Below are 576,716 nucleotides of genomic sequence, written 5' to 3' on the forward strand. Positions count from 1 at the left end.
ACCAAGTGGGGTTTGAGGTTTTAATCAGTAATGCAAATACATTCAGCATCACTAAGGCTGGTTGCCCTTGCTGGAGTGTAGTCAGTCACCCAGGTTACACATGGTGCTGGTCTGAAAAAGCTGTTTGGACATGTGCTGTTTTCAGAATCTGAAAAGTGGATTCAAAATGTGTCAGACTGTAAAAGTACTTATCACTTGCCAAAAAAGTAGTAGAAAGTATGCTTTGCAATTGGCAAAGAAATTTCGTTTTCGGCCTAATTTCAAAGCATGACTCTGTGTGCACACAAGAATTGTTTTTAGATATTTAATTTGTGAAGGTGTTATTGTGATTTTCATTTATAGGAAAGGGGTTTATAGTATTTTAAGATTTCAAAAGATCATAAAAAATCTAGTAATATATTTAAATAAAATAAAGGATTTTTTTTTTTGTTTTTTTCAGGTATTGCTGAAGAGCAGTGAACAAAATTTAAGATGCCTACAAAATCCAGACTAAAGAAAGACCACAAAAAAAACCTATATTTGAAGACAACTGGAGGACCTAAGTTAGTTGGAGATGCTCATGTTGGGAAAAAGAAAAAATCTTCTGGTAAGCAGACAAAAGATTTTTTAAAGAACATCTTCAAAAAAAGGAAAAATGTACAAAATGTCTGTACTGGAAATAATGTTTTCAATAGAAAAAAACAGGAAAAAATTGAGAAGTTAGTTAATGCAAATATACCTTCTGCAACAATAAAGATTAACTTAAACAGAAAAACAGCGTTTAAAGAGATACGTAGAAAAATGTTTCAGAGAAGAGTTATGTCCAATTTGATAAAGGATGTGAAGAAATATAAGCAAAAGGCAAAATATTACAAGAGAAAAAAAGAAATTGAAGCCATTGCAGCAAAGGCATTAGAATTAAAAAGGAAACTATTCATTTTAATTTTGAATAGGATGCGTACATTAGATAAAATGGTTAGTGTACTGAAATCACAAAGCAAAAGGAAAAGAGTAGTGAACAGAACAAACTTTTGTAAAGTGTTTTTAGGAAAATGGATGCATAGTTCAAGTAGTGAACCTTTTTTTAATGAAGAGAGCTATTTTCAAAGTAATAGTTTGCTGCATGCAGTTGACACCAGAGGTCGTGCTTATGAAGTGAAAAATGGTTGCATAATGGAGAAGGAGATAATGGTTCCAAGAGATGAGGTACAAGTGATGGCGGATGAGGCTATGGGGAGATGTCCTAAAGCCCCAGTGTACACTTGGAATTGTAGTAGTATTTGCACTGTGTGTCAGGAATCTATTGATAAATTTCGTGAGTTTCTAAGAGAATATAGTAAAAAAAGTGTAAAACAGAAGATTAAGGTGCTTCAAAGTCTAGATCCATGCAGAGTGAGAGAGAATACTGGTTTGCAGGGTCATTCTCTGGCTTGTCTATCTAGAAAAGTGTGTAATAGTGTTTTCCATCATTTTAGGATGCTGGCTGTTCATCATACTGAAATGAGAAAGTTTGTGAGACGGTTGTATTTTGCTAAAAGTCCAGCAATAAAGTTAGATGAATTGAATAGGGCTCTGTTCCGTGGATCGGTATCAGATGTAGAGAAGGTTGTTGATGAAATTCAGTTTTGTTACTTTGGTCCTGAACAAAACAGTGCAGAAAAGGACACAGTAAATGAGGAAGAAGTGGAAGAGAATGTAGAACCCTCTGTAAGTAAGACATTTAATGATCACATAACAAAATTTGCAATAATCTCTAATGAAAGACCAAATATTACTTGTATTTGTTGCCGCAGAACTCATTATAGAAAACAAACTAGGAATGTTGATCTCTACAGAAAGAGTGAAAATGAAGATAATTATAAGTGGAAGGATTTTGCCACATATATATTTCTAGAAAATTGTTTTGAATTGGGTGAAGATCAGCGTATTTGTAAATACTGTTACAACAAGTTAGAGGAAAATAGAATGCCGACCAGAGCTGTACATAATAATTTAGAATTGGATGCTATTCCTGCTGAACTTTCTGAATTAAATACATATGAGTCTATACTTATTCAATGTGTTCATCCGTTCCAGACCATAGTACGTATGGAGCCCAAAACTGGTAAATTACCTCCTTCAGATTTACTGAGAGGTTTAAAAGGTAGAGTGGTGTATTTGCCCTTGGATTTGAAAAAAAATATGGAAACTATTGATGCGGATACTTTGGAAACTGAACCATTAGTTATTCTGGTTAATGGTGTACCTACAAAGAATAAGAAGATTTGGCAGGAGCTGGTAGATGTACGGAAAGTACAAAGAGCAAATTTGTATTTGAAAAGGAATAACAAATGGTATGAAACAATTAATATAGAAGAACAAGAAGAAGATTTACAAGAAGACACAGAAACACCAACTGGACAAATTGAAAAAGTGGACAAGTCAAAGGAAGAAGAAATTTATGAACATTTTAGCATACATCCTCTTCATTCAAAAGAAGTTATGGGAGACAATATTGATCTGTTTCAGATGAAGAAAGCAAAAGGAACTCCCGTGAGTGTATGGGAGGAGAGCTTGGAAGCTCGATGTTTTCCCCAGCTGTTTCCTAAAGGAAAAGGAGGACGATACGATGAACGTCCAGAACAGATTCCAGCTTCTGAGTATCGGACTACAAGACTATATGCTGAAGATCCCAGATTTCGACAAAGTATTCCTTATTTGTTCCATCTTTTATTTGAAAGCGACTTGTCTGCACTATCTTATGCAGTAAATCACATTTTAAAAAGTGGAGTACATATACAAAATGTGTCTGCTAAGGATTTTATGGAGAAAGTGCAGCACCGAGATGATCATTTGGAAACACAACTGATCAATCTGATGGCTTGTCAGCGTGGGACAAATGAATATTGGTACCGACGCCATGGTGAATTAAAATGCATGTTACGAAATTTAGGAACACCAACATGGTTCCTTACCCTAAGCTGTGCTGAGTACGCTTGGGATGATTTACTGGATTTTCTACGAGAGGCAAATTCAAACATTAAAAACATCGAATACAAGACAGCAGGAGAACTGTGCTCATTGGATCCGGTTAATGTTTGCAGATATTTCAATCATAGATTTGAGGCTATGATGTCCTTCATCTGCAATAAAAAAAATCCACCTCTAGGAGAAGTAGTGGATTTCTTTTGGAGAAAAGAGTACCAGGCAAGAGGTGCTCCTCATATTCATATGCTGTTGTGGATCAAGGATGCCCCAAAGTTTGGAACAGATACTGATGAAGCAGTGTTATCTTACATTGAAGAATATGCAACATGTGCTATACCAAAAAGCACAGAAGAGAAAAAGTTAAAGGAGCAAGTTTTACGTTTCCAAAGTCATCGGTGTGGAAAATACTGTCGACGGAAATACAAGAGCAAAGATAAATACTACACTAAATGTCGATTTGGATTTCCTAGACCTGTTCTTTCAAATGGAAGAGTAAACAGTTTTATGTCATCTGTGAGACATACTATCACAAGAAAATCACCTAAGAATACCTACAACCTAAAAAGAAAAGAAGAATCAAAAAATATAAATGACTACAACCCAGTCATTTTATCCATGTGGAATGCTAACATGGATATACAGAATGTAGCTGACAATTCCATTGCTGTTGCTCGATATGTAACGTCTTATATTACTAAATCTGAAAAAACTGAATTGAAAGAAATGTGGGAAGAGATTTCTCACGAGAAGACTGTCAGTAAGAAGCTGTACAGTTTCAGTTTAAAGATGTTATCGCATCGAGAAATTGGATCCTACGAATGTTCAGATAGGTTATCTTCTGCAAGTCTCTACTCAAAATCAAGAAGAATAATTTGGGCAAGTTTAGGCCTTGCAGCAATGAGAAATCGGGTACTGAAATCTGTTGGAGAAATTGAATATTTGGCCGAGAATGACCCAGAAAGTACAGATATTTTGAAATCAAACATGTTGGACACATATTATCCCAAGAGAAGTCAACATCTGGAGAACATGTGTCTCTATGAAGTGCTGCAGAACTACATTTATTCACGGAAAGCCGCAGAAGACATCAAAAATGGAAAATATAAAGTCATTGGTGAGGAAGGATGTTTGGTGAAGCAAACAAAAGTAAGTTTGATAAATCACCGGAAGCTGAGTTGCGACACTACTGACAAAAAGGAATTTTACTACTTGGCTCTTTTACAGCTGTTTAAACCATGGCGTTCAGAGGATGAACTACTGGGAGAATTTCAAAGCTATGAAGATTCATTTAATGCTTGCAAAGACAGCATACAATGCAATACATTCACAACTTATCTGCAAATGTTAAATGAAGAAATTGAACAGGAAACTACAATTGCAGCAGAAGTAGCTAGAGACAGTTCTCAGGACAGCCAAAGTTCAGGAACACTCAGTCAAAATCCCCTAGGACAACCAATCGTTGAAAATGAAGCATCAATAGCCATGAATGAAGTGGAAACGGCTATGAATCAAGCTCAAGAAGAATTTATAGACTTACAAAATTTGGAAAGACAACTGAACGAAGAGCAGCAACAAATTTATGAAGAGATCAGAAACAAAATTGATACGGATTTCTACATGAAAAAAAAGAGTGCTCATGCACATCATTTCATCCAATCAGGATGTATGTAAGCGGACAAGCTGGAACTGGAAAAAGTTTCCTAATAAAAGTCATCAGAAGCTACCTACAGCAAAAAACGGATTCTACTTTGTCTTGTGTGGTTACTGCTCCAACTGGGTTAGCAGCATATAACATAAAAGGAATCACCTTACATCGTTTGCTAATGTTACCAGTGGAGCATGAGAACAAAATACAATACAACAAGCTAACTGGAGAAGCATGCTTGGAAGTTTCAAGAGTATTGAAGAAGATGCAAGTTCTCATTATTGATGAGGTGAGCATGGTATCAAACTTAATGCTTGCCTTTGTGCATTTAAGAATGCAGCAAATTCTAAGGACAGACTATGACATGTTATTTGGTGGAAAACATGTCATAGTTTTTGGGGATCTTCTACAGCTTACTCCAGTTAAAGGACAACCAGTGTTTAATACTGTGACACATGAGGACACAAAGAAGTCATTGGGAAGCATCGGTAATGCAAATATTTGGTCCTTCTTTGAGTACAAGGAACTTACTACTAATATGAGGCAAGCAAACGATGAAGAATATGGAAGTATTCTGAAAGATATCAGGATTGGACTACTCACAGAAGTTGGCAAAAAAGCATTACAGAGTCGGCTGCTACATAATTTATTTCCAAAGGAAGAAATAGTTGCAGAGAAGATATACAAGAACATTGCAGAAAAGAAAAGTGTCATCTGCTTAATGCCAACTCTATGTGAATGCTCAATATTCAATGAGGAGCTTTTAAAATTGGAAAAGGAAGATATCAGGAAATTGGAAGCAGTGGACAAAATTGAGGATGGAAGAATTACTATCACATTAACAGGCACACTGAAAAATAAATTGGATTAACTAGAGAAGAACATTTCCAAAACAGCTGGATTACAAAAAAATCTATATGTTTGCATGAACTGTAGAGTATTTTTAAGGAGAAATTTGGATGTTGAAAAGGGTTTAGTTAATGGAGCTATGGGAAGAGTTGTGGGTTTTATTAATTATCAGAAAAAAGATGGAATTGAATGTTTAAAAATAAAATTTGATCAGATAGAAGAAGTTAAAGACATTTGTTGTTGTTCAGTTCGTTTCATGCTTGTGAAAGACTTATATGTACGTAGGAAGCAGTTTCCGTTTTCTCTAGCATATGCTGTAACTATTCACAAGTCTCAAGGATTGACTGTAGATTGTGCTTTTGTGAACATTGGTTCAACTGTGTTCAAAGAAGGTATGGCTTATGTAGCTTTGTCACGAGTGAAAACATTATCTGGTTTATTCATGATAGACTTTGATGACTCAAAAGTTAGTGCTGATACAAATTGTGTAAAGGAGTATAATAGATTAAGAAGAACCTATGCTCCTCATTTAGGTCAGTATCCTGTGTTGGAGAAACGTGTAGTTTCTCGTAAAAGGAGAAATGAGAATATCTGTAATGAAGATGTAGAGAGGAGGAGAAAAAAGAGGAGTGATGTAATCGCAAGCAAAAAGAAAAAGGAAAATGAAGAAGAGGTTGTAGGATGTCATTTTGAAAATAGCTCTGGTGTCAACTGCGACGCTAATGTAGTGCTGAATGTTGCATTTTATCTGGAAAGTGTGCAAGAGCAGATAGTAGTAAATCAGGGAAAATGATTCTGTTCTGAGTTGAGTCTCCTTTTTCAAAAGCTGAGTAATGATAAAACTCAAATAGAAAGTGCTACTGAAATGAGAAAACTTTTAGATGTATGTTCAGGACGAACACAGTTTTCTCAAAATGTACAGCAAGACGCACAGGGATTCTTGATGTTTTTTCTTCAGGTACTGGAAGAAGAAGGGGTTCCCATTGAAAATTTGTTTGGTCTCTCTTATAAATGGGAACATAGTTGTGAAAACTGTTACAATATATGTGGCTCTAATGTTGATTCTGAAAGGTTTATTTATTTAACATTGCCAGAAAGTAAAACAGTCACTTTTGCTAAATTAGTTAAAGATGCTAATCATAGCATGGAATGCAGTGAGTGTAAATCTGAAATGTTTTCAACGTTAATTTTAAAGGAATACGGACATTATGTAATTTTAATGATGCAACGATATAAAGCTGATGGTTCAAAATTATATACTTTAATAAAGAAGTTTACAGGACAGCAATTATCAATTTCAGGAAAAACTTTTGTAACAGTTGCAATAATTTTCCATGAAGGACCTACTGTTACTTCTGGACATTACACAGTTTATCTTAAATGTGAAAAAGGCTGGACACTGTGTAATGATTCAAAATTGATTTTCAAGCAACGTTTGCCTTTTGATTTAGCAAATTCCTATCTAATCTTCCTGAAACCAAAATTTTAGAGAGACTTGGCAAGATCTGTACAAAACAATTTTACCATTTTATTGGATTACCATTGGAATTTTCAAAAAAAATGATTTTACAAATTATCATTTGGCCTAATGGAAAGGTAACCAATTGTAATGTGGACTTTTTAAATTTTTAATGACACTTTGGAAAACCAAAAATTTGGACAAAATCGGTAACATCTGCACAATTTAAATTTTGGAATGTTATTGGATTGCCATTGGAAATTTATTCAAAAAAGATTTTTAAAATTACTATTTGGCCATAAGGAAAGGTAAACAATTCTATTGTGGACTTATTTAATTATTAATTAATCTTTCGGAAACCAAAATGTTACAGACAATCGGTGAGATCTGTGCAATTTAAATTTCGGAATTTTATTGGATTAACATTGGAATTTTAATCAAAAAAGAATTTTAAAATTACTATTTGGCCTAAAGGAAATGGAACCAGATGTATTGTGGAGTTATTTGAGATATAATATTTTTGGGATTATACTTCTGAAACAAAATTGTCAGACGGTATTTTAAACAAATAAGTATTGATAATTGATGATATTTTTAAAGAATATTATGCATTTCTATAAAGTTATGTTTATGCAAAAAGACATTCTGGGCTTTTTTAAAACAATCTTTGAGATTGTTATTTTTTTTTGCCCGCTGTTAAATGATGAATGCAATTGCTTTCACAATTTATAGTGAAATGCAATATATTCTGAAAACAGCAAAAAAAAGGCAAAACATTTTTGGGGAAAATATGTAAATATGTGTACTGTATTATAAAATGTTTTATTAAATATTAATACTTTTTTCTTTTTTTTCAGATTGAGATAGAAAATTTTCGAAAACTTGAACCATTTTTAAAGCAATTAAAATTAAAATTAAATTAATAAATAATTTTTTGAGTGGGTATGGTAAGTCAAATATTTCATGGTCCCTTTTTTCCACTTCTCCACAATCAAATTTTCAGTTTTTCATTGTAGTCTCTCAAGGACCTTGTAATGTGATAATTGATTTTTAGTGGGTTTTTTTTTTAAAAAAAATTATAATTACGCGTACCGTACGCGTACGGTAAAAAAAAAAAATTCCAAAAGTTAAAAAAAATATATAAAAAAAAGTTAAAAGGTAAGGTTGGCTCTTAAAAGAGCCGTTGTGTTGATGCAGGGACAGAGGAAAGAAAGAGTGGCAATATTAGTCTCTACGACAAATGTGCTGATCTATTAAATTGTTCACTAGGGCAACACTGGTCTCCCTATGACAAATTAGATCATGACAAGTGGCGCACCGAACTAAAACCCTCAAAAACCGATGGTTGATTTCCAGAGGACGAGAAAAAGGAGATGCTCCCCCCACAGATGAAGGGCTCAGCTGACCTGCCGAAGATGGACTCGGCACTGCAGATGATGGACCAGGCTGAGCTGCTGTGGATGTGCTTGGTTGACTTACTGAAGGGTTACCTTCAGTATGTCGAGCAAATGTCCTACCGTGTACATCTTGAAGGTGTCTCAACATGGTGTGATTCCCGAAGGAATACTTCTTGTTGGGATTCCCTCTTGAAAGTACACGGCCACAAAGCTTACAAGTCACTAAGGGTGCATTTACCTTTTTCTTGTCCTCTGGAAAAGAAAAATCCTCCCATATGAAAGAGCTCTTTTGTTTCCTCCTTCTCTGCCTCAAGGTAGTGCTGCTAGCCTCACTCTCAGAAGAGTTCTGCTGTTCTGCCATCGTATCACAAAGACAACTCAGCTCCTTCTCCTAAGGGATCACAAGCAGAAATGAGGGGAATGGGTGTGGTGTAGGAGAGTTCTAGAACTGAAAGTAGTTTCAACCAATCAAAAGTTGTGTTTCATGATCACATGACCCACCGTGCGCGTACGTTACGCTTACGGTGCGCTTACGGTGCGCTTACGGTAAAAGTACGCATGCGCGTAAAAAAGACACGCGCTCGCGCGCATGCGCAAAACAGGCACGCCCCTTCACTTCCGCGTAACAAGCGCGTGCAGCGTACGCGTTACGCGCTGCGCGCGCGTGACGTACGTCTACGCAAATTGCGTAAATGAACGCAAACAGCGTAGAAATCTAACGTAATGAAAGCAAGACGTGCGCTTACCGTACGCGCACGTTAAAAAAAAAATAAAAAAAAAAGGGAAAAAAAAAAACAATATGTTATACTAATAAATCTTACCTGTTTATTTTATAAAAATGGTAAAAAAAAACATCTTGTAGAATTTTTAAAATTTAACCAGTGTCTTTAAAAAAGGATAGAAAATTAAAATAAAAATATGTTAAAAAAATTGAAAAATAAATAAATAAAAAAAAAAATAAAAAATTAGCATTTAAAAAACCTTGCAAATTCACTGAAAAAACCATGGGTTTCACACACGTTATAGTTAGGAATTAGCATTTAAAAAACCTTGCAAATTCACTGAAAAAACCATGGGTTTCACACACGTTATAGTTAGGAATTAGCATTTAAAAAACCTTAGAAATTCAATGAAAAAACCAAAGGTTTCACACATGTTATAGTTAGCTGGACATTTCACTCGTAAAAAACCGATGAAATTCCCCCGTTATAGTTAGTTCAGCTAACTATAACTCGCGCGCCCGCAATGCACTACTGATGACGTCACATATTACATCACTCATGACATGGTCACTGACATCACTCATGACATCACTGATGACATCTCAAATGACATCACTGATGACATCACTGATGACATCATCCTTGTGATAGAGTGGCAGACCTCCTCTTCCCCTAATATAACCTTTGATACACACATTCAAAAATAGAAACTAAAATTTTCAAAACAATGGACATACAAATATCAGTTACAACAACCTATTCAGTAATTCTAAGCTCCACATACACATCCACTCATTCACCAACAGTCCTATACAGTCACTCATACATGTACTCACTCATCATATGTACTCATACACCTATACATCCTGTTACACAATGCCACTCATCCATAGAGTTACTCACACACATAGTCACTCATGCTAATAAAGAATCAAACATCCATTTACTTGCATATACAGTTATACACACACCACCACACTTACTTCTACGGAAACTTACACATACTTAGTCTTTTAAACAATCACTTATAGAAACACATACTTATTCATACAGGAACTCTTTCAATCTCTCACTCTCACATATACTCACTTATATACACCAATAGTCACATATACTAGTTTAAAACATATGTAGTTACTCATAAAGACACTATTGAGACAGTCTATCACTCACTAACACACCCATGCACACACTCATCCACCCATGCAGTCCTGCACACATGTTGTCTTCAACACATACAAAGAGTGAATCACTCATTCATGCACCTATGCACTACATAATACCCCCCACCGAACCATACAGACACTCAGACTGATACTTAAAAAAACAACTAATAACCTATATAGATACCCATGAAGCTACTCACCAACCCATGCAGCCACTTATACACAAAGTGAGAGACTGATACAGATATTTTCATATTTAAACATTACTCAGTAAGCCATGTATTCACTATGATACACTTAATCAGTCAGTTACACAAAAAAATTTTTTTAAAAAAAGCATCCATTTAGACACTTATATACCCATTTATTCTTCCATTGACCTTGAGATATACATATATAAAACATATTTAATTTTCAGAAAAACACACATTCACTGGATGATGTCATCAGTGATGTCATCAGTGATGTCATTTGAGATGTCATCAGTGATGTCATGAGTGATGTCAGTGACCATGTCATGAGTGATGTAATATGTGACGTCATCAGTAGTGCATTGCGGGCGCGCGAGTTATAGTTAGCTGAACTAACTATAACGGGGGAATTTCATTGGTTTTTTACGAGTGAAATGTCCAGCTAACTATAACATGTGTGAAACCTTTGGTTTTTTCATTGAATATATATATATATATGCACTGAAAAAACCATAGGTTTCAGGGGTGTTATAGTTAGCTGGACATTTCACTCGTACAAAACTATTGACGTTCCTTTGTTATGGTTAGTTCTACTAACTATAACTCGCGCACCCGCAATCCACTGCTGATGATGTCACATATTACATCATTCATGACATGGTCAGTGACATCACTGATGACATCACTGATGACATCATTGAGTGAATGTGGTTTGGTTTGATATTTAAATATGTATTATATATATAGCAATCTGCATTGAAGAATGAGTGGAAGTATAAGTGTCTGGATGGAGGATTTACTAGCAGTGTGATTGACTGTTTAAGTGACTAATTTAAAGTGTCTCACTAAATATATGGGATAGTGATTAAACTGTGTGAAAATTTGTATCACTCTGCCTCTTGTTGTGTAAACTACTGCAGAAGTTGGTTACTAGCTATGTGAAAGTCTATATTAGTTATTGATTAGTTAAGTGAGTATTTGTATGGGAGCGTGAATGTGTGTGTGGTTGGGTGGGAGGTGTGTGACTGTCCAAAGATGTGTAAATAGTTGATTTAGTAGGTATATGAGTTTAAGACTGCGTGTGGAAACAGTTATTTGGGTGAGTGAATGTCTTTATGGGTGTAATGATGTGTAAATATATTTCTCAATGATACATGTCCAACAAAGTAGAAATATAAAAGGCAGTCTATGTGACAGTTGTTGTATATAAATAAGTATACATAAGGCTCAGTGATTCTATGAGTGACTGTATGGATAACTGTATACTTGTAATACTGATTTTATAACACACTATGAGGCCCATTAGTATAGCGGGCGGATCGCCACCGCCCGTATGGCGGTGGCGATCCGCCCGCTAAAAAACACTGCCCGCTTCAAAATTACCCTCGCCACATTACCACGAAAAGACCGTTAACCGGTTTTACGCCTGGTCGCAGAGTCGACCGGGTGGCAAAGCAACTAACATGGTAGCGGTGTCAGGGAGACACCGCCATCCATATTAGCATACATGCGGGGATGTACCTTTCCGTGGTGGCGTTGCTGCCACGGAAAGGCAGGTGGTCTTTGCCATTGGGGGCCCGTAGCGGGCCCCCAGGGATTCTGGGGGGTGGGGGGTGCACATGGAGGGTACCTATGGTACTCCCCATGCAGTCCCATGCACAACATGGCAGGCACCGCGCGGTGCCTACCACGTTGTGCATGGAAGTGCATGACATGCCTTCCTGGCATTGCGGCGGGCTGGGCTGAGAGCACCGCACGCCGCAATGTTAGGAATGTCTGCAACGGGACCCCCGCACCGATGGCGGGCGGTCCCATTCCCCGACAGGATGGCGGGTGGCCCCCCTCCCGAGGCCATAATTTGCCCCGGGGACCCCATCCCCCAGGGCATGGGCCTTTTAAAAAAAAAAATTATGGAGGGGGGCTGCGTAGCCCCCCTCCTCTGGCCACTTTAAGGCCCCGGGGACCCCATCCCCCGGACTGGCCATTGTTTAAAAATAAAAATGTATTTAATGGGGGAGAAGGGCCACGTGGCCCCCCTCCCGGGCCACTTCTGGCCCCGGGGACCCCATCCCCCGGGGCCTGGCCTCTCGTTGGAGACTGTGGGGGGGTCCCCAATCCCCCCACGGTCCCAGCCGGCTCCCCGCCTCCTGCCGGAGCGGGCATTGCTTTTCCACATGGGGAGCAGCTAACATGCTGCTCCCCATGTGGAAAAGCAATCTGCTTTGCCTCATTGAAGCGAGAGCAGGTTTTCCTGCTCTCGCTTCAATGAAGCAAAGCAGTTTGCAATGGCAGGGTGGGAGCCGCGAGGCTCCTGCCCTGCCATTGCAAACAGCAGTGTCCCGGGGGTGGGCACCCCGGGACACTGCAGGAGCCGGCCCTGGGGGGTGGCGGTCTCCAGGGTCAATACAAGGCTCCAGGAGGGGGGCTGCATGGCCCCCCTCCCACATGTACAAGTTACCCCGGGGGGTGGCGGTCCCCAGGGCTGGGGGGGCCTGAGAGCCCCCCCACATCAAATTGTTTTAAGCCCTGGGGGGTGGCGGTCCCCGGGGCTGGGGGGGCTGCGAGCCCCTCAACCTATGTTAACGAAGCCCCAGTGGGTGGCGGTCCCCGGGGCTGCGGGGGGGGGGATTGGGACACCCAACACTTTTTTTTTTTATTATGCCCCTGGGATTTGGCCCCGGGGCAAATTAGAATATGCAGCGCGGGCCGAAATTTTCGAATCTCGTCCATTTTTTTTTTGTAAAGAATGCTTTTTTTGGCCCTGAGCAGGCCTAGGGGGTCAGGGTGTTTCTACCCTGCTCCCTTGTTGCGTTTTTCGCGTTTGTTTTATAGGTTTCTTGTGCCTCGGTTCTACCGAGGCACAAGATGGCTGAAAACACTTCCTGATCTGGAGTGTTGACAGCCAATTAGGATACAGCTCGTGCCCGGCAGGGTGCGCGCTGGGTGCGGGGAGGGTGCACGGATCCTCCGAGGCCATAGATATATCTATAATTTTACTTTTGATTTTCTCAGGAACTACTGAACGGATTTACACCATTTATGCAAAAGGCACGAGTCTGAACTGAGGACTACATCTTTGCCAAATTTGGTGTAATTCCGTTCAGCAGTTCGGGCTGTAGCTGCGTCAACAGGTCCTATGGGAAAATGCATGGGGGAAACGTGTTTTGGGATACCCCTTTTTTTCTCAGCCCCCGCTTAACGAATCACCGTGAAATTTTCAGGATAGGAGCGGACCGGAGCTGGCAAAAAGTTTGTAAAATTTCACAAAGATTCGTCAATCGGCGCCAACGTTATTCCAAATAGAATGTTGCAGATTTCCTATGGAAAATATGTCCTAACTATATCTACCTACTGGCGACCGCCAGTTGGTAATATATATATACATATAAATGTAGAGAGAAAGAGAGAGAGACAGAGATGAGAGGGAGAGAAACGTAGGATCCCCGTGGATCCAATAATTCAAAAGACGAGATCTGATTGGCTGCCACACATTCAGCAAATCTGTTGTAGCAACCATATTAGGATTCAGTCCTTTGTCCTGCAAAAATATTTAAAAAAACATATAGGTGGTAAGGTAGGAATTTTCTCACCACTCAGGTCTGGAAATGTGTGTCCCATGGGGGGACCAGCTTATGGCCAAATATGTTTTTCTAACAATACCATTGAAGATACGCGGATCCACAGAACCACAGTAAAATTAAGAAAAGTTAAGTAAAAGCCGTCCATGATTGCCCCTAAGGTTGGTTGGGGCAAGGACAGTCGACACAACTTTACAGTTATAGGGAGGAAGGTGTGCAACCCCCTTCTCCAAGCCATTTAATGGAAACAGAGAGCTCATTCCCCAGAGCCAATGCCAATTTAAACAGGAAGAGGAGTGTGCAACCCCTCCATCCTGAGTCTTCTGAAGGCCCGTGGACCCCATCTTCAGTGGCTGATATAATTTTTTAGGGAATGGGGTGGGAGGCCCCCACACTCCTCAAGGCAAAGTACTGTTGTGGGGATCCAATCCTCAGGAGGAGGGTGGCTTAGTGCTTCCATTCCCAAGCAATGGTTTGGCCTCAGGGACCACATCCCCTGGGGATGACTTACTGATTGTGTCGTCCTGGGAACCCCATTTCCCAGGACACCGTTTCCTGCTCAAGAGAGTGCAAGCAGTGAAGACTTCAGAACTCCCACCCAGCCTGAGGAAGCAAAAAGGCTCCTGCATGGTAAGCTGAAAAGTTTCTCCCTGTCAGCACTCTCATGGCCAGTGAATCAAGGATTGCGCACACCCGGTGGGACCACAGAGAAAGATTCCTCCCAGGTTGGGGGGACCAAAGACCGCTTCTTCAGTTCCCAGGATGTATGCTGGAAGGGGAGAGGGCAGGGCTGTGGGGGCCATGGTCCTTTCTCACTCAGTCTCCAAAGTTGAAGATGTGTAAGACGGGGCACCCAATTTTGAAAAAGAAAGAGTTCTCAGTTCCTCATGGCCTCATGTAATGAGTGGGACCGGGACTCCCACAAACTCCCCCCCAAAAAGGATATATTCTAGAAAGAATAATAAATGAGTGGCCAGAACCACTCATTTAATATTTAGAACTTCCAAGAAGGAGTGCCTCATAATGCCCATCATGGGGTAATTTAGATATTTTTTGCTGCATGGTGGTACCCCTATTTGAGCAGTGGCACCACCATCATAATTTTAACTGGTGTGGGGAGCTACATTGAGTGCAACAGCCCCTCAGAAATACAACAAAAATTAACTATATGTTTACAGGGGTCTATAGAACATAATCCCAGGAAAATCTAATTATAATTTTAAGTATTCCCAGAACTGGGGCTCTTCAACAGGGGAATGCAGGGACTCCTTGTGGTTGGTCTTCTGGTAGATATTGTGGCCAGATCAGTGTAAACTAAAAACTATAACACTTGTCTAATGCTGGTTTAATAATAAATGTTTTGTTTAAATGTTTATTGATAGACATTGCTATGACCCCTCCAGAAAATTAATAGGTCTGCCTTTTATATATATTGACAGTGACTTACATAAAAGAAAATCTAGAAATTAATTGAAAAAAAAGTAAAAATGATTTATTGTTAGATGAAAATGTGAGTTGCAACATAACATTTAAAAAAAAATTAAAACGCTGATATGTACCACTTATAGTTAGGGCTCCCAGTTTTCCATTTTTACTGATTTTTACAGATACAGACAGAAAACAATGTGCTTCCTGTCTGCATTTATTTTTTTAAATGAGTGCCTTTACATACTGTCTTCCATCAATTCTAGGCCAACAGATGAGCAGATAGATGGCATGGGAAGTTAAAAACCAGGAGTAGGTTCAATTAAATAATGACATTTGACAGCATCTATTTGTAGTAGAATGCCAATATTTACCTGTGTGTGTATTGTTATGTTATATTTTGCTGCTTAATTTGCTAAAACACGACATGTGTCAAATTATGACCTCATATTTGTTAATTAAATAAATGTGGAAGCAAACCATATTACTACTTCATCTAATCAGAGAACACAAAATAAATATGAATAAATACTGACAAGATAGGGAAAGAAATATGGATAAATACAGACCAAAATGTAGAAAAAATAAATACCATAAAACCAGGAGCCCTAGTTATAGTTAACTGAAGTAACTATAACTTGAGCCCTGAAGTAAATATAACTGTCAATCTTGCACCCCGACTATTCTATGACATCATTAATAGCATCAATGCAACATCTCAAATGTGATTATTGATAACAACAGTGCATGGTATGACGTAAATAGTCAAAAGCATTAAATTATTATAAAGAGCAAGAGTAAATGTATAGATGTTGATTTATTCATCTGTAAATGTATCTTTATATATAGGCCTCATAATTGTTTGGGGTTTCAAAAGATTTTATTCACCATTTTTCAAAACCAAGTGAACAAGTGAGGGAGAAACACCAACTGGATACAAAAAGGTGCATAATGAAGAGCCTGTGGCTGTTACAGAGGAATCAGGATAGCAGGATGGCGTAAAATAAACATGAACATATATCAACACTAAGGCGAATCGGATGAAATCCAGATAGTATAAAATATAGCACCCAAAGGAAATTGCAAATATTAAAAGGCAAAATGGTAAAATGGAAAGTAAAAACCGGTAGGGGATTGAATGAGAAATGGCATATACAGAGAAGCAGCTCAATCAGAATACAAGGAACATAGTGTCAGGTATCTTGCAGTAAGTGATTCATCATAAGACAGTGTGACAAGACAGAGATAGAGATCAGAGGATCAGTGCCCGTCAGAATTGAGGAGCAAGTAGTTTGCTTATACAGTGCAGTGAAAGACATGAGGCTGTGAGCATCAAGGAATAGGGCAAGCTACTCACGCAACAGGCCTTGAAGTGGTTTGGTGGAGGCAAAATAGTTGTCTAGGACTGTCCAGACAGAGGTTTTGCGGACTGACCATGGGGAGCTTCGGAGGGAGATGTTGTCAGGGCCTCTCAGGAAGGAGACCCAGTTTAACCAGGAGTGGAAGTTCGTGCAGCTGTGTTTTCCCAGAAAGTGAGTACTGTTTTACAGGCAGCACTTAAGAGGATATCAGCCAAGAGACTATTGCTGCGGGAATTGATTTTTAGGTCAAGGAATCCTTGGAAGAGGGATAGGGGATTATTTTCTAGTTGGACTCCTCAAAGGGTATGTATGAAATTGAAAACAGAGTCCCAAAATGGAGAAACCACCCTGCAGTAGAAAAGGGGGTGGGGGAGGTCACTAGTCGAATTATTACAATTCCAGCAAGATGGGTTGTCTCTGAGTGACAGTTTGTAAAGGCGGGCTGGAGTCCAGAAGGTTCTGTGTAGTAGCCACAATTTCACTTGGGAGAGTGAGGGAGAGATTTTGTGGGAGACTACTGTTTTCCAAATGAGATGCCAGGACACCGGGGTGAGAGTCTCAGCGAAATTCCATTTTGTCTGAGGGCTCGTAGTTAGGTTACTAGATTTCTGTTTTAAGAGGTGATAGAACTTGGAGGCTTGGTGACCAGATTTATTAAATGTCAGAATGGATTTGAAAAGGGAGGCCTTGTAATTTATAAGTCAGTAATGTCAGTAAATCTGGCAAGAGTCCTTAGAGAGAGTTTAGAGTAATTAGGGGTGTGTATCTCAATTGAGATTCAGGCTCTATACAAATTAAATTACATAAACCTGAAAGACAGTTTTAGGATTGGCATCAACTCCCATTCAAATAGGACTTTCACTTTTTTTTTTTTTTGGTTTTACTATTTAGATTCTTTACTTATTTTTCTAATTTTTATTAAAAACTGTTTCCTCTGAGTTGAATTGAAAGTCCTTTAGTGGGCTAGGGCACTCATTACAAGTTGGGTGGAATAGTTTGGGGTATTCACCTCATGTTGTAAATGTCACATGTGATAAATACCTTTACAAAAGGGTGCTGTATTTAAAACTTTTGGTAAATACCTTCTATGTCAAGTTCCGAACAGTGCAATGAGGCATAACATGCATAATCCATGTGGCTGATAACGAGTAGGTAGATCATTTTCACATCCAATAAAAATCCGACATGAAGGTGTTAAAAATGTTTTGTGTATCTCGCACCAAGGGTCAAGGGAAAGTAACACTACCCAAACTGTACTGTACTAATTCCGAATTAGCTAAACTCACACAGGGCCATATTCACAAGGAGCTATCGCCAAATTACCGGCACTTTATCGCAAGCAAAGTCGTGATAAATGTATCTTCCCATTCACAAGCTGGTGCTAACAGCCCACAGCACCAGTTTACCCACGATAGCAGCCGCAAAAAATATCGCCACAGATGACCCCCGCAACTATCGCTAATGAGATGCAGAGTGGGCGTTCCGGAGCCCACACCACACCACTCCTCACCATTCTTAACGACCAGACAGATCGGCGATAAAAACACAAAACAGTCGATAAGGCGCGTTAGCACCAGGAAATCTACACCTGCTCTGACCTGGTATTAAGTCGGACGGCAGCCAGCACCACAAAAGGGAGACTAGCCTAGGGCCACATCGGAAGGACAACAGATGCCATGGAACCACCCATCATTCGGCCCGCACACCCAAGAGGGCCACAACACCCACCCACACCACACCACACCCCGACCCACAACATCCCCCCTCCCCCCGGGACCAACCCCGGACAAAGAAACTACACACCAACACCACAAATCGCAATACAAACATTTTACCTGATGTCGCACAAGCAGGAAATTCAACAGACCTGCGTGGCCAGAAAATGGAGACCCAGTCAAACAGCAATGCAATCACCAACACAAAACACCATACAAAAAAAGCTGAGACAACCCGTAGGATGAGTCCTAGCGGCTCCTCACTGGACAATCCGTAGCACACAGCCTGGAAGACCAAATCCAAGAGAAGGTGTGCCATGCGCCCACCAAAGGAAAGAGAGGGAGAGAGCGAGGGAGAGAGACGGAGTGAGATTGCACAAGCAGTGCAAGGCCTCACGGCCACCTGGCCCCACATGCCAACATGTGTGTGTATCGCCATCCCTACACCACGAGCCCAAGGCCGGGTCCCAATCTCAGCACCAAAGCCACATCACATCCCTAAGATACAAGTAGCAGTCAAACAAACATCAGGGGTGAAAGCTCCATTGTTCCAATGCAGAAGGCGGGAGGACACCTGCACCTCTGGCCTTGGTCCAGAACGCACCTGGAACACACTGAGAGAGATACCATGGCAGACGGGGATGACTCCCACACCACACATTCCGCAATTGAACTATCTGTCTCATCCACACCCCACACACAGAAGCCCCTGCCTGTGGTACCCACACATGGGATGCCCTTGACACACACGAAATCAGAAAACCAACCTCCCCAACGTTGCACACACATTCAAATCATTGCTCAGAGCTGTGGCATAACCTCCACACAACTGCCGCAGTTCAGAAGAGTGACGGTTCCACGAGACGCACCAACGCAATGGCAAGCCACACCGGGCACCTGCACAACCCCCGTCACGTGGAACAGTACTGTGCACGTAGGCTGCATTTACTGGGCGCAGTGCCACTGGCAGTGCTGCGGATCAGTTACTGGCTCAGCTTCCGCCTTGCCTACGTCACCTGCGTCCAGCCCTTGTTCCACTGCCGAACATGCACATTCGAGTGTCCCATGGATGTCTGCCTATCCAACACAACTGTTGATGAATTGAACTATGGCCTGTGTCTGTGCCCCCTGTTGGATCACAAACAGGAGTGTAATCGAAACAGTCGTACATGGTATACTCTGACATACTGCGTATGTATTGGTAGTTGTGCATGGGAGATTGCACAATTCCTCGTGTGCAGTGACCACATCGAGGCGCTCCCCTATTGGGCTGTGTTGCAGATTGGGGAAACGGCGGTTGGGCTGAGCACACCTGCCCGGACCGCTTAATGGATTGGCTCACCCTGGGGTTCCATGAACACGACAACGATGTACTATTGGAACACATTGCACATGAAGCTGCACGGGCATTCATGGACGAGTAACTACGTTCCTGCAGCCACATCCGATTGTCACCCACAGAACATGTCCCAACAACTTGTTGCATCATGGGGATTGCTCACATATCACACCACAACAAGGAAAACATCTGCCTTCGTCCGGGCTCTGGATGCATGTGTGTGGTACAACGCCTGTGTACACACACCTGTGCAAGGTGATACAGGTCCATGCTCTGTGCAACACAGCGTTGTTTGGCAAAGTTGCCAATTCGGATACAGTGCTGGGGGAGAGAACACACATGGCAATGTAGCATGACATGTGAACCTGTCAGACACTCACACCTGAACAGTGTCAGCAGAGCAGACAATTGGCGCACTCCGGAGGCAGAGCACCATGCAGATCCCATGGGCAGTGAGTTGTGCCCCCTCACATGGGGCAATGGGCAGACGCCAAACAAAACATGACTCATCCAGCAAGGGGGACTGAGAGCGTTGCCATCCGTGATGAATGTTGCCCATTTTAGCCCCCAAATTTCCTGAACCTCGGCATGTACCCATGCTGTGTGTAGGTGTCTCAAGCATGTCCCTGCCTGTTGTGGCCGTTGCCTCATCCGTACTGACACGCACATGCCAATAAAGTCAATGCAACTCCACTGGTGTCTAACTGTGAGGTGTGTTGTTTGGATTGTCCACTCGTGTGCCACAATGAGCATCGTCCTTACCAAGTGAGGAACTGACTGATGCTTGTGCAATGGGGGGTGTCCCTTTGGCAAGCTCAACCTCTGTGAGCCAGACAGTGTTTTTGGATTGATGCTGGACGTCAGGTACACTTACGTGACTACAGCAATATGAGTATGGTGTTCAACCTCTGGCCATGTGGAACAATGTCATATATCACAACAGAATGTGTCCACACAGCTGTGTGTGAGTAGGTATGCGACATGAACTTGCCACTCCTGGCCTGCTTTTGTTTGTGTCAGTCCTACACACAGCCCTATTCAGTACATGGACATGTGCCTACGTTGGGGGTTGTGAGATTGTTGTTGATGTGCAATGGGACACAGCTAGTACTCACCTTCACAGTCAGCCAATTGGTCATGTGTCTCAGGGATACACATGCGCATAGATGTCAGTTACCAGGGTGTACCTCCATGTGCAAACATTGTTTCTACATCCAGCCACAACTCCATACGTGAGTGAACATAGTGATGACACATCCGTGTGATTTAGAATGTTTTGTTCACATTCAGGTGATTGACGGAGCTGGGGCTGTACATGGCCATCCAAGCCCACATCACATGGAATCCCAGTGGTGGGCCAACCAGAGTCCTTTGGGGATTGCACACTGATGGGGAAGAGGGAGAGTGCAGTCCACAGCAGGATAGCTGTGTAATTGGCCTGCGGTGACGAAATGGCAGTCCGTGTCTGCGTCCGGGTGAAAACCGCATAGTGTTCCGGAGGTCACAAGGAGGGGTTTCCCAGGCCATGATGCATAGGTCAGAACCAGGCAGGGACAGGCCATTCGGGGGTGATGGCTGCTACTGTCTCCTTCCTCACACAGTAGTTCACATCCCCTTCTTACTCCCTGATACGGGTTCCGTGTCCGGTGTATGTGGCGGGATGATGGCTGCATCACTGTGTGCCACGGACACATCAGGGGTCGGAGCTGTGTGTGTCAATGTTCCCGCTGCAGTCATCTGTGTCTGAGCCTGGCGCGGACAGGGGGTGTCCGATAGGGACTGTACGTGGTCCCTGATGGGACTCAGACACCCACGTTTGGCATCGAGTTTTGCTGACATGAGCGCGAAACCCACCCGCAGCTGTTCAGTCAACTCCACCTGGGAAGACCACACACGTTGTATGTGCTCCATGTATTGGTCGGGGGGTCCTGGGAGACAGCCGTGGTGGTGTGTGTTTCCTGCTGTGTGGTCTGTGCAGGTGGTGGGGTCACCTCGAGGCAGGTGGCCTGCCCTGCTCCTGGGGGTGGGGTGCAGAGGCTGTCCAGTATCCGTTGGAGGGTATCTTGACAAATGTGCAGGTTGTCGTCTACATCATCAATGATGGGGTTTGTGTTCTGCTCAGCTGTAGGTGGTGATTGTCCCTCTGAAATGTAAAGGGGAGATGCAGGTTAACAGAGATTCACATGTATGTTGTTGATTTTCAGATTTTTACATTCAGACTGCATGCCAATGTACATTGTGACTGTTTGGGAGGAACTGGCTACTTGATGGCAGTCAGTGTGTTTTCCCAATATATGATAGATGTTTGGTAGTACCCGTTCCATATCATCACACTGTGTCAGGCAATGCCAGATGTGAGTGGACAGTTACTACGCACGAGCGGAACCTGTTGTGGTCTCTGTCCTGTGGTGCTGGTGTTGCACATTGTACCACTTTCCCGTCGATGCTGATGTCCTGTGATTGCTATGTGTTTGTGCACTGCATTGTGTGGGAGTTGCACCTGCACCACTGTTTTCGTGTGGCCTTCTCCCTTTGAGGCAGAGTGCCTTCGAATTGTGTGCTTATTGGGGCCTGATTTGCTTTTGACTTGGATCATATGTGCTCTCGGACAGATTTTGTGGCCAGGTGCATTGTTCGTCTGCTGCATGTTTCGTAGGGCATGGGTTATGGGTGCATGTGGACATGTCAGAGTGTGACCTGCTCCTTTACGGATGTGATCCGCACTGGGCTACCTCCATGTCGATTCGTGGGCCATGTAATTTTCTTTGGGCTGCTGCCATGCTATCGGACATGCAGTGTTACTTACGTAGTCAGTGTGGGTCACAGAGCCGCTGCTTTTCTGGATTCAGCACATGTGCATGGGTCGGTTGTGATGTTGGGGATGGGGGGGCCTCTGTGCACATTGTGGGCGGGGGCCTACTTGGAATTTCTATGTGTAGTGCAGTGTGACAGGCCAATCAGGGACATGTTCCACGGACATTGTGGGTGTGCAGTGTGCTAGACTTGATTGTGCATGTGTGCCATTGTGCCCATCTGCCCCCGTCCCCCCGTCGCTGGTCATTACTCACCATGTTGCTGTTGTGTCAGGTCTTATCGTGCTGTGTCCAGGCCCGCCAATCCTGCCACTGTCTCCTCACTGCTGACTGTGGCCACCATTTGCTCCAGCTCATCCAGCTCCTCCTGTGTCGCAGGAGGCCCACCTACAGTCGCCGTTGCTGCCTCCCTGTTGGCGGCGAGCTTATGTTTGGTCTGCCTTTTCAGATCATGCCAGCGCCTCGTGACGTCCTCCAGTGTCCTCCTCGACACTCCAACTGCATTGACGTTAGTGATGATTGCCTGCCATATTTTAAGTTTGGGTTGCCAGTGCCGCAGTGGAGGTCCTGAACAGTTGTTGATGGTGTTGGGTCACCTCCGTGTCGAGGATCCGGTCTTCCTGCGGACTGGACCCCGACTTCCTCTTGTCCTTGCCCATCCCCGGACGTGGGGCTCCTGGCTGGTCCGCTGTGGGGCTTGTGGTGTTCTGCTTGTCCTCTGTACTAGGTCCGGGTGCTTCCATGCTGCTACGCAGTTTGAATTGTTTTGTGGCTTTTTTTTCTTGCTTTTATAGTGCATTGTTCCGCCAGACGCATGGGATTTGCAGGTCTGTGGCTGGTCTTCTCTGATTTCTGTACCGCGGTTGGCCTCATTCGCATGTTATTTTGCGTATCGCATTTCTGCGGCGTGGCATTGATTTTGATGCGGACATTTGGTGCGTTATCTGGTGACTATCGCATGCTACCGCCTTGTTGTGAATCCCATGTAGTCACTGGGCTATTTTCCCACGATGGACTGCGATATTGAAAGTTGCGTTACGCTACTCTTGCGGTAGTTATCACAGGTTCTTGTGAATATACCCCACAGTGTACAGGGTAGCAGAGACCGGGAGGGAAAAGAAGAGAGAAAACGGTGGGCCACTGCAAGTGTTTGGATGGGAAATTTCACTCACCCTAGGGTGACATGCTTCCTCACAGGGTCCCCTCCACACACTGGAACTACACGGTACTCAGTGTGGGCTACGACTCTACTGCAGGAAAGGAGCAGGGATGTTCTATAGCATGTAAAGTACTGGTACCTGTGAGGTAGAGTGGGGGGCAGAGTGCTAAAGAAACTAGTGTATTTAAACTATCTCAATGGGAGCAAAACAACTTTATTCCTATGCCCTAAGGGATAGAGATTAAAAGCATAGTGATGGATGTTCACCCTGGATAAGGTCAACATGTTTGTGCCGTGTATGACTGGGATATTCAGGGGATTCTTCAGGAACAAAGTATTTAGTCACTCTGCTAAATAAAAGGTGTTAAAGAAATTATTATATCACTCTAATATTATACTACTGGTATACTCAGGCCTTCACTCTTGACCAGCTGTTTTCCTTAATAGCAACAGGTTCTTGAGTGGGTCAGGTAGCCACAGATACTATGGATAAGGTCCGATTGTACCATCAACAGAGTTGCTCCACACATACGTGTAGCATATCTTGCTGTGAGAGAGCACTTGTGAGAGTGTATCCCTTGCAATAACTATCTCTTATTCTGATTTTGATGAGAGAAGCAACTTAATGAGATTTATGAAGTTATGCACTGCCACCTTGCATGGCTCTAAGTGGCTTCATAAATCTTGAGTAATGCAACACACTGCAGCACATATCCCTGAGTTGCATTACTCTACACCAGGGAGGCATTTCCATGGGTGTTGCGTGGGTGTTCTCAAGCAACATCCATGGATTCGGATGCATTTCCAGATTTACCAGAAGTCGTAGGCCTGGGAATGCACCAAAAACCTTTGCCTCCCCAGGTGAGTCGTAACATGGAGAAATATCTTTATTTCTCCTTGTTTTTTCCTCTTTTTATGTGTTCTGCATTCTGCAGCATGAAAAGAGAGAGGAAAAAGCCTCTGGATTGTTTTTGTGGAAGAAGGTGCCTCTTCCTGCACAAAAACAATACTACATGCAATGAAGGCACCCTTGCACCATAGTTCAAGGGTGCCTGCATTGGGTCTAGGCTGCCAAAGGTTTTCCAGCACAGTGAAAACGGCAGGAAAACATTGTGTTGACTTAAATAAGGCACATTTATGCCCTTTTCCTGTCATACAGTGCAGGGCAGGAAGGTGAGTGACTTGCTGTGCTGCACTACATGCCTTGGCCATAAATATGGTCCTGTTGCCAATTTACGAATGGCACCATGCAACTTTAAGCAAGAGCGACGCAAGTCCTAAATGAGATTTATGAAGCCATGCAGCACCACTTTGCGTGGCCCTGAGTGGCTCCATAAATCTGGAGTAAAACAATGCAGTTCCAATCGCTGTGTTGCCTTACTCTGCCCTGAGAAGGTGTTCCATGGACGTTCCATGAGTGTCCCAACAACTCTCATGGGGCATATTATCAAGCCAGGCGATAAAATTATCGCCGCTTTAGTGGCAGAAAACTGCCGCTAAAACGGCAATAATGGGCTTGATAATATGCTCTATGGAATTCCAATTGATGCCCATGTTAGATGTGAAGGACATCTAACATGGGCTTCAATTGGAATTCCATAGAGCATATTATCAAACCCATTATCGCTGTTTTAGCAGCAGTTTTCTGCCGACAAAGCGGGGATAATTTTTTCGCCTGGTTTGATAATATGCCCCATGGTTTTTTACCTATTCTCAGATTTACCAGAACTGGTAAACCTAGGAATGCACTAAAAAGATATGTCTTTCCAGGGTACTCTTAACAAGGTGTATGTGCACATAGAAAGAGGAATATGCCTCTCAGGATTGTTTTTGTGCAGAAAGGAGCCTGCATGCAATGGGAGCACCCTTGCACCATGGTGCAATTATGCCTGCATTGATGCTAGGCTGCCAAAAGGGTACCAGTGCAGGTGAAAAGGCAGGAATGTGCTGTTTTGACTTAAATGAGGAGCATTTCTGCCACTTCTCTGTTAAGCAGTGCATCACAGCAAGGTGACTTGCTGCGCTTCACTGCATGACAATTTTATAAATAGGCCTTTGGACCTTTCCCCTAGTTAAATTACAGCAGGTTTGACCTGCCAACATTTAATGAAAGGTGTGATATTTTTCACAATTCATAATTACTGGGTAGAGAATACCTCACACCACTTGTAAGGGTGCGATAATTATCAGACAACTGGTCATTCCATCCCTAATTGGAATTCAGCCCTTGTAACGGAAGCCTAAATGAAATGAACATTTGATGGTATAGGCTAAAAAGTCAGCTAGGCTGAGAAAATTGAAACTGACACATGTACTTTAGGAAGGTGGATTATCCCCTACTTACTTGGGAACGTATTGCTTTGGCAGTATTTTGCCAATGCTTTAGTTTCTCGCAGAAGAATGATCGATGCTAGGTTAAACATCCAATATTGTAATAATATGGCGACTAAAATTTTCACAGGGTATGATCATGAAAGGTTTTTATTTAAATTCCAAGCCACCAAGGTTAAAAGAAATTTGGCTATGGCACTACAAATCTTTGTGTGCCATTTAAAATACTACCAATAGAGATGTTCTTTATTGGTACTCCAGTATGGGATTACCCAGCACTTGCTGATCAGGTGTTGCGCACTGCTGTCATAATTAGGATATATGGACAGTATATGTTAGGTGGCAAAATGCACACCTTAGTGGTTATAGTACTGGACTTTAATATTTCTTAAACCCCAATTACAAGTTGGGTGGTGCTAATTGTAGAGATACCAGGTGGACATAATTAACAATTCTGGTGGTATCTCTGCATCTGAATCTGCTTATTCTGAGCTCATCCCCATGGAAACGGGAACAGTCATATGCCCTCAATGTTTCCAGGTCAAATTCTGCAAAGTCTTCAGTTTTCCATGGAGATTAATGTTCCCATTTACCACCTGCTCTAGGAAGGTGGTAAATGGGAGTGGTGAGGCAGTTGAGGATTGCGATGGGAGATGGAGTTAGGGTGGAAATGAGCAGAGGAGAGGATCAATCGGAGGTGGGGACTGATCCATGTTTCAATAACAGTGCAAGCTGGAAGGAATTTTACTGGCTGGACTTTGAAACCCATAAAATCAGACATGTTTTTACCTCACTGGGAAAACCCAGAAGCAGGACATCCAAGCTACTTATAGTTGGGTAGAGCCTCATTCAACTCTCATTCCATCTTGTAATTGTGGCCACGGAGTGGAGAGCAGCAGAAGAAGATAATGTACTCCTGACGACGTTTTCAGTTTGTACATTGAAATCTGGAGGCTATATCAAAGATATATACGATCTTGACTAGCAATATATCCTTTGATAATTCTTCAAGTCACACATGCTCAGAGGAGGAGCCATGCTTATATTTAGTGATGCAAATAGTTTGATTTATGTATAAATATTCAACAGGTACTGGACAACACAAACCTATGCTGGATCCACCGTTACACCATCTTTAGATTATGGAATACACCACCATAATATCTCAAATCTATGTAGAATAAATTTGGGGAATGAGTAGGACCTGGGAGCATATGTTCTTTATCTGCCATCAGTGACCTGAACTGTTTAATAAAATCTATCAATTTATTATTAGAAGGTGGGGAGAACATAAATCAGGAGGCGACACCAAGCTTTATTATGTTGGGATTCTGCTAGAAGATGAATATGATAGATTTCAAATATAAGAACTTTGGCCCATACGTACAAAATTCTGATTATGCAATTTCCTAATAGCGAAACCATAGAAATCGTTATTTGGGAACCGCAAAACGGAATGTATGTAAACAACGATTTTCTAAAGTCCATTCCTGTGGAATCGCATTTGCTATTAAGAAATCGCAATTTAGAAAATTACAAAATAGCGATTTCTATTAATAGGAAAACGCAAAATAGAAAACAGACCTCTATGTATGCAGAATGATGATGTCAGAGCAGGAAGTTTACAAATATATGTTGTGTCCACAAACCAGAGGCCTACGCTGGAAGGAAGGAGCATCCCTGCATCACTACAGTCACTGAATTATACCATCCCAGGAGAAGATCATGGCCACAGAGGATGAGAGCATGGACTCAGGGTCCGGAAAGTGCAAAATTAAGTTCACTGAGAAGGAGCTGGAGCTCCTGACAGAGGAATGTGTGGCACATATGGACCAATAGTTTGGAAAGGCATCCTTCTCTGTGCCAGAAAGCCAAAAGACCAAGATCTGGACCTGCGTCTTGGAGAAGGAGAACTCCCTAAGAGTCACCCAGAGGATCATCCGTGAGATCCACAAAAGCTTGTAGAGCAGGATGGCAGAGGGACTTGGAACTGGCGGAGGACCTCCAAAACACCCCCCTCTAACTCCCATGGAGAACCTGATAGAGGAGACCCTGGAACCAGAGAGTGTGGTGGGAGTAGGTGACATCGACACCACCAATTCAGCAAGCACCATTCAGGGTAAGTCATTTTCCCTTTACTTACCTACCAAAACAGAATGTTAGTGAATCCATATATGATACACACAGCATGATTAGCTCCATTTATATATTTGCCACACCCTGGAAATCCATTATGGGAGTTGTACTGCACATCACCTGCTTTCTGAACTGTGTGCTGATTACTACAACAAACAGATCCCTACGACATTAGCAAGTCACAAACACATGAAACAGACTTGTAGTGTTATTGTGACCAAACTATAGCAACTTTAGTTTTCAATAACTATTTACATACATGTATACAGATCACAACCTAGATGTACCAGGACCCATTGCAGCTAAAGGGCATTTTGACACAGATGCAGGATACAACACCAGCAAACCCTCCCCCATCACACCAACTCCTACTGGCAATCGAGCAACCATCTCACTGCTTCCATAATTTGTGAATAGTGCTGAGGGTCAATCACAGAGCAAGGTCCCCATAAAATCGGATGCCAGGACACACAGACGGTGCAGCGGGCAAAGATCAGCAGTCCATAATTAGAATGTGTTGGTCAACATGTCGGATAGTTCACCTGTGTATGGTGATTATAAGAGGCCCATCATCTCTGTACAGTGCCTTCAGACAAAACAGATATAGACAGTTAGTAGGCAACTGCAATGTATGTCTAAATTATTGTAGAACTTCGACAGAGGGCTGAACTGTTAGCTACCACCAATGAAGAGGGGGCACTGTGTGTGTAGCAGAGGCACAGGCAGTACCTGCAAGGTTTAATTCCGTCACCCGGTCTCTCAACCACCTAGCATTAGACACAATGCAATAGCAAGGTGGACTGTGAACATTCAGACTGACATGGGGCACTGCTGTCAGGACTTTGCACGTGGGCTCATCCAAGTGACCACAGCTCAAGAGAATATCCAGACCCACAACCTCTGTGTCCCCAACATACTGCCCCACCCAAGAGCAAAGAGGGCTCTAGCATTAGTGCCACATCTGTTCAGGATGCATGTGGAACCAGGCATTCACACATACACACTTGTGGGACTTACATGTCAGCAGTCCCACAGCCCAATGTTCCTGACAAAGCAACCTACCCCAGAGGCAGAAAGAAGTGAGAGACTATACTCACTCAGAGGAATGAGACACCTTTGTTTTGTTTTGCATTATTCACTTTTGTTGTTCATATACTAACATTGTTGCATTCATAAGGATACAGTCAATCCTCGCATGTTACAATATAGTTGCTACCTGAATAAAAAGTGGGTTTATGGTTATGCAACAAGCATTAGCATCATGTGTGATGTATCATTATTTCAAAAGCTCATTTCTCTTTCCTCAGACATAGTTGTTGGTGATCTCATATTGCACATCCCTCTACTGCATGTGTGCCCTACTGCTCCACCTCTAGGGGTGGTAACTCATCATAAGAGTTGGTACCTGGCTCTATGGGAATGTCACACAGACCCTTCCCCATTGCAATATTGTTCAGTATGGCACAAATGGCGATGAGTTTTTTGCATGTATCTGGTCTGTACAACAGTGCCCCAGCAGTTTTGTGTAGGTAGCGGAAGCAGGAGTTCAGGATTCCAAAGGTCAGCTCAATGATGGAGCACGTTGTCCTGTGTGCCTGGTTGTATTGCTTCTCACTTCTTGTCCTCAGAGTCACATACGTGAGAGAATCCAGGGCCGTAACGCTTATGTACTGTCACTGTAAGAGCATGAGAAGTAAAATCATTAGATCATATTATAAACACCGTGTTGGCCACTGTATACACTGAGAGTGCAATTCTCTTTAAAGAACGGCCCAAAAAAGCCATTCAGACCGTTAAGAAATGCAAAATCCTTTCGTACATATAGGCCTTGATTTTCTTATCTCTACCACAGAAAGATCTGTGTTCCTGTAACAATGAAAGACAACTTTGCCTTATTTTCGAAAGTGGGGTGTAAATGTTTTCAAGGTTTGATGCATAAAGATATATTTAAGGTTAGGATGGAGCCACATAAGAAATCTATAGACGGCCACTTAATCATAAGTAGGGCTGGGCAACTGACACCATGAGTTGGTGGCCCAGTGGGTCAGTTATTTTCATGAGCAGATGGCCCAGATTGCACCACTCGTGGCACCTCTGCGGTCCCCCAATCACTAAATGGGACAAGGGAACAGTTACTTTGGGTGTGTAGGGTAAACCATCAATTTATGGCACTTAGGGGCCACATTTACCAATTTTTCACTTAGCACAGTGCAGCACCTGCAAATGCGGTGCTGCACTGCCTGAGAAGCAGAGAGCAGGAGAGCGCCAAATTACTGAAATATGGCACTCCCTGCCCCTCTCCCTAGCAACGACGCAGCCGTGTGCCTTGGAGACACCTTTGTGCATAATGCAAGGGTGTTTCTGTTAGTCAAGCCTAGGTTTTGTACCGTAAGGATACCTTTCCAGTACAAACTACTATGCTTAGACTAATTTTAAACATTTTCACACTTTGCAGCACACATGCGAAGTTGGAAAACAAACGAGAAAAAAACATTTCTCCTTCATAGTGCCTGGTTGAAGGGTGTGCTATTTGCTGACGCCAAACCCAATCTACTTTATTTAGTAAATTTGGTTTAGCATCAGAAACCTTGGGTGGTTGCATGGGCATAACTATGCACCACCCATGGGTACACCCCCTTGGCGCTAAGTAATGCGAAGCAGTGCTATGAGCTGCTTCACTTTACTTTCACGTTATTTCCAGTGCTAGACAAGTTTAGCACTGGATAGAAAATCGGACAAAAATATTTTGTGAAGCGAATATGGCGTAAAATCTTAGTAAATCTGTCTTAGCCTCCCCTGACATTCTAAATAGATCACTTGTTTTACGAAAGGGCATGGGAGGCACAGAAAATGAAGAAGTACTATTCTAATGCAATCAAAATATAAAATACATAAAATCTAGGAAAAAGCCTCAATCAAAAAAGGTATTTATAACAATCATTACCTCCCCTAGTAAAACTTAAGGAAGGCCTGCACTATGTTGAGGACTTCCCAGTTACTTGGGGTTGGAACACTTGTTTTGGTAGGCATTCTTGTGTATGCAGTTCTATTTTAGGGGCATTTGTCAAGTCAGAAACGTTACATTATATGCACATCCTTGTACTTGCATCAAGAAGGAGACATTTGTATCAAGAGTTATTATGGTACACCATGTTAGAGATCAAACTGTACCACCACATCATCCATTCACTTCAATGAGTCATACAGCCCTCTTCCCTGAGGAAGGGAATCTTGTGCCCTTCATCTTATTTATATTGTAGTGAGTTCTCTCTGAATACGTACAGGCATTGTTAAGTTAGCATAACCACGTTAGATGTTAGAAAGCCATCTTTTTGCTTTTGCACACGGCACTGCGTTTACATGTTATTTCTTAAAACAAACTGCTGACTCGAGACTTGCTTCACACAAGCGCGATCTGTTGTTACTATCCCAAGCTCTGCGCAGCGACCTTGGTCTGTACATGGTGTGACAAACAGTCTGGGTTATTACACAATGCATGTTTTTCACTCTAGGTTGATCGGCCCACTATTTAGCCATAACACACGCGCAGCTGCAAATGCCTGAAAATTAGTGCTTTTAGTATCACAGACATCATGTTTATTATTCAGACCGAAGACGAGCCTTCCTGCGAGAAGACTCCTGATGCTCCTGTGATGTGATTTCACTAAGCTGATCTTTGAGGTATGGGGTCCCCTATTCAAGCCTAAGAGACCTTCTATTAGCATAATAATAATATTAGCTTCTTAGTAAAGGGAAGGTGGTAGTATCCACTGTCATTATAATATGATCACCCCTTTTATATTCTATGGTATTGTAACTATGTTGCTGGTTTTGATATTAATCATTTGTCTGCTTGTATTAGCCAAAGTACTGCATCTTAGGACACGTGGTCTATAAAAATAAATCCCTTTTATTTACAACGTGTCTCTGTTGATTATTGTTGTGGACTGATGTGAGAATAATATACGAACAGGTATTTCCGATTCCCACCATTCCTGAGTATGTACTGAGTCGCTTGTTCTGGGTTGTCTACACATTGGGACCGCCGAGCTAAATCTCGGATAACGAATGGGACACTTATGCTAGCCGGATACTGGGTTCTGGGTTCTGAGGTGAGTTTCTGGTACACCACAATTCACTGAGGTCCTGGGGTTCTTCGCATAGTTCTGTGTATCAGCAGAATCCCTGCAACATGGCGCACCTAACGTTTGGTCTATGAGTTGAAACGCCTTAGTAGTGCTTACATTTAGTCCACAGCACCATCATTCTTGTTTCCGGATAACAAGTCTGACGGATTTAAACCTACCTAGTTCTATTGATATAGGTTCCTTCAAGCTTGATCATTAAAAAGGTTATTGAACCCTTGTGCTACTGAATACTTGAAGTATAGCTTGTCCTTATGGCAATTAATATTGCGGCGCATAGCCGTGCGGCCCTGAAACGTCACTTGACGCAGTATGGGGTGCCGGACGCGGGCATGGACGTCATCTTTGTGGTGGGAGCCGATGCGGCTCACCCCTTTGAGTTGTTCTACTCTTGGGTGACGATTCCGGCAGTCAGTGGTAATGATAATACATTTCATTCTTACACTGCCACTGCCGTGCCTGCCGCCTATGCACCTTATAGGACACAGGAGATACCAATATCTGCTTGGCAACATCAGATTTGGTTTAATGGCGCCCTCCCCCATGTGGTTATACCGCCAAGAATGGGCCCTTTATCAATTGCGGGGGCCACTTGGCCGGTACTAGCCGGATTTACGCCTCATCCCCGTTACCTCACGGTGACGGTGGATGAATTGCGTGTACTACACACTGCCCTTATAACGGTATATAGGGCGTTAGTGCAGTATGTGTCGCGCACTGTACAGGCGGGGGCGCCTGTTAGTGCGGGACAACCTAGTGATCGTCACGCGGTGGTCATTAGTCCTGTTATGGTCAATTCTGTTGTGGGCAAGCGCCCCCTCACAAGGGATGATTATCCTTTTTGGCTTGCTGAAAAATTTGACCAAATAGAGGCGGTTTATCCGCATACAACTCCTGTGGAAAAACACAGGATCCTCACCATTAGTTTGCCTAAAGACTTAGTTCCCCATATAGATGACTGTGTATCCTGGGGTAAGATTTTTGCTGCGACGTACGCGCAGTGCTTCGGCACTCCGTCTATGTTACAGCTGCCCTCCATCATTAAACAGGTTCAAGAGGACCATGGAGCGGAGTCTGCGATAGAATTGGGGATGCGGCTCCTCGGAGATTTTGGCCTGGTGGCTACCATGATAATGGGAAACCTTAAGGGTGATGCGTTGCACTTTCAGGTTCGTAATGAACTGAAGAAAGTTGCTGAAGAGGACAAGCCGCAGGAATTTGCTAAAATAATTGCAGAAGCATATCGTGATTTGGGTCGTAGCTCTTTAGGAGTTAAGCCTGTGATCAAAAATCCCGATTCTAAGCAGCAGGGTAAGGCAGAAACTTTTGGTAAGGATGGTCGGCCAATTTTTCAAAAACAACCTTGGCGGACTAAACAACAGGGGAAGCAGCAGCAGAAACAGGGCTCTCGGCCTGCCTCTCCCGTTCAGTCAAGTATTGAACGCACTTATGATCTGCGAGATCGTGCTACTATTAAGTCTCCTGATAGATTTCAGGTTTCTGAACCGCGCTCTCCTCGTTCTTCACAGGACGCATCGGCTACACTGTCTGGTGGAGGAGGCGGTGGCAAAGGTCGGGGTGCTCCACAACAGCGTGACCAACCCCGACAGACTGAGGGTAAAGGCAAGCAGGACGAGTTTGCTCGACAAAGACCCCCGTTTCAGAAGAAGAAAGTGGCGGCTCTGACGGCAAAATATGCCTCAGATAGTGCGGACACAGCTTCAGAACCGGACATGGGCGCTGACGCTACTGGACAGCGCGGCAGAAATTACCATAGTCCGTCAAGCACTGCGTCCATTTCTGGCGGCGACAGCAACTGATGTGTTGGTTACTGTTGAAACAGCTGACACCAGAGTGGCTCCCCCTGATAGACTTTTTGAAATAGTCTTATTAATAGAGGGTGACATACAACGTACTATAAAAGGGATTTTTTGGGATAATCTGACCACCACCTATGATATCCTCCTAGCGGAGGCAGATTGGCCCCCGGCCTTCATTTTGGAAGCTCCTAGAGGGGAGGAGAAAATCCTCCCGTCCTTTGCGCACACGGTGCCTAAGGACCAAGCTGAAATGTACGCTGGTGAGTGGGCGCTGGCACTTGCGCCAGCGGTGTATCGTACTCAGGTGGGTTGGGACCGGTTGTCCCCCTGCCATGAGATTCCATTGCGGTCTATGCCCCAGCCACAGCCCCAATATCCCATGCGTCGTGAAGCTAGACCTCACGTCGCGGCGATCCTTGAACAATTGGAATATCAGGGTGTAATTGAAACATGTGTGTCCCCTATGAATAACCCTTTATTCACTGTAACGAAGCCTGACGGCTCGTACCGTTTAGTTTTGGATTACCGGCACCTAAACTCTCATTGCCGGACCTGCGCGGTACAAAATACACATAGCTCGGCTCTAGTCGACAGTCTCGTGCGTAAACGGTTTAAAACGACACTTGACATTTCCAATGGCTTTTTTAGCCATAACCTGTCCACACTGAGTAGCCAGTGGACAGCGTTTACTTCGGGCGGTAAACAAAAACAGTTTACGAGATTAGCCATGGGCTACAAAAATAGCCCTGGCGTCTTTTCCGCTCGCGTGGTTTCTCTCTTAGAAAGAATAGACCCCGAGGCATACTCCTATGTTGACGATATCTACCTCACGGATGACGAGCTGTTGCCGCATCTGTCTCGAGTCGACAATATTGTAGTGAGTTTTGCTGACTATGGCTACAAATTCAATTTTGCGAAGTCTCACATCGCGGAATATACAGTGTTGTTTTTGGGCTACGAGCTCAATAATGAAGGAAAGGGGTTAGCTCCCCACTTTCTGGAGAAGTGCGCATGCTTGAGTGCGCCAACGACACTAAAGAAATTACAATCTCTGCTGGGCTTTCTGAATTTCGGCCGTACCTACATTCCTGATTATGCCCAGCGTATCAAGCCGCTTTACGCCTTGGTACAACCCACATTTTCGAAGTCTAGCTGGCAGCTGGAACATTCTAAAATTTTACAGTCTTTACAGGCTGACCTTCTTGCTTCACAATATTTGCTGACACGTGATAACCGCACCAACCTGGTAATAAGAATAGTGCCAGGCGCCGTGGGTTTCACGTATTTGACGTTTAATGAGGGCGATACAGTCCCCATCGCGTACAAATCCCACTTGTACACCTCTGCTGAATTACGTTTTTCCGCGGTCGAAAAAGTTCTGACTGCTGTACAGATGGCGATCCTTAAAGAACGCGCACTGTCACATGGGAAACAGATTCTGGTTGTAACACCCTATCCCGCCTTAGAAGCGGTGACAAAGGCAAGTGTACCAAATTCTAAAGCTTTGCATCCCCGGTGGATACAATGGGCCACAACACTGACGTCGCCAGACGTCACCTACATCTTTGATGCCTCATTACAGACTCAAGAGTTCTTGCAGTATGAATTCGTTCATCCGGCTCCTCTGTCTTTGCGCCCGCTCGAAGAATACCATTGTGTCATATACACTGACGGGTCTGCGCAGCCCGCAATTGGATCAAAGCACGCCTACTCAGCGGCTTGCGCAATTGTCGTAGGTACTTTCGTAAATGGTGAATTCCAATCTGATGCGGTGCATACGCAGTCATTGGGCGATTGTACCGCGCAATTGGCGGAGCTTCGGGCTCTAGTGCTTGCACTGGAGTTTGCTGATCCCCGAGTCACTACTCTAATAGTGAGTGATTCTTTTTACTGTGTCCAATCCTATAATGACAATTTACACTTCTGGTCTCAGAATGATTATCGAGACACAAAAGGTGGCACAATTAAGCATAAAACGCTTTGGGTTCGAGTGGCGGACTTTAAAGAACGTCTCCCACTCGTGAATGTAATTCACACTCTTGGTCACCAACGACTTGGTGTCCATGCTGTCGGCAACAGCTTGGCTGACGAGGCAGCAAAAACAGCAGTGGCTACATACTTAGTGGCAGCAGTTACCAGATCAAAAAGTAAGATTGATGATGACATCTTGGCAGCTATTGCTGCTACAGAAAAGGGAGGCGATTACCCGAAGGGTTTTCCTTCTCGTTACATTTACCATTTAAGTCCTGATAATGTCCCATTAGTGAGGATTAACGACGTTGGTGACAGAATTATTCCCAACGCGGACTGCAGACCCGCACTGATTCTGGCTGCTCATGAGGGGTTGGCGTCAGCCCACGCCGGAGTGTCAGCCACTATATCTCTGCTACAACAACGTTACTGGTGGTTCGGTTTATATAAACAAGCGCGCGCTTATGTTCTCGATTGTGACATTTGCCAACAGATTAAACCTTCTACTGTTGCGCGCCCATCACAAACACAGTTGTACATATCCAATAAACCATTTGGTTGTGTTTATTTGGATCACTGCGGTCCTTTTTCTTCTGATACTGCGTACAAGTACATCTTGGTTGCAGTGGATTCGTGCACACGTTTTCTGTGGGTATGGCCACAAAGGAGTGCTGACTCGCGGACTGTCATCAGAGATTTGCGTGTCTTTGTGGGAACTTTTGCGTGTGGTACCTTCCATTCTGATCAGGGCCCTGCGTTTGCCTCTAAGGCTTACAAGGAGGCTATGAGAAATTTGGGGGTCCTAGTCAAATTTTCGTCCCCCTACCGACCTGAGGGTAATAGTGTGGTGGAGCGAATGAACCGTGACTTAAAGCAATCATTGACAGCCCGTGTTTTAGGCACAGGCCGAAACTGGCTAGCCCATTTGTATAACGTCCAACGTGCACTTAATAATCTCCCTAGAAGGTCTCTGGGTGGGCGGACCCCGTACATGATGCTCTTCGGAATCAGAATGTTTGTACCAGACCTTGATGGTCTAGACATGGCGGCGTCGACCGCACCCTTTGACGTAGATGATCACTGTGCTGTTTTACAGACTCTACAGGAAGCCAGAGACACTCTATCGAAGGAACACTTGCCCTCCACATCTGAAGTTGAAGTTCAGGTTCCGGTAGTCGGCTGGCTACCCCGAGTTGGAGATCTGGTCCGTGAGAAGGTGGAGAACAAGAAGGAGTTCGGCCCCTCTTATCGTGCACCAGTTCCAGTGCTTGGAGTGCAGGGTACAAGAACAGTCATTTTACCTCCACTTCCTGGTCGCAAAGAAAACAGGTACATCTCTATTGACAATGTCAAACTTCAGCGAGTGGCCGATACTTCTTAGCATGACTCCAGCAGTTTCATGCCAGACGATGCAAAGAAATTCAATGTTGACTCTTGCTTCTAACACCTTGCCTGATGTTGCCATCGAGATGCAAACGGTTACTGATCCCTTGTTGATGCCATCGGCAGGTGGTTTGCCCGAAGAAACTGAGTATGCTTATCCTACACGTGGTCCCTCGCCTGTTTTACAATCTACGGCACTTGGCCAGTCCCGTTTCTCCTTTGACACTAACTCATTGCCCTCAAGCCCCCCATCGAACATTGCAGTTTTTTTCAGCTGGTTTAAGAGACATTTTTTGATTGCCCCTTGGACATACATTTGGCTGTTGCTTTTCAGTGTTTTTTTATTTATGTCCATTGGATTTGTGATAGTTTTTTTCCGTCTTGTGGATGGCCACTATCTGAGTGAGAGATCGACAATTAGACTTATCAATGGAACTTTGGCCCCCCACTCCTCGTCCCACATCATGAAGAGGGACCAGACTTTTGTGAATATTACTGCCTGGCCCGTCTTGGATGGAATCGCATGGGATGCTGTTAAATTCCAAATTCATGGGCCTACAGAGGTCATTAATGTACCTAATGTATTTCGTGTTTCTATGGGTGATGTGGTTAGGCAGAACATACGTTCTGATGATTGGGATGTACACGCCATTGAATCACTGTTTTCTGATTTAAAATATTATGCCGCTTTTGATGCTGAAGATTTATACGAAAATGCGGCTAATTATGCGGAACAGTATTGTTTTCAACATTATGGCAATCATTTCCTGCATAAAGCAAATACATTTAGAAATTTTGTAAATTTTACCCAATGGGAACACTGTCCTACTCCCGAATTCGGAAGTTCACAAACACTAATTAACAAGTATTCATATTTTACCGATTTCAGTGTTTCCAACCCGGCAGCGTTTTATTTTAAGGTGCTGCCTGAGTCTGCCGCAAAGGTTAGACTGACACACACGAAGCTACTTTATTCTAAGTCCTTTATGGACGAGTTGTCAATCAAAGGTTATGATGTATGGAAGGCTACTATTGATCTAAAGTCGGTTTGGGGTTCCAAGCCGTGGCAGGTACAGGGTACAGAGGCTTTACATCGTGCCTGTCTTATACCAAATCATATTTTATTTTTGAATTCATCCATCTTCCAAACCACCTGTTTTGGATTGGCTACTTCTAAACAATTAAAATCACCTTCTGTGCCGGATCTGGGCGCTTATCCCAATTGGGATAACCACACAGATCTGTCCCTTGCTGCTTTGCACTCCTTAGTTTCAAATACATCTTTCAATATTTCGAAAATTAATGGTGAGGGTTGGTTAATTTGGCAAAGCAGTTCTGATATTTGTCAACGACGTTTTCTGGGACTGAAACCGGGGTATACTCAGGAACGCGTAGACCCTCGGTTTGAGTCGTCACATACTGTAACTACATACTCTGTGGGCAAGTTATGTCAATCTTGGCTGCAACATTCCACTTTGGCGTCTGTCAAAGTTCATTTATCACAGTTACATGACAAAATAGATTTGAATGATTTTGTTAAGGGTCCTGTGGGCGGCAGAACCAAGAGGTGGGCGTATGCTATTTACAACGAAGTCTGGAAGTTGTCACAGATTGAGGCGGCTTCCAGATTGCGAGCTATTGACCAAGCAAACATGGAGAAGGTTTTGGCCGTTATAGATAATAGCATTAGCACTCTCTCTTCTAGGATTTATACATTAGATAATATTGTTTCATCAGTTGTTGATATTGTGCATGATGATATGTCTGTGTTATATCATGGTCAAAACCAGTTGCGTTCTGTTATGCAGTTTGCATGGACATTGCAGACTTTAAAGGCAGGGAGAGTCCCTTGGGACTATCTTAACACTACATCGTTATTCCTTCCCTTTAACCTTACTGACAAGCAGCGATTTATGTCCATGAAGGATGCTACATTTTCATTGTTACATATTGAAAAATTAGAACCATTGCCTTTTTCTGTAGCGGAGATCAATTCAGCTACGTGGTTAATCCACGGATTGATAACTCTCCCGTTTGCACTTTTTAAGTTTACGTCTTGTATGAAACATTATGCTTTGGGTAGATATGAACCGCTGGGCACCGCTTTCATACATGAGGTTTGGTCCCTCCCCTTTACGTATAGATGTACTAGGGACGGGACTGAGGTTTATTTGAAGGGCGAGGAATGTACCACGTCACCTGACCATTCCTTGGTATGTAGGCACATTCAATTACACGGCGCATGCAATGTACAAGCACCGAACTTAGCATGCATCTTACGGGGTGTCCCAGTGCCTGTGATTACGCCTTCTTTCACACTGCTTGCTAACGGTAGTTATTTGATTTTGAATAGTGAAGCTTGCTGTGGGATGTTAGTGGGAATCCCGTATATTGTAACTGTCTCGCAGAAAGTGGTCTGCTGCAATAATGTTCTCTTTCCACCCCCGCATGGGCGGCTGGATGCTTCCATCTGGCCTTCGATTCCAACCTTGAAAGCAGAGTTCAACAAGTTGAGCAGAATAAGAGCCCTATTGTCCCAAAAAGAGGTGTCTTTGACTTCATCACGTGAAACATTCGACCTTCACGTTGCTAATACGCGCACTGAGGTACAGGCGCTTCTGAATACTGACCTCCCCCTGCATTTCGGCTCTTTGATCCAAACTATTTTCAATGCCTCGTCCACGACCGGCCTGGCTCATTTTTTTAAACTTGTGGGCTCGGGTCTCGTGACCTCTTTCCAAACTATTTTTGGTGTGGTTCCGGGCTTTTTTCATTCACTTTTCTTGAGCATCTTTGGAGGTGTTCCGCTGCTTCTGGCACTAGTGGCGGGCGTGCTGCTTTTCCTTTTCATACTACGGAATGGCTGCTCCTTCTGTGCCACACGTGCACCTGTCCCGCCTGCATCTTCTTCGGGATAGGATGCTTGACTTTTATGGAACTCTGCCATTGGCGACGTTAAGCCTGGCATATGGATTATCTTTCCGGTATTGCTACTTCACCTGCGTGCAGCCTGTGCTTCACTGCCTGGATTGTCCCTTTGAATGGCCTTTGGATTTGTGCTTGACCAGCCTGGTGTCTCCGGTGCCGGATTTCGATCGACTAATGAGGCCCTTAGTGTCTCACGAGTTGACCTGTTCTGGTGTCCGGATAATGGCTTGCGGAGCGGCACATGGGATCCTGGGTAATTGGGACATCTCTACAGCTGCCTACAACTTCTTGGCTATGAGCTATTTGGAGGAACATTCCGGATGCCCTCTGGTCGTGCTGGAAGCTCCGCTGTTTGACGAACACGTGTGTTCCTTCTCGTTGATGGATTGGATGGCTGAGACTTTCGCTGGCCCTGCGAATGATTTTTTGTTGGAAGCGGTTGCCACATATGCTGCCTATACATTCATGGATTGACTGCACTATCGTCCTTGGCGCCTGTCGCTCCTGGACAGCACCCTGCCGAGGCATTTACATTTTTCTTTTTGCTCTCTCCCTGATGGTTGTTTTGAGTTTTTTTTTATTGATTATATTTTTTTTCCGGACACCACAGTTTCCCCTTTTTGCTTTTCAATTTTTTCGTTTCGGACTTTAACTCATTCTGAACCTTTGGATTGGTTACGCCTTGTTCTGCTCTGACGAAACTGAACTCTGCGTTCTCTCTTTTCTTGCCTACTAAATAGTGCTTCGATCAAGGGGGCGTGTAGTGAGTTCTCTCTGAATACGTACAGGCATTGTTAAGTTAGCATAACCACGTTAGATGTTAGAAAGCCATCTTTTTGCTTTTGCACACGGCACTGCGTTTACATGTTATTTCTTAAAACAAACTGCTGACTCGAGACTTGCTTCACACAAGCGCGATCTGTTGTTACTATCCCAAGCTCTGCGCAGCGACCTTGGTCTGTACATGGTGTGACAAACAGTCTGGGTTATTACACAATGCATGTTTTTCACTCTAGGTTGATCGGCCCACTATTTAGCCATAACACACGCGCAGCTGCAAATGCCTGAAAATTAGTGCTTTTAGTATCACAGACATCATGTTTATTATTCAGACCGAAGACGAGCCTTCCTGCGAGAAGACTCCTGATGCTCCTGTGATGTGATTTCACTAAGCTGATCTTTGAGGTATGGGGTCCCCTATTCAAGCCTAAGAGACCTTCTATTAGCATAATAATAATATTAGCTTCTTAGTAAAGGGAAGGTGGTAGTATCCACTGTCATTATAATATGATCACCCCTTTTATATTCTATGGTATTGTAACTATGTTGCTGGTTTTGATATTAATCATTTGTCTGCTTGTATTAGCCAAAGTACTGCATCTTAGGACACGTGGTCTATAAAAATAAATCCCTTTTATTTACAACGTGTCTCTGTTGATTATTGTTGTGGACTGATGTGAGAATAATATACGAACAGGTATTTCCGATTCCCACCATTCCTGAGTATGTACTGAGTCGCTTGTTCTGGGTTGTCTACACATTGGGACCGCCGAGCTAAATCTCGGATAACAAATGGGACACTTATGCTAGCCGGATACTGGGTTCTGGGTTCTGAGGTGAGTTTCTGGTACACCACAATTCACTGAGGTCCTGGGGTTCTTCGCATAGTTCTGTGTATCAGCAGAATCCCTGCAACAATATGCCAACCCTTGTATAAATAAGATAGCCTAGGGTGAGTCAAATCCTAAATTTAAAATCTAGACAGCATTACTTTTCTTATAATGATCATATTAAGTGCATCAGTCCAGCTTATGGCTGTAGTTATAGCAGGTACTGTTGAGAAGGAGAAAAGGCTCCTGTGAGACTCTAGAGAGGGTGAACACCTGTCTCGTGACGATCATAGTAAGCTGTCTGGATTTTTACTCCTATCTCAGCATACACAACATTCATACCTGTGCCCTAGAGGCATTTGAGCCAAAAGATTGAGACCCAGGGCAGGACTCTATGATCTTGAGTGGCACACTATGTGTACCCACCTTACCTAGGATGGTTACTATTAGCTCGCTGGGTTTTAGAGGATTGACAGAGATGGCAGTGAAAAAGATGATAAAGGCAGGCCTATCTACTTCTCCATGCCATGAAAGTTGCCCACTGGACTCCCACACCTTTACCTAAGGTAGTATGTCAGTCCCCTACAACTACGTTTTTTGCCCATCGATGCGAGACATAGATGTCGGATGTGTATATTTTAATTCTGTACAAATAGGATGTGTGTGGTGGATGTGTGATACATGAGGCCATAACCACTCTGCAATTCCCTTTAATATTTTTTTTCATCTAAATGATTTCTATAATGGAAGGTTTTAGACAGCTCAAACAGCTGATGCAAATTGCATGGCTTGGCCAGGTAATTTCAGGATTACTTCTAGTGTGTCAGGCATTTGGATTTTGGATGTGAAGGAGTGGAGAAAGAGGGCTCCTTTGAAGCTTTGAGAGTTTCTATTGCTCTTTCCTGGTATATTGCTCTCTGTAAGGCCTTCATCCCCAACATGTGAACAAGTATTTAGTTGGGACCATTTACCTTTCTTCTATATCCTTGTTTGGGTCTGTCCTGGCAGAAAATGTCCAGCTCCACCCCACCTTCCTCTTTGAAACAAGGACAGTAGCTTGCCCATTCTGAGTAGAATAAGCAACATGGCATGAACTGTCCAGAACCAATCTCAGACCTGACTGTTGGTATGAACAACTACTGTCTAGAATTTTAGTATAACTATGGGTCAGAAACTTCCAGCCAATGTGCCAGGATTTCTCCACCAAGATGTGGGGTCACCACTCCAGAGATGACAGGGAAACACACTGTGCTCCAGAGTTGAAGTAACTACGTCCAACCATCATGCCAGGTTTGGGTCCAGTAACCTTGTAACTTTGTCAAAAAATAAAAGAAAGGGCTGCCTGGACACCACTTCGAGAGGTGGTGGAGTGCTCAGGAAAGGTATTGGAGGTGGCCTTCCACAAGAGAGACAGCTGTGAATGAGAGGGGCCTTGAAGAATCATTGGGGGAACGAGCTGAAGGCATTTACTGCAGTACCCGAGAAAGTCATGCACTGCTCTGCCAGTGTGATGCATGCGAGTTCCAGAGTTTGTCTGCATATGAAATTTTGTGCCCCCAAAATCAGTGAGTGCCAGAGAACTCAAATCTATCTAAGTTCTATTGTGTAGCTGAATGCCAAGAAGTAAAAAGGCACCAGGAGAACCGGCCCAAAATCAGCAGACAGCTAAAAGTAGAAGCAGAGCGCCGGAGGAAATCCTGCATCAACAAAGATACCTGCAGCAGGACAAGTGCTCCCAAATATGACCAGTGATGGGCACCAACTTGTTTGGGTGGTGTTTTTTTTATTGGGCCCAATGATGAACCCATGCCACAAGATTGGCTAAGCTGTGAACACCTGGACTCTAATGCAGCCTCTTCAACTCATGCTGAAGCTGCCGCCACTGGCTACAAACTGATAGAACCCTGTTGAGAAAGGGAATTGTGAGTTATGTGAAATGGAGGGATACCCATTATAAGATGAAAGTATGTGCTGCAACTTTACATGGCAGGGGAGCTCTTAGAGTATTCAATTGGGGTGATATGGTGAGTGGTCAGTACGGAAGGGTCTAAAGAGGGTAGAGGAAACCATCTTGTTAATATGTACAGAGATGAAGAAGGATATTAAAATCAGTTTTCAGGTACACTTACTATCTTTATTCGTATCCCTTTTTTCAGCCCAACACAAATTGTGTGTGGAAGGGCTTTCTTCAGGACCATGGAATGTAAAATGTTACTCTGTAGAAAGGTGCTAGAATATTGATCAATACTTGACCTTCAAAGATGATATTGTCATCTTGCAATCTCGTCTCAGTAGTAAAGGCACTATTAAATGGAACATGACACGATTCATCATAATAAACTATTAACATTACGATGTAGCACACGTGATTGTGATCGTGATGTAACATTGCACACTAATGAAATACATCATAGCAATCCAAGTCATGGTATGTATAAGCATCACATGGTGAAGACTTATTATGCATAGATTATGCCTCTGGTAACCTTATCCTCATATGGTCCTTCATGGGCCTTTCTGCTCAAGGGATCTTGGTTGGGGGACAACGGTAGTCACTGTAGAAAGTAATAACATAATAGGAAAGCGTTAGAGATGGATTTGCCTATAGTTATTGTCATCAAGATCATCCTGGAGAAATTAAAGCTTCTAAAGGGAGAAGGTATCTTAATGGAGTGAAGGATGGATCCCTCCAACTTGTTTGGTCTATCTTGAGTGGCACGGCCCAGGTGAAAAACCTCTCTTTGAAACATTATCTTATGAGCACATGTGTGTGTTGCGATGCATTGTTAGTTGACATGTCACTGCCTAGAAGGAGAAATTGGTATTGGAATGTGGAAGGAGAAGGAATCTAGAATGAGAAGCATATGGATTTAACAGTTAGACGGGAGGTGGAGATTGATGGAGCAAGGACTCATATAAAAGAGACTTGCTTGGATGCAATCTTCTCAAATAACTTGTAATACCGTAATAATTATGTTTGTAAATACTAACATACATTACAGTTCATACATTTAAGCTTAGGTGAAGCTTGCATATGTGTCGTACTAACAAGTAAACCGACTGTGACTTAAAATTGCTGCTAACACAGAATTCTGTACTGCGCATGCGTCAACTACATCTACGTAGTAATGATGAGTTCTTGCTTGGAGGGAAATCTTTGCAGCTGCGCAATCACATTTAAGATGTCCGCTTGAAACTCACATGTTAATGTGCATGCTTTTGCTGAAACTAAACCCTGCAACTTTATTTAAATGCTAATGCGAAAGATTTTTTATATGTAAATGGGATTAGAGTAGAGATAGGTGGTATAGAGTGAAATCATTGTATTCTGATTTCTAACATGTTTCTTTGGCTCCTTCTATTTAGTTCGTATTTGGGCCTCTTAGCAATACTAAAGTCTATATACCATGTGATACTCTACGCACGAGCACTCGTAACCAGGAACCATGATGATGTTCTTGAACTTCAGCCAAGGCCACGATTGCAACATGTCCTGGGAAAGCAGTTGACATCCTGAATGATGAATGAGAAAATTATTAAATATATACTTTTTATTGGTAAACATGTGAAATTCGGGTGGGAAATAAAGCTTGGGAAAATAGTTTTAAGAGGCGGGAACGCTGGCCAATAGACTAAAGAAAATTATAAAAACTTACCATGGTGTGATGATCATCCCCCCTTTCCTGTCCAATCAGAATTAGGAGTTTCATAAATTTGAAACATTTAGGGGTGGTACATGCCATTAGAAGGGTATAATTGAGGTAGTTTAGTTAGTTAGGTATGCTCGTACTGCCGAGATGCTGAGAGACCGGGATGCTGTCCGAGAATTGGATAAATGCTGAAGAAGAATCGATTTCCAGACTTAGAATTTGAGCCAATTAATTAGTAGAAGATCGTGGAAGAATCGAGGAGGCACATAATAGAAGAAGATCACGGAAGAATTGAGGAGGAAGATAGTGTCAGAGAGGGGTGCGACGCAGGCGTCGTATCTAGAAGAGGTCATCTATCCTGTCCCTGAATCCTGCCCTGAACCTTTGTCACCTGATCTGTCCCAGGGGACCCTTTCCAGCTCCTTGACCAAGGGGTTGGTTTCCACACCATCCTAGGTAACTATAAATCTGTGTAGTATGTCACTGTATTGCTCTCTCTATTTCTCCCTATTCAGGTTCTGTCATCGTAATAACATTGTTTAACAAATTTTTTTCTGACTTAAATTTTGATTCCTTTCCTTGGAGAGAATGGTGTACGAATTGTAATTGGGTTCTTGGCTCAAATGAATTTAACTAGATAAACATTTAAAACTCTCCCGAGTCTATGGTTATCTAAAAAAATGTATTCTATGTCAATTTTTACCTGCAATTGTTGACTAAAAGGTCCATTGACCAGAGGAAAGTACATTTGGTCAGAAAGTTTTGGTAAGAAATGATAAGGTAAATTCATTTTACAGGTATTAGTATAACAAATTGACCCTAGCGGTACTTTACTAGCTCATGTGTATGCTTGTTAATGGGCCCAGGTGAGTATGTGGTTTGTGAGTATCTCTAGCTGGTAACCCACTGGATCAGTTTTTCTCGTAGCAGAGCTATGGTTTTTATTAAGTAGTTAGGTGAAAAGTTTACATTTGAGGTATTGATTGTGTATTAACTAACCCGTTTGTATTTTGTTCTATGTTGTCTTGAAATTTCCGGGAATATTGAACAGCGGGTGGTGAATGGAAACCACACTGCAGTGAGGTTACTTGTTTGTTAAAAGTAGCGCTGAAAGGCTATGGAAGACTGGCAGCGCTGATTAGGGATTAATTTGTATAAAAGTGAGAGTGATTGATACCAAAGAGTTCGCTGGTGAAACTTTGGTCTTATATCACCTAGAAAGGGTAATACCGAAGCAGTAGCAGGTTCGTCGGCACTTGAGTGAAGAGTAAGCAGAAGAGTTTTACTTGTGGTGTGTGAAGAGAAAGCGGAAAGGTTTTAAATGTAATCGACTTTCTGATTTTAGCAGGAGCAAACAGAGTAGCGAATGTTTCTATGTTGTCATTTAATGAATTTTGTATGTAAATTGTAAGGAAAATTATTCGTGTTAACTTGTAAAGGTGGGGTCAGTTGCGGGTGCTGCACTGACGTCACAGAGGGCCGCGTTGGAATTGGTTGGAACAGCGGGCGTGTGACTGACGTGAAATTGTAAAGGAGGGGTCAGTAGTAAGGAGTGATGCTGACATCACAGAAAAGCCGCGCTAGTATTGGCTAAACACATAGAGCGAAAAAGAATTAGGTTGGTCGAAAGTATAGAAGCCGCGATGGTATTTGTCAATTATTAGAGTAAAAGCGAACATTTGATTGGTTAGAAAAATAGAAGCTACAATAACAATTGACAGTGGGCTTTGCATGTGGAGATACGATCCAACATTAATAGGGAATTGCCCAGACAGAAGGTATTTAGGATTTGCCAGCGAACAATATATAAAAGAATCAACACCCAAAATGTACGCCGAAAAAAGAAAAATGACATTTATGCAGAAAATGAAAAATTATTTTAAAAAGGATAAACCCATTTAGAGAGGGAATTCTTATCCCTCCCCCGAAAATGCCCACATCATCCATGATGATGGAAAGAGGCTATCATACCTGTGTAGGGTTGGAAAATTGGATAGAATATACAAAAAGTGATGGAGTGCTAGCTTTCCCAGAACATGGTATGTTTAATGGAAGAATTTTACATAATCTGAGATTAGGAATGAATGAATTAGAGCCCCGACCAAGATTAACACAATATGAGGCATTAGAAGAATGGGAGACTGAAGCATTTGAGCGCGATAGATCCAGAAGTAGCAGAAGCTATAGAGGGTTTTATCCTAGACTACCACGCGAATGACTAGATAATCAGATGAAACAATGGAGACAAGCAATGGTGACTGAAGGATTATATCCTGTACTAATTGCTGAGGAACAGTCAGTAGGCAAGTGCACAGAGAAAACCAAACATGTAACGAAGACTGGTATAGGAGAATCAGAAGATGATTTTATGGAGGACATTTTAATGAAAAACCCTCCGCCTTACCAAGAAGGGCTCAGTAGAACTACTTCTAGTGCCCCGGTTTTGGGAACACCATTGGTTCCTCTAGTTATACATGACCCAAAGAATAGAAGGGTACTTCAGGAAAAGGAAAGAGAGGCAATAAATAAGAATAGAGAAGAATTAATACAGAAAACAACCCAATTGAGAACCCACCCTGAAGCACTGACTATACCAGTGACTATAGGTCCGGTGGTTCCAATATATGGAGATAAAGCAATCTGTCACAAACCACCAGTCATGCCCACACCTACAATTGAACCCAGAAAAGAGAATATAATAATTGATGATCAAGGTAGTGAATGTGATTCGGTGATATCATTAATGGATTAACCGGTAAGAGGGCAGATAAATGAAGCACCGAGAAGAGTTACACCTAGTTGTCAAAGGAAGTACAAATAGAGACTTCAACAGGAGTCAAGAGTGCCACAATGGTATCACCAGAAGAAATAGAAAGGTGGGCACAGGGAATAGACAAGCCAAAACAGCCACTGAAAATTTTCGATATTTATAAATTGAGAATAGAATTAGAAGAAATGAAAGCTGGAAATGTAGGGTTAGATAGATTAAATACCTACACTGAAGAAGAATTACTGTTCATTTGTCGAAGTATCACTAGAAATACAAAGATATTCTATGAGAAATTGACAGACCTAGCCTCTGAAATGGGAGTTGAAATAGGAATATCCAAGGTATTACAGAAACCTTACAGAGCAGAATTCAGTGATAAGGACTTGGAAAATATGAATGTGTCCGGAAGAAAATTACAGGTTAAAGAATTAATGACCATTTTACAAAAATGGGGTGATCCAGACAAATGGAAAAGAAAAAAGGAAAAAGCACATGCCAATCGAACAACTTCAGAATTTTGGTTGAAAGAAACAGGAAAGGTAGAAAGGTTATGTCCAATGAGAAAGGTACCGGCAGGAGGATATGTACATGTTCCATGGACCAGAAAAGATATTTTGTCGTTTACAAATGACTTCCCGAAGTTAAGAGAAAAGCCGGTTGAATGGTATCGGCAAGTTGAAAGATTTGTGAAGATTTCTAAAGTATTGTTAAAAGATTTGGATGGCTTATTTGACATAGTGGTACCTGCTGATTTATGGACAGAATGTAAAATTACTGTTGATTGGCCTAGTGATGAATACCCGAGAGATGAGAAAACAGAAGCCCCTTCAAAAGAGGTAATGAAGAAATATCACCAGGTGATCACTTTCTTGAAAGGGAAAATTCCTCCAAAAGAAACAGATTGGGTAAAGCTTGATAGAACGACCCAGGATATAAATGAGTCTGTACATACTTATTATGAATGCCTACTGCAGGTATTCAAAGAGTATAGTGGATTTGAGAACATTGGAGATAAAGATATGGGACATTTTGTGTATCGATTTGTGACAGGATTAAAACAAGAAATTGGAGACATGATTCGTCAACACATGTTGTGTTGGCAAGCAAGACTAATAGATGTCATTCTTAAATACGCAAAGTATTGCGGAGATGAAATTGACAACAGACGAAAGAAGTTAGAAGAAAAAGTGATGTGGGCCCAAGTAAAAATAACAGAACAGCAGGAGCTCCAATTAAACAGTCAGACAGGAAATCAAGGAAAGGGGCAAGGCCAAAGTGAAAGTAAGGGGGGAAAACAAAAAGGACAAATAAGTGGAGAGGAGGCCAAGAAAAAGTTTCCCTGTCATGGGTGCGAAAAAATTGGGGCATTGGAAAAACAAGTGTAAAAATATTCAGAATAATAATGGCCCAAATCAAAATTTAAATCCACAGACGCAGAATGAGGTGATAATGAGTCAATCGCAGCAGGTTGTAAATCTACAGAGAAAGTTAGCACCTGCCCTTATGCCAGATTTTGCAAACCAGGCCAAGTACAGTGTGGACACCGGATTTCAAGGAGGAAATGGTAAGAAAAATTCTGTAACATTACAATTTCTTTTACAGGACACTGGTGCTACCCATTCTACTGTGAGAACAGCAGACATCCCAAACCTACCCCTCTCGGGAGAAGGGATCCAAGTATTGGGAGTTTCAAATAAACAGATTAGAACCCCTATTACAGAACCAACGGAGGTACGCATTGGCAACTTTAGGAAAATGCATACATTTGTGGTGTGTGACTCCAGTCCCAGTCCCGTAAATTTATTAGGAAGAGAGCTACTGTGCAAAATGAACTGCACCATATTTTGCACACCGGATGGTGTTGCAATTCAAACCCCAGATGAAGACGGAGTCTACAAAATCATGTTAGCTAAACAAGGCACAGAAGTAGACGAGATGTATTCCTTGATGACAAAAGACAATTTACCAGATGAGGTTAAAACAACAGTAAATCCTGATGTGTGGGATTTTACAGGAAAGGAAGTAGGGTTAATGGCAAATGTAGACCCAGTGAAGGTAACTGTGAAGGAAGGTGCAGTCTATCCAAACACTTGACAATACAAAATGAGCCCCGAAGTTAAAGCTGGTGTTGCAGCAGAAATGATTGAACAAGGTATTCTAAAAGAAATAATGAGCAGTCCCTGTAATTCGTCTATAATTGGCACTAAGAAACCCAGCAGGAAATATAGAATAGGTCAAGATTTAAAAAAGATTAACAAGATTGTTGTACCTTGTTGCCCTGTATTGCCCAAACCAGCAGTAATTCTGTACCAGATACCATGGAAGGCAGGATGGTTTAATGTAATTGATCTATGCCATCCCTTTTTCTCCATTCCATTACACCCAGACAGCCAGTTTGGAATTTGCGTTCCTCAAGGGTATACTGAAAGTCCTTCGATTTTTAATCAAATATTGAAAAAGTGATTAGAAACCTTAGTGCTACCCAGGAGATCAGTACTGGTACAGTATATTGACGACTTGTTAGTCGCGTCTAAGACAAGAGATGACTGTGTAACTGATTCAATTGCCCTGTTAAATCATTTGGCTGATGGTGGACATAAAGTGTCCCCTGAAAAATTGCAGTTTTGCAAACCCACAGTCAAATGTCTAGGACACCAAATAGAACGTGGAGTAATGAAAGTGACCCCTGAAAGAATAGAAATATTAAGACAAATGAAATTGCCGCTAACCCAGAGAGAAATAAGAATGGTCCTTGGGGTTGTGGGATACTGTAGGCAGTGGATTGTGGGGTTTTCTCTGCTAGCCAAACCCCTAATACAAATGACCAAGAAACAAGCAAAGGATCCTATAGAATGGGATGATGAGAGTATGGAAGCATTCGTGAAATTACGGAAGTGTTTGTATGAAGCCCCTGCTTTAGGTATGCCAGATTACTCAAACGAATTTGCACTGTTTTGTTCTGAAAGAAATAGTTGTGCACTCTCAGTTTTGACACAGAGACATGGTCTGATGCGACGTCCAGTGGCATACTTCTCTGCTACTTTGGACCCTTTAGCCTCAACTTTACCTGGTTGTTTAAAAGCAGTAGCTGCATTCTGTATGAGTCTGGAACAAAGTGAATCAATTGTGATGGGACATCCTGTAAAGGTGCATGTTCCACATTCAGTTGAGATTTTTTTAACAAGAACTCAAACTCAGTATCTCACTTCTAGTCGGATGACTAAGTATGAAATAATCATATTGGGTGCTGAAAACGTGACAATAGTCAGGTGTACTGTACCTAATCCTGCCATCTTTTTACCAGATGCATATGGAGAAGAGATGAGAGATGAAGTTGAGCACAACTGTTTGGATGTGATTGAACTGTGCACCAAACCCCGTCCAGACATACAGGAAGAGCCTTTGAAGAATGCTGAACATGAGCTATTTGTAGATGTCTCGTGTATGCGCCATGAGGAGGGAGGACTAAGTGCTGCTTACGCTGTGTGTACATTGGCTGGAATAGTCGAAGCATCCTATTTACCAGGATTCAAATCTGCACAAGTAGCCGCATTGATAGCTTTGATTAAAGCTTGCAAAATTGGGAAAAATTGGAAAGTAACAATTTTTTCTGACAGCCAGTATGGTTACGGGGTTGTGCATGATTTTGGCCAGCTTTGGATGCAGAGGGATTTCTTGACTTCTTCAGGATCCCCAATTAAAGATGGAAAATTCGTAAAAGAACTGCTTGAAGCAATACAATTGCCAAAAGAAGTGGCAGTGGTCAAGTGCGCCGCACATCAGTCAGGAGATGACTACGTGACAGCCGGTAATAGATATGCTGACCAGGTTGCCCAATACTGTGCCAGAAATAAATTGGCAGTAAACAAGAAAATCGAAACAAGTGGAATTATCTTCCAACTTATGCTACTCTCATGATTGGAAACATGGGAAGAAGTAAGACAACTACAAGATGAGGTAGAAGTGAAAGAAAGAGAAGAATGGGAAAAAGTAGGGTGCCAAAAGAGGTCAGAAGATGATGTGTGGGTTTACCTAGATGGCAGGCCAGTAATGCCAGACTGTATGCTTTCACAATTAGCTAAGATGTATGATGGAGACACCCATATAGGCAGGGATGCGATGATCAGACTCTTTAGGCAGGATTGGTTTAATCCAAGGTTCAGGAACGTGGCAAATAGTCTATGCCAGAGATGCTTAATCTGTTAATAAATGAATCCAGGCAGAAAAACAGTGGTCAGTATGGGAAGAATTGGAAAAGCAGAAGGTCCATTTATAAGGTTACAAATAGATTTCATACAATTACCACCTTGTAGAGGTTTGAAGTACATACTTGTCATAGTTTGTTTCTTATCACAGTGTGTGGAGGCATACCCTACTAGAAGAAATTACAGTATAACAGTTGCTAAACTATTGTTGAGAGAACTGATTCCACAGTTCGGTTTTACAGTAACTTTGGAAACAGATAGAGGGTCTCATTTTAATAATGAAATAATTCGACTAATCTGTGAAGCATTTAAAATTGAACAAAAACTGCACTGTGCATATCACCCAGAGGCTTCTGGAGTGGTAGAACAAATTAATGGCACTATAACAACAAGACTGGAAAAGGTGTGTGCATCCACCCCACTGGAGTGGCCTGATGCTTTACCTCTTGTTCTGTTGGGACTCAGAAGCATTCCTGACAAGAATACAGGATTGAGTCCCCATGAAATACTCATGGGAAGAGCAATGAGGCAGGCATGCATACCAGGACACAAACTGTTGAATATATCTGATGATTTGGTATTGGACTATTGCAAAGAACTGGCTGACCTAGTGCTTTCTATCTCTCACAAGGTTGGAGGGATGCAGTTGCCAGGAAGCCGGATCAAGCAAATGATCTGAATCCCGGTGACTGGGTGTTGGTGAAGAATCACACTCGAGAGTCGTGCTTAGCACCCAGGTGGGAAAAACCACATCAGGTTATATTGGTTACAACAACAGCAGTGAAATGTGCAGGCTTGCCTAATTGGATTCATGCAAGCCATACTAAGAGAGTACCAGCCCCTGACGAGGAAGAACCCTAACTGCCTCAAGCCGTTGAGGCTGCAGAAGGTTGTGCAGCTGAAGGATCTAGAGTAACAGATCCTGAAGTAACTGACCAAGAACAACCGAGCATAAGTCAGGATGACTGAATATCAGTGGTTGACATACCTGAAGTAAATGTGAGAACAAGAAGCCAAACCTGGTTAGAGAGACAATTGAGGACCAGATAGGTATAGAAGAACAAGCTTAGGAAAGTGAAAATACAACTGTTGGAGATCCTGAGCAGGATCAGACAAGGAGAGAACAATCTACTCAGACAGAGATGGATGAAATCATTCATGAGTCTGAGGAGGGACAGATAGGTCTAGAAGAACACGTTCAGGCTGCAGAAAACCAAAGTGCAGTAAGACCTGAGCAGGACCAGTTAGGAAAAGAAGAACAAGTTCAGGTAGAAAAAGAAGAGAAAATCAAAATAACACCTGAACAGGGTCAGGCCAGGGAAGAAGAACGCATCCAGGTAGAAAATGACGTTAGAGTAATAAGCCTTGGACAAGGACAGACAGAGATGGATTCTGAAAACGAAAATAACCAGATTGTGCCACAATTTAATGAAAATAAAATAACACTCGAAGACAGTGACAGTGCAGTGCAAGCCAAAAGGGTCAGAAGTGCTGATAACTGGCCAGGTGGTGTTAAAAGATTAAAATATAATTTCAAAACAATAAATGAAGAACCTGATCAGGTAAATAATATTTCTAGGCAGTCTGGGACATCTACTGATAAGCCAACATGAAGAAGTCAAAGATTAAAAGTATTGAACAATAAGTTCAAGGGTCCTAAATGGACATTTATATCTCATAAATAATTCAAAATAAAGAAGAGAAATCTTCTTAGCCCAAAATGGCTAATGATAGGGCTGCTGGAAAACCAAAATGAAATTGTGTAAAAAGATGTTGTAGAATATGCATATGTAGTATATTTTTGGTACTTATAATTTGGTTAGTACTAACAGTAGCCATCCCTTATTTGATGGTTACAAATGAAAAGAATAACACAAACACACATGAAAGGGTAGCTAACATTAAAGGAGATAGAGTAGCATTAGAAGCACCAGATGAGTCTAAGACTAAAACAGACAGAGTAGATTTAGGAACATCAGATGAGTTAGATATACAGCACACTGTGACAAATAATGACACTGCTTTAAATGTATTTACAAAGTTATTAGTGCAATATGTGGACACTGTGGACGTTAGTGATTGTTATGTGTGTATGAAATTACCTGCATCAGTAGCAGAAGGTGTAACATATCTCCATATTCCTTTAACCGATGGTATTTCTTGTAGTACTTTAGCAAGTTTGTTTTATAGAACAGGAAAGTTACAATATTATTATTCTAATGTAGATGTGACTTTTTCTGAGGTTCCTATGCGAAAATGCATTAACCCAGGCGTTAGTGACAGCTTTCTGGCAATAGCAGCCGGATTTTTTATCGCCTTGCATGCCAGCGATATGTTGTACTTTGCAATTTGGGGTATAAGTGCTTTGGGTCTTTGTCTTTGATTTGGTTATCACAATTACCAAAGCCGAGGGGTTGGTTTCTTGGTTTGTTGATTTGGTCATTGCAATTACCATACCCAAGGGTCTCGCATATTTGCGAGTGTATTGGTAGAGATAAACCCTTGAAGTTTTGAAGCTAGATTAGTGAGCTATAAGATGCCTGATCTTAGCAAGTTTGAAATGTAGCTTTGGAACTGTGAAATTTGTGTTGGCCAACTTTTGATTTGTATAGGTTTGGATATGCGAATTGCAATTTGTGTAGGCAGGTAATGAGGAGATATTTCTCCATTTGGTTTAGTTGAACGGTGCACGTACGAAAAATACCTTAAGCACCATTTTGATTACAATACTTGCGTTTTCCGCAGTATTTTTGACATGCCTGTTTGTAAGCTCACATGGAAAAATGTGTTGCCTTTTTTGGAAGGTACCATAGTTAAAATCGGTTAGATTTGAAAACATATTTCTTCCTTGGTGATTTTGTACCCCCAGGGAATTAACATATGACATAATACAAAACAAGGATCCTTCGTTCTGCGCAGTTTTATGAATAAAGATATGCAGAGCGATTTTGTGTGGTGTTCTGCTAGGCAAAGCTAGTGAATTGAGCGCATTCACTACTTCTTGGACATACATCTGTCTGTTGGGCTGTTTATGCAGCCTTTTGGAATACTATTGAGAAGCGTTTCTTGTAAATATGACTTACAACTAGTATTTGCAAATGGTTTGGTTCAAGTATAGTCTGTGAGCTGTTCTTTCTTTCTGTCATGCGTATTGATTTGTAAGTCAACTGTGTGTTTAAATGTCTATGTGGTTTTCTCATTAGTGCAACTTCTGTAAGTAAATTGCGACGGCGCTATTTATGAAAAATGGCTAAAGCGCGCTGTATTGTCTGTTTGACCCCCCTTTCCGTTTATGTCTGAAATGAGCTCAATGTGTGTTTGTGGGTCTTCTGATGTTTTCAGTCTGTGAAGTAAATTGCTGGTTAATTAATATCAAGTAGAAACTTAGAAAAGAAATCCGGAAATGAACCATGTGATGTGCTAAAATAGCTATATGGTGCTCTTTAATTTATAGAATGAGCGTTTGTTAACATATACAAAACTGCCGTTAAATGCTTAAAGGATAAAATTAGAAACACATTCAGTAGATATAAATAAGGCCCCAAAAACGAAATTATCTATTTTTGCAAAAATAAAATAAATTTACAGCATTTTCCTTAGATGCATTGTATTAGATGTTCACAGGCAAACTTTTCAGCTGCAGTATATTTGATAGAAATGTTCATTCAGCCAGCACCTTCCCAGTTGAACACGGGTAGAATTTTGCATAACCGTCCTTTTAAATGAAAGTGGCGCAAAAATGTGATGCCTTTCAAGTTGGGCTTATGCGCTTAGGCTTGTGAGGTAATGTGTCCAAAATGATAGGCAAGAGATGCAGCTTGCTTTTTATACATGGAATTATCACAAAAAGAAATAATTGGGATTTTTTTTAAAGAAAATTATTAATCATGGAAAAATAATTTTTAAAAAATAAGTGCTTTTCAAAATCGTTTTTTGATATTTATAAAGCTTAATACTCATACTATGACCTCCTAGCATTAAAATTTGATTTAAGTTGTGTAACATCACTAAAATGACAAGCATTCGCGTGTACAATTTTCCCTTGGCGCAGGCGCAAACAAGCTCATTTTTATAAAGTATAAGTTATTATTTCCAATGCCTGACTCATGGGTTATGTAATAGACATTCTGGTAATGCATATTATGCAAGAAAATTGTAGGATATTCATTTTTTAATGACTGAAATATCAAAGTCGAATTTGGGTAAAAACACTGTTTAAACTGCATTTCCTTTCATTCAGAGTACTTTTTTAAAGTGTCTCAGGCTTCAGTAAATACATACATTTAGGTTTGATATATATTTACAGGTTGTGCCTTCTTATGATTCAATGAGTCAATGTGCCAGTACAACGGCTTGTTTCAATATCAGGGTTGAAGGTTCTAACTTCAGCTGGGCCTACTGAGAAGTTTATTAATTTAAGGTTGATGAAATGTGTACCATTGCATAAGATTACAACGAGCATTCATTCTAAAAACTGGTATGTGTGTTATTACGTTCTGTGAATTATTCACAGTACATGTAGTTTAATAATCTGGGAATAGAGATAATTTTTTTAGCGCCTAAAAAGGAGAAATTATTTTACAAAATAGAGTGAATTATTGCAAGGTAGGAGGAATTAGGAAGGCCTTCTGGCTTTGACAAATTCAGAGTGGCAGAAGCTGGGGGCTAAGGAGAGCTGCAGAGGCTGGCTCACATTACGCGCCTGAGATGCTATCTTTAGTTTTCCTGTAAACAATGTAAACAATGGAGTAGGCTGCCACGTTGACATTTATGACCGTTTAAATTAGGGCCTTGCCTCTGTGGAATGCAGAATGACCTTGCTACACGGGCCTCTAAAGGTGGGGTTTCTGGTTTCTCCATAACAACATCACTAAAACTAAAGAACTTAATTCCAAAGGGAAAATATAGAAAAGGGGTTTTCTTTGAAAGCCCAAACATCATGTTAAATGCTTTGCAGAACAGATACATTTGTGTTATTTAACAGAAAACGAAGTGTTGCATTAAGTCTTAGACAGAAAATAAGATACAGCCCACTTCTAAAATTTTTAAGGCTACATGCCTAAGTGAGAACGTATCGCCAATTAAGACTTCTTTTTCACAGTGGAAACTGTAGGTGCCAAATTAATATGGAGTGTCATGTAACGATTTTTACTTTCAGAAAGGTAAAACTACGGTGGCTTGATGTTGCCAGGTAACTGACGAGAGGGTAACAGTTAAGTAATGGAAATTTATTTTTGTGTATTTGGTCCTATCATGAATTGTTCTTGCTGGTCCTGTACGTTAGAAGAGAAACAGTAAAGTTATATTTGACAGCAGATTTCCATTGCCTGGTGATCTGCTGTCAAAAGGAGGGTAAAGATTTTAAACCTGACAAATTAAACAAGCCCGTATATTGGGTTTTGGGCTGCAGGTTTACAGTGCATAAAAGTACATGACATGGTGTTGTGTGTCACCGCTTATTTACATATGTTATTGTTTTGTCTATGCTTTTTGTGCTTGATATACAGCAAGTATATCTGATGGCTTGACGTTTTGTGCCTTTTTATTATTTTTTGCATGTTTTCGTTGTTTTTGTTGCTGCTTTTGATACTATGACAAGTTTCCCTGTGTTGTGAGGGGATGGTCATGACGATGCCCATCGCTACGCAACAGTTGGTTGAACTTGTTCTGGTTACTAAATTCCACAGCTAATGATATTTCATGCTGTGAACATGAGAGACAACACTTCACCAGTGCATGTCTATTTGGCTATAATGGTAAGGAAAATAAAAGAGATATACAGGATCAAAGTGTGTCACCTGTAGTTAGTCACGTTACTGCCCCTTCCCTTAAAGGAACAGGCAGCCCTACGTTTATGTATCCTTGATTGGACCCAAGGATGAAATTATAGATCTGTGACTCAAGGTGGCCTAATTTCTATATTACATTAGTTAATGATGTTTTGCTTCCTAAGTAGCCTATGGCTTTTGTTCCTTAAAAGAAAACTAGGTTTTCTCATTTTTCCCTGAAGAAGGAACTGGAACATTACCTAAGATTACTGTATATGGTGTAGCCGCCAGTGGTAGAGTTAAAATGTATGTAACTTTGGCCTTTGTGTATCACCCGTACTCTTGGTGTTGTGTCACATGCCTGACTATCACCCAAATAATTTTTGGTCTTCCTATAGATTTTTTTTTTCCCTTTCTTTTGTTGCTTCTCCCCTGACCGATGTCGCATCATGTTTAGTTATTGGGGATTTTAGTTGTGTCCTAGTTCCAATTCCCTTTTCCGTATTCCTTTTACCAGTCAGCCCATTTATTATTGTAGGTGTATTGTTCAGGTACACACTTCCAGACTACAGTGATGCACCAGGATCCTCCATATTATGTATAATCCCCTCTTGTATGACCAGACTGGTTTTCAAGAATTGTCCTTAGGCCTGCTTCAATGTTTTCCAGCCTGACTGTCAAGTATATTATATTATAGTAAGACAAGTTTTCCATCCCAATAGGAGATAACTTACGTTTACTTTTTTAACATGACGAATTTTCAATGTCTATTTTTGAATGTGGTTTTTACCCTTTTGTTCCTGCTGCTTTAATTTTTGGTGGGATCAGATGTGCTCTAATCATGCAAATATCAGGACCCTCTAGTTCTTGTCTTTTGTTTGCATATTTGACTATTAGCCTGTGTATTGCATATTGCGCCTGATGTGAAAGTTTTCTACATGCCCATGATAATTTGTACCATGTGATTTCTCTTTTGAGATGTTCTGGATAAGGAATTTAGGAACACCTAGATGTAATCATTCAGAAAAAAAATGTGTTTGCCCCGTTAGACAATGCCACCATATGTGAAGACATCCATTTAGATAGAATTCTTGTGTAGTTATCTACCTTTAGATGATGGAGGCTCTCACACGAAAACCAAATAGAAAAGATTAGAGACACTGTTTTGCCTACTGTCTTTATATTTGTATTGCTTTTTGAGAATGACAGTATATTCTAGACCAAAATTGTCCCATGGCGTGTGGCCACTCCTTTGAAACTCGCAGACCACCTGTTTGCAGTTCCCTTGTTAATCAATGAACTGTTTAAAGCATCGCACTTGCTTCATCAGAAGGCGTTCAACATCAGAAAAGAAGGAGGAGCTGGTTTTGCCACAGAACCAGAATTTCAGTGCACAAGAGCGCCTGTCATGTGCTGGTAACCTCTGACAGTGTGCAGTCCCTTGAGCCCCTTGGCCTGAGTTTTTGGCCACACACACCCCCTCTTTTCCTTTGCTCCAATGGAAGTGCAGTGCACCGGCGGATCCAAGATTGACAAAAGACACTAATTCTAGGGCCCATGAAAGAGCAGCCTGAGCGTCCTCTGACACCGAATGATGAGTGTTGGATCCTGAGAATGGTCCCGGGTCTGCACAAGATGATCTGTGCCCATGACCAATGAAGCGTTAAAACAAAGGGCAAACCCAAAAGTCACTGGGACCTGGGTATCAAACAGTAGAAAGAAGATGGTCCCAGAACATACAAAATTTTGAAAATCTAAACACGGTCAGCAAAATAACTATTGCAACAAATAAGGCATATCGAAGTGTTATTTAATCACACCTGGATCAAACACATGAATGTGTATGGAAAATCACATTATTCAAAAAAGTGCAGGGTGCCACTGGGACGGGGAGGGAGTGACGAGTTAGGTAGGGTAGTAGGGTGAGTGACATACAAATATTTATAACAGTAATACAAATCAATTGCTGAGCACATTAATATCGTGCCGAATAGACAGGATGAAATTCATTCATTTACAAAGTTGAATGTTTTGCCAAAAGCCATATACAAGTGAAGGTACACAGTGCTCATTGCACTATTGAAGGTACTGGCATAGTTAAATGTCGACGTTTCGACCCCTCTGCCAAAGTAGGTTGATTTAGTCCTTACGGGTGGGGTCTTCCTCAGGACAACGAGGATGGTGAAACAGGAAGGGTAGGCACCTATAAGAACATGGGTGAGTATTAAAAATAGTATCATGACCTAGCGGAATTAAACAGCAAGGTTGGATGTGAAAGGGCATTATCATAATTACCATGTTAGAGAACGGACATCTAATAAGTAACAGCTTGGCGTCCAAAGGCGCAGGGGCAGGAAGGCTCCAGATGGGGGTGGGAGTGACAGGCACCTATGACGAATTTATGGTGTCATTGAGATGATCCAAATAACAATTAAATGGATTTGTAAGGTATGATTCGATCTGAAAGTGAACTTACGGGTATTAATAAAGTCGCAAAGGAGGGATTGATTACTCCATCGTAACACGCCGTGACGTAGATCGGTGAGTAGAGTGAAATTAATCACGGGGAAATCGATCTCCATAAATCAAACGGAAAGAGTGCTCTTTAATGGAAAACCTGATTGGTAATCCAAAACTAGAGAAATATACAGCAACAGGGACCTGGTCCCTCAACCTATCATCCACACAAAAGAGTACTATCAATGGTGGGGGGTTAAAACAAGTGGCGGGACGTGCAATTAGTCACATAGCCATAGGTCAATAGAGGGCATAAATTAAGATTATCTAGGAATTAAGTCAATGCCAAGCGTAGAAAGGGGATATCACTTCCAAAATGTGAAAGGGAAGGAAAATCATCTACTCAGACAGAAAAGAACTAATCGTTTAAAAATAAGGAGTGAAGGAGGCACATATAACACCATAGGTCGTATTAACTAATTGAGAGATTGTGAGACACAGGTCAGACAAAGGGGTAGACGGTGAGGTTCCCATACCTTTAGACAGCATCCATGCAAGCGGTGCTCGATTCCGACAAAGCACTGGACCCGTGAGGAAACGCTCTCATAAGAAGAACGCCGCACGCCGCGTGACGTTGAACCGGGCGCAGCCGCTAGATGCTGCCCGCACCGGTGATTTAGAAGGAAGACAACCCGAGTAGTTCAATTGTGAAATGGAACTAATGATTAGTGGAGCTATATTGATAAAATACGACGATGAAGTATAATTGGGTGGGCAAAGCTAAAAAGAATATCTCAATAACACGATTAGTGTTTGTGCATTGTTTGGGTAAATTGCCAATCTTGGAGTTTGCCGCTCAGGAGGAGTGAAGATTAATGAACATGGTCGACCAAATGGTGGTGTAAAAAAGAAAATATATACATTGAAAAAACACGTATAACTGTATAATATACATTAAACATTTGTAATTAAATGTGCATTGTATGTAAACACACATATAGGTTTATGCAAATCAACATTATCCTAATATACTGAAGAGGATAAGGCGAACACAAATCGGAAAGGGTGAATTTGTTAGGAAAAAATTGTCAAATTATCATATATACATTAGGTACATTGATCACATGGGTCCAATGGTCAGTATGACAGAAAGTTCAAAGATAACATTGATCACTGGCTAGAGTACGAGCTGGAAAAAGCAGAAAAAATATGAACATTATTCACTAGTTGCTGAGAGTGGCTAGTTGAGCATTACTGGGGTCTTGTTCGTTCAAACCCGTTAAGATGGTATCAAAGCGAATCAGCATTTTAGACTCTCTGATGGTTAGGATAGAGGATATATTGCCTCCCCTGGGGCCCAGTTCGGTTTTTTCCAACACAATCCATTGCATTTCATCAGGGCTGTGTCCCAGTTGGTGATAGTGTTCGACTAGGGGTGCGCCTGTCACATTGCATCTTATCCTGCTCTGGTGCTGAAGAATTCTCGCTTTGACCTTTTGTTGTGTCTGGCCAATATATAGTTGGACACAGGGGCAAAGGATCCCATAGATGACATTATTAGAATTGCAGTTTGTATGGGATTGTAATGTAATAGTCTGATGTTTGTGTACGAAATTCTTTGATTGGATAGTTGTTGGGCGAGAATTCTTCAGCACCAGAGCAGGATAAGATGCAATGTGACAGGCGCACCCCTAGTCGAACACTATCACCAACTGGGACACAGCCCTGATGAAATGCAATGGATTGTGTTGGAAAAAACCGAACTGGGCCCCAGGGGAGGCAATATATCCTCTATCCTAACCATCAGAGAGTCTAAAATGATGATTCGCTTTGATACCATCTTAACGGGTTTGAACGAACAAGACCCCAGTAATGCTCAACTAGCCACTCTCAGCAACTAGTGAATAATGTTCATATTTTTTCTGCTTTTTCCAGCTCGTACTCTAGCCAGTGATCAATGTTATCTTTGAACTTTCTGTCATACTGACCATTGGACCCATGTGATCAATGTACCTAATGTATATATGATAATTTGACAATTTTTTCCTAACAAATTCACCCTTTCCGATTTGTGTTCGCCTTATCCTCTTCAGTATATTAGGATAATGTTGATTTGCATAAACCTATATGTGTGTTTACATACAATGCACATTTAATTACAAATGTTTAATGTATATTATACAGTTATACGTGTTTTTTCAATGTATATATTTTCTTTTTTACACCACCATTTGGTCGACCATGTTCATTAATCTTCACTCTTCCTGAGCGGCAAACTCCAAGATTTGCAATTTACCCAAACAATGCACAAACACTAATCGTGTTATTGAGATATTCTTTTTAGCTTTGCCCACCCAATTATACTTCATCGTCGTATTTTATCAATATAGCTCCACTAATCATTAGTTCCATTTCACAATTGAACTACTCGGGTTGTCTTTCTTCTAAATCACCGGTGCGGGCAGCATCTAGCGGATGCGCCCGGTTCAACGTCACGCGGCGCGCGGCGTTCTTCTTATGAGAGCGTTTCCTCACGGGTCCAGTGCTTTGTCGGAATCGAGCACCGCTTGCATGGATGCTGTCTAAAGGTATGGGAACCTCACCGTCTACCCCTTTGTCTGACCTGTGTCTCACAATCTCTCAATTAGTTAATACGACCTATGGTGTTATATGTGCCTCCTTCACTCCTTATTTTTAAACGATTAGTTCTTTTCTGTCTGAGTAGATGATTTTCCTTCCCTTTCACATTTTGGAAGTGATATCTCCTTTCTACGCTTGGCATTGACTTAATTCCTAGATAATCTTAATTTATGCCCTCTATTGACCTATGGCTATGTGACTAATTGCACGTCCCGCCACTTGTTTTAACCCCCCACCATTGATAGTACTCTTTTGTGTGGATGATAGGTTGAGGGACCAGGTCCCTGTTGCTGTATATTTCTCTAGTTTTGGATTACCAATCAGGTTTTTCATTAAAGAGCACTCTTTCCGTTTGATCTTTAGAGATCGATTTCCCCGTGATTAATTTCACTCTACTCACCGATCTACGTCACGGCGTGTTACGATGGAGTAATCAATCCCTCCTTTGCGACTTTATTAATACCCGTAAGTTCACTTTCAGATCGAATCATACCTTACAAATCCATTTAATTGTTATTTGGATCATCTCAATGACACCATAAATTCGTCATAGGTGCCTGTCACTCCCACCCCCATCTGGAGCCTTCCTGCCCCTGCGCCTTTGGACGCCAAGCTGACACTTATTAGATGTCCGTTCTCTAACATGGTAATTATGATAATGCCCTTTCACATCCAACCTTGCTGTTTAATTCCGCTAGGTCATGATACTATTTTTAATACTCACCCATGTTCTTATAGGTGCCTACCCTTCCTGTTTCACCATCCTCGTTGTCCTGAGGAAGACCCCACCCGTAAGGACTAAATCAACCTACTTTGGCAGAGGGGTCGAAACGTCGACATTTAACTATGCCAGTACCTTCAATAGTGCAATGAGCACTGTGTACCTTCACTTGTATATGGCTTTTGGCAAAACATTCAACTTTGTAAATGAATGAATTTCATCCTGTCTATTCGGCACGATATTAATGTGCTCAGCAATTGATTTGTATTACTGTTATAAATATTTGTATGTCACTCACCCTACTACCCTACCTAACTCGTCCCTCCCTCCCCGTCCCCGTGGCACCCTGCACTTTTTTGAATAATGTGATTTTCCATACACATTCATGTGTTTGATCCAGGTGTGATTAAATAACACTTCGATATGCCTTATTTGTTGCAATAGTTATTTTGCTGACCCTGTTTAGATTTTCAAAATTTTGTATGTTCTGGGACCATCTTCATGACCAATGAAGAGCATATTATTTGTAGTGTCTGCAGCAGAGGAAAGACACAGGTGCACTGCCTTGAGACATTGAGACTCTCGAGTGAGTTGTGGGTGTTTGCCAGGAGGGCACTCCAACTAAGCAGTACTTTTCCCATGTAAGGCTTGAATGAAGAGGCCCATGCAAAAGAAAACAACAGAAGAAGATTTGATGGACAATAGAAGCCTGCCAGAGAGGCTTTTTGAACGGACTCTGGGCATAGGTGGTTTCACAATAGGTTTCTGTGTGATTGTATAGAGTAGGTGTTAAGGAGACTGATTGTTTTGCTGGCATTGTTTTAAAGTACTGTTCTGTTTAGTAAAAGCAGAATAAAAGTAAATTTTCTGTGGAAAGAGTATTTTCACCTCAGAGCATTGATGAGGGTCACCACTGTTTCACCTGAACATATAAAATGCATAGGAGCCCTAAAGGTGTTACTAGATAATTTTAGGACTTGCTTTCTGCTTAGGGTTGTGAAAAATTATTATTTCATTTGTAATAGTGGTCACTACTTTCTCCCGTTGCCTATATGTTCTTAATAACGTGTTTTCTAGAGTTTTTTAAACATGACGTTGTCATTTATGGGTGGGATTGTTTTACTCTACCCAATTGACTTCTGCACCCGCTTCCCAACCTATGTCCTTTCCTACTACTGCTTCTTTGCATTCTTTTCACCCTTTTCCCGAACATGAGCAGGTTAAAAGATCAGAATTCGTAAGCAATTCTTTTGTACAGCTTCTGCATCAACACTAGTTAGTAGTGAACATCACTAATTGTTGGGTGTGTGATCTTATGCCACCCACTACAGATAGAGGTATTCCTTATTTTTTTCCTGCCATATGAGGCCTATGTGCTACTACATGTGTAAGGAGACGTGTCCCGAGAGAGAGTTGCTAAGTAATAGGATGATGCTACAGCAACATCCTCATGACTTTATGAATATAGACCTGGACTGAGATTAGTATGAGAATAGTTATTGCCTATGTAAGGGCAAAAGGAGGGTCTGTCGTACTTTGCAATTTGGGACCGTGTAGGAGGCAGGGCCCTACCCCTGTCTATTCGGGTATTAGTGAACCGCGAATGGCCAATGCGTTATGTATAAGTGCTTTCCATTACATTTCATCGATAAATGCACTATGTATACGATATTATACATTGACTTCATGGGTTCCATCTTAGAGCGGTGGCCATCTTATGGTTGCCCTCACATAGGCTACACATTACAAACAAGTACGGGCCTTTAGAACACATGTACTTTCTGTTTGACTTCTCTTTGACCTGTACAGCTTGGCTCCGCTGCCCCAGGTCAGTCCGGTCCCACGAGCTCCCCGTCCTTCGGCCACCTGTGATTAGCATCAGGGCTTGACACACCATAAAGCCTTTTCATCCTACACGAGCCTCCAGCTAATCTCTTTCACACCTGACTATTCCTGCTTTATGGCTTGTTTTCTAAACAGGAGATGCTCATGTTTATTGGGGCCTATCGATATCTGATGTGGGATCTGAGCCTTGCTGGGTAAATAATTGCGGGCTGGCTTAACTGGAATGTGGGATGGTCATCATGTCTCTGCCTTTTCTTTGAAGCCAAAATATGTGAATGACCACTTGTGAAACAGGGGCGGTGTTGCCCAAAGCGTAATATTCTGTATAAAAAGGGAAGACTGGTATTTGTTCTGGGGACTGCCTCATTCAGTTGCTAAGGCTTCTGTGCGACGTAGTCTCACTCATTTGAGTTTAATAAAGATGTCTTTTCATATTTCAGCTTCTTTGCCATGTTCATTGTTATATTACCATAAGAGTGGAATTTTATAATACTACGCCAACATGGAAAACGAAGTCATAGGGTGCTACCCCTGGCACCGCTGGGGTCCTAAAATCCCCGGTACTTCAGATATTTATCACTAATGACATGCAAAGTAGACGTTCCTTCCCAAAACTTCACAGAAAAAGTCGCTAACACAACATCACACTATTATCAATGATGCCCCGGACCCGCGAAGCGTCAAGAAAAGTCGCGCTAAGCCCTGTTAGCACCAGGAATTTAACACCAGATAAAAACATGACTTATACTGGTGATGAATGGAGCTACATAGGTAAGACTAGGCCAGAGCTCCATCAGAAGAGCCACAGACGCCATGGAGGTGGTGATCATGCAGTTTAGGGGTCCCACAAGGGTAACAACAACCACTGCCAATGCCACCCCCCCAGGACCACCCCCGAGGCAGCGACGAAGAAGATAGCAGGTACTGCACAGACGTCAAAGGCGCAAGTCCAGCGGGGCATCCGGGATCTCATCATGGTAATCCTGGATGTTGGGGGGCTTGAGGGGGGTTGTTGATGTGTGCTGCTCTTGGCCCTGGGTGCTCAAATCTGCATTTAACTGTTATTGTACATCTTTTCTATGGTAGGTGGACTGATAGGCAATTTTTTCAAAGTCCACACTTGCGGGTTAGCGTGCATTTTTTTATTGGTAGGAGCTTATCGCTTGTTTCTGTCCGCTATAGCCCGTTTTTCTATCGCCATCTTGCAGTGGTTAGCGGTAGTTTTCGCGGAAGCTATCGCCTGTTAGTGCCGTGTTGATTATAGGGCGATAACAGGGCGGAAGAAACAGGCGATAGACGGCGATAGAAAAACTAGTGCTAAGCTTGGTTAGTGTTAGTTATCGCCAGTCCTTGATTATACGCCCCCCAGTTCTTAGTACTAAGGATGCACAGTTTATGGGAAAATATTTTCTAACTATGAAAACAATAGATATAGCTGAAGCACACAAGCACAATTTAACATGTAAATTACATGAAGAAGAAAAGATATTTTTGAATTTAGTTGAGCAAAGGAGACAGGACTTCCAAAGAAGGGCTTCTGAACCGAAACCTCAAATACCTCAATGGGCTGAGAAAGAAGAAATGTATACAACTGGCAAGACTCATGCTGCTATGTCCTTGAACTTTGAAAAGAAAGGGAAGATCTGCCTCCATAGATTAAAGACTGAATATAACAATGCATTTATTGGTTCCAGTGAATGTGAACATAATGTCTTAGTTATTGGGGGATGGGGACTAAAAGGTGGAACAGATCCAGTATTTCCTGGAGTTTATTACGTGTGTGGCAATAAAGCCTATTTCAGGCTGCCTGCTCATTGGTACAGGAATTGCTATTTTGGAATAGTACTCCCAAAGGTCTACCATGTGAAAAGAATCACTGGAAGCAATGAAAACGCAAAGGAACTAACACGTACTAAGAGAGCAAGTTTTTCAGAAATAGTAGGTGAAATATTTAGTGCATTGATACCTTCAGTGAGAGTATTTCTGAATTCACAAAAGATTTGTCAGCTATCTACAGTGGGTGATTGGTTTTCATCTGACACTGCTGGAGGATTTTTGATGATCAACACAGAAATGGTTGCAATTAGATCTATGGTTTTGAAAAATCGACTTGCTCTTGATACATTATTGGCAAAAGAGGGCAGAGTCTGTAAAATGCTGAAAGCGCAACATTGTTGCACTTACATTCCAGACAAAAGTGTTGAAATCGGAGGATATATTAAAAATATTACAAAATTGGAGGAAGATTTGAAACCACTGGAAGTTGACAGTGTATGGAAAAAATTAACAGATATTATCACTACCATAGGAAGCTGGTTTTCTTACATTGGTAAGAGCATTATAGGCCAAATAATATTGCCACTAATTGGAATAAAACTATTAGTCTTAGCAATAATGATATGGTTCAAATGTTGTGTGATCAAGAGAGTTTACTCTCGAAACGCGTAACGTCGGAATAAAGATCGTTGATATACCCTAAACTGAGAGCGCGCCTTACTTTGGAATTGGATTTAAAATTTGTGCCGGCTGTGCCTCTACCGGCCCCGTGCGCCACCAGACAATGGGCGGATATCCCAGGAGGATCTGAACGAGGTTTGAAGATGGTTCAAATGTTGTAAGAAAAGAAAGAGATATGAAGTGAACGAAAAGGGGAAGAAAAGAAAGTACTATGAGATACAATTAGAAGAAATGAAAGGAGCTCTATATAAAAAGATGAGGAGTTTACAGTACAGTAACAAGAAAGAAGGAAATGAAAAGGTTGAAGAAGGAATTGAGATGTGTTAAAGATGGCATCTGATTTGGTGGTGGGTAATTGGTGATGGCATAAAATGCAATCAGAGAGGGGATTGATGGAGCAAAGACTCATATAAAAGAGACTTGCTCTGATGCAATCCTCTCAAATAACTTGTAATACCATAATAATTATGTTTGTAAATACTAACATACATTACAGTTCATAAATTTAAGCTTAGGGGAAGCTAGCATATGTGTCGTACTAACAAGTAACCAGAGTGTGACTTAAAATGGCTGCTAACGCAGAATTCTGTACTGCGCATGCGTCAACTACATCTACGTAGTAATGACGAGTTCTTGCTTGGAGGGAAATCTTTGCAGCTGCGCAATCGCTGTTAAAATGGCCGCTTGAAACGCACATGTTAATGCGCATGCTTTTGCTGAAACTAAACCATACAACTTTATTAAAATGCTAATGCGAAAGATTTTTATAAGTAAATGGGATTAGAGTAGAGATAGGTATTATAGGGTGAAATCATTTTAATTTGATTTCTAACTTGTTTCTTCGACTCTTTCTATTAAGTTCGTATTTGGGCCTCAGAGCAATACTAAAGTCTATATGCCATGTGATACTCTATGCACGCGCACTCGTAACCTGCCAGGAACCATGATGATGTTCTTGAACCTCAGCCAAGGCCACGATCGCAACATGTCCTGGGAAAGCAGTTGACATCCTGAATGATGAATAAGAAAATTATTAAAAGTATACTTTTTATTGATAAAAATGTGAAATGCGGATGGAAGATAAAGCTTGGGAAAATAAATTTAAGGGGTGGGAACGCTGAACAATAGACTAAAGAAAATTATTAAAACTTAGCATGGTGTGAGGATCATCCCCCCTCTCCTGTCCAATCAGAATTGGAAGTTTCATAAATTTGAAACATTTAGGGGTGGTACATGCCATTAGAAGGGTATAATTGAGGTAGTTTAGTTAGTTAGTTATGCTCATACTGCCGAGATGCTGAGAGACCGGGATGCTCTCCGAAAACTGAATAAATGCTGAAGAAGAATCGATTTCCAGACTTAGAATTTGAGCCAATTAATTAGAAGAAGATCGCGGAAGAATTGAGGAGGCACATAATAGAAAAAGATTGTGGAAGAATCGAGGAGGAAGATATTGTCAGAGAGGGGTGCGACGCAGGCGTCGTATCTAGAAGAGGTCATCTATACTGTCCCTGAATCCTGTCTGAACCTTTGTCACCTGATCTGTCCCAGGGGACCCTTTCCAGCTCCTTGGCCAAGGGGTTGGTTTCCACACCATCCTAGGTAACTATAAATCTGTGCAGTATGTCATTGTATTGCTCTGTCTATTTCTCCCTATTCAGGTACTGTCATCGTAATAACATTGTTTAACGATTTTTTTTCTGACTTAAATTTTGATTCCCTTCCTTGGCAAGAACGGTGTATGAATTGTATTTGGGTTCTCGGCTCACATGAATTTAACTAAATAAACATTTAAAACTCTCCCGAGTCTGTGGTTATTTAAAAGATTTTATTCTATGTCAATATTTACCTACAATGGTTAACTAAAAGGTCCATTGATCAGAGCAAAGTACATTCGGTCAGAAAGATTTGGTAAGAAATGATAAGGTAAATTCATCTTACAGGTATCAGTATAACAAATTGACCCTAGCGGTACTTTACTAGCTCATGTGTATGCATGTTAATGGGCCCAGGTGAGTATGTGGTTTGTGAGTATCTCTAGCTGGTAACCCGCTGGATCAAGGTTGAGAGACAGATGCAGTTGTACAGTTCTGCTGTTGATGGAATACACTTTATTGCACTTACCTGAGTTACCATCTTAACATTGGCGACAACTTGGCTTACAGGATGACATCCCACGTGTGAATTCTGATCTGTGTTTTACAGTGGAGGCCACTTTAAGTTCCAGATTAACGGAGCTGCGGAGATTACTTGATGGCGGAGTGGTCCAGATGGTGCCAATAAATAGGACTGTGTTTACCCTGAGGAGTGAGGTATTGTTTTTAATTAAAGCACGTTTAGCTGGAGCTGAAGTGCAAGTAAGAGCAGTTGTGTGAGTTGAGCACGAGTCTTGCCATTGCATGACCACTGTTGCAGGCCGCTCTACCTTAGCAAGTGTTGAAGAATGCATTTTGAAGAGCATTGCCATGTATGACAGTAGACCCACAAAATGGTACAGGTGTTTTTCGTGCTGGAGCCTTCACTCTTGTGACACAGGTGCAGGGGGCCTGACTCCACCCGTGCTTTTGCGTGACTTCTTCGCACTTCAATTTCTGCGTGCCATTTTGAATTGGGCTATTCGTGGACACTTTTCACTCTTCAGGCTGGCCATCTTGACTTGGGCCCCAATTGGGAAAATTGTACATGGTGTGTGCAATGACCACATTGCCTCGGTGATGAGCACACCGCACAAGTAAATGTATCATTACTGTTTGTGAGACATTGTATTTTTCAGTGCATCAGTGATGCACACACCTCATCATAGAAGTACACATTTGTCTCTTTGCCAGAGCCTGAGAAAAACGGGTTATTTGCACACCAGTTGCCAACATTCACCATTATTCCTATAAACGTCACGGTGTAAATGTACAATTTCTATTGGTGATACAAACAACTTTAGGCTGAATATTGAGCAGTTTCTACTGTGAAATTGATGCATTTCCATTGGTGATATGCGCACCTTATGCTGCATCTTTTTACATTGCATTAATTGGTGATGTGCACACTTCACTTTACAGAAGCATCACATAATTGTTCCACCAGCAATTAATCACCAATTAGCGTATTGTGGTGATATATTCTCTATTATTGAAGTTTAACGGTATAGTCATCATCATCATCATCACAATACTTAATTTCGGTTCCAAACCATAAAAGTATAGTCTACAACACAACAGTCAATTGAACAGCCTTCAGCATTTTTACCTAATTTAGCATCTCCTGAGGCTGATTGGGAGCTGTGGAAAGAAAAGTTCGAAGCATACTTAGATGCTTCTGATGTACCATTTTGAAACATTGTTTGTCTACTGAGGGTCGCAATATTTTAAAAACATATCCCCAAAGGAGAAGTACTTGTAGGGGAAGGTAACTGGGAAGATGGAGAGGATGAATATGCTTCCACAGTCAAATCTCTGGATTTAAGATTCAAAGCATGAAAGAATGTCATAATGGAAAGACATACATTTTACAAAAAAGCACAAGTTGTGGGTAAATCTACATCGAGCTTTGTTGAAGCTTTAGGGATCCTAGCGGTATTTTGCGAGTTTAAAATCTTTGTAGGGGCGATGATTATGGACCAATTAGTGGAAAAAGCTAATGACAAGAAGGTGCAAGAAGCCTTGTTATCCACTCCTAATTTAACATTACAAAAGCAATAGAAATTGCAACTAGAATTGAATGTGCCACATTTTATATGGAACAAATGTCATATCTGATGTTAAGTTACAGTCACAATCACAGGATGTTTTGTCTTAAAAGAGTAAATACAAAAAAAAGGAAAAAGAAAGATGAAGTAGAGAAATCTAACAAAAGTGAAAAGGTAGACAAGAAGTCGACCTTCAAACGATTAGAATGTTACAGGTCTGGGAGTACATCTCATCTTGGTAATTCCAGGGTGTGTCATGCCATAGAGAGATTATGCACAAAGTGCATGAAAAAAGGTCATTTTCACAAGGGTTTACAGGTCAACAGATAAAGTGTCCTCAAACAAAATATACAAAGCTGAACCAAACAAACTCAATGAGGATTATACATCTTCTAGTTTAGGAGATGAGGTATTTACGATTACCAATGTGAATTTGATTCAGCAGGATGAGGATGTGCGGGGTGTGACACTACCATTGACAAAAAGACTCTTTTGTGTGTTAACCATAAATTGTGTAGAGGTAAAGGTTATGGCAGATTCTGGATCTCCGTTCACATTACTGAATGAAAAGGAATGGAAGGAAATGTTTTGTGAACGAGGAATTCAACTGAGAACTTCTGCCATCCAACCAGTTAGAAACCCATTGAAGTGTTGATAGTATGAGAATTCTTTTGAAAAAACATTGTACATTTATATGGAGGAGTGAGTGTGAGTAGGAGTTTAATTGCATTAAGGAGAAAATTGCATATTCCATGCTGTTAAAGCCCTTCAACACTAGACATCAAACAATAATCATGACTATTGCCAGTCAAAGAGGATATGGGGCAGTTCTCATGCAACAGAGGAATAGAAAGAATGCGGTGGTTACTTTTGCATCCAGGAGTTTGTGAGGAGCTGGATCAACTTACTCTGTGATAGAACGTGAAGCCTTGGTTTGGCAGGGGAGTATTGTCCATTTTAAACCTTCTTCGCGGGGTTCACATTTAAATGTACGTGTGGATCATAAACCCTTGGTGCAGTTGTCTATCATAGGAGGGAGGAGCGACCCACAACTAGCATTGTTAAGTGGTAATACAGGCTTCAAGAGCACAATTTTAAGGTCGAGTATGTGACAGGAAAGAGGAATTTGCTAGCTAATTGGTTATCCCGTTTGCCATGTGACGAGCATGATATGGAAGGAGAGAAATTTAAGGAGGACAATACAGAATTTGTGTGCACTGTTGAAAATCATTTAGAAGGTGCCCTGACAATGCAAGAGTGGATGACTTCATGTGAGTTGGATCAAGACATTAAGGACATAATGAATGGGATGTGTCAAGGATGGCCAAGGTGGAACCCTGAGAATGATTCCAGAGTAAAGTACAAACAAGTTTTTGAGGAATTATTAGTTGATGATGGTCTTTTATTCCATTTCTATCTTCTGGTAGCACCGGAGGTTATAAGCAATAAAATGCTTGCATTATCGCATGAAGGACACATAGGCATGCAAACCATGAAGAGGAGGATGAGAGGGAATATGTGGTGGCTAGGATTGGATAGGAACTTGGAGCATTATGTATGCATTAGTTGTGCTATCAGTGACAAGTCACAAGGAACTGTGCTGAGTCCTGTGGAGGTGGTTAAGGCTCCTAGTAAAGCATGAAGCAAATTAGCTATTGACATCATTGCCCCAATGGTGCTCTCTGGTGGAACTCCTGAATATGGTATACTTGTCATTGACTATTACAACTGTTGGCCTGAAGTGAAGTTTGCACTGGTTCCAAATACTTTTAGTATGTTAAAATGTTTGCCAAGGAAGGAATCCCTGATGACATTCTTACAGATAATGGATGCTAATTTACATCGGTACAGTTTGAGGAATTTTTGAGGTTCTTGGGAATTTCACATACCAAAACTTTTCTGTATCATCCTAGGAGTAATGGTCTCATTGAGAGATTTAACAGAATCATTAAGGAAAATTTGCAACTGGCTAAAGCCAGTAGCTTAGATTTTAATTTGGAGTTAAGGAAATTGTTGCGGGCGGTTCACACCACTTCGAATCCTGACACAGACTTTTTGTCCTTCGTACTGTTGAGAGGATGTGTGCCAGCTTCTAAAATGTTGAGAGAATGGATGGGGGAATTTTCCATATAGTAAGAAAAATAGAGAATGTAGAGAAGAAAAGAGGTACATGCCCAAAACACGTATATGGGCAAGGGTAAGGAGTTGAAAGTGGCTGTAAGAGATTATGTGCGAATTAAGGGCCATATGTAGAAAGCAAAATTGCGATCGTAAACGCCGAAATTCGCCGAATTTCGGCGTTTGCGATCGCAATTTTGCTAAGTGGGATGTAGGAAGGAAAATCTGCATGCAAAATAAGGAATCGCAAAATTTGCGATTCCTTATTTTGCAAATGCATTTAAGGAATCCCAAATAGCGATTCCTTAAATGCAATGTAGAAAGCACCCAAGTTGTGCTATTTTGGCTTAAGGAATCGCAAATTACCACCAACTTCAGGTTGATGGTAATTTGCGATTTCTTTCAATAATGCAGTTTTTTGCATTATTCAAAGTGCCATGTGGCACACATACATGCCCTTAGGGCATGTATGTGCGCCACATGTGCACCCATGCTCATTACAGGGGTGCAAAAGGGTGTCATGTTGACACCCTTGCACCCTTGAAATTGCATTCTCAATTTGCGATTCTCTAATTGAGAATCGCAAATTGAGAATGTCTTCCTATTCATTCCTATGGGCCTTTTAGCCCATAGGAATGAATGGCAAGGTATTCCTTATTTGCGATTCTCAATTAGAGAATCGCAAATAAGGAATAGGTGGGATTCGCAAACAAAATTGCTAATCCTACCTACATAGCGTTTTGCTATTCTCTAATTGCGATTCCCTAAAAATTGCAATTAGAGAATCGCAAAACACAGCCTACCTACATATGGCCCTAAGTGTCTGAAAAACATACCTAAGGGTGAGTTCACATTTTTTGGACCTAAAATGTGTTGGATGTAAGAAAAAGTGTAGTGAGGTTGGAGGATGGTCAATGGTGGAATAAAGATAAAATTGAGGTGACCCATTTTACCAAAGATTAAGCTAAGCTATGTAGCAAGAAGGAGAGAAGGATGGATGTCAAAAGTGATGTGAGAAAAATAAGGGAAAGGCGGGAACTCTAATTAAGGAAAACAAGGCTACCAAATAACTTACATGATTACATTTTGATGTAGATTATGCAGTTATGTGTTGCAGGCATTCATATAATTATTATGTAAGTTTGTTATCCATAATAAAGAGGAAAAATGTAGTCTTTTTGTGTTACATTGTATGTGGGTTACAAAAAATGTTTAATGTATCAATGTTCTAATAATGTTGGCCTGAACCTATCATTGTTGTCATAAAAGAGGAAGATGTGTTAGGCTGCAATGTTAGCTGACATGTCATTGTATGGAACAATTGAGCAATTGCTATTGGAATATTGGTGGAGAAGGAATCTAGAATGAGAAGAATGTGGGTTTGACAGTTAGCCAGGAAGTGGAGGCAGAGAGACAGTTGTAGTTGTACTGTCCTACTGTTGATGGAATACACTTCCTTGAAATTACCTGAGTTTTCATCTTGATAGTGTGACAACAGAGCATATTAAGGGATCCTCTGATTCTCCTGCTGAATAGGACTGACCTGGCTGCTTTGACTACAGGAAACAACTTGCCTGTTCTGTACCTATGCAGTCGGTAGCATGCCCTCAAACCATTCGGAAATTCAGTTCAATGCTGAAGACTGTATTTGCCATAGATGTTGAACCAAATATTTGTCTGCTTCTCACCATGCCTGCCTTCTCTGAGTGCATTATCAATGCATGAACCAGGGTAGCTCACATGCAAAATGTGTCTACCATTTCAATGTAACATGCATGGGCTTTAACCTTTCTCCCTTTTGCATAGCTTGGTTTACTGTGCATGTGTCCATGTCTGGAATACTCCATGGTAAGACATCAATAGTACCAGTCTGTCTTTCCTCTATATACACTGTGGCACTGTTAAATACTTGCAGTCTGTGGGAGGACAGATGGATTGGCCATGGGTGCAGCAGATGTCTATGGCTCCAGCACCTACACACGCTCTCAGGAAGGTAAAGCAGCAGCCTTAAAGCTGTAGAAATGCAGAGAAAATGAGAGGGGGAAATCATTACTTTTAGTGAAATCTGAAAGAGGGCAGTGTTGCTTATCATGTCAGTAAACAGCATTTCTAATGCTGCCACTGCTGATTGTCAATCGTACCAATGTTTATTAGTGCTAACAATGTCTATGAACTTCTTTATGCTACTGCTGACAGGCTTATCATTGCTATGAGAATTTCAAAATGGGGGGGGGTCACTTTGAAATGCCGTCTGGGTTATTTATTACTCGTGTTTTTCTGTCACTATTGGAGAACATGGCACACAAAGTTGTGACAAATTCAATAAGAATTGAATGACAATGTACAGAACTCATTATTTATAATTCACCATCAGGATTAAATGTTAGCTGCGTTTGTATTGTGATAACCACCATTGTTATGGCACCATGGCGCATATTAAATCTTGAAACCTTTTTGCATGGATTTTGGAAGGCCGTCAATTTAAAAGGAAGAAGCATTATTTGATAATGTTAGATATTTTGTTGGTACAGAGTTTGTTCAGTGTTAAGTTCCGGAATGGTAAATCTTTTGGATATCTCTACAGTATTGATGAATAGTTGGATGAAAGTTCAGGAAAATCTGATGTGTGAGAATCACATGTAACTACTTTCGCTTTGCTAAGCACTAGCCACATAAGGCTAGTATGTGTAATCTTGAGTACTATAAAGTTTTGTGCATTGTTGCCTCACATAACTGTACCCATGAAAAGTAGTTGCTATTTGACTTTACTCCTGTCCTAAAGCTTGCATTATAATTGTAATGATCAATGAATCACACTTGTTGATTTTGAGATATGCAGTTATATAAAGGTCTCTAATTGCTGAGCATTTAACAACAAATCAAAATGTTAAGACAGTTTTGAAATTATTTGTTTTATGGTGAAAGCATAATGAGTTAGTCATAGGAAGATCTATGTGGTGCTTTATGTGTAAGGGTGGACATGTCGAAAGACTTTCCAATTTTTTCTTCATTGAGGGGTATCAATTGTCCATTTCCGGGCCATAGTATTCCTTAGGTAATACTTTTTATATAGCTATAGTATCACACTCCAGGATGAGGATTTATAATGACATCTTGTGCATGTTTTTATGTTTCTTCTCATTTTATCTGTGTGATTTTAGGGTGTATGTAGCTTTGGAGCATGACAGTGCCATTGACTAGGCTGCTATTCCCCAACTATATGACTTTGGTGCTTTGTTGTGTGCATGATGGTAGGGGCAATTTGTCTCAAAAGGGTTATGTGACTATGAATATTTTTTAAGGTGTCAATGGAAAAATGATATGTGAGGTTATTGTTGGGTATTGAGTGATGTTGGGTGTCAGGTTATTGGGGTGCTTTGATTATATGTGGCAAGGGCGGCCTATAATGTATTGATTGTGTGGTTTTCTCTCAATTTGTGTTTGGACTGTGAGAGGAGTGCTAAAATTCGTCTCCAAAACCAGACTTTATGCAGTAGTGCAAAATCAGGCAGTGCCGGGTGAGATTGAGCCTTAGTTGACGTAAGTGGTATAAAAGAACAAGGAGAAGAGCACAAGCAGAGGCAGTACAATCATTTTAGCTACAGATTAATAAATCTTACAGTCTTCATGTGGACAGGCTCAAGACCTTAACACATACTGAAGTAAACTTCAAGGATTTAGTTACTTTTCTTTATAACAAGGGGTGTTCATGATAGGATAATCCAATATCCCGGGCTAACCTTTCAAGAAAGGATGCTCAAGACCAGTTCCTTCCATCCCAGTATCCCCTTGGCCCTGCTGGAGAGCTGAAGTAAGTAAGACAGACCACTTTGTCCAACTCGAGCCTTTGCTGGTTAGTGTGTTGGACCTTGGTGATGCGGAGAAGCACAAATGGCCTGTGTTGAGGCACTCTGTGTTTGCTGTCCCTATGCCAGCCTATTTGACCTGGAGAGTTTCCCAAGATATTTTCCTTTATCGCCCATTTACATGCCCCCAAACATTGGTAGAGTATTGTGATCAGGTTGAAGATGGCATTTTAAAATCTACATCATATATTCAGCATCAAAAGTGAGTGTTTTTTGTTGAATGTGTTTCAAGTTTTTTTGTGAGTTCACTGCTACATAACTATGTGAAACATTTTGGCTGTGTCGAATGGGTGTACCTTTTTCTTTCCAACATGTTGGGTTGAGCGTTTGTATATTTTTGGAGGGGGTGCTGTTGTGACCACATTGCTATGCAGCCAAAAGGTGTGTCGGCACTGTGCTGAATGCATGATTCTGTGGCATTCTTTGTAATTTTCATGTTGGATGTGCAATATGCATATCTAGATGTTGAAACTCCAAGATGAAGAGGAGATCGGGTTGTCTCCAAAAGCAGTTATCCAGCAAGAATAAAGAGATCATGATATACCAACCTGGCACCTGACAACTGTGGTACATTGAAGGCTAGGAAAACCTGCATGCAAAAAACAATTCAGCTTCTGATATATCTTCCCCACCAATAAACTTTTTTTCTGTCCTTACCTGTACATAAGTCAGTGTCAGATCCATGAAATCAATTTTCTGTCTCATTGCAGCTGGAGCAGCTCAGCCTTGTTTTCTTTTCTCTACATACTCATTGTTGTTCCTTTTTTGCTTGGTCATGGGAGTGATTGTCATTAAACTAGAAGCCAGACTGCTGGGAGGAGGTGCTGCTCATCCCTTCCATTGAAATGTACTCTTAGCCCTCTCCTCATCTGCCAATTAACTCACTTCCCTTTCAGCCTGAGCTATTCCTATAACTCTTCTTCTCAGGTGAGGTGTACATCTGAGTCTTCCCTCCAACAGTCTTGATATTTTTTAAAACAATGGGCTGCTAGCAATCCAGATCTTCGTCATAGATACAGAGATACATCTCTGCCCTCTCCAAGTATCTGAGTACCCTTCTGTTGACCCACCCAGGCTGTATTATTGAATTAAACTGAACACAATCCCTTCAGTGATTCCTTGCACATGTGTATCACAACATGCACTGGTATGTTTTATAATCCAGTACAGATATGTTTTCATATTAATATAAAGTATCCTTTCACCTCAATATGGTTGCTACGCTTCATGATTCTAGCAGCTGTTTTATTCAGAGTAGTACACTTGCCCAATTTCTGCATTTCATAGTAAGGGGTAGCCTTGCTTTCAATATTGGGATCTACAAGTGTGATTTAGTGAAGTCAGCAGTGTGTTCATGTGTTGTGTTTCAAAGTAATGCTTACACGTATGTGAGGTCTTCGGGCTTCAATTTTGCTATGTTGATGTCTTTGTGGGTGATATAAGCATGATGGGCCACAATGTCTGCCTCAGTGTAGGGTCTGAAATTCAGCAGAAAAATTGCCAGAATTTGAAGGGAGAAAAACATGTGCAACGATGCATATTTACCAAGTGCTTGGAACAAGATGCATGATGATGGAGTTCAGCCATAGCAAATCCTTTTGGGGAAGCCAGCTCAGACACTGGTGCTGTCGAAAAAGAATAAGTTACTTCCTTTTTTTAGGACTGGGCCAATTTTATTCCAATAATGTGAGAAATTAAGGTTTGCATATGGATTTTTTTTTAATAAGATGTGGATTTCTTTAAGGGCTGAGAAGTCAACAACAAGTTTGTTGTTGTTGTGGTGAGAAGTCCTACAGGTAATTTTAAGAGAAGGAGAGAATATTGCTAATACTTTAAAGTTGGAGAGGCCTGTTGAGATGGTACCATGCAATATAATGACTGATGCTGCTGTGGCGATCATCTCTACACGTGGATGTGCCTTGAAAGCAGCCTGGACAGGACACTTACAAGAACAACTACCCCAAAAGGAAAGACAGGTAATCCACATCTACTGTTTTCTTTGGTTGTATAAGAGTGGAAACCATTAACCCATTTGTGGCTCCAGTTTGAAGTTCTCTTTGATCAAGGAAGATATTGCCATGCAGAATACTCATAGGACTGCTGTGTTCTGTGCCTGACAGTCAACTTGGAAGAGGTAAGAGGCAATTACTTTAAGTCTTGCCTGGAAGGAAGTAGCTATTCCTCTGACCTGAAGGGTACAGAAGCCAACGAGAGAAGGGAGAACCCTGCCATGCCTGCAGGAGGTGACTGTTCATATAGAGCCAGAAGTAACTTGACTCCGGTGGTGTGTGGTCTGCCACAATAAGAAGACTGAGGTACACAATTTGCATGGCCTGGAGACTATGGACTCAGCCTGATGCAGTCTCTTTGTACAAATGGTTCCATGTGCGATTTGTGACAAGAAATTGTGCTCTTGTGGACAGTGCTGCTGTGCTGAAGTACTGTGCCCGAGTGGAATGGGTTAAGCCATTGAAGCATTGTGCCCAAGAGGACTGTGTTGCTGCATCAAAGAACTATCCCAGAGCAAACATTGCCACTGCCTAGAAGGACTGTGCCTGAGAGGGCAGTGATGCTGAACTGAAGTACTGTGTCCAACCAGACAGAGCTACTGCATTGATTAGCTTTGCCTGAGGTGGATTGTATGACATCAAAGACTATGTCTGAAGCAGACTGTACAGCTGTGACCTCTGACTCCTGTGGCCCAATCCTAGTATCTCACCCAAGCTCTGAAGTGGGAGCCATCGGCCACCATAGGCCAGCGTCATCAGGCCCTGCACTGCACGCCTGCAAGGACTCCGGGTGGTAGCCTCAATTGCTACCCCCTGCAGTATCTGCCCAAACACAGGAAGACCCTCAAGCAGGGGTTCTCATTTAATTAGAGGAAGTGAGGACCGCTGCTGTAGGACTTGGCCGACTGAGGACTGAAACTGCACTATATTGAGAACTGTGACACGGGATCTGTTTGAGATAACTGAGCACAGAAAGTATTCAAAGGTATAATCTGAACCAGATCATTGATACTTGTCCTAGGGAGCGTAAACCTAGAAGGGGGACCTGCCTAGTTAAATAAAGGAGAGGCACCTAGGAATGGCTAAAATGGGGACCAGGAGCCACGCTGCAGTAGTCAAAGCGGCAGTAAAGTAACTGTATCTGTAGCCTGTTCTCTAAAGTATTATGTGTGTATTAAAATACTTTTCTTTACCAAAGTAAAGCACTTGTTTGGATAATCAGTTATTGAGCTCATGAGATAATGTTAAGTTCTAAGCTTGCACACCCACACTACCTCCTTGAGAAGCCTCTTACTACGAACCATTACAACTACTGAGAGTCAAGAACTGGGTTGACTCAGTTCTTCATAGCCATAGTTGGAGAAAGACTAACGCATCAAAGGCAAATGACACCAGCCCCACGGTTTAAACCCCTGCATGACCCTTCAAACAGGGTCTGACACAGCGTGTATAGCATTGAGATTATTTGGACATCGTTTATGAGGAAGTGGCAGTTCTGTTTTTATTTAGAGCTACACATGAATCTGAACTGACATTTTCTTCATCAAGAAAAAGCAATGCCCAATAAAAGCTTCATGACTAAAGGAGTAGATAGTGCTTCCAACAAGAAATTAGTAAGGGTGACGTAGCTGCAAGAACAGTAGGGTGGCATATGTGTCCCATATTAGGAAGTATGTTGCTGACATTTGTCTTAAACTATTTGGATGATGGGAGTAAAGCAGGAAAGTTTTATAGAACAAGAATGTATGGACTAGATATGTGGGGTTACTGAAGGATTGTCCAGGAAGAGTAGTGGAAGAAAACTTCAGGAGAATATACTGTTTTATTTATGTTACATGATTATGTTTGTGGAGTGACCAGAGAATAGGAAGAGTAGGAGATGATTACTGGGTAGTGAAGGACAAGCTGCATTTGTAGAGATGGACGTTAGCTCGATGTAATTGTTCCTTGCCTCCAGAGGGCGAAATTGACAGTGAAATTGTGTATAATGTTCATCTGAGACTACACATTCTTAAGGGAAGAAAATGATCTGATTATGGGTAGTCCAGTCTGTATGGAGCAACTGACAGTGCAATATGGGATAGGAGACAACATCAACGTTGTGGACAGTCCTCTGATACTTTGTTGGTGCTTAACAAGTCTTCTGTGAGATAAGGATGGCACTGCATATTCTGTATCCCTTCAGTGCGTTTTAAGTGGTGCCAAACAGAATACAATTACAAAGGCCTGGCGTTAAGTTGTGTTAGAAGTAACTGTTAGACTTATCATCTTTTTGCAAGGATTCCTCTGACTCTTTGACTTCTGACCTGTTTTTGACTGTGTGCTGAACTTCGTTTTTGCTGGCTTTATGACTGTACAATGTTACACTGCTGACCAGTGCTAAAGTGCATGTGCTTTGTGTCTAACATGTAATGGCATTTGGTTTCTCAATGATTGGCATATTTGTTTTACTGATAGATCCCTGGTACAGTGGACTTCGTGTGCCCTAGGGTCTGCAAATCAAATGCTACCAGTAGGCCTGCAGCACTGATTGTGCCACGGCAAGTGGCCCTACAAACCTGTCTCAGGCCTGCCACTCAGAGCCTTTGTGTGCAGTTTATACCACCATTTTGACTTAGCACGTTCACTTACTTGCCAGGCCAAAACCTTCCCTTTTATTAGATATGTTACCCCTAGGCAGGCCCTAGGTAACCTCGTGGGCAGGGTGCAGTGTATTTAAAAGGTAGGACATGTACTTTGGAGTTTGACATGTCCTGGTAGTGAAAAACTGTTACATTCATTTTTCACTACAGCAAGGCCTATCTCTTCCATAGGTTAGTATTGGAGCTGCCTTACAGGTATGGCTTCCAATTTGGAAAAGATAGGAAGAGTAAGCTTGGCTCATTTGGGCTCACAATTTTAAAGCACATCTTTTAGTGAACTTGTTTTTTTTTTAAATGCTGGTCGGCAAAAGGTCACTTTTAGAAAGTTGACATTTTCTTACTTTAACCATTCAGTGCCTATGCCTGTCTTTAGAATACATGTCTGGGTTGGGTGCCAGCTGAGATTGTGCATTCCCCCTAGACAGTCACACACAAAGGTAGCTGAGGTGTGTCATGCATACCCTGATGGTCCATCACCAGGCTGATGGGTCTTCCTGAGCTAGAGTGAGAGCGAGGTCTGACACTCACACCTGAATAGGGCTGTGCCAGTCCCTGCACAAAGAGCTGCATACCCCCATGTAGTGTGGCTGGAGCCAGGGCAAAGAATGGCAGGTTCTTCTGCACTACAAAGACCCTTCTTTGAAGTCTCCCTCCTTCAAAGGCTGAAATGAGTATAAGTACTGGACCTTTGACACCATATACATAGAACACTTCTGGAACTGAGGGCATTTTGCCAGGAAGAAGATATGTTGTGCTGCCAGGAGGGACTGCCACTTTGATGCTTTCTTTGCTGTGTTGGCCTGCTGCTTCTTGCTTGGGAGGGAGAGGACTGGACTTTACTTTCTACATCCTGCATCTCTAAAGGTGCTCCAAGGGCTTGTTTGGGCTTGCAACCTGTTTCTAAAGTTTCAGAGGTATCAAGGACTTCACCTGCATCTTGCTACTAGAACCTCAGCTCCTTTGCAGTGAGCGCTGCTCTGCCAAGTGGTGTCAAATCCAGTCCTTGGCCAATGGAAGTGAGTGTTTGGTGCTGAATCCGAAGAAACTAATACATCAGCGCTGAAGCGGCATTCGGAACTGACACATTCCATGTGAAATCGATGCATTGCCACTGCCTGCACCAAAGCCATGGATATCGCTCTCCGAGTATTCGACGCAATGACCTTGACTTACAACACAGCCTTGCTTGGCCAACACAGCGCCTCCCAAACATCGCTGCTGAGTGAGTCTCGAACAAGACATCACCAACTTCAAAGATGACCTGTTCCCAACTCTGATGCATTCCCAGCCCTGCAGGGTTTCGCGCTAATGCATCGCCTTTAGCCCAATGATTCCACATCGACGCCACAGAACTGACATGCAGCGCTCTTGATATTGACGCATCAATGACTTTGCCTGACTTCAGAACCGATGAATCGCCTGCAACAGTGATGCGTCACCTCCATTTTACAGCGCATTTTCCCCGATTATCAACTCACCCAAGGTACTGTCAGCAGATCTGCATAATTGTTGTATACAGCCAACGCTTGGTCAGGGTCTCATTGAACGTTTGGATTTGTCCCGGTCAAGCACAAGCCTGTCAAGCCCCAGTTGGAGCTATTTACGTCTAAGCAATGCATTTTGATTTAATCTTGCAAATTTCATATCTTGACTTGCGTATGTTGGATTTTTGTTGTTGGTCTTGTTTTGCGTACATAAATATTGGCTGTTTTTCTAAACTGGTGTGGAGTATGTTTTCACTGTGTACAGTGTGTGTGCACAATTACTTTACACATTGCCTCTTTAGTTTAGCCTAAATGATCTGTGCCAAGCTATCGGAGGACGAGCACAGGTAAACTTTTAGTGTGTACTAGAATAACCCTGACTAGGATTGTGGTTCCTGCTTGGACAGGGTGCATACCTAGACCAACCAGCAACCCAATTTCTAACAGTAAGCAAAAAGTAACCAAGGAAGTGGTAGTAAAGTTCATGGAAGAAATGTTCAGAAGGGAACTGTGCAACTGCATCCCAATAAACAATAATGGTTGACAATTAACAAACTAAGGGGCTTATTTAAAGCTTGGCAGACAGGATACTCCATCAACGCGTAACGAATAGCCAGGTTGCCAAATTGCAAGTGCCTTAAGCTATAATGAACTTGTATTACAGATGGGACATCTGCCATGTTTGTGAAGGAGAATCTCATTCACCAAATTCTCAATAAGGCCCTAAGTCATGGAACAGTGCCACAGGTCCAAAAATATGATGAATCAAAGATAGGTGCTTCTTTGATCAGGCAGCAAAGAAATGGTTACGAGGTTAAATGGCATCCTGTATGAATTTAGACACAGGTTAGCCCTGCAATTTACTACTGCATATTGTGGGTGGGGGTAGAACGCAAAGAACAGGGTTTCCAAAGTACACGAAGGTGGTGGAGAAATTGAAATGTACTGTACATTCCTGTCACATGTGGTGGTTGGGTTTCTCTTGAAAGGGACAACATATCAAGGAAAGGGAAAGAAAAACAAGTATTATGCGCAATAAAACTGAGAAATATAGAAACAACAGGAAGATGGAAATTCTGGAAGGAGGTGTCTGTTATACAGAGAGTGTGAGTGTTTGTGTGGTGTTTTTAGGCACCAGGTGATTAAGTAAATTGCCCAAAATCAGAGGATTGATGAGTCAGCTGCTCTGGCCTTTATGCCACATCCTCTCCTTTCTCTTCCTCTTTCCATGCATGCTGCATGGTGCAGCACACATTGAAAGAGGACTATGTCTCTTAGTATTGTTTTTATGCAGGAAAGTGTTCCATCCTTCACAAAAGCAATCCTGTCTGTGCAGGCATCGTTGCATCACGGTGCAAGGGTGCTTGCGTTGGGGCTAGGCTGCACACAGTGTGCCACAGCGAGACGAGAATAGATTAGAAATGGTCCATATTTTTGTAAATATGGAGCATTTCTGCTTTATTCCTTGCACACACTGCAGCTCAGAAAGTTTTCCTGCTGCTCTGTGTTTCATGAAATGATAGTAAATGTGCCCCGTAGTGTCTCAAAGGACAAAAATATGCCAGTATCCCCTTGGCTGTTTTGAATGTAACTGTAATACGAAATGAAAATCTCGCCACCAGTTTACATATACTTTTTTAGAAGTCTTTGAAAAGACTACGGGGCATATTTAGAAAGAAAGTAACCGAGTGCAGCGTTAGCCTTCCTGGCTTAATGCCGCACTCCGCCACTTCAGAAAGGCTGGGATGCACAATATTTACAAGAATATGGTGCAGCCTAGCATTTCCCCCTGCGCTGGCGCTAAACTTTGCAGCCTAGCGCTAATGCAGGCACACTTGCACCATAGTGGAAGGGTGTCTGCGTTGAGGGGAATATTGTTTATGTGCAGGAAGGTCTCCCTTCCTCCACACAAACAATCTTTAAATGGCGTTTTGTAATTTTTATGTGTGCTGCATTATGCAGCACACATAGAAGTTGCTAAACATCCTTTTTTGGGGGTTGAATGCTCATGTGCAGGAAGGGTCACCTTCCTGCACATAAACAATCAATGGCAATTTATTTCTCCTATGCGTGCTGCACAACGCAGCATACGTGAAAACAGCAAAAACAAGGAGAAATAAGGCATTTCTCCTTGTTTCACCCTGTTTAAGACCAGATTTTACCAGGCCCTAATTATGGCGCTGCCTCCTATTTATGCCACCCTTGTAAATGGGGACAGCGCCAACCACAACACCCATTGCCCTTCCCTTTCACACTAATTATAGCGTAATGGGTGCCTTATTTATTTGGCAGCATTAAGCATCTTTAAGTGGCTTAATGTTACCTTGTACATAAGGCAAAAGCCCCTATCGCCACCACAACACCACTAAAAGTGACGTTGTGGTGGCGATAGGGGCTTGTAAATATGCCCCTAAATAATTTGGAGATCGAGTAGAAAATGCCTAAGTTTTGTCTGAGAATGAAGATCTCAAAACCCAAGCACGGGTCATTCAAGACTTAGGGCCAGATTTACGAGGATGCCAGGAAATGCAGCGCAGCACCTAAAGATGCTGCGCTGCATTGTGTGACAAGGAGAAGGCAGGAGAGCACCATATATACAGAGGTATGGCACTCTCCTCCCCTCTCCCTAGGGCCGATGCTCAACCAGACTGCTGAGTGCCACGCACTCACCTTTGCACCTTGGTGCAAGGGAGTTTGTGTGAGTGTAGTTTAGGTTTTGTACTTGAAGGGTGCTCCTCCAGGGACTATGCCTAGACAAAGTTTTTTACTTTTCCTACTTTGCATGAGTGCTCTAAAGTGCAACACACATGCAAAGTCGGAAAATAAAGGAGAAATAAAAGTATTTCTCCTTTTAATACCTGCCTTAATGTAGTGTTATTTTTTGGTGCAAAACCTTTCTACTTTTGTTAGTGAGTTTGCAGAGGAGGCCCCCAAAGGGCGCATCGAGGGCCAGAGCCTCGGAAGGATCGGTTAGGGCCGCTGCGAAAAGCCCAGAAGTGAGTGGGGCTACCCCTCGTGCCAAATGTGTGCCAGAGAGGCGCCGAGTCGCAAGGCCAATGGGGGGCCCAGGTGTTTTTTGAAACCCCCCCCCAGTGGGGGGAAACTACCTTCGGAGGCGGGAAAGCTGCAGGGGGTTATAAGGCACTGCTCCCTACACTGCAGCTCAGTATTATCATCGTGGACCTGGAGGAGCGGCGCAGCTGGAATTTCATTAACCCCCGCACTGTGCCCACTCCAGAATAGCATGCAACCTTCTTAACCATGTATCTCTAATAAAAACAGCCAACATGCTTTGTAGTTTTTGTGGTCATTGTTGGCCGCTGTTTTATTACAATTATATGAATAATCATTTCTTCATTTTTACAACACCCTGGTCATAATTTTATGACCCTGGCCCAGTAGCGGCCCGTGGAGGGAGTTCGGTGAGGCAGTGAGGCGGGGCGGGGGAGGGGCAGGGTGGGGAAATGTAAACACCGGAATATGGATGAACGGAGGTAAGTACACATTTAAATAAATAAAACGAATTCCTTTGCGCACGCGGCATCGCAAAATCCGATGCAGCGCGCGCAACGAAATTCGGTTTATCCATGCAACGCTCATGGATTTTGACACAATGCCAGATTTACAACATATCGTAAAATTGGGAATGCGTCAAAACCGTGCACCTACCCAGAGGTAATGTAACGAGGATAAATAAATGTATTTCTCCTCCACATAGAAAGATGAAAACCCCTCCATTTACTGATTTTGTGCAGGAAGGTGTCCCTTCCTGCATAAAAACAATCATACCTACTACACCCTTGCACCATGCTGCAAGGATCCATGTGTTGGCTCAAGGCAGCCATTTGTGCGCCACCACAGTGAAGGTGGACAGGTATCCTAACCTTCTCTTTTGACAAAGGGCAGCACAGCAAAGTGACATGCAGAGCTGCCCTGCATCTAAAACTCGTAAATAAGCCCCAAAGTATACAAATAGATCATCAGAATCTCAATAGTTAAATCCATGGAACAATGTGTAGTGCCCAGTGCTTAATTTGAACCTGTGGTTTCTGGTGCTGGGCACTGGCACTTAATTGACAACACCGGGATTTATGATAGCTACCACTTGGTGGCACTGTTTGTGTATTATAGAGATGACCACAACAACAGTTGTTTATTAAGCAAATAGACATTGAAACAACTAATACTTGCCTCCCAAGCCATTCTTCTAGCTCTGGGAGGCCTCTAACAGTCTTAATTGTCACACTTGTAGCAAGCAGTGTGATGGCTAGTAGTTGTATAAGTACTGTCATTGGTGGTGACGGCATTGGTAGCGCAAGCTGAGGTGGCCTCCTGGCACTTATTTCTTTACAAATTAGGCACTGATGAAGGCCCCTTGTACAACGTATCAAAAATATCATTTTAAGGTTTCAAGAGAAACGTGAGTGACCGGTGGGGTAGCTACTGATGGTGCACCAGGTGCAGGGGCACCAGAGACCAAGAGTGAGTTTGCAGCCCGCTGAGCCCCAATTGTAAAAGTCACCTCGCTGCTGGGGCTATTTCTTGGTATGGCCCACGCCTCACGCGCATGTCACCCTTGCTCCGCCACTGAGTGACACACCGAGAACTGGAGGCTAAAACCAAGAAGAACCTCTTCTATTCCACATGAGGTGGAACCCTAGTGGAGACAAGAGGGACTACTACACAGGCCGTAACCGTACCCTTATTAATAACTTCATGGTATAACCGTAATTTAATTTAGTTAAGCGTCCGAAACCTGTGACCCGCAGCTACTGTTCTGTCCTCTCCGAACCTTGGTTGCCAGTTCAGTCGGAGCGTCACCTAGCGGCAGTAACGTCACAATGCATCCTCTTGTCTGCTGACCGACAGACAGGGCCGAAGCATAATAATGTTAAGTCGCGCAGAAAACGGCCGTGTTTTCCCTCCGCCTACAACTCAAGCAATGGATCACCGGATGGCGGAGGCTGTGTCCCGGGAGAGCCCCAAGGCGCGCGGGGATGTGAGTAGCGTCCTCCTGTGAGCTTCATTTAATTTGGAACATGGGCTGCTCCGCTGTTACTATGGGCACTGAGCGGGGTCACGGGGGTGCATCTATGACGCGTTGCATCGAGTTTTAGGACGGTGGAGTGGACGGTGTGCCCGTACATTAGCTTGGCTGCAGAGATATCGCCTACTTTGGTGGATGTATGTTTTAAAGTAATAAGAATCGCTTTATTTTCCGATTGCAATAATACATGCGAGTATGTGGAGTAGGAGGTGGTAAAATACCTAAAAAATACTGTTCTCCTTTTTGATACTCACTAATACTTTGTGTCAGACAATTAGATTGTACATCTAAATATGACGATTTTACATATCTGCAGCTAGCTGTCAACTAGTCTAAAACAGTGGAATAAGCAGACAGACGACTTGCACACGGTCACAGTTTTTAAGGCAACTGCTCCCGAGAGGCTTCTTGGAGGTGGTTTTAGCCTCGGCCTTTTGTGTTCTGCAGCTGGCTTTTATTACATTTTTACCTATACTGTGCCTCGTTTATTCCCTCTTCTCAACTCTTATGTTTTTGAAGCTGTTTTGAAGCTGGGCTGCACTGTACAGTCCTCTTGTTTCATTGACATTAAGATTGTATCTGAGATGCTGCTACAGAATTGGTTTGAGTTAATGCTTATTCTTTTCGTATCCGAGATTTTCATGTATTTTTACTTGTACTCTGTGTCTTTTTTAATCACTGTAATGTTATGCCATTGTACCTTACCATACGTTACGTTTTGTTACATTGCGTTACAGGGATTTTTTTTAAATTGCACAAATCACTCTGAAAAGGATATTCAGGCTGTAGAGGACTGCTAGACTAGCAGGATAAGAAGATGCATACATTGGGCCCGATTCACAGAACTAACAAGACAAAATCCTAAACTTACTACCATTTTGGTATTCACAGAAGGCACTTACTCATTTTGGGTATTCACAGAAGGCACTAACTCATTTCGGTATTCACAGAAGTTAGGAGTCCTAACTTTAGGACTCCTAAATGCCTTCTGTGAATACCGAAAGTCTTAAAATTAGGATTTTTCTCAATTTAGTAATTGTAAAGTTAGGACTCCTAACTTTAGGACTCCTAAATGCCTTCTGTGAATACCGAAAGTCTTAAAATGAGGATTTTTCTCAGTTTAGTAGTAGTAAAGTTAGGAGTCCCGGCACAGGTGCAGGGTGCAAACACTGTGTCGGGTGCCCAATGCAATCCTGTGGAGTTTCTTCTTTTTGGGAACAGGCTGCAGGCATCGAACCGGAGGGTCCAGGCAGGATACCAGTGACAGCACAGGAAAGTTGAGGTGTTGGGGGTGTTGGGGGTCACAAGGAAACCACTAGTCGAGCTCACCAAAGCCGGGGGACTGTGGGTGCAGGGGTGCCTTTAGACATTGGAAATCTTCTTACCGGGCCGGTCACGTTGGGGAGGCCCTTCAGATTCACTCTGCAGGTGCCGTCGTGGGGGTCAGGAGAGGTCGGCCAATGCTGGATTCTGAGTCCTGGTCACTGGGGAGACTTCACTTGGTAGTTGGGCCACTCAGACTCTGGCCGTAGGGGCGGGTGCAGAGTGGGCATGACTCACAGATCCGCTTAGATCCGGAGTCTTTGTTGTTGGTTTCTTCTGGACAGGTCCGCTGTCCATGGGAGATTGGAGTCTTTGTTGAAGGCAGCAGTCCTCCCAGATGTTTAATAGGTCTCTGGCTGCAAGACAGGTCTCAGGTTCGTCAAACTAGAGACAGGCCGGTAGGGCTGAGGCCAAGGTAGCTGTCATCTTCAGTCATCTCTGCAGGGCCATCTTCTTTCTTCATAGGTCCTTGCAGATCTGCCTTCCAGGTCTGGGACAGCCATTTAAATACTTGATTTAGGGGCATTTTAGGGCACCTTACCTGGGATGACTACACCTACTATTGTGCCACCCTTCCGTGGGAGGGGGCATAGACCTTGCCCTGATTGGAGAGGGTCTCTTCAAGATGGAGGAGGCTGAAAAGTGTGCTTCACTTCGCCTCCTCCACCAGAGGGGTGGAGTTGGCAAAGGTGAGCACACCTCCTAGCCCTTCTGTTTTCCCGCTGGCTTTCCTGCCCAAAGTGGGGGTGAAACAGGGGGCTGCTATCTGCTGCTAGCAGCCGAGTCTGGGGGTAAGTTATCATAGCATCATCCCTTTGTTCCTCTCACTGTGATGATTCACCTAGTGAGATGTACCCAAGCCAAAAGTGGGCTAGGACAACTGCACAGAAAATGCAAACACAAGATCATTCCAGAGGCAAAAACAGCTTACAACAATGAAGCCAGAACCCTGAAATCTATCAAACCAGGTGACCTGCAGACCCTGGACTACCTCATAAGGGGACACAAAGGTAAAAGGAACTGCCCCTGGCAAACTGCATAAAAGCCAGACACCCGAACTCCATCACCAGGACCAGACAGAACAGAACCGCCTATCACACATTCAGTGAAGGAAACACCACCCCCTCAGGAGACTGAGGATCCAAAAAAAACACAGGAAGAATCATCTCCTGCTGGTGATGAAAGAAGGAATCCACCATTGGCACAAAGCCAAGATACAATGAAAGAGCAAGTCTGCCCTCAAATGCTCGAAATAAAGGAGACAAACAAGACAACAAACCTAACTCCCCCAGCTGGTGAGTGACAGCCACCAGAAAAAAACACCTTTAAGGTCAGAAAGCGTAACCCTACAGAAGCCAGTGGCTCAAAAGGGGGAAAGGAAAGAGCCTGCAACACAAACGTGAAATCCCAAGAAGGACACACCACTAGGGGGAACAAATGGAGAGTTCGGGACACCAGAATCATCCCAGAAACCAGATCCTGAGTGTTGGACTTGGCCCTTTTGGCAGGTTCACCCCTAAACTTTTTGCGTTTATCCTAGCCTTTTTTCTTATGTAGTGTTAGTGGTTTTAGACCCCTAGGCACATTAGCACTGTGTCCCAGTGTAAAGTGTGTGCGCTCTGTGTTACATTTAGTGAGACTGGCCTACCCTCCCATAGGAATGCATGAGGGATATGTGTGCCCATGGTAATTCCTGGTGTGAGAGGAGTGCAGGGTCAAGTTTAGTATGTGCGAACTCGTGAGAATAAATGCTGCACAATGGCGCGCGCAGATTTAGTGTGACTATATATATACACGGAGTCGAGGAAAGGAGGATCAATAAAGTTTCCTCAAGAGGCCGGTAACAGCATCCAGTTTTGTAATCACGAGGCACACGAAAAGTCAAAAATGCACTAAAAGTGGCCAAAAACCTCTCACAAACAAATTTAATCCACTGTTTTTTCACAATCAACTGACAACCTTACTTAGCGAACACAAAAGTTTCCAATTCGTAACCGACCCGAAACGAAGTCTTCATGTAACTTCCAAGCGTGGAGAAAGCATTGGATGCTCTGTATTCCGTTCGCGTTATATGACGTATGCGCTAGGAAATGAAATAGAAAGTGGACTGTAGCGGAGAGTTTTCCCAAAAACGGTACGCCATATTAGACTAGTGTATATTACGTTAAATGTAACCAGAAAGCCACATATCGCTAACAAAGGATAGTAGTATCCGTCTATGTTTGGTGGTGGTTTCGGCTTTTCGACAGTAGGGATATACACTCTTTCTTTTGGTTTTGGTCACTTGATTAGGGTGAGTAAATAATACTTTGTCTGTCACAGCATTACTTAGGGATGTATAATATGTGTTGGATGGTATATAATGGAAAATATGACTTATTTATTCTCTTAATAAGTAAAAAGGCATAACATTGTAAGTGCACTAACAGCATACCCATATGATTACATTTGTGACAATGAGATCTTATAGGATGGGTGACTGTTTTATGTTTGTGATTGTTCTTTTTATGTATTGTTTGCAGCCTTGAAAAAGTCCTTTTAGGACGAAACACGTGTCGGCTGTTGTGTACACATATCTGGATTTTGTAAGAAGACATATTAAAGAAACGTGCAAGTGAAATTCCAAAGCTATTGATGGACTCTAATTTCTGACACGCTCAAACACATTGTGGATACCAGCTTCCCTGGTTTATTATAATTGTTGTGTGCCTTAGCAATTGTGTAAAATGTTTGTGGAGTCCTGAGAGCCTTTTGTCTCTTTTGGTTTTTCGATTTATCCTCCAAAGGCAGAGGGGGATTATTTGCTTGAGAGCACCTTGAAGACTAATTCTATGGAATCTAACATTTTGTCTACATTTTTTTAAGTGGATGTGCATACAAATGTTCTGGCAAGCTTCTGCTTGGTTCTCTGTGTGAAGACCTAAAGTATGGTACCTTGTCCCCAAGAAGAGGAGTACAGGTTGAAGTTCAGGGGCAGTAAGAAACTGTCTCACCAGACTTGGGGGCAGTTTGCGGATTAATGTAATGATGCACTGGTTGATTGGATACGGGTTAACATGGAACAGGATTCTGAAGGACTGTTCAATCTGGTTATCAAAGAGCAGATGCTCAGTTGTTGTTTTCCAGGGTTGCGCCAACACCTGTTGAGGTGTACCTCCTTTTGTCCTTGGGACCTTGCAGAGGAAGCAGACCACTGGGAAAGTGCCCAAGGTTCTGATGAGGCGTGGGAGAGTGGTTCCAAAAGTAGTGGCTCGGGTTTCTTCCCGTCCTGTATTGGGGCAGAGGTTCAGAGTAGCCCAGCTAGGTCACACAGTATAGCGAGAGGGGTGTAGGGGCTCACGTCCTGTCTCAGTGGAGTAGGAGTGAGTGTGGTACTGAGTGTTCCCAGGTGCCCGAAACCCAGTCTCAGAACGTGTATGGTTTCTTCAGGGAACACCAGGTTGGGGCCCTAGGCTGTCCTGTTAGTGCATTTGAGGAGGATCTCCTAGTGTCTAGAGAACATGGAGCGTCTGTAAATAGAGCCCCAGTGGTTCTGGTGTCTGGCGGTGCCGCTCCAGTAGGGAGGGTAGAGAAGTCCGAATTGAGGGGTGAATGGGGGATGTGTCCCCCAGTGGAAGAACCAGTGGGTCAGGGACCAACCAGTAGGGCTGAGTTCCCTTGGAGTTACCCTGGTGACACGACTTCTGTTCTGGGGGATCTTCGCGCACTCTCAGGTGGACAGGGGACGGGAGATCTGCGCCAGGCAGACGGTCACGCAACATATGAGTCAGGTGTTACCCTCGGGGGGATACTGTCTGAGTCCCCAGAAGTCCTGGCATGCCAGGCAAGTACTCTGCCAAGGGGTTTAGACCCAAGGTTGGGAACCCAGGTTCAGGATCGGCCTGACCTAGAGGGAAGGACAACTGTAACCAGTGTCCTGACCGATGTAGCTGCTAAGGGCACCACTCCAGTTGGGAGTGTGCCAGACTCTGGAAGGGGGTGCAGAGGGAGGGAGTCCTCCCCTCTGACCCGGTGCAACCTGAGGGGTTAAACCCTAGGTTGGGAGACCAGTTCTTGGAAAGAGATCCTGAACTGGTGGGAAAGTTGTGTTATGAGGGTGCCTCTCAGAGGAAGAGAGGGCGGAACCCTAGAAGAAGAGGTAGGGGGAGGAGAGCCTCGCCCGTGACTTTTGGTCAGCTTGAGGGTACAGACCCTAGGCTGGAGGATCAGTGGCAGTCTAGAACTGCCCTGATGAGGGATAGAGTGGAGAATGGCAACTATGTGCCAGGGGTTGCTACCCCCACACTGTGGATGGACAAAGACCAGTTGCATCTGGGTGGCCTGGGGCCTGGCCGCGGACAGCTAGGGAGTACCAGTGGGGTAGCCCAGTTGGTCCGCAGAACTTTTACAGAGGGAACCACATGGGTTCAGAGTGGCGTATAACCAGAGGGTGTCCCTGCCGTTGCGGGCCCACGTCCATGTTCTATCGCCCAAAGCAGGGAAGCCCATCACGGTGGTGATTGGTCTACCCTGCGTTTTGGCTGGAAGGGGGTTGTGTTGGACTTGGCCCTTTTGGCAGGTTCACCCCTAAACTTTTTGCATTTATCCTAGCCGTTTTTCCTATGTAGTGTTAGTGGTTTTAGACCCCTAGCCTAGGCACTTTAGCACTGTGTCCCAGTGTAAAGTGTGTGCGCTCTGTGTTACATTTAGTGAGAATGGCCTGCAATCCCATAGGAATGCATGAGGGATATGTGTGCCCATGGTAATTCCCGGTGTGAGAGGAGTGCAGGGTCAAGTTTAGTATGTGCAAACTCATGAGAATAAATGCTGCGCAATGGTGTGCGCAGATTTATTGTGACTGGTGGAGAAGTGCCATTTTTAGAAGTTGGCATTTCTCTGTGCTGTGTGTCTGCATGCCTGATGTGGAGTGCATGTCTGGATTGTGATTGACCGGCGCTGGATGGTGTGGGGAATTCCAGGAGCTAGGGTGAGTCGGCCCAGTGGTGAATAGAGAGATCTGCATCTAGATGGGAGGGAGGAGTTGCACCTGGGTCCTGACTAGGACTGTGCCTTCCCTCCACAATGCTGCCTCCGCCCCCTGTGGTGCGTCTGAGCACCTAGCCCCCACGTGACAAAAGAGAGAGGAGCTGAGCACAACAAAGTGCTCCAAAGCTCCCCCAAACCAGTTGCATCTGGTTTTCCCCCAGCCCTGTGCTGACAAAGGAAAGGTGTGTATAAAAGAAGGGGCTGTGATCCCATGAAAATGTTCTCTGGTGTGCTGCTCTAACTTGAGGGGGGCCTGCTGCGGCTGCTGGGCTCCAGGAGGAACCGCCACAAGGGACTGCTTCCCTGCTGGAGGGCCCTGTGTGCTGGCCTGCCTGAGCCCAGTCTGGTGTCCCCTGAACTTTGCCTTTTATTGGGAAGAATGCTCCATCTTTCCCTGGACTCTGAACTTCTGCGCCTGTGGGCGCTTTATTTTCCATTGTTGAAGAGCGATTTTATTTCCTTGCTCCCAGAGGAAATGGGAGTGTGTGGGGGCTTTGCAGCGCAGAGCTGCACTTCATTGGGAGCGAATCCCCGGCATAGGGATTCCCCCAGGCTTTGTGGAAAAGCGGGAGCCCACCCCACATCTGTGCCGCTTTTTGGCAGATTTAAAACAGCGGGTGCCCACCCCGCATTTTTATCGCCTTTAACGGGTGCCCACCCCGCGTTATTGCCGCCTCTGGGATTTAATGCATAGCGGGTGCCCACCCCATGTTATGACCGCATCTTGACTTAAAGTAACTGGCGGGTGCCTACCCCGCAAGTACATTTATCTATAACGGGAGCCTACCCAGTATTGAAATCACCGCCGCAGCCCGGGCCAACCAGGAAGCCAGGCAACCCACGCTGAGACGTGGGCGGGGCCTGGCCCGGAGAGAAGGAAGTTCCGGCCAGCGAACCGGAAAACGGAAGAAGCAAGATGCCTGGGGAAGCCGTCTTGTCCTCGAGGGCTCCCCGTCCCAGTCCCGGGAAGAAGGACCGGGCAACGGGAGACAGGCAGCACGGAGCGGGAAGTGAAGCGGGCTCCCAGGTGGTGAGGAGAGCCCCGCGTACCGCCTACAGCCGCCAGAGAGCCCCAGTGAAGAGGGCTCAAACGAGCAGTGCATGCACTAGGAGCAGCGCCGGGGGGTGTCCCCGCTTCAGTTCAGTGAGTGGGGGCTGCCTCTGGAGGCGAGGCAGATTGTCGGTGCCTGTGGGTGCGGCCAGAGGAGTCCGACGCTGCATTTGTGTGACAAAGTCCCCGTGGGGCTTGGGGGCATTTCTTGGCGCCCTCAGTGTTAGTGCCAGTGAAGGCACAGCGCCTGAGTGGTCCCGCAAAGGGAGCAGGCCGCTCCAACGACAGGGGCCATAATTGTGTTAGTAAGAGCCCCAATGGGGGTTCAGTAGGCGCAGTGACGCCAGCCCCATTCTTTTCCTCTGGGCCATTGTTCTGCTTGAGTCCCAGGGTAGGGGCTCACATTCTTCTACAGCTGCCCCGCCTGGCAGTGGGCAGCTGCAACGTTGTGCATAACGGTTTAGAGAGCCCCAGGGTGGATTCCTGAGGGCACCAAAGTGCCAGTGCCCATCCTTTGGATTTTACAGCTGCCCAGCAAGTAGTGGGCAGCTGCCACGTTTAGGTGGTGCAATTGCGCACCTTGGCTTTACTGCTTTTTGTGGCCCTAGGGTTAATTGAGTAGCCCTACCTACGCCCTGACATTCTGGACATTGGGCATTGGGAGCCCCTGTGAAAGGCCAGTTGGGGTACACTGTGTTTATGCCTAAATGTTATGTCTACTGCTCAATGCCTTTATGCCCTGATCGGTGCTTCTAATGATGGTTAGGAGGTTTGTGCGTAATATGGTTATGCTAAGGGTTTGTAGGCCTAATAGGTTTTAGGCCTAATGTGATTATTATTGCACAGTGTTATTTACGTTGCATGTTCAATATCTCACCAGTAGTTACTGGTTGTGCTTTACATTTATTATTTGTTCTACATTTACATTTTGGTGATTTGTGATTGTTCTGGCAGTGGCCCAATTTGCCCTGTCAGGTGTATATAATCCCCTGTAGATATTGCCCAGTGCCAGTTGGCACAGTGTATATTATGTGATTATGATCTAATGTTTTTATTATAATACAAAGGCTATTTTTATATATAACCTTGTGTGGAGTTCCTTTTGTGGTGTGCCTGGGGTGTTGTTGCTGTGTGCGTGCGCAAACGCTTTACACATTGCCTCCGGGATAAGCCTGACTGCTCGTGCCAAGCTACCAAGGGGGTGAGCAGGGGTTATCTTTGGCGTGTAACTTCCTTGCCCTGACTAGAGTGGTGGTTTCTATCTGGCTTTGGCGCAAGCCTTAGCCAACCAGAAATCCCATTTCTAACACTGAGCATCCACCAGACCCCGCAGGGGACCAGAAAAGCGTTCATTGCAGCACATTGTACCCAAAGAGTGGCAAAATTCAGACCCACCTAGAAACTATCTTGGAGAAAATCCAGCACCTGAGGCAGGGAAATAGGAGAGGATGCACCTGCCAGCAATCACCCCAAGCCTGAAACATCTTCCAAGTCCTAGCAGAAGAAGACCCAGTAGACAACATTCTGGATGCCTGCACAGCAGAGGAGACAGAGGTCAAGTGACCCTATAACAGTAAGCCCTCCCGCTCTATCGCCAAGCCGTCTAACTGAGCCACATCATGCATCTGGAGACCCAGAAACATTAGGGAATACAGAACCAATGGAACACCCTCTCCAAACCTACCACCATCTCTATCAACAGAGGAAACCAAACAGAGCAGGCCATGTTGGAGATACCAGAACAACCTGAGCCGTCTCCCACCAAACTCGAAGCAGAACCTTCGGAACAAAGGTAAAGGAGGGATTAGCAAATACCAAGCCCACAGACCAAGGACCCTGTAGGACATCAATCCGCGAAGCCAAGTCTCCCCTTCCTCCGGAAAACAAATGGGGAAGAAGTGCTGTGCCAGGGCTCGCAAACAGGTCCTCCTGGGGGTGACACCACAAACGACACACCTTGGCAAATACCCAGGGAGAAAGACAGAAGTCCGGAGAGGACAGAACCTCCATGTGCAGGAAAAGGAACAGACAGCATAGAATTCTCTGAATAAAAATGGCCCTGAGAGACCCCACAGATGAATGAGCCCATTGGAACATCCGAACCGCAACTGCAAACAAGGACAAATCACATGTCCCTCCATGTCGATCAACAGAGGACCCTGCAGCGGCGTAGTGTGTCCGAACATCAACGGCCATGCCCCTCAGCCGAAAAGAAAAGGAGGATCAACCAAACCTTCTCCAAGACCCAAGAGTTGGAAGAACGATAATATGTGACGTTACATCTCGGTCTTCACACCGCAATACCTTTACAACGCAGGCATTACAACACAAGTTGTTACAACAACTTGCACTTGAGGGCACTGGACTTCGGAATAGTATGATTTACTATTCCAACTCCAGCCTACGTTACAATAGGGAAGGTGTTGGAATAATAAATCATACTATTCCTTAGCTTAGAGCGCCATTGTTGTAATGACTTGCGTTGTAATGCCTGTGTTGTAAAGGTATTGCGGTGTGAAGACCGCGATGTAACAGATGTCTCTCGCAGAACGAGCACTCCAGAAGACATCCCACAGGCTACTGACAAGGAGAGCCCATAACCAGGGCCCCCTAACTACCCTCGGTAGTACCGGTAGTAAGGATTACCGGGAGCTGAGGAGACAAGGAAACTCCCCTCAGGATGTAGGAGGCGAGCAGCTTCCAGGCCAGGACCCTCCGGAACCACTCTGCCAGAGGCAGAGGCAAGACAAATCTTGTACATTTGGAACCCAATGAGTCGGAATGAACCCCAGGGCACCACGAACACTGTGGCCAGCGGTGACATCTTCGCATACACTAAGAAGCCAGGAAATGACAGAAGAGCCAGCTCCATCACCCCATGAAAACAGGACATGGGGAGAGAAGCCCCCAGTCAAACAGCCGACCAGACAAGGGAAGAACGACAGCCCCTGCAGATAAGGAACAGCCATCAGAGGTGCCAGCACTGTGTGAGTAGTCACTCAGGGAATAGATTTCTGGCCGAATGGGAGTACTCGGAATTGGAAATGCTGTGACCCTCACAGCAAACCGCAGGAACCCCAGAAGCCTGCAATGAACAGTAATATGGGGACGCACATCCTGAATAGCGAATGTTGCCAAGAAGTCTCCTGATGACACCAGTGGAAAGAGCTGCAGAAAAGACAGCATCCTGAAAGACATGGATGCCACCCATAGGAGCGGAGCATAAGAACCAATACTGGCTGAAAGTGGCAGAAATAAACCTGAACCTTGGAAGGCTGGAAACACAGCACACATGGCGCAAACAGTCAACAGCAGAATATGAGGTTGCAAGTTGAGCCTATTAACGAGAAGTAGGGTCAGAAGTAGCTAACAGCGCATGTAGTGGAGTAAGCCCAGCAGACCACTGAGTAAGAGAGTAAGACCAGCCACAGTGGGACCCAACAATGCCATAACACCAGCACATCAACCATGGATGATGGTGTCTCCCGGCTACAGTCCAACAGGCATGCAGAAATTAAGACACATGACATTACAGAAACATCAGTGAAGCTGGAAAACCGAGCCCCAGCAACAAGAACAAACAACGCGAATGGGGTCGGAAAGCATGAGCCATAAAAAACCACAGGCAAAGTCAATAAGCCAATACATTGAAATGCTGATAACTGGAACAGTGGTAAGTGCTCTGTGATCAAAGTACCAGGACTTGAACACCTGTCTTGAAGGTGATGCTGAACCACAGACAAGCACCCGGCGCCAATAAGCTAAAGTTTCTGGTTGCTCGCTTTTGCTGCAGATATCCAATGAGACACTGACATTAATATCAAAGACACATACAGTAGACTCTCCTGCAGGTGCCAAGCTGTCCACAGGGATATCCACCACTTGCCTCCTCCAATGCTGCACCCGCCAGGTAGAGAACGCGTAAGCTTGGGAACGCAGGGTAGGCCAGACTCCAAAAATTCTTCCTGGCACCTCCTCCACAGGTGCAAAGCAGCCCGGGGGGATGCCCAAATCTCGCTCTGCAACCTGCCGCAACAAAAGCAGAAAGACACTGCAGTGCAACAGCTCCAGGCCGGCCACTCTGCATGTAGTAAGAACACAACCTACAGCTGAGAAGCCGACAATCAATGTACAGTCAGAGAGCGACCCCTTGGCACCAACTTACATGATAAGGGGAAAAGTCGTGTGAGGAATAAAGAGAGGTAGAACCAACATCAGCACCGCCTGAGTGCCCCAAATCACTATTCTTAATTGTGACATCAACAGCAGCAAGCATAAAGGGGGTGCGACGATGAGCAGTCAGCAACGACCGTGCCAAATGCAAGTCAATCTCCTGGGAAGTTGGAGGGGGAGCTATGTGGAATAGGCACATCTGTAACTCAACCCCGCGAGAACTATGTGCTCACGAGTAATGAGCAAGGCAACGCCAAGACCACATTGGGATTATTGGAAGGAAAACTTTCTGTGCACAAACACTCACCCGGGAGACATTTAAGAGTAAAATATGAAGGAATGAGCCAGTTAACTACAGGTACTGACAGAATCCTCTCAAACTGTACGTGTGAGACATACTTCCATAAAATCCAAGAAATAAATAAGCCCCAAAAGCACATCATTGGAGGGGAAAATCCCTCCAAAACTGTGCAACCCAAAAAACATACACCTAGGGTCTGGCACTCATAGGTCACAAGAAGAAGGAACTAAGCAAGAGCCAAGCTCTAGACAGCCACCCTGCAACCGGAGAAGCCCCCTCTACCAGAGTTGGCCTATCCAAAAGCCAGTTTCTCCCAGGAGACACAGTTTCCACCAACTAGTACAATCAACCAATCAAATAATTTCAATCAAATAATTTGTAAAGCGCACTACATACCCACAAGGGTTTCAAGGCGCTGAGGGTGGGGAGAAGGGGGTGCTGTTGCTACTGGTCGAACAGCCAGGTCTTGAGTTGTCTCCTGAAGGTTAGAAGGTCTTCAGTTTGTCGTAGGATGAGGGGGAGGGTGTTCCAGGTCTTGCCCCCTAGCCTGCTGCAGGCAAGCACCGCAGACCTCTGGCCTGGCTGCAATAAATGGGTCCAGGGCGAGATCCAGAACTGAAGATTGCTTGTAATCCGGTCCCCGCGATCTCCTCAACCCTGCTGGCTCAGTGTAGCCAGGAACAGAGCTGCCATGAAATGCTCGAGCATGCCCATCACACGTGCCCATAGATTGGGACGCAAAAAAGGAACAGGTAGTAAGGAGGGGGTGTGTTTTTTTATACTTGGGAAAAGGCTGTGATTGGAGGCTCAGAGGCCTCCCATAGTGAGTCATCATGGCGAGAGGGACGGAGGAATAATCAAAGGATTTCTAATATGGCAAGACAGGGCTATCATCTACAACCTCTGGCTTCTGCTTTGTAACTTTTCTTGCTATCTTGGTCTTGGAGTCTTAAAGGCAGAAAAGGCAAATAGAGCTGTAACACCCCTATTTACCTTCTTTTGCTTCAGCTCCATGCTATCCTTTCAGTCCCTCAGCAACAAATAGGAGGCCCCTGAGGTTGCTGGGGGCGGGACAAGAGGAGAATTCACTGAGCTTGTAGGATCAGTGACCCCAATGCCTCTAGACCTTGCATTTAATGAAGTGGCATCCACCAAATTAAATGCAAACTTAAAAAACTGGGTTTACATTACTAGAGGTAATACACGCCTAAGGCACTCTGAGGACACTACAGCTCTTTGAAAAATGACATCACCTAGTAGCTGTAAATATAGAAAGTTGATAGTGTGTAGTTTACAGATCCAGCTATGTGCCAGGTACCAGCGCTAGATTTCCGTTGCATTCTACCAGAGAGTAATGGCTAGCTGGTGTTTGGTTCTTACAATATTGAGGTTTTTATATTTATGTCCATGTTTGTTTTTGTATTCTTTGCACTGCAGAATGCAATTGCTTCTAGGCGCATCTTCACTGAGTTGGGATATATGGTAGCATGGTGACAGTAACAATGATAGAGTTCATAAAGAAGGCTACATAATTGCACAGGATGTAAAGGAGTTGCATAGTAACTTAAAGCGCTTGGGTTACATAGCTCAGGCATGCGGTGCTACAGATAGGCTGGAGTGGTTACAGCGAGCCTGTATGCATTGAGAGACTTCACGAATATCACACAGAAGGTGCCATTAGACCTGAAAATAAGCCAATGTACAGATGACGCAGACAGACAGGGAGAGAATGCATGAATCATTGGTTTAGAAGAGCTCTTGAATCTCGATCTGAGCTGGATCATTCATTGGGAGTGGTGGATTTGCCTCAGCAGGCTCTTCTACAGGCAAGGTGCTGCCACGCAGAATCTTGTCACATCTGTTTCTGCATCTGGTTATAGGGGTGAATAGTAGATGATATTTTGTTGAGACATATTTTGTTGTTTGCGGATGTGTATGTTGCAAATAATTTCTTCCATGTATTTTGTAACGAATTTTCAATATATTTGTATGTGAGACAGAACATCTTGAATGTAATTGTGTCTTTTAATCCGAGCATGTGTAGGCGAGTGGCTGCTGTCGGTTCCTGTTTTTCTGCACAATAAAGCAATCTGTTGGCCATGTTTTGTGTCATCTGTGGTCTTATGGTTTGGTTTGCTGAGTTCGATTTGAGTGTGGGTATGGAAACGGGTTCTTAGGAGCATCACCTAGTGGAATTATTTTTTTGGCTGCTGCTCACACTTAGAGGCTGAGGTTGAACTCCATGCATCACAGCATACCTTGCTTTTGTACTTTTTTTTGGCGATGGGCAGCTGTTCTCTAAAAAAGTTAGGCAGCGTGCACACACATGTTATTATGATTTATTTTCTAGAAGAATAAAAAGTGAAATCGCTATACTGCAGCAAATACTTTGGGGCAGATTTACAAGCCCCTTGCGCCACTTTTGCGTCACTTTTAACATGGGAAAAATGACGCAAAATTGGCGCAAGGGCCTTGTAAATCTGCCCCTTTGTTTTGTGGTGCTGTAGGATTGATGCAGCAGTGTAGCTGACTAGCCATGACCTCTTTTCTTTGCTTCCAATGGAGACTCCAAACCGAATGGTTTCATCCCCCCATATCTATCAGAAGGCACAGATTGTGTGGGATTGTGTTGAAAGGTAACGTTAAATGTTGTTATTCTTTTCCACTTCATTTAGGGTTCAAGTACACTCCCCGGACAAGTAGCGTTCAAGATGTCAACCATGCCTCTTGGTATGAAGCTGCCTGTGCTTACAGGCTTTGTTGATTTCCTGCGTGCTACAGAACTATATGAAAAGGTAAAAGCACAAGTATTTATTTGCTCACATTGATGGTATTTAAAGAATCAAAACATTGTTTATCACCCTGTTGCCTTTCACATGTCACTCTATATTTGATAGATTTCTCCTCATTTACTTTTCTAAATAAATAATTCAGCTGGGAACACCACACAATCCGACTATTTGCACCTAGGTGAACACTAGTGTAAATCCAATGATCTCAACAGTAAACCTTCAGTGAAATCCTGTCTGTGGAAGGCAGTCAAGGTACATCCTCCTCTTTTGATAAGCTATACCCCTATTGAACCTTCAATCTTATTTCATTCTAAGAATCGACCTCGCTTGCCCCTGGAAGAGAATGGAAGGATATATTTACCCCAGGCCATCAGCAACCTGGAATTGACGAAGCACCTCTCTTTTAAACACTGTTTCCACTTGAGCTTCCTTCAAATTTCTATAGTGGACAGGGTAACCAAGGATGAACATCTAGGACCTTATCGCTGGTGTGCAACCCCTTACACTTATTGCTCTTGGCCTAAGATTAATCATGAAATATATATTTTTGATCTACATTGTGGGGGCCATAAAATGTAGGGAACCCTAAAACCGCGGATCTGTTGCTCGTTTGGGATACGGCTTGATTTGCAGAGAGCTGGGGGCGTACTTAATTGATTGTTCCAGGTTAAGTAATCAAGGGGGTGGAGCCTCATTTACAAATTTCCTGTCTCGTGGCGATATGTTATAGTTTTTGGAGTGTAGTACCTGTACCCAGGGAGTTGCCTATCGGCGTCCCTATCTAAATTACACTTAGTGGTTGGATAAGATGTCACTCCCTTAAGTTAATACTTTTTTTGTGTGTTTGGGTTGCTCATGAACATGAGCATCTCTTTATGGATTTTTGGTCATGATTATCACAATGTGTGAATATGGTAAATGCTCCCTCTGCCTAGGCATCCAAGGCTATTGTTTTCAAACATTTTTGTTTTGCAGAAATGGTTGTGAGATGAAAAAAATGGCTGCTGCCAACAGAGGACATCCTCTTCCAAATCTTCTTCCGCTGATGTGTTTTTTTGTTTCCAGGACTTCTGGAGCTAATATTGTCTTCTGATGCAGCAGCCCGCTGTGCTTGGTTATGCTACATATGCAGTGACCACTGCCATGCATAAAGGCGAGAGGACCTTCCCAGACTCCTCTTGAAAAAAAGTATACCCAGCTAGACCCTTTGAACCCGAAAGACATTGTTCCTGATTGACATTTGCACTTGATATAACTGCCTGAACTCGGGCATATTAACCTGTTTTCCCTCCATCTTCTTGAAAACCTTAATACCTTTACATGAATGAACCCTCCTACAGATCAGTGCTTCCAGAATGTGGAAGTAAATATTGCCTCTTTCCTCTGGGATAGAAGTATATGAGAAGGCACCTGCTGAATGCCGGCTGCCCTGCTGCAGCCCTCACTCCATGGAAGCCCCTAGCCAGACTGAGATTCAAAGAGAGTGCTCTAACCCTCACAAGAGGCCAGAGGAGCACCGCATGAGAAATCCATCGCTACCGGGCTGTTGAGTGGTGACTCTGCTTGACAAGTACACTCCCTCGTTGCCCCACCTCTTATTATTTTGTTTTTTAATTGAACCCATCTGCTGTTGGGGGGGGTCCCTCTTCAGGGGCATAGCTTTTGGGGGGGTGTTTTGGGTTATAACTCCTTAACAAATGTATTATTTATTAAACATTTGAGTACATGAGCTTTCAGTCGGGTATGGTAAGGTGCTGTATTTCACCTGCGCTTTTTAAATACTCACTCAGACAAAAAGACACACACACACATGCACACACACGTCTCCGTTTATAAGGTCTTAAAACATGATTATTTTACAAAATACTGGGGCAGATTTACAAGCCCCTTGCGCCACTTTTGCGTCGTTTTTAACGTAGGAAAAGTGACGCAAAAGTGGCGCAAGGGCTTGTAAATCTGCCCCAGTGTTTTATGTACCGCCTTACAATCCGCACTCCTTTCCCTTTCCACTGGCCCTTAAGATCCCGTCATGCACTCCTTCTCATGTAATGATTAACATGATATGCCAGCCTGATATGTTGGAAAACCTGAAGCTCCCCCCTACCAAACGTACTGGGCAAGCCACGCCCTGTCCCTCTCCCAGCTGGTTTGCCACCAATGTGGATTAAGAGAGGCCTGTATGGCCTGAGAAAAGTCCTTTGTAATTGTGCACCTACTTACAACGATTTCTGTAGGTCAGACAGTGGTCTGCCCCCATAATCATCAAAGTCGGTTCCTTCTGATTGAGGATCTGCAGAGTCAGCTTCCTGTGCCCCAAAGTACTGGGCTTTGCCTATTTTGGGCTCTGGTGACAAATAGGCTGATAAATTCGGATACGTGCAGTAACTCCTGTTGCAGTAAATAGCAGAATTTAAATGCCACAGTTGTTATTGCATCGTTGCAATCCCTCCATAGAAATTTCAGCAGGCCAAGCTTGCTGACATTTATCAGGGAAAGTACCAGATGAATAATGGTACATGTGGAGTTCAGTGAAATAAGTACCAAGTGCTGCATTTCAAGCACCATTGCCTATGAGAAAACTCCAAATAAGATGCATTTATCATACCTGGTTCTCACCGTAGGTGTCGATATTCACTGGGTGTGGTAATTATGCCACCACTATCTGCCCCACTTTTAATTGGAGGCTTACACTCCCCCATCACCACCTCCCTTGAGCTAGGATTTGGTGAATCAGATATGTCTAATTTAAGAGTTAAGGTTACTTAACGGAGATAACCTTTCACCACAGACCAAGTATGCAATTTCCAATTTATTGGTGACGTCTACAGGGCAGGGACTGGGAACTTAAAAGAGCCCTGGCAAAATTTGAAATTCAGCCCCCAAATGAGACATGCTAATGCGCGTAAAACCAGAGCAACTTTTACAAGTTGCTGCTGGGATTGCATAACGTGCACCACCACTCCAGGAAGCAGAAACCAGCCTCCAAGTGTCAAAACTGGCCGCCTGGGGCTGCAGCCTCTCGGGTGATTGCCTGCTTGCCGGACTGGCCAGTCCGGCCATGGACGTCTAGCATACTCACTGTTATTGTGCTGAGTGCTCCTACAGTTATGGACCCTTAAAAAATTCTGAAAAGCTGGGAAACCTATTTGGTGTGCATTGTACTAATTTACCTTGATGGGCAGATCATATTGCCACCACTTAAACAAGGCCTCAAGGTAGAATCTTGTCCGTTCGTATTTGATCACTATTCTCCTGATCTTTCCTGTGACCTGGGGTCACCACCTATTTCCTTGAATAAGTGCAATGGGACATTTAGAATGTGACAGTCAGGCGTGTGGCCATGTTAAGGATAAGGCAACTAAAACCCCCATTAGAAATCTCTGCAACGAGTGGTGAATTATAAGTTGTGGCTGTGTGACCGCTCCGTGTAACACTCACTTGGGTCGAGTCAGGCTTGTTTGTTACACCTTAGCTCAACCCTTGCTAGCTGTGGCTTCGAGAAGCCTGGCATAAACAAAGGAACAAGTGTAAAGTATTTAGAAGTAGCAAAAAAACAAATAGGAAAGTCACACAGCATGAAAGAAATCCGACATGACTTTATAAAAATAGATTTTATTTTTAGGGATTTTTAGATATCAAAATGAGCAAAATGGACCAGAAGGTTCTGGAGAAATAGATATTTAAGTAAAACGTAAATGACATGTTTCATTTAAAATGCAAGCAAGCATTGGCAACGAATTTGGTTAGAGGAAACTTTGGAACCCTGGTAAAACTTTTAAAGAGTCATTTTAGGGTACTCATGCCCGCTTTGGGTGCCCAACTCAGGCAGGGAGGAGGTCAAGGGAGTCAGTAGGGATTTGTAGGATAGTTACATTGTCACCAAAGCAGCCTCCAGTCCAATTCCAGGCTGTATGGTCAAACCGCCATAGACTATAATGATGTGGTCCAAATGCAGGGATACAGGATGCTGAAAATGCTGTAAGATGCTCAGGTGCTCAGTGGTCGACGGGGGCCTTGAAGTTCCCTTGGTTGTAGCAAAAGTCCATTGCTGTTGGACTACTGGTCTCTGTTCACAGCAAAACCGGTGGTTCCCTTTGGGTAAAGCTAGTGCCCATCTTGTGCAACCGAACTGCACTCCGACGACTCTCCCAGGTCCAGCAGTCTTGGTTGCAACATTTGAGCATTAGGACTTGGCCTCCCCAGCTGCATGTTGGGGGTCAGTTCTGATCAGCTAATTATGGCTGCTGACCAGCCAGGATTGTCTTCCTCAGCTCTTGTGGCCATGGTTCTCTAACAGGACATCAGCCAACTGACTCTTGGAATTCACCTCCTCTACCTGGGGCTCAGGTGTAACGATTCCTCACTCCAGGCAGGAACAGGCACAGTCCTCTCTTTGCTAGCCCAAGGAACAGCAGGTGCAGCCCAGTGGTGGGTAAAACCTCTCTTGCCAGGTCTCAGGAACAGCTGGGCAGTCCTTCTTCGGTCCTCTCTCAAGTGTGTGATCTGATGTCTTGGTACCAGGGGTGCCATATTTATGACCGGAAAATGCTTTTGGGGAATGCAGCGGGTAATAGCTAAAGGGCTATTAAGGCCTGTCCAGCCTGGTGACTACCTGCAAGGTGTGGCAGCTAGCTATTCCAGAGTACACTATTTTGTTCACTTTCTCAAGATTTCGGAACTCTTCTCTAGGTGTGTGGATCTTGGTAACCGACCCTAGATTTATATAAAAGCAATCACGGACATGGTGGTCTGCTGACCCCAGCAGGCCACCATTTCTGTGATTTTAGCAGTCACTAGGGGGTCGCAAATTGCGACCTACCTCATTAATATTCATTAGGTTGGTCCTTTACAACCCCCTAAGATCGCAGAAAATGTTCAGCACACTTTCATAATGCCGTTTTGAGATTTTCAAATTGTGAATCGCAAGGATTCACAATTAGGGAATTGCAAAACGGCCCTATGTATGCTTGCACACACAAGGAAACAGCAAATTGTCATGAATGATTGTTTATGTGCAGGCATGCTTCCCTTCCATCCACATAAACAATAATTTCCTCAACGCAGGCACCCTTGCACTGTGGTGCAACAGTGCCTGCGTTGGGGCAAGCAGATTAATTTAGTGCCAGCGCAGGGAGAAATGCAGGGGGGCACCATATTGTTGTAAATACTGTACAACCCTTAGTTTCTTAAGTGACGGAGCGCGGCATTAGCAATTTTGGAGCTAAGCCGCGCTCCGCCACTTTCTTATACATATGCCCCATAAGACTTGAGAGATTGCTGTCAGGGAGGTGGATCTCCAAAATGGGCAGGTGGTCCTCTGCAAACGGAAACTATACCCACTGCTGACCTGATAGGGTGGCAGGCCATCCACCCAACATTTCTCAATCCCTTTAGTCTTTGAAAATATATGCAGAATCGTTTTGTTTATTACAGATAACTTTTGGATGGCTCAGTTATGCCCATCAACAGCATTTTTAACACTTTTCAAATGCTGTCTTTTGAATTTACAAAATATTTTATTGTCACTGATGTGCCTTGTCACATTCTTTGGTTTGTGCAGCATGTTTGACCAAATCAGTGTACCAAGGTATTAAAGAAAGATAGAATATATTTTTCTACTAGAGTGACTAGGACTTGTCTTAGTAAATAAACAGAGCGTGTTTATTAGGGCTGAATTCTTTTTCGTTCTCTAAAGATTCAATTCTTGTGTCAGTTTTTATTTCAGCTTCTATTTACAGAAAACGCAGAAAAGAAAAAAATGTGCATGCAGTCATTAATTAAAAAAAAAAACATACCTTGGGCAAATGACATCAGATTGTTGACCAGCAAACCCGAACAAATGAAAATTTTAAAAAGAAGTTCTGTATCTTATAGATTGGTGGACAACCGTACCGCCAGTTCTAGAACAGTAGCCACTTATCAGCCACTCTCCCTAGTACAGTTCTCTTACCAGTAATGTCTGATTATAATATATTACAGCCAATCCCCATGTTCCACTATTCGGGACAGATATTTCTTCAGTTCCTTTTTGAAGTTCAGGATGTTACGAGCAGGTCCGTTATGGATGGGATTGTTTTTCAAGATCCTTTTTGCTTATATATCAAAGGACTATCTTGTGGTCTTTTTCTTTCCATTTGTACATGTCTTCATTTCTAGTTTACAGATGTCTTGTTATATTCAAGCTGGTAGAGCGAGGGTAGGTCGCCCGCCCATTTAGCCGCTTCAAAACTGATGCTACAATTTAGCGTTCCCTCTGGCCGCACTTGGTTTATTTGGTTAGCCACCTTAGATAGGTCAGTATTACCACAAGGTACTTCACTTTAAGTTTGTTCTAGTGCTTTGTCTACCCCTTTGACTAATTAGGACGTCAACCACTGTGTAGCAAGTCATTTTACCTCCGTTCCTGAAAAATTGCTAACTGATCACTGGTGTGACAAACAAAGCAAGAAAACATGTAGACCCTCATTTCTTAGCAACCACTAAATATTATGTCGGTGGGGCGCTAACTCTGATTTTAACCAGGACAATAGACTCACTGATTAAAACTTATTTAGAGTACTACTTGACCTCCTTTTAATTTTTCTAACTCCTTTTAAACACTCCTTACACTCATCTACACTCTACAGCCCTACACTCGCACCTCACATTACAGCTTGGGAACAAAAGATCTCCGATAAAGAGCCCCTCATAGGGTGCTCGTCAGGCACTGTAGCGCCGGCCTGACGAGGAGCAAGCCCTATGATGAAGCATGACACCCTTCCGGATGTGTGTGGGTCTTAGTTCCAAAAGTGGGAGACTCCGACTCCTACCTTTGGCCTTTTAGATACACCAACCAGTCCTCTACTTCTTGCTTCCTTTATTCTTAAGGAACTGCATACTCTTTTGAATTGTTATATTCTCAGCCATGTGTGAAGGTGAACTATTTCTGATTGCCATGTAAGTGATTCAGCTGGTTGTGAAAATGAGAAGGCTTGCGGAGCAGCCAGTGTAATCCATTCAGTATTGGGGTTATGTGTTTGAGCTTCTTCAGGTCATTGTTGAGACATGCAGCAAGATGTAGGGTACCTTTCATCACTTCCATCGTTGTGTCAGAAAGTCAGCGTCAGAGTGTTGCCTCCATCCCATCCATGTGAGGGATGAATGAGGCGTGTAGTGTTGATCTAAACTTGGTTTTGTTTAAAAAAGATGTTACTGTTTTCATGTGGTATCGCTGATGTCATGCTCTATTGTATTTTTGGCAATGTGTTCTTTGCAGGAACGTTTTATTTGGAGGGTGAATTCGAGTGATTTTGAATTGGCTTTTAGCTGGATTGTCAAGTTGTATAAGTTAATATTAAATAGCCAAGCTTGAATTAATGATTTTCTGGTGCCTTTAGAGCGGAGAAGCATAACTGTCTTTCTTGAGTTAATGTTCAGTTGAATGCTTGACATCCAGTTCCAGACTACAGGCTGGTTTTGATTTCATTGAATGTTGTGGTTATAAAGTGTATTTTGAAATACATTTAAGTTTTGATGGCATATTGATGGACCTGGATGCTGATATCAATAAGTATAGGTTCAAGAGGTAGATGCTCCCTTTGCGCCTAGAGGTGCCTTATTAACATTTCTGGGGCTCCCACTGCGCATGGCGACTGTTTGTTTGGGGCCAGTGGGGGCAGGACCACAGCCATGAACCTCTTTGCAGCAGGCAGCCAACGATGATGCTCCCTTTGCGTCCGGAGGTGCAATTTTAACATTGCTGGGGCTCCCGCTGTGCAAGATGCACCCGGACACGTGCCCGAGCCAAGAGTGGGCCCGTCTGCACCCGTCCATGACCAGATGAGGCTGGGCTGGGTTCTTTAATCTGGTTTACCGACGGAGATCACTTAAGGTAAGAACTTTGCCTGTTTACTTTTTAAAGATGAAAATCATGGGAAAGCATATTGGAGCTGCAGCAGCCACGTGCTCTTCATCTTCTATTGATAGTATGTTGGAGTGGGTGGTCGGCATTGTCTCTAATGAAATTGACATAACTGAGCACAGACTGTCACTGAAATGCAGGGTGCAAGTCCCGTGTGATAGTGGTTCTGGTGGGGCAAACCATCTGGATGTCCCTCCTAGCCTCGCTCTTGCCAAAGCCTTTACCGACGTCCCTGCACACAGCTCTACGTCGGGGCTGCAGCCTGCCTCTCTCCCTGTCGTTCCTGTTGTGGCTGTTAAGTAAAAAAGAACATGCAAAGACGAAACAACCCTCATGTACTAGCACACCGCACAGTGGTTTATCTTCTTGGGTACGATCACAGCCTGCATCTCAACCCCAATCACAGTCACTCAAAGCATATTTCAACAGACCTTTTTACAGACTGATATACCGTATACTGACCCTTCTTTTAATGATGCTCTATGTTCTGGCGTTGGAAATACTATGGACAAAAACTTTAAACCTTTGTTGGAGCAGTTGAATCACCTTGAGGAGCTCACGGGGAGCATCTGTAATAAAACAGAACCTGCAGAGAACCGCGTAAATGGTAGGGCAATGTCCTATTAACCATTGGGTCAGTCCTATTCAGTTCTGCCATTGGGGGATCGTGCCCACAGGGATCATTGTTATGCAGGTCAAAACCATCCCCTACTATTAATACATTTCAGCCCAGTCCCCAGCCTTCAATTACCTCTCTACATCACACCTTTGTGGTTAGCAAAGAGCAGTCAACATCATTACGTAACGGTCTGGTCGCACCCACAAATGCAAGCCTATATCCCTGGGTGAGAGTGTCGGTGCTGTGCATCATTCCCTAAATAGCACTTGCCTTAAACCTAACAAGGTTGTATTGGATCTGCCTCCAGCAGCCTGTCCTTATCTTTTAGTCTTGGCAGGAGTATCACCACTTAAATAACAATATAATGAATCCTGGGAAGAGCTGAACAATAAATGCATTGACTGGTTATGAAAGAACAAACATTTTAAGATTGTGAATATAAATGAAATCATCATGACACAAAATGTGGGATGGATCGGTCGCTCAGTTAAGGACGTTGATGGGGACTGCATCATGATGAACTTTCGCAGGCCATTAGGGCCATTCTGAAACAACAAGAGTCCATTGACTCCAGCAATGCCAAAATTTGGTCTCTCCCTCTAGGTTACTTTTAAAAAAGACCTTTAAGGGGAGATTCGCCAGGACTCTTTCCCCTTGCACACCATAATAGATTTGTTGTGTTGAGTCACCTTGAAGATCCAGATTGACTGTGGCCAACTGTAACAGAAGAAGCTGTGTTGTCATTTACCTGTTTAATGAGTGAGCCTTGGAAAGAGGATCTCCAGGGCGCAGAGAGTACCCCCGTGCAGGGAAGTCATGTTCTGAAAATACTCTACTGGTATATGGCTGGACTACAACCAAAGATTGCAGAAGCCGAATGGGTACACTTTATTAGGTAATATGATATCTTAATGTTCCAGGAAACCTGGACTACAAGTGATATATATATATTGATGGTTCTGAGTGCCATACTACCCAGGCATTTCCATCTAGAATGGGTCGTGCCTTTGAAGTCCTGGCTATATGGGTGAATATTATTGCAGGGCGTGTGCCAAGGACATAGCCAATTTATTTGGCTTTTATGGATTTGACCTCAGCTTTTGATTTTGTCAACCAATCAAAGCTGTGGCCAATGCTTTTAGAGATCGGGATGGATGAGGCCATGGTGCATTTTTTAGCATATATACACAGAGAAATGAAGGCCAGGATTAGAATAAACTCTCGGGGTGGGTAGGGGTTCAAATGACATTGGGGTTTTTAGAGGGGTGAAGCAAGGATGTGTTTTAGCACCGTCACTTTTATCTTATATATTAATAATCTTCTCCCCTTTTTAGTAACTCTCACACAGGACGTCCCAAGAATTAAAGGGTCCATTATACCTTGTTTATTGTATGCTGGCGAAGTTGTGTTGTTGGCCTGCACCCCTAGAGACTTGCACCTTTTAGTACAGGGATTTGTCGATGTTATGGCCTTGCTAGACTTATGCACACATTTTACAAAATCGTATACCATGGCCTGTGGACCAAGGAAGCACAAAATGAATTTTGTTCCTTTTGGTAATCACTGTTTACAATGTACCTGCACTTTTCAAATTTGGGTTTGGTTTTTGCTGCTAATGGTTCTTGGGCGGATCGAACTGCCCATTGTAGGAATACATTCTTTAAGTCTATTGATGCAATGTTTAGTTTACCCCAACCAGGGTTGGGGAGGGGTTTCTTACCTATTTTCAAATTTTTTATTTCGCTCTAAATCCCTGCGGCAACTTACTGGGCTAACTCTAATCATCACAATATGCAGACTGAAGAAAATAGGTTTTGTCACTTCTGAGGGCCCCCATCTCCTAGCCTCATTATATTTCCCATAGCAAACTTAACTTACCCCATGTAGCAGATTACATTAAAGCTCGACCCACCTTGTTTTTGCTAAGTGTCTGGAAAAAGAAGGCGGCGTCCCTTACAAGAGTTATTATAGAAGACTGCCTTAGCTTGATAAAGACATGGATATTCCATGGCTAGCAGGAGTGAAAGCTAGCTTGCACAGGGTTAGTCATGCTCATGTATTTGATAGACCTAAGAGCCTTGATGCTGTAAGAAAAAAGGCGATTCAAGCAGCTTTATACAATTGGTATAATGAGGAAAGATTAGCTAATGAGGCTAGGAAACTGAGTGTGGCCCTGTATTTGAACATCAAGAATGATAATTTAATAGCTGGGTATCTATATCAATCCATGGGTTTTTGGGAGCTTAGTCTTTTGTTTCACTCAAGAGCTGGTACTGTTAAGTAGTCATTATGCTTCCCCTTGGGTTTTCAAGTCAACCTTGACACTTCTCCCTGCCCATGTGATGGGAGAGCTGGTCAATTCTTCATTTTTTATTTTTTCGTGGATATTATATGATGTTCACGAAGCTTTTCCTATGCTCTATTTTCAAGAGACGTTTTATAATAGATTTTAGGGAAGCATTTAGTACACTTTGTAAACTGGGCAATGACAAGTTAATTATTTCTGTAGGGGCATTCTTGAAAAACTGCCATTCGAGCCCATAATTTGATGAGTGCTGTATGATGTGCAGCTTGCATTTTAATAGCTCTGTCTTACATTGAATGTTTTTATCTTATTTATCTCTCGCCCCGTCCTTGGTTGTTTTAATTGAAGTTTGTACCTATACTTTTATGGATATATTTTATCCTAATAAATTGACTGGGCTACATCTCATAGCAATTGACAAACCTAAGGCGCCCAGAGCTGTTTATACACCATAGACAGATACACCCCAATGAGTTGAAAGATATAAAATCCCTATTTCTAGCCAGGAGGATGGCAGAAAGGTAAAATAAGGAACTTACAAAGCTCATGGTAAGGCAATACCTAATATTGAGCCCAGGGACCTTAGAACAATCATATTGGACCTATATTAATAACCCACACAATTGTTTTCTTTTAATTAGGTTCAGGTTTAATTATATCCACTGGTGCCTATCTGCCTCTGAGGGCTTTTCCAAGCCGGGTGCCCTAAAGCCCAGTGGTGGAACGAGAATTGAGGGCCCCCCCCCCCCGCAAGGTCCGTGGAGGGGCCTCCTCCGTACTCTTATCAAGAGCTCTCCAGCCAAAACTGCAGTGCTGAGGGAGCTTGGGGGCCCCCCCGCACTGCGGGGGATGCGGGGGCCTGTGTTACGCCCCTGCTAAAGCCTTGCTCTTGTGATGATTTTTTGGAACAAGATCTTTTACATTTTCTTTTCTTTTACGAATTCTATAGTGATCTACGGAAAAAATATATTTGATCACTTTTAAAGTACTACAATTTTGCACAAGTAAAGCCTGCCCTGGTATACTTGCAAATGTTGTCTTCACCCCTGACTTGTTTTGGTGTTGCTAATTTTTTATCAGGTGCTTTAAGACAACGAAACAAAATGTTCAAAGCTTAAGTGAGATGCAATATATACATTTATCTCTCCCTTGTCATGCACTGAGCTGGTTTCAGAAATGTTTATCATATTATATTAGTGGCCTTTCCTATATAAAAACCATGTAATGTTTAATAATGCACTTTAAAGGTCCATCAAAATTTAGTCTTCCTGTCTTCTTAGTTAATACCCTCAGATTTTTAAAAGGGTTTAGAATGTTTAGTGATCTGTATGAGCAATTGTATATGAAATATTAGTCTGTCCTTTTATCATGTATTGATTAGTTTTAGTATTTATTTCTTGTGTGTTTTTATGTGCTTTCATGGTCAATATTGGCCGAATAAAGTTTTATTTCTTAGACTTGGATATATTTTATCAGAATAAAGAATGTAAATAAAATTAAATAAAGATTAAGGTTACGTGTGTGGATGCCTTTGTTTAGGAAGATATCGTCTACTTTTCTGTCTCTTGGGTAGTGTGTGCTTTGATTTATTTGACAACCCTGCTAAGTTTAGGACATTTTGGGTTATTATCTAACAGTAGTATAAAGCATTTTTTATTGGGAAGGTCTATGATTAGTTGTGAGCCTCTCAACTTTCTTCTAGTATTGTCCAATGTGCCTTAGCCTTCTCTAGATATTTGCAAATTTTCAAATTAGTGTTTTTTGCCAAACCCGGGGTCTGTATTCGTAATCTCTCCAAATGGAAGAAGAGGGAGACTCATTTTTTCAAAGTGTCAGCTTGGAGATCCTGGAATCTGGGTAGAGAACTTATTTCTGTGATTTGAATGTTGGGGGTAATATCATCTCAGGACACAAGAGAAAAAGTGGTTTAACCCCTAACCCTCAATTTTGCCTTCTTCCGATTGTGTATTCATATTGAGAGCATTATCTTCTTTCATTTTAGTTTTTTTAGCATTGGGAAAAATAAAGTATCTTTATCAAAACTAAACAAGACCAAAACGAAAAAAATGCAACGTATACAACTGAAAATATGAATTTTAAAAGGTTTCAAGCAAATCTGTCCATAGAACCTTACGGATGCAGGGATTTTACACAACCTACCTCAAATGCGTCAAAATCCACAAGGCAAAACATCCCGCAGAGGAAGGAAGGGGTGGAAAACACAGCAATGTTAGCTGAGTCCTTGGGAAGGTGATGCGTCAGTTCTGCTACATGATGGAGAAATGTTGCCAGCCACGGTCCGTGCAGGTAACAGCGGTGGGCTGTGGGGCCAGGTATGGGGGTATTTCCAGGGACGAGGCTGAGGGAAACTTAATTATTTATTTAATTTTCCCTCTGCATCGTCCCTCGAAATCTCCCCTTAAGCAGACTCACCGCCCCACCGCTGTTACCTGCATAGACCGCGGCTGAGTGTTGCGTTGATTCCGCAGTCTAGGGGGGAAGTGATGCATTAATTCCAAGATGGTTCTAGTCTGCAGGCGATGCCTCAGAAAAACGTGGTGTTGAGGTGTGATTTGTGAAAATCTCAATGCGCTGGAGGTCTATGCTGCAGCTACAAACTGGCGCTGCTTTGATTTCTTCAGCTGCGGTTCCACAGTGCATCAATTCTTCCAGCCGCACAGCAGAGCCTGTGTCAGAGTCAGTGAGGGGGGTCATGGTGTGCTACACTTGGGCTGTACCAGTTTATTTAGCCGCTGACAAGTGCTGCATCAAATTCTTTGGCCGCATGGCAGAGGTGCATGGAAATTTCTCCCACACGTCAGTGCTGCATCAGAAAAACAGGCAATCGAAGGACGATGCGTCAATGTTGATGGTTTCACGCAGGTCTTTGTAGCAGGAACAACCTCCAAGGGCCCAGAACTGGAATTTGCACTGCAAGGCTGGTCAGATCTCCCAGCAGTGGAGTTCAGGGATGCTGCATATGAAATCTTTGATGGCCCTGAGACTTCCAACAGGAGGCAAGCACACACAAGCCCTTAGAGAAATTTGGAAAAGCAGGATACAAACCAAAGTCCAGTCCTTTCACTGCCCACAGACCGAAGCAAGAACTTCAGGTCAATTTAAAAGAGCAACAAACACAGCAAAGAGCCAGTACTCCTCTAGACAGCTCTTTAGCTCTACTTCTTGGCAGAGTCTTCAGTTCCAGAAGTGTTCTAAAAGTCTGGGGTTTTAGGCCCCATACTTAACCCCCTTTTGGCCTTTGAAGTAGGCATTCTTCAAAGGATTGTCTTTGTTGTGCACAAGTTCTTGTCCTGCCTGGTCTTGGCTCCAGACACACTTATAGGGAGTGGAGACAGCATCGTGAGAGGCAAGGCACAGCCCTGTTCAGGTGCAGGTGACAGCTCCTCTAGCTCAGGAAAGCCCATCAGCCTGGTGATGGGCCAACAGGATATTATGCAGGGTACACCTCAACTCCCTTAGTGTGACTGTCTAGAGTGAATGCACAAACAGGCCCCTGTCAGGCTAAACCAGACATTGATTCCACTGGCAGGCAGAGGCACTGGATGGTTAATCAAGAAACATGTTCACTTTCTAAATGTGGTGTTTTTAAAAACACAATTCAAAAACCACCTTCACTAAAAGAGGTGTTATTAAATCCTGAGCTCAGTGAGCCCAAACTCTAAATCTTTAGCTGTTACCAGTTGAAAGTTATACTTGCGAAATGTTATAAGGCAGCTCCAATGATAGCCTATAGAGAGCTAGTCCTTGTAATAGTGAGAAATTAAATTGGCTGTATTTCACTATCAGGACATATAAAACACACCAGTGCATGTCAAACCTGTCACGTGCACTACACCCTGCCCATGGGGGTACCATGGCCTACCTTGGGGTGCCTTGTATGCAGTAAGAGGGAAGGTTAGGGCATGGAAAGTAGGTGCACTTGCCAGGTAGATATGGCACTTTAACATTACACTCACAGACACTGCAATGGCAGCTTGAGACAAGTTTACAGGGCTACTCATGAGGGTGGCACAACCAGTGCTGCAGGACCACTAGTAGAAATTGATTTGCAGGCCCTGGGCACACATCGTGCTCCTTACTAGGGACTTACCAGTAAATCAAATATGCCAATCATGGATAACCAATCATAATTACAATTTACACAGAGAGCATATGCACTTTAGAAGTGATTAGCAGTGGTAAAGTGTCCCAACGTCCTAAAGCCAACAAAAAGAGGGTCAGAAAAATAGGAGGGAAAAGGCAAAAGGGGATAAAGCTGCAAAAACAGCCACGTCCAACAGTGGAGCTGTAGCAAACTTTGCAGCGCCATGCTTCCCCATTTCCAAAATGCAGGGATGCACCTTATTTACAACAATACGGCACACTCCTGTGTTTTCCTTAACGCTGGTACTAACAATAGCTACCTAGCACCAATGCAGACACCCTTGTGCCATAGTGCAAGGGTGCCTGCGTTACAGGGAATTATTTTTTCGTGCAGGAAGGTGTCCCTTCCTGCACATAAACAATCAATAAGAGCGATTTGTTACTTCTATGTGTGCTGCATTCTGCTGCGCACATAGAAGTAGCAAATCTTCATTTTTTAATTATTGTTTATGTGCAGAAAGGGACACCTTCCATTGTAATTATACCTTCCTGCACATAAACAACCATTAATGGCAATTTGCTCTTTCTATGTGTGCTGCAAAATGCAGCACTCATAGAAAAAGCAAAAACGAGGAGAAATAAAAGTATTCCTCCTTGTTGCGCCATTCTAATGCCTGCTATTGCATAGCGTTAGTTTTAGGCACTGCCTCAGAGTTACACCTCCTTGCAAATCTGGGGGAGCATCAAAAAGCAATGGGTGTTGTGGTGGAACTCCTACAGCAACACCCATTGAATGCCCCTTTCACGCAGATACCTGCGTGAAAGGGTACCATATTTACAAATCGGCGTTAAGCCACATGTAGTGACTTATCGCCAATTTGTAAATATGGTGCAGGGCATTGGATCACCGCAACATTAGAGAAAGTGATTCTCCGGTGGCACAATCCCCTTGTAAATATGCCCCTTTGTTTGTGGAAGCCTGTTCCTGTTCTGTGGATTCTTTTTGACCACTCAAAAGTCATCTCCTTTTGGTCTGCACAGAATGCTATTTTCCTAGCTATGTTGTCGGCCTTGCTCCAGATTGTCTACTCACTCTTGACCAAGCTTGAAGCCCAGTTCTTCTGCCCTCCTGACACCATCCCCGTGACCCCAGACAAGCTATCGGCCAGAAGCAAGTCCATCATGACCCATAAGTTTGGTCTCACCATCGCCTGCCTGAAGATCCTCTAAACCCACGCTGGCTTTTCGTGGTGGAAGCAGATTCTTCCAACCTCCTTTCTGCCTGACGCCTACTCTACAGTGCTCTTTTGAGCCACAAAGACGTCAAAGACTAAAGGGAGCTCTCTCCCACAAGAGCAGAGGGGCGGTGGGCTATTATGTGGCATCCAGGCTAGGATGCTATCCTGCTCTACAGGCCAGTCCAGTAACCAGCACTGTGCTTCTGGTGCTGACTCTACCTCCACCCCTGGCTGCTACATTAAACGTTTCTCACCTACACCCATGTCATTTGGAGGGTAAGTTAATTAGTAGTACAATACAGCAGGCATTCATCTCAGCTATTTGCAACCTCCCAGTGTCCCTCGCAGAGTTCAGGCTGAACCATTCCACCTGCTGAGCTCCCTTGCTGCCATTTTCTTCTCAAGATTAATGTTGAGAGGATGGATCCTTACTGGACTCTGAAAGAGACAGAGAGTTTTTGGGATCTTGATGTTTCCATGTGAGATGGTCAGTGGTGGTTTTGCATGGTGTGAAGTGATCCTTTGGGGAACTATGTCATAGAAATCTGTACTTGTTTCCAGTATGGAATCAATACTTGGTAAGTCCATTGTATAAAAGGCATAGAGTTTGAGCAGTATTAGGAGGCAGTGTCATTATTTTCACTGATGAGGAGGGCACTTCCTGCTAATAAAGAGGTACCAATCTCCTTGCTGCAGTGTGGGCTGAAGCCGGTTGATAGGTTGTAGTGGAGGAGATCGACCTAGTCCAGGGTAGACTTAGCCTTACTTCGCTGGGTGGAACTGTTCTATTTTGCAGTTATCTGGTGGTGCTTATGCTGGGTAATTCTTGTGAGCAAGCTCACAATGCCCTTTTCAAATGAGGGGCGGGGAAAGGAGCAGTGGTGAATTTGTAAAAAATAAGGGCCGGTGCTCTCGACAGGAGGCAGCTTATACCAGCCCATTTCTCCTGTAAGCATCGCCTAAAACAGAACCAACTACTAGTGGGAAGTGAAAGTGGGGTGAGGATGTGGCGTAATGGCAAGAGCTGAGGACTTTGGAGCTGGGGAACCAGGTTTGAATCTCGGAGTCTGCTCAAAATCCTGTGATTCTGGGCAAATCACTTAATCTCCATGTAAATGAATTAACTGGTGCTCATGATAAGCGCCTTTGCTGATGATTAACCCCTTCAGTGCCCGCCCCTTTCCCCGCCCTGTGCCGGCCGTTGCATTAGCGGGCGGGGTCTATGACGAGCTGGACTCGTCATGGGCACAGCGCTACCGCGGCCCATGACGAGTCCAGCTCGTCATGGGCACTGAAGAGGTTAAGTGCCTGTGATGAGCACCAGAAACCATCAGCTCAAATTAAGCACTGGGAAGGAGAGAAGAGCTGTAGGGATACACTTTTGCACTGTTCCTACTACGTATCACTAACACAGATAGCAAGTGTGTCCCTTCCTCAGGCTTTTAAGGGAGAGAGGAGATTATCCTTTATGTGTGCAATTACCGAGATGCTGTGTGAGGCCATCCCGTATATTTATATAAATACCCTCCAGGTCCTGCCTACAAAAATTGGTATATCAAATTATCTGAAAATAGGGCAATTGCCCCCAAAAAGGATAATCTGCTCTCTCACTTGAGAGCCTGAAGAAGGGACACACTTGCTATTTGCGTGAGTGGAATTCTTGTGCCATTTGCAGAATTATTCTTCTGCCCAATTCTACATCCTTTTGGGACATCAAAGCAGAGCAAAGCACAAATGCACCACATATACCCTCAGTAAAAAAATCACAGATCATACACTTTTTGTTTTTGAGTTATATTAATGTAAGTATAGAGTACTGCTGACTGTAATGCTGCAATGCTTTGTTAAAAGAACTGCTGAAGGCACATGGATTTAGATAGTCTGCTCCTGTCAGGCTTCCAACCAATGAATAAAATTGGCACTAATGCTTGGATAGAGCGTCCAATCAATGTATAAAATTGAAGTAATGCTTGGGTAAACACAAATATGTAATATATGTCTTCTGTGTCATATTCTACAGGGCAGTGTAAAATGTGATGAGAAAGACAACAATTTCCAGGAAAAGCAAGGAATGCATAACGTTGAAGGTAAAAAAAAGGTTGATGTCAGCTACAGTATTTATGTAAATTATTTGCCTTTCATTGTTTGAACAGTTCTGCATGCATCATGATATCTCTTTTCTTATACAGCCCCAATTTCTGCAATATTTACGGATAAGGTGAAATATGAATCAGACAGCCGCCTGCTTTCACGCACATTATCTCATTTGTAAGTATATGAAAGGGTAACTTACAACAGATGTATTTTTAGATATTCAGAATGTGAAAAGTGGAAAATGTCGATACATATTTTAGAGTACAGAGAGAATTACATAATGAAAAATAATAATAATTCAAAGCCATGCATATTGCCTGGTACTCTCTGTACCATTTGCTCTTGTCCCTATTGTGGTTTATTCACAATGGAGATGCAAACTGCATGGAATATAGTGCTTTGATGCAGACACACATCTACACTCTCACATGTTATGCAATTGTTCCTGTGTCTGTGTGATTTACAATCTCTGCGCCCTATGCTCCAGGTTCCACGTATGTCGAAAAGATTCATTGGTGATCCCATGTTGCGTTACATTTCAATCATATATACATAAAGGGCTATCTGCTATTCTTTTTATTCCAACTGTAAGTTGAAATTGTAATTGATTAGTACCTTGATCTATAGACAGTTATGTAGATCGATTTCTGATTTCTCTTCTTCTATTCAAAGTATGTTGTAAACTTAAGTGCAAAGTTCACTGCTAAACCTAACTGGGGACTAGAAGCCTCCACAGCACACTGTGGCACACAGCTGCAAACAGAAACCAACATCACATGGTTGCATGCAATAGACTCGGACCCCAAGAAAATCTTATAAAGCATCAGTTTAGGAGGCAAGATGGCTGTCGTCAGCTCTGACGAGTGAGCTGGCTGCTCCTGTGCTCCCACACCCATAAGAGATTGTTCTATGTTGGAAGGCAAGAGGATGCTGCTGGGATCTAGGCACTGATCGAGAACGGGCTTAGGAGCAATTTACCGGCACAGAGTTATCGGTATGCATGGATTTGCCGCGATTGTTTTCCTGAGACGTCTACACAGAATACGTATCGGATACATTGTATCCGCAAGGGGTTGGCAGTGGACGCCGGAGCATTCAACTTCAATCGCTGTAGGCAAGAGTTCTAGAGGACCGAGCGCAGGAGCTCGGAGCACGCCGGCGCCTATAATGCCATCCAAAGGAGGACGAGGGAAATCCCGACTACAGGCCGATGCTGCCGCCGCTGCTAAAACCGCGGAGACACCAAGCGGTAAGACCATCATAAACAAAAGCGGCAGAACAACTAAGGGAGAGAACGCTTCCAGCACCAGCTCTAACATAACAACCAGGCCCGATAAGAGAACTATCCTGCAATTGTTTTTGGCGGGAGGAGGCAAGAAAAAAGATCCCCTGACTTTACAGACTTCACAGACTTCTCTAAAAGAAAGCCCCTCAGTGATGCTGGGTTTTGAGGATGGCGGCGAATCTTTGGGCAGCCCGGAAGGCGACTCTGGCATATTCCTGCTTACTACTAAGGGTGAGAGTGGTGTTCGCGCCAATGTTACGGTTAATCTTGGCAAACGCACTATCGCGCAATTGTTTTCACAAGGGAGAGGCGGAAAAAAAGACACACAGATTCCCCAGACTTCCCAAATGGATAACTTTTCAGGGTCACTGGGTTTTGAGGCTGTTACTGAATCTCCGGGGTATCCGGAAGCGATTGATGAGTGCTCAGGTACACAGCATCCAGTGTACCGCTATGGAAGAGGATAACCCTACACTTGGCAGTGATACTGATATGGCTAATGGCACTGGTTTAGAGGGTAGAATCGACTGCACAGGAGTGAACAATAGTGAGAGGTAGTCCGGGGAGTCGGTTAGCCAGGACATTGATCTAGCTGTACCTCAGAAATCTAGTAATGGTATTGACATTGAGGAAAGTAGTGATGCTGGATCAGTTGGAGCACTTAATGGTGCAGAGTTTCTAAGTGCTGAATCGCTAATGAAGGAGGCAGAACTGGTGGATCTTGTAGAAAAGTTTTTTTCACTATCAGATCATTCGGATGTATCTGGTGAGGAAGTGGCGAGAAATGGGAAGATCTCTATGAATCCCCAAGGGGATGAGCTGAGCGTCCATAGCAGTACACCCCTTGAGGACGTGGGAGGGGACTCCTCAGAGGGAAGCCCTCAGACATTGCATAAGAAAAGGGCTCTGACAGAGAACTCCTGTTACCTTGGCAATTCTCCCTCACCGGTGCAAAAGGCAGGGGTCAGATCCTCTGATGAGACAGATAAGTCTGTGGTACGAAGAGTGGTAGAACCAACAGAAGATGTATCCCTGACTCTCATATATCAGACGATAATGACCCATAGGGAGGAAACATGATTAGAGAGCCAGAGGGCACAAAACGTTTGTCGTAAATTACAAAATTCAGTATGACGTATTGCCAAAACATGTACAGAGTTTACCGCGAGAATCACCGATGCGGAAGCGCGTATTTCTAGTGTGGAGGATGAGCTGGCAGCGCAAAAAATGATGAATGAGACCCTACGTGCGGGAAAGGAGGTTATGCTATGGAAACTCACCGACCTTGAGAATATAGCCCGGCGGAATAATTTGCGAGTCCTTCAAATTCCAGAGGGGCTAGAAGGACAGGGTCCACATAAATTTTTTATTGAACTGTTTACCCAGGCGTTCTCTGAACTAACTCAATGGGACTGGCTGATAGAGGTGTAGAGGGCTCATCGTTTCCCCTTTTCTACTCGGGTTCAGCCCGGCCAGACAGCAGCAGTGTCTATTGACCTCGTTTAACAACTTTTTGGCACGAGAGCCTGTTTTTGATCTGGCCCGACCCGATAGAAAAAGAGCTGGCAAGGGGGTCGAATTCTTTGTTAGGCTTGATTACTGCCATCAGACGGTAGAAAAACGGTGGCAACTGCGTCAACTTATTCTACCATTTCAAGTTGAGGGGGCCCAAGCTTTTTTATTGCAACCAGCCAAACTGAAAATTGTGTACAAAGAAAATACCAGGTTTTTTACATCTGAAATCCTTGCGAAAGAATTTCTCCAAACCCTTAAAGATGGATAAGGAGGGACTTGGCTTAAATAGATTATTGGGCTTTAGAGTCTCGCTCTTATGTTTAAGTTTTTTTATATCTTTCTAATTATTATAACCCTAGTTGTAGCATTATGCTATATATATTTAGGGGGGAAGAGAATAAGTATGGAATATCGTTTGTTGTTTATTGACTTGTAGGCTCTTTTCCTTCTTTTCCATGTCTCTTCTTTGGCCAACATGAGTAATCATAGATAGGACACTATTGGTGGGGCATTACACGGGTGTGGCAGGCACTTTTGGGTGATGGGAGCATGTCATCGCCAGGACTAACAGCCCTAAAGCCTCGATTTAGGGGGATGGGAGGTGCTGGAGGGGTGGTTATTGGGGGGGGAAGGGTGGTGGAGGGGGGAAGGGGGATGGTGGGAGGGGGAAAAGAAAAATGCAGATCCATAGCAAAAAAGAAAGGTGCAGAGGTTTAAGAATATTTGTGTATGGTCCTGGAGGAATATTAATGTGGAATATATGGCAAATTTAGGCCTTCGAATTTGCACACTGAATGTGTGCGGGTTAAACAATTATAATAAATGGCAGAGGGTGGCTAGATAGCTCCCAGTGATTTAGCCTGATGTAGTGTGTCTGCAGGAGATGCATACCCCGTGGTTGAAACGCAAGATGTTGGCAGAATTAGGATATACAGTGTTGGTAACTTCAAGGCAGTCAAGTATGATAAGAGGGGTGGCGATTTTAGCAAGACCTTCTATTCAAACTACTGGGCATATATTGGCTGATATGTATGGGCGGTGGGCTATTGTGGAATGTAGGACACGGGGAGCAGTATTTACCCTCTGCACAATATACGGCTCTAATTTTGATGAAGCCCTGATATTGGAACATCTAAATGTGGAGCTTGCTACATGGCTCACCCCGCTATTTGTGTGTGGGGATTTTAATATAAATTTGACTCATGAAGATTTTCAAAATTCTGAGCGGAACTACAAAGCTAGGAAACCTGGGGTATGTAAGGCTCTTTTTCAATTGCTAACTGACCATGGGTTATTGGATGTTTGGAGGAACCTGCATAGGCAAGACCCATGATATACGTTTTATTCACAACCCCACAACAGGCTTGTATGCCTTGATTATTGTTTCCTATCTTCATTATTATTTACTTGGCTTAAAATTAGTGTGTACCCAAGGGTGACTTCGGATCATGCACCAGTGGTAGTGGAAATTGCGGCTCTTGAACGCTGTGCAACCCCGAGAATTTTTACATTTGATAGAAAGCATCGGATGGATGATATGTTTATTGAGCATATGAAGGCCGGGATAAAGGAATTTTTTCAAATTAATCGACACACGGCGTCTTGGGAGATTGTTTGGGATACATTTAAAGCTGGGTTCAGAAGGGAAACACAGAGTTTAGGGTTTTTAAAACTTAAATTAGCTAAGCAGGTATTGCAGGTCTTATATAATGAGCTTAAGATTGCTGAAGAGGATTTGGCTAATGGGTTAGTAGCAGGATATAACGCTGCAGCACTACAGAATAATTTCGCTTGGCATAAGTCTAAAATAAATTTGGAATGGAGTAAAGAGATTGCTATAAAATATCAAACTTATAGAAAAGAGTGTCATGAATACAGTGAGGCCACAGGAAGATGTTTAGCCCAGAAATTGCATTTAAAAGAGGCAGAACAAAGAATAACGGGGATTAAAAATGCGGCTGAGGTTATTGTGTCCAATCCCCAGGAAATTCTTAAAGTCTTTTTTGATTTCTACACAGAACTATATACAGGACATGATACTGGGGGTTCTCTGATGGTTATGGGATTATCAGCCTCATTGTGGGGCCAACTGACTCAGGCGGACACTGAGATGCATGATGAGCCTATTACGCTGGGGGAACTAGAACAGGCTATAAATTCTCTTGCAGTAGGGAAAGCTGCAGGACCGGATAGACTCCCCCTGGAAATGTATAAGACCTTTTTCCAAGATATTAAAATTGATATGCTAAATGTGTTCCAAATGGCACAAAAAGGGGAGATACCCCGAACCTGGGCCGAGGCCAATATCTGTATTTTTAAGAAAAAGGGGAAATTATCTGAGCAGCCTGGGTCTTACTACCCAATTTCTCTTTTTAATTCTGACGGTAAAATCTACGCAAAGATTTTGGCCACACGGCTGGCAAAAATTATAACACCAGTAGTATCATTAAAACAACATGGCTTTATACCTGGAAGAAGGACGGTAGACCATGTGAGTAGAGTAGTTACTCTTCTCGACATTGCACAGGTAGAAGCTCGAGAATTAGGTTTGATTTTACTCGATGCCGAAAAGGCATTCGACCGAGTGTGTTGGAATTTTCTTTGGAGGGGATTACAACAAATGGGTTTTTGGCAGGCATATATCCAAGCTTTACAGGCCCTATATCAGTTCCCTTCAGCGAAAATATGCTCAACGGGACATTATTCGGAGACCATCTCGACTTCTAGAGGCACTCAACAAGGTTGTCCATGTTCACCACTTTTATTTGTGTTGTATATTAACCCCATTATTATTATGCTAGAACAGAGTAAAAAGATTATGCCTTTTATGGTGCGACAAGAACGGTTCTGCGTAATGGCATACGCCGACAATATTGCGATTGTTACTTCCAACCCGTGTCTCGCAATACCTGAAATAGAATCTTTAGCGCAGAAATTTGGGGCGGCATCTGGGTATAAACTAAATACAGCCAAAACCCAAATCTTATGTACAAACCAAGCAATGGATAGGGATGCTAGGTTGGTTAGGGAAGCCACATATTTGGGTTTTAAGATCCGCACCTCTGTAAAAGAGATTGTTGAGGTTAATTGGGGCGATATTATCTGGGGTGTAAAACGGTCACTTGAAAGGTGGGAGAATCTCCATTTGTCATTAGTTGGCAGAGCTAACGTTCTGAAGATGAATGTCTTGCCGCGGGTTATGTATTTTTTTAGGGCAGTGCCCCTGGAGGTATCTGCTAAAAAATCCAGCATCTACAAGCAATCTGTGCCAGGTACATGTGGGCCCCGGGGAAACCTCGAAGAGCTGCGCGATACATGACCCTCTCTCGAGAAAGAGGAGGATGGTCTATACCTGATTTTGCTTTTTATTATTATTCTTGTATCTTGATTAACGCACGCATTTTGTTGACTGGGGCAGAGGTTAGTAATTTGGCTGAAGCCCGCTCAATTTACCAGATGATCCTTGGCTCGGAGGTGAAGCACTTCCTTTTCAAAAGATTGGATGGCAGCTACTTCAAAAGAACTCGTTTTAAGGTGTTAAATGCTGTTTTTAAAGTCTGGAAGATTGTACGGAAAAGCTTTAAGATTCCTGTACTCTCTCTATATACTCCTACTTATGCCACCGGAGTCTTGCCCTCGATTTATTGGGACCAGGTGGCTACAGTCTGGATAAGGAAGGGGATTATTTATCTTGGCGATATGTATCAGATTGATGGGAGGTTATATTTATTTGCGGAGTTGGCGGAGAAATACCATCTACCCTCAACCCAATTTTCTTAATATCTGCAAGTAAGGGACTTCTTGGGAAAACATCCTATTTGTACCACAAAGTTTAAAAATGTAGAAATCATTAGATGACAGGGAAACATCGGGACAATTTATAAAATATTGCTAGAGGGTAGAACTGATGATCTAGAAAAGTTTAACATTAAATGGAGAAACTGGCTGGGAAGTCCTGAAATTCCATTGGAGAAATCTATTGCCCTGTCTGGGAGGATCTTTAAGGCAGCTAATTTAAAAAGTCAACATTATAAAATGTTTTTTGACTTGTACCACCCCCCTGCTAAGATGATGAAGTGGGGGTCAGCATGATGGGAAATGTTTTCGTTGTGGAATAGACAGTGCAGATATCGTGCATGTGTTTTTTACTTGTACTGCATTGGACTCTCTGATAGGATCTATAGAGAGATTTCTGTCAGAAATTACGGGTGCTCCTGTTAAAATCTTTCAATCTACGATGTTGCTGGGAATTGGGGAAGAACTCCGCCAGGGGAAGTTATTGTATAAATATCGGTAATTCATTTTTATGGCTACGGCGTTGTCCCGGTTAGCAATAGCGTCACTTTGGCTACATCACGAGGCCCCGTCTTTTGAGATGTGGCGCACCAAGTTTCTTAATGTTTACTATATGAAATACAGTCTATATGCTGTCAAAGGACATAGAAAAAGGAAATTTGGGTTACTGATTTGGGGGGTCTTGAGGGATTACATGGCTGACTAATGAACTTCGGCCATCTGTAACTCAGTCGGTTTACAACTTATTTTGATGTCAGGGGACACTATTCAGGACCATGTTTGTTTTTGTTTCTCTCTTTGTTTTAGTTTATTATAATTAATGATTGATGTTTTGATGATGTATGTTTTCAATTATGTATTATGCATTTCGCTGCTATGGATCTCAAATAAAAAGTACAAAAAATAATAAAATAAAGCATCAGGTTATAGTGTTGCAGGGATTCTGCTTATGCACAGAACTATGCTCAGGAAACCAGGACCTCAGTGAATTGTGGTGTACCAAAAACTCACCTCAGAACCCAGAACCCCTTATCCAACCAGCATCAGTGTCCCATTCGTTATCCGAGGTTTAGCTCGGCGGTCCCAATGTATAGACAACCCAGAACAAGCGACTTAGTGTATTTCTCAGGAATGGTGGGAATCAGAAATACCTGTTCATAATTATTCTCATATCAGTCCACAACAGAATAAACAGAGACACGGTAAAGTTTAAAGAGTTTATTTTATAAACCTCGTGTCCTAAGATGCAGTACTTTGGCTAACATTAGCAGACAAACGATTAAAATCAAAACCATCAGCATAGTTACAATACCATAGAAAATGAAAGGAGTAATCATACTAAAATGACAGTGGATCTCATCCACCTTACTTTCCCTAGCAAACTAATATTATTATTATTAGACTAGTAAAAGGTCTCTAGGCTTGACTGGGGAACCCCATACCGTAAAGATCAGCTCAGTGAGATCACATCACAGGATCAGCTAGGCTCTGCTCCTGGGAAAGCTCTTCTTCCGAATGTAATGAAAACATGTAACACTGCAATATTAAAAGCACCCGACTTTCAGGTATTTGCAGCTGCGTGCGTGTTATGGCTAAATAGTGAGCCGATCAACCTGAACCCAACAACATGCACCGTCTAGCGACCCAGACTGTTTCTTTACACTATGTACAGACCAAGGTCGCTGCTCACTGTATGGGATGTGAACAACAGACAGTTCTCATGTGAAGCAAAGTCGCGCAAGCATTTCTCAATTTAATAATATGTGACTACAGTGTCGTGTGCAAAAGCAGCAAAAGCGGCAAGATGGCTTTCTAACATCTAACGCGGTTGTGCTAACTTAGCATTGTACATATATAGATAACGATCTTCACTACACCCCCCCTTGATCGGACCACTAACCAGTAGGGGCGCACTTGCAAGAACGCAGAGTTCAAGTTTGATAGAACGGAACCAAGGGCATGAACTGTAAGTCCATATAAGGTAAGTGAAAATGTTCGAAGAAAAAAACAAAGAAAAAAATTAAAAAGGATTGAAAAAAACCATTCAAAGGATAAAAAAAAACATCATTGAAGGACTTATGACGAAATGAAAATGCAAAAAGGTCAATCCATCAATGTATAAGCACAATAAGTTGCAACAGCTTCCAAGAGGAAATCATTGGAACGTTCTGCAAAATTATCTGCCATCCAGTTCAGCACGGGGAAGGAACATACATGCTCCTCGACCACCGGAGCCTCCAGCACCATTCGAGGACAACTGGCATGTTCTTCAAGATAACTTCTCGCTAAGAATTCAGTTGCAGCCGTTCCGATGTCCCAATTCCCAAGGACTCCATGTGCTGCTCCACAGGCCATAATCCCAACGCCAGAACAGTCCAACTCATGAGCCACTAAGGGGCTCATCAGCCGATCATAATCCGGGGCAGGAGACACCGATTTCGACAGACACAAATCTAGAGCCCATTGGAATGGACAATCTAGGCAATGAAAGACGGGCTGTACACAAGTAAAGTAGGTAAACCGGAAGGACAATCCATAGGCTATGCTTAAGGTCGCCAGTGGTAAAGTGCCATAGTATTCAAGCATCCGGTTACGAAGATGTAACAGCCGGGCCATGCTGTCGTGAGACGCAAGTTGTGCATCCATAGCGCAGTGCGCAGATCAACAAAAGTACCCCAGCTACGAGGGCGAGAAGTAAAGGGAGACCTCCGAAGACGCTGGAAAAAATAGAATGAAAAAATGCCGGGATCACACCAAAAATAGTTTGAAAGGAGGTCACGAGGCCGGAGCCCACAATTTAAAAAAAATGAGCCAGGCCACTTGTTGACGAGGCATTAAAGATAGTCTGAATCAGGGTCCCAAAATGAAGTGGGAGATCAGTATTCAAAAGCGCTTGCACCTCAGTGCGCGTGTTTGCTACGTGAAGGACAAATGTTTCCCGGGATGAAGTCAATGCGACTTCTTTTTGAGACAATAAAGCCCTTATTCTGCTCATCTTATTGAACTCTGCTTTCAAGGTTGGAATGGAAGGCCAGATGGATACATCGAGCCGTCCATGCGGGGGTGGGAAAAGGACGTTATTACAGCAAACTACTCTCCGTGATACAGTCACTATGTAGGGAATTCCCACTAACATCCCACAGCAAGCTTCATTATTCAATAGCAAATAACTACCGTTAGCAAGCAGCGTAAAAGACGGTGTTATAACTGGCACAGGGATCCCTTTCAGGATACAAGCTAAATTGGGGGCGTGCACATTACATGCACCATGCAATTGAATGTGCCTACACACTACAGAGTGATCCGGAGTGGAAGTGCACTCTTCACCTTTCAAGTATACCTCCTTTCCGTCTCTCACACATGTATACGTGAATGGCAGTGACCAAACTTCGTGCAGGAAGGCAGTACCAAGTTGTTCATATCTGCCAAGGGCATAATGTTTCATGCACGAACTGAACTTAAACAGAGGGAACGGTAAAGTGATCAACCCATGTATAAGCCACACAGCGGTATTCAATTCAGCAACAGAGAAAGGCAAAGGTTCTAATTTTTCAATGTGCAGCAATGAGTATGTAGCATCTTTCATGGACATGAACTGTTGTTTAGCAGTTAAATTAAAAGAAAGGAACAAAGACGAAGTGTTCATGTAATCCCAAGGGACTTTCCCAGCCTTTAGCGTTTGCAATGTCCATGCAAACTGCATAATAGAATGCAATTGATTTTGACCATGATACAATACAGACAAATCATCCTGCACAATGTCTACCACAGATGAAACAATATTGTCTAAGGTATAAATTCTGGAATACAGGGTGTTAATGCTATTATCTATTACAGCCAATACCTTTTCCATATTGGCTTGATCAATAGCACGTAATCTGGACGCAGCCTCAATTTGTGATAACTTCCAAACTTCGTTGTAAATAGCATACACCCATCTCTTGGACCTGCCAACCGCAGGACCCTTAACAAAATCATTCAAATCTATTTTGTCGTTTAATCGTAATAAATGAAGTTTAACAGTTGCTAAGGTGGAATGTTGCAGCCAAGATTGGCATAACTTCCCTACTGAGTAGGTAGTTGCAGTGTGAGAAGATTCAAAACGGGGGTCCATACGAACTTGTGTATACCCCCGCGCCAAATCCAGAAACCGATGTTGACAGGAATCCGAACTCGTCTTCCACACCAACCACCCTTCTGGACTCAATTCAGAAATATTGAAGGATGTGTTGGAAACCTATGTCTGCAACGTAGCAAGGGACAGATCTGTATGATTACACCAATTGGGATAAGCACCCAGACCCGGAATGGAGGGTGAATTTATTTTTTTAGAAGTAGCCAATCCAAAACAGGTGGTCTAAAAAATTGACGAATTTAAAAATAACATGTGATTCGGGATTAGACAGGCACGATGGAAAGCTTCTGTTCCCTGTACCTGCCACGGTTTAGAACCCCAAACCGATTTAAGATCGACAGTAGCTTTCCACAGATCATATCCTCCAATTGCCAACTCGTCCATAAAGGACTTGGAATACAACAATTTGGTGTGTGTCAGTCTAACTTTAGAAGCCGACTCAGGCGCAACCTTAAAATAAAAAGAGGCCGGATTTGACACACCGAAATCAGAAAAATAGGTGAATTTGTCCACTAACATGGCAGAGCTGCCCATCCTAGGGGCGGGACAGTGTTCCCATTGTGTATAATTTACAAAATTTCTAAACGTATTTGCTTTGTGTAGGAAATGCGTGCCATAATGTTGATAGCAGAATTGCTCATCATAATTAGCAGTATCTAAATAAAAATACTCAGCATCAAATGCAGCATAATATTTCAAATCAGAAAACAGTGCTTCTATGGCTTGAACATCCCAGTCATCTGAGTGGATGTTCTGCTTAACGACATCACCCATAGAAACACGAAAAACATTTGGCACATTAATTACTTCAGTGGGGCCATGAATTTGAAATTTTACAGCATCCCAAGCGATCCCATCACGCACAGGCCAGGCAGTAATGTTCACAAAAGTCTGGTCCCTTTTCATAATCTGTGATGAGGAGTGGGGGGCCAAAGTTCCATCAATTAGCCGAATTGTAGATCTTTCTTTCAGGTAGTGTCCATTGATAAGTCTAAAAACCACTACCACAAAGCCAATGGACATAAACAAAAAAATACATATGAGCACCAGCCAAATGTAAGTCCAAGGGGGAATTAAAAAATGTCTTTTGAACCAGGCCACAAAAATCGAAACTTTAGACGGGGCAGTGGAAGTCATTGAATTAGAGTCAAAAGAGTCTCGTGAGTGGGCAACTGTGGTGGATTGTAAAACAGGCAATGTAACATCCGCAGGATAAGCATACTCAACATCTTCAGGCAGACCACCAGTTGTCGGTGGCAATAAGGGACCAGTAACTGTATGCATCTCGACGGAACATCAGGCACGGTGTTAGAAGCTCGGGCCACAACAGAATTTCTCAGCATCGAAGGGCAAGAAACTGCCGGAGTCATACTAAGAAGAATCGGCCACTCGCTGTAGCTTGACATTTTCAATAGAGATGTACCTGTTATCCTTGCGACCAGGAAGTGGAGGTAAAATGACTGTTCGTGTACCCTGTACTCCAAGCACTGGAACTGGTGCACGATAAGAGGGGCCGAACTCCTTCCTGTTCTCCACCTTCTCACGGACCAGATCACTAACTCGAGGTAGCCAGCCGACTACCGGAACCTGAAGCGCAGCATCAGATGAGGAGGGTACGTGTTCCTTCGCTAGACTGTCTCTGGCTTCTTGAAGATTCTGCAATACAGCACAGTGATCATCTACGTCAGAGGGTGCGGCTGACGCCGCCATGTCTAGACCATCAAGGTCCGGGACAAACATTCGTATGCCAAAGAGCATCATGTATGGGGTCCGCCCACCCAGAGACCTTCTAGGGAGATTATTAAGTGCACGTTGCACGTTATATAAGTGGGCTAGCCAGTTCCGGCCAGTACCCAAAACCCTGGCTGTGAAAGATTGCTTTAAGTCACGGTTCATTCGCTCCACTACACTATTACCCTCAGGTCGGTATGGAGACGAAAATTTGACTTGGACCCCCAAATTTCTCAAGGCTTCTTTGTACGCCTTAGAGGCGAATGCAGGGCCCTGATCAGAATGAAAGGTACCACATGCAAAACTTCCAACAAAGACACGCAAATCCTTTATGACAGTACGGGAATCAGCACTCCTTTGTGGCCACACCCACAGAAAACGTGTGCACGAATCTACTGCAACCAAGATGTATTTGTACGCAGTATCAGAGGTAAATGGACCGCAATGATCTAAATAAACACAACCTAGTGGTTTATTACATATGTACAACTGAGTTTGTGGTGGGCGCGCCACAGTTGAAGGTTTTATCTGCTGGCAAATGTCACAATTAAGAACATAAGCTCGGGCTTGTTTATACAAACCGCACCACCAGTAACGTTGTTGTAACAGAGATACAGTAGCTGCAACGCCGGCATGCGCGGACGCCATGCCCTCAGGAGCCGCTAATATCAAAGATGGTCTGCAGATCGCGTTGGGAATCAATCTGTCACCAACGTCATTAATCCTCACTAATGGGACGTTATCAGGACTTAAGCGATAATGGTAACGAGAAGGGAAACCTCTTGGAAATTTCGTTCCCTTCTCTGTAGCAGCAATAGCTGCCAAGATGTCATCATCGATCTTACTTTTGGATCTTGTAACTGCTGCTACTAAGTAAGTTGCCACTGCTGTTTTTGCTGCCTCGTCAGCCAGGCTGTTGCCGACAGCATGGACACCAACTCATTGGTGACCAAGAGTGTGAATAACATTCACGAGAGGCAGATGTTCTTTAAGTTCTGCCACTCGAACCCAAAGCGTTTTATGCTTAATCGTGCTACCTTTGGAATCATGGTAGTCATTCTGAGACCAAAAATGTAGATTGTCGTTGTATGATTGGACACAATAAAAGGAGTCACTCACTATAAGAGTAGTGACTCGGGGATCAGCAAACTCTAGCGCTAGCACCAGAGCACGAAGCTCCACCAACTGCGCGGTACAATCACCCAATGACTGCGTATGCACGACATCGGATTGGAAATCACCATTTACGAAAGTACCGACCACAATTGCGCAGGCCGCTGAATAGGTGTGCTTTGATCCAGTTGCCGGTTGCGCAGAACCGTCAGTGTAAATGACACAATGGTAATCCTCGAGCGGGCGCAAAGACAGAGGAGCAGGATGAACGAATTCATACTGTAAAAACTCCTGAGTCTGAAGTGCTGCGTCAAAGATATATGTGACGTCAGGCGATGTCAAGGAAGTGGCCCATTGTATCCACCTTGGATGCAAAGCCTTAGAATTTGGTACACTAGCCTTCGTCACCGCCTCAAGGGCAGGATATGGTGTTACCACCAACATGTGTTTACCTTGCGATAGCGCTCGTTCTTTCAGAATCGCCATCTGCACTGCCGTCAGAACTTTCTCGTCAGCGGAAAATCGCAGTTCAGCCGAAGTGTACAAGTGAGATTTGTAGGCAATGGGGACGGTGTCGCCCTCATTGAGCTTGAAGTATGTGAAACCCACTGCGCCTGGCACAATTCTTATGAGCAGGTTAGTGTGGTTATCACGCGTCAGTAAGTATTTTGAAGCAAGAAGATCAGCTTGCAATGACTGCAATATAGCTGAATGCTCTGGCAGCCAACAAGATTTAGAAAAAGTAGGTTGTACCAAGGCATAAAGCGGCTTGATACGCTGGGCATAATCCGGAATGTAAGTTCGACTGAAATTCAGAAAGCCCAGTAGAGATTGTAATTTCTTCAGTGTCGTAGGAGCACGTAGGCATGTGCATTTCTCTAGGAAGTGCGGAGCCAATCCTCGACCTTCATTGTTGAGTTCGTACCCCAAGAACAACACTGTATATTCCGCAATGTGAGACTTCGCAAAGTTGAATTTGTAACCGAAGTCTGCAAATAAAACAATAATACGATCAACGCGACGGAGATGCAGTTCCAACTCGTCATCTGTGAGATAAATATCATCCACATACGAGTACGCATCAGGGTCTATGCTCTCTAACAGAGAGACCACGCGAGCGGCAAAGACACCGGGGCTGTTCTTATAGCCCATCGGTAATCTTTTGAATTGTTTTTGTTTGCCTCCCGAGGTAAATGCCGTCCATTGACTACTAAGAGAGGACAGGTTATGGCTGTAAAAGCCATTGGAAATGTCAAGTGTGGTTTTAAACCTTTTTCTCACGAGACTATCGACGAGAGCCGAACTGTGGGTGTTTTGTACTGCACATGTCCGGCAATGAGAGTTTAGATGCCGGTAATCCAAAACTAGGCGGTACGACCCGTCAGGCTTCGTCACAGTGAATAAAGGATTATTCATTGGTGACACACATGTTTCGATTACTCCTTGATATTCCAATTGTTCAAGGATTGACGTGACGTGAGGTCTTGCTTCACGACGCATGGGGTATTGGGGTTATGGCTGGGGCGTAGTCCGCAACGGAATCTCATGGCTGGGAGACAATCTATACCAGCCAACCTGATTTCGATATAACGCAGGTGCGAGCACCTGAGCCCATTCCTCAACGTACTTTTTAGCTTGGACCTTTGGCACTGTGTGCGCAAAGGACGGGAGGATCATCTCCTCCCCTCTAGGAGCATCTAAAACGAAAGCCGGGGGCCAATCTGCCTCCGCCAATAGAATATCATAGGAAGTGGTCAGATTATCCCCAAAAAACCCTTGAATTGTACGTTGTATGTCACCTTCAATTAAAAGGACTATATTTTACAGTCTGTCAGGGGGAGCCACTCGAGTGTCAGCAGTTTCAATATTTACGAATGTATCAGTTGCTGTCGCCACCAGATATGGACGCAGTGCTCGTCGCACTACTGTAACTTCCGCCGCGCTGTCGAGCAGCGTTAGTGCCCATGTCAGGTTCTGAAGCTGCGTCCGTACCATCTGTGGCATACCTCGCTGTTAGTGCAGCAACTTTCTTCTTCTGAAATGGGGGTCGTTGACGCGCAGACTCATCCTGCTTGCCTTTGCCGTCAGTCTGGCGGGGTTGCTCACGACCTTTGGCTCCCCTTCCTTTCCCACGGTCTCCGCCACCGGATTGTGAAGCCGATGTTTCCTGTGAAGAACGAGGAGAGCGTTGTTCAGAAACCTGAAATCTATCAGGTGACTTAATACGAGATCGATCGCGCAGATCATATGTGCGTTCGTTAGACGACTGTACGGGTGAGGCAGGACGAGACCCCTGTTTCTGTTGCTGCTTCCCCTGTTTCTTTGCTCTCCAACTTTGCTTAGGAAAGATGGGGAGTTCGTCTTTAGTAGACGAGCTCAACTTAGTTTGCTGTACTATATCAGGAATGATCACTGTCGGTTTTACACCCAAGGCACTACGACCCACGGTCCTGTATGCCTTCGCAATTATTTTAGCGAACTCCTTGGGCTTGTCGGCGTCATCCACGCGGTCCATCATATTTGCAACTTGGAACTGCATGGCATCTCCTTTGAGGTTGCCCATTACCATGGAGCATACCACATCGAAGCTGTCGACAAGCCTCATTCCCAATTCAATGGCAGCCTCCGCCCCGTGATTCTCTTGAACCTTTTTGATGACGGACGGAAGCACAGACATAGACGGAGTGCCATAGCACTTTGAATAGGTCGCGGCAAAGACCTTGCCCCAGTGGTCACATTCGGCCATATCCGGGACCAGGTCTTTCGGCAAAGTAATGGTGAGGATCCTGTGTTTCTCCACAGGAGTGGTATGCGGAAAAACCGCCTCCAGTTGGTCAAATTTCTCAGCAAGCCAATAAGCAAATTCATCCTTATTTTGGGGGTGCTTGCCGACCACCGAATTAACCATAACAGGACTAATAACCACCGCATGGTGGTCTGTTGGTTGTTCCGCAACAGCAGGTGCCCCCACCTGTACGTTGCATGACACGTACTGCACTAAAGCCCTATGAACTGTAATCAGGGCTGTGTGTAGTACCCGCAACTCAGCCACCGCCACCATGAGATAGCAGGGATGAGGCGTAAAGCAGGCCAACACCGGCCATGTGGCCCCTGCAATAGACAACGGGCCCATTCTCGCCGGTGCAGCCGCATGGGGAAGGGCGCCATTAAACCAAATAGTATGCTGCCAGGCAGAGATTGGAATTTCTTGTGTCCTATACGGGGTATAGACCGCAGGCAGCTGTGTGGTAGTATAGGTATGAAACGTATCATCGTCATCCACCGCCGAAAAAGTCACCCATGAGTAAAACAACTCATACGGGTATGACGCATCAGCGCTCATCACAAAAATTACAGCCATCCCATCATCTGGCACCCCATACGTCATCAAATGACGGCGTAGAGGTGCACGACTATGCGCGGCTATGTCAACCGCCATTAGGACACACTAAAGAGTATCAACGATATCAACAGTAGCACTGGGGTTCAGTAAAAATAACCTTTTCAATGATCATGCTTGAAGGAACCTATTAGTCGAAACACAGGTAGGTTAAACCGTCACTCCCGTCAACCGGAAACTAGAGTGAGGGTGTTGTGGACTAATATAAGCACTACTAAGGCGTTTCAAATAAATAGACCAAACGTTAGGTGCGCCATGTTGCAGGGATTCTGCTTATGCACAGAACTATGCGCAGGAAACCAGGACCTCAGTGAATTGTGGTGTACCAAAAACTCACCTCAGAACCCCTTATCCGACCAGCATCAGTGTCCCATTCGTTATCCGAGGTTTAGCTCAGCCGTCCCAATGTATAGACAACCCAGAACAAGCGACTTAGTGTGTTTCTCAGGAATGGTGGGAATCAGAAATACCTGTTCATTATTATTCTCATATCAGTCCACAACAGAATAAACAGAGACACGGTAAAGTTTAAAGAGTTTATTTTATAAACCTCGTGTCCTAAGATGCAGTACTTTGGCTAACATTAGCAGACAAACGATTAAAATCAAAACCATCAGCATAGTTACAATACCATAGAAAATAAAAGGAGTAATCACACTAAAATTACAGTGGATCTCATCCACCTTCCTTTCCCTAGCAAACTAATATTATTATTATTAGACTAGTAAAAGGTCTCTAGGCTTGACTGGGGAACCCCATACCATAAAGATCAGCTCAGTGAGATCACATCACAGGATCAGCTAGGCTCTGCTCCTGGGAAAGCTCTTCTTCCGAATGTAATGAAAACATGTAACACTGCAATATTAAAAGCAGCCGACTTTCAGGTATTTGCAGCTGCGTGCGTGTTATGGCTAAATAGTGGGCCGATCAACCTGAACCCAACAAAATGCACCGTCTAGCGACCCAGACTGTTTCTTTACACTATGTACAGACCAAGGTCACTGCTCACTGTTTGGGATGTGAACAACAGACAGTTCTCATGTGAAGCAAAGTCGCGCAAGCATTTCTCAATTTAATAACATGTGAGTACAGTGTCATGTGCAAAAGCAGCAAAAGCGGCAAGATGGCTTTCTAACATCTAACGCGGTTGTGCTAACTTAGCATTGTACATATATAGATAACGATGTTCACTACAATAGAGGAGGTAGGAATGTCTGTATGGCCTTTGGAAAACTCATGTAAACGTCAGTGGCAGTGAAATGAATTATCAGGGAGGTTATTCCACAACTGAACAATTGGTATGAGACCAGTTTCCCATTCTCATGTCACAAACTGTTGTGATGAAAAGTAGGGGGCGCTGAGCAGTGGGGCCGCTAGCCGTTTTGCTGCCAATGGCGGTCCCTACGTTTGCTGCCTGCCACAACTGAATATGAGAGCGGGGGTGGGGTGCTGGCGCTGGCAGTCCCTTCGTTTGCCACCTGCGATGGCTGCAAGTGGGGGGGAGGTCACCGCCCTCAAAACTTGTGCCGTCCCCACCCCCCCTTGCTAAGCCACTGGCATTTAGCCGAATAGAGCCTTTGAATTGACAAGTGATTGACAAATGTATTAATGATGAAACTTGTTTGAATGTCCTGAAACACTCTGGCTCAGATTTACTGATATTTAGCTCAAGCCAGCGAAATAACCAAAGCTGGATTGCGTCAAAATGAAAGATATTAGATATTATTTAAATATGGCACATTCTTTTTCTCTGCCCCTATGCTGGCGCACTTTCGGTCGCCAATTTGCCAATCCACACATTGTTGCGCCATAGTGCAAGGTTGTGTGCGTTCTCTAAAGAATAGCTTTGTGCTGGGAGTAGACTCTTCCTTCAATACTTTTCCTACTTGTATATACTTGCTGTAATATGCAGCATACATGCAGAGTTTGAAAACTCGAGAAAATGAAAATACTTCTCCATGTTATACCTGCCTAAAGGAGGCTTTACTGTTTTACGCAAATCCCCGTCTATGAATGTCAGTAGATAGGAATTTGCATCAAAACCCATGGGTGGTTGCATTGGAACGTCCATGTACCACCTTTATAAAACCAAGGTGATGCAATGTAGCGCAAAGTAGCACATAGCACAATGTTGCATTACTTTCGGATACGTTTCCATGAAAATTCTGGTTTGTGTTGGACAGTAATTCCCACTTTAACACTTTGCATCAGGTTTGCGTCAAAAAATGGACGCAAGGGCGGCACAAAGTGTTAGTATATCTGGGCCTTAGTGCACGAAGTATGATGCCTTAGATATGTACTCCTTGCAATGTAACTTCAATGGGATTAATACACTGGTGCAAGTGTTCAGTATACTCACAGTTCAACAGGCGACTGCACTACAGGTAGCACTGCTTAATTTGTGATGTTGATTGCGGGTGGAGGACTTAGGCTTAATTTATATGATTTTTATCAAAGTTTAACCTAGAGCAAGAGAGAGAGGGTCAGAAAAGAAAAATAAAGAGTAATAGAAAGATAGCAAAGCTAAAAAAAGAGAGAGAAAGGGGGGATGCAAAATCACTGTAAAAGTGAGATAAAGGGACAGGCAGTGTAGGATAGTGGATGAAGTACGCAAGCAAGACAGCTTCAATATTCGGCAACCCCAGCACTTGACAGCTCTAGAGCCTCACTCTTAAAAATAGGTTGAAGTCCATACACTTTTTTCTGTAACTAATCAAGCACTGGCAGATAGATCTTTTCCAAATATACTAATGTATTATTCTCTCACAATGGACCTTTCTGTACATGTCATACAGTTTTAAAATTGGTCAGTACCTGTTGATAATTAAACAAATTAATATGTTTGAACGGTTTTTGGTCACTTGTTTTTACAATGCACCTCACATTCTGTTATTATGTCAAAGCACAAGATAATTAGGCATTATAAATATGCATGTCTGTAGCAATATACCTCATCTGGGGATGTTGGTCACCTCATTAGTGAGGGTACTCAACCGATAAAATATCATGACCTCATTTTCGTTAGGAGAATGAGGTAACAATGTGCCAGAGAAGCCAAGAAGTTTACCTTCCCACAATGACATCTTGACCTGTCTGATCTCCATTTTAGTTGAAAATGTGGTATGTGTTGAAAGGGCAGATTAATCGAACCCTGAAACTCATCGCTATTCCTGAGAGTGGGTTCATGCGGCTATAAAAGCTTAGGTGCTGTATTACATAGAGCTATTGCATATTGCACAATCTAGGTGCTACTTGTTCAAGCTAGCAAACATGTGTTTTATCTGTATTAAAACAGGATAAGCCTTAAAATATCAGTGTTTTGGATTTACAAAGAAACAAGTAACGCCAGGAATCCTAGTCTGAAACCTATACTTTTCTAAAGTGACTCATTTTTAGGCTCTAAGAAACTTGTATTGTGCATACAGAATCTTGCTTGTTTCCCAATGATAGGGTTTAACACATTTTGCATTTTCTTTTGTTTTTTTAAAAAAATGACGCATTTGCATTACATTTTTTACTGTTTTGTGGGTGTTCATAACCACCTCAGTAATATTAGTAAGCATGATTCATTCAGATCGAGAAAGCATAGAGCATCGTAAACAATATGTTATGTTATTAAAATTTCAAAAGCGCAACTGTTACCCTAAGGTGTCCTGGTGCTGAGCACTGCCTGAAGGAGAGGAATTCAGTTGCATTTCTAAGGTGAAATGCTAGGCTGTTCCAAGCCTTGTCAGCGGAGGTAGTGAAGCTCCTGCCATCCCAGCAAGCTTTTTTGACTGAAAGAACAATCACTTTTTTTGCTGCCATAGAGCATAAAGTTCTTCTAGGGACATACCATTGAAACTATTGTTTCAGGTAGTCAGGACCATATCCATTTAATGTCTTGAAGACTGTGCAAAGGGCTTTAAATTGGGCCCGGTGTTTCACTGGGAGCCAGTGAAAATGTATTAGTTCCCTCTTGACTGAAACAAACCTAAGTGTGCCTGTCTGTAGCCTGGCAGCTACGTTCTGCACTACTTGGAGTTTGTTCATAATTCTCTTTTGGATATTCAGGTAGAGATTATTACAATAGTTTAAGCGTTCCAATATAAGTGCTGTAACCACAGTCCTCAGGTTGTCACCAGAAAGAAGAAACTTTATTTTCCTCAGAATTCTGAGGAAAAAGAAACATGAGGAGACAACCCCCACTAACCTGGTCTCCAAAGGTCAGTTTCTTGTCCACAATCACCCCCAGATTATTCGCCTTCTCAGCTGGTTCAGGAAGTGTTCCCAGTTCTTTTGGCCACTAGTCCGGTGTCCAGATGTTCATGTTGTTACCGAAAATGATAACATGTTTTTTCCAGAATTAAGTCTCAGGCAGTTGGACGCCATCCAAACCAAGATGGCTTTCATGCAGTCATGACATTTCCTTCCGGTTTCAGATTTATGGCCACGCTGAAGAGACAGTACTATTTGCGTGTCATCCGCATAGGAAGTCAGTTGGAACCCGAATTACCTTATCAGGGCTCCCAGCGGAGACACGTATACATTGAAAAGTGTAGGGCTCAGGGACAACCCCTGAGGCACCCCACAAGGCATGGAGAAGGGCTTAGACCTATCCTTGTCCAGGTCCACCGATTGCGATCTATCAGTGAGGAAGGATTTATGGAGGTTCCAGGCCGTGCCTTGAACCCCATTTTCTGATAACCAGTCCATCGGAACCTTATGATGCACCGCATCGAAGGCCACTGAGAAATCTAACATGATCAAGATTGTGGCGCCTCCTTGGTCCATGGCCTCTCTAACCTCCTCGGTGGACTTGATCAGAGCCAACTCAGTTCTGTGTCCAGCTCTGAATCCAAATTGCGTTGGATCCAGAATATTATTGGTCTGCAGGAATCGGCTGAGTTGCACATTCAAGGCTTTCGCGATCATTTTTGCAGGTAAAGGGAGGCGGGAAATAGGTCTGGAGTTGTTTGGGTCTTTGGGGTTGAGGTTCTGTTTTTTGAGCAAAGGCAGAATGGATCCCATTTTCCATTTTTTTGGGAAATGGCCCAGGTTAAAAATAGAGTTGAACAAGAGAGTAAGAGCTGCCGCAATGGTATCTGGGATTTGCTTGATCACATCAGCCGGACATGGATCCACAGGGGAGCCTGATCGAATTGACATCAGAAGTTTGATCGAGTTTTGTGTCTCTAAAGGAGAAAAGCTGTCTAGTGTCTTTGCTACATTTGACACGATGGGCAGCAGCATGGCGGAGGCATCATTATTATTAGCCTGTGTGAGAACAAAAGATGAGAAGATGGCTTCCACCTTTAGCTGCAAAGCGGAAGCAAGATTTTTGCACAATTCAGGGCTACTATGAATTTTATGTGTTTCGGGGGCCGTGAGTTTAGCAGAAGTTTTAAATGGTCTTTTGGAGGAGGATTTGTCCAAATGTATCTGTTCAGAAAAGAACCTCTTTTTGGTATCCAGAAGTAGTGTCTTGTAAAGCGAGAGACTTACTTTATAGGTCGCTGTATCTGTCTTGCGGTTGCCCCTCCTCCAGAGTCGCTCCAGCCATTTACAGGCTTGTTTTTGTGTTTTTAATTCTTCAGGATACCAGGGGGCTGATGGATGGACTTGTTTAGGAGTCCACCATTTTACCGGGGCAAGTTTATTGCAAGCGGCCTCTACCCATTCCGTGTAGGCAGCAGTTACATCATCAATTCCATCGGGCAAGTTGCGGGCGGTTGCTTTGAGTAGGTTTCCTCGCTCTATACTATTGATATCTTTCCAGACCCTAATGGCTCTCTTTTCCTTGGGCTCTGGTTTGCCTTGAGGATATATTGCCTGTGCCAATTCAAATTAAATGGCGGAGTAATCTGTCCATGGGTGTGGCAACACTGCTGGACAAGTCAAATTGGTATGATTGGAATAAATCCCATCTAGAGTGTGTCCTGCTATGTGGGTAGGGCCTTCTACCAGCTGCTTGAGATCCCCCCACTCATTACTTGGCATGGCTTTGCAGTATCAGGGTCTTTGTTACCCTCGAGATAAAAACTGAAATCCCCCATTACAGTAAAAGAATTAGAGCAGAACCCGTCCTCTAATAGCGTCTCAATGGACTCCAGAGAATCACCTCTGATGACCAGAGCGGTTTCAGTGCTGAGACCGGGTATGAAACCAAAGTTGGGATGTTTGATACTGGGTGGTAGTTTTTGGAGTAAGACTGGTCCGAAGTTGCTTTTTTTTAAAGAGAGAAGCAACCCAACCACTTTTTAGGAAATCAGGTAAAGAGCCTTGGGTAAGTGAAGCATTGATAATCTTAGTCCATAGTGGGAGTAGTAGATGATTGAAATCATTGAGGAGTTCTGAAAGAAGGGGATCAGTAAAGTAAAGTGGTTGGAGTGTTACAGAGAAGTTAGAATATTTAAGATGTCATTTACCTCAAAGGTTTTAAAGTTGGACTGGAAGACATTGTTTTTAGGCTTGTGGAAAAAGGTAGTCAGGCATTTTTCCTGAATATGAGAGAACAAGTGTGGGGGGTGCGCACGGAGAGAGTTCCAAGGCGTTCTGTATCTCGGTGGTGATTAGCATAGTTTTCTCAACAGAGAGGGAGGCAAAAGTTTTGCAATTAGGTAGAATTTGGCAGCCAGATGCTGGGGCATTGCTTTTCCTGGTTGTTTGGTTTTGAGAATTTCGAACAGTTTTTGGGGGTTATTGATTGTTTTTTCAAGTTGGTTCCTAAAGAATGCTGCTTAGGAATCTCTAATGTGTTTATTATAGGCGCTCTGTCTTTTTACCAGAAGTTTGAGGTTAGGAAACTAAGAGTATGACTTTGGTGAGGCAAACTTTGTTCAATATTTACACATATCAGTACATGTAAAGAATAATGGTCAGACACATGATTGTTCAACTACAAAGAATAACATTCAGGGAGATATTTACAAGGAAATGGCGGAGCGTGGCGATGCGAGAACTTTTGCACTGCCGGGCTCCGTAAGTTAAAAACGCTGGGATGCGCCGTAATTACAAGAATACGGCTCACCCGTTCTTTCCCTTCTGCTGGTGCTAAAAATAGCTGCCTACCACAAACACAGACACCCTTTTGCCATAGCGCAAGGGTGCCTGCGTTGCAGGGATGATTTCCTGCAAAAGAGGCACCCTTGCAATATGGTGCATGGATGTCTGTGTTGTTGGGAATGATTGTTTATTCCTGCACATAATCAATCTTTAAAGGTGATTTGCTCTTTCAATGTGTGCTGCAGAATGCAACACACATAGAAAGAGCAAAAATGAGAAGAAAAAAAAGTATTTTTCCTCGTTGTGCCAATCTGACGCCTGCTTTTGAACAACATTAGTTTTTGGCACTGCCTCAGACTTACACATCTTTGGAAATCTCGGGCAGTGTCAAAAAGTAGTGGGACTTGCGGTGCAACGCTCACAGCAACACCCATTGCAAGCCCCTTCCACCCAGATATCTGCATGAAAGGTTACGATATTTACAAAACAGCGTTAAGCCACTTTGTATATTTGGAGCAGGGCATTGCTTCATCAGAACTACAGAAAAGGTGACGTTCTGGTGTCACTGTTCCCTTGCAAATATGCCCCTTCTACACAAAACATGCATTTTGTCATTATATAAAACATTAATTTTAACACCATAAGGTTTCATAACTGTGGGTAGTCTAAACACCTGATGGAACAGAACATTTGGCATCCTAAATGATTTGGAATGAGAAAAGGCACTGCATTTCCTGAGGGAGAATGTAGATAGGGAAATGTCATATTGCTGCTTTTCAAAATACTCTGAAGGACACATTAAACTCTGGTTCATCCAAGAAGAATTCAAACTACTACACATTTCTGCATCAGAAGAGGGATTTGATGCATACCATGTATTTGTAAAAAGAACAATTGATGCACAGAATGCAGAACAATATCATACATTCACCCCAGTACAGCGATCTGGGCCTAAATCCATTGTTTTCTGCTCCCCATGCCATTCCAGTTTGAACCCAGCCATATGCAAATCAGTCTTGACCCTGTGCCCAATGGGAACAGTCCAGCCCGCATTGCCAGGCCAGGTCCTCCCTGGACTGGAACCAAGCATCCTAGGACCGGTTTCAAATGTATTTGTGGCTGAAACTTTATTTTCTTTGGAAGCAAGTTATGACTCAACTCTCTGCGAGGTCTAGCGCCGCATTGGCAGTGTGCCCTAAAATCCTGAAATTGTTGACAAGAAGTCACCCCCAAAGTATGCTAAACTGTTTTGTGACATAGGGTTCATGGAAGCCAGGATTTAGGGAGGTCTGGAAGCACCAGTGGGGATGTGGTGGAGCACCAACATGGAGTGGTGTATGGTGGCTGAAAGAACTGAAAATGGGTCTAGGCGATGCTTAAGGATTTGTGTTTTTTTAATTGGGAATGTGGGCTGGAACATTGTAGGCTGGGAAGTTGACTTCAAGGAAAATAGCAGTTGAACATGACCTTCATCACATGAGATGCACTAATAGATTATTTTCTCAAAATCGCAGGCAGCATTGATCATTTTACTTGATACACAGGTGATAAGGCTATGTGGGATGGATCATGTGGAAAGCATCGGGTCTTTTTCTTCCTAACCAATTAAAGTTCTGTTTGTTTAATTTAAAAAACATAATAAAAACTGTTTACACATATTTTCGCGGAGCTAAGTATGCTTTAACGAAAGAGGGTGTAATTCACTTAACTTTTACAGATTAGTTTTCCACCTGTGATTCTGATGTGTCCTCTACTTTGGATTTTGTAGATAGACAAGAATTATATACCATGTTTCACGAAACGGACTAGAGGACTAGCTAATTGTGGTTTTTCCACAATTGTCAGATTCGGTTTAGAGTATGGATTTTTTCCCATTTAATTGTGGAGTTAGATCCAAATGCATGATGACACACATTTCTCTTTTCTGTCACTGCCCATACGTGAAAGAAAAGTCTAGATTTGTGTGGATGGTACAGATGTATATTCCCATTTGAAAGTATGTTGGTGGCGCAGTACTGATTAGGGTAACAAATAATTGTCTAGAGTAACTAATTTCTACTCATACCGGTATAGTAGAGCAACATGATTTATATTTCAACACATGTCAATCCAAATTCTAAAGATAAGGTTAATATTTCCTCCTACTGCACTATAAAGTGTGATGCTGTGCAATAGGTAGGAACACATTAATTCAATCCAACAATTGTTTCTCTTGCATATGTCGCCCTAAGTGGGAAGGGTATGGGTCCTCAACTCACTACACCACTGGATTCAAGGTAACCTGGCTAATGAAGCGTGATGCCCTGAAACGGGTCCCAGGATGATTGTTTCTGGTCCAAAGAAAACCTAGGTTGGCAGTTCGGGCTGGACTGTTCCCACAAGGAAGAGGGTCAAGACTGATTTGCAAATGGCTGGGGCCAAACTTGGGTGGTGTGGTGAACAAAAGAATGATGGATTTAACCCAGATCCTTGTGACTGGGGGTGAATGTTTGCATTGTCCAGCATTCTGTCCATCAATTGTTTCTTTTGCAACTGCCCATTTCTTAAGCACACGTTCACCAAACTGTCTCTTGGCGCTAGGTAACCGTTCGGCCTTCCTCCCTACTTATTGGTAAGCTTGCCTGAAAAACCGTGTCTTCAGAGATTTCCTGAATCTAGTGTGATCAGTAGTGGACCTATGGTCCAGGGGCAGGCTATTCCATACTCGTGGGATGATAACAGCAAACCGGCACTCTCCGATCCTCTGTTTTTTACATGAGGGGATCACTAGGAAGTGACGGTGACTAGATCTTAGTGCTCTAGTAGGGCAGTATTTTATGATCTGAGATTTCACAAATGCGGTACAGTTCAGGTAGAGGGCCTAAAAGACTTTACAACATACTTTAAACATTATTCTCAGTTCGACTGGCAGACAATGAAGGTCCATGGTCACTTGGGTGATGTGGCCATGTTTGGACAGATTGTGTGTCAGCCCTGCAGCCTGGATTTGGATTAGCTGGAGCCTGCACATCAGTACTTTGGGAAGACTCAGGTAAAGTGAATTGGCATAGTCAATTCTGGACATGACTAATGCGATTATGACATGGGTCAGAGCCTCCACTTCATGTGGAACATTTGTGCCAATGCTTCTGCATAAAGAAGTATGCTTTATATACCTCTTTTCCACTTTCTATGTGTTGAATAGCAGAGAGGGAGATGATATAAATATTAATTTGTACCTACAAGCTGAGGTTTAATAGATGACAACTATACACTGGTACCTTGGAACAACTGTTTGAAAAAAAGGGATATTTAATTTATGTACCTATTTGCACTCGATCTTAACAAACAGTAAGCTACCTCACCAGGAATGTTACAGGCAGCCATAAAAGCTGCAAATATAGCTTAGTACTTACAAGAGATGTCTCACATAAAGAAGACATAAAAAATTAGCAAGAACTAAATAAGTCAATTGCAGAGAAAACAAATAGCAAACCTGCCTATTGCCAAACTCTCTATTGTGTCTTACCAGAGCTAAATTCATTTTTGCAATAGTTTTGCAAAAGGAATAATGTGCTCCCTGCGCCTCTTCCTCTGCTGCATAAACACTACAAACAAGAAGAAAATCATCTGGCAGGGTAGTTGCATCAGAACTGAAACAGAATAGTAAAAAATTGCTGCTACATGTGGATGAATAAAAAGCTTAACAAACATGTTTACTGTTGTAAGTATGTCCATGAAAAGCACAACTGCAAGAATATGGAAGGGAGAAAACAGCTTTTACTTCATTATAAGTACTTACCCTTAGAAAAGACGACACAAACCACTGGATGAACACTTTTCCAAAAGAGGTCTAAAACGCCCTCAAGGATTTCAAGCAAGGAATTCTCAATGAGACGATGGCCTCCTGTGGAATTTTATATAGCTTCTCATTTGTATTCAAGACTATTGTGTCCCACTGTATTTCATGAGGAAGAGACCATGGGTTTCACCATAGCAGAATTCAGCAGAGCCTCAATGGTTTTGATTCCAAAATCTGCCTGATATCGAACAAGATGCCAGAAATTTCAAATCCTTTTATTATTTATCACAGATGTTAAGACTTAAGCAAACGTGTGGGGCAACTGACATCAACATTTTGCCCCCAGCTGAACTGAAATCTCAGTTTTATTGTGGTAAAATGCAAAGAATGAATGAGCGCTTGAATTCACTTGCATACCACATGGAGGGAGAAAGATGGTAAAAAGTTCTATGATCTTACCCCAAGCACCCCCCCCCCCCCCACCGGCGGCGGATATAGTAAAGGCCATTGACAAAGTGGCACAGATTTAGCATATGTTCCAAATTAACAGATAAACCGCCCATTGCATGAAATGTTTGTGAGGATCATGTGTGACAGCTTCATTACATACCTTTTCTCAGCACAACGATGGACAAGGCAAATCTGCCACCCCTTATTTTTCTGCTTGTTTTGAGTTTTTACCAATCACTGTAAGAAATAAGCCTTAGGTTCAAAGAATCTAATCAACGCAATTTGAAATGAAAGTGATTTATTATATGGGAATTATGTTTTATGGGCTCAATGTTGTCCCACTCATTCTGTAGGAGGGGTAATGTCACTTTCCACCATTCCAAACTATATGTTTACATTTGGATACATTTGAAGATGTCATTACAATTATAAACTTCTGCTTATGGTGGCACAGAAGGTCATAGGGTCCTACTCAACCAAGAATGGTAGACCAAGCCTCTGACTATTTCTTGCGATCAAGCCGTTCTACTAGTATTTTTGTCAGGCGCACCTGATATTTTCCTAGTTCATAGTCCGGGACCTCTAGAAAATTAAGACCTGAATATCACAGAATCAGAATGGTATCATAAAATCAGAATGTGGTGGGACTCTGGGTCAACAGATGCAAGACCAGGAGAGCGCAGTGGTGCAAATGAAGGGGATGAGAACTCTTACTAATCCTTATATGCAATTGGAGTGTGGGCCTACCTGGACAAAGAACACTCAATGGACCTCAGTAGTCCAATCATTGAGCATAGTTCTAGCACTGTCAAATGGCCACCTAAAGCTCTAGTCTTAAGGAAACTCCGCTGCAGCGTTCAGGTGAGCCTGATGTTGATGTAACTTTTATAAGTACTGGGGTCGGGTGGAAAATTATTCAGTATTTTTCTGTCAATCATTTTAGGTGCATCTTGTGTCTACCATGCTGATGCTATTCGCTTTTCTGCATGCATTGCTGGGCATCTTGCAACATTGTACCACACAAATGCTTCACTGACTAGGTGATCCTGTTTGGTTCTGAGAACAGGATTATCCTTAATTCACATGTGCAGAAAATATGTCTGCTATCTTCTAATCTTCTAATGGTAATCACAAAGACATGTGTCCCAAAGGGAATTGCAATAATTGTCCAGTCTGCTTTCACTCTGGAGTTCATGAATTGATATCCACTCACAGTGATTCTAAATTTTCCCAAAAACTCTTGTAGTTCAAAACAAAGCAGCAAAAGTGCTATCATTACCAGTGGTCTCTGTGTGGTGTGACATATGTGGATGCCACAACTATTTTGTTACCCAGAATGCTCTGAAAATGTCAATCTTTGAATAAAGAAACAGAATTCCCTAATACCTGTACCTCAAATTTCTTTAATTTGTGATGAAGAGAAAAAAATCATCACCAAGGAATCCCACATTTCTATCAATAAATAAAGTACATCACACTTGTCACTAAGTCTATTGTAATTTACAGAAACAAAGCAAAGCAATGAGCATGGATAAAGTTTTGTCCTTTTCTGGCCCGTGCAAAAGGTCCACCTACACACTTACATCTGCAAGGAACAAATGCAGAAAAACACAATTAGTGATAACACATTTTCTACTTTTCTCTGTTCCACATGTCTCCCCATACAAATAGTACCTCACTTGTGTGGGTAGGCCCAGTGCCCAGGACAGGAAAGGGCCCAACATGCAACATGGACACATCACATTTTTCCATTAAAAACTGACTTTTTTTGCAATGTGGTTAGTTGTGGATTTTGAGCCCTAACTCAGCCGACAACTAGGGAAAACTGGCAAACATACACATTTTTTAAAACAAGTCACCCCAGGGAGTAGAGGGCGAGGTAACTTCTGTGGATAGAGGATGACATAGGAAATGTAACTAGTTTCTTCTTGACCCGATGAAACTTTACGGGCCTCTTGGACAGTCAGCATGTAGTCTGGGGAAAAAAATATATAACATACAGTACGTCAAATTCTGTATTGCTTGTGCCAGGCACAGTGCCCTATTGAATCAATGACATATTATTGTTGAAAACAACATCGATTCACAAAAATATTACATACCGATATAAATAACAAAAATATCACCATCGATGACCAAAATATCGCCATTAAAAATATCTATTCTGCTAATATCTAAACCATAAATATCTGAAACAAAAATATTGCTACCTTTAAATAACTATATAAAATGGAGAAAATATCGAAATACACATTATTGACTACACAAATATCGAAAAGAATTAAGCCAAATATTACAAAATACTATGATAACTCTATTTTACATTGAATTATTTTGATTAAAATTGACATAAATTAATATATCAGCTAATTAAATTATTGAAAAAAATGTAATATTAATATAAACTTTAAACATATAAAATAAAATAATATTGCATAAAAAGTATCCAACGATAACACCAAAAACAGAATTAAGCATTAAAACAGAAAACTATTTTGCATCCACCATAAAAGGTAACTGATTATAAAAAATTAAACTACAGAAACACTAACTAAAAAAAAAAAACGTAAAGCAAACTGACCAATACAAATATTAAATATTAAACAAATACAATGTAAAAGGAGGAGAAATGTTTAATACTTCCCACACAAAAACACTAATGCAGAAAGACAATGACACACTGCGATTGCTAATAGAAAACCAAAAAGGAAAAATGGAATAAAATATAGAACTACCTTCACAAGTAAGTAAATCATTTAAATTAACATACTGGAAATCAACTTATCTTAAAACATTAAAGTACAAACAACTAACCAAACTCTCTAATTCAATGTATCTACTAAAGTTTAGGTAGTATAAAAAAAAGTACAGCACAATCTACAAATTACAGAACCAGCAATAAAATTCAACAGTCCAACACCTGGAGAAACGCATATAAAAACTAAGTACAATCCAAGCAATTCTAAATATCAGTTAAACCTTAAACGTAAATATAAAACTAAAAACCCCAAAGCACTCCAAACTACCCACAAATAAACAGAACAAATATAAGTAATCCACCTTTTACTCCCCCAACAGAAAGTAAACCACCTGATCTTCATTGAAACCACTTCAATGGAAAACAAAAATTGCAATTAACATCCACTACACAAATTTAAGTATAAAATGCAAAGCAACTGTCAGAATATTTTATGTACATTAGCAAATCAAAACTAAAATTATTACAAATTATTTAACTGTGTTATAAAATTATTTTCAGACAGAATGAACAGATATATCACATCACAGAAAGACATACAATAACTCTCGCACATGGGCTGCTCTTGCAATCAAGAAAGCAAGAGCACCAAACATGTCAAGTGTAAAAGTACAAAATATTTCGCTAATGGTTGTTACGGGAGGGATTACTATGAAAGATAATGTTGGTATTAACATGAGAGAATGCAACCACTCCTCAAATGTCACCAAAATGTAGGTTAGACATGTACTTCAAGATTTAAAAGAGGGAAGCACTAGTTCCCAAGAGTCCACAACTACAATTCTAAAATATGTGCTACCTCAACACATCACAGGACAGCTTCCAGCTATATCCATATTAAAAAGCCTAATACCACCAACTAAAAAAGCCACCAGTGATTGTTCTGCTCATCCCTGGAAGATACCAAGACTTCCAAATTCTTAAACAATTAACTGCCACACATACTGATAAACCATGTCTTCTACGCGACAACGATACTAATGACAAACACATTATTATATTTGCTACAGAAGATAATCTATTAAGACTAGGGGGCTTATTATGAGTTTGGCGGTACAATGGACCTCCAAACTCACAGTGGCAGTGCAGCTACTACCACCCTGGTTGTCTGACCGCCCTATAACAAATAGGGTGGTCGGACCACTATAAGACCGCGGCTGCTGCATACAGTGGGGCATATATTGTTCCTCCCTGTCTGCATGCACCCCCCACTCTTGCAGGGCATGCCTTGCTGGAACTTTTTTAGGTGTTCCCATTGCGATGCCTTTTTTATAGGCACTACTGTGGAACCGCCAAAGAACCACCGGCCAGTGATAAAAAAAAGTAGTGATCTGGTGAGCGGTGCGCACACGGGGCTTGGTGGTGCAGGAGTGAGGCCGTCCTACTCCTGCACCACCAAACTCACTATTATGCCCTAAGCCAGGGGTACTCACAAACTTTCTCTTGGGGGCCAAATTTACAGTGTGGTTTGTGGCTGAGGGCTGCACCTTGGGGACGGGGTCATTGGGGGAGGGGGCGGGGCTAGAGCAACAAAAAATAACTGTGACCATGAGGTGGAACACAGGTCCCTGCAGCGGACGCCTTCGTCCACTGAGCCACCGGACCCGGCATACACACATCTCTCTATCTCCCTCCCTCCCTCCTCCGTCTCCCTCCCTCCTCCGTCTCCCTCCCTCCTCCGTCTCCCCCGTCCTCCGGCTCCCTCCCTCCCTCTCCCTCTGTCTCCCTCCCTCTCCCTCCATCTCCCTCCCTCCTCCATCTCCCTCCCTCCTGAGTCTCCCTCCCTCTCTCCTTCTATCCGTCTCTCTCCCTCTCCGTCTCTCTCCGTCTCCCCCTCTCTGTCTCCCTGCCCCCTCTGTCTCCCTCCCCCTCTGTCTCCCTCCCTCCCTGTCTCCCTCCCTGTCTCCCTCCCTCTCTCTCTCCCTCTCTCCCTCCCTCTCCGTCTCCCTCTGTCTCCCCCCTCTCTGTCTCCCCTCTCTGTCTCCCCCCTCTGTCTCCCTCCCCTTCTCCCTCCCTCTCTCCCCTTCTCTCTCTCTCCGTCTCCCTCCCTCTCCGTCTCCCTCCCTCCCTCCCCCTCTCCCCCTCTTCCCCTCTCTCCCTCCCTCTCCGTCTCCCTCCCTCTCCCCATCTCCCTCCCTCTCAGTCATGGTTACCTTTTTCCTTTTACACTCATTATCCTGAAATTAGTGAGTGCTTTTGCATGAAAAGGTAAGGCCATGACTACAGGGCCCAGAAGGGACCCGTTTCAGTGCCCATTGCTTATATTCTTTCAAAACATAGGCAGTATGGTATAATTCACCCATCAAGCAGGTATTTCAGTACCTCCAGGCAAGGTGCACTTTCCCACACAGGGAAAACTATGTTGTTCAAAGAGAGAGGAGTAAACAAAAGTATCACTTCACTGGCAAACACTGTAAAGTGGCACTAATGTGTTTAGGTGTAAATAAATCAATCTGGACATCTTGCAACCACTCTGTCTTGCTTTAATTAGTTATTTATTTTTCACATTTGGAATGTTTTATTTCTCTCCACCCGGAGGCTGCACTTGTGTCAGAGAAAGACAACGTTTCCAGCAAAAATGTTATTCTTTTTTGGATCCATTTCACAGGGGAGCAAATAAACGAAAGGAGGAAAGAGAGGGTAATACCCGTTTCTTGAAGTCTCCGTTTTCACTAACTGAGGAGCGAGACAGAATGAGAGGGAAGACTCTGAGGCTTAGATGCCGTCACCGTGGTGTGCGCGCACAGTTTAATTTATGGGGGCTTGGGGAGGCTGAAGAGGATTGCTTCAGGCGCAGCTGTCTCCCTCGCTTAGAGTGAGGGGGCCACTGGAGCGTGGGGGCCCCCCGCACCGCGGGGGCTGCGTTATGCCCCTGGCAGCTGAGGCAGCTTCCCTTCCAGGGCACACACACAGCCCCACCCGAGTACTTCACAGGTCTTTAAGAGACCATTGGCATGATAACGAGGCTTTGTTGTATTTCACCTCTTAGCGCCCCAGCAGCTCCACGTGTTTGCTGACACTGTTAAACAAACACCGGTATGATGTCTGCAAGGTCCGCGGGCCGCCAAGAAAGGCTTGCCGGGCCGCTGGGGGCCCGCGGGCCGTACTATGAGTACCCCTGCCGCGTTTAATGGCATGTGGTGCATTCCTGTCCTTTCCCATGTGCTGGCACACAACGGGCTACCTATTGCAATGCAGGCACCCTTTCGCAAGGGTGCCTGTGTTGAATGCAGGATTGTTTTTGTGCAGCAAGGGACAACTTCCTGCACAAAAACAATCCTGGGAGACATATTCCTCTTTCTATGTGTGTTGCATAATGCAACACACATAGAATGAGGAAGAAACAAGGAAAAATTTAGCTATTTCTTGTTCAACCTCCCCTGGGAAGGTGTTGCATTTTGGCACATTCTCAGGTTTACAAGCTCTCGTAAATCCGGGAATGCATCAACATCCATGCTTAGTTGTGTGGGAACATCCACACAAATATCATGGAACGCCTTCCTAGGACAGAGCTATGCAATGCAGCAATTTGCACTGCGTTGTGTTACTCCAGATTTCCAAAAACACTCAGAGCCACACAAAGTGGCATTGCGTGGCTTCAAAAATCTAACTTGAGGTTTGCGTCACTATTGCACCAGGCTGCGTGATGCAAGAGTGATGCAAACTGTTTTTATCAATAATCCCCTAAGTACCTTAATAGTTTACTTTGAAGACATTTCAGTTGTGAAGGCTGAACTGCTCTGGACACAGATGCCAACCCAAATTCCAAATACCATGGTAGAATGCCTATGAAAGCATCTTGGCTCGAGGAGACAAAACCAACAATGAAGTAGAAGGATGGCACAATGCCTTCCAAGCCTCGCTAGGGAGAACTCAGTCTACACTCTACAAATTCATTGATCCCCTGCAAAAAGAACAAAGCTACAAACAACTAAGAATCGATCAATCAGTAGCCCAAATTAAGCCTCAAACAAGTAAACAACCCAGTAAAATGTACAACATACTGTTAAGTAAAGTTTGAATTTTTATAAACAACAAAGGAGTACGCTACTGAGAAACAAAAGCAAAATCACTATTATAAAAAACCTAGCCACCTACACACAAATGAATGAACCTTAACAAAGGTAAATACCACCAGAACATTGATTTTTAACTAAATATTAGGAAACTTATTTTTAGACATCAGTCAAAAAACATATACAAAGCACGGAAAAGAGGACTGATAAATAAAAATAAAATGTTTAACAATTACTTAAAATCAGCGCATCAGCAACCACAAAGCACAACATTAGACATAAAGAAACAATAGAACCAAAGAAATCAAACACAAAGAAATGTAAAATAACATATTGTAATTACAGAAAATACACATAGATAATAAAATATAACATTTCCCACCCCCAAATATATAAATACATTCAATGTACAGTTCTGCAGCTGCAGTTCCTCCATGTAAGTGTTGTCACAATACAATCCACCACAAAGATAAAATAAAATCCAAAAACGCAGCTCCACAAATGCAAAAATGAAAAAGTGCAATATAAATTAAGAAGTAATAAGTACCCAAACACTATAGTTATTTTTGTTTACTAGAAAATAAACTAATTTTCTTACAAAACCTGTAAAAACAGCAAATCCATGGGTTGACTTTTGATCCATAAATGTATAAAAAAAGCGTAAAATACCCACCTTCATATATACACTTTTTTGAAATACACAATAAACTTTACATTCAAATTATAATGAGCACAAAATATATAATGATTATAGATAAAAAATACACAAGACTGCTACCAAACTCTAAGGCCCAGATTACGCGTCTGGCACTACCAGATCCACAGGGGCATGGCAGTCCAGCCACCGCTGCACCGACAGTCCGACCACCCTATTACGAGTTGGGCAGTCGACTGCCAGTGTTGCGGTGGTCAGAGGCCGCAATATACTTGGCGGAACACTGCGGTCCCGCCAAGCGTATTACGAGTTTCCTCTCTGCCGGCAGTGTCATGGAGGATCTTACACCATGTACACACCTGTACCTCCTCTGCATGTGGATAAACACAGGGGGCACAACATGTGCCCCCCTGTGTGCATGCACACCAGTTCCTGAACAGCATGGAGTTTCGAGGTCATGCCATGCAGGAACCTTCTTGTGAGGTCTCTTTGCGGTGCCTTTTTCAAAGCCACCGCCACCTTTGAAAGCGGCACAGCCACAGTACTGCCATGCAGTCCCCTACCGCCAGACCACTTTTAAGTTGTAATCTGGCAGGCGGGCGGCAGCGATTCTATGCAGTGTGGGCCATGGCATTTGTGTGCTTCCCTCTCCCGCACAGCCAAAAGTCGTGATTCGGTCCTAAGTAGGATTAACACACAACAAGGCTAAAACAACGTAACTAAAACTATGACTAAATACCTCTCATCATAAAAAGTAACACGATAACAAACATTAACTAGATCTACCTACATTCCACCTACCACTAAAACCCATTAGGAAAAGTTACAAAAAAGGTCTTACCTTATCTAACGATCAGCAGCAGGTAACCGTGACTCTCCCCCACCACTTCCAATGGAAAATGAATGGGCTACAAAAGTACACTTAGGGTCCGATTATGACTGAAGGAAGTGACCCGAAAAGGGCCACCCGGGTCACCACTGACCTCCTCTCAGCATTCCGTACCAAATAAAGAGTCGGTCAGACAGTGGAAAATACAAACCAATAACTGTTTATTCATATACACTCAGAGCGGAGCCCCAGCTGTACAGTCGCTAGGAGTGCTACAGAGGGAACTGAAATCAACATGCCTAGAGATACATTATGTACATTTAATACCCGGGCGAAGGCACCCCCACGGTAGAAGTTTCCAGGCAGGTGCAACTGGACTGTGAAAAAAGGTTTCTGTTCTTGTATCTTGCACAAACTCGCACAGTCCAAGGTCGTTTCACCCTGAGCCCACCACCAGACAAGTGGGAGAGGGCCTCAATCTATTGAGAAAGCCTCTATCTATTGAGAAAGCTATGCGCTGACATGAACAGTTTACTCATTACTGAAACAATACTTAACATTTCAGAAACGAAACTTAGAAGAGGGCATTTCTCAGAAATGAACGAGATCAATTTTGAATAGCCCAAAATGGCACCTGAGAAGAAAATGGCACCGCAAACGCTAACTAAAACGTAACATTACGTAAGCATTCTATGGGCCCAGGGCCAGATGTACGACCCTTTCATTTAGTGCCTCGCAATTTGCGACACATTGCGAGTCGCAAATTGCGAGGCTCTAAATGAAATGTACAACAGTACGTTTACACTGTTATGCGATTCTCAATGGGGTCACAAATTGTGAGGCTCATTAATATTAATGAGACTCTCGCAATTTGCGAGCCCATGGTGAATGCCAGCCCTCCCAGGGATGATGGACTGCTGGGCTCAGCAGACCACCATGACCACTGCCTGCCCTTAAAAAAATATTTTGCATGCAATTGCAAAGGGGAAGAGGTCCCCTGGGAACCCCTTCCCATTTGCAAATGCATTACCACCTACTTGAAATAGGTGGTAATTGCGAGTGTTTGCGACCGCAATTGTGGTCAGAAAACATTAGTACATTGTTTTGCGACACGCTAAATAGGCTATGTACATGGCCCAATATGTTTTTGCATGCGCAAACGGGTTCGCAAACCCGTTTGCGCATGCAAAAACAGATCGTACATCTGGCCCCCAGTCTAACAACGATGTCGGTCGGAAAGTAAAGAATAATATAAAAAAGCTTAAAATGTGTAATTTACTCTCAATACTAATGATGTGTGTGAAAAATGCAATACTTAAAGTTTTGCATGTAATATTTACACTGTAATATAACATATTACAATAAAATGTTATACACTATACTGGTTACTTTTACTACTCCCATTTCTATTGAAACCATTTTGGGAGTTATGTTGTACATTAAAGAGATCACAATTACTATTCCCATGCAAATCAAAACCATTTAGGGTAGGAATCTAGACATTAAGGGTCGATTCCGATCTCGTTCGAATTGTATTGGGCTTTGCCCAAACCGATCCAGAGCCCTTGTTCCTGACCAATTCGTTCCCAGGTCTGAACGACCAAGTACGATACCTGGAAACCCTTAGCGCTGACTGAATTGGTTCCGAAAGGCATTCGGAGAGATCAAGCCTTTCCAGAGGCCCTTTCATACAGCTCTATGAACTTGGTTTCTGAACGAGCAAGTACGATGAATGATTTGAACAGCCTTTACAATTCAGTTTTCCCGGAACAAAATGGCTGCCGGAACCAGTCTTTGGGGGCCCATAGCAGGCCCCCCTTTCACCCGGGGCCCTCCAAATTGGGCTTGTCGGGATACCCATGGGTCCCCCCTTCCCAACCATGCACAATGTGGCAAGTACACTGGGGTGCCCGCCACAGGGTGCAAGGTTTTCACCAACTACCCCTTTCTTCAATGGGAGCCTGTGTTCACGTTGGGAACACAGGCTCCCATTGAAGTCAATGGGAGTCCAACTGAATCGTATCCAGATTCATTCAAATGCATTGTACTTGTTCGGTCGGACTGCCCCAATCCGAGTCGTCCAGAAAGCATTCTGGAACCTAGTCGGTCAGTATGCTTTCCAAACGAGATCAGAATCGGCCCTTAAAATGTTTACATTAGGGGCCCGATTCTGATGCAATTTGGAAAGCTTCCCGACGAATGGGTTTGGGAATGGTTTCCAACCGAATCGGATTGGCAGAGTCCAACCAACCGAGTACGATGCATCTGGATGCTTCCAGATATGATTTAGTTGGACTCCCATTGACTTCAATGGGAGTCTTTGTTCCGACTGAATACAGAGGCTCCCATTGAAGAAAGGGGTGGCTGGGGAAAATAGGGCACCTTGTGGCGGGCATCCCCTGTTGCCTGCCACACTGTGCATGGCTGGTAAGTGAAGACCCATGGGTATCCCCACAAACCTGATTGGGAAGGCTACAGGTGCAGGTGGGCCCAGTACAAGCCCCCAAAGTCTGATTCTGACTGCTCATTCGAGTCAGACAGCACAATTCGGAAAGGCTGTCCAAATCCATTACCGTACTCAGTCATTTGAAAATACGGCCCATAGAGATGTACAATTCTGCTCAGTACGGCTTGGTCATTCCAAATGCTGTTGGGTTTGGACTGGGATATTCCTAACGCCTAACTTGCATTATACTAGGTCGGTTTGAAACCTTTCAGGGTCGGTTGGAAAGACACATCCCTGACCCAATTTGGACGGAGCAAATGCCGTTAGGAGGCTTTCCTAACCGCATCAGAATCAGGCCTTAATTATTCTTACTCCCACCTTAGCAGTTTCGGGAAAGGTCTTGGACACCACAGTTGATACATTTAATATTCCCATTCCAATATAAGCAATTTAGGGAAAGGTTTTGGAGACTAAAGGGTGACAATAGCTATTCCCACCACAATGTAAGCAATTTAGGGGAAAATGTTGGACTGCAAAGTGGTCACATTTTCTACTTCCACTCTAATCAAAGCCATTTAGGGGAAGGTGTTGGACCCTAAAGGGGTTACATTTACTAGTCCCTCTCCAACCTCGGCCATTTAAGTGAATGTGTTGGACCCTAAATTAATGACATTTACTGTTCTCACACCATCCTAAGCCATTTAGGGGAAGGTGTTAGACACTAAAACTGTGACATTTATTATTCCCACCCCAATCAAAACCATTTAGAGGAAGGTTTTGGACACTAAAGGGTGGCATTTACTCTCCCACTCCAATGTAAGCCACTTGGGTAGGGTTTGGACACTAAAGTGGTTTCATTTGCTTTTCCCGCTCCAAACTCAGCCATTTAGGGGAATGTGTTGGACATTTACTATTCTCACTTCACTCTAACCCATTTAGAGGAAGGTTTTGGACACTAAAGGGCTGGCAATTACTATTCTATGACACTTAGGGGAAGGTGTTGGACAATAAAGTGGTCTCATTTACTATTCCCACTCCATTCTAAGCAATTTAAGGAAGGTGTTGGACACTAAAGGGGTGACATCAACTATTGCCACTCCAACCTAAGCCATTTAGGAGAAGGTGTTGGACACTAAAAGGGTGACATTTACTTCTCCCACTCCAATTGAAGCCGTTTAGTTGATAATTTTGTATACTAAATGGGTGGCATTCACTCTTCCCATTCCAATGTAAGCCAGTTAGGGGAGGGTTTTGGACACTAAAGTGGTTACATTTACTTTTCCCACTCCAACCACAGCCATTTAGGGGAAAGAGTTGGGCACTAAAGTGCTCAAATTTGCTATTCACACTGTAAACTAAGGGCCTGATTACGATGATGGCGGGATAGGGACTGCCAATGCTCTTCAGTGGTCCCCCCTGCTTCCTTGGCGGTGCAACTGTCTGATCAGGAAGTGAGCAGGAACACCTCCTCAGGTCCACCGCCACCGCTGACATTTCAGCCACCTCAGCAGCAGAGGTGGCCCATGGAGGCGGTCCTACGCAGCTCACTGCCAGCCCAGTCAAAACCTGTTTTTCCGCCGACCTGCTCCTGGTGGGGACACCACCATGCGAGAGTCCGCGGAAAGGCAGGTAATGAGCCGAAGTAAAGGCTCGAGGGCGAATGTGCCCATGTGTAATGTAGCTGGCGCTCATGTAGTGCCTTCCAATGCCTTTAGGTTAGGTGCACGCAGTGTTTCACTTGCACAACAGAATGCATGGAAACAGTACTCCAGACTGACTGGAGGCACCACAGTATGGCTGACATTGGCTTCTGGTTCATTTCCAGAGCTGAAGCGTGCCACCGCAATGACTCCTACGTCCACACACTGACAGCCCCTGGGAGACTCATAATATGGCAGTCCGGATGCTGCTGGCTTGGCTGCGTTTTCTGGACCGCCTCAGTGGCAGGTTGACGATAAGACCGCCTAAGTCATAATCAGGTCCTAAGCCATTTAGCAGAAGGTGGTGGACACTAAAGGGGTAAAATGCACTATTCCCACTCCAGTGTATGCCATTTAAGGGGCAGTTCTTCAGTATTTTGTAGTACCTTCCTGAAGTGTGTATACTAGGTTACTCATTTGCGTGCTGCTATAAAAACTACTGAAATGTAAAGTCCGCGGCTTAGCAAGGAGTTAAAATGGGATGCCAGAGGGCTCCTATATACATGGCACACATTTATCCGAAAGACCTCCCCAGACTGGTCAAGAATTGACTTAGAAAAAGTATCTTGTCTCCACCTCTGCTAAAAGCAAATGTGTACATGGTTATGACAAGAATATTCATAGTCCTTTTCAAGCTGCTAGATGGCTCCTAGAAGCTTTGGCAGGGAAAATGTTCAAGTACATATCTTGAGATTAAAGGTTACAGCCTCAGGACATGCAGGAAAAAAATGTAAAAAGTTAAAGGATACAACACTATTGCCTTGGAGTGACATTAATGGACACTGGCAGTTTGATGTCCAATAATATCCTACAATGATACAGTTGAAGTCGCAACACTAGCATCACAATGAGTTTAGGAAGATAGTCCCTCTAACCGTTTTCTAGTCCAATGTAAATTAATTTATAGGAAGGTGTCTAACTCTAAACAAAGCACAATGTGAATTTAACCCTCTATTTAAAAAAATTATAATATCTAAATAATATTTTTTTTTAAGTTAAGGTATGAACATTTACAAAAAACAAAGTTACACATGCATTAATATCAAATTATGTAATACATCAAATAATAATATTATTTATTAAATATGGTGAAACTATAATGATTTTCCTGTACATATATTAAAAAGAAAATATAGTACATTAAAAAACGAATATTAACTATAGAAACAAAATATAACCACCATAACTATAAAAATCTGTTTATACAAACCCATGGATTTTAAAGAAATGTATTCCATACATTGAAAAAAAATTTATCAAACATTAACACTGTTGTTAAGTTATTCTAATTAATAATAGAAAAAGTATTTATATGTACATATCACATCAAATAAATTATAAGCAAAAAATGAACACAAAAATTAACATGCAACATTAAGGGCACGATTACAAGTCTGGTGGTCAAAGGATCAGCAGACTCGTGGAGGAGCGGCAGTGGCGGTTGTGCAACCGCCACATTACGACCCTAGCGGTCGTGCTGCCCTGGAATTGCCGACTCTGCCAGGGAACCAACCGCCTTTCCCTAGCTGTGGCGCGGTGGTCCAGAGGTATCTATATTCTTGGGACGACCGCTGCAGTTCCGCCAAGCATATAAGGACTTTCATCACATCACTCATTTTATGGAGGTGTTTCCTCCATGAAAACAGTGGCGGTGAGAAAAGAAAGGGGGCCTTGCAGGCCCCCAGGTGCCTCACGCCTTGTGAATGTACACAGTGGGGCACAACATGTGCCCCTGTGTGCATGCACAGAAGATTCGGAATGGCATAGACATTTCAGTCCATGCCATGCAGGAACTTCCTTTGACGTTCCCATTGTGGTGCCTATTTTATAGGCACGCCATGCGAATAGCAAAGGAAATACCCGCCAATGACTAAAAAAGTAATTAGAGGGTGGACTGTCCTCACGTGGGTTTGGTGGTGCGGCGGCAGGGCGGTCCCTCCGGCTCACTGTCAACTTCGTAATCACACCCTAACTAAAGACTCCAAAGAATAACATACTTTAATAATCATACAAATGATATTGTGCATAATGATAATTTGGAAAACAATATTCTCGCCTTTCATATTTCTGTCCATGATATTTTAGACATCACTTTATTTATGACACAACATTTTTGTATCATGAAGTTTTTTGTTCGCTATTTTGTCAAAACACCATCCTATCACACAGCACTTGTAATTTAGTAACAGAGCAGTTATCAACATCTTCAGCATCCCTGGCACAGGTCAGGGTGCCAGTGAGAAATGAGCATGACCTCGAAAAAACATCTGTGAGAACTTACCTCTGTTGAACAGAGCTGTGTGGAAGCACTCAATGTATGTCTACCAGTATTTGTTGATTCTGGTTTTCTAATAATTTGAAATGTTATTTTAACTGGACCTTGCTTCAAGGTTTTCATTATCAGCTTTTATCACTGCCAACACCTTCTTCATTTTGAGTCTCTTTCACTGCCTACAGTTAGATTATCTAGTGCCCTGTTTGTGAAGCTCTGTCATGCCTATCGCCGATCCCTGTTTGTCTAGGTGCTCTGTTGAGTGGGACATAAGCATTGCCAAGACTTTAGTCTCCCATTCCATATTACACAAGCTCTGTCTCATGTATTTTCCTATGGTTTTTGTTCTGGCTGCACTCTAGTCATTCAGCAGGAGGCTGCAGATGAAAAGCTGATACCTGATACATTGGGTGCATGTAATTAGCACATAAGCACGGCTGCATTCATAGGTACGTGTCTATTGCAGTTGCACTTTACTTTTTTAACTTGTTTTAGCCTATGATTTTGATTTGAGTGTTTTTATTGTGGTGCCATTTTGTGTTTTTGCTATCAGGAGGGGGCTGTTCTTTAAGAAGAGTGCCTTGATAGTGATGCCGAGCAGATTTCTTTAACAGCTGTCTTAAGGTGCCTTTTTTGGTTCTGGCTTTGCTAACGTCGCTCAGAAGGAGGATGTGGATGGGAATGAGGGCTTGCCGCTTGCACGCCAAAGGTGCGCCACAGTCAAGCCCATCTGCATCCGTCCGCTACCCAACCACAGCCAGCACAAGCTATGCTGCTCAATTTGCCTTGGACTCCTGAATCACACCTAGCACCTTGAGTGGATAAAATATCAGCAATAACAAGTGGTGTTCGGATCTGGAGGATCAACCTCCTATAGCTCCATATGGGGATGTAGATTATTTTAACACAAATGACCAGCACTTACTATGCACTCCTTAAAAATTAATTGTACATTGCATATAGTAAAAATTAAACATTGTACAGACTTTATTCAACCTAGTTTAAAAAAAAATTTATTTGTATGTTTTTTTCTGAAATTAATGTTTGATACGCCGCATTGGATGTAAGGAAGATTGACTTAGATTCTGATACCAACATGGACAGGAACAAGATTAATTGATGACAACCCCTTTTTTAATGAACTGTAGGTATAGGACAGACACAAATTAAGGACAAAATTGAACAAAACGAGCTCACATTCCATACAAGAGTCTTTCATCCACACATAACAATTACAGGTGTGAGGACACTGAAAACCCTGAAGAAGTCTCTGGGAAGAGACAAAACGCGTTGGCTACATTGAAAGAAAATATGTGAAAAAGAAGAACATTAATAAAGGATTACAAAGCTTTTTTTTAAACAAACTTGAATGGAGTGTGCACATTGTTAATTTAGACTATATGCAATGTACAATCAATTTTAAAGGAGTGTATAGTGTGTGCTGGTCATTTGTGTTAAAATACCTTTGCTATTCTAGCAGAGAGATAAGAGCCCTATGCACACACTCTACTTTCCCCAACCTGTTGAACCTAGAATACTTCCATGGACATGTGTCCTGTCTAAACTGTTCCCTCCTGCCCAATACCTACACCTCCTTAGGGATAAGGCAGGGCTTTAGAACAATATTGTGCAAGGGGGCAATTTAGTTGTTGCATTTATTGACCCTCCTTATTAATATCTGTGCCATGCACAAATATGCCCAGCACATTTTCGACCTACTCAGTAGTGGCAGGTTAGACGTACTCATTATGACAAAAAACATGGTTGAATGAGTCCTCTGCCCCTGATATTGCTTCTGCTATTCCAGGGGGCTACTCTCTAGTCCACTGCGATAGAAGTCATAAATGGGAGGGGGGGGCATTGCCTTTAAACAACTGCTGGCCTTCACCACTTTTAAGCTGGCTGATCTCCAAGGAGTAGAGAACCTGGTTTTCCATCTTGGGGTGTCAGCCCGAACCTCTTTTTCAGGGATACTAATCTATCAACCCCCCATGGGTACTGCCCAGGACTTCATTAGATGTTGGAAGCTGCTTTGGATTTTAATTTACATGCTGATGATCCTCAGGATCTATTGACATTCATACTTATTGAACATATGCTCTCCCTGAATATGCCTCAGCTGGTTCAGGCCCCTACCCACTCAACAGGTCACACACTTGATGTGATCTTGTCTAATTGTCTTTAGTCTGTCCCCCGTGTCGATAATGTATTATGACTATTTCCTGATTCTTTTTAATTGGACTGTGTTCAGACCTTCCGGCTAGACAAGAGGGCACACTCTATGACCTTTATTCCTCACTATCCACAAAGGTGGATAGTGATGAATGGATGAATTTTCTCGCCAATACCCGCCCCCACCTGACTAGTGAGATCGATTCTGATGTGTGGGCTGCCAACTCTTGGTTAATAGGGGCAACACATTTCTTGGCCCCTCTACCTGGGTGGAAAAAGAAACAGGGTAGGCCTCCTGGCCCCCTGGTTTTTTAACTCCTTGGCTGCAGAATGCAAATCTTGTAAAAAGCTTGAACACACTTAGTGGAAGATTTATTCTCCTAACAGAAAAGAGAATTATAAAGCTGCTCTTAGATCTTACCATGATTCTCTTAAACAGGCTCAACGTGCATTCCATGCGGACAAAATTACCGCAGTGGATCACAATCTCCCTGCAATTTTTAAGATTGTGAAAACCTTTCTCTTCCCGCAGCCCTATTGCAGGGCAACTGCTTAATTTCAAACATTGCGTAATGGTCTAGTTACCTTCTTTGAGACCAAAATCTCTGATAGTTAGAGTTGTTTACCTACTTTCCAGGAGAACTCTCCTCCCATTGGTGTCCATGCCACGGAAAGCCATAGGAGTAGGCTGACCCAGTTTAGATCTATTTACTTAGAAGAATTGAGAAAAGCAATCCAGAAATGTAAATCGGACTCCCCGTTGGATGCATGCCCTCCTTCGATGCTAGAAATAGCAGTAGATGTAATGAACCTGCTGATCAACTACATTTTTAATCAGTATCTTGCTTTGTGGCTTCTGGCTGCACTTGAAAACTAAGTGGTCCTTCTGCTTGAAAAGCCGGCCTTAGATCCTAACATCTTCTGTAAGTACAGGCCAATAACACTCCTCCCGGCATTCACTAAAATGCAAAACAATTGGTCAATGTGCAGCTCTGGGAGTATCTCGAGCTAAGAAAGCTATTTCCTCCCAGTCACTCCGGCTTTTGTCCCCGTCATAGTATGGAGTCGGCTGTGCTCTAGATATTTGACCATTGTAAATGGTCATTGGATGCAGGAAAAAATGCAGTTCTGATACTTCTTGATTTGTCTGCCACGTTTGACACCGTTCCACACTCTATCCGCCTGCACCGTTTGTCTTACTTAGGTGCAGGAGTATTGTGCAGGACTGGTTTAGATTCTTTTTGGAATTCAGAGGCCAGTCTGTTTGACTTGCTCCTTTTTCTTCTGAAATTAAGGCAGTCAAGCAAGGGATGCCGCAGAGCTCTTCACTCAGCCCCACCCTATTTAATATCTTCATGTCCCTGTTGGCATCTCTGGGGGAGCCGTTTTGATGTCAAATCATCTCAAATGCTGATGATATCCAGTTGCTTTTTGCGTTCAATGGCTCCCTCGCATCTATTGCAATCTCCTTCATAAATTGCATGCACACTGTCTTTGATGAAGATGGAAATTAACCCATTAGGATCTGAACTGTCTAACTGGTGAAAAGATCTTTGCCCCCTTATGCTGCCGGTCGCACCCCCTCCAGCTGCTGTGGTTAAAATCTCAGGAGTGAAGTTGGACACTGCTCTTTCTATGCAGCCGCAGATCTCGGCAGTGGTGGGCCAATGCTTTGCCATGCTCCACACTCTGAAAAAATTCCTTTCCCTCCTCCCATTGGAGGTGAGGAGAGTTGTGGTTCATGCATTGATCACTTCATGCCTTGATTACGCTAACACCCTCTATTTAGGAGCTGCAGTGGCATTGGTGAGCGACCTACAGATGGACCAAAATACGGTGGCCAAGCTCCTTCTAGGTCTTCCTAGGCATTTGTCCATCTCCTCAGTTTTGAAGTTTCTCCACTGGCTGCCTATCAGGAAGCAGATATGATGTAAAGCCCTGGTCCTGGTTCATAGGGCAGTGAATCTGGCTAATCCGGAATATCAGGCAAAGTGATTTGTACAGTATCATCCCTCCAGAGAGCTGTGCTCTTCCTCTGGCTCTCTTTTATCAATTCCTCGCTTCAAACATTTCTGTAGACGGGGTTAAGCCTTCACTTTCCTGGTGGCCAAAGCCTGGAACAAACTTCCATGTGATCTGCATCTGATTCCCCTCGAGACTGCATTCCGTATGAAACTGAAATCCTGGCTTTTCTCAGTGAGACAGTAAGGTCTGTGTTAGTAGGTGTGTTATATTCCATATAGGTACCCCAATATAGATCCAGGTAAAATCCCAACCTTCACCTATATTCATCCCTACATTTCATACATAACAGGCTGCTAGGTCTGACCCTTTACCTAGTTACGGTACTGCTTACAGAACGTGGGGTTTTCCCTGAACAACAGCCTCATACATTCTGCATGAGGATTCTTGGAAACTCAGCAGGACTACCATCTCCTGCATAATAACTATGTACAAGATTCCTTCCTGACATCATCCTAAGTCCGACAATGGCACAGCAAGTTAGAATCCCTGGGGATACCTTTTGGTATATAAACATCACATCTTGCTGATATAGTCAGAGGAGTTTAGGACTTCCCTGCCGACATACTGACACGAGACGGTAAGGTTCCTGCATGCAGATACTCCAGCTCGCAGTGGTCTAAACATCCCTTGCGGGGTGTCCAACTCAAGACCAATACGGGGTCCCAGAGTCTCTCACTTCAGGTAATGGGGTTGACTTTATCCTAGAGGGATTCTTGGCTCAACACCTACATACATGCTAGGTACACTTAGGTACATTTAGTTAGGGTAGCATCATAGGAGTACGCATTTTACTGTCATGTATTTTATATACTTGCCTGTATTCGTGGTTACAGCAAAATGGTAGAAATCTACCATCCTTTTACTTTCCTAGTGAATCTAATCATTTATATCTGTTTCTCTCTAGTGGTTGTTTCAGCACATCTATTTTACACTAGAATAATGACTGTTCAATAAATGCTTATTGAAAAACGCCCATACTGTTTATTCTGTGCATCTCTCCAAGACTAATTGAGCATGAGTGACTGAGCGAAAAGTAGTACACTGTTTCCAGGGTCCTGAGGGATCAGGGTTGTCAAATCGATAGCTGCCAAGAACTATTCTCTCCTTGGTAAGAGCAGTTTCTAGTGGCACTGTGAGCTAGCTGGTACACAGGCCAACATACCCGGTGCAGGTGTCTAGAATCAGTCTGACACCAATCCTACAGTACATGTAGTCTAAATGCGCAGGTCCTATATAGGTTTTATAGGAAATACACGACAGGTGTATACCAAAGGGTTTTTCTGCCTCTGCTTATCGCAGTAGTAGCTGCACGCTTTACAAATCCCTCCAATCGTACATTTCTTCATGTCAGTGTCTCCTGGGTCTGAGGTATTCTGAGAGCAATTGTCCCTGACTGACAAGTGCACAACTCAATATCAAACATAGAAATATCATGATTTAAGAATACCATGGATGACATATCGAGCACCAAAATATCAAAAGGTAAGTACATATAGAAGAAGTATAGATTTACTATCCCTACGTCCATGTCTCCATACATTGAAGACATATACATGATCAAGGTAAATATGTGTCACATTAGCTGTAGAAGATCTGTTCTTTGAGTATTTCATTTTCAATATTCTGTCCTCAATATTTGCAAACCCCAATATGCTGTCTTTGATACTCAGGGAGCATATCCTCTCTGACTTGCGGACGGATCTCTTGGAGTCAAAGAACAGTTTGGTCTGTGTTAAAGATTGCTCGTGACCAAGTGGTATTTCCCATCTCAGTGGACTGAAGAACAACCAGTGAGCAAAAATAAATTCCAAAATCCCTGAAGGTCAGGCAGCATCAAGCGTCCACCCTCACCAGTGCCCACAGGTGCTCTGGCTGGGTTGTCTTCTTGATAATACCTCTACGACTCAGTTCACAAGAAAGTGTATAGATGTGTTTGATCCTTGTTTCATTTTTATGTAAGAGTGTTTATCAGCTTTGCTTGAATAATAATGATATCATGGAAGTGCCAACAGTAGCTGTACCTATGTTAGGTACAGTTTCTCATTTAAAAGAGTGCTTCAGAATAAGCCAGTCAGTTCCCCGATGATCCAAGAGAGGCCAGCATTGCCATGCTCAGGCTATTATGTCTGTAGGATAGGGTTAACTCTACCCCACAACGGCTTTCACATGATCAGACACACCACATCTCATTTAGGTCTATTTATTTGACTATAGTTTGTGGCATACAACTTTGCTTTCATTGGGGCTCATAGGCCACACCTCACTTTGGCCTTGTAGCCACCTACCAGGGAGACCACCCCGATCTCTTACTCCAGCCCAGGTGTATTACCAGGGATTATGACTCTTCACAACAGCTAATGTGCTCAGCAGATCAGGTTTGACTCTTCACAGTTGGCAAGCCTTTATGAACATGCCTTCCCTATTATTGGTAATGGGACATCGTAGCAAGAGGAAACACATTCCGGCTAGGGAGATTTGACTGCAGCTGCATCAGCAAGGTGTGCAGGTGATGGCAGTCAATTATAGGCTCATTTTATGTTGTCTTGCCTAGCATGTGGGGATTTTGATGAAAGACTATAATGCTCAGAAATAATGGAGTATGATCTCAGAGGAGTCAGACAAGTGTGCATCCATCTTGGAGCCAGCTAGCTCAACCCCACTATTCCCTTGCACTTTTATGTAATTGCACCTAATCTAGTACCAGATGTAAAGTACTTTGGAGTGTTTTGTTTATGGAAAACATTCAAAACATTTGGCTTGAATCTCTTCATAGCATTTCCAAATGAGAACTAGTAGGCCAAACTGAATAATTTTTCTATTTGGCAGACAACTAAAAGCCTTATGATGTTCATATAGATGGTCAGACTTTACAGGCCAGCGCATTACTCTCATGCAACAGTTCTGAATAGCTTATAGCTTATTCAAGTTTTTGGTGGTATTTAAATAAATAGCTGAACAATATAATCTAGAGAAAAACATGAGTTGACAGAATGAAATAGAAGACCCCTAACAAATGGGCCACTTTCAGATTAAATAAATGGTAGTGAGCATCCTTTGTCATAGCACCAATTTAATTGCTAAAATCAGAAGAATCAAATAGCACCCTTGACATCCTAAGTGATTGTGAAGGTGATTGCCTGTCCCCTAACTCAGTGGGATAGATTTCCATGCTAGGTAGGCTGAGCACAATCAAGGGCCATTCTCACATACTTCTAATGGCATGTCATAAACCCAGCCTTCAAAACCCAAAGACATACACACTTGCCAGAGATTTTTCTAAGCAGCATAAACAAGTGATAAATGATGAGATCAGAACAATGTATTTGACACATGGAGTTTTCCCTCACCACCATAAAAAAGACAAAGGGCCAGATGCACTAAAAGACTGGTTGCAGAAAGTAGTTGCTATAGCAATCCCACCTTTTCAGCATGGGCACCCCAGTTTTATCATCTTTTTTTTAAATCCTATTTTTGCTGGACTTAAACTTATGTGCATGTTACCACTTCTAAAACGGAGTGCCTGTGATCCCTCTTTACACAAAGTAAAATTAGCTAATCCCTGATCATCATAATTTCATAATTACATTTTGTATATGTCCCCAGTATATGGTGTAGAAAATTCATCCAGGTCGTAGATGTTAAATGCCACCTGTGGACTTCAACACATATTGTACCATCTGCACGGTTGGCATGTAAAACATGGCTTCAGGCTTATCATGAGTAGCCTGACTGCAGTAGCCTAAAAACTTGCTGTCAAATCTGTTGAAATAACCCTTTTCGACAGACAGGATACCCTCCTTTTAAATATTAATAAGTTACCCCTGAGTATACCTTGTTCCCTTCAAGGTAGGGTGCCAGATATTTGAAAATGGAATATGTTCAAAATTAAAGTTGCTATGTTCCTTTTGTGACTAACCACCAGAAGGTATTTTAATTGGCCAGGCTGTAGCTGGATCCTTGAAATGTAGAATATATATTCAAAGTGTATTTTTCTTATCTAATTTATTGGTTAAATAAGAATTTTAATAAATATCTAGCAAACGTAGCTGTTGGAAAGTTACTTTTTCCATACCTGAAGCTCCTGGGGCTAATTTTCATTAGCCTTCCAGCAGGTGTCCAGACAATTTTTGAGCTTAATAAGGGGTTAAAACAGCTCCCAGAGCTGGACAGTGGCTTAGGCCTAGTCACAAAATAAACTGGATGAGCTGGGTGTAGTCCATGAGATTCCCATTACCTCAGGAAGGACAGTTGGGATGGTTCTAGGAGCTTCATTAATTTGAAAACAGACTTAGGCGAGGCCTGCCATTCACAGCTTAATGAAAAGTGAAACCTAGATAAGCGCAAACTTTTGTCTCTCAGGCACACACTAGCCAGGCTAGCTCCAAACCAATGAGAGATAAACTATCCCATATCCAGTTTGGAGTAGACACATGGTTGGTGAGTACTCATCCCCCTGGCCACCGAGCTAAATGAGCAGAAGGGCTCTGCACAAGGGAGTAAGGGTCCCTCTAATTTGGATTTTACAAATATGGTGAACTGTCGGATTGTTTGTAGTAGGGCAAACCAAAACTGATGAAATAATGACTAGGGTTACCTCTGGGATCTTTTACCCCTTTGGTTAGGGCGGGACCAAGAGGCATTCCCATTCACTTGATAGTGCAAATCACATTTGGCAGTCTATGGAACATTCGTCAGAACACTAACTGGACCTGTGGAAGATGAGAAGAGAACTGAACTTTGCTTGTTGTAACCATAGAATTGCCCTCAAGTAGTGGACTTCAGGGTTCAGTCAGTCAAAATATCTTTATTCAACTGGCTATCAGCCATAAAAGAATGCATCAACAGACATTTAGAACAAGTTAAAAAGAGAGATACAAACAATGGGTAATATGTTTCAAAGGCAACAACCATTTCACTGTCAAAAAACCAAAGTGGTACTTAATAATTTACCACAAGGTAGCAGCATACATTAGAGACAGAGTATAAATAAATTCATTACAATCCATTGGCCTGATAAACAGTAAAACCCAGAGATGGTTCTTTTTAAAATAGATAAGATAAAATCCTTTTCCAACAATATCACGTAATCGAACAGCTGAGGAAATATATCTATAAATCATTAAACAAGTAAATTCATCTTTTAAAAGCTGGAGGTCATATAATGCTGCCCAACCCTTCCTAATGTTCAAAAACTTTAAAAGAGGGATGATAAAATCATGCCTTGACTCACTGTAAAGTTCACAAAAACACATGAAATGTAAAGCACACTGGCTAGACTTAGTCACAGGGGCACAAATCCAGTTTGGCATCACAGTATACTATGCGGGGATAGGAAACCAAAACATGTGAGATGCCAAACCTGAATTTTATGAGATAAAACAGTTTGGCGTGGCTGAAGTAAAAGGAAAGATAGGGTTCAATGCCTAACGAGCAAACTAGAAGTGCGTGTTCTAAGACACTCTTTTTTTGCCAGCTTTAAGTTTCCTCAGGTTGAATATAGGTGAGTTAGAAGATCCCTTTTCAGTTTAGTTTTTGGAATCTCGGCTATACTAGCAGGATTAAGAAAACAGTCCGCAAGCCCCATGATCTCTAACAGTTTTTTAATGTAACTGAGCCAGGGTATCTTTGTCATGTAATTCAATTTAAGACAGTCTGAGATAATTGCACGATTTAAGGCTGGTTCTTCCTTTGCCCATATAGAATGACACAATAAAATCTGTGCTAAATGTATGCGGAAAGACAAAGGAGTCAAATATTCTCGGCTCTTTGTAAACCCACTGGATTACAAAGTCGCTAAACTCCAGCCCCGTACAAGACAACATAACAGGAGCAAGCCTTATAAATATTGATAATTGCATTAATCGGTCTAGGGCCTAGCTTTTTCGTGAATCTAAAAATCGCCTCCAGGTTTCGATTAAAACTACTAATCCTTGTGTCAACTAGATGGTGCCAGGTGCTTTTTTGATCGAAAGGGCTTCCCAAATAAGAGAAAGTGGAAACATAGATCAGCTTTTCATTTTTTATAAAACACGATCTTAAAATGGTGGGGGATTTACCCACCACCATAGTATACAATTTCCCTACATTGGTCTTTAGACCAAGTTCATTCATAAAATCATTAAACCTAGTCAAAAGCTTCTGCAATCCCACACTAGTTCTAGACATTAAAACACAATCGTCTGCATAAAGTAAGGCCGGAAGACTTCTGGTGCCTATCTTGGGGTCATCCACATTCCCATAATTAATGTGGCTTTCTAAATCATTAATATACAAGCAGAATAAAAAAGGTGCAAAAACGCAACCTTGGCGATCTCTGCGATTCATTTTTTTGGGGGCTGAGAGTTCGCCCCCTACTCCATATCTAACCCTCCCCGTCAAATCTTGATGCATAGTGGCTAAGAAATGGACAATAGATGGTTCAATGTCCATATTCAACATCTTTTCCCACAATCTCCCTCTCTGCACCCAGTCAAAGGCAGGCCTAAGATCCATTAACCCTAGGTAAAGGGATCAAGGCTTAGCTAATGTGTACTTGCTTATGGCCAGGTGCAGATTGAGACATTGTTCTACAGTTCCAAAGCCCATCCTGAAACCATATTGTATGTCTGAGAATTTCCCACTGTCGGTTGCCCAGGCCTTCAACCGCTCTAGTATAACCCTGCCCATCAATTCACAAGTACAATCAATAAGTGAAATGGGCCGATAAAATTTTGGGTCAGACCTGTCCCCTTTTTAAAAAAAGGGAACTATTATCACAGATTTCCATGATTCAGGAGGATTCTGGGATGCTAAACAGCTTAAAATATTGGCCAACAATGGGAGCCATAAAGCAGGGTTAACTAAAAGCAAATCTGCTGGGATGCCATCAGGGCCAGGGGCCTTATTCTTCACTGTTTGGTTTAGAGCCCTATCGACTTCGTCAAATGTCGACTGAGCCAGTTCTAATGCCCTATAATTTAAACTAATGTGCTGCTCCCCATTGGTACTGTAAAGGCTGGGAAAATATTCCACCCACACTTCAGGCATGATTGTAACGTCAATGCTACTGTTATGGGAGCTTTCAAAGAAATCCGAATTAATGGTTTTCCAAAAGAGTCTGGGATCTTTGCTTTGACAAGCTACATGAAGTTGTTCCCAGGCTTCTTTTCTTAAATCTAATTTGCATCTCCCTAACGCCTGCTTAATTTCCAATCGAAGCTGTTTTACCACCAGATTATCTCGGGGTTTATTTTTCAGTGCCTTAACTAGTCTATTGTGGGACTGTGAACAGTCGCTATTAAACCACTTACTTTGCTTCTGAGATCTCATTCTATAATCACTAGATAGAGAAGCATTAACAGTCTCAGTTATTGCCGCAAAGTATGTTAACATAGATGGTGGGTTTATGCTATCTTTCAAACAATCTAAAACTTGATTCATATTAGATATCATAATCCGTTGTAAAACAGAGTCTGGATTAATAGTAGACCACTTCAGCAATAGCCCCTTATTTTTACCGTGTATTATGGGGCATAATTTAGTTATCCCAGAAGGGTCACCAGTTTGAATCTCTAGATACAGGGATAGTGGGTAATGATCACTAAAACAGACCTTAAGTATGGAAAAGGTCAGAGATTGTGCTTTAAAATAATCAGAAAGGGCAATGAAATCAAATAATGTTCCTTGTCCTCTACCCACATATGAGACTAAATCCATGCCTTTTGATTGCGTAAGATCAACTATGAGAAAAAGAGAAAATTTGAAAGTATTGAATTAAAAATATTCCCACAGGGGTTATGATAAAAGTGACAACCACCATCCCTAGCCCCATCTATTAAACAACATGCAGACTGCTTTGATAGGGGGCATAATTTACTGTTGAAATTGCCCCCCCCAGAGCACAATAAAATCCGGATTTGTCTCCTGTATATGTCTGCACAATGTGTTATTTAGGTCCTCGGCTATAACAGTATTCTTGGTATTAAAATTATTATGATCAAAATTAACAAGAATCAATGTCACAAGTTTCTAAAAAGAATATTAATGATTTGAAAGTGTGGTGATTGAAGCTGGGCCTTACCTACTCGACCAGACAATGTTGTCGCTACCAAAGTGAATAGGCCACCCTTACAGTGACCACCTAGAGCTACACTAGCTGGGAAATGTATAGAAACATAGCCCTTAATGTGTACAGACTCTCTCATCCAGGTTTCTTGTAAACATACAATGCTATACCCTTTTATAAGATCAAGCCATTTTTCGGATTTCAACTTATTAGACAGGCCAGAAATGTTCCAAAAAAGGCTATCATGGGCAGTTGAACTATTGTGTCTACGAGGTGCTTCCTCAGTTCTTACGTGGACAACTGTCTCGCAATCATTCTGAAGTATCATAGCCATATTAGGTGGTAAAAAAGATTGAGCCTGCTCGCCCAGTGTGATGTTATTAGATACAATCAAAGCTATCTTTGATGAATCAAAAGGAGTGGGACTGCCTAGCTGTTGCACAGCAATCTGGGTCAATTTTTCCAGGCCACCAATGCTACCTTTAACAGAACTCTTTTCTCATTCATGCTTAGATTGCCAAACACATCCAGACACCGACTTATGTAGTCAATCCACATAATCAACGGGTGAAAAATGATTAGCGGTTGGGATCGCAAAGTTATGAACAGCGTTACCAGTTGAGCATAAAGGCCTATATGCTGCGACTGCATATGGCTTATAGAAGTACCCTAATTGTACTGCTCAAATAGGGCCACTGACATTGTTACACCGAAGAAGCCTGTCTATTAGGAAATGGACTAATTACATATTTTTGAAATCTACAACAACACAATCACCTGATTTTAGGTTGTGGGCCCAGTCACGAAACCCGTTGTTGAAATTGTTTATGTGCTGAAATAAATCTTCACTTTTCAGCCAATCCGTGGCTTTCGCTAACCAATATACAGTTTTATTCTTTAACTGCTACAAGTCTTCCTTCTTATTGGTTGGCAGAGGTGGCACATTCTTAAGAACTATTACCAATGGAGTGGCTTCGGTGGAAGAAGGAGTATTCTTTAATAAGCTTTCCTTATTGGAGCATGACGATTATCAACAGGATTAGAGACTCCAGCCTCTTTTAAAGTAGTTAGCTGGCCATTGGCCGTAACAGGGCCATTATTTTTCTGGTGCTGAGAGGAATGGATTGGAGTAATAGTGTCGATGACAGAGCGAGAACCTAGAGGCGGGTCCAAAAGTGAGGGTGCTGAGTTCCAAGTGGACATGATGGTATGACGTGAAGGCGGGGTTCAGGATTTGATGCATTATTTGTCACAGAAGTTAAACTAGATAGGCTTGAGCCAATCAAAATTTTCAATGACATGTCAATACTATTCAAGATGCTTAACGGGTCATGAAGAGACTTCACTACAGTTTTGAGAGAACTAATGAATTGTGTGTGCAAAAGTAAGTCTCCATTGGCTCCATTATCTTTCCGACCAACATCAGTTTACAAATATGGGACTCTTGCGCTCTTCCTCGCAGTGGTTGATAATGCTTTTTACGGGTTACCGGTGGCGGTGCCTCCTTCTTTGACTATATGGCTTTGAGTTTTGCGGAGGGTGGGGAGGGAGGGTGCAAAAAATTTTAAAAAACCGCCTTGCTGGTTAACATTGGTGTTAATTTTGATTGTGGGAACCTCCAAGACATTTGAGGATGTAGTGCTTGCGACTAAGTCAGAAGTCCTCAACCGTTCACTCTCTGTTGAGCTGGCTGATTCCGCTAATGTACTGTTATGTAATGCCCGTTTTGTTGCCCCTAATCTCTCCTCCACACACTCAATCTTGCTTGTAATAGCCCACATGGCGGTACTCAAAAAGCTAGAAATAGTTGATGTTAATGGGCGATCCTTGGTGGTAGGCATAGTTGATTTACGTTTCCCCATTTACTTACTTTTGATCACACGTTATCCACTCAAAAGGCAAGCTGTGGCGATGAGCCAAGAGAACTGCCCCAGCCCTGCCTCGTCCGGCCGCGGATGGGTGGAAATGTTCCCGCCCTTGGCCCAGGCTTCACCCCTTTGGGCCCCGACACGCCCGCGTGCGTCCTGCGCTGCAAGAGCCCTGTGGCGCTTTTATATGCCACCTGGCACAGGGAATCCGCATTGGAGCCTCCTGGCACTTAGGACTTTGGGCGTTGAAGTCCCGGCAAAGCGACGAGTGCTTTAAAGTGCAGGCAGTAAGATGAGCTGTCTGTAGGGGCTCAAGGTTTATTTGCTGTGTGGCTATGAGGAAACAACAATGTGCAAGAGGCCTTTTTCTTTTCTGACTAGTTGACCAGTACAAACTGGTCCTGGACTGGGTCCTGCTGTTGGCCCCTGCTGGAGTGGGCCCTTAGACCCTAAGTGATGTCGTTGAGGTCCTGGGAGGCTTAGAAGTAACCTATAGGAGCTGCTCAATAAAGTCTGAAAGGCTTGGACTTAAAACATTTTTGATCTTCTTTGATCTCCAGAGCTTTAGTGGGACCTAGTGGCAAAGGTGTCCACAGTTTGTTGGATACAGCTTCCGGCTTGGCCCACTGGAGTATTTTCAGCTATATAAAAACTAAGCCAGTAAGTTAAATCTTTGACCAAGACAAATAGTTTGCAGTATCCGACCAGGGCTTCATCACTGTTGGCCTGAAATGGCACCTAGGTCCCAGTCCACTGCTCCTATAGAGTATCATTGGCACTTATTACAGTCTGGTACTATTTTCGCTTAAAAATTTAAACATTCATCTCTCCAATTCCCATTACTGCATTTTTCTTCATTTGGGTGTATGTTTTTAATTAAAATTTCCTCTATTTTTCTAATTAAGTTTTGGAATTTTTTGGTTTGATGTTTTGACTTTATTGCTGTTTTGGTACTTAGTAAATACTTTACAGTTTGCCCTAAGGTAAGTCTGTTTGTTCTGTGCCATAGCTACCAACTGATTAATATCAAGTTAATTTAGTGATTTTTGGGATTCACCATGACAAGTTATAGTAATTATTCCGTGGTTTGGGTAACACCCACCCCAATTATTAATCCTCTTATATAGAGTTGTAAATTGTGCACCAACATTTTGTGACCAGTTTTTAATTTTGTGAAGAAACAGGCCTAATAATACAGCACATCACAATATCTCCATTTAAAGGGGGTCGCAGAATGACCTGCCTAATTCATTTTAGTTAGGGAGGTTGCATTTGCCACTCCTAGAGATTAACGCCAAATACAGGGTTGGTGATCTGCACGCAACAGCACCATGCCTGAGTGTGCCTTCACAAAAGGAAGTATTTTACTTTATTTTAAAAAGCTGCCCATGTTCCTTAAAGGAATTGGTCCTGCTTTAAAAAATATATTAAGTGTCACGATCCAGCTGCCGGTTATACACTGACTGCCTTGTTGCGTGTATAGCTGACATAAGGAAACACCTGCGCGGGGCTACAACTCCAGGCAGGCATCGCGAGTCACGCCTTACGTGACGCAGACGCGGCACTGGTTGCAGGATTGAGAGGCGACAGAAGGAATCCTCGTTGCCGATAATTCTTTGGATTTGCCCGTAGCAGACTTCTCCTGTGGACATCTGACTTTTGGGCGGTAAGAGTGCGAAGCACAAGCTATCATATCGCCACTTCTGGAGAAAGGCGGGGGTGTGCGGTGAACCTCGCTGATTCCTCCTCTGTACTCCTCTGTTGGCCAAGACCCGCCACGCCGGACTCTTGCAGAGGAGCCTCTGCGTTCCCGAAGCCGATTTGCAAAGGGCTGAACCCCCCCCGTTGGAGAGACGTGAATTCCCTGGTCTCATGCATGGAGGTATAAGTCAGCCTTTATGTATCTTTGAGCATATGTGTTTTGGCTAAAACAAACAGCTAATTTGGAATATTTCAAAGACGCTGGCGAAGGACATAACCGAGTGCCATGGCGTCAGTCATTGTATTAATTGGGTCATTGAAGCCTAGTTTGCTGGTGGTACTGTGAACCTATAAACAAGCGCTAGCAGAACACCATCTGGATAGGGCAAGAGTTTTATTTTTCCGAAGTCCAGAAACAAACCTTCACAGTTCTTTTGTTGTTTTGTTCTCCTTATACTTTCTATAGGAGAGAGCTACTGGAGAGGGTGTGTTGCCACTTAGGCTAGGCATATGGGCCTCACTGCAAGTACAAGTTTGGTAGGTGTAACAAGGGGGAACCAGAATGCGCGTTTCCCAGGGTGTTGTGATCCCTAAGTCCATGCCAATGTGTGTTTTCTTTTGTCTTAACACTAGTTTCATGAGGTGATGCTGCCACAGCCCTATGCTCTCTTCTGTATATCAGGCTACACCTTCTTTACGTTTCAGGTGGGTGTGGGAGGCATTGTGCATGGTGTTAGTTATCGTTTCAATACCTGGAGCCATATTTTGTTATACGCTGTGCTCATATTGTGTTCTTGTGTCTTTCTCTGATCTCCCTCCTCGCAGTCCCTACCCTTTCCTTCCCCCGCTCGATTACCCCAACAGTCTGTGTTTTCTTATATGCCAGACTTGGGGTTGTCTAGAGGTGGGCCCCTTTAGAGCATCAACACAGTCCTGAGGATTCAGAACAGAGGAGCCTGACATATAGTTTCATATTCAGGAACACTTCGAAAGTGGAGGCTACTGCCTACCCCCCCTCCCTTGAGTTTACTGACACATTTCCAAAAGGAGAAGCCATTCCAAGAGGAGAGGTCCCTTCTACCAAATCTGTTATCATCTTGTTTGAGGAGAAGGTAACTGTCCAATGGTCTCCCTAACATGACCTTCCATCATTAATCTTGCACCTCAACATTCTTTTTTACCCACTGTTATTTTTTGATTTTTATTCTTGCTTGAGAAATTTCTTCCCAAATGTTACTGATCATGCAGAGAGATTATGACGTTGATTATATTTTAAAGAGACATTGTTTCATTACCTAGATAAGACCCAAGGGTGTACAAAAGGCCAAATGGTTATTTTCCAACCATGAAACCATACATACAGGGCTGCCTTTGTGTAAACAAATTGTAGTCCTTTAGACAGTATTTTAAATCGTTATATACTGCCATAAATCTAGCAAACGCTTTCCTGGCAGTCATAGTTAACATTCAACTAAGAGGAAAGCAGCCACTATCACGAGTCATCTTTATTAATGTGGTAGAATTTTATGCCTGAAATCATGTTTGATTTTGTTAAAAACGGATGGCAAGGATGGGAGTATATGTTACTACTGCACACTACCAGGATTGTGGAGGAAAAAAATCATCTGATAGATATATTGGGGCATATTCTCAAGGAGCTATCGCCCAGTTATTGGCACTTTAGCGCAGTCAAAGTTGCGCTAAATTTATCGCCCCATACACAAGCCGGTGCTAACAGCTGATATCACCAGTTTTCCGGCGATAGCAACCTAAAAAAATATTGCCACGGATGACCCCCAGCAACTAACGCTAATGAGATGCAGAGTAGGCGTTCCCGAGCCAAAAGTCGTAACAACACCACTCCGCAACATTCTCAACAACCAGCCAGATCGGCGAAAAGATCACAAAACAGGCGATAAGGCGTGTTAGCAACCAGAAACTAATACCTGCTCTGACCTGCTGTAAAGTCAGACGACAACCGGCCCCAGACAAGGGAGCACAGCCTATAGCCAAACATGAAGAATAACAGATGCCCCCAAGCAAATGAACATGCAGCTTGGACACCCAAGAGGGCCCCAACGCCTGCCGCCACCACCTCCCGGACCCACCACCCACCCCTCCCTCCCTTTGGAAAAAGAGAATGCACATCAACCCCACGAAACCATGAACCTAACAAATCGTCTGACGTCGCACAATCACAACACCTAACATACAGGTGTGGCCAGAAAAAAGGAGATCATACATTCATATCACATAATCCAAATAAAACCTTTATTACAGATGTTGGAAAGTGGGTTATTGGTAGGGGCAAATATAGGTCTGCCACTGGCAATAAGGCCTCTAACACATGATAGGACTCAGCATAGGTCTTAGAAACTTATTCCTATGCTCAACCCTTGGCAACGTGGCTGCGAGCAGACAGGCTTAACTTCAAAGACAGGTATGTAAAGCATTTAAAAACAACATTTCAGTAAATAATGACACAACACATAATAAAAATTCAACCCCAAATCATAAAAATAGGAAATATCTGTATCTTTAAAATGACACCAAAATGACAAAAATCAAATGTAGGGAACCGGAGATATGAATTTCAAAGATTTATTAAAATATAGAATTTAGGAGATTGTAGCACCATATTGTGATACCTGCTCGCGATAGACCGGACCAAAGTCAAAGTTTCAGGCCGGGCATGATGGAGCCCTGAGTGGCTACAGCTCCCGGCAGGTACCGGTCTCAGTTTCCACCTTCACACTTAGAAACTTTTCTGAAGCTTTTCTCCCCGAGGGTCCTCAAAGCTCCCAGCTAGTCCAGATCCGGTGAGGGTTCGCCGGCTTGACTTGTGACGAGGTCCCGGTCAACTTACCTGGAGCGGACTTAGAAAATATTTCAAGATTGTTTCAGCGGGACAACCCAGAAATCCAGGCCGACACGCGATGGAAGGCAGGCGGCTTGGCTCTCATGGTTGCTCCCGGTCACCTTTTCTACGAGCGGACTTAGAAACTTTTCTGGAGCTTTTTCTCGCAGGGTCTCTCGATGCTCCTCATGTAGCTGGATCCGGTGAGGGTTCGCCGGCTTCAGTTTTCTTCTAGTCCCGGTCAAACTCTGGAAGTTGGACGCATGGAGCTTTTAGCAGGACGAACCTGGATGGCTTGGCCAGCTCGCAGTTGAGGGCATCCGGCCTGGCTGGCCAAGTTGAGTCGGTCCCTCTATGAAGCTTTTTTTCAAAGTTGCTTCAAAGTTCTCCAAACTTGCTGAACTTCTTCCTGAAGTTCCTCAAGGGGTCCCAAAGTGTCTCAAACTTACTCCCAGGTTCTGGAAGCTCCAAGATGGTCCTTGAAAGTTGAGGACGTCAGTTCCCACAATCCACTGGTACCAAACCCGTACAAATCCACTGATGGTTCTCCAAGGTGTAGATTTAGTTGGTTATGTTCTAGTTGAGCTCTTTTAACCTGTAGCTTTCAGGGAGTCCACTCTTTAGTTCTTTTTCAGCAAAATAATCTACAGGGCTGTAGTTTCAGATGGTGCAGTTTTCAGAGGTCAGGCATTAGAAATATTTGCACAGCAAAACTTCTTGCTTCAGTAAGTTTCAAGCAGCAGATCTGGAGGGCCCTGCCCCTCTCAGATACTTATTCAAAGTTCTCTGGGTCATGCAGGAGGTCACTTCTGACCAATGGGAGCAGGGTAACTCCTCAAAGATATGACCACATCCTGTAGAGTGTGGCATTATTTTGTCCCAGAGTGCATCAAATCTTCCAAATCCATAATGGCTGATTTTCCATCAAGGAGCTAAGAGCTGGCTAAACACACCCCTAGGATGGCTAATTTACTTAGACTCTACCTCTTGCATCTGCTCATACCTTCCTTAATCCTACCATCTGCCTAAGGTGGGAAGTTCGGCACTGTAAATGACAATGGCCTCTACTCTCCCCTTTGAAGAGCATAGTTTACGACTCCTCCCCCTGGCCTGGCATTCATATGGAACAGCACACTGCCAGCAGAGCTGGTTAACCCCAGTTGCTCTTTATCACCTCTTCAAGGCAGCCTGGCCAATCCACTTAACTCTGACCAATTAGGGCAGACCACTGGAAGGCTGAATTTGGACTTACAAACAAGAAAGTCTTATAACTTCTTGTAGGTACACTTTAGGGGAAGTTTAACAATATGATATTGTTGGATTTATCAATACCATTCCGGGAAGTCTTTGAATGGCATTTCTAGCCCTCTACTCCTATCAAGAGTTATTAATAAATAACTTCCTACCATGTTAACCTATGTAAAAGGGGATTTCTAATGGGAAAAATGACTTGGGCGATTTTTCCAGCACCAGGACTTACAAAAACATATTTTATAAGTACTTGTCTTATATGTACAGGAACCCCACCCCAGGTGCAACTAGGGGGGACTTTAGGGGTTCTGAATCTGTAGAAAGATTGCAGATTGTCCCTCTACAGTGCTCCTAGCATCAAAGTTGAATTTGAGCAGCACGTTACCACAATGCGGGGAGTGAAATGTTAAATTTCACTTTACCCAGGCATATATAAACTCATTTTATAAGGGTGTACCTTATAAATACCTGACTCCCCACCCCTGGGATACCTAGGGGAGACCCTGGGGGTCCCTAATATGCCAAAACATTGTAGGTTATCAATTTTTAAGTGCCCCAAACACCAAAGTCGAGTTTGGGCAAAATTTACTTTTTAAATGCAGTCCTGGCACCCAGTACTGCTTTTAAACTGACCTCAGGCTTCAGCAGTGCACACATGCAAGTGCAAAAAGAGCTGCTGGCCTCTAAACTGTCATGCTCCAGGGTACTAGGGACTTCTAGGTAGTTTCAATCCCCCTGCCCTATTATATACTAGGGGCCTATAGGGTAGGTCATACCAATCACAGTGGTACCCTACCATACCATTGTGTACCCTAGTGTATGTAGGTGTTTTAACTGTATTCTAATGTGTTTTTTTCAGCATAGCACTGGCCCTGGGCTTGGTTAGGCAGAGCCCAGAGTTAGTCAGAGTCATTTACCACCGGCATCAGTCTGGAAAAAAATTGGGGGGTGCCTAGGGCACAGGATGACTTTGCAACAACAGATGTATAAAAAAACATCAATCTTGAAGAGGCACGGCACTTCTTCTCTGGGCATTCCGTAAGTCACAGCCTGCAAGACAGAAATACAGATAAGAAGGTGTGTCATGCACCCATTAAAGTACAGAGAGAGCGAAAGAGCGAGAGGGAGGGGGGAGAGGGGGAGAGAGAAAGAGAGAGATAGAGAGGGAGGGAGAGAGCGAGAAAGAGAGAGAGAGAGAAAGAGAGAGATAGAGAGGGAGGGAGAGAGAAAGAGAGGCATAGAGAAAGAGAGAGAGAGGGAGAGAGGGATAGAAAGAGAGAGGGAGAGAGAGAGAAAGAGAGATAGAGAGGGATAGAGAAAGAAAGAGAGAAAGAAAGAAAGAGAGGGAGAGAGAGTACTGACAGTGCAGACCCAGGCCTCACTGCTCACCTGCAGCCACCGGTGTGTCTCCAACCATGTGCCGGTACAAACTGCAGTCTCCCAGGTCCCTCATCGGAAACAGATGCCAGAGACATGAATGGCAGAATCCATACAGTAGCACACACCATCATCACTTGCCCGCCCCTGCGCACACAGGCAGCTTCACCCCAGCCTCTCCCGCCACCCAGCGGAGATTGCCCGCCCCTGCACAACTAGGCCCCACTGCTCACCTTCCGCCACCGGAGTGTCTCTAAGAGGGCCGACCACGTGCCGCTGGAGCCCAAAGCCAGGGGCCCGCGACCATAGCACCCTCCACATCATGCAGCCCCGCACCGCAGTCTGATAGCTGTGTCATTTGTAACCAAACAGAATATGGCAATCCATGTTGAGGTCCAAGGTGAGTGTCGCAGAGTGCATCGGGGGACAGTGGAAGGTGATGATGCAGAGGGCAGAACCAAGCAGGAACAGGCCATATGGCGTAGATGAATGCTACCACTTCCTTCTCACCGTGGGGGCAGATTCATTCGCATCTTCGTCCTCTGCTGTTTCAGGTGCCTCACATGTGGGTAGTGGTGTTCTGTCTCCAGCTCTGTGTGGCAGGGATACTTCAGGGGCCAGAGGTGGAATGTCCACTGCACTGTGTAGCACTGACACATCAGGGGCCGGAGATGTGGATGGAGTGGTAGCAGCAGCATGCATCAGCACCAGGCCGTGTGGCAGTAATGCCATGAGGAGGGTCTTTATGGCATTGAGGGACCCAGCTACTTCTCACTCGTGTGCAGCCGTGGTAGCCCCTCTTTCCGCCCGCGTCCGCTCCATGTTCTCCATGAGCCTCCGCCTGAGTCCCAACTCCCGGGCAATCTCGCTGGAGCCACTCTGACTAGACAGTCGTTCTTGTCGCAGAGTCAGGACTCTGGCGATGTCAGCCATGGTTTGTTGGAGGGCATGGAGCAGACTGTCGGTGCCCGTAAGGGACTGTGAGTGGTCCCTGATGGGACTTAGACACCCATGTATGACGTCTAGTTTGGCTCCCATGCGGTCGAACCCCACCTGCACCTGATCAGCCAGTTTCTCCTGGCACCTCAACACACAGAGTTGGAAGGCCATGTGTGCGTCGTGGGGGTCCTGGGAGGCAGCCGTGGTGGTGGGTGCTGCCTGCCTTGTGTACTGTGCAAGAGGTGGGCTCTCCTCGTAGCAGCTGGGCTGCCCTGCTCCTGGAAGTGGGCTGTGGAGGCTCTCCATGAGCTGTTGGAGGGCGTCGGAGTCAAAGGTGTGGTGGTCCTCTTCGTCATCAGAGAAGAGAGGTTGGGACTGCTATGCAGGAGGTGTTGATTCTCCCTCTGCAATGTGAAGGGGAGATGCAGTTTAACATTGTGTTCACATGTTTGTTGACGCCTTGTACATGTTAACATTCAGACTGCATGAAAGTGTACATTGTGACTGTTTGTGGGGAGCTGCCTATTTGATGCAGGACAGTGGACATTTCGACAACATCACAGATCTGTGTTTGTGCTTGTACATTGCAAACTCACATTTACCCGCGATGCCATATGTGATTGGCCAGTTTCTGCCCACAAGCCACACCAGTTGTGTCCTCTGTTCTGTTGTAGACGTGTTGCGGATTGTGCCACATCGTTGTCAATGTTTATGTGCTCTGCGTGTGATGTGTGTGTGTCGCATTTTGGGGGAGTCATCCCTGCAGCTCTGAATTGGCTGCCCCTTATCCCTTACATGTGGTATGCCTCTGACTTCTGGGCTTACACAGTGCTGAGATGTTGCATACTTGTGTGCATTGGTCTTTTGGTGGGAGTTGGGGGTCTGTGGCATGGTTTGTCTGCAGATGTGCTATGCTTACTTGTGTATGTGTGCCATTGTGCCCATCTCCCCTTGTCCCCCAGTCCCTGTTCGGTACTCACCCTGTTGCTGTTGTGTCCAGTCATGTTGAGCAGTGTCCGGGTCCCCAACTCCTGCCACTGTCTCCCCACTGATGACTGTAGACACCATTTTCTCCATCTCCTCCAGCTCCTCCTGCGGCGCTGGACTCCCACCTCCAGTCTGCATTGCTGCCTTCCGGTTGTTTGCAAGTTTCTGCTTGGTTTTGCACTTGACATCATTCCAGCGCCTCTTGACCTCTTCCATTGTCCTCTTTAGCACTCCGACTGCAGTCACCTTGTCCACGATGGTCTGCCATATTCCATTTTTAGTTCCCAGGGAGACAGTGGAGGTGACAAATAGTAGTTGATGATGTTCTATCACCTCCGTTATCAGGATCCTGTTTTCCTGCGGACGGAACCTTTTCTTCCTACTCTTCTTCTCCTTGCCCTTCCCTGATCCCGAGGTCCCAGGCTGGTCCTCTGGGGGGCTTGTGGGGTTCTGGTTGTCCTCTGCACTTGCTCCGGCTGACTCCATTGTGCTTCGCTGTTGTTTGGCTTTAGTATGTGTTTTTTTTTCACCAACTTTTGTAGTGCATTTTCCCGCATGTCGCATGGGGATTGCAGGCCTGTGGCTGGTTTTCGATGATTTTTGTATCACGATTTGCATCGTCGCCGCTTTTTTCGCTTTGGTGTATCGCATTTTTGCGGCGTCACATTGATTTTAACGCGTTCATTTGGCGTGTTGTTGTGGGTCTATCCCATAGTGCTGCCTTGTTGAGAATACCACGTTAACACAGTGTTATTTTCCCGCGATAGACTGCGATGTGAAGAGTTACGTTTAGCTACTTTTACGGTAGTTATCACACGTTCTTGAGAACTTCCCCCCATTGTTTTCTAAATATCATTTACAAAATACACCTAAGAAGTCAATATTTTTGTCAATTATATTTTGAATATTTCTATCCGACAAAATATCTTTTAAGGATATTCTGACATACAGCTAGTTGCTGTAAAACTTTAATTGGTTATTTGCCATCTTTTTCGTTTTTTGTTGTACCATGCATTAATACCACACAAGTTTTAACTTTCCTTAACTTTATTTTTTGCAACATATCCGTAGTGGGTTTTTTGTGCTCCAAAGAAGAGAATGTTTTGTTCAGTTTTTTGTCAATTATGCATGAAACATTAACACTCTATTCATTGGTTATGGTGTCTTACTAATTTCCCCCTACTAACTTCCACTTATCGTATAAGCTTATTGGGCCTATCAATACTTTTGCTGTGTGCATATTGTCCAAATGGTATGATGTAATGAACATGTTTTCTTATAGAGAATTACATAGGCACCATGATCATAGCCTTAAAGTTAAGGGATGATCCAATAGGGGCCTTTAAGATTAGTTCCTGCATGAACTCTGACCTGTGGTTACCATACCACCTTCCCTAGCAACGTAGCACTAAGAGACCCAGACCAGTACTGGGTTATTAAGTACTGTAATCCAGCATTGGCTTACTAAGCATTTATGCTTTTTCTATGCCATCATTACTACATAACTACCAAATCTATAGACAGAGACTATGGGCCTGATTTAGATCTTGGCAGATGGGTTACTCCCTCATAACGGTGACGGACATCTCGTCCACCGAATTATATATCCCATAGCATATAAAGGGATTTAAATTTCGGAGGACGGGATATCTGTCACTGTTGTGATGGAGTAACAATTCCACCAAGATCTAAATCAGGCTCTAAGTAATCATGAATATTCTAACCATATGTTATACTTAATCTTAAGGGAAATAAACCATCGCTATTGTAGTTGAATATATCATGTGTACTGATTAGGGAGGTCCAAAATAGGGTCAACTCCTCATATTCCTTTAGATCACGTGTCAGTTATCCTCCAAACATTTTTCTTCCAACTGTAGGTAGTCCACAGTGAGTATTGCAACATACCTATCAACTTTGCCTTTCTTCACAGAAGGCTGGCTATGGCCGTAACTCCAGAGACTTTGGAAATCTAACAAGGTCTACCACTTTAGGAAACAAGCATTTGCAATGCGGTAGGTCTCGCATTTATATGAGTTTGAGCTATTGACATTGCAAATGACAATGGCTTTTATTTATGTTTTAAAAACAAAAACAAAATAAAAGGCATTGTCATTTGCAATGTCAATAGCTCAAACTTGTGTAAATGCGAGATCTGTTGCATTGCAAATGCTTGTTCACATGTTTGTTGACGCATTGTACATGTTAACATTCAGACTGCATGAAAGTGTACATTGTGACTGTTTGTGGGGAGCTGCCTATTTGATGCAGGACAGTGGACATTTCGACAACATCAAAGATGTGTGTTTGTGCTTGTACATTGTCAACTCACATTTCCCCGCGATGCCATATGTGATTGGCCAGTTTCTGCTCACAAGCCGCACCAGTTGTGTCCTCTGTTCTGTTGTAGACGTGTTGCGGATTGTGCCACATCGTTGTCAATGTGCTCTGTGTGTGATGTGTGTGTGTCGCATTTTGGGGGAGTCGTCCCTGCAGCTCTGATTTGGCTGCCCCTTATCCCTTACATGTGGTATGCCTCTGACTTCTGGGCTTACACAGTGCTGAGATGTTGCATACTTGTGTGCATTGGTCTCTATGTGGGAGTTGGGAGTCTGGGGCATGGTTTGTCTGCAGATGTGCTATGCTTACTTGTTCATGTGTACCATTGTACCCATCTCCCCCTGTCCCCCAGTCCCTGTTCGGTACTCACCCTGTTGCTGTTGTGTCCAGTCATGTTGAGCAGTGTCCGGGTGCCCAACTCCTGCCACTGTCTCCCCACTGATGACTGTAGACACCATTTTCTCCATCTCCTCCAGCTCCTCCTGCGGCGCTGGACTCCCACCTCCAGTCTGCATTGCTGCCTTCCGGTTGTTTGCGAGTTTCTGCTTGGTTTTGCGCTTGACATCATTCCAGCGCCTCTTGACCTCTTCCATTGTCCTCTTCAGCACTCCGACTGCATTCACCTTGTCCACGATGGTCTGCCATTTTCCATTTTTAGTTCCCAGGGACACAGTGGAGGTGACAAATAGTAGTTGATGGTGTTCTATCACCTCCGTTTTCAGGATCCTGTTTTCCTGCGGACTGAACCTTTTCTTCCTACTCTTCTTCTCCTTGCCCTTCCCTGATCCCGAGGTCCCAGGCTGGTCCTCTGGGGGGCTTGTGGGGTTCTGGTTGTCCTCTGCACTTGCTCCGGCTGACTCCATTGTGCTTCGCTGTTGTTTGGCTTTAGTATGTGGTTTTTTTTCACCAACTTTTGTAGTGCATTTTCCCGCATGTCGCATGGGGATTGCAGGCCTGTGGCTGGTTTTCAATGATTTTTGTATCACGATTTGCATCATCGCCGCTTTTTTCGCTTTGGTGTATCGCATTTTTGTGGCGTCGCATTGATTTTAACGCGTTCATTTGACGTCTTGTTGTGGGTCTATCCCATAGTGCTGCCTTGTTGAGAATACCACGTTAACACAGTGTTATTTTCCCGCGATAGACTGCGATGTGAAGAGTTACGTTTAGCTACTTTTACGGTAGTTATCACACGTTCTTGAGAATATCCCCCCATTGTTTTCTAAATATCATTTACAAAATACACCTAAGAAGTCAATATTTTTGTAAATTATATTTGGAATATTTCTATCCGACAAAATATCTTTTAAGGATATTCTGACATACAGCTAGTTGCTGTAAAACTTTAATTGGTTATTTGCCATCTTTTTCGTTTTTTGTTGTACCATGCATTAATACCACACAAGTTTTAACTTCCCTTAACTTTAGTTTTTGCAACATATCCGTAGTGGGTTTTTTGTGCTCCAAAGAAGAGAGTGTTTTGTTCAGTTTGTTGTCAATTATGCATGAAACATTAACACTCAATTCATTGGTTATGGTGTCTTACTAATTTCCCCCTGCTAACTTCCACTTATCGTATAAGCCTACTGGGCCTATCAATACTTTTGCTGTGTGCATATTGTCCAAATGGTATGATGTAATGAACATGTTTTCTTATAGAGAATTACATAGGCACCATGATCATAGCCTTAAAGTTAAGGGATGATCCAATAGGGGCCTTTAAGATTAGTTCCTGCATGAACTCTGACCTGTGGTTACCATACCACCTTCCCTAGTAATTTAGCACTAAGAGACCCAGACCAGTTATTAAGTACTGTAATCCAGCATTGGCTTATTAAGCATTTATGCTTTTTCTATGCCATCATTACTACATAACTACCAAATCTATAGATAGAGACTATGGGCCTGATTTAGATCTTGGCAGATGGGTTACTCCCTCATAACGGTGACGGACATCTCGTCCACCGAAATTTAAATTTCGGCGGACGGGATATCTGTCACTGGTGTGATGGAGTAACAGTTCCACCAAGATCTAAATCAGGCTCTAAGTAATCATGAATATTCTAACCATATGTTATACTTAATCTTAAGGTAAATAAACCATCGCTATTGTAGTTGAATATATCATGTGTACTGATTAGGGAGGTTCAAAATAGGGTCAACTCCATATATTCCTTTAGATCACGTGTCAGTTATCCTCCAAACATTTTTCTTCCAATTGTAGGTAGCCCACAGTGAGTATTGCAACATACCTATAAACTTTGCCTTTCTTCACAGAAGGCTGGCTATGGCCGTAACTCCAGAGACTTTGGAAATCTAACAAGGACTACCACTTTAGGAAACAAGCATTTGCAATGCGGTAGGTCTCGCATTTATATGAGTTTGAGCTATTGACATTGCAAATGACAATGGCTTTTATTTATGTTTTAAAAACGAAAACAAAATAAAAGGCATTGTCATTTGCAATGTCAATAGCTCAAACTTGTGTAAATGCGAGATCTGTTGCATTGCAAATGCTTGTTGCCAGGATGTCTCCCCCATTCCAAATTGTGCACTAGTAGTGCCTTCCTGTGGAATGCAAAGAGAAGAGGTACGCTGAGATGTGTGGTTCTGTTGTTGAACCTTCTTTCTAGTACCAGGCTGGTAACCTAGGCAACGGCCCTGAGAGTGGGGTCTGGAGTGGCTGGGAGCATGGCAGGCCATGGGGAGTGGAGCAGAGGCGAAAGCTTGGGGAGGAGATGTGGGCTTTTTTATTATGGAATCCTCGGTGTTAGTCACATATTCCCCGCGTGAAGACATTGTGTGATTCTGGACAACATACTTTACCTGCCTGGACCTCGGTTGCCACTTCTGCAGAAGGTGGGACACTGGAAAAGGGCTAAATGCAGGGCTTTTAAGTGGGATAAAAGAACAGGGGGTCTCTCAAAGGGGTGTGGCTGATGTGATTAAGGGTGTTGCTTAAAAACACTAACGCTGCCGTCCCACTGGTATTTTGCTGCTCCTCTCATTGCATCCAGTATCCAGATGTATAAGGTGACAAGTCAAGGAGGGCTATTGGCTTTGTCAATAGTTGTTAGTTGCATAAGATAAATAAGCAACAACTATGGCTTCGTTGTATATAATATTGAAAATACTTTATTTCTGAAATAATGAGATTGTAAAAGAACTATAACGAGTCTCTTTGACCTTCCATCAAAGGCAGTGAAGGGTGGTACTGCTGCAGAGCTAAGATATACTTACTCTACCGAGGGTGGGGGTAAAAATGGAGAGCCCCATAGAACCTGTCTTTTTAGAAGCACCGGCAGGACCCGGCCTACTCAAAGCCCTGCCCAAATGCAAATGTCAAACGACCAATAAATAACTGCGCACAAAGAAAGTTCTAATTTCTCAAATACCAGGTGAAAAAGGTGCTTGTTGGCAGGTAAACTTTGCTCTTGTTGAATTAGTTGGTGGCCGAAATGAGTGCGGGTCAAACATGATGGAATACCTGGTCCATCCCACTGCACTGATGCAGTAGGGTGGCTTGGGGCATTATAAAATACGTTCGGAATGGGGGGGTTGGGGTGAGATTGTTGCAGCATTGATTATATAATATGAGACTTACAATCAAGTTACTTGTATGGGATACTTTTGAGGTAAACGGCATGAGTCCATTTGAAATGTGCAGCGTTACAACGCAACAGCAGGTGGCAAAAACCGCTAAATAAAAAAAGTCTTATTGTACTAGTACGGTGCAAGTTGAGACTTACATGTCTACTCTGGACCCAGGAGCCTCGACCAGCATTTTCACTTGGCCACATTGAGTGATCCTGGGCAAAGCTCTTTTTCCATTGTGGTTCACTTCCTTTATCTGCCCACACAGAGAGCACTCAGAGACAGTATTAAGTGCTTTATTACACAAAACTGGAGTGTGCAGAAGAAAGTGCAGCGCACGGCACATACTGTTTCTGGTGTTTTTAAAAGTAGTACACCTTGGCAGTATCCTTTTACCTATATATTGGTCGATGTCACTTTAATTTGTGTTTTCAGTGACCACGGAGTCCTGCGAGAGTAGTGGGGGGAGGGGGCACCTGGCAGCGGGTGTCATGTCTAACACAGAGTCATACCTGGGTACACTAGATTTTGAGGGCTAACTCATGTCTAGGCGCTAGAGCATTACTCACGTGCTGTGCCCTGCTCCTTACTGCCTTCATTGTGGCTATAACACGCCTGTTGTGTCGGCTTGAGCATCCTTGGGTTTAGAGTTTGTCGCACCCTTTCTTCGCAGCGCTGAAGATCTAACTGGCCGCTACAAAAATGTTAATCGCTGCGATGTGTTAAAATAGAAGCGCCATGAAAGTGGAAGAAATCACACATCGCAGAATAAAGGGCCTCATTTGTGAAAGTGAAAATGACATGAAAATCTAAAAAAGCACATTCCGAAGAATGAAACGCCGATGTTCGTTAAACTAAATGCGCCATGGAGATCTAACAAGTTATACGACCATAAACGCTATGGTTTGTTAATGGGAAAGGGCTGTGAAAACGTAAGAACTCCCATATGGAAGAACGCAGCGCTGCATGTTGTTAAAGTGAATACGGCATGGCGAACTAACACTTGCATATCAAACAATGAATGCCCGGCCTGGTAAAGTGAAAGCGCCACTAAAAATGTGAGAAGTACCATATTGAAGAACGTTGCGCCGCTGTTTGTAAAACTGAAAGCGCTATAAAGATGGAAAACGTTATATAACACACAATAAACGCCGCGCATTGTTAAAGCAAAAATGCCGTAAAATGCCGTGAAGTGTAAGAAGTCACATACCGGAAAATGCAGCGTAGATGGCATTGTCCTGAACAGTATGTGTATAAAATAGTACAGAACCAACATATACATTCAACCATATTACGCCGCGAGTGCAAAATCCAGTTCGTATGGGCAAGCCAAAAAGGAGACAGGGAGGGAACAAACAAGCCTCGCTTCAAATCGAAAGCGAGCGTTTAGCATAAAGTGTGACGCGCGCCAATCAAAAGCATAGGCGGAGCTTCCACTCCACTTCCGAAATCGCCTTGACGACAATAGATCTCTCAGAGCGAACAGCGCATGCGCTGCAACGCTAGGCGAGACCTAAAAAGGCTTATACCTTGATTTGTTGCATACTTCAAATCGGCAGAGTAAGAAAGAAATCAAGGTCTATGGACCGTTTTCTCAAAGTTTCTTTTCAAATATTCACTCTGAATGACAACAAAAGCTGTGGGCACAGTAGGACACACCCCTCTGCATCTCCAATGTTCAATAATACTTGGAAACACACTGGGAAGTGAAAGTGAGATTTTTAAAGCCAAGCCATCTATTTATAGCCCTATTGCTGTCTATGCTACTAGGCAGCTTCTCAAACATCTATTAACGTAAATGTAACTATATTTTGATATGCACACTATATTATATGTAAAACACAATTTTCTTTATTTTCGCCAGGAAGAACAGCAAGATTCATGATGGCTTTGAAATCAACGTAAGTATATTAAAATTCTTTAAAGTCATTTTGAGGTCAACTACTGTGTCCTATTACATTTATCCTGGAGCTGGAAGCAGAAGTTATAGTTTGAGGCAGAGTAAAGACGGTGGATTATGTTTTTTTCTTGCATCCAAGCTTCAAAATATTCTGTGAAGCTCTAGGTGGGACTGTCCCTTCCTGCCCCCTTCGGCCACTGAACAGTGGAGCCTGCATCAACTTTAGAATCATTTTGCGAGCAGCAAGAGTAGGTTTATATATGAATGCTTGTGATTCAAAATGTGCCTATGTTAGGATGGTTTCCATTGCCATAAACTCTCATATCTTTCCTCTGTGACAGAACTCCATATAGGTTACCTGTGTCAGTGGTATTTTTTTTCACTATGAAATAATACAAATATTTAAGCCTAATTTTTCCCTCAGTTTAACATGGATGTCCAGGTGTCCTAGTGGTGGTATTTCTAGCTGAATTTAATAAATCAGTTCTTCAATCAAATGATTTACTGCTGAGATCTTTGCATATCACGATCTAGAATGCTGCTGATTCATCATTAAAATATTGTTTATGCCGATGAATAAAAATTGTGATACTGGAAAGAAGGGCTAAAAGGCATGGCATGATTAGGTGTTTGGGACATGTTAGATAGTGGTTCCTTGGAACTTGATCTCAGCAACTGTATTAGGGGTGTGATATGAGTATGAAACTATTGCATGGCTTACTCTAGACATACACAAAAGACTATTGTGTTGTATAATATTGTTGTGGGTGAAATTAGGATGTAATTTATAGTGTAGTGTTTACTGGACTGTTTTCTAAAATAACGTTGTATGATTGTAGATCTATGATGCATTTTTATTTTACTTTGAAGCAGGCACGCGTCAGCCTTTTTCTTCTGCAAAATTATACAGTGTCCTCCTTTCCATCACCTTAAGCACTATTAATAGGTGGCTTGGGAAACTTTGCATATTAGTATATTGTTTACAGAGATGTGAAGTTCTTTCTGTAAATAACACAAACATTTAGAGGATTCTATGAACATCTTTGTGTGACTCCTTATCCCAGGTATTGAGGGAGTTAAGCCACTACTCCCACACATATAGGGCCAGATGTATCAAGCGTTTTTCCCGTTCGCAAACGGCATCCAAAAGGCATTCGCAAAATAGGGAATCGCACAAATTGTGATTCCCTATTTTGCGAATGCATTTAAGGAATCGCAAATTGCAATTCCTTAAATGAAATGCAAGAAGCCAAAAAAATGTGTGACCTGCCTGTAAGGAATCGCAAATTACCACCAACTTCAAGTTGGTGGTAATATGCGAATTCCATGAAAAAAGCACTTTTTGCATTTTTCAAGGTGCCATGTTGCATACATACATGCCCTTAGGGCATGTATGTGCGCCACATGTGCACACATCCATGTTCCAGGGGTGCAACAGGGTGTTCATTTGGCACCCTTGCACCCTTGAAATTGCATGCGCAATTTGCGAGTACCTATTGGGTACTCGCAAATTCCGCATGCAATTCCCATTCATTCTTATGGGCCTCTAGGCCCATAGGAATGAAAGGAAACCATTTCTTATTTGCGACTCGCAATTTGAGAGTCGCAAATATGGAATATGTAGGAATCACAATTATTATTGCGAGACCTACATACATTGCATTTTGCGATTCCATAATAGCGAATCGGTAAAATTCGCTATTATGGAATCGCAAGATCCAATATTGATACATCTGGCCAATTGTCTCTTTAGTGTTTCTCAACAGAATAACATTTGAGGAATTCAAGATCCTACCAATGCTTCATGCTCATTCATCAGAGGTAGCTTTGATGTCTTTACAAAGATGTTTTCACTGCACATTTGTGTAGGGCAGCTGTATGGGCCTCTCTTTAGGCTATCTGCAAGCATTACACTATTGACACCCATTCTATAAAAGATGTAACATCCTACCTGGATCTACTATGGAACTGTTTGCTTGAGGTCAGATGAAACATGTGCTGACTTCCCATCCTAGGCCCATTAGATCCCATAAGTGGCAATAGGAAGTGAAAGCTAAGACACACTAAGGCTTTTTTGGTTAATGAGCCTCACAGAATTAGTGTTTGGACTCAATTTTGATCATGAGTTACAGTACTTTCTGGGTGACTAAAATATGTTATATATCATCTTTCATTACCTGCCAGTTATCAAAATGACTGGGATAGGCATTATATTGTTGTAATGTACCACTTTATACATTTCCTTTCAGACTAGGGTTACATAATTGTTGTATACTATTATTTAACACACTAATTTGTATGTCTTGCCCCCACTAAACATAGCATCTCTATATGTTTTCTGTAATCTTACGTGCTTACAGCCGTATGTGTGACTTCCTGTGCCTGATTTCTGACTAATAGGTGGCTCTTCTCTAAAATGAATAGATATTTAAGACAGTCTCGTGGCCATATGACATTCAGTTTTAAAGGTTTGCGTATGAATAGCGTTTTACGTACCACAGGCTCTTTGTACCTCTTCAATTGGGTCCATAAAAATTGCATATCGATATACCTTTTCCTAATATGTTTTTAAGAAAGATAATGGACATGCAGTTCTACTGATTTACCTTTCATATTAAGAAACTGGGTTTAGTAACTCTTTGCAAAATGGCTGCCTGCACTATATCGAGCCTCAAACTTGGACTACACTCTGATGTTTATGTACTGGGTACAAGGACCTTTATTATGCACAGCATGGCACCTACACTGCATGTCAAATTAAGAATACGGAGTGACCACACAAGTGAAAGTATGCACTGCATTCACCGCCCCCTGTTTGATTCACAGTTTTTTGGGCCCCACTACTATTTTTACATTATTTCTACATTTGTTTCACAGATATGCTTTCAGGCACCTTGCTTTTACTAACAACGCTTACAATTTGACACACCCGCAAATGTGAGTATGGTCACATTGGCGCCAATGCTTATTTTGTAAAATAATAAGTGCCAGGGCTCGGCGAATGCAGCTTGCAGCACACCTTGCCACTGCCATGCTGCTAATGATAGTACCACCACAACTACTACCCATCACAAGTGTGACCATTTGGACTATTTCAGGGCCCCATAGCTATAAGAATGGCTTAAGTGGAAGATAATAGTTATTTTAATGTTTATTGAATCAATAATTAACTGTTGTTGTGGTCGTCTCTAAATTGGACAAACAGGGCCACCTTGTGACAGACTGTCAAACGATCCGGTGCTCACATTTAAGTGCCAGTGCAGAGCACAAGAAACTACCACCTAAAATTTAGCACTGGTAATTATACACCATATATAATCTGATTCAGACTTTGGATTATTACTGTTTGACCTGCTGTTGTATAGCTGCCTGTTTAGATATGCCATAATCATAAAAAATACACAACACCACTTGGATTTAACTTTTGAGATATATAGTGATACTTATGACTTACAACTGTACCTGCTTGGCGTATTTACTTAGAGCACTGCATGTAGGTCCACTTTACTTCTTAGGTGGCACCTACGACTTCTCCATTTTCAAAGAACATACATACTTAATGGATTGTGCTGTGCTAATGCATTTGCTGACAAGTTGTTCTGAAACTGTCACTTTCCGGTTCTTTTAACCGTTTTGGACCTTGTGGAATTTGCACTCTACCTCACCTATTGTGGTGTGGTATTTACTCGATGTTTCCCCACTTGATTACACCTGATTACTAACTATTGGTTTATGATGTAGGCATTGCGGGATCATTTCACCACAGTTAATGATTTTGCATGTCACAACAGCATGCATTTACTCGTTGGTTTTTTTAATGTTCCCACAGAGAGATTAGCAACTTATTCTGCTGCTGGGATTCAACTGTCATTGCCACAAAGACATACTTGAAACTAGAATACTTTGCAGACAGAAACACATACATATTATTCTTAGATTATTTTATTACCCTCTAGGTTCTTCCTCACTACTATTCCTAATTACAACAATGCTCAATAACAAGGACAACCGTTGGACCTGACCTTTACGTGACACACTTATATTCATTGTTTTGGTCTCATTTATCACTATGATGTACTCTGCTTTCATTGATATGTTTTTCATAAGTGATCTTTTATTATACATCATTATTCTTGGGTGCCACAGCTCACTTTTCTTGATTACCATAGATTGAAGAACTGTTCTTGCCTTATTTCTTACATGACCTTCCTCACTGGTGTTCTATCCTTACATCTCTTACCCACCCCGCATCTATATTAGCATTTCTTTTTGCCATTCTACTTAATTTTCATTTCAACATCTGGGAACTGTACTCACCCGTGCAATCAACATTTGACACAGGAGGTATACAATTCTTAAGTGCCCACATTAAGCTTGTTGAACTGAGTAAGTTCATTTAGACTCTTTCTAATGGTTAGAAACCTAGTAGAAAATAATGCAAGAACACAACTCTGCTTGTAATAATGAAGAAGACGGATTTCTGCTACTTTCAAGACTTTCATTAATTATTCTGGAGTGTTGGCATTTTGTGCTGCAAATTTCAGGATGATCAGTACCAATTCAGGAATTTTTGGAGTGGCTGCTGCCCCTACCTTTGCTGCGCACCAACCTATGGACCTTGATACTCTGGCTACCACTGTCTCAGACTGGGATTATGGTACACTAGCAAAACTCTGGCCACTAATTCATCATGTTGCTTGCTTTCCTCACTGACAACTCTCACTAAACTTTATTCGGTCTAATTAGACCATGAAAGTATAAAAAAAATATACAAAACATCAGTTGTACAAAAGTCCTCAAATTACAGTGTTACAGCAGCAGGACATTGAGACAATTTTCAAGTGGTTTGAGATTTTTTAATGTTGTGTTAGCTAATTAGGTTGACAGACCCTTTCAAACTATGGTCTCTTTAGTTGATCCTACTGAAAGGTACTTTTCATGTGCAGTTACCCCTTTATCAGTGCTGGGGAGCATCAGATACTTTCCTCTACTGAACATTTTGAAGGTTTTTATAATCTTGAGGTGATTTTGATACACATTGTTGTAATGTTATATAGTTACAGATATACTGGATGAATATCGCTGTTGTAGCCATCATCATAAATTATACCTCTCACTATACTTGGTATGTTTCTTCCACCCATCAGTGAAAATAGTAGATTAGAAAGTGAGAGACAAAATAGAATGTTGAATGCTTGAGTAGTTATCTTGAAGAGAACTTGGAATTGATGGAAATAAACGTCTCATCTTTGACACTTCCTGTGATTCCTGCCATTAATACAACACACGTACATCATTACAACACTGATGATGAGGATGAGATTACAGCTGCGCAGGGTGTTGGGGACCGCTACTATCAAATCCAGCTGTATCAATTGATCTCTCCATATCAAATTGCACTAGTAAGAAGGCAAACCAATTGTGGAATAACTGATATTTATTCAGTTGACAATAACTTAATAACATAAACAACAAATCAGTTTTGCAAACAGAAGAATTGCGAGGAGGGGACAGCCTAAGCAGTGTATGTGTGTGTGTGTGTGTGTGTGTGTGTGTGTGTGTGTGTGTGTGTATATATATATATATATGCATTCAAAGAGTTTAGCCAAACGCCGTACGCCTGCCTCCTGCTGCCGGTGCCTGCCGTGGCAGCCAAACCACAAATTTCAGAACATTCCTTTCAATGCGAAAGAAGGTGGCACACCAAAGTTATATCCAGAAGGTTTTAATGTGCAAAAAAAGAACGACGCGTTTCAGCCTATCGGCCTTCATCAAGTTCAAAGGTCATGACATGGCATCACTGTTAAGTACATTTTACGTAAACCATAGATACTGAAAAAATACTGCTTTGCATCTCATATCTTTCGAAATTAATTCAATCAATCAACAATATTTACAAAACGACATGATTTGGAAAGCTGACAGTAATTAACAGAAAAAATATATATTCACTGATACAAGCACACACTCATCCATACAGCCACTCTCACAATCACTCACTCTCACATATAGTCATTTATATACTCCAACAATCACATATACTGCCTTTCACATATGTAGTTACTCACACATGTAGTACTTACACATCCATTCACTCACCAACACACCCATACACACACTCACACACCCATACAGTCCATCACAGATGCACTCTTGAACCCATACACCCTGTGAATATTCCACTCACACATCTATGCACAGAGTCACACATCCCCCACCTACCCATACAGACAGTCAGGCAGCCATACAGATAGTCAGGCAACCAATCAATAACTCATATAGACACTCATTTAGCTACTCACCAACCCATGCAACCGCTTATACACCAACTGACAAACTGATACAGCCATTTACACAGTTTAGTCACTAACCCATGCATTCAGTAAGACATGTTTAATCACTCACTTATACAGACAGTGATGCACCTCGTAAATCCACTTAATCTTCAATACACCTTGGCATATATATATATATAGAACATATTTAAACTTTACAGAAACACACATTCACTGGATGATGTCATCAGTGATGTCATTTGAGATGTCATCAATGATGTCATCAGTGATGTCGCAGACCATGTCATGAGTGATGTAATATTAGACATCATCAACAGTGCATTGCGGGGGCATGAGTTATAGTTAGCTGAACTAACTAGAACATCCAAATTTCACTGGTTTTGTACGAGTCAAATGTCCAACTAACTATAAAGTCCCTGAAACCTGTGGTTTTTTCAGTGAATTTCTATGGTTTTTTTAAATGCTAATTTTTCTAACTATAACGTCCCTGAACCCTGTGGTTTGTTCAGTGAATTTCAAAGGTTTTTTAAATGCTAATTTCTAACTATAATGTCCCTGAAACCTTTGTTTTTTCAGTGAATATATATATATACATATACAAGCGATATATATGTATATATATATTTTTATTTATTTATTTATAGAGTTTTGTATAGCGCAAACCAGATCCCGAAGGATATCAGAGCGCTTTACTTGAGGATCAATTGAATCACAAATTACATGTTAGATCCAAGCATAGTAAGACACAGGCACAGAGACAGTGAACAAGAATAGCAGATATTCATGGATACAATCATTACATATATAGCGCTGGCTAGACCCGTAGGTATCAGAGCGCTTTACATTAGGTTGCACAATGTTACCGAAAATGGTAACAATTACACATTACATCAAAAATACAAAAATAAGGAACACATTGAGAGAGGAAAAAAGGTGAGACAAGTAGAGCGGAGGGGGGAAGGGGGAAGTGTGAAGAGGGAGGATGAGGGAAAGGACGGCTGGAGAGACAAAAGGAAGTCTGTCCAAAGACCAACTGGGTAGGTGACGTCTGAGGAGGGAATCCACAGCCCGTCTCGTCTATAGCTAAACCAGGTAGCTCCATCGGTCATCAGACAAGAAGCTAGGTCTCAACTGATGAGGGAACATTCACAGAAGAACACATATATATATATATACTGCTTACGCTGCCCCCCTCCACGCTGCCCCTCCTCGCTGCCCCTCCTCGCATTTCTTATGTTTGCATCACTGATTTGTTGTGTAGACACATATATTCACTGAAAAAATCAAAGGCTACAGGGACGTTATAGTTAGGCTCAGATTTCATTCATAGAAATTCAGCAGTTATAGTTACCTGAGCTAACTTTAACTTACACACGACAATACACTGCTTAAGACCACACATATTACATCACTAATGACACTAAGGACCCTCAGCATCCAAGAGGACTTCATTTCCCAACCAGAAGTGCACCACAGGGTGCATTTACACAGTGGTGTAAAAAAGGGTGCAGGCCACTGACCAGTTCTCAGCAATCGTGCTGTGTGGGTCACACTGGAGGTAAAAGGAGGGGTTCTTGGCCCCCACCAGCCAACGGGACTTCATTCCCAACCAGTAGTGCACCAATAGGCATGTTTGCAGAATGATAGAGAAAGGGTATATGGCCTCCGAAGACCTCTCAGCAGTCCCACTGTTTGGGATTTACTGGAGGTAACAGGAGGGCTTTTTAGCCCCCAAGGACCCTAGGCAGCCAAGGGGACCTCATCCCCAACCGGTAGTGCACCAGTAGGCATGTTTGCAGGATGATAGAGAAAGGGTATATGGCACCTGAAGACCTCTCGGCAGTCCCACTGTTTGGGACTTACTGGAGGTCACAGGAGAGCTTTTCAGCCCCCAAGGACCCTAGGCAGCCAAGGGGACTTCATCCCCAACCAGATTTTTTGTTTCCTTTTTTAATGGCAGGTAGTGGTCCCTGGGACCACTGCCTGTCCCTAAAAAAAAATTCCCCTGCATTTGCAAATGGGAGGTTGTCCCCTAAATTGCAAGTGTTTTGCAACCGCAATTACGGTCGTAAAACATTCTTACATAGGGTAGCGAGTAGCAATTAGGAAGGGATGCCCTTGGAATGCCCTTTCCTAATTGCGAGTCGCAAATATTATTTAGGGAGTTGCAAATAAATTGTGACTCGCTAAATATAGTTTGTACATGGCGTTAATAGTTTTTGCATGCACAAACGGGTCGCTAACCCGTTTGCGCATGCAAAAATGGGTTGTTCATTTGGCCCAAAGTGAATAGGGCAATCCGGGAAGTGAGTTCGGCAGTGGTGGGGCCTCGAGTCAGACAGAGAAAGTCAGTCGACGTCAAATGATGCAGTGTTACAACCAGTATGCCCTGGGTCCTCAGAGCAAAGTATCAACCAGTGCCAACTGAGGGAGGGCATGTGTGCATGGACTGAGAAAGAGGGTATTCTGTACCTCTGTAAGTAAATTAGGTAGAAGTACATTTTTCTCTTCATAGCAAGTGCCATGACTCCTCCTTGTGTGCAGGAATAGATTGAGCACACGGGACGGCAAAGAGAACACTGCAGCCATTTGTAAATGTCAAATATCCATGCAGAACACTAAATACCTTCAAGTGATCCAATTATAACAGTGACAAACACACTATAAAATAGACTTGAATGATACGAACACCAAGAAAAGACTATATATATATATATATATATATATATATATATATATATATATATATATATATATATATATATATATATATATATATATTACCTACTGGCGGTCGCCAGTAGGTAGTTATAGTTAGGACCCTGTTTCCATAGGAAATCCGCAACATTCTATTTTGAATAACTTTGGCGCCGGTTGACGAATCCTCGCGAAATTTTCAAAATAGGTGGGGCGCTACGCTCCGCTCCTACCCTGAAAGTCTCGGGGGGATTCGTCAAGCGGGGGCTGAGATAAAAGGGGGGTCCCAAAACGCATTTTTCCCATGCATTTTTCCATAGGACCTTTAGACACAGCTACAGCCCGAACGGCTGAACAGAATTACTTGAAATTTGGCAGAGAGGTAGTTCTCAGGTCAAGGAAGTGCCTTTTGTAGGTTTGGTGTAAATCTGTTCAGTAGATTCTGAGAAAATAGCCTTTAAATCAATATATATATCTGAGCCAGCTTACGGTGCGCTTACGGTGCGCTTACCGTACGCGTACGGTGGCGTGCGCGTGCGCGATTCTGATTGGTTGTTAGATCTTAGTAAACATTCGAATCGGTCGAAACCAGGAAGCGGCGGCCGCCATTTCGTGTGTTTCACTCAGAAAAAAAAAGAGTGATATCTTGAAAAGGGGGCAAGGGAGAGAGTTACAGACCCCCTAACATTTGTAAGGGGGTCAAAGAAGGACAGAAAAGTACAAAGAAAACATTTATTGATTTTTAAAAAAATCGCGGGGTACGCGTACGGTAAGCTTAACGTACGCGTACGGTAGAAAAAAATAAAATAAAAGAAATGAAATGCAGATTTAAGAGTTTAGATATTAGGGGGCTCTAAAAAGAGCCGTTGTGTTTATGAAGTGATTTTTTAGTGGTACCTACAAGTAAGTACCGATGCAGAGTCTAAGGTTCAAGAGGAAGACTCTGTTCCCTTCATCAGTGAAGTGCACACCATCTCCTCTATAAATGTCTTGCATGTCGTAACGCAAGTTGTTGTGGTAAATGGAACCCATACCATAGTCACGGAGGAAAGCAGAAACAGATTTGTTGACGTGCTTTCTTGCTTTGTCAGTCTGTGGACAGAAATGATTGGACCAGTTCCATTTTTGCCTTTGGCATATGTTAGAAAACACAAAGGCAGTTTTAGGGAAAAGTGAAAACAGTTGTGCAAAGGTGTCCTTCATAAGCATTTCCAGACCTACCCCAGTCAAAGTGCCTAGGTCATTGCCACCACAGTGCACTATTATGAGGTCAGGGTGTTGGATTTGCATGAAGGATTTCACCAATGGCATCAATTGGTGCCACTTTAACCCTCTCTGACCAATCCATTTAATGTCTACATTTGGCAAAGCAAGGTCTCTCACCATATCTGTTGTCTCTGCATACTTTTCACTCCAGAAGACATAGCTGTGCCCTACAATCCACACTGTGAACATCTTCAAAGGAGAACTGGATGCACTCAGGAGGTGTAATTCAGTAGAATGGTAAAAAGAAATGAAAGACAGTTTGGAAATGGGGGCATACATATTTTTTTTTATAAAAAAAAGAACTGATTGGCTGTTTCATACCATTCTACAATAAAAACTAGGCTGTATGTGTAAATTAATAGAAGCATGTTTTGTATTGGTACAGAAAAATGTGTTACCAAAGAACAGTACTATGGATTTGCTGTTAGGTTTGAAAAGTCAAGCACTCTTGCTCTTTGGAAATGAAACATTGTTTGGTGAACTTCTGACCTAACTCCACACAGCAGTGTTCCATGAGCTGTTGCTATGGTAGCAGGCAAAAGTCAAGTTGGGGGAAGGGTACTAGGCAGAAGTCAAGTTGGGGGAAGGGTACTTTTGGAAAAGGGTTGGTTTTCAACCAATAGAAATGTGTGATTACATTTGAAAAAAAGGGGGAAGCACTGAGATTTGAAATTAACATGTATATGTGTGGAAAAAGAGAGGGAAAGTTTGCCATTATCTGGTTCTGCTGAGAGGAGAGAGGTGTAAAGAACAGAGATCCTGGCTCTGATAATCTGCTGTTTGAGTGCCACATTTCTTTCACAACTAACTAATTTTAAAGGTGAGTTTAGAGTTTGAGAGGGGATGTATATGGTAAATTAAGAAATGAATAATAGAAATGGAATTCCTTTTGTTGAAGTTGTGTTTATCATTTTCTGTTTTGGGAGAAATTTAAATGTGAGGAACATGTAAAATAATATGGACTATGTTTTCACGATAAATTAAGGTGTACTGGTATAAATAAGGAATACTTTTAGGGTTTGAGGTTGCACTCAGTAATGCAAATACATTCAGCATTACTAAGGCTGGTTGCCCTTGCTGGAGTGTAGTCAGTCACCCAGGTTACACATGTTGTTGGTCTCAGAAAGCTGTTTGGTATTGCTCTGGTGATTTTACATTTGCATTAGATGGAAAGGGGGAGGTATTTTTTTATGCAGAAGCAGACTCTTAGCACACAGCCAGCTGCTTACCCTGTGGAATCATGCACAGTATTCACAACCGAGTGGGGTTTGAGGTTTCAGTCAGTAATGCAAATACATTCAGCATCACTAAGGCTGGTTGCCCTTGCTGGAGTGTAGTCAGTCACCCAGGTTACACATGGTGCTGGTCTGAAAAAGCAGTTTGGACATGTGCTTTTTTAAGAATCTAAAAAGTTGGTTTAAAATGTGTCAGTCTGTAAAAGTGTTTATCACTTGCCAAAAAAAAGAGTAGTAAGTGTGCTTTCAAATTGGCAAAGAAATTTCGTTTTGTGACTAATATGAAAACATGACTCTGTGTGCAAAAAGGAATTACAGGCAGAGATTTATTGCGTATTGCTCTGGTGATTTCACAGTTGCATTAGATGGAAAGGGGGAGCCATTTTTTGGTGCAGAAGCAGACTCTTAGCACACACCCAGCTGCTTACCCTGTGGAATCATGCACAGTATTCACAAGCGAGTGGGGTTTGAGGTTTCAGTCAGTAATGCAAATACATTCAGCATCACTAAGGCTGGTTGCCCTTGCTGGAGTGTAGTCAGTCACCCAGGTTACACATGGTGCTGGTCTGAAAAAGCAGTTTGCACATGTGCTTTTTTAAGAATCTAAAAAGTTGGTTTAAAATGTGTCAGTCTGTAAAAGTGTTTATCACTTGCCAAAAAAAAGAGTAGTAAGTGTGCTTTCAAATTGGCAAAGAAATTTCGTTTTGTGACTAATATGAAAACATGACTCTGTGTGCAAAAAGGAATTACAGGCAGAGATTTATTGCGTATTGCTCTGGTGATTTCACAGTTGCATTAGATGGAAAGGGGGAGCCATTTTTTGGTGCAGAAGCAGACTCTTAGCACACACCCAGCTGCTTACCCTGTGGAATCATGTACAGTATTCACAAGCGAGTGGGGTTTGAGGTTTCAGTCAGTAATGCAAATACATTCAGCATCACTAAGGCTGGTTGCCCTTGCTGGAGTGTAGTCAGTCACCCAGGTTACACATGATGCTGGTCTGAAAAAGCAGTTTGGACATGTGCTTTTTTAAGAATCTGAAAAGTGGATTCAAAATGTGTCAGTCTGTAAAAGTGTTTATCACTTGCCAAAAAAAAGAGTAGTAAGTGTGCTTTCAAATTGGCAAAGAAATTTCGTTTTGTGACTAATATGAAAACATGACTCTGTGTGAAAAAAGGAATTACAGGCAGAGATTTATTGCGTATTGCTCTGGTGATTTCACAGTTGCATTAGATGGAAAGGGGGAGCCATTTTTTGGTGCAGAAGCAGACTCTTAGCACACACCCAGCTGCTTACCCTGTGGAATCATGCACAGTATTCACAAGCGAGTGGGGTTTGAGGTTTCAGTCAGTAATGCAAATACATTCAGCATCACTAAGGCTGGTTGCCCTTGCTGGAGTGTAGTCAGTTACCCAGGTTACACATGGTGCTGGTCTGAAAAAGCAGTTTGGACATGTGCTTTTTTAAGAATCTGAAAAGTGGATTCAAAATGTGTCAGTCTGTAAAAGTGTTTATCACTTGCCAAAAAAAAGAGTAGTAAGTGTGCTTTCAAATTGGCAAAGAAATTTCGTTTTGAGACTAATATGAAAACATGACTCTGTGTGCAAAAAGGAATTACAGGCAGAGATTTATTGCGTATTGCTCTGGTGATTTCACAGTTGCATTAGATGGAAAGGGGGAGCCATTTTTTGGTGCAGAAGCAGACTCTTAGCACACACCTAGCTGCTTACTCTGTGGAATCATGCACAGTATTGATAAGCGAGTGGGGTTTGAGGTTTCAGTCAGTAATGCAAATACATTCAGCATCACTAAGGCTGGTTGCCCTTGCTGGAGTGTAGTCAGTCACCCAGGTTACACATGGTGCTGGTCTGAAAAAGCAGTTTGGACATGTGCTTTTTTAAGAATCTGAAAAGTGGATTCATAATGTGTCAGTCTGTAAAAGTGTTTATCACTTGCCAAAAAAAAGAGTAGTAAGTGTGCTTTCAAATTGGCAAAGAAATTTCGTTTTGTGACTAATATGAAAACATGACTCTGTGTGCAAAAAGGAATTACAGGCAGAGATGTATTGCGTATTGCTCTGGTGATTTCACAGTTGCATTAGATGGAAAGGGGGAGCCATTTTTTGGTGCAGAAGCAGACTCTTAGCACACACCCAGCTGCTTACCCTGTGGAATCATGCACAGTATTCACAAGCGAGTGGGGTTTGAGGTTTCAGTCAGTAATGCAAATACATTCAGCATCACTAAGGCTGGTTGCCCTTGCTGGAGTGTAGTCAGTCACCCAGGTTACACATGGTGCTGGTCTGAAAAAGCAGTTTGGACATGTGCTTTTTTAAGAATCTAAAAAGTGGATTCAAAATGTGTCAGTCTGTAAAAGTGTTTATCACTTGCCAAAAAAAGAGTAGTAAGTGTGCTTTCAAATTGGCAAAGAAATTTCGTTTTGTGACTAATATGAAAACATGACTCTGTGTGCAAAAAGGAATTACAGGCAGAGATTTATTGCGTATTGCTCTGGTGATTTCACAGTTGCATTAGATGGAAAGGGGGAGCCATTTTTTGGTGCAGAAGCAGACTCTTAGCACACACCCAGCTGCTTACCCTGTGGAATCATGCACAGTATTCACAAGCGAGTGGGGTTTGAGGTTTCAGTCAGTAATGCAAATACATTCAGCATCACTAAGGCTGGTTGCCCTTGCTGGAGTGTAGTCAGTCACCCAGGTTACACATGGTGCTGGTCTGAAAAAGCAGTTTGGACATGTGCTTTTTTAAGAATCTAAAAAGTGGATTCAAAATGTGTCAGTCTGTAAAAGTGTTTATCACTTGCCAAAAAAAAGAGTGGTAAGTGTGCTTTCAAATTGGCAAAGAAATTTCGTTTTGTGACTAATATGAAAACATGACTCTGTGTGCAAAAAGGAATTACAGGCAGAGATTTATTGCGTATTGCTCTGGTGATTTCACAGTTGCATTAAATGGAAAGGGGGAGCCATTTTTTGGTGCAGAAGCAGACTCTTAGCACACACCCAGCTGCTTACCCTGTGGAATCATGCACAGTATTCACAAGCGAGTGGGGTTTGAGGTTTCAGTCAGTAATGCAAATACATTCAGCATCACTAAGGCTGGTTGCCCTTGCTGGAGTGTAGTCAGTCACCCAGGTTACACATGGTGCTGGTCTGAAAAAGCAGTTTGGACATGTGCTTTTTTAAGAATCTAAAAAGTGGATTCAAAATGTGTCAGTCTGTAAAAGTGTTTATCACTTGCCAAAAAAAAGAGTAGTAAGTGTGCTTTCAAATTGGCAAAGAAATTTCGTTTTCTGTCTAATTTCAAAGCATGACTTTGTGTGCACACAGGAATTATTTTTAGAAATTTAATTTGTGAAGGTGTTATTGTGATTTTCATTTATAGGAAAGGGGTTTATAGTATTTTAAGATTTCTGAAGAACATAAAAAATGTAGTAAGTAATATATTTAAATAAAATAAAGGAATTTTTTTTAGTTTTTTTTTAGGTATTGCTGAAGAGTAGTGAACAAAATTTAAGATGCCTACAAAATCCATAGTAAAGAAAGACCACAAAAAAAACCTATATTTGAAGACAACTGGAGGACCTAAGTTAGTTGGAGATGCTCATGTTGGGAAAAAGAAAAAATCTTCTGGTAAGCAAACAAAAGATTTTTTAAAGAACATATTCAAAAAAAGGAAAAATGTACAAAATGTCTGTACTGGAAAGAATGTTTTCAATAGAAAAGGAGAGGAAAAAATTGAGAATTTAGTTAATGCAAATATACCTTCTGCAACTAAAAAGATTAACTTAAACAGAAAAACAGCGTTTAAAGAGATACGTAGAAAAATGTTTCAGAGAAGAGTTATGTCCAATTTGATAAAGGATGTGAAGAAATATAAGCAAAAGGCTAAATTTTACAAGAGAAAAAAAGAAATTGAAGCCATTGCAGCAAAGGCATTAGAATTAAAAAGGAAACTATTCATTTTAATTTTGAATAGGATGCGTACATTAGATAAAATGGTTAATGTACTGAAATCACAAAGCAAAAGGAAAAGAGTAGTGAACAGAACAAACTTTTGTAAAGTGTTTTTAGGAAAATGGATGCATAGTTCAAGTAGTGAACCTTTTTTTAATGAAGAGAGCTATTTTCAAAGTAATAGTTTGCTGCATGCAGTTGACACCAGAGGTCGTGCTTACGAAGTGAAAAATGGTTGCATAATGGAGAAGGAGATAATGGTTCCAAGAGATGAGGTACAAGTGATGGCGGATGAGGCTATGGGGAGACGTCCTAAAGCCCCAGTGTACACTTGGAATTGTAGTAGTATTTGCACTGTGCGTCAGGAATCTATTGATAAATTTCGTGAGTTTCTAAGAGAATATAGTAAAAAAAGTGTAAAACAGAAGATTAAGGTGCTTCAAAGTCTAGATCCATGCAGAGTGAGAGAGAATACTGGTTTGCAGGGTCATTCTCTGGCTTGTCTATCTAGAAAAGTGTGTATTAGTGTTTTCCATCATTTTAGAATGCTGGCTGTTCATCATACTGAAATGAGAAAGTTTGTGAGACGGTTGTATTTTGCTAAAAGTCCAGCAATAAAGTTAGATGAATTGAATAGGGCTCTGTTCCGTGGGTCAGTATCAGATGTAGAGAAGGTTGTTGATGAAATTCAGTTTTGTTACTTTGGTCCTGAACAAAACAGTGCAGAAAAGGACACAGTAAATGAGGAAGAAGTGGAAGAGAATGTAGAACCATTTTTAAGTAAGACATTTAATGATCACATAACAAAATTTGAAAAAATCTCTAATGAAAGACCAAATATTACTTGTATTTGTTGCCGCAGAACTCATTATAGAAAACAAACCAGGTATGTTGATCTCTATAGAAAAAGTGAAAATGAAGATAATTATAAGTGGAAGGATTTTGCCACATATATATTTCTTGAAAATTGTTTTGAATTGGGTGAAGTTCAGCGTATTTGTAAATACTGTTACAACAAATTAGAAGAAAATAGAATGCCGACCAGAGCTGTACATAATAATTTAGAATTGGATGTTATTCCTGCCGAACTTTCTGAATTAAATACTTATGAGTCTATACTTATTCAATGTGTTCATCCGTTCCAGACCATAGTACGTATGGAGCCCAAAACTGGTAAATTACCTCCTTCAGATTTACTGAGAGGTTTAAAAGGTAGAGTGGTATATTTGCCCTTGGATTTGAAAAAAAATATGGAAACTATTGATGCAGATACTTTGGAAACTGAACCATTAGTTATTCTGGTTAATGGTGTACCTACAAAGAATAAGAAGATTTGGCAGGAGCTGGTAGATGTACGGAAAGTACAAAGAGCAAATTTGTATTTGAAAAGGAATAACAAATGGTATGAATCAATTTATATAGAAGAAGAAGAAGAAGAAGATTTACAAGAAGACACAGAAACACCAACTGGACAAATTGAAAAAGTGGACAAGTCAAAGGAAGAAGAAATTTATGAACATTTTAGCATACATCCTCTTCATTCAAAAGAAGTTATGGGAGACAATATTGATCTGTTTCAGATGAAGAAAGCAAAAGGAACTCCCGTGAGTGTATGGGAGGAGAGCTTGGAAGCTCGATGTTTTCCCCAGCTGTTTCCTAAAGGAAAAGGAGGACGATACGATGAACGTCCAGAACAGATTCCAGCTTCTGAGTATCGGACTACAAGACTATATGCAGAAGATCCAAGATTTCGACAAAGTATTCCTTATTTGTTCCATCTTTTATTTGAAAGCGACTTGTCTGCATTATCATATGCAGTAAATCACATTTTAAAAAGTGGAGTACATTTACAAAATGTGTCTGCTAAGGATTTTATGGAGAAAGTTCAGCACCGAGATGATCATTTGGAAACACAACTGATCAATCTGATGGCTTGTCAGCGTGGGACTAATGAATATTGGTACCGATGCCATGGTGAATTAAAATGCATGTTACGGAATTTAGGAACACCAACATGGTTCGTTACCCTAAGCTGTGCTGAGTACGCTTGGGATGATTTACTGGATTTTCTACGAGAGGCAAATTCAAACATTAAAAACATCGAATACAAGACAGCAGGAGAACTGTGCTCATTGGATCCGGTTAATGTTTGCAGATATTTCAATCATAGATTTGAGGCTATGATGTCCTTCATCTGCAATAAAAAAAATCCACCTCTAGGAGAAGTAGTGGATTTCTTTTGGAGAAAAGAGTACCAGGCAAGAGGTGCTCCTCATATTCATATGCTGTTGTGGATCAAGGATGCCCCAAAGTTTGGAACAGATGCTGATGAAGCAGTGTTATCTTACATTGAAGAATATGCAACATGTGCTATACCAAAAAGCACAGAAGAGAAAAAGTTAAAGGAGCAAGTTTTACGTTTCCAAAGTCATCGGTGTGGAAAATACTGTCGACGGAAATACAAGAGCAAAGATAAATACTACACTAAATGTCGATTTGGATTTCCTAGACCTGTTCTTTCAAATGGAAGAGTAAACAGTTTTATGTCATCTGTGAGACATACTATCACAAGAAAATCACCTAAGAATACCTACAACCTTAAAAGAAAAGAAGAATCAAAAAATATAAATGACTACAACCCAGTCATTTTATCCATGTGGAATGCTAACATGGATATACAGTATGTAGCTGACAATTCCATTGCTGTTGCTCGATATGTAACGTCTTACATTACGAAATCAGAAAAAACAGAATTGAAGGAAATGTGGGAAGAGATTTCTCACGAGAAGACTGTCAGTAAGAAGCTGTACAGTTTCAGTTTAAAGATGTTATCGCATCGAGAAATTGGATCCTACGAATGTTCAGATAGGTTATCTTCTGCAAGTCTCTACTCGAAATCAAGAAGAATAATTTGGGCAAGTTTAGGCCTTGCAGCAATGAGAAATCGGGTATTGAAATCTGTTGGAGAAATTGAATATTTGGCCGAGAATGACCCAGAAAGTACAGATATTTTGAAATCAAACATGTTGGACACATATTACCCAAAGAGAAGTCATCATCTGGAGAACATGTGTCTTTATGAAGTGCTGCAGAACTACATTTATTCACGGAAAGCCGCAGAAGACATCAACAATGGAAAATATAAAGTCATTGATGAGGAAGGATGTTTGGTGAAGCAAACAAAAGGAAGTTTGATAAATCACAGGAAGCTGAGTTGCGACAGTACTGACAAAAAGGAATTTTACTACTTGGCTCTTTTACAGCTGTTTAAACCATGGCGTACAGAGGATGAACTACTGGGAGAATTTCAAAGCTATGAAGATTCTTTTAATGCTTGCAAAGACAGCATACAAATCAGTACATTCTCAACTTATCTGCAAATGTTAAATGAAGAAATTGAACAGGAAACTACAATTGCAGCAGAAGTAGCTAGAGACAGTTCTCAGGACAGCCAAAGTTCAGGAACACTCAGTCAAGATCCCCTAGGACAACCAATCGTTGAAAATGAAGCATCAATAGCCATGAATGAAGTGGAAACGGCTATGAATCACGCTCAAGAAGAATTTATAGACTTACAAAATTTGGAAAGACAACTGAACGAAGAGCAGCAACAAATTTATGAAGAGATCAGAAACAAAATTGATCACGGATTTCTACATGAAAAAAAAGAGTGCTCATGCACATCATTTCATCCAATCAGGATGTATGTAAGTGGACAAGCTGGAACTGGAAAAGGTTTCTTAATAAAAGTCATCAGAAGCTACCTACAGCAAAAAACGGATTCTACTTTGTCTTGTGTGGTTACTGCTCCAACTGGGTTAGCAGCATATAACATAAAAGGAATCACCTTACATCGTTTGCTAATGTTACCAGTGGCGCATGAGAACAAAATACAATACAACAAGCTAACTGGAGAAGCATGCTTGGAAGTTTCAAGAGTATTGAAGAAGATGCAAGTTCTCATTATTGATGAGGTGAGCATGGTATCAAACTTAATGCTTGCCTTTGTGCATTTAAGAATGCAGCAAATTCTAAGGACAGACTATGACGTGTTATTTGGTGGAAAACATGTCATAGTTTTTGGGGATCTTCTACAGCTTACTCCAGTTAAAGGACAACCAGTGTTTAATACTGTGACACATGAAGACACAAAGAAGTCATTGGGATGCATCGGTAATGCAAATATTTGGTCCTTCTTTGAGTACAAGGAACTCACTACCAATATGAGACAAGCAAACGATGAAGAATATGGAAGTATTCTGAAAGATATCAGAATTGGACTACTCACTGAAGCTGGCACAAAAGCATTACAGAGTCGGTTGCTACATAATTTATTTCCAAAGGAAGAAATAGTTGCAGAGAAGATATACAAGAACATTGCAGAAAAGAAAAGTGTCATCTGCTTAATGCCAACTCTACGTGAATGCTCAATATTCAATGAGGAGCTTTTGAAATTGGAAAAGGAAGATATCAGGAAATTGGAAGCAGTGGACAAAATTGAGGATGGAAGAATTACTATCACATTAACAGGCAAACTGAAAAATAAATTGGATTCACTAGAGAAGAACATTTCCAAAACTGCTGGATTAGAAAAAAATCTATATGTTTGCATGAACTGTAGAGTATTTTTAAGGAGAAATTTGGATGTTGAAAAAGGTTTAGTTAATGGAGCTATGGGAAGAGTTGTGGGTTTTATTAATTATCAGAAAAAAGATGGAATTGAATGTTTAAAAATAAAATTTGATCAGATAGTTGAAGACATTTGTCGTTGTTCAGTTCGTTTCATGCTTGTGAAAGACTTATATGTACGTAGGAAGCAGTTTCCGTTTTCTCTAGCATATGCTGTAACTATTCACAAGTCTCAAGGATTGACTGTAGATTGTGCATTTGTGAACATTGGTTCAACTGTGTTCAAAGAAGGTATGGCATATGTTGCTTTGTCACGAGTGAAAACATTATCAGGTTTATTCATGATAGACTTTGATGACTCAAAAGTTAGTGCTGATACAAATTGTGTAAAGGAGTATAATAGATTAAGAAGAAGCTATGCTCCTCATTTAGGTCAGTATCCTGTGTTGGAGAAACGTGTAGTTTCTCGTAAAAGGAGAAATGAGAATATCTGTAATGAAGATGTAGAGAGGAGGAAAAAAAAGAGGAGTGATGTAATTGCAAGCAAAAAGAAAAAGGAAAATGAAGAACAGGTTGTAGGATATCATTTTGAAAATAGCTCTGGTGTCAACTGCTACGCTAATGTAGTGCTGAATATTGCATTTTATCTGGAAAGTGTGCAAGAGCAGATAATAGTAAATCAGGGAAAAAGATTCTGTTCTGAGTTGAGTCTCCTTTTTCAAAAGCTGAGTAATGATAAAACTCAAATAGAAAGTGCTACTGAAATTAGAAAACTTTTAGATGTATGTTCAGGACGAACACAGTTTTCTCAAAATGTACAGCAAGACGCACAGGAATTCTTGATGTTTTTTCTTCAGGTACTGGAAGAAGAAGGGGTTCCCATTGAAAATTTATTTGGTCTCTCTTATAAATGGGAACATAGTTGTGAAAACTGTTATAATATATGTGGCTCTAATGTTGATTCTGAAAGGTTTATTTATTTAACATTGCCAGAAAGTAAAACAGTCACTTTTGCTAAATTAGTTAAAGATGCTAATCATAGCATGGAATGCGGTGAGTGTCAATCTGACATGTTTTCAACGTTAATTTTAAAAGAATACGGACAGTATGTAATTTTAATGATGCAACGCTGTAAAGCTGATGGTTCAAAATTAGATACTTTAATAAAGAAGTTTACAGGACAGCAATTATCAATTATCAATTTCAGGAAAAACTTTTGTAACAGTTGCAATAATTTTCCATGATGGACCTACTGTAACTTCTGGTCATTACACAGTTTATCTTAAATGTGAAAAAGGCTGGACACTGTGTAATGATTCCCAATTCATTTTTAAGCAACGTTTGCCTTTTGATTTAGCAAATTCCTATCTAATCTTCCTGAAACCAAAATTTTAGAGAGACTTGGCAAGAACTGTACAAAACAAATTTACCATTTTATTGGATTACCATTGGAATTTTCCAAAAAAATGATTTTACAAATTATCATTTGGCCTAATGGAAAGGTAACCAATTGTAATGTGGACTTTTTCAATTTTTAATGAAACTTTGGAAAACCAAAAATTTAGAAAAAATCGGTAACATCTGCACAATTTAAATTTTGGAATGTTATTGGATTGCCATTGGAAATTTATTCCAAAAAGATTTTTAAAATTACTATTTGGCCATGCGGAAAGGTAAACAATTCTATTGTGGACTTATTTAATTATTAATTAATCTTTCGGAAACCAAAATGTTACAGACAATCGGTGAGATCTGTACAATTTAAACTTTAGATTTTTATTGAATTACCATTGGAAATTTAATCAAAAAAGAATTTTAAAATTACTATTTGGCCTAAAGGAAATGGAATCAGATGTATTGTGGAGTTATTGAAGATATATTTTTGTGATTATACTTCTGAAACAAAAATGTCAGACGGTATTTTAAAGAAATAAGTATTGATATTAGATGATATTTTTTAAGAATATTAATCATTTCTATAAAGTTATGTTTATGCAAAAAGAGATTGTGGGCTTTTTTAAAACAATCTTTGAGATTGTTAATTTTTTTTTTGCCCGCTGTTAAATGATGAATGCAATTGCTTTCACAATTTATAGTGAAATGCAATATATTCTGAAAACAGCAAAAAAAAGGCAAAACATTTTTATGAAAAATATGTAAATATGTGTACTGTATTATGAAATGTTTTATTAAATATTAATACTTTTTTCTTTTTTTTAAGATTGAGATAGACAATTTTCGACAACTAGAACCATTTTTAAAGCAATTAAAATTAAATTTAAATTAATAAATAATTTTTTGAGTGGGTATGGTAAGTCAAAAATTTCAAGGTCCCTTTTTTCCACTTCTCCACAATCACATTTTCAGTTTTTCATTGTAGTCTCTCAAGGACCTTGTAATGTGATAATTGATTTTTAGAGTTTAAAAAAAAAAAAAAAATAAAATTACGCGTACCGTACGCGTACGGTAAAAAAAAAATCACAAAAAAGTTTCAAAAACATATATAAAAAATAGATGAAAGGTAAGGTTGGCTCTTAAAAGAGCCGTTGTGTTCATGCAGGGACAGAGGAAAGAAAGAGTGGGAATATTAGTCTCTACGACAAATGTGCTGATCTATTTTATTGTTCACTAGGGAAACACTGGTCTCCCTATGACAAATTAGATCATGACAAGTGGCGCACCGTATTTCAACCCTCAAAAAACGATGGTTGGTTTCCAGAGGAGAAGAAAAAGGAGATGCTCCCACCACAGATGAAGGGCTCACCTGACCTGCAGAAGAAGGACTCGGCCCTGCAGATGATGGACCAGGCTGAGCTGCTGTGGATGTGCTTGGTTGACTTACTGAAGGGTTACCTTCAGTATGTCGAGCATGTGTCCTTCTGTGTACATCTTTAAGGTGTCTCAACATGGTGTGATTCCCGAAGGAATACTTCTTGTTGGGATTCCCTCTTGAAAGTACACGGCCACACAGCTTACAAGTCACTAAGGGTGCATTTACCTTTTTCTTGTCCTCTGGAAAAGTAAAATACTCCCATATGAAAGAGGTCTTTTCTTTCCTCCTTCTCTGCCTCAAGGTAGTGCTGCTAGCCTCATTCTCAGAAGAGCTCTGCTGTTCTGCCATCGTATCACAAAGACAACCCAGCTCCTTCTCCTAAGGGATCACAAGCAGAAATGAGGGGAATGGGTGTGGTGTAGGAGAGTTCTAGAACTGAAAGTAGTTTCAACCAATCAAAAGTTGTGTTTCATGATCACATGACCAACCGTACGCTTACGGTGCGCTTACGGTACGCTTACGGCAAAAGTACGCATGCGCGTAAAAAAGACACGCGCTCGCGCGCATGCGCATAACAGTCACTCCCCAACACTTCCGCGTAACGTGCGCGTGTAGCGTACACGCGTACGCGCCCCACGAGCAGTACGCGCGGCTACGCAAATTGCGTAACTATACGCAAACAGCGTAGATAAATTACGGACATTGCGTAAACCGTACGCTTACCGTAAGCTTACCGTACGCGCACTAAAAGAAAAAAAAAAAAAAAAAAAATATTTTCAAAGTTATACTAATATATCTTACCTGTTTGGTAAAAAAAAAAAAGAGAAAACTTGAAATATTGCAGATTTTTAAGAAAAAAAACATAGTGTTTTAAGAGAATAAAAAGTTTAAAAAAAGCACATTTAATATAAGAATTTATAAAAAAAAAATCATAAAAAATCAATAAAAAAAAATATGGGAATCACATATGTTATAGCTAAGAATTAGCATTTAAAAAACCATACAAATTCACTGAAAAAACCAGGGGTTTCACACACGTTATAGTTAGAAATTAGCATTTAAAAAACCTTGCAAATTCACTGAAAAAACCATAGGTTTCACACATGTTATAGTTAGGAATTAGCATTTAAAAAACCTTGCAAATTCAGTGAAAAAACCATAGGTTTCACACACGTTATAGTTAGCTGGACATTTCACTCATAAAAAACCAATGAAATTTCCCCGTTATAGTTAGTTAAGCTAACTATAACTCGCGCGCCCGCAATCCACTGCTGATGACATCACATATTACATCACTCATGACATGGTCAGTGACATCACTCATGACATCACTGATGACATCTCAAATGACATCACTGATGACATCACTGATGACATCATCCATGTGATAGAGTGGCAGACCTCCTCTCACCCTAATATAACCTTTGATACACACATTCAAAAATAGAGACTGAAATTTTCAAAAAAATGGACATACCAATACCAATTACAACAACCTCTTCAATAATTCTAAGATCCACATAAACATCCACTTATTCACCAACAGTCCTGTACAGTCACTCATTCGTGTACTCACACATCATATGTACTCATACACCTAAACATCCTGTAACACAATGCCACTCATCCATAGAGTTACTCACACACATAGTTACTCATGCTAATAAAGAATCAAACATCCATTTACTTGCATATACAGTTATACACACACCACCACACTTACTTCTACGGAAACTTACACATACTTAGTCTTTTAAACAATCACTTATTGAAACACATACTTATTCATACAGGAACTCTTTCAATCTCTCACTCTCACATACACTCACTTATATACACCAATAGTCACATATACTAGTTTAAAACATATGTAGTTACTCATAGAGACACTATTGAGACAGCCATTCACTCACTAACACACCCATACACACACTCTTCCACCCATACAGTCCTGCACATATGCTGTCTTCAACACATACAAACAGTGAGTTACTCATTCATGCACTTATGCACTACGTAATACCCCCCACTGAACCATACAGACACTCAGACACTCATACTGATACTCAAAAAACCAACTAATAACCTATATAGACACTCATGTTGCTGCTCACCAACCCATGCAGCCTTTTATACACAAAGTGAGAGACTGATACAGGTATTTACACATTTAAACATTACTCACTTAGCCATGTATTCAATAAGATACACTTAACCAGTCAGTAATACAAACAATTTTTTAAAAACAAATCATCCATTTAGACACTTATATACTCATTTATTCCTCCATCGACCTTGAGATATATAAAACATATTTAATTTTCAGAAAAACACACATTCACTGGATGATGTCATCAGTGATGTCATTTGAGATGTCATCAGTGATGTCATGAGTGATGTCACTGACCATGTCATGAGTGATGTAATATGTGATGTCATCAGCAGTGGATTGCGGGCGCGCGAGTTATAGTTAGCTTAACTAACTATAACGGGGAAATTTCATTGGTTTTTTACGAGTGAAATGTCCAGCTAACTATAACGTGTGTGAAACCTATGGTTTTTTCACTGAATATATAGATAGATAGATATATATATATATATATATATATATATATATATATATATTTTAACTAAGGAACAGAAGTGACATTAGAAAGACATATTCAAAAGTGTGAAGAGAATAAGACATGCTCTAGCACTGCAGTGACACACACACTATAAAGGAAGACCTGTAAGTCAATTTGGTGATGCACACCTATAAAAGAATACACAATATAATAGATTGAAATTGAGGGCAAGGTAAGTTGATAGTATCTTTGTGAGTGTAATATAATATACAAGATAGGTTTTTGCAACCATAAATTATGGCTCTGCCAGTATGTCTAAGCCTCACTATAAAAAAGGTTAAATTTCAAATAGGCTTAGGCTAAGTTAATATTTAGGACACGCCATATCGAGAGATAGTAGAAGCTGTGAAGAATGATCTGAGACCCACAAACAAGGATCAGTTGATATCATTCCTTGACTTAGCAGACTATATGGCACATTCGTAAGGAACTTCTCAAACATCACAAACCCATTAAGGACGCTATAAAAAAAAGTGGCAAACTTCCAGTGCAACAAAGATTTCCAGTTAGCACTTGAAAAGAGCAAAGAATCCATTATCAACGCACTATTCTTAGGTAATTTTGATATGTCAAGAAAAACTATTCTAATGACTGATGCAGGTAAGAAAGGCGCAGAGGCAGCCTTGTTAGAAGTAGTTAGAAAATAATTGCTTTTGCCTCATGGTCTTTGAAAAGTGCAGAGCAAAATTACTTAATAGTTGAGAGGGAGGCACTTGCGTGCTATTGGGCCATTAATAACTTCAAGTATGTCTTATGGAGTATAAAATTCACTCTTCAAACACATCATAAGCCACTCACATTTTAATATTCTTTGAGAGGTGCAGATCGAGCTACCTCATGAATCTCTAGATGGATGATAGGTCTAGACGGGTATTCCTTTGATATAGAATTTGTATCTGGTTTGAAAATTAAAATAGCAGACTTTTTATCATGTATGCCAATAGAGAATAAGATTGTGGAAGTGAACAATGGAGAAAATAGTATAGTACTTACAATTCAAATTCCAGCCATTTTGGAAGAAGAATGGAAAGAGAGTATGCAGAAGGATTAATTTTTGAGAGAATTGAAAATATGCATAGTTAGTCAGAGCCAAGGAGTGTAAATGAGGTACCTGATTAATTAAGAGATTTCTGGTAAGTAAGAAATTAATTGTGTATAATAGATGAGAAAGTATTCAGAGGTGACAAACCTGTGCCACCTAGCAATTTATGGGAAAATATTACCAAATTGTCATGTGTGGGTCATGTAGAGAAAAGCATGACCAAAGCTAAAGCAAGTTCAAACTACTGGTTCCAAAGGATGGACACATTAAATGAGGAGTTAGTGAAAGAATGCATCAGCTGTGCATGTAGTGAGAAAAGAAAATATGTACATAGATCTCCCTTATTCCCAGTCAAAGTTACTAGAAAACCATGAAGAAAAATAGCTTTGGATATAATAGGACCATTAAGTACACAAGGAGCTTAGAAAACATACATGCTAGTTTTGGTAGATTATCATTCCCATTGGGTTATAATCAGATTAGTTAGCACTAACACCACTGGAGCTTTAATCAAGTTCTTATGAGACACATTTTATATTAGGGCATCCCTAAAACTCTAATAACAGATAATGGAGTACAGTTCACTTCCAAGGAAATGCAAACATTCTTAAAAGAAATGTATTTCTGTACTGTATTGCCCTAAGGCAAATGGGATAGTGTGGAGAGGGTGGACAGAATGTTATTGTGCAATGTATTCAAAGAGCAGCAATTGCTGGAAGTTGTATAGGTTTAGCGATTCAGGATATTTTCTGGACATATTATACTACTCCACACTACTCGACAGGAATTCCCTCATTCAAAGTATTTAAAATGCAGATAACCAGGCACAAAATTGTCACCAAACTGGTTGAATAGAGGTGTACCAGTAAGGGTTGAAGAGGAGCAATAAATGAGAAAGTGTTGAAAGATCAAGGAAGTATAAAAGGATATATGATAACATCTATGGAGTGAAAACATCAAAATTGAAGGCTGGAGACTAGGTAATAATAAAAAGACCAGAAAACATAACAATATCAAGTATTGCAAACCAATGTGAATCTCTAAAGTGAAATGGAATGTGATAACCACAGACAATGGACAAACGTGGAGCATGGACATAGTATCCAAATGTTCTATCCAGGAATATTATGCGATGGAGTTTGAGAGGTCATCCATGTCAAGAGGCATTCAAAGAGAAGATGACCCTTGTCCTAATAGTTTATGACGCTCGTCAAATTGGCACAAAGACTTCATGTTGAGTTATGTTTATAGGAAAGGAGATGTGTTGTTATATATATACTAAGTGTACATAGTTGTGTTAACCATCAATAAAAAATGCTTTATTTTCAATCACAAAGATCATCAAATCAAAAATAAAACCAACAATACAAAACATGTGACTAAAAACAGATCAGTTGTTACCATGAATGGCAAATACAAATATTCAAACATTCCAGTGAAATGAAAACATGAAAAAACCCACTGTAGATCCAATAGGTTTACGGTTACAGATAACCAAACCAATGTCGCCATCAATGGGAACTATACACAAAGTCGTAACAATCTCACGCCACATCATTTCACTGGCACTTAGTATGCCTAATCCAAAAGGCCATAAGAAATTTAGCCACATCAAATACATGGAGTCTGTTTTTACTTGTTCTCAAAATTCTAAAGGCAACCAAATGACTTCTGGTGCATAGACTATTTCAAAGAGGCACAATCCACTTAGCCCAAAGCCTACAGTATTGCGCAAAAAACAATATGCGTTCCAGCTATTCTTTATTCCCGTGGAGAGGTGTGGCTCACTGGTTAGAGGCGGCAGATCCGCAAGCAGAGAATCGGCCAGGGACCAGGGTTCAATTCCCGACGCGGCAGGGTTGTGGACCTGGGTCAAAACGGACTCGATAATTCTTGCCTCGGTACCTACTCTAACCAGGAACACACTCGGCAACTCTGGGCATTAGCTTGCCTCATCTCCACAACGGCCCCCCACATTCGCCGGGGATGCCTGGTTTCACCTTGGAGATACCCAGGAGGGACCATCTCACAGGGATAGCCAGGATGGGTTCCCCAGTGGTCTACAGCGCCACGACGCCTCAGGGCAGCAGTGCGCTTTACAAGACACATACATTTACATTTACATGCCGGGAACAGGAATTCCCTCTCCCTCACACCATGCCGGTTGGAACTGAAGGCTTTGACCAGAAAGGTGGCATACCTGAACTGAAATTAAATTACAGTTAAAGATGGTACAATTTCATCAATGGTTTCCTTATAATGCATACAAGGTTTACATTCAACAAAAGACACAGTGAGACTATGTTTGTTCTACAGCTACAGTATCCCAGTGCATACTTTTGATCTTGTCTTGGGAAAGCATACAAAGCAACTCAGAGAAGTACCAATACAATTTGAGACCCAACTTCTGTATGAGCAATGTGATGGTGCAGAACCATGGGATAATCTCTACGCCCAGTAGGGCCGTAAGACCTTTACCAACACATTAGGGTTTCAATTAAGCAGATGTCCACTACTGGTACCAAAACTTTAGTAATCTGTATTGGATTTTATGTGAGATCTTACGCTGTGTAAGATCTGTTCATAAAACCTTATTCGATCTTAAAAATAAAAATAAAAGATCATAATAGCACAGCACATCAATATTAAAAGCATAAAATTTCATTAAAGCTTACAGCCTAAAATACAAGAAATTCAAAGTAAATCTTAATCTTGCTAAAAATGACTAGGATGTAATTTTCCTTTTCTTTATCCAAGCCCAAAGGAAACTAGCTACTACAAAGCTAATAAACAGATTACTGCGTTTTTAAGAAATCTAAGAGCCACTCTACATTGTCTAAAATTATAATGTCTAAGAGTTGGTAGTATATATCTTACTCTTTCCCTTTTATACAAGTCACTCAATAGAATAATATGAAGGTCTGATTGTTCCAAAACTTCATCACAAGGGCAAACAGTCAAGTCACAGTGCTTACATTCTCCTGCCCCATCAGAGGAAACAGATTCATGCGAAATATTACTAAAACATATCTGTGCTCTAAATTCTGAATTTCCTCTAAGTAGCAATAATCTCCCCCTGCTAAAGTCGGGAGGTGTTGATACATCCTAACTGTTGGTTTGTCTTTATTTATCTCCATTTGTTCTCGCACCACCTTTGCCAAAAATGTTTCCTTTAGATCCTTCTTGGACAATTCACTAGGGTTCATAAACAAATCCTCCTGACCCAAAGAATTCAGAGTTGACCTTACATGTGTGCACATTGTCAAATTTAAGGCAATCGTTCATAATGGATTGTGTTAAAAACACTGTGTTCTTCCTCCAAGTTGAATGCCATAAAGCTAATGGGGCAAACCTTACTAGGTCACTGATATAGGGAAAATCCAATTCCGCATGACAATTATAATTGGAGAATGATACCGGGAGAGAAACCAGCCGCTTTGAAAATGTATCCTCAAGAATCTGTAACTTCTCAAATGGAGACATCCTCTACACCCCTGCTCCATATGTAGTATTTGAGATTATCTTGGCCTTATATATACTTTTTATAACTTTTATAGGTTTTGTACCCAGTTTCTTGGCAAATTTATTTATTGCTGACATGGCACTTTCCATCACTCTGCCCTGTTTTTGACCATGTTAGCCCAGGTGTGACCTTTGTCAAACATGACTCCCAAATAAGAGAAAGAGCCTACTACCGCTTATCTGCAGGTCACTAGGTGGAAAATTGGTGCTTTTCCGCGCCCTGTAGGGTCTTATATTAATATAAAGGATTTTGAGTTGTTGACCCTTAAATCAAGCGAAGTCATGAAAGAGGCATCGGCTGTTATCATGCATTGAAAGGCCCTACCTTTTTCTTGCGACTAGAACAGTATCATCAGCATAGGCAAGCAGTGGGAGGATTAGGGAGCCAAATTTCGACATGTCTGATGGTGTACCTGCTAATGCTGCCTCGACCTTGTTCGTACATAATGAGAACAGGAATGGGGGAAGGACACATACATGCCTAACCCCCCCTTAAAATCCTAAATGAACTGGAGCATTCCCCTTCCTTGCCATACCGCACAGATGAGGTAGTCTGGGGATAAAACTGCTGAATGAATGTAAGAAATGGTGGATCAACCCCCATGGACGTTGTTACTATAAAAGTTTATCAATAACCAGTCCTGCCCCTCTGAGCCCCCTAATAGCAGAAAGTGGAAATATGAGGACACCTTAAAAAATGTCTTTAATCTTGTTGGGAGGGTATTGGATATTAACGTTAATAAACCCCCTTGGGCTTGACCTGATTGTGCAGGCACTGCCTCTGTTTGGAATGAGCGATACCTGTCTATAGCGTTTTGATCAATTTCCCAGGTCTCCTGTAAGCAAATTATATTGTATTTTAGCCAGACACATCACCAGTGCGTGTTACCCACCTTCCCCTTAATACCTGCAACATTCCAGGAAGCTAGTTTTGTCTAGCTACCATCATCCTGTTGTACGTCCCCTTGGGAAATTACTTCCTCATGTATTTTTCTCTTGGTGTGCTCCAAGCCTGTTTGGGGTAAGTCCACTGTGGGTAGTCAGTCGCAGGAATCATGCCCTGCTAAAGGAGCAAATCTGTTTTCTGTTTCCCATTTAGAGCTTCCCAAACTGCCCAGAGCATTCAAGGTAATTTGTTGAGAGCTATGCCTTCCATATGCATAGGTATAAGGACCTAAATTAACAAGGGGAACAGGGGTATAAAAGAGGTCCAGAGACAATGCAAAGATCTGAGTGCCAGGAGTGCTAGGCCATGAAGTTGACGTTTCAAAAGGGTCCCCACTTGCCGATTGTTAAAATTGAACACTATACAATCTCCTTTTAAATATTTAGGTGAGGGGCCCACCCAGCCCACTTCTTGACATTATAATGTTGTGGGCTAGACCACCATTTCTTTCTGTCTCCATCCCTCCATATTTATTCAACCAAAACAGTGATTTATCCATCAACAGCTCTGTGGATTCTTTCTCCCCCCATAGGGGGGGTTAGCGGAGTACTCATGGGCACTGATAGTAAAGCCCTTAAAAACACGAGTTGCATCATAGCAAGACTTTTAGGGTTAGAGGAGCCCCATAATTCTGCACCATACAAAATTGACCCAATGGCCTTGAGATTGCAGATCTCAAGGGAAGGGACGACCCTTTGTGAGATGATTTTACATAGAACCTTTGCTATATTTGCAGTCTGCTGGGTGAGCGCCAATTGAGCCTTTTCCAACTAAGGAGCCCAATACAGGTTGTGTGTCATTCTAATGCCTAGATAGTCAAAAACAGACACCGGGTCAATACATGTGTTACCTACCAATATCTGCCTATTACAACAGATTGCCCTATTTTTAGAGAAAAACATACTTTTGGTTTTAGCACCATTGAGCTCTAAAACCCGCTCGGCACAGAAAGAAGGAAAAGGTCTAACAACAATTGCAACCCCTAGGGGGACTTAGAAATCTATATGGTGTTATCGTAAAAGAAGAGTTCCGCAACTCTTCCCCCCCAGTTTGGGTGCTTTGAGACCGTCTTTGCTATGGTAACCAGTCACCCATTGATATAAAGGAAAGCAGGGTAGGGGCTAAAACACACCTCTGTCTGACTCCCTGAAATACCGTAAAGGGTTTGTCTGCTGACCATCTGCTCCCCGTCTGGCCTGCGCCAAATTTCCCACACGGAGCCTCATTAAGATATTCAAGAGGGAAGAGAGAATACCCATACTTTCCAGTACACGCCACAATTTCCCTTGCGGGACTAGATCAAATGCTCTGCACAAATCAACGGAGGAAACATATAGCTTTACCCCATTGAATAGTACTTTGCACCAGTATATACAAGCAAAATGTAAGACCTGATCTAGTGTAATAATGTTTGTTCTGAAGCCTGCCTCCAAGTCAGATAAAATAACCTCCTATTTAATCCAATCATGCAAATGGGTCAACACACGCTTCAAAAATATTTCTGGATGGAGTTTAACAAAATGATGGGGTGATAATTCCCCAGGTTGGCCCTGTCCCCCTTCTTATAGATTGTAAGGAACTCCGCTGACTTCCATGAAGTGGGAATCTCAAGGCCCGACAAGATAGCATTCAATAAGATATTAATAAATAGTCCCACTCCTCCGATTCTCTGTGTACAAATCATTTGGGATCCAGTTCTGTCCTGGGGGCACAAGCAGGAATACAGGAATTAATGACAGTCAAGGTCTTCTTAAGAGTGAAAGCATGGGGGTTTACATCCTTTTGGGCAGCCACCTATTGGGTCTTTTTATCATCCTCCTCTGAAGCACCACCATTCCTGTACAACTTGCTAAAATGGGTCACCCAGTCATGTGGCTGTACACCAAAATCTATCACAGTTCGGGGACTATTTAGGAAGGCTGATGCCATCTGCCAAAAGGTATGCCTATCTTTAGAGGACGGGGCATCATGGAGAGTGGACCACAGTGAATTTTTCCACTCCTTCTTTACCCCGACCAGCTCCTACCTATACCCAGCCTTACACTTTATAATATCAGGGAGTGAGTTGAATTTCACTGCCAATAGGAGCTCACCCTTAGCTAGCCTACACCTCCTATTGAACAGAGGGTTGATCTCAGGCCTCCTCAGCCCCCCATTTGATGATTTACCTAACAAATCCTTGACCTGTGTGAAAAGATCAACATGATTCACACACAAAACCTCTCTCCTTAGATGCGATGGGATGGGAGATAAATCATCCAATTATTTCATCACTCTAGCAGTAACTGCCTCTAGGGCTAGGGTTTTTTTTTCACCGATTTTCATGAGATGTGTAGGCCTTGTCAGAGTTCGTGGAATTCTGCTATGTGGAACTCTGCAATGTGCAGGAAAATCTCAGTGGCGCTCCGCAGAGTTCTGTAAGCGTCAGAGTGCAGTAAGTCGTGCTGCTCGTACTGATTTTTAGTGCCAGGAGTTTGCCCTGCACTGTACAATTAGCATGAGTAGCACCATGCACAGCACAAGAGGGTGCTGCTTGTTTCTGCCTCTAGAGTAGATATTCTACTCAAGCGGCAGTTTCCTCAACTCGAACAGCAGGTTTCTCAATGCGAGCAATAGCGACCTGCCGCAGCCGCCTGTGTTGAGAAATCTCACTTGGATATGGTGTTTTCCTTGCCCACGCTTGCCATTAACAGGAAAAATACACTTTGAATTGTATACAGAAAAAACAACAACATGGAGATCCAAAGAACAACCATGTTCATTAGAACATGTGAATTGTCACATCAAGCTGTTTAATTCTGATTATGTTGCCACTGTTTTATAACTTTGTGACTTTAGATTTTGCTATATACTTATATTAAATGGATTCAGCAAGAATTATACTCATGTCGTGCTGATATTTGGAGTAATCATTCTAAACAACTTTGTGAATCAATAGAAAACAGAATAAGAGTGCCGAGGTTTATATTTTTGTTCCCATGTATTCACTGGGTCCAATTGGGCTCCGGTGTTTTGGCACCTTAGGCAGTGGGGTGCAGTTATTCAAATCTCGAGGGGCACCAATACTCCTATGTTTATATCTAATGCACAAAGAGAATAGATGTGCTACCAATTGAACCACCATTGCCATTTGTAAATGTTACCCCACTGATTATCCCAGATGGTTCTGAATTCAGAGGGGTTGGCAGTTAGAGGTTCAAACAAGATATTAAAATCGCCTGCCACCAAAAGGTAGCCCTTAGCCGAATGTTCAGAAAGTACCACCTAGAGGGGCATATTAATAAGAACGGCGTTAAAATTATCGCCGCTTTAGCAGCAGGAAACTGCCACTAAAGCTGCGATAATGGGCTTGATAATATGCCCTTGTGAATTACAATAGAAGCCCATGTTCTGGTGTGAACATGGGCTTCTTTTGGAATGCTCAAGGGCATATTATCAAGCCCATTATCACCGCTTTAGCGGCAGTTTCCTGCCGCTAAAGCGGCAATAATTTTAACGCCGTTCTTGATAATATGCTCTCAAGAGTGTTCAAAACCCCTGACTCTACTAATTTGCAACCCACTCTTTATAGACTTTAAAGATTTTTAAAACCATACCCGAAGGGAATACAAGCACAACTGTCAATACATCAGGGAAATCAATGCAGATTTTTCCAACTTTTATATTTTGAGGTGTGTGAACCCAAATCCCAAGTTCCCCAGAGGGTCAGCCTTTCCACTCTGGACTACATTACACTAAAAGCGGTGACCCACCTCTGTGGAATGGGTGGTCCCTTTCTCAAGTCTGATGGGTAGAGAGATCCTTCCACCTTATGGAAGGGCCACAGGAGGGAAAGGTCCTCCCAAATTACTTTATACAAACAAAAGGTATCACACCTCGTATTTTATCCAGCATGCAGGGCACTAATCTCTTGAGGTGGAGCTCCTCCTTAGTAAGGGCAGGAAAGGCAATGGTTCATTTTCTGTGAATAACCTTCACACACTCTATTAGTGTCAGGCTTTATCATCGGGTTCACCCTGACTCCTAAAGGTCAGGGTGGGCTCCACCATGTTCCAGGTAGCACTTAAAAGAAATGACCAGGGGGCATAAAGATTAAGAATCCTACAGCTTGCTCCAAGGTATCCCTTCATTAATGGAGTAGCCAGCATGTTGAAAATTTAAATATATATGTAGGGTGTTGAGGATGAAATGGTGCTATGACCCCAAACCAATATGTTTCAGCCCTACTCTATGGCCCGAATGGGTCCAGGGCTTTCAACAGGGTGATTTGTCTCTCCTCCCAGGTACATCATCTCAACGAGCGGTCTAGTTCATACAGACTAGATAGAAGTAACTAACTACATGCCATTTTTAGCTATGATGTTTACATCCAAAAAAGAGACCATGTTGGTGTGGGTGGTCATAGTAAAACTAAGATTGAGTTGGTTGAGCCACCCTTTAAGTATGTCAGTGCTCTTTGCATCCCAGTGTCATGTTCCCTGGAAAATGGTTGAGCCCACTCTGACCTTGAGGAAGCAGTGTGAACCCAATGATGAAGCATGACACTGCTAGAACATGTGAGGGATATTTAAAGAAAAGGAACCCTTTCCTTCCCCCCCAGTAAAGCGGAGCTCCACCTGAAGGGATTAGTGCCCCGCATGCTGGATAAAATACGAGGTGAGATACCGTTTGCTTGTATAAATGGAAAGAGGGACCATGTCTCTTGAAAGAGGCAGACGTCATGGGATTCTATAACAATATCCCAATGCATCTCAGAAAGCAATTTTGGAATCCCTCCTATGTTCCATGACAGAATTTTTAACGAGAGTGCAAGGAACTGACTTGTGGGTGAAAAATAAGCCACCACCAACCTTCCTACCAGGTCTGTGTGGTCAAATACAACCTGCTCCTTGGGATAGGTGAACACCCACTGAACACTGGGCCACATACTGGAGTTCTAGGAGGCTTCCCTCTCACTTCAAAGAACAAATTAGATGAAAGGTGGGAATGGGAAGGTTGATTGAAGCAAAGATTGTCAATGGAGCTTACAATATCAGCATGGTATTCCTGGGCAGCCAATGTTAGCCAAGGGTAGGGCCCATTTGCCCCGCAGCTGGCACCCCCCACTACCTAATCTGCATCGCCTACAGCAATACTGGTATCCATTCCTGGGAAACAGTACTTTATCAATTTGAGTATTGGCTTGTGGGATTGTTCTGGTAGCCATGGCCATAAGGTCATTGACTATACCACCTGTGGGAAAATTGGACTTTCAAGTTATCATATTCTTCCTCACAGCAGGACAATCTTTCATCCCCCACTATGTCACTTCTTATAATAGAATGGCAATGTTGTACCTTCCTAAACCAGTGCGTAACTTTATTAATGAGTGAATCTTGGTCTTCACTAACACCCCCTGACTACCTAGGGATTGATGTAAGATAAATTTGGGCCCGCTGATTGTCTGGCTGTCTGAGAATTTAGCACCTATCTCTCACATCCCGTATATAGCAAGACATAAAGGGGCTTTCTAAAGGCGGGCCCCACAGCCTCGTTGCTCTCTATCTTCACTCTGGACCAGCTCCCAACTCCCACCTTAGGGGTTCCAGTCCTGTACTGCCTAGCATGTGATCGACTCGATGATAGCTGTGGCTAGGTGGAGGGAGGAGAGAAGGAACAATGGGGGAAAGTAAGGCCATAGTTCCCCTGGGTAAATGCTTGGTGTGCATCATAGTGTGAGGATCTCCTTGGCTGGCAGATACATTTTTACCCACCATTTTGAGACCTTTGTTACAATGCCAGGGGGCTTCACTTCTTTTTTCCTTCTCCTCAAAACTCTCTACCAGCTTTGGTACGGTCAATATCTAGTCCATTAACTCCCCAATAACTACCAACGAACATCGGAGCATTAAATAACATTCCTAAGGAGGTACTCTAGAAACATCTCTACTGGACCCGTCATTTAAATCAACATCAGGATAGAGAATCGAGAACACATTATGACACTTAATTACATCTTCATTCCATACTGCTGATGGTTTCTCGGGCTCACACAACACAGAGAGTTCAGAATGACTTTCCCCAGGCAGTACCCCTGTGCTCCTCTGAACTTTTTTAAACATCTGAGGTATACACTTTGTTACTGCAACTGGGAAGGGGATTTGATGTCATTTCCAACCTGTGAGGGGGTTGGATTTGCAATGACCATACATTCCGAAAAATAATTATCAATTCAATCCAATACACAGTTCCCAGCAGCCAACCATGAGGACTTCTTTTTGGCTTTTAAGGACAATTAAATGCCTTAACTGACTTTCTTTTCCCCATACTAAAGAGACAAAATGTTTGTCACCGTATCATCACAATAGCAATACCAGTTTTTTGTGGTTCAGGCTCTAGTCTCCTCATGCCAGGACACAGATGAAAATGTACTTTATAATAGACCAACAGAGATAGCCCTAGTTTAAAAAATAAGGGAGGTGGCCCTGCCCTGCCTCCTCCTGTCTCCAGCGGGTGCAGGATGCGCCGGCCCTTGGCATGAGGTTCGCCCAGGTGCGGCCCGTGTGAGTCCCACACCGCAGGAGAACTGTTGTGCTTTTAAGCGCTATGCAGCAGCAAGCGTGGCAGGACATCACTGGCGCCTCTCCTGGTGCAGGGATTTCTGGTTGTTGAGGTCCCCTCGGTGCAGCCCCCAGAACAACAGGACTGCTTGTTTTGCTTTCTCATCCTGCAGGAGATCTGTTGTGCTTTTAAGTGCTATGAGGCAGAAGGTGTGACAGGACAATGCTGGCGCCTCTCCTGGCGCACGGATTTCTGATTGTTAAGGTCCCTTTGGTGAGGCCCTCAGAACAACTGGACTGTTTGTTTTTTCTTTCCCATGGCACGGTAGAGGACTGTTGCGCTTTTAAGTGCTATGCGGCAGCAGGCGTGGCAGGACAACGCTGGCACCTCTCCTGGCGCATGGATTTCTAGTAGTTGAGGTCCCCTCAGTGTGGCTCCCACAACAACGGGGCCATTTGTTTTCCTTGTTACCATCATAAATTATCCCTCTCACTATCTTTGGTATGTCCCTCCCATCCATCTTCGAGAATACTAGATTCTAACATATGAAAACAAATACAATGCTGAATGGTTGAGGAGAGCTTGGAGTTGATAGGAATAAAAGATCATCTTTAACACTTCATGCGATTCCTGTCATGAGAACAACACTTGTACATCATTACAACACACATCTTTTTCTACCTTCAACTTTCACACCAAACAAAAGATTTTATTTCCACTTTCTGTTTTATCTCCTTCATCAGAGGATGAACTCTGTATTCTGGATGTTTGAGGGGCTTTTTGCTTTTGCTTGAATGTGTTTAACTAACGGGCTGCTTAATTAATGGATGTACCCCACCTCAGAAGCAGGCTTTCAAAACTTCTAGCCTTTTGCATGGTTGCTTGAATATTGCAGTGATACCCCCATCAAAGGTTTAGAGCATTTGTGACCATGGACTCAGAGTCAGGGCAGCCTCTGTGGCATTTTACTTCTACTCCTATTTGAAGTAAATTTGCTATACTGTTATGTGTACCAATTCATGCTCTTTCTGTAAATGCTGTCTGTTGAGTACAAGTAAAAGCTCTTCATCAGGTTAGTCAAGGTTTCCTTGAGAATTTATTTGACCTGCACTTTGATTGTTTGGTCCCTCAACTGCCTCAACCCAGACCACTATGTTTCTTTGTCGTCTACTGCAAAAGTATTGGGATCAGACTAGATGCACTAGTTAATAACACATACTTTTGTACTAGTACTTCTTAGTACCGCATCCTCCGTAAAACGTCAGTTAAACATACTAGGGAGGAAATTAGCACTGTAGACATGGAAGTAAACAGTAATTTCTGGACCTGGGTTGACAATGCTACCTCAAATGTGTATCTGCTAAACAGACAGTCCAGTTTGTATAAGGCACTGCTGTGCTCTGGCCTCATAACCAGAACATCATAAGAGTATCAAATAATGAGGACTAAAAACCACAACTACAATAGTCATTAATTTGAGAAACTTGTATTATACTATGTAACCTTATTTAATCATTGCTGCTTACTTCTCTTGCCTTTTATACAGTGTATTAAAAAGTTTGAGTAATGAAAATTAATATATTGCTTTTTTCTTGCACTGTTTTCTAACAGGTATCCGATAATGAAAATTGCCTTGTATGTCATAATAAGTACAATACAGTATTCTACAGCCAGAAAATGCAACCACCTACGATCAAAACTCTACTATCTTCAAAAAAACGATCATTGTTAGTATATCCTTATCAGAGGAATTTTCCATTTGGTAGGAGAAGACAGGAGAAAACAAATTTACTACAAACATTATCAACATTTAAATACCACAAAGTCCATAAAGAAAAAGTACCAATAAGAAAACAAATAAAATCACAATCTGCACCCAGCCTCACAAGAAAGGATGATGTCTCAATTTATTTCCCTCTGCCAACTTTAGAAACAGAAGGTCAGGCCCTGGAAATGCTGAGACCATTTGACAAATTTCAGATATGTTCCACTAAACTTCCTTGTAATGTCTCAAAAACATTGCCTAATTCAGTAGCACAACCAACGGTAGCCAAGGGTTCCTCAGAATATGGATCCAAACCTTTTCCAACTTTTTCCATTCCTAAACAAATGTATTGCCATGAATTTTGGGACACCATTACAGGTGACCATAATGCAACGAATACTAAACAAACACATATGATTGAAGAAAATAATATCTTCGATGATGTCAAGTCTGAGTTGACGCTAATATCTGAGGAAATTGTTGAAAATATTTTAACAAAAATAGTTACTGATCAGAACTCCAGCTTGACTTTCTTTACCAAACCATCAAATACTATTCAACCTAATTTGAAGAAGGAAGGGGAAGAGCTTCAATGTACCATTAAGAACATTGGCACTGATAAAGGTATGTATTCAGATAACTTCAGTGGTCTGCAACACTCTGGATCTCAGCTACCAAGCTACAAAAACATAAACAACAGTGATAACAACACTGAAATGAATAATATCTTGATACTAACAAATATGTCCAACTGTAACTTGGCAGGTCGTGCTTCTGAGATGTCATCAGCGTCCTGTTGCAGAACTGCACAAACTGAAAGTTTTCAGAAAGCAGTAAAAGATATAACTAATATCGATAACCAATGTCAACCCTCAGTAATTCACACAATTCTGCCCGCAACCAAGATATGTCTTGAAGATACCATCAATATGTTGGTGGCTAACGTTTCAGCTGCGGACACCAAATCTGAATCATATTCAAAATACCACAGAAACATATCAGATGATGAATATGCGAAGAATGCTAACATAATAAGTCACAAAATGAAATGTACAATTTCAAATGGAGCAGCTTGGAATACAAACAACTCGAATGTGAATCAGCCTTTGCAAGCAAATATAGATGTTCCTCAAGTTGTTGAGTCTGTTTACCTTATTATGATGCAGTGCTACGGATCATCAGAAGCTCTTCAAGCAGCCCTGGTCTGCAGCTCCAACACTTTCCTTGACAAAGTAGCCAATACAATAATTATAGAAATGACACGCCATCTTCAGCCAGTTATACCCGCCGACGAGTCGGCTGAGGAGATTGTTGAAGAAATTCTTGAAGACCTCGCTAAGCATCCTCCTCGGGCATCTTGTGGACGAAGTAAAGAATTTCCCTTCAGTGCTGTGTACTCTGCTTCATTTTTGGAAGATGTTGTTTCTGGACTGCTTTTCAAAATAGTCTTTACTTCTAACATCATGGTTACTAATGATCAGAAGATACCAAAATGTGAGCTTAATAAAGCCGCGATGCGATTGGTACCTAACCTTGTAAAGGAAATAAATAAAAATCAGGTTAAGGTTCTAAACATCGAGGAGACTTGTGAGGATTCAAAAAGTCATGAAAATGATGTAGACAAAGTTGTTGACTCAGTGTATCTAAATTTTTTTAAATTGTATGGGTGCTATCGATTTGTTCAAAGAGATATAAAGAGCACCAGCAATATACTCACTAAAACAATGGTTAGTTTAATGTTAGTGGAAATAAACAACTATCAGCTAGAATCTCCTGCTGCTGTGGAGCTCTCTCCGCCTATGTACACAACATTAGAACCCATTAAAGTTATTCATAAAGTTCAATCTCTTTTTAAGTCCACACACCTTGACCAACCTTTATCACCAACAACCACTGTGTTGTCTTCCAAAGTTTTAGAAGACATTGTGTTGAGACTTTTTGCTAAAATGCATCCTTCTTCTGACAGTGGCAAAAAAATCAGAGAGGATCAGATATCTTTAACTGGTTCTGAAAAGAGAGAGATGACTTCAAGATTTGTTCAAGATGTGATGATCAGAATTTCAGGAAATGAAATTTGGTACACAAAGGACGCAACCTTTATTCAGCGTGTACCTACACAATTGATCCACCCAAATGTAGATGATACAATTGATAGTGGTGTCATACAAACATACAGTACTACTTTGAAACTTCCGGACAGCATGTCACCCGAACGTCAACAGATTCTGAAAAAAACGCCGCGTTTACTGTTTAGGCAAATTTCAAATCCAAATTTCATGTCATTTCATTCAGACGAGTCATCAACTTGCTCATATTCCTTGACATCAGAGTCAAGTGTCACTGAACCAATTTCATCAGACTTAGAGCAGTCTGAGGAGCCCGCCCGGGCACCAGACCGTACATTTGTGTATTCCTCTTTATTTTTGGAGGAAATTATTTCTGGTGTTTCATCGAAATTATTTTTCACCATCTCAAACCGGATTTTGAAGGAAAAGGGTGCAACCAAATCCGAAGCTTTTCTCAACAACATGGCTACAGCTTTTGTGAATTGTGTTTTGATGGAAATCGAAAATGCCCATGTTAAAGTCACCAACGTTTCTCAAGAGAAGTACAAGTTCCCAGAGATACACAAACATGCTGTGGATGCAATTACTAAATTAGTTTTTAATAACATGTATCAAGAATACGAAAACGATTCTGCATTATTTACTTGCTTGACTCATAGTAGCAGTTTGTGTGCTGAAAAAATTGTTCGCTTCATTTTGTCTGCAATTTCTGACTATCAGTTGCAGTGTCCCATTTCTGAGGATGTTGCAGTCTACGCCTATACATCTCTAAACCCCAATAACATTGTCCCAGAGGTGGTGAACAGTGTGATGGAGGCAAGCAATCAGTCCAAGGTCTCGGTGGCCATTTCTCCGAGATTCCCTTCAACAACCAGTGTGAAGGCTTCGAGTGTTGTTGAAACTATTTTTGATGACATCACCCACCCTGTTGATGAAACCTGCAGTGTACCACCTCCATGCATGACTACAGTGGCTGCAGCTGTCCTTGAAGAAATCGTGGCCAGGTTTCTTTCTAAGTTATTTTTCAACTGTCCCAATTTAAACTTAGGCACGAAAGAGGTGTCCTCTGTATCTCAAGTGAAAACTATAACTGATAAATTACTGAAAGCCCTATTCATTACAATATCTGAAAAGAAAATGAAGATTAGTGAAGATGGAAGTGAAACACGCTTTATACACCCAAAGGATCACGACATTATTGAACAAGTGGTGAATGCTGTGTACAGTGAGGTATATCAGCTGTCTGAGTCGCACATGTCTATTTTTCAGAATTTAGCCAGGGAGGGTGATGTGCTGGCTCACATAGTGGCTAATTTAATGATCGCAGAAATATGCAATTATCATTTTCAGCCACTCTGCCCCCGAGGCAGGCTATCAGATGCATATGTCGGCATCGAATCGAGTTATATCGTCCAGAAAGTTCTGAATGACATCAGAGGCGCCCCATCGCACACCCCGCTTCTGGACAACAACAGCCACGGCCTGCACGCTCCTTTTTTGGAAGAGATCGTGAGCCAGTTTTTAACAAAAATGTTTGTGTCTTCCGCTTGTGTGCACAATAAAATGCCTAAAAATAACACCTTAGAAGAAGAACTCGGCAAAATAGCTTCGCAGTTGATCAATTCGGTGCTAAAAGAACTGATGAAAAGTGAAATTAATGTCATAAAGCGAACCGACGGAGAACATTGTTTACATTCCGAAGATGAGGATTTTATCGCAGTGGTGGTCGACTCAGTTTACATAAACGCGCTGCACGAGACAGGGTCTCCATTGAAACTCTTTAAGGCCCTCACTACGGGATGCACACTCATTTCTGAGAGAATTGCCACTTTGGTAATGAAGGAAATCTCTAAATACCAGCTTCAGCCGTTTTTGGCCGCGGGCGAAGCGTGCGATTTATACACAGACATTGAAGTGGCGACAATTGTGCAAAGGATCCTTTGTGATGTGGCGGCACAGTCGAATTTAAATTCCTACGCAGAATGCATTGTTCATTCAATCACAGATAAAATCAAGGACACAGTCAAAGAAGAGGATTTTTGCCTCCCGACCATAATTCCATATTTTAAAACTACCCCACTGGAGGTCGACTCGTCTATAATTACAATGCACTTAGCTGTTTTTTCGATAAAAACGAAGCCGCTGGAAGTGCTGGAAACCGAAAGTTTGCTTCAGAGTGGCCATACGCTGGCACGTTTGCGTAACCTCAATATTGCCGGAAAAAGCCGTGCAGACAAAGACTGCGAACCTCAGCCCCTATCCTCCGAATTTCACGTGGACAAAGAGAATCAAAGTCGTGCCTCGCTGGATAAATCTGGGAGATTGGATTTTAAACGAAAGAAGGTAAACAATTCATTATTTATTTCCATTACTGTTGGAATATCAGATATGGTTTCAGGTAGTGAGTGGTTAATTAGCACCAGTGATTTCATGTGGTTCGCCTGGTCAAGGATGAAAATGTACCTGCCAGAGTGAGGTAAGTGAGACCGGGGTCGCATCACAAACATTTTGACAGGCGCCATTTCATGTCCTTGATGGTAAGTTAAGGCTGGGTTCGTTCTATGGGGCATATTATCAACAGGCAGCAATAATTATCGCTAAGCGCGCTTAGCGCAAGTTTAAATATCTCCGGCTAACGCTGGATTACATCGCCTAGTTAGTGCGTTATCATCAACGCTTAACTCCAAGGCGATAAAAAATCCAGCGATAGCGGCGAAATGCCAGAATATCGCTGGAAATTCGCAGCGATTGGGAAATCATTGATAATACGCCATGGTGGACTTATCCTGACAATCCACCTCCCATTGACAAGATGGCTAAGTCAGGTTTAAATCAGGTGTTCACATACCAGCGATAATCACGGCTAGCGCAACTTTTGTTATCGCTACGCGGGTTCAGGGCCGGATTGATAATAGAGGGAAGTTGTGTTAGCGACAGTATTCATGTTATTTCAGTGAGGAACGCCCACTTTGCATGTTATTAGCGATAAATATCGCTGACATGCAAAGTGGAGAAAAGACGGCTGCTACCTCAAGGAAACACGCGTTAGCGTGCCCTTGATAATAGAGGGATATTTAAATCGCCGCTTTTCGGCCGAAATCGTCCGCCAGAGCGGCAAAATTGGGCTTGATAATATGCCCCTAAGTATCTTTCAACCACTGCATTATGAAAGCAGGTTTATGGCGGTGTTAATGCGTAACACGAAAGCTTGTGGATACATTTTTGACATTTTGTTGTGGTGGTAAAATTGTGAGCATTATTGCCATTTCAATACTGTGCTGCGTTCCGTTTCATTGTATACGCGTATGTTTTAATTGTATTGTTTTCTTTTGCTTTGTGTAGCTTTGTTCTGTTGCATTCTTCTCTTTTCATTATGTCAACAAATGCTGCTAACTTGACAGTCAAATCCTGAACAGGCCTTAAGAGTTCCTTGGCAAGCAACCATTCACACTGTCTTAAGATAGTTAAATAGCGCTATTTCGCGTCCACAGCTATTTATGCATGCAGACAACCCAAGATAGTGTACGGGACAGTATCTTAAATTCAAAGCTCATCTTATGTGATAAGGACCAGGGAGCATATAGTTGTAGGAGAAAGAGGCAAATGATTGAATCAAATTAGGCAGCCTTGGTACCCAGAAATACCGTCAATCTGCTGAGCTGGCGGCATACTCCTTAAAAAACTGCACCCCTACTTATTAACTGTATTATTTACAAATTAAGCACTGGTTACACTTATATGAATCTAAAGTTAACTTGACACTGGCAAGTTAGATAGCATAGTACACACCTGGTAAATGTGGGGTATGATGTGACTCCTGGAAGAAATTATAGAGGAGTACATTTGATTCATTACATTGGCACTTTTATTTGTGAGATGTTGTGATCCATACCAACATTCAGAGAATAAATATTTATATTAGTGTTGGCCTCTTTTTACACATTACTTCTACAGTCTTACATCTACGTGGCACATGATATGCTAAAGTCAGGGCCGACTTTTGCATTGGTGGCTCTTTGCAGTGACAATCATGTTTGTTGCCTGTTGGACTTGGCCTTCTCTGCAGGGTCACCCCCAAACTTCTTTTCTTCTCCCCTCCTATTTTCTGAACCCATTTTTGTTGGCTTTTAGGACATTATGAAAGGTAACACTGCTAACCAGTGCTAAAGTCCTTGTGCTCTCGCCTTTAAACATGATAACATTGGCTTACACCCAAATGGCCCATTTAATTTACTTGTAAGTTCCTAGTAAAGTGGCACTACATGTACCCAGTGCCTGTAAGTTAAATGCTAGTAGTGGACCTCCAGAATTTATTGTGCCCCCACTTTAGCTCTTTAAAACATGTCTTAGATCTGCCAATACAGCCTGTGCACAGTTGTAATCTGCCTTTTCGTCCTGGCACAATAAACCCTTTTAATTAGTATAGATAATTCCTAGGGTAGACCATAAACAGCCCATAGGGCAGGGTGCATTGAATTTTTAAAGTTGGTCATATACTATTAACTTTTAAATGTCTCATATGAGATTCACAACTAAACCTTCCATCAAATAACATTGGGTATACTTTATCACATTCAATAAGTGCTAACATTTGCTTGAGAACAGGTGAAAATGTCATGTTTGGTCTCTAAAGAATTGTAATATATAATCCTCTTTATTGCTAATGTTGAATTTTAAGTCACAATTCTGAAAAAGCAACTTTTAGAAAGTTAGAGCAAACAGAAGGAGATGATGATCGGAGAGCTGAAACTTTTCAGACACCAACCCCCAGTCACAGATCTGGGTTTAATCCATCATCGTTCATTAGCTCACATTGCCACCTCAATTCAGACCCAGCGATATGGAAATCAGTCTTGACCCTGTTTCTCATGGGAACAGTCCAGCCAGAATTGCCAAGCCAGGTCTTCCCTGAACCGGAAACAAGCATCCTGGGATCGGTTTCAGGGTAACACCCCTCATCAGCTGGGCTAGCTTGTTCTCAGTGGCAAAGTGAGCAAGGGACCCACGTCTGGGCATACCCTGCCAACTTAGGGCGAACAGAGCAAACACAAGTACATGATGGACGGAGCGCTGAAACTTTTCAGACACTCACCCCCAGCCACAGATCTGGGTTGAGTCCATCATCGTTCTTTAGATCACTTCGCCACATTAGTTCAGACCCAGCTATATGCAAATCAGTCTTGACCCTGTGCCTCCTGGGAACAGTCCAGCCCGAACTGCCAAGCCGGGTCTTCCCTGAATCAGAAGCAAGCATCCTGGGACCGCTTTCGGGGTAACACCCCTCAACAGCCAGGCTAGCTTGAATCCAGTGCAAAGTGAGCAAGGGACCCACGTCTGTGCATACTCTGCCAACTTATGGCAAACAGAGCTAACACAAGTAGATGATGGATGGAGCGCTGAAACTTTTCAGACTCTCACCCCCAGTCACAGATCTGGGTTGAGTCCATCATGTTCTTTAGCTCACTCCGCCACCTCAGTTCAGGCCCAACTATATGCAAATCAGTCTTGACCTTGTGCCTCATGGGAACAGTCCAGCCTGAACTGTCAAGCCAGGTCTTCCCTGAACCGGAAACAAGCATTCTGGGACCAGTTTCAAATTATTACCCCTCATCAGCCATGCTATCTTGAATCCAGTGGCAAAGTGAGATAGGAACCCACATCTGGGAATACTCTGCCAACTTAGGGCGAACACAGCAAACACAAGGAGATGATGGACGGAGCACTGAAACTTTTCAGACACTCACTCCCAGTCACAGATCTGGGTTGAATTCATCATCGTTCGTTTGCTAACTTCGCCACCTCAGTTCAGACCCAGCTATATGCAAATCAGCCGTGACCCTGTGCCTCACGGGAACAGTTCAGCCAGAACTGCCAAGCCAGGTCTTTCCTGAACCGGAAACAAGCATCCTAGGACCAGTTTCAGGATAACACCATTCATTAGCCAGCCTAGTTTGAATCCAGTGGCAAAGTGAGCAAGGGACCCATGTCTGGGCATACCCTGCCAACTTAGGGCGAACAGAGCACACACAAGAAGATGACGGACAGAGCACTGAAACTTTTCAGACACTCATCCCCAGTCACAGATCTGGGTTGAAACCATCATCGTTCTTAAGCTCACTTTGCCACTTCAGTTCAGACCCAGCAATATGCAAATTAGTATTGACCTTGTGCCTCATGGGAACAGTCCAGCCCGAACTACCAAGCCAGGTCTTCCCTGAACTGTAATCAAGCATCCTGGGACCGGTTTCTGGGTAACACTCCTCATCAGCCTGGTGGCTGACTGCACTGGGAACAGCTCCAACACCCACCGACCACGCACGCAACCTAGGGGTCATCCTTGACTCCACCCTTTCCATGACAAAGCAGGTCAACGCCGTCTCCTCCTCCTGCTTCAACACCCTCCGCATGCTCCGCAAGATCTACAAGTGGATCTCCACCGAAACGAGAAGAACGGTCACCCAGGCCCTCGTCAGCCACAGGTTGGACTATGGAAACGCCCTCTATGCAGGAACCTCCGCCAAACTCCTGAAACGACTTCAACGCATTCAGAACGCCTCTGCACGCCTGATCCTCGACATCCCTTGCCGCAGCCACATCACACTCCACCTGAGAGACCTGCACTGGCTCCCCGTCAACAAGAGGATAGCCTTCAAGCTCCTCACCCACGCACTCAAGGCACTCCACAACACCGGACCAGCATACCTCAACAGACGACTAAGCTTCTACACCCCCACCCGCCAGCTTCGCTCCGCTGACCTCATCCTCGCCACAGTCCCCTGCATCTGAAGAGCGACCTCTGGTGGCAGATCGTTCTCCCACCTCGCCGCCAAGATCTGGAACACCCTCCCCATCCACCTACGGCAGACCCAAGACCTGCTGACCTTCAGAAGACTCCTCAAGACCTGGCCGTTTGAGCAGTCGCAGCATTACCCTCCCCCAGGGCCTTGAGACCCTCACGGGTAAGTAGTGCACTTTACAAATGCTATGATTGATTGATTGATTGATTGATTGATCAGCCAGGCTTGCTTGAATCCAGTGACAAAGTGAGCCAGGGACCCACGTCTGGGCATAACCTGCCAACTTAGGGCAAACAAAGCAAACACAAGGAGATGGTGGATGGAGCGCTGAAACGTTTCACACACTCACCCCCAGTCACAGTTCTGGGTTGAATCCATCATCGTTCTTTAGCTCACTTCACCACCTCAGTTCAGACCCAGCTATATGCAAATCAGTCTTGACCCTGTGCCTCATGAGGACAGTCCATCCCGAACTGCCAAGCCAGGTCTTCCCTGAACCGGGAGCAAGCATCCTGGGACCGGTTTCGGGGTAACACCCCTGATCAGCCAGGCTAGCTTGAATCCAGTGGCAAAGTGAGGAAGGTACTCAAGTCTGGGCATACCCTGCCAACTTAGGGCGACATAAGCAAAAACAAGGAGATGATGGATGAAGCGCTGAAACTTTTCAGACACTCAGCCCCAGTCACAGATCTGGGTTGAATCCATCATCTTTCTTTCGCTCACTTTGCCACCTCAGTTCAGACCCAGCTATATGCAATATCCCATGAGGAACAGGGTCAAGACTGATTTTCATATGGTTGGGTCTAAACTGGGGTGGCATCATGAGCTAAAGATCGGTGGACGTAACCCAGATCTATTGACTGGGGTGAATGTTTGATTTGCTCTGCATTCCGTCCATCATCTGTGTATCTTTTACTTTTGGAAAGTTGGCATTTTCTTGTCCTAAGCATTTGGTGCCTGCAGCCTGTGTGCATGTAAGGTTATCAGTTCGTCTTTTTTGTGTTCCTCCCAGACAGTCTCACAAAGTGTGGCTAGGTGTTGGCAGGATTGGCATTCTGACAGGATGGGTAGGGTGGGTGGAGTTGTCACCTATCCCACTTGCAATTCTTTTGGGTCTGGCACCTGCACTCACAAAATACTTAACAGGGAGAGGAAGATAGGAAATTTTGAAACAAGATGTTTTGGAAAGTCTAGACATTTCTCACACTTCAAAACTGACTCCAGGTATAAATATTGGACCCTGAGACGCACTCTTCACTATACTCCTGAACCTGTGGATATTACAAAATAAGGACTGGCCTGCTGCCAGAGTACTGCCTTGCTGCTGGAGGCCTTCCCTGCTTTCTGAAAAGGGAAGACTGGACCTGCTCCCTTCATCCAAGGCTATCCAGGGTGACTCGAAGACTCAGCTGGTTGACCTTTTGTTCTGAGCTATAGGGACACAACAAGCTCCAGTGGCCACCTATTAATTGCTTAGCTGTCCTGCTACACTGGACCTGTAATTTTCCCCGCCTGAGTTCTGTTGGCCTCTGCTTGAGTAAGACCCTTATCAACAAGAGTTGCATCCCCACGTCATGGTCCCTTGGCCCATCAATTGGGCTCCTCCTGTGAAGAAAAGTAGAAATCCTGAAGTTTTGGAGTCTTTGGAACCATGAACAGGCCCTTTTGAGCTGATATCTATCTGCCTGTAATGACCCCTAGTGTGAAGCTCCGGTGGACCAGATTCTTTGCACTATAACAACCACTCACGACGACCGGTAATGCAAGCTTTGCACTTTGTACTACAGTATCGGCAGCCTGCAGTGACCGCCAAAACGAATCTCTAGCAATGACCATATGCAACACCCGACAGGCTTGTCATGTGACAGCAACCACCATCCGTGACACCTGGCCTGCTCTTCGCACTGCAGTGATGACAATCCTCAATGCGCTCCATGATCCTCACAGCCTCCTCCACCATGAACTGGACTCTTTAGAAATGCCTCTTGCATTGCTCAAGCAATACTGTTGTACTATAGACCTCAAATATGAATTTCTTGGGTCCTCTGTATCAGGACGGATGTCATTGATACAAAAGAGAGAATCTTTATATCACAAAACTGCCATTTATGTAAGTGTGGGCGTTTAACTCCGCTCCACCAGTGGAGTATGTGGCATTTTAGAACTCCGCACTCCATTTGGAGTGCGAAGTTTGCAAAACTCTGCACTCGAAGCGGAGTGGAGTTTACCGGTGCCATATTGGTAGAGTCTAGGACTTGGTGGCTATTCATGGCCGCTCAGCCCAGCAACCAGTCTCTCCTAGCTGCCCCTACCTTCCTGTTCCTGCTAACACACTCTGCTGATCAGGTAATAAGCAGAAGTCAAAGTCTTTGAAGTCTCCCCAACTTCAAAGACACCACTGGGTATAAGTACTGACCCTCGAACACCACCACTTAAGTACACCTCTGGAGCTGCGGATACTCTCCTAAGAAGAAGAATTGCTGTGCTGCTGAAGGAACTGCCACTCTGCTGGTCTGCTACTCTGGTGGACACCTGCTGTGCTGTGCTTTCCTGCTATGTGCTGCCATCTTGCCTGGGTGAGAAGGACTGGGCCTGCATCTCTTGGACCCAGCATGACTCCAAAGGCTAGTTGGCTGGCCTCCTGATCTGAATCCTCAGGGACATGACAGGCTTTCAACAACTCTGCATCTGCACCTGGACTCTGCCATCTGTGAGTCCACCCTGCCAAGTGAGCCACCCCAGTCTTAGACCCTTGAAAGTGGGCCTAAGGTGCTTACTGCTGAGCGGGGCATGCTCAAGCCAAACTAAGCACCTCCTCGGCCGAGCAGCACACCATCTGGCAGAACCAAAGCATCACTGCTGCTGCATAGATTGGGACAGGTGCAGAGGGCCCACGTGACTCTCTCATCTTCATAACCTATGCATTGTGATGGTGTGGCTCATCTCCGGGCGAGAAAGGTAAGCAGTGACCAATACAGGTCCCAATAAGGTTATAGGTGAAAGGATTCCCATGTCTCTTCTAAGCGTAGGAGGGTAGATTGTGATGGGCAGAGAGCCATGTGCCCTATTTCAAGCCACAGAGCTTTGGTTAATCCCAGATGGGGCTCATCCAGGAGAAACATGGTCTGTACCAATAGACAACCCACTGATGAAAGCTCCACAATGTCAGAGAAGCTGGGTGGGGTAGCACTCAATTTTGGAAGGTACAGAGGACTGGATGGAGGGGCAGGAGGTGGAAACAGCCCACAGTGGGAGGACCAGTGGATCAGGGATTGCCTGGTTTCAGAACAGAGCATCCCAAGACTGACCTTGATGAAGCCACTTCTGGCCAGAGGGAGCTTCATGCACTGACACAGGGACAGAGGGTAGGAGACCAGTGCCAGGCAGACTCATGCATGACACCTACATAGTGTGTCTCCCTTGAGGGGGGTAGTGGTACACCTTTGGAAATCCTGGCTCACCAGGTATAGGTTCAGCCTAAGAGTACATCCCCTTGGCTGAAGGACCAGTTTCAGGATGCCATCCCTGAACTAGTGGGAGGTGGTGTGGAAAAAGGGTACAAGATAACTGGGGCTACTGCCCCTACTCTAAAAAACAACAGAGGCCCCTGGAGGGCCTGGCTTTTGACACTGAGAGCTGTCAGTTGACTCACAGTTACAATGCTTATGGAGAGAGTTTTCCTTGGTTTGGTGACAGAAGTTAGACCCAAAGGGTGGAATGGGCCATATCCCTTTGTTGGCCATGATGGTACTATCTGCTTATTTGGCTGCATCTGTGAGCAAGTTAAGGTTATGTTCTGCACAGATGGGGTCCACAGATGAGGAGAAGGGTTCCCCATGGGTCGGTTCAGTGGCTCAGGAGGGTATAGACGAAGTGATCCAACTGAGTTCAGAGAGGCATATAACTGACAACTGGCTCTGCAGTAGGGGGCCATTGTCCATGTTATATCACCTATGCAGGGAAGTCCATCAATGTATTGATTAGTATATCCTAGCTTTAGGCTGGAGGGGGTTGTGTTGATAAAATAGCCTTTCCTGCAGGGTCATCACAGACCTCTTGCCTTCCTCCTCCTATTTAAGCTGGATTCATTTTTGTTGGCTTTGGGCCTCTGTGCACTGTACCACTGCTAATCAGTGCTAAAGAGTTTGTGCGCTCTCCTTAAAACATGGAAGAATTGACTCTTAACCAATTGACATATTTAATTTACTTATAAGTCCCTAGAAATTTGGCTCAAACATCCTATTTAATACATTATAAGTCTCCCCTAGGGTAGGCCCTGAACAGCCCCAAGGGCAGGATGCAGCGTATTTAAAACGTTGGAAATGTACTGTTGGGTTTAGCTGTCCTGGTAGTGAAAAATCTTAAATTTGCTTTTCACTACTGCAAGGCTTATATCTCCCATAGGATAACATTGGGATTACCGTATTACATTTTATAAATGTCATCTCCAAATAGGAAGCGATGACTGACCCAAGTTTGGTGTCTCTGAAATCCTAATTTAAAATCCTAATTTACTGTGAAGACGGGTGTTAAATTACAATTCTGAAAATGCCACGTTTACAAAGTTGTCATTTTCTCACTTTAGCATTTTGTTGCCTGTAGCCTGTCTCTGATCACATGACTGGGTGTAGCTGGCAGCTGGTCTTTGTGTTTTCCACCTATCCAGTCACACACAGTAGGAGCGTAGGTGTGTCTCAATGGGCCATCTCTGACAGGATGGAAGGGAGGAGCTGGCCACAGCCTCACTCACTTACACCTCTCCACACACAAAGGGCTGCATACCCCCTGTAGTGAGTCTGGAGCTAGAGCAGGGAGGAAGGACATCTGTACACTTCAAAGTCTTTGAAGTCTCCCTAACTTCAAAGATGCAACTGGGTACAAGTACTGGCCCCCATACAACACCACTTCAGTACAATTCTGGAGCTGCGGATGCTCTCCTAAGTAGAAGGACTGCTGTGCTGCTGCAAGGACTGCCACTCTGCTGGGCTGCTACTCTGGTGGACCCCTGCTTTGCTGTGGTGTCCTGCTACGTGCTGCCTTCTTGCCTGGGTGAGAAGGACTGGGCCTGCATCTCTTTCCCAGAGTGACTCCAAAGGCTAGTTGGCTGGCTTCCTGATTTGAATCCTCAGGGACATGACAGGCTTCCAACAACTCTGCATCTGCACCTGGACTCTGCCATCTGTGCGTCCATCCTGCCAAGTGGACCACCCCAGTCTTGGACCCTTGAAAGTGGGCCTAAGGTGCTTACCAGTGACACTGATTGCGTCTTTTCTGCTGAGCGGCGAATGTTCAGCCCAAACCAAGCACCTCCTCGGCTGAGCAGCACATCATCTGGCAGAACTAAAGCATCACTGCGGAAGGTCCACATCACCCTTTCATCTTCAGAACGTATGCATCTCGATGGTCTAGCACATCTCCGAGCCAGGTTCTCATATCACTCATCGACAGTAGCTCAACGACGAAGTCTCTGCATCGTAGCCCTTGTAGCTCCTCAGAACCAATGCATCGCCAGCTGTGTGCTGCATCCTCGATGCCCAGACTTCACATCGCAACCCCTGTCAATGAAATCCTTGGTGAAAATGCAACAGGACATCACTCTGCAGTATTACGGCATTTTGGAAGTGACGCATCACTCCTATTGCACGAAGCTTTCCCTCCTCAACTCCACACAGTGCTCTGCAACCAAGATTTAAGATACTTTATTCAGCTGACCTAACTGGGTGCTCTATCACAGTCAGCCTGAACTTGTTATTCTGTACCGGTCCGGCGTGAGAAGATATCCCTTGTTGGTGCTTTGTGCTTTTTGGTGCTATTTTACCTTAACACGTTGAAATTCAATATCTCTGGCTTCCCTGATTCATGTTTGTCATTTTGGGTCTTGTTTTAGTTATTAAAATCTTCTTTATTTTTCTACACCTAGTGTGAGATCTTTTTGCATGGTGTTTTCACTGTTTTTACAGTTAGAAATGTCACACAAATACTTTAAACATTATCTTCAAGTTAAGCCTCACTGCTCTATGCCAAGCAACCAGAGAGTGAGCCCAGGTTAATTTTGGGTTCGCTTGTACCTTACCCTGACTAGGATTGTGGTTGTTGCTTGACCAGGACTCATACCCCAGTCAACCAGCAACCTTATTTCTAATAGATGGGTATTGCCTTGGTGGAGAAATCCTGGCAGTGTGGAGGAGTGACTGCAGGCTTGCATGGCATCATACGTAAGTAACGTGGAATGAAACAATCTGGAGCCATTTCCTGGAAAGGCAGACATATGCAAAATATTTTGTGCATGTGTTCATCCAAACGGCATTAGAACTAGGGTTAGGATGGAACTAGCTGCATTTTCACATTAGCATTAATAATAATACCAATTTCCACCATGTTAGAACAAAAGTAACGCTGTAAAGAAGCTGAAAGAGGGTGGCACAAGGAGTATATTCTGAGAGAGAAGGAGGCGTATTGGCTGGCACTAACGAAATATAATGCCCTACTCAAGATTGCTAAAAATTAATATTTTGACGACCTGATTGAAAGGGCAGGTAATAAGACTTGCAAAGTATTCATGATTGTGAACAGCTTTATGTCTTCAGTGGCCTGTTCTAGAGAAGCCCCCCGGTCTCTAGAATGGTGTAATAAGCTGGCTATCTTTTTTCAGGAGAAAATTATGAATCTCCAATTAAGCCTTGCTGGCTCTGTGCAGGAGGTTAATTGTTTTTCCTCTTATGGGGAAGCGATCCCTCTCTTCCTTTGAAACCATCTTAAGTCTGGCTCACCCGTTGATCCTTGCCCTATCAGTGTATTAATCATGGCAGCAGAGGCATCAATCCATGGGTAAATAAGCTGCTGAATGAGTCACTGACCACAGCTATAGTCCCTAGAGACTGGAAACAGGTTAAAAGTCTTCAGATACTAAAGAAGCCCTCGGCCAGTAATTACAGCCTATCTCCCTACTGCCTGCAGTCTCCAAGATCTTGGAGAAATCAGTCAACAGTCAGCTTTCTTGTTATCAGGAGTCAAATGTCCTCCTTCATTCTAGTCAGTCGGGGCTTAGGAAGAATTTAAGTACTGAGAGGGCCTTACTAGGAAATCAAAGGCACGTTGGGTGACAAGGGCAAGGCGGTGCTGATTTTGTTAGATCTGTCTGACGTCTTTGATGCCATTCCCCACTCCCTCCTGCTAGACTGCATATCGAGGATTGGAGTGAAGAGTCTGGCCCTTAGTTAGCTGACCTTCCTCTTAGACAATAGAGAACAGGAGGTCTGGCTGCCTTGGCTCGCTTCCGGCAATAGGGCAATCTCAGTCAGTGTCCTGCAAGGGTCTATTCTCAGCCCAACTCTGTTTAATGTTTATCTTACCCCGCTCTCCTCTATAGTTGAGTCATTTGGTGGCAAGATTGTATCATATGCAGATGACACGCAGTTTCTCTTCTCCTTTAAAGATGTGGAGGTTCTGGCTTTTGACTCCATTAAATTGTGCCTAACTGCTGTGTTTGATTGGTTGCATCAGAAACAATTGATGTGTAATACACACAGAACTGAATTATTCTTTTTTGGCACTAGGCACCTACCTGCTAGTCGGCATGCTGGCCAGATGTTTGTTTTCCACCTGTGTCTTGCACAGACACAGCAAACAACAATTGCTTATCTTTCCAACCCCAGATCAGTGTACTGACTGGTATGTGTTTTGGTATCCTGTGGGCTTTGAAAAAGTTTGTTCTCTATGTTCTCTCCAGCTAGGAAAGCAGTCATCCAGGCTCTAATATCATCTCGCCTGGACTATGCTAATGCCTTGTATCATTGTCTTCCGAAGTATGCCACCCATAGACTTCAAATGGCACAAAACACTGTGGCGCAATTTCTACTGAATTTGTCAAAGAGATCTAGGACCTTCAGCCGTCTTTCTTCCTTGCACTGGCTACCAGTGAGGAAGAGGATTCTGTTTAAAACATTGGTCTTGCTCCTTCATGCTTTGCACAATATTGGTCCATGTTACCTGGCTTCCTGTATTCATTTTCCAATCCTGCCAGGAGCAACCGGTCCTCGCATTTGGCTTTTGCTAGAGTACAGAGTGTGAGGTTGTCAAGGACTGGCGGACTCTCCTTTTCCTTCTTAGGGCCGTCTGTATGGAATTCTCTTCCGGTGAACCTGAGGCAGGAAAGTTTTGAACATGCTTTTAGCAAAGGGTTAAATACTAGTCTATTCACTCTGTAATCTTCTTTTGGCTTTTGGATTAGCGCCGGGACACTCTCAGGAGCATCTGTGCGCTTTATCAATCTGTTTTCATCATCATGACGTGCAAAATAATTTACACTAGTTCAGTGTTCCATCCTCCTGCCCCAGGTCAGAGCGGGGTGAACTGGAATTGCAAACCAATTCTTTATTTTTTAATACCAGTCCTAAATTACTTTGTGCAACCGATTAAGCAAGTGAGTACAAACCTCTGGAGAAGCATGTTAGGGAATTACCTCCCACCCCAAAGAATATTTTGGGAAGCAAAAAAACAAAACAATGTTATTTCAAAGAACAATTAAACCATATTGGCTGCAAAGCAATATATTCTGCATGGAATTCTGAAGTATAACTGATTATGTATTTCAGCACCAGTCCATGATATAAAGCTCTATATGCAGACCAATGTTGCCTGGGCATGGATAGCTTCATAGTCAAGCCAATTTCTCCAATGCATCATTCTGTACACATATTACCAGGAAAGTATCCACAACTCCTAAAGGACTTTTCCGAAGTCAGTATCCACAATGTCCCAGTGGGTAAGGCACTTTCCCATGTCAAGATCCAGGTTTTTCCAGTAGGTATAGCACTATGATCATGCCAGCATCTGTGATGCTCATTATGCAAAGTACTGTCCTTATGCCAGTATTCGTAACATACCATCATTTAGAGTAACAGAGTAAGGCTTGTATCCTCAAACTCCCAGTTTTTAATGGACCTTTCTCAGCACATTATCCATAATGCTCAGTATGTTAAAAGAAACTACATACTTCAATGACGAATACCTATAATGTTGTACTGAGTAAAGCATTCTCTAGGCATGTGTCTGCAGCACCTTGAAACTTGTGGCACACAGGTTGAATAAAGAACCCTGCAGTAGGTGCATTGAATCATGGATATACCCTACTACAATTGGAACATGTGACCCATATATTTACTGAGACATTTCTACAGTAGGTACATTAACTCACAAGCTTTTCTAATGGGATTGCTGTTTGACCTTTTGGATAACCTTTGCACTAGGTGCATGTACACCAAGTTTTCTTAGTAGAATTAGAACTGGTGACCTGAAAACCACACAAATCTCTCAACTGTTTAACAACTTGCCCACTTTTATATATATTTCTCAGTGAGAGCCACCAGTGCCAATACTGGATTAACTGCTAAAGCACAATAACAGTGAAAATAAAAGTGTATTATTCCATTGACGTAATGTAATCAAAGGGTGCTCTTGCTGCCCCAGCGTTCCTTCGCTTAACCCAACACTGCAGACAGGGCCTGCTTTAGCGCTGGTGGTGACCAGCGTGACTATTTTTGTTGGCGCTCCTCAATGACCTTCTTCTCCATGAATTCCCTCACTACCACTCTAACAGTGGCCCTCAAGTCCTCATAACCACTATCTCAAATGCTTTTCTTTTGTTTTATAGCACTACCCCATCTAATGTAGGGTGTCAGAGCAGTTTACATCACACACACATTACTCAGAGACAATGAATCACACATGTGTATATCAGTGTATAAGAAATGTTACATAGTAAAGAGAACTACAAGGCAGAATCTGCACTTACCCACATAATGGATGATATACTAAAAATGCTTGACCACTATGAATCATGCCTAATGATACTGCTTGACCTGTCCTCCGCCTTCGATATGGTGAAGCACGACAACCTTTTGTCCCTATTGGAAGGAAGGATGGGCCTCTCGGGCACGGTATTACAATGGTTCTCATCCTTCCTAAGTAACAGAACACAAAGATTCAAGATGAAGAACTCCCACTCTCAACCCTCCGTGGTCACTCTAGGCATTCCACAGGGCTCCGCCCTATCACCCATCCTTTTCAATCTACTAATGGAACCCAGACTTCATTTCCCTCAACACTATTCCACAGAGCACGCAAAACTGGCTTACTAACTACCACCTCATGCTTAACACCAAAAAAACAGAATTCATTCTCATCTCCCCACCCAATCACACACCTAAGATAGACCTATGGCTGAAACACCTAACCTCCTTTGACTGTGCTCCCCTCATCATTGACACCACAAAATCCCTGGGAGTCACCTTAGTCAAACATTTGAATATGAAGACGCACATCACTAATGCCACCAAGGGAGCTAATCACCATATGAATATATTAAGGAAACTCAAACCCTTCCTCCCTCAGGCCAACGTAAAAATGGCAGTGCAAGCCCTAGTGCTGCCAAGATTAGACTATGGAAGCACCACCCTCTGCGGTCTCCCCAAATACAAGCTAGCTCCGCTGAGGGCATCACTTAATGCTGCGGCTAGATTGGTATCAGGAACTAAATGAAGTAGCTCCATTTCTCCGACCTTGAGAGCTCTGAACTGGCTGTCATACGAGGCAAGAATCCACCTAAAGGTTGCCTGCATGACCCATAAAGCACTCCATAACAATACACCCAATTACTTAGCTCTAAAGCTAGAACGATCGGGAGGATGCAGACAATTACGAAGCGCGAGTTCTTTACTTCTGAAACCACAATCCTTTCATAAAAAGAGACTGGTTGCAGAGCGTTCTCGGGGATTGCGCCAAAGATCTGGAACTCCTTACCTCCAGGGGTACATGGAATCTCGTCATTTACCGCCTTCTAAAAAGAAGTAAAAATAGTCCTAGTGAACAAATTCACGTCCTAAAACTTGATTCTAGGCAGACATCGAGGCACCTCTACGAACCTCTTATCGCTGCATACCTCTTGTGGTTGGAAGGAGAATATTATATTAAGTTTATTACCACAACCACCTAATGTTCAATAACTGTACATAGTGGAATGTTCTGTTGCCCTATGGGATCATCATGTGTCGTCTACTGGTCACCTATGTTACCCATTTATTATATACCTGTTTTGTATGTAATGTCAAATACCAAATGCCTTATACTATCTCATATCTTTATGTTTTATAACTGTATATTGTAAAGCGCTCTGATACCCTCGAGGGTCACATTCACACTATATAAAACCTTCTAAATAAATAAATAGGATTACATGTCATCCATACTGGCAGACAGTATAGTTTTGATCTAGAGAAGCACAAACTGGATTTAAAATGTGCCACCATAGTTGGGGGTTGTCTTTACTAATAAGAATTGATTTCCACCCAAATTAAGCCTTTTTGCAGCAATAGGATACTGAATCACTGGGAAACAAATTCCTAACGCTCTAACCTATACCGTCCAGTTTCCATGCAGCTCTTTGATAACAGTTAATACGTCACAGTTCTTTATTAGGACTTTAATTTATTTAAATGTTGCACGTCACAAAAGGATCTCCCCAACAATAGCAGTAACCCACTGAACTATTTACATTATATGCACTACTGATTTGCATGGTACACATGCTTTGCAGCAGGCATATTAACACACTGGGCTACCTTACGATGTGTCAAAATTGCCACTAGGCAAACTCGATCGCTCCTCCCCAGGTTCATTAATCACTAGATTTATCTTGACTTTTTTTATTGTTGCTTACAAATAACTGGAGGCAAGGAAGGCTGCAGCAGGTGCTTTTAAATCCACTATATACTTGACAACACAGTGCCACCAGAAGTTAGCGCCCGGTGCCAGCCCTGACTGCAGAGACCCAAGTAAAGTGACAGAATGGATTATGACATATCACCTACTTTCTTTCCTTCACTTGGGTCTCTACTCGGAGGAGAAAGTGGGCAATGCTCTGCCTCCACTAACCTTCATCTATCTGCCTTGACGGCCACGGGTCTCTGGAAAGCAAATTTCAAGCTGCGCTCTCAGAGATCCGTTGTCAGTACACTTTCGGATGGAGAGGGGAATAGAAGACAGAGAGGGTCATCGGAAAGCACAGCAAGACAACAGGTATGGTTTTTCATATATATTTGGGTGAAGGGGAGAGCTATAGAGCTGTGGTGTGGGTGAGTTTAGTAGGACTGATAAAAGTAAGGTCAGGAGGAGCATGGCTCCTCCCTGTCTCCTATACCCATGCACAGCAGCTGTAATTCAGGATATTGAATGCAGAATATTGTTTGATAATTATGATATTTATGTCATGTTATAGCAAGACAACAGCACTTCAGTACCACATCATGCACCTCTTATGAGAGAGGAGGAACAAAGGGGCATATTCACAAGGAAAGTGGCGAAGCATGTCATTAAGCCAAGAACAGTAACAACACGATCCGTCACTTTAGATACATTTAGCTGCCTATGAGCAACACACGCACCCTTGCACCATAGTGCAAGGGTGTCTGTGTTGAGGGGAGTGATTGTTTATGTGCAGGAAGGTGTCCCTTCCTGCACATCAACAATCTGAAATGGAGATTTGAAACTTTATATGTGCTGCTTAATGCAGCTCACATAGAAGTTGCAAAACTTAATTTCTTTTAATGATTGTTTATGTGCAGGAATTGACACCTTCCTGCACATGAACAATAAAAGGTGATTTGCTGTTTCCATTTGTGCTGCACAATGCAGCACACATGGAAACAGCCAAAACGAGGAGAAATTAAACTTCTCCTCATTTAGCCAGGGTAAGACACGGTTTTCCCTGGTCTTACTTTTGGCGCTGCCTGATATTGATGCCACCCTTGTAAATATGAGGCAGCGTCAAAATCAATGGGTGTTGCTTTGGAACACCCGCAGCAGCACCCATTGCCCTCCCCTTTCACTCTACGTATAGCATGAAAGGGTGCCTTATTTGCAAAGCAAAAAGAACTATTGATGGACAGAATGCAGAACAATGTCATACATTCACCCCAGTACAGAGATCTGGACCTAAATCTATCGTTTTTTTGCTCACCATGCCACCCCAGTTTAGACCTGGCCATATGCAAATCAGTCTTGACCCTGTGCCTCATGGGAACAGTCCAGCCCGAACTGCCAAGCCAGGTCCTCCCTGGACCGGAAACAAGCATCCTAGGACCGGTTTCGGGGTTTCACCCCTCTTCAGCCAGGATAGCTTGATTCCAGTGGCATGGAGAGCACGGGACTCACGTCTGAGTATTCCCGTCCCACTTGGGGTGACAAATGCAAAAAGAACTATTGATGGACAGAATGCAGAACAATGTCATACATTCACCCCAGTACAGAGATCTGGGCCTAAATCCATGGTTTTTTTGCTCACCATGCCACCTAAGTTTAGACCTGGCCATATGCAAATCAGTCTTGACCCTGTGCCTCATGGGAACAGTCCAGCCCGAACTGCCAAGCCAGGTCCTCCCTGGACCGGAAACAAGCAACCTCGGACCGGTTTCACCCCTCTTCAGCCAGGATAGCTTGATTCCAGTGGCATGGAGGGCACGGGACTCGTGTTTGAGCATACCCGTCCCACTCGGGGTGACAAATGCAAAAAGAACTATTGATGGACAGAATGCAGAACAATGTCATACATTCAACTCAGTACAGAGATCTGGGCCTAAATCCATCGTTTTTTTGCTCACCATGCCACCCCAGTTTAGACCTGGCCATATGCAAATCAGTCTTGACCCTGTGCCTCATGAGAACAGTCCAGCCCAAACATTTAGGATTTAGGCCCAGATCTCTGTACTGGGGTGAATGTATGACATTTTTCTGCATTCTGTCCATCAACTGTTGTTTTTGCATTTATTTGCAAAGCAGCATTAAGCCACGCTTAAAACTGCTTTGTAAATAAGGCAAAGCACATATCGCTACCACGATGTCTTTAAAAGTGACGTTGTGGTGGAGATAAGGGCTTGGAAATATGCCCCAAAGTGCTGAGACGTGGTATACCTTTAAATTTGTGGGGGCATATTTACAAGACAATGGCACAGTGAGGTGCCACAAGCAATTTTGCTGCACCGAGCGGCGTCATGGTCTAAGTGCAGGAATGCTTCGTATTTCCAAGAATACGGTGTATTTCTGTGCTCACCCCTGTACCGGTGCACAAACAGCAGCTGTGTGCATATGCAGACACCCTTATACCATGGTGCAAGGGTGCCTGCCTTGCAGAGATGATTGTTGTTGTGCAAGAAGGGGCACCGCCTTATAAATATGGAGCAGGACAAAGTGCCATGGGAGTGTCACAATAGGTGACGCTCCGGTGGCGCAGGGGCCTCGATGATAAAGGGCAAGTTTTTCACCTCCTGGTTCTCAGTGGCATCACATACAACTTGAGCTTAACTCTCTTTGTCTCTCATTGAAATCAACCCACGTTATTCACTTACCCTTCTATACATTTTCTATGTATTCACTCACAAGGAATGGTACCAGTAATCTGCAGATTGCACACAGGGCCTTGCATTAATGTTTGCATGATATATCTCACTTACATTTTAGCCAAGCACACCGATCACAGCAGCACAAGTGGGGCCAGAGGGATCAATAAGATTATGTCTTGTTCCTTGGTAGATCCTATATTCCAGTCTCTCTGGCCCATTTCTCTCAGAACATGGGGGAGTTATCTTCCCTTGCTGGAGATCTACTGCACTGGAGAGTGAGGGCTGCTGATGGGCTTACATAGGCAAAGGGACCTGCAGGGTTGCTCTCAAGTCTCGGCTTGGTGCCTCACTAGCCTTGGACAGGGCCGGACTGGGAAGACAAACCAACCCTGGCAATTCAGTCGGCCCACCGGGGAAACGCCCAGCGCCCGCTATGGCCACTCCGGTCCTGGCCTTGGAGCAGGCCTCCTACCTTTAATTTACCGGATTCGGGACTTTTTTTCGGTCTTCACCTTGGGCATGTTTGCTGTTTACATTTAGATTCCTTTCCCTGGGGGGTCTCCAGCACGTCTGCATCCCACTACAGCACCTGCTGCACTTACCTGTCTACCCCCTTGGCCTCTCGGGGTTGTTGTCTTCGCCGCTGCTGACTGCCTCTCCCTCCCGCCATCGCATAGGTGCCTCCCGCGACCGCTGTGAGGAGGGAGCGGAATACTACACTCCCCAGGCTCCTTTGCTGCAGGCCACCGGAAGCGGACACACAGCATTTCGCGCCCGAAGGCGCTTCAAAACCCACTCCACCCCCCGCGTCGCGGGACCGCGCGCGGGCTTAGCCCGGGCAAAGGGCGGGCCGTCTGTGGCCGCCAGGGGCCAAAGGAGGCCGGGCCGTGCTATGTCCTGTGCATTTTCCATCTTGCTTTTGGCCATTGGTTAGGTATTGATATATTTACCGTCACTGGCTTGTTGCTACGGTGAATACTAGAGGCACGACACTGGACGCTGTAAATGAGGAGACTTAATGCTACACCCCACGCCTCATTGACCAGGTTATTTGAACATTGCTCAGGTACTTGATTTGAAAACGCCAGCTAGTGAATGTAGTCGGTGCCACTGTTTTATAGTTAGCGTAACACACTGGCACTAGACCAAAAGTCATTAAGACCACAAACAGAGGGATTTGTATTTGGAATAACAGCCGGTGTGTTATCCAAACATGGTAAAAAATAAGACTGCCAAGCCGAGGGCGGAAGGAGGGGTCAAAGGGACCCTTGATGCCTTTATTACAAGAGCCGAATCGCTCTTAGTACATGAGATCCAACTGGCCGAGCATAGACTTTCCCTGGACTCCCAATTAGCAAAGAAACGATCCTCTTTGGGTAAAATAGCCTCCTGTCTAACGCCTGGCAGACGGGAAGACTCAATTGAACCTTCACCGGCCCACCATACTCAGGTAGACACACTACTAATTAGTGATCTTAGCCCCCTGGGGGATATCACGAGTGCAGGTCCGATAGGGTCATCTAATGGTAACCAACGTGCCGCCTTGAGTCTTTATGGCACAGAGGGTACTCGGACTATTACACAACAAAGAGCTGCGCAGGGGGATGTCATAAGGGAGGGGCCTAGTAACCAGCCAGTAGCAGGAGAATCTAACCCCATACAGAGTTCGGGTGGAGAGGTAATAACACGCTCTAAAAGACAACAAATCCCAGTGGGGCCTTTAGTGGGTGGGTCACAGTGTTCTACCCGAGCCAGTAAACCTAGTCAGAAGGGGACGACCAAGCCCTCTAAAGGCATCAGTAAGAATCCTGAGAATATAGTTTGTCCCAAATGTTGCCACGAAAAAGGGTCGAACGGGACTAAAGAAATTATAGCAGCATTAGAAAATAAAATGGAACAACTTCTCCATCAACTGTTAGGGCCAGTAATGGCGAAAATCTCTAATTTGGAGGGGATCATAAATAGCCTTGTGACCATAAACAGGGCTCAATTCGTTAAAGATCCAACTCAGGTGAGAGAGGAGGGCCCCATAGTGATGGACCGTAGTAACTTGGCAATACATAATACAGAGATAGAACAAAGTGAGCGTAGAGACACTCCCCCGAAAAAAGACGAATCTAGTGATAAGGACCTGAGAAGGGAGCTTCCGGACTACCCAGGCACCCGGCATATGGCCAGAGATACTGGTACGGCGCAAGGGGAGCGGAAAAGGCCCCTTAGGACAGACCGTATGGACTGTATCCAGGGCACCCCAGGACTTCAGACATTAGACTTACCCCCGGCCTCCTGTCCCTAGTAGTGCTGGTGGGGGTACCAGATGTAAATAAGGACAGTGAGGAATCGCCCATCACCTTGATCAATAAGGCTGCGCACTGGATTAACAACAACATACCAGTAAAGAGATTCCAGCACAATCAAATTCTCATGACCAGGAGGGTAGCCTGGATTGGGGGTGGAGAGAAAAAATTTGCAGGCGATTGCATTATTGTAAATTTTAGATACCCAGAGTTAGTTAAAGAACTCCTAGACAATCGCCATGGGGAGAGTGAGAGAGGGTCATGCATAAGGATGCTTCCCCTATATTACTTTTACAGGGACAGTACTCTAGACCCCGGGCAGACTTCGCAATGGCCAAGAATAGTTAAGAAAAGTAGAATCGATAATATGCGCTTGGCCCCAAATAGATTCGCAACCCTCTATAATTACTCTGCCCTGGATGAACAAGATTGACTGGGGACTCTGGTGAGGAGGGAGGGCGAGAGACCATGAGACACCCAAGGGAACCTAGGAACTGTATCCAAAATAGGAGAAAATGTTCAGGACCAAAAAACTGGTACACCTAAAGGGCAGGCGAGGGTGGTGGAAGATATACCCCTAAAAGTAATTTGTCCGGAGATAAATCCTTTCCAAAGGAGGATTAGGGGAGGAAGTAGCGGCCGGGACCAAACAGCCTCAGAGTTGAGGCTGTTATCCTGGAATACCGCGGGACTCGCAACCAAAGTCACCAATCCTGAATGGCAAGTTTTTATCAAACAGTATAAAATTATTTGTCTACAGGAAACCTGGGAAACAGATTGTAGTGGGCTGTTCCTGGAGGGATATAAGTTGTTTTTCGTACCTGCCCGTAAATCACCTATGGGTCGAGCCAAAGGTGGCCTCATCATGTACGCGGCATTGACGCTGCTAGGAAGTTGGCAAGACCTGGGGTGGGACTCCAACTGTCTCCAGGGCATAAAATACATTGCAAAGGGCCTTAAGGTAATTTTTATAAATTTTTATAATGTAGGACAATCGTCAAATCTGGCGGAGCTAGACGAAAGATTAACTGGGTTAAACGACACAGGGGATTCAAGCACTCAGCTAATCTTGATGGGGGATTTTAATACCCACCCGTGCCCCTATTTGAAATGCGAAGGAGGTAAATGGGACGCCTGCCCCTCGATAAAAGGATGGCACACAGAGCACTCCAGAGAGGGCATGGCTTTATGCACAATTTTGGGGAAATCGGCCTTAATAAACACGATGGATCTAGTCGTGGATGGATCACCAAACGTAATGACCCCTTCATTTAAGGGACGGGGCTGTGATTCCATTATCGACTACATCTTTGTCTCCAATGCCCTAATCGGCAGGGTCAGTCATTTTGAGATAGTCCCTAGTGCATTTAGTGACCATAACCCCTTAGAATTAATAATAGGGATCTTAGACCCGTGCACTAAAGCAGGCAAAAGGACCACTGGGGGACAATATAACGCAAAGGATCAGGGCAGGAGAATCAAATGGAGTAAGATTGATGGGCTAGCATTACATAGAGCGCTCCTTGCAGACAATGATAGTCATACGTGGAAATGCTTGGATAGCACTATAGAAGGGAGCGACCTGATTACAGCATTTGAGGGTACTGCCCAACACATCGATAGCCTCTTAAGGCGTAAGCTGAAAAAGCAGACCGATCCCTGTCCGAGATGGTTTGACAAGGAATGCTCCAAGGCCCTTAGAAATCTGAAGCAGGCACTTAAAATAGCCCCAAGGGATAGAGGTGTGATTATGGAATGCAGGAAACAATACAAAAAGGCCATTAACAGGCGGAAACATTGTCTTCAATCTCAGGCATGGGAGTCACTAAGAGAAGCAGCGGAGCGCCGAGACATGACAAGTTTCTGGAAAATAATAAATGACCCATGCTTCCAAGCTCCGAATAAGCCACAAGTGGCATCCCACATCCTGCCAGAAGCGTGGGTGGCGCATTTCACTAACCTATATAACCGGGGCAATTATGAGATGCAGCAATCTCAAATTAGAGAACCAATCGTGGGTGAGTGTACCCCATTTACGGTCGCAGAAGTTAAAATAGGAATAGATGGCCTGGTAGTAAGAAAAGCACCCGGCCCGGACGGGATTCCGCCAGATTTATTTAAAAGTCAAGTGGATTTCTGGGCCCCAATATTGGCTAGGGTACTAAATGCAGCCAGAGAAGTGGGCATGCCGAGATCATGGTATACTGCTGTCATCATCTCAATATTTAAAAAGGGAAATAGAAATGACCCACAATGCTATCGCCCAATATCCCTAATAGATGTTACGGTGAAAGTAATGGGGAGAATCATCTTAAACCGTCTCTTGGATTGGGCCGAAGAACAAAACATTATCACTGACGTGCAGTATGGATTTCGAACAGGGCGCTCGACCACAGACCAGTGCCTCAATCTTTATCTCCTTGTGGCTAAATACACTCTGGCCAGGGAGGGTACTGTGTATCTAGCATTTATGGACCTCTCAGCAGCTTTCGACTGTGTTAACAGAAGAAAGCTGTGGGAGATGTTGGCAGAGATGGGCGTTGAATTGGAATTGATACGACTCTTGCAGACACTTCACCTCGATACCACGGCACAGGTGAGATTCACAGATGATGGTGACCTCACAGATGACTTTCAATGCCGTGGAGGGGTGCGGCAAGGCTGCATCCTAGCGCCATTTCTGTTCACTCTCTATATAAATGGGCTAGATAAGGCGTTGGGAGTACTGGAGGCAGATTGCCCCTGCATAGGGAAGAGAAGTATACCAGTCCTCCTTTATGCAGATGATGCAGTCCTCCTGGCCCGTACAGGAAGGAGTCTGCAGGCACTTATAAATGGGTTTGTTAGGTTCATGGCGGTCTTAGACCTAGTGCCCAACTTATCCAAATCATACATCATGGAAGTGGGCAAAAAGCCAGCCAAGAACTATAGTTTCTCTATAGGAACCCACACACTGGAAAAAGTAAAAACTTTTAATTATCTGGGGACTGTTTTTGACCAAGATCTTAATTTTAAGCCCTTAGTAAACCTCAAATGTAGCCAACATCCCAGCGCTGCGGGGTCCCTTATGAATTATGCTACGAGATTGGGTCGCTGGTCTCCGCATGAAATTGTCCAACTATATAGCTCGGTATGTTGCCCTAAGACACTATATGGGAGTGAGGTCTGGGGTTTCTCAGATATGGGGAACATTCAACATGAAGAAGATACATTTTTAAAAAGGCTTTTGCAAGTGCCAACATGCATCTCCTCGTTTATTGCACACGAGGAATTGGGTATAGATTATCTCATCGACAAGGCTGCCTCTAACCCAATCCTTTGTTGGATAAAAATTTGGACCAACCCCGAGGCAAGCTTGAGTAGATCAATTTTAGAGGATTGCCTGAAAGGGGACAAATGGTCTCGAATACCATGGCTAAAATATGTAAGGGACGTACTGACCAGTCTGGACCATGAAAACCTTTTTAACGAACCAAGTATGTTGGCCAGAAGAGACAAGGGCATTATAAAGAAAGGTTGCAGGCAGCATTGGGCTAAGACTAGAGAGGCAACAGAAGGGATTAAAAGCACAGTAAGGTCATACCAGCTTATTAAAGCCAACCCGGACATGGAATACTACCTCGCCAATATGTATAATAGACATGATAGATTCCTAATGTCCAGATTCAGATTGGACTTGTTGCACCATATCCTGTCTGTTCCAGCTGGTTTTGTACATGATGTGAGTTTAAAAGGATGTTGCGGCTGCGATCTTAGATCTCCGCAAGATACCCTCCATTTTGTCTTAATTTGTCCCTTCTTTGCCTACCCACGATCACTGTTTTTAAAAACAATCCTCAAACGTGCAAATATAGGACAGGCTAAAGTGGCCCTTTTATTTCTTAAGCTTGCAACTGACCCTTTTACATTATTTAGCATGGTGCACTTTCTGCGTCTGGCAGTCAAACTGAGAAAGACAAGGGTAGAGGATTAATTAGGCTCCCCAATTACAAGTAGTAGAAATGAAAGAACTGAAATCCAGAAACGAATGGAGCACCTTTGTCTAGGTTTTTCGCTTAATTGATGACATCGATGGCTAGTTTTTAATATGCTTGTTTTATCTTGAATTTGAATTATTTATTAATGTATGAAATACTATGTATTAGCTGAAGGCCCAACTGTATAATATGTATCTTTTATGGCTATTTTTTTAAATATCCGAATAAAGATTATTTGAATTTGAATTTACCGGAAAATCTTCTGGTGGCCCAGTGCTTTGTTGATGGGACACCCCCAGGCCAAGGGATTTGCAAAACAACGCACCCATGATTGATGACTGACTGGAAGCATTAAATAATTACATTTGCATTTTGGTAGACATAATTAGGACATGTTGTCAGTTAGTAATTTATATGGCCTGCATTTAGTAAGGTGGCAAAATAAATGTGAACATTTTTTAATATTGTAACGAGAGACTTTTTTTGATTCATTTTTAGATCATGAGCAGAAACTCATTTTTCAACGTGTTAAGACCCGACATAGACAATGTAGAACTTCTGAAAGATGCGACGAGCAATCGCGACCTCATTGTCAGATTGGTGGCCCACGATATTGTGTGTCGGGAGGAAGAGGAGGAAATTGATGAGATTGTGTTGAAAGAGGAAACACATTTGGCAGTGAAGGAAGCCCCAGGCCTGACGCAAGTGCTCTCCGCCGAGAAGAGCACCGAGAAAAAGAAGAAACAATGTTGTTCGTGTTGCCGTGGCACAAATACGATAGACTCCCAGGCGAAACCCATACCTGTAGTCACAGGGCCACCTCTAAGCAAAACTGGCAGCGTGTGTGAATTAGAGGATGGAAAATTCAGTAATGGCAGGAATACTCTCAATACCAATGTAAACAGTGCAACTTGCGCACTTAGTAATTGGTTGGACAACCAGACGCAGGTCTTCGCGCGGGAATCCTTCTTAACTAGAAGCAGATTACAAAATTGTCTTTCAGAATCTGCAGTCGCTCCCTCTAAGCAGTGCAGAAGCACTTGCATTGTAAGTATATACAGATTTTCATTTGATTTTGACATTGGAAACAACTTAACGTAGATTGTTACATTTTATTGCTATATTAATATCTATTATTGAGTGTTAGGATGATTTTGTAACCTAAAAAAAAAGGATTTTGTTTTTTTAAGTTTGAGATTGTAAAACACCGAAATGTGATTTCAGGTAAGAAACACATTGGGATTAAGGCCCTCATTATTGCGACCCGTTGCTTTTCGACCAAACCCATGGGTGCTCATGGATTGGAATTATATATTTTGCAAATGTTAGCTGACCTAGTAATTACAGGGCATTTATTTTGGGGTACTATAAAGTTCGCATACAAAATTGAAATGTGGTAGATTGAATTTAGCAGGGTGAAAGGTGACTACTGAAGCATGCATATTTTCATGCAGTAAGCATCCCAAACCACGTTATTCCCCATTTTATTAAAACTAATACATTGGGAGGGAGGGGTGGGGGGGAAAGCAGGCCGCTGACCAAGAATTGTGTGTAAAAGGCCGCTTTATTGGAAACAGGTGCACATTACAATTTTAAAACCTTGGCCGAAACGCCTTCCAAAACTAAACCTCACTAAATATAACATACCTAACTCCGCACCCCGCCCCCTCCCCTAAATTCCTTCGAGCCCGCCCGTACAATACAACATTACAACAATATCAAACATTACATTCCTGTATAACCCCCCCAACAATCTCTAAATACAAACCTTCCGTTAACCAAACTCCCCTGCCTGCCCCTTTACAGCTATCGGCCCCCAAACTGTGTAACCGAACTAAAGTTACCAACCTATCCTTTCCCTGTCGATAACCCAACTCAACAACATAACTCCACCAACCTCCGGTAAAACTGTCCAAAATTTACCATAACCCCCGCCACCCAGAAAGAGGGTGGGCGGTGAAACCACCACCCACCCCTCTTTCTGCCCCCCCCACAACAAAGAGCTTTAAACACCACGAGCCTGATTCTGCACGTTCAAACACCGAGACAAGACCTCCCTAAGTTCCAACAAATAAAGGTCCATGCCCAACCTTGACAAGTGTACCCCATCTCCACGAAAAAATTCTACCGCCTCAAAACGAATATCTTTGTGTGTCACTCTCCCAAAGCCCAAATCTCGACAAAACCTGGAGATCTCCATATTCACCTTCTTCCGAGACCTGTCGATAGCTCTGGGATTCAAAGCCCCTCTCCACACCCTCCGCGGGACCAATTCCGTCCAGAGAACATGACAACCCAACCATCGCTCCTTCAACAACGCCAAATCCCTTTTCATGGCATGCAATAATACCACCCCTTTCACAATGCAAAGATCGTTATCCCCAAATGTATTAAAAGAATATCCGGGCATTGTCCCCTCACCATGGCTTTATTCAAACATGGAATCAGCTCCCTCCAAAGCATACCCCCCTTCCCTTTCCAGATCATTCGAAAAAGGCTGTCATTAAAACGCAAACTTCCCCCAAAATAACTTTTGCACGCTTGTACATGTGCCCACTTGACGAAGGAATGCCCCACAATCCACACCGTCAATTCCTATGCGTGTGGCCCAGCCACCGAACCTGAAAAGAAAAACAAGAATGAGACTCACCAAAGAGGTGGATGCAGGCGCCTCTGCTGCATTTTCTCGTACATATTTGTTAAAACAGTCTGATGACCAACGCCCTAAGCGCATTATGTCGCCCTGAGACCAACCCCGGTTATGCGCTTCAGTTGATGCCTCAATCCTAAAAGAGTGTGTCCCAAACTGGGCCCCATCCAAACCAATATGCTGTAACCCCTTGCGCAGGACCATACGCAGCTGATAGTCAGTGACGCGTGACCCATTCATATGCCGGAAAACCAAGTCGCCCCCATCACCCCCTGATAGTATCTTCCATTGCCTCGCCAAACGCAGCGGACATGTACAACTGGGGGCTCCTGCTTCTAACCACACCCTCTTACCAATCCCCCTCTGATCTGTTTTTGAACTGGACAACCAAATGTTCACACCTGTGTCCGAGAAGAACACGTCCTGCCAACGAATGCCCCGCTTTACCTTGGTCCCGAGGAGCTCAGAAACCCGAAAAGCCCCAAAAAACATGAACACCATAAGGGTAGCAAACAACGAAGCCTCAAAATCATCCCTGCAAACTACAGGCAAAACTGTCAACAAACGTGCTAACGTCTGCCAGGAAATAGGTAAACGGGACATCACGGTTCCACCCCGCTCTCTAGCCCAACCCTCAAGCATCCTGCGTCCTATTTCCCCAGCAGACGGGGAATAACCCCAAAAAATCTTACCCATTAAGGAAATCCCCGCCAACTTCCCAGCAATGGTGACTCTAGACAAACCCTTCTCAATGAGGTCAAGGATAAATTGAACAAAATTGCGCCACGATTCCTCCCTCCTACAAGCTCCTGAGGACAAAAATTCCTTCCACGCCAAAGCATACGCTGCACGAGTGGAAGCAGACAAAGAACCTACCACCAGTTGAAATACCCTACGTTGCCGACAGACCAGAGGTGCTCCGGCATCGGGGTCGGTGTCCTGTCCGCCTCCTTGGCCAGCCCATGGAATCTCCCCCACTGCGAACGAGACAAAGCATCCACAATGTCATTGTCCACACCTGGCACGTGCAAAGCCCTGAATGAAATATCATAGCGCAAACAGCCCAGCACAAACACCCTCATCAATTTCAAAATCTGCTCATCCCTGGCTGACTGCCTGTTGACTATTTGCACCACCGCCATGTTGTCCACACGGAACAGGACCCTCTTATGTTCCAGCTCTTTGCCCCAAATGGTCAAAGCAACCAAAAGTGGAAAAAGCTCCAAAAAGGCAATGCTCCGCCCACCATTCCTCCACTCCTGTGGCCATTTCTCTGCACACCATCGCCCTTGCCAGTAAATGCCAAAACCATCACTGCCCGCTGCATCCGAAAACATTTGCACATCCCACTGCACATCCTCGTCCCTGGCCAGTGGTACTCCGTTAAAGGAGTGCAAGAAAAAGGACCACATACGCAGGTCTTCCTTCACGCCTGCCGACAAACGCACGTGATGGTGAGGTAAATGCTGACCCGCCAAAGCCCGGCCCAGGCGCCTACAGAAAGTCCGACCCGCCCTTACCACCCTGCAAGCAAAATTAAAATGGCCTAACAACACCTGGATGTCCTTCACTGTCACCTTCGACCGGGCCAACATCGTGTCCAGTAAAGCCAACATTTTGGATTTCTTATCCTCAGGCAAACGAGCCTGCATTGCAACTGAGTCAAGCTCAATACCCAAAAAGGAGATGACAGTATCAGGCCCCATTGTTTTTTCCGGAGCCAACGGCACCCCCAATTCCTCCATAAGCTCATGAAAAGATTCCAGAGCATGCCGGTACTCCGAAGAGCCCGGGGAGCCCACAAAGAAGAAATCATCCAAATAATGGGTGACCAAGCTGTGACCATTGCGATGCGTGAAAAACCACTGCAAAAAAGTGCTGAACAGTTCAAAAAGAGCACATGACACCGAGCAGCCCATTGGTAGCGCCTTGTCTACATACCATTTACCCTCGAACTGTATACCCAACAAAGGCCAATCGTCCGGATGAACCGGGAGCAGCCTAAAAGCCGACTTGATATCACACTTTGCCATGCCTGCAGCTGCGCCCGCGGTCACGACAAGTGACATGGCGACGTCAACTGAGGAGTATGACACCGAAGCAGCGTCTTCATTGATAAAATCATTGACTGACGACCCTTCAGGCCAACACAAATGTTGAATCAGCCGAAACTGCCCTTCCTCCTTCTTGGGCACCACACCAATAGGGGAAATGATCAAATTATGAACTGGCCACTCTCCAAACGGGCCTGCCATCCTCCCCTCCTGCACTTCTTTACACAATTTCTCACGCACCACCAGTTTGTGCTCTGATGTGGATTTCAAATTATCCGCCCACCTTCTCTGCCGGGGCCCGTGGTACCCCAAATGAAAACCCCACTTGAAACCATCACGAATTGTCTGTTTTGCCACCAAGTCCCCGTAGCCCTTCAATGCTTCCTCGAGCTGAACCAATTTAATTGGCGTAGGAGCCCTTTGGCCCAGAACCCTGTGCGCCCCTACCCCCCCGTCCACCCTGTGACTGCTGCGCATTGCCAGACATCCCTGCGCCTGCCTGCTGCCCTTGCTGTCCCCCTGATGGCCTAACGCCCCAGCAGTTGACGAGAGGGTGGCGCTTGCCGCACTTGGAACACTCGTGACGGTATTTGCAATACTCCCGAGTACATAGGCCTTTGTTGAAATCCCAACATGCCCCGACCCCAGTCTGTGATGCGGCTGAGCCTCCCACCCCACCCCGGGTGGGCTTTCCCTGAAAGGGCCGATAAACTAGAGGCAGACCACTAGCCGTAAAAATAGTCTTACCTCCTGGCGCGGCCCCCATGGTATGCTGCCACAAATCATTATCTAGCTCACCCCATTTTGCCTCTGAATCCCAAGCCATACGGGCCCTAAATTCTTCGTCATACTGTGCCCAAGCGTAACCATTACCTGTAATCTGGGCCTTCCTTATTACATCCATATACTTGAATATGGCCACGCAGCGCTTAAAAATGCCGCCGTCCAATTTTCAATCGTCAGCGGCACCTTAGGGCGCTTAGCCAATTCGTACTCCTCTTCCTTAGAGCCCTCCTTAGACCTCACCTCCCTGTGTAAGAGCTTCAAAATCTCCACATATTCGCCCTTCCAAATATGCTCCTTTCTTGCTAACATTAAATGGGCACCTAAAGGCTTAGTCACCCCCATATAAGGGAGCTTCTTAATCTTTAACTCTTTGCTCTGTGGCTTGTCCTTACCATCACCTGCCTCTGTATTTGACCCACTCTCCACCTTGGCCCCCGGAAACGTTCCCTCCGTCCCCGTGCCAACCCCTGTATCTTTCACATACTTCCCTCTATATAATCTCCCCTCCGACACACCCCCTCCCCCATCCTCCCCAGACCCCACAGACACCATTTGGCCTGTGTTTTAGCACTCTCACCTGGCTCTAAAGAGGGGGTGCGGACCGACTCCGACCGCCTCGCCGACCTCTCAGAAGAATCCCTTGGAGGATGCGCCCTGACCAACGGGCCGTGCTCTCCTTTGGATTTCACCACCACGGACTGTGCAATGGGTGCCACACCCGAAACCTGGAAAAGACTACCAGAAACATGAGAGTGTCCCCCCTCCTCATAACCCCGTAGTTCCCCTTCCTCGGGGCTGTCTTCCTCATAGTCGAGCAAGATTGGCTCTTCCACCAGTAAATTCTCCTCAGCAAATTCCACCATACGGGCCTTACCGGACCCTGAATTAGCACAACCGGCCTCCACGGCCTTAAAACCACCTTGCGGGGGAGCCGACTGTACTCGCCGGTCCACCCCCCTATGTCGATTAACATAACAATCCATCTTATTTGAAAACTCTGTCCATCTTGACCGCCGTGACGTTGGGGCCAGCGAGGTCGCGCCGGACCTTCGTGAGCTGGCCGCGACGGGATCCCCCGCCGGTACGGAATGTGCCGCACAAGGCCTCACCCTCCCTTCTCCTCGGCGATAATGGGCCGCACCTCGCCCTACCGAGTCCGCTGCGCTGCTACGCTTCTTGACCTGAAAAGAAAAAGGTTGGACTGGTGTGCTGGGTCCCTGAAAGCTAACCGCGCCGCCTGCCCTATGACCACTTGAAAAAACTTCCCTAGTCTGCCGACCCCCAGAAAAACCCACCTGCACCCTACTGCCCGAAAACGCCGAAACCACACCTTCCTCATCCCCACTCCAATCTAGCATCGCCTGCACCACGGCAGACACATCTCCCCTATCCTGCGCAACCCCACCAACCCGCAAACTGCCTATCCCCATGGAAACCGAGCCACAAACATCCCCACCTACCCGCACCCCTGACTCCAAATCCCCGCCGCGCCCCTGCACCTGAAACGAGCCCGACGCCACTTCCCCCCCAATCCCCCGAACCCCCTCAGACCAAGAGGGAAAAATATCTAAACCTTCCCATGCCAAATCTCCCCCAGCCGGCTCCAGATCCCCGAAAACCAAAACCTCCTCCCCACTACTACCCCCACTCGCTCCTGCCCTGCACTGACCTTTTTCAACCCCCAGAGAAAGCAAACCCCCCCACGCGAAGAAGCAGAAGCCCGAGGAACCCCATAATCTCTAGAAAAACGTAAATCCTGCTGAGAGCCCCACCCCCCCACCTGAGCCCACTCCCCTTCACCCAGAGAACTCGCCCCTACAGACCCCGGCCCTCCCCTTGCAGATAAAGGGGGGGAAAACAATAAAGGACTCTCCCCTCCTGTGGCCCCTACCACCCCTTGTTCCCCAGCCTCATCCGACATAGCGAACGCACCAATGACCTGCCCCTCGCTGTCATGCCCCACAAAAGAATCCTCAAAAGTGCGCGAGGCAGAAAGCTGGCCCCTTAAACCCCCCACGCTACCTGCCCTGCCACCCGCTTCCCTGAAGACACACGCGCGAGGAGAAAAACCAGCACGCGCCATATGCGCGACCTCCTGACCCGCCCGACCAGCTCCGCGCACGTTGCCGCCCCCCGCCTCCCTCTGAGACAGAGCCGGAGCCTCTGGCATAGAAGAGGAACGCCTCTCGTACACGCGCCCTCCCTGTGTTTGCCTCTCACCGCGGGGGAAGAATATGAGCGCACTGCTGCCGCCGGCACCCTTAAAGCGAGCTCTCCCGCGCACCAGCCCTCCTGGCCCTCCCCACTCACCCCTCCCGCCTCCCCCACCGGTACGGGAGCCCTCCGCTGCACACCGTCAGCTGGGGCCGCCTTCTTAAAGCACTGGCGGCCCCGTTCACTCACCGCCATGTGCTTCATGCGCTTCGGCGAAGTGTATGCTGCCACCGCCGCCGCTACGCCCGCCGAGGCCCGTCGCATGGGACGCGACGGCCCCGCCACCTCACCAACGACGAGGTCCATCCGGCCCGCCTCGCTCAGGAGCCGGAGGGCTTCCAGAACGCGGTAATCACCTTCCGCCATTGCAAAAAGCACTAAATACTACCGAAAGAACAGCTAAACTACCCTGACAAAAAACACACCACTAGCCTAGCTCCCAGCCACCAGGTCACCAAACCTAAAATGGTGGCCGGGAGCAGGCGCCCAAAGTATTTATACTTGGACTACATTTAGGCTGGAAAAAGGAGCCCAAATTTGAAAATCGGCCGCGCAGGGCAAGCCACGCCCCCCACACGCCCCCTCCCAAACTGCCCGGGGGTGGGGACTCCCTTCGGTCGCCTGCCCCCCCCAAGCCCCCCTTTCGCAACCTATGGTGTCAGATTTTATCGGGTAGGATAAACAATGATAAATAACGCCCCTTCACTGGTCCACAGAAAATTAAGGCTGTAGAGTTGGTTGTAAAGGAAAACCATTTCATTTTTGGAGGAGGTGATGAATTCTGAGGAGAATCCACCTGTTGATTTTACTTTACTATACAATGCCTGTTGCGTGGGAAATTCCACTGTTAAATCCCTCTCCAGAATTATTAACATTGTGTGCAGGAAAAAGAGGGCTTTCATCACCAACCAACAGTTAATCAGGCGAACAAGACTGAATAGTTTCAGGACACTTCTGCTGCCTAGAGAATCAGAGACTTGTTATCTCACATGCTCCGAAGTGCCCCTCAAGATTAATCGTTACAAAAGACGGGTAAAACACAATATATGTCCCTGGGACCTGGGTATCAAGCAGTGCAGTAAAATAAATGGTCCCAAAGGACAGTTCATCAATATCAAAAGTAAACTGATAAAGGAAAGAAAAGAGGAACCATAAGGTGCTTCGAACGCAGTGTTATTTAATCACACTGAACGTACATCAATTCATAGCATCATTGGACAGATACCAAACAGTGCAGTGCCCCAGGTGGGGAAGGAGAATAGAGGTGTGTATCATGATTGGAGTGAAGATATAGGGGATAGGTAAAGAAAATGCAGTGTCAATCATATAATTAATACATAAAAAACGAATACATAAAAAGACACAAGGCTACTAATTCAAGCCACATCATTAGAAACGTTCTCAATTAAATGGGTAGCCGTGTTTGAATGCAGTGTCATAGTGAATAATCGCTGTTGATCAAGCTGGGCAGGTATTGAAAGTTGTTGATGTTTTGACCCCTAAGATATTGTAGGTTATTTATCCCTTACGCGGGGTTCTTCCTCAGGACAGGGAAGAGGGAAGGGGCACCAAAAAAGCGCACAGGCTCCGGAAGACGCGAGAAGCTGTCACTGAATCTGAAAATTATATGAGCCAAGGGGATAAGAGCCGGTATCTTCAGTCCCGCCTTGGAGTGTAAATCTGATAATTCATTGGCTCAGGCTCTCCAATTTCGCCCGCTGTCTCAAGTGGCTCTGGAAAAATCACTGTCTGCTAGCCTTGTGTCTTTTTATGTATATGTTTTTTATGTATTAATTATATGATTGACACTGCATTTTCTTTACATATCCCCTTTATCTTCACTCCAATCACGATACACACCTCTATTCTCCTTCCCCACCTGGGGCACTCCACTGTTTTGATATCTGTCCAATGATGCTATGAATTGATGTACGTTCAGTGTGATTAAATAACACTGCGTTCGAAGCACCTTATGTTTTCTCTATTGTTTCCTTTATCAGTTTACTTTTGATATTAATGAATTGTCCTTTGGGACCATATATTGTGCTGCACTCCTCAAGACTATTCAGCACAGAATGCATTAATAAAAAACGGACATAGTATAGCAGATAGCAAAGTAAGTTTACCAAGATTTGCTACTAAAGTAAATCTTGAGTATTCAGAGCTAATGCAATTGTCCATTGACTTCTGGGCCAAGATTCCCAAAGGTTTAGTGGCGGGTTAGCTTTACTTTTTTAACGCTAAACCCTTTTGGAGATTTTTCAAACCAACTCAAATTGGCGTTTGCGCTGGTTTATTTGGAACAGTAACATAAAGCAGTGCGAAACGCTGCTTTTGTAATACTTTGCATCAAGGGGGTGTTACATGGGTGGTACATGGGCGTTTCTATGCAACCACCCATGCTTTTAGATGCTAAACCCTATCACTAACATTAATCGACAGGTCTAAGCACCAAAAATTAATGCAGCTGAAAAGCAGGCGTTAAAATGTGAAATCTTTTCATTTTTCCTTTATTTTCCGACTTTACATATATGCTGTACTGTACTGCACACATACAAAGTTGGAAAAGGTTTTAAACTTGTTTAGACATATGATTGTGTACATGAAGGGTACCCTTCCAGTACAAAGTCTATGGTAGACTCAGGCACCCACCCTACCACTATGGCGCTAAGGTGTGTGCGTGACTCTCGGCAGTTAAAAGCTGCGCCGGCGCTAGGAGAGGGTAGGAGAGCCATATATCCGTATATATGGTTCTCTACTGCTCCTTTGCTTTCACACAATGCAGTGCAGCATTTTATGCTGTTGTGCTGCATTTCATGTTTTTTTGAGAATCTGGTCCCAGTGTCTTTTGTGCTGCTGCATCTCTTGATTCAGGTATTACACATGAACGCTCAGGTCTTGTAGGTAAACTGAGCAATACTGTAAGGTTTCTACTCATAACAGTGCTCAGCTTGTAGGCATTTCCTGTAATACAGGGGCGAGACCATAAACACTATATAGCCTCTTTTAAAGCAGGGGTTTGTCTGCCTGTATCATGCAATATGCATACACACATGTGCCTTCACCATTTTGTGTGGAAGGTAAGCGCATAGTTCCTGAGGAGTTGTCCTTTCATTACATTGGTCTAGCCTCAGAAAACCTTGCAGCTCTTACATTTCTCCCGTAGAACACAATATAAGACCAAATGGTTGCAGTTTTGTCTCTGGTTAGTAACAAAGAACATCACTGTTTTCGTGCTCAGTGGATGAGCTTATGTCTTATTTACACAGCTTAGCTAAAAACATGATGCAGGTGGACAGCTACCAATTAAGCCTTGTGGCCACGAGGCCTACAATAGGGAGCCCCTTCCCCATGGCATAGCCAGGGAGTCATTCCCTGTGGCAAATTTGGCTGCCAGCGTACACTTAAGTGGCCTAACACTCCTGTTTCCTCTGCTAACCTTTTCCACTCTCTTCTGGGATTTCACTCTTTTCCTCACCAGGCTGAAGCCAAAACCTTTCGACCCATTGGAATTATGTGAGTTAAAACTAATTTAATGTAAGGTGATTTCCTTAGTAGCCATAAATGTGCCCCCTGTACACATGAGCGTCAAGCTGTATGCTGCTTAGGGCCCTTTTGGATGTTCCGTAGGGGTAGGGCTATTTTTCACACTTACTTGTCCGATTGATCAAAAGTGTTGTTGGAGCTACATAGGAAAAAGGACAACACTTGAATGACTTTCATCTCATGTTCCCATTCCTTCTTGCTAAGGAGAGTCAGCAAAATTTGGCGGTGAACCACAAGTTGTTTTTATTTGATGACAGAAACATGCACCTGCATTTACCAGACTATTTGTGTCCTTTGATGGCAGTGGTACCAACTCAGTGGATGCTAAGACCACCATTGCCACCACTTCCACTTCAATAATCTCACATATTAATTGTTGACACACTCTCAAAAGAATCCAACCTCCATCCAGTGTCGCACCAGAACTAAGGTGGTGATGTCATTCTCCAGACATATGCCTTCCAAGCATATGATACTGTTCCGCTAGGTGAGCAACCCACATGCCTTCTACCAACACCACACTGACGATGCTTCCTTTTTGTGGCAGTGTAAAATATGACAGGGTTTTCTGCAATACCTCCTCGGCTATGTGTAAGAATCCAGAAATTTACACTCTCATACTTCCTTTCTAGGTCTGACTTGCTGTGAAATCCCTACACATGTTGAGAATGGGAAAGATACTGTGTTTAAGAGAAGGATTAAGTTATATTCATGGTTACTCTATTACTCTTCATGTAACTACTAATTTATGCAGTTTTGGAATATGTCCATATAATATATGTTTACACACACAGTACCTAGACAAAAAGCTCTTTGTTAAAACAGATATATGAGCAAGTTTTTATCCCATCGTTAGGTGGCAATTGTGCCCACAGGTTGATATTGAACAAAAGTCGCCATAATTGTATTTTTATATTTTGTGTACTTTTTCTTTATAGTGGTTTAATTATATCATTTTGTATTCTAATTGTTTCAGTTAAAGTGTGTTTATAAGGTTATTACAATTCAAATACTTATATTGCCTTTGGTGATATTACCTAACCATTTACTCACATTCTGACACAGTACTTCATATAAAAGTATAACTATCAAAAATAGAAATTACATATAGAACCAACATATTCCCATACCATTCTTTTCCATTGTTTAAGTTTATTTTCAGATAACTAGTACCTGCATAATTGCACTTAATATCTTTTGACTGCATCAGAATACTTTGGGGCCTATTACGATGTTGGTCGTAAGGCCTCTGACCTATGGTCAGAGGCCTTAGGCCCGACATCATCAGTTTCAATTCCGATAGGCTGATTTTGATTCAGCCAGTCGGAATTGAAACAAGCCGGTGTTTCTAGCTGGCTTCTGATGGGCTCAAGGAGCGAGATGGCCAGTCATAACCAGCCCATAATCCAAATGGACGGCGGTTTATGCCATGCGGATTACAATGCATGGTTTCTGGCAGGGTTTCCATGCCAGCCTTTCTGACATAAAAACCCTATCAGGAAGTTTGTTTGGGGGCCCCTAGTGGAGTTCCCTTTCCTTTGCAGCCTGCGGTTGGTGTCCCCCATGCAGAGAATAATACCAGCTCACATTTCCCTATGGGAGCATGTACTATGGCCTGTTTACGGCCGTAACACATGCTCCCATAGGGAAATGTCGGAATGGGACCACACCATGTCTGGTCGCATCATAATGAGTAGGTTGGGGCCGCCCCCACCGGAGGTCAGTCAGTCCTGTTTCCTACGATGGTGTCGGGTGGATGCAAGTCCAGCCGACATTATTGTATTCTTCAAAGTTCCAATTTCACTTTTTGAAAGGACTGTCTTTAATCTTAATACAACTTGCCTCTATAAATTTGGGTCTAACAGCACATATCAATTTACATCCTTCTTCACATTTTAATTGAAGGCACATATCAGAGATCAAAAACAACTATTAGTCAACTTGTGTCATCTTTCTTCTATAGTGAGTATTTACATTTTTGCTTTTCCAATCAGTGTTATTTACTGTGATGACAGCAACATTCTCAAATATATTTCCTTGCCAATATAATTCTTTGCTTTGGAGATTTAGATTTTCTGGCAATTTGAAATGTTTCAGCCAATGTAAGCTTTATTTCATTCTTACCACCTCCTTACGTCTTGCTGCATACCCTAATATTTCAACTTCTCTCCACAATAATTCATAATTATATCAAACAACACCCAAAAGTAGTCTATTTCATACTCTACATTTTAGGCTATTGCTCAGTATTGTCCCCCATTTCTACTAATTATTTGAGGTAGCACATTTCCAAACACCTTTCCAATAAATACCTGTTAATGATTTCTTTAGTAGTGAACCCTGAATGTATTCCTATGTTTTCCTTAAGCCCTCTCCCTCTGTAATTATATGCTTGGTCGTGGAAGCCACTCCAAACCTTAGGGGGCATTCCACGTTTGTTCAATTCCCCCAAAGCATCTCTATGTCAAGTCACAAAATCTAATATATTCCGTACTTTCCCTTTCAAAAGGTAGGCAGAGAAAAATTCTCATTGCCACCATTTCCATGAACCACCACTGCATTCTGGGATACCAGTTATTCAAAACGTTTCCTCTGAGATCTTTCTTCTAATCACGTTTCTTTGTGTATATACTCATTTCCTAATTGCTGCCTCTTTATCTTTTAATGCATATACATTCACATACTGAGTCCAACTTTCTGACATTTCTTTCTATATTGAAAATCTTTGTTCTGTCATTCTATCTTGGGCCTTCAGTGAATCGTAGAAATTAAGGTTTGTTAACCTTGTCATGAGTGAGTATTGATCATGTGCTTTATAATCATATAGCAATAGTAAGTCATTAAACACATAAACTTTCCTTGTTTTTTTAAGGTAATCCTTTTCAAATGAAGGAGCTGATTCAAATTGATAATGAGTCTGTACCTTTTTAGGATGCCTGTTTCATCAGTCATACCATTGTTCCTCTCTCTGTGTTTCCACACAAAGCCAGAGCCTGAATTCCCATTTCTTTGGTCTGAATACACTTAGGGGCATATTATCAAGACAGGCGATAAAATTATCGCCGCTATAGCGGCAGAAAACTGCAGCTAAAACGGCGATAATGGGCTTGATAATATGCTCTATGGAATTCCAATTGAAGCCCATGTTAGATGTCCTTCACATCTAACATGGGCTTCAATTGGAATTCCATAGAGCATATTATCAAGCCCATTATCGCCATTTTAGTGGGAGTTTCCTGCCGCTAAAGCGGTGATAATTTTATCGCATGTCTTGATAATATGCCCCTTGGTTTTTAGGAAATATTCATCATGCCAAATTTGCAAGTTTGTATTTTGTTTGTCCACATTCTCTTTTGTCCTCTGCTTCTTAAGTTGTTTACTTTCTTCATTACTTTGCAAGTTATATTCACCCGTGTTTCCTATGCTTGAGAAATATTCATCAATATTCTTTCTTTCCCTTTTGATTGTCTTCTTCTGTTTAGAGAGTTGTCCAAGCTGTAGGAAATTAAATTTTCCAGACCTTCCTAAGAGTTAGATCTGACATCCTTGGCGTGGTATTACCACAAACGTTTAGCCTGCACTCCTCCTGTTTTGCAGAATTATTTTTCTTGGCTTTAGGACTCTGATTCTTTACCACTGCTAACCAGCACTTATGTGCTTGTTCTCCATCCCTGAAACATGGTATGATTGGCATCCAAATGATTGGTACATTTAATTTACTTGTAAGTTCCTAGTGTCCGTTACCACATATACCCAGAGCCTGTGAATGAAATACTACTGATGGGCCTGCAGCATACATTGTACCACCCACTAAAGTAAACTTTTAAAAATGGTTCACTGACAAAATATCGCCTATGAAAAAATGCCCATATCCACATATTGTGACCAAAATATCTATGTAAAAAAGAACATCATCCTCACTGGCGTAGCTGGGGTGGTCCGCCCCAGGCAGCACAAATTTGGGGGCGGCCACGTGGCACTGGTGGCCCGTTGCGGTGGCCTTTATTATTTAATTGGGGACACTGTGTACCCAAATAAATTATAAAGGCCGCCGCGGCCGCAACGGGCCACCAGTGCCGCGCGCGCGGCCCAGTTTAAAAGTGTGCGCAGTGCGCACTCAGCACTGACCTGCTGTTTATTATAACTGCTAGTGTGCCAGCGGCACTGGCAGTCACAGTGCTTCCAAAATTGCGGCCACGACGTCCCGCGTTTCTATGTGCTCAGCTCTAGACCTCTAGTCTTTACTATTGGTCCGTCCTAGCTTTCAGGGCCATCAATCAATCTTGTAGCGCACGAGCGCTACCAATGACGGCCCTGGGTGACATTAAAAAAATTATTTATTTTGGCCAGCCCTGCCCTCGCGATGATAACGATGTAGCAGTGATGCGTCACGCGCTTCACGCTACGCGCTCTCGCGCTCATTCTGGCCTGGGGCAGTCAGTGGCAGTGCTGATCTCTGGGCAATTTGCTGGCTCTGGAGACTGGTCTGGCTGCTAAGTGAACGAAGTTCAAACCAACCCCCTCTCTGCCTGCCATAGAGACCCTGGAGCGAGTCACGAGTGAGGTAAAAGAAGAGTTTTGGGGATATTTAGTGAGTGGCAGCATAGCTGCCAACAGGGCTTTAAGTGGGATGAGAAAACTGGGGGGGGGGTCTCTGAAAGGGGGGTGGCCGATTTAATTAAGGGTGTGGCTTTAAAACACTTACCCTAAAAATCTGTGTTTAGCATAGTGTGCCGCCTGACTTGTATTTTGCTGTTTCTGTCATTGCATCCAGCTATGTGATACAACAAGTAACATCATACCCCAGTACACCCCAGAGCTCAAAGTTCTGCGTCAAGAGTGTAAAAAAACCGAACGCTCCTGGAGGCGCGACAAAACAACAGCCAATAAGAACATCTACTCTATTTCTCTTCTGACCTATAAAACTACTATTCATAAAACCAAAAGCATGTTTTTTCAGGAGAGAATAGAGAAAGCAGGAAGCTCCAGTAAGGAAGCGTACGCTATTCTTAAAGAGCTGTCAAAACCCCAAGGACAAGGACTAGGACCCACTTCCGATCCTAAAGCCGACCTGGAGAAATGCCAGCAACTGGCCAACTTCTTCCACGACAAAATCCGGCGAATTCTGGAATCTATCCCCCCCTCCAGTCCTGAGGAAGAAATCGCTCTCCCACACACCTCCACCTGTCTGTCCACGTGGGGCCAGGTCACGGTAGACGAGGTGAAAAATACGCTCAACTCCATGAAGAGCGGTTCCCCCAGCGACCCTGCTCCTCTCCGCATCCTTAAAGAGGTAGCCCCTACCATCATCCCCTCCCTTACCCACCTAATTAATACCTCACTCCAACAAGGAGTTGTACCCTCAAGCTGGAAGAAGGTGGTGGTAAAAGCCCTACTGAAGAAACCTACGCTTGACCCCGAGAACCTGGCTAATTACAGGCCCATCTCCCTACTGCCTGGAGTGAGCAAGGTCGCAGAAAAACTGGTCAACAGGAAACTCTCGCAGTTCCTGGAGGACAATAACAAATTAAAAAGCTCCCAGACGGGCTTCCGACCTGGACAGGGCACGGACATCGCCCTCCTGGCTGCGGTAGAAGAGGCCAGAGCGCTATTGGATGGGGGAGGATCAGTGGCAGTGATCCTCCTCGACCTTAGCGCAGCCTTCGATACCATAGACCACCAACTCCTCATCGAAAGATTAGCTAGAGTTGGAGTGGAAGGTACAGCCCTATCCTGGCTTTCTTCTTTCCTGGCCCAACGATCTTACCAGATCTGGGAAAAGAACGCCCGCTCCTCCGAAATGCCCCTCCAATGTGGTGTTCCTCAGGGCTCTTCCCTGAGCCCTACTTTATTTAATATCTATATGTCCACATTGGAGGAGGTTATCACCCCTTTCGGAGTGAGCGTCGTCAGCTACGCCGACGACACACAACTAGTGGTGTCTCTGTCCCATCCCAAGCAACAGAAAGCTGATCTCTTCAACTGCCTTACGCAGGTCCATCGTTGGATGAACAGATCAGCCCTAAAGCTTAATGGGACAAAAACCGAGGTCCTCATACTCGGCCCGAAAGGAACCTCACTCCCCCTGGACAGCTGGCCAGCTTGCTTGGGTCCGCCCCCTGACCCAAAAACAGAGGTAAAAAGTCTGGGTGTGTGGATCGATTCCGATCTCTCTTTCACTTCACAAGCGAAGAAGGTGGCGGGGACCTGCTTTGGTCTCTTAAAATCTCTGAGGAAAGTCCTACCCCTTCTCCCCCCTAAATCCCAACAACTATTAGTCCAAGGTCTCATAATATCTAGGCTGGACTATAGTAATGTGATTTACTTGGGCGCTCCCGAAGCGACCCTTACTAAACTGCAGACAATTCAGAATACGGCCGCCCGGATCATCACTAACACCCCGGCCAGATCATCTGCTAAACCCGCTCTCAAACTCCTCCACTGGCTCCCCATAAGGGAGAGAGTCAAATTTAAGGCCCTATGTCTCGTCCACAAAACTCTGCATAACCAAGGTCCTCCTGTTCTCAGTAATTTTGTCACCCCCTACAGAAATTCCAGATCCCTCCGTTCCAATGCAGAAAACCTTATCAACACCCCAAGATTCAGGAAAACCCGAACAGGAGGAAGACGTTTCTCGGTACAAGCCTCCCGCCTTTGGAATTCTCTTCCTCGCAACCTACGACTTGAACCTCAATACCTGCGCTTCAGGAAGCTGTTAAAAACCCATCTCTTTCCCTAACCTGTGCTCCCCCCCCCCTGTCTCTGATCTTTTATCCTCCCTTCCTTCCTTTCTTAGTTTCTTGCCCCGCTGTTTGGTGAATTCAGGGTTTCTCAGCGCTGGGATACCTCCGGGTGACTATCGCGCTTTATAAAAATAAATAATAATAATAATAATAATAATACCTACAACCAGGCCTGGTTCTAGAGCGTGGGCCAGGTCCACCCAAGGATTGCCCTGGCTCACCCTAGGCCATTGTGAACTGAAAAATTAGCGTTTTTCATGATCATCCTCATGTCTCACAGTGGCTTGAAGCCCTATTGTCTCTGCTGCTCTCTTTACATTGTGGTATTGTCACCAGGGCTTTAAGTGGAAGCTTTTTCAATATTATATGTAACAAGCCATAGTTGCAGCTTATTTATACTACTAATAACCATTGACAAAGCCAATAGTCCTGACTTGTTGTAGGCTAGAATAGTAGTATAGAAGGTTAATGTGCCTGCAAAGCACATCATGTAATATGCAGATGACAGATTTTTTTTAATTTGGCTAGGTAAGGTTACTGCTTTGAACACAGATCCTTTTGTTTCTTGCAGTTCATAAATAGTAAGCCTTTTAATATAGCACAGTGAGCTATTTAGGATTTGTGACTGCTACAACTTTTAACCCTCACTGACTCATGCAACACATCTTGTACATTGATTTACGAGCTTGCATGATTTATTTTCAATCGGTATGTTATGTAAATCGAGGCTGCTATGAAGGAGAGATGCACTATTACAAGCGGGTTTTGGGTCCCAGGAGCACACATCTTTTCATTCCCAGGGAGTTGGTTGCTGCTGCTTAGAAGTAATGACAGAGCGCGACTCCTGGTTGTTGCCTTTGGGCCACCAGAGTGGGCTTTGTATCCGGTCTGTGTTGGCAAGGTGGAGCTGACTGACCCCTTTGTGATGCGCTTAGTTCTAAGGGCACACAGTGAGTCATTCCCTGTGAATAATTAATTTGCTGTTTTTGAAAAATAAAGAATCACAGGCTTCGACACTGTTACGTTGGTTTTGGGTCCCCAGAGCACATCTCGTTTGTGCAGGTCCCCACTGCTTTAATGGGGGGACCATGATGTATGGTCATTTAATGTCAGCTGTAGATGATGGATCCCTGAACAGTGTCATGTATGTGCATGTTTGCATTGTGCTGAGGGGATTACCAGGTAATTGTTCAGGCAGCTCTGTGATGGATGGTACATGCGGTTTTTCTGAGTCCCCAGATGGATCATGCAGTCTGTGTGTTCTCTTTTGTACTGCCAGTCACCGGTCTATTCAACTATGTAGCCTTGGACCACGTCATGTATGTGCATGTAACTTGCATGATCGAGGTAACTATTAGCGGCAATACTATGTGTCTCTCGGACCTCTTTCAAGTGCCCGCCGTCCTTTTTCCCCAGCACCCCCCCCCTCTCCAGGGGTGGCAATCTGAGGGATAGCCCCGGGCGCCGCAAGCTGTAGCTACGCCACTGGTCATCCTATATATACTTATAATGGTACGTACAAAAATATTGAAAAAATAATATTGTTGTCATTAATATTGTTGCATTAAATAAGAATTTTTAAATACATATAAAGTTAAAAATTAAATATAAAAAATATTAGATAGCAACAATAATTAAATAAAAATACAATAGATGTAATTTATATTTCAACAAATATAACAAATAAAAGTATTTAAAAAATATAAACACATAAATATATAGATATAACATTTACATATATCTAGTTAAAAAACTATTAATAAACTAATAGTTTTCATTTATATTATGATTTCAGAATTTTTTTAATTTATGTAATAATATAACAAAAAACGTATATATATATATATTTATACATGAGAAATATCTTCTACCAATGTGCAGATAAACAGCAACCAATTTCCTCATATTAATGCTTATGAGAATATATCTAAGGAAAATGGTGCCAATAGCAGGCAAGATTCTGTATTAAGGCCGATACACAGCGGAATTGTACTGTTGTACTACGATTAGTAGGGCTGTTTTACAGTTTAAGGAACACATGGAAATTGACATGTACATACACATAGAAGGCGATGTGGATATGTTGCCATATGGATATATTGGTTTCATATTTGCTGTTATAACAATATCTATGCAAAAACCAAAGGGAATGATGGACGGAGTGTTGAACATTGCAAGCACTCACCCCCAGTCAACTGATCTGGGTTTAATCCATCACCGTTCTTTAGCCCACTCTGCCACCCCAGTTCAGACATAGCCATATGCAAATCAGTCTGACCCTGTGCCTCATGGGAACAGTCCAGCCCGAACTGCCAAGCCATGTCTTCCCTGGACCGGAAACAAGCTTCCTAGGACCAGTTTCTGGCATTTCAGCTGTCTTCAGCCAGGCTTGCTTGAATCCAGTGGCAAAGTGAGCAAGGGACTCACGTCTGAGCACACCCTGCCAACTTATGGCAAACAAAGCAAAAACCAAAGGGAATGATGGACGGAGTGTTGAATATTGCAAGCACTCACCCCCAGTCAACTGATCTGGGCTTAATCCATCACCGTTCTTTGTTCCCATGAGGCACAGGGTCAGACTGATTTGCATATGGCCATGTCTGAACTGGGGTGGCAGAGTGGGCTAAAGAACGGTGATGGATTAAACCCAGATCAGTTGACTGGGGGTGAGTGCTTGCAATGTTCAACACTCCGTCCATCATTTCCTTTGATTTTTGCTTTGTTCGCCATAAATTGGCAGGGTATGCTCGGACGTGAGTCCCTTGCTCACTTTGCCACTGGATTCAAGCAAGCCTGGCTGAAGACGGCTGAAATGCCAGAAACCGGTCCTAGGAAACTTGTTTCCGGTCCAGGGAAGACATGGCTTGGCAGTTCGGGCTGGACTGTTCACATGAGGCACAGGGTCAGACTGATTTGCATATGGCCATGTCTGAACTGGGGTGGCAGAGTGGGCTAAAGAACGGTGATGGATTAAACCCAGATCAGTTGACTGGGGGTTAGTGCTTGCAATGTTCAACACTCCGTCCATCATTTCCTTCGGTTTTTGCTTTGTTCGCCATAAATTGGCAGGGTATGCTCAGACGTGAGTCCCTTGCTCACTTTGCCACTGGATTCAATCAAGCCTGGCTGAAGACGGCTGAAATGCCAGAAACCGGTCCTAGGAAGCTTGTTTCCGGTCCAGGGAAGACATGGCTTGGCAGTTCGGGCTGGACTGTTCCCATGAGGCACAGGGTCAGACTGATTTGCATATGGCCATGTCTGAACTGGGGTGGCAGAGTGGGCTAAAGAACGGTGATGGATTAAACCCAGATCAGTTGACTGGGGGTGAGTGCTTGCAATGTTCAACACTCCGTCCATCATTTCCTTTGGTTTTTGCCTTGTTCGCCATAAATTGGCAGGGTATGCTCAGACGTGAGTCCCTTGCTCACTTTGCCACTGGATTCAAGCAAGCCTGGCTGAAGACGGCTGAAATGCCAGAAACCGGTCCTAGGAAGCTTGTTTCCGGTCCAGGGAAGACATGGCTTGGCAGTTCGGGCTGGACTGTTCCCATGAGGCACAGGGTCAGACTGATTTGCATATGGCCATGTCTGAATTGGGGTGGCAGAGTGGGCTAAAGAACGGTGATGGATTAAACCCAGATCAGTTGACTGGGGGTGAGTGCTTGCAATGTTCAACACTCCGTCCATCATTTCCTTTGGTTTTTGCTTTGTTCGCCATAAATTGGCAGGGTATGCTCAGACGTGAGTCCCTTGCTCACTTTGCCACTGGATTCAAGCAAGCCTGGCTGAAGACGGCTGAAATGCCAGAAACTGGTCCTAGGAAGCTTGTTTCCGGTCCAGGGAAGACATGGCTTGGCAGTTCGGGCTGGACTGTTCCCATGAGGCACAGGGTCCGACTGATTTGCATATGGCCAAGTCTGAACTGGGGTGGCAGAGTGGGCTAAAGAACGGTGATGGATTAAACCCAGATCAGTTGACTGGGGGTGAGTGCTTGCAATGTTCAACACTCCGTCCATCATTTCCTTTGGTTTTTGCTTTGTTTGCCATAAATTGGCAGGGTATGCTCAGACGTGAGTCCCTTGCTCACTTTGCCACTGGATTCAAGCAAGCCTGGCTGAAGACGGCTGAAATGCCAGAAACCGGTCCTAGGAAGCTTGTTTCCGGTCCAGGGAAGACATGGCTTGGCAGTTCGGGCTGGACTGTTCCCATGAGGCACAGGGTCAGACTGATTTGCATATGGCCATGTCTGAACTGGGGTGGCAGAGTGGGCTAAAGAACGGTGATGGATTAAACCCAGATCAGTTGACTGGGGGTGAGTGCTTGCAGTGTTCAACACTCCGTCCATCATTTCCTTTGGTTTTTGCATAACAATATCTATAACATTGAGGGAAACACGCTGTCCGAAATTTGGATAAATGCAATATTTTGTCAGAATGTCAGCAACTAACATGTTGTATACACCGTTATAAAATGGCCGCCGTAGAAACAGTATCTTACGGAGGCATGTATGCCCGTTATTTGTCTCTGTTTTGTTTTGGTACGGCGGAAATGATGTCAATGAATTTGCCCTTTAAAAATGTCCGCACGCAGCGCATGTAATTAGACACGGAAGTAGGAATTTCCGAAACGCGTCTGTTTGCTGTTTGGTCTATCTGCTGATTAAAGACTAAGGCGCCGATCACGATCCTGTAAAAACCGGGTACGAACCGTCGGACGGAGCATATTCTCCGTCCGACGCGTACCCGGTCGTCAATATATACAAACATGGAATTACGATTCGCACGGGAACACCATTTCCGTACGAATTGTAAAAAACCCCGACCGAGCAAAATAAACCTACAAATGCGATCCGGGAAAGCGCCGACCTGACGTCGGGACGCTCGCAGCCTGCCATTCACGAACCAGGAATCACGATTCGCACCGACGTCATCCCGCACGGTGAATATTTTCCGGCTGCCAAAAACTGCCGGGAAATCAGGACGACGCGAACAAGGACTACCAGTACACGACGGACAGACAGGACGACGCGAACAAGGAGGACCAGTACGCGACGGACAGACAGGACGACGCGAACAAGGAGTACCAGTACGCGGCGGACAGACAGGAGGACGCGAACAAGGAGGACCAGTACGCGACGGACAGACAGGACGACGCGAACAAGGAGGACCAGTACGCGACGGACAGACATGGACCCGAACCTACGTGTCATCCCGGCCCTCATAGCAGTCGACCTCCTCTACAGGTTCGGATGCAGACGCCGCAGAAGGTCAGAACAACTAAGGGAGGGGGGAAAGTGGGGTGGGGTGGGGGTGGCAGGACCAGGGCAGGCCACAAACCCCCCACCAAGGTCACACAGCACACATGCCCTGGACATACCTGACTCCCATGCCCTGGTCACTATGAGGGGGTGGGGGCGTGTCCAGCTAAGCCAGCGACCGCCACAACGGAAGTCCGTCACGACGCGAACCGGCAACACAACCAGACAGGTACGTCCCGTACCCACGCCTGAAGAGCGTGGGTACGAGTCGTACCACGCCCACACCCACGTCACCCCAACAATGGCGGGACGGCTCGTACCCACGTGGCAAAGGCCTGGGTACAGGCCGCACAAGCATCACATAGCGTGGGGGTGGATATGTACGGACCCTACCCCCACCCCGTATGCATGGAGCGTACCCCCACCCCAACAGTGTAAGTACGACCCGTACCCCCACCCGCGTACGTATGGAGCGTACCCCCACCCCAACAGTGTAAGTACGACACATACCCCCACCCGTGTACGTATGGAGCGTACCCCCACCCCAACAGTGTATGTACGACCCGTACCCCCACCTGCGTACGTATGGAGCGTACCCCCACCCCAACAGTGTAAGTACGACACGTACCCCCACCCGCGTACGTATGGAGCGTACCCCCACCCCAACAGTGTAAGTACGACACGTACCCCCACCCACGTACGTATGGAGCGTACCCCCACCCCAACAGTGTAAGTACGACCCGTACCCCCACCCGCGTACGTATGGAGCGTACCCCCACCCCAACAGTGTAAGTATGACACGTACCCTTACCCGCGTACGTATGGAGCATACCCCCACCCCAACAGTGTAAGTACGACCCATACCCCCACCCGCGTACGTATGGAGCGTACCCCCACCCCAACAGTGTAAGTACGACCCGTACCCCCACCCACGTACGTATGGAGCGTACCCCCACCCCAACAGTGTAAGTACGACACGTACCCCCACCCGCGCACGTATGGAGCGTACCCCCACCGCAACAGTGTAAGTACGACCCGTATCCCCACCCACGTACGTATGGAGCGTACCCCCACCCCAACAGTGTAAGTACGACACGTACCCCCACTCGTGTACGTATGGAGCATACCCCAACCCCAACAGTGTAAGTACGACACGTACCCCCACCCGCGTACGTATGGAGCATACCCCCACCCCAACAGTGTAAGTACGACACGTACCCTCACCTCGAATGCATGGAGCGTACCCCCACCCCAACAGTGTAAGTACGACACGTACCCCCACCTCGAATGCATGGAGCGTACCCACATCCGTGTATGCCATGAGCATACATATTGTGAAATAGGAGGGGTGTGTGCAGAGTCCTCCCAGCAGTGGCCAGACACAGGAGGGGTGGGTGCCTATCACTCCCAGCAGTGCCCGGAGACAGGAGGGGTGTGTGCAGAGTCCTCCCAGCAGTGCCCAGACACAGGAGGGGTGTGTGCAGAGTCCTCCCCAGCAGTGCCCAGAGGCAGGAGGGGTGTGTGCAGAGTCCTCCCAGCAGTGCCCAGAGACAGGAGGGGTGTGTGCAGAGTCCTCCCAGCAGTGCCCAGAGGCAGGAGGGTGTGTGCAGAGTCCTCCCAGCAGTGCCCTGAGACAGGAGGGGTGGGTGCCTAACACTCACAGCAGTGCCCAGAGACAGGAGGGGTGTGTGCAGAGTCCTCCCAGCAGTGCCCAGACACAGGAGGGTTGTGTGCAGAGTCCTCCCAGCAGTGCCCAGAGGCAGGAGGGGTGTGTGCAGAGTCCTCCCAGCAGTGCCCAGAGACAGGAGGGGTGTGTGCAGAGTCCTCCCAGCAGTGCCCAGAGGCAGGAGGGGTGTGTGCAGAGTCCTCCCAGCAGTGCCCAGAGACAGGAGGGGTGTGTGCAGAGTCCTCCCAGCAGTGCCCAGAGGCAGGAGGGGTGTGTGCAGAGTCCTCCCAGCAGTGCCCTGAGACAGGAGGGGTGGGTGCCTAACACTCACAGCAGTGCCCAGAGACAGGAGGGGTGTGTGCAGAGTCCTCCCAGCAGTGCCCAGAGACAGGAGGGGTGGTTGACTATCCCTCCCAGCAGTGCCCAGAGACAGGAGGGGTGGGTGCAGAGTCCTCCCAGCAGTGCCCTGAGACAGGAGGGGTGGGGGCCTAACACTCCCAGCAGTGCCCAGTCACAAGAGTGGTGTGTGTGCAGAGTCCTCCCAGCAGTGCCCAGAGACAGGAGGGGTGGGTGCCCATCACTCCCAGCAGTGCCCATGGAACGCAAAGGGTGGAGTAGCCACAGATACCATGCCCACAAATGTCAGTCAGGTGCACAAAGACCCTGCAGTACATGTACCACATGTGTGCGAGGCTGGGAGTATACGCATGCATAGCGCAGAAAAGAAAACATGTACACATGAAGTCATGTCAATAGGCCACATACACAAGTACAATGACTACCAAGGATGCCACGAATGATGCAGGTGGAGACATCACTCAGCATGCATGTGCAAAGGTGAAGGACTACGTCACACACCCAGCTAATGGACACACAGCTCTGTGCTAAAGTCAGGGGACACCCTGCAGGGAAGAAGTCAGGGTACACAGAGGAAGGAATACACCTTGGGACAATTGCAACATGCAGCAACTGCTTACATGAATGGAGAAAGGTAGCTAACACCGTGTGATGGCACACAGATCCCAGGGTCCCCCCTATGAGCAGCACACTACTACATTTCCCACACACCCAACACATGACCAACACCCACAACCATGTAGCAGCCCCACCAACAGCAATGCCAGCAATGCAGGAGTGTTCCAAGGGCAAAAAATAAATAGCTTTATTCAGCATGAGCAAAAAACTAGTATGACGTAAGTCCAATATTAACAAAGGCCATAGGGCAGTCCAGGAGTCCCAGCTGGATGGGGGACACAGTGGGATGCGTGTCCCCTAGCTTGCCTGCACAGTTACAATCCGTTGTCTTCCACAGGGGTGAGGGCATCATGTGGGGGGGAAGAAACAGGCACCGCAGGGACAGGAGGGTGAAGGGTAGGCGTCGTGGGTGCAGGGATGGAGGACTCCACCACAGGGGGTGCGGCAGGGCCAAAGGCGGAGGCCAGGATCTCGCTGCACACCTTAGCAAGGTCCTCCAGGGACTCCCCTGCACCCGAAGGAACCACAGGCCCCAAGGAGGGGGGGGGTCAGAGGGATGGGTCGCAGCGCCACTGGGGGAGGGTGTGGACAGGGGGGGGGGGACTCAAGCACCCTGACCGGGCACCTCATTGACCGCTTGCGGGGTGGTGTCACTGTGGGGCTCAGGGACAGAGCGGCCATGAAGGAGTCTTTGGGGGAGATGTGGCCAGGAGAGCTGAGGGGATGGGATTTGGAGGGAGTGGATTGGGTGGAATGCGGACTCCCACGCTGCGTGTCACACGTTTGCCCCCCGACCCAGTGGGTGTGCCTACTGCACCCTGTGTGTGCGTGTCAGGAGGTGTGCGGCGGACCTTCCCTGCTGGTGTGGTGCCTGTGTCTGTTGTAGTGGGTGCATGCTTACGTCTGGGTGTATGTGGGACAGGCATGGGAGTGGGAATTGTGGAAGGAGCAGGGGTAGGGGGTGGGACGTAGCGCTGCAGGAGACCCACTGCTGCAGTCAGTGTGGAGTCTATGGACCTCAGCAAGTTGCGTTGGTCAGCCTGCGATGAATGAATGCCCTCCAAGTATGCCTCCATGTTGTTGAGGACCTGGCTGTGGCCATGGAGGACATTAAGGATCGCAGTCTGACCAATCTGCAACTGCCGCTGGATGTCCACAGACTCAGCATTGACGGCAGCAGTGGAGACAGGGGCAGGGGGTGCGGTGCCTGGCAGGAAGGAGACATGTGGTGACCGGGCACGTTGGGAAGGGACACGAGCACGTGGGAGGTGGCTGATGCCAATGGAGGGGGCGGTGCCAGATGTAGGGCTGCTGTCAGATGGTGGTGCAGCCACCGCCCACTCGGAGAGATCATCCTCGGACCCGTCAGCTTCATACTCTGTTGTGCCAGTCGACAGGTCCCCGGGTTCACTCTCCTCCGCCTCAGTCCCACTCGAAGTGCCAGCCCCGATGTCACCGCTGGCACTGGTGCTCGGTCCCTCCGCGCCGTCTGTGTCCATGTCTCCCTCCGTGTCCCCCGACGATGCTGTGGGGAGGGTGAAGAGACAGAAATTAATCATACACCTGTATACATATGTCACATGAGTCAAATCTACGTAGGTTACAGTGCATAGCCTGAAACAAAGGATGAGTTACAACTACAAAACAAGGTACATACGTAGGCCCTGCAAGACACAGTTGTGTGACCCACCATGCCATGGAATAACTATGGAGAGCATGACACAATAGCAAATGAGATGACATGGTATTCTGACTGAGGAGCAAGGCCCTGGGGACAATACAGCACTGCATCTGCACCACACAGCGTGGCAGGAAATTGGGATGAGCAGGGACCAAATCCAGGAACTAGAGGCACATGCAGCATAGGTAATACTGAGAACATGCCCACCCTGACTGGCACGCTGCACCTTGAGTGTATGTCCAGACAAACATCACACACTGGCCAGTCCGAGCAAGGAGATGACAGGTCTTGACATGTAGGCCATGGCCGCCCCACCCACCCCCTACATGAGACAAATCTGTGGAGACACAGGAAGCACTTACATCTCTTAGTCTGGGTGAAATACACATGGGATGCAATAATTCAAGATTGCACACCAAATACCCAAGGTGCGCCTGTCAAAAGAATCATGTACAAATGGGCATCATCAGATGATTGCTACAAGACACACAGGCAATGGCCACCGTGAGTATGTACTTGGAAAATCAGGTCAGGCTGGACAGTGGACACTTATAATACATCTCACGTCAATAAACATGGTGCCAGGGGACAATGGCACAGAGCACAACCTATGCTGTAGACACAGAGATTGTCGACATTCTCGGATTACACACATGATACCTAGGAAAAGATGCCCCTGGGGACAGTAGTGGCCACACAACTCCATGCTCCTGAATGGAAATTACTGCAACACACGCTAACATCCCTGCACTATGCGTAACGCACACTCATGCACATCATGTCACAGGCCACCACATGGGACATGCCTGCTGGAAGGCCTCGCACTCAAGAGATTAACTCCCATGTCTGAAATCAGCATTAGTGCCAACTGACATGGAACCCACAAGTCCAGAACTGGACAGGGCACAGGCAAGGTCACTAAACCTGTTACACACCACCCCCACACATGATGCTACAGGCATTGTACACTTGGAGAAGGTGTCAGGCTACATAACTTTGTGATGGAGTGACTACACAGAGACCAGGGAACACATTGCAAGGTGGGGAAGGGAGGCAGGAGAGGCCTGCAACACTGTGGGTAACAGGATCTGCACAGCACCATAAACCCTGGAAGTGTATCCATGGAACAGTGCACTTACAAATGCTGGTGAAACACAACAAACACACACATGTACCTACCCCCTTCCGGCAGCTGCATCTCCTGTAGGCGCCAGTCCAAGTCAGGAAAGACCACCGCCAGCACACGTTTCTGGATGTGGGAGAGACGGCGGCGCCCACGGTTCTTAAGGCTCTCAGGTGAGTCCCCCAGCAGGACCCGTGCGATCCTCCGCGTCCAGCACCGGATATCCTGCCAGCGTTTCCTCACCTGGGGCAGGCGCCGCTTACGACCATCCGCACTCCTCACAGCGCTAACGGCGTCCAGCCATATCTTCTCCTTAGCAGAGGCGTCTACCTGTGAGGATGGACAAGTGACACTACCTCAATACACCTGGCACATGTCACAGGGACACAGATCATAACACATTAGCTGTTTCCAACAAGGCATAGTATGCATCCAACGCATTGCACCTTTGTCATAGGGACATGATCCTCTGGGGGAAGGCCAAAAGCAGTACGTGCCATTTAAAGGACACAGGTGGAATGAGGGCAACTACACAAGCAATGCTCCAGACTCACACTGTGCATCACACCCACCCCTCCTGTCTCTGGGCACTGCTGGGAGTGATAGGCCCCCACCCCTCCTGTCTCAGGGCACTGCTGGGAGGACTCTGCACACACCCCTCCTGTCTCAGGGCACTGCTGGGAGTGATAGGCCCCCACCCCTCCTGTCTCTGGGCACTGCTGGGAGGACTCTGCACACACCCCTCCTGTCTCAGGGCACTGCTGGGAGTGATAGGCCCCCACCCCTCCTGTCTCTGGGCACTGCTGGGAGTGATGGGCACCCACCCCTCCTGTCTCAGGGCACTGCTGGGAGGACTCTGCACACACCCCTCCTGTCTCAGGGCACTGCTGGGAGACATCAGGCATTCCCCCCCCCCTGGGACCCCCCCTACAGTACATAGCATGTGTGTCACACCTGGACACAATGGCAGAAGTCACAGTCACAAAAAAGGGACACAGTCTGTGCCAGTGGACACTGAACTCACCTTATAACCTGGTCGCCCATACAGCAGGGGGTACTGTGGGAGGATCACATCCACCAAAGCCATGTTCTCCTCCAGGGTGAATGGCTGTGACCTCTCCACAGCCCTTGACATGGTTCCAGGGAATCAGTAGCAGCAGCTGGGTCGTGGAATACAGAGATGTGCAGGCAAGTGCTCCCTCATGGGACCTGGCTGCCTTATATCTGCCTTGCTGGCCCATCTCATGCACAGGAGTACAGAGTGATTGGTCACTCACATATGCATCCTATGTTTCCTCCAATCCCTTCAAACCTAGCAGTCTGTGGGTTCTCAATCAGTTTTTTTATCCTGCATGATGTCAGCCCCACAAACACATTGCAACAATGTAGATTCATTCCAACTGACTTCTGCTGTGCACCTTCCTGAACAATATCAAAATTTGAACTTGGTCTCCATGACAACCAGCATGCATGTAGGCCTTAATACTTGTTAGGCCTGGGCAAAAATTTCGTTCCGTTCGCGGAAATTGCGATAATTTGACATTTTTGCGTTCCGCGGAGAGCGCGAAAATGTCAAAAATTCCGGTTTCCGCAGCTTGGCGATAATTTGTTTCTTGCTCGCGCTGTAAAATGATACATTCTCGCGTGCGCGCGATCGCCTTACCTGAATCCCTGCGTTCGCTGACAAGTTTTCTTGATCCGGTCGCGTTCTCCATGAGATGTTGTATTGTTTTTAGCCATTTGCGCTGTCTCGCGACAGTTCGCGCCCGCAGTGACGTCATGCGTCGCGCGATCACGTCTTTCTTCTCGCGATCATGCACCGCGAGAACAACTCAAAACAAGATGGCCGCGCCCGCAAGCAACCACATGGGTAAGTTGGCGACCCGCAACCATGCAGAAAATCTCGCGAACGTGCCGGAAAAAAACTTCCGCATCTTCGCGATATTTCTGCTTGTTTGCGATAATTTTAAACATTCTCGCGATAATTTGCGAAGGTTAATTCCGCAAATTCCGCCCACCCCTAATACTTGTCCCTCATGTGTCCCCTATGTAATTTGGAGCTTCACACATAGGTACGGTGCGTTCCGGGGCCCTAGGGCACCCCAAATAAATAGCAACGGCCCGTACACGCGTGCCTATGTTCACTATCACTATGGGTGTCCTCGCGTATGCGTACTCGTAGTGGTACAGGCCGTACACACGCCTGTATGCTCACTATCACTCTGGGTGTCCTCGCGTATGCGTACTCGTAGTGGTACGGGCCGTACACACGCCTGCACGCTCACTATCACTACGTGTATGCATACGCAAGGACACCCATAGTGATAGGGGGAGTACAGGCGTGTGTACGGCCCGTACAACTACGTGTACGCATACGCGAGGACACCCATAGTGATAGGGAGAGTACAGGCGTGTGTACGGCCCGTACCACTCTGGGTGTCCTCGCGTATGCGTACTCGTAGTGGTACGGGCCGTACACACGCCTGTACGCTCACTATCACTACGTGTACGCATACGCGAGGACACCCATAGTGATAGGGAGAGTACAGGCGTGTGTACGGACCGTACCACTATGGGTATTCTTGCGTATGCGTACTCGTAGTGGTACGGACCGTACACATGCCTGTACGCTCGCCATCACGATGGGTACACATACGGCAGCACTCCCATAGTGATATGGGAACGTACACAGGCCCTCTTAGCAGCAGTAATGGTTTTCACACATCACAGTGGTGACAGGCATCACACAGGAAGGAATAGGGCGGACATACTTGTCCATGGATGGACATACTTGTCCATGAATGGACATCAAGGCATTGTCTGTGCATTACTACATGTGTGGGGCACAGGTGTGACAGGCTGTGATGTGGCACATTACTCCTGAGTCGAGAAGGCACCAGATGTATGATGAGATGTGTACAGATGTAATGTGTGACGGTGCAATGTGTGCCAGGCATGCCCTTGACTCCTTGGACATGTGTGCATGTCGTACTGCACACTTGGGATGACCGACACTGGCATGGCACGGACACCAACACACGGAAGTGTCCCCTGATGCCCGTTACAGGGGTTACCACACCTGACTTGTCACTACCCACGGTGCACGATGTGACTATGTCATGTATGTGTGGGGGCTTCCCATTTGGTTGATGTTGGAGCACCCTCAAAAGCTGCAGCTGTTGCAGCAACCAACATGTGTCTGTGTGTAGATTGACATTGCACACTGTTCCGCACACCATGCCACATGTGGTTTTGGATGTGAGGTGCGCATGTATGCATGGGACACGGAGTAGCGTGACAAGGACATGTCTGCATCCTCTCAATGAATGTGTGGTGAGTCATGACATGTGCACCTTCATGGCAAGGTGTGTGGGCTGTCCTAGTGTAATGTCATGTGACCTGTGGCTCTAGTGTTCCGCTACCAGTCTCTGCAATCTGCCTCCTACTTCTGCTGATGTGTGGGTGTATGTCACTCCTGTCTTGCATCTGGCTGTTCACTTGCACTGGGACACAGCTAATCCCATGGCATGGCATGGGGAGGTTCTCAATCTCCGTGTGTAGCTGGGTCTTGGTAGGAGTGTCACCTGGCAGGCATACGTGTCCAGGGCATGTGGCACATACCTCACTCTGTATGTAGCATATGTGTATAGACAGAATAACATGTGCTCAGTACAAATGATTTGTTGTTGTGGTGCACTCACTCTTCCTTGTCACTTCCAAATTACTGCAGAGCGCCGCCTCTTCCCCGAGCAATGCCGGACTTGGCTGCCATGCGGGAGAATGATCGGATCCGGTGCTACCGCTTCCCACGACGGTTGATTCTGGAGTTGACGGCGAGACTGGCACCACACCTGCAACCGCTGCACAGGTATCCTACGGCACTGACACCCAAGCTGAAGGTAATGGCAGCCCTACATTTTCTAGCCACGGGTACCTTTCAAAATACCATAGCTCATGTTGGTGGCATGTCCCAGAGCATGTTCTGCGTGTGCTGCATGATTTCTTAGAGGCCATGTTGCTTCACCTGGATGACTTCATCAAGTTCCCAACCCCTGAACAGATGACTGGGGTCAAGCGTGGATTTTATGCCCTGGGAGGGATGCCACATGTCATTGGGTCCATAGATGGGACACATGTAGCTTTGGTACCACCACACGCACGGGAGGTAGCGTACCGCAATCGGAAGCACTACCACTTCATCAATGCCCTTGTGGTGTGTCTGTCCAACATGGTGATTTCACATGTCTGTGCTCGTTTTCCAGGATCAGCACACGATGCCTACATCATGAGGCGTAGCAGGATGCCTGAAATGATGATGCAGCTGTGTTGTTGGTGGGTACAGTCTGTCTGTCCTGTATTTTGCATTGCCTACCAGCACGACCGCTTCACCACTTCTAACGATGTCCATGTTCTTCCCATGTAGGGGACGCTGGCTATCCCAACATGCCATGGCTGCTCACACCTCTCCGCAACCCCATCACGCCGGCCCAGCTCCGCTACAACACCGCCCATGGCCGGACAAGGCGAGTGATAGAGAGGACGTTTGGCATGCTGAAGAGCCGATTTCGGTGCCTCCACAAGACTGGCGGCGCACTCCCATATGCCCCTGCGAAGGTCTGCAAAATCTTCATGGTCTGCTGCATGCTGCACAACATGGCAGTTGAGAAAGCTGTGCCACTCATCCTGGATCAACATGACGAGGACCATCCACCCGTGGAGGACGAAGGGCTTGGCAATGGGGCTAGTGATGTGGAGGATGTGGAGCCGCAAGAGGACATCCGGACTCGGCTCATACGCGACATCTTTGCTTAGTGGTGAGTACCAGTGTCTGAGTGTGCACGCATTGGTCCCCGTGTGGCATGTGTTGTGATGTGTGTCTCCACCTGCATGTATGGCACGTGAGTTAGAGGTGTGTGTGGGTGTGTCACTGGAGTGATGGTGCCAGTGATGGTTGTATTTCCCCAGTCATAATTGTGACCTAGCATGTTGTCATCCATACATGTGTCGAGTACATGCACATGCAAGTGGCTGTGCTTTTTGTGGCTGACTTCTTGTGTGTCTCTCTTCCCCAGGTACTTGCGCATGCCGTCTGCTGCTTGCATTGTTGTGGCACTGCTATTCCTCATGGACACGTCATCGTGGGCTGACTCAGCGTTACAGGCACGGACACGTTTGGAAGTCTCCTTAGGGTAAGGGATGCATCAGGGGTGTTTTGGGTGTGGCAGTTGTTCACGATGTATGCACACTGCCCCTGTTGCTGTTTGGTTCCTCTGCAGCCATGTTGCAGCACCATGGGACACGACATGCAGCTGTGTACACCTGAATAGATGGTCTGACTGGTTGACAGTCATCAGTGATGGGATAGTGGATTGTGATGATGGCATCAATGTGTGTGACACTGCCCTCGGACACATACGGTTAGCATTGGCTTGACGTGGTGTGGGACTTCCACATCAGCGGATCAATGGTGTATGGCAGTCTCTCCGTGAGCAGCTGTGGGTGTTTAGCTGTTAGCCGACAATTGTGTGCCAGTTCCATGGCTAACACGCATTTGTGCTGCAGAAGGGGGGTGCCAGTGTTGGACCCACATGTTACTCCACAAGAAGTGTTCATGTGTACTTCAAGTTGCCTCTGCAATCCCGAAAACATGACTAATAAAGGTGTCCCTATGCCTCCAAGGTGCCTCTTCTGAGTCAATGCTGGTGTGTTGCCACGGTGCATCCAGCATGTCTGGCATGGTTTTCCCAGATAGTGGCTATGTGTCGATGTGTCGAGTAGCAAGATGCAAGCTATGTGTGTGGGCTGAGACTGTGTATTGGGCATGATGTCCATGACTGTGTGGGTATTGTGACATGTGCCATCCCCATGCATCCAACGTTGGCCAGGCCCCCATTCTCTGCATCCACCGGAATCAAGCTTGCAGGACATGGTTCTGCCACCTGTCTACACATACCTGGGTGCCCCCCAGGACACTCCACATGATCCCTGACCTCTGCGCATGACTGTTGCTGTACTCAATGTGTCTGTCAGCATGGTTGTGCGGCCACCCCTCAGCTGGTTGGGCCCATCATGGGTGTGTATGGTGCTCCATGTCTGTCTTGCCTAATACACTGTGACCCGTGTGTCCTGTGCCAGACTCAGGCCCCAGGGTGTGGATGGTTGAAGTCAAAAGAGAACTCAGGCATGTTTAGACTTTACAACACACATGTAAGGTAATAATGCAACCAGCAGGCATCTTCTCTTCATGGTGTGATATTTTATTTTTTGGGGGGGGGGGTATAAAGTGAGGGGCTTTCCGGGAGTTTGGAATCCAAAGTTCAGTAGGGGAGTTGGTGTCCTTGCCATTGGAAATCCTCATTGTCCATGCCACAGTCTTTGTCAACATTGGTCAGACAGTGACCAGCAGGGCCATGTGGCAGAGAATGTCTCTTGATGCTGTGATGCTGTTGCTCCAGTGGGCCAGGTGCCAGGCCAGGTGTCCTGGGAGATGGTGATGTAGCGCCGACCCTCACGGTCCTTTCCGTGGACGACCCGGCCTCCTGCGGGGACCCTCAGAAGCAGGCCGTGACAATGTTTGGGATGCTCCGTCGGATGTCTCCTCCTCCTCCTGATCCCTCCCTGTGGGTGGTGATGTTCTACGCCGTCTGGCACAGGGAGGGTTGCCCATGTTGTCGGCCATCCGACGGAGTGTATCGTGAATCCCCTGGAACACCGTCACTTGCTCAGCCTGTCTGTCCTCCATCCTCCGTTGGTGTTGCAGTAGACAGGCATGTTGCTCGGCATGTTGCTGGGCCTGCTGGGTCTTTATCTCATCGAGGGTCCCCTTGATCTCATTGAGGGTGGACACAACCTGGCCCATGCCCGTGGTGTCCTGCCGGTATGTGTCCAGGATGTTACGGACATGGGAATATACCGGTTCCCCAGCCAACTGGTCAGGCTCGCGCCTCCGCCGTCCTCCACTCCCACCACCCCTGCCCACTTGCACCTGGCCTGCCCTTGTGGGTACATCGGGTCTCCGGGACCCCTGAGGGGTGGCATTGGCGTTGTCGCCTGCCTCCTCCTGGGTGCCAGGGACACCGTGTCCCTCCTGGCCAGCCTGGCTGCATTGTGGTGGTGGGGCAGGGATCCTGGGTGTCTCCTGGGATGTGGCAGGAGTGGGGGTGGTGGTTGGCACAGTTGTACCTGACGCAGGTGCTGCAGGTGGTTGGACACCAGAGGTGCCAGGTCGGTCGGGGTCGTCCACAGAGTGGTGAGAGTCGTCGCTGCCGGTGGGATCGGGTTCCCGCAGATCCGGGTCCTGTGAGTCTTCCCCCCCAGTGTTGGGGGGTGAACCACGACGTTGACCTGTGTGTGAGAGAGACAATGTTAATTTTGGTCCATGCAACATCCATGTTTCATCAGTTTCAAAGTTGGCACTTTTCCTCTTGGAATTAGGATCTGTCTTGCATTCCACTCACAGTGCACTTGTGCATGGGTGTGTCCCTTGGGCACCACTTTGGCCCCTTTAACTATGTGTGGCACAGTCTTACTTGCTGCATCAAGTGTGACTGCAATCAGCAGTGGAGTGGGCAGGTGTGGCGAGCCATGCATTGGCGCCTTCCGTGTAGCACTGTACATGTGCACATGGAGTGGATCCACACACTTATATAATGCAGGTAGCTGTCGTTGTGCTCGTGAACAGGTTGTGACATGGCCCTGTGTTTTGCCATGGGGAAGAGGGGGGGTTCTGTCACTGGCCACCCTTGGCTACATGCACGCAGTCTACCTGCTGACGAGCAGACATTCCCACACACCACACGGCTGATTTGCTCTCCCTGTGTCTCCCTCCCTCTCTGTCCCCCTCTCCCTCCCTCTGTGTGTCAGCCTCCTCCCTCTGTCCGTGTTCCTGTGTCTCCCTCCCTCTCTGTCCCCCTCTCCCTCCCTCTCTGTCCGCCTCTCCCTCCCTCTGTGTGTCAGCCTCCTCCCTCTGTCTGTGTTCCTGTGTCTCCCTCCCTCTCTGTCCCCCTCTCCCTCCCTCTCTGTCCCCCTCTCCCTCCCTCTGTGTGTCAGCCTCCTCCCTCTGTCCGTGTCCCTGTGTCTCCCTCCCTCTCTGTCCCCCTCTCCCTCCCTCTGTGTGTCAGCCTCCTCCCTCTGTCCGTGTTCCTGTGTCTCCCTCCCTCTCTGTTCCCCTCTCCCTCCCTCTCTGTCCCCCTCTCCCTCCCTCTGTGTGTCAGCCTCCTCCCTCTGTCCGTGTTCCTGTGTCTCCCTCCCTCTCTGTCCCCCTCTCCCTCCCTCTCTGTCCCCCTCTCCCTCCCTCTGTGTGTCAGCCTTCTCCCTCTGTCCGTCTTCCTGTGTCTCCCTCCCTCTCTGTCCCCCTCTCCCTCCCTCTCTGTCCCCCTCTCCCTCCCTCTCTGTCCCCCTCTCCCTCCCTCTGTGTGTCAGTCTCCTCCCTCTGTCCGTGTTCCTGTGTCTCCCTCCCTCTCTGTCCCCTCTCCCTCCCTCTGTGTGTCACCCTCTGTCACCTCAGCCCAGCTTCCTAGACACACACTTTTTCCAGTCCTTTGAATGGCCCTTGGCTTGTTGATGTGAGTTTGTTTCTGATCTCCAGGCACCCATTGGGTGTAGTGTATGTGTGTGCGCTGCTGCTGTGGTTGTGTGTGCTGCCACTCTTTCACAGTGTTGGCTGTTCATTAGCTGCTGTCATGTGCAAAACAGTGCCTTCACCCCCATGTGTTGATGCAAGGCGTCCGCCATTTGCTGGCGAGTCTTTCCTGTGTGGGGACACACTGTTTGTCTGGCTGTGACCTGGGCCATATGGGCAGAGGGCATTGTTGTCTGCTTCTGAGTTGCACTATGTGGTTTTTGGGGTCCACCCTCCCGCCATCCGGGTTACCGTGTCATATGTTGGTGTCTACTGTGGCCTGTGACTTGACATTGTCCAGCTGGGTGCATGGGGCATGGTGGCGGCAGTGGCATGTGCGTGTTCATGGAGTGTGGTTGAGTCATGCGATAGCTTGGGGTGGTTGCGTGCCTGTTAGTGATTTTGGTTGTGGATGACGTTCCCCCCATGTGCGGTGTGTTGTTTGTGTACTCACCCGGGTCTCGGAGTCCTCCTAATCCTTCGACTGCCTCCACCGGCTGTATGGCCATCACCCTCTCCTCCCAGGGCTGGTAGTGTACGGGTCTGCGGGAGGGCCCTCCTCCAGTGGCGTTGGCCTGGTTGTGTTCCTCCAGCATCTTGGCTCGGACCCTCCTCCGCAGATCGTACCACCTGGATTGGCATTCCTGCCTGGTCCTTCTGGTGCCCCCAACAGCATTCACAGCATCGATGATGGTCTGCCACATGGCTGTTTTTGCTGCCATGCTGGTCTGTCTGACCAATGTTCCAAAGAGCTGTGGCTCGACTCTGAGGATTTCATCGACAAGAACCTCCAACTCTCGGTTACTGAACTTTGGATTCTTGGTTGTGGGCATGGTGAGGGGTGTGGATGGTGGGGGGGGGTGTGTGGATGGTTGTGGGTGTGTGGGTGTGGTTGTGCAGGTATGTGTGTGTGTGAATGTGATGAGGGGGTGTTTGTGAAGGTGGTTGTGTGAAGGTGTGCAAGTGTAAGGTGTGGTGAAGCTTGTAGTATGGTTCTGTGGTGTCTGGCAGCAGTGAGTCTGTTGCAAAGGCTCATGGTTTGTGTGTGTGGGCCCTTTTTATTGGTCCATTGGTGGGTGTGGCTGTGTTTGAAGTTTGGGTGGGTGTGTTATAAGGAGTGGTGGTGTTTTGGGCCTCTGTTTGTTTTTGGCAGTTGCAGGTCAGTGAAGGTGTTTTTTTAGTGTTTGTTGGCCATGTTTAGTGGCTTTGTGCCATTCGAATAGTGGATTCTTGTGTTGTTTTGTTTTGTCCTGGTTGTGTACGTGCGTTTGGAGCGTGTGTACGGTGTGTACATGGGCCATTTGGTTGTACGATGCTGTCCTTGTGTGTGGCTTGGTACGACTCGTACATGCGGTTGTGATGTTGGGGCCTGGGGTGCGCTACGTACTTAGGAGGTTGTGGTGGGGGTGCGACTCTGACGTACTGGGGTGTACATACACGGTGGTACGACACGTACAGGGGTGGGGGTACGACGCAAACGTACTGGGGTGTACATGCACGGGTGGGGGTTCGACACGTACAGGGGTGGGGGTACGACGCGAACGTACAGGGGTGTACATACACGGTGGTACGACACGTACAGGGGTGGGGGTACGACGCGGACGTACTGGGGTGTACATACACGGTGGTACGACACGTACAGGGGTGGGGGTACGACTCGGACATACTGGGGTGTACATACACGGTGGTACGACACGTACAGGGGTGGGGGTATGACTCGGACGTACTGGGGTGTACATACACGGTGGTACGACACGTACAGGGGTGGGGGTACGACTCGGACGTACTGGGGTGTACATACACAGTGGTACGACACGTACAGGGGTGGGGGTACGACGCAAACGTACTGGGGTGTACATGCACCGGTGGGTGTTCGACACGTACAGGGGTGGGGGTACGACGCGAATGTACAGGGGTGTACATACACGGTGGTATGACACGTACAGGGGTGGGGGTACGAATCGGACGTACAGGGGTGTACATACACGGTGGTACGACACGTACAGGGGTGGGGGTACGAATCGGACGTACTGGGGTGTACATACACGGTGGTACGACACGTACAGGGGTGGGGGTACGACGCGAACGTACTGGGGTGTACATACACGGTGGTACGACACGTACAGGGGTGGGGGTACGATGCAAACGTACTGGGGTGTATATGCACGGGTGGGGGTTCGACACGTACAGGGGTGGGGGTACGACGCGAACGTACTGGGGTGTACATACACGGTGGTACGACACGTACAGGGGTGGGGGTACGACGCAAACGTACTGGGGTGTACATGCACGGGTGGGGGTTCAACACGTACAGGGGCGGGGGTACGACGCGAACGTACAGGGGTGTACATACACGGTGGTACGACACGTACAGGGGTGGGGGTACGCCGCAGACGTACTGGGGTGTACATACACGGTGGTACGACACGTACAGGGGTGGGGGTACGACTCGGACGTACTGGGGTGTACATACACGGTGGTACGACACGTACAGGGGTGGGGGTACGACGCAAACGTACTGGGGTGTAAATGCACGGGTGGGGGTTCGACACGTACACGGGTGTACATACAGGGGGGTGTGTGTACATTAACGGGGAGTGCGACTCGAACGTATGGGTGCTGGGGGGAGTGTTGGGCGCGTATGCGGGGACATGTCTCCATGGTTGCAATGGGAGTTCGGTGCGGACGGTGTTTTTACCATACGGTTGTGAGATCGGACGCACGGGTTGGATCGTGATTCCTCGGTCGGACTTGACTTTTCACATTTGTACGGTAAATCGTCCGAGGACGTGTCGGACACATTTTCCGACCCGAGGACGTGTGGGGAAATATTCCGAATGCGGTTCGTATGGACTTTTTACCATGCGAATCGTGATTGCCAGTTTGTACGGCACTTGTACGATTCGTACGGTAAAAAGACCGGATACGAGTCGTACGGGCTATTTTTTTCCCGGATCGTAATCAGCACCTAACTGATACGGAACCTCCCCGTGAGTGCTGAACTTTGTTACAAGGACTTTGTTGGAAGCGTTCGAATATATTTATACATATAAATATATATGTAACCTAATAACATAAAATATTTAAAAAACAAACCATTTTAATTAAAACGAAAACGTAAACAACATGAATTACATACACTTCATGACAAATATTTCACACATTAAAAAAATGTATAATTATAAATATTATAATTTTAAATCGGTAAAAACATAATAATATTAAATTGGAACATTATAAAATAAATTATGACATTTTAAATTTAACACATACTATTACCACTGCGATGCATACAAAAGTAGGCAAAGTGCTGTACTAAGGATGTATAAAAGTTACTACTCCCACTTCAGGCAGCACAGCAGCATGGAAACTGTTAAATCACACAGGGGTACAATTTAGTATATACCCAATACAGTGAGTACAACAGTAGGGAAAATGTTGGATTGCGGAGAGGTAACATTTATTATTCCAATTCCAGTCAGCCGACCAGTAGGGAAAGGGTTAGATTGCATAGGGGTAATGTGCACTATTCCCACTCCAGTCCATTGTGGAGGGGTAACATTTTCTATTCCCATTCCAGTAAGTGCAAAAATAGGGAAAGTATTGGATTGCGGAGAGGTAATATGTACTATTCTCACTCCACTCAGTGCAACTGTAGGGAAAGTGTTGGATTGCGGAGCGGTAAAATTGACTATTCTCTCTCCAGTATGAGCAACCGTAGGAAAAGTGTCAGATTGCAGAGAGGTAAAATTTACTATTCGAAATCCAGTCAGTACAACGGTAGGGAAAGTGTCTGATTTCGAAGGGGTGAAATTTACTATTCTCACTATAGTCAGTGCAACAGTAGGGACATTGTTGGATTGTGGAGAGGTAAAATGTACTATTCCCACTCCAATGAGTGCAACAGTAGAGAAAGTGTTGGATTGCAGAGGGCTAAGATTTCCTACCTTCACTCAAGTCAGTGCTACTGTAGGGGACGTGTTGTATTATGGAGGGGTACAATTTACTATTCCCACTCGAGTCCGTGCAACAGTAGGGAAGTGTTGGATTGCGGAGGGGTAGACTTTACTATTTCCCTCTCCAGTCTGTGCAACAGTAAAGAAAGTGTCGATTTGCGGAGGAGTAAAGTGTACTATTCCGATTCCAATGAGTGGAACAGTAGAGAAAGTAGAGACAGTAGAGAAAGTGTTGGATTGCAGCGGGGTACAATTTGCTATTCCGATTCCAGTCAGTGCAACGGTAGGGAAGTGTTGGATTGCAGAGGGGTGAAATTAGCTATTCCCACTCTAGTCAGTGCAACAGTGGGGAAAGTGTTAGACTGCAGAGAAGTCAAATTTACTATTTCCACTCCAGTCAGTGGAACAGTAGGGAAAGTGTTGGATTTCTGAGGGGTAAAGTGTACTTTTCCCATTCCAGTCCATTGTGGAGGGGTAACATTTACCATTCCCACTCCAGTGAGGGCAAAAGTAGGGAAAGCGTTGGATTGCCCAGTGGTAGAATTAACTATTCCCACTCCACTCAGTGCAATTGTAGTGAAAGCATTGGATTGCAGAGGGGTAAAATTTACTATTCCCTCTCCAGTCTGAGCAACAGTAGGGAAAGTGTTGGATTGTGGAGGGGTGATATTTACTATTCCCACTCCAGTCAGTGCAACAGTTTGAAATGTGTTAAATTGTGGAGGGGTAAAATGTACTATTTGCACTCCAATTAGGGCAACAGTAGAGAAAGTGTAGGATTGCCGAGGGGTAAAATTTACTATCTCCACTCCAGTTGGTGCAAAAGTAGGGAAAGTATTGGAATGCATAGGAGTTACATTTACTATTCCCACTCCAGTCAGTGCAACAGTGGATGAAGTGTTGGATTGTGGAGGGGTGTAATTTACCATTCCCACTCCAATGAGGGCAACCGTAGAGAAAGTGGAGGATTGCGGAGGGGTAACATTTACTATCTCCACTCCAGTCAGTGCAACAGTAGGGAAAGTGTTGATTTGCATAGGGGTAAAATTTACAATTCCAACTCCAGTCAGTGCAAAAGTGAGGAAAGTGTTGGATTGCAAAGGGGCTAAATTTACTATCTCCACCCAAGTCAGTGCAACAGTAGGGAAAGTGCTGGATAGCGAAGGGGTAAAAATTACTGTTCCCACTCTAATGAGTGCAACAGTAGAGATAGTGTTGGATTGTTGAGGGGTAAAATGTACTATTCCCACTCCAATCTGTGCAACAGTAGGGAAAGTGTTGGATTGTAGATGGGTAAAATTTAGTATTCCCACTCCAGTCTGTGCAACAGTAAGGAAAGTATCGGATTGCAGAGGGGGAAAATTTACTATTCCAACTCCAATGAGTGCAGCAGTGCGGAAAGTGATGGATTGAAGAGGGGTAAAATTAACTTTTCCCACTCCAGTCAGTGCAACATTGGAAACAAACAAATTCTCTTTAACACAATTAAATAATTTAAAAAACATAGTAAACAAATAAGAATCTAAATATGTAAAGAAAAAGTAATACAAATACATTTTATATTAAAAATTAAATTAAATAAATACATATTACATGCATATCATAAATAACTATAACTATTATCATAATTAGAATTCAAAAATATATTTCATTTAAATAAATATTTTCATTTTAAAATTATTTAACACATTTTTTATTTTAGTTGCTTTCCACCATATACCCCTACAAATCTCACAACACGCTCCTAAAATGTAACTTAACAAAAAATTAATTACACACGTTACATAATTAATTATCAATTTATTTTTTAATATCAATTAAAAAAGAACCCACAACCCACACCTAAAATGTGAATAAAAAATGTAATTGCACAAATAACATTATTAATGATCAACTAAATAATTATTTTTAATTAAAAGCAAAATAATAATTACTAGTAATTAATTTGCTTCACAAGCTGTACCATTATAAACTTCAAAAACCTCAGTGAACTGCACCTAAAATTAAAAAATAATAATTGCAGTATTAACATAATTAATTATTGTTAGACCTGGTACCATTGGTGTGGGACTTCCTTCCATTTTTTGTTGTGGCCTCCGGTGTTGTGGCTATGTTTTTCCTGGTCTAGAAGCTTTGGGCACTTTGCCACTGCTGTTCAGTGCCAAAGTGCAAGTGCTCCCCATTGTAAATTGTTGTTATGGATTAGTGACTCCATGATTGGTTGTTTGATTTACTTATCAGACCCTAGTTCAGTGCACCATGTGTGTCCAGGGCCTGTAAATCAAATGCTGCTGGTGGGCTTGCAGCACTGGTTGAGTCACCCACAGAAGCAGCTTATAAAGTGTGGCTCAGACCTGCCATTGCAGAGCCTGTGTGCAGCCTGATACTGCCATGTCGACTTGGCAAGTGCACCCACTTGCCAGTCCCTAAACCTTCCCCTTTCTACATGTTAGTCACCCCAAAGGACAGACTGCATTGTATGTGAAAGGTAGGGCATGCCCTGGTGTGTGTGGCATGTCCTGATAGTGAATCACAACCAAATCCGTTTTTCACTATTGCAAGGCTACCTGTTCCCATAGACCAGAATGGGCAGTTTGATTATAACACTTTATAATTCCAACTGACCCAGGGAACCAGGTAGAAAAACGAGTTTAGTATGCCTGAACTCAGAATGTTAAAATACATCTTTTAGTGTGGATGATTTTTATCTTCTGTGTTTGAAAATATCACTTTTAGAAAGTAGGGATTTTCTTGCCTGACAATCCAGTATGCCTCTGCCAGGTTTGTGTATTCCATGTCTGGTTTGTGAGTGACAGGAGGCTGGAGAGGGCCTTGGCACCAGCAGTCTGATGGGTCAGGGCTGGGCTGAATAAGACCTGCATTGAATAGAGAGTAGGCGGAGGAGATTTCTTTTCACTTGCCTGAGCCTTCATAGAATAGAGAGTAGGGGAGGAGACTTCCTTTCAGCTACTTGGGCCAGGTCTGCTTTCAACAATGCTGTCTCCACCTCATGCCAGGAAGCTGCACCAGGGAGGACAGAACGGGTTTTGGCTGGGCACAGACACTCTCTGTCTTTAAAGAACAAAGGATTTTGCAGTATAAATACTGGGGCCCAGACCCCAGAACTTTAGATCACTTCTGGGAATCAAGACAAACCTTTGCCAAAGAGAGAAACCAAGGAAGCTGAAGGAGGAGACTGCCCCTGTGCTGTTTTCTGTTTGGGGTTGGCCTGCAGTGGTTACTTATTGCCAAGGAAAGGAGAAAAGGAACTTTGTGTGTACTTTTACTATCTTGAGGAAGATCTTCAAGGGTTTGAAGCTGAGCTTGCCTCCTGTTCTGAAGTCTCAGGGACACAAAGACTTCCCCACCAGCTCCCCCTAAATTTCCTTGCTTGGAATTCTATCTGCAGAGAGGTGCCTGCTGTTGTTTTGGGCCCTCTAGAGACTGTGTGTCTCTGGGAGCTGAAAGCGCGACGCAACGAGAAAGAAGCATGTCGCTGCCGCACCAGTTGCCATCGCATTGCAGAGGAAGCGTGTCGCCACTGCAGCTGTTCGCCATCCCATCTTCGAAGAAGTGTGTTGCATCACCGGAGAAGCGTGCTGCCGCCGCAGAGGTTGCCGTCACATCACCGGAGAAGTGTGTCGCAGGGCCTGTCGCAGCTCAAGAAACCATTGATTTTGCTGCACGGCCGTCAGGCGTGCGCGCATCACATCCACATTGATGCATTCCATCAAAGACGCCATTTTGTCACATCGCACCAGATCGTCGCATCACATCGAGGCACCATCTTGTCGCATCGTAACCGAAACGCAGTCGGAAACCGACGCATCACCTCCTCTCCGGTAAGGAACCGATGCATCACCTCCTCTCCGGTAAGGAACCAACGCATCACCTCCCCTGCGCTGCAGTAAGGAACCAACGCATCACCTCTCCTGAAGCAAGGAACTGAAGTATCACATCCCTGCGACCCTTTTGTTTGTTTTGTATGACACATCTAAGGTACTTTGAGAGAAAAGTGTCACTTTTACCATCTACATTGAACTAAGCTATTTCTACCATCTGAAAGTCGTATTCTTATTACAGTATTGTGGATTTTTGTCATTTGGTCTTGAGTTAAGTATAGTAAAGATTACTTATTTTTCTAAACTGGTGCGGTGTCCATTTGTAGTGTTTTCACCATATTATGTATGTGTTCACAAATGCTTTACACACTGCCTCTGAGATAAGCCTGTTTGCTCGTGCCAAGCTACCAAGGGGGTGAGCAGGGGTTATTTTAGGAGTTTATTACCCTTTCCCTGAGTAGAAGCAAGGGTTCCCATTTGGACAAAGGTGCAAGCCATTGCCAACTAGAGACCCCCATTTCTAACAATTATCAATTAAATAATTAATATTAATAACAACTTACTATTAGTTCATTTGAATGAATTTACTTTCCACTCTGTACCCCTACAACCCAATGACCTGCACCTAAAAAAAATGAATTAGACAATAAATATAATTAATTATCAATGACATAATTAATATTAATTAACAACTAATTATTAATTAATTAGAATGAATTTACTTTCCACCCTGTACTCCTATAAACCCACAGCCCGCTACGAAACTAAAAATCACAAAAGTTATTTAAATTAAATTCAAACTAAAACTGTAACAACTATATAAAAACATAAACAATAATTATACAATTTTTTCCTCATATAGAATGAAAATATATACTAAAATACATAGCAATAATTTAAAAATGATATTATAAAAAACTATATTTTTGTAAACGCTATTAATGACTTCAATATTTCAAAAATCAATAAATACTTACCTTAAAATCGATTGTCTTGACAACGATAATCTTGCAGACGATGTTTCCATATCACGATATTTAGGTGGGACGATATTTTAATTTCGATATTTTGTCTGAATCCCTTAAAAAGCATGTCTCTGACCTACACTGCCACCTATAGTGCAGTTTTGAACTGCCATTTCAATCCATCAATATCAACCTTTTTGTCAGGCCTAAATCTTCCCTTTTAATTCTTAGATGTCATCCATAGGGTAGGCCCTAACACCTAAAGTGCAGGGTTCATAGTATTTAAAAAAATAGGACATGTCGGGTTAAGCTTTACATGTCCTGGCAGTGAAAAACCCCTAAAGCCCTTTTTCGCTGTTGAAAAGCCTATCCCTCCCATTGGTTAACAATTATTAGTTGTGAATTTATTATTCAATAGATTTTTAAATATGTAATTGATGGAACAATTATTTCTTTAGTCATATTTTAGTTGCGGACTCCTAGGTTTGTAGGGATGTAGGGTGGGAAGTTAATTAGTTGACAATTATCTAACAAGGTCTAATTAATTGTTAATTAATGATTTAACTGATTTTTAATTATGTTATGTATGGAATACTGATTTATTTTACATATATTTTAGTTGCGGGATGATACATTTGTAGGGTATAGGGTGGGAAGTTAATTAATTAATAATTAAGTATTTATTATTTGTAAGTTAATCAATTAATTGAATTTTAAATATGTAAATTGTAGAATACTTATTTAATTTCATTTAATTTTAGTTGCAGGATGCTAGGTTTGTAGGGGTCTAGAGTAGGTAGTTAATTAAGTAATGATTGATTTAGTCAATCAACTTATCGATTATTTAATTAATGAATTAATTTGGGTGAATAAAAAACACAAAAGTACATCACATGCATAAATACAAAGATAAAAGTACATTTAATCATAAATACATATCTTCAATACTTAAATACTATAACAATATTCAATTTAAAAAGGCGTTTGCATGTTCTCAGCTGCTCAAATGTTTTTTCCTACTTCTGAGAGCACCCGACAAAAAGCTTGCAACATTAATGCAAATATTGGGTGACTGTAACATTTCAAGGTGGATCAGGGCTGGTATTACCTGCCAAAATCCTTTCCTCTGAGCAAAATTAAAATATAACATTGTCTTAGGGTCTGGTAATGATAAAAATATATAAAGTTCACTGTATCTTGGACAGAGAAGTTATCACATGAGCATGGCCCTTGGTCTTCCACCATATGCTGCCAGTGCAAAAGATTCAATCCAAAACGGGTTAAAAGAAAGCAGTAATGAGATAATATAACCATAAATAAATAAGGTTCCTTAAAACATTTGTTTTTAGGAGTATATGGGCCCTAAATTAGGGTTTTAAAACTTCTCTTTCTTCTCTATCCACTATAACTCTTGTCATAAATAGCTTTTTAATCCAGGACCGATCTTTTTGGGTGATCCTTTTCAGTGCCCCATATAGCTTTTGAAACCCCAGTTTTTCCAGCCAAACTTTAATATAGTGCAGCCACAGGATGGAATGACTTTTATGCAGGGAAATACAATCTTTTATGATAGCCTGGTTCAGACCTAGATCAGTACTTGACCAAATTGTGAACCAACGAGCTAGGGGTGAAAGAGCTAATCTGTTCTCAATATACTCCAACCCCACTTATTCATGCGTTATAAAAGTGGTGACTGATTGTGGGATTAAGAGTAATTTTCTAATAAAATCATTATCAGCTTTCTGTATCTGACCACAATCCTTGTATCCCCATACATCACTTCTATAACTAGCAATGAATAAACCTTTAGCTCGGTAAACATTAAACATGGCTTGCATGCGTCTAGTCCCCAACCTTTTCACAAATTCAAATACTGAGGCTTCTGATCTCATCAGTTGGTTTCTCCTGACCTTTCTTTGTAGGACCCATGACCAACTCTCATTGAAAATGACCCCCAAATAAGGGAACAAAGAAACTCTGGTCCCTTCCTGATTTCCTCCCATGATTTTTCTCAGGACTTCCTTCTTATGGACAATAACCATCATATGAGATTTAGGATGCTTTACATCCATGTCAAGGGCAGCTATAAACTTTATGAAGGAATTAAGTAAACACTGAAGGCCTACTGCTGTTCTAGCTAACAAAACAGTATCATCAGCTTACTTAAGTGCTGGAGTAAACTGGGACCCTACCAGGAAAATATCCTTTGTGGCTGAGCATTAGAAAGGGCCTAGGTTATTAATGTACAGTGTGAATAATGGTGGTTAGACAAAATATCGAGTTTTAAATATCAACCTACATTAATATCGAGTTTTTAATATCGTAGGGACAGAATATCGAAGTAAAGAATATCGTTGACCAGAATATCGACCCCAAGGTAAGTAATATCGTTCTTTTTAATATCGAAGTAAGTAATATCGAAGTAAGTAATATCGCAAGCAAAAATATTGTTGTCAATAATATCGATATTTATTTGTGTGTTATGTATTTTAATATGTATGTTATATGTATGTTAAACATTTTTGTAATGTATTTTAATAAATTTAAAAATAAATGTTTAGAAATTAGTAATTTTGTTAAAGTAAATTTAGCGTTTTAGTATGAGAGCGGGTTGTGGGTTTATAGGGGAATAGGGTGGGAAGTAATTTAATTATAATTAATGAATTAATATGTTTTCTTTAATTGGTATTTATCATTAATTAATTGTTAATTAATTGTTAATTGTAAATTATGTTTATTAATTAGTTAATTATATTTGTTATAATTAATTTATTATTAATTTTTATTTATTGTCATTGTAAATTAATTTATTGTTAATTACTAATTAATTGGTGATTTATTTTTATTAATTGATTAATTGATAATTAAATTAATTATGTGATTTTTTATGTGTAGTGGGTTGTGGGTGTATAGGGGAATAGGGTGGGATGTAATTAAATTAAATTAATTAATGATCTTGTTTTTTATTGGTATTTATTATAAATTAATTGTTAATTGATTATTAATTGGTAATTAATTGTTATTACTTAGTTAAATATATTATATATAATTAATGTATTAATAATTATTATTTGTTGTTATTGCTAATTAATGTATTGTTAATTAATAATTAATTGGTGAATAATTGTTATTTGGTAGTTAATATGTATTAACTAGTTAATTTGTAACTATATTAATTATAAAGAAAGTATTAATAATTGTTATTAATTGATTAATTGATAGTTAAATTGATTGTGTTTTTTGTATGTGTAGTGTGATGTGTGTTAAAGGGGGAATAGTGTGAGATGTAATTTAATGTTATTTAGTTAAATATTCATTTTAATTTATTGGTATTGATTAAAAATTATTTAGTAAATTAATTATTAATATGCTATATTTCAATAACAAAATATTTAATTCATTATTATGTTCATTTAACCCCCTACGCTATCCAGCGCTTTCCCAACTGTTGCACTCACTAGAGTGGGAATAGTAATTTTTACCCCTACGCTATCCAGCACTTTCCCTACTGTTTCACTTACTGGAGTGTGAATAGTAATTTTTACCCCTATGCTATCCAGCGCTTTCCCTACTGTTGCACTCTCTGGAGTGGGAATAGTAATTTGTACCCCTACGCTATCCAGCGCTTTCCCTACTGTTGCACACTCTGGAGTGGGAATAGTAAATTTTATCCCTACGCTATCCAGCGCTTTCCCTACTGTTTCACTTACTGGAGTGGGAATAGTAATTTTTACCCCTACGCTATCCAGCGCTTTCCCTACTGTTGCACTCTCTGGAGTGGGAATAGTAATTTGTACCCCTACGCTATCCAGCGCTTTCCCTACTGTTGCACTCTCTGGAGTTTGAATAGCAATTTTTACCCCTACGCTATCCAACGCTTTCCCTACTGTTGCACTCACTGGAGTGGGAATAGTAATTTTTACCCCTACGCTATCCAGCACTTTCCCTACTGTTGCACTCTCTGGAGTGGGAATAGTAATTTTTACCTTTACGCTATCCAGCGCTTTCCCTACTATTGCATTCTCTGGAGTTGGAATAGTAATTTTTTCCGCTACGCTATCCAACACTTTCCCTACTGTTGCACTCTCTGGAGTGAGAATAGTAATTTTTATCCTTACGCTACCCAACACTTTCCCTACTGTTGTACTCTCCGGAGTTGGAATAGTAATTTTTACCCTTATGCTATCCAACACTCTCCCTACTGTTGCACTCTCTGGAGTTGGAATAGTCATTTTTACCCCTACGCTATCCAACACTTTCCCTACTGTTGCACTTTTTGGAGTTGGAATACTAATTTTAACCCCTACGCTATCCAACACTTTCCCTACTGTTGCACTCTGTGGAGTTGGAATAGTCATTTTACCCCTACGCTATCCAACACTTTCCCTACTGTTGCACTCTCTGGAGTTGGAATAGTCATTTTTACCCCTACGCTATCCAACACTTTCCCTACTGTTGCACTCCCTGGAGTGGAAATAGTAATTTTTAGCCCTACGCTATCCAACATTTTCCTTACTGTTGTTTTTTTTTGGAGTTGGAGTAGTAGTTTTATTCTGTCTGATATTTAATATGTTTTGTATTATTTTAGCTAATGTAATATATCAGTAGTAATAAAACAAATTCAAATTAAAAGTACATGTTTAAATTTGTTATATGTAATTATTTAATTTGTATTCATGTTATTGTTTTATGTGTATATATGAATTGGTAATATATAAAAAAAAAAAATTCTAAGTTACTAAAATAATTATTACAAATAATTATTAAGTAAGTATATATATTATATATTATATGTATATGTTTACTTAATGTTTTATTAAATTATATATATTAATTATTAATTTTAAACATTATAAAATATATTTAATTATGTTTATTTTATTTATAAGTATTATTTGGTTTATTTTACATAATTTTTAAAACTAAAGAAAAAGCTATATAAGTTAATTACGATATTATTACCATCGATATTTTAATTTCGATATTTTTGTACTTACCATGTTTTAGATAGGATGTCGATATTCTTGACATCGATATTTCTGCTCCGATATTATTGTAGGTCGATTTTTAGACCTTCGATTTTTTGTCAGTGAACCGTGAATAATAATGCAGCCAAAAGACATCCTTGCCTCACCCATTTATATATTTTTATTTGGGCTGTTAAGCACTCATTATGAATATACATAACTGCAGCTGTAAGGTCATGATGCAGATCATGTAAAAAGTTTATAAGGTTATGATCCAGCTCTAAGTCAATTAGTAATGACCATAGCTATGTTGCCCCGGTCAAAGGTGGATGCCAGGTCCATAAATGCCAGAAGCATCTGCCCTCTTTTAGCTACTGTATATTTACCGATTAACAGGTGTAAATTAAGGAACTGATCAAGAGTCCCTTTACCTTGCTAAACCCGTATTCCAAAAAGGAAATCAATTTTTTTTCTCTACTGTTTGATAAGCTAGACAAGATCACTCTACCAGGACCTTAACTGATGAGCCAGTGATGGAAATTGGCCTATAGCACCTGGGATCTGATGCATCCCGCTTTTTAAATACTGGGTTTATGACAGATCATCTCCAAGAAGAGAGAGGACCCTTTCATCATGCCACATTAAAGACTTGCATTATAATTTTTTCCCAAACCAGTGGGTCATGTTTAAAAATGTCAGTAGGGACCCTGTCCGGCTTCGGGCCTTGTTCTCAGTCATAGCTTGTATGGTGCTGCCTACCTCCTCCACTGTAAAGCAAGGGTTAGAAACATCCCTCTGTGAACTCAGTAGGAGGGTGGGGAATGCCTCTGCTGATCTTCCACAGATCTCAGAGAAGTGTTTTACCCAGGCGTCCATGGGGATTGTGCAATCTACTACACTGTTTGCTACTCCTGAAAAAAGGGGCAGTTAATGATTTCCTAAAATGACATGCTGTAACTTAGGGAATCAGGGTTCAAAAGATCCCCCCAAGCTTTCTCCTTGATCTCCCTCCTATGGAATGCTATGGTATGTTTATAATATTTCCACCTCCTTGCTATCTTTTCCTATCTCTAGGGACTTTCTTTAGGGCTGTATCCAGGTTCTGGTGGGCCTTTGAGCAGTTTGAGTCAAACCATCTCTCTCCAGTATTAGCCTTCTGTCTGCTAGTGGCCCTGAATTTAATCTCGATCTGTTCATTACATTTCTGTATAATAATACAATAATAATAATACAGCAACTTATAAAGCGCGACAGCTACCCCAAACAGGGGCGTCCCGGCGCTAACATCAGGCAATAGCACAGACAAAAGAAAGGTCGACAGCCCCCCCTGTTATATTAGTCTGACTTAAACAGCCAGGTCTTCAGGGCTTTCCGGAAACCAAGTTCTGTGTTAGCCAGGCGAAGGTGACTGCATGCATTTCAGAATAGCTCATTGTTCCATGTTAATTATTAATTGTTAATAAATTATTTAATTTATTTTAAATATATGTAAGATATGGAATAGTTATGTTCTTTAGTTATTTTTTAGGTGCAGTACAAAGTGGAAAGTTAAATAATTAATAATTGAATACAATTATTTATTAATTGACAAATTGTTTATTGAATAGTAACTATGTAAATACTTTTTAGATTTTTGAATAAATATATATTTTATATATTTAATGTTAGTTTGAAGTGCGTCGGCGTGTCCTGTTGCTTTTGATTTGGCGCATCCCCCTTAATTACTCAGCAGTGTCTAACTCCGAGACACCCTCACACTACGAGGAGATTTTCCCTCCGCTCACCTCTTTTCTCTTATTTTAAAGAAGAGTAAATGTATGTTTTACCCTTTAAGATTGACTGTGTATGAATGTATAGTGTGCCTGACAATATGATTGTTATTTAATTGTACATATACTCTCTCCAATCCCTGATGGGGGCCCATTTTCGATCATTTTGTGTATATATCACTATCAATTATTATATTTTTTGTGTTGTTTATCTCTAACCTATGAGTTATTTGTAGATTCACTAGTTGAACTTTTGTATCAAAAAAAATAAAGATATAAAAATATTATCCTCTACCCCTGATTGCTATTCATGTGTTTGTGTTCTTCTCCCAATGGTGGCTGATTTGGCTGTTTAATCAGAGAGATCTCTTTGATCCATCTATATACGTCAAGGTAGAGCATTTTCACTTGAGTTGTTGATGTTCTTTTTTCCCCTTTTGCTCTCCTTATTATCCAAATTGGGGTACCCCTGTTTCTAGTGGACATTTCTTTCCAGCCTTGATTGCTGGGGGGTTTCGCTTTATGTTTTGATTTATTCCTTCTCTCATCTTCTATTGCACACTCTTTCCATCTGGTACATCTACCCTTTCCATCTCTACCTCACACTGTATCTATAGAAACGCATTATTTGTATTTATTGTTCCTTCTATCTTATATTGTTTGGAGCATCATTTTGTATTGTGGATCTCTTTGTTCACTCTATACTGTACATCTATCTTAAACATACCATTCATGGACAGCATTAAAACATTCGGTTTCTCGGATGAGGATTACGCACGCCTTATAGGCCCTAACACCGAGTCAGATAGACCCTTCTCTCTGTCCAAAGGCCCTAATGAGGAATGGATGAAATTATATAATCTCAAGAAAAAAACAAAACGCACGGAGGCACATGCTAATTTCATCCTAGAATACCTCAAAGCAGGGACTATTCCGATCGGCCTTAGAGTTAGAAACATCCCTGGTCTTTTCGTTGAAATTAGGCAATTCCTTGAAAAGTGGGCCCTGATCTCTAACAGGTGCTCACGGGATTGGATGATCCTTATTGTGGAAACAGCCAGGGAAGTTATTCGGTTGTTAAACGTGGAAATACTAGAACTGGAGGAAAAACTCAAACTGTCCAGTGGCCTTGAAGAAGGTAAAAAGAAATTAGAAGAAATCACTCTCGAACTGGAATCATTCAGTGAATATCTTCTTAAAAGAAAAACCGATAAACTCAGGAAGGACATTAGATTGTTCTCCCAGGAGCGGACATATCCATACCTATCAGAGAACTTTTATACCCAATCAGGTGAATATACTGCTGGTCAACAACACAGCTACAAACGAGTCGTCACTTTCTCTGACACCACCGATTCGGACAGTGAGGGATCTCCACACTATAACCCACGATCCGATACAGAGAATTATCGGGGACAGAATCGTTTTTTAGGCAACCGAAGGGGCGGTTTTCGCCCCAGATATCAAAACCGATATCCAAACCAATATCGGGGCCAATACCAAAACCCCCATTCGAGGGGCAACTTCCAGGAACCACAAACAGCCCAGAGGTTCCAGGAACCAGCACAACCACAGAGGTATATCCGTACTCGCCACAATCAGTATTGGAGAACTTAACCAAAATCCCAGTCTTCAACCTGTCGGCCCAAGCCATGGATAATTCCACTGAAACCCTCCTTACGAAGGGGCTTTCCTTTGTCCCCTCCATGAACCTCAACAAATTCGAACTCATGAAGGACTTACACGCATTTTTTCGTAAAATACGACTCAAAATCTTTTTTCTAAACTCTATTGACTCTGCCCCCAATGACAATTTATCAGGCCTCAAACCACCATCTAATTTTACACCCAACGTTGAACAAGTGGGCAAAGAAGTGGAATGCTTTGAGAAGGCGGTCCTTAATAAAGTTCACAAAGCTCTCAAATTTGTACCATATGCTTCTGACAACATACCCAAAGAAGAAAAACTGGCACTTACCAAATTGAAACAGAATCCTGAAGTTACCATCAAACCCTGTGATAAGGGAGGGGGGATTGTCATTTTTAACACCAATGACTACAAATTGAAGATGAACAACTTATTGAACTCCCCCCAACATTATACTAAGGTTCTTAATAACCCCGAACCCAAACTGAAAATGAGAATTCTACGATTGGTAGAAACTGCAATTGAACGGGGTGAAATATGCCATCAAGAAGCAGAATATCTCACCCCAACATTCACTAGGTTCCCCATTATCTATGGGGTACCTAAGACACATAAAAATCAAATTGATCCTCCCCTTAGACCAATTGTCTCCACGATTGGGTCAGCGACAGAACCACTGTCGAAATACATTGACAAATTTCTACAACCTATAGTGACCAATTTGGAATCTTATGTCAAAGACACTGGACATTTTATATCTAAGATTGAGGGCCTCCACTTTAACCACCAAAGTGAATTCCTAGTATCAATGGATATCGAATCCTTATATTCGAATATCCCGCAGAAAGATGCCCTCACTGTCATCAGAGACATTTTGGAAACCCAGACGACACTACACAACAGCAAATTCCTCATTGACTGCCTTAGAACGGTGCTAGAGGAAAATTATTTTGAATTTGATGGAGACATCTATCATCAAATTAAAGGAGTCAGCATGGGGGCCGCGTGTGCCCCAAGTGTAGCCTGTCTATACATGGGGCACTTTGAAAAAAAGAACATCTATAATGAAGTGGCCCCATACTATGAGAATATCCGATACTGGGCACGTTTTATCGACGATATCTTTTTCGTGTGGCAGGGCGAAAGAGATATCTTAGATCAATTTCTAACCTGGATCAATCTAGCAGATCCCAACTTGAGATTTACTGCCCAGATTAGCAACATAAGTTTGGAATTCCTAGATGTGGAAGTCAAACACGAAAATGCCCAACTCAATGTCACACTTTTCACCAAACCCACATCTAGGAACACTCTCCTTCACTTCGACAGTTTCCACCCGTCCAGTCAAAAGAACAGCATTCCATTTGGTCAGTTTCTTCGGTTGTGCAGAAATTGTACTTCCGTTCAAGACTATCTTCATCACTCAGAAGCCATGAAACTCAAATTTATCCAAAGAGGATACCCTAAAAAAGTAGTACGCGATGCCTTCAAACGAGCACGCTACTACAACCGAGACACTTTGTTTACCCCCAAAGAGAAAAAACAAACAGAACAACTGATTTGTATCACCAAACATTCGGTATTCAACAACAAAATCCGACATATTGTAAATTCCCAATGGCATTTACTCAATCTTGATGCCAACTCACCCAGGATTCCCAAACCACTATTTGCCTTTAGACGCAATAAAAATTTGAGGAATCTGTTGGTCAAGGCCAAATACAACAGCCCTAAGCCATCACTTGTACAGCGAACCATCACGGGCAACCAACCAGTCCGTGGCCACCACAAATGTGGAACATGCCATGCATGTGCGAACACCATGGTAGGCGATAGGATCAACTTCCGCCATCGTTCAGTTGAATTGGGAGAAATGACCAACTGCCGTACCGCCAATTGTATTTACGTTATCCTGTGCCCGTGTGAATTACCCTATGTTGGGGAAACGGGCAGGGAATGCAGGATATGTATTGGAGAGCACAAATCAAACATCAGACGGAACAATCTCTCAGCCCCACTCGTTTCCCATTGGAAAGAGGCCAACCACAATGAAAGCGATTTACGCTATGCAATTCTGGAAAAAATACAATGCCATAAGGGCGCCAATATCACCAATATTCGTAAGAAACGGGAGGTTTTTTGGATTTTTCTTCTAGACTCCCAGAAAAACGGCCTGAATGAATCCCTTCCATGGGAAAACGCAATTTTATAATTCCATCTATTTGTTCTTCTCTAGCGTGGTAATTCTGTACAAATTTTTATAATCCCATCCCTCTGTTCTTCCCCAGTGATGTAATTTCGTGCAAATTTGGCTTTTTCCACCCCTTCATGCAATAGGGTTCGTGTATTATGCGCCACCTCAGACTGTTTCTCTATCACAGTCCTGTAATCGCGCCGTTGCCTATGTAGAAACAGATTTATCGGCGCTCAGACTGTTTCTCTATCACAGTCCTGTAATCGCGCCTTTGCCTATGTTGAAACAGAGTTATCGGCGCTCTCTCTGAAGGATCAATCTCCATGTTTTTACCTCCGTAAGTAGGGTTATAACTTACTCTCGTGAATTCATTCAAAACATCCTCTTCTTTGACACTTGTATTCCTGTCGATTTAGTTAAAGTTTTCATCCATTTCGGCATTGTAAATGCTTTCCTCCGATTGGCCCATGCACGTCATGGCTCTGCTGTCCTGTGATTGGCCGACGGGTATATTTAAAGTTCTGACGTTGTGATCTGCGTTTCCCGCGGTTCCCGGCTTCGGTAACCTTTCCATTTGAACCTCGGCCCGTGTGCCCCTCGTCGGATCTGGACATCATGAAGCTCACATCCAGGTACACGATTATAAGCGTAGACGTTTTCTTTATCATCTTGGGCTGTTTTGAACTCCGCATTTTGCTATACAGTCCATCACCTTACCCGTGTGCACCGTGTAAAAGTCTTTCCCGTCATCGAGGCTCTTTTCTATTATGTCTCTTTCATATCTCTTTTCTTTTTATTTTCAGTGACAGTTTCATCGTTTTTGATACTTAACCTCATCCTTAATTGAGTGGCCGTCCCCTGGTTTTTTCTATGCATCAATTCTACTGCGATCCGAACACGATTATTATTGCCCGTTGAACATCGTACGTCCTCCCACAAGGTACTACTAAACTGTTTAATTATTCTTCACAGCGGTTTGGCAATCCACCTACTTTGTTCAGCTACCTCCAACCTGTAATTCTTCTGTTTTCTAGAATTTAATTAATTAATTAATTATTTCTTGTTGATGTAATTTTCCAGCTATCTTCGGATTTCACTGTGCCGACCTCCAAACACGGGGGGATATTCCCTTCAGGACTTAAGAGTGTTTATCATCGAGCACACAGCCGCCTCTTAACTATTACTATATTTACTTCTAGGTAAGACTAATTGGTCTCATTATTCTTTTTAAACCATCAGCACTTAGCGAATTCCTCAGTTTAGCATCTCTTCCCTCTGAGCTACACTCCATTTAATTCACCCTTTTTATCTATAACTGTAAATTGATGCTCTGCACTTTTTCACCTTCAGCCGGCATCATCATTGGCACTATCTAGTTTGTGTTCTTAAATCTTGTAGGTATCTACCAAGCCAATTACCGCTTTCAACTCACCTTGTGGAATTTCTATGAACTCCGAAGATTTTTCCTATGACAAACTCGGCCGCCTAAATTGAAAGGCAAGCGTAATTCCTCATTGATCCTATGACTCTGACTTTAAGACCGGACATCTAGCAAGTTCTACAACGACTTATTTGTCCCTCTTTTGAATTGTTTCTACCATTTAGGATACCCATCGCAAGTGGAACTATCCCTCTCATTTGTTGCTACCGATCCCTACCATCCTTGAGGTTCCGTTCTAACTCGAGCTGGGTGAGACTTTAAAAGACACTTTAAACACCTTTATTTGTATTAAATTATTATATTCCTCTCAAGCAGGGATTGTTATCCTCCTGTATGTTTTCCGATGTATCTTGTGTGTTCAGTTTCTTAGATTTCTGTCTTTGGTTTACTCATGGGCGACCCATCCCATGAGAGATGACCAACTTGGTGCATTTTTTACTCCAGATTTAAACTGTCTACCTAATTGTGGTCGAAATGTTTAGTATCCATCCATTCTGCATCACACCCAATGTGAGTGTCTGCATGCCACCTAAACTGCGGTCTATCGGTGACCTGTGAACTTATTTGCTCCATTAAGAAATATGATTCACCCTAACATTGCTCTACTATTAAGTAGAAATTTAGATTTCTGACTATGTGAGTCTTTAAAGTGATTTATTTTGATTTATATATCCCCTTTTTTATTCTTTTTTTACTTTCTCTATTTTCACTTATTTGCAGGCCCCCTGAAACTAAAGAAAACGCCCTGAAGAAGGTGGCACCCTATTAAGTGGGTGATTGCACCGAAACGCGCGTCGGCGTGTCCTGTTGCTTTTGATTTGGCGCATCCCCCTTAATTACTCAGCAGTGTCTTACTCCGAGACACCCTCACACTACGAGGAGATTTTCCCTCCGCTCACCTCTTTTCTCTTATTTTAAAGAAGAGTAAATGTATGTTTTACCCTTTAAGATTGATTGTGTATGAATGTATAGTGTGCCTGACAATATGATTGTTATTTAATTGTACATATACTCTCTCCAATCCCTGATGGGGGCCCATTTTCGATCATTTTGTGTATATATCACTATCAATTATTATATTTTTTGTGTTGTTTATCTCTAACCTATGAGTTATTTGTAGATTCACTAGTTGAACTTTTGTATCCAAAAAAATAAAGATATAAAAATATTATCCTCTACCCCTGATTGCTATTCATGTGTTTGTGTTCTTCTCCCAATGGTGGCTGATTTGGCTGTTTAATCAGAGAGATCTCTTTGATCCATCTATATACGTCAAGGTAGAGCATTCTCACTTGAGTTGTTGATGTTCTTTTTTCCCCTTTTGCTCTCCTTATTATCCAAATTGGGGTACCCCTGTTTCTAGTGGACGTTAGTTTGAAGTGAAACATTTTCACTACTCTTGCTTAGACTACAGTAGAAATAGTAAAATTAACTTCTTTGCAGTTCAACACTTTCCCTGCTGTTGAGCTGTTTGGAGTGGGAATAGTAAATGTACTCCTCTGGAATCCAATGTTTTGCCTACTGTTAGAAAGACTGAAATGGTAATAGTAGATGTTATCCTTTCAAGTCCAACACTTTCCCTATTGTGGTACTGACTCAAATGGGAATAGTAAGTTTTACCGCTCCGAAATCCAACGCTTGCCCTTCTCTTGCAGAAACTGGAGTGGAAATAGTTAATTTTACCACTCCAAAGTCCAACACTTTCCATCCTGTTGTGCTGACGGGAGTGGGAATTGTAAAATTCACTCCTCTGAAAACCTCTCTACCATTGCATAGACTGGGAATAGTAAATTGTACCACTTCAAAATCCAACTCTCTCCTTACTGTTGCGCTGGCTAGAGTGGGAATAGTAAATTTGACCTCTCCAAAGTCCCTCTGTGATATCATCAGTGATATCACTGACCATGTCATGAGTGATGTAATATGTGAGGTCATGAGCAGTACATTGCAGCAGCGTAATTTATAGTTAGCTCAGCTAACTATAACTGCTGAATTTCAGTGGAATTGTACGAATGAAATCTGAGCCTAACTATAACGTCTCTGCATCCTTTGTTTTTTTCAGTGAATTTCTAATGTATTTTTTTATTCTTTTTCCTAACTATAACGGCCCTATAATCTTTGATTTTTTTCAGTGAGTTTCTAAGTTTTTTTTTAATGTTATTTCTTATCTATAACGTCCCTGTAGCCTATGGCTTTTTGAGTGACTTTCTAAGGTTTTTCCAAATTTTATTTCCTAACTGTAACTTTTGAGAGTGAGTCTGTGAGTGAGTGCATGAGTGTCTAAGTGGTTGTATGAGGGAGTACATGAGCGCCTCAATGGGTGTGTGAGTGTCTGTGTGGGACTGGGAGTAGCTGCATAAGTGACTCACCGGGTGTGTGAGTGAATGCGTGAATGTCTGAATACTTAAATGCATTTTTTGTTTTTAATGGAGTTTTATATAGCACAAACTTGACCCGAAGGTACCAGAGCGTTTTACACACCAGTTGCGTTACATGAGGACACATTCATTTTTGTTAGGCATGGGGAGATTAACTGATTTGCCCAGAATCACAAGATGTTGTGAGACCTTGCCGATACTCGAACCCGGTTCCCCATGATTTGAGGTTGACCACCCTAGCCGTTAGACCACATCCTCTCCTAAATGCATTCTCTTCCTATGCTGCTATGATTGGACTGTCTGAGGGGTTCTCTGGGTCTTTATGTATGTTTGGGATCAGATAGAATACCAGAAGTTTGGGTTCTTTTGTTTTGACATAGCTGTACTCATCATTAGTGATGAGCCCTTCAGTTCTTCATTTCAGAAGTTCCTACACTAAATTATTTATCTATTTTTTTAAATTGTATTCTGTTCACTCTCTTGTGATATGTAGTGTCTCTGAGTTGACTGTATGCTTCTGCCGTATAGGCTTTTCTTCAACAGAGGACAATATTCTCTACTTTATCACAGGCGGAATAATCACTTCAGGGCTCATTGCTTGCTTCTCTAACACACACACACATACACACACACACACACACCCACACACACACACACACACACACACATATATATATGCAGTAACATAATTAATAAATGTAAGTATTTCGCATTATATAAACTTTTTATATACTTTAAATGTATTACAGCGAATATATGAATGCATGTTTATTTTCAGACATATTGGAAAATATTACAAAATCATATAATATAAACAATGTTTTTATTAATTAGATTATATATATATATATATATATATATATATATATATATATATATATATATATATATATATATATATATATATATTACCTACTGGCGGTCGCCAGTAGGTAGTTATAGTTAGGACCACGTTTCCATAGGAAATCCGCAACATTCTATTTTGAATAACTTTTGCGCCGGTCGACGAATCCTCGCGAATTTTTCAAAATAGGTGGGGCGCTACGCTCCGCTCCTACCCTGAAAGTCTCGGGGGGATTCGTCAAGCGGGGGCTGAGATAAAAGGGGGGTCCCAAAACGCGTTTTTCCCATGCATTTTTCCATAGGACCTTTAGACACAGCTACAGCCCGAACGGCTGAACAGAATTACTAGAAATTTGGCAGAGAGGTAGTCCTCAGGTCAAGGAAGTGCCTTTTGTAGGTTTGGTGTAAATCTGTTCAGTAGATTCTGAGAAAATAGCCTTTAAATCAATATATATATCTGAGCCAGCTTACGGTGCGCTTACCGTACGCGTACGGTGGCGTGCGCGAGCGCGATTCTGATTGGCTCTTAGATCTTAGTAAACATTCGAATCGGTCGAAACCAGGAAGCGGCGGCCGCCATTTCGTGTGTTTCACTCAGAAAAAAAAAGAGTGATATCTTGGAAAGGGTGCAAGGAGGAGAGTTACAGACCCCCTAACATTTGTAAGGGGGTCAAAGAAGGACAGAAAAGTACAAAGAAAACATTTATTGATTTTAAAAAAAATCGCGGGGTACGCGTACGGTAAGCTTACCGTACGCGTACGGTAGAAAAAAAAAATAAAAAATGAAATGAAATGCAGATTTAAGTGTTTAGATATTAGGGGGCTCTAAAAAGAGCCGTTGTGTTTATGAAGTGATTTTTTAGTGGTACCTACAAGTAAGTACCGATGCAGAGTCTAAGGTTCAAGAGGAAGACTCTGTTCCCTTCATCATTAAAGTGCACACCATCTCCTCTATAAATGTCTTGCATGTCGTAACGCAAGTTGTTGTGGTAAATGGAACCCATACCATAGTCACGGAGGAAAGCAGAAACAGATTTGTTGACGTGCTTTCTTGCTTTGTCAATCTGCGGACAGAAATGATTGGACCAGTTCCATTTTTGCCTTTGGCATATGTTAGAAAACACAAAGGCAGTTTTAGGGAAAAGTGAAAACAGTTGTGCAAAGGTGTCCTTCATAAGCATTTCCAGACCTACCCCAGTCAAAGTGCCTAGGTCATTGCCACCACAGTGCACTATTATGAGGTCAGGGTGTTGGATTTGCATGAAGGATTTCACCAATGGCATCAATTGGTGCCACTTTAACCCTCTCTGACCAATCCATTTAATGTCTACATTTGGCAAAGCAAGGTCTCTCACCATACCTGTTTTCTCTGCAAACTTTTCACTCCAGAAGACATAGCTGTGCCCTACAATCCACACTGTGAACATCTTCAAAGGAGAACTGGAGGTGTAATTCAGTAGAATGGTAAAAAGAAATGAAAGACAGTTTGGAAATGGAGGCATACATATTTTTTTCATAAAAAAAAGAACTGATTGGCTGTTTCATACCATTCTGAAATAAAAACTAGGCTGTATGTGTAAATTAATAGAAGCATGTTTTGTATTGGTTTAGAAAAATGTGTTACCAAAGAACAGTACTATGGATTTGCTGTTAGGTTTGAAAAGTCAAGCACTCTTGCTCTGTGGAATTGAAACATTGTTTGGTGAACTTCTGACCTAACTCCACACAGCAGTGTTCCATGAGCTGTTGCTATGGTAGCAGGCAGAAGTCAAGTTGGGGGAAGGGTACTAGGCAGAAGTCAAGTTGGGGGAAGGGTACTTTTGGAAAAGGGTTGGTTTTCAACCAATAGAAATGTGTGATTACATTTGAAAAAAAGGGGGAAGCACTGAGATTTGATATTTACATGTATATGTGTGGAAAAAGAGAGGGAAAGTTTGCCATTATCTGGTGCTGCTGAGAGGAGAGAGGTGTAAAGAACAGAGATCCTGGCTCTGATAATCTGCTGTTTGAGTGCCACATTTCTTTCACAGCTAACTAATTTTAAAGGTGAGTTTAGAGTTTGAGAGGGGATGTATATGGTAAATTAAGAAATGAATAATAGAAATGGAATTCCTTTTGTTGAAGTTGTGTTTATTATTTTCTGTTTTGGGAGAAATTTAAATGTGAGGAACATGTAAAATAATATGGACTATGTTTTCACAATAAATTAAGGTGTACTGGTAAAAATAAAGAATACTTTAAGGATTTAAGGTTGGACTCAGTAATGCAAATACATACAGCATCAGTAAGGCTGGTTGCCCTTGCTGGAGTGTAGGCAGTCAACCAGGTTACACATGGTGCTGGTCTGAAAAAGCAGTTTGGACATGTGCTTTTTTAAGAATCTGAAAAATGGATTCATAATGTGTCAGTCTGTAAAAGTGTTTATCACTTGCCAAAAAAAAGAGTAGTAAGTGTACTTTCAAAATGGCAAAGAAATTTCGTTTTGTGACTAATGTGAAAACATGACTCTGTGTGCATATAGGAATTACAGGCAGAGATTTATTGCGTATTGCTCTGGTGATTTCACAGTTGCATTAGATGGAAAGGGGGAGCCATTTTTTGGTGCAGAAGCAGACTCTTAGCACACACCCAGCTGCTTACCCTGTGGAATCATGCACAGTATTCACAAGCGAGTGGGGTTTGAGGTTTGAGTCAGTAATGCAAATACATTCAGCATCACTAAGGATGGTTGCCCTTGCTGGAGTGTAGGCAGTCAACCAGGTTACACATGGTGCTGGTCTGAAAAAGCAGTTTGGACATGTGCTTTTTTAAGAATCTGAAAAGTGGATTCAGAATGTGTCAGTCTGTAAAAGTGTTTATCACTTGCCAAAAAAAAGAGTAGTAAGTGTGCTTTCAAAATGGCAAAGAAATTTCGTTTTGTGACTAATGTGAAAATATGACTCTGTGTGCATATAGGAATTACAGGCAGAGATTTATTGCGTATTGCTCTGGTGATTTCACAGTTGCATTAGATGGAAAGGGGGAGCCATTTTTTGGTGCAGAAGCAGACTCTTAGCACACACCCAGCTGCTTACCCTGTGGAATCATGCACAGTATTCACAAGCGAGTGGGGTTTGAGGTTTGAGTCAGTAATGCAAATACATTCAGCATCACTAAGGCTGGTTGCCCTTGCTGGAGTGTAGGCAGTCAACCAGGTTATACATGGTGCTGGTCTGAAAAAGCAGTTTGGACATGTGCTTTTTTAAGAATCTGAAAAGTGGATTCATAATGTGTCAGTCTGTAAAAGTGTTTATCACTTGCCAAAAAAAAGAGTAGTAAGTGTGCTTTCAAATTGGCAAAGAAATTTCGTTTTGAAAACAGCAAAAAAAAGGCAAACATTTTTTAAAATATGTAAATATGTGTACTGTATTATAAAATGTTTTATTAAATATTAATACTTTTTTCTTTTTTTTCAGATTGAGATAGATAATTTTCGAAAACTAGAACCATTTTTAAAGCAATTAAAAAAAAATTTAAATGAATAAATATTTTTTTGAGAGGGTATGGTAAGTCAAAAATATCATGGTCCTTTTTTTCCACTTCTCCACAATTACATTTTCAGTTTTTCATTGTAGTCTCTCAAGGACCTTGTAATGTGATAATTGATTTTAGTGTTTTTAAAAAAAAAAAAAAAAAATTACGCGTACCGTACGCGTACGGTAAAAAAAAAAAAAAAAAAAAGTTTTAAAAACATATATAAAAAATAGATGAAAGGTAAGGTTGGCTCTTAAAAGAGCCGTTGTGTTCATGCAGGGACAGAGGAAAGAAAGAATGGGAATATTAGACGGTACGACAAGTGTGCTGATCTATTTTATTGTTTCTAGGGAAATACTGGTCTCCCTATAACAAATTAGATCATGACAAGTGGCGCACCGTATTTCAACCCTCAGAAACCGAGGGTTAATTTCCTGAGCAGAAGAAAAAGGAGATGCTCCCCCCACAGATGAAGGGCTCACCTGACCTGCAGAAGAAGGACTCGGCACTGCAGATGATGGTCCAGGCTGAGCTGCTGTGGATGTGCTTGGTTGATTTACTGAAGGGTTACCTTCAGTAAGTTGAGCATGTGTCCTTCTGTGTACATCCTTAAGGTGTCTCAACATGGTGTGATTCCCGAAGGAATACTTCCTGTCGGGATTCCCTCTTGAAAGTCCACGGCCACACAGCTTACAAGTCACTAAGGGTGCATTTACCTTTTGCTGGCCCTCTGGAAAAGAAAAATACTCCCATATGAAAGAGGTCTTTTGTTTCCTCGCTCTCTGCCTCAAGGTAGTGCTGCTAGCCTCACTCTCAGAAGGGCTCTGCTGTTCTGCCATCGTATCACAAAGACAACCCAGCTCCTTCTCCTAAGGGATCACAAGCAGAAATGAGGGGAATGGGTGTGGTGTAGGAGAGTTCTAGAACTGAAAGTAGTTTCAACCAATCAAAAGTTGTGTTTCATGATCACATGACCCACCGTCCGCTTACGGTGCGCTTACGGCAAAAGTACGCATGCGCGTAAAAAAGACACACGCTCGCGCGCATGCGCAAAACAGGCACGCCCCTTCACTTCCGCGTAACGTGCGCGTGCAGCGTACGCGTTACGCGCTGTGCGCGCGTGACGTGCGTCTACGCAAATTGCGTAAATGAACGTAAACAGCGTAGAAATCTAACGTAATTACAGCAAGACGTGCGCTTACCGTACGCGCACGGTAAAAAAAAAAAATAAATATGTAATACTAATAAATTTTACTTCTTTATTATAAAAAAATGGTAAAATAAAAACATATTGTAGAATTTTTAAAATTTAACCATAGTCTTTAAAAAAGATTAGACAATTAAAATAAAAATATGTAAAAAAAAAAAAGAAGAAAAAAAAAAAAATTAGCATTTTAAAAACCTTGCAAATTCACTGAAAAAACCATGGGTTTCACTCACGTTATAGTTAGGAATTAGCATTTAAAAAACCTTGCAAATTCACTGAAAAAAACATGGGTTTCACACACATTATAGTTAGGAATTAGCATTTAAAAAACCTTAGAAATTCAATGAAAAAACCATAGGTTTCACACATGTTATAGTTAGCTGGACATTTCACTCGTAAAAAACCAATGAAATCCCCCCGTTATAGTTAGTTCAGCTAACTATAACTCGCGCGCCCGCAATGCACTACTGATGACGTCACATATTACATCACTCATGACATGGTCAGTGACATCACTCATGACATCACTGATGACATCTCAAATGACATCACTGATGACATCATCCTTGTGACAGAGTGGTAGACCTCCTCTCACCAAAATATAACCTTTGATACAAACATTCAAAAAAAGAGACTGAAATTTTCAAAAAAATGGACATACTAATACCAGTTACAACAACCTATTCAGTAATTCTAAGATCCACATACACATCCACTCATCCACCAACAGTCCTATACAGTCACTCATACATGTACTCACACATCATATGTACTCATACAACTAAACATCCTGTAACACAATGCCACTCATCCATAGAGTTACTCACACATAGTCACTCATGCTAATAAAGAATCAAACATCCATTTACTTGCATATACAGTTATACACACACCACCACACTTACTTTTACAGAAACTTACACATACTTAGTCTTTTAAACAATCACTTATAGAAACACATACTTATTCATACAGGAACTCTTCCAATCTCTCACTCTCACATATACTCACTTATAAACACCAATAGTCACATATACTAGTTTAAAACATATGTAGTTACTTATGAAGACACTATTGAGACAGTCATTCACTCACTAACACACCCATGCACACACTCATCTACCCATACAGTCCTGCACACATGCTGTCTTCAACACATACAAACAGTGAGTCACTCATTCATGCATCTATGCACTACGTAATACCCCCCACCGCACCATGAAGACACTCAGACACTCATACTGAGACTCAAAAAACCAACTAATAACCTATATAGACACCCATGTAGCTACTCACCAACCCATGCAGCCACTTATAAACAAAGTGAGAGACTGATACAGATATTTACATATTTAAACATTGCTCACTAAGCCATGTATTCACAAAGATACACTTAATCAGTCAGTAATACAATCAATTTTTCAAAAAAAATTCATCAATTTAGACACTTATATACTCATTTATTCTTCCATCGACCTTGAGATATACATATATTAAACATATTTAATTTTCAGAAAAACACACATTCACTGGATGATGACATCAGTGATGTCATTTGAGATGTCATCAGTGATGTCATGAGTGATGTCACTGACCATGTCATGAGTGATGTAATATGTGACGTCATCAGTAGTGCATTGCGGGCGCGCGAGTTATAGTTAGCTGAACTAACTATAACGGGGGAATTTCATTGGTTTTTTACGAGTGAAATGTCCAGCTAACTATAACATGTGTGAAACCTATGGTTTTTTCATTGAATTTCTAAGGTTTTTTAAATGCTAATTCCTAACTATAACGTGTGTGAAACCCATGGTTTTTTCAGTGAATATATATATATATATATATATATATATATATATATATATATATCACTGAAAAAACCATGGGTTTCACACACGTTATAGTTAGGAATTAGCATTTAAAAAACCTTGCAAATTCACTGAAAAAACCATGGGTTTCACACACGTTATAGTTAGGAATTTGCATTTAAAAAACCTTAGAAATTCAATGAAAAAACCAAAGGTTTCACACATGTTATAGTTAGCTGGACATTTCACTCGTAAAAAACCAATGAAATTTCCCCGTTATAGTTAGTTCAGCTAACTATAACTCGCGCGCCCGCAATGCACTACTGATGACGTCACATATTACATCACTCATGACATGGTCACTGACATAACTCATGACATCACTGATGACATCACTGATGACATCATCCAGTGATTGTGTGTTTTTCTGAAAATTAAATATGTTTTATATTTATGTATATCTCAAGGTCAATGGAAGAATAAATGGGTATATAAGTGTCTAAATGGATGCTTTTTTTTAAAAAAAATTTTTGTGTAACTGACTGATTAAGTGTATCATAGTGAATACATGGCTTACTGAGTAATGTTTAAATATGAAAATATCTGTATCAGTTTCTCACTTTGTGTATAAGTGGCTGCATGGGTTGGTGAGTAGCTTCATGGGTATCTATATAGGTAAATAGTTCTTTTTTAAGTATCAGTCTGAGTGTCTGTATGGTTCGGTGGGGGGTATTATGTAGTGCATAGGTGCATGAATGAGTGACTCACTGTTTGTATGTGTTGAAGACAGCACGTGTGCAGGACTGTATGGGTGGATGAGTGTGTGTATGAGTGTGTTAGTGAGTGAATGACTGTCTCAATAGTGTCTTTATGAGTAACTACATATCTATTAAACTAGTATATGTGACTATTGGTGTATATAAGTGAGTATATGTGAGAGTGAGAGATTGAAAGAGTTCCTGTATGAATAAGTATGTTTTTCTATAAGTGATTGTTTTTTAGACTAACTATGTGTAAGTTTCCGTAGAAGTAAGTGTGGTGGTGTGTGTATAACTGTATAAGCTAATAAATGTATGTTTGTTTCTTTATTAGCATGAGTGACTATGTGTGAGTAACTCTATGGATGAGTGGCATTGTGTAACAGGATGTATAGATGTATGAGTACATATGATGAGTGAGTGCATGTATGAGTGACTGTATAGGACTGTTGGTGAATAACTGTATGTGTATGTGGTTCTTAGAATTACTGAATAGGTTGTTGTAACTGATATTGGTATGTTCATTATTTTGAACATTTTAGTTTCTATTTTTGTATGTGTGTATCAAAGGTTATATTAGGGGAAGAGGAGGTCTGCCACTCTATCACAAGGATGATATCATCAGTGATGTCATCAGTGATGTCATTTGAGATGTCATCAGTGATGTCATGAGTGATGTCAGTGACCATGTCATGAGTGATGTAATATGTGACGTTATCAGTAGTGCATTGCGGGCGCGCGAGTTATAGTTAGCTGAACTAACTATAACGGGGAAATTTCATTGGTTTTTTACGAGTGAAATGTCCAGCTAACTATAACATGTGTGAAACCTTTGGTTTTTTTATTGAATATATATATATATATATATCAAAAACATCAATTTCCCTTTTCTTCATAGACCAGCACTCAAAGGGATTATATCTGCTTAACTTTTTATTCCTGAGCAAGGGTATCCACCCATTCCGGCTGTCAAGCAACCTTGTTCACGATAAAGATAACCATATTTTTAAAACATTTAAATACATTATGTAAAGCAAAACAAACAAAGGACTTCCCCATTGCTTATCTCAGCCTCTGGAGTACGTTTACCAGTGAACCATTTTGTAATGTTTACAATAGAATGCTGACTTTCTGCCTAAACATGCAAATGCATCTTTAAAAAGGCAATGAAAAAAACAAAAAAGTTCTCTACAGCGTATTACATCACTGTTTTTGACTTAATAGATATTATCAAAACATTTGCAATGAATATATTTTTTAATCAATGCAATTGAGTCAAAGCATTCTATATAGGCATACCCTCGGTCTAGTGACCAGTACAGCTTTGTTAAAGTGCAAGTGCATAACTTTCATAGTTTGTTCCTACAATTATTTTTTTAAAGTGCAAGTGCTATATCTATATATTTCTTTGCTCTTTTATTTCTTTAGAGTATTTTTTAGATTTATATATTTTCTATAAAAAAGCATTTATTTTAGTTCTTATGTATATTAAAATTCATATACATATTCCCACATAGAGTAAAAACACTTATTAAAAACATGATTAAAAACCATTTTTTAAAGTGCTAATTTTAAACATTAAAGTGCTAAATATAAAGTGCATGTGTCCTCTGTCCTCCTTCATTCTTACTATTTGTTAAAAAAACATAGATCTGACAAATACTCAGCTCAGCTTAATTATCATTAATATAAACAGGTAAACAAGTCTTCATCCATGTTCAGCCCATTGGGCTCCTTACTATCCATTTCTAGAATGAAGTAGGTTTCTAATTTGCGAAGTTCTTTTTCTCCGTCGACTTCCCTGCTTTTTTTGGGGACCTCAGCTAAACAGGTATACTTCATCAAATCTAGATCACTATTATGTTCTTTCTCAAAATGTTTTTATATGACGAAGAGATCCTCGGCAATACCTCAAATGGAGAAGACAAGGAGCGGCACACCAAGAGACTGCACAATTACTTTATTGTTCACCAAAAACAAGACAACGCGTTTACGCGTGTGGCCTTTTTTGAGTGATTTTAAGTACCGCAAATTCCTTCGGAAATAGGAGTCAGCATTCATGAACATAGAAAACATACATCGCATCACCATATGTGTTTCGCTTTGATCACAATTGTAAATCCACAAATACAAATTATATATTACAAGGCAAAGCGTGCAATTCATTTCTTTTAAATGCAAATCCTAATCTAAAATTCATTATGATAACGGGTAGTGTGGTACCTATTTTGTTACGATATTCAATAAAGTTAATTCAAAATTGAAAAACAAGCAACATCACTTCTGATTACATCCTAAAATATTCAAATATGCATTCTTCCTAACTGGAAATTCATAAATTAATATCCACGATAGATTTCCTGCTTTGTAGAATATATTTAACAAAGCTACTGAATGCCATCGTGCCTGTGTTCGAGAAAATGTTCCAATAAAGTTATTTTCTAATCATTCCTATGTTAACATTTTATTATTCCGTGATGTTTTAAACTTGATTACAAGCACGCTATTTTATTGGCACTACAAATCATACCAGAAATAATAACAACATATGATCCATGACAGCCCTCTATGTTCATGGGCGAAATTAACAGTTGGTATATGTTTAGTTGCACGGATGACATAAAATCACTTAGGGTAATGTACCTCTTTGAAAATCACTTTTTGCTGTCATCATCCTAACGCCAGAAAACATTAGTCATGTACTCTAATATACTACCTCCACTGTAATTTCAACATAGGAAAAAGCTGTAAACTGGTGCATGGTGTGTTGATGTCAATGGGAATTTTCGTGAATGAATGTACGTTAGCACTGGTGAAAATAGCTAAGACACGGAGAGGGCACCTAAACTGTCTCGATTCATCAACTCCGACGGAAATCTCTGCAATAGGTCACATGTGTGTACCTATATGCTACATAAATGGCTGTAGGTGGAATAGAACAATAACTACTACATTACAGTAACATGAAACTCCAGACGTGTTAGAAAATTGAAATCTATTACATTACTGACTTCATTCATTTTTAGCATTTCAAATTGTTTAGTTTATCACTTTATTTTGAAATGTTTGAAAAATCTACAATCTCAGAACTTTTTTGTTTTCTATAACTTGAATGCTTGTCAGCAGTGGGATGTAAGCTGAGATGAGGAGCATAGATCCCTTGCAAGTGATTGTATTCTATTACACATGATAAGTCAGTATTGACTTTGCTCACATCAAAATCAAGAAGGACCCTGACAATGTCCTCTCCCATGAGAAAGCAACATAAGACATTCCTTCTTTAAAGACTGCAAGACCTATATTTGTCATTGCTGCATCCAGACTTCACGAAGGGGCCTGGGTGGTACCTATGGTCCCACTCTAAACATCCCTGCACTGTGTGGCAGGCACCACACAGTGCCTGCAACAGGGTGCAGGGATGTTTAAAAACATCCTTTCTACAATGGAAGCCTGTGCTGCGGACCTATTCCGCCCGCCGCACCAGCATCCATTGTATAATGTCCATTGTTAATACTACAGTCGGAACCAGCGACCTAAGGTCAGGCGGTTCCAATGTCCGCCCAACATCGTAATACGCCCCAGAATAACTAGCATTAGGAGATACCTTTAGTTTTTGTCATGTTCCACAGGCAACATAAGTAGTCTGGGCAATGTAATTCCTTTAACGTTGTTAGCAGCTAGTCCATTAGGAGAAGTTACAGTACATGATAGATCAGAGGTATTGTTTCCCTGAATAAATGCAGTCAGCACTTTAATCAGAAAACGTTTCCCTGTACTTGTCAGAACACTTACATAGAGAAGTGTAGATTTGAATGTTTAACAAGTACATTCAGACTCATCATGTAGCAGCCCATGCTCTACAGATTTTGTTATTTGCTCATAAATCTTGAGCTGTTCTTCATTTAGTTGTGAAATCAAACTTTCCAAGTCAGTGCTATCACGCCTTACTTGACCCATTGCATTTTCTGCTTCATTCATAGCTATGAATGTCTCATTTTCAATAATAGGCTGACGAAGGGGATCTTGATTACTAAGCCTTGAGCTCTGGCTATCTTATGAGCTGTCCTTTGCAACTTCTATACCAATTGTTTCCTCCTGTTGGATTTCATCATTTAACATGTTCTGACATGTGGGAAACACTTCACATTGAATGCTGTCTTTGGCTGCATTGAAAGCATCTTCATAGCAGTCATAGTCACATAGCAGTTCAGTTTCTGAACGCCAAGGTTTAAAAAAGCCAGTTGAAAGAATTCCCTTTTCTCACCTGTTCGACAGCTCAGTTCACAAGGATTATTGAGACTTGGTTTTTGCATGTCTCACTAAACATCTATTACAGCCAGACACCCTCAAACTGACCCTCAAACTGAGCAAGATACTCAATTTCAAGAAACGGGCTCAACACGTTTGGGTGTTGATGGCAGGCCTAAAGTAGCCCAAATTATTGATTTGGACTTCCTGTATAAGCTTGAAGACCTCAGTTTGTCACAAGCTACATATTATCCAATTTTCCTGTGTGAGAACATCTTTAAATTGAAACTGTAAAGCGATTTACATAAAGACTTCTCTTCTGCTATCTCGTCCCATACATTTTTCATTTCTGTCTTTTCTGACTTTGTTGATATGAAGTGATGTATTGAGCTACAGCAATATAATTGTTTGCTACAAACTGAATATCCATGTTGGCATTCTACATGGATAAAATTACTGCGTTGTAATTATAAAGTTTTGAAGCCTCACTTTGTGAAGACATAAAACTGTTCACACTCCAAAACAAAACTTAGTGTAGTATTTGGCTTTTGCTCTGCATCTCCATCTACAATATTTGCCACATTTATGGAACTGGAATCATTCTGAGTTCTGTTCTGGTATTTCTGGAATGTCACAAGTTAAATATTGCTCAATGAGTGACAACACTAAGTCATCAGTATCTTAGCTAAACTTTTGTGCATCTTACATTTACAATAACATATGTATATGTGGTGCTCCTTTAGCTTGGTATTGTTTTCTCCAGAAGACGTCCACAACCTCACTTAGTGGTGGATTCTTTTTGTAGCAGATAGCATTAAGCATGATTTCAAATCTGTGCTTGAAGTATCTACAAACATTTAGAGGATCAATTGAACACAATTCACCTGCAGACTTGAAAGCAATCCCTGGAATGTTTGTATTAGCTTTCCTGAGAAAGTCTTGAAGAGCATCCCAACCATGCTCTGCGCTGCTCAAATTAACAGACCAGGTAGGTGCACCTAGATTGCATAACACACACTCCAGTTCACCATGACGACAAAACCAATTTTCATTGGTACCACATTGGCGAGCCATAACATTCATCAAGTTACTTTCTAGTACCTCATCTTTACCATGTACTTTTTCACTAAAATCTCTCTCCTTCATGTCATTAAACCATGTGCCTGTTCTCATAACATGACCTACAGCATAAGATAGCGCTGACAGATCACTCTCAAATAAAAGGTCAAAAATGTATGGTATGTTTTACCTTAATGAGGGATCTTCAGAATACCATCTACTGGATCTATATTCTAATGCAGGAATCAGTAGTGGATGTTCATCATAATGACCGCCTTCTCCAGTAGGAAACAAAAATTGGAAAACATAAGCTCCTTTCCCACACACTTATTTATTCTCCTTTTGCTTGCTTCATTTGGTACATTTCTAAAGCATCACCCATCATATTTTTATCCTCAATCTACTCCTATAGTTTCAATATTCTCCTTCATATTCAAAGGTAAGTACACAACTTTACCTTTCAAACTTTTTAGTATTTCAGAAGGAGACTTTTTTTTAATTGTTAGTCTTCATTCTAACAATGGATTGGAAAGAATGTACTGTTTGTATGAGACTAGACTCAAACACATTCAGGTTTTGAAATTGAGGAGGAATTGGAAAGCTTTTCATTTGCAATGAATTCCCCTAGCAGGCATTTTATTACTGTCTAGTTTGTCTATACAATGTTTACACACAACCTGGCTGAAGCACAAGTCAACATTATCTTCAGCGATCAAATAAAGAGCAAGCTTAAACCACTGTATTAGATCATTATCTTCTGTTTTTCACAAATATACATTTTTTGACTTGTGATTTGTAGTGAATTTGCCTGCAACAAACACACCTTGTCTGGAATTTCTGAAGTTGTTCTTACAAATACATTGATTTATTTTTAATTGTCTAACACTGTAGTAGTATTTGAATTTTCAGTGTTGTTCCCTAAACCTTCTCAGTATCTTCACTTGGCCTCTCAGGCCCAAAGTATTGCATCTGAATGTCATCTACTACAGAACTGACTTCAGACTGAGTACTTCTTAATAACATTCCATTTAGTTCCTAAAACCGAAGAGCTGGACTTTTTACAAAATACAATCGTCCTACAAGATTAGGCATTTTAGTGTTGTGTACAGATAGCGTTCATATATGATGGAAAGTACTGTCACAAATCAGCTGTGATAAGCAATCCCAATGACACTCCTTGAAAGTTTGTTAGTCTCATAACTCAACAAGGCTTCTGATCATTTTATACATTTATTTTATTTATAGAGTTTTAGCATGAACAAAACCCTTTTGGGTGTCAGAGCGGAAAGAAGGAAAGAAAATGGCCATCCTGCAGGAGCTTCTTAAGGAGGCTCCCGGGTTGGGGATCTACAATCTGTAAATATCCCTGTATTACCCCTGCCATCAATAACATTATCCTGGCGCGCTGCATATACTTGAGCAATACCTGGAAGCTGGCTACTCCCATAGACTGGATCGGAGGTCTCCTGCCATGGTGAGCTCCTTTCCTGCGAAGGGAGCGCAGAGGATCCCTCAGGACGATCAACTGCAGGAGCGGATCCAAGTGACCTGCGGGATCTCTGCCCCTGCCGTTGGAGAGCTGCCTATTAACTGAGAGGATGTTCGGATCACCACCTTGGGAGGTGAAGCGTAGGAGCCGGGTGAGTTGTGCCGACTGCTCCAGGCAGGCCCAGTTGCCAAGGCATGCCCAGTTGCGGTCCCAGTTGCCGAGGCAGGCCAAGTTGCGGGCCTGCCCCGTGCCCTGCTCAGCTGCTGGAGCTGCCTGTTGGATTACCTCAGCCGGGAGGATTGGCAGTGCAGGGTCCTCAATCATTGCTTGGGAAGATAGGCAGCTCATTGGATGCTGGCTGCTGCGGGCTCCACCAGATGACTTCCTACTATCCGGCATAGCCCTTAGGCCTTCACCGCTGATCTCTATAAGATGAGGATGACCACAGATGGGATCCGATCCCTTGTTTCACAGGACGGTCATTTCCACCGGTAGACTCAGCCCGAGACCGTCCCTACTGGTTGCAGAGAGGAAGGGCCGACTAGTGGCAAGACCAGTTCCAGTGCTCTTGTTTTTGATTTTGTTTATCTCATTCTCCATTTTGCTGTCCTGGACTGGACTGAGGGCCAAGGAGGCTGCACTCCCTACCACTGACTCTCCCTGGTGGGGAGATCTACTGAGTGCGACTGCTGCTCGCTGACGTAGCTAGGTCTGACAAGCAGCAGACTTTGATAGACCCCCTGCAAATCTGACTGTACCAGTCAATCGGTGTTTGCTACTCGATCACCATGTTAGGGCTCCCAATGCCCTGGAAACCTCTCCCACAAAATGGTATCTCTATAATCACTTTATAGCCAAAAATAAATCTTGACCTCTCCATTCAGGTTCCTAGAACGTAAAGAAGGACTAACATTTCTCCTCTCAGGTTCCAGGAAAGGAAAGAAGGGCAATGATTCCATTCCACTAGTTTTCGAGTAGGGCAGCCATCTTGAAATGGACACAGTAATCTCCATCACTCTATTGAATGAGATCGATATGTCCTATAGGGTCAGACTTATCACAACTAATGAATGCTATGTCGGAATAAACATTGCTGCTTCAATCTGTCTCTCCTTTTCTGGAAAATCACTGAGGATGATCATCTCTAGCTCTGTTCTCTACCCACACAGTTCTAGCTATAACTTATTGGCTCAGATGGGCTACAATGCTTTCAAGATCATATACCCTCCAAACCTATCTACAAATGTGACGAAGAATTCAAACATAAATTACTCAAACAGAATTCTGAAATGCTGATCTTTGACTCCTATATCTGCCCCCCAGAAAAGCACTCTAGTTAATGATCTTATCTTCTTCACAAACAGAAGAGCACAATGGAGGAGAGCTATTACCTCCTCACTCCGAATTTACTCTTCAAAGAAAACACCCCACAGACTATGGTGCCAAACACGATCCGGTAAAAAATTCCCCCGTGCGACTCGTATCGGGTCTTTTTACCGTACGAATCGTACAAGTGCCGTACGAACTGGCAATCACGATTCGCATGGTAAAAAGTCCATACGAACCGCACTGGGAATCATTCCCCACACGTCCCCGGGTCGGAAAATGTGTCCGACACGTCCTCGGACGATTTACCTTACAAACGTGAAAAACAAAGTCCGACCTAGGAATCACGATCCATCCCGTGCGTCCGAGGTTACAACCGTATGGAAAAAACACCGTCCGCACCGAACTCCTACAGCAACCATGGAGACATGTGCCCGCATACGCGCCCAACACTCCCCCCAGCCCCCGTACGTCCGACACGTACCCCCCGTATATGTATACCCCCACCCGTCTAGGTACACCCCAGTACGTTCCAGTCGAACCCCCACCCCAGGACGTGTCATAGCCCCGTCTACCCACACCCCAGTACGTTCCAGTCGTACCCCCACCCCAGTACGTGCCGTACCACCGTCAATGTACACCCCCCCACCCCAGTACGTGTCGTACCACCGTCCATGTACACCCCCCCACCCCTGTACGTGTCGTACCCCCCGTGTACCTACACCCCAGTACGTGCGAGCCACACCCCCACCCCAGGACGTGTCATAGCCCCGTCTACCCACACCCCAGTACGTTCCAGTCGTACCCCCACCCCCGTACGTGTCGTACCACCGTCAATGTACACCCCCCCACCCCAGTACGTGCCGTACCACCGTCAATGTACACCCCCCCACCCCAGTACGTGCCGTACCACCGTCAATGTACACCCCCCCACCCCAGTACGTGTCGTAGCACCGTCAATGTACACCCCCCCACCCCAGTACGTGCCGTACCACCGTCAATGTACACCCCCCCACCCCAGTACGTGCCGTACCACCGTCAATGTACACCCCCCCACCCCAGTACGTGTCGTACCACCGTCAATGTACACCCCCCCACCCCAGTACGTGCCGTACCACCGTCAATGTACACCCCCCCACCCCAGTACGTGCCGTACCACCGTCAATGTACACCCCCCCACCCCAGTACGTGTCGTACCACCGTCCATGTACACCCCCCCACCCCTGTACGTGTCGTACCCCCCGTGTACCTACACCCCAGTACGTGCGAGCCACACCCCCACCCCAGGACGTGTCATAGCCCCGTCTACCCACACCCCAGTACGTTCCAGTCGTACCCCCACCCCAGTACGTTCCTGGCGCACCCCCAACACAACCTCCTAAGTACGGAGCGCACCCCATGCCCCAACATCACAACCGCATGTACGAGTCTTACAAAGCCACACACAAGGACAAAATCGTACAACCAAATGGCCCATGTACACACCGTACACACGCTCAAAACGCACGTACACAACAAGGACAAAACAAAACAACTCAACAATACACCATTCGAAAGGCACACAGCCACTAAACATGGCCAACAACCACTAAAATAACACAATCACTGACCTGCAACTGTCAAAAACAAACAGAGGCCCAATACACCACCACTCCTTATAACACACCCACCCAAAATTCAAACACTGCCACACCCACCCATGGACCAATGAAAAGGGCCCACACACACAAACCATGAGCCTTTGCAACAGACCCACTGCTGCCAGACACCACAGAACCAGACTACAAGCGACACCACATCTTACACTTGCACACCTTCACACGACCACCCTCACAAACACCCTCTCATCACATTCACACACACACACAACCATCCACACCCCACCCAACATCCACACCCCCCCCACACCCACACCATCCCCACCCATACCCCTCACCATGCCCACTACCAAGAATCCAAAGTTCAGTCACCGAGAGTTGGAGGTCCTTGTTGATCAAATCCTCAGAGTCGAGCCACAGATCTTTGGAACATTGGTCAGAAGCACCAGCCAGGCAGCCAAAACAGCCATGTGGCAGACCATCGTCGATGCTGTGAATGCTGTTGCGGACACCAGGAGGACCAAGCAGGATTGCCAGAACAGGTGGTACGATCTGCGGAGGAGGGTCAGAGCCAAGAGACAGGAGGAACACGACCAGGCCAACGCCACCGGAGGAGGGCCCTCCCGCAGAGCCGTACAGTACCATCCCTGGGAGGAGAGGGTGATGGCCATACTGCCGGTGGAGGCAGTTGAAGGAGTAGAAGGACTCCGAGACCCGGGTGAGTACACAAACAACGCACCTCACATGGGGGGAACTGCAACCACAACCAAAATTAATAACAGGCACGCAACCACCACAAGCCATCGCATTACTCAACCACACTCCATGAGCAGGCACATGCCACTGCTGCCACCATGCCCCATGCACCCAGCTGGACAATGTCAAGTCACAGGCCACAGAAGACAACAACACATGACACGGTAACCCGGATGGCGGGAGGTTGGGCACCAAGAATCACATAGTGCGACTCCAAAGCAGACAACAATGCCCTCTGCCCATATGGCCTAGGTCACAGGCAGACAAACACTGTGTCCCAACACAGGAATGACTTGCCAGCAAATGGCGGACGCCTTGCATCAACACATGGGGGTGAAGGCACTGTTTTGCACATGCCAGCAGCTAATGAACAGCCAACAGTGTGAAAGAGTGGCAGCACACACCACCACAGCAGCAGCGCACAGACACACAGCAGACAAAATGGGTGCCTGGAGATCAGAAACAAACTCACATCAACAGGCCAAGGGCCACTCAAAGATCTGCTAACAGTGTGTGCCCAGGAAGCTGGGCCAAGGTGACAGAGGGTGACACACGGAGGGAGGGAGAGGGGGACACAGAGGGAGGGAGAGGGGGACTGAGAGGGAGGGAGAGGGGGACAGAGAGGGAGGGAGACACAGGAAGATGGACAGAGGGAGGAGGCTGACACACAGAGGGAGGGAGAGGGGGACAGAGAGGGAGGGAGAGGGGGACAGAGAGGGAGGGAGACACAGGAAGATGGACAGAGGGAGGAGGCTGACACACAGAGGGAGGGAGAGGGGGACAGAGAGGGAGGGAGAGGGGGACAGAGAAGGAGGGAGACACAGGGAGAGCAAATCAGTCCTTTGGTGTGTGGGAATGTCTGCTCGTCAGCAGGTGGACTGCGTGCATGTAGACAAGGGTGGCCAGTGCCAGAACCCCCCCTCTTCATCATGGCAAAACGCAGGGCCATGTTACAACCTGTACACGAGCACAAGGACAGCCACCTGCATCATATAAGTGTGTGGATCCACTCCATGTGCACATGTACAGTGCTACAAGGAAGGCGCAAATGCATAGCTCGGCACACATGCACACTCCACTGTTGACTGCAGTCACACTTGACGCAGCAAGTAAGATTGTGCCACACATAGTTAAAGGGGCCAAATTGGTGCCCAAGGGACACACACATGCACAAGTGCACTGTGAGTGGAATGCAAGAAAGTCCTAATTCCAAGAGGAAATGTGCCAACTTTGTAACGGATGAAACATGGATGTTGCATGGATCCAAATTAACATTGTCTCTCTCACACACAGGTCAACGTCGTGCTGCACCCCCCAACACTGGGGGGGAACACTCACAGGACCCTGATCTGCAGGAGACCGATCCCACCGGCAGCGACCACTCTCACCACTCTGCGGACGACCCCGACCGACCTGGCCCCTCTGGTGTCCAACCACCTGCAGCACCTGCGTCAGGTACAACCGTGCCAACCACCACCCCCACTCCTGCCACATCCCAGGAGACACCCAGGATCCCTGCCCCAACACCACAATGCAGCCAGGCTCGCCAGGAGGGACACGGTGTCCCGGGCACCCAGGAGGAGGCAGGCGACAACGCCAATGCCACCCCTCAGGGGTCCCGGAGACCCGATGTGCCCACAAGTGCAGGCCAGACGCAAGTGGGCAGGGGTGGTGGGAGTGGAGGACGGCGGAGGCTCGAGCCTGACCAGTTGGCTGGGGATCCGGTATTTTCCCATGTCCGTAACATCCTGGACTCATACCGGCAGGACACCACGGGCATGGCCCAGGTTGTGTCCGTCCTCGAGGGGATCAAGGTCCAGCAGGCCCAGCAACATGCGGAGCTAATAGCCTGTCTACAGCTACACCAACGGAGGATGGAGGACAGACAGGCTGAGCAAGTGACGGCGTCCCAGGGGATTCACGCTGAACTCCGTCGGATGGCCGACACCATGGCCGACCCTCCCTGTGCCAGAAGGCGGAGAACATCACCACCCACAGGGAGGGATCATGAGGAGGAGGAGGAAACATCCGACGGAGCATCCCAGACGTCGTCACGGCCTGCTGCTGAGGTTCCCCGCAGGAAGCCGGGTCGTCCACGGAAAGGACCGTGAGGGTGGCTGCTACATCACCATCTCCCAGGACACCTGGCCTGGCACCTGGCCCACTGGAGCAACAGCATCACAGCATCAAGAGACATTCTCTGCCACATGGCCCTGCTGGTCACTGGCTGACCAATGTTGACAAAGACTGTGGCATGGACTCTGAGGATTTCCAATGGCAAGGACACCAACTCCCCTACTGAACTTTGGATTCCCTAATCCCGGAAAGCCCCTCACTTTGCCCCCCCCCCCCCCAATAATAAATCACACTATTAAGAGTAGATGGCTGCTGGTAGCATTATTACCTAACATGTGTCTTGTACAGTCTAAACATGCCTGAGTCATCTGTTCACTTCAACCATCCACACCCTGGGGCCTGAGTCTGGCACAGGACACATGGGTCACAGTTTTTTAGGCAAGACAGACATGGAGCACCATACACACCCGTGATGGTCAGAACCAGCTGAGGGGGTGGCCGAACAACCGTGCTGACAGACACATTGAGTACAGCAACAGTCATGCGCAGAGGTCAGGGATCCTGGCCCGTGTCCTGGGGGGCACCCAGGTACGTGTAGACAGGTGGCAGAACCATGTCCTGCAAGCTTGAGTCCGGTGGATGCAGAGAATGGGGTCATGGACAACGTTGGATGCATGGGGATGGCACATGTCACAATACCCACACAGTCATGGACATCATGCCCAATACACAGTCTCAGCACACACACACAGCTTGCATCTTGCCACTCGACACATTGACACATAGCCACAATCAGGGAATACCATGCCAGACATGCAGGATGCACCGTGCCAACACACCAGCATTGACTGAGAAGAGGCACCTTGGAGGCATAGGGACACCTTTAATAGTCATGTTTTTGGGATTGCAGAGGCAACTTGAAGTACACATGAACACATCATGTGGAGTAACATGTGGCTCCAACACTGGCACCCCCCTTCTGCAGCACAAATGCGTGATAGCCATGGAACTGGCACACAAGTGTCGGCTAACAGCTAAATACCCACAGCTGCTCACGGAGAGACTGCCATACACCATACATCCGCTGATGTGGAAGTCCCACGCCATGTCAAGACAATGTTAACCGTATGTGTCCGAGGGCAGTGTCACACACATTGATGCCTTCATCACAATCCACTATCCCATCACTGATGACTGACAACCAGGCAGCCCATCTATTCAGGTGTACCCAGCTGCATGTCGTGTCCCATGGGGATGCCACATGTCTGCAGAGGAACAAAACCCCGACCTGGGCAGTGTGCACACATCGTGAACAACTGCCACACCCAATACACCCCAGATGCATCCCTTACCCCATGGAGACTTCCAAACGTGTCCGTGCCTGTAACGCTGAGTCAGCCCACGATGCCATGTCCATGAGGAATAGCAGTGCCACAACAATGCAACCAGAAGACGGCATGCGCAGGTACCTGGGGAAGAGAGACACACAAGAAGTCAGCCACAAAAAGCACAGCCACTTGCATGTGCATTGACTCGACACATGTATGGATGACAACATGCCAGGTCACAATTATGAGTGGGGAAATACTACCATCACTGCCACCATCACTCCAGTGACACATCCACACACACCTCTGACTCACGTGCCATACATGCAGGTGGAGACACGCATCACAACACATGCCACACGGGGACCAAGGCGTGCACACTCAGACACTGGTACTCACCACTAAGCAAAGAAGTCGCGTATGAGCCGAGTCCGGATGTCCTCTTGCGGCTCCACATCCTCCACATCACTAGCCCCATTGCCAAGCCCTTCGTCCTCCACGGGTGGATGGTCCTCGTCATGTTGATTCAGGATGAGTGGCACAGCTCTTTCAACTGCCATGTTGTGCAGCATGCAGCAGACCATGAAGATCTTGCAGACCTTCGCCGGGGCATATGGGAGTGCGCCGCCGGTCTTGTGGAGGCACCTGAATCGGCTCTTCAGCATGCCAAACATCCTCTCTATCACTCGCCTTGTCCGGCCATGGGCGGTGTTGTAGCGGAGCTGGGCCGGCGTGATGGGGTTGCGGAGAGGTGTCAGCAGCCAAGGCATGTTGGGATAGCCAGCGTCCCCTAAATGGAAAGCACATGGATATCGTTAGAACTGGCGAAGCGGTAGTGCTGCTCGGCCAAACAGAATACAGGACAGACAGACTGTACCCACCAACAACACATGCCCGTTCGTTGCGCAGCTGCATCATCATATCAGGCATCCCGCTACGCCTCATGATGTAGGCATCGTGTGCTGATCCTGGGAAACGAGCACAGACATGTGAAATCACCATGTTGGACAGACACACCACAAGGGCATTGATGGAGTGGTAGTGCTTCCGATTGCGGTACGCCACCTCCCGTGCGTGTGGTGGTACCAAACCTACATGTGTCCCATCTATGGACCCAATGACATGGGGCATCCCTCCCAGGGCATAGAAACCACGCTTGACCTCAGTCATCTGTTCAGGGGTTGGGAACTTGATGAAGTCATCCAGGTGAATCAACATGGCCTCCAAGAAATCATGCAGCACACCGCTGAACATGCTCTGGGACATGCCACCAACATGAGCTATGGTATTTTGGAAGGTACCCGTGGCAAGGAAATGTAGGGCAGCCATTACCTTCAGCTGGGGTGTCAGTGCCGTAGGAAACCTGTGCTGCGGTTGCAGGTGTGGTGCCAGTCTCGCCGTCAGCTCCAGAATCAACGGTTGGGTGAAGCGGTAGAGCCGGATCCTGTCATTCTCCTGCATGGTGGCCAAGTCTGGAATTCTTCGGGCAACAGGAGGCGCTCTGCAGTAATTTGGAAGTGACAAGGAAGAGTGAGTGCACTACGAGAACAACTCATGTCTACTGAGCACATGTAAATCTGGCAATACACACATGCCACATAGGGAGTCAGGCATGTGCTACATGCCCAGGACACGTATGGATGCAAGGTGACACTCCTTCCAAGACCCAGCTACACACGGTGATTGAGAACCTCCCCATGCCACGCCATGGAAATAGCTGTGTCCCAGTGCAAGTGCACTGCCCGACGCAAGACAGGAGTGACATACACCCACACATCAGCAGAAGTGTGATGCCGATTGCAGAGACTGGCAGCGGAACACTTGAGCCACAGGTCACATGACATTACACTAGTCCAGCCCACACACCTTGCCATGAAGGTGCACATGTCATGACTCACCACACATTCCTTGTGAGTTTGCTGACATGGCCTTGTCACGCTACTCCGTGTCCCTTGCATACATGTGCACCTCACATCCGATAACACATGTGGCATGGTGTTGGGAACAGTGTGCAATGACAATCTACACACAGCCACATGTTGGTTGCTGCAACGGCTGCAGCTTTTGAGGGTGCTACAACATCAACCTGATGTAAATCCCGGACACGTATATGGCATAGTCACATTGTGCACTGTGGGTAGTGATAAGTCATGTGTCATGACCCCTGTACCGGGCATCATGGGACACTTCCGTGTGTTGGTGTCCGTGCCATGCCAGTGACGCTCACCCCAAGTGCGCAGTCCCACATGCACACATGTCAAAGGAGTCAAGGGCATGCCTGGCACACATTGCACCCTCACACAGTACACATGTACACATCTCATCATACATCTGGTGCCTTCTCCACTCAGGAGGCATGTTCCACATCACAGCCTGTGACACCTGTGCCCCACACATGTGGTAATGCACAGACGATGCCTTGATGTCCATTCCTGGACAAGTATGTCCATCCATGGACAAGTATGTCCGCCCTATTCCTACATGTGTGTCGCCTATCACCACAGTGATGTGTAAAATCCGCCGTACTGCTGCTGAGAGGGCCTGTGCATGTTCCCAAATCACTGTGGGAGTGCTGCCGTATGTGTACCCATCGTGATGGCGAGCGTAGAAGCGAGTGTACGGTCCGTACCACTACGAGTACGCATACGCGTACAGACCCATAGTGATAGAGAGCGTAGATGCGAGTGTACGGCCCTATCACTATGGGTCTGCACGCGTATGCGTACCCGTAGTGGTACGGACCGTACACTCGCATCTACGCTCTCCATCACTATGGGTCTGCACGCGTATGCGTACTCGTAGTGATAGAGAGCGTAGATGTGAGTGTACGGTCCGTACCACTACGGGTACGCATACGCGTGCAGACCCATAGTGATAGAGAGCGTAGATGTGAGTGTTCGGTCCGTACCACTACGGGTACGCATACGCGTGCAGACCCATAGTGATGGTGAGCGTAGATGCGAGTGTTCGGTCCGTACCACTACGGGTACGCATACGCGTGCAGACCCATAGTGATAGGGCCGTACACTCGCATCTACGCTCTCTATCACTATGGGTCTGCACGCGTATGCGTACCCGTAGTGGTACGGACCGTACACTCACATCTACGCTCACTATCACTACGAGTACGCATACGCGTGCAGACCAAAAGTGATGGAGAGCGTAGGCATGCATGTACGGGCCGTTGCCATGCATTTGGGGTGCCCTAGGGCCCCCACACGCACCGTACCTGTGTGTGATGCTCCAAATTACATAGGGGACAAGTATTAAGGCCTACATGCATGCTGGTTGTCATGGAGACCAAGTTCAAAATTCGAAATTGTTCTGGAAGGTGCACAGCAGAAGTCAGTTGGGATTTGTCTACTTTGTTGCAATGTGTTTGTGGGGCTGACATCATGCAGGAGAATGAAACCGATAGAGAACCCACAGACTGCTAGGTTTGAAGGGATTGGTGGAAACATAGGATGCAAATGTGAGTGACCAATCTCTCTGTACTCCTGTGCATGAGACTGGGCAGAAGGGCACATATAAGGCAGCCAGGTCCCATGAGGGAGCACTTGCCTGCACATCTTTGCATTCGTCGACCCAGCTGCTGCTACTGATTCCCTGGAACCATGTCAAGGGCTGTGGAGAGGACACAGCCATTCACCCTGGAGGAGAACATGGCTCTGCTGGATGTGATCCTCCCACAGTACTCCATGCTGTATGGGCGACCAGGTTATCAGGTGAGTGCATAGGCCACTGCCACAGACTGTCCCTATGTGGTGACTGTGACTTCTGCCATTGCGTCCAGGTGTAACACACATGCCATGTACTGTCGGGGGGGTCCCAGGGGGGGGGTGCCTGATGTCTCCCAGCAGTGCCCTGAGACAGGAGGGGTGGGGGCCTATCACTCACAGCATTGCCCTGAGACAGGAGGGGTGGGTGTGGAGTCCTCCCAGCAGTGCCCTGAGACAGGAGGGGTGGGTGCCCATCACTCCCAGCAGTGCCCTGAGACAGGAGGGGTGGGTGTGGAGTCCTCCCAGCAGTGCCCTGACACAGGAGGGGTGGGTGCAGAGTCCTCCCAGCAGTGCCCTGAGACAGGAGGGGTGGGTGTGATGCACAGTGTGAGCCTTGATCATTGATTGTGACATTGTCATCATTCCACCTGTGTACCCACTGTGGCACGTAGTGCTTTTTCCCTCACCAGGGGATGATGTCCCTATGACAAAGGTGCAATGCGTTGGCTGCATGACATGCCTTGTTGTAACCAGCTAATTTGTACCCATATGTCTCTCTGTGACATGTGGCTGGTGTATTGATGTGGTGTCACTTGTTCCTCCTCACAGGTAGGCGCCACTGCCAAGGAGCAGATCTGGCTGACCGCCGTCAGTGCCGTGAGGGGTGTGGATGGTCGGAGGCGGAGCCTGCCCCAGGTGAGGAAACGCTGGCAGGATATCCGGTGCTGGACGCGGAGGATTGCACGGCTCCTGCTGGGGGACTCACCTGAGAGCCACAAGAACCGCGGCCGCCGCCGTCTGAGCCACCTCCACAGGCGTGTGCTGCCGGTGGTCTTTCCAGACCTGGAGAGGCACTTACAGGCGATGCAGCAGCCGGAAGGGGGTAGGTACATGTGTCTTTGTTGTGTGCCACCGGCATTTGTAAGGGCACAGTAGCATGAATCCACTGGCAGGGTTTAAAGGTGCTGTGCAGATCCTGTTTGCCCCAGTATAGCGCTGTGCCCCTGCCACCCTTCCCCTCCTTGCAATGTGTTCCCTGGTCTGTGTGTAGTCACTCCTTCACAGGGTAATGTAGGCTGGCGCTTTGTCCACGGGAACAATGTCTGTAGCATCATGTGTGGGGGTGGTGTGTAACAGGTTGTGGGACCTTGCCTGTGCACTGTCAAGTTCACTGCATGTGGGTTCCATGTCAGTTGGCACTGATGCTGACTCCAGACATGGGAGTTGGTCTCTCATGTGTCATGCCTTACAGCGCGCATGTCCTATGTAGTGGCCTGTGACATGATGTGCATGAGTGTGCGATACACATAGTGCAGGGATGGTGACGTGTGTTGCAGTCATTACCATTCAGTAGCATGTAGTTGCGTGCCCACTACTGTCCCCTGGGGCACCTTTTCCTCAGTGGTGTATGTGTCATCATAAACGTGGCCACTGTCAGTGTCTACAGCGTAAGTTGTGCTCTGTGCCATTGTCCCCTGTCACCATGTATATAGACGTGCTAATTTGTACAGGTGTCCACTGTGCAGCCTGACCTGATTGTCCTTCTTCATACTCACAGTTGCCAGTGCCTGTGTGTCTTGTTATACTCATCTGAGGATGGGCACTGGTACCTCATTATTTGTACAGGCGCACCTTGGCTGTTTGGCGTCCAATCTTGCTTTTTGCCTGCCCCTGTGTGTATCACCCAGACTATGAGATGTTGGTGCCACCTGTGTCTCAACAATTTGCCTCGTGTAGGGTCTTGTTGGGGCGGGCAATGCCTATGTGTTAAATCCTGATTACCACTTGCTGGGTCTGGGCAGTGTGTGATGTGCCTGGACACACACGCAATGTGCAGTGACAGAGTCATGTTGTGCATGTTTTCAGCATTACCTATGCAGCAGGTGTCTCAAGTTCATGGTAATGGTCCCTGGTCATCGGTATTTTCGCCAACGCTGTGTGGTGCAGATGCAGTGCTGGATTGTCCCCAGGGCCTGGGTGCTATGTCAGACTCCTTTTCCTGTGTTTAGCTATTGTCTCATGCTCTCCATGGTATTTCAGTGGCATGGTGGCTCAACCAACTGTGTGTTTCATGCCCTACATCGGTACCCTGTTCAGTAGATGTTAGGGATCTTCCTTTTCAGGCCATGCAATGTTACCTATGTAGATTGGACTCATGTGACAGATGTGTACAGGTGTCTGAATAATTTCTGTCTCTCCACCCTGCCCACAGCATCGTCGGGGGACACAGAGGGAGACATGGACACAGACCAGGCGGAGGGACCGAGCACCAGTGCCAGCCGTGACATCGGGTCTGGCACATCGAGTGGGACAGAGGCGGAGGAGAGTGTGGCCGAGGACCTGTCGACTGGCACATCAGACTACGAAGCTGACAGGTCCGGGGACGATGTCTCCGAGTGGGCGGAGGCTGCACCAGCAGCTGACAGCGGAACAACACCTCGCACCGCCCCCTCAGTTTCCACCAGCCGCCTCCCACTTGCTCGTGTCCCTTCCCAGCGTGCCCGGTCACAGCATGTCTCCTTCCTGCCAGGCACCGCACCCCCTGCCCCTGTCTCCACTGCTGCCGCCAATGCAGAGTCTGTGGACATCCAGCGGCAACTGCAGGTTGGTCAGGCTGCGATCCTTAATGTCCTCCATGCCCACGGCAAAACCCTCACCAACATCGAGGCTTTCTTGGAGGGCATTCATTCATCGCAGGCTGACCAACGCAACTTGCTGAGGTCCATCGACTCCACACTGACTGCAGCAGTGGGTCTCCTGCAGCGCGACCTCCCCCCACCTACCCCTGCCCCATCCACACTTCCCACTCCCATGCCTGTCACACGTACACCCAGACGTCGGCATGCACCCACATCAACGGACACGGGCACCACACCAGCAGGGAAGGTCCACCGCACTCCTCCTGACACGCACACACAGGGTGAGGTAGGCACACCCACTGGGTCGGGGGGCAAACGTGTGACACGCAGCCATAGTGGGAGTCCGCATTCCACCCAGTCCACTCCCTCCAAATCCCCTCCCCTCAGCTCTCCTGGCCACATCTCCCCCAAGGACTCCTTCATGGCCGCTCTGTCCCTGAGCCCCACAGTTACACCACCACGCAAGCGGTCAAGGAGGTCCCCGGTCAGGGTGGTTGAGTCTCCCCCCCTGTCTCCACCCTCCCCCGGTGGCGCTGCGACCCATCCCTCTGACCCCCCCCCTCCTTGGGGCCTGAGGTCCCTTCGGGTGCAGGGGACTCCCTGGAGGACCTTGCAAAGGTGTGTAGTGCCATCCTGGCCTCCGCCTTTGGCACTGACCCACCCCCTGTGGTGGAGTCCTCCATCCCTGCACCCACAACGCCGCCCCTTTGCCCTGATGTCCCTGCGGTGCCTGTTGCTCCCCCCCCCCCTGATGCCCTCACCAGTGTGGAAGACGATGCCATTTGACTGTGCAGGCAAGGTAGGGGACACGCATCCCACTGTGTCCCCCATCCAGCTGAGAATCATTGACTGCCCTATGGGCTTTGTGAAGATTGAACTGCCTGCGATCCACGGACATTGTGCTCATGCTGAATAAAGCTTAATTTTGTTTTCATTATCACACTACTGCTATGCTGGTATTGGTGTTGGTGGGGCTGCTACATGGTTTTGGGTGGTGTGTAAGGGTTTGGGTGTGTGGGATATGTAGTAGTGTACTGCTCATTGGTGGGACCCTGTGATCTGTGTGCCATCACAAGGTGTTGGCTAACTTTCTTTGTTCATGTAAGCAGTTACTGCATGGTGCACTTGTCCCAGGGTGTATTCCTTCCTCTGTGTACCCAGCTTTCTTCCCTGCAGGGTGTTCCCAATGTTTAGCGCAGAGCTGTGTCTACATGAGCTGTGTGTGTGACGGAGCCCTTCTACTTTGGCCATGCATGCAGGGCCATGTCTCTACCTGCGACAATCGTGGCATCCTTGGTGATCACTGTACTTGTGTGTGGAGTCTGTTGACATGAGTTCATGGGGACATGTTCCCTTGTAGCCAGTATGCGTGTGGATAATTCTGGCCTCACACACATGTGTTACACCCCTCCAGTCTCAGGGCACTGCTGGGAGTGATGGGCACCCACCCCTCCTGTCTCAGGGCACTGCTGGGAGGACTCTGCACACACCCCTCCTGTCTCTGGGCACTGCTGGGAGTGATAGGCACACACCCCTCCTGTCTCTGGGCACTGCTGGGAGGACTCTGCACCCACCCCTCCTGTCTCAGGGCACTGCTGGGAGGACTCCACACCCACCCCTCCTGTGTCAGGGCACTGCTGGGAGGACTCCACACCCACCCCTCCTGTCTCAGGGCACTGCTGGGAGGACTCTGCACCCACCCCTCCTGTCTCAGGGCACTGCTGGGAGGACTCCACACCCACCCCTCCTGTCTCAGGGCACTGCTGGGAGGACTCTGCACCCACCCCTCCTGTGTCAGGGCACTGCTGGGAGGACTCCACACCCACCCCTCCTGTCTCAGGGCACTGCTGGGAGTGATAGGCACCCACCCCTCCTGTCTCAGGGCACTGCTGGGAGGACTCTGCACACACCCCTCCTGTCTCTGGGCACTGCTGGGAGTTATAGGCACACACCCCTCCTGTCTCTGGGCACTGCTGGGAGGACTCTGCACCCACCCCTCCTGTGTCAGGGCACTGCTGGGAGGACTCCACACCCACCCCTCCTGTCTCAGGGCACTGCTGGGAGTGATAGGCACCCACCCCTCCTGTCTCAGGGCACTGCTGGGAGGACTCCGCACCCACCCCTCCTGTGTCAGGGCACTGCTGGGTGGACTCTGCACACACACCTCCGATTTCTGGATATGTGCGCTTGGCACATACACGGTGGGGGTACGCACAATGCATTCGAGGTGAGGGTACGAGTCTACTGACACTGGTGTGGTGGGGGTACGCTCCGTACGTCCGCGGGTGTGGGTACGGGTCGTTCTTACACTGTTTGCATGGGGGGTACGCTCCTTGCATACGCGGGTGGGGGTACGGGTCGTACTTGCACTGTTGGCATGGGGGGTACGCTCCTTGCATTCGCGGGTGGGGGTACGGGTCGTACTTGCACTGTTGGGCTGGGGGGTACGCTCCTTGCATTTGCGGGTGGGGGTACGGGTCGTACTTACACTGTTGGGCTGGGGGGTACGCTCCTTGCATTCGCGGGTGGGGGTACGGGTCGTACTTACACTGTTGGGCTGGGGGGTACGCTCCTTGCATTCGTGGGTGGGGGTTCTAGTCGTACTTATACTGTTGGCATGGGGGTACGCTCCATGCATACGCGGGTGAGGGTACGGGTCGGACTTACATTGTTGGGGTGGGGGTACGCTCCGTACGTCCGCGGGTGGGGGTACGGGTCGTACTGACACTGTTGGGCTGGGGGGTACGCTCCTTGCATACGCGGGTGGGGGTACGGGTCGTACTTACACTGTTGGGCTGGGGGGTACGCTCCTTGCATTCGTGGGTGGGGGTTCGAGTCGTACTTACACTGTTGGCATGGGGGGTACGCTCCATGCATACGCGGGTGAGGGTACGGGTCGGACTTACACTGTTGGGGTGGGGGTATGCTCCGTACGTCCGCGGGTGGGGGTACGGGTCGTACTGACACTGTTGGCATGGGGGGTACGCTCCTTGCATACGCGGGTGGGGGTACGGGTCGTACTTACACTGTTGGGCTGGGGGGTACGCTCCTTGCATTCGTGGGTGGGGGTTCGAGTCGTACTTACACTGTTGGCATGGGGGGTACGCTCCATGCATACGCGGGTGAGGGTACGGGTCGGACTTACACTGTTGGGGTGGGGGTACGCTCCGTACGTCCGCGGGTGGGGGTACGGGTCGTACTGACACTGTTGGCATGGGGGGTACGCTCCTTGCATACGCGGGTGGGGGTACGGGTCGTACTTACACTGTTGGGCTGGGGGGTACGCTCCTTGCATTCGTGGGTGGGGGTTCGAGTCGTACTTACACTGTTGGCATGGGGGGTACGCTGCATGCATACGCGGGTGAGGGTATGGGTCGAACTTACACTGTTGGGGTGGGGGTACGCTCCATGCATACGCGGGTGGGGGTACGGGTCGTACTTTCACTGTTGGGGTGGGGGGTACGCTCCTTGCATACGGGGTGGGGGTAGGGTCCGTACATATCCGTCCCCACGCTATGTGATGTTTGTGCGGCCCGTACCCAGGCCTTTGCCACGTGGGTGCGATCCGTCCCGCCATTGTTGGGGTGACGTGTGTGGGCGTGGTCCGACTCGTACCCACGCTCTTCAGGCGTGGGTACGGGACGTACCTGTCTGGTTGTGTTGCCGGTTCGCGTGGTGACGGACTTCCGTTGTGGCGGCCGCTGGCTTATCAGGACACGCCCCCACCCCCTCGTGGTGACCAGGGCATGGGAGTCAGGTATGTCCAGCCCATGTGTGGTGTGTGACTTATGTGGTTGTTTTGTGGCCTGCCCTGGTCGTGCCACCCCCACCCCACCCCACTTTCCCCCCTCCCTTAGTTATTCTGACCTTCTGCGGCGTCTGCGTCGTAACCTGTAGAGGAGGTGTACTGCTATGAGGGCAGGGATGACTCGTAGGTTCGGGTCCATGTCTGTCCGTCGCGTACTGGTCCTCCTTGTTCGCGGCGTCGTCTGTCCGTCGCGTACTGGTGGTCCTTGTTCGCGTCGTCCTGATTTCACGGCAGTTTTTGGCTGCCGCAAAATATTCACCGTGCGGGGTGACGTCGGTGCGAATCGTGATTCCTGGGTCGTGAATGGCTGGCTGCGTGCGTCCCGACGTCAGGTCGGCGCTTTCCCGGATCGCATTGGTAGGTGTTTTTTGTTCGGTCGGGCTTTTTTACGAATCGTACGGTAATGGTGTACCCGTGCGAATCGTGATTCCTTGTTTGTAAAAATTGACGACCGGGTACGCGTCGGGCGGAGATTATGCTCCGTCCGACGGTTCGTACCCGGTTTTTGCAGGATCGTGATCGGCACCTAAGCATCCATTGCACCTTCACCTATCTTCCAGGCAGAAGCAACCATCTCATAATGCAATAAAGGAAACATGCTCATACAATCAGCTAACAGGAACCTAGAACGATTCAAAAAAATCTTTTTCAAGATTAAAAACAGGATCTCCGACAATACGCCTTACTCTTTCTCACCCACCTAATTCACCTTGCAACCACTACCTATCCTACAACAACAGAACCAACTCTTTTAAATACAGACCATCTCGTCATAGCGTTGTCCCTTCCCCCTATCCCACCATCCTCCCCTCTCACATGACCCCATCTTGTATTTCGCAGGATGAGTGAAACTAATATACAGGACTGTGATCCTGTCAGAGACCTGAAACTAAATGGTCCCAGGACCTCTATCTGCCCATCCAGGTACTGCTGCTTACTCACTTAAATAACCTATCAAATATTTACTTGCCTTCTTCCATTAACATGATCACATTCACTGACCAGCAACACCAAAATCCTGCAACTTCACGAGACATGGAGACCCCTGCACTCTCCTCTACCTACCATCACACCCAGCTCCTAAAACTGTGGCCCACACTCCCCTCCCTCTTCCCCCACCTCGCCTGCCTCTTACCAGGTCCCTCCCGGCTAACCCACCATCCCAGAGAGTCTGCCCATGACTTCCATCCCCAGTCCAAGCCACGCTTTCTCCTATAGCATCAGCTACTTACCTTGGAGGACAAACTTGACACCATGGATAGAGACCTCCAGCTTGTCAAAGCAGATCTCCAGAAACTTATACTCACCACCTCAAAGCAGGATAAATGCTGGAACCACACTCAGACACCCATATTTAACAGAGACACAGACCCTAATCACCACACCCTAACTAGTAATAGATGTTGCTACTTATCAATGCATATGACTACAAACACTGAGAACTCTATTATTATACCTTTGAGATAAAGACCGCATTCCAGTGCTTCTATGAAACCTCAGAAAATCACCAAACATCTTTCTGACAATTATATTCACTCTCTACTAGGTTCCTACCACCCCATTCCTGTGGACTTGGCCCCTTTTCATTTCACTATCCAGACCATCCCCTCGAACCCTCTCAGAGAACCTAGTCTTAACCTTTGAACACTGAACAGGTGTAATCTTCTACAGGTCCCAACTACTCATCATGAGACACTAACTGATCTCATCTTTGCTCAAGACCTTGACCTCCTAATCTTAACGGAAACCTGGCTCAATAATACTTCCTCACCCATTAAGGACATTCTAGTTCCACCAAATTTGACATCATCAAACTAGATAGACTAAGCAAAACCAGGAGGTGGCTTAGCATGCATTTTCCACTAATTGTCTAGTTTGGATATCACAAGTACTTGAACCCCTCTTTTGAGATCTGCCATGGCAAGGAAACTTTTTAGTTTCCTTAATGCGTGTAGTTGATGATTAGCTCCTTTTGTGGAGGCACTGATGTGGTTCTGCATGGAGAGGTTATTGTCCAAGGGTATTCCTAGGGATTTTGCTGAGTCGATGATGTTTGGGGTAGAGTTCAGGGCTGTATGATGTGGGAGCCATTTTCTGATTTCAGGAGTGATATTGGTTTGGGAGAATAATAGGAATTTGGTTTTGAGTGTATTAAGTTTGAGGTGGGTACAAGTCAGCCAATGCTGAATTTTTGTAAACGTGTTATTGAGGATGCTAATGTCTTCGAGAGAGGCAATTTGCATATAAAGTTGGGTTTCATCAGCATGTGTAGGAGCTCTGAGAGAGTTTGAGAATTTCGGTCAAGGGCTCCATGTACCGGTTAAACAGGTTGGGGGAGAGAGTTGAGCTTTGGGGGATGCCAAGCGTGACTGGTGACTGATCGGATAGAACGTAGTTGATCAAAAGGTGTTTGAGATTTGTTGAGTAGGAATGAATAGAATGATTTTAACACTGTGCTGGAGAGGCACATCCTGCAATCTAAGAGGTTCAAAAAAGTCTCTTGTTTGTGTCAAATACAGCTGCCAGGTCAAGTAGGATTAGTAAGCAAGCTTCATTCTGATCAAGTGATTATAGAGCATCATCAATAATGTGGACTACGGCAGTTTCAGTGCTGTGACCCAGCCTGAAACCAGATTGACATTGGTTGAGGAGTTGGAAAAGTCTGCACAAATTAAATCATACAATGGTTTAGCCCATTCTGCATAATCTGGTATGTAAATTATGCTGAGAATTAGAAAAGTGATTGGAGTTTTTTCAGTGTGTTTGGATGTTGTAGAAGGGCACCCTTCTCTAAGAACTGTGTCACTAGACTTTTGCCTTCACTTGACAACACATATCCCAATAACAGGTCTGTGAGTTGGGCAATTTTTGATTTTTGCAATCAAATTTGCAGCCCATATAAGCAAATCCTAGAATTGTGTGATCTACTCTGCCTAGGTGGGTTGCTAAGGCATCATCTGTCAAGTATATGTCGTCGACATAGGACAGTGCTTGGTCATCAAAGTATTGTAACATTTCCATTGCACAGGCTAAGAACAGACCAGGGCTATACTTTTACCCTTGTGGCAACCAACAGAATTGCTTTTGAGAGCCTAAAGTGCCAAATGCGGTGAAATATGTGCTCTCAGGTGCTATGATTTGGCAGAAAAACCCATTTGAGATGTCTAATGTGGATTTATATTTTTTGCACACTATATTGTTCTTTAGTGCCATGCCATGAGCTTTTTCTACTGCAAAGGTGCGTGTAGCAGTATTCAATTGTTTATAGTATAAGACTAAGTGATGTGAATTATCTGGTTTCATCACTGGAAACAAAGGGTTATTCATTGATGAGGTGCAACTTTCTATTGCGCCCCGATATTCAAGTTGTGTGGATGCTGTTTTCTTTGTGCTGCCACTATTTGCTGGGGACTCCAAGCCCTAGAATTTGTCACGCTCCCATGAGGGAGGTGCATGCACCCGGCCATCGCTTTAAGAAGCGCCAATGACACCGCAGCGCGGGACGCTGTTTTCTTTGTGCTGCCACTGTTTACTGGGGACTCCAAGCCCCAGAATTCGTCACATGCATGCACCCAGCCAGCACTTTAAAAAGTGCCAATGACACTGCAGTGCGGGCCACGCCCAGTCAAAACTCGGGCCAAGGGCGGGCCTGTCCCATGCCCATCCAGCGACAGGAAGAGGCAGGGCAGGACCACCCCCCTGGCTTTGGCACACAATATGACTTAAGGAGCTGAAGCGATCCATGCTTATCTCGTCCAGCAGTCTAGGTTTGACCTGTTGAGCTATCACTTCTGAACTCCTTGATATTTATCTGGGACATTTGAATATTGACTTTGATATATTGACATTGGGGGATCTGTTGTAGGCCTGTAGTGGTTTCTTGCAGCCTAATAGCTGTTAGTTTTTCCAACCTGGTTTTGCTTTTATATCTGGATATGGGAAAAAGGAAACATCCAAGTGGGGCAGCCAACACGCAGAGTAGCACACACCCTCCCTCTTCCATCCTGAATTATATCACAGGTGCAATGGGGGTATTGAAGAAACAAATCATAAGCGTGGAGGAGTCTTTAACAACTTGCACCAATAATTTCTTGGGTTTCACTCCTACTGGCAAAGTTGCAACTATCACTCCTAACCCTGCTGCTAGTCCTGATAGTGCTGTTAGTTTGCAGGTAGCTGGGCAGAGGGAAGACAAGAAGTGTCCTGAAAAATCACCTAGTATTTCCCTTCCTGATATCAAAATGGCCAGTCAACTCCCTAGTAAATGTTTCAAAACCCTGTCTACCGTAGTGTCCCATGCCCCGTCAGTGTCTCTATCTGTATTTAGTAAAGAAGGTGGAGTAGGTGGCAGTGGCCAACGTTCTAAGAATACCCATAAGCAATCATTGAGCAAAAAAAAAAAGAAAACAGGGGTAGAAAAACAGCAAGCAGCTTATGTAGCCCTGTCTGGCTTAGTTCAATCCTTATCCGAGTCAGTTAGGGATGTATTTAGTTCACTGACAGAACAATTAAAAGGGATAGAGAAGAATAGTCTTTCCCAAATAGATTTGCGGGTAAATGATCAGTCAATATCAGCAAATCACCAGCATTCCCAGCAAATTATAGATAATAGTGTTGTAGATCAACCCTGTTCATGCATCAATCCTATTTCTAATGCTCAAGGTATATACCAACCTTACCACACAGTGACTGACAGGACAGGGGACATGGTCAGCGCTGATCCAAGCACCAACCGGTCACAGGGTGGCCCCCATCTCCCTCCTCAATCTTTACTACCCGACCTGGGCCTAATAACTGCCCCACCATCCCATATAATGCTCTACATAATCCAATGCGCACTGATCATGTAACTACTGACTCTATGCGTATTTTTCCGGTTTCAAAAATGGACTGTCTAGAGCTTCCACCTGCAGCCACACCCTATGTAGTAATTTTAGCTAACGTCTCGGGTGCTTCTAACTCTGTACACAAATCATGGGAGTCTCTTAGGTACAAATCCCTATATTGGTTGAATGCGAGGGTAGGGCCGGGGGGCCACTCTTTTCTGATCTGAAAAAGATTAGGAGAGTTAGATGGGTGGGAACAGGAAGCAAAACTTCAGAGGGTGACTGTGTCGTGCTTTCATTCACATCTCCCAATCTTGTGAAACTTATCTTTGAGAGAGCCAGTCTCCCATCTCTCACCTCAAAATGTCGATTTCTCGCTGTAATGGGTATGCGTTAAGATGGTCCCTGGTGGATTCATCTAGCTTCCTAGCAAAACTGATTCAAAAAGAGAGGGAGGCTTTTGAAGTATGCTTAGATGAAACTACCGAGGCGCACAGGTTTATTTTAGCATTTAATCGTCTAAAAAACAGCATTCGCGAGGTGCTCCGTGAGAAACAGAAAATAGCAAAGGCGGGTGCTTGTGGCTGGTTCGACTCAGCGTGTACAAAAACCCACAGAAATCTGAAATTAGCATTAGCTGAACAATCTAGATCTGTAAGTAAAGTCCGGGAGTGTAGACTAGCGTATAAATCAGCCATTGAACAACAGAAAAGAAACCTGAAGGAGGAAACGTGGAACAGATTACTTGATGCTAGTCTGTCCAATGATAATAGCAGGTTTTGGTTTGTCATCAATTCTCCTTCCCACAATTTCTTAGACTGCTCTTGTGCAGAGATAGCCATCCCAGAGGCTGCATGGATAGCACATTTTACTAATCTGTATTCCCCTAAGGAAGACATTGTAATCCTCCCCCCCACTGTTTCGGCTCATACTGGGCTCGCCCCTCTTACCAACGCTTCCAATATCACTGGACCTTTAAAGTTTTCGAGATATCCACATTTTTCCTTGGACAAAGTTGTTCTGGCAATGAAAGCAAGTAAGGGTGGTAAAGCCCCGGGGCCTCGATGGGATCTCTTTTGACCTGTTTACATTTAATATTGTGCTTTGGGCCCCATTCTTACTTAACTTTTCAGAGCCTGCCATAACCAATGTTTTTTATCCACCTGGCCTGAGTTGCTCATTTTCCCCATTTTTAAGAAGGGTGGCCATAACAACCCAGCACAATACAAGCCTATCTCTCTTCTGGATTGCCTGGTTAAGGTGGCTAGTCGCATGCTTTTAGTACGACTTCAGGGCTGGGCCAAAACAAATAATATTCTCTCGGACCTACAGCAGTACGGTTTTAGGGCGGGGTTGGGAACTGTAGAGCAGGCCAATAATTTAGATCTATTAATTGGCAAGTACGTTTATATGAAAGGTGGCAATTTGTTTTTAGTTTTTATAGATTTATCTTCTGCTTTTGATTTGGTAGTGCACAATAAGCTATGGGCAACCATGGCCACTATGGGCGTGGACTGCACTATTGTGAACTTCCTTAGAGATTTGTACGCCCAAGGCAGAGGTAGACTACGTTATGACCTTAACGGCATCTGTACTGAGCCATTTAAAATAAGAAGAGGGTTACGCCAGGGATGCGTAAAGGCCCTTTTCCAGTTCAATCTCTATATTAATAGCGTAGGCGACATACTGGCAAGCAAATGTGCTGAACTACCTCAGGTGGGACATCGGCCTATACCAGCACTTTTTTATGCAGGTGACGTGGTGTTAATAGCCGGCACTCCCATTGCCCTGCAGCGTGTAGTTGATGAGTTTGCTCAGTTCATTCAAAACCTTGGGCTCAAAATAATATCAGCAACATTTTCGCCATGAAGATTGGGAAGAAGGCCACTCGCTGTTGTGACATCCTTATTGATGGTTCCACAATACAGTTCACAGAGTCATTCTCATATCTGGGCATTGTCTTCAATCAATGGGGACATTGGCAAGGAGCGATTAAATCAAGGCGACTCCACTTTATGAAAACAACAATTGCTCTATTAAGTTTTGCTAGACAGCTTGGCTTTAAACATCCGAAGGAAATGATGACAATTTATAAGGCCAAATGTAGATCCACTGCTATGTACGGGGCTGAGCTCTGGGAAGCTTGAAGAAAATGTTTTTCTTAGGTCTCTCCTTGCTCTCCCGAAAAGTAGCTCAACCTATGTGTTTCACTCCGAACTAGGAGGCCCCGACATAGCAGATTTTATCAGGATCCAGCCAGTGCTATCATGGTACAAAATATGGTCATCTGAACATACAATCCTAAATCGAGCCATAATTGCTGATTGCCAAAAATCCTCACATGCCCTTAACATCCTGTGGCTCAAATATGTGTACAACTTTCTGACAGACCTCGGCCATTTGGAATATTTCAATTTCCCTGAGAGTCTGGCCAATGTTCAAAGGAAAGCCTTGAAACTAAAATGCATCTCGTTATTGGAGGAAATCAGATTAGCGTCTGAAATCTGTAAACCCACTGTGTTGAGTAATCAAATGATTTTAACTAGTTCTTATATGCAACCATATCTAGCCAATGTGTATCATCCGCGCCACAGGTTTTTGTTAACCCGTTTTTGGTTGGATATTTTCAACCGTTTAATTCGTTTTCCTACTACTAACAACTGGTCACCTGACCTGGGGTTTGCACGTGTGATGGTATCTCACCACAAAACACCATGCATACCGTGCTTTTCTGTAAACACTTTTCAGGGTTGAGACAGAAACTCATTAAACCCTTGTTATTACAGCTGGATTTTACACAATGCCGCCCGGCTTTTATTTATCTGCAAATGTACCGAATATTTTTATTTGTTCAGTAATGTCACAATTTTTACTGCCCGTGATTAACTACAGGAAGCAGTTGTAAATAGTAATTAAGTGATTGTGCAGTGATGACAGTCATTTTACAATTCTTTTTAATATTCTTGTTTTTAAAACATTTTGTACTTTGTCTTAAATTTGTACTTTGGCTATTTTAAACTATTGTCATTGATGTATTTTTGTAGCTTTTATGATTCACTTTGTGATTTTGAATAAAGCTTATTTTGACTTTGACTTTGAAGTTGTGTAAGTATCTCCCTAACTTGCTTTTTGGCCTCATGTTTAATGGGGTATTGTGGTTGTGGGATGGAACTCATTGGTATGATATGGTAAGAAGATCCTTCATCTCGAAACATGTGGTTGCAATATAATACTGAGGCTTGAGCTAGGGCCTATTCCTTAGCATATGTATGTCTTACTGATTCTGAAACGATGTTGGAAGAAGCTGGTAATATTACTATTTCTCCTAGTGGGCAATCCCTAACAAAGTCAGGTGGCCAATATTTCTAAGCAAAGAGAATGTTGTAGCTGAATGGTTCTTCCAAATGAGAACGCTGATAGTACGTGGTATATCAATCTAAATCTGGAGTTTGAATTCATACAATTGACTAAGGACACTCAGTCTGTACTCTGTTTTTTCCACCTGCATGTAGTCACTCTTTGCTACTGCCAACAGTCACTCCATAAGATTCTGGCACACTATTGCAACTTCTGCAGTGCTATCCAGCATGGCCAGGGCGCACTCCCCCTTCAAAAGCTGAGTCCTCAATATTCGTGACATGTTTAACTTTACTTCCAACCACCTTCTTCTTTTTAAATTGAGACTTTGACTGCGTATATTTTTCTTTCTTTGTGCTCTTTACAAGCACTGTTCACTTATATTTGGCATTTTAAACATCCAAATTATTAGTACTCTCAATATGAAGAAACATTTTTAAACTGGTTTCTAAATATATTACATTATATGAATAGTTAATAACACACTTTGGGGCATATTATCAAGCACGGCGTTAAAATTATCGCTGCTTTAGTGGCAGAAAACTGCAGCTAAAGCGGCGATAATGGGCTTGATAATATGCCCTCGAAAATTGCCATAGAAGCCCATGTTGACACCAGAACATGGACTTCTATGGGAATTCTCGAGGGCATATTATCAAGCCCATTATCGCCGCTTTAGCGGCAGTTTTCTGCCTCTAAAGTGCCGATAATTTTAACGCCGTTTCTTGATATTATGCCCCTTGATACTTTAATGACATTATAACTTTAGTTACCTGCAAATACAGCTGTGTGTTGAAGGTAGCTGAATACACCAATCTGCTTTACTCAAAAATCAAATGACCTCTGCTGGGCACAAGTCAAAGAGATTACAGTTCCTTCATCTCCAAAAACAACTAGGACAATCCCAGGTGTCTGAAGTTATTCAAGAGATATAAGTCTCTCAACCCTAAAGCCTTGCATCCAATCATATTGCAACCTTTTAAAAATGTTGTAGAGAGAATGTCAACTATTAGTTGAGTCTAATATAACCTCACTTTTGCCGTCTTTACACAACATGTTTTTTTTTTTGCAGTACATAAACTACATGTACCATAATGCCCTTTAGTGGTCTTACAAAGATTTTATTATTGCTTAATTATTATCATTGACAATCTGAGCTTTGTTTGTATTGCTTTATGGTTGTTTTAACAACTTAATGACACTGGTACTTGTCTAATACACGCTCTCGTGAGATTGTAAAAAAATCTCATACTCAGTAAATTTCCATGCGATTCGCTAGAGAGTCTCGTGGGATCATTCGGGCACACCTCACAGCAAGCTTCACATGCAGAAGCTTGTGAATGACTCTTGCAGGATTCTTTCGGGATCATAGCAACATTTGAAAATCACACAGTCGAAAAGTTCATACTGGTTAACAAGTAACAGTGCACTATGGAAACACCAGATGGTCCCTACCTAACTTACATTTTTAACTGCCATAAATCGAACAATTGCAGTTTAAATTTTACAACCCTCCTGTTTTATCTCTTCTCTTGTAACTCCATATTGCTCCTGAAGCTTACTCATTCTACTGACCACTCCTCTGGTGACTGACATCTCCAAAGTGCACCATAGTTTGCCTCTGGAGTTTGGGATACAGCTTCATCCACTGGACTAGAGAATATGTCATTTGTTTGTGGTATTAAAAAGTACGGTGTGTGGGGAGCGATCTACCTCGCCTGTCAGATGAAGAGTGAGGGTAGTAGGGTGTGCGGATGGGCTGGCTTTTCATTTCAAATCTCTCTCTCAGATGCCTGGTATGTGCCGTAGTGTGTGGGGAGGGACTGCTGCCTCCTGTCACACATTTCTCAAAGATGACAGATGTAATTAGTAGAGAGTGTTACTGAACTGACCTTTTCTTTCAGACCTCCTGCTCAGATGACGGGTGCGCGTGGTAGGGTGTGTGGATAGTTTGGCTGCTCCTTTCAGACCTCTCTCTCAGATGACGGGTGTGCATAGTAAACTGTATGACTGGCCTGGTCTCTCCTATCAAGTCTCTCAGATGACTGGTGTGCATAATAGGGCGCATAGATGGACTGGCTTCTTTCAGGTCCCTCTCTCAGATGACAGATGTGCTTAGTAGGGTGTATGCGGAGCGACAGACCTTTTCCGTCAGACCTCTCGCTCTGACAACAGGTGTGCATAATAGGGTGAGTGTGGGAAGAGCTTTAACTCTATTCACAAGTCTTCCTAAACTAATGAGTGAAAATAGTAGACTTTGATAAACACCTTCTCCAGTAAGATTCTTTCCAACAGTTATAAGTGAGCATACCATAGTGTCTTCAAAGATCACCTACTCCTAACCACTGTTCATGATCACGCTAGTCTTGTGAGATCTCAACATTTTTTAGATAAGAAATAACATTCTATTCATCACAATACTTACCTCTTCCACATTTCCTCTAAAAAATACAGACCACAAAAAGCATCATACGAGTGTATTGAGAACTCCTATGTTCCTTTTTACTATTCATGATCCTGCAAGAGTCCTGTGAGATCGTAAAAATTAGGTAAAAACAATATATATTTATTATCTTCAAAATAGGTACCATTTAGACAACTCCTCTCTAAATCTAGAGGGACATCATGCCTTCCTGCTGCCCCCTTATGTAGTTTTCTTACTTCATTTCCACAACACCTCCAATTTTTCACAGTAAACAGTAATGGTGGCCATTTTATTTCTAACATTCCAGCAGCCGGCCAATCAGAGTACTGATCTTCAGGAACAATGCTGTGTCATGGAACGACTCCTGATGGCCTTCCATATTTGGATCCTTGCCGACTCTGACTGACCTTGCCCGCAACCTCATAATCACCCTGGACAGCAAAATCAATGCTGTCTCTGCTGCCTGCATCCGCACCCTTCACATGTTCCATAAGATCCTCAAATGGCTTCCTGTCAAAACTAGGAGAACCATCATTCAAGCCCTAGTCACCAGTCGGCTTGACTTCGGCAACCCATTCTATGTAGTAAACACCTCCTAAAAAGACTGCAGACCATACAGAACTCAGCGGAGTGACTCATCCTCGACCTCCCCTGATGAATTAAAATCACTCCCACCTCTGGAAATTTTACTGGCTGTCCATTTATAAAAGATGCCAATTCAGGATGCTGGAAAAGCAGACCTAACTATAAATACAGTATTTACAAAGGTTACAGGGACTTTATAGTTAGGTATTAGAATTTCTTTTTAAAACATAGATGTTTTTGGCCTTGGGGGCCAAGAACTCCTTCTGTTACCTCCAGTAAGTCCCACACAGCGCGATTGGTGATAGGTCTTCGGAGGTCATGCCCTCTTTCTCCACCACTCTGCAAACGCTCCTACTAGTGCACTACTGGCTGGGTGATGACGTCCACTTTACTCCTGGGGGTTATTTGGGGTTATCTACCCCTCCTGTTACCTCCAGTAAGTCCCACACAGCAGGATTGCTGAGAGGTTATCGGAGGCCTCGCCACCTTTCTCAGCTCCTTTGCAAACTCACCTCCTGGTGCTCTACTGGTTGGGGAAGAAGCCAACTTTAGTCCTCAGACCCTCAGGAGTAAAGTGGAATTCATACCGAAACCAGTAGTGCGCTGGGAGGCGTTTGTGCTGAGTGATGCAGAAAGGGGGCGGGTCTCTCCCAAGCAGATGTTGGCCCTGGGACCCCATTGCCCGGCGCCCAGCCTTTAAAAAATATATTTTATTAAAGGGAGGGGGGGGCAAGTGGTCCCCTCACATGCCTGATTCTGCTCTCAACTGCTAGAAGCACAGCAGAGTTTGCTGTGGCTTGGCGGGAGCAGATAATCTCCTGCCAAGCCATAGAAAACTGCACTGTCCCGGGAGTGGGTACCCCAGGACATTGCAGGAGCCGCCGGTCTTGGGGGTGGCGGACCTCCAGGCCATTATTGACTCCAGTAGGGGGCCCTCTCCTTTTTTATCATTTTGTTATTTGCCCCAGGGAGGTGGTGATCCCTGGGGCTGCCCCATGCATTAAAATTTGCAAAGCCCCAGGGAACATGGCTATCCCTGTGGCTGCGAGAGGTCAGCTTTGTCTCCCTGCTTTTTTTCGAAATTAAAGCCTCGGGGAGGTGCGGCTCCCTGGGCTGCAGAAAGGTCCGCACTGCCCCCTGCATTACTTTAAGAAAAGCCATTTGGAGGTTACGGTCCCTGGGGCTAACTAGTAGTTGCATTTCCAGAGTGGTAGAGAAAGGGGGCGGTACCTCCAACCGGCTCTTAGGAATCCCACTGTGTTGGATTTACTGGGCATAACAGAAGGGCTTCTTGGGCTCCATGGTCCCTCAGCAGCCAAGCAGCCAATGAGACATCTTCCCCCAAGCAGTAGTGCACAGGAGGGCAAGTTTGCAGAGTGTTGGAGAAAAGGGAATGGCCTCTGAAGTCCTGACATCAATCTTGCACTTTGGAACTTACTGGAGGTAACAGAAGGGGTAGTTAGTACCCAAGAACCATCTGAAACCAAGGGGAGTTCATCCCCCAACCAGCAGTGTGTCTAAAGGCACATTTGCAGAATGTTGGAGAAAGGGGACATGGCCTCCACTAACCTCTCATTAATCAGGCTGTGTTAGACTTACTGGAGATACTTCATCCCAGCAGTGTGCGAGAAGGTACGGTAGCAGAGTGGGGGAGAAACCAGGTATGGACTCAGAAGTCCTCTCAGCAATCAGGCTGTGTTGGACTTACTGGAGGTAACAGAAGGGCTTATTGACCCTCAAGGACCCTCTTGACCCAAGGCAACTTCATTCCCCAACCAGCAGTGTGCCGGGAGGTGCATTTGCAGGGTGGTGGAGAAAGGGGGTGGGGCTTCTGGTGACTTGCCGGTCTCTTTATTTTTGTATTTATTTGGGGAGACTCGTCCCCCCTCACTGGACCAATTTTGGCCCTGGGAACCCCTTCCCCAGGGCCAGGGCTTTTTTTAATGGTGGAAGATGGCCGCGTGCCTTCCACTTCCAGGGCCGATTTCAGCCTCAGGGACCCTATCCCCCAGGGCCCGCCCTTTTCTTTTTTCTTTTATATCTTAAAGGGAAGAGGGCAGATTTCGCTCCCAAAGTTCCCATCCCCCGGGGCCCAGCGTCTACTTTGGGTACTCTGGTCCCACCCAGGGCACCCACTTGTCACAGATTGAGACTGTGGGGGGAGCCTCAAGGCCCTTGTGGTCCCTGCCATCTACCTGCATCCTATGTGAGCCGGCGTTGCTTTTGGACAGAGAGATCTGCTGAAAAGGCAGCTCCCTCTGTCCAAAAGCAATTCTGCTCTGCTTTAACCAAGCAAGAATATTTGTAATGCTCTTGCTTGCTGAAAGAGGAGCAGCATTTGCTATGGCCTGGCTGAAGTGGTAAAGCTTCTATCAAGCCACAGCAAACAGCTATGTCCTGAGGGTGAGCACCCTGTCACATAGCAGGAGCTGGCCCTGGGGGGCAGCGTTCCCAGCGCCATCTGTGGCTCCAGGAGGTGGGGGCGACACAACTATGAGTCATACATAGATATTTCTATCAGTGCTTAGCAGGGGAAATGGACAATGGGAGGCTGATTAAAGCAGACATGCATCTCTGTTTAGAAAACGTATCAATTTGGTCATATAATGTTATCATTTGGCCATTTGATGGTATGTTATATATAATGATGACATGGCCCAGGCATGACACAAAGAAAATCTCCTTGTTTAATTGATTTGACTGGTCACCTTCCGAGTAGTCTGCAGTGTTTCCCCACAATTTGGTGGTGTTTTACTGTTTTAGTAACAGTGTGTATTAATATGATTAGTGCATACCATGTTTCTCATATGTTACAGATATTAATCCTGAGACAAAAAAATGGGTTTAATAACACATAACATTTTCATGTTTTAAAGTATACAAGTGGTAGAGGTCACCCAATCCTAGTATAGGTAAGGGTGTGGGTAGCCGAATGATGATGCATGCCACAAATTGTGGGTGAGGGCTATGCATTACCATGGTGGCTCTTGTCATCATCCATCTTGGTGGTCTAGGTGTGTTGTTGGCATTTGCAAGCAAATGCAAATCTCAATTTGCTCTGTATTGTAACCCAAATTGATATAAGGCTGTATAATGTGTTACCCTCCTTTACTTTGCATGAAGAGGGCATTAATTGGGTAGTGCATGGGTGTTCTCCTGCAACCACCTGTGGGTTTTGTCACACATTCCTGTCTACAAAGTATTATAGGCAGGGATTCACACCAAAATCCTGCACCTCACTGAAACAGGCGTAACAAGTAGAAATATTTTCTTATCTCCTTTTTTATCCTTTCTACATTCTACAGCACACATACCAAGAGGTAAATGCCTTAAAACATAGTTTTTGTACAGGAAGGTCCCCTGCAGAAAAATTATTCTGACCACAATGCAGACACCTATGGGTCAAGGGTGTCTACATTGGTGCATGGTAGCCAAAAGTGTGCGAAGGCTGAGAGAGAGCAGAACTGCACCACATCTTAGTGCATATGGTGCTGTTCTACTCTCACCCGTTCACACAATTCAGCACAGTAACTTTACTTGCTGTGCTGCGTTGTATTACTTCTTTTTAAATCTCATTGCCACCCCAACAACCTCCCTCAACAGTTTATGTCTGCTCGTGGGTGCTATATCACTTGTCTCCCATATTAATTTCTCAGTTGTCCTGTAGAATTGTATCAACCTAGTAAATGCTCGAAATGTTTCATCCCAGTTATTTATGCTGTCATTTGTGGATCTTATCTTTCCATTATCACTGATTTGTGTGCATGAATTCATGTGGACAACAACTGGTATACCTGTCTGCATTGATATGTAGCAATGTAAAAAACAGAACTTTTCCTTTATGCTGTGACTGGGTTTTAGAGGCTAGTTATATGCTGACTGAACATGAAGAATCCTGAAAAAAATAGAACACCCTCCTATGTGGCTTTGCAATATAATAAATTCCAAATCCACCCTGTTTTCTGCTCGAAGAATACCACCACCACCACAGCTGTCTTCCAAGAAAGGGAGCCAAGCACTTTTTATCTGTTTGGAAATGAGTGTTGCTTGAAATGCATGTGCTTTATGTATTTGTTTAGGAAAACAATGTAATCTCATGCTGTTTCTGTTCATCCAGGTCTGTGCCTTGCAGCCTGTGTCTGCCTATTTCTGGCTCTGTTTTCCCTGTGGTGGAGCACATTCTTTAGAACAAATTCAGAGCCCAAAAAGTGTTCTCTAATGAATCTTGTTTCCCACCTGGGACAAGCCATCAAAATCAATACATTTCCATTAAGTGAAACAGAGAGTGGTTAACTTTCAAACCATAGAGGTTAATTAAAGATTAATAGGTTTACAGCTTCAGAATCATCAATTTAGTATCAGTAATCAATAAATTAATATGTTAGGTAAATATAAAGTTCAAATAACTCAATGTCATATATTCAAAAGGACAAGTTAGTATGAAGTTGCCTCAAAGGAATAGTCAGTTCTTCCTTAAGGAGAGCACCCCACTCCGCTCTCAGTTGTATGCAAGTGGACAAAAGCATGTATTCAATATGTCTGGGGAAAGCTTTGAATTCACATTTACATTGCACTAGCTTAATTCACACAATTGTAACATTTGATACACCTACACATGGTTCCGATACATTCTTCAATCAGGTTAAAGCACGCAAATACAAGCTACATTCATTATTTTCTCAGGATCGTACACAACGAGGCTTCTGTAAACGTCTTTCCAACTTACAGTTATCTGCAGTATAAAGTTCTACATTGTACAGCCTGTACTTTGTTAAAAGTATTTGAAACATACTGCAGTTATCCCATAAATAAAAATATCTCACTTGAGAATGTAAGCAAGGACATACATTTGGAGTCGGCTTCTAGTAGAAAAGAAGAAAGATGCAATATGATACAAGGTGCCAACTTGACATTAGACGTTTTAGACACAGGCCTACATTAGTTATGAACAATCTAAACATGAACAACACTCAGTTGATACATTTGTGTGTGCACATGTTAATGTTGACATAATCCAAAATCATTTGATATGAAATTACTCACCTTGGCCTGTTTTTTGTCACATTTTCTGGGTATCACTTTTTGTGTTGCTCTCTCAGTGTTTTGTGCCAGTTTGTTGTCATCAGTGTTTCTGCCTCAGCCCCTCTCTCTATCTGTATCACTTTCTATCTTCGCTATCTTTTTGTCCCTAACTCTGTCTCTAAAAATATCTCACTCTGTATATGTTTCTTTCTTCCTGAATGCCAAGTTTAGCGTTTCAGGTTAAATTTGTGGTAATGCCCCTGTTGTGGTTGAAATATAGAATATTACGAAATATCAAATGTTGTCTTGCACAAATGGGGAATAACTTACCACATTTGCGCACATTTACATTCTAAGCTTTAATGCTTGGCCACCAAGCATGTGGTTTCTGAGCTTTGATGCAGTATAATTGCATTTAAAATCAGACCGATGCCATGAGTGTGTGGTAGTCTGGTTCCTGCACAGTTATCAGATATTCAAGCACTCTTTTAAAGGGCAGAGGTTCTATCTCTTGCTGGCTCTATATACTTTCCCTATGCCCAGTTTCTTTCTCTGCATCACTCTCATCAGTCTCAGATTTTCTATATGTAAAGATCCCTGCATATCTTAGAAAAGAAGAGACTGAATTACTTATGATGGTGCGTATAATACATAAACGAGTGCAAAAGCCGTTTTAAAGTTTCCGGTTTTGATCTATCAGAGCATTCATTTTAAATGTATATTTCTCATCCAGGAAAGCTGCTGGGAGTATGGTTAACTGATCCAATTTTCCAAGTCAGTGTTGGTTGTTTTCCTACAGCTCCCACGTACCTCACTATCAGTGGTCTTCAATCCATGCCCTCCATCTTCTCAGACGGGAAAAGTATGGCTACCTCCAGTTAAGAGAGGGATTGTGAACAACCAACACGGTATAGTTGAAGACACGTCAAGAAGACAACAGCAAAAGGTAACGTATATTATTGAAAGACATATTTCATGCTCTCTTCATGTCCTGTTCTATTTCCTATGCTGGTTAAACATCGCTCTCCACTAGTGACAACACTCTTAACTATGGTTCAGGGTCCAAAAAGTTGTGACACTCAGGAATGGTAACACCTACGTATATCCATCCATGGAATATACCTTTCAGTATATTCCTTGCCACCAGTGCCTAATTTGTAAATGAATAAGTGATGGGGCCCAAAGTTTTGCTCAGAATCCCTCAGTCATTACTAGTGAGTGTCAGGGGTGCTGAATTTTAAAGATTGCAAAGTCTTGATTCCACCTCATGCCTCTTTCATTCACCATCAGACACTGCCTGCCTCTTTATCCAACTCTTTCATGATCTTTTCCTTCCATACTTCATGTTTCTCTTCTTCCTTCGCTCTTTTATGTTTTTCACTCAAATGAGCTTGGTTAAAGTCTGATGAGGAAAAATAAGTACCAGTCCCCAAATATGAGTGCAGATGGGTCGCATCTACAACTACTAGCTACAATTAAGCACTGTTTAGCACTATCCGTGTTCCCGATATTCCCTTATGGTGGAGGTTTCCCCTAGATTTAGCACTTTTCCAGTGCTTTGAAGCATTTCTGTAACCTACCCAACTCTAACTCAATCCCCAGGAAGGTCTTGTAATTATTCTCTTTTTTCTGATCCTTCTTTTGGTCTCCAATGGTCATTCTTTCCATTTGCCATGTAATACAGCTGTTCCCTTACAAGCCATGCCAGTTAACTCTGCTTCCCCAATCCCTTCCCATACCCTTCCTCAACTAAAGAAAATCTTTCAAGGAATGATGGCTGACTGAAAAGCTAGATAACCCTAAACAAGACAGCATCTCTCCTAATAAGTGTTATTTTCAGGTTCCTGAATCAGTGGCCAGAATAAAGTGAGTCTGTAAGACCTTTGGTTAGTCAGTGTGCTCTAAAGAATTGTTGTGGGAGTATCTTTTAGTCTTAGTAACAGCTTTAAGGTTAGGGAAAACCATCACACACAGCTTGCCTAAGGTCTGAGGTTTTGAGTAACAACAGATTTTCTTGTTTTAGAATGCTTAGGCTTTTGTCTGCATAATTGTTTCCAGTAATCTTCAAGGAATAGATAAGCTCCAATAGTGGGGCCAGATACACATTGGAAAGAAGAGGAGGGATTGGCAACCCTTGAGGGAACACCTATCTAAGGTTTGAATGGTTCACAGGATAAAGGAAGATGCGTGGCAGTTTTGACTCGGTCTGTGAGGTAGAACTTGACAGAGCTAGCTCCAATCCCAGGGTTTTCATGCTGTTTAGTCTTATGAGTAGTAGTTGATGATCAACAATGTTGAAGGCTGATGACAGGTGAAATAGAAACAGGTGAGCAACTCCATTAAAAACACTAGTATTACTGAGATCCTTCCGCCTAAAAATGAGTGTGAATTCGGCCCCTCTTCCACATCAGAATCCTGTTGTCTGTCAAAGGCTAGATGTATGAACAATAGTAATAGCGATCATCAAATAGCGATTTTTTGCAAATCACTACCTCATGAATATTAATGAGGTAAGTTGAAATTTGATATCCACTAGGATTCTCTGCCATCCCAGGGATGGTGGCCTGCTGGGGCCTGCAGACCACCATGTCTGCGATTGATTTAAAATAAAGTGGAAAACGGAATGTGTTTAAAAATAAAAAGCACATTTTTATTTTTTCAGAGTAGGCAGTGGTCCGTGTGACCACTGCCTGCTCTCAAAAAATATTTCTTCAACCTTTCTCAAAGGGTAAGGGGTCCCAGAGGTACCCCTTCCCATTTGCAAATGGATTACCACGAACTTTGAGTTGGCGGTAAAGTGCAAAAAAATTTTGGGCCAAATTCCAGTCGCAAAACTGTCATATATACAAATGCAAATCGGTATTTGACATGGAAGCCCCAAACATGCCCCTTCAAAATTGGGTTTTGTACATCAGAAAAGGCATTTTTGCATTCTCAAATGACCCATTTCACAGAATCTATCCGTTTGCAAATGCAAAAATGTTTTGTACATCTAGCCCCAAGTGCTTTAAGAGGGTGCAGTTCTTTCTTGAAGAGTTGCAGTGCTGACTTGTTGAGTCAGGTTTGAGGTCTCCCAAAACACATAGATTTGGGTGGTCAATGATATTGTCTGAGATTGAGTCCAGAAGAATTTTTGGAAAGGGCAGGTTGTGAGGCGGTAGTTGATAAATAAGTAAGGGGAAGGTAAGCTTGGGAGGGTGAGCAACAGAAAAGAAGAATTCGCAATCAAATGATATTTTACCATTACAAACTGAGGTTACTAAGAATTTTTTGCAAGCCACTAGTTGCTCCTCACACATTTCGTGTTCAGGAAGTTGTTGTGCAGGTGGGTAGACCTGGGTGAAGGCCATGTGTAATATAGGTGCAACATTTCCTCCTAGCTAGAATTCTGTGATGAAGCCGAGGTTTTGAATCAGAAAACATGTTATAGATGTGGATTCTGTTGTTACTCAATTGTTTTGATGTCTTTTAAAATATATATATATTTATTGGAAGTTTTAGACAATGCAATCCCCCTACTCCCACCCAACCACCTCATCCAAGCAGATAATTCATCTTGATACAATAAACATATATTAGGCAGCAACAAAAGTATAAATATTCCAAATATGAATCTCATAAAATAAATGAAATTTAAAATTTAAAAATCATCACAAATCATTACTTGTTATTAAACATAAAGTGCTACTATGCGTGGCTTACTTCTACTTAGTATAACGAAGACCCTCTATTATGCCCCCAGTCAAGTACCACCACTTCTAGTGTTCCTTGCTCCCCCCCCTCTCTGCCAATACTGACATCCATTCCCTCATGGGTGCCCAGGCTCGTAAATCTCTATTTATGGCAGACTTGCCTTTCTGAGCATTCTTAGCCATTTCTATGTGATAGGCAGATAAAAGCCAAGCTAACTATTGTTGGAACAAAGGAGGAGTAGGGTCTAACCACGCTACTGCTAAGCACAACCTTAATACTGACATTATAGGAAACAAAACAAGGTTGAGCGTAGGTCGAGACTTCTCCATTTTGAATCCCCAGTACATTCAATTGGGGAGTCACCTCAATTTGCAAGCCCAGTTTCATTTCCAAGAACTCACTAATGTCTTTTTTAATCTACCCAGAGTGGGGCATCCTGCAAACATATGTATCAGATTTGCGCCATAGAACTGACACCGTGGGCAATGTGTGCCAGACACCCCTCCCCATTGCACAATTTTCCCCGGGGTATTATAGAGACTAAACCAAGTTTTGAAATGCTGGGCTTGCAAATTGGTGGACATTAATACGGATTGAGCCAGGCCTACTGAATCTGCAACTTCCCTGTTTTTACCTGCATTGACTCTTGCCATCTTCTAGTATGTTTATCAATGTCATCCACCATCCAGCTATTCAAAATCCTATATAGAACTCTTATTGAGGGCTCATTCATTATGCCCTTAAATAAAATTATTTTAAAGACTCAAACATGTTTATACAGTTGTCTACTACAAAATCCCCTAGAATAAATGGACCCTGCTCTTTCCAACGTCTACCATAAGCATCTCAGAACATTTCCAGTAAAAAAACATTTTTTTGCAATGGTGTATAAAATTTAAAACGGCCAATCCCCACTTTCTTCTGAATAGCTGACCAAATTTGAAATGCGGAAGAGTTTTGAACATCACTCTTTTCAAATATCCAAATTCTACCTGATGCAGCAGACAGGCCCAAGCCTACTCTCCTATCACCAGTTCATAAATCATGGGAAGGCCATTATCTAATATTCCCCTTTCTTCTTTACTGTGAAATAAAATAGCCATCTGTTGCAGTGCTGTGGCCCAGTAATATAATCAAAGACTTGGCACTGCCAATCGCCTGCGCTCTCTCAGAAGAGTCATAAACCTCAATGCCATTCTGGTCCTAGAATAGGCCCATAAGAATCTTGAGATCCTCCCGTCCAGAACCTTAAACCAATAATTCCTACCTCGAGGGGTATGGCCCTAAAAAATATAACATTTTTGGCAAAAACATAATTATCACTAAATTACTTTTCCCTATCATAGTGAGCCAAAGATTATTCAGTCTCCCAAAATCCAACTTCGTTTTGACATCTAGGAACCACAAAGGAGGCAATGTAGCATCTACTTAGTACATCATGCTAGTTGCCCTTTCTGGCACCAGCCTTAACTGGAGAATGTTGGAGGGGAAAACCTTGTCTGCTGTTTAAAATCGAGGAATATGCTATGTTGGAATTAATATACAGTGTAAAGAAAGCCAGACACCGGTACCTGAAATTACATTTGGAGGCTGCAGACTTCAGCGGGTTGAGAGAGTCTGTCTCAGAGTTGCAGCAGCTAGCTAATGGAGTGCTCGGCTTTGTTAGCTGACAGCTAAGGGTGCAGTTTGGATGGTGAATGCCCTCGAAATAAAGCAAACCGGTGAAGGACTGTGTGCAACAGTGCCGGCATGCACGGCAACCGCTCTCCAACATGTAGCTGCAGAGTGAAAGATGGTTAAAGCTGCTGCTCCTGTAGCAGAGAAACATGACACAGGGGTAGACGACCGGAAGCCGGCACCGCAGAAGGAGATAGATGGGCAGTCTAGTGCTAGACTGCTGAGGGAGAAACAACTGTCAATAACCGAGATCTTTACTGGAAGGTTTCCCAGACATTCTCTAAAGGGCCTGAGAAGAGCCAGTATACTGGTTTCCACGGAACATGCTAAGCAGTCAGGTTGTTCCCCATGAAAACCGTGAGTACTGAAATACTGTCACAAGGGAATGGATCTGCTGTAGTGGAAGGGGCAACTTCAATCATAATATATAATCCAAAGGAAGCGAGCCGGGCCGGTGAGCTTGGAGACCCTAGTGGCACATGGCGCAGTAGTGGTAAGAGAGAGTGGATTGAGCTTAGGTAAGGCTGGGAGTCTACTACTTTGTGAAAGTCTTCCTATGGCCACAGATACAAGCCTGGTGAGAACTACTCCACCGCAGTGTCCAAAGAAGGGGTCCCCTGAAGGTAGAGAAAAATTATTGCCACCTACGGACGAATCAGACCTCACTGGTGCAAGCAAGTCTTTGACAGATGAAAACTCTTCTTCAGGTACTTTGGGGGAGAGTTTCAGCAGTAGTTTGGCTCGACCAGTCACAAAGAAATGCATGCTTTCCCAGAAACAAACAAAGAGAGAAAACCAGGCCCAGTGGAAGAGGGCACGAATCGGACATTAGTGTTACACAGCAGCTAAAATGGAACTACTACACCACACAACAAGTCTATGAGGAGGATAGTTTGGAGACAACAAGGCAGTAAAGCTGCTAGCCCTGGGATGGTAGATACACCTACTATCGAACTCATGTACTCCATGCTAAAGCAGATGCAAGGGGAGGCCCGGACAGAGAATAAGAGAGCTCACTTGGGCACCAAGAAACTACAGGGGGCAATTTGAAAAGTTAATGAGACCTGCACCGAATTGACCGAGAGAATCACTTCTATGGAAGAACGGACAGAGCTATTGGAGGTTGGTGTTGGAGCATTGGAGAAACAGCACGACATGCAGGAGTCCCAAATGGCAGATATGATGTGGAAACTGGAAGACTTTGAAAACCACCAGCGCAGAAACAATCTAAGGTTTTTAGGTCTTGCTGAAAATGTGGAGGAAAATGATATCAGGGCATTTATTTCTGAGGTGCAACAAGTTCACCAATTTCCGCTGATGCTCAATAAAAATCAGCAATCCCAAAAGTCCGAGAAGCCTAGAGCAATCCTGGTATTTCTTGGCAACTTTCTCTGATGCCAAGCAATAGCTCAAAAACACTAGAGCAACCCAAATGTCCCTGTGAACTGGGTAATAGCTATTAAGCAGAAACAATTGTTCACAAGGAACTCATTTTAAGAAAATGTTTATCAATGTTGCAAGTATCTTGACTTTTTGCAAGTACTCTCTCGTGAGTGTGACAAGGAGAATAATATAATCTAATGTCTAAATTAATTCAACATTTAAGGTATTTGCCTAGTACAATTAAAGAAGTAGCTCCCCAAAAAAAGTTATGGGCTGACTGTACATCCTCAGCGGCTTCACTTCAAGCCCGTATCGATAGGCTGCTCCATCGGATCCATAGCGAGTGATTGAAGACTCTTTACGACAGTCCGTGTCACTGAAGGGCAACTATCGTCATTGCATTCCGAGCGATTGTTTGGCTGCCTTTCCAATTCTTAAGTCTTTTGATACGGTATTGACACCTATGAATACCCTCTGCTACACACCGGACGTACACCGTGGAAGGCGGACCACTCATCTACATGGGTGTCTAACCTTCATGAATGGGATGACGTATTCATCTAATGATCGGCGCTTATGACAAGGGCTGAGTGTCCTTAGTCCTCATAATTGTCTGTCCTGAAAAGACCCCCATATCCATAGTGGGGTCGAGACGTCATCGGCAACCATTAAGTATAGTCAAGAGGGCATTAGAAAATACCCTGGTCCTTGATTTGAAAACATTGAATCAGAATCCTAAAAGACATCCTTTTGCATTCCAATAACCTGTCCTCTAACACTATAAAGTCACTTCATGTTTTTAAAATAGAAGTGGGGTATGTCACTTCACTGGGGTCACAAATGTCACTTGTTTCTATTTTTCATATGCATTACAAATATGTGTGTTTTTTATAAGGATTTTTCATTTAGAAAATAAACGATTACTCACTTCAGCTGAAGTGAGTTATAACTTCATTACATTTTTGGTAGGCTACTTCTTTAATTGTATTAGACAAATACCTTGAATGTTGAATTAATTTAGACATTACATTATATTATTCTCCTTGTCAGGCTCATGAAAGAGTACTTGCAAAAAATCAAGATACTTGCAACATTGATAAACCTTTTCCTAAAATGAGTTCCTTGTGAACGATTGTTTCTGCTTAATAGCCAAGCGATACCTGACAAGGCCAGGCCAGAGGCGAAGCGTTCATTTGATGACCACACATTTCTCACCCGGCCTAATTTCCGGTGGCGCGTACGGCGATTGTTCTCGCCCTTTCAGGTACTAAGATGCAAAGTATTTTTGATAAATCCAGCTCGTCTCAATGTTGTCTTCAAAGAAAGGGCTTGGACATTCACGTCAGTGATAAAAGCACAAAAATTCTTAAAAGAGATTTCAGAAGGGGTTGTACAAGGGTGAGAATATGGAGATGAGTTAGGATTATTGGGCCCGATTCAAAGAACTAACTTAAGACAAAATCCTAAACTTACTACCATTTTGGTATTCACAGAAGGCACTTACTCATTTTGGGATTCACAGAAGGCACTTACTCATTTTGGGATTCACAGAAGTTAGGACTCCTAACTTTAGGACTCCTAAATGCCTTCTGTGAATACCGAAAGTCTTAAAGTTAGGATTTTTCTCAGTTTAGGAGTCCTAAAGTTAGGAACCTAACTTTACTACTCCTAAACTGAGAAAAATCCTAACTTTAAGACTTTCGGTATTCACAGAAGGCATTTAGGAGTCCTAAAGTTAGTACTCCCAACTTCTGTGAATACCAAAATGAGTAAGTGCCTTCTGTGAATACCAAAATGAGTAATTGCCTTCTGTGAATACCAAAATGGTAGTAAGTTTAGGATTTTGTCTTAAATTAGTTCTGTGAATCGGGCCCATTGTGTGTATTAACTGTCACATTTGGTTACAAATAGGGGTGGTTTAAATTTGAAGGTTGCTTATGGTGATAGGTAATCTGGGTGGGTTGACAAACTGGCATTTAAACTCATTAGGGGGTAGGTTCGGACTCCCCTTTTTTCCTTATTTCCTATTTTTTTTTGTGAGTAATTGAAGGGGGTTTTGGCACTTCATCGTTTTTGTATTTTGATTAATTCAGGATTGCTCTTAGCAGTTGGCTGCAGTCGGGGGTGGGGGGTGGTGTGTTAGTAGATGGCATCACTAGGGTCATGTTTGACCTGTTAGCTCTCGGAATACGGGTTGGCATAGTGGGCAGGGTTACTGGGGGTTTCATGGGGGTTGGTGGGATGGAGGGTAGGGTGGGAGAATCCAAGCTGAAAGAAAGGCTATTTTAGGCAGCAGGGTAGCTGGTAAGCTACGGTATGGCAATAGATGAGCAGATTACAAATTGCTACAGTTAATATCTGTGGTATAAATAATCCGCAAAAAAAGCAAAAGGTTTATTTGGATATGCCATTCCTAAAGGCTGATATTATATGCATGCAAGAGACCCACATCGAAGGAGCAAGGTGTAGCATTTTTGAATTTATGGGATATCAGGATTTCAATTGCACCACACAAGGGACACATATGCGGGGGTGGTGATTTTAGCATGGAAAGGTGGCCGTTGTTTTCCTCGCTCCAGGGCAGATAAATATGGCCGGTGGGCCATTACAGAATGTTGCTACTCTAATGGGTCCTTTACCCTCTGCTTTGTATAAGCATCTATAGGTGACAACCCTACTATGTTTGACTGGTTAAATAACAAATTGGCTGGCTGGCGGCTCCCGTTGGTTATATGTGGACATTTAAATATTAACATCAATAGGGGATCCTAAAGGAAGGTTGTAAATAATATCAAGGCTGTAAACCCATGGTTTTTAGATCATTGAGTAACTTGGTGGTGACCCATGGGCTATCTGACGTGTGGGCCGAGAAGGATACATCTGATCCTGGATATACTTTTTTTTGGCACCACACTGGGTGCACGCTCGGCTGGATTTTTTTTTTTTATTTCAAATAGATTAGTACAGGCCTGCCAGATGTATAAATACCCAAGGGTAATGTCCAACCACAATCCATTAGTGTAGGAGGTAGATCTGAATTCCTTTCCTTGTCCAGGGCGCAGTTGATCTTTTCAGAGGGCATTATTGCTGGATGAGGACTATGTTAATCACATGAAGGTTTGGATTCAGGTTTTTATGGTGGATAATATAGGGAGTGCTTCTGTAGGTATGATCTGGGTTGCTTTTTAGGCAGGTGTTCAGGGGAAGACTTATAGATTTAGCTGCTTCCGTCATAAGAAGGAGAAACAACACTTGCAAGGATTGTATGAGACTCTAGCGTCGACAGAGACTAACCTGATAGAAGCACTTTCAAGGGGGTTTGAAATTGAAGATGCTCAACTGAAAGGCACAGTTTCTAAAGCCGCAATAGTAGACGTCTCTTCAAGGAAAGCAGCTGATAAATATAAAGTATGGAAACATAAGGCTTATGAGTATAATGAAAGGGTGGGCCATCTGTACGAAATTCGTATGAGACAGCAGACAGTTTAAGGTGACATTAGTGAGATTCGGGACCCTTATATGGGATTAGTTACTGACCCAGATGATATACTTGCCACCATCCAAAGGTTTTAGCAGCAGCTGTATATCGAGGAGGTTGGCACGGAAGTAGGAGATATGGGGGGGTACTTGAATTCTGTTACATATGCAGTGTTAGGGGAGGAGGAGCAGGAATTTCTAGAGCAAGCTAGCTCAATATAGGACAAAATTGTGGCTATTCGAAATTTAGCTTCAGTAAAAGCAGTGGGGATGTATTATATTCCTGGAGAATTCTACAAGACCTTTGTGGCCAGTCTTAAAATACACATGCTTGAGGTATTTTTGCAAATCCTGAGTGGGGTGGACCCAAAAGTTTTGGCCATCTGCAAATATAGTCGTTTTCCCAAAAAAGGGTAAACCCATGCAAGAATTAGGGTACTACTGACCAATTACTTTAGTTAATGGCGATGCTAAAATGTATTAAAAAATACTGTCTATGTGACTGTCAGGTGTAATAAAGAAGATAGCTTCCCCTATGCAGCATGGGTTTATCCCAGGGAGGGGTATAACCGACCATATCAGTTGATTTATCACTTTATGTGATGCAGCCAAGATTTCAGGAGACCCTGCGGCTCTAATACGCCTGGATGCTGAGAAAGCGTTTGATAGGGTCTCCTGGTTGTATCTCTGGACAGTTATGGATCAGATGGGACTGAGGCCGGGATTTATTAAATCTGTGAAAGCACTTTACTGTAACCAAAGAGCCACGATCTCACTGATGAGGGGATGGGGGGCAGTAAGATTCAGTGGTAATCCAGCAGGGCTCAAGATAAAGATGCCCATGCCCCCTTTATTATTTCCCCTTTATATAGATCCTCTGATTACAAGAATAAAAAACAAATCCAGTAATTTTACCAGTGTGCTCTCGGAATGGGAATCCAAAATGTTGGCATATGCTGATGACCTGGCAATCGTTACCCCCGACCCGTGGGCTGCTTTAAGGGAAATTGAAAGGGAGCCAGCTAGATTTGGTCGCCTCTCTAGGTACACATTGAATCAAGATAAGACTCAGGTTGTCATCAATAGTAACACACGATGGGATGATAGGCATGTTGTGGTGAATGCAGTTTATCTAGGGGTTAATGGTATGATAGAGACTGATAAAATTGTGGAAATAAAACTTAACCCTCTGTTTTGCTTTGCATAGGATATATGGTATGTGGTTATAGGGGTGAAAAGTAAAGCAGCTATTTTCTTGAGGATTAAATGTGATTGATTATTCTTGTGAGAGAGGGAGCAGATGATGAAGGGATGAAGTTGAAAAGGTCCCATGCATTATATCACCAGGGATCAGCTGCTGACTCTGGTGCTTTCTCTCATGATTACATAGACTGGTGTGCCTTCAGGGAGAGTGAGCAGGGCTGACTGGGTAAGATTGATGAATGGTGTGGGGAGAGAGACAGCAGTAAGAGAGTTTGTTATGTATATGCCAGCAGAGGTTTGACCACTGATTTGTTAAGTACTCAGATGATTCTTCTGGCCAGGATGACAGATTAGTTTTATGCAAGTTGTAGATGGACATATGTTGAGATGCTCAAGTCAGAAGAGTATTGATGTATACAGCATGGGATGAGAAGAAGAAGAATGGAGGTTTATGTGCCTAGTCGAAAATTGAGTGGAGAGAGTAACAGATGCTTTTTAATAGAGGTGTGATCGGTCACCATTAGTGAAGGTTTTATGGAGGATGGGAAGGGCAGAGCTTGGAAGGGAAGGTAGGATAGCATGAAGTAAATGGTTCTTGGGTAGATGAGAGAGGTATGGCTATGGAATACCAGAAGTGAAACTGGGAAGTGGTGAGTTAAAAGAGGGCTTGACAATGCGAGGAAATGGAGGAGGAAGATGGCATGACTGAACTGATAAGGAAGAGCATGATAAAGATTGTAATTGTATTTATATAGAGCTTACTACCCCTGATGAGGTATTGAAACACTTTTTGGTGAGTAGCCCACTACTCTGAAACCCAAAGGTGGAATATTGGTGAATTAGTAGGGGGAAATGTAAATTGTTATTGGGAGTAGTAGGAGTGGTAGGCATGTGAGTCAGAATAGGATAGAGGATGGCTAGAGGGGGGGAAGAGCTTGAAATGATTATTTGGGAGTTCATAGTAGTAAAAGAGGTGTAAGATGAATAAAAGAGCCTGTTAGTTTGATGAATTAGATAAAGGATGGATAGAGGAGGGAAGAGTTTGGAAAGAGGTGTTTGTGGGTTCCTAGTAGTAAAAAGTTTGGAACGAGTCAGAAAGTGGAGTTAGGAGATTTTTGGAAGAGGAACAGGATAAGCCATACAGTGGTGACTGGATGAGGTTTAGGGAGACTGGTTATTTTTTTCTTCTCTGCAGTGGGAGGAAAATATTATAAATAAGGAGATGTATGACCACACATAGGCGGTTTACATACCTAGAAATTTTAACATGATGCGCATATGGAAATAAATCAGTAGATATTAAATTGGCTGTATAAAGTCCCATATGTACGTGCAGGGATAAATATTTACAAATTCAGGCTTTTTGTTTTGGCTGCAAATTACATGTTTTTTTTTATTATTCTGTTTTTTAGATTTGGCCCCTAATATTTCAATAGTGAAGCAGTTATAAATGCAATTGGAATAATCATATTTATACATTGTGAAAGATATGTATTATTATAGGAAAGTAAATCCAAAAGCATACACTCATCATCTTATTTAATATTGATGTATTGGTCTACTTATATATGAATATAATTATAAAGGTATTGCTATAATCATATTTACAAATTATGACAGATACGTGTTATTGTAGGAAAGTAAACTCATAAACATACACTCATCATATTATATTGATGCTTTGATCTACTTAAATATGGCTATTATGATAAAGGTTTACATATATGTATGAATGCCTATAATATTTTGTATTTATTATGCAGAGGGATACATAGCCATAATGTGTTGTTTGTTTTTGCAATAATTAATTAATTAGTATAATTTTTGTATTATTATTTTTTATGTGTTCATGATTTTATAGTAATAAGTATATTGAATAGTTAACATTTACACTTACTTTCTGTATAAGGTATTTAATATGCTGTGATATGAGTTATCATAATAAGTAGAGATCCATATTCGTGTAGCCAAATATTTGTTTGTTTGTTATGTAATGCCCTATATACATTTCAGGTGTGAATTTAAGGAATGTATATAATTTACCCATAAGTAAAATATACATTTGTACATTGTTTGAGCATAAATATATGAGCAAGTATACATATTTTTATTAATAAGATAGTTGATCGTGGAGGAGGAAGGTGGGAGAAAAGACTGAGTTTAGAAAAGCGGAAAGTGATTGGAGAGATAAACAGTGGTGAAGGAAATAGGATGGAGGATATTGAGTAAGGGTTAAGGGTTCTAAAGTCAAATGGCTCTACTCATGCTACGTGCTGATGACTGTAGAGGCTTCCTATCAGTCACATTTGAGATCCATAGGGGTCCACATCAGATATTGGACCCTTGTCCACTACTATTTGACAGGCACAAAACATCAATGTTATTGACTGTCTGACTGACAACGCCAAACATCCACTACATACTGATGACACATTGCTCACTGTGTTGAATCCTAGATCCTCTCTCCAACAGTAATGTCTTTAATGTATAATTTGTCATCAATCTCATCAAAGAGGATTAACTGTGAGAACAATGAAATCCTGCCCCTTCTAGAGTAACCATGACAGAAGCAGTGGCAGAGATTCAATTTTAAGTGCTGTCGAGTCACCTAGGTATTGAGTCATTTTGGTAGTAGCTCCTCAAAAGAAAATGGTGGAGGATAACACAAAACCTTTAGTGGTGAGACCAATAATGACTTTAACAGATGATTGGACATACATCATTCTCCTCTGGGCAGAACCTAGGTGTGAAATTGGTAGTGGCTACAAACATTAACTACCTATTCGGTATGTACCCCTGCAAATCATAAGGTTTACCCTTAGGAAAATGGATAAATTCACCAAGACTTTACAGTGGGACTTAAAGAAGCCACAATGTAAGACTGCCAAACTACACATGGCTAAAACATCAGAGGTCTAGGACTTCTAAATAATGACCTACATAATTAGTCCTCCCGTCTCAAAACTGATGTGCCTGACCCCTCACACTCAGCTCCCCTTCCATTGTGATAAGAAAATATGCCCCACCATTTCTGTGATGCTAATGCCTCAGATTTTGACACCCAAGATTCACTGATGTTGACTCCACTATTGCATTACTTAGGCGTGCAAATTGGTAAAGCCACATACCACTGGCTGTAATGGACCTCATGATGCATTCTAATATTGGATGATCTGCTTAATGAGGAGACTTAAAGTCCTATGCCTCTTTGTGTTCAGGGTCTGGCCTTCCAGTCTCTCAGTACTATCTCCATAAACATCTTTAGCACTGCCTCAAGAGTAGACTGATTCCCATTTGTTCCCACCACTGCATCTTCCATTAAAAGTAGGTGAAAGGCAGAGGGGTAACAACTGGTTTCTGCAATATTTTGTTTTCAGATTTGGGGCTGGATTTAGAGTTTGGCAGGAAGGTTACTCTATCAAAACCATGGCAAATGCCCTTGTGTATTATAGCCTTATAGCCCGCCGTAGAAGGCTATATCGGCTATTAAAGGCCCGCTGCAGCGTTAAAGGCCCGAGCCGAAGGCGAGGGACTTTAACAAAGCAGAGGGACTTTAAAAGCCGGTATACCCCTGCTACGAAGGGCTATAAGGCTATTAGAACATTCTGCCACTAGAGGGCAGAATGTTCTAACAAATAAAACGAAGCCTTCAGAGAGCGCGAGGGGATTCAAATCCCCTCGGGCTCCCTGAAGCCTTTGTTCACAGCCAGAGCTGTGAACAAAGAAGCATTGGAATGTTGGAGCTCCGGGCTTATACCAGACATTATAATCCCAGGGCACTCCATTGTTTTCAATGGAGCTTCCAACATTCCAATGTTCTAATATATCCTATGATTGCTGTGGCCTGTGTGTTAAACTCCTACCAAGTATATTTGAACCCTATGCTTGATATATTTGTGCCTATGTCTTCTGACTAAAATCCTACTAACTCACACACCCTAAGGAAGTAACCCATTTATGTGTACAACTAGCTCCTTACCCTCGTCATACCATATATTACAATGCTTATATTTGCTGATATTCTACGAATTCCAGTCAGTGATTAAAAATCCAATGATTTAAAAGTGAAAGTGAGGCATGGCAGCTGGAATTTGCACATAATGACCATATAGTATTAACTGAAAATTCCGTTTTGGATCCTAAAAGATGTATGTAATAACATATATGTGGCTCTTGTGTGTATCTAATCTGGCATTGTATTCTATGTACTGTCTGATCCATATAGTACACATTTCCGCACATGCATCTCTTTTGTTATATCCCTCGTCCCTCCCCCTTCCCTCTTCTTCTCTGGTTTAATGCCTTGTGTGATGACAATGGAAGGCTGATCTAAAGCTCGAATGTAATGTGTAAGTGTATACATATCTGTAGCGATAATTTAAATGCAATGTTATTTAAAGAAAATGTATTACAACAAAAAGGCAGTTTAACAAAGATGAGGGATGTGGAAAAGACATCTGGGTCAAGCAAATTCTGACAATTGTTTCATGTAGGTGCATAGACTAAAAAATGACCAGAAAGGCATGCCAATTGTTTCACGCCTATGAAGTTTGAAAGAGGCTTATTGGGGCAATCAAGCTTGTATGTTGCACCCTCCGTGACCAGTGATAAATTACATATAGTAGTGCATTTGTGATAAAATTAAAATTGTAGATAGAACATATGTGTTTGAAACCAATAGCTTATGTATTTCAAGTAAGCGCAAAACATAGTCTTTCCTGAGGATTATGGACTTCAGGCAAATGAACAATCAAATCAAAAGGGGCCAGTCTCTGACAGCGTCCCAGACTCGTGCTACTTTCTGCTTAGATAGCTCCCACTGTTGCTTGCTGTTTTTGTTTCCTGTTTATGTCCATATTCTGTTCTGTAACAATATACATGTCACATACTTTGTTCCCCATTTACTGATATCTGATTCCATTTGTCTTCCCCTCATGTGGTGAATAAACAAATATGAATGTATGCATTGGCTCACAGGTCTCAATTCAACCTGGTTGAAGTAAAGGGCACAGATTTAAAAAACAGAAGAAATCTCTAAAGGGATAATTTGCATTTAGGAATACTCAATATATACCCTATCCTTCTCTATTCCTCAAAAAGATTTAAGTCCCTACACCAAGAGACCAACGTCTGTCCTACTGCTTAGTGCCTAGGTCAACAAACCACTGTGTCAACTGCCCATGACTGCCTTTCTTTTCCGGAATCCCCAGATGCCCAGTACCAAGTGGCATTTTCCATGACTGCTCAACATATTGTTTTCCAGTGCCCAGGAGCCTGATAAGTTTGGACCTATGCATTCAACATAAAGGAATTGAGGTGTGTCATCACATCTAATTTGATAGGGAAAATAATACCTCTGCATAATTAAGTTATATAAAGAACTATCGTTTTGGGAAGATCCGGAAATGTATGACTCATTGAGATCAATCAAAATCGAACATTGCTATTTCCAAGCACAAAACACATTATTGACTTTGGGTTTTTGTGGAAAATGAGTATGGGCTCCAATATTAGAATAAACTAACAAATGATAGGAGAAGATGAATCTGATTTATTAGTATCAACCAGGTATACTGTTGTTTTTAACATAACAACCAATAATGTATGACATTTAGTCACATATAAATGACCAATAAAATTGGCAAAATATTCAACCACCAGAAAAAAAGACATAATACATGAACATTTATAAAAGACATTCTACACTACAAAGTAGCATAAACAACATACAAATAAAAGTACCATCACACCAGAGGACTGTTTTGCAAAAACGAAGACCTCAAAGGTACCTGATAAAGTTTCAGAAGTATGTCATCACCTTTCATAGTCCAACTCCATCTTTTTCATTTATGATGGCCCATATCAGTGTTTTGACATGACCCTTTCTTCAATATGAGTGGCCTCACTCAGAACTAGGGGTGGGCGGAATTTGCGGAATTAACCTTCGCAAATTATCGCGAGAATGTTTAAAATTATCGCAAACAAGCAGAAATATCGCGAAGATGCGGAAGTTTTTTTCCGGCATGTTCGCGAGATTTTCTGCATGGTTGCGGGTCGCCAACTTACCCATGTGGTTGCTTGCGGGCGCGGCCATCTTGTTTTGAGTTGTTCTCGCGGTGCATGATCGCGAGAAGAAAGACGTGATCGCGCGACGCATGACGTCACTGCGGGCGCGAACTGTCGCGAGACAGCGCAAATGGCTAAAAACAATACAACATCTCATGGAGAACGCGACCGGATCAAGAAAACTTGTCGGCGAACGCAGGGATTCAGGTAAGGCGATCGCGCGCGCGCGAGAATGTATTATTTTACAGCGCGAGCAAGAAACAAATTATCGCCAAGCTGCGGAAACCGGAATTTTTGACATTTTCGCGCTCTCCGCGGAACGCAAAAATGTCAAATTATCGCAATTTCCGCGAACGGAACGAAATTTTTGCCCAGGCCTACTCAGAACAAAACAAAGTTAAAAACAACTATAATCAAATTTAGCAAATTATGTATGTTAGGAATCACCAAATTCAAGAAGTTAGCCGTAGGATTAGCCCTGAAGTTTAACCATAAATGTTTGGCATAACTCTATACCTGCTACAGAGTACACATGTTTTGACATTTGAAGGTAGACTGAAGCACCACTACTGGCAGCCACAGTTAGTTCACCATTAGATAACAGGACTGGCACAGTCTACCTATTCTGAGTCTCCCAGTTAGTCACTGAACATCTTACCATTTGTTGTGCCTGTTGTTTGGCTCCCTGGCATTGGTGCTGCTTCTCGCTAGAGTTTGGTCTCCAATATATGTGGAATATTGGTGGATGTGCATTCATTGGTTTGGTCATTTAATTTATTCCTATGATTAGGATGAAATAGCAGGAGGGACTCCAGTCACTGTGTTGTCTGCAGCCTCTGGACCTGGTGGCACCAGTGAAATTTGTGCTTGGGACTTTAAAACCTTTTCAGGGCTAAGGGTGACTCTGATCTGAATGGAGGGAGAGGGGAACATTCAGGTATGAATGGATGAAGGTGGTGGGAGAGGACAGATATTAATAGCCATCAAGTGATCTGCCACATATTAGGGTATTGCAGTATTTATTTCTCATTGAACGGAAGTTATAAGCAATACATTTGGAATAGTGGGTATTCTAGTTTGTGGCCATATCTCAATATGTGAGAGTGTGGATAAGTGTGTGTATGTTTGTGCATGCATGGGACTCTGTGTGTTTCTGCATATGTGTATGGTGTTTTGTATTCGACATTTGTGTGAGTATGTAGTGTGTAAGTGTCTATTGTATGTATCTGGCACTGTGCTGAATCTTTGTTGATTCGTGTCTAGGTGTATGAATGTATGTTTCTGCTTGGGGCTGTGTATGGCAGTTGTGTGTGTCTCACAGTGTGTTATGTGTCAATGCTATTTGAGTGTATATTTGTTTAGGGGACAGCTGTAGTGTTTTGAAATATTTTGAAATATCCCATTCTCATTTTATTTAAAAAAAAATGTACCATAACTTTTGAGTATATGTTGGCAACTCACATTGGATGTGTTTTGCACTGAAGTTATCACTTTAGAAGAACATTTAGATTTTTCACAGCTTGGTGGGCAGAACATCTGGATTTTATTAAAGACACACATGCTAAGATGATGCAAATCTCATTTATTGCCAGCTCACAGCAGCAACAATTGAAGAATATGGAACTTTAATGAACATTCTAACATACTATAAAGTCCCTCAGCCATCTTCCTTCTTTGTGGATCTGCGAACAAGATAACTCCAACGAAAAAAGTTAAAAAATCAGTTGATAACAGTTTTCCAGAAGAGAATCCAAGAAGATCAAACTCTTTATTCTTAAAGAGAAAGTAATAGGTTTACTTAATATCTTTAGTATCATCAGGGTGAGTTACAACGGTAGGTTAAGGGATAATCTTAGCCTCAGTGACTTTAATAAAATCACAAAAAGTTGTGACACTCAGGAATGGTAACACCTACGTATATCCATCCATGGAATATACCTTTCAGTATATTCCTTGCCACCAGTGCCTAATTTGTAAATGAATAAGTGATGGGGCCCAAAGTTTTGCTCAGAATCCCTCAGTCATTACTATTGAGTGTCAGGGGTGCTGAATTTTAAAGATTGCAAAGTCTTGATTCCAACTCATGCCTCTTTCATTCACCATCAGACACTGCCTGCCTCTTTATCCAACTCTTTCATGATCTTTTCCTTCCATACTTCATGTTTCTCTTCTTCCTTCGCTCTTTTATGTTTTTCACTCAAATGTGCTTGGTTAAAGTCTGATGAGGAAAAATAATTACCAGTCCCCAAATATGAGTGCAGATGGGTCGCATCTACAACTACTAGCTACAATTAAGCACTGTTTAGCACTATCCGTGTTCCCGATATTTCCTTATGGTGGAGGTTTCCCCTAGATTTAGCACTTTTCCAGTGCTTTGAAGCATTTCTGTAACCTACCCAACTCTAACTCAATCCCTAGGAAGGTCTTGTAATTATTCTCTTTTTTCTGATCCTTCTTTTGGTCTCCAATGGTCATTCTTTCCATTTGCCATGTAATACAGCTGTTCCCTTACAAGCCATGCCAGTTAACTCTGCTTCCCCAATCCCTTCCCATACCCTTCCTCAACTAAAGAAAATCTTTCTAGGAATGATGGCTGACTGAAAAGCTAGATAACCCTAAACAAGACAGCATCTCTCCTAATAAGTGTTATTTTCAGGTTCCTGAATCAGTGGCCAGAATAAAGTGAGTCTGTAAGACCTTTGGTTAGTCAGTCTGCTCTAAAAAATTGTTGTGGGAGTATCTTTTAGTCTTAGTAACAGCTTTAAGGTTAGGGAAAACCATCACACACAGCTTGCCTAAGGTCTGAGGTTTTGAGTAACAGCAGATTTTCTTGTTTTAGAATGCTTAGGCTTTTGTCTGCATAATTGTTTCCAGTAATCTTCAAGGAATAGATAAGCTCCAATAGTGGGGCCAGATACACATTGGAAAGAAGAGGAGGGATTGGCAACCCTTGAGGGAACAACTATCTAAGGTTTGAATGGTTCACAGGATAAAGGAAGATGCGTGGCAGTTTTGACTCGGTCTGTGAGGTAGAACTTGACAGAGGTAGCTCCAATCCCAGGGTTTTCATGCTGTTTAGTCTTATGAGTAGTAGTTGATGGTCAACAATGTTGAAGGCTTATGACAGGTGAAATAGAAACAGGTTAGCAACTCCATTAAAGACACTAGCATTGCTGAGATCATTCCGCCTAAAAATGAGTGTGAATTCGGCCCCTCTTCCACATCAGAATCCTGTTGTCTGTCAAAGGCTAGATGTATGAACAATAGTAATAGCGATCATCAAATAGCGATTTTTTGCAAATCACTACCTCATGAATATTAATGAGGTAAGTTGAAATTTGATATCCACTAGGATTCTCTGCCATCCCAGGGATGGTGGCCTGCTGGGGTCTGCAGACCACCATGTCTGCGATTGATTTAAAATAAAGTGGAAAACGGAATGTGTTTAAAAATAAAAAGCACATTTTTATTTTTTCAGTGTAGGCAGTGGTCCGTGTGACCACTGCCTGCTCTCAGAAATTATTTATTCAACCTTTCTCAAAGGGTAAGGGGTCCCAGAGGTACCCCTTCCCATTTGCAAATGGATTACCACAAACTTTGAGTTGGCGGTAAAGTGCAAAAAAATGTTGGGCCAAATTCCAGTCGCAAAACTGTCATATATACAAATGCAAATCGGTATTTGACATGAAAGCCCCAAACATGCCCCTTCAAAATTGGGTTTTGTACATCAGAAAAGGCATTTTTGCATTCTCAAATGACCCATTTCACAGAATCTGTCCGTTTGCAAATGCAAAAATGTTTTGTACATCTAGCCCCAAGTGCTTTAAGAGGGTGCAGTTCTTTCTTGAAGAGTTGCAGTTCTGACTTGTTGAGTCAGGTTTGAGGTCTCCCAAAACACATAGATTTGGGTGGTCAATGATATTGTCTGAGATTGAGTCCAGAAGAATTTTTGGAAAGGGCAGGTTGTGAGGGGGTAGTTGATAAATAAGTAAGGGGAAGGTAAGCTTGGGAGGGTGAGCAACAGAAAAGAAGAATTCACAATCAAATGATATTTTACCATTACAAACTGAGGTTACTAAGAATTTTTTGCAAGCCACTAGTTGCTCCTCATACATTTCGTGTTCAGGAAGTTGTTGTGCAGGTGGGTAGACCTGAGTGAAGGCCATGTGTAATATAGGTGCAACATTTCCTCCTAGCTAGAATTCTGTGATGAAGCCGAGGTTTTGAATCAGAAAACATGTTATAGATGTGGATTCTGTTGTTACTTAATTGTTTTGATGTATTTTAAAATGTATATATATTTATTGAAAGTTTTAGACAATGCAATCCCCCTACTCCCACCCAACCACCTCATCCAAGCAGATAATTCATCTTGATACAATAAACATATATTAGGCAGCAACAAAAGTATAAATATTCCAAATATGAATCTCATAAAATAAATGAAATTTAAAATTTTAAAATCATCACAAATCATTACTTGTTATTAAACATAAAGTGCTACTATGCGTGGCTTACTTCTACTTAGTATAACGAAGACCCTCTATTATGCCCCCAGTCAAGTACCACCACTTCTAGTGTTCCTTGCTCCTCCCCCCTCTGCCAATACTGACATCCATTCCCTCATGGGTGCCCAGGCTCGTAAACCTCTATTTATGGTAGACTTGCCTTTCTGAGCATACTTAGCCATTTCTATGTGATAGGCAGATAAAAGCCAAGCTAACTATTGTTGGAACAAAGGAGGAATAGGGTCTAACCGCGCTGCTGCTAAGCACAACCTTAATACTGACATTATAGGAAACAAAACAAGGTTGAGCGTAGGTCGGGACTTCTCCATTTTGAATCCCCAATACAATCAATTGGGGAGTCACCTCAATTTGCAAGCCCAGTTTCATTTCCAAAAACTCACTAATGTCTTTTTTAATCTACCCAGAGTGGGGCATACTGCAAACATATGTATCAGATTTGCGCCATAGAACTGACACCGTGGGCAATGTGTGCCAGACACCCCTCCCCATTGCACAATTTTCCCCGGGGTATTATAGAGACTAAACCAAGTTTTGAAATGCTGGGCTTGCAAATTGGTGGACATCAATACTGATTGAGCCAGGCCTACTGAATCTGCAACTTCCCTGTTTTCACCTGCACTGACTCTTGCCATCTTCTAGTATGTTTATCAATGTCATCCACCATCCAGCTATTCAAAATCCTATATAGAACTCTTATTGAGGGCTCATTCATTATGCCCTACAATAAAATTATTTTAAAGACTCAAACATGTTTATACAGTTGTCTACTACAAAATCCCCTGGAATACATGGACCCTGCTCTTTCCAACGTCTACCATAAGCATCTCAGAACATTTCCAGTAAAAAACCATTTTTGTGCAATGGTGTATAAAATTTAAAACGGCCAATCCCCACTTTCTTCTGAATAGCTGATCAAATTTGATATGCGGAAGAGTTTTGAACATCACTCTTTTCAAATATCCAAATTCTACCTGAGGCAGCAGACAGGCCCAAGCCTCCTCTCCTATCACCAGTTTATAAATCGTGGGAAGGCCATTATCTAATATTCCCCTTTCTTCTTTACTGTGAAATAAAATAGCCATCTGTTGCAGTGCTGTGGCCCAGTAATATAATCAAAGACTTGGCACTGCCAATCCCCTGCGCTCTCTCAGAAGAGTCATAAACCTCAATGCCATTCTGGTCCTAGAATAGGCCCATAAGAATCTTGAGATCCTCCCGTCCAGAACCTTAAACCAATAATTCCCTACCTCGAGGGGGATGGCCCTAAAAAATATAATATTTTTGGCAAAAACATAATTATCACTAAATTACTTTTCCCTATCATAGTGAGCCAAAGATTATTCAGTCTCCCAAAATCCAACTTCGTTTTGACATCTAGGAACCACAAAGGAGGCAATGTAGCATCTACTTAGTACATCATGCTAGTTGCCCTTTCTGGCACCAGCCTTAACTGGAGAATGTTGGAGGGGAAAACCTTGTCTGCTGTTTAAAATCGAGGAATATGCTATGTTGGAATTAATATACAGTGTAAAGAAAGCCAGACACCGGTACCTGAAATTAAATTTGGGGGCTGCAGACTTCAGCGGGTCGAGAGAGACTGTCTCAGAGTTGCAGCAGCTAGCTAATGGAGTGCTCGGCTTTGTTAGCTGACAGCTAAGGGTGCAGTTTGGATGGTGAATGCCCTCGAAATAAAGCAAACCGGTGAAGGACTGTGTGCAACAGTGCCGGCATGCACGGCAACCGCTCTCCAACATGTAGCTGCAGGGTGAAAGATGGTTAAAGCTGCTGCTCCTGTAGCAGAGAAACATGACACAGGGGTAGACGACCGGAAGCCGGCACCACAGAAGGAGATAGATGGGCAGTCTAGTGCTAGACCGCTGAGGGAGAAACAACTGTCAATAACCGAGATCTTTACTGGAAGGTTTCCCAGACATTCTCTAAACGGCCTGAGAAGAGCCAGTATACTGGTTTCCACGGAACATGCTAAGCAGTCAGGTTGGTCCCCATGAAAACCGTGAGTACTGAAATACTGTCACAAGGGAATGGATCTGCTGTAGTGGAAGGGGTAACTTCAGTCACAATATATAATCCAAAGGAAGCGAGCCGGGCCGGTGAGCTTGGAGACCCTAGTGGCACATGGCGCAGTAGTGGTAAGAGAGAGTGGATTGAGCTTAGGTAAGGCTGGGAGTCTACTACTTTGTGAAAGTCTTCCTATGGCCACAGATACAAGCCTGGTGAGAATTACTCCACCGCAGTGTCCAAAGAAGGGGTCCCCTGAAGGTAGAGAAACATTATTGCCACCTACGGACGAATCAGACCTCACTGGTGCAAGCAAGTCTTTGACAGATGAAAACTCTGCTTCAGGTACTTTGGGGGAGAGTTTCAGCAGTAGCTTGGCACAAAGAAATGCATGCTTTCCCAGAAACAAACAAAGAGCGAAAACCAGGCCCAGTGGAAGAGGGCATGAATCGGACATTAGTGTTACACAGCAGCTAAAATGGGACTACTACACCACACAACAAGTCTATGAGGAGGATAGTTTGGAGACAACAAGGCAGTAAAGCTGCTATCCCTGGGATGGTAGATACACCTACTATCGAACTCATGTACTCCATGCTAAAGCAGATGCAAGGGGAGGCCCGGACAGAGAATAAGAGAGCTCACTTGGGCACCAAGAAACTACAGGGGGCAATTTGAAAAGTTAATGAGACCTGCACCGAATTGACAAAGAGAATCACTTCTATGGAAGAACGGACAGAGCTATTGGAGGTTGGTGTTGGAGCATTTGAGAAACAGCACGACATGCAGGAGTCCCAAATGGCAGATATGATGTGGAAACTGGAAGACTTTGAAAACCACCAGCGCAGAAACAATCTAAGGTTTTTAGGTCTTGCTGAAAATGTGGAGGAAAATTATATCAGGGCATTTATTTCTGAGGTGCAACAAGTTCACCAATTTCCGCTGATGCTCAAGAAAAATCAGCAATCCCAAAAGTCTGAGAAGCCTAGAGCAATCCTGGTATTTCTTGGCAACTTTCTCTGATGCCAAGCGATAGCTCAAAAACACTAGAGCAACCCAAATGTCCCTGTGAACTGGGTAATAGCTATTAAGCAGAAACAATTGTTCACAAGGAACTCATTTTAAGAAAATGTTTATCAATGTTGCAAGTATCTTGACTTTTTGCAAGTACTCTCCCATGAGTGTGACAAGGAGAATAATATAATCTAATGTCTAAATTAATTCAACATTTAAGGTATTTGCCTAGTACAATTAAAGAAGTAGCTCCCCCAAAAAAGTTATGGGCTGACTGTACATCCTCAGCGGCTTCACTTCAACCCCGTATCGATGGGCTGCTCTGTCGGATCCATAGCGAGTGATTGAAGACTCTTTACGACAGTCCGTGTCACTGAAGGGCAACTACCGTCATTGCATTCCGAGCGATTGTTTGGCTGCCTTTCCAATTCTTAAGTCTTTTGATACGGTATTGACACCTATGAATACCCTCTGCTACACACCGGACGTACACCGTGGAAGGCGGACCACTCATCTACATGGGTGTCTAACCTTCATGAATGGGATGACGTATTCATCTAATGATCGGCACTTATGACAAGGGCTGAGTGTCCTTAGTCCTCATAATCGTCTGTCCTGAAAAGACCCCCATATCCATAGTGGGGTCGAGACGTCATCGGCAACCATTAAGTATAGTCTAGAGGGCATTAGAAAATACCCTGGTCCTTGATTTGAAAACATTGAATCAGAATCCTAAAAGACATCCTTTTGCATTCCAATAACCTGTCCTCTAACACTATAAAGTCACTTCATGTTTTTAAAATAGAAGTGGGGTATGTCACTTCACTGGGGTCACAAATGTCACTTGTTTCTATTTTTCATATGCATTACAAATATGTGTGTTTTTTATAAGGATTTTTCATTTAGAAAATAAACGATTACTCACTGCAGCTGAAGTGAGTTATAACTGCATTACATTTTTGGGGGGCTACTTCTTTAATTGTATTAGACAAATGCCTTGAATGTTGAATTAATTTAGACATTACATTATATTATTCTCCTTGTCAGGCTCATGAGAGAGTACTTGCAAAAAATCAAGATACTTGCAACATTGATAAACCTTTTCCTAAAATGAGTTCCTTGTGAACGATTGTTTCTGCTTAATAGCCAAGCGATGCCTGACAAGGCCAGGCCAGAGGCGAAGCGTTCATTTGATGACCACACATTTCTCACCCGGCCTAATTTCCGGTGGCGCGTACGGCGATTGTTCTCGCCCTTTCAGGTACTAAGATACAAAGTATTTTTGATAAATCCAGCTCGTCTCAATGTTGTCTTCAAAGAAAGGGCTTGGACATTCACGTCAGTGATAAAAGCACAAAAATTCTTAAAAGAGATTTCAGAAGGGGTTGTACAAGGGTGAGAATATGGAGATGAGTTAGAATTATTGGGCCCGATTCAAAGAACTAACTTAAGACAAAATCCTAAACTTACTACCATTTTGGTATTCACAGAAGGCACTTACTCATTTTGGGATTCACAGAAGGCACTTACTCCTTTTGGGATTCACAGAAGTTAGGACTCCTAACTTTAGGACTCCTAAATGCCTTCAGTGAATACCGAAAGTCTTAAAGTTAGGATTTTTCTCAGTTTAGGAGTCCTAACTTTACTACTCCTAACCATAGCAGAAGCAGTGGCAGAGCACAATTTTAAGTGCTGTTGAGTCACCTAAATATTGAGTCATTTTGGTAGTAGCTCTTCAAAAGAAAATGGTGGAGGATAACACAAAACCTTTAGTGGTGAGACCAATAATGACTGGACAGATGATTGGACATACATTGTTCTCCTCTGGGCAGAACCTAGGTGTGAAATTGGTCGTGGCTACAAACATTAACTACCTATTAGGTATTTGCCCCTGCAAATCATAAGGTTTACCCTTAGGAAAATGGATACATTCACCAAGACTTTACAGTGGGACTTAAAGAAGCCACAACTTAAGGCTGCCAAACTACACATGGCTACAACATCAGTGGTCTAGGATTTCTAAATAATGACCTACATAATTAGTCCTTCAGTCTCAAAACTGATGTGCCTGACCCCTCACACTCAGCTCCCCTTCCATTGTGATAAGGAAATATGCCCCACCATTTCTGTGATGCTAATGCCTCAGATTAAAAAGTGAAAGTGAGGCATGGCAGCTGGAATTTGCACATAATGACCATATAGTATTAACTGAAAATTCTGTTTTGGATCCTAAAAGATGTATGTAATAACATGTATGTGGCTCTTGTGTGTATCTAATCTGGCATTGTATTCTATGTACTGTCTGATCCATATAGTACACATTTCCGCACATGCATCTCTTTTGTTATCTCCCTCCCCCTTCCCTCTTCTTCTCTGGTTTAATGCCTTGTGTGATGACAATGGAAGGCTGATCTAATGCTCTAATGTAATGTGTAAGTGTATACATATCTGTACCATTAATTTAAATGCAATGTTATTTAAAGAAAATGTATTACAAAAAAAGGCAGTTTAACAAAGATGAGGGATGTGGAAAAGACATCTGGGTCAAGCAAAATCTGACAATTGTTTCATGTAGGTGCAAAGAGTAAAAAATGACCAGAAAGGCATGCCAATTGTTTCACGCCTATGAAGTTTGAAAGAGGCTTATTGGGGCAATCAAGCTTGTATGTTGCACCCTCAGTTACCAGTGATAAATTACATATAGAAGTGCATATGTGATAAAATTAAAATTGTAGATAGAACATGTGTGTTTGAAACCAATGGCTTATGTATTTCAAGTAAGTGCAAAACGTAGTCTTTCCTGAGGATTATGGACTTCAGGCAAAGGAACAATCAAATCAAAAGGGGCCAGTCTCTGACAGCGCCCCAGACTCGTGCTACTTTTTGCTTAGATAGCTCCCACTTTTGCTTGCTGTTGGTGTTTCCTGTTTATGTCCATATTCTGTTCTGTAACAATATACATGTCGCATACTTTGTTCCCCACTTACTGATATCTGATTCCATTGGTCTTCCCCTCATGTGGTGAATAAACAAATATGAATGTATGCATTGCCTCACAGCCTCAATTTAACCTGGTTGAAGTAAAGGGCACAGATTTAAAAAAAGAAGAAATCTCTAAAGGGATCATTTGCATTTAGGAATACTCAATATATACCTTATCCTTCTCTATTCCTCAAAAAGATTTAGGTCCCTACACCAAGAGACCAACATCTGTCCTACTGCTTAGTGCCTAGGTCACCAAACCACTGTGTCCCACTGCCCATGACTGCCTTTCCTTTCCGGAATCCCCAGATGCCCAGTGCCAAGTGGCATTTTCCATGACTGCTCAACATATTGTTTTCCAGGGCCCAGGAGCCTGATAAGTTTGGACCTATGCATTCAACAACATAAAGGAATTGAGGTGTGTCATCAAATCTAATTTGATAGGGAAAATAATACCTCTGCATATTTAAGTTATATATAGAACTATCGTTTTGGGAAGATCGAGAAATGTATGACTCATTGAGATCAATCAAAATTGAACATTGCTATTTCCAAGCACAAAACACATTATTGATTTTGGGTTTTTGTGGAAAATGAGTATGGGCTCCAATATTAGAATAAACTAATAAATGATAGGAGAAGATGAATCTGATTTATTATTATAAACCAGGTATACATTTAGTCACATATAAATGACCAATAAAATTTGCAAAATATTCAACCACCTGAAAAAAAGACATAATACATGAACATTAATAAAAGACATTCTACACAACAAAGTAGCAGAAACAACATACAAATAAAAGTGAACATACAAATACAAATAAACACCAGAGGACTGTTTTGCAAAAACGAAGACCTCAAAGGTTCCCTGATAAAACTTCAGAAGTATGTCATCACCTTTCATAGTCCAACTCCATCTTTTTCATTTATGATGGCCCATATCAGTGTTTTGACATGACCCTTTCTTCAATATGAAACTCTCCCTCAAAACAAAGTTAAAAACAACTATAATCAAATTTAGCAAATTATGTATGTTAGGAATCACCAAATTCAAGAAGTTAGCCGTAGGATTAGCCCTGAAGTTTAACCATAAATGTTTGGCATAACTCTATACCTGCTACAGAGTACACATGTTTTTGAAGGTAGACTGAAGCACCACTACTGGCAACCACAGTTAGTTCACCAATAGATAACAGGACTGACACAGTCTACCTATTCTGAGTCTCCCAGTTGGTCACTGAACATCTTACCATTTGTTGTGCCTGCTGTTTGGCTCCCCGGTGTTGGTGCTGCTTCTCGCTAGAGTTTGGTCTCCAATATATGTGGAATATTGGTGGATGTGCATTCATTGGTTTGGTAATTTAATTTATTCCTATGAGTAGGATGAAATAGCAGGAGGGACTCCAGTCACTCTGTTGTCTGCAGCCTCTGGACCTGGTGGCACCAGTGAAATTTGTGCTTGGGACTTTAAAACCTTTTCAGGCCTAAGGGTGATTCTGACCTGAATGGAGGGAGAGGGGGACATTCAGGTATGAATGGATAAAGGTGGTGGGAGAGGACAGATATTAATAGCCATCAAGTGATCATCCGCATATTAGGGTATTGCAGTATTTTTTCCTCATTGAATGGAAGTTATAAACAATACATTTGGAATAGTGGGTATTCTAGTTTGTGGCCATATCTCAATATGTGAGTGTGTGGATAAGTGTGTGTATGTTTGTGCATGCATGGCACTCTGTGTGTTTCTGCATATGTGTGTGGTGTTTTGCATTTGAAATGTGTGTGAGTATGTAGTGTGTATGTGTCTATTGTATGTATCTGGCACTGTGCTAATGCTTCCTCTTTGTTGACTCGTGTCTAGGTGTATGAATGTATGTTTCTGCTTGGGGCTGTGTATGGCAGTTGTGTGTGTCTCACAGTGTGTTATGTGTCAATGCTATTTGAGTGTATATTTGTTTAGGGGACAGCTGTAGTGTTTTGAAATATTTTGAAATATCCCATTCTCATTGTATTTAAAAAAAAGTACCATAACTTTTGAGTATACGTTGGCAACTCACATTGGAGTACGTTATCAATCGCGTTTGTGATTGATCTAAAATAACAGTTCTTTAACATACTTTAATTCGACCAGTGTGCTGCCCTGAGGATCTCTCGTAGACCACCTCCAAGGATAAAGGCTTTGAAAGCCGAAGCTCCTCTAAGGAAGTGTGCCCCGAAAACACTGACATCCACACCACTTTCATGCATAACTTCTTTCACCCATCTTGCCAACGTGGGAGAAGAAACTCCCCTATGAGGCCATGTATGTGAAATCATTAATTGTTTCTCGCTTCCTCCCAGTCTTTCTGTTCTTCTTTTGTACTTTTTCAGACATTTTCCAACACAAAGTCTTTTGTTCTGAGGAAAGAAAGGATAGAAGATAGAGGATGACATAGACTTGGTTATCTTTTTGAGGTAAAAGCAAACTCCTTCTGGTTGGTACGCCCTGCTGGAGATGTCTAAAGCCTTTACGTCTGAAGTTTGTCTAAAAGATACTAGACATAGTAGTACAGTGAGTTTATAAGAGATACGTTTTAGGGGTAGGTTCGAGTTCTGGCCACAGGAGGTTAGGGTTCGTAAGACATCCCTAACGTCCCATAAGGCAGTGTATTTTGCAGTTGGAGGGTTTAGTACTCGCATACTTATCATTATTTTCTTAGTTAATAAGTTTTGTCCCACACAGATGCCGTTTACTAGGGAGTGTTCTGCAGCCATAACTGATTTGTAAACGTTAACTATTCTGTAACTTAAGCCTGACGTGAAAAGCTCTGATAGGGAGTTTACAACATGCACTAGATCAGTTGAAACAGGATCATAACCTTGTTGAAAACACCAGCGAACCCATTTGTTCCAAGCCAGTTGATAAGCTTTCCTTGTTCCAGACGCCCATGATTCAGATATGAGTCAGAAAGCATCTAGCAAAATTCGTGGGATTCGCCACTGTCTCCTAAAATCTTCCAGGCCGTCAGAACCAATAGTCCTTGTTCTACAAGGGGGGAAAAGTCTCCCTCTGGGCCTAGGAGTATTACTCTGAAGGATGGTATTAGGATTGGGAAGTCAATGCTCATTTCCAGAATGATTGGGAACCAGGCTTGTGATCTCTAGAGTCACTACAAGGCTCTCTCTGTACTGACGTGCATGTAGAAGTAGTCGAGGCAGCATGGCAAATGGACTGAAAGCATTGGGTGCGAAACCCTTCCAGTCTCGGAGGAAAGCATCTATCCCTTGAGCTTGAGGTTCCGGCCTCCAGCTGAAGAAATCCTTCAGCTGAGTGTTCAGTCAGTCTGTCCTGAAGGGAACCCATTTGGTTTGGATATTCAGGAATAGCTCTCTGTCTAATCTACTGTTGCTGGAGTACTTGAAATTTCTGCAGAATCAGTCCGCTACACTTTTGCTTAACCTAGGAATATGCTCTGCTATAACTGATACTCCTTTGCTCAAACAATATCCCCAGAAACCCTTGTCTAGATCTGCAAGTCCATTGGAGGGGGTCCACCCAGCTTGTTGATGTATCTGACTGCTAACACATTGTCCATACGTAACATCACACAGTATTTTATTGAATTCTGGGTGAAGCAACAAACTACAAATGAACCTGGTAGTAAATCCAAGCAGATGATACGCAATTCCTTCTCTTGATCTGTCCAGTGACCCCCTGTTGATGAGTTGCCTCATCTCGCACCCCATCCTTCTAAACTTGCATCCGATTCTATTATTAACTTGGGCTCCTCCCCAAAAATGGCTCTGCCATTCCATGCCTCTACATTCTTCAGCCTCCATAGGCGTTCTTTCCTTGAGTCTTGGTCATGAGACACTATCTGGGAGTCTGATTGTGTTGAGTTCAGTGTGCCTTTGCTTTGAGTCTTTGAAGAACTCCGTAGTATAGGGGGCCTGGAAAAATGGACTGGATTGTGGATGATAGGAGGCCTAGGATCCTTGCTAGGAGCCTTAACGGGAAATTCTTTTTTGCTAGTAATTTTAGAAATTCTTTTCAAACTTTCCTTACTTTGTCTCCTGGGAGTTTCAGTTCTGCTTTTACTGTGTCTACCACATAACACAGGAATTGTGTCTGTTGGCTTGGTACTATGCATGAGTTTTTCTTGTTTATTATAAAACCCAGGTCTTCTAACAGTCGAATGGTGAGGTCTGTATGACGAGATACCGTTAACTCGGATTGAGCCATTATTAGTATATAATCCAGTTATATTATTAATATCACTCCCCTTTCCCTGTGCCAAGTTGTTACAGGTCGAAGTACCTTGGTGAAGCACCAAGGGGCCGACATTAGACCGAAGGGGAGACTGCAAAACTCCCAGAGTTTTCCCACCCAGGTAAATTGAAGACATTTTTTGGTGTGGGCCCCAAATTGGAATCATTAGGTAGGCATCCTTCAGGTCTAGTCTTGTCAGCCAATCCTCTTTCCTTAGTATGACTCTTAGAAGATGGATCCCTTCCATTTTGAAATGGTGGTACGTTACCCACTGGTTTAAATCTTTGAGTTTTACTACTGGTCTTAGGCCTTTGTCCTTTTTCTCCACAAGGAAACCTAACTCTGAGCCCTTCTTTATTGCTCCATTTGCTAATAGATCCTTTACTTCCTTCGACACTAGTTTTCTGTCTTTGAGTGAAAAGGATATCTCCTGTGGTCTCTTGGTTTGGGTAGGGGTAGTCAGAAATTCTATTTTGTAATGCCTGACTGTACTCAAAAGCCAGGGATCCTGTGTCACTAAATTTCAGTTCCCAGAGAAATGGGCCAATCTGCCTCCCACCCTTATAGGGGTACCTGAAAGGTCTTTCGAAATTTCTACCTGTGGTGAAACTTTGCTGTCTCCGTTCACCTCTGAAAGATCTTCCACGGTTTTGTTGTCTTTGTGGGTAGAAGGGTTGATGCATAGCATAGGCCGGTTGAGAGACTTTGGCACCACAGCCCAGAAAGGGCCGTGTAGAGGGTTGTACACGGCCGCGGAACCGACTCCACATTCTCCCGGTCCTGCCAAAATCCCTATCCTGGAATAAGTTCTTAATATACTTTTGGGATTTCTGGAAGGAGCTGAATATTCCTACATATTTTTCCATCTCATTTATGAAGTCCTCCCTGAAGAGGAGGCCCTGGGAGCTAGGTCCCCCTTTTTTATGAGCTAATCCTACTAATTTAGGGTCAATATTGAGTAGAACGCCCTTTCTTTTCTCCGTGGAGATTGAGGTGTTAGCATCGCCTAGAAGGCATATGGTTCTTTGGACCCATTGGCGGAGCTCTTTCGGGTCGATTGGGGTTTTGATGAGGTAGGCTAGTTCTGCCATTTAAAATATTTTGGTAAGCGGCCGTATGATATCAAGGATGCAATCTTGCCAGGATTTTAGGCCTTTGTCAATCTCTTTCCTATGCTACTACTTTAGGATCTAATTCAGGGGGCATAGCCACTTTGCCAGGTAGAGAGGGTCATGGGTACTCCGAGCGTAGTCTGGATCTATCCTCTTTTGGGATTTCGTTTCTCAACCAGAACGAGAAGTAGTTCACAACGTATTGCGAGGGTGCCCACTCAGGAGATAAGAGGCGTTTGATCAGGAGAGGATCAAACATGTCATCTCCAAACGGATCCACAATGCCTATTTTATTTATCCTGTGGCCTTGGATGCCTCGTCAGAGCTTCCCATTCTCTTTACCTCTACCTCCTCAATATCAGTGTCGAACTCAGAAGAGCATGAAAGCTCTATTTCTGGTTCAAAAATCTCGTCACTGTCAATGCGGATGGAAAGCTCAGGGCCTGTTTCTTGCCCATCTGTGATGCCAGAGTCACCGTTCTTGTCACCGGCTGGAAAGCGTGAAGGTACCCCTTGGGTGACTTTAGTTTTCTTTGCCCATTTATAGAGGGTTCCTCCAGAAGTCCTCTTTCTTGAGGCCTTACCTGCCCCGTCCAAGGCCCTTGTAGACAGTCATCCTTTGTTGGAGAAGGTTTCTAGTTTCTTGTTAATGGTGTCATCAAGTGTTAGAAGTGAGGGTCTCTAGTTGGCAATGGCTTGCCCCTTTGTCCGAGTAGGGACTCTTCTTCCTAGTCAGGATAAGGAAGTTACACTCCTAAAATAACCCATGCTCACCCCCTTGGTAGATTAGCACTAGCAGTCAGGCTTATCTTAGAGGCAGAGTGTAAAGCATTTGAACATAACCAACAGTAATACAGTGTAAGCACTACAAAAGAACACCACACCAGTTTAGAAAAATATCCAATATTTTTATATACTTAAGACAAAACCAAAAATGATAAAAAAAATCCCCAATACACTACTTAGAAATCTTCAGTTATCAAAATAACCTTGAAAAACAGTTCCTTGAAGTCGATAGCTCCCTCTGGGGCTGTCAGGGCATCATGAACAAACAAATCCAAACAGTTCTGGCTGACCGCGGCCTCGCGGGCCAGATATAGTGTCGGGAAGACCCGTAAAACAGTACCTTTAGAAATGCAGGGCATCTGCGACCTCTCGTTGAGCTTCTGAAAGCACGGCATCCGCAGGCATCGGTTCCGGAGGTCGGTGCAGGTGTCGTCAGGCCTTTGAAGTCACACGCGTTGCAGATCGAACTTCTTGCGGTTGAAGTCAGGAGCGCTGGCATCAGCAGGCGTTGGGTGCTGCGGTGCCAAGTGCAGCAGTGTGGCGTGCAATGCCATCAGGTCACGGTGCAAACATATGTATCAGATTTGCGCCATAGAACTGACACCGTGGGCAATGTGTGCCAGACACCCCTCCCCATTGCACAATTTTCCCCGGGGTATTATAGAGACTAAACCAAGTTTTGAAATGCTGGGCTTGCAAATTGGTGGACATCAATACTGATTGAGCCAGGCCTACTGAATCTGCAACTTCCCTGTTTTCACCTGCACTGACTCTTGCCATCTTCTAGTATGTTTATCAATGTCATCCACCATCCAGCTATTCAAAATCCTATATAGAACTCTTATTGAGGGCTCATTCATTATGCCCTACAATAAAATTATTTTAAAGACTCAAACATGTTTATACAGTTGTCTACTACAAAATCCCCTGGAATACATGGACCCTGCTCTTTCCAACGTCTACCATAAGCATCTCAGAACATTTCCAGTAAAAAACCATTTTTGTGCAATGGTGTATAAAATTTAAAACGGCCAATCCCCACTTTCTTCTGAATAGCTGATCAAATTTGATATGCGGAAGAGTTTTGAACATCACTCTTTTCAAATATCCAAATTCTACCTGAGGCAGCAGACAGGCCCAAGCCTCCTCTCCTATCACCAGTTTATAAATCGTGGGAAGGCCATTATCTAATATTCCCCTTTCTTCTTTACTGTGAAATAAAATAGCCATCTGTTGCAGTGCTGTGGCCCAGTAATATAATCAAAGACTTGGCACTGCCAATCCCCTGCGCTCTCTCAGAAGAGTCATAAACCTCAATGCCATTCTGGTCCTAGAATAGGCCCATAAGAATCTTGAGATCCTCCCGTCCAGAACCTTAAACCAATAATTCCCTACCTCGAGGGGGATGGCCCTAAAAAATATAATATTTTTGGCAAAAACATAATTATCACTAAATTACTTTTCCCTATCATAGTGAGCCAAAGATTATTCAGTCTCCCAAAATCCAACTTCGTTTTGACATCTAGGAACCACAAAGGAGGCAATGTAGCATCTACTTAGTACATCATGCTAGTTGCCCTTTCTGGCACCAGCCTTAACTGGAGAATGTTGGAGGGGAAAACCTTGTCTGCTGTTTAAAATCGAGGAATATGCTATGTTGGAATTAATATACAGTGTAAAGAAAGCCAGACACCGGTACCTGAAATTAAATTTGGGGGCTGCAGACTTCAGCGGGTCGAGAGAGACTGTCTCAGAGTTGCAGCAGCTAGCTAATGGAGTGCTCGGCTTTGTTAGCTGACAGCTAAGGGTGCAGTTTGGATGGTGAATGCCCTCGAAATAAAGCAAACCGGTGAAGGACTGTGTGCAACAGTGCCGGCATGCACGGCAACCGCTCTCCAACATGTAGCTGCAGGGTGAAAGATGGTTAAAGCTGCTGCTCCTGTAGCAGAGAAACATGACACAGGGGTAGACGACCGGAAGCCGGCACCACAGAAGGAGATAGATGGGCAGTCTAGTGCTAGACCGCTGAGGGAGAAACAACTGTCAATAACCGAGATCTTTACTGGAAGGTTTCCCAGACATTCTCTAAACGGCCTGAGAAGAGCCAGTATACTGGTTTCCACGGAACATGCTAAGCAGTCAGGTTGGTCCCCATGAAAACCGTGAGTACTGAAATACTGTCACAAGGGAATGGATCTGCTGTAGTGGAAGGGGTAACTTCAGTCACAATATATAATCCAAAGGAAGCGAGCCGGGCCGGTGAGCTTGGAGACCCTAGTGGCACATGGCGCAGTAGTGGTAAGAGAGAGTGGATTGAGCTTAGGTAAGGCTGGGAGTCTACTACTTTGTGAAAGTCTTCCTATGGCCACAGATACAAGCCTGGTGAGAATTACTCCACCGCAGTGTCCAAAGAAGGGGTCCCCTGAAGGTAGAGAAACATTATTGCCACCTACGGACGAATCAGACCTCACTGGTGCAAGCAAGTCTTTGACAGATGAAAACTCTGCTTCAGGTACTTTGGGGGAGAGTTTCAGCAGTAGCTTGGCACAAAGAAATGCATGCTTTCCCAGAAACAAACAAAGAGCGAAAACCAGGCCCAGTGGAAGAGGGCATGAATCGGACATTAGTGTTACACAGCAGCTAAAATGGGACTACTACACCACACAACAAGTCTATGAGGAGGATAGTTTGGAGACAACAAGGCAGTAAAGCTGCTATCCCTGGGATGGTAGATACACCTACTATCGAACTCATGTACTCCATGCTAAAGCAGATGCAAGGGGAGGCCCGGACAGAGAATAAGAGAGCTCACTTGGGCACCAAGAAACTACAGGGGGCAATTTGAAAAGTTAATGAGACCTGCACCGAATTGACAAAGAGAATCACTTCTATGGAAGAACGGACAGAGCTATTGGAGGTTGGTGTTGGAGCATTTGAGAAACAGCACGACATGCAGGAGTCCCAAATGGCAGATATGATGTGGAAACTGGAAGACTTTGAAAACCACCAGCGCAGAAACAATCTAAGGTTTTTAGGTCTTGCTGAAAATGTGGAGGAAAATTATATCAGGGCATTTATTTCTGAGGTGCAACAAGTTCACCAATTTCCGCTGATGCTCAAGAAAAATCAGCAATCCCAAAAGTCTGAGAAGCCTAGAGCAATCCTGGTATTTCTTGGCAACTTTCTCTGATGCCAAGCGATAGCTCAAAAACACTAGAGCAACCCAAATGTCCCTGTGAACTGGGTAATAGCTATTAAGCAGAAACAATTGTTCACAAGGAACTCATTTTAAGAAAATGTTTATCAATGTTGCAAGTATCTTGACTTTTTGCAAGTACTCTCCCATGAGTGTGACAAGGAGAATAATATAATCTAATGTCTAAATTAATTCAACATTTAAGGTATTTGCCTAGTACAATTAAAGAAGTAGCTCCCCCAAAAAAGTTATGGGCTGACTGTACATCCTCAGCGGCTTCACTTCAACCCCGTATCGATGGGCTGCTCTGTCGGATCCATAGCGAGTGATTGAAGACTCTTTACGACAGTCCGTGTCACTGAAGGGCAACTACCGTCATTGCATTCCGAGCGATTGTTTGGCTGCCTTTCCAATTCTTAAGTCTTTTGATACGGTATTGACACCTATGAATACCCTCTGCTACACACCGGACGTACACCGTGGAAGGCGGACCACTCATCTACATGGGTGTCTAACCTTCATGAATGGGATGACGTATTCATCTAATGATCGGCACTTATGACAAGGGCTGAGTGTCCTTAGTCCTCATAATCGTCTGTCCTGAAAAGACCCCCATATCCATAGTGGGGTCGAGACGTCATCGGCAACCATTAAGTATAGTCTAGAGGGCATTAGAAAATACCCTGGTCCTTGATTTGAAAACATTGAATCAGAATCCTAAAAGACATCCTTTTGCATTCCAATAACCTGTCCTCTAACACTATAAAGTCACTTCATGTTTTTAAAATAGAAGTGGGGTATGTCACTTCACTGGGGTCACAAATGTCACTTGTTTCTATTTTTCATATGCATTACAAATATGTGTGTTTTTTATAAGGATTTTTCATTTAGAAAATAAACGATTACTCACTGCAGCTGAAGTGAGTTATAACTGCATTACATTTTTGGGGGGCTACTTCTTTAATTGTATTAGACAAATGCCTTGAATGTTGAATTAATTTAGACATTACATTATATTATTCTCCTTGTCAGGCTCATGAGAGAGTACTTGCAAAAAATCAAGATACTTGCAACATTGATAAACCTTTTCCTAAAATGAGTTCCTTGTGAACGATTGTTTCTGCTTAATAGCCAAGCGATGCCTGACAAGGCCAGGCCAGAGGCGAAGCGTTCATTTGATGACCACACATTTCTCACCCGGCCTAATTTCCGGTGGCGCGTACGGCGATTGTTCTCGCCCTTTCAGGTACTAAGATACAAAGTATTTTTGATAAATCCAGCTCGTCTCAATGTTGTCTTCAAAGAAAGGGCTTGGACATTCACGTCAGTGATAAAAGCACAAAAATTCTTAAAAGAGATTTCAGAAGGGGTTGTACAAGGGTGAGAATATGGAGATGAGTTAGAATTATTGGGCCCGATTCAAAGAACTAACTTAAGACAAAATCCTAAACTTACTACCATTTTGGTATTCACAGAAGGCACTTACTCATTTTGGGATTCACAGAAGGCACTTACTCCTTTTGGGATTCACAGAAGTTAGGACTCCTAACTTTAGGACTCCTAAATGCCTTCAGTGAATACCGAAAGTCTTAAAGTTAGGATTTTTCTCAGTTTAGGAGTCCTAACTTTACTACTCCTAACCATAGCAGAAGCAGTGGCAGAGCACAATTTTAAGTGCTGTCGAGTCACCTAAATATTGAGTCATTTTGGTAGTAGCTCTTCAAAAGAAAATGGTGGAGGATAACACAAAACCTTTAGTGGTGAGACCAATAATGACTGGACAGATGATTGGACATACATTGTTCTCCTCTGGGCAGAACCTAGGTGTGAAATTGGTCGTGGCTACAAACATTAACTACCTATTAGGTATTTGCCCCTGCAAATCATAAGGTTTACCCTTAGGAAAATGGATACATTCACCAAGACTTTACAGTGGGACTTAAAGAAGCCACAACTTAAGGCTGCCAAACTACACATGGCTACAACATCAGTGGTCTAGGATTTCTAAATAATGACCTACATAATTAGTCCTTCAGTCTCAAAACTGATGTGCCTGACCCCTCACACTCAGCTCCCCTTCCATTGTGATAAGGAAATATGCCCCACCATTTCTGTGATGCTAATGCCTCAGATTAAAAAGTGAAAGTGAGGCATGGCAGCTGGAATTTGCACATAATGACCATATAGTATTAACTGAAAATTCTGTTTTGGATCCTAAAAGATGTATGTAATAACATGTATGTGGCTCTTGTGTGTATCTAATCTGGCATTGTATTCTATGTACTGTCTGATCCATATAGTACACATTTCCGCACATGCATCTCTTTTGTTATCTCCCTCCCCCTTCCCTCTTCTTCTCTGGTTTAATGCCTTGTGTGATGACAATGGAAGGCTGATCTAATGCTCTAATGTAATGTGTAAGTGTATACATATCTGTACCATTAATTTAAATGCAATGTTATTTAAAGAAAATGTATTACAAAAAAAGGCAGTTTAACAAAGATGAGGGATGTGGAAAAGACATCTGGGTCAAGCAAAATCTGACAATTGTTTCATGTAGGTGCAAAGAGTAAAAAATGACCAGAAAGGCATGCCAATTGTTTCACGCCTATGAAGTTTGAAAGAGGCTTATTGGGGCAATCAAGCTTGTATGTTGCACCCTCAGTTACCAGTGATAAATTACATATAGAAGTGCATATGTGATAAAATTAAAATTGTAGATAGAACATGTGTGTTTGAAACCAATGGCTTATGTATTTCAAGTAAGTGCAAAACGTAGTCTTTCCTGAGGATTATGGACTTCAGGCAAAGGAACAATCAAATCAAAAGGGGCCAGTCTCTGACAGCGCCCCAGACTCGTGCTACTTTTTGCTTAGATAGCTCCCACTTTTGCTTGCTGTTGTTGTTTCCTGTTTATGTCCATATTCTGTTCTGTAACAATATACATGTCGCATACTTTGTTCCCCACTTACTGATATCTGATTCCATTGGTCTTCCCCTCATGTGGTGAATAAACAAATATGAATGTATGCATTGCCTCACAGCCTCAATTTAACCTGGTTGAAGTAAAGGGCACAGATTTAAAAAAAGAAGAAATCTCTAAAGGGATCATTTGCATTTAGGAATACTCAATATATACCTTATCCTTCTCTATTCCTCAAAAAGATTTAGGTCCCTACACCAAGAGACCAACATCTGTCCTACTGCTTAGTGCCTAGGTCACCAAACCACTGTGTCCCACTGCCCATGACTGCCTTTCCTTTCCGGAATCCCCAGATGCCCAGTGCCAAGTGGCATTTTCCATGACTGCTCAACATATTGTTTTCCAGGGCCCAGGAGCCTGATAAGTTTGGACCTATGCATTCAACAACATAAAGGAATTGAGGTGTGTCATCAAATCTAATTTGATAGGGAAAATAATACCTCTGCATATTTAAGTTATATATAGAACTATCGTTTTGGGAAGATCGAGAAATGTATGACTCATTGAGATCAATCAAAATTGAACATTGCTATTTCCAAGCACAAAACACATTATTGATTTTGGGTTTTTGTGGAAAATGAGTATGGGCTCCAATATTAGAATAAACTAATAAATGATAGGAGACGATGAATCTGATTTATTATTATAAACCAGGTATACATTTAGTCACATATAAATGACCAATAAAATTTGCAAAATATTCAACCACCTGAAAAAAAGACATAATACATGAACATTAATAAAAGACATTCTACACAACAAAGTAGCAGAAACAACATACAAATAAAAGTGAACATACAAATACAAATAAACACCAGAGGACTGTTTTGCAAAAACGAAGACCTCAAAGGTTCCCTGATAAAACTTCAGAAGTATGTCATCACCTTTCATAGTCCAACTCCATCTTTTTCATTTATGATGGCCCATATCAGTGTTTTGACATGACCCTTTCTTCAATATGAAACTCTCCCTCAAAACAAAGTTAAAAACAACTATAATCAAATTTAGCAAATTATGTATGTTAGGAATCACCAAATTCAAGAAGTTAGCCGTAGGATTAGCCCTGAAGTTTAACCATAAATGTTTGGCATAACTCTATACCTGCTACAGAGTACACATGTTTTTGAAGGTAGACTGAAGCACCACTACTGGCAACCACAGTTAGTTCACCAATAGATAACAGGACTGACACAGTCTACCTATTCTGAGTCTCCCAGTTGGTCACTGAACATCTTACCATTTGTTGTGCCTGCTGTTTGGCTCCCCGGTGTTGGTGCTGCTTCTCGCTAGAGTTTGGTCTCCAATATATGTGGAATATTGGTGGATGTGCATTCATTGGTTTGGTAATTTAATTTATTCCTATGAGTAGGATGAAATAGCAGGAGGGACTCCAGTCACTCTGTTGTCTGCAGCCTCTGGACCTGGTGGCACCAGTGAAATTTGTGCTTGGGACTTTAAAACCTTTTCAGGCCTAAGGGTGATTCTGACCTGAATGGAGGGAGAGGGGGACATTCAGGTATGAGTGGATGAAGGTGGTGGGAGAGGACAGATATTAATAGCCATCAAGTGATCATCCGCATATTAGGGTATTGCAGTATTTTTTCCTCATTGAATGGAAGTTATAAACAATACATTTGGAATAGTGGGTATTCTAGTTTGTGGCCATATCTCAATATGTGAGTGTGTGGATAAGTGTGTGTATGTTTGTGCATGCATGGCACTCTGTGTGTTTCTGCATATGTGTGTGGTGTTTTGCATTTGAAATGTGTGTGAGTATGTAGTGTGTATGTGTCTATTGTATGTATCTGGCACTGTGCTAATGCTTCCTCTTTGTTGACTCGTGTCTAGGTGTATGAATGTATGTTTCTGCTTGGGGCTGTGTATGGCAGTTGTGTGTGTCTCACAGTGTGTTATGTGTCAATGCTATTTGAGTGTATATTTGTTTAGGGGACAGCTGTAGTGTTTTGAAATATTTTGAAATATCCCATTCTCATTGTATTTAAAAAAAAGTACCATAACTTTTGAGTATACGTTGGCAACTCACATTGGAGTACGTTATCAATCGCGTTTGTGATTGATCTAAAATAACAGTTCTTTAACATACTTTAATTCGACCAGTGTGCTGCCCTGAGGATCTCTCGTAGACCACCTCCAAGGATAAAGGCTTTGAAAGCCGAAGCTCCTCTAAGGAAGTGTGCCCCGAAAACACTGACATCCACACCACTTTCATGCATAACTTCTTTCACCCATCTTGCCAACGTGGGAGAAGAAACTCCCCTATGAGGCCATGTATGTGAAATCATTAATTGTTTCTCGCTTCCTCCCAGTCTTTCTGTTCTTCTTTTGTACTTTTTCAGACATTTTCCAACACAAAGTCTTTTGTTCTGAGGAAAGAAAGGATAGAAGATAGAGGATGACATAGACTTGGTTATCTTTTTGAGGTAAAAGCAAACTCCTTCTGGTTGGTACGCCCTGCTGGAGATGTCTAAAGCCTTTACGTCTGAAGTTTGTCTAAAAGATACTAGACATAGTAGTACAGTGAGTTTATAAGAGATACGTTTTAGGGGTAGGTTCGAGTTCTGGCCACAGGAGGTTAGGGTTCGTAAGACATCCCTAACGTCCCATAAGGCAGTGTATTTTGCAGTTGGAGGGTTTAGTACTCGCATACTTATCATTATTTTCTTAGTTAATAAGTTTTGTCACACACAGATGCCGTTTACTAGGGAGTGTTCTGCAGCCATAACTGATTTGTAAACGTTAACTATTCTGTAACTTAAGCCTGACGTGAAAAGCTCTGATAGGGAGTTTACAACATGCACTAGATCAGTTGAAACAGGATCATAACCTTGTTGAAAACACCAGCGAACCCATTTGTTCCAAGCCAGTTGATAACCTTTCCTTGTTCCAGACGCCCATGATTCAGATATGAGTCAGAAAGCATCTAGCAAAATTCGTGGGATTCGCCACTGTCTCCTAAAATCTTCCAGGCCGTCAGAACCAATAGTCCTTGTTCTACAAGGGGGGAAAAGTCTCCCTCTGGGCCTAGGAGTATTACTCTGAAGGATGGTATTAGGATTGGGAAGTCAATGCTCATTTCCAGAATGATTGGGAACCAGGCTTGTGATCTCTAGAGTCACTACAAGGCTCTCTCTGTACTGACGTGCATGTAGAAGTAGTCGAGGCAGCATGGCAAATGGACTGAAAGCATTGGGTGCGAAACCCTTCCAGTCTCGGAGGAAAGCATCTATCCCTTGAGCTTGAGGTTCCGGCCTCCAGCTGAAGAAATCCTTCAGCTGAGTGTTCAGTCAGTCTGTCCTGAAGGGAACCCATTTGGTTTGGATATTCAGGAATAGCTCTCTGTCTAATCTACTGTTGCTGGAGTACTTGAAATTTCTGCAGAATCAGTCCGCTACACTTTTGCTTAACCTAGGAATATGCTCTGCTATAACTGATACTCCTTTGCTCAAACAATATCCCCAGAAACCCTTGTCTAGATCTGCAAGTCCATTGGAGGGGGTCCACCCAGCTTGTTGATGTATCTGACTGCTAACACATTGTCCATACGTAACATCACACAGTATTTTATTGAATTCTGGGTGAAGCAACAAACTACAAATGAACCTGGTAGTAAATCCAAGCAGATGATACGCAATTCCTTCTCTTGATCTGTCCAGTGACCCCCTGTTGATGAGTTGCCTCATCTCGCACCCCATCCTTCTAAACTTGCATCCGATTCTATTATTAACTTGGGCTCCTCCCCAAAAATGGCTCTGCCATTCCATGCCTCTACATTCTTCAGCCTCCATAGGCGTTCTTTCCTTGAGTCTTGGTCATGAGACACTATCTGGGAGTCTGATTGTGTTGAGTTCAGTGTGCCTTTGCTTTGAGTCTTTGAAGAACTCCGTAGTATAGGGGGCCTGGAAAAATGGACTGGATTGTGGATGATAGGAGGCCTAGGATCCTTGCTAGGAGCCTTAACGGGAAATTCTTTTTTGCTAGTAATTTTAGAAATTCTTTTCAAACTTTCCTTACTTTGTCTCCTGGGAGTTTCAGTTCTGCTTTTACTGTGTCTACCACATAACACAGGAATTGTGTCTGTTGGCTTGGTACTATGCATGAGTTTTTCTTGTTTATTATAAAACCCAGGTCTTCTAACAGTCGAATGGTGAGGTCTGTATGACGAGATACCGTTAACTCGGATTGAGCCATTATTAGTATATAATCCAGTTATATTATTAATATCACTCCCCTTTCCCTGTGCCAAGTTGTTACAGGTCGAAGTACCTTGGTGAAGCACCAAGGGGCCGACATTAGACCGAAGGGGAGACTGCAAAACTCCCAGAGTTTTCCCACCCAGGTAAATTGAAGACATTTTTTGGTGTGGGCCCCAAATTGGAATCATTAGGTAGGCATCCTTCAGGTCTAGTCTTGTCAGCCAATCCTCTTTCCTTAGTATGACTCTTAGAAGATGGATCCCTTCCATTTTGAAATGGTGGTACGTTACCCACTGGTTTAAATCTTTGAGTTTTACTACTGGTCTTAGGCCTTTGTCCTTTTTCTCCACAAGGAAACCTAACTCTGAGCCCTTCTTTATTGCTCCATTTGCTAATAGATCCTTTACTTCCTTCGACACTAGTTTTCTGTCTTTGAGTGAAAAGGATATCTCCTGTGGTCTCTTGGTTTGGGTAGGGGTAGTCAGAAATTCTATTTTGTAATGCCTGACTGTACTCAAAAGCCAGGGATCCTGTGTCACTAAATTTCAGTTCCCAGAGAAATGGGCCAATCTGCCTCCCACCCTTATAGGGGTACCTGAAAGGTCTTTCGAAATTTCTACCTGTGGTGAAACTTTGCTGTCTCCGTTCACCTCTGAAAGATCTTCCACGGTTTTGTTGTCTTTGTGGGTAGAAGGGTTGATGCATAGCATAGGCCGGTTGAGAGACTTTGGCACCACAGCCCAGAAAGGGCCGTGTAGAGGGTTGTACACGGCCGCGGAACCGACTCCACATTCTCCCGGTCCTGCCAAAATCCCTATCCTGGAATAAGTTCTTAATATACTTTTGGGATTTCTGGAAGGAGCTGAATATTCCTACATATTTTTCCATCTCATTTATGAAGTCCTCCCTGAAGAGGAGGCCCTGGGAGCTAGGTCCCCCTTTTTTATGAGCTAATCCTACTAATTTAGGGTCAATATTGAGTAGAACGCCCTTTCTTTTCTCCGTGGAGATTGAGGTGTTAGCATCGCCTAGAAGGCATATGGTTCTTTGGACCCATTGGCGGAGCTCTTTCGGGTCGATTGGGGTTTTGATGAGGTAGGCTAGTTCTGCCATTTAAAATATTTTGGTAAGCGGCCGTATGATATCAAGGATGCAATCTTGCCAGGATTTTAGGCCTTTGTCAATCTCTTTCCTATGCTACTACTTTAGGATCTAATTCAGGGGGCATAGCCACTTTGCCAGGTAGAGAGGGTCATGGGTACTCCGAGCGTAGTCTGGATCTATCCTCTTTTGGGATTTCGTTTCTCAACCAGAACGAGAAGTAGTTCACAACGTATTGCGAGGGTGCCCACTCAGGAGATAAGAGGCGTTTGATCAGGAGAGGATCAAACATGTCATCTCCAAACGGATCCACAATGCCTATTTTATTTATCCTGTGGCCTTGGATGCCTCGTCAGAGCTTCCCATTCTCTTTACCTCTACCTCCTCAATATCAGTGTCGAACTCAGAAGAGCATGAAAGCTCTATTTCTGGTTCAAAAATCTCGTCACTGTCAATGCGGATGGAAAGCTCAGGGCCTGTTTCTTGCCCATCTGTGATGCCAGAGTCACCGTTCTTGTCACCGGCTGGAAAGCGTGAAGGTACCCCTTGGGTGACTTTAGTTTTCTTTGCCCATTTATAGAGGGTTCCTCCAGAAGTCCTCTTTCTTGAGGCCTTACCTGCCCCGTCCAAGGCCCTTGTAGACAGTCATCCTTTGTTGGAGAAGGTTTCTAGTTTCTTGTTAATGGTGTCATCAAGTGTTAGAAGTGAGGGTCTCTAGTTGGCAATGGCTTGCCCCTTTGTCCGAGTAGGGACTCTTCTTCCTAGTCAGGATAAGGAAGTTACACTCCTAAAATAACCCATGCTCACCCCCTTGGTAGATTAGCACTAGCAGTCAGGCTTATCTTAGAGGCAGAGTGTAAAGCATTTGAACATAACCAACAGTAATACAGTGTAAGCACTACAAAAGAACACCACACCAGTTTAGAAAAATATCCAATATTTTTATATACTTAAGACAAAACCAAAAATGATAAAAAAATCCCCAATACACTACTTAGAAATCTTCAGTTATCAAAATAACCTTGAAAAACAGTTCCTTGAAGTCGATAGCTCCCTCTGGGGCTGTCAGGGCATCATGAACAAACAAATCCAAACAGTTCTGGCTGACCGCGGCCTCGCGGGCCAGATATAGTGTCGGGAAGACCCGTAAAACAGTACCTTTAGAAATGCAGGGCATCTGCGACCTCTCGTTGAGCTTCTGAAAGCACGGCATCCGCAGGCATCGGTTCCGGAGGTCGGTGCAGGTGTCGTCAGGCCTTTGAAGTCACACGCGTTGCAGATCGAACTTCTTGCGGTTGAAGTCAGGAGCGCTGGCATCAGCAGGCGTTGGGTGCTGCGGTGCCAAGTGCAGCAGTGTGGCGTGCAATGCCATCAGGTCACGGTGCAAGCAGCGGCTCGGTGGAGGTGTCAGATGGCATAGTCAGGGAGACCAGGGTCACAGAGTGAAATGATGCTGTGCTCGTTGCGGTGCTGGCAAGTCATGTTGCAAACAGCGATGGCGGCGTTGCTGAAGCGCTGTCATCGGCTGACAAACTGGAGTCAATGGCGTGAGCGTCGGTAGGCCAAGGCTGTGGTGTGGGATGAGGGCAGTGCGTCGTGTAACTATACGAGCGATGCTCTCGAACCACGGTGCAGGCAGCAGCATTCATTTTGGCGTGGAGCGTCGTCGTCGGGGATACCAAGGCTGCGTCGCGAGGCAGTTCCCACAGGTCACGGTGCAAGCAGCGGCTCGGTGGCTGCGTCAGCAGGCATCGTCGGTGAGACCAGGGTTGCAGTGCTGCCCTCTGCAGTGCCTTCAGGACACGGAGTTGGCAGCGGCATCGTAGACAGCGTTGGGTTACTTTTTCTTCTGTTGCAGCACAAAACACACAGTCCCAGTGCTGAGGGCAGAAGTACTTGAAGTCTTTGCTGTTCCTGAGACTTCTTGAAGAGGGTGCAAGCTCTACCTCAGGCCCTTGGAGGAACTCACAAAAATAGATTGCAGAAAGTTAAGTCCAGTCCTATCACTGCCCAAGACAGAAGCAGCCACTGCAGGCCAACACACCAAAGCACTCCGCAAAGTGGTAGTTCCTCCTCACAGCTTCTCCAGCTCTTCTTCTTGGTCCAAAAGAGTTCTAAAGTTCAGGGGTATGAGCCCCACTTTTTATAGCCCAAAATTCATTGTCCTCTCAGGCAGAGAGTGTCTGTGCCCAGCCAGAACCAGTTCTGCCCTCCCTGGTGTGGCTTCCTGGCAGGAGTTGGAGCTGGCATTGTCAGAGGCAGACCAGGCCCATTAAGGTGAAAGGAAGTCTCCCCCCCTACTCTAAATGCAGCCCAGGTCTATTCAGCTCTTTCCTGACCCACCTTGACAATCTGGAGCCACGGCTCCTCTGCAGCCCCTGTCATCCAAAACCCAGACAGTCAATCCTCAACCCCAGAAGTGTCCTACTGGATGGCTGAGCAAGAAAACACCTACTTTCTAAAAGGGGTATTTCCAAACACAGAATATAAAAATCACCTTCACTAAAAGATGCAGTTCAGGCATACTAAACTTTATTTTACTACCTAGGTCCTAGGGCCAGTTATGTTTATAAGATGTTATAAACATACTCCCCATTCTGTCCTATGGGAACAGGTAACTTTGCAATAGTGAAAAACGAAATTGGCAGTAATTCACTATCAGGACATGCCACACACACCAGGGCATGTCCTACCTTTCACATACACTGCACCCTGCCCGCAGGAGTACCTTAGGCCTACCTTAGGGGTGACTGGCATGTAAGAAAAGGGAAGGTTAGGGCCTGGCAAGTTGTTACACTTGCCAAGTCGACATGGCAGTCCCAGACTGCACACAGGCTCTGCAATGGCAGGCCAGATTTACATTTACAGGCTGTTTGCGTGGGTAGCACAATCTAGTGCTGCAGGTCACTAACAGCATTTGATTTACAGGCCCTGGCATGCTCAGTGCACTTTACTAGGGACTGACAGGTTAATCAAATATGCCAATCATGGAAACACCAATCTATAACACAGTTTACAACAGGAGCACCTGCACTTTACCACTGATCAGCACGAACAAAAGTGCGCAGAGATTCTAAGCCCACAAAAACAGAGTCAAAACAGGGAGGCCAGAAAGCAAAAACTCAGGGGAAACACACCAAGGGCCCTATTAACTAATTATTCTAATTTTTCCTCAATACTCATTTCTGAGGGCGCTGCAGACATAATTGCAGTGGGAGGTAGTAAAAGTTATAATAATAATCTTTGTTTGCTTAACTTTGTTAAATATATATTTATATCCCTATTTAGTTATAAAGTTCTACAAGTGTAGAGGAGGAAGGTTCTTATCAGATGTTCGATCAAAAGAAACAGCTGATCGGAACTGGGCATCCCAACATGTTAAAATGGCGGTCACGCACGTATTTGACGTGCGTGACTGTCTGCTTATAGCCTGTGCTCTAGGGCTCTTTGTGTTGCCTTATTTGTTGATTATTTTGATTATTTTGTTTCTTTGCGAGGTGAAATGTGCTGTGCCGTCAAGGCTGGAGCGCTTAAAGTTGTGCGAGATCGTGTGTCTCACTCCCCCCTTGTCAGGGGTGGTAGACTCAATTCCTGTTGGAACAGAACAGAAATCGTCCCACTTGCGGTCGGAGAAGGCGTCTCCTAGGCAACACTGGAGCGTGTTTGAAGGTATACATCTTCCCAGTTGTCTTTTTTTGAATAAGTAGAGACGGTGAAGGCAGGGAGGTGAAGATCCCTGATTAAGGGGTACGCGCAAAGCTAAGGCCAAAGGTCTAAAATCCGGTTTAAAGCAAAACGGGTGTGTGATTTAAGGGGATGAGTTTTCCAGACTAAAAAAGGCTGAAAAGGGAACAAAATGCGTACGGAAGTCAAAGCTAGTCCTCATTACATTCTATACAACACATAGGTAAAGATATACGGAAGTAAAAAATATATTACACAGAAAAATATACAGATGTTCTAAAGTTAAAGAATGTAGTGCTTATATTGTAAGCAGCAGCAACAAAGAAGGAAGATGGCTGAGTGTCGGGGGACTGTATAGTATGTTAGAATGTTCATTGAAGTTCCATATTCTTCAATTGTTGCTGCTTTGAGCTGTCAATAAAGGAAATTTGCATAATGTTAGCCTCAGTGTCATGCCATAAAACTCACTTTATACACAAGGAGTCTTCAACAATTTATTGTGAAACCATGGGCCAGATGTACAAACATTAGGAATACCGATTTACTAATTGTAATTCTCTGTGATTCACAATTAGCAAATTGGTATTCCTAATGTATGAAACTCATTGAGTTTCATTTAGGAATTCCTCGTGGGTCGCAATTCAACCTACCTCATGAAATATAATTAATGAGGTAGGCCGCACAGTTTGCAACCCATTAGGAATCACAGCCATCACAGGTATGGTGGCCTGCTGAAGTCAACAGACCACCATGTATGTGATTACTTTTCAATAAAGCAATATGTTTTTTTTCAAATGCAGCCCGTTTCCCTGAAAGGAAAACGGGATGCGTGAAAACAAAAAAAATTAAACCTTGAAGTTTCATTTTTTAAGAGGAGACAGTGATCCGTGGGACCACCGCCTGCTCTTAAAAATCCTATTATTTTACATTCTGAAAGAGGTAAAGGTCCTTTGGGGACCCCATCACCTTTGCCAGTGGGTTACTATAAGTTTTAAGCTGGTGGTAAAGTATTAGGGCCTCATTTATGTGGTTTTGCCGTAGTGCAGCGCGCAGCGAGTCATCTTCCTGTGTAGCCCTACGTCAAAGTAAAAGGGCAGGAATGCGCCATGTTTATTCAAAAGGTGCACTTATCCTTTCCTGCAGTTCTGGCGCCATTTCGGCAGTCTAGCGGCAACTCAGGCACCCATGCACCATGGTGAAAGGGTGCCTCTGTTGCCAGCAGGATTGTTTTTGTGCAGGAAGGGGGGGCAAAAACAATCCTGAGAGGAGTTTTTATCTTTCTACGTAGGCTGCAGAATAAGGCATACATGGAAGAAGGAAAAAAGTAGGAGAAATAAAGTAATTTTTCCTCGTTATGCCTCACCATTGAAGGGGGAAGGTTTTGATCCAGCGGGTTACCAACCTCAGGTACTCAACTACCATATTCTCACATGGGCCCATAAACACACACACACATTCACATAGGCTAGTAGATACCGCTGGGGTCAAGTTGTTGTACTAATACCTGTAAGATGAATTTATCTTATCATGTCTTACCAAACCTTCTGACCGAATGTACTTTCCTCTGTTCAATGGACCCTTTAGTTAAGTGTTGTAGGTGAAAATTGACATAGAATAAAACCTTCTTTAAAATAACCACACTCAGGAGAGTTTCAAATGTTTATCTAGTTTAATTCATGTGAGCCAAGAACCAAAATTCAATTAGCACACCGTTTTCTCCAAGGAAGGGAATAACATTTAAGACAGAATAATCGTTAAACAAAGTTATTACGATGACAGTACCTGAATAGGGAGAAAACAGAGAGAGCAATACAATGACATACTACACAGAATTATAGTTACCTAGGATGGTGTGAAAACCAACCCCTTGGCCAAGGAGCTGGAATACGTCCCTTGGGACATATCAGGTTACAAAGGCTCAGGACAAGATTCAGGGACAGGATAGATGACCTCTTCTAGATGCGACGTCTGCGTCGCACCCCTCTCTGACACTATCTTCCTCCTCGATTCTTCTGTGATCTTCTTCTATTATGTGCCTCCTCAGTTCTTCCGCAATCTTCTTCTAATTAATTGGCTCAAAATTATAAGTCTGGAAAATGGTTTTTCCTCAGCATTTATTGAGTTCTCGGAAAGCAACCCCGTCTCTCAGCATTCTGGTCTCGCTGTGGTGTGTTCTAACTAACTAAACTACCTCGATTATACGCTTCCAATGGCATGTACCACCTCTAAATGTTTCAAATTTATGAAATTCATAATTCTGATTGGACAGGGAAGGGGGGATGATCATCACACCATGCTAAGTTATAACAATTTTCTTTAGTCTTATTGTTCAGCATTCCTGCCCCTTAATTTACTTTTCCAAGCTTTATTTCCCACCCGCATTCACATTTTTATCGATCAAAAATATACATTTAGGGGCATATGCATCAACATTAGCATTTGCGATTCCTTATTAGCGAAAAATAAGGAATCGCTAATAAGGAATAGCAAAAGGCTATGCATGTAGGAATCGCTATTCAAATAGCGATTCCTTAACATTCCTTATTACCGAATCGGTAATACCGAATCGGTAATAAGGAATACCTACCAATTCATTCCTATGGGCTTGGAGGCCCATAGGAATGAATGTAAAGCCATTCTGTATTAGCGATTCGGTATTACCGAATCGCTAATAGCTGGAGCACTTTCAAGGGTGCCAGGGTGTCAAAAGGACACCCTGTTGCACCCCTGAAAATGATATGTGCACATATGTTGCACACACACATGCTCTAAGGGCATGTGTGTGCGCAACATGACACTTTGAAAAATGCACAAAAGTGCATTTTTCAAAGTTTTTGCAAATTACCATGCAGTTCATCTTCATGGTAATTTGCTCCCCTTATTAGCGAAATCGCTAATTTTTTAACTTTGATGCATTGCATTTAAGGAATCTCACTTTGGGATTCCTTAAATGCAATCGCTATTTAAGGAATCGGTATTTAAGGAATCCCTATTTAAAGAATCGCTATTTAAGGATTCCTTAAATACCGATTTCTGCTTTTGGGTTGATGCATTGGGATTGGGTATTTTATACTTAATACCGGGAGCTAATAAGGAATCGGTATTTTACCGACTGGATTTTGGCTTGATGCATAAGGGTGTTAGTATTTTCTTCATTCATCAGTCAGGAAGACATCTTCTTTCCCAGGACATGTAGCCGTCGTGGCCTTGGCTGAGTTTCAAGTACATCGTCATGGTTCCTGACGGGTTACAAGTGCGCCTGTGCGGAGACCACGTGGGGTATGGACATCGGTCACCCTTTGAAGCCCAAAATACGAACTAGTAAAGAAGTCAGAAAGAGACATATTGAATTCAAAATAAAATGATTTCACTGTATACCACCTATCTCTACTCTAACCCCCTTTACTTATATAAATCTTTCGCATTAGCATTTTATTAAATTTGCATGGTTTAGTTTCAGCAAAAGCATGCGCTTTAACATGTGAGTTCCAAGCAGCCATCTTGAAAGCGATTGCACAGCTGCAAAGATTTCCCTCCAAGCAAGAACTCGTCATTACTACGTAGATGTAGTTGACGCATGCGCAGTACAGAATTTCGTGTTAGCAGCCATTTTAGTCGCCCTCTGGTGACTTGTTAGTACAACACATATGCAAGCTTCCCCTAAACTTAAATATGTGAACTGTAATGCACGTTAGTATTCACAAACACAATTATTAAGGTATTAAGAGTTATCTGAGAAGATTGCATCAAAGCAAGTCTCTTTTATACGAGTCCTTACTCCATCAGTTTTGATAAATAACCAGGTTTACATGGTCTTGTAAATCTGGAGAAGCGTGAAAATCCATGGGTGTTGCATAGGAACACCCACCGCAATGAACACGGAACACAGCGATTTGAACTGCCTTGCCTTAGTCCATATCTATGAAGCCGTTCACAGCCACAGAAAGTGGCTTTGCGTGGCCTCATACATATGATTTCAAGGATTGTGCCACCCGAGCGTCATTAAAGGTAACTTCCAGCCATGCAAGGGGCTCATAAATATGCCCCTTAGTGTTTTACGCCCAGAATTTGTTTGCAAAACAGTAATTAAAAATGGCCTAGATGTATGAAACATTTTTTTCTGTTGCAAACTGCTTAATTTGTGGAATTGGGCTCTTTGCAACAGGAATAATTATTTCTGGGATGTGCAAAGTCCAAATTGTGATTCTCTAACTTGTTACCGAATTGCAATTTGGGTTTCGCAATTTGATATTTAGAAGGGGTGTGTTGAGGGGGTCTCTTCCAAATACCGAATTGGAATGGTATGTACAAATGTTTTTTTTACTGAAATTCTGTTGCTAAACATAAGCAATTTACAGCGATTTGAAGTTTGTTGTTGGTAACCCATTCGCAAATGTGAGGGGGTCCCCAAGGATATGAAAATGGTTGGAAAAATAGCAGGCCGTGGTCTCATGAACTCTTAAAAAATGAAACGTTCAAGTCACATTCTTTTCTTTTTAAACGCATCCGTAATAGGCTGTGTTTTAAAAAGAAGATTGCTTTATTTAAAAAATCAAAACAGACATGGTGGTCTGCTGACCCTAGCACCTCCACCATACCTGTGATGGCTTTGATTGCTAATGGGTTGAAAATTGCGACATACCTTATTAATATTCATGATGTAGGTCTATTTGCGACCCTCTAGGAATCGCTAATAAAACTCAAAAGAGTTTTATACATTAGAAATAGCGATTTCCCAATTGCAATTTTCAGGAAATCACAATTAGGAAATCGCTATTCTTGACTTTCGTACATCTAGTCCACCATGTCAATTTGGTATTTGGAAGGGACACCCAAACATACATCTCTTCCAAATACCGAATCACAAGTGCAAAATGTGATTCAGTATCAAGTTTGCAAATCGCATTTTACATTTTGTACATTTGAAATGCATTTTTCCATTCAAAAATTGCCCGATTCTGTGAATTGGGCTGTTTTGGACCGGAAAAAATGCTTTGTTCATCCAGCCCCATATTGCTTATCCTATTACATATAACATATATGTGCTCAAATTATTGTGTGATCTTTTAATAAACCAATTGTGGCCAATTAAAGGCCCTTTTAACAATTCCAAGAAGGTTAGTGAAATTCATAGCCAAGTTAAAAGCAGCAGAAACCTTTTGAAAAGAATCAGTTCTGGTATTTAACATTTGTGAAGAAGTTTTTTTAAACGGTTGTCAGGATACCTAAGAGCCCACTCTCAAATGCTTGTTTAGCATATGCATATGAAAGATTTTATATTATGGATATTTAAAGCACGCATGATCCTCAAATTCACAAAAATGCACATTAGGTAACTATCCTTGAAAAAGTCACACTTTGGACATGCTAAAACTGTTGATATGTAGTTAACGTACATAACGTATGCCCAAATTAAACACTGTGGGAAATATGGAGATGCCCACCTCTGCACATATAGAGAGTGGGACAGATGATCTGTCAGAGCAGTCTGTTCATAATGTGTGTTAGAAGGGGTGTAATGCATGGTTCACCTGTGTTTTTTTTAACATGAGTGAGCTGTTATGAGGAACGAGGAACAGGGAAATTAAAAATGCTCCATTTCTGTACAAGTGTTATGTACATGTGTACACTCTGCACATGTAGGTTAGGGAAATCAAACAATAGTCATCCATGCACGTGTACCATACAGATATGCACAGGCAGAATGACACATACATTCTATATATAAATTGCAAAGCATAAATACTCAGAAAGTATTGAACTAAGCACAAGTGTAGATTGTTCATTTTAGGGTTTTACAATTCAAAATCAACACGTGTCGATTGTTCCTTTAGAGCAGTTGAAGTTGTTTTTATGGATGTGTGTTAAACCATATTAGAACATTGGAATGTTGGGAGCTCCTTTGGGGGCAATGAAGTAACTCTGCAAATATTGGCTGGTAAAGGTCTCCTGCTCTAACATTTCACTGTTTGTCTTTCTGTTTCTCCTTGTTTATTATGGAATATTCTACCCTCAGTAGGTGGTTAGCATCTGTAAAGTTGCACAACATTTCTCATTCTAAAGATGCACTTGACTTTAAGTCTTCTATGCTGCAGCTCCACCATCCCATTTAACTCTAGCACTGTTGCTATCAGTAGTGTCACTATTTCAGAGCCCTATAAATTTGCATTGGTAGGCGAAGCTTTGTAATCTATATAAGTGGCTCTCAACCGAGTGCAATTTTACTCTGTACAGAAGCTATATTAATATATATTTTATAATATTTATAGCGATATTCGAGTGCACTCTGTTCTGTTTTTCCACTGCTTTTATTCCTGTGCTTCCATCTTTACTTGCTCCCATCCAGTATTAGGTGTTTGCCATATATACCACCAGACTATAAGGGAATTGGCTGACATGAGCCCAGTCACGTCGCATGTCATTCAGTGGGGAACTAGATTTGCTCCAAAACAAATGGTGGCAACATTAGTTGCAATCCTATCCCCAGGAGACAACCTCAGCAGCTGTGCCAGAGGGCCTCTGGCACTGACCCAATGTCCCATATTTGTTTTAAAAGATTTTGTAAAGTGGTGTAGTCTCAACAAGGAGCTAATATCCAGGTAAGCACAACAGCTAACTTTTTTCAGGATAAGTAAAATGCAAGTGCAGAGTTAAATGAGTCGTGCTACAATCTATTGCCAACATATGAAACCTTTCCAGTTTCAACTGAAAACTGATATTTTGTATTATGTGGCATTTTTACCTGTGGGAATCGATTGGAACTGGAAACCCCTCTTTTAGCCCTTTTGGCATGGGCTGCCCTAGTTGTTAAAGTTCCTCTACTTTGTTATTGGTCCTCTTCTGCAGCTTTAACCCATAATTCAGTTTCAAGGCATTTAACAACCAGTAGAGCTCTTGGCAGTGGCCTCTAAGGATATCATCGGTTTTCATTAACCAGTAAACACGCTGAATTCTTTGCCAATACTTAGGCATTATTATGAGTTTAAATAATGGTCTGCCAATTCACAAGGCCAGCAGAGGCCTCTATCTCTGCTAGCCTAGTGGCGACTAGGACACCATGCCTAGAGATCCCCATTTGCTTGGCATGGAATTTTCCAATCCAAGTGCTCACATCAGCAAAGCAGGAGCACTTTTGGTAAACTGTCATGTTACCCATCTGTCAGGTGATGGTGGCTAGCCAGCATTTGTTTCAGGATTACTATGTTTTTGATTTAATTGAAAGCCTCCTGATCAATAACTGTTTTATTGGGAGTTTACTCAAGTTATTATTCTTTTTTTTCTGTTTGAGACAGCCATAGTTTACAAGTTGGATGAGAACAGGAAACACTCACTCTAAATGGGGCTGGCCATCTGATGACTTGAAATTGACTACTGTGGTGGATTATCTGCTGCCAGGAAGCGTCCAGCTTTTGAGTCAGTGAAGAATCCACCATTGGAAACTTAGGGCCCGATACAAAAACTGCATTCTGTAGTATGTAAAGTAGTACTACTTCAAGATGCAATTCACAAACCTACAAGTGTAAATCTCCACCTCTCCTATCTTTTCGATGGGGAAATTCCAACACATGTGTTTTTACTACTTAGGGGCCGATCACGATCTTGTTAGGAATGGCTCCAAACGGGATTCAGAAACAGCAAATCCGATTCCGAGCCCATGTTTCCGAATGAATCGTTCCCCTTTCCGAACAACAAAGTATGATGTGAGGAAGCCGTCTGTGCTGACCGAATCAGTCCTGAACCTGAATCAGTCCATCTGACTAATTCGGAGCCAGTCATGCAGCTCAATGGGGATGGTTTCCGAACAAGCGAGTATGATGGCCAATTCTGCAAGTCGTACCGCCTCGGCTTTGCCGAGATGAAACGGTTGTGAGAATCACATTTTGGGGAACCATAGCAGGCACCCCATCACCTGGGCCATCTGCATTGGTTGCCTGGGGTAGCCATGTGTCCCCCTTTCGATGCATGCTCATTGTGGCGAGCACCTTGGGGTCTCCACCACGGGGTGCACTCTTTTCCCCACCAACCCCTTTTTCAATGGGAGCAGTGTTCACGTTGGGTACACAGGCTCCCATTGATTTCCTTGGGAGTCAGACCAAACAGAGTCTGTACACATACGGACACATCGCACTCTGTCTGTGGGACTCTTGGAGTGGGATTCGCATGAAAGCATATCTAGCCAGAGTTGGTAGGAATGCTTTTCTAACGAGATTGTAATCGACCCCATAGTATTAAATGTAGCAAGGACCATGGGAAGTTGTTGGATAAGGGGAACACTTAGCCTAAATGTGAAGGGTTTATGGAGGAGTGAGTAGGGATTTAAGGAGGGTTAAGAAGGGGTTAAGGGTGGGACAGAGAACCCAAAAGCTCGCTGCTATCCAAAAACTGCTGTTCTAAAGTTATTACAGCCAAAAAGTACGCAAAATCGTATTAGATGTATTCTAGTTCAGACCTGGAGGAAGAAGAGCACCACACATGGTCAAACACTTGTACTACAACACCGTCCTAGAGACAATATTTGAGGGACTTAAAACACAACCCCGTAGGAAATAATGTTAGCATAAGGTAATTCATTTTGACTTGTAAATAATAAATATAAATAAAACAAGTATTTTATGATAAAATATTCAATTACCTTTTTTGCTTTAAAAATGACTAACTTTATCTATTGATAATTTTTTTATTAACTTAACTTAATTCTATACATAACGTTTTGTCATTTCTAAGACATAATACATGAATATAAATATTTTACTTCAGATGGGATTTTTTACTAAACTAAAGAAAATAATATATGTGAATGAATTAAAAAATAATTATTTATTTAAATGTGTATAGTTCTGTAGCATTTTGTTTACTTTGTTCTACAGGAAAACATATTCATTTAATTTGCACAAATTTTATATAAAACAGTTTTACTATTTTTTTTTATTTCAATACATTTTTAAACATTTTCTTTCTATGTTACCACAGGTAGATCTCTGCTCAGTGGAGGAAACCTCCACCTACATGTGAAAAGTTAATAGTGGTAACTTTATACTGTTATCTCAATTTTGAAATAAATATTAAATTTAATTAGATTTCTGAAATTTAATTAGAGGTGATTTTCTTCAAGAGGTTACCCTCCAAACATATTTAACTGACAGATTACAACTAATAGTCTTGATGGCATAAAGGCATTTGACTGCAATGTGTGAGATTGTATATGTTAACTTATGTTATGTGGGTGCCTATAGGCTAAATATCACAGGCCACATGGGGAGCTGGATTTGATTCTGCTTTTGTTTGTTTTTTATAGTAACCCTTTTAAGAACATGTTTAGGGATGAAAAATGTGTTAAAGGATTCCAGTGTCTGGTTGAGAAAACATTCTTGTTCAGCGCAGATGGCTTGTTAGTTTTGGTACAGAATTTTGTAATGTAAAATTAAACTCTTTTTAATAATATAAGGGAATATTTGGTGATGAAAAGCTGAAAAATAAATGTATCCAATATAGTATCTTCCTACTATCCATCTGACTTTGGCTCTTGAAGTTTAGGAATTAAGATCGACTCCTTTCGTCTGTTGTATTTCCAGGTTATAGCAGTAGTATCACCCTGTTCCTTGCAAATGAGGAAGCTTTGTAAAGTTCCTTCTTTCCTGGTTTTGATGGTCTTCATGCTGCAGTACTACCTCTACGCAGGTCATGGCCTGATAATTGAAATGCCCCTACCTTTGCATTAAGTGTACCCTCTGGATTGTCTTGCAATAGGTCCAAAATCAAGTTGTTTATATTTAAATTTCTTCTTCCCTCTTCTGCAGAGCTTCACTGATGTAAAGTAAGCCTCACTGTCTTATGATCTATGCTAGAATTTGCTTAACATTTTATTGCATAGTTCACCGTACTTTTTCAGACTCCCCTCTTAGACATATTTTTCTCCATATACCCAGGCAAGATACCTTTGGTCTACAGGACATTCTCTGCTCTGCATTCCCAGTTTTCCCAAATCCAGATTTCATTGCTGTGCTTCTACTACACAAGCTTCCACTCTTTGGAATTCCCTTCTGTGCCAGCTCTGGGAAATCTCTTCCAATCTAAAATTTTATATAGATATTAAAACATTACTTTCCAGTAATACCTTCTAAAACTCCCTCTTTGCTGTTGGTCCATTGGGTCAAGGGATAATGTGGGTGTTATTACACTATAGCAATCTTTCATAACATAACACAACAAAACGGAACAGGAACAAAACATAAAGTGAACTAGGGTAAAGGAGCATGTGTTACTTAAAGATTACTTATAAATCTGGATAGATAAGATATGGGGCCACAAAAAATGGATAGCCTGTTTTCGGAGAATTATAATGTATTACTTTCATCACTCTAACACAGTCTGCTGAGGGTTGAAATAAAGTAAAATCTATGATAGGGTAGAATATACTTAGATAATGACATTCCCTCTGGTTTTTAGTTAATTATATGTGTTGGAGTAAACAATCCGGCAAAGTGTGTAGATGTCTAATACAGTGAAACATGTGATCAGTTTTTAGAGTTTGAAGTTAAAGTTGTAGATTTATATAATCCAGATTATCACCCGTGAAGCTATCCAGGCATTGTCCATACGGACGGGAGGATTAAGTGATTTGCCCAGAATCGCAGGATGTTGTGCTGATGCAGAGACTCGTATCTAGATCCCCAGCTCGAGAGTTGGCAGCTCTCGCTGCTGCGCCACATCGTCTCCTCAGTTTTTGACACCCAAATATCTTTATTGGGGGTAATTTGTAAGTATTAGATGTTTGCAAGCTATGATGTAAAATTCCCAATTTCATGAATATTTTTATAGACCAACTTCGATATGACATTCAGATCATTTATTGAATCACTGTGGTTTATAAGATATCTGGATTGTCCATATACAATGCATCATGTTTCAATTTGAAAAGATCTTTTGTGAACCATGGCATGCTCCTCTTAAACTCTCTACATTCCCTTTACATTATTGATAAAGAAGCAGAAGTATTGAATGAGCTCTAGCTCTTTGTTTCCTAGACCATGTCACACTGTCACCAGTCAATGAAGGCCCAGGCCTGCACTCTCCCAGATTATGGCTCCCAATTTCAGATTCCCAGCGTGCCTGCATCAATCTCTTTTGACAGAAATGCTTCCACCAGTGTAGTACAATCACTTTTGGTAAAAGTCAAATGCCGGCATGTCATGTCATTAAAGCCACTTGAAATTTTTAGATGTTGCAGAAAAAGTACTTAAAAGTAGAGGTTTATTTTGGCAACACTGAAAGTCAGTGACACTGAATCTTAGGGAGCTTTCCCCCTGCACATAAGACCTTTGTATGCTTTTAAGTGGGTAGTAGCCCTTTAAAAGGTGGGCTGCTGGAGAAGGTCTTACCAAGGCAGAAGTGGCTGAGTTTCCATCTTTGAAAATCTAGAGATTCTTCACCTCTAAAAGAAGTGGGAGAACCTAAAGCTTGGTGGGGTGAAAGGACTGCTGATTTATTGCATTATTACCATCTCATAAAACTCTGAATGACCCTATTAGTTACTCAATTGGCACAATGAATGAGCCATTGACCATGCTGGAGGGCTAAACATATCCAGATCTTATAATATTAGGTCCCAAGTACTACTAATCAACATAGATAAGGTTCCTGTAGACCATACACCTCTAGTAATATACACAATATTTCAAAAGAGCCTTTCAACCAATTTTCAGGAGCGTCAGAAGGACTGACTGGGCCATCTCCCAGGTTCAGGACCCTTCATGAACCATTCTCACTAGGGATGAAGAATGGATTAACAAAACTGAGTGGTATGTGCAACTTATCCAGGCATGTTTTCTACTCATGAGCTCTGCAATCAATAACATCCTCTACTATGCCCTTAAGTGATTTAATGACCTTTTACAAAAAAATAATGCCAAATCAAGAGTTATTGTGCTGTGCTACATGCCTTACAATTTGTATTTTCTATGGAGAACCTTTGAAAGGTGTCACGTTGCCCCTGTGCTAGCTGATTTATTTGTCTACAACTAGTAGTTTTATGCTAAGAATAACCTTTTTTTATCATTTTGTTTTTGTGCAGTCTAGAAAAGGAATTGGAGACTCTCCTCATGAAACACTGCATTTACCACTAGGTATGGGTCACCAGATTTACTTTGTTTGTCTTGCACGTATACATTTCCTGTCTAAATATATAAGCTAAACCCATATTTTAAACTGTTGGGAAGTCCTTTTCAGGTTCTTTCTCCTTATCTGTTCTATTCCACACACATATTCACAGAGTGATTTTATCAGTCTGGATTGCTTTCACACTTTTCACTTGATGCCCACCTCAATGTTTTTTCATTCTGTACTTTTACTGTAGCAACAGAAGCCAGTAACAGAAGCCTACCTTCTTGATTAGATACTTGCCTTTATGTGCATAGTTTTTAGAAATTATACACACGTCATATATGTAGTCAAATTTAAAATGGCACATGAACACCTAAAAATTACTGAAATATTTATTGGGAGGAAATCCTCTGATTTACAAGCTTGTTAACTATATGTTTTACCTTAAACTATGATTAAGTTCATAAACTAAAATTAATGAACATTAATAATGCAGTATCTATGAAATAGTCCATAGGTAGAGCAGGAAATGACAATGCTGTTCTTGAATCTGTACTTCACAAAAAAGTATAAGATTGCATTGTTATCTTATGAGAAAACAATTGTCACTCCCTGGGTGGGCTTCTAGAATTGCTGTCTTTCCCGGTAGATTGGGAACTAAAGTTTTCGTTTATGGATAGAACGTATGCTGTATCCTAGTTGGGCTGTGTGCATGATGGCAGAAGATTTGACCTGATTGCGTTGTGGTGAGCGTACCCTATTGTCTATGCAAGTCAATGTCACCAACGTGAGCTCAACTAAAGTAGAGTCACAGTGCCTTGTTCAAGCAATTGCAAGCCTTGGCTGGCATTTATAGTTAGAAATGTTATGACTACCCTGTGCCCTAAATATTGCAGAAAACATGGACTCTCAGTGAGCCAGCAACACAGAAAGGTGTTATAAACTGTTGATGTGTCATGGATTATTACGTACGTATGAGCCCATTGGTCAATTATTAAGTGTCACCTATGAAACTAATCCAGGTAACTGGCTTATCCACATGGGATAAACAGTTGTGCTGAAGTAAATGTGTATTACTTAGAATAGATGTGAGAAATAGGATTGTTGGTTGACTGGGCTGTAAGCCTGGTCAAGCAACAGAAACAATCCCTTGTAGGGTAAACCACAAAAAGTCACTAAAGTAATCTGTGCTTAACCCTGGGTAGCTTGGCACAAAAAGTAGTCAGACTTAAACAGTGCTTAATTTGTTAAATAATAAGTGCCAGAGCCCTGACCAGGAGGCCACTGCAACTTGCACCACCCATGGCCCCTGCCATTGCTGCCAAAACAACTACTAACCATCTCTCTCACAGGCGAGTGTGACAGTTCAGATTATTCTAAGTCCCCAAAGATAAAGAAATGGCTGAGGAGGCAGGTATTGGTAATTTTAGATGTATAATGTATTCATAAACAACCATTGTTCTGCTCATCTCTAAATTAGATGAGCAGCATCGTCATGTGGCAGACCATTATAAGTGTGGTGTTGACAATTAAGTGCTGAGGACTGGAAAAAGTGCACTGGATTTAACTTAGAGGCAATGTGTACAGCATGTATGCAGCACACAAACAGTAATAAAGTAAAAACACAGCCAGGAAAAAGAAATTTGACAAAAATCCAATCAGTAGAACCAGAGTTATGAATTTTTAAAAATTTTAGTAAAAAAGATCAAAGCACCAACCACTGATCTTATCGCACAAGACTGGGGCAAACTCAAAAAATAGGGCAGACCACAATAGAATGGTTTTTTGCACACCGTAAGTGGATTGAACCCAGTCAGTACTTACCTTCATACTTGAGAAAAAGTGTCTGAGAAGGTACAGTTCAGTGGGGCAAGGCTGCATAAGGTGTCTGAGGAGTGAGCTTCATCGTCGGATGCCCAGGGACAAAGCTACGGTAAAGATTTCAGTCAGTCAGACTCAGTCACCGAAATGGAAGTAAAACATCTTCAGCGGGACAAGCCATATGGCTGTAGCCGAAGACAGTTCCACAAAGTTGGATATCCCTTGGCAAAGTGAATCTGACCAGTGATGCACCTTGGGTAGATAGGTGAGCTGGTTGGTCCTAGTCTCCTCCTGGTTTCCCGAGCACGTTCGGGTAAAATGTTTGCCTAAGTCCTCAGTTTTTGGTTATGGCCAAGGGTCTGTACTGGTCGGACATCTCTTGAGGGTTCAGAACTCACTCAGGCTTGGCACAGGTATGGGTCAAAACTGATGGGAGCCTTTTATGTCCCTGTGGCTCTGATTATAAGGCCAGCAAACTAGCTTTTGTAGTAACTTCTGGTAGTCCTGGGTGCAGGTGAAGATGCAGGGCTAGCCTCTGATAGTTCAAGGCATGCTCCAGGCAGCAAATCAATCATACCAGGTAAAGTATCAGTCTGGCAGAGTACACAGCAGATCACAGCAGCAGGCAGTCTTCTGAGAACTGAAAGTGGATATGAAGGTCCTTCTTCTGAAAGGTGGGTGAAGTTTCTGTAAAGGTTCTCTGAAGTGCATGGAATTCGCCTGCCCTGGCTCTAGACTGACTGCAGTGTAGAGTCTTTAGGGCCTATGTGTGAAGGCAGAGCATAGGGTATTTAGTTGTAAGTAGGGCTGTTAGCTCCACACACCACGTGCCAGCAGATGGCCCATTGAGGCATGGCTTAGCCCTCTATTGTGTGACTGTCTGGGAGAAATTCACATGCCCTAACTGTCAGCTACAACTAGTCATGGGACCCAAGACAGGTTGCAGGAACGAAGGGCTAAGGGCAGGTAAATGTCAACTTTCTAAAATAGGCATTTTCAAAATTGTAATAAAAAATATGACTTTACCATTAAAGAGGGTTTATCATTACAAATGAATACTTACAAAACATGACATAGCTACCTACTCTCGATTGAAAATTACAGCTTATTAAATATAATATCGAATCTCCAATGTTATCCAATAGAAAGGGTGAGCCTCACAGTAGTGAATAAATGCAATTCGGAGTTTTTCACTACTAGGACATGTAAAACTTGAAAGTACATGTCCATCCTTTTAATTACACAGCACTCTGCCCCATGAGCTACCTAGGTCCTACATTCAGCGATATATGCATATACTGAAAGGGGAATTTAAGGCTTAGCAAGGGGTTCAAATGCCACATTGGCACCACCTTTTGCAACTGAATTCAGGCTGCATCAATAGGGACATCTGGGACATATTTAAATACGCTACTGGGTGAAACAATATGTGCTGCAGGGCCACTGGTATCATTTAATTTACAGATCATGGGTACATGGTATACCATTCTACAAGGGACTTATAAATAATTTGAATATGCCAATCAATCTATGTTTAGGCGAGTGAGCACAGAAACTTTAACACTGGTTAGCAGTCCTAACGCCAACAAAAACAAATTCCACAAAAAGTGGAGGAAAAAAGGCAGAATATTTGGGGAAGACCCTGCAGAGACAGCCATGTCCAACGCGGCCCCCTCCAGCCTAAATCCAGGGGAGACCAATCAATACCTTGATGGGCTTTCCTGTTTAGGCAATAGAATCTGGACACTTGCCCTCTACTGCAGAGGCCTGTACCAGCTCTATGCCCCTCTGAATTCAGGTGGATCCCTCTGTCTACAGTCTCCTGAGCCACAGGACTGACCCATGGGGCCCCCTTCTCCTCACCTGAGGACCCCACCTGTGCAGCACCTTACCTTAATTTGCTCACAGATGTATCACAGTAGGCAGCTAGTACCACCATGACCAACAAAGTGATGGTGCTCATTCCACCCTTTGGATCAGACTTCTTTCCCCAAACCAAGGAAACCCCTGCCCATTAAGACAGCAACTAACAGAGGCTACTGACAGCTGTCTTTGTCAAGAGCCAGACCCCAGTCCTCCACAGGGTCTCTGACCTATGAAGTATCTCAGAGTAGGAGGCACCAGCCACAGGTGTTAAGCACCCATTTTCCACTCTCTTTCCTACCAATCCAGGGGTGGTAGCCTGAGATTGGTCATTCAGCCCAGGATCTGTACCCTGAGGCTAAACTGGAATGAGTCCTTCTTTCCCCTGCCCTTCCATGTGGAGCTCTGTACCCTCCGTTTGGGAGTTGTACACCCAAATGTTCACACAATCAGGATGACCTGGGTGGCCGCCCCACTTAGCTTTTCCATCACCGGTGGCAACTCATTCCCCAGAATACACTCCAGGTATACCCGTGCCATAGGGCAGAAAAAGACCTGCTCCTGGGCCTGAGTTACCCAATACACATGACTGGTGTACTGCTCTGGGGAAACCAGTCTTTCACGTACCATGGTCTGGTTGACCCTGGTGTCGCTCAGAGCAGTGAAAGGGACCCCATTCACCTTGACCGGGTGGAAGTGACAGCTCCCACCTTCAAGGATCACCAGACCACTTTCTGAGTTCACCCCCAAGGGAGATTAGCACATGATCTACCTCCTGCCCCTGGGGACTATCTACCCCTAAGGTCATAATGGCACCCCTGAAAAGGTCCAACCAGTGCGTGCCTTCTTCGGCCAGAGTCCCCCTTCTTATGTCCTCACTGTGAACAATCAAGGCAGCAAGATTGGAAGTTGGGCCCGCAGGACTCCTGCCCACCTGAACCTCTCTCCTTTTTCTCAGAAGGGGCCTGGAAACCCTTTCCTTCACCCTTATACTGAGACTTGTCTGTATCTCCCTTAACCCCCCTCACTTTGCTAGGAGTAACCTGAACCACCCTTCTTGGGGGTCACCCCAGGTGCCTTTTTGGACACTCTGGTGCTGACTGGAAGGTACGCCTCCTCAGCAAGCTTCCTAGGGTCAGCAAGCTTGCTCTCTACCAGGTGTTGGACTCATCTCTATAAAACAGGTATTGGGCATGTGCTCCCTCAGAATCAGGTTGTAAAGCCCAACAAAATCATCCAATTTACTGACCTCCGCCCAATCCTTCAGTGCCTTGATGGAATAATCTAAGAAGTCTACCCAGGTCTGGTTTGGGAGTTTATGGCTGTCTGTCCCTGAACCTCTGATGGTACTTCTCAGGGGTCACCCAAAATCTGGTAAGAAGAATGGCCTTAATGGGGGCGTACTTGATCCGGTCCTCAGCCTCAAGTGTCAAGTGATTGTGCCTCCAAACTTTCAGAATTTACCTCCACAAGCTACCTAGTACTTCTCTGGGATCTTGTGTACCCTCAGAGCTACCTCGTATGCAGAGAACCATTTATCTATATTGTCTCCCACTACATAACTGGGCACCAGGCCTTTGTGTATGCGGACCCTCACCTCTTCAGTGGTTTCTGTTGTTACGCTGCCACCAATATGGCTAGGCTCCATAAGCTTTGCTCCTAAGTCCAGCTCTCTGAGACTGGTCTCATGGACCAGCCTCCTCTCCTCCATGGCCATTCTCTTTTCCTCTAAGGCTCTTTCATTCTCAGACTTCTTCTATAGTCTCAACTTGGCTAGCTTTAGTATGAGACTCTTCACCTCTTTCCTGTCCATTCAGCTTCTTTGGGGTCAGGCCCCTGGGAGACACACTACTCACTGCTCCATGCTGGGCATCTGGGGTATCCAGCTCATCTTTTGGGGTTGAGTTGGGCTCTCCTGGCAGGTACGGTCTGGGTCCTCTCTCCCCTCATCCTCTGAGTGTGGCCCCTGCTCCTCATTCTCATCCACTTCATCCTCTTCTGAGGTGACACGTCACCTGGTCAAGTAACAGTCACAATCCTTTGCAGAATGAACCAAAGAATGTCACTAAATGAACCTGTGCTTAATCCTGGGTAGTTTGCCACAAAAAGCAGTCAGGCTTAATTTAGCAGCAATGTGCAAAGTATTTATGCAGCGCACAAACAGTAATGAAGTAAAAAAACAGTAACGTTTTTAGTAACAACAAGCACCTAAAACATCAAAGCCCCAACTACGGTCATCTAGTCACGCAACACCGAGTCAAAGTTGAAAACTATGGCCAACCAGGAAGGAGCGTAGTTTGAATACAAGAAGCGTATTGGGGCTGGTCAGTACTTATCTTCAAACCGCGATGGAATGTGGTTCGGACACAATAAGTGGATTGGGCCCAGTCAGTACTTACCTTCAGACTTGGAAGAAATTCTGAGCAAAAGTGTCTGAGAGTGTAAAGTTCAGCGGGGCAAGGCTGCAGGATGTGTCTGAGGAGGGAGTGTTATCATTGAATGGCCTAGGGATGAAGCCATAGTGAAGATTTCTATGTTTGAACTAAGCCGCCGAAATAGAAGTCAAAATCTCCAGTGGGAAGAGGCAGAGGGCTGTAGGCTAGGACAGTTCCAGGATGTTGGATACCCCTTCACCGAAGGACCACTGAAAAGGATTTTTTTGCTGCGGGGAAGTATGTAGCGAGAAAAGCCACAAAGTCAATCTGACCAGCGATGAACCCAGGGCCGATAGCCTAGCAGGTTGGTCCCAGTCTCCTTCTGGTTCTCAGAGCACATTTGGGCCAAAATTTGTCCAAGTCCTCAGTTTTGGTTTTTAGCCCTCTGGATACCTTCCTTTACCACCACAAATAAGAGCTTGTGGGACATCTCTTGAGGGGTCTGGACTCAATCAGTCTGGGTCCAGGTTTGGGTTCAAGCTGGTGGGAGCCTTTTATGCCCTTGTGGCTGTCCTCAGTGGGCTCAAGGCAGGCTCCAGACAGCAAAGCAGTTGTTTCAGGTACAGCGGCATTCTGGTAGAGTGCACAGCCGGTCACTGAAGCAGCCTGCCCTCTTAGAGCCCTGAACTGAAGAATGGGTCTAATGGTCCTATTTTTATACACAGGTGCCCTTCTTTAGGAAGGTGGGAGAAGACTCTGGAAAGGTTCTATGAAGTGCATGGAATTTCCTGACTCGCCTTCACTGGCTCCATGCTAGCTGCAGTGAAAATGCAGGGTTATTAGACCATTTGTTTAAAGGCAGAGCACAGGCTAATTTGTTGTAAATTGGGCTGTGCTCGTCTCCCCACCCCATCCTGCCAGCAGATGGCCCATTGAGGCACGACTTATCCCATTATTGTGAGAAATTCACAAACCCTGTCAGCTGGTATCACTTAATTTTACAAGGCCTGAGTATATGATATACCTTTCTACAAGGGACTCATACGCACATTAAATATGCCAATTTGTTATATGCCAATCAAACCATGTTTAGGGGGCGAGCACATCTCTTTAGCACTGGTTAGCAGTGATAAAGTGCAAAGAGTTCTAAGGCCAACAAAAACGGATTCAGCAAAAAGTGGAGGGAAAAGGGCAAAATGTTTGGGAGATGTCCCGCAGAGAGGGACAGGTCCAACAACAGACATCCCTTATGATGTGCATCCAGATGAGGTATACTGTTTTATTAAGTGGTAGGTTAGAAGTACGAAAACCAACCACAATCCAGAAGGTCAAACCAAAAAAGGTTTGCAGAAATATACTTTCTTGTATAAGAAACTCTCAGTAAACTAATCACATGTATGTTTTGCTGTGATATATAAAGATAATTAATGATTACCCAGAATATATCCGTATTCAAACATAGCATTGCTGTGTGGGTTTCCTGGCCTTGAACCCCAAAATAACATTACAGGACAAGGCCTCGCATTATATATTTGACTCCATTTCACAGTGAGTGATGTTACATGACCTTTGCACTTGAAGACACAACAAGAAGTGACATTCATGAGGTTAAACTCTCCAACAATATGGCCAACGTTAATATTGTTTCTTTTTTTTTATTAATGAAAATAGAAGTCTGATTTACCATCCATTTATGAAGTAGAGGATTGCCATGATAATTCAACGTGCAACTGAGATACAACAGGACTGACTGTAGGGAATGCCTTTGAAGCAGTTATCACACTGCAACATGCAATTATCAGATGGCATATATCATTATCAATGATGTATATCAATGTATAACTTATATCAGCGACTGGTATAAAATAAATACTGTGAAGGCCCTTTCATAGTTCTCATACGGCCAAGCAAAATATTTAGATACCTTAACATACACTAACCCCCAAATTCTCAGGCCGAACCTCAAAAGGACAACCTCAAATGACACATTTCACCCTGAAAATGCCAAGTTATATCATCCAATTCCCAAGCACTTCATCAAAGTGCCAGGTGCAGCTTCAATAACCAGACACAGCATCAAATGACTAGGTATAGCTTTGAATGCTAGCTGCAACTTCCATAATCCATGGCATAACCATTAAGTGCAAGCGCATATTAATTTCTGACCCACACTCGTCACATTCCCTGAAACCACTTCAGGCACACCCTCAAATGAACAGTCTAAATAATTCTCACAATCTCACCATCCCAGGCAAAGCCAACAAATTCCCAGACTCAAATGCCTAATGATAAAATTAGTTGCTCTATTACAGCCCAAGCTAATCAGTCACAGCTTTAAATGCTCAGTCAGAGGGGAACAAACCCAGTCTTACAGTTGCAGCGAACCACAGGTTATTCCACAGCATTGAGTCTTTAAAAGACAAAAGTCAAAACCTTGGGCTTTGGACAACCTGCCCCCATGACGGCGGAAGGCTGTCGGTGTATCCAGCTGAGAAATAGCTTTTATACAGTGAGCCCAGTGGGCCTAATTTGCACTTTATCTTTTGCATCTTTTGCATTGACTACTCAGCTTGACCTTTTTAAATCTTTCAATTCTATCTTTTAACTTGTTTTAATCTGGTTTTAATTTTCTGCTTCTGTCTAATTGAAATTTCTCTCCCTCCCTCTTACTTCACTTCTCCAGTCCGCTGTGGCAGTTGTGCCATCTGTTGCGGAGGGAAGCGGGTCCTTCCTGTCACCGTGCCCCACTTCCAGTGACTGCGCCTCTCTTCTGGTGGGGCAGCAGCCCAGTCTTCCCCGGCCCAGCCTATTTAGAAGCATGCTGGGCCGGACATGCAGCGGATAGACGGCAGAAGGTTGTCCGTGTATCCCGCTGGGAGATGGATTTTATACAGTGAGCCCAGTGTGCCCATTTTGCACTTTATCTTTAACACCTTTTGCAATGACTACTCAGCTTGACCTTTTTAACTCTCTAAATTCTATTTTTAACAGGTTTTAATCTGGTTTTAATTTGCTGCTTCTGTCAAATTGAAATTTCTCTCCCGCCCTCTTTACTCACTTCCCCGGTCCGCCGCGGCAGTTGTGCCATGTGTTGCGGAGGGAAGCAGGTCATTCCTGTCACCTTGCCTCACTTCTGGTGACTGCACCACTCTTCCGGTGGGATCAGCAGCCCAGTCTTCCCCAGCCCATCCTATTTAGGAGCATGCTGGGCTGGACCGGTGCAGCGGGCACGCCAAAGGCAAGCCTGTCTGTGCCCGTCTGCGCCCGTCCGCGCCTGGACTGCGTCTTGCGCAGAATCCCTGGTCATTTTACAGGGGAAATAGCTAATCCTCTTGCTTACTCTAAAAATCGACTCCTGGACCTACGGGGGCATAAAAACTCTGAGTAACTTCTAGTTACTTCCCGCTAAAGTCAGCAAAATTCTTGCCCATGACCCCCCCAGTAACCCTTGTGAGAACTCCCTCTCTAGATATCTGATCAATGCTAGCTCTTTGATTAAAAACAAGGTAGAGTTTTCTGACTTTGTCTCTCCTCAAGGGCCAGACTGGGTTATTATCACGGAAACCTGGCCCTGACCTCGTCGATGCAATGCCACATGGATACGCCCTATCATGATTTGATAGAATAGGCAAAATTGGGGGTGGGTTAGACATCATGTTGAAGGATTCCTACACCTGTTATATAGAGCTGCTAACAACCCCCACAGACTCCTACCAAGTGGTATTTTTCTCATTCAAAACACTACTGACAAAGCTTTACTGGAGTCCTGACTTATGGTACTCCTGAATCTAGATCCACCTTCACCCGGGATACTACAAATCGTATAGAACCCTACCTGGTAAAACAAAAACTGACTCTCTTTGGAGACTTTAACTTTTATCTGGAGAATACCTCATATAAAGCTTCACAGACCTTTAAAGAAACCTTGGCATGCTGTGGTCTACCTCAACTGGAAAAATCTACCACCCATGAAGCAGGACATTTACTGGACGGCATATTCTCTAATGATCCCTGTCTTACAGTGACGGAGCCCCTTCCCCTCTACTGGTCAGACCATTATGCCATTCCTTTTTCCCTTGCGCTTCCACTATCACACATAATATTCAACAAGGGTAATAAAAAAGTACTTAAAAGAAACTACAACCATATCACCAGGGAATCTCTCTTCAGGGCCCTTAGCAACCATCAGTGGACGAAACAAAATTATTCCCACTTGGCATCTACAGAGTACTCAAATTGGCTGACGACAGCCTTTGACTCCCTCGTCCCCCTTAAAGAACATTATTTACGCAGGAAAAAGCCCACTGCCCCCTGGCTTTCAAACAAGTTGAGGAAACTTAGACAAGCCTGTCGCCACCAAGAGACGATCTGGCAGCGACATCTGTACCTGATCGAAATGGGATAATCACAAAAGGAAACTAGCAGAATAGAAAACAGCCATCAAAGAAGAAAAATCATTATTTTATTCCCAGAAGACAGAATAACTCAAATACCCTAGGGAACTATTTCATTTGATCAATCTTCTCTCTTCTCCTCCTAGTACACTTTACAATAACAGTTCTCAGGATTTTTGTGACAAGCTGGCCAAATATTTTCACTCAAAGATTCTAGAAATGTATTACTCGCTAGACAGCCTTAACCCAGAGCCTGCCAATACGGCTCAACTCACCAGCTCTGAATCTTACAACCCTCCTAAACCGATAAGAGAGAAGTCCCATTATCCGCCTTTCATCCTCTGTATCACGAGCCGACAGATCATCTCCTAGGGGGAATTGCATCTGGGCCCTCCTTGGAACCGTGACCCCTGAAGATCATAACATTAGGAAGGGAGATGATTGTGCCTCACCTAACTTCCACACTTAATCTGTCCAACTCATCGGGGCATTATCCACTCAATTGGGGAACAGAGGTCGTCAAGCCTCTACTGAAGAAAATCAACCTGGACCCCTCAGAACCCAACAACCATCGGCCCATTTCCTTGCTACCAGTCCCTGCCAAGATTCTGTAAAGCATCGAAATACCCAACTTAGCACCTACTTGGAGCAACATCATCTGCTTGATGGCTCGCAACATGGCTTCAGGAGTGGCCATGGATCTGAGACTGCATTAAGATCCGCAGTAAATCACATACTTATCCAGGTAAATGCTGGGCATACCTCTTTATTAATATTTTTGGACATATCTGCGGCCTTTGATACCATCTCGCCAACAAGGACTGTTAGAACTGGGGGTCTCTATTTGGCTGAGGTAGGTACCTCAGTCCAAATAGAGACCCTTGCTTCTAAGTCTCGGAAAGGAAGGACACCTTCTCAGATAGCCCCTGCTCACCCCCTCGGTAGCTTGGCACGAGCAGCCAGGCTTATCTCCAAGGCAAATGTGTAAAGTATTTGCAAGCACGCTCTCCGTAACCCAATGGTAAGACCACAAATGGACTCCACACGTATCTCCAAGGCAAATGTGGAAAGTATTTGCAACCACGGTCTCAGTAACCCAATGGTAACACCACAAATGGACTCCACACGAGTTTCATAAAGCAATTATATGTTTATATAAAAAGATATACGATGAGACCACACAATGTTAGAAGTGGGGGTCTCTAGTTGGCTGAAGTAAGTACCGTAGTCCAAATAGAGACCCTTGCTTCTAAGTCAGGGAAAGGAAGAACACCTTCTCAGATAGCCCCTGCTCACCCCCTCGGTAGCTTGGCGCGAGCAGCCAGGCTTATCTCCAAGGCAAATGTGTAAAGTGTTTGTAATCATGCTCTCAGTAACCAATGGTAACACTACAAATGGACCCACACGAGTTTCATAAAACAATTTTATATTTATATAAAAAGATATACGATGAGACCACACAATAAAAATCCAACATATGCGTACTTGTAATATTTCACCTTGATGGTTATTAGGCCAGCAAGCCCTGGTAGGTTCTTGCAGTATTAATGAGCAATTCTCAAGGATCCAATGCAGTCCTAATACAATGCTATGCAGTTTGTAATGCAAGAATCAGGCCCTTTGAAATGTAAAAATAATGCAGTTTGTTATGCAACAATCAGGCAGTTCGTAATGCCAAAATAATGCAATGCGTAATGCAACAATCAGACAGTTTGAAATGCAAAAATAATGCAATGCGTAATGCAAAAATCAGGCAGTCCGTAATGCAAAAATAATGCAATGCGTAATGCAAAAATCAGGCAGTTCGTAATGCCAACAGTAATTTACTCCGGCACTGATCGTGGTGCTCTGGACAGACTCTATGCCACTCATACTGACTCGCGGTCAGCTCCTGCCAAAATATGCCCCCAACACGGGTATAGTGTAAAACAAAGTGCAGCTCCACACTCCGGCCCCGGTACTGCCACTCCTCTGGGAAAGTACGGACCACGGAACTAACTTGAGCGGAGGCTCGCGCTGCAAAGATCGGAAAGGCCGAGAGCGTTTCTCTTGGAGACCGCACCCTGCCTCAGGAGGCGACACACCCATGCTCGCTGAGCGTTACCTGGGGGTTGCGATCTCATCACTCTCCTCTCCGTGGGTGCTTGGGGCCTCCGGTGTGACTTTGTTGTTCTTGGGCAGTGGAACACGGACCCCTGACATGATGGTTCGAGGGCTCTCTCTTTGGCAAAGGCAGGTTTGAGCCGGCGGCAGTGAATTCCCACAGCTCCTCTGGGGATGCCGGTCCGGGCCGATGGCAATGACGATCGCAGCACTTCTGGTCACACTGTCAATCAACTCAGAGAACACGACTGCTCCGGGACACACAGTCACGGTGCAATTTCTCATGAAGGTCTCAGGATGCAACAGGGCACACGCACACGGGTTGCTGAGACTCACTTAAGCTCCGGGTGCACATGATCACAGGGCAATCCTCACAAAGGTTTCAGGCTGCACAAAGCACATGCACACAGCGTCGCTGAGACTCCCTTGGACTCCGGGTGCGCACGATCACAGGACAAACCTCACGAAGGTCTCAGGCTGTACAAAGCACACACACACACCTCATCGTTGAGACTCACTTGGACAGCGGGTGCACACGATCACGGAGCAGTTCTTATGAAGGTCTCAGGCTTCAAAATACACATGCACACAGCGTTGCTGAGACACACTTGCAAACTTTTATGTTCCTGAGTTTCCACAACAGGGAGCCAGCTCTCCTCGGGCACTTGGGGACAAGTTGCTTCAGGATACAGCACACAGCAAAGTCCTTTAAAGCAGGGGGACACAGCACACAGCAAAGTCCCTTAGCCTCTCCTTGGTTAAATCAGCAAACTGCAGGCCAGCCCCAGAACACACAGCAAGGGTCAGTCCTTTCCTTCGGTCTCTTCAGCTGTTTCTTTCTTGGCAGAGATTCCTCTTGACCACGAAGCAGTTTCAATCCTTTTCAGTCTTGATCTGTTCCCACGTTCAGGGGTTTCAGCTCTCACAGTTATACCCCTAAATGTCTTTGAAGTCACTGACCCCTGTTCTAACCAGTTCTGTGTGTCTCCCTGCCAGTGACACCTTCTTCCTTTGATAGTGGGGGTCTGGATCCCTAATCACTCAGTAGGGGATGGAGCTATTGTTTTATGGCAGCAGCCCAGGTCTCTTCGCCTCCAGGGGCTACTCTCCCCCTACACTCCAGATGCAGGTCAGCCTGTTGCTGTCTCACCTCCTCCCCTGGGTCAAGACATTCCCCAGATCTTATCGCTTTCATATCCAGACAGACAATTCACAACCAGGCAGAGACACACAGAATTGTTAGAACACAAAAAACAGCCACTTCTAAAAGTGTGGTTTCTAAACACACAATGCAAAAAACACCTTCTCAAAAAGATGTGTTATTAAATTGTGAGTTTAGGCACACTAAAAATCACCTCTCCATCTTAAGCCTATGAGAAGATAGGCGGGAAACATATTACACAGCCTTCCCCATTCTGTCCTATGGGCAAGATGGCCTTGCAACAGTGAAAAACGAAATGGAGAGTATTTCACTGTCAGGACATGGCACACACCTCAGTACATGTCTCAGCTTTCATATACACTGCACCCTGCCCAGGGGCACCTTGGGCCTACCATAGGGGTGTCTGATGTGCATAACAAGGGAAGGGTAAGGCCTGGCAAGTGGGTGCACTTGTCAGGACAACAAGGCAGTTTAACAAACTGCGTGCAGGAACTGCAGTGGCAGGCCTGAGTTCTCTCTTTAGGGCTACTTGTGTGGGTGGCACAGTTAGTACTGCAGGCACACTAGTAGCATTTGCATTGCCATACCTGGCACACATAGTGCACTTTACTAGGGACTTTACTAGTAAGGCAAACATACCAATCATGGACAACCAATTACCATTACACTTTTCACAGGGAGCACTTGCGCTTTGACACTGATCAGCATTGGCAAAGTCCCCAAAGCATCTAAGCCAGTAAAACGAAATCCATCACAGCATCTAAAATAGAGGAGGTAGAGGCAAAAAATATGGGGTAATCATGCCAAGAAATGCCAGGTCTAACACGTGTTCCCTCCAGCCGAAAAGTGGGGGAACTACCCACCCTCATGGGAGTTCTCATCACTAAGGTGGAAAAATCTGGACAGACCATCAGCATTGGCATGCTCTGTTCATAGTCGGTGTTCAACTTTGACGTTCATTCCCTGTAGGGAGATGAACCACCTCAACAGTTTTGGGTTTTCACCCCTCATCTGCATCAACCATCTGAGGGGCCTGTGGTCTGTCTGAACCAGGAAGTGAGTCCCAAACAAGTAAGACCTCAGCTTCTTCAGCGCCCAGACCACAGCAAAAGCTTCCCTTTCAATTGCACTCCACCTCTGTTCCCTGGGAATTAGCCTCCTGCTAACGAAAGCTATGAGTTGGTCAAAGCACTCGTCGTTCAATTGTGAGAGTAGTGCTACCACACAATGCTCTGAAGCATCTGTCTGCACCACAAACTCTTTGGAGAAATCAGCCTCCTTGAGCACGGGCGCCGTGCTTAGGGCATCAAACGCAATCTGGCAGGCATCAGTCTGGATCACCTTCTTGAGCTGTTTCTTTTAAGTCAGTTCTGTCAAGGGGGGAACAATGGTGCCATACCCCTTCACAAACCGTCTGTAACACCCATTGAGCCTAAAAAAAAGGCCCTCACTCCCGTCTGGGTCTTGGGGGGTTCCCAAGCCATGATGGTATCAATTTGTGCCTGTAGGGGCACCACCTGGCTGCTCCCAACCCGGTGATCTAACTACACCACAGAACCCTGCCCTATCTGTTACTTACTCACCTTGATAGTTAGGCCTGCCCTCTGCAAAGCCTTCAACACTTCACAGAGGTGTTGCAAATGTTCCTCCCAACTGGAGATGAACACAGCAATGTCATCCAGGTAGGCAGCGCTGAATTCCTCCAGCCCACACCGCACCTGGTTAACCAGTCTCTGGAAGGTGGAAGGGGCATTCTTCAACACAAAGGGAATAACCCTGAACTGGTAGTGCCCCTCTGGCTTTGAGAACGCTGACCTCTCTTTTGCCCCCTCAGTCAAGGCAATCTGCCAGTACCCAGGTCAAGTCAAATGTACTGAGGTACCGGGCAGCTCCCAGCCGAGCCATGAGCTCATCAGCTCTCTTGATGGGGTGTGCTTCAGTCTTGTTGACCACATTGAGCCCACGGTAATCCACACAGAACCGTAGTTCTGGGGTGGCACCAGGCACAGCAGCTTTCGGCACAAGGACCACTGGGCTAGCCCAGGGGCTGCTGGATGGCTCAATCACACCTATCACCGGCATCTTGGAAACCTCCACCTTGATGCTGGCCCTGGATTTATCAGCTACTCTGTAAAATGTTTGTTCTACAGGCAGACTGTCTCCAGTGTCCGCATCATGGACGCACAAATGGGTGACGCCTGGGGTCAGGGAGAACAGGCAGACGAACTGACCCAATACCTGGCAACAGTGCCTCTGCTGTTCTGGGGTCAGAGTAGGCAAGAGGTTCACCCCATCTACTCACCCATCCTTCTACTTGGCTGACTGGAGGTCAGGGAGGGGTTCACTCTCCTCCTCTGCCCCATCTTCTGTAGCCAAGAGCATAGTCACATAGGACCTCTCAAAGTGGGGTTTGAGGCGGTTCACATGGAGGACCCTCAAAGGGTTCCTAGGAGACTGTAAGTCAACCAGGTATGTCACTTCGCTCCTGTGCTCCACCACCTCATAAGGCCCAGTCCACTTGTCCTGGAGCGCGCAAGGCTCCACTGGCACCATCACCCACGCTTTCTGTCCAGGTTGAAACTCGACCAGAGTGGCATTCTGGTCGCACCACCATTTCATTTCTTCCTGGGTGGCTTCCAGATTCACCTAATCGAGTTGCCTGAAACACCTAGTTTGGTTCCTGAAGGCTAGCATGTAGCGATATACATCCTAGGGGTTTACTAGGAGCCTTCTCCCAGCCCTCCTTCACCAAACTCAAGGGTCCTCTTACAGGGTGCCCCTACAGGCGTTCAAATGGACTGAACCCTAGGGCTTCTGTGGCACCTCTCTGTAAGCAAACAGCAGGCATGGTAAGAGGACGTCCCACTTATGCCTCATGGGTTCCTCAATACCTGTAATCATGCCCTTCAGGGTCCAGGTAAATCTCTCAACCAGACCGTTACCCTGGTGGTGGTAAGGCGTGGTGAACTTGTGGGTTACACCACACTCCTTCCACAGAGATTTCATATACCTCGATATGAAATTAGTACCCCGGTTGGACACTACCTCTCTGGGGAATCCCACGTGGGAGAAAATCCCCATCAGGGCATGGCCCGCCGCGGGGGTTGTCACCATCCGGAGAGGGATCGCTTCCGGGTACCGGGTGGCATGGTCCACCAATACCGGGATGAACCTGTTGGCTATGGCTGTCTTGGGATCCAGAGGCCCCACGATGTCAATGCTCACCCTTTCAAAGGGGGTGCTGACTGCTGGAAAAGGTTGGAGGGGAGCCTTGCGCTTCCTTCCACTCTTACCACTTGCCTGGCAAGTCTGACAGGTCCTGCAATGAGTATCTGAACTCTTGTGCATTTGAGGACAGTAGAAGTGGGTGACAAGCCTCTCAAAGGCCTTTTCCTGCCCCAAATGTCCTGCCAAAGGTACATCATGAGCCAACCCCAGTGGGAAGGCTCTGAAGCACTGGTGTTCCACCCAGAGCAACCTTAGGCTCACTATATAGGAGATCATTCTCCCAGTAAATCAAGTGTGACCCGGCTGAGATCACCTGCTGCCTGGTTTGCTGCCTGTTGCAGCAAACCTACAAGAGAAGGGCGCTATTTCTGCTCCTCACAGAATTCCTCCCTGGAGGGCCCTCCCTCCTGCTGCCATTCGGTCAGCTCAGGTAGGTCCCCCAGTTCAGCTACTTGCTCCCCCATAGGCTCCAGGGCATCGCCCTCAAAGTTTGCCTCCTCCTGGACCATGGGAACTTTGGGGGCCAGTTTCCCGCGACCTCTGCCTCTTCTCTTTAAGGCAGGCACCTGGGCCACTGTATTAATGAGCAATTCTCAATGATCCAATGCAGTCCTAATGCAATGCTATGCAGTTCGTAATGCAAAAATCAGGTACTTCGTAATAATGTAAAAATAATGCAGTTCGTTATGCAACAAACAGGCAGTTCGTAATGCGAAAATAATGCAATGCGTAATGCAACAATCAGGCAAATCGTTATGCAAAAATAGCGCAATGCGTAATGCAACAATCAGGCAGTTCGTAATGCAAAAATAATGCAATGCGTAATGCAACAATCAGGCTGTTCGTAATGCAAAATTAATGCAATGCTTAATGCAACAATCAGGCAGTTCGTAATGCAAAAAATAATGCAATGTGTAATGCAACAATCATTCAGTTTGTAATGCACAAATAATGCAATGCGTAATGCTACAATCAGGCAGTTCGTAATGCAAAAATAATTAAATGCATAATGCTACAATCAGGCAGTTCGTAATACCAACAGTAATGTACTCCGGCACCGATCGTGTGCTCTGGACGGACTCTATGCCACTCGTACTGACTCGCGGTCAGCTACTGCCAAAATATGCCCCCAACACGGGTTTGGTGTAAAACAAAGTGCAGCTCCACACTCCGGCCCTGGAACTGCCACTCCTTGGCAAGTACAGCCCGCAATACTAACTTGAGCGGCAGCTCGCGCTGCGAAGATTAGAAAGACCAAGAGCGTTTCTCTCGGAGACCGCACCCGCCCCAGGCAGCGACACAGGCACTCTCGCTGAGCATTACCTGGGGGTGCGATCTCACTCTCCTCTCCTCGTGGCTTGGGACTCTGGTGCGACTTCGTTGTTCTTGGGCAGTGGAACATGGACCCCCAACATGATGGTACGAGGTCTCTTTTTGGCAAAGGCAGGCTCGGGCCGGCGGCGGTTAATTCCCACTGCTCCTCTGGGGATGCCGGTCCGGGCCGATTGCAATGACGATCGCAGCACTTCTCGTCACGCTGTCGATCAACTCAGAGAAATCGACTGCTCCAGGACAAACTGTCACGGGGTAATTTCTCACGAAGTTCTCAGGCTGCAACAGGGCACACGCACACCGCAACGCTGAGACTCACTTAAGCACCGGGTACACACGATCACAAGAAAATCCTGACAAAGGTCTCAGGCTGCACAAAGCACACGCACACAATGTCGCTGAGACTCACTTGGATTCCCGGTGCCCACGATCACAGGGCAATCATCATGAAGGTCTGAGTCTGCACGAAGCACACGCACACAGCGTAGTTGAGACTCCCTCTTACTCCAGGTGCACGCGATCACAGGACAATCCTCACAAAGGTCTCAGGCTGCACAAAGCACACACACATAGCATCGCTGAGACTCACTTGGACTTCGGGTACACACGATCACAGGACAATCCTCACGAAGGTCTCAGGCTGCACAAAGCACACGCACACAGGGTTGCTGAGACTCACTTGGACTCTGGGTGCACACGATCACAGGGCAATCCTCGGGAAGGTCTCAGGCTGCACGAAGCACATACACACAGCATCGGTGAGACTCCCTTGTACTCCAGGTGCACACGATCACAGGACAATCCTCACGAAGGTCTCAGGCTGCACGAAGCACACGCACACAGCGTAGCTGAGACTCACTTGGACTCCGGGTGCACATGATCACAGGGCAATCCTAACGAAGGTCTCAGGCTGCACGAAGCACATGCACACAGCGTCGCTGAGACTCACTTGGACTCCGGGTGCACACAATCACAGGACAATCCTCAAGAAGGTCTCAGGCTGCAGAAAGCAAACACACACGACATCGCTGAGACCCACTTGGATTTCGGGTGCCCACGATCACAGGGCAATTCTCATGAAGGTCTGAGGCTGCACAAAGCACACGCACACAGCGTTGTTGAGACTCCCTTGGACTCCGGGTGCACACGATCACAGGACAATCCTCACGAAGGTCTCAGGCTGCACAAAGCACACGCACATAGTGTCGCTGAGACTCACTTGGACTTCGGGTGCACACGATCACAGGACAATCCTCACGAAGGTCTCAGGCTGCACGAAGCACACGCACACAGCGTAGCTGAGACTCACTTGGACTCCGGGTGCACGCGATCACAGGGCATTCCTAACGAAGGTCTCAGGCTGCACAAAGCACATGCACACAGCATCGCTGAGACTCACTTGGACTCCGGGTGCACATGATCACAGGGCCATCCTCATGAAGGTCTCAGGCTGCATGAAGCACACGTACAGAGCATCACTGAGACTCACGTGGACTCCGGGTGCACGCGATCACAGGGCAGTTCTTACGAAGGTCTCAGGCTGCAAAAAGCACATGCACACAGCATCACTGAGACACTTCTGGAAACTTTTATATTTCTGAGTTTCCAGAACAGGGATCCAGCTCTCCTCGTGCCCTTGGGAACAAGTTACTTCTGGACACAGCACACAGCAAAGTCCCTTAGCCTCCTATTGGTTAAATCAGCAAACTGCAGGTCAGCCCCAGAACACACAGCAAGGGTCAGTACTTTCCTTCATTCTCTTCAGCTGTTTCTTCCTTGGCAGAGGTTCCTCTTGACCATGAAGCAGTTTCAATCCTTTTAAGTCTTGATCAGTTCCAACGTTCAAGGGTTTCAGCTCTCATAGTTATCCCCCTCAATGTCTTTGAAGTCTTTGTGTTCAGGGGGGCACTGACCCCTGTTCAAAACAGTTCTGGGTGTCTCCCTGCCAGTGACACCTTCTTCCTTTGATAGTTGTGGTCTTGATCCTTAATCACTCAGCAGGGGATGGAGCCATTGTTTTATGGCAGCAGCCCAGGCCTCTTCACCTCCAGGGGCTACTCCTCCCCCCTACACTCCAGATGCAGGTCAGCCTGTTGCTGTCTCACCTCCTCCCTCGGGTCAAGACATTCCCCAGATCCTATCGCTTTCAAATCCAGACAGCCAATCCACGACCAGGCAGAGACACAAAGAATTGTTAGAACACAAAAATCAGCCACTTCTAAAAGTGTGGTTTCTAAACACACAATGCAAAAAACACCTTCATAAAAAGATGTGTTAATAAACTGTGAGTTCAGGCACACTAAACATCACCTCTCTATCGTAAGCCTATGGCAAGATAGGCTGGAAACATATTACACAGCCTTCCCCATTCTGTCCTATGGGCAAGATGTCCTTGCAACAGTTAAAAACGAAATGGAGAGTATTTCACTGTCAGGACATGGTACACACCTCAGTACATGTCCTGCCTTTCAGATACACTGCACCCTGCCCACGGGCACCTTGGGCCTACCATAGGGGTGTCTGATGTGCATAAAAAGGGAAGGGTAAGGCCTGGCAAGTGGGTGTACTTGTCAGGACAACAAGGCAGTTTAACAAACTGCGTGCAGGCACTGCAGTGGCAGGCCTAAATTCTCTCTTTATGGCTACTTGTGTTGGTGGCACTATTAGTGCTGCAGGCCCACTAGTAGCATTTGCATTACCAGCCCTGGCACACATAGTGCACTTTACTAGGGACTTTACTATTAACGCAAACATACCAATCATAGACAACCAATTACCATTACACTTTACACAGAGAGCACTTGCACTTTGACACTTATCAGCAGTGGCAAAGTGCTCAAAGCATCTAAGCCTGTAAAACGAAATCCATCACAGCATAAAAAATAATGGAGGTAGAGGCAAAAAATCAGGGTCAATCACGCCAAAAAATGCCAGGTCTAACAAGGATGATTCACCGTCTTCAGGAATTTGGGGTATCACACTCCGCTCTAGAGCTTCTGTCCTCATTTCTCACATATAGGTCACAAAAAGTAAAGATGGACCAATTTTATTCTGACTCCATTCCCACTTTCTGTGGAGTCCCACAGGGTTCCTTATTGAGTCCTGCCTTATTCAACATTTATGTCTCCCTGTTGGCCAAGATTATCAGATCCTTCGTGCTGGAGTTCCTGTCCTATGCTGATGACACACAAATAATGGTGTCCATCACAAACAGCATTGAGGCCTTCTCAGCAAATGTTACAAGCTGCATGCGAGCCATGGCCGCCTGGATGGTAAACAACTATTTGCCACTCAATAGGGACAAAACAGAGGTTTTGGTCTTTGGCAGTCAACAATCCATATGTCTTACTCCTGGTGGCCAGAAATGCTCAGACCAATCCCCTGTCTTGCGATATCAGCATAGAATCTTGGTGTTATAGTGGACAACTCACTCTCTCTTGCCCCCCAGGCCAACAGAACTGTTTCAACATGCTTCGGCGTTATCAGGATCCTGAGGAAGATCTTCTCATGTCTTTCTCTTTCCTATCGAAAGCAGGCAGCGGTTGTCTTGATTTTGCCCAGACTGGACTATTGTAACACTCGCTACCTGGACATTAACAAAGAATCTATCCATAAACTGCACCTTGTCCAGAATGCAGAAGAGAGACTCGTTATGGATCTTCCCAAACTCCACTCAGTCTCTGCGGCAATATGCAAATGACATTGGCATTCTCTACAAAAGAGAATTCTGTTGAAGGCCCTGTGCATTGTTCATAGGGCTCGTCATAATTCTGACTCTTCCAATGGTACGTCCCCACCAAATATCTGTGGTCTGCCAATAAAAATTGGCTGGTAGTCCCCAGGTTTAGGAGGGTTAGGTGGTGGGGAGAGCCTTTGCTGTCGCCGCTTCCAAGCTTTGGAATACTCTCCCTCTAATGATTTCCTACTAAGAGTCACATCTTCTCTTTTGCTAGTTTTTAGAGACATGGCTTTTTGCACTTTAATTTCTGAAAGTCTGATCCCTGCTACTCCCAACTGCTGGTCTCTATCCCTAGCGCCTTGACCCCCTTGGGCAAAGTTCACGCTCTACAAGACGATCATTCATTCATTTATTCATTCTAGTTACCCCTGTGCAGATTGAGGAATTATGTCACTACACTGTCTCAACATGCTTTCTTAGTGGGCTCTCCATGGAGGTCTCCAAGCTACACATTCCTTCAGATGAGCTCTACTCAAAGCAAAAATCAGGAGTCCTGCCTATTCTCAAACATCCTGGAATTTCTGAAGCTTGGCTTACAGATTCATGTATGCCTACTGTAGACAAAACTCTCAACTTCTCCCAGTTAGCTAAATCATCATCTTGTGAAACACAAAAAATAGAAGTCGAAGAGTGGGAGTTGCCTACCAGAAATCGGTATAGTGCAAGGAGATTCCAGACCCAAGATACTATTCCTTTGCAACCCTGTTTCTAAATATACCCATGGTATAGTGTCCTCCTTTGACTGTGCAGTAGTCTACAACCTTAAAATTACCAAGACATTGTCACTGATCTCCTTCACCTGTTCCAACTAAATCTGACAGTAAGAGTTGCCTCCTTCAAGTTGACCTGAAAATCGAGGCAGGTGGCTCAGCCAATTTTTACATGAAAGGAGTGATTGAAGCCCTCTGAGCTGTATTCACATAGTATAAAATACTTTAAGAACAGCTCTCAATATACTGTGGCTTTCGCGAAGTAGGCCTGAACTGTTTTTCTTTGATCCTAGCCGACAGATTTCACTAGGTATAAATTCCCACTTTTCTACCTTCATCAATGAACATCACATATTGAGGTCCACAAGGATTTGCAGTACCTTTCATTTCTTCAATGCGAATATAGTACCTCCGTCCAATACTATTGACAGTGTAAGTATATTTATTTATTTATTTTGTTTAGAAAGCACGAACATGACCATCACAGTAACAGAGCGCTATATAAAGGGAGAACTGATGAGGGTTGTAGTGAAGTAAGAACACCTGTCACTTAGGATATGCTCTACATAGCATTTGAAGAGCAAAGTATAACACGATAGGATACAATATCCAATAGGGTGAGATAACAGTTTCAAAATAGTTTTCTTATGACACGTTTTTCTAGTAGTGCGGCTTTGACTTCCTTCTTATATATAATATACCATATATACGCCAGTGCCACCTATATACTCCTCATTGTAACAAGTGATCTAGAGTCCATCAAACCATCATTGCCTGCCTGAACAATTCACACAATGACTGCCAAGTTCAGGCTCATGAGCACAGGTAAAGCCTCACATACTCACTTTTAGGCTTAAATGCCCTGTGCAACCTCATAATTTACACGCCTCCCATGATGTGAAATGAAAATATAAATACTTCTTGCAGTCCCATATGCTCAGGGTAGTAGCCCCATATGCCCAGTACAGTCACACCTCCCCATTGGAGCCCCAGATGTCCAATGTAGGTCAAAATGAATAGTGTACCCATGCTTGTTGCAGCCTAGTGTGGTTAAATATCCTAGCATGACTTAAGAATCCCAACATTGTTCATTGTAGGGCCATCATGGTTTTTCTTACTTTAGGTGGAAGAGCATTACCATCTGATAGTAAGGGTTTGCACCTAAAGGATATGCACACTTCAAATCAAGGTCACCTATGGTCCTCTTGCATCAGGTTATTAAGAGAATGGACAATTAGTTGTATTAGATTCTAGCTCAACAGTACCAGCCTTTTCCCTGTACCGCTAGAGGAGAGAAAGCATTTTGGCTATCACCAGTAAAATCAGTCTATACCCCATTACTGTGGTGCACTGTGCCTTCTAATGGCATTTTGTGTGTTCTGTGTGCTATGTAAGAAAGGGAAATATGTTCCTTCAGAGGAAATACTGAGGGGTTGATTTATATGTTAGATGTATGTCACAATTGCTATGGAGTATACATACAGCCAACATAATGGTCTACCCATCCGATTTGGATGTGGGTGAACCATAGGTTAGGCTAAAGCAGCAACTACTCTGTCATCACCATAGCCAAACCACTCCAATGGCCTGATGGAGTAGGGGCCTTTGGCGAAATGGCTATATGTTTGCCCACCCAATTAGGATGGGCGGACATATCGCCACAATATTACTGTCTGTCACCACCAGGCAAACCCTGGAAGTGAGGGACAGTACAATGGTAATAATGCTCCCTTTCCAACATAAGATGACTCCTATAGTGAGGGGTGCATTACATTTTTTTATTTTTTTAAAAAAATCACATTTTTAGATTTGCTTTTTGAAAATGAACAAAGAAAATGGTTTGGTGCAGGGCTGTGTCAGCACGATTCAACTTTACACCAAACAGTGAAATGCATTTATGCAACTGCTGTGTTGGCCATTCCTGACAGTGAATTATAAATGACAGCCTTTTTTGTGGTCATTTATAAATGTGGAGGGTAGTCCCTCTACCAGGGGACATAGTAATTACCTCTGTCCTCCTGGTGGAACAACGGGCCGGTCGCCCAGAAATATATCAGACCCTACATGCCTGCAGAAAAGAGCTTTTTCCTACTTTGTGAATGTGAACTTAATGCTGGTGTGCTTGGGGCTTCTCTCCTCATGGGTATGTTGATACAGTGCTAGAATATGCATTTATATTCTGCCATGATCATATCTTCCATATACCAGTAAATTAGCTCTGTTTTCTTTTTCACATGTGATGCGCATAGCATAGTAACCAGATTCCTTGCCTGAAAGAGTTTGTGTGCTCCCATTGACCATTTGGGGCCAGCACTATCTCTTGCTCTTTAGAAGTCTGTGAGGGTGCATTATTTTCTAGTTGGATGTGGTGTTCCAAATTTAAAGGTAATTTTGGCAGAAGTTGCGTTATGTTACCACCGATGTCTAAAAAAATGATACATTTTTGCTCCCTAATGTGTTAGTTTGTTCTTTGAGCAGACTCAATGGAGGTAACTGTGAATCTTCTGTGGAAGACATTTGCCAGCATTGTAACGCTGCTTCTTGATGTTCCCTCTTTAGCCCAATGCCAGACGGTTGAACCATAGAAAATCCTTTTATCTATTGTAACTAATTCCCAAACACTTGATTTCAGATATCAGCTGAAGCTAGTATTTCCATTATCAGCCTTACACATCTGTGACATTAGTATCTCCAGAAAGCTAGTAGTTGTCTCAAACATTTTACACCTAAAACACTTTGGATCTCAACTTGAAAGGAAAGATAGGTGTCCAACGAAGAGACCTCAAACACTAGATTTTAAAGTCTAAGGGCCCGATTCACAGAACAAACTTAAGACTAAATCCTAAACTTAGTACCAATCTGGTATTCACAGAATGCACCTAGTACTTCTGGTATTCACAGAATGAACTTACTACTTTTGCGGTTCACAAAATGAACTTAGGACTTTTGCTATTCACAGAATCCATTTACGACCACTAAACTTACGTCCGCACTCGGGCCGGAATTTCCGCACCCGGAGCGGAATTTCCGGGCCCAGAGCGGAAAGTCCGCACGCGGGCCGGAAAGTCCGCTCCGGACGCGGAATATCCGCTCCCGGGCCGGAAACTCCGGCCTCGGGCCGGAAATCCCGCTTCCGGGCCGGAAGTTCCGATTACGGGCCGGAAAATCCGGTTTGGTGGCCATTGATCATGTGAGCCAAGGGTGAACCTGTCCAAGTCCCTACCATCCCCCACCATGCATCAGCTGACACACTCCAGCCAATCCTAGCTCGGCAGCATGTATAACTGCAGAGCAGACACACACAAACCCTTTCAACATGTCACTGAATGTGTTTGTTGCACTGCCCCTTGCCATGCAGCAAAACCACTTGAGGAGGAGGAGGAGGAGAGCCAGAGCAGAGAGGATCTTCAGACAGAGGATCAACTTATTTGGAATGTCCAGTCAAGATATAAGGGCCAGGTACCGTTTCCCTCCAGAAATCATCTTGGATATGGTATGTGAGTGGGAGCAGGAACTTGACTCCGTGACCTGCTGCTCACATGCAATACCAGCATACCTCAAGATCCTATCAGCGCTCCATTTCTTCGCCACTGGCTCATTCCAAAGGGTCTCCAGTGACCATGTGGGCATATCCCAGGCGAGCCAGTCGCGGTGCCTGCATCAGGTACTGCGATGCATCACTGCAAGATCCCACCACCACATACATATGCCACCGACACTGGCCCTGAGACAAAGGGCAGCACGAGATTTCTTTCGCATTGCACAATTTCCACGTGTGCTGGGTGCAATTGACTGTACCCATATGGCCCTTCAGCCACCCCGCCACATTGCACACATCTTCTGCAATAGACACCGATGGCATTCCATCAACGTGCAAGCTGTCTGTGATGCCAGAGTGAGGTTCATTGATGTGCATGCGGTGTTCCCCGGCAGTACCCATGACAGCTTCATATTCCGCATGTCACCTCTTGCCCGGCGGATGGCTGCGGAAGAATTTGGCAACATGTGGCTACTGGGTAAGTACCAAGCGTTAGAAAGGAGGAATATGTGTTTTTGAAATGTCTGAATGCCCCCCAAAATTAACCATTGTACTATAAGAATCATAAAGCTAGATACAGGGCCCACCTGACAATGCATGTAATACAGTATAGATCATGTCCTGTGCAAGTCAAAGAGGGAAATCTAACCAACTGCCCTTTCCCCTCTACTCAGGTGACGCTGGGTATGCACTCACCCCACATCTCCTCACCCCTTACAGGCGTGCAGACACTGTACCACAGCGTAGGTACAATAGGGCACACATACGGACTCGAGCCATCATAGAGCGCACTTTTGGTCTGTTGAAGTCGCGATTCAGATGTCTCGACCGTACAGGGGGGGTGCTGCAGTACTCCCCAGAAGTAGTGTGCAAGATCATTTTAGCCTGTTGTGTCTTGCACAACATTGCCTTAACGCATGGCTTACAGATACCGCTGGAACCTCGGCTACCTATGAATCTGGGAAACCGGGCCATGGCACATAACCGAGGTCAGGGCATGCAAGTCCGTGAGCAGCTTGTTGCCACGTTTTTCACATGAGCAACCTGTAGTGGAATGGACTAAATGTGGATTGCTGTCTGTTGCCAATGATGAAACTTGGATATACACGACTGTGTCAATAAATTCCTTCCTGAGGCAACTTTGCAAGCCACACTAACTGCATGTTAATCACAGCTCTTGACAGTAGTCAAAAGGTTGAGCCTGCACGTGCCCATGTCAGCGATCAGTGTAGTGGATGTCCCGAAAGAATCTATAGCCGCAGATGCAAGATGATACATGTACTGAGAGACACAGCCGGACCTCATGAGGATGGGTCTCTTAATCAGTAAAGGCCATAACCATAGCATTGTCAGCCCTGTGCCATCAACAGATGTGACTCTTCCACAAATGATGCGCCCATGACGTGAGTGATGCAATGGGTCAATCAGACACCATGGGGCAGATTAATGTGGGACTTGCGGCCCTTTCACGCTGCCGTTGCGTCACTTTTGTGACGCTGCGGCGGTGCAAAGCCAGCGCCATGCTGCGGGGTATGTACTATATGACGCATCTGGGAGATGCGTCACGTTGTAAAGGCCTGCGCCACATGTAGGCGTTCTGGCGCAGGGGGGGGCCTTCCGGGCGCAGAAACGCCTCCTAAAAATCTCCAATATTTCACTCAGTCACTTTTAAGGCCATGCTGCGTCAAAAACCCTGTGCCTGCTTGAAGCAGGCGTAAGGATTGACGCAGCATCATAGGGATAGGGCACCCCCGAGCCTTGCTGGAGCTGTGTTGTGCATGCGACGCAACTCCAGCAATGCGCCGCCTTTCCAACGGGGGATGCGTCACGCATCTGCACATCCGAGCAGCACGGTGCACCGAAATGTCAATGCGGCGCATCTGTGTTGGCGCACAGGTGGGCAGATGCATCGCAACTCTTCTGACGCATCTCTGCTGATAAGCAGAGATGCGCCAGAAGCCGTAAAGCTGCCCCCATGTGTCTGTGATATATCCACACTTCTCAAACACAATGTTCCGGAACACATCACACAACTCTGCAAATGAGCACCTAATATGGACTACATGTACCATAATGCAAAGCATGAGAAACTGAAACAGAAACTGCAGAAATGTCTTGAAATGGTCACTTCACCCTCTTGTCACATTTAAATAATTCTCACATGCACTGTCTTTTCTTTTTTATCCACAACAGAACAGCAGGATGGCAGTAGATGTGATTCCAGATTGTGGATGGATCTGGATGACTACAAAATGGCAGGAAACTACTTCCTGTGATGTATTTGCTACCTCCCACTCCCTGTCAAACATTTCCTGTATGGAATTATATGTTCCGGGTCATTTTCGGAATTTGCGGCCAAAAAGCGGAGCGTACGGCCCGTGTGCGGACGCTCCGATTACGGAGCGTACGGCCCGTGTGCGGACCCCCCGCTCCGGAACCGGAAACTGCGCTCACGGGCCGTAAACTCCGAAAATGACCCGGAACACATAATTTCATTCAGGAAATGTTTTACAGGAAGTGGGAGGCAGGAAATACATCACAGGAAATAGTTAGCAGCCATTTTGTGTTAATTCTGAGTCATCCTCTATCACAGACAGATCCTCTGACATCCTGCTGCTCTCATCCTTCTTATTATCCCCATAATGGCTGAGGGTTACGAAGAGAAGGCACCCCCTTTCACTGAAAGTGAGTTGGACATCTTGGCTGAGGGGGTGCTGGCCAAATTTTCTCAGCTATATGGGGACCCTGAACACCAGCTGAGCAATGCAGCCCGGGCCAGGCTGTGGGCCAACATCGCCGAGCGCTGCAGTGCAGTGGGAGTCCACACCAGGAGTGCGAGGGCATGCCGCAAGCGCTGGGAGGACCTAAAACGGTGGGCCCGGCACAAGGCTGAGGAGCTGGTGGGCCAGTCTTCCCAGCACCATGTGCATCGTCCTCGCCTATCCCCACTGTACAGGAGGGTCCTGCGATCAGCTTGGCAGACCCTCCATGCTCAGCTGGAGGAGCATGAGCAGCAGGGACATGGTAAGTGCATCATATGCTAAATGTGTCTGGGAGTATGATGTGAGTGAAACAGTGCTGTACCATTGTGTGTCCGATGCCTCCATTCACAGATTCCGTGTCCATGCAGCAGTAACCAAGCTTAAAAAGGCACACTGTGGCATATGGACTGTACAGGGCAGAGTGCATTTTGGGAGTTGGAGTCTCGTCATGACAACTGGCTAAATGAGCCATATTTGTGCATTTGTACTGAAATCAGCTCTTCCCGCACCACTGCAATTGGCACTAGGAAATCATGTGTGCATTGGATGAGCAATGGTACAGACACTGTCCAGTGTGCGCATGGCAGGCCAAAGGGTATTGGATGCTATGACTTGCATTGCATTTTTAGAGTTTGGGTTCCAATTGTGACAAAACATCATGTGCCATGGAGTCAAGACAGACTTTGACATCCTTGCATCACTCTTAAGCGCTTCTAAATTTACAAGGGGTGTCCACTGACAGACGTCTCAGCCTCAGTGGCCTGTTTCACATTTCACATGTACAGGTAGCTGTCACTAAATTCCCCCAGTGTTCAGCGGTGTACTGCATTACCATATCAGTCACCAAAGCCAATATGTGCCACTGGATTGTCAGTACATGTGTGGGGACAGCCAAAGGCTAGACTCACAATTTAGCTACAGAAATAGGCCAGAGCCTCAGTGCATGTGTGACCCACATTCGCCACTTGTCGTGTCCCATACAATGCTACAAAGCAGATGACACTTGTCCAGACCTTCAATAGCTGCGACTCCCTATGAATGGCCATAATCTGAGATTCGGGACTTCATGTTCTCCATTGGTGGACTGCTTTTGGAACCTGCACATGTAGCTGTGGCAGGACACACAGATCCCCAGAATGCCAGGTTGAGGGTTGGCCAATACAGTTGTGTAAGCCACACACATCCACGTGAGATGGCCATGTCAGACTCAATCCAGGAAATGACGGTGAACATACACGTAATGTCAGCTCATAGACACTGACAACTATTGAGTGTGATCAGAGGAAAATAAGTCTGACCTTGGCTCGTCCTGCATGACACAAACATAACATTCGGATTTTGCTTACATTTCAGCAGGCACAGCTGGCGAAACAGAAGGGCGGCAGGACCAGGTCCGGAGCAAGAGGCCACCAGTGCGGCGGCGGCTACACCCTCTTGCCACCAGCAAGGAAGAGGAGGATGAGGAGGGACCCTCAACATCAAGAGGCAAGGGGATTGCGCCCACCCGGACTGACAAGGGACACCCTGATGCTGGTGCCACATCCCGGGTGGAGGCTGCAGACATTGAATCGGGGGGGGGGTGAACACGACACCTCGGACCATGAGGTGTTGGAGAGCTACTCTCCTCAGGAATCTTCACCTGTGGTCCCTGAAAAGGTGTCCTCGGGGCAGGCCAACAAACAATCTGGGCCTGCCATCAGCCCCTCCCTACCTCTAGAGTTCCCCATTCCATCGGGGGACCCAGCTGCATCCCCTGCAACCAGTCCCCCTCATCGTAGCCGCCAGCTCCCCAACATCATTGGCTCCGGACCTCAGGCACCACATCCCTCCTTTTCCACCCAGGCCCCTCCCGGTGTTGTTCCTCCTGTGGCTGTGCCAGTGGACTTGATGTGGATGTGTGAGGGTCAGCCAGACATGTCCGCTCGCATCCAGCTACAAGTGTGTATGGAGGTACGCATGATGCGAGAGGACATGCTCCGAACAATGGCCACCCTCACCACCAGCATCAATTCACTGTCCGCAGCCATCTCGTCTGTTGTCTCCCCAATCCCTTCCCATACCACTGTCAATGTCTCCCCCTGTCCGTTGCCCCACACTGTTTCCCCCCGTACTCCTTGTGTGGCACGAACCCAAGTGGTGCCTGTTCCTGCACCCGCCAGACGTGTGCCTGCATCGGACTCTGAGGATCTGGACATTGTGGTCCTAGAGGATGACCAGAAGGACACTTGACTTTTGACGTGAACAATTATTTCATTTTCCCCTTGTAAATAGACTGTTTTCCCTGACGCTCCCTGACGTGTTTTATTTTTTTTGCCCCACCCCAATCCAGGTTCCCATCTCCCTCTGCATTAAGATCATCATTTGTTTTCCTTTCTCCCTTCCAAACGGACGGTTGTTCTGTTGTACCTTCTTAAAATACAATTCGGAATACTAATAACTTCCACTTGTTTTACTTCATTCTGAATGTCTGGTTATGAATATGGACACATATTTGGTGAGTCATCTGCTATGCACATAATGGCTGGTTGCAACGATGGGTTACACTTGTAACTGTGTCACACACACACATACCTTCTCACATCTCGAGGCCACCTGCAACGTTACACAGGACATGATACACAACAGATTATTATTTTTGGTAGGTGTTTATTTGGTGCACACACAATCACGTGATCACATTGTCCTGGGTTCCTGTCACTGGTGAGTGCGACGCCGCAATATGGGGGGGATGACCGCTCCGAGTGCTCAGGTCTGGTTAGCCGCCTACGTGGAGGTGGGTACTGTCCAAGGGACTGTCCAGGGTCATCCACATGTGCTGGGGCAGATGGTGTATGCACACTTGATGGTTGTGCCTGGACAAGGGCAGGTTGTGCACGTGGTGAGAGTGCCTGTACAGGTGGTGGTGGTGGTTGTGCAGGTGGCGGGAGTGACTGTACAGGTGGTGGTGGTTGTGCAGGTGGCGGGAGTGACTGTACAGGTGGTGGTGGTTGTGCAGGTGGCGGGAGTGACTGTACAGGTGGTGGTGGTTGTGCAGGTGGCGGGAGTGACTGTACAGGTGGTGGTGGTTGTGCAGGTGGCGGGATTGACTCTACAGGTGGTGATGGTGGTTGTGCAGGTGGTGGGAGTGCCTGTACAGGGGGTGGTGTTGGGAGTGCCAGTTCAGCCCGCTAGTGGGGATGTCTCCCTTTGCTGTGTTGGTGTGCAGTTGGTACAGGTGTGGGGATGTGCTGTCCTGTGGGCAGATATGATGGCTCCCCTCCCTGCGTTGACCGTGAAGGGAAAGGTTGGCTCACTCTCAATATGCCCTCCATCATCTTCATGGCCAAGGCATGGTGTCTTGCACTCTCTTCCCTCTGGATGGATAGCATGTCTCGCATATTTCTGGACATGTCCTGCCAAGTCCTATCCATCCTATCCAACACTTGGCTCAGCCTCTCCACCGCCTGAGGGAAGTGGACCATGTCCTGCAGGGAGTCCGACATGGCGGACAGGGTAGCCCCTATGGCACTAATGTCCTGCCTCATATCGCTCTGCTTTTGGAAGAAGTCCTGCTCCCACTGGTCATCACAGCCAGGTGCAGGCCCTCTCTGCAGCTGTCTGCCATGGATGGGATGTGCAGGTCCTACGGCAGGGGGTGGGGTGGGAGGTGGGAGCCTGTGGGCAGGTGAATGGTGCCCAGGGGATTCCAGCAGCATAACAGGGCTGGTACTACCCCCAGATGTTGGAGAGGATGACAGGGATACACTGTCTAGGGAAGAGTGGGTAGGGGAACCACCATGTTGCTCCTGGACGTGAGGACTGTGAGGGAGTGATGTCTGTGTTGTGATGCGTGTGTGCTGTGGCTGGTTTGCTCGAGTCTGGGGACAGGCCATGGTATGCCTGGGAGGAGGCGGAGGGACGTTGCTTGGCAGAGGAGTTGATGCCCTGACCGATTTAGCCAATCTGGCACGATATCGCGCATTGGCATCTTCATCGTCAGACATGTAGTCCTCATCATCCACCAAGTAGAGGTCCTCAGGAAATTCTTCCTCCTCCTCCTGAGCAGTGCTTGCAGCCGACATCACAGCTTGGAGGATCAGGGGATTCTCCCCTCTGATTCCACGTCGGCCCGCACTGGTCATAGGCCTGTCATCCTCGTCATCAGCATCCCCTGGAACAGAGGTTGCAACCGTATTAGGGATTGACCTGGTATGACATGTGGTGCAACACAAGGGTTTGTATCAACTGTACTTTGCATCAACAGATGAGGATCATGTGACCTGTGTAGGGTACCACCACAAATGACAGCTCACACCATAGCACTGAGGTGTTACACAGATACAGGCAAACTCACCAGCTCCAGCCACAACTCTCTGTCCCTTGGTGTTCCCCCCTAGTGTCACCTGCTGGACCTGTCTCCTCACGGGCCTAGCTGTCCCTGAACCAGCAGCTGTAGAGGGAAGTGACAACATTCTCAATTATCTGCATCACCAATTGTCAGACAGGCACATGACACTCCTGATTTGTATTTCACTTTGTACACAACAACTGCTGATTACATGCAGAGGGGAATCAGGATCTCTGTCATGGCTTTGGAGTCGAAGCCAGTGACACACCTCATGCTAGAATTACCTGAAGGACGGCTGCGCGAGGGTTGGATGTCATTCAGTCCCCGGGATGGTGCATGCTGCTGGGGTGTAATCCGGTCAGCAGCTGTGATAAGACATACAGGTCTATATTTTGCAACCACAGATGGTAGCTCTGAGCCAACATGTCATTCACAATGACTATTTGTGGGTAATCCAGTACTATGTGCAGCATGTTTAGCTCCTGAACATTACATTTGGGCACCTGCTCACATGCAGCAGTTGCCAGCCGTTCCCTCCACACAGCAGTGACATCAATAAGATGACACATCAACAGACACCTCATGCTAGAATTACCTGAAGGACGGCTGCGCGAGGGTTGGATGTCATTCAGTCCCCGGGATGGTGCATGCTGCTGGGGTGTAATCCGGTCAGCAGCTGTGATAAGACATACAGGTCTATATTTTGCAACAACAGATGGTAGTTCTGAGCCAACATGTCATTCTCAATGATCATTTGTGGGTAATCCAGGACTATGTGCAGCATGTGTAGCTCCTGAACTTTACATTTGGGCACCTGCTCACATGCAGCAGTTGCCAGCCGTTCCCTCCACACAGCAGTGACATCAATAAGATGACACATCAACAGACACCTCATGCTAGAATTACCTGAAGGACGGCTGCGCGAGGGGTGAACAGCTGCAGCCAGGATGTCATTGAGTGCCCGGGATGGTGCACGCTGCTGGGGTGTAATCCGGTCAGCAGCTGTGATAAGACATACAGGTCTATATTTTGCAACAACAGATGGTAGTTCTGAGCCAACATGTCATTCTCAATGACCATTTGTGGGTAATCCAGGACTATGTGCAGCATGTGTAGCTCCTGAACTGTACATTTGGGCACCTGCTCACATGCAGCAGTTGCCAGCCGTTCCCTCCACACAGCAGTGACATCAATCAGATGACACATCAACAGACACACATGTATGAGAAGATTACTGATAGGAAGGGATAAATGACCCGGATTCCTCCCCATTACACTGCTATCACCTTTGCCATTCAGACTTACATATTTCCAGAGTCTCATGTTGTTTGTTGTCAAGTCAGAAAGGGTTTCATGTGTGAGATTTACAATAGTCAGGGACATGATGTTGCTCATTTGTGCTTCCCCACGCATGAAGTCACACATATTTGTATGAGAGAACACAATGTCTTACGTCCGTCCTTTGAGTGTCCTCTCTTTGCGTACTCTATTTCCCAGATCATGGTACTACTTAGCTGACGACGATTGGTGTCTTGTACAGCAGACATCCAAACCTCTTTTGTCAAACACTCCCCTATACATGTGAATACAGTAGGAGAGGAGGCAAGCAGAATGTAACATTTGGTTTATACTCACACATTGCGGATCGGCTGAGAGGCTTTGATGCCTTCAGCCTGCACTGGATTAGCGTGTTGCACTTCTGCCTAGTCATTTAGCAGGTGTAACTGCATGAAGATTCACCTTAGGAGCTCCTACATTAATCTCAAAGGTACACTACTGGCATCAGTGTTGGCCTCAGCCATGCTATTTTCATCATGGTGTTTCCTATCATTGAATTGCAAGCCGATTGTGTTTTGGTCACTTCATATGACTCATGGTACTATAGAATGTCCATTCTGCACTCACTTGGCATACATTTTGTGTCATCCTTTCATTAGCCACCAGGGTCTGATCTTGCATGGGTTCAAATGCCATATGTGAGCATATTGTGATGCAGAACAACAGTGTTGTAATACACATGCAACATACGGCGGACGTGAAAGGCACATTTCTTGAGCAGTCAGCCTGATATATTATTGGGTTCCCCTCCCTTGGCCCAGCACGGGAACAGTGTGTGGGCCCTGAACAGATGTCACAGCCAACCTTGTAGCAGAAGTCAGTGTGTGTCTTTGATTCTGGGAGGACCTCGTTGTACCTACAATGATAAGTGTGTTTTGCTACTTAACATTCTGGCAGCCACATGTGATGCACTAGATTTCTGGCACAAAGGATGAGCACAAGCATTTGTGGGCACCAGCGTTGCATTAGTGTGTTATACGTAATATAATGATTGCTCCCACATTACTTCGAATGGGCCCACTACCTGGATGCAACCTATATCACAATGACATGTCTACGGATCCTGATGTGAGGTCCACTATCGTGTTTTGTTGATGGGCAACACAGAAGCCAGACAATGTAAGTGGTACATGACCAGCTGTGTGGACTGGGCATTTGATCTATATTGGAAACATTCAAAGTTGGACAGTGTATTCATTGTCAATACTAATGACCCTGGGATCTCACTTGTTCATCATTGCGACATTTCAGTCAATTAATTTGATTGATTACGTCTACAGACACCATTACAACATAGTGGGGGCACCCTTTTGAGTAGTTGTGGCACTCGATAACAGGATTGGATTCCCAGGTCTGGGCCTGTTGCTGTAAAACATGTCATGTTGCGCAATTACGATGAGCCAAGACATGTAATATATTGTCTTCAGCTGTTCACAATTATAATTAGCTAAAGGTGGATGTCCATTGACTACTCCAATAGTAATGCAGCTATTTGTACATCTCTGGTTGACTTTCATATGTGGGCACTACATGTCCCTCGGTCACTCCTAGCAATGTATGCATTTTGACCATCTCCTGGCCACTTTGACTTACCAGTCGGTGAGGGTGTACGGTGGCGATGCCTCCCAGTCGATGCAGGGACCTCTGCTGCGGCAGTTGTCTGTGCTCTGGCTGAATGTGTCAATGGGTGAGAAGAGAGAAAACTAAACATCTGGAATATGTGCTTGTGGAACATTTCTGTGATTTCCCCATTTCTTCTGCATGCTAACAGTGTTATGCAGTACTGCTGCTGACTGGGCAGGTAGGAGCAGTGGTGCATTGGGGTCGTAGTGGCGTGGCAGGGTGGGAAATGTACAACAGAATAGGTGTCTGACTTTTGGACCAGATGGTTCTCTCACCTTCTGCTTTGTGCTTTAAGCTTGCACGGGGTGGTTTACTTCTTAGAGATTTAGTGGCATGTTTCCACGCCCCTTGTAATACATTTACACCGCAGTTGCGTCACTTCTGTGACACAGCGGTGGGGTAATACAGGTGACACCTTTAGACTTATTCACAATGTAATGCATCTATGGGTATGCCTCACGGTGTGCGGTCCTGCGCAACATTAAACATGCATCAGCTGTGATGTAGGCAGGGTGTGTGTTTATTTGGTTATGCCTCGTACAAGTGATGCATTGTAATCGACGGCATTTCACGTAGTCACTTTTCATAGGGTGTTGCCATGCAAACTTAAACCAGCTTGAGGCACCTGTAATGAGTTGCCCTGAACGTTAGGTGTAGGCGGTCCATGGACATAGTTGGAGTTGCGTCACACTTGCAACACTACTCCAGCAGAGCATCCCCCTAATGCCATCAGTTGCGACACCCATCTGTCTATCCCAGCGCCACAGTGCACCGCATTGTCAATGTGACGCATCCGCGGTTGCACAAGAGTTGGATTGGGTGTGGCATTGTTACTGGCGCATCTCTGCTGTTATTTGTCAATTGCTACTTAGCGGGCTGGTGTATTAATGCAACTGGACAGTGGCCATGTTTTCAGAAGTGGGGGAGGGATTTGCCATTTCCATCGCTAAGGATTGTGGGACTTGTAGTGCTACATACAGAGGGTGACACAGGAGTCTCTGACTGACGGATTAATTTATACACTTTGGACTACTTCCTTATTCACCCTGACAGTGCAACACAGACATTCTATTCATGCACTTTAACTTTTCATCCCACTTACCTGGTACCACGTAGCTGACGTCACTGACAGGCAGCCCATGGACCAAGTGGGGGTGTATGGTTGTCAGGATGTCCTCCTCCTGTGTGGTGAGGCGGATGCGTGGTCCAGAGTGTGCGGCTGGGAGGATCCGTTGTAATTCCATCCTGGAGTATTTCTCCTTTACCCTCAGCCGCTCATCCTGCCATATTTTTTTTAAGGTCCTGGACAGTGCGCCTCTCCTCCCCCAATGCTGTGACAGCAGTGGCTAATTGCTGCCACAGGGCTGCCTTCTGGGTCCCACTGGTGCAGTAGGGTGGGAGTCCATAGAGGCGTTTGTGGTGCCTGACAATGAACTCCACAAGCATGGTGGTCTCCTCTGCTGTATAGTTCCTCTTTCTCTTCAGGAGCTCCATTTTCTTAGCCGGTCTCTGCTTGCAAATACAAACTGTGTGTGGCCAAACCAGTTCCTTCACTGTGTGCTGCTTTTAAATGTTTTTTGCTGCAGGTCAATCTGTGTTAATTGGCTTCAGCTGGATCATGGTGGGGGATGGTAGGCAGTAGCAACATGATGGCTAACTGGAGCTGTTGGCTGGGATTGGCTGGAGTGCGTCAGCTGATGCATGGTGGGGGATGGTAGGGACTTGAACAGGTGTTTCCCCTTGGCTCAAATGATCAATGGCAACAGTTAATGTAGTCTGGTCCCAATTCTGATGTTCCGGCCCGGAAGCGGGATTTCCGGCCCGAGGCCGGAGTTTCCGGCCCGGGAGCGGATATTCCGCGTCCGGAGCGGACTTTCCGGCCCGCGTGCGGACTTTCCGCTCCGGGCCCGGAATTTCCGCTCCGGGTGCGGAAATTCCGGCCCGAGTGCGGACGTAAGTTTAGTGGTCGTAAATGGATTCTGTGAATAGCAAAAGTCCTAAGTTCATTTTGTGAATAGCAAAAATAGTAAGTTCATTCTGTGAATACCAGAAGTACTAGGTGCATTCTGTGAATACCAGATTGGTACTAAGTTTAGGATTTATTCTTAAGTTTGTTCTGTGAATCTGGCCCTAAGAGTCATCATTATAAGAACCCTCTTCTGCACAGAAGAAACACATGGAATAAAGCACCAACCCAAAGTCTCTGGGCCCGATTCACAGAACTAACTTAAGACAAAATCCTAAACTTACTACCATTTTGTTATTCACAGAATGCACTTACTGCTTTTGGTATTCACAGAATGCACTTACTACTTTTGGTATTCACAGAATGGATTTACGACTACTAACTTTACGTCCGCACTCGGGCCGGAAATTCCGGAGCATTCTGTGAATACCAAAATGGAAGTAAGTTTAGGATTTTGTCTTAAGTTAGTTCTGTGAATCGGGCCCTCTAATTTTCTCTGGTAGATACATTTGGGGTTGATGGAGAATAATCATCACCGCCCAAACTGATGGGGTGTATACGAATCCCTGTAGCAGAGCATTTTCTTGAAGATACTTATTCTGATTGTAGACCCCTAGGTGGATTTTTTGGCTGAAATCCCCGATCCTCCTACCTGTTCAACCCCAAGACCACTGGGTTACAAAGGCAGCCATCCTTTATTTTTTAGGGCAGAGCAACTGAAACTGATTTTCCTTGCCCAGGCATGGTGATCCCCGGAAGGGAATAGAGATTTCCTTTCGCATCAGTGTCAAAAGTTCACAACAAGTTCACAAACAAACTTCTGAGTGTGCCCAGTCGTAAAGTTACTATTATTTCACAGTGTTTGGAATGCTGAAAAAGAGTACATTCACACAAATGTGTAACTTTACCTTTGTGAATCAGGCCTTCAAATTCGTTTTCAGTTGAAGACAAAAAGTGAGACGTTAATTTATCATTTGTGTGTAGATTTAGCCTGGCAGTTTACCATTTTCTTGCAGATTATTGACGCATATTGGATTAAGTTCTTCCCCTTCTGGGTCCGTTGACTGTTACCAATGTTAGCGCTCACTTGCCTAAATTGCAGGCTGAGCAAAGGTCAGCCTGACAGACACTGTTAATTTTCAGATCAGGCAGCCATGAGCTAGACATGCGCTCCTGGAGACTTGACCCCTCAGCTCAGCAAAGGACCTCGAGGCCCTTCCCTTCATGACAATGGGAAACGTCACTCATTGTCTCAAATCTGGGCGCTTCAGTTTTAAGCCCTGTAGCGCCTAGGGTCGAGTGTCAATCAGTGACACTTCATCACAGAGTTGGGTGAGGTCAGCAGTCTCACCGACCCATCCCACTCTGTGATGATGTTGGGACTGCTGCCTTCCCTCAAGGTCAGCCAATGAGGGAAGGCAGCTGTCTCAAGCCACTTAGGACCTCCGAGTCAGAGCGGCTAGTAAGTGTGATTTTTTTTTTAATTAATGTTTGGTGCATGCATGTGTGTATGTATGAATATTTGGTAATGAGTGTTTTACATGGATGTGCGTGTGCACGTGTGTGAATGGTTGGCTGTGAGTGTGTATATGTGTGTGTTTGTCATGTCCACCTCTCCCTCCTAAAATTACCGGCCGCCACTGTTAAATTGTGTCCCTCAATCTTTTACTCAACTTGCCCACAAGAATGCAGTCACTCTTTGTTTCTTTACCTTACATCTAAATAAAGTACTATAATAACTATAGTAAAATAAAATCCCATATATTTACTGTTGCAGTTACCATTTTTATTTCCACAGTGTCTGTACCAGGTTCATCTTCAGTGCAGCAAACCAAGAGGCTCTCGGTATTTCCAGGAATGTCGGCTGCCTTGGCCAGACTTTTTTCACGGAAGAGTACATCTGGGATTCCGAAGTAAAAAGACAGTTAAGACATATATTATACACATAAGGGTGTATGGGCATCTCATAATCTATGTCAAAATAAATCAATTTACAAATCAAGATTCGTTGTATGTTTAAACAGCTGACATGAGCTTTCATTGGGAAATTGATCTGCCACACTAATACTCAGCTTAAAGTCTATGAAATCTGCATTGTTGCTTATGAAGAAATCTTAAATTATTAAATGTATGTATTTGCCCTATTCCATTATGCATTAAGCAGTTTAACAAGCCAAAGTAAAACAAATATACCAATAAACCATCCTGCCTACTGTGCTCAACCATTCTCATTGGATTGAGGTTGACACTGTTTCCAGGGCTATGAATTATCTATGGTTTTATGTAATAAAATTTAAATATCAAAATGTATGTTTTTATGTAATATTTCCAAACTGCTACTCCTCAAAGCCCCAACTGTTGCAATAAATGAGAAGGTGAATCGAAACGAGAAAGTGTTGTTTTTTGTTTATTTCTTGAACATTTTTATATTTTCATCTTAACTACTAACAGCCTGATTTTTATTCCTATGGGGTTCAATTCACAAATCATTTTGCAGTCATAATGGGACATTATAGCAGAGAGTAGACTGGTTGCTGCGTGAGATGCTGTTAAACTGGGAAACAACTTGAAGCCGTCTTGGGACAGGCATGTGACAAGTCTCAGCAAATAAAATAAATACAAAAAATATGACGCTCAAGGTAACCAGGGTTTTTAGACTAATGGGTTGGAGATGTGTGATGAATAATGGTTGGGGTGCATCTCGTATTCACCATTACCTCATTTTAATTGCTGAGGTATCCCTTATTATATGGATAATTCTTATGCATGTGATTATCAGAACAATAGGACATAATACCATATAATCATTCTGAAATAACAATATGTGTGTATGCAGTTTTGCCTCAGTATTCACACTGAGATGATGAGTTATTCATTGAATGAGAACATTGACAAAGTTGGCAGGGTTTAGCACTCAGACTTAAGATTGTTCATGTTTCTGCCTCCATCATATACAGGCCCTGAAGAGGGTTTGTAGTAAGAGGCATGCATGGCTAAACCACATGTGCCTCTACCGCGCAGCCTAAACCACAAATGCGTCTTAACCACGCATTCCTTTACCATGCATGCCTTTACAACCTAATTTTGTGGTAAACTCCCAATCTCCACGCTGTCCCTAAAACTACTCCAACCCCTTAGGCCTTAAACCCAAACCTCTATTTTTAAAAACTACCCCTTACGCCGAGCCCTAAAAATTACCCTGCCCTCCCCTAAGTCCTATAAACTACCCTGACTACCCATTGCCCTCCCTCTGCCCTGAGGCCTAAAACCCTGTCTCTTAACAAACACTACCCCAATTCCCTCTCACCTGCGCTGTCCCTAAAACTACCCAAACCCCTTCCACTGCCCTTAAGCCTAATACCCTAGCTTCTCATTAAAAAAACACTGATCCTCCCCAGCCCTGTAAAGTACCCCTGACACCCCAGCCCTGAAAACTACCCCGATCCCCCGGCTCTGAAAACTACCTCAACCCCCAGCCCTGAAAACTACCCCGACCCCCCACCCAGAAAACTACCTTGATACCCCCTGCCCAGAAAACTACCCCGACCCCCTAGCCAAGAAAACTACCCAGCCAAGCCCTACTCACCTCATCACAGCTCTCTTCCTGGTGAGGTCTTCTTGCTTCCATCCCTGCAGCAGCCAGCAGCCAGCAGCCAGCAGCTAGAACAAGCACTGCCTTAACCAATCTTATGCATGGTTAAGGCATATGCAAGGTTATGACAAGCGTGGTTACACTTAAGATGTCAGAACATGTATGGCTGAGGCTGCTGTGTTCTGACTATTTCCCCCTGAAGGTTGTATAAAAGAGGCAAGCCTGGCTAAACCACATGTGCCTCTACCACTGCACGATTTCATCTTAACCACACATTCCTTTACCATGCATGCCTTTACCACATAATTTTGTGGCAAAGGCGTGAATGGTAAAGTGGTATGCGTGGCTAAGGCCGCGACCCACCTCATGCTCCCTAAGCTGCAAACTACCCACCTGCACTCCCTGCCCTAAGGTCCAAATACCCCAACCCCCATGCTGTCCCTAACCCTTAACAAACACTATCCCCTAGGCCTAAAACTCAAACCCCTATTTCTAAAACCTCCCCATGTCTCCCAAGCCCTAGGAAGTACCCCGCCCTCCCCTAAGACCTAAAAACTACCCTGACTACCCATTCCCCTCCCCCGAGGCCTAAAACAATGTCTCTTAACAAACACTACCCCGACCCCCTCCCACCCCCATGCTGTCCCTAAAACTATCCCAACCCCTTCTATTGCCCTTAGGCCTAATATCCTAACCCCTAATAAAAAAAAACACCAACCCTCCCCAGCCCTGAAAACTATGCCCGACCCCCCAGCCCTGCTAACTACCCGACCCCCCAGCCCTGAAAACTATCCCTAACCCCTACCCAGAAAACTACCCCTGAGCCCAGAAAACTACCCCCGGCGCCCCTGCCCAAGAAACTACCAGAAAACTACCCCCAACCACCCCAGCCTAGAAAACTACCCTGCTTCCATCCCTGGAGCGTCCAGCAGATAGATCGTGCACTGCCTTAACCATGCATATGAATGGTGCGGCAAAATCAACCCCACAATTGGAACTGCGGAGTCGGAGTCAAGGCTCTAGCTCCACCAGTCCCAATTTAAAACCGAGCTAGCTCACACTCGCTATTTAATTTTATTCAGTGATGTGTGTCTGCTCATTAAAAGCAAACATGTTTCATTGCCAAGGGAAAGACTCACGGCAATTTCTTCAGGGTGTGGGTCAATCACTCCACCCTGCACCAATGCTTGTCTGTTTTAATATTCATGGAGGTCATCACGTGAGACTTGTGAACAAGTAACTTTCACAAACTTATAAAACACGACTCTTTTGCAGACATTTCCTGCAATGAGATGAAAACGTGAAAAAGAAGGTAACGAGTCCCATCAGGTTGCAAGCATACTGTTACAAGATGAAGCAAATTCAAATGCATTAGGTTGCTAGTTCAATAGTACATCTGAGCTGCACTGTGTACCATACACTAGGGGCCCTGAATCTGTTTCCTTCACTAAAATTGTCAGGTACTTGTACAGCTTATGCCCTGCCATTAGTATGACATTGAAGTGTCTTTCGATAGTCTGATGCATGACTTTACATACATTTATATATCTCAGACCGGAGTCTGCTTTGATTTTATGGCGATACACAACAAAGGACCTGTTCACACGGTGAATATAATACTCAAATCCCTTCTAATTTGTTGTGATACATTAAACAATCTATTAGACCAGCGGTTAAGCATATACAATCTATGCTGTTGGGATCTGGATCACCAAAAAAAAAACGAAAAGTTATCTGTTGCGTTAATTCTGCCCCATGTCTCCCAAGGTCAAACCCATCCCTTCATGTGATATGACCAGACTCAAGTGAGCAAAGAAAATGTAAAAAATGTGAGAAAAGATTGGTGGTGCCTCACGGAAATAACACCAAAGGAGTAAGCAGGATGGTACTCGCCTGCTTCCTCGGGTTCTCATCATCGGTTACCACCAATCCAAAACAAAACTGTGATAGAATGAAAGAGAAAGAAAAACATGGACAAGGTGCTAGGGTGTGATGTCAAATATTGCCTGTACACCAAATGGTGCGGCAAAATCAACCCCACAATTGGAACTGCGGAGTCGGAGTCAAGGCTCTATCTCCGCCAGTCCCAATTTAAAACCGAGCTAGCTCACACTCGCTATTTAATTTTATTCAGTGATGTGTGTCTGCTCTTCAAAAGTCAACATGTTTCATTGCCAAGGGAAAGACTCACGGCAATTTCTTCAGGGTGTGGGTCAATCACTCCACCCTGCACCAATGCTTGACTGTTTTAATATTCCGGGACATCGCCCCACTTGGGCATACCTGTACCCTTATGCACTTGTGAGTGTGTGCGCATTCACTATCTCACTGGCTCTCACAGTCACTTCCTATCGTCAATCGTGACCGCGTCGGTGTCTGGCGTTAACTCAGTACCACTATGGCGGTCTGTGGTCAGTAAAATTAATCTTACAGTTTTTAAAGTTTGAGTGTTTTGTTTTTGGTGTTTGAAGGTTGTTCCAAATAACTTATTTAGTTTCTGTTTTGTTATGGGTGCCACTGCTGCGTGTTGTGCTAGGAGTTTGATCAGAGTCAGTTGAATGTGTGCTCTTGCATTTTGTGGAATGTCTTTTTGGGAAGTCTCTTTTGAAGCTTGTTGTCATCCAACTGTGCTGCATGTCTGCATGCTGCATGCCTGTGCTGTCTTAATTATTTGCTCAAAGTTCTTTCTAATGTGTTTTGTCAGAGAAAGTGTTCTTGGTGAGTGTTGTTGAGGACTATTGGCCACAATTTATTGCACATCTGTGCGTAATTGGATGCATGTTCTGAGTTTTGTTTTAAGTGTAATATTGGATGGATCTGTGCACCATCTCTAAGAAAGATAAGGGTATACGATAAAATTACAAATATGATAAATACCAGTCATCACATTATGAATTGCTCTAGAGAAGGCAAAGAAACCCCCCAAAATAGCATTAGTTTGATGGACAGTCATGTCCTAGACAGTGCAGCCCCAAAAGTATAGAACTACTAGTGAACTCAGCCCCAAGCAGACAAAACCCCCAGTGCATACCTGCCAAGTTTTCAGATTGTTATGTGTGAAATTTCAATGGTTTCAGGGTACCCATGAGGGACAGCACACTGTCAAATATGTGACATTTAGAATGGCACTTTCTAGCCAGGAAAACTAAGCAAAGAAGTGAATGTGAACAAATAACTATCAGAAAGTACCTCTTTTGAGCAATGGGAAGCTCTAAAAATTTCTTAAAGGTGCAGAAAACCACCTGAAATGTCACTAAATGTTTACTGTAAAATGCAGCTACCCTACACCCCAATATAAATATGCTTGTATTTGTCCTACGATGACAAATGTCACATTACATCAGGCAATTTTTGAGACCATCAGACACGCAAACAGTATGGCACAGTAGCCCCATTTTAATAGTACGCTGCCTGTACACTAAGGTATGTCTAAGGGACGGAGAGGGGGTGTAAGCTGCACAAGACAGGTTCAACCGATAAGCAAGCCACAATATCAACAAAGAGCAAGTGTTGATCCTATGTCGGTAACAGTCCTTCAGAGTGTAAGAATCAGAGCAACCATCTTCTATCTCCCTGGAGCTGGACTTCCCACACTACAGAGTACTAAAATTTGGAAAATCTTAAAGAGATGTATGAGCTCCTTGTGGCAGTTACCAATTAGGCACTTGATCTCATCTTGCCATATGTGTTTACTACAGTGCGCCGGGCGGACGAAGGCGAGGCTCGAAATGCATCTGAGACTTCCTGTGTCCTGGTCTCCTACTGCGGCCGTGCTGCACCTTGCATCAGCTCTGCACCTGGATAGTTCCCGTGAACAGCGGGAACTTGAGTCTCCGGTCGCGGATGTCGCACACAGTGCCACATCAGCTCCGCACCAAGTCACCCCTCACGAGAGCCTGAATCTGAATCTGGGCAAATTCAAGCAGCCCGCCTCTGCCTATGAGGGAGGCATCGGTGCCCCATGGAGATATTCCATTTTATATATTTTGAAAAAGACACAGGTCTGGGGGAGTCCACTGAGGTCCTCTTGTAGCCTAGGCTACTGGAGTATTTTAGGAACAGCGTTTAGTCAAGTAGAAACAGTTTTGAGAAGTCCAGGCGGGACCTGTTATGCAATATATGCTGGGACACAGGGTTTGGTATGACTTCACATTTATTAACAGCATAAATGGAGTATCATAGTATATTTCTAATAATAGTGCCGGTGCTCACACAAAAAGTGAAAGTGTGTGAAGTGAGGGGTGCACGTGACAGTGAAATTTACATCGCATTGACAACAACAGTGTACAAAACTCCAAATTATTTTATTGCAGAGGTGGAGTTTTGGTTGTAAGGTCGACTGCGTTTCGATCTCATGAATGTGAGATCATCATTAGGACGGAACGAGTGTGAGCAAGTACAATCTATTGAGAGAAAATCCAGAAATCAAACAATGGTCCTAAGATGGACAAATAAAAACAACAGCTTAACTTACATATCTGGCAATAGATACCTATGTACTTCTTATCACTTAATGTTAGCTTGCAGTAGAAACAATACGCAGAGTGGGCCGGTAGACAAGTTCGAGCTATAATAAAGGATAGAGTTAAGCCACAGAGATGGTGGGAATAACTGAGGTCTAACATGCGAATAGCGCGAGGTATATTAAAAAGAAGGTCAATCTAAGCGCAGGTAGGAAGTCATGGAAATTACTCGGTGAAGTAATGCGCCGGATGGAAGCGGTTGCTGGTATGCGACTAGTGCGAAAATTAATTGAAACTGAATTATAGCTGGTAAATTAAAAGGAGGTCAATCTAAGCACAGGTAGGGAGTCATTGAAATTACTCAGTGATGAAATGCACCGGGTGCAAGCGGTTGCTCGTATGGGACTAGTGCAAAAAATAAATTAAAAGTGAGCCGTAGCTGGCGTAGGTACTGCTAAAGTGGGCTGGGGATAATGGGAATCTTATTTGATCAGGAGCGCAGCAGTGAGGTTAGAGCAACCATGTGACTAGTGCAAAGTCAATCAATGTAAGTATGGAATCAAGCCGTGTATGAGATAAGGTCATGTAATTACTCTATGTTAGGTGTGCGCAGGAAGAAGTGACTGAAAACGCTGAGTGGAGTTGCGCGGGAAGTAATGTGACTGGTAGGAGATTAAAAAGGGGAAACCAAGGCTGGCGCATGTACATGCCCGAGTGAGCTTTGGAGCTGGATTAGAAAGGGAAAGGTGGGGCCGGTATCGGCCCTGCCGCAGATATGGCGGGGCACCAACCCCCTCCCCCCCTCGCCTGCTCGTCTGGCGCGTTCCACCGCGTCAGTATGACGCGGTGGGCACACCGCGGCGGGGATTGGCTGGCGGGGGCAATCCCTCAGCCCGGAAGCGATTAAGGCGCTTCCGGGTCGAGGGGAGGCAGGGGGCAGGCCGGTTAGAACTGGCCTGCCCCCAGTAGTAATAATAAAAGGCCGGGGAGCGCGGGACTCGGACTCTTTGTCCCGCGCTCTCAGGCATACTGCACGCAGCCTCTAGAAGGCTGCTAACTTTTGTCTGCCCACCCACCATCCCCTGTATGGTCATTGTGCAATGAAGTTAACAGTATGGTTTTGTTCCTTAGGCGTTTTCCCGTTTACAGGTCATCAATCGTCGTATTTATTGCTATTCCTTGGTCAGACGGTAAGGTCATGACTGGTGAGCAGTAAATTTAAGGTCCTTAGGGTGCGGTGCCATTCTTGGATGGGGTCGCCCAGGGGAGGGACAAGGGGTCTCTCCTATAACTCCAGGGGCGGTACATCCGGTTGGCTGGATGGGTGCGGGGAAAGAGGGGAGTCACGGTTTCTTTAGGCTGGTTGGCCACCCCGCACTGGCATGGACGTCACTAAATGGCGCAGAGTGCAAGAGCCCCCAAATTTAATGGAGTTCAGGGAACGTATGGGGGTAACCGGGGGGGGAAGTACCCTCTCGGTAAGCGGGCCCTCTGCGCATGCGCGACTCCTACGGGAGGGCGTGGCTAATTGATAAGGATCTGACACCGGTTAGCGACCTTGCCGTAGGCCCAAATAGGATACGCAGAAAGTAATTAATGTATGATTATGATCCAGATGTTAGATTCGGATAGGAAACTATGTATTAGAAATATGTTAAGGTTAGCCATCCGATATCTGTGCATATGAATTGTAATCAAATGTCGTGTTATGTTTCTGCGTAAATTGTGTATATAATGCAGTATAACAGGGGTACCTCTAATGTAGTTTCCTATATCAGGGTTTACAACAACTATTTGCGGGTAAATATATAGGAAACTTTACTGAACCTGGTAGACTAATTCATAAATAAAAGTGCATTTCCTAGTCACAATGACCAAGCACGACCCCAAAACGTTACAATTCTGTGTTTTTGTTTATTAATACAAATCTATAATCTTGTGCATATACATACAGTGTATCTATTTCATTTTCTCATTGCCCTATGTATGGATATATCTCCTTTTACTTTTTGCCTTTTCATTAAATTGTTCGTTGTATCAATCACTTCAATTATGCATTGATTTACACATTGGTGATTCTTTCCAGATCATGTGTCTATATATTCACAACCAACATAGGGAGGAAAACAAAAGAGACAAGAAAAAATAGAATAAACACGAATTATTGACACATTATCTGTCCATTTTGGTCAGTTAATTACAATACAATTAATTTCATTATCTGAACATGGCTAAACTTAATCACACTACACACGTTTCGGCGTTCAGCCTTCCTCAGGTAGCCATGATTTCTTAGCTCCTACAACATAATAAGAAAAAAAAAACTATAATATTTATATACATTGAAAAAATTCAAGTGACTGAAGTGCACAATCCTGATAAAGAATGTCTACTCTCTGTACAATATTTACAAATTTACATAATATGTCTCACTGGATGGTCTTATTAATGCAGGATATACAATACTACAATTTACCTATAATGCCCTATAAATGGTTCCGCATATCGAACTAACCGGACAAATTAATCCCACAGCAACCCTGTGGTAACTAAACTACCAGATTACATTAGTAGCTAGTAAGATGGCCATATACCTTGTTAAAGAGAACCACGTATCAGATTGTGTGGAACGGCAAAGTTTGTCGCGGGAAGTAAAGCGTAGACCGGTCACCTCATGTTGAATGACCAATGTCAACCAAGACGTATCTAGAATCGGGAAATCAGCTTATTTTAAAATCAACAATTTGTTCCAAATGCTCGCGTAAGTGTTTAAAATTACTCAGATGGAAAATTTAACGTGCACTTACTATTCGTGTTTGACGCGTATAAAATACTCGACAACTTGGTATTTTCAGGAAGCTTGATGCGCGAATTGTAATTACTTTTCGAGGCCCTGCAACAGAATCTAGGAAAAAATAATGATCAACGTCAGCATGTTAGTGCTAATGATGTTTCAAACTCTATAGGTCTCTAGCTGTTGAAATATAAAGTCGATTGTCTGCCTAGAGGTGCGTTGCCATATATCAATAGATACTAGTGTTCAATGCTCAAATTGCTGGCATATTTCTATCAAAATCTCCTTGCCAAGGGGATCACAATATTGAATCGTTATATTGATGGCCCACTGTTCCTGGTTTTCTATTCTGCGTAAATTGTGTAAATATTGTTTATTTCAATTTTTAATTTTGTTTTCATATTTTAATAAATACGGCCGGGGGTTGTACGACCCCCGCCTCCAAAGAAACTCCCTTCTCATGTCTATCATTAGTAAATGTGGTTATGCGCAGGGTGGGGGAGGGGGAAGTTCAGTAGTCCCAGACCATAGTTCTTATTCAATCTGGAGCAAGAGTACAGTCACAGAAGAATGCGGGGGACTCGTATTGGTTCGGTCGATAGTAGATCACGGGAATTAATCCCTAAAATAAAACCGGGAGGAGACATTAGCCGGGACCGGTAGAACGTGAGCACGAGTGGAGTTAGTGAAAGTAAAAACGTACTGAGGAGGCCACGGGGGGCCACAGGAGGAGGAATGCAGGGGACCATAGTAAGTCGGGCCGGTCGTAGGTCAGGGGAATTAATCCCTAAAAGTAAATGAAGGAAGGGGTCCTTAAAAAAGTCACGGGTGTGAGATGGCAGTGCATGCAGCCAGTCAAGGACTTACCTATTAGTTGTTGCGAGAGCGGGCTGCGTCTGTGTTGTACGGGAACAAATCACCAAGTGCTGCTCAGAGGCAGTGGAGCTTGGTTAAACGTTACTCGCAGAGGTATGCGCATGGGCAGCCTTGCTAACTGTGTGAAATGGGGCTCAGAGACAGCCACCATGTTGGGTGAGTATCTGTATACATAACGTCTATAGAAAACAATACCGTGGAGAAAGGCATTGCTGAATTGACAGATTTGAAACGCAGAGAAGAAGGATAGAGAGCCAGATCTATATGGCAGTTATATTGCCTTGTAGTACATGAAGAGAATTGCTGGGAGTTCAATGTATTTGCATAAACGTGTAGACATGCAGATGGTTGAAGCATGATTACATGTTACATACAGGAATGCATGATAGTATACATTTTGGGAGTATAGAAAATTATACACTTAAGCCTTGCGGGTTGTTACACGATCATGTTCCATTCTTCTAGAGTGTTAAGTTAATTTTCAATGGAACAACAGTAAAATATCCTGCAGCAACGTGGCAAGCTCTGTTGTGGCTACTGCATTCCCAAGTAAGCCCAACAGCTTATTCAATTTTGCAACTCCGCCTCCCCTCGTCTCCCCCCAAGAGTCAGCCCATATATTCCAGCCTTGTGCCAGGCTACTCATTTTGCCTAGTACAGCCCAAACCGTTTTTGACAAAAGGCAGAGACAAGGAGGGGAAGACTGCCCACTGCATTAAGTGGCCCCCCTCTCATGGGGGCAGTCAGCGTTCGGAGGTAAAGAGCGAGGAGCGGTGAGGATTGGGAGGCTTAGCAGGTGCTGGGGGGTCGTACCCAGCCCCCAAAATTGTGTATGAGGCCATCACTTGCAGAAGCAGCCTAGCCTGGTCTGGGTGCGGCCTGCTGGTGGCCTGCCTAGCCTGCTCTGCCTGGCCTAGCCGACTCAAGCTCACTTTGACCAAGCATTGAGCAGGCAGAACAAAACAGCAGTCTTCGGTCAATACCTAGCAAAAGGCTCCATGTACTCAGGTCAGACCGAAAGACCTACAAACCCACAAGTCTTGAAACCTACAACCTTCAATACAGGGCTAGCGATATCCAGAAAAGACACCCCTACTGGTGTATCTTTGGTGCACCCTACCTTTGGACACACAAATTACAGGAATAAAGCAGGAGAGGGGTAGCTCCTTCCCCACAAAGGTAGGGGTCCGTAAAGATCGCCAGAAGACCACTGCAAGATTACTACAAAATTGGATGCCTTCACCTGAAGCTTGGCTCACCCTATGGAGCTTCTCCCACTACCGGGCTGTAAAGGCTCCAAAGCGGGGGACAATCAGAATAGCAAACCCTTTCTTTCAGGAGTGGAAACTACCACACAGACTATTCCATCAGCGACATGCTAACCCCATGGCCAAATGTAAAAACCACAAACTCAAGGCCAAGTGATAAAATTGCACAAACACTCTGATGCCTCCATGTCTTTCGAGGTTGAGGAGGATCCACAAACACCCCAACCTCAAAGCGACAAAAACTGAAACAATTTAAATGAGACAGAAATACTAACCTTGGCAGCTCTTGACGAAGTCCCTGACGCATACCAACCTATGAAGGAAGTAGTGCAAGCACATGGCCACAGCATCTCGACTACGGTGCAAACATCAGCACCCCAGCTCCTATATCATAGAACGACAAGGCCACAACTAAAGGCAGCTTTAGCAATAAAGGTGGCATCTTAGGTTCAGCAAAGAAAACAACAATAGCAGACTACTTCAACAGGCAAACTGCTCAGCTGATCCACTCACATATAACTCCTCCAACCACAAATCGGCGAGCCAATGGAAGCCCAACACCAACTTCCAAGATAGACATAATACCTCTCAAAACTCTACCCCCAGGAATCAAATGCAGACCCAGCCAGTCACCGCAGCAGTCAGAAAACTGCTCCGTAATAGAAATCCCATCAGGAAGCCCTACTGACATTGTGCTTGCAGAATCGATCTGTCTTCTAATTACCTTGAAAATTAGCAAAGAAGCAAGATCATATTTAACTCTATAACTGATCTCCCCCCCTCAAACCCAATGAACAGCCCACTGTGGACTCAAATTCCATTGAAAGCAAGCTGTAAAAAAAGTAGCGCCAGATCCACAACCCAGGGGGGACAAAAGAAGGCACCAGCCGCACACCAGAACAAGGCAACTCGGCAAATGATATATAGGACCAATGGAGCTTATATCTAGGACAGGGCCTGGAACCACAGTGGAAATAGTGGAACTAGATAATACCCCCACTTAGGGGTATATTCACAAGAACGTGTGATAACTACCGCAAGAGTAGCGTAACTCAACTTTCAATATCGCAGCCTATCGCAGGAAAATAACCCCGTGCCAACGTGGAATTCGCAACAAGGCGGTAGCATGCGATAGTCACCAGATAACCCGCCAAATCTCCACGTGAAAATCAACGCCACGCCGCATAAATGTGATAAGCAAAAGCAAAACAACATGCGATGAGGCCAACTATGGTACAAAAAGTAGCGAAAACCAGCCACAGGCCTGCAAATCCCACGCGTCTGGTGGAACAATGCACCTTAAAAACCACAGAAAAAATACACCAAAAACAGTCCAAAGCACGTAGAAACATGGATGCACCCTGTCACAACGCAGGGGCCAACTCAAACCCTACAACCCCCACACACCACCAGCAAGAAACAACGGGGTCGGGGAAGGCCAAGGAGAAGAGGGAGAGGAAGATGGGGTGCAGAACGCAGAAAAAGAAGACCAGCGTCACAGAGGTGACAGAACACTACCAACAACTGACCCACTAGCAGACCACCTGATTTGCAGTCGGAGTGCCCAGGAGGCCAATCCAGGAGGCGCTACCTAAACCAGGCACAAACCCGCTGCCAACAGGAAGGCAGCAACGGCGACAGGAGGTGGCAGTCCAGTGCCACGGGAGGTGCTGAAGGAAACCCAGGCCACAGTCATCAGTGTGGAGACGGTGCAAGCAGTAGGGAGTACGGACACAGCTCGAGAGGACCTGACACAACATCAACAGGGAGTGCAACGAACAGGGACTGGGAGGACGGGGGGAGTGGGCACAATGGCATACATGCACAACGAGGTGTAGCACACTGCACACCCACAATCATCCAGGTCCATGGGCCTGATCCCTTTGGCACACTGCAGCACACACACATAGCACGAACAGCACACCCACAATGACGACGAGGAACAACGCGCATAGCCAAAACTGCAGACCAGAGGACACAACCGGATCCGCACATTCACAGAAACATGCCTACTACATCTGACGGAGCAGGAAACTGTGAAATGGAAATGTACACGTATGACATCACATCCGTCATGTAGACCAAATGTACACTGTCCCGCAGTAGAATCCAGCACCCCCCAAACAGTCACAATGTACATTGCCATACAGTCTGCATGCAAACCTGCACAATGCGCCAACATATATGTCAACGCAAGTCAATAAGCACCTCCCCTTCACGTCGCAGAGGAGGACACACAACACCTTCAGCAGCAGAGCACAGAATACAACACATCAGTGATGCCGGAGAGGACCATCACAGCGTCGACACCGTCACCCTACAACAGCACATGGATATCCCACGCAACCCCCCACCAGGACCCGGACAGGCAAGCTACTCAGAGGAGAGCACCCAGCCTGCAACAGCCCACACAGCAGGTAGCACCCGCAAGCACAGCTGGCTCATGACACTTCACCCACCCACACATCGCACCCCAATGCCATGTTCCTGCACGCCAAAAGGAGGTGGCCCTACAGGTGTGGGTGGGGGCCGACCCCATGGAATGCCACCCAGGACACATACGTAAGTGTCCATCACCCTTCAGGGGCCACCATCACCCCACTAAGGAGACCCACACTGCCATAGAGACACATGCAGTTCCACATTCACAGTACAGAAACATGGGCAGGGGCACTCAAATTGCCGTCACACACCCATGTTGGCTCTGTGAATGACGGCCCTGGCCCCTCCCCTTACGAATTGAGTGGGTGACGACAAAGCTACTTGTCCAAGCTCCAACCCGCTGCCTGCGGTGACACATCTGCATCCGATGTACACAGCACAATGTAATGGCGTTGGGCTCAGGGCCCTCATGCTTACAACAAGACCACAGGGACACACGCAGACTTCATGTTATGCTGGCTATGGGCACATGCGCCCGGCCCCTTTATTGGCAGGGCCACATGTACAGTGACGCCTGTGCTGGATGTGTGTGGGGTGAGTGTAAGTCATTCCGCATGGAATGTCTGGTGCTGGCAACCACTTGAACATTAGACACCAGTGTAGCGGAAACAGAAAACACATGCATAAAAGAGTCAACTGCTGGGCAACACGGAGGGAGCCGGAGAAAGTCCAGAGGTCAGCCAGCATGCAAACAGAAGTGTTCATGAGTTGCAGTGCACTGGGAATGGGACACTAGAGATGGGTGCGCCCATGTGAAGAAAAAGTCTCGGATTGTGTCCCTCCGACAGACACCTGATGCAGATGCAGTGGGGTGTGTCATAACTGCATCATCTTCCCCATCAACGTCTCAGGGCCCCCACACTGTTTGAGGTGACATAGCTGCGCAACCTCTCCACAGCTCAAAACTCAATCAGTAATGGACAATGGCTCGCGGTGCACTGAGTCACTGGCACCTGGAGCGCTGAGCAGGGTATCAGGCTGATGATGGCATCCACGACAGGTCTGAGCAACTCTGGCTGTTGGAGGTGGTCCTTGCGGTGGTGGCGAGTGCCTCCTGCAGAGATGCCACATCCAGGCCAGTTAGGACTCGATTTGGTGTGTGAGCCCTGGTGGGATGCTGTTGGGCCCAGAGGCTGCGTACAGCGCAGGGCCACAGAGAAATGGCGTTGATGACCCCAAGGCCAACACTTCAGGCGCCATCCAATATCTCAGAAGAAGGGGTCCCAGACCTGACTAGCACAGAGTTAGTGGCCCTGGATGCACAGCGGCTGGCTCAGGCACTCAGCCATGGGACGGTGACTTGCGGTGCAGTCAGATGGGCCATGCGACCTGAGGGGGTCACCATCAATGTCCGAGGTGTATGTTGTGGAGGGTATCGGGGGACAGTGGAAGGTGTCCTCCAGGGCATGACGCCAAAAGGTTTGATTTTATCCGGAAGCAGCAAATAGAGGAGTGGAATGCGACAGCCTCATTGCCACCACCAATTAGGTATCAGCTACATGAGGATGAAAACTGCCCCCTAGTCCATAGACTCAGACGCCACCAGAGTTCGACCAGAGAATGTCCATGATTGTCGGGGAACAGACTTAGTGGCACCGGGGCTGAGAGGGGATGCTGTCTGCGATGATGCCGGTAGACTGATATGAACTCAGCCATTGCAAAATGAAGAGTCTGTGACCTACTGGACCGCAGTGTGGGCCGGAGGCAGCAGTCAGCAGTGGCCCACAGCCACGTGTCGGCTGGCAAGACACAGAGTTAGTGACACGAGGGCAGTTGTCGGTAGTGTTCGATCACCTCCGTAACGATGATCTTGCTCCCTCCAGACTGCAACGCGTCATCCTCTTACGCTTCTCTGTGCACGTGATGACATGTATTCTGCCTTTTGAATAACCGACGTTCAGTTCCAAATCTGTGACCCACTCGTGTGCAGCGTAGGCCGAGGGCAGTAGTCTGTGTAGGGCCACAGACACGTGTGGTTGTGATGCCATGCACAGACTTGTTGGCACCACATCGAAGTGAGTATAGTGACTTGTCCTATGCCTTAAATGGTGTTCACTGCCATGGTGTAATCAAGACTCACTTCCAAATGTGTGATCTACCTGACCGTGGTGTAGGCCTGAGGCAGCGGTCAGCACGGCCCATTCACCGAGTGTCGCCGGCATAGGTTGGATGGCCCCACTGGCCTGCGTAGTTCAGGTTCAGTGGCACCACGTGTTGGGACACCTCCGTTTATGTGACCCGGGTTTCGTCCAGACTGAGCCGCATCTTCCTTTTACTCCTCTCCATGTGACCACTGGTGTGCACTCTGCCATTCGTGATTTGCGCCTAGGTGCTGGATGTGGGACCTACTGGTCCGCAGAGTAGTCCTGGTCCCTCATTCACGTATCGCCGGCTGGCGTTGAACAGGGTTGGTTGCACCACGTGTTGCAGGCTGCTGATGAACAGGGTTAGTGGCACCACGTGCCACAGGCTGGTGTTGAACAGAGTTAGTGGCACCACGTGTAGCAAGAAGCCCATATGGAACTATGTCTCACTGATCGAAGGGAGTCTGGTGCTGTTGCCAGTTGCCCGGATTTGGGGTCACTGCCATTCATGACACAGTTTTACACATGGGACCTACTGGGCCAAGAAGTAGGCCTGAAGCGGCAGTAGAGTACGTCAACAAAAAAGGACTAAAGCGGGCCTGTGTTGTGGAGGCTCTGATGGTCTGAATAGGCTGCCAAGGTCACGAGACTCTGGCCTGGAGCTTGAGCTGGAACGTGGTGGGCCCTCCTTGACACAGGCCGGTTTCGGCAGGTGACCAGTGAGGCCTGGCTGCACAGGGGCGGGCCTGACGGGTTTGTGGTCCAGCAGGCACACATCGTCGCAGGCAACTCCGCTCACAAGGACGGCGTCGGTCTCGTGGCGTGGTAAGATTCCTGGCCTGGTAGAGACGTTGGGCTTTCCAGAAGAGGACCACGCCCAGGGCTACGTGCTACTTATTCACACCCCTACGCTGGCGTGGCGTACGCCGGGCCATACGACTCCGGTCATGCTTAGGGGGGGCATGACAGGCAAGATTTCCACGAGGTCCCCCACTGGCTGTGGTGACATGGTTGCATCCACTGTCCACTACACTCCATACACCAGAGGTGTATGTCGCCATGGATATGTGTGTGTGCTGCATACTGCAGTCTGTCCAGCACATCTCCGCCACTCTTGGCATTGTGTACTTTCCCAATCATGGTACTACTGCATCCTTCACACATGCCTGTTTGCCACCTCGCCCCACATTCGGCTGTTGTGTGGCTGAGGTGCCATGCCGTTGACGGCTCATGTTCACGGCTTGGCCAGGTGACCATTGTGAGTTGTTCTGTCATGTCTGGTGGGTGGGCATGTTGTTGTGCAAGTTAGTTGTGATTTTGTGACGTGTTCGTTGCCAGAGTTGTGATTTGCATGGTTGTGGAGTTGAGGTGAGTGGGGTGTTCATTTGGAACTTGCCAAGGGGCTGTGCATTTACCTTGGTGCATCCTGGAAACACTGGTTGCTGATGGACTGTCAGAGGATGGAGGAATCATGCACACTGGCTGTGTATTTGAAGGCGACATTGTTGGAGGTTCCACAGTGTTCTGTTGTTACCTGCACATTGGGGTGGGACGTATGCTTTCTGCTGCGGTGATTTTTTGCTGGGTCACCAGAGGGCACAGGTGGGACACGTGTGCTGTGGATTGCCCCAACACGTGTGTGCATCCTGCTATGGCATATGATCCTCGCTTGGTCTCCAGCGTGACCTGCGCATTGTGTTGGACGTATGGGGACTGGGGTATCAGGGTGTTGGGATGTCCGGGACAGGTGTGAGGGACTTGGATGTGGCTGGCAGTGGGACTCCTCCGACTCTGGCGGGTGTTGGTTGGGGGAGGCCAGGGGCCAACAGGTGCAGCCAAGCCAGCAGCTTGGTGTGGGGTGGGATGTTGGTTGCCCGCTGTGTTGGTGTCGTAGGCCTGTTGGGCAGTGATGGTCGGGATGCGTGGGGTGGTTGTCCCTTTCAGCCTGTGGTGGACAGTGACATTGTCAGAGGTTGGGTCTGTGCGGCTGGTACGCTTCCTGGGGGTCCGCTGTCTTTGTCTACGCTGCATCTGTGGTGGTCCGGGGTGGATGTTCAGGTTGTGGGTTGTGGTCCTAGGGTGGTGTCGGTGGGTGTTGTGGCCCTCTTGGGTGTCCGGGCCGCATGATGGGTGGCTCCATGGCATCTGTTGCCCTTCCAATGTGGCCCTGGGCTGTTCTCTCTTTTGTGGTGCAGGCTGCCGTCCGACTTTACACCAGGTCAGAGCAGGTGTAGATTTCCTGCTGCTAACGTGCTTTATCGCCTGTTTTGTGTTTTTATCGCAGTTCTGTCTGGTTGTTGAGAATGTTGAGGTGTGATGTTGTCGCGGCACGGGAACGCCCACTCTGCATCTCATTAGCGATAGTAGCGGGGGGCCTCTGTGGCGATGTTTTTTGCGGCTGCTATTGCGGGTAAACTGGTGCTGTGGGCTGTTTACAAAGACCTGTGAATGGGAAGTATTTTTATCGCAACTTTGGCTGCGATAAAGTGCCATTGAATCGGCGATAGTTTTTGTGAATATGCCCCTTGGAGTACTAGCTCTTTTTGAGAACCAATTCTCTGGCACCAACCCCACAGACAACAATACAAACTACTAGCTTCCATTAGTACCACACTAGCTACCACAGCAAGGGCTCTAACGTGGCAGTCAAGCAGAACTCCAACTTGACTTAACCCAAACCCTGGCTATATCAATACTAAAAAGTTGATTCATTAGCAGAGAGGACAAAGAGAATCGAAAATATATGTTGCCCATGGAGCTCCACCTGCACCCGCCACCAGATTGCAGAAAAACTGTGCACTCTGCCAGAGGCATTAAACTCAATAATCACGGACATGAAATCGGCCTTACAACTACAGTTAGGGAGCAACCCAAGGCGGTTTGGTACAAAATCCACAGAGAATGGATCCTGTCAAACCACACAAAAATCTGCCCCTAGATGGTAGCCTGCTGATAAGACATTCACTTTAACACCACTATTGCTGGGCAAGCCGCCAAAACCAAAACTAACACCAAATAACCTTTTTCCCCAAGGAACTGGTAGACTCAAATAAGGGGACTATCCAGCTCCCTGTAGATCAAGAATCTACCTTACACAAAAACGATCAAATATCCTACGGGCCTCCCAAGGACAGATTAACCTCTTGTGAAAACCAGTGGTCTGTCACCTTCGAAAAAAGAGCAAAAAATTACAAAAAAGGCCAGAAACAAGGTAGAGAAAGAACGACACTTAAATATATCTCTCCCCAACGGAATAGCAATAGACAAAACTCTTCCCAGTGTCTACTCAATATTCAAAAGCAGCCGGAAGGAGAAGAGTGAACAAAAATCAGCACCAACGATCAGATCTGCAAATTTGGAAAGCCTGGCTCCTGCATCTATTCAAATAAAGTATACAACCGAACCTGACTTAACACAAAGGACTGTAGTGCATCTTCAGGAGATACAGCATCAAAGCACTTGTGAACAGACAGAAGCCCTGCCCAGAAACAGCTGCAATACGAAGAAAGACTTAACATTTTGTCAAATTACCATCTTGCTCATCCCAGGTTATTGACACACCAGTTCTCTCAGCAATCACACAAAACACATGTTCAATAATAAGTCAAAGCTCATCAGCCCCAATTATAGCCCCCATTAGCCACATACAGAGGACAATGTATTCGCCAGGCTGGGTCCTGACATCAGCCCCACAGGAAGCTGCACGCCCCACGAACAACCACATTTTTCCACAAGGAGCACTGACCCCACCTGCTAGGATGAGATCAACTCCTCCTGACCATTTTAGTTGTACCCAAGATTTCAAGGAAAGTCAATCGGGCACACGCCCAAGTGGGGATAAACCAACAAAGCTGGTACTCACTCCATACTATCCACCGGAAGGGAGCCCTGATGTCCTGAACCATTCTAATCTAAGGTTGTTGCACGCCACACCAAGCCAACTCAAAATTAACTCTGAAGATATCCTGAGTGTTGGGTTCATACCCACGACAGAGTGTAGAAATGGGAGGGAAGCTACAGTTATAACCCTAAGAACATATAATTTGGCTGATGCAATATTAGAACAAAGGCTGGACGTTGAGGACTGGGGCATTGGAATCTCAAAAATTCAAGTACCAAAGTACCCAGCGCCACTAAAAAAGCCAAAAAACCAACCTTAACAAAAAACTTACCCTCACAAACTTTTTATGAGGGACCAGCAACTCTTACAACTACTCCCAGCTAGAAAACATACACATAGCTCACTCCTGTTCTCCAACAAGGGGAGCCATCAAAAAAGTTGCCTTAGGAAAAACCCTGGGAGAACACACATCAGACTGAAGCTGGGTTCCAGCTACCCTCTCCAGGAAGACAAAAAGTTGCTCTTAGCATCAAGTCAAACCCAGCCAGGACACAACAATACATAAGTTTCATGACATGGAATGTTGCTGGATTAGCAAGATTGCTAAACTCCGAACCTGCAAAACAATTGTTGATTGCAACCGTCATTCTCTGTTTACAAGAAACATGGTCACTCACCCCACAAACAATCACTGGCTTCCAAGTGGTGCATCAGATAGCAAGAATGACCAACATCTTTGGAAGGGGGGACTATCAACCTATGTGAATCTCAACTTGTAATTGACAGTAAAAGAATTGCTGAATCAAGATGAGATACTCCAAGTGACCTCACTGGAAAGAACTATCACAATATCCCGTCAAATAGGTATTCTCCTAATCAACATCTACTTCAAATCCTCTCGAATCATGTCAATTATTACATAATACTCTGTGGGGATTTTAGTCTGCGAGAACTAGGACTGAACCATACTGGACATCCAACGGCAAAAAATGTAAGTAAATAACTGGACAAAATACTAGATTAATATGGACTGAGGTCCATACAGACAATAATTGAAACCACTAACCCATCCCTCCAGGTCCCAGAACCTTACAGGGTCCTATGTACCATTGATTATGTTTTTGCCTCAGGAAAACTGGTGAAACACTTTGAGAGCTTCGCTGTACTCCCCTTACAAGCAAATTACTACCTACCACTTCTCACAACACTCAACTTTAGATTGTATAAATGAGAAAGACACAAATATGCTGGGCCACTCCCTTAATGAAGGAGATACTCTACTAACTCGGAGAATAAAGTGGGGCCCTGTCTGTGTACAGAAAATAAATCTATAGAAATCTACTATAGTGCATTCTATTTAGGCTCAATGTGGCGAACATCTGTTAGCCTGTAGAAAAGAATAACCCGGGGCATCCACAAATTAATTACCAACCCATCAAGGCAGGGGTGCTCCTGACAAAACATCTTCAACAATAGCCAATCCATTCTGATCAGTGAGCGGCAAATTTGCATAATGACAAAAGTATGCCATAAGACCCATAACACCAAAGTAGCTCTACTACAAACACTGAGAGGTGTAAGAAAACAATACAAGCAGTTGGTATGGTCAGTAAAAAATGAGCAGAGGGAAAAGGAGTGGCAGTATGTATACTCACTTGTGAATAAACGTAATCAGGCAGACCTATGTTGGCATATCAAAAACAAAACACGAAAGTATACCAACAGAACCAATGTCATTGATGAACCCACATGGGCTCTGCACGTAAAAAATTGTACACAATTGAACACTCGAGCGCCCCCTTATTCTTACCAGAAAATTTAAACCCCATGGATGACCAAAAAGAAAGCGACAAAAAGCCCATGATCAATATGATCAATATGATCAAAGAAGCCATACGTTAAATGAGAGCACCAGGTGCACCAGGCCCAAACGGGCTTCCAGCCCAATTGTTCATAGATAATCAAACACTGTGGTCGGTCATACTCTCCTCACTATTTGGCTCATGCCTCACTCTCTGTCAAATCCCCGACAGCTGGAGAGGTTCAATACTGTACCCAATTTTAAAAAAAGGCGATAAACAAAATCCAGCCAACTATCACCTGATCACTATTTTGGACATAGAGGCCAAGAAATCTGCCTCAGTCATCTGAAAAGACCTGGAGTTATGGGCAACTACAAATACAATAATCCTGTTCTGTCAAACAGGATTCAGAGCAAACTCTTCCACACATCGACAATATAATTACCCTATCCTACCTCATCCATCAGGCGAACATTCTGGAAATTAAAGCATTTTTTGCATGCTTTGTAGACTACTCATCAGCATTTAACCTGGTGGACAGGGGCATTCTTTGGAGTAAACTCCAGGCATAGGGCATCCCAGGTGACCTGCTCAATGCAATCATTGCACTTTATTCTTCAACTTGGGTCACGGTCAAGTTGTCGGCCACTGCTCTATCAAAAAAGATCAACACCAATCAAGGCCTAAAACAAGGATGTGCCCTAGCCCCATTGCTCTTCAACCTATATACGGCCGATATGTCCACATCACTGAATCACGCAAACCTAATTCCCCCAAAAATAGGAACAACCAAGATCATGATATTACAGTATGCTGATAATATAGTTCTCAGTGATAACTCAAAAATTGGGATTTCGACAGCCCTCACTGTCCTACATATCTACAACATGACAAACAAGATGGTAGTTAATACTTCAAAAACAAAAGTGGTCTCCTTTGGAAGGACCTATAAGCAAACCAATTGTCATTGATCACTCGGTCCCTTAAAAATAACAGGAGCCAAATCGTACAATTATTTGGGCACTTGTTTGTGGACAAATGGGGGACCTAAAATGCATCTGAATCATCTCAAAGATAAGGCTGCACTGATTGTCACCACCCTGTGCCAATTGAATGCGTCCCTTGAAAGCCCTTCCTCAGCACCAATTTGAAAGGTACTCAGGGCAACATTACCTTCGGCCATCACTTACGGGTGTGAGCCTTTCCAGAACATTTCAATAAAAGCATGGAAAAGCTACATCTAAAAGCCTAGAAAAGAGTGTTTAGGCTGCCATATTACACCAGGCGATCGTTGGTGCGACTGGAATTTGGCCTAGAGGCACTAAATTTGCCTAGCATGGGCTCTATCATGAAATACTATCATAGCAGCATTTCGGCCACACCCGGCATCTTTAAGTTTAGCCTTCAAAATATATTCCAATCCAAAAATAGCCCATGGAGAATATATTTAATGGCTACAGCAGACGCCCCTCAAATTGACCTAAGTGTATTAAATTCTCCAATGCTTCCTCACTCAGCAATGAAAAACATATTAAAGATTCCTCTCGAAACTTATTGATGTGGAAAATATCAAGACTATCTCATTCTCACACGCCCTGGTAGCCTCGTATGATAACGAACACCAGGTCAGCCTAAAGCCACATTCATACCTTACTTGTTTAATTCAGAAAGCTTGCGTCACTCAAATTGTGGCTGCGAGGATGATGACACTACAAATTAAAGACTTTAATCCAAACTGGTTGATCCTCACGAATATAGTGAAGTGCAGGCTGTGTGGTTGCAAACTTGAATCTTTCCCTCACTTACTTTGCTGCTGCCTGTTTCTACTCCACACAAGGTGGACGGTATTAAAGCCACTTGTTCTAACTAACGGCCTAAGGAACTGTAGAGACACTACAACCTGGATATTTACCACCTTGGAACTGGCCCGAATCAGCAAATACTTCAAGGTGGTGCATGATCTGCTTAAAACAATCCATTTAAGTGCAGCGATGATCACTGACTAATAAAACGCACATGACATTTGATTTTATTTTTCAATAGACCCTAACGATATGATCCTTCATGCAATGACTGCTGATTGTAAAACACCTATTCTATTCTTTTGATACCACAAGATCGTGATGGACATATGGTACTCAAGCCTTATGAATCTTAATGCACTGTGCACTTTAACTCAATGGCAATTGATCCTCCAATAAATGACTGCTGGCTGCAAAGTATGCATTTCATTTCCTTTGTACCACAAGATTGTGAAGGACATATTGTACTCAAGCTCTACTAATGTCAATACACTGGGCACTTTGACTCAATGGTAGTCGATTTTCAACAATTGTATTAATAATAAGATAACTACAAACGTTTTAATCCCCTGTTCTCCCCAACTAATGATCCTTTTATTTTTATTTATTTTTAATTTAACTTTTTGTTTTTGCACGTCCAATGTGCTATATCGTTAAGGTTTTAATTAATCACACAATAAATTAATTTCTTCTTCTACTTATTCTTCATCTTGCCATGATTCTGCACCCCGCAGTGTGCCGGACTACCTTCTTAACCACTTGTAGTCGACCAAGTAAGCTGTATGGAGACCTGAGTTTATGTGAACATAAGTTGAGAAACTGTGACAAACAACCACATATTTTAGGGTGTTCAACCACAATACTGAATTTTTCAATATTTTCGTGCCATAATATTGAATCTAGTCTAGAACATCAACTTTCACAGTATTTTTAAGGTAATTATATATCGATAAGTATAGATTTACTACTCTTAACTCCATGTTTATTGTAACTTGACAATATATGTTGGAAAGTGGAATATAAGTAGGTGGGGGTATTCACATTCAGCTTGAAATAATGCCACAATCACTAATAGGACCTGTCAAGTCTTAACAAATGAATCCTTGCTTAACCCTTGGTAGCTTTCCAAATGATCAATTGCGCTTAACTTAGGCGACAGGTTTGTGTGAAGCATTTAATATCACCAAAAACTGTAAATAAGTAAAATACACAACACTATAAAACTCCAACACCAATTTCTAAAAAATGATAATAATGTTATCTTTAGAACACCAAAATGACATAAATCCAATGTAGGGAACCAGAGATATGATTTTTTTAAGGATTAAACCTAAAATTGTGCATTTTAGCACCAAAAATCTTTAAGCGCCACTTGTGGCTATCTGGTTACACAGGACCGCAACATAGTCAATGTTTTAGGCCGATGCAATGGAGTGCAGGTCAGTTAGGTTTAGGGCTAGGTCCCGGTCTAAAGTTTTCTTTCAGACTAAGGGGCATATTTGTGAGCCCCTTTGCATCACTCTTGCACCATGCAATGTGGTGCAAGAGCAATGCAAATTAAAAATGAGATTTATGAAGCCACACAAGGTCACCTTGCTTCGCCCTGAGTGGCTTTATAAATCTTGTGTAATGCAACAAAGCGCAAATAGCTGCATTGGATAACTGTGCCAGGAAGGCTTTTCCATGGGCGATGCGTGGGTGTTCCCATGCCACATCCGTGAACTTTTATGCATTCCCAGATTTAACCGAAGTGGTACACCTGGGAATGTGCCAAAAACCTATGCCTCCCCAGGTAAGGTGAAATAAGAAGAAATCTGTTTATTTCTTCTCCTTTATTTCTCTTTATATATGTGCTGTATTCTGCAGCACACATAGAAGAGGAAAAAGCCTCAGGGAATAGTTTTTGTGCAGGAAGGCGCCCCTTCCTGCATAAAAACAATCCTCCTTATAATGCAGGTGCAAGGGTGTCTGCGTTGGCACTAGGCAGCAAAAAGGGTGCCAGCGCAGGGGGAAATGCCGGAATGCTCTGTATTACCTTAAATAAAGTGCATTCCTGCCCTTTCCCTGTCACACAGTGCAGTGCAGCACAGCAAGGTGACTTATTGTGCTGTACTGCGCGACTTGGCCACAAATACTGCCCTCAGTCTCTTTCTTGGTGCTTTTTTTCTTAACGACGAATCCTCTGGTTCTTCGGATCCGGAGTTTGATTTAGTGACGGCAGCTTGCTGCACTGCAATGCCTTGGTGAGCCTCTGGAAATCTTTGTCCTTAAAGTCAATGGTGAGGAGCTCCAGGGCTGTCAGTGGGACAAACCAGTAGAGTCAGGCAATTTGTGAGTTGAAGAAAGCGGCTTGGCTCTCGACTTCAAGTCTATTTTCTCCTGCAGCTTTTCTGCAAAACTTTGCAGGAAGTTTCTAAGCTTTCAGTTCTTGCAGTTTCTTGGTTTTGTTTGGGAAAAACAAGGGTCCTGTAGCGCCAGCTAAGCGTTTAGATACTGCGGATTTCCTTAGGAGCCAGGACTCCATTTCTACAATGCACCTGCACAGTAAAGGAAAAATCCAATGGCAACTGGTCAGCAAGGGTGATCCTGTCTTTGGATTGGCAGCTGACATCTTCCAGCCCTGTCGTACGTATTGCTGATCAGGGAGTCCACTCCTTTTTCTTTGAGTCGGGCACAGTCCTTTCTTTGTGGAGCCTTGTGAGTGCAGCAGGCGAAGTCCTTCTGTAGTCCAAATGTCCAGCCGGGCAGTTATTCTTCTTCTGAGGTTCCAGCAGTGATCTGAGGAGCTTCTGCAGCTCTGCCATATTTATCCTCCATTCTGGGCTTACTGACATGTGGGGTGGGCACCCCAACCAATTGGAACAAAGCTTTCCTCCCCCTGCTAAGACCAGTTCCTGTGAAGTGTGGCATATTTGCGATCCAGAATGCACTGTTTTCATATAAACCAAAATGGAGAAATTCTCTGCTCTGTGTGTGTCTGTGTAAGCCAAACCAGAGGTGTGGCTAACATCTGACTACACTCCCTTTTCAAACCCTCTCTTAATCTAATTTGAGAAGCTCCCATCTGCCTGGGGATCAAGGAAGTCGGGCTGTCCTGGGTCCTGTGAAATCTGTTCCCCTGCCATTGAAGTCCAACTTATCTCACCACTCTCCTTCCTCTTCCTGGCTTCTGAAAAAGCAAATCTCCTACCACCAAATGGCTGTATTGTTTCAGCCCCAGGCCTCTTCTCAGGAAGCAGCTTGGCTAAAGCTATCAAAGGCTGACCAGTCAGACGAGGGAGGCTGCTACAGAGCTTTTCTAGGCTACTCATGGTTAATAAGCTCTAACCCTATTTTCCTGTAATAATTACATGAAATCCAACTTTGGCAAGTTGTTGTTTCTAATGTGACCATTAATTTGATACTTTGAATGTCACTGCTAGCTAGTTCAAATGTTAGACTTTATTAAGCTTAATAATGCCTTCCCAAGTTAGCCTATGAGACTAGGTTTGCACACAATAGGGAAACAACTTTTGCTGTTCTTCCTTACCAGGGCATACACAACATATTTTATATTGCCCCTGCTTTTTATGACAGTGCACCCTACCCTTATGGCACCCTACCCTTATGGCACCTAGGGCAGATATTAGGGTTGACTTATACTTGGTAAAAAGGAGATTTAGGGCTTTGGAAGCACTTTTAATTCCAAAGTCAAAATTTGACATAGTTACATTTTAAAACCAGTCTGCAAGGCTGCTCTGGCTTTAAAATTACAGCAGATACCACAGCAGTGCACTCTTAAGTGCATTAAGCCCACTGGGGTCTCTAAACCTACTTTCCCTACAATATAATCGAGTCTTACAGGTAGGTTGTCTTAGCCAATTAGGATTTGACCAATTACCATATATCTTTGGAGCACGGACCACTGGCCCTGGTTCTGGTTAGCAGAGCCCATGGCACATTCAGAGTTAGTAACCACCAGTATCAGTCAAAAAACACAGGGGTGTTCAGGGCAAAAAGAAAAAATTTCAAACATGCCCTCCCCAGACAAAAGGTAATGGGCAACTAATTTACACCCTGGTAGTCCTAATAATCTAAGTGGAAAGACCTGGAAAGTCCATCTGCATTGGAATGGGCAGTCCTAGGTCTGTGTACCACTGTGAAGTATATCCACTTTTGGTAAATGGGACACCTCAAAACTTTGGGTTCTCCCTCTTCCCTCCTCATCTGCATTAGTCATCTTTGAGGCCTATGGTCAGTTTGAACACAGTGATTAAGTACCAAACAGGTATGGCCCCAGCTTCTTCAGGAACCACACCACAGCAAATATTTCCCTCTAAATGGCACTCCTGCTAACAAAGCCAATTGGTTTCTCTTGGCCCACTTCATTTACTTGTGCCAGTACTGCCCCAATCCCTGGCTCTGAAGCATCTGTCTGTACCACAAACTTCGTAATGTATTCAGGGGCCAATAAGACTGGATCTGAACGCATTGCCTCCTTCTGAGTGTCAAAGTCCTTCTGCCACTCTTGGGCTCAAATTGCCTTTTTGGGCTGCTTCTTTGAGATAAATTCTGTCAGGGTAGCCACAATGGTCCCATAGTTACTCGCAAACCTCCTCACCCAGTCAGGCCAAGAAAGGCCCTCACCTATGCCTGAGTTTTAGGAGCTTCCCAATCTAGGGTGGCCTGGATCTTGGGCTGGAGAGGTTGTACACGACCTCCACCTAAAAGGTGGCCCAAGTATATCAATTAACCTTTCCCTATCTGGCATTTGCTTGCCTCAATAGTCAGTACTGTCTGATGCAGGTCCTGAAGCACTTCTCCCAGGTGGAACTGAATACAGACATAGTAGCCAGGTAAGATGAACTGAACGTTTCCAACCCAGACAGGACTCTGTTCATCAACATTTGGAAGGTGACAGAAGAATTTTGAAAGCCAAATGGTACCACCTTGAACTGAAAGCAATCCTCTGGGATAGAAAATTCTAACATTGCCTGTGCTACTGGACTTAGGGTAATATGCTACTAACTTGAGGTCAAATCAAATGTACTCAGGTACTTTGCAGCCCCCAACCTGTCAATGAGCTCATAAGCTCCAGTTATGGGTGCGTCAGTCATGCTGCCTGCCTTCAAACCTCTATAGTACACACAAAACCACACATCTTTCTTTCTCCCTGGGGATTCGGCTTGGGCATCAGTACCAATGGACTGACCAATGGATTGCCAGTGGGTTCAATTATACCCAGATCCAGCATCTTGGCTACCTCAGCCTTAAAGTTGGCTTCAAGCTAGTCAAACAACCTGTACAACTTCCATTTGAGAGGTAGACTGTAGGCAGTGTCCACGATATGGACACAGTAAATGGTGAGTCCAGGGAAAACAGCCCAGAAATCTGCTTCAACACTTGCCTGCAGTCTTTCTGCTGCTGGTCTGTCATCTTGGGGAAGAGTATTGCTCCCTCCACTGACCCATCTAGTGCATTGGTGGAGAGGAGGTCTGGCAGAAGCCTGCTCTCCTCCTCCCCTCCTTCATTGGTGACCATCAGCTTGGCCAGGTCTCCCCTGTTTTGGTGGGGTTTCAATCTGTTGACATGGAGTACCCAGTAGGGACTCCTGAGAGTGCCAAGGTCCACCAAGTAGGTGACCTCACCCTATCTGTTTTTTCAAAATGGGGTAGGGCCCAGTCCACTTGTCCTTGAGGGCTCTGGGAGCCACAGGCTGCAACACCCATGCCAACTCAGGCATAGTAGCCTTCTTCTCATACCAAAGCTTTATATGTAATTGGCTAGCCTCCATGTTGCTGCTTGCTCTTTTCCTGTACTTTGCCATGCAGGCCCGTAGGCCTAGCAAATAATCCGGCCCATCCTGTTTGGGGTCCTTGAGAGGGGTCCCCAAAGCTTCTCTAACCAAACTCAATGTCCTACTTACAGGCTGACCATACAGTAACTCAAAGACGCCTAAAGCCAACCCCTTTCTGTGGCCCTTCTCTGTAATCAAAAAGCAGGCATAAGAGGAGAACATCCCATCTTCCTGACCTTGTCAGATAAGCCCATGATCATGCCCTTCAGGGTATTATTGAGTCTTTCCACCAGACCATTGTTCTGGGGATTATATGGGAGGGGGTGAACCGGTAGGTAACACCACATTCATCCCACATTGCTTTCAAGTATGCAGACATGAAATTAGTTCTCCTATCTGAGATCACCTCCTTGAGAAAGCTCACTCTGGTGAAGATGCCAAGTAGGGCTCTGACCACAGTGGGTGCAGTGACTGTTTTGAGGGTATTGCTTCTGGGTATCTGGTGGCATGGTCAAATACCACCAATATATACCTGTTCCCAGAGGCTGTTGGTGAATGTAGGGGAGCAACAATGTCAATCCCCATACTCTCAAAGGGAGTCCCAACTACTGGCTGTTGTATTAATGGAGTCTTTGGGTTTCCCCTCTGTCTTGCCACTGGCTTGACAGGTGACACTGGAGCTTCAAACCTAATTTACCTTGTCAGACAAAAGGGGTCAATAGAATAGTTGACCAGCCTGGTCCAGGTCTTTTCCTGTCCCAGATGTCCGGCTAAGGGGATGTCATGAGCCAATGTGAGGAGGAACTCTCTATACTTCTGGGGGACCACCGCTCTCTTGGTTGCTCCTGGTTTGGGGTCCATGGCCTCCATATGGAGAAGTCCAGCCTCCCAAAAGACTCTGTGGAAACCACTGACATCACCCTTCTCTTTTCTGGAAGCAGTCTGTCTCAGGCTCTCAAGAGTTGGACAATCTCTTTGTCCTTGGCACAGCCTTTCTCTGGAGGGTCAACCCACTCCCTGCAACTCTGCAGGGGTGGAATCCTTTATTCCGGTACTAGATCCTCCTTCTTAGGGTTGGATTACCTCTGGACCTCCTGTGCTACTTGGGCTGGCTCACCAGACCGTTTGTCGTTTCTCTTGTTCTTGGAGGCTTGGCCCATTGTCCCAGTATCCAAGTGTCCAGTATTCCCCTGGTGTGAAGTGTGTGCCCTTGTCACAGCACAAACCCACTCAGGGGGGTCCCGCATCTAAGCATGTACCTGCGTTTCCAACCCTGGCCACTAAGATCATTTCCCAGTAGACACCATACTGGGAGGGCAAGAGACACAACTACCTTTTTAGGGCCAGTCACACCTCCCTATTCCAGGTCCATCATTGACATGAAATGGAGATTGGCTCTGTTGTATGCATAGGTATCCTAATGAAATACACAAAGTAGAATCTGCTCTGGGAGAACCAGTTTTTCCAACACCATAGTCAGATTGGCTCCTGTACCCCTGAAAACCTCAGTTTTGTTAATCTTATGCCTTTGTATGTCTCCATGCTTGAAGGTAAGGCTGCCAGGGTTTCAACTTCCAACCCACAAACAGAAGCTAAGGTCACCTCTGCATGCACTTTCCTCATCTCTGAGAACACCTACACTTGCAATCTCCTTGACTGCCCACTGTTGGCAGGCTTCCTTTTGCAGACTGCATCTTCCCTTTTGTGTCCTGACTCCAAGCAATCAAAACACAACCCCACCTTTGCATGGTTGCAATTTCTTCCCTGATATCCTCCCTCTTGTAAGTGGATTGGCTCTGGGAACTCCTTCCTTGGGCTGGTGTTTGTGAACCTTTTAAGAGCTGTTTCAGTTTTTTATCTTGGTTACCCAGCATTTTCCCCTGGGAGGGGACCTGTCCTCTTTTCTTCTCATCACCTCCCTTGCTCTTCTTGGTCACCCTGGTATGAACACACTCATCTGCTGTCTCATCCAATTGCCTGAGACTAGACAGTGTAGAGTCAACTAGATACTGGTGTAACTTCTCTGAAGGGCAGTTGGCCAATATGTACTCCTTCATGAACAATTTGTACAGCCCCTCATAGGTGCTTACCCAGTTTCCCTGTATCCAGCCCTCTAGTGCCTTGGCGGATATGTCTACAAGGTCAACCCAGGTTTGGATAGTGACTTTGTGGGTGTCCCTAAACTTAATTCTGTACTATTAAGGGGCTAGACCAAACCTTTTGATCAGGCTCTGTTTGATATTGGAATATGATTCAGCCTCCACTCCCTCTAAGGTCACAAGCCTATCTCTCCCTGCTACTGGAATCAGTTCCCACAGAACTGAACCCCAGTATTGGGAACTGACTCTCCTCATCTTAAGGACTCTCTCAAAAGCTGTCAGCCATTTTTCAATATCACCAACCTCCTGGCACTTAGGGACAATCTCCTTGGGTAGTCGTACGTCAATCCCACCACCCATGGAACCTTCTGTCTCTTCTTCACTGCCACCATCTTCCTCTCTACCACCCCGTCTGGTTCTCCTCTCCTCAAATGCTCACTTCTTCTTGGCCAGGGCCAACTTCTCTGCTTCTAGGACTATATAGACTAGCTGTGCCCCAAGCTCTCTTTCCTTAAGGGACAGTACTGGCTCTCTTTTTGTGGATTCTCTTCCCCCACTAGCTTTAGGCTGGTCCCTGGTCACTGTATGTGTGGAGAGATGTTCATATTGATCACTGAGGCATAGGGATCTTCCTCCACCTGTCCTACATATGGAGCCTCCTCTGTATCAGAGGCCTGATCTTCTAGCTGGACCTCTGCCCTGCCAGTAAGGGCCTTTATCAGCACTGCCTTTCTGGAGTTGTAGGGTGCTGGTAATTCCTTAGTCCTACACAGGTCCATAAACTCTGTGGCTCTTGGTGTGGGTAGGCTAGCTAGATCAAGCTCCATAGTATCCCTTAGCTTTGGCCCACAAAAAATGTGCAAACATTGAGGTTAAACTAATGTAGAAAAAAATTAAAATTATTTTGCACTAGGTCATTTTAAAGGAACTTTAATTGTCCAACCTAGATACTGAATGGTGTTACGAAAAACAAGATCTGGATTCAACCACTGCACACCAAATGTAGGAAAGTGAATTGTTAGTAGGTGGGGTATTCACCTTCAGCTTGTAAAAATAACTCACTCACTAATGGGTCCTGTCAAGTCTCAATAAATTATTCCTTGTTCAGTCCTTGGTAGCTTGCCAAACGAGCAGTCAGGCTTAACTTAGGAGACAGGTATGTGTAAAGCATTTAAAATTTACAAAACAGTAAATAAATAAAAGACACAATACAATAAAAATCAAACCCCAATTTGTAAAAATAGAAACTATTTTTGTCTTTAACACAATACCAAAACAACAAATTCCAAGGTAGGGAACCGGAGATATGAATTTTTAAAAATTAACTAAAAAATTTGCATTCTAGCACCAAAAAGCTTGAAACCCAACTCCTAGCTATCTGGTCATGCTCGACTAGAGCAAAGTCTACGTTTTAGACCGACCATGATAGAGTGTAGGTTGTATAGGTTGAGGGTTAGGTCTTGGTCAAAATTTTACTTTCTGACTTAGGGCCAGATTTAGATCATGGCAGACGGGTTACTTCATCACAAAGGTGGCGAATGTCCCATCTGCTGAAATATAAATCTCCTAACATATAATGGGATTTACATCTTGGCTGGTAGGATATCCATCACTGTTGTGATGGAGTAGTCCATCCACCAAGATGTAAATCAGGCCCTAAGTCATTTGTTTGGACCTTTTTCTCTTGACAATGAGTCCTCTGGTTCCTCATATCCGGAGATCGATATGATGACCAAAGTGTGCTGCAGCATGATGCCTCAGTGAGACCCTGAAAGTCCTTGTCCTCAACATCGATGGTGAGGAGCTCCAGGGCTTTCAGTGGGATAAACCAACACAGTCAGGCCGATTCTACAGTGGCAGCTTGACTCTCAACATCGAGCTGGTTACCTCCTGGAGCTTTTCCACAAAACTTTGCAGAAAGGTTCTAAACTTGGAGTTTTTGCAGTTTCTTGGTTCCTTTGGAGAGATAAGGGTTCATTAGCACCAGCCAAGGGTTCAGAGATTCTGGATTGCCTCTTGGGTCTAGTTTTCAATTTCCCACAATGCACCTGCACAGCCGAGGAAAAATCCAATTGCAACAGGTCAGCTGGAGTGATCCTGTCTTTGACTTGGCATGTGACTTCTTCCAGGTCTGGTGTGCCGGTTGCTGATCAGGGAGTCCACTCCTTTTCCTTTGAGTCAGGTACAGTCCTTTATTTTTGAAGCCTTCTGAGTGAAAGCCTTCTGTGTTGCAGTACAAGGATCCAGCAGGGCACCCCTTCTTCATCTGATGTTCCAGTTAGTGGTCTGAGGAGATTCTGTAGCTTTGCCATATTTATCCTCCATTCTGGGCTTGCAGGAGGGAAGTATTCCAACAGATGTGAATGAATCTGTCTCCCCCTGTTACTACCACTTACTGCAAAGTGTGGCATATGTTTAACCCAGAATGCACTGTTCTCCCAAAAATGTAAATGAAGAAATTCTCTCCTTGGTGGGTGTGTCTGAGTAACTCATCCCAGAGGTGTGGCTAACATGTCAGTACGCTCCCCTTCCAGCCCCTCTCCTAATCAATTTAGGGTGCTCCCATCTGGCTCGGGATCAAGGAAGTGGGGGCTGACCTGGGTCCTATGACGTGTTCTCCTGCCTTTGAAGTCCAGCTTATCTACCCAGACGCCTTCCTCTGCCTGTCTTCTCCAGGAAGTAAATCTCGTCCAACTAAATGGCTGTATTGTTTCATCCCAAGGCCTTCTCACACCTACTCGGGGAGAAGTTTGGCCCAGGCTATCAAAGGCTGACAAATCAGAAGTGTCTGTTACAGAGCTTTTTTAGGTAACTTCAGAATAATAAGATCTAAAACTGCTTTCCTGTAATAGTAACATTAAATTCAATGTTGGAAAGTTGCTGGATTTATTGTAACCATTAAGGTTATACTTTAAATTATATTGCTAGCTAGCTTCAATCAAAAGACTTTATTAAGTTTAATAAAGCCTTCTCATCTTATCCTATGGGGCTAGCAGCACTCCAATCGGGCAAAAATATAATGTTGTCTGTTTTTTGTTATATTATCTCTTCTTTTTTGACAATGCACCCTACCCTTGAGGCACCTAGGGCAGACCCTATGGGTGACTTATAAGTTATTAAAAGGTAGTTGTGGGCTTTGGAGGTATTTTTAATTCCAAAGTCAAATTTGGACATAGGTGTATTTTAAAAACCAGCCAGCAAGGCAGGCCTGGCGAAATGACACTAGACACCACAACAGTGCACACTTAAGTGCATTAAGGCCACTGAGGTCTCTAAAACTATAAGCCCTACCATATACTAGGGACTTACAGGTGGGATGTTGTGCGAAATTGGGTTGTTGGTTGATTAGTGTATGAGACCAAGTCAGGCAGCAACCACAATCCTAGTGAGGGTGAGAAGAAGGCAATCCCTAAATTACCTGTGCTCATCCTCTTGTAGCTTTGCATAGAGCAGTCCGGTTTAACTTAGAGGGAATGTGTGAAGTACTTGTGCAACACTTCAAAAGTAAAATAGTGAAAACTCCACACGAAAGTATTCCATACCAGATTAGAAAAATAGCTCTTAATGTAATAAATAAAAGAACAGCAAAGCGACAAATAAGTAGAACTTGAGACATTAATTTTTTAAAGAATAAAGTGTAAATCAGCTCCTAGAAGCAATAAGTGCTTACTTGGGATATCTGGTCACACCTGACTAGGACAAAGTCTAAAGTTTAGGCTGATGGAGATGGAGCATGGGCCGGATACAGGGACTCCAGTGAGGCCTGCTGAGCAAAAGTACCTTAGTCCTGGCTGCGTCGATGTTGATGATGTGGGCCAAAGCACTTCATTGGAGTCGATCTCTGCAGTGAGGACAATGGGCCAGTCCTGATATGCATGGAGCTATGATGCTTCAGCTCTGACTAGTGAAGACCTGCTATGCAGTGATTCGGCAGTGACATCGAGGGTGACATTGGCGGAGATATGGAGATCTTGTGTAGTGGTGGTTCCAAAGGTGATGTGTCAGGGCCAATCACTGCAGCAGAGGCGATGTGGTGGTTATGGTCATACAACAGGAGTGATGAGCTGGTTCTGGTCCATACAGCAAGAGTGATGTGCCGGTTCCAATCCAGGCAACAGTGGCAATGCACTGCTTCTTATCCATTCAACAGCGCCTATGTGCTGGTTCGATAGTGGATGTGTGGGTTTTGCTGAAGCAAATACCTTAGGCCTCACTTCCAAGGGTCAACGATTTAGGTGGCACCAATTGGCAGAACACTCTCACAGGTGGCAGAGTCCAGGTGAAGAGGCAGGTAAGCTTGAAGTCCTTTATGTCCCTGAGACTTCAGATCAGGAGGACAGCCAGCTAGCCCAAGGACTCACTCTGGGTTCAAATGATGCAGACCTTCTCACCCAGGCAGGGGAACAGTGTGCATCAGGGCAGCACAGCAAGGCAGGAGTCCAGCAAAGCAGCAGTACAGCACAGTGGCATTCCTTCAGCAGCACAGCAGTCCTTTTTCCTGGCTGAGGCTTCATAGGTCCAGATGCGTACTGAAGAAGTGGTGTCGGAGGTCCAGTACTTCTACCCAGTTGTGCCTTTTAAGTGGGAAGACTTCAAACCAGCACTTTGAAGGGCACAGATGCCCTCCCTTTCTGCCCTAACTCCAGATGCACTACAGGGGGTAAGTAGTTTTTTGTGGCGGGGACCGGACATAGCCTATTCAGGTGTAAGCGAAGCTGGGTCTAGCTCCTCCCTCCCAGGCTGTCACAATGGCCCATGAAGTCACACCTAAGCTTCCATTGTGTGTGGCTGTCTAGGTGGAATACACAAAGCCCAGCTGTTACCCTTCCCGGATGTGTATCAGAGACTGGCAGCAGCCATGAAATGGATAAAGTAAGAACATTTTCAGAATTGCAATGCAAAATCCAACTTCATAATGAATTGTGATTTTAAATTGTGATTCCAGAGGCACCAAACCTGAAAAGTCTTCACAATTAGGAATTACCTTTAAAAGATGTAATAAGGTATTCCAAATGCTAGCCTAGTGGAGAGAAAGGCCTTGCTGCAATGAAAAATGAATTTGAGATTTTTTTACTGCCTGGACATGTACAATTTTAAAGTACGTCTTGCCCTTTATGTCATTTGAGATCTCATCAGTGATGTCATCAGTGATGTTACTGACCATGTTATGAGTTATGTAATAAGTGAGGTCATAGGCAGTGCATTGAGGGGGCACGAGTTGTAGTTAGCTCTCTATATATCAGCTGAATTTCACTGGTTTTGTACAAGTGAAACCTGAGCCTAACTATGGGGCATATTATCAATACCGGCGATAAAATTATCGCCGGTTTCGCGGCAGAAAACGACAGAATTCCAATTGAAGCTCAAGTTAGATGTCGTTCACATCTAACCTGGGCTTCAATTGGAATTCCATAGAGCATATTATCAAGCCCATTATCGCCAGTTTAGCGGCATTTTTCTGCCGCTAAACCAGCGATAATGTTATCGCCGGTCTTGATAATATACCCCTATAATGGTTATGTGGGTGTATACTGCCACAGGGAGAAACTTCTATGTTTAGTATAGCACCACATGCTCCTACGCTACTTCTTAGCATGGATACCTCCATAACGTATTGTCACCCCGACATGCCTAAGACATGCCGCAACCTCAACCGCTAAGCAGGGCAGGGGGGCTATACTAAACATAGAAGTGGCTCCATGAGGCTGTATATGGGCAGAATAATCGTCCTGTCAGTGTTCATGTAGAAATCCAGAACAAATACACCTTCTATATAAAATCAGTGCCACTACCTTCTCAATGTTGTTCAATAATCACAAATACTTTGATCTGCACCTGACATGCCTTAAAATAAGGACACCCGATGGGTGACTGCTTCGAGAAGTGGCAATAATTTGTCCGACCAGAGAATAACATTGTGTAGCATCAGCCTAGTTTAAGATGCATTGATCATCACCCCCCAATAATAATATACAATAACACAAGCTTCCAGTGTTCTGCTATTCAGTGTGTTTTAGTTTGTAAGGGTTTTGTACTCCTCTGTAAGTACCGCAAAGTCTCTAACATGCACGGTTCACAGTTGTGTAATTGTGTTACACATGAAGAGTCTATGCATGCCACCTCTCACTAGGCTCTGTGATAAGTTGGGAAGCATGCATTTACCATTAATAAGTCATGCACACAAGCGTTGTTCTAGCCTGTAACACAATACTGGGAGTTTAAAGGGTTTAACACAGAGCAACACCACTCCAGGCACGGCCACAAGGGACGGGTGCATTCTGGTGTGAAACTGTTTCCCACGAGGACATCTTCGCCCGCGTTTCTGGAAGTTTTCACTTGTGGTAATTTGGCAGAGTGCTCAGGAGACAGCTGGAGCAAGTTTGTTCGCCCATCTCATGTAAGCGCAGCAACACCCTACACCCTCATCGTGCAGGCACTCCCCTCCCACCCCCACTGGTGTATGGGAATCACAACCTACATCAGAGCCTGACACGCATGAGGCACGACAGAGGAGAGGCACTCATATATGGTAACCGGAAACCTGCACAGCCGCAGCATCCCAAGTTGCCGCATGTGTGATGAGTGTACAATCTTGCACTGAGAGCATGCTCACTGACCTGCCAATAAGTGTACTGCATGGGATATTAACTATGTAACACTGGTGAATTAGGGTACATTCAGGCACATTGAGAAGTGACCTGGTAAAGTCAACGCCGTGCACAGTGTGTGAGATGTTTTTACAACCATCTGCACCCATGAGAAGAGAGTACACTCAACGACAGGCTCACAGACATACACATATCAATTGCACACAGTGACAACTATCTTGTAAGCGAGTACACGCACACACCCTGCGTATGAAACATGTACCCAGTAGTAATACTACACAATGGATTTAATCACTGACAGGCACAGCACACATATGCAATATGTGTGCAGTTAAGTGTTATATATGAGATGTGTGTACAAGCGATGACAGCAATACACAGAAAACATATTACTCAATGGTGTCTGCTCAAAGTCCAACAGGCCCAGCTCCAAATTGTGGTGCTAATGCATCTGTCCATAGCGCATGCTACAATCGGAAAGGTCTCTAGGCGCTAAGTCATTCAATTTATTGTAACTGAAGGAAGAAAGAATGTGTCGGTGTTTGAACCTGTGAACCCCAGATCTCTGGAGCAGGTTCTCTGATCCACCAAGATACTTAAAGCATGTACTAAAGTACATTTCATGAAATGCTGCTAACTGCAAAACATAAAAAGTAGCTGTATTAAGTTTTATTTTGGCGGATCCGCTGTTATGTGTTCCCGTGGTAGATGACACACAGCGCCAAAACTCTGGCGAATAAATTCAGTTTTGATCTAAAGGGGAGGTACCAGCTCTCTTTTTTCCCTGAACGCATACAAGTGGCCCGAGGTGTGAGGATGAATGCCTGAACCTAGTATTCATGTCTGCACGAGGCATTTGGGGGAACGAGCCCCAAGAACGCCTTTGCAGTTGAGCGTTTCGAGCTTGCGATGCAGGCTCAGAGGCACTGGCACTCAGCAGGTGCAATGTACTCGGTGGGTACCCCAACCTGCGCATGCTCCAAGTCACAGCTTGGAATCCGGTAGATTTGCCAAAATTACATACACTTTGTGTCCGGCCCGAACAGCATTGCGCAGCTACTTTTAAGGAACTTTTAGCAGCCTCTGGATACAAATCTACGTAATTAAACACATTGAAAAAGTCATTCAACTTTTTGCTATTTTTCAAAAATACCAACGTATGTGTCTATTTGTATCCAAACTCTTCCTAGCAACGCTGTAAGCACAGAAAGCATGGATCAAACGTCATCATAGGTAATACTGGTGCGGTATGGACCATACTTAAAATCCTTAACAGTAACACAATGGCGTAGTATAACATAACCTAAAGTAGGGCAGATAAGGTACGATAACAGCATAAAAAGCATAACATACGATAAGATGTGATTAGATAGCATAAACCTGTTTTTTAACACCCAAAGACACAGATCTGGAGATTAGATCCTAGTTGTTTCATCACCAAAAAGGCAAAGCTATCCACACTGTTCCACACCATACACTTCAACTCCACACATTTCCAATCCACACCACATCATTGGATGCCAAACCACATAATTTAACTCAACAACACAATTGCACAACACATCACATACATCCAATTCACACCACAGAATTTCACATCATTCCATACAATTTAACAGCACACCACGAAATTAAACTCCACAAGACAAAAAACCATTCCACATAATTACACTTCATAACACACAATTACACTCCACATAATTCCAGTACACTCAATACCACACAATTGCTATCCACATATTTCCACTGTACACCATACCCCATAATTCCACTACACAAATCCACTCCACACCACACAATCCCACACCACACATTTCTTACAGCTAGCAATTCCAACTCAACCTACATAATTCCACTACAAACCACATACATACACTCCTTTTCACACATGGGTAGAAAACATCGGGGTATATTCATAAGAACGTGTGATAACTAACGCAAGTGTAGTCTAACACAGCTCTCAACATCGCAGCCCAATGCGGTAAAATTACGCCATGCCAACCAACTATTCACAACTCTGCGGTAGCATGCGATCGTCACCAGATAACGCGTCAAATGGCTGCGGAAAATCCAACGCCACGCTGCAAAAATGCGAAACGCGAACGCAAAAATAAATGCAACGAGGCCAATCGAGCTCCAAAAAGTCGCAAAAACCAGCCACAGGCCTGCAAATACCACACGTCTGGTGGGAAAATGCACCATAAAAAACACAGAAACAACACACCAGAAGCAAGCCAAAGCATGTAGCAACATGGATGCAACCTGACCCAGCGCAGAGGCCAACGCGAACCCGACAACCCCCACAGACCACCAGCAAGGAACAACGGGGTCGGAGAAGGCAAAGGAGAAGAGGGAGAGGAAGACAGGGTGCAGACCGCAGAAAAACAAGACCAGCGTCACGGATGCGACAGAACACTACCAGCAACTGACCCACAAGCAGACCACCTGGAAAGCAGTTGGAATGCCGAGGAGGCCAATCCAGGAGGCCAAGAGGCGCCGGTGTGACGTGACAACCGAAACCAGGAACAAACCCGCTGCCAACAAGAAGGCAGCAACGGCGACAGGAGGTGGCAGTCCTGCGCCACAGGAGGAGCTGGAGGAAACCGAGGCCACAGTCATCAGTGTGGAGACAGTGCAAGGAGAAGGGAGTACGGACACAACTCGAGAGGACCTGACACAACATCAACAGGGAGAGTACCTTCAGGGACTGGGGGGACGGGGGGAGATGGGCACAATGGCACACATGCACAACGAGGCATAGCACACTGCACACCCACAATTACCCAGGATCATGTCCCTGATCCCCTTAGCACACTGCAGCACACACACATAGCAAGAACAGCACACCCACATTGACGACAACGTGGTACAATGAGAATAGCCGACACTGCAGAACAGAGGACACAGCTGGCTCCACACATGCACAGAAACATGCCTACTACATCTGATAGCGTTACAACAAACAAATGATGGACGGAATGCTGACAATGCAGACATTCTCCCCCAGTCAAGAGATCTGGGTTAAATCCATCGATCTTTTGCCCACTACGCCACCCCAGTTTAGATATGGCCATATGCAAATCAGTCTTGACCCTGTGCCTCATGGGAACAGTCTAGCCCGAACTGCCAAGCCATGTCTTCCCTGGACCGGAATCAAGCATCCTAGGACCGGTTTCTGGCTATCAGCCGTTATCAGCCAGGATAGCTTGACTCCAGTGGCGTAGTGAGCACGGGTCCCACGTCTGGGAATACCCATCCCACTTAGGGCGAAAAGCGTTACAACAAACAAATGATGGACGGAATGCTGACAATGCAGACATTCTCCCCCAGTCAAGAGATCTGGGTTAAATCCATCGTTCTTTTGCCCACTACGCCATCCCAGTTTAGACATGGCCATATGCAAATCAGTCTTGACCCTGTGCCTCATGGGAACAGTCCAGCCCGAACTGACAAGCCATGTCTTCCCTGGACCGGAATCAAGCATCCTAGGAGCGGTTTCTGGCTATCAGCCGTCATCAGCCAGGATAGCTTGACTCCAGTGGCGTAGTGAGCACGGGTGCCACGTCTGGGAATACCCATCCCACTTAGGGCGAAAAGCGTTACAACAAACAAATGATGGACGGAATGCTGACAATGCAGACATTCTCCCCCAGTCAAGAGATCTGGGTTAAATCCATTGTTCTTTTGCCCACTACGCCACCCCAGTTTAGACATGGCCATATGCAAATCAGTCTTGACCCTGTGCCTCATGGGAACAGTCCAGCCCGAACTGCCAAGCCATGTCTTCCCTGGACCGGAATCAAGCATCCTAGGACCGGTTTCTGGCTATCAGCCGTCATCAGCCAGGATACCTTGACTCCAGTGGCGTAGTGAGCACGGGTCCCACGTCTGGGAATACCCATCCCACTTAGGGCGAAAAGCGTTACAACAAACAAATGATGGACGGAATGCTGACAATGCAGACATTCTCCCCCAGTCAAGAGATCTGGGTTAAATCCATCGTTCTTTTGCCCACTACGTCACCCCAGTTTAGACATGGCCATATGCAAATCAGTCTTGACCCTGTGCCTCATGGGAACAGTCCAGCCCGAACTGCCAAGCCATTTCTTCCCTGGACCGGAATCAAGCATCCTAGGACCGGTTTCTGGCTATCAGCCGTCATCAGCCAGGATAGCTTGACTCCAGTGGCATAGTGAGCACGGGTCCCACGTCTGGGAATACCCATCCCACTTAGGGCGAAAAGCGTTACAACAAACAAATGATGGACGGAATGCTGACAATGCAGACATTCTCCCCCAGTCAAGAGATCTGGGTTAAATCCATTGTTCTTTTGCCCACTACGCCACCCCAGTTTAGACATGGCCATATGCAAATCAGTCTTGACCCTGTGCCTCATGGGAACAGTCCAGCCCGAACTGCCAAGCCATGTCTTCCCTGGACCGGAATCAAGCATCCTAGGACCGGTTTCTGGCTATCAGCCGTCATCAGCCAGGATAGCTTGACTCCAGTGGCGTAGTGAGCACGGGTCCCACGTCTGGGAATACCCATCCCACTTAGGGCGAAAAGCGTTACAACAAACAAATGATGGACGGAATGCTGACAATGCAGACATTCTCCCCCAGTCAAGAGATCTGGGTTAAATCCATCGTTCTTTTGCCCACTACGCCACACCAGTTTAGACATGGCCATATGCAAATCAGTCTTGACCCTGTGCCTCATGGGAACAGTCCAGCCCGAACTGCCAAGCCATGTCTTCCCTGGACCGGAATCAAGCATCCTAGGACCTGTTTCTGGCTATCAGCCGTCATCAGCCAGGATAGCTTGACTCCAGTGGCTAGTGAGCACGGGTCCCACGTCTGGGAATACCCATCCCACTTAGGGCGAAAAGCGTTACAACAAACAAATGATGGACGGAATGCTGACAATGCAGACATTCTCCCCCAGTCAAGAGATCTGGGTTAAATCCATCGTTCATTTGCCCACTACGACAGCCCAGTTTAGACATGGCCATATGCAAATCAGTCTTGACCCTGTGCCTCATGGGAACAGTCCAGCCCGAACTGCCAAGCCATGTCTTCCCTGGACCGGAATCAAGCATCCTAGGACCGGTTTCTGGCTATCAGCCGTCATCAGCCAGGATAGCTTGACTCCAGTGGCGTAGTGAGCACGGGTCCCACGTCTGGGAAAACCCATCCCACTTAGGGCGAAAAGCGTTACAACAAACAAATGATGGACGGAATGCTGACAATGCAGACATTCTCCCCCAGTCAAGAGATCTGGGTTAAATCCATCGTTCCTTGCTGTTGTGTGCATTGTTGTCCAGTCGTTCCTTGAATGCGGTTTTCTTGGTGGCGTGGATGAGTTGGTGGTGTTTTCGGGTGGCGAGCTTGAGGGCAGTCATGTTGTCCAGTGTTGGGTCTCTGCGCCAGGTTTTCTCGAGGGCTCGGCAGTTCTTCTTGGAGCTTTTGAGTTTATCGGTGAACCATGGGGCTCTCTTGCTACCGGGTCTGCTAGGTGAGCTCGTCTGCGCAGTCGCTGATCCACTTCGTGAGGTTGGTGGCCGCCTGGCTGGGGTTCGTTGTGCTGGTGGGCGGGTTCATGCTCAGGGAGGTCGCGAGCTGGTCGGCTGTGATCTTGTTCCAGCTCCTGCGTGCAACCTGTTGCTGGTGGTGGTGGATCGTGGTCCTGCCGAAGCTGAAGTGGACGCAGCTGTGGTCGGTCCAGTGGAGTCCGGTGGCGTGGCTGAAGGCGATGTCCTTGCTGGATGAGAAGACGGGGTCGAGTGTGTGTCCGGCGTAGTGGGTGGGGGTGGTGACCAGCTGCTTGAGTACTTTTTGTGATTTAGAATGAATAGGGAGATTCTATTACGCATATCTATTAATTGCAGTAAGAAAATGTTCTTTAGAATTATATGAGAATAGAGGTAGAACAAGATGCTAAGATTACACACTATTTCTATTTTGTTAGTTATTCCACTTTCTTCCTCCTTATACTCTTTTTTCTGTTTTTCAATACTTTCAATGTAACCTAGAGGGCAACAAACTCAGTAGCGCTAGAGCTAGCCTGACAGTTAAATAAAGTTTAAAGAAATTAATCTTATGGAGACAAAGTGTACTTTCTCCTGTGATACATATACATGGTCTAATAATACTACATAAAAATATGTTTTATAACATTATTCTATTGATTTCTAGATAATCAGGCCCCCACCCTTGCCCGTGATTAAAACACGTAGCAACAGGTCCTGAGGAAGGTGGCATTTGAAGAAAATTAGGCCACCGAAACGTGCGTCGACCAGCTTGTATGAAACACCCCAACGTCTAGCTATACATCAGAGGATCTAGGGGCTCGCCCCAAGCTCGGACGAGCATTGCACACGCTGTTCCTCTCCTTTGGGGTGTAGTATGAATGGTGTTGTATGAAAGTGATATGCATGGAGTAATTTTAGAGGTGTGATAGGTGTGGGGATATCCTTTGAACCATTGTTGTGATCTGTTTTTTATAATAATCAAATCTTTTCTGACTTTGCACTTCACAAAAAATGACATAACTATCTGTGTATAGTTTGCACTTTCTTAAAAAAGATGAATTTTATTGTATGAGATAACAATGTATAGAAGAAACAAAATAAGTAAAAAATAAATAATTGCAAAAAATGTACAAAACATGAATAAAATAGATATAAAATTGCATACATAGTTGGGGTATTTACCATCATGTGTACCAAATAAGTGAAACAATTTAGGTCTAGAGGGATACCGCTTAGTATAGTTGGCTTTTTCTTGTTCCCCCTGTTCCCTGACCTTAAATTAATTATTAGGGGGTCACCTTATTGCTTATGACCAGCTGCTTGAGTCCCAGGTTGGCGAGGTTGTCCAGCAGGGTGGTGGTGTTGCGGTCGTTGTTGTTCTCCAGGTGGAAGTTGAGGTCCCCTAGGAGGATGTAGTCAGCGGAGCAGAGGGCGTGTGGGCTGATGAAGTCGGCGATGTCTTCGCTGAATTGTGTGAGTTTTCCCGGGGGTCTGTAGATGAGGGTGCCTCTGAGGGTGGTCTTGGGGTTGATGTGGACTTGGAAGTGCAGGTGCTCGGCGGTTGCGAGGGTGTCGTCGGTGTTGGTCGTGATGCGGATGGTCTTCCTGTGGACGATGGCAATGCCTCCTCCGGTGTGGTTGATGCGGTCCCTTCGGATGATCTTGTAGCCGTCTGGGATTGCGATGGCGATGTCAGGCGCTGAGGAGGCGTTCATCCAGGTTTCCGTGAAGAAGGCGACGTCTGGGGCTGTGGTGTCGAGAAGGTTCCAGATCTCGATGGCGTGCCTGTGGACTGAGCGGGTGTTGAGCAGGATGCATTTCAGGTGGCTGCTGCTGTTGCTCGTCTTGGTCTTGGTTGGTGCAGCTGTAGTGCAGGTCCGGAAGCAGGTGAACTTGCAGGAGTTGCAGCAGAAGGGTCCGTGGGTGCGTCTCGGGGTGGCACGGTAGCAGCCCGGGACTCGGCCGGCGTTGAGGGCGTTGAGGGTGGCGGCGTCGTACGTCCGGCGGGCAGGATGGGGTCTGCGGGGGCCAGGGGTCCTGGCACTGGGCAAGGTCCAGGCGCGGACGGGCGCAGACGGGCTTACCTTTGGTGCACCTTCGGCGCTCAATCGGCGCTCCCGCTGCGCGCGTCCGCTGCGCGGTCGCTCTGGGGGCGTCATAAATCTGGAGCCGGGAGGGCGGGTCAGCTGGGAGGCGGGAGCGGGGCGGCCAATGGGCTGGAGGTGGGCGGGGCCACAGGGAGGCAGCGGCGGGAATCGGCGATGACGGGCGGCTCAGCGGCGGCTGGGTCGCTCTGGCAGGCAGGCAGACAGGAAGGCGTTTGGCAGCAGGAGGGGTGACCCGGCCTCGTAGAAGGCACAGTGGTCACTGTACATTGTCATACAGTCTGCATGAAGACCAGAACAATGCGCAAACATACATGTCAACACAATGTCAACATGCATCTCCCCTTCATATTGCAGAGGGGCATACAACTCCAGCAGAGCACACAAGACAACACATCTGTGATGCCGGAGAGGAACAGCACACCTTCGACAATGATGCCCTGCAACAGACCATGGACATCCCACGCAATCCACCACCAGGACCCAGGCATCCAAGCTACTCAGAGGAGGACACAGAGCCTACAACAGACCACACAGCAGGAAGCACCCGCAAGCACAGCTGGCTCACAACACTTCACCCACCCACACATGGCACCCCGTTGCCATGTGTCAGCATGCCAAAAGGAGGTGGCCTAACAGGCATGGTTGGGGTCCGAACCCATGGGATGCAAACTAGATCACATACGTTGGTGCCCATTACACTTCAGGGACTACCCACACCGCACATAGGAGACCCACACAGTCATACAGACACATGCAGATGCACATTCACAGTACAGAACCACGCCCAGGGGCACGCAAATAGCAGTCACACACCCATGCCGGCTCTGCCTACGAAGGCCTAGCCCACTCCCCATACGAATTGAGTGGGTGATGACAAAACTACATGTTCAAGCTCCAACCCACTGTCTGCTGTGGCATGTCTGCTTCCGCTGTACACAGAACAACGTAATGTCCTAGGGCCCAGGTACCTCATGCATACAACAAGACCACAGGGACACATGCAGATATCATGTTGAACTGGCTACGGGCATTTACTCCCGGCCCCTTTATTGGCAGGGCCACATGTACAGTGACGCCTGTGCTGGATGTGTGTGGGGTGAGTGTAAGCCAGCAGTGCTTGGTGCTGGCAACCACTTGAACAGTGAACACCAGTGCAACGGGAACTGAAAACACCTGCATAACAGAGTCAACTGCTGAGCAACATGGAGGGAGATGGAGAAGGTCCAGAGGACACACAACATGCAAACAAAAGTGTCCATGAGTTGCAGTGCACTGTGGTTGGGGCACTAGAGATGAGCGCACTCATGTGAAGAAAAAGTCTTGGATTGTGTCCCTTCGAGATATTCCTGATGCAGATGCAGTGTGGTGTGTTAGACCTACATCAGCTTCCTCAACAACGTCCCAGGTCTCCCACACTGCTTGAGATGACATTTCTGCGCAGCCTCTCCACAGCACAAAACATAATCAGTAACGGAGGATGGCTCGCGGGGCACTGAGTCAGTGGCCCCTGGAGTGCTAGTCTGATGATGGCATCCATGACAAGTGCTTTGCAACTCCGTAGGTTTGTCAGGACCACCGTTTAGACTCTGGCAGATGGCATTTAGAGGTTGTCCTGGCAGAGGTGGCGTGTGCCTCCTGCGGTGATGCAGCATCTGGGCCAGTCAGGACTCGATTTCATGTCTGAGCCCTGGTGGACAGCAAATGAGTCCGGAGGCAGCGGACAGTGCAGAGGCCACAGACACATTGATGACACTAAGACCAGTGCCTCGGAGGCCATCCAATACCCTAGAAGAAGGGGTACCGGATTTGACCAGCACAGAGTTAGTGGCCTCGGATGCACAGCAGCTGGCACAGGCACCCTGCCACGGGATGGTGACTTGCGGTGCAGTCAGATGGGCCATGCGACCTGAGCGGGTCCTCATCAATGTCTGAGGTGTATGTTGCGGAGGACAGTGGAGGACAGTGGAAGGTGTCCTCCAGGGCATGAGGCAAAAGGTCTGATGTTATCCGGAAGCAGCAAATGGTGGGGTGGAATGACACAGCCTCGTTTTCGCCACAAAGTCGGTATCACCGCCATGATGGCGACGAAAACCCCAAGTCCATGGACTCAGTTGCCCCCAAAGTCCAATCAGAAAGTGACCATGGGTCTCGGGGAGTAGACATCTTGGCACCGGGGCTGAAAGGGGATGTAGTCTGTGATGAGGCCTGTACAAAGAAATGAAGTCTTCCATAAACAAATTGAGGCTGAATTCGAAGGTGTGTGTGACCTATTCGACCGCAGTGTGGGCAGCGATCAGCAAGGGCCCACAGCCACCTGTCGTTGGCTCGCGATGCACAGAGTTAGTGGCAATAGGGCAGTTGTAGGTAGTGTTCGAACACCTCCGTAACGAGGATCCTATTCCCTCCGGGCTGCAACGTGTCATCCTCTCACACCTCTCCTTGCGTGCGAAGATATGTAATCTGCCGTTGAAAAATCGATGTTCAGTTCCAATTCTGTGACCTACTCGTGTGCAGCGTAGGCCGAGGGCAACAGTCCGCGTAGGCCCACAGCCATGTGTGGTTGTGATGCTATGCACAGAGTTGGTGGCACCACGTCGAAGGGTACACTGATGTAAACTCTGCAATGAACATATGTACTCTGCCATCGTGTAATCAAGAATCAGTCCCAAATGTTTGACCTACTTGACCGTGGTGTAGGCCGGAGGCGGCAGTAGAGTACATCAACGTGAAAGGACTACAGCAGGCCTGTGTCGTGGAGGCCATGATGGTCTGAGAGGCTGCCAAGGACACGGCACTCGGGCTTGGAACTTGCGCAGGCACGTGGTGGGCCCTCCTTGACACACCCCGGTGTCGGAAGGTGATCAGTGTGGCCTGACTGCGCAGGGGCGGGCATGACGGCTTCGGGGTCCAGCGGGCGGGGGTACGGCAGACGCACAGGATCACAGGCAACTCCGCTCACGAGGACGGCATCAGCCTTGTGGCGTGGTGAGTGGAGCCGCCGTGGCAGAGACGTTGGGCTTTCCGGAAGAGGACCACGCTCAGGGCTACATGCTTTTTATTCACACCCCTACGCTGGCCTGGCGTACGCCGGGCCATCCCACTCCTTTCACGCTTACGGAGGGGACGTAACATGCAACATTTCCATGAACTCCCCCACTGGCTGGGGTGACATGGTTGCATCCACTGTCCACTACACTCCATACACCAGCAGTGTATGTTGCCATGGATATGAGTGTTTTCTGCATGCTGCAGTCTGTCCAGCACATCTCCACCACTCTTAGCATTGTGTACTTTACCATTCATGGGTCACTTGCCTCCTCCACACAAGCCTGGTTGCCACCTCTCCCCACATTCAGCTATTGTGTGGCTGAGGTGCCAAGCCGTTGATGCCTCATGTTCACGGCTTTCCCAGGTTACCATTTTGAATCGGTCTGTCGTGTCTGGTGGGTGGGCATGTTGTTTTGCATGTTGGTTGTGATTTTGTGTCATGTGCATTGCCAGTGTTGTGAGGTGCATGGTTGTGGAGTTGAGGTGGGTGGGGTGTTCATTTTGTACTTGCCAAGGTACTGTGCACTTCCCTTGGTGCCATCCTGGTAACGCTGGGTGCTGATGGACTGTTGGAGGATGAAGGTATCATGAACACTGGCGGGGAATTTGTAGGCAACAGCGGTGGAGGTTCCACTGTGTTCAGTTGTTGCCTGCACATTGATTTGAGATATGTGCTTTCTGTTGCGGTGATTGTGTGCTGTGTCACCAGAGGGCACAGGTAGGACATGTGTGCTGTGGATTGCCCCCAACACGTGCGTGCATCCAGCTATGGCGTATGGTCCTTGCTTGGTCTCCAGCGGATCCTGCGCATTATGTTGGACATTTGGGGAGTGGGGTACCAGGCTGATGGGGATGTCCAGGACAGGTGTGAGGGACTGGGATGTGGCTGGCTGTGTGACTCCTCCGACTCTGGCGGGTGTTGGTTGTGGGTTACCAGGGTCCAACAGGTGCAGCACAGCCAGCAGCTTTGTGTGGGGTGGGATGTTGGTTGTCCGCTGTGTTGGTGCCATCGGTCTGTTGGGCGCTGTTGGTCATGATGAGGGATAAAAAAGTAGATTTCCATATATAAGGAGTATCGGACCTATATTATGTTAGCAAGATGCATCTATACGTATACTCCCTGTTTGATATATATGCTTTTGCTTGGAGGAAACTCGTTTATTTCCTCCCTGTATATCTATTACTAACAGAGTAGGCTGAAACCATACAGACTCCATCTTCTGAACATATGCTTGAGCACGGGCCGTGATCACGTGTTGATCATGTGCAGTTGTCAGGCCCCGGTTCATCTGAGTTATTGGTAGCAGCTGAAGGTAGGCTGTTTTACTCGACTGTTCTAAGACTCAAGGTCGCATCTGGCTTTGGGGGCGATAAGCGCATTCCTGGAGGCACCGTGCCTGCACTCCCAGGCACCAAGACGAAAGGGAGTCACCCCTCCAGACCTCATCAGTAATAGATAGTCAAGCCTTTGTACTGTCCTGATGTGTGTCATATATGGTCCTTTCCTGGAGCTCGAGCGCCAACTGGTGTTTTCCCTTTTACAGTGATTGTATGTGTTGAACCGAAAAGTATATAACCTCATGTTTGAATATGAGCCAACAGTCTTCTCGGCGCACCTGATGGGTGAGGTTCGGAGAGGCTCTTCTATGAAGTATTTTCTGTTTAATAAACGATTGAACCTTCTTCACTGCCAACTGATTGATTATTTGGTAATGGTATTGGGACTATTGGTAGGAATAGTCCTATAGTTTATTTTTATGGTACATCAGTTGGCGGCTCCGCCGGGACTCCGTGACTGGGTCGTCCTCCCTGTAAACGGGTGGTAAGGACAAGGGGTAACTCTGGTTGAGCGGGTGGACGGAAAAAGGATCCTATGAAATGTAGCCATCTTTGGTATGAACTTACTCCGCTCTCACGATCAGAGTATCCCCAGCTGCTAGTGACCCTTCACCGGAGTCCTACGGGCGTAACCCAGGAGATGACTGTGTTGGTCTTCAGGAGTTGGCAGTGGAGAACATGCAATTGTACCTGTGTGCACCAGGTGAGTGTAATTGTTTGATGATTTTGGCATGCACTGTTGAGCAGTGCCTTTGAAGCAGTTAACTGTGTAAGTATTTGGAGGTCAGTGTACCACGGAAAATCTTGGGGGTCTGACGGGGCGGTATTGTGATGGCTGCATGTATAGATGCTCCACGGACCATTTTGTGAATAATAGAGACACCGATCGGACTCCCGGTGTGGCACGTGTGGTGCACGCCCGGCCGGACTGCTCTCGGAAAAGCCTGTGGCTGTACCTGGGTAGGCTTGGGAACGCATCTGAAGCGGCGCTAATCAAGCGGGCTTAGTCAGAATAGTCCCAAGAGTGAACCAGGAAGGCTGCAGGATGGTCTGATGGTCTGTAGGTCGGTCTGTGGTTATACCTGTCGGACGGTCTCTTGGTAGTCTTTGGACTGCTTGATTTTGGTATCTGTTGGTCTTGGAATTTGAATTTGATTGATTCTCCACGAACAGGAGTCGACTGGCTCTGATCTTTGTTTGAAAAGACGTCATTTTGAATATCTTTGTATGCATATATATATTATTGTCTTGTGTATGTTTGAATGAGCGTGAGGATGTATGTTTTGCGAATGTTTAAACATGGCCATGTTTGGAAGTTTATTTTTATGATTGAATGAGCAACGCGTGATGATAATAACCATGCCGTGTTTTAGCAAACTGAGTTGTTTTAGATATTGTTGCCGCTCTAATGATACGCGTTTGGCTGAAAGTCAACCTGCCCCGCCTGAGGGCAGCCCAAGTTATGATATGTATGTAAAGCATGGTATTACACCTCTCTTGTTTAATACACTATGGCATAAATATAATAAAGATAATGTGGAATTACAATGGCCCTTAACCGGGTCTTTTGATGAGAAAAAGATGCATTTTCTGCAAGATCGATTATTTTCTAAACGTAGTCGACAGTCAATGTTTGACTCCCTAAACTGACTTCTCAGATTACATCCGGCGCAGTCTGAGAAGACTTTTCACACCGATGAGGTTAAGTGTGCCTATGCGGATGAACTAAGGAGGAGGCGTCAACTGCATATCGGAGGGGAACCTGGATTGAGGAAGGAGAGACGCTGTGGAGACGCTGTGGAGTCCAGCTTCGGGCGGGAACTTGCCCCACATTGCCGTGGTTGCTGGTGGAGATCCGGGATTTGGCAGCAGCAGCCCCTTTGTGCCTCCGTGGGCTGCCGCACTCCAGTTGACTGCGGGGACCGGCTGTGGCTGCATCGCCAGACACGGGTGGCTGCCAGGGGGCCGGAAGAGCGCTAATTGGTGCGGGGTGCCAGTGGTGAGTGCAGCCCCGTCAGACGGCAGCAGCGAAGTGTGTGCAAAGCTACATGTCCCAATATGCTTATCGCTGCGACTCGTCGGAGAGTGCCGGTGTAGGTGCTAGGTGCTAGGTGCTGCAACGGAGGCTCTGAAGAAGCGAACGCCACAATACGGTGTTTGAAAGTGCTGAGTGATTGCTTCTTTTCGTGGAGTTTTCCGGATTCTAAGCAGTGCAGCAGTGACTATTGGTGTAGCAGGGGGGCGTATACTGGAAACGTGGACTCGGAGTCGACGTTAGATTCTGGAGACCCGTGGAGTACTGGTTAGTAATGTGGAGGCTTGGGGGGAGTACTGGATTTTTGTAGAAGCCCGGGACTTCTCTGGACTCGCGCTGCAGCCTGTCTGTGTTGAACTTGGAGAGCAGGCAATCTGATTCGCCTCATTTTTCAACCGCTGCGAGGCAAAGCTTGTACCTATCTAGGCATTGACAGTTTTAACCGGGACGGCAACGCTGTGGGTCTCCCCATGCCGCCGATCGACATCACTGGCCGCAGTTGGGGGAGACTACAGCTCCTAGGACACCTTGCGAAATCACATCACTTGCGCCCACCATCGCGCCCGGAGGCGCTGAAAAAGCAGAGACTCCCTCCGCGTCGGGACGCGTGCGGACGGCGCCGGGCCAAGCCCGTCTGCGGCCGTCAGAGGCTGAGGTAGGCCGGGCTGGGCCCCCCCCTTTTGTAAGTGACTGTCTCATACACGGAAAGGATTCCTAATGCATTAGTGGAGCTAGTAAGCTAGTAAGACGCTATAATTGCTCTATCCTGCATTGTGTTATAAATCTTTAATTGGTTAACTTGGAGAGACTATTGTTATTGTCTTAGGGCCCATGAACTAGGCCCCCTTAGCCCCGACTACGACTAGATTCCATTATTGCTATGTCGTCTCTTGCTAGAGATAAGCCTAAAATGGCTGGAGGAGCCAATCGAGGTACACTCGATAACTTTGTCATCAGGGCCACCTCGGATATCGTCAGGGAAATCATACTTGAAGAGCGACGGGCCGAGAGACGATGTTCTATAGAATTTATTAAGAACAAGCGTTCATCTCTGGGCTCGATCCAGTTAGCTATCTCGCCTGCCTCGAGCACATATTGTGTAAGGGAGGATTGTGGGTTATCCCCAAGCGACAGTATCCCTTTACTTTTGCGAGATAGATTCCCTAGTCTAGTAGTACCCAATGCCCTGATCATGAATGTTTCTGCCTCCTCGAGTAATTCGATTCCACAGGACATGATTACGATGGATACTCCGTGACATGGTTGCATCCACTGTCCACTACACTCCATACACCAGCAGTGTATGTTGCCATGGATATGAGTGTTTTCTGCATGCTGCAGTCTGTCCAGCACATCTCCACCTCTCTTAGCATTGTGTACTTTCCCATTCATGGGTCACTTGCCTCCTCCACACAAGTCTGGTTGCCACCTCTCCCCACATTCGGCTATTGTGTGGCTGAGGTGCCAAGCCATTGATGCCTCATGTTCACGGCTTTCCCAGGTTACCATTTTGAGTCGGTCTGTCGTGTCTGGTGGGTGGGCATGTTGTTTTGCATGATGGTTGTGATTTTGTGTCATGTGCATTGCCAGTGTTGTGAGTTGCATTGTTGTGGAGTTGAGGAGGGTGGGGTGTTCATTTTGTACTTGCCAAGGTACTGTGCACTTCCCTTGGTGCCATCCTGGTAACGCTGGGTGCTGATGGACTGTTGGAGGATGAAGGTATCATGAACACTGGCGGGGAATTTGTAGGCGACAGCGGTGGAGGTTCCACGGTGTTCGGTTGTTGCCTGCACATTGATTTGAGATATGTGCTTTCTATTGCGGTGATTGTGTGCTGTGTCACCAGGGGGCACAGGTAGGACATGTGTGCTGTGGATTGCCCCCAACACGTGCGTGCATCCAGCTATGGCGTATGGTCCTTGCTTGGTCTCCAGCGGATCCTGCGCATTATGTTGGACATATGGGGAGTGGGGTACCAGGCTGATGGGGATGTCCAGGACAGGTGTGAGGGACTGGGATGTGGCTGGCTGTGTGACTCCTCCGACTCTGGCGGGTGTTGGTTGTGGGTTACCAGGGTCCAACAGGTGCAGCACAGCCAGCAGTTTTGTGTGGGGTGGGATGTTGGTTGTCCGCTGTGTTGGTGCCATCGGTCTGTTGGGCGCTGTTGGTCATGATGAGGGATAAAAAAGTAGATTTCCGTATATAAGGAGTATCGGACCTATATTATGTTAGCATGATGCATCTATACGTATACTCCCTGTTTGATGTATGTGCTTTTGCTTGGGGGAAACTCGTTTATTTCCTCCCTGTATATCTATTACTAACAGAGTAGGCCGAAACCATACAGACGCCATCTTCTGCACATATGCTTGAGCACGGGCCATGATCACGTGTTGATCACGTGCAGTTGTCAGGCCCCGGTTCATCTGAGTTATTGGTAGCAGCTGAAGGCAGGCTGTTTTACTCAACTGTTCTAAGACTCAAGGTCGCATCTGGCTTTGGGGGCGACAAGCGCATTCCTGGAGGCACCGTGCCTGCACTCCCAGGCACCAAGACGAAAGGGAGTCACCCCTCCAGACCTCATCAGTAATAGATAGTCAAGCCTTTGTACTGTCCTGATGTGTGCCATATATGGTCCTTTCCTGGAGCTCGAGCGCCAACTGGTGTTTTCCCTTTTACAGTGATTGTATGTGTTGAACCGAAAAGTATATAACCTCATGTTTGAATATGAGCCAACAGTCTTCTCGGCGCACCTGATGGGTGAGGTTTGGAGAGGCTCTTCTATAAAGTATTTTCTGTTTAATAAACGATTGAACCTTCTTCACTGCCAACTGATTGATTATTTGGTAATGGTATTGGGACTATTGGTAGGAATAGTCCTATAGTTTATTTTTATGGTACATCAGTTGGCGACTCCGCCGGGACTCCGTGACTGGGTCGTCCTCCCTGTAAACGGGTGGTAAGGACAAGGGGTAACTCTGGTTGAGGGGGTGGACGGAAAAAGGATCCTATGAAATGTAGCCATCTTTGGTATGAACTTACTCCGCTCTCACGATCAGAGTATCCCCAGCTGCTAGTGACCCTTCACCGGAGTCCTACGGGCGTAACCCAGGAGATGACTGTGTTGGTCTTCAGGAGTTGGCAGTGGAGAACATGCAATTGTACCTGTGTGCACCAGGTGAGTTTAATTGTTTGATGATTTTGGCATGCACTGTTGAGCAATGCCTTTGAAGCAGTTAACTGTGTAAGTATTTGGAGGTCAGTGTACCACGGAAAATCTTGGGGGCCTGACGGGGCGATATTGTGATGGCTGCATGTATAGATGCTCCACGGACCATTTTGTGAATAATAGAGACGCCGATCGGACGCCCGGTGTGGCGCGTGTGGTGCACGCCCGGCCGGACTGCTCTCCGAAAAGCCTGTGGCTGTACCTAGGTAGCCTTGGGAACACATCTGAAGCGGTGCTAATCAAGCGGGCTTAGTCAGAATAGTCCCAAGAGTGAACCAGGAAGGCTGCAGGATGGTCTGATGGTCTGTAGGTCGGTCTGTGGTTATACCTGTCGGACGGTCTCTTGGTAGTCTTTAGACTGCTTGATTTTGGTATCTGTTGGTCTTGGAATTTGAATTTGATTGATTTTCCACGAACAGGAGTCGACGGGCTCTGATCTTTGTTTGAAAAGACGTCATTTTGAATATCTTTGTATGCATTTATATATTATTGTCTCGTGTATGTTTGAATGAGCGTGAGGATGTATGTTTTGCGAATGTTTAAACATGGCCATGTTTGGAAGTTTATTTTTATGATTGAATGAGCAACGCGTGATGATAATAACCATGCCGTGTTTTAGCAAACTGAGTTGTTTTAGATATTGTTGCCGCTCTAATGATACGCGTTTGGCTGAAAGTCAACCTGCCCCGCCTGAGGGCAGCCCAAGTTATGATATGTATGTAAAGCATGGTATTACACCTCTCTTGTTTAATACACTATGGCATAAATATAATAAAGATAATGTGGAATTACAATGGCCCTTAACCGGGTCTTTTGATGAGAAAAAGATGCATTTTCTGCAAGATCGATTATTTTCTAAACGTAGTCGACAGTCAATGTTTGACTCCCTAAACTGACTTCTCAGATTACATCCGGCGCAGTCTGAGAAGACTTTTCACACCGATGAGGTTAAGTGTGCCTATGCGGATGAACTAAGGAGGAGGCGTCTACTGCAAATCGGAGGGGAACCTGGATTGAGGAAGGAGAGACGCTGTGGAGACGCTGTGGAGTCCAGCTTCGGGCGGGAACTTACCCCACGTTGCCGTGGTTGCTGGTGGAGATCCGGGATTTGGCAGCAGCAGCCCCTTTGTGCCTCCGTGGGCTGCCGCACTCCAGTTGACTGCGGATTCGGCTGTGGCTGCATCGCCAGACACGGGTGGCTGCCAGGGCGCCGGAAGAGCGTTAATTGGTGCGGGGTGCCTGTGGTGAGTGCAGCCCCGTCAGACGGCAGCCGCAAAGTGTGTGCAAAGCTACAAGTCCCAATATGTTTATCGCTGCGACTCGTCGGAGAGTGCCGGTGTAGGTGCTGGGTGCTAGGTGCTACAACGGAGGCTCTGAAGAAGCGAACGCCACGATACGGTGTTTGAAAGTGCTGAGTGATTGCTTCTTTTCGTGGAGTTTTCCGGATTCTAAGAAGTGCAGCAGTGACTATTGGTGTAGCAGGGGGGCGTATACTGGAAACGTGGACTCGGAGTCGACGTTAGATTCTGGAGACCCGTGGAGTACTGGTTAGTAATGTGGAGGCTTGGGGGGAGTACTGGATTTTGTAGAAGCCCGGGACTTCTCTGGACTCGCGCTGCAGCCTGTCTGTGTTGAACTTGGAGAGCAGGCAATCTGATTCGCCTCATTTATCAACCGCTGCGAGGCAAAGCTTGTACCTATCTGGGCATTGACAGTTTTAACCGGGACGGCAACGCTGTGGGTCTCCCCTGCCACCGATCGACATCACTGGCCGTAGTTGGGGGAGACTACAGCTCCTAGGACACCTTGCGGAAACGCATCACTTCCGCCCTCCATCGCGCCCGGAGGCACTGAAAAAGCAGAGACTCCCTCCGCGTCGGGACGTGCGCGGACGGCGCCGGGCCAAGCCCGTCTGCGGCCGTCAGAGGCCGAGGTAGGCCGGGCTGTGCCCCCCCTCTTTTGTAAGTGACTGTCTCATACACGAAAAGGATTCCTAATGCATTAGTGGAGCTAGTAAGCTAGTAAGATGCTATAATTGCTCTATCCTGCATTGTGTTATAAATCTTTAATTGGTTAACTTGGAGAGACTATTGTTATTGTCTTAGGGCCCATGAACTAGAACCCCTTAGCCCCTTAGCCCCGACTACGACTAGATTCCATAATTGCTATGTCGTCTCTTGCTAGAGATAAGCCTAAAATGGCTGGAGGAGCCAATCGAGGTACACTCAATAACTTTGTCATCAGGGCCACCTCGGATATCGACAGGGAAATCATACTTGAAGAGCGACGGGCCGAGAGATGACGCTCTATAGAATTTATTAAGAACAAGCATTCATATCTGGGCCCGATCCAGTTAGCTATCTCGCCTCCCTCGAGCACATATTGTGTAAGGGAGGATTGTGGGTTATCCCCAAGCGACAGTATCCCTTTACTTTTGCGAGATAGATTCCCTAGTCTAGTAGTACCCAACGCCCTGATCATGAATGTTTCTGCCTCCTCGAGTAATTCGATTCCACAGGACATGATTACGATGGATACTCCGCTGCCCCTATTAAAGTCTGTCCAAAAAAACAAAAAAAATCCTAAAATCTCTCGTGCCCAAGGTCCACCACCGGGGAAAAAGAGAAAGAGGGGGAATGGTCCTCAGAAAAAGATGCTTAGTCATTCTAACTCTGGGAACCTACAAAGCCCCTCTCTCAATGTACCATCAATACCCTTAGTAGTAACTCCTCCATATGTACCATTGAAAGATGCATTCACTACCGACCTAATGGGCAGTATGGAACAGCTAATTAGATCACTCATATCTCCGTTAGTAGAGAGGATAAAAAGAATTGCTGTACAATTGGATAGTTTGGAACAGGCTATTTGGGAAAACAAAGGGGCAACCAATGATCTAAATATGCCATCTCCAGTCCCTTCCGATCCCGCCTCGGGCAACAACTATGTGGCTCAAAAGGAACCAATAACAACTAATGTAGCCAAGACAAAACCGTCGAAAGCAACCCCCTCTAAAACTATAGGGCTAAATGCAAATAGGAAAAACATGGGGGCTCAAGTAGGTGGAATTATAAATCCTCCGAGAACTGTTCCAACATCAAATCTCCCAAAATCGAACGGCTTGAATATACCGGCGAGGTCTACTGCACCAAAAAAGCACTCAGTAGAACTGCCCCCGGAATCAGTTCCATATGTGGTGGTTCTCACTGGTGTGCCACCCCTAGAGGAGGGTAGAAGAGAAGCTGTCTACCAATTGAAAAATAAGACCATATTTTGGCTCAGACAGAATCGCCCTCTACCGCCAAATATAAGCGGCAAAATTCTATATGTCAGGCGTCTCCCATGGTTAGGTCAAAGAACAAAGGACATAAAAGGGGACATTGTAATAATAAATTTTCGTGACAATAGAGCTGTTAGACACATCACAAACTGGTTCCCCCAAAACGGCAGTAGTCTAATTTCCACCCAGGATTTGACTTATTTTTACCCAAGAGGTTTAGTGGCCCCTGTAACTAATGTTATGCCCCTGTTACAATCCCAGCTCAGCCATATTGGGCCTCCATCTCTAAATCAGGCAGACCATTTTGGGGCACCATTCCAATATCAAGTAGGCCATCCAAGGCACTCTTCCCGTCAGCAGGTCGATCGCTACCCTCATGTTTACAGTCGATACGGGGTCCTATCAGGCTTGGAGGGAGTAGATTGACTGCATTTCGGGGGTACAATAAATACTGCCGGGGATAGCCCACAAAAGGTGCCTCTTATAACCACAGAACCCTTACCCAATGGGAGACCACACATCACGCTTTTAACCCAAACTAGTTTTCAGCATGTAGTGAGCGATTCCTGTCATAGTGGGCCAGGAGAGTTGTCAATTGTCCAACAGGGACCAAAGTGCAGGATCCACCCTAAGATATTTAGCAGGGTGGAGGGGGCTGAACATCCAGGCTTGGTAGGCTTTCCTTTGGCAGAAGACGTTGTGGCCAGCCCAGGTGGAAGGAATGAATTAGGAATTGCCATTAATGAGCTAGCAGGAGGTTGTGAACGGCGAAATATTAGTGGCCCAGGGCTCCATCTGCCAGCCACCGCTGTACTGGGGGGTGATCCCAGTAGGGCTAGGGGCAGAATAGTCTTGTGAAATGTCGCGGGTTTGGGCTCCAAAATGCACTCACCAGAGTGGGTGTTGTTTATAAATGACTTTGATGTCTGTATCTTCCAGGGGACATGGGCCTGCGGGCCTTTCTTCCTCTTGGGCTTCCTTTAGTTTTTTGTTCCGGCCGCTAAAGGGCCAAAGGGAAGACCAAAAGGGGGTTTAACCATTTGGGCTCGGCAGGAACTCTTCGATAAGATAGCAGAGCTCCCCACAGGCAATAATGACATGCATCTGATTAGGCTTTGTTTGCCTTCGGGGGAACCTCTATATATTTATAATCTGTATAGAAGAGGTCATAATGGGGGGAAATCCCAAGTCTTGGCTGCACTCGACCAATTGATCGGTGCTCAGCCAAGCGAGAACAACATACTAATTGCCAGTGACATGAATATGACCTTTGAGCCCCTCTCAGTAGAAGACTGGCAATCAGGAGATGATGTAGATATCGAATGGGGAATCCCTAAACTGGACCTAAAACCTGTGAGTAGATGGTCAGCTGAAGTATTACAGATGAACGCTATATGTAGCGAAAGGGGGCTCAGAGCTTTGAATGGTAGGACATTTAGCGATGGACATGGGGCAAACACATTTGATAATGGCCGTTGGCAAAGCCGGATTGAATATGTTATTTGTAGCTTAACGATCTGGCACTTGATGAAAGATATGAGGGTGGTTAACAGACAAGAGAGTGATCATAATCCCCTTTGTATTACTCATTTGTTGTGGGGGGGGGACCAGGAGGGGCAAAACATCATAACAGAAGCAATGGCTGAAATCGTCCCAACGAACGACATGAGGCGAGTCAAGTGGCCCCAAATTGTGGCTAACCACGATGTGCTACTGAGTATTAGCACAAATCTGGATCTTACTACCTCTGCCATGGAAGTAATTTTGAATATGGGATTGAGGAGCAGATTAGATATGGTTGAGATTACCAACCTGCACTGTGAACTCTTTAGCTCGATAAAGGGTCATTTCTATAGGGCAGTACGCTCGCACTCGGGCAAGAAAAGTCGTCCTCATGTGGCGGGGTGGTACAACGCCACATGTAGGGCAGCTAGAACTTCTCTGGGGATGGCCATCAAGTTCAAAGATCCAGTCTCCATCAGGGAAGCAAGGCGGAAATATAAGTCCAGTGTATCTATAGCTAAGAAACAATGGGACGAGCAGCACTGGCAAGATCTTAAAGCTGCCAGTTCCGCAAAAGACTCCAGATTATTCTGGAATATTGTTAAATGGGGGAGAGGGGGTCTCCCAGAACCACCTTCCAACCATGTTTCACAGAGCAACTGGTTGGATTATTTTGGTCCCCAATACAGGTGCCATCCGGAGGACAGGAATGGGGAGTCTGTGCCCTATGTTATATTCCAGGGGTACTCACAAACTTTCTCTCGGGGGCCAAATTTACAGTGTGGTTTGTGGCCGAGGGCCGCACCGGTGGGGGCGGGGTCAGTGGGGGAGGGGGCGGAGCTAGAGCAAAAAAAAAACGGTGACCATGAGGTTGAACACAGGCCCCTGCAGCAGACGCCTTCGTCCACTGAGGCACCAGACCCGGCATTCACACATATCTATCTATCTATCTATCTATCTATCTATCTATCTATCTATCTATCTATCTATCTATCTATCTATCTATCTATCTATCTATCTATCTATCTATCTATCTATCTATCTATCTATCTATCTATCTATCTATCTATCTATCTATCTATCTATCTATCTATCTATCTATCTATCTATCTATCTATCTATCTATCTATCTATCTATCTATCTATCTATCTAGCTCTGTCTCCCTCTCTCCCTCTATCACTCTCCCTCTATCACTCTCCCTCTCTCTCTTCCTCTATCTCTCTCTCTCTCCCTCTGCCTCACTCACTGCGTTTGTCTACCTCCCTCTCTGTCTCCCTCCCTGTCTCCCTCCCTCCCCCTGTCTCCCTCCTTCCCTCTCTCTCTCTCTCTCTCTCTCTCTCTCCCTCCCTCTCTCTCTCTCTCTCCCTCCCTCTCTCTCTCTCCCTCTCTCTCCTTCCCTCTCTCTCTCCCTGTCTCCCTCCCTCTCTCTCTCTCCTTCCCTCTCTCTCTCCCTGTCTCACTCTCTCTATCTCTCTCCCTCTCTCTCAATCAGTTCCTCATTCCTATCTGTGGCTCTCCCCTGTGCTCTGCAGCTCACTCATTCTCTGCAGCTCACTCATTCTCTGCAGCTCACTCCTCCTTCCTTCCACAGCCCCAGAGCAGGCCGTTGGAGGGAGCTGTGGGCTCGGTGTGTGCCAGGCTGTAGGATTGGTTCGCCGCATTGTGGCGACATTTTTACAGGCTTTGCACTCTATTTGCTTTATTTAATATTTTCGAAGATGTTTAATTTATTGGGCAGACGATTTTCTTTCTTTTATCTTTCATCCTCTTTTTTGACAATGACAATTGTCACCAGAAAGCTGTGGAAACGAAGTGACATGGAGGACATATTTAAACATAAAACTTAGGAGGCATCGTTTTTTTATTAATTTGGAAGCTCCCCTTCCCATATTACCAGACACTAAAGATTCCCCGCCCCGAGTAAACTGCATTAGTCACTTGACTCGAGAACTGGTTACATTTTGTATGTTAATACACCATGTCGATTGAATATGGATTTTAATAGTGCACGCTTGTGCTGCAAGTGTGGTTGTCTGATTTAATGATGCTTGCTATCAACTTCAGAGGAGTGAAAGGCTGAGGTGGCTTGTATTCAGATTAAGGATGGCCACTACTGGAACTCTCCTGGTCCGAAGCTTTCACGTGATGTTCAGATACTGAGTGCACTGACATTTTCTATTAAATATTTGGTATTCTAACTGAAGGGATTCGTGTTCTTATTATACATGACACAGACTGGATGTGTGTTCTAAGAGCTGGAAAGTTCTCTTGCCACTGTGTGCCCTTTCAGTTGTACACCCTCCCCCCCCCCCCCGCCCCCCCCGCCCCCTGTCCGTCACCTCACCCCGAGCTGAGCCAGCTTTCCTGGAACGCACACAGCCGCCGCACCCAAGTACTTCAAGGGTCTTTTAAAGACCATTCACTTGTTAATGAGGCTTTGTTGTATTTCATCTCTTCTTAGCGCCCCTGCATCTCCACTCATTCAGAGGGGAGATGCAGGGGCGCTAAGAAGAGGTGAAATACAACAAAGCCTTATTAACAAGTGAATGGCTTTTAAAAGAATCACCCGGCCCGGCCCCCATAGCTCCACGCTGCTGCAACCGTCTGTGCATGCACAGGTACGATGTCTGCAAGGTCCGCGGGCCGCCAAGGAAGGCTTGCCGGGCCGCTGACGGCCCGCGGGCCGTACTATGAGTATCCCTGTTATATTCCAAGTTCCTCCTTTTAACAGCGCGGATGTAGCATTGGCCTTGGATTCAGTTACTCGGGGCAAGGCTCCGGGCCCTGACGGGGTGCCCGCAGATGTATTTCTCTATGAGAAATCATGCTGGGGCAAGTATATTTTGAATTTGGCCAATGCAGTAGCACAAGGGGCTCCGGTACCAAAGTCCTGGCTGGGGGCTGTAATAATCCCTATATACAAAAAAGGGGACAAAACTCTACCAGGGAATTATCGGCCCATCAGCCTTATAGACACAGTTCAGAAGGTCGTAGGTAAAATGACCTTGGCAAAAATCATAGCCTGGGAGGAAGAAAATAATGTTCTATCTCCCTACCAAGCAGGTTTTCGCAAATTGACTAGCACGATAGACCAGATCTTCCGGTTCATGCTATTGCACTGGAAGACAGTAGAGTTGGCGAAGGGCAGTCTTTATGCTGCCTTCATAGACTTACGTGCAGCTTTCGATCTACTCCCTCGCTCCCTGTTATGGAAAGTCTTAGCTGAGATGGGTATGCCACTTGAAATTCTATCGCTAGTGATGAGATTGCACGAGTCAAATTCCGCAAGGATTCAGTGGGGGAGACATGGGCAAATATCTGATGAGTTCCCGGTAGAACGGGGGGTACGCCAAGGCTGTGCCATGGCCCCGATGCTCTTCTCCCTTTATATTAACGGAGTAGTGGAGCGTATGTTGTCTGCTTCTGTAGATGCTCCAACATTGGATGGAGTGAAAACGCCAATCCTATCATTTGCAGACGACACGCTCATTCTATCCAAAACTCCCAGCGGCCTGCAGCGCGCCCTGAATATCTTCGAGGGCTTTTGTATTGATCGAGGCCTAGAAGTAAATGTAGCCAAAACAAAGCTCATGACATTTAATCCCCACTCCAGCTTTAGAGGGAACTTCTTCATGGATGGCCAAAAGGTAGAAATGGTTTCGGATTTTGTTTATCTGGGCATCCACATAGCCAAGGGCGCAAAGTGGGGGAAACACACAGAAGTGGCGGCTCTTAAATTTCGCCAAAACACTGGTGTTATAAGTGCTGAACACAAAAGGTATTTGACCAAACCTATTGCGCCAGCACTTCAAGTATATGAGGCCAAAGCCATTAGCTCGGCGCTCTATGGCTCAGAGCTTTGGGGAAATGGCAATCTAGCACCATTAACGCTCGCAGAGAACAAATTTCTTCGAAGCCTTACCGGCCTTCCCAAAAGTACACCCATGAGGCCTCTGCGTTGTGAGTTAGGCAGGAAAGCCATTTCAGATATGGCTAGACTAAGACCGATCTTATATTGGCGGCGCATTTGGGTCACCCCTGAACTCACTCACTACGCAAGGGGCTTCCTGGATTTAATTAACTGTGATAAGTTCCATAAGATAGGTTGGTTGGGGGATTTGCGTAGAATGCTGGGGATTCTAGGCATGAATGAGCTATGGGGGAATCCAGAGGAGGCCTTGTTCCCGACCAAAGTAGTTATAAAATCAAAGTATTGGGAAATGGTAGAACATCGGGATTGGAACGAAGCCGATTCTTCTACCATGGAGGGACTATTTCTTGAAGTAAAAGCTTCCCCTTTCCTTGAGCCCTATTGGGATACTATAACCAAACCCCTGGATAGGAAGCTATATTTCCAGCTTAGAGTGGGGTCTCTCCCAATTAGATCACTAACTGGAAGATGGGCAGAGGGTAGTTCCCAAGCCTGCCCAGTCTGTAAAACAAGTACTGAGACCATTGCCCACTTACTCTTTGTGTGTGGGGCTTATTCTGTCCCCCGACGTGTCTGGCTGAGGGCTATGTGCAAACAGCTAGGCACGAGAGAGAGCGGCATCGCTCTTAGGATTATTTGCACCAGTCCTTCAACATTCATTGCTGTGGCAGTTGCTAAATTTCTGGGTTTGGCTTGGGCCATTAGAAGGAAATCTCTTGCCTAATAGTAGGCTAGGTGAAATGAACATTAGTCCATTGCCCGTTCCCCCAGTCAATGAGAATTTAGTCTCTTTGTGTTTATACTGGCTAAATAATTGCATTTGGCATGATTTTCAGTTCTTATTGATGAATTTTAACATTACTGATGCCATGATGTTTTATCATTTTAAAGATTTTATAAGAGATTGTAAATATGTTATAAATGTTTCATGCTTTTATGAGTATTTTTATCTCGAATAAAGCAATAAATCGATCGACTCCCTAAACCTGTGGCAGAAGGAAGCAAAGCGTAGACGTATGTGGGAGGAGAAAGTATGTAGGATGAAAGGAAATCAAACGATTACGCAGAAAGCTATCGCTTATGATAAAACAAAAACTGAACAAGGGATTGATTGTGCAGACAGACAATTTAGATTGCAAGTGGATAAGACCTCGGTGGCTAGGACTGAAGCGGAAGATGAGCTAGAGGATTTATTGGATACTCGTCCGCCTCCACCTTATGCTCCGCAGCGCATATATCCCGTTGTTCCCCCGACTCTAGTACAGACCCCTTCAGCTTCAGCGACTGTTGTTTCCTCTTCCCTTGCCTCTCCGGGAACGGTTTTGTCTACCTCAGTGTCTGAGATGGCTACTTTATGGCCTGTTACACTGCCGTCTTCCGTTATGTCCACAGCTGTTTTGTCTCCCCCCACCTCTGTGTGGGCTTCTCTTTCTGCGAGCACGACCCCGTCTTCAGCTGTTTCAACTCCATTTCGTGCTCTGGGGGATTTTGACCCACGGAAGTTGTTTACTCGTTCGGCTGTAGGACAGAATGAGAAACAGATGATTGAGGATCAGTCATCTCAGTGGATGTGACAGCCTATTTATACTATAACTGATATATGGAGCACGCTTCGAGACTTTGAGCCTGTTATGCAGCAACATGCAGTGTTTTCTAGGAGGGATTGCCCCCCAAGTGATGTATGACATCCGGGACAGGGCCCATAAGTCTGAACTTAGCCCAGATGAAGTGTATAGAAATGTGGAGGTTTTATTAAATTATCGAGAACGGATGCATCAAAAGTGTCCCACATGGGGCACTCAGCATCCTATGTGAGTAGTTCACCCTATCTTTCATCCTGAAATACCGGAACTAAAGGATGACCATGGGGTGGTGAATAGACCTCATGTAGAGGCCCGAGTGCAGGAGCAATGGGTTTACACCCCCTGGAAGAGGAGTGAAGTCCTCTCGCTCAAATCACAATTACCCGACCCCCGTAAGAATCCCACGGCTTATTATAAGGAACTCACAGAAGCGGCCTCTTCGGCCGTTATGACCTTAGCTGACATAGAGTTATTTTTTGCATTGTTAGTTCCTGTTGACGTATGGCGTCAGGTGCATGATCAGGACCATGTTCAAGAATTAGGCGGAACATGGGAGCAGATTAAAGATTGGGACAAGGATCGTAAGCCTGGAAATAAGCCAAAACCTGAATTATTGGCATTACCTGGCCGTATTATCACTTACATGCATTCATTAATTCCGCCTCGTAAGGTGGATTGGGACAAATTGACCGCATGTAAACAGAAGAAAGATGAAAGTGTTTCTGATTTCTTCACTAGATTCAAGGGTGTATTCATTGATTTTAGTGGACAGGATTTATCGTTGGAAGGCGGTATACGCTTATTTGTTCATCGTTTTCTGACCAATTTGTTACCAGAAGTCTCTGCACGGCTACAAGCCGCTGAAAGTACCTGGACCACTTCCACGCCCTCGGTAATATTGAGTATGGCCCAATATTACGAACATAGAGAAAATTAGAGTAAGGATAAGTCGGAAAAGAAAACGAAGGATCTTAAAACACGGGTGTTGTTGCAACAAGTTGTTCAAGGACGAGGCAGAGGGAGAGGCAGAGGGTTCGTCCCGAGGGGGGTGGGAACCGGACGAGGCAGAGGGCCAGCTGTCGTTTTGGGAATAAACCAGTGTGCTTATTGTAAGGAGGAAGGACATTGGCGATTTCAGTGTCTGCTGTTGCTGGCCCAGAATGGGGCTATGAGAAGTAGAGGAAGAGGTTGGGGAAGTGTGGATCGCAGTGATATGCGACGAGAAGAGGCGACACAAGTTGGACAAGAAGAGAATTATTTTGATAATCCAAGAGGTAGGCAGTATTTTAATGAGGAGTGTGCAATGGACGCGACCAAAGGGTATTCTTATACATAGGGTAGCCATGGACAGAGTGAGGGACAGGTGTTAGTACCCGTTGATCAGCAAGGACCTTATGTAGAGGCACATTTGATGGGGACATCTGAAAAGTTTTTAGTTGATACAAGTGCAATGAATAGTTCTATTTCTCGTTCCCTGGTCCCAGGGGCTGCTCTGTCCGAGCACAATAATGTTTCAGTAGGATTCTCGGGAATTCCGGGGGTGAGCCCCATCTCCAAACCTATTTCTTTTACTATTGGTCCTGTTACAATAGACTCCCCGTTTCTTTTGACTTCCCATTGTGGCGAAAATTTGTTGGGCTTGGATTTGTTGAAGAAATTACATGCTAGGAATCATTGTTCACCTGATGGTGTTTACTTGACTATTAATTCCCTTGGGAAGCATACTTTGCAGTGTTTCTCTAAAAATGAACCCCTCCCTCCTGAGTTTGCTGCTATTCCAGCAACATTGTGGGCCACCGGTGACACAGATGTAGAATTATTAAAGATTCCGCCCCTTTCTATTACTTTGAAGCAAAATGCTCAACTTCCTCATATACCTCAGTACAAAATTTCTCCGGAAGGCGAGAAGGCTTTGCTCTCCATCATACAAGATTTGGTGAAAAGGGGTGTGGTGGAAGAGACAGCTGCCAATGTGTGTAACAGCCCCATTTTACCTATCTTAAAGAGAGCCCCTGTTGGAAGTGATCCTGACTATACTGATACCTATCATTTTGTGATTGATTTGCGTGAAATTAATAAAATAGTGGTGTCCCAATACCGTGTGGTTTCAGACATTACTACTATTCTCACTATGATTCCTCCTACTGCTAAATATTTCTTTGTGATTGATTTAAAAAATGTTTTCTTTAGCACTCCGATTCATTCTGATAGCCGCCATATTTTTGGCTTCTCATTATCTGGTCGCAGCTTCCGGTTCTGCCGCGCTCCGCAGGGGTACACAGAGAGTCCTAGTATTTATAGTCAAGCTTTAAAAACATTGTTGGGTGATTTGGTCTTGCCCCCTGGTAATGTGCTTTTGCAATACGTAGATGATTTGTTAGTGGCTTCTGATACCGAGGAAGGTTGTAAGAAGGCCACCATACAATTATTGTCTCATTTGGCTGCTAATGGCAATAAAGTATCCCTTTCTAAATTTCAATATTGTCGACAGGAGGTGACCTATCTCGGTCATCTACTGTCGAAAAAGGGGAGGAGACTAACCCCTGAGCGTGTGACTACCATTTTTAATATGTCTGTACCTCGTACTCAGCGTGATGTTCGTGCATTTCTCGGCATAACTTCTTACTGTCGCCAATGGATCCCTAATTTTTCCCTTCTTACTAAACCTCTTCTGTATCTAACCACTAAAGATGTGCATGAACCTTTACCCTGGACTGATGCTTGTCAAGATGCTTTTGACTCTTTTAAATCTGCGCTTTGTTCTGCACCTGTTCTTGGTACCTTCTGTACTTTACGTACACGAGGTGGACGGTTGCTCGCTTTCTGTGTTAACACAAGGATTTGGTGGGAAGCAGAGACCTTGTGCCTATTTCTCGGCGGTATTGGATAACGTTGCCAGAGCACTCCCTAGCTGTTGCTGCGTTTGTGGTGGCTAATCGACCGTCGGAAGGGCTCGTTCTGAACACTGACCTCACAGTGATGGTACCGCATGCTGTGGATACATTATTGAACAAAAGAAAGACCCAGCACCTTACGAGTGCGTGTCTTACCGGATACGAATTGACTTTGTTTGCTCCACACATTACGATTAAACGATGTGCCACTCTGAACCCTGCTACGTTACTATCCCTCCCTTTGAATGAAAAGAACAATGATGTTCATGATTGTATATTTCGGACTGAGGAAGAAACGAAGGGACGAGTAGACCTGACTGACACTCCTCTATCTGACCCTCAAGGGGAGTTGTACGTCGATGGCTCTTGTTTCAAGTTACCAGATGGCACGACAACTGCTGCATATGCGATAACTACTCTTCACACTATAGTTGAGGCTTCTCGAGTACCCTATCAGTCAGCACAGGCGGCTGAATTAGTGGCATTGTTTCGGGCCTGTGAGTTAAGTGAAGAACTGAGAGTAAATATTTACACCGACAGCCAGTACGCCTTTGGTGTGGCTCATAGTTTTGGTCGACTGTGGGCAGAAAGAGGTTTTCTTACTTCTCATGGTCAGCGAATACAGCATGGCCCTTTGATTTTGCGATTACTGACAGCATTGACGTTACCAGAAATAGTGGCTGTAGTCAAATGTAGTGCACACAAGGTAGAGGTAGATGCAGTGGGGGAGGGTAATGCCTTTGCCGATCAAGTAGCTAAGGAAACTGCGAAATCCAAATTGACCCCAATGTTTGTGACTAGCTCTGCTAGGTGGGTGGCTGAAACAGAGATGTTTGATAATACAATGGAGAGTGTTCGAGAAATACAGAAAGAAGCAACCCCTATTGAACTAGCTCACTGGAAAGAGCGAATTGGGAGATTAGATGCAGATGGTTGTTGGATTGATCTGACAGAAAAGCAGCGGTGGCTGTTGCCTAATGCATTAGTGAATGTGGTGGTGACAATGGCACATGGTTCTGCTCATATTTGGGTCAAAGGTATTTGTGCATTATTAGATCCTGTATGGTACAATCCCAATATTTCTAGGACCTCTGCTCATTTGGTACAATATTGCATGGTTTGCTTATGACATAATCCAGGGGGCAGGGAGCCTGTTCTTAGTGGAAACTTTGCACCACTATCTTTGCCTTTTGAGGTGCTTCAAATGGATTATATCCAGCTGGAGCGCATTAACAATTTGAAGTATGTTCTGGGCGTGGTATGCACTTTCAGTAAATGGGTGGAAGCCTACCTGACAACAGAAAACACTGCTTTGGCAACGGCAAAAGCATTGGTAAAGGAGTATTTCCCTCGCTACGGATTGCCCCGTGTGATCTGGGGTGATAACGGAAGACATTTTAATGCAGAACTCATCACACATATATGTAATGGATTACAGATTAAACAGAAATTCCATGCGGCTCGACACCCCCAGTCCGCTGGGTTGGTCGAGAAGTATAATGGGATATTAAAGCTCAAATTAGCTAAAATTCAAGAAAGTACTGGATTGAGGTGGCCCTATGCTCTGCCGCTGGCATTAATGTCAATACGAGATACCCCACATTCTCGTTCTGGTTTGTCTCCATATGAGGTCATTTTTAGGCGCCCTGCTAATGTTTGGGGTGTCCCGAGACCCAGAACGTTTCGTGATATAGAGTATCCTATGCTGATAGACTATTTGTATGCTTTGACTAAAGATCTTCGTTCCATTCATCAACAGGTTTCAGCAGTTTTGCAGCCCCTGTCGGAGGGTTCTGGACATCGTTTGGAACCAGGACAGTGGGTTCTGGTTCATAACTATCAGCGAAAATCCAGCTTGGATCCTCATTGGTCTGAACCGTTTCAAGTTTTGTTGGCCACGTGGACGGCGGTAAAAGTGAACGGCAAGCGACACTGGATTCATGTGTCACATCTGAAAAAACTACCCCTCCCGCTTCCATATGATCAGCGAATCCAGGACGGGGTTCTGACTCAGGAAAGTGAGCGAGTTCCTCGATTTATTCCTTTTTCTGACGCCCAGGTAATTGGAGAAGGGCAAGGAGAAGGTGCACAGGGCTTGGACGGGGCTCTGTCAGCACAATTGATCGCCCCAGATTCTGTTGTTCCTACAGCTAATCCAGAGGCTCGCAGCACCCCTGTTTCACCGGATTCGTCATCCTCTGTTTTGTTTTCTGATCAAGAAGTGCCTGGCCATACTCGATACAACCTGCGGCCCAGAAAACAACACGGTACACCAGGTGAACATGGTAGGAGATAGGGAGAGACTACAGTGATAGGGTACAGACCTGTGCTATGAATGTCTGTTAGATACGCTTCTGGTGTACTGAGCGAGACACTGGACTGAACGCGCTGAGAGCCTTGAACATTTGCTTGCTCTGTTCAGAAAGAAAGACTGAACTTGATTGATTGATTGAACAGGGATTTATAATGTGCAACTTTGCCCAAAGGCGTCAAGGCGCAGATGATGGAAACAACAATCAGCCAAAACTAAAGGGAAAAGAGAGCTTTAGGGGTAGGATTCAGAGAAAAGGAAATCCTGATTCCTTAGATCAAGAGGGAGCTTGTTCCAGAGTCTAGGGGCGAGGGCAGAAAAAGCCCTGGCTCCCCACCTTGCCTTGGCAAAACGGGGGACCGTAAGCAACTTCATTCCGGAGGAACTAAGGGCTCTACCTGGGGTGTAATACGACACCAGAGACCTAATGCCCTCTGCCCCTGCGTCATGAGGGGCCCGATAGATGATAATCAGAGTTTTAAATTTTATCCTGGCATGAACAGGGAGCCAGTGAAGATGTTTCCTGATGGCAGTCCCAGAGGAGCGTCTGGGGGCGTTGACAACAAACCTTGCTGCCGCGTTCTGAACAACTTGCAGCCGATGAACCAGGTTGTTGCTCATCCCAAGATAGAGGGCATTACAATAGTCCAGGCGCGAGGACAAAAGGGCAACCGAAACTTGTTTCCGAGCATCGGGAGAAAGGTAATGAGTGAGCTTTCTCAACACCCTCAGCACCCCACAGCAGGTGGAAACAGTCCTGTTCACTTGCTTGTCAAAGGCCAGAGAGGTATCAAATAGAACTCCCAAATTATGGGCAACAGAGGAGGGTTGTGGGCAGACTCCCAGAGCCGATGGCCACCAGTCAGATGACCAGACCTCTTTGTTTCCCCCAAAGACAAGAATTTCTGTCTTCTCCCCATTCAACTTAAAAAAATTTGATGTCATCCAACCTGCCACGGCTCCCATGCAGTTCCTAAAGTTGAGAGCTGTGGATCCGACCGATTGTGACAGAGAGGCCATAATTTGGGTATCGTCGGCATAGGAAGAACTTCCAATCCAAAAGATCTAACAAGCCTGGCAAGAGGGGCCACATAAACGTTGAAAAGGGTAGGGCTCAAAGAGGAGCCCTGGGGGACCCCACAATGCAATGGCTTGGCAGTGGAGAGGAAGTCGCCCAACTTTACCTTTTGCTCCCTATTATTGAGAAAGGAGGTGAGGAGACTGAGAGCCAGCCCCTCCACCCCCATCTCACCTAGTCGGGAGGCCAGGATGGTAGGAGACAGGGTGTCAAATGCGGCTGTAAGGTCGAGCAGGATCAGAAGCGTGGTCTGACCCCTGTCGACCTTAGCACGGATGTTATTGACCACTACTGTAAGAGCTGACTCAGTACTATGCTCCTTTCTGAAACCATGCTGAGAAGGATCAAGCAGGCCGATTTTATCAAGAAAGGAGCTAAGATGAAAGTTCAGGTGAGCCTCTAACATCTTGGCAGGAGCAGGGAGGAGGGAGATAGGACGAAAGTTCTTTAGAGTCCCAGGGTCCAAGGTGGCATTTTTTAGGAGGGGCTTCACAATAGCGGTGTTCCAGGGTGCTGGAAAGGTCCCACTGGCGATAGCCCTGTTCATAACCACCAGTATAGGGGGAATTAGGGTGGCCCTGCAGTTTTTTAAGATCTTAAGCGGACAGGGATCAAGGGGAGAGCCTGATCTAAGGGAGTCCAGCAGTCTCTCAAGGTCAGAGGCAGAAAGCAGTGGAAAGCTAGAAAGGGTTTCACTAGGGAGGGGCATGATCACAGGATCAGGAAAGAGAGGGTGAGTAAGATTGTCAGCTTGGAGAGATGTGTAAATATTTAGTATTTTGGTATGGAAAAAAGAAGAAATCTGATCACAAAGAGCTTGTGAGGGGACTATGGGATCAGGGTGATGAATAGAGGATAAGGTTTCCACAATTTTAAACAAATCACCAGAAGAAGTAAGGGAGGATGTAAGATTGGAAAAGTATGTTTGTTTTTCGGCTACAACCGCTGCTTTATAGTTTTTAAGAAGGATTTTATGGTTGAGCCGGCCTTCAGCATCTGGCCGAGCTCTCCAAAGCCTTTCCTGCCTCCTACATACCTGCCTCTGAGTTCTCAGGGATTCAGAGTACCAAGGTGCTGAGGGACGTTTCCTGGCACTATACACCGATTTAAAAGGGGCCAGGGTGTCCACTGCATTTGCAATGGTACTTGCAAGCTCCTGTGCTGAAAGATCAATGTCCTGTGAGGAGGGGGGTTTAAATTTGGCGATGAAGGGGCTCAAAGAAAGATCAGTCAGGCCCCGGAAGTTCCTCTTCTGCACCCAGCAATCTATAACTCCACTGGGAACTGAAAGGACACAGGGAGTAAATTCCATGGAAACCGCAAAGTGATCAGACCAAGAGAGGGGAAAAAGAGGCCCTACTTCTAACCTGGAGTCATTCGTGAAGACTCCATCTAGTGTGTGGCCGGCAATGTGAGTTGAAGATGAGACCTTTTGAAGTAGGTTAAAGAGGGCCAATGACTCCACAAGAGATAGCGTCTCGCTAGAGTTATTGCTTTCCAAATGGAAATTAAAATCCCCAAGGATAGTGAGGGAAGGCCTGTTTAGAAAGGGCTCTATGACATCCAAAAGGTCAGGGCCAAACGAGGATCTAGGGCCTGGAGGTCTGTAAACGAGAACCCCGGAGAAATTTTCTGAGGGGGAAGAGCTAAGGGAGAAAAACATGGCCTGAAAGGAATCATTGGGAGAGGGAAGAGACTCCATACGGCAGGAGAAGGCGATCTTATATATAATGTCAACTTCATGTTCAAAGGGGGCCCAGGTTGTGTTTTCCTCAAGGATTGTGTGAGAACATAACTCCAACGTGAGAAGTTTGTTTTGGTATTATCTGTGATGAACGATAGGAGCCTGCCTGTGAGGCTCTAAACGGACACAGGAAAGAAGCACCCTCTGGCAGGTTGGACTGCATTGCCCTAGTTTATTGTTGGACTTTTAGTTGCCATGTCTCCCTTTGCTCGTTTTGTTCCTGACGAGGAACGTCCTTTTGTACCACGCTATTTTTCTAGACATGACCACTGCCGTGAACGGTGCGCTTCTGGTCGGGGTGAGTGAGAATCTATTATTATAGGAGTGATGATTTCACCCAAAACATTTTTTTGTTTTGCAGAAATTACCTCACTATTGCCTGGCACTGCAGGTAGCCCCAATATTTAGAATTAACTATTGTCAATGCCTGGCTATTACAAAATGAATAAACCGCATAAACTGTCGGGCTAGGCTGCTAAGTGTGAACAGATAGGAAGAGAACAACTGCATGCGTACTCGCTGATGGGCAAATGGGCCAGGCTGACTTGTGGAGGTATCTTAAGAGCAAAGCAAGCCCTGCAACAAAAAGAGTTACGGCCGTCTCTGAATCCCAGTGGATCGCGCATGGGCAAAACGTATTTGCAGCCAGTACCGCACCAGATGGGACCTCAGAGCCTCAAAACAACTGCCCTGAAATCCCACATCAGGAGCTGCTGTTTTCAGGGCTGGACGTCATCAGAATCCCAAAGAACATCAGAGCTACTGGGGCACCCCACCCAAATGGCATACCCGCTGCGGTATTCAATGGGGATCTCACTCTGTGGTCTGCTATACTGTTCCCCCTCTACCAAATCTGTCAACCAACCACCCAAGCTCCAGAGAATGGGAGGGTTCCATCAAGAATCCTATTTATGAAAGCAGTGACAGGGTGGAACGGTCCAACTACTGCCTTATCGCCCTTCTGGCCTACACATCCACCCTACTGAAAGAACTGGAGTGCTGGGCAGAAGCTAAGGATATAATCCCATTCGTGCACACAGGTTTTAGGGAAATCTTTTCTACACAAGATAACACTGCGGCCCTTTAATACATATGACACAGAGCACAGAGTAAGAAGCAACTCCTTTTCTTTTCCTGCTTTGTTGATTATTCAGCAGCCTTTGACCGGGTAGACAGGAGCAGTCTATGGAAAAATCTCTGATGATCTCTAGCTATCATATCCCTATACACCTCCATCTGGGTCAGAGTCAAGTTAACACCCACGTCTGTCTATAAGAAAATGAAGATGGACAACAGTCTCAAGCAAGGTTTTGTGCTTGCACCCCTGCTATTTAACCTCTTTACCGCTCACATGGGTGCTGCTTTCAAACATGCTAACTGGGGGGCATATTAACAAGCCAGGTGTGGCGCAGGGGCCAGAGTGGCTGACACCGAAGCATGGGATTTATGGTTCGATCATTGGCAGCAGCTCAGCTCAGCATTATGTGACTATAGGCAATGGTTAACTTAATCTTCCCAACGGCCACCAGCACCCTGAAACCCTTAAGGGGGGAGTGGAGAAGTGTGGCTCAATGATTAGAGCGGCAGACCCTGATGCAGAGGTCTAGCCCGGGACCAGGGTTCAATTCCCCGCCTCGGCGGGTCTTGGGCTCAAAAATCCCACGGACCTGATAATTCTCGCCTCGGTGTCTATTCCAATCATGGAGTTCCACTCTGCAACTCTGGGCAATAGCTTGCTTAATCTCCACAACAGCCCCCACAACGCTAAGGATGCCTGGCCTCCACCTTGGGGTGCCCAGGAGTGGACGCCTCACAGGGAAAGCCAGGATGGGTTCCACAGCGGTATTTGTATAAGCGCCTTGAGACCCTTGCTGGTGAGTAGTGCGCTATACAAGTATCTATTTACAATTTAAGGGGGTGATATGTTTGCGCTTTAAAATTAGGAATTAGTATTATTATTATTATTGGAAGCATTACAAATTGAAAATGTTGACTCTTAATTATCTGGGTGTCTGGTTTATCACCAAAGATGGGCATAAAAAGCAACTAAGACATGCCACCACAAAAGCTAAAGCAACCATAATCAGTATGTGCAAACTGAACAACACTTTCAAAAACCCATCCACCGGCCCAATAAGATGAGGACTGGCCGCCACTTTGCTACCAACAATTACTAAGGAAGCCTACCCAGGTCAGTTAGTACTTATCTTGGACAAATAGCAAATTAAGGCTTACAAAAGGCTTTTTAGTCTTCCATGGTATCTTCAGAGCTGCCTGATAAGGCAGGGATTTCTGCTGGTCACCGAAATGTGGATGAATATGGCATCCTTTGTAAACTACTACCATAGAATAATTAAGGTGCCGACCAATACATTGAAAGCAGCCCTCCAGCCCATCTTCGTTCTAAGCAGGAACACTTGGTTCCAATATCTACAACGCTCAATCATCACCCTTCAAATTGACCAAAATGTGTTAAACAGCTTACATGCACCATGCTTAAACTTGCTTTGAAAAACAAACTTAAAAGCTATCCAAAGCGACATGGGAAAGCTTAAAAACTCAAGATTTCTGCAAGCTTTGGGGCTGTCGTATGCCAGTGTACAACCAGTCTCTCTTTGACCATAACCCAATTTGTCTAGTGCTCTCCGTGAAGGCTGCCTAAAACAAATCATGGGGCATATCAGCAAGGCTAGGCGATAGAATTATCGCCGCTTTTCGGCCGAAAACGGCCGCAAAAGCGGCGATAATTCTATTTTATCGCCTAATTAGCAGGCTCATGCTAACGCGTGAAAACTTGCATTAGCGTAGGAATTCCTAACGCCCAGCTTTGCATCTCTAATGAGATGCAAAGTGGGCGTTCCTGACTTGACATGACAGGAGAAATGTCGCTAAGCGACATTTCTCCTATCATCAAGCCCCACGCTATGAAGCATAGCGGCAGGAAAAGTAGCGATAACCCCTGTTATCGCTACTTTCCTTACGCCTGCTTCAGGACTGACTTAGCAATGATATCCTATGGAAGGTGGATATCATGGCTAAGTTTGTGGGGTCCTATCAACAAGCTAACGCCACATTGCGTGAGATTATCGCTGGGTTTCCAGCGATAATCTCACATTAGACCGTTAGCGTGAGGATTTTTATCGCTTTTGAGATAAGCGTTGCTAATAGCACGCTATCTCAACGATAAAAATCCACGCTAGCCAGCGATAATTATCCTAGCTCTAAGTGCGCTTAGCGATAATTATCGCCGGTTGTTGCTGATATGCCCCCATGTTTGCCAAGCCAATGGGCCTACAAACCAAGGAATTAAACCTGAGATGGCGGCCCCTTAAAAAAATTGAAAACTGCCGACTTTGCACGTTTAAATATGAGTCTTTTAACCATCGGCTTTGCTGCTGTCCCACACATTTCTGACACCACACCGTAGATTTCTAAAACCACTCTTTATTCCCCACAGTGTTGAACATGCAATGAGGTCACAAATTTGGTTTACCATCACGGAGCAGATGGAACTGGCAAAGTTCGGCAAATACACTGCACTGGCACCAATTTTCATCCTGAGCCACAGGCGCTGGATTCGACTGACAAATGACTAAGCCCGACTGGCCTGAACGATCCACCCGCTTAGCCGCAAAGCAAGTGCACCAGAGTGCCTTAAAGCCCAGAAGGCTAAAGACGCTAAGCTGTTATAAATGGCTCCAATACCCACTGTTGATTGCGAGGGACGAACACTAGTTGATGATTATATGTTCTTTGAATTGGATGAAATTGGGTTTTTTAAGATACTGTTTGCACTTACTCAATGTTGCTAACTTCCAGCTCTTACCATGTACATCAAAGTCAAGTTTTGCACTTTAATATCTGACCTTCTCAGTCTGTTTTAACTGTATTTCTTAGTTTTCAATGATCTTACCCATGAGTGCTTTTACAGTTTGGATTATAGTACTATCTTATATTGTGTAAATATTTTTATTAAGCACACAATAAAGGTTTTTTGTAGTTGTAGAATACTTTTTCTTGGCATTCAATTTGTATTAAGTTCATTTTTCATTGCCATCATTCGGTAAATTTAATGTCTTTTGTCAAACCTTAAACTTCTGGGGGCTTATTTATGAGTCCTTGTGTCACTTTTTGTGACGCACCAGCAGGGTATAACATGCGCCATGTTGCGTCATATTTACAAAGTGACACATCTAGGTAGATGCGTCACTTTGTAAACCCCTGCCCCACATTATACCTGCACCGGGTATAATGTATGCAGGGTGGGCGTTCTGATGCATGTAAGCCTCGTAGAAGTGACGCAGCAAAATCTATGAGATGTCATTGCATCACTTCTAGGACGCAAATGCGTCAATATCCTACGCCTGCCTCACAGCAGGTGTTAGAGTGACGCACACACATTTGAAATGGGACTTGCCCCAGTGAAATGACCCATTGATGGAGTTGCGCCACTTTCGTGACACACTCCAGCAATGTGTCATTTTTGCATCTACAGATACATCAGAAATACTGACATATCTGTAACTCCTTGCAAGATGATGCGTCATATTGTAAATATGACGCATCCAGCATGTCGCAAGGAGGGCACAATGAAAAGTGACGCATCGCTGTTTTCACTTAACGATGCGTCACTTTTCATAAATGAGGCCCCTGATGTCTGCCTGAAAGGAGTGGACTACGAAATGCAGCAGAATACCACTTTTATTTACTGGCCTTCATTAACACACCACTAATCTTTTATTTTGTGTGTGGAAGCCTTTAGTGATTCGCATCATAGATGTCTTTTTGAACTATTAATGTAACTAGTTTTGGAAAACGAGTGCGATTCTTTGTTGACCTGTAGCTTCTAAAAATAGTTCAGCCACTAAATGTAGACTTCTTGAAACTGTAAAAATATGGACCTCTGGTTACCCTGGCTGTAAAACGCCCCCCAAAAAATTGCGTCTCAGAAAGGAAAAATGTGAAGAGGGAGATTTTAGGTAATCATACCTTTCACGTCTTTTTAGGTCGAGCTTTTGAGACCTCTTGTATATACTTTAGTATATATACTTCAGCATATACTTTAGTATATACTTATATGTGTATGTACTTTTTGGGCTCTGGAGATCAGCCCTTGGACTTGTCTGCTTCCGCTTAGGGACTTTATTTTCTGTTTAACTGCCTCTATTTAACTGTCTTGATAGAAAATGACCGGCAGAGGTCAGTAAAATACCAGAATTGCTTTCTGCTGAGGGACTTTCTTTTTTGAAAAATTTTCTGGCAACTGCCTCTATTTAACTTTTTTGATAGAAAACGACCAGCAGAGGTTAGTAAAATACCAGAATCACTTTAGCATTCTCTAGATTCCAGTCCATAGAAATTGTCTCCCACGAGCACCCGTAGACAATAATATTTTTTTCAAATCTTGTATTTTCAGTGATATGACCACCGAAGGCCCTGCTTTTATATTAAAAACTGAGCTTTGGACTATACCATTTCCAGCTGAAAGGCAATATTTCTCTCCATATGTTCCCATATCTGGCGTGTCACGCAGTTTGGTGCTTACTTTCTCTCCATGTTCAAAAACACTAGATGTTTCAGCACCCTGGCTAATATGCTGCATAGCTAAATAGATATATGGTCCCAAAGGCGAGACCGAATGCATTGCAAGTGCTTGTTTTTTTTTAAATTGACTTTCGTGTACATAGTTTTGAAAAGAATATATGATAGTATGATATGCATATTTTTTCAGGATGGTTCAAAGGAAATCATAAATCATTGGTATTATTAAAATCCGCAATAAGTGGGGTAGAGGAAATCTGACTTGGCCTAGATATCATTTGTAGAAAAAAAGTTCCTAATGTTTAAACGCAAAGATTCTGAAATGGAAAGACAAGCTCATCTTGGCGCCAATGGCCACCCCTAGCAGTCAAGCGATTTATTGAAAAACATAGCATAGATATGAAAACGTTCCAGCTTTTAAAAAAAATCTTAAAACAATGGCTTTATCACCGCTTTAGTGGCACTTTTTGCCGATAAAGCGGTGATTTTTCTGTTGCCCTATCAGCAAGCTGTCGCTAACAGGCGTTAGCGGCAGCTTTCTGGCGATAGCGGCCGGTTTTCCTATCGCCTTGCATGCCAGCGATGATTATCGCTAATGACATGCAAGATGGGCATTCCCAACTAGAAGCGACTGAAAACAGTCGCTAACACTACTTCCCCCTATTACCAACGCAGGCGAAGCGATAAAAAAAGTCACGCTAAGCGCGATTATCGCTAGTATTTTACACCTGCTGAAAACCTGACTTACCTGTATTCCTCAATAGGAGGTGGATTTTCAGGCTAAGTCCACCATGGCGTTAATGCGTGAATATCGCTGGATTTCCAGCGATATTCAGGCATTTCGCCGCTATCACTGGATATTTTATCACAGTGGAGATAAACGTTGCTAATAGCATGTTTTCTCCGCTAATATATCCGGTGATAGGCAGCGATAAAAATAAATGCGCTAAGCGCGTTTTGCGATAAATATCGCAAGTTCTTGCTAATATGCCCCAATGTCATTTAAAATTAAATATTGTGCATGATTGACAAATATTTTGTTGTACACCTGGCTTACCCCTGACATTTAGAAAAACACAGAAATTAATAATATCTTATCTTATCATATGCGCATATTGAAAACAGCTTGTTTGTCATAGCTTGTAATGTTATGACCTCATCAACTTACCTAGAGTCATTGATTCCCCCATTAGTAAGTGAACATAAGAATTGTCAGATGAAAATCAAGCTTTAAAAAATGAGTCATTGATTATCACAATTTCCAGGGGTGTTTTAAGAACTGCAAGCTTCAGAATTTTCATGGATATTTTTCTTTATCAGTACTTGAGAGAAAATGCCTCTCGAAGTTAGTAAGTTCAAAGACATTATAGCACACATGACTATGTGGACAGACTCAGTCAATTACGGGTTAGGCAGAATCGCAATAACCAAAATAAACAATTTACTTCACCAACTATATTTTTTTCAGGTTCTTGTAGTAGAATTCTCAGGATTCATTTAAAGTGATGATATTCCAAGACATTTAACAGCAATTAATGACAGTAGATGGTTTGCCTGTACAGACATGCCAATGTGCTGCAAGATCACACAATTTAGAATACTGAGCAACTTGTTTAATCCCACAACACAGAAACGGTATTGTGAAATTATGAATGTTGCTTTGGCGCTAGGTTTGACTATCTAGAAGTGATGGCCATGTGCATTGCATGAAAACCCCTGGGCCCTGGCACTATTGCGCTGCCGTAACATCACTTTTTTGATGTTCCGGTGGAGCAATGTGCCACTGGCATATTTATAAGGCCAAGTAATGCCATATTACGTGGCTTTTCATGGCCTTATAAATAAGTGCACCTTTCATGCACAAAACTGCGTGAAAGGGGCGTTCCGTGGTTGTTGCTGGGGAAGTTCCCAGCAACTTTCATGGCTTTTTGATACTGCCCCAGATTTATGAGAAATCGTAAGTCAAGGCAGCTCCAAGATTGTGCCTCCCCAGGGGAGGAGCAAGGGAGGCACAACGAGCAGAAGATCTTTATTTCTCCTTGTTTTTCCTCTTTCTATATGTGTTACATTATGCAGCACACACAGAAAGAGGAAAAAGCCTCTTATGATTGTTTTTGTGCAGGAAGGTTTCACCCACCCACACACCTTTTCATCCATCAACCTTTTTAACCATCTTTTCATCCACATAGGCATCCTTTCACCCAACCGTGCATTATTTCACCCATCCATGCATCCATTCACCCATCTACACACTCTTTTAGCTACCCAGACATCCTTTCACCTATTCACCCTTTCACCCACAAAGCATCATTAAACTCATCCACACTTTTACCCATCTTTCCTTTTAACCTTCCACCCTTCTTTCCCTTTTCTATCAACCTATCTTTCTTTAGCATTAATTCTGAGCTTTTGTCTGCTGAGTTGCCGACAGAAGGGGCCCATAAAAAAATTCACCCCTGCTGTAGCTGCTTAAGCGGGAGGTTCATGACGAGTCTGTGTTTAGCAATGATTTAAAGGAAACATTATTCTTTAAAATGGTGATCTAGTGCTAGCTTAGACATTAGCTGTTCCACTCACCAAATAATGGGGGAGGCATTAATATTCTTACTAATTTTCAAAAAATAGAATTTCAATATTATATTTCAATAGACAGAAACTATTGCAAAATCAATATATTGTGGTTTGGCATAAAGAATGTAAAAATATCATGAATAACAAGGCCAGATTGTGTCTGTGATGGATATCTGGTCAATCTTTGGAATATATCAAATAAATACAGTGCAAAACACTATTTGTGCTGCTGGTATCAGAGTATGCAGCTCCCATAGCAGCCGACTAGGCTTATGCTTGAGAGGTTACGGAGGTGCCGGCACTTTTATTCACACCTGAAGCCATATTACGCAAGTGCCCTGGGGCTCAACATGTGTCTGCACCTGTTTTATGCATTCCCGGGGCACTTTGGTATTGAAGAAGGGGTTGCAGATGCTAGTGTGGGCCCTTTAATAATACGGATAGCCCTTGCGGATATACGGCACCAGCGGGGAACAACCTTTACAACGCAACTTTTACAACGCACTACACTTACAACGCATTTTTTACAACGCACAATCCATTACAACGCATGACATTACAACGCATGACACTACAACGCATTTTTAAAAACTACCTTTACAACGCATTCCATTACAACGCATACTACCATTAAAACGCATACCATTACAACGCATAATATTACACTACACTATCCAACACTTACCCTACTGTTGCACCCCCTGGAGTTAGAATAGTAATTTGTACCCCTATACTATCCAACACTTACCCTACTGTTGCACCCCCTGGAGTTAGAATAGTAATTTTTACCCCTATACTATCCAACACTTGCCCTACTGTTGCACCCCCTGGAGTTAGAATAGTAATTTTTACCCCTATACTATCCAACACTTTCCCTACTGTTGCACCCCCTGGAGTTAGAATAGTAATTTTTACCCCTATACTATCCAACACTTACCCTACTGTTGCACCCCCTGGAGTTAGAATAGTAATTTTTACCCCTATACTATCCAACACTTACCCTACTGTTGCACCCCCTGGAGTTAGAATAGTAAATTTTACCCCTATACTATCCAACACTTACCCTACTGTTGCACCCCCTGGAGTTAGAATAGTAATTTTTACCCCTATACTATCCAACACTTACCCTACTGTTGCACCCCCTGGTGTTAGAATAGTAATTTTTACCCCTATACTATCCAACACTTACCCTACTGTTGCACCCCCTGGAGTTAGAATAGTAATTTTAACCCCTATACTATCCAACACTTACCCTACTGTTGCACCCCCTGGAGTTAGAATAGTAATTTTCACCCCTATACTATCCAACACTTTCCCTACTGTTGCACCCCCTGGAGTTAGAATAGTAATTTTTACCCCTATACTATCCAATACTTACCTTAAATGCAATTTAATATTATGCGTTGTTATGGTATGCGTTGTAATGGTAGTATGCGTTGTAATGGAATGCGTTGTAAAGGTAGTTTTTAAAAATGCGTTGTAGTGTCATGCGTTGTAATGTCATGCGTTGTAATGGATTGTGCGTTGTAAAAAATGCGTTGTAAGTGCATGCGTTGTAAAAGTGTGCGTTGTAATGTCATACATCCGGCACCAGCGCTTCCATTAGAGGGCTTTCCCTCATTTGGCCTCATGCAAATGAGGGAATCACTTTGCCTCTGTGCCCGCATCATATTACCAACGTGGGCGCAGGGGCAAACATGCCTTTAGAAGGTGCACTAAAAGTGCGCCACAAAAAGGTGGTTCATTTTCAGTGCGGCTTCTAAATGCAGCTCTCTAAAGAACAAAAGGGGTGCCGTGGTGCAACAATGGAAAGTGCGCCCTATCTGTAATACGGGCTCTGGGGACGTAGTATACATAGAGCGCACTTTCCCTGGTTGCACCACAGTAAACCTTAAAACAGGTGCCCCAGACACAAACAGATAAAGTGACACTATTACATGGAATGCACTGCCCCCAGGGCAATTGCGAAGTCATGCTGCCCTCGGGGCGGTACATTCAAGTGCAAAGCGAAACAGCTTTGTATCAGCTCCGTGTTTCACTGTGCATGCAGGGACCCACCTGCACCTTTCAGAGGATAGTTTCTTTGCCTCCGCTCCTGTGTGTATTTAAGAGAGAGGGTGCAGAGGTGAAGGGATTCCCACATTTGCATGATACAACGCTGCCATGCAAATGTGGAAACACCTTTTGGTGATACAGAAAAGGATGCACAAGTGTCTGTGGCCCTTTCCGTAATACCAAAGTGTCCCAGTCGCGCAAAGTGGGTGCACATTGTAAAGGGTTGGAGTTGATCATTCATACGTTTAATGCCTAGTCTCTTGATAGCTGCTGGATGTAAAAAAAAGAATCAGTCTCTGGACACTACCATTTGGCTTCAGAATGTATGGCAGATGTTAGGTACTCTTATGAACCATTTTTATATCATTTATATACACAGAGAAAATAAGGACAAATGAGGACATTGATGTAATTGCTCTTGACAAATTAGAACCTATGTTTATGTCAAGTGGAGAATGTGCATTTGAATGATATAATAAATCAACATTTTAAAACATCAACAACGATGAAACGTAAATCGAAGAAGAGATATGCATCAAGGGGATCTTTGCCCATTCAAAGGATAAATAAGATACATTACATCTGAGGCGATGCTCGTTGAGTGTTTAAAGTGCGTTGTTGGATTGCTGGGTGACATGTCTGACAATAATTCAAAATACAGATGACAAAAGTGTTTTACATTCTCCATATGCAGCATATCTTGAGCTGGCGCTAAGGGCCTCATTTATGGCATTTTGGTGTAGGGCAGCGCAGCAAGGCACCTTGCTGCGTTGTCCTATGCCAAATTGAAAGGAAGGAATGCTCCTTATTAAGCAATACTGTGCATTCCTGTCCTTTCTGCCTGCACTAGTGCCATTCTGGCAGCCTGGATGCCAAAGTTGGCACCCTTGCATCATTGTGTAAGGGTGCCTCCATTGGAGGCAGGATTGTTTACGTGCAGGAAGGGGCATCTTTCTCCACAAAAGCAATCCAGTGAGGCATTTTCCTTTTTCTATGTGTGCTGCAGAATGCAGCACACATGGTAAGAGGAAAAAGCAAGTAAAAATAAACATATTTTCCTCGCTACACCTCATCTCGGGAGGTGTACGGATTTGTAACGGCCCCAGGAGTACATCACTTTGGGGGGAAGCGTCAAATTCCATGTGGGTTGCATGGGAAAGCCCACAGAAAGCCCCTGGAACGCCTCCCAGGCACATAGTAAGGTGACGCAGTGATTTGCGCTATGTCGCCGTACTCATGATTTATGAGCCCATGCAAAGCCACGCAGGGTGGCTTTGTGTGGCTTCATAAATCTTTATTGAGAGCCCTGCGTATTGAATGTACCACTTTACGTGATGCAAAAGTGATACAGGGCTCTCATAAATAAGACCCTAAGGAGCAGATTTATAAAAAGGTTTCTCAGCATGTCACCTTGCTGCGCTGCACTCGGTGACAGGGAAAGGGTAGGGAAGCACTGTATTTAAGGCAATATGGTGCATTTCTGCCTTTTTCCCTGCACTGGTGCCATTATGGCTGCTTAGCACAAATCCAGGCACACTTGCACTGGGTTGTATTATATGACCACACATGCCTAAACAACGCGGTCTGAACCACAAGTGCGTCTTTACCATGCATGCCTTTACCACTCATGCCTTTACAACAAATTTTGTTGTAAAGTTCATGATTTGAAAAGGGATATGCATAGTAGAGTGCACACCCGGCCCCCCAGTCCTGCGCCCTGAAACCGGATACACCAGCCCTGCAATCCACCCCATCCCAGCCCTAAAAACTACCCGACTCTCCACCCTGAGCCCTAAAACTGAGGCCCCCTCCTAAAAAACTACCTCGACCCTCTATAAAACTCTGCAAAAAAAAAAAAAAGATCCTCTTTCTATGTGTGTTGGAGAAGTAACAAGGAAAAATAAAAGATATTTCTTCTTGTTACTCCTGTCCGGGAAGGCAAATCTATTTGGCCTATTCAGAAGTTTGCAAGTTCTGGTAAATCTGGGAATGCATAAAAAACAATGGGAGTTGCGCTGGTACACCCCACTGAACACCCATGGAACACCATCCTAGCACAGAGTAAGGCACGCAGCGATGTGCACTGTGTTGCTTTACTACAGATTTATGAAGCCACTCAGGGCCATGCAAGGGGGCCTTGCGTGACTTCATAAAACTCATTTTGGACTTGTTGCGCATTTGCACCATCTTAGGTGATCAAAGAGCAACACAACTCCTCTCGTAAATATGCCCCAGACAGCGTAGGCCATCTTGTTTTTCAATTCGTGCACTCCACGTAGACAAAGTAGGAATTTTTCTTTTCTGGAAAAGGCGATATGAACAATAGTATATTGGACCATTTACCTAATTATCACACTGGCAAATGGCTGCCAACACAACCAAGAACTGAATCTACCAACAATTCTATCTGGCACACACTTCCGTAATTGTGCCCCATTTATTTACTAGCATGCGTTTAATATTAGCTGGCAAAGATGACTAGACCCACCTGCTTAAAAATGTGTTTGTTTTTCAATATGTGTCAAATGTTCATATGCTTTAGGTGTCTGAATATTAAATGGAAAATATACCGTGGGGTTGTCCAAAATGTAGCTAGCATTCATCTCCATTTTCCATGCATGAAGTTTCAAATGTCTGTTACCAGCAGCGCGCAGGATTTTTTCTGTCCCAGCAAACCGAGGACAGATGCGGTTTAAACAGTTAATGCTTTGGGGTCAGACTAAGAACTTGTCCCTTTTAAGCGGCTCAGCCGAAAGTAATTTACTTGAGAGGCTTAATCAATTCTCATTTTAAATGTGCCCACCTGTAAGGCTGCCATAGCATTTTAATGACAGAATAAAATAGAATACTGGAAAAGTGGACCGTTTTTATGTAAAATGTACCTTTTACAATTGTCCAACTCAAGTAAACGATTTTGAAGAGTTTATTACTTCCATAAAATATGTAACACAGGACAAAGTGATGTCAAGTTGTTTCAGTTTTATTTTACTCTTGGGTCTTCTTCCAGTGAACCAAATTACTAAAATAATCTAAAAATTCCATTTTCAACTTGATTTTTTACCGAAGAAAATAAAACCCACGAATGTAGAATGACGGTGTCCTCTGGGGTTATTTTCATAAAATAGTAATTTTGTGTGTCCTCAAAAATACAATTTCAGGACATAAAATCAATCTCATGTTGGTGGAATTTTACATGAATAAGGGGAACTTGCAAATGGAAATAGAAAAGCATCAATATGGAAGAATAGAGACATTCTAAAGTTCAGAGGTAGTTATGCAATTTTGGGGGTTTCTTTTCCGAACTCTCCCGTTTGCCCGTGCCCATGCATAAGCCTCTACAGGTGTCTTCCCGCATATTCCTAATAGGAAGGACATAGATGGTTTCCGGCTCCTCCTTCTGGAATCATCAATTGCAGTAGAATCTTGTCCAATAGGCAGTGCTTCCTCTAACTTCATAAGAACCAATCAATCAGGCTAAGACAGATTTAAACTCCTCCTCATAAAGGTTCCCAGGATGCACTGCAGCGTCCACTGTAGATGACCAGATATTTCTTCCAGTTTCACGTTTGTGACAGGGAACCTGGGGTTTTGTGAATTGAGCCTACTAATTTTACATATACATTCTCACCAAATCTGGGACACAGTTTTATTGACTGCATAGCACTGTATGTGGACTAGCATGGAGCATCATGCCAGTTAGTGTCTGTTCGTTTGCAGGGCATAATACTTAATTTTTTACTGTCCAAGTGAGGGATAGTTGGACCTTTTTCAAAGGGCAAAGGTGCAATGAGGAATACCCTTCCATTCTGTTTGCCATATGTATTGTGTTTATGGGAACAGCTCACAAGCCTAGGAGACCAATTAAAAATGCAATTCTTGCTAGGAGCAGACAGGCCTGGCAGCCTGGCACCTCTATGGGACTGGATGGTGCATGGAATCTATACTACAGCTGGTACAAGTTACAACTCCTTCTTTCACAAAAAGCAGGGTCTGCAATTGTCCAGACGTGTGACTGGTAACTGTGATATAGAGAACTAACCCACCATCCTTTTGGTGAAAGTGGCTGTAGATAGTACCGCTTCTGGCCCACCTATCACAACCTTTGCTCCAGAGAAAGCAGACAAGTTCACCAGATAAGTCATGTTGCATTACTTGCATACTGTAGCTCATGACAAATAGTACCAACAGTAGTTGTTTGGATGTCAACTATGAAAGTTTCTCATCCCAGCAACTGCAGCACAAAAGCTGTATATTCTTTCTTTACAACACCTTTTCTTGCACAAAAATACTTTCATACTAGAAAAATTTGAAGACGAGTCTTTTTAATCTCAAATAATTGTTATTGAAATTTTATAAAACAACACAACGACAATGCAAGTGGAGATAAAAGTAGACCTTTCCCGTACCAGGGTATGATGGTAAGGATAAGGTCTAGCAAATAATGTTGTTGTATATTGATAATATAACAATCATTATGAGATAGCTGAAGGTATGTATATTTCTAGTGGAGGAGGCAGTGGAAGGGTACTAGGTAGTGAGTATGTACTACTGGCTCAGGGGAGGATGAGACTTTATGGTGGGAAGTTGTTTGTAGTGTTTTGGTCTAGCCATAACTAGATTTTTAGTTTTTTATTTGATGAGGCTTTCATGTAGGTGTTTAGGGAATTGTCTGCTCCCCGGTAAATTAAACCCATGCCCACCCCCATGCCCACCATGTACAGGTTGATAATTTGGAAATGTTCTTCCATTCTAACAGGAGGGATTTAAGACCGGATGAAAATAGTATGTCCCATAAAACATGTACTTCTTCATTTAGACAGTGGGTTATTTCCAGGGGAGAGTGGCCAGTGCTATAGAAGCGAGATTAGGAGTCCATTTAGTACGCAGAATCTGGGAGCTAGTTTCACTGATCTCAGACCAGAATGTATTAGAGAATATGCATTTGAGAAGCATGTTTTTTAGTTCCCCTAGATCTTTTCCGCAGCTCCAGCAACTGTCTGACTCCTGGAGACCGAGTTTAAAGAGTTTGTAAGGGGTCCAGTGGCAATATATGCAGTCCACCGTCTGCATTGTACTAGGGAGGGTGAAATCCTTTTAGTGGTCAGATTAGACCAAATGGAGGGCCAATTTAGGGTCTTGGCATGTGACGCATCTGTTTTGTCCAAAATAGTTTATAATTTACTTTCAATAGATTTTGTGAGGGTGTTAGATTTTGGTGTTAAAATGGAGTAAAGTTTGGAAGCAATGTGTCTCCCTATAGCCAATTTCCTCAGTGTGTCTGGAAAGTCCAGAATATTTGGGGTTTTGTACTTTGCAATGATGGCTTTTATCCTTAGAAAAGGATCAAAGTCTATTTCTTTGGAGTGAAAGTGGTAGGGTAAGAGTGTGCTCAACGGTGTGCCAGATTGGTGATGATGTCTTAGGTAAATTAAAACAGGAGAGGTCTTGTGTCACTAGGTATGCTGTTTGGAATCTACGGTAGGCTGGGAGGTTCAGACCACCAAGTCTTTTTGGCAGTTGTAGTTTTTTTAGAGCAAATTCTGTCTTTTTAGATTGCCATAGAAAATTGTTGAGTAGAAGATCTATCTTAGTGAAAATGTTTTCTGACATGAGTGGGAATATCATCATTTTGATGGATTTGATTCACCCTTACCAAGTGATAAATCTGGTTATCCATTTATCAAATATATATTTAACCTTAGTAGTAATTTTTTGGCTGATGTGAAAAGATTCCCTAAGGTCTTGACTGAACCAAATACTTAAGAATTATATTTTGTTGGATACCCATTTGAGGCCGTAATCTCGAAAGACTGATCTATTACAGGTGACATTTATGGTGAGAATCTCTGTTTTTTCCTTATTAAGGGTATAGCCAGAAACATGTTCATAGTCTTTCATGGTTGATATAATATTGGGTATTGGATAGTCCGCATGTGTTTTGAAGCGTAGGATGTCATTTGAATATGCTGCTACTTTTTGTGGGCTGGCAGAAAATAGGATACCTGGGATAGCAGGATTCTCTCTAATTCTGATAAGAAGTGGTTCCATGGTGAGTAGGAAAAGTAGAGGGGAGAGGGGCGCCCCTCCCTAGTACCTTGTTGTAAATTGAAGCTGTTTGATAAAGTACCAAAATATTAATTCTGGCTCCTTATATGAAGTGTGTGTCATTCTGGAGAGATTTGAGCCAAGATTAAAGGCTGTGATGGTTGCATGAAGAAAAAGACCAAGAAACTTTTTCGAAGGTCTTTTCAGTATTTATTGCTATTGCACATGTGGGTTGGTTGAGGATGTGAGATCTCTCTATGATATGACTGAGTAGTTGAATGTTGTCTGAGATGAACCTACCTTTAATAAAGCATGTTTGTGCGGTGTGGATTATAGATTGGAGGACCGGTTCCAGTGTTAAGACAAGAATTTTTGCTTTGCATAGATTTTACAGTTTGTGTCTCTTTTGCAAAATTGGGTAATAATTCTTAGGGTCAGAGGAGTCATTACCATCCTTTGGGATGACAATAATAGTGGCTTCTGAGGCGGTACCAGTAACCACTCCTCTGGTAGTGAAGTTAGATAAGAGTTCCTTGGTACAAGCAGATCTGCAAGTGCAAAAGAAGGAGGAGGGAAAGTTATCTAGCCCTGGTGCCGTCCCAGTTTTTTTTTTTTTTTTTTTAATTCTTTTTTTATTTTACCATATTGCACATATAATAAACACATTTTAACACCATACATTTCAGCAAATTCATAGAATTCCTTAGCTTCATCTATACACAACAAATTCAATGCAATTAAACGTCAAGTGAATCAAATTCTCATATTGGTGTTTTTTAACCGTATACTTATAATTCAACCTTACTCAACTGCCTAGGGCTAAATAAGGCCTGCCTTCCACATGATGATGGGTTCCCATATTTTTAACCCCAGCTGTCTTTTTCTTTTTCCTTTTCTTTCATATATAGACTTTTCTAAGTTGTATGCTTGCAGAAGATTGGCTAGCCATGTATGCCAGGCTGGGGGGTTCTTATCCAACCATGCTCTGGCTATCATAAGTCTGAAAACTGCCATAGCTATAAACATGAATTCCCTTTGCGGTACGTCACAGTCTGGGCTTATCCCCATTAAAATCCACAATGGCGTAAGTGTAAGATGTATGCCTAGAGATAAATTCATGAATACCTCTATGTCTTTTATCAAGGTATACAGCTGAGGGCAAGTTGCGAAAATATGTACAATATCCGCTCCCAACGTATTACAGCGGTAGCAAGAAGTCCCTGTATTACCCCCCCACTTAAGGATTCTAGCAGGAGTGTAATACAATGAATATAGGGTTTTATAGTGTTGTGATTGTAGAGGAGCCGAGCATAAAATTGTGTAACCCAATTCCAGTGACTCCGAAAACCACTGTTCTTTCCCGCTTAGAACTACAGCCCATTTTTTGCTATATTTCTCAATGTCGTCTGATTTCCTCTTTATCAGACTTGCATACAAACTCCTGATTGAACAGTCCTCTGATGTCTTAATTTTCTCTAGGATTTCATTCTCTATAAACCCAGCGGGTCCCCCCTTTTTATTCTTCAAAAAGCTTCTTACTTGAAGATACTTAAAAAACCCGTGTCTATTAATACCAAATTTATTTAATAAGTCTGTGAACTGCAACACTCCCTCAGAGTCCATAATATCTCCTATCTGGGCTATACCTTTATCTGCCCATTCCGCCATTGTCCTATCAGCAAAGATTTCCGCTGGAAAAGACCTATTCTTGTACAGTTTAGTATATCTATTAAGTCTTCCCAAACCAGCATTTTTAAGGAAAGCCTTCCATACCTTAATAGCCCCAATGATAGTCTTAAACCGCGTTCTTTTATAGTACCCAAACTCAATACAGTTCAAGAAACAGTTTTCCGAGTCATCCCCGAGCACGGTGGCATAGATTTTAGTTGAGTTCGATGTAGTTCTTACATTAGATCCACCCCCTCCGATTAGTCCTTGAATATATTGCAGAGTTGCTGCCCAATAATATAACCTAAAGTCTGGTGCACCCCACCCGCCCCTCTCTCTAGGAAGTGAAATAAACCTATACGCCCTACGGGTCTTCCCTTGTGCCCAAATGAATCTATTTAGTATTGTCTCCAGTGCGTTAAACCATGTGGCGGGGAAAGACAGGGCGATAGATCTAAAAAAGTAAAGAAATCTAGGCAAAATTAACATTTTAATGACATTAGTACAGCCCACCAGGGATAAGTGTAGATTGTGCAGTCTTTCCAGATCCAGTTTTACCTTATTAAACAGCGGTGTCATATTCCTCTCTACCAGCTTATCTAAATCTGCTGTAATTATTACCCCAAGATATACCGCAGAACCAACCACCCGTGCATCCATACAATTAGAATATCTATTCTCGACTATTTGAGTCTTCGGTCTGTTCAATTTGTAGCCTGATATTTGTCCAAACGTTTGTGCGGTCGCTTCCACTTCCTTAATTGCCAATGTCGGGTTGGGTGTCAAAATGGCCACGTCATCAGCGTATGCCAGCGTTTTAACCACAACGGTATTGCACTTCATAGGAGAGATGCACTGGTTGTCTTCCAACCTTCTTAATAAAGGATCTAAGTATAAGGCAAAAAGAAGGGGGGAGAGGGGGCACCCCTGTCTAGTACCCCTAGTGATTTTCACCGAAAGTGAACTTCCCCTATTGACTTTTATTTTAGCTGTCGGACCTTTATATAATGTTTGGATGGCTGTTATATATCCTACACCTATGCCACACCATTTTAAGACCGACCACAAATACCTCCAGGAAACCCGATCGAACGCCTTCTCTGCATCTAAAAAGAGAGCTGCCATCGGGTCTCCTAGAGTACCTGCTGCATCAAATGCTGTGATTACCTGTCTCACTTGACAGGTAGTTCCCTTCCCTGGAATAAAGCCATGTTGTACTGGGCTTACCAGAGTTTCGATAATGCCAGCCAATCTATTTGCCAACATTTTTTAATAGACTTTAACATCCGAGTTCATTAATGTAATTGGCCTATACGAGCCTGGCAATGACGCGGGCTTCCCTTTTTTTTAAATCACTATAATGTCTGCCCCTCCCCATGATTCGGGGCTTTCGTCCCCTTTCTGTGCCTGTACCATAATATCAAACATGTCCCTTTGCAACACCGTTTGAAAAACTTTGTAAAATTCCACCGGGATCTGGTCCGGTCCAGCTGCCTTACCGGAAGGTAGTTTAGACAATGCTATGGTGAATTCTTCCCTTTGGAGGGGGGCTTCTAACATAACTTTAGCTTCCTCTGTTAGTACGGGAGGAGGAGTACCATCAAGATAGGCCTCTGTCTCCTTTGACCAATCTCCTGGGTCAGAGGTATAGAGTTCCAGGTAGAATTGCCTAAAACATCCCTCACCTTATCGGGTTCCGTTAAAATAACCCCTTGGCTATTGGTAATCGCCTTGACCTCTGTAGTAGCTAGTTTCTGCCTAGCCCAGACAGCTAAGATATGGCCCACCCTTTCACTTAATTCATAAGCATTTTCTTTCCTAGTGATGAAGTCCTCAGCAGCTTTCCTGGCAATAGATTCTGTGATTTCAGCACGGAGTATAGCAATTTTGAGCAATTGCTGCTCTAGTGGACGGTGATTCTGTATATCAAGGGCCATCAGTTCTTCCTCCTTAAGTAGTCTGTTTAAAGCTTCTTCGGTCTTATGTCTCTCCTTTTTATTTCTTGCTAAGACATAGCTCAGGGTCTCACCCCTAACCCCAGCCTTAAACGCATCCCATACGACCCCTGGAGGTGCTGTTCCCCGATTCACATCCCAATAGTTCCTGATCCAAGTATCCATAAACTCCCGATATACCTCGTCTTTTAATAATTTTCTTTCAAATGTCCATTGGGTAACCTTATTTTGCATAGTCCCTATACTCACTGTTAAAACCAGGGGATTGTGGTCTGAAAGAGCACGGGGGTATTTATCAATCCGCGAGTCCTGTATCATGGATCTAGAAATTAGAAAATAATCGAGCCTAACCCAGACTTTATGGGGAGCTGAATAGAATGTACTACCATCTAGATGTGGGTGTGATTTAATCCATGGATCTTCCAGGGAATTATGATAAGCCATATCTGAGAGAGCCCTGTATGTCTTCTTTTTCCTACCATTATACTGCCCGCCTGGTTTCAAAAATGAACTGGTATGATCATGAATATTAAAGTCGCCACAGCAGACAATTGGCTCTGGCCACTGTGCCAGCTCTATGTCTAAATATTGAAAAATATCAGGATCATCCTCTGTTGAGCCATATATACTAACTAACGTAAAGTTTGTTCCCTTGAAGGTTATTTCCGTTATAACCCAACGACCCCACTGATCTTCCTGTTTCCTTCTGACAGTGCCACCCCCATTTCTCCCGAGTATTGCAACCCCTCTCGTTCTTGTGCCTTGTTTAGAGTGAGCCAATAGCGAGAAGCCCAGTTGCTCCAATAGATAAACCCGCGAGCCTTCTATATGTGTTTCCTGGAGGCAAACAAAATCTAAACGGAATGACTTTAACAGGGCTGCAACTCTAACCCTTTTATTAGGGTCGTTGAGCCCACACACATTCATTGTAGCGATTCTACAAGCCATATCTTAAAGCATGTAGCCAGCTAAGAAAGAAAAACAAAAAAAGGAAAAGGGTTGTGAACAATTCAATAGATTCTATGAACTTGCTGTGCTTATTCATTATACTGTTCTGGACTGACTTATATAATCCACATTCGTGCTTATTTTCACCCTCCCCCCAGTTCCCCCCTAACCCACCCCACCCTCCCCAAACCCCACCCATTCTGCCCTCCCTACCCACCCCTCCCCTTATACAGGCAAATAGGTCAGCTATGACCTATGTGTGACTGCTTTTAAGCTGTAGTTGTCGCCTCCCTCTCCAAGAATAACAAAAGAAAAAATCCCAATTTGCCAAATTTCTGATAATTCTAGGCATTCTGATCAAATGGACCCCCCCTCCTCACCTCACCTTTACGTTTTGGTACTTTTACGATTTATCAGTTAATCCGCCCTCTCTCTCAACCCCCATTCTAGCCTTTTAACTCCTCTAGAAATTGATTTGCCTTAATTTCTGAAAAAAACATTCTTGTGTGACCCTTTGTGATTACTTTCAATCTAGCAGGGAATACAAGGTAGGCTTCTGAGCCTAATTTTTGAAATGGAGCAATAAGTTGTCTTAGCTTCCATCTCCTCTCCACTGTCACGTGGCAGAAGTCGGGTCGAGCAAAGAATGTGGCCCCATTAAAAGATCTCTTGGAGTCCGGCCGGGCCCTGTCAATTATCTCCTGCCTCAAAAGATAGTTCCCTACATACACTAACATAGCCCTGGGCAAGTTCCCTTGCCCATCAGGCCCTTTCTTCCTTTGTGTAAAAGGGAATATATGAGCTCGCTGTACTTCTAGCTCCCATTGCCACTGAGCCTCGGGAAAAGCCCCTCTCAACAAATTGATTACAAACCCTCTCGGGTCTTGCCCTTCCAACCCTTCCGCCAGTCCCAAAAGTCTAACATTATTCCGTCGTTGGCGGTTTTCAAAGTCTTCCAGCTTCCACTGCAAGTCTTCCACCACTTTCTCTTGCGTGATTTTAGATGACCGCCAATCAGCCACGTCGTCTTCTAACTTCCCAGTCCTTTCTTCCACCAGCGCTACACTATCCGCTACTTCTTCATACAATTTATTCATCTTTTTGAGGGAAGATTGTATCTTTTTATTGTCTTGCCTGGTCCTTCGACTCACCACCCTTGCCTCCCCTTGCATTTGTTTCAAGGTACTAAGTATCAGATCTAATGGTGTCTGCTGTGGTGTTTCCGCACCTGCACCCTGGGTATCTTCCTGATGCAAACTTGGAGTGGCTGAGTAATCCCATAATAGTTTTTTGCTCGTACTCGAGGGGGATTTCTGTTGCCTTAACTTAATCAGCTTTTTCTGCGTAGTCTCCCCATCTGCCATAGAGGATTCAGTGTCCGAGCCCCCAGATAAGCTGCCATCACTGAATTCCGTTGACTCAGAATCTTCGTTCAATGAAAAAAAGCGATCCCCCTCTGGAGAGCCTAGCCCCCTGTTGTCAGGGCACTTAGGATGGGTGACTGTAGAGTGTTGATTTTGAGAGGAACTCACCCCCTCTCTTTCATGGGGCATTGTAAGATTAGAAGCAGTCATCCCTGCTTCTAGCTGCAGCAAAGCGTCCAGCATCTCAGTATTGCCAGTGCCTCTTACGTGATCACTATGTTCCTCCGTCTCTACTCCCCTCTCACCGTGCTTTGTTGAACCCTTCGAGCTCACCTGCCTCTTTTGGTCGCGCTCACCGCTCAGCTCTGGTTCCTCCACTCTAGGCTGAGCGAGCAGTTTCTCCGTCTGGCTTTCCAGCGAGGTTGAGTGTTGCTTGGCAACCACGCTATCAACGTTGCTGGCGTCCTCGCGGGGCTCGGGAGCGTCCGTTTCCCGGTTTGGTTCAGATCTCATCGAAGATGTACTCCCTACGGAGCTGCCGGTGAAGAGCTCAGCCAAAGTCGATTGACGAAGAACGGTATCCTTTACGGTAAGATTTCTTGATCCGGCGCCTTTAGAGCCGCCTAGCTCTCGCTGCTCGTGCTGTTGAAGCATTCCATCTCCTGTAATGTCAGGGGTTAAATTGCTTTGTTCGGTGGTTTTCCTCTCTGTCTTTCTTCCCCGGGTAGATTGATTGATTGGCTTCTTGGTGAGCGAAGGGGGTATTTGGGGGCCGCCAGCGGACATATCCTTATTATTCGACTTAGACCCGCGATTTGATATCCTTGAACTACTGCCAGTCTGTTCCTGTCGTGGAGGGCGTACAGGCATCTTATACGGTAGCAGTAACCCTCTGAACAGATAATAGAGGGATCTCAGGCTACAGGTTAACGATCGCTCAAGAGTGTACCAGTATTCAGGCAGAGTTTTTAACCGAGTCTGTGCCTCCACGCCAGTAGAAGTCCAAATTTCCAGCTTCAGGGGAGGTAACTTCATAGTTTATGGCATCATTCCTGGTCCGTATGGAGAGGGATTAGAGGCGACTGCTCTCTACAACCCGTCAGCGGCCATCTTGCCTCCGGTGCCGTCCCAGTTTTGAATGATTTCATAGTTTTTTCGATCTCACAATGAGATATAGGGTCTACAAGTAAGCCTTTGGCTTTGTTGTCTATTTTGGTTATAGGGATTGTATTGAAGTACTGTGAGCAATTTTTCTAATGAGCGTGGTTATTTTTATAGTAAAGGTTTAGGTACAATTGTTCAAAGACAAAGAGGGTGTCCTCTTCTGGTAGAGGGAGAACTGTGTTCATTGATGATCGAGGCTACCTTTGGGTGCCCATAATTTTGTTTCAGGAAGGGCGATAACAGTTTCCACAGTTTGTTATGCCCTCAGAATGTAATTTCTTTGTTTCTGTTTACAATAAAGTATGTCTTGTGACTTACGATTTTATTGTAATCATATTTTAGTTTCATTAGCTGGTTTAGACATGATCTGTCTTTGTTTTGTTTTAGACCCGTCTCAATAAATTTGATTTATTGCTCCAGGTTATCTAGTTGTAAGTCATCTTGTTTGTTGTTCCTAGACATAGGTTTAACCATGTGGCCTCTGATGTTGGATTGCAGGGCATCCCCTACAATTTGGGGATTGAGTCCAGAATTCCTATTAGGTTCCAGAAATTGTATGATTTCATTATTAACTGCTTCCCTAAATATAGAGTCTTCAGTGAGTAGAATATTCATTCTCCAGGATTTCAGTTTGGCTTTACGGTGTGAGACGTCATACAAGCGGGATATACAAGCATGGTCTGATATGAGAATTTGTTCTATAATGGGGTTGGATGTATTGGGGACATGGGATTTGCCCAATAAGATATAATCAATACGAGAGAATGAGTTATGGGGGTGAGAAAAGAATTTGTAGCCCCTGGCATTTGGAGTGAACAGTCTCCATATGTCCTTCAGCCTATAGGTATAGCATGGGTTAATCACCTGTTTGTGAGACTTGTTCAGCCCCATATTCCAAGTAGGGAATCGTAGAGACAAAAACAACTTGCTAGGCAGTGGAGGCCATGTGAGCCCTGCCCTAGGTGCATCAAAGTAGGAGGCTACACCATTTAGATAGCATCAGGGGTCAAGTTAAAACGATAGAGCTAACCCCATTAGCTGTTTAGGTTTGGAACTAAACTGACTATAGGCAGGCATTGCTCAATAACTGTGTGGTTATACCTGTATAAACAACTAGAGGTAAGTACAAGCACTTCTTGAGTTAAGTAAAGGCACATCTTGAAACAAGCACATCATGAAGCAAGTAGAAAAATTATAAGTGGACAAAAACTATTTTGCAACTGAGTATGGTCACCACTGAGAGGGAACCAGAACTGTGTGAGAATGAGTTACTATCTTTAAGTTCACATTATTGGTATGGATCTTCAGAAATTACAACAAGTAAGAATAGCTAAGCTCAGGTAGCTACATCTAATCTTGGGTAGTATCAACTACTAATAGGGTGTTGAAATTTGCGGGTAGTTATATCCTTGCTGCAAGTAGCTATGATATAGAGATAACATGTGAGATTGTTCCATTAGAGGTACATGATAGATCAGCTGAAGATATGGAAATTATCTTGGAGGAAAGAGAGCATAAAAAACTGATATGTCTAATAATGATAATGGACTAAGTGAGAGGATTAGGGAATTCAGGCATTCGTCTGTCGTGTTACAGATCACAATGTATTTATGTGGTGATGTGACATTACTTGCAGAGGTTGAGAGAAGGTTGGATGGGCTTTGTAAGGAGGGGTCCATGTGAAGACAGACCAAGGCAATGTTAAGACTGCTTTGGGTTCTGACCCAAAAAGGGTTAGCATAGGTTAGATTATGATCTAACCATGTAACTGGTATTTAGTTGTTAGTCGGAGAAAGTGAATGATAGTTGTCGGTAAGTATAACTCAGTCCCATTTACATGAACATGCAAAAATGAGAGAGAGCAGTTTTTAGTAGATGGTGCAGGAATACAATGAAGTATTCATAGTTCAGTCCTGAGAATCAGTTGTGAAGAAATCCAGGTCAAAGGGGTTGTCGTAGATAGACATTTTCCCATTGGAGGTGATTTTCAGTTAAGCCGGACCAATGATGGAGAACTGTATCACAAGATCCTTGTATCTTTTGAGTAATTCAGGAAATTCCAATGGAATAGCCATGCCAATTTATCTTCTGCATCTTTTTCATACGGGATATGATCATTTCCGTATGTGAATAGCGAAGAGGTCTAAAGATTAATGCCCTGGGGAGGAACTGTTTTTAGGTTTGCACATAGGACGGTATGGGCACAGGTTATTTTGAACTCCTTTATAATGTTTTTTTTCCCCAGGACTTGGGGTCTCTACTTTTCCACAAAGGCAGCACAAGATGAGTTCTGGTCTTCCGATCCCTCTGGGAGCCCAAAGATCTGGAGTTTGCCCCTTCTGTGGTGATCCTCCAAGTCTGTGAGAATTCTTTCCACTTGTGGCAACCTTAGTGAGGTGACTATTAAGGCTTCGGTCGTGCTCTGTTTGTGGTCTTCTAGGAAGGTTATTTGTTACTCCACTTCCATCATTGTTCCTCCTAGTAGTTGGATAAGCTCCTTTTGTATCATGTCTCTGGACTCTTTTGTAGATTTAGCTAGGCCATGCAGGGTTTCAAGTTTCTGCATGATGAGATCCAGAGTAGGACCTGAGTCCAGCCTAGTAATGATTGGTGAGTCTGGAACAGAAGGGTCCTGTTTGGATGTCTTTCAACCAGGTTTCATGCCTTTCTGACATGGTATCTTTGGTGTCATTTGCCCTGGGCTCAGACATCCTGATAGATCTTGCCTCCAAATGGAGTGACAGCCAGGCAACTGGTGGTATATAGCAGACATAGTGTCATATTAGCCTCCTCAGGCAGTAGACAGTAAGGTGCTTGCCATGCTGCATTAGGAGGGTGTTTGCCTGTGAGGTCAATTGTAAGGTAAACAAGAGAGTACACTATTCCTAATAGGGAAAGAAAGAAGGAATTGGAAGGATACCTGAATGGCAGGTAGGAAAAGTTATGTTAGTTACGAACAGGTGCTGGGGGTAGCTCCAATAAGGATCAAGGGCCCTCACACACCCCTTACTTTGACTATGTAAGCACCCTATGTGCTACCTCCTGCGTTCCCCACACAAGCCAGACTCTTGTGGGATAAGGAGTTGCACTCCCTACCTGACACCGGGGGTAAGTAGTATATGCTATGTATGGATCAGTGACCCTCTGGCGGCATTCCTAAAGCGTAGCCCACTAGTTAACAAAGCATCCAGTAAGTTTAGACCTCTAGCAGCGTGAGCTGGTGTCAGTTTCCAGAACAGCGCTAGCTGTCTTTATTCTCCACACAGCGCTAGCTGCCTTTAATCCCATGACACCACGAGGAGCATGGTCCACAGTATGCGCAGAACGCCCTGGGCAATAGTAACACCCTCAACCTACCCCGGTGCCCCGCAAGGGAAGGACACACTAGGGACCCCCCAGCAACCCTACTTGCCAGACTGCCATTAGAACGCTTCGACCACTTACCCGTGCACCGGCCTACCACGGGTAGGGCATGCTATTTTATAACCCCACGTACACCACGAGGAGCAGGCACGTGCCAGTGGTTTTCCACACAAGCTGCTTTGATTAATTTAATTGTCTCTGCACTTACCATTATGGTGGTTACCCAGCAGCAGCCAACCGCCGGTCCCTCGCCATCCAGGGCCGATTAACTATCCTGGTCAATTCAAGTTTGAACCATGACAATATCATGCATGTTAGGTACATGAAATTGTCAACACTTGGACCTACCGTTCATTTTTTAATCTTCACTACCAAGTGTTTTTAATCTTCCCCTATGCAAATACTTGCTATTCTGTTTCCCTACCCTCCATGATCTTATGGTTTCTTTACCTCTGTGAACAAAGCAACTTCACCATTTTGTGTCCTTTGTAACTTTGATTTTTTTCTTACAGATGCACTCTTTTCCAGAAGGTAGAAATGTCCCTCTTGTTTTCACCCCACAATAGGACGACAGTTATAAGGCATGAAACATCCCGACCCCCTGCACAACTCACTCATTCATTTAAACTAAAGCAGATTTAATTTCCCCCTCTCGGTTCACGACTTTCCAGTCGGTGTTTTTACTCATGGCACAGGTACCCCGCGAATAATCTACCATTGGAGAATCCTGTAGCTATTTTTAACCACACGCACACCATCCTACTTCTACTCAAAATACATATGTTCCCTTCGCAACATCTTTTAGCTTCACAAAGGCAAACCGAGAAGACCTCCGGCAGAGAGTTCCCCTTTGGGGCCCATTGGTCATTGCAGTGCCGGCCCAACAAGGAGCTGCCCTTTGATGTAGCATGACACCCTTTAGGTTCCTTATTGGAGCTATCCCCAGCGCCTCTTCGTAACTAACATAACTTTCTCTACCTGCCATTCAGGTTTCCTTCTCGTTCTCCCACCTTCCACTTCCTTCTTCCTTTCCCTATTTGGAACACCATACTCTCTTGCTTACCATAATTCCATGGGACCTGTGTGCTGGACCTCCCAAGCTCCTGTCCCTCCTTGTGAGATTAAGGGGAATTGTAAGGCCAGCCATTCTATGATAATGATAGCACCTGGACAGTGCAATAAAAACAGTTAGCCTAGTCTTGGGGGTGCAATGGAGAAGCAATTCACTGTA

The 576,716-nt window shown here is 44.2% G+C and overlaps 1 protein-coding gene across 1 annotated transcript; it reads left to right on the forward strand.

Annotated features, from left to right (window-relative positions):
- Positions 1-28,067: 28,067 nt before the first annotated feature.
- On the forward strand, positions 28,068-475,668 carry LOC146822735 (uncharacterized). The gene is made up of 12 exons (XM_085606289.1): positions 28,068-28,215; positions 64,318-64,370; positions 103,999-104,118; positions 122,302-122,368; positions 122,471-122,549; positions 196,260-196,296; positions 235,453-240,015; positions 265,635-266,033; positions 281,347-281,847; positions 319,410-320,602; positions 446,070-446,266; positions 475,550-475,668. The coding sequence occupies exons 1-12, from the start codon at positions 28,068-28,070 to the stop codon at positions 475,666-475,668; spliced, it is 7,476 nt and encodes a 2,491-aa protein (XP_085462415.1).
- Positions 475,669-576,716: the final 101,048 nt, after the last annotated feature.

Source organism: Triturus cristatus, chromosome 5_2 (assembly GCF_964204655.1).
Source record: "Triturus cristatus chromosome 5_2, aTriCri1.1, whole genome shotgun sequence".
Lineage (NCBI taxonomy): Eukaryota > Metazoa > Chordata > Amphibia > Caudata > Salamandridae > Triturus > Triturus cristatus.

What these genes read in the sequence shown, in the direction of transcription:
- LOC146822735 (XM_085606289.1), top strand. Translation starts at nt 28,068, where the DNA reads ATGGCAGAGGGACTTGGAACTGGCGGAGGACCTCCAAAACACCCCCCT. An exon ending in ATGATGGCTTTGAAATCAAC is followed by an intron (nt 196,297 to 235,452) that starts GTAAGTATATTA and finishes GTTTTCTAACAG; the next exon opens with GTATCCGATAATGAAAATTG. An exon ending in CCATCTCCCTACTGCCTGGA is followed by an intron (nt 281,848 to 319,409) that starts GTGAGCAAGGTC and finishes TTTTCGCCCCAG; the next exon opens with ATATCAAAACCGATATCCAA.